Source organism: Lynx canadensis, chromosome A1, assembly GCF_007474595.2.
Source record: "Lynx canadensis isolate LIC74 chromosome A1, mLynCan4.pri.v2, whole genome shotgun sequence".
NCBI classification, from domain to species: Eukaryota; Metazoa; Chordata; class Mammalia; order Carnivora; family Felidae; genus Lynx; species Lynx canadensis.
Window position 1 is genome coordinate 123,497,302 of NC_044303.2, and position 549,741 is coordinate 124,047,042.

General features: G+C 38.4%; 10 protein-coding genes, 1 long non-coding RNA gene and 2 pseudogenes across 14 annotated transcripts; 7 read left to right on the top strand and 6 right to left on the bottom strand.

Annotated features, from left to right (window-relative positions):
- The first annotated feature begins 49,780 nt into the window (after positions 1 to 49,780).
- On the top strand, positions 49,781 to 70,334 carry MARCOL (MARCO like). Its single transcript, XM_030320996.1, has 4 exons — positions 49,781 to 49,829; positions 53,773 to 54,356; positions 56,214 to 56,335; positions 70,298 to 70,334. The coding sequence occupies exons 1-4, from the start codon at positions 49,781 to 49,783 to the stop codon at positions 70,332 to 70,334; spliced, it is 792 nt and encodes a 263-aa protein (XP_030176856.1).
- Positions 70,335 to 71,703: 1,369 nt separating this feature from the next.
- LOC115504450 (sperm-associated acrosin inhibitor-like) lies at positions 71,704 to 75,567 on the top strand. The gene is made up of 4 exons (XM_030301474.1): positions 71,704 to 71,770; positions 72,796 to 72,833; positions 74,012 to 74,127; positions 75,522 to 75,567. Exons 1-4 carry the CDS (start codon positions 71,704 to 71,706, stop codon positions 75,565 to 75,567), a joined length of 267 nt encoding a protein of 88 aa, XP_030157334.1.
- Positions 75,568 to 108,816: 33,249 nt separating this feature from the next.
- On the top strand, positions 108,817 to 116,795 carry GZMA (granzyme A). Its single transcript, XM_030320954.1, has 5 exons — positions 108,817 to 108,929; positions 111,697 to 111,835; positions 113,439 to 113,580; positions 113,780 to 114,049; positions 116,566 to 116,795. Exons 1-5 carry the CDS (start codon positions 108,860 to 108,862, stop codon positions 116,728 to 116,730), a joined length of 786 nt encoding a protein of 261 aa, XP_030176814.1. The 5' UTR covers positions 108,817 to 108,859; the 3' UTR covers positions 116,731 to 116,795.
- A 2,846-nt stretch (positions 116,796 to 119,641) lies between these two features.
- On the bottom strand, positions 119,642 to 168,186 carry CDC20B (cell division cycle 20B). Its single transcript, XM_030320963.1, has 12 exons — positions 168,055 to 168,186; positions 167,811 to 167,873; positions 144,671 to 144,899; positions 143,562 to 143,692; positions 137,891 to 137,984; positions 135,701 to 135,817; positions 131,523 to 131,719; positions 130,116 to 130,210; positions 127,641 to 127,866; positions 125,638 to 125,763; positions 125,046 to 125,163; positions 119,642 to 119,787 (listed from the first exon to the last, which is right to left on the bottom strand). The coding sequence occupies exons 1-12, from the start codon at positions 168,184 to 168,186 to the stop codon at positions 119,642 to 119,644; spliced, it is 1,674 nt and encodes a 557-aa protein (XP_030176823.1).
- Positions 153,212 to 153,646, top strand: LOC115517905 (annotated as a pseudogene).
- Positions 155,957 to 161,471, top strand: GPX8 (glutathione peroxidase 8 (putative)). 2 transcript variants are annotated; one of them, XM_030320977.1, is made up of 3 exons: positions 155,960 to 156,341; positions 156,916 to 157,177; positions 160,843 to 161,471. In XM_030320977.1, exons 1-3 carry the CDS (start codon positions 156,138 to 156,140, stop codon positions 161,004 to 161,006), a joined length of 630 nt encoding a protein of 209 aa, XP_030176837.1. In that variant the 5' UTR covers positions 155,960 to 156,137; the 3' UTR covers positions 161,007 to 161,471. The 2 variants fall into 2 exon arrangements, with proteins under 2 accessions (XP_030176847.1, XP_030176837.1); XM_030320987.1 differs by lacking the exon at positions 156,916 to 157,177 and having other exon boundaries at positions 155,957 to 156,341; positions 160,843 to 160,911.
- Positions 168,187 to 202,826: 34,640 nt separating the features above from the next.
- MCIDAS (multiciliate differentiation and DNA synthesis associated cell cycle protein) lies at positions 202,827 to 208,827 on the bottom strand. Its single transcript, XM_030301586.1, has 7 exons — positions 208,711 to 208,827; positions 208,527 to 208,623; positions 208,257 to 208,348; positions 205,040 to 205,112; positions 204,250 to 204,473; positions 203,516 to 203,626; positions 202,827 to 203,267 (listed from the first exon to the last, which is right to left on the bottom strand). Exons 1-7 carry the CDS (start codon positions 208,825 to 208,827, stop codon positions 202,827 to 202,829), a joined length of 1,155 nt encoding a protein of 384 aa, XP_030157446.1.
- Positions 208,828 to 214,807: 5,980 nt separating this feature from the next.
- CCNO (cyclin O) lies at positions 214,808 to 217,125 on the bottom strand. The gene is made up of 3 exons (XM_030301689.1): positions 216,613 to 217,125; positions 215,812 to 215,997; positions 214,808 to 215,293 (listed from the first exon to the last, which is right to left on the bottom strand). Exons 1-3 carry the CDS (start codon positions 216,994 to 216,996, stop codon positions 214,808 to 214,810), a joined length of 1,056 nt encoding a protein of 351 aa, XP_030157549.1. The 5' UTR covers positions 216,997 to 217,125.
- Positions 217,126 to 235,293: 18,168 nt separating this feature from the next.
- DHX29 (DExH-box helicase 29) lies at positions 235,294 to 281,665 on the bottom strand. Of its 2 annotated transcripts, XM_030321013.1 has the most exons (27): positions 281,290 to 281,665; positions 274,121 to 274,194; positions 272,622 to 272,735; positions 270,533 to 270,662; positions 269,672 to 269,814; positions 267,594 to 267,719; positions 264,314 to 264,440; positions 263,393 to 263,551; positions 261,554 to 261,719; positions 261,177 to 261,300; positions 259,312 to 259,917; positions 257,486 to 257,629; positions 250,146 to 250,322; positions 249,369 to 249,509; positions 247,915 to 248,059; positions 247,661 to 247,778; positions 246,968 to 247,052; positions 245,392 to 245,480; positions 244,394 to 244,522; positions 244,231 to 244,306; positions 243,259 to 243,483; positions 242,066 to 242,202; positions 241,075 to 241,168; positions 239,146 to 239,448; positions 238,099 to 238,230; positions 237,124 to 237,220; positions 235,294 to 235,589 (listed from the first exon to the last, which is right to left on the bottom strand). In XM_030321013.1, exons 1-27 carry the CDS (start codon positions 281,468 to 281,470, stop codon positions 235,534 to 235,536), a joined length of 4,098 nt encoding a protein of 1,365 aa, XP_030176873.1. In that variant the 5' UTR covers positions 281,471 to 281,665; the 3' UTR covers positions 235,294 to 235,533. The 2 variants fall into 2 exon arrangements, with proteins under 2 accessions (XP_030176873.1, XP_030176881.1); XM_030321021.1 differs by lacking the exons at positions 272,622 to 272,735; positions 274,121 to 274,194; positions 281,290 to 281,665 and adding an exon at positions 271,141 to 271,217.
- MTREX (Mtr4 exosome RNA helicase) lies at positions 281,641 to 391,643 on the top strand. Its single transcript, XM_030321033.2, has 27 exons — positions 281,641 to 282,045; positions 290,408 to 290,545; positions 291,909 to 291,975; positions 296,336 to 296,398; positions 297,268 to 297,380; positions 302,773 to 302,947; positions 304,457 to 304,547; positions 305,966 to 306,090; positions 307,354 to 307,452; positions 308,121 to 308,223; positions 309,883 to 310,014; positions 311,833 to 311,912; positions 313,396 to 313,506; positions 315,444 to 315,545; positions 318,607 to 318,732; positions 326,049 to 326,199; positions 337,628 to 337,800; positions 338,621 to 338,689; positions 351,412 to 351,540; positions 363,100 to 363,210; positions 364,463 to 364,651; positions 369,151 to 369,314; positions 374,600 to 374,705; positions 378,616 to 378,672; positions 379,821 to 379,983; positions 387,139 to 387,243; positions 388,979 to 391,643. Exons 1-27 carry the CDS (start codon positions 281,912 to 281,914, stop codon positions 389,029 to 389,031), a joined length of 3,129 nt encoding a protein of 1,042 aa, XP_030176893.1. The 5' UTR covers positions 281,641 to 281,911; the 3' UTR covers positions 389,032 to 391,643.
- Positions 289,629 to 305,940, bottom strand: LOC115517947. The gene is made up of 3 exons (XR_003970119.1): positions 305,930 to 305,940; positions 295,719 to 295,723; positions 289,629 to 289,728 (listed from the first exon to the last, which is right to left on the bottom strand). It is a non-coding gene; the product is annotated as an uncharacterized LOC115517947 (long non-coding RNA).
- On the top strand, positions 328,159 to 330,189 carry LOC115517942 (annotated as a pseudogene).
- On the bottom strand, positions 389,139 to 480,149 carry PLPP1 (phospholipid phosphatase 1). Of its 2 annotated transcripts, none has more exons than XM_030321043.1 (6): positions 479,769 to 480,149; positions 450,806 to 450,960; positions 419,679 to 419,959; positions 400,743 to 400,800; positions 390,143 to 390,319; positions 389,139 to 389,624 (listed from the first exon to the last, which is right to left on the bottom strand). In XM_030321043.1, exons 1-6 carry the CDS (start codon positions 479,824 to 479,826, stop codon positions 389,493 to 389,495), a joined length of 861 nt encoding a protein of 286 aa, XP_030176903.1. In that variant the 5' UTR covers positions 479,827 to 480,149; the 3' UTR covers positions 389,139 to 389,492. The 2 variants fall into 2 exon arrangements, with proteins under 2 accessions (XP_030176903.1, XP_030176913.1); XM_030321053.1 differs by lacking the exon at positions 450,806 to 450,960 and adding an exon at positions 425,465 to 425,616 and having other exon boundaries at positions 479,769 to 480,148.
- Positions 480,150 to 549,741: the final 69,592 nt, after the last annotated feature.

The following is a 549,741-nucleotide window of genomic DNA, read 5'->3' on the forward strand; positions in this document are numbered from 1 at the left end:
CTCTACCATATTTCACAATTCTCACGATTTTGATATTTAGAAAATTCTGAGATCATAATAATGATAACGATTGTGATAATGAAAATGGTGATAGTAATGATAAACATAACTTTTGTGTTGAGCATATACCATATTCCAGGCATGTACTAAGGGCTTTTATGCATTATCTCCAATACACATGGCCAGGTATTTGTATCTATATTCTATATATAAAAAGAAGAACATGGCACAAAGAACTTAAGAAAATTGCCAAAGGACTTGCAACTAGTAAGTAGAATTTAGAATTTGAATCCAAGACTTCTAGACATTACAGTTGATATTTGTTCCACAGAACTAGTCTGGAGGATGAGTAATCGTTGTAACTATTAGTTTGGCTTCTGAGACAAAAGGAAGATTTCCTGTCCTTATTATTCTTATAACTGGGCTGCAAATAACTGAAATTGAAGCCAGGAGGCAAAGGCCACTCAGAGAATGCTCCAGAAAAGTGAATGAATCCTAAAATGCAGAAACATATAGGCTGGTAGTTAATTAATCCTTCAGGCAGGGGACTATCTTTTGTCACTTTAATGAGCAATGGTCATATATTCTATCAATTCAGACTGTTTACAGGGTCATTACAGTTCAATCTGGCATTTTTCATCACAGGATCATGTGCACAAACAGGGCCACTGTACCTATTTACTTCCTTCTTTATTATTCTCTTCTTTGCTGTTACAGTGGACAAAGCACATGCTAGAGACTCGAGACCCAACACCTAGGCCCAAATCTGCCACTAACGGCCTGTGTCACCTGGAGAAATAGCACAACATTTTGAGATCTTCTCTCCTTTGTAGAATACTAGAAATGTGTGGGTTCTGGGAACTTCCATGTCTGATACAACGTTTTCCAGTGACAAAAGTGGTTGAATTTTGCTGCTATCAGAGATTTTAAATGGCTGAACATGTAAAAAAACAAGAATTTTTCATTGAAACTAAGCAGATGGACAAGTCATGGTTTTCCGGGAACTGGTCATATTTATGTAAATAAATACACTTAGAAATTTTTTTTAAAATTGGATACAAGATTTCAGTGATGCTATTGAGTGAGTTTGACTACGTAAGCCAAACAGTTTGAGTGAATGGTTCAGTCAACTGCTGAGGTGACATAAAAAATAGATCTATAACTACATTAAAATTTACTTACAAAGATAGTTTCAGAAATTAACTGATATCCTTTTATTGCTTCTCTTTACAAAAGCTAATGGATATTCTCATTGGATTTGATTGTCCAACACCAAACACTAACACAAAACTGAGTCCCTCACAGACTTTTTCGTATTTGGGAAGGCACTGGGCCTAAGAGTCTTAATGTGCCAAGGGCAATGAAGATCAGTCTTGGCATTTCCTTTTTACAGCTGTGTGATAACACTGCTGTGTGTCATTTTCCCCCTTCTATAAATGGGAATGTAAAAGGGCTGGCCCTACATGGCGGTTTAAATGAGGAAAATGCATGCAAAGTCCTTAACATAGTGAGTGGGGCATAGTGAGAGTTCGACAAATGCCTATTAATATTGCCATTATTAAAGTTTAATAATAAGAATACTGGATTGGGACTCAGACATTGTAAGTATTAATTCTGCTTCTGCCTTGACATTTCCTACCTAGGAGACATTTGGTGAAATCTCTCCTCTTCTGATTAAAGATCTGTACAGTGGAGAAGTGATGAAAAATTACAACAATGTATTGTCATAAAAATCATTTGAACCGGTCATAAAAATATAGAATTCCAGGCCCCATGTGATCTTATACAATGGAGTTTTCAAATGATTATCCTTAGAATCTATACTTTGTTGTTGTTTTGTTTTTGTTGTTGAAATTGTGCTTTACTTATTTATTTTTTTAGTAGAGAAATCCTCTTTTTTAATTGAATATAGTGGGCACACAGTGTTACTTTAGTTACAGGTGTAGAACATAGTGATTCAACAAGTCGCATACATTATGCTCTGCTCACCACAATTGGAGCTACCATCTAGTAACCCACCACACGGCTTACTGCAGTAAGGTTGGTAATCACTACAGCAGATGTTCATTAACTTCCTTTTAAATTTAAAAGCCTTGTGCTGACCAGAGCTAGAGAAGGATCACACTTACTCATCCACTTTCTGTCATCAAAGTGGCCTTGGGCTTACATGGGAGAAGTGTTGTTGACATAGAAGTTCCACAGAAATGGCCAGAAATCAGCAGCAGCTTCTACCAGAACTGAACCTAAGACTTTTATATCAGTATTTTAAACCACTGAGCGAATTAGCCACAACCTAAAATTCACACACATAATCTTAAAGGTGGAGGGAGGAGAGAGAAGCAAGACTGTATTTAGTGACTTTTTTCTCTTTCGGGAATTTAGAAAGATGTAGCAGGAGAATGAGTCATAGAGAAGAGAATGAGTTTGTCCTTAAGAGTCTATATTTGGGCCAAGTCTTGAAAGCTGGTTGAGTATAAAGGGCAGAAGTGCAATGTGGGGCTCAAAGAACAAACAAATGTAGTGCCTTCCCCAACTGCCTGTAACAAAGGCTTTGGGGAGGGACTCCATGCACTTGAATCCTAGAATGTCAAAGTTAGAGGAAATTTTCCAACCCAGCTTCCAACCCAGTGAAGCCAGAGATGACAAGGTCATTTCCAGAGTAAATGAGTGACTCGACCAGGGCTGTCACATGAATTTCCAGACCCTTAAATTATTTCCTCTCACCTCATCCCAACCTCCAGAAAATATTACCCCATCATAGTACATGTGCTTATATCCCTTTCAAACTTTCTACTGCTCCCTAAGAAGTGAACACATATAAAAAATAAAACTACCATGCCATGATTTGTTGAGATGACCAAGAACCAAGAACAAGAATCATGCTGGGCTTGGGCATGTCCTAATTTTGCAAATCTCTCTTTTTTGCACATTCAGAGACTACCTTGTTTGGATTTTGTGCTTTTTCTTTTCAGGTGTCTTCAGTCAAGAAGGAAAGGTCAGTACATATTTTTTATCTTTTATTCAGACCTGGGTGGTGTTTGGCTAGAATTCCCAAACCAAAGAGAGGTTTGCCTGTGGGTGAAAGAGTAGAAACAATGAACAAGCAGACCAAATGCAGAAATCAGAAGCAAATCCTTTTTCAACTGTAGCATCTCTACGAATATACTGTGTTCCACTTAAAAGAGCCTAAATGCCCATTCTCAGATTTTGTTAAAGTGAAATGAGTATAAATAAAAACAGGATGAATCTGTGATAGCACTGATTTCTATCACTCATTTCACTGTGTGATCTTGGGCAAGTTACTCAGCTTCTCTGAGCTGTAATTTCCACAACTATAGAAAAGGGATAATATTATTCACCTCATAGAGTTAGATTTAAGTTAAATAAACTATGTGGAAGCATTTGGTAAAAGGATGAGTTAGCGATTAATCGTTACCAGTTTATCAAGGAGTTATTAGGACAGAGGCTGCTACTTTCTGTTTGGAAGCAAGGCAGCCGGCGGAGGCAGCTTGTTTAATGTTTTGCACTGATTCACTCAAACTGAAATACAATTTGGGTTAAAAACAGGAATAGACACGAGTTATCTTCAAGATTTGGCTGATTAATCCACCAACTTTTTTCCAGTTTTCTTGTTCTACCAAAAGTCAACACAAATCATCAGTATTCGCTCTGCCAATCCTGTCCCTGTGTCTATACTGAACATTTTTACGTGACTTTTGGCCTTGGTTCTTGATTATCCTTGTTGTGCTCAAGAACTCTTGGCGTCCAAAGTTTCCAGATACCACTGCCAAATGATTGGAGTTAGCAAAGGAGCTGAAAAATATTTTCCAACCCTAGTATACCTACCACTTGCATAAAACTTTTTTTTATTTCAAATTTTAGCATCTCAGAAATTGATGCATGCCTTACAATCAATGATGCCTTACAATTAACTGCCAGTGTGTGTGTGTCTTTGTGTGTGTGCACAAACACATGCACTTGTGTCCTAGTGCACGTGCACATGTGTTTGTATTGCTATATATAATCATACATTCTAAATTTGATTTATTCTTATGTTTAAATATATATGGTAGCACAGTCTATGTTAAATATCAAAACCAACAAACAGAGAAAGGACATCAGATCAAGACAAACATTTCATATCCCATTAGGTAGTGATATGTGATAAGGCTATTATGCATACGTTTAAAATATATGAAATTTAACCCCAGCTTTCTCCTTAACATACAAGTTGCTCCTCTTCTTTCAGCTTGGAATTCCAGATGGGACTTTTAGTGTTTTCTAGGGCTCATTTAAAATCTGCAATTTACTAATTCTATTCCTTTAGATGGACCCAAGTCTTAGAGTCTGCTTCCCTGAGGATCACGGGGGATGCTTCCTCAGTATGCCAATCCCTAGACACCATGCCAGACTTACTGAATAATAATCACACAGCTGGGGAGTTTTGAATCTACATTCTAGGTAATTATCTGATGCTGGGAAGCAGTGACTTTCAAACATTCAAACACACTAGAGACAACATAGACCAGTCCTTGTTCGAATACTTACAGGCTGTCTCTTGCCTTCTCATTGTCTCTGTTTCCACATCCCTAAAATGAAAATATGGATTCAATGATCTCTAAAGCCTCTTCTGGACTTAGGTATCTGAATCCTATGAAGGCTACTGTTTTTCTTCTGCGTGGCTGGAAGGATGGTGACAGTCCCATCAACAGACAGAAGTTGAAACTGTCTTTAGGAGCATGCCTACTCAAGTTGATCTAGCCAGTACAAAGGGAGAAAGATTTTCTCTGACATCAAAGTCATTCTTCTGATGCCAAGAAAGCTCTCCATGATGGAGCACCTGATGGGAAGTTAGAGTGAGCAGCTGAAATTATTGACTTGTAAAAGTTTCACATTCTTTCAAAGAGAGTGTTCAAACTAAACAAAAAGCATGTTCCTGGACTTTTGGAATTCAGAGTCTTGTAAAATTTTCCCCATAAATGTAAATGACTAATATGCTGTCAGCTCTTTAATTTGCCAAGTAGGAACATTAAGTAACATAAAAATAATATAGTAATAATAATAATTAAAAGTAAAACTACTATTTGCCCTCACCAGCCTTCATTAAAGAAATTATTGTATCATACCAAAGTGCTTGAATGACATAATCTCAAAACAAGAATAGGTTTTTTTAAATTTTTTTTAACGTTTATTTATTTTTGAGACAGAGAGAGACAGAGCATGAACAGGGGAGGGGCAGAGAGAGGGAGACACAGGATCTGAAACAGGCTCCAGGCTCTGAGCTGTCAGCACAGAGCCCGACGCGGGGCTCGAACCCACGGACTGTGAGATCATGACCTGAGCTAAAGTCAGACGCTTAACCGACCAAGCCACCCAGGCGCCACAAGAATAGTTTTTTTAATGGAATAGATTTTTCTTTTAGAACTACTCCCTGCATTGTTTTATTTTTCTTATTTCCCTACCAACCTGTGTATTTAGGAACATAATCTTAAGGATCTGTTTAAAAGAATATTCCAGATTGAAATTAACATAACAAACTGCTGAAAACTAATAATCGTCAACCATTTCCTTTTTACAATAATTTTAAGATACCTATATTTATTTCTGGTAGTATTTTTAAAATTATTTTTAATGTTTATTTATTTTTGAGAGTGAGAGAAACAGAGCACAAGTGAGAGAGACAGAGAGAGAAGGAGACACAGAATCCAAAGCAGGCTCCAGGCTCTGAGATGTCAGCACAGAGCCTGACACAGGGCTCAAACTCACAGACCGTGAGATCATGACATGAGCCAAAGTCAGATGCTTTACCACCTGAGTCACCCAAGTGCCCCTATTTCTGTTAGTATGTTAAGATAAAGGCATGGTAAATATTAGTATAGTTAGTAAAACAATGGTCTATGGCTAAAATATGTTTGGGACAGTTCATTTTGCCTAATTAGCTTGCATTAATTTACAGTTAAGATACTGACAGAATAACTAAATACAACTTGGCAGTGTTAACCAGCATCTATAACTACGGATAGGAGAACTCAGGCTTTAGAAAGAGGACCTATCTCCTTCAAGTTTACCAACGGCAGTAAAACTGTGCAGTCAGCATCTTCGGATGCCAGACTCCACATTGAGTGAGCTTCTGTAGCTCCACACTACCTCTGATCAGCAGTAGAAAGCCATTGTGCCGTACATGTGAATGCATAGTTTTCTTTTTTTTAATGTTTATTTGCTTATTTATTTTGAGAGAGTACGAGGTGGAGGAGGGCAGAGAGAGAGGGAGAGAGAAAGAATCCCAAGCAGGCTCCACGCCGTCAGCGCAGAGCCCAACTCCGGGCTCGATTTCACGAACCACAAGATCGTGACCTGAGCCGAAATCAAGAGTTGGATGCTTAACTGACTGACCCACCCAGGTGCCCCAAGCAGCATAATTTTCTAAACAAATACATGCTATCTTTTACTATCCTCGCTTCTTAAGTAAAAAAGTACTATAATGAAAACAGTCATTTAAAATAAGCAAATTTGTCTCCACGTGCAGCAGGGATTTGGGAACTTGGAGGACTTAGAAACAGAGAGCATAATTCACTACCTTGGCTCAGGAAAGAAATGTTGAGGGTGGTGACAGGTCATAAATCTGGAATTGGTGAAGAGGGACGTAGGGTAAAGAAATACATGAAGGGTGATACTTGCAAAGGGAAAGAAATGGCAGTGTTTTAACCTGAGGTAAGTTGAAGAATCTGAAGAATGGTGCTATGGTAAAAAGTGAAAAAAAAAAAAAAAACGAAATGTAGAACTAATTTGGAGGGAGAGATAAAGAGTTATAGTTTGGCATAATTTAATATGAAGTGTGAATCAAATCATTGAGTAAAGTTGCCCTATATATTTCACCTATTCTCGCCTTTACTGAAAAATACTCCCTATGCATATATATCAGCTCCTTTCTTTATCATACCCCTCCCTGACTTGGCTTCTGCTTCCCCTGTCTTAACACTCCTTCCACACACCAAAAGTGCTCTTTAAAAAAAAAGGGGGGGGGGCTGCTTTCAGGACATAGCCATTATTCATGATTTCTTTATGTGCTATAATTGATCACTCCAAATGTTTTTGGAACTCTCCCCTGACTTCTACACTACATCAATACCCTGGCTCTCCAACTATTTCTCTTCTATTCCCTTTGTTGTCTTTTCTGTTTTCTTCCCAAGTATTCACTATGGGAATTTTCAAGAAAATTCTATGTATTTGATTTTTTCTCTCAGAACATGTATTTTCCCAGATGATACTGATGAGTTCCAGACCTTTTATGCCTTTAGTCTCCATCAAAATCTCAGACTAATTCCTCATTGTCAGAAATACACCATCCTCAACATTTCTTTCCTGAGCCAGTGCAGTGAATTCTGCTCTCTGTTTCTAATTCCTCCAAGTTTCAAAATCCCTGCTGTATGTGCTGATTTTAAACAACTGTTTTCATTATAGTACTTTTTTGCTTAAGAAGTCCTACACTCTGGCTAAGTTTCAAAATCCCTGCTGTATGTGCTGATTTTAAACAACTGTTTTCATTATAGTACTTTTTTGCTTAGGAAGTCCTACACTCTGGTGTGTGTGTGTGTTTGTGTTTGTGTGTGTGTGTGTGTGTGTGTGTGTGTGTGTGTGTGATTGTGTATGTATTTGCAAATTTTTACTGGCTTTATTTGTAGAACTAAAATGCTGGACTAAAATATCAATAATCCTGACTCTTTAGTTGATTTAGTAACTATATGAGCTCATTTTCCAGACAAATTAAAGGATTTGGTAGTCACTATTAGCAAAAAAACATATTCGGGTACTAAAGTGTCGTTTTATTCCAAATTTTAGAGGGCACAGTGTTTTGAAGAACCACAAGGGGTCACCCAAGTGCCTAGAAGCAGTCTCCGGAAGCTGAACTAAGGAAATAAATGGAGGTGCTTGTTAAATCCAACACCAATTTTAAAAACATCCCAAAATTCACTAAAATAGGATAAGAAACAATGGGCTCCAGAAATTGTATATTGTGATACAGTATACACTGTTAGTATTTGTAGCAGCAATATTCCAAATACCTGGAGCTTTACAAAGTGTTTTCAAAGGATTTATCATCAGAGTTAGGGCAGGCTTGCAAGAAGCTTATTTTCCACACTCCTAGCCCAGGGCTATTTCAAATATTCTATCCTGACTCTCTACAACTTTTACATGACCACCTTGGATTCTCATAGCAACTCTGGCAGTGAAGCGTAGAAACTGTTATTTTTTTTCAATTTTTTAATGAAGAAAATTGAGGCACAGATATTGAGTACTTTGTCTAAGATGGCACAACTAGTTAATGGCAAGCAGCGGAACAAGTCCTATAATGGGATCCTTTGGCTCCAGTTCAGGGATGGTTGGAAGCCACTACAATTTGAAAGTGTGAGGTGTGTCTATTTTCTAAGGAAGTGTGTTCATATGCCATTTGATTGATTTGCTTTTAATTGTTGAAACCTTTTATTCTTCCTAGTAATTCCAGGGGGCAGTGGAAGGGGAAAGTGGCCTTGGGGAAGGAGGTGGGGTCTAGACACTCTCACGGTGTCTTCCCAACTGCCTCTCCGTATTTGCCCCCCAACTGCCTCTTCCATATCTGCTTTCTAAAGGACAAAAGAGGGTGGATTGCAAGATCAGAGGGCTGACTGCCAGGGAAAGGTGTCTTAAGGAGGCGTCTCTCTCATGTAAGAGGCTTTCCTTTTTCTTTACCTCACTGACCTGACAGTAGAGACACACATACCTCCGACTGAGATGTGCTGTCCTCAGCTTCCATACTGCCTGTGCCTGGCCCACGGGGGCATCTGTCACACACTGTGCCATAATGATCTATGTCGTCTCTGCTTCCCTGATGCAGATGAGATGGTGAGCTACTGAGAGTGTTTGTGACTGATTCCTCTTTGTATCATCAGCACCCAGCACTGTGTCCTCCAAATTACTAGCTACCCATTGGCTGTTTGTGGAATAAATGAAAATATTAATGATGATTCGGGGGTTTACAGTTCTTTCTTGGCCCAAGCACACAGTTGCAAATGTGTACATCAACGACTTAAATGTAAAATGCAAAACAGCTTTTGAGAAGAAAGTGTCCTATGATTTATAATGCCCCAAAGATTTTCCAGTCTTTTTTCCATTTGGAGACCTACAGGGAAGATTACTCTCCTGGAGGTATTAAGAAAGGGTAGTGTTTTCTTTAAGAGTTGTGGGAGCAAGTGGGACTCAAGGTGAAACTATCTCCTATCCAACCATGCCCTAAGATCTCTGATAAATACCATACTGCCCAACATCAACAGTACAAATGCCTAATTTCAACAAAAATCTATATTTAATAGTCTCAGATGCCTTAAACCTGATATATGTGATATTTTTAAACTCAGTTGTGTGATTCTTTTGCTGAGCATTTCTCCATGCAAACCTTCAGAGAGGTTTGTCAATATACAATTGTTTACATAATATCTTGAACAAATGATTCGTTTCACCTTGCCCATACATTCCGTTCATAAGGTACTTCAATAAAGTCTGTATATCTTGACTGTAAGTGTGGTCAAGGGTGCCTAGCGACAGGTGTTCTTTTTTTCTCTCAATGAGGATGTGTTGGAAATCAGCCATAGCAGATTGTTGGCAATTTGGATCAGCAATGAGAAGGAATATGTCCAAGCACTGATTTCAGTGCCTCCTGGTTATGTGGCATTGGTAAGCCACATAATTTTCCTGAGGATCTCTATTTATATCCATAAACTGGTTAACATAACATTATTCAATGCATATCTCAGGGTTATTGTGAGACTTAACTCAACTAATCCACATAAGAATAGTTTAATATTATGAATCCATTAATAAACATAAGCTAGATGGAGTAAAGGATGGTCCCTGTGTTCATGTTTAGATGTTACTTCATTTCAGGGGCGCCCAGGTGGCTCAGTCAGTTAGGCATCAGACTCTTGATCTCAGCTGAGGTCTTGATCTTAGGGTCATGAGTCCAAGCATGGTGTTGTGTTCTGAGCTGGGTGTGAAGCCTACTTAAAAATAAATAAATAAATAAATAAATAAATAAATAAATAAATGTAACTTCATTCCACACAGCTGACATTTGGAAGAGCTCAGTTTGACCTATTACATATTGCCCATACCCTGTAATAAAATGAGTCAAATGTCATTTGCACAGCAAATACTTACTCAGTTGACACTGAATTGAAAAGAGTCTTAAAACTCCAGGCTACTTCTGAGAGACCACTATAAGTAAGGAGACATATTAGTGGCATTGGTACCACCATTCCTTCCATAGAACTCATGACGACATTTACTAATTAGTCATAGCATATGTTTTCATCAAGGCTGGATGCAACCTCAGAATCCTTCTAAATAGAGCAGCTTAGATAGCCATTACTGTGTTTTTACAGTAGGCACAAAAGTTCAAATTCCACAAATAGACTCTGAGATAGAGGAAGTTACTAATAAAGACATTAGAATGGTATTTTCAAGAGATAATAAATGGATGTAGCAGCCATGGAGAAAACTAACAAGCCATCAGATAACATCTGGGAACTCTTTGCTTGCAAGGAGTTCCTTGCAATAGCATCCATATCTTTATAGCAATGCAGGAGTGCTATTAGAGTTAAATTAATACAGTAAAAGAAAGAGAGGAAAGAAGGGAGGGAAGGAGGAAGGAAGAAAAGAGGGGAAGAAGGAAGAAAAGAAAAAGCAAGCAGCATGTAAATCCCCAAAACGACTCTCATTTAGAATAATTTAGTGTTGGAGGAAAAAGTCCTACCTATAGCATTTGCCTCACTCCTTATATGATGAGTAAGCATCTGCTGTACACCATTAACTTTCTCCTGAATACAATAACTACAGAAATGGGTTTCCTGTGTCTCAAAGGGAAAGTCTCAGTTACATTTAATAAATTCTAGTTAAGCAGATAAGGAAAGCTATTTTCTATTTCAGGAAGCTTTATATCATGGGTGTGTGTGTGTGTGTGTGTGTGTGTAAGTTTACCCAAAGCTTCTATTCTAAGAGACAGTCCCTTAGACAGAATGCATTAATGTCAATGTCACTGTGCTTATGTTGGTAGATTGACTGCGGTGAGTTCCGGGATCCCAAGGTCTATTGCACACGGGAATCTAATCCCCACTGTGGTTCTGATGGCCAGACATACGGCAATCAATGTGCCTTCTGTAAGGCGGTGGTGTAAGTATTCATCAAAATCAGAAACATGAGAAGCTTGGAGAAAATTTTTCATCAATAAAAATATTCTTTTATCCAAATTATTTTCAGACATTTCATTTTATACCAAATTATATGTTACTAAGGTACCAATTTCCATCCATTCTTCTCTTTTATTTTAATGGAAAGAGCCTTTCAGGAAAGAATAGAGTAAAAGATTATCCTTTATTATTCAGACTATTCAAACTTTACAGTTAGTATACTAGGAAGATTCTACCAAGGACCAATATTTATTGAATTTCCACATTTATAAGGAACAGAACAGATGCTGTAGATTTTAGCTAATAAACTGTGACCTTCCCAGTAGATCAGTTTATAATTAATAAAAATTTATCCAACCAATCAATCAGTCAATCTTTTAGTCTGATTGATTACTCTATAACCAAGGGAATTATAACCTTTGTTTAAGCCAGATAAAAGTTGTCTCACTTCCTCACCACTGTCTTCATTTCCTTGTATTAGAGTTTCTTCTGTGAATGTCTTAATTACCCTCAACTTTGCTGTAAAATTCCTAAGCACGGGTATTATATAACTCCCTATTAATAATAAGGAAACCAAGCATACAGAGTGAAATTAATAAATAGTGAATCAACACATAACAAATATGTGCCTCTTGCTTATGTAACATATCTGACTAACACCAAACTTTTCCCAGAAGAAAAGCAGTAGGGTAAGATAAGATTTGATTTAATGGATGCCTACTACTGAGAAGAACTGAATATATGATCTGCTATAAAATGCCAAATTCCTGAACACTTGGTTCAACTCCTTACAGCTTCTATCAGAACTATGACACTAGAATCTTTGCCATTATCTCTCCTGTCACTTTTGCCTTTTCCGGCTGTGTACATACTTACTCTGAGACAATGAACACTTGAAACCAAAAGGTCTAAGCCTGGGCAAAACTCTGAAATTTGTTTACATTTCATGCTGTCTGTAATTTGTCCAGATGTCATCTCTGAGTACATTTAATTGACCTCTGCCTTGTCGTAAATGTGGAGAAATGTAGAATCACATGACTACATGAACTATGGAAAGCAAACCTTTTTCCAACCTTTGTGAGGAATACTGATGATACTGCACTGACCATGCATTCATCTTTCTCTTTTGTAGGAAAAGTGGTGGGAAGATCAACCTAAAGCATCAAGGAAAATGCTGAAGTTTTGTGCAGTGTCTGTGCTGACTTCCAGCTGCTGCTTTTCTCACTTCTGTTTTTCTCTAATGGATCCTTTAAATTTATAAGACACACCTACTCTGCCTGGCTCTTGGGTAGCTCAATACATATCTATTTCCCTGGATTGGCTTGTCAATAAAGTAAATTCTGTAGAAGCATTTCTTGTGTTTTTACTCTGAGATCAAGAAGACATACAGATATAATTACATGGCTTATTGACTGGCATAAACTTGGATAAAAAGACCTGGTTTTTTTGGATCTAAATCAACCAAGCAGTCACTGTGGGATGTTGGGGAAATCTCTTCTCCTCTCTTATTCTTACAGTTGCCATGTGGATGATAAAGTATTTTTAACAATGTGATACTACATTAGGCTTACGGTTATTTTACAGTATCTATTATTTAAGCTGTAGAATACATAATATCATTTCTTCCTAATTTCAGGAAAAGTATTTTATATAAAAATAAAACGTTCAGCTTCTCTAGACCCCAGCTTTCTCATCTTTATGGAATGGTGGACTTATGCAGATAGATGTTACCCTTTATTTATACAATTGAATAGGACCTAACCAAACTGGGGGATGCATCTAATATTTAGATAAAGAGCCTGGGAGTGGATTAAGTTACTAGGGAAGATAGACACCTTCTACTTCTTCAAGTGTGGGATTTGTGCTCTTCCGTGCTTACAGACTATTCCTTTTGCTGGAGAAAAATGATCATATAATATATAATTAGGGTAATAAGAGGGTGGACCATTGAGTCACACAGACCAGAATGTGAGTCATGACTCTCACATAAGCTATTTGTTTTTGAACAAGTCATTTGATTTCTTCGATTTATGATGTATTCACCTGTAAAATGGAGACACTAGTATCTATGTCCTAAATTTATCATGAAGATTAAGAAAATGAAGCATGTAAGCAGTTAAATGATCTCTGATGTGTAACAAGAGGTCAAAAATCAGTAGATTTTGCTATTATGTTCTGTTTTCAATTTCAGCATTATACTTCTTCACTGCCCAGGATATTTTTGTTCTTTTTCTCAGTATTTACAGTTTTTTTCTACCTTCTGTTCCTTTAACATTTTTGAAAATTCTCATCACGTGAGTTTTTTTCTCTGTCCTTTTTTTTATCTGTATTCTAAGTGCCCTGCTTCTTGGGGAAATTCAGTTCTTTTCTCCTTTTTAGTTCTTACTCCCTGAAGTAATGTATTATTTCTAACGGAGGCATGAAGACACTATGTGTAGTTGGGAAACTGAGTTATTGTACATCTTTAAACGTATCCCTCCCAAGTGGTCCACTCCTCCTCTCTCCCTGTTGGAGCAGTCCCCTCCCCTCAGGCCAGACTCCTGTCAGCTGTCCACACAAAATGTGTATTTCCACCACACTATTCTGTCTGACCTGGAATGCCTCTTGGACCACCTTGTGCCACTCTGTCTACCCTTTCTTCCTCAAACACATCCTTTACTTACATCTTAAGACTACCATTTACTTCAAGGTTTATTTCAGGTGCCATAACTGAGTAAATAATTAAATTACTATCTCTTGTATAGTTATGAGCTATTCTTTGGGGATGAAAGGGAAGCAAATAAAAAATAAACCACAGAAAGCCAGAAATCTGGTATTTCTTAGAAAGAAGAAGCAAGTCACATATAAAATAATTAATGGTCAAAATACAGGAGTTTGGGTTCAGAGATGTATACGCTTTTCAAACTGAGGTTTGACAGTGAATCCGCACTTAAAATTTATCCATATCATAGTTTTCAAAGCTTAATCAAAAGAAAAGAATGTAAGCATGTAGTGTACTATTTTTTTTTTACAGGTCGTGTAGTCCTAACTGATATGCATAGTGAAGTTGTTAAGAGGGAAGGGTACTGATCCCTGCAATTCATTTTGAATTGTGTCAAAGATGGATTAATGGACAGATATCCAACAAAACTAGCAAAGGAAAATAGTAATGGTAAAATCTAGCCAGTGGGTTTAAAGGGGTTCACTAAAAATTTATTTTAATATTGCTGTACGTTTAAAATTTTTTGTTAAAAATGTTTTTGAATATTTTTTTAATATGAGGTTCTTCTAACAGATGCAAATATTCATAATGCTGTCTACTTTCCTCATCACTGTGATAGCCAGGACAAAACATACTGTTCCAGGTATGGTTTGTTCTCTTCTCTTCAAAGCATAAAAAAATAATTTATTTGATCTGAACACTCACATCTATCATTATACCTTCAAATGACCATGGGAACTTTGTCAAAACTGGATCATACCAATAACCACTAGCTATCCTCAGGCATTTTTCTTTCCATGCCAGATGTTGCCAAGTCACGTCTTTCTCATATATTTGCCTCTTACTGTTTTTTTTTTTTTTTAAGCTAAATTCATTGCAGAAACAATGTGGTATGTCAATGATTAGACTTGAGTGGGGACATCTTGTCTGGAGGCTTGTCTGTGCTTATGGAAAGTTTTCCTGAAGTAGTTTACATAAACATATGCACCACAGACACATGCTCTAAAAGGGGAAAAATGGGGAAAAAGGCTAGAGAAAATAGTAACTAAGATAAAAGACTGAAATAATTCACCACTAACAAATCAGGTTAACCAATCTATTACTGATTATTCATGTTCACAGTGGTAAGGACCCAAACATTATCACATTTAAATTTAGCTATAGTTATGAAGATGCAGCCACATTTTATGGAAGAGGAGGCTAAGATAGAGAGATATAAAGGATTTGTCCATGATCTCATAACCAGGGAGTTGCGGAGCCTTGAGATGGTCATGTCAATCCCATACTCCTAAACTACTTTTCACACAATCCTAGTAATTTGAGTCACTTGGATGTAAGTGTTGAATTGGAAGGATTAGTCCTGTATATTTAAAGACATCAGAATTAGAAGTATTCAGGGAGCCTGGGTGACTCAGTCAGTTGAGCATCTGACTCTTGACTTTGGCTCAGGTCATGATTCCAAGGTTGTGGGATTAAGCCCCATATGGGGCTCCATGCTGAGCATGTAGCCTGCCTAAGATTCTCTCTCCCTTTGCTGCTCACCTACTCACACTCTCACTCTCACACTCTCTCTCTCTCTAAAATTAAAAAAAATTAATAAATAAATTAAGCAAAAGCTTAAAAGAATATGTAAAGAGGGTGACAGTATTTACCATAATTCCCAGTGTACAAACAATGATGTCAGTTTTGTGTTGGGGCTACAGCCATAGCCTGACAAGGCCTGTTTCAAAGGGATTACTAACTCCAAACTAGGCATTTTGTGAAATGTTCTTGGTCTTTCTTCAACTTTCTTCTTTTCTTCCCCAGAGTTGGTATCTGTGACTTTACAGAATTTTGGTGCATTTCAATTCTGTAGTTTGACCTAAGGGAAAATAAACAGAGCATATTTCTCCTCCTTTCATGTGAGAAGATTTAGTCCTAACCTAATAAGAGAAGGGTATCCTTGCATAGCCCCCTTTATCTTACTGTTTAGAGTAAGATATTGTTACTATTTAGATGTGATAAGGCATATACACTAAAAGAATACACATCATAAAGCACAGTTCCATACATTTTGGCATACTGTGTCTCCATTTTCATTTGTCTCAAGTGTTTTGTTATGTTTTGTTTTGTTAATTTCCTTATTGATTTCTCCTTTGATCCATAGTAGGTTTTTTTGTGGAAATGTATTATTTAATTTCCACATATTCGTGAGTTTTCCAGTTTTCTTCCTGTTATTGATTTCCAGTTCCATGGCTTTCTAATCAGAAAAGATATTTATATGACATCAATTTTCTTAAATTTGTTAAGGCTTGTTTTGAGACCTAACAAATGATCTGTCCTAGAGAACGTTCTGTATGCACTTGAGAAGAAGGTGTATTCTGGTGCTTTTGGATGCACTGTTCTGTTTCACTTCATCCATCTGGTCTAAAATGTAGTTCAAATTCAATATTTCCTTATTAATGTTATGTACAGATGATTTATCCACTGTTGAAGTGGGATATTGAAGTCCCTTAGTATTATTGCATTGTTATTTATTTCTCCTTTCTGTTAATATTTGCTTTATATATTTAGATGCTCCAATGTCAGGTGCATGTATGTTCACAATTGTTATATCCTCTCAATGAACTGATCTTTTTATCATTATATAATGACCTTCTTTTGTCTCTTGTTAAAGTTTTGATGAAAGAAATTGAATAAGACATGAATAAATGGAAAAATATCTTGTATTCATATACTAGAAGAATTAATATTGTTAAAATATCCATACTACCTAAACTGTTCTACAGATTCGATGCAATTTCTACCAAAATTCCAATGGTATTCTTCACAGAAATAGAAAAAAACAACCCTAAACCTTATATGGAACCACAAAAGGCCCTGAATAGCTAAACCATTTGTGAGAAGGAAGAGCAAAGCTCTTCCGTGAGTTCAGGCATCACACTGATCTCAAGTCATGTTATAAAGCTGCAGTAATCGGAGCGCCTGGGTGGCGCAGTCGGTTAAGCGTCCGACTTCAGCCAGGTCACGATCTCGCGGTCCGTGAGTTCGAGCCCCGCGTCAGGCTCCGGGCTGATGGCTCGGAGCCTGGAGCCTGTTTCCGATTCTGTGTCTCCCTCTCACTCTGCCCCTCCCCCGTTCATGCTCTGTCTCTCTCTGTCCCAAAAATAAATAAACATTGAAAAAAAAAATTAAAAAAAAAAAAAAAAGCTGCAGTAATCAAAGCAGCATGATACTGGCTTAAAAATGGACACAGGTACCAACGGAACAGAATAGAGAGCCCAGAAATAAATTCAGACATATATGGTCAACTAATCTTCAACAAAAATGCCAAGAATACAAAGTAGGAGAGATAGTCTTTTCAGTAAATGGCAGTGGCAAAATTAGATATCCACATGCAAAAGAATGAAATTGGACCTTTATCTTACACCATTTATGAAAACCAACTTGAAATGGATCAAAGAGTTAAACATAAGATCTGAAGCTGTAAAACTCCTAGAAGAAAACAAAGGGAAAAATCTCATGCCATTGGCCTTGACAGTGACTTTCTAGATATGGCATCAAAAGCACAAGCAACAGATGCAAAACTAAACAAGCAGGACTACCTCACACTAAGAAGCTTCTGCACAACAAAGGAAATGATCAACTAAATGGGAGAAAATATTTGGAAACCATGTAACTGATAAGGGCTTGGTATCCAAAATACATAAGGAACTCATAGAACTAAAAATTTTCAAAACTTTAATCTGATTAAAGAATGAGTAGAGGAACTGAATAGACATTTTTCCAAAGAAGACCTATACATGGCTAACAGACTCAAGAAAAGATGCTGAATATTACTAATCATTAGGAAAACGCAAATTGAATCTACAGTGAGATATTACCTCACACCTATTAGGATGGCTATTATCAAAAATTCAAAAGGTAACAAGTTTGGGAGAGGATGTGGAGTAAAAACATGGGGAGCCTGGCTGACTCAGTCGGTAGAGCTTGTGACTCTTGATCTCTGGGTCGTGAGTTCAAGGCCCATGTTGGGCATGGAGTCTACTTAAAATTTAAAAAAAAAAATTAAAGTTAGTTGAGGATGTGGAGAAAAAGAACCTTAATACATTGTTGGTGAGATTGTAAATCAGTGCAGCCATTATGGAAAATAGTATGAAATTTTCTCAAAAAATTAAAAATAAAACTACTATGTGGTTCAGCAATCCCACTTCTAGGTATGTATCTAAAGGAATCACGCTCCTGATCTCAAAGAGCTATCTGTTCTCCCATGTTTATTGCAGCATTATTCACAATAGACAAGATATGGAAACAACCTAAGTGGCTATTGACAGATGAATAGTTAAAGAAAATTTTGTGTATATTGTTAAAGGATAAACTGATGCACCCTAAAATTTACACATTATTTTGGCAAACATCGATTCAAATCAGGCAGCATGAAACTTAAAGTAGTTAGGAGCACGGACAGAAGTTAGAGGAAAGACTTTTACACAGAAGATGTGGAAGCAAAACAAAGCAATTATTTGTTTGGCTCTACCTGAGGCAATTGCTTTATTTGGAAAAGTCTAGTTGGCTGTTTGTGATTAGTTTCTCTTACATTCCATTTCCTCAGATTCAAGTGCATGGACTTTGGCTTAGCTTGGGTTTGCTTACTACATAGGCTACCAAGACATTAGAGCCACTTCAATCCAACATCTTCCTAGTTTAATTACTTCAACAGTATACACAAATGAATGTTAGCCCCAAAAAAGGGAGAATATCTTGCCATTTGTAATAACAAGAATGAACCCAGAGAACAGTATACTAAATGTAATAGGGAGACACAGAAAAACAAGTGCTGCATAATGTCACATATATGTAGAATCTAAAAAAGTCAAAGTCATAGAGCCAGAAAAAAAGAACGTTGTTTGCCAGGAATGGGGAGGGGGATGCAGAATGGGAGGATGTTGGTCGAAGGGTACAAATTTTTAATGATAAGATGAATAAGTGAGTAAGTTCTGGAGATCTATTGCATGGTATGGTGACTCAAGTTAGTAACATAGAATTGAAAATTATGTAAGATCATCAGCTGAGAAAAGGGAGCAGTAGCAGGGGAGAAAACCACCCAATTCTCACATTAGAACAACAATGGCAGTTACCTGAATTGTTTTATTTTTCACACGAAGAGTTTGACTTCATAATTACAGTCCTCAGGTTCTCATTACACAGAAAACTGTTTATTCACCTAATAAAATCTAACCTATTTTGAGGTAACAATTTTGTTAGATGTGCAGTACTTTGAAAACAGTTTTATAGACTTAGAGCAGACATCATTAAATACTTTCTTACTGAGAATTTCAGGAGACACTGAGCCCCTCCTACAGGTGTCATAACTAATTATAGGTTAATTTCTGGGACTTACTGAAAACCTTCATACTCTTTTATGCAAGTGAAACCGGCACAATCTCAAGAACACATCAACGCCTATGACTTCATTACCACTTTCCTACGGACACTAAACTTTTTGTTTCTCAAATCCTAGAACCTGGGAAGAGATGTGCTTCTTCTTGCTAATACGCTCTTCACATGGATCGTTTGAAGGAAACTGTTGTACCATGCTACCTAGAAAGACATTGCTGTAGAAACACACCGAGAGGAAACTTCTGTTGAGTAGAAGTGTGCAGGCTAGCAGGTTAACACAAAAAGATAACAAAGGAAATAATCACTCTTTTTCATAGATTTCCTTCTTTGCTTTGCCAGTGAAAATGTCATCTCCTAAATGGGAACCCTGGCAACCTTTGTGCTCCTCACCAGCTGTCTCTGTACTAGAAATCTTTGCTCTTGGTACACCTATCAATGGTCTATTTTCTCCAGGGGTACTGAATCCTTGGAAGAAACTGGATTTGGAGTTACACAGATGTCTTCTGTTTGTGTTCTACTAGCAATTGTGGGTTAAATCCTAACTTTCTAAGCCTCAATACTGTCACATGTATGATGACGGTAAGACTTGACAGATTCAGGAAAAATGAATAAATATAATGTGTATAAAGTCTCCATGCAAACTGTAAAGTGAGGCATCATGTACCTATAAGGAAATATGTTTTTAATAATGATAATAGTGTCAAAGGAAAATACCATCCAGTCCTGGGGACACAGCCCTGAAATGCACTCCGTAGGCTTACTGAGAATGAACTGGAGCTTCTTGCTATTTGTCAGTTTTGTCTTTAGTTTCTGGTATATTTACCTTCTTCTTTTTCAAACTTAATAGGTATTTTTTTTAGATCACTTTTAAGATCATAGCAAAATTGAGCAGGAAATACATAGGATTCTTAAAAATACCCTCCCCTCCTTCTCTACCATCAACATGCCCCGCCAGTGGGCATTACTTACAACGATTCAACATTGACACATCATTATTAACCAAAGGCCATAGTTGGAAATAGGGTTGCTCTTTGTGTTGTACATTCTCTGGGTTTTGACAAAAGTATCAACATGGATCACTATCATTGTGCCATATAGAATAGTTTCAAAGCCCTCAAAATCTCCTGTGCTCTACCTATTCATCCTTCTCTCCCCTTGAACCTCTGACAATCACTGATTTTTTTTTTTTACTGTTGATGAGGAGAACAAAGGCAAGAGAAATGTAGCCAAAATTAAAATTTCTTACAACTTGCAGCCCACTGATAAATACCTGAGACATGCAGAGTGTGACATTCCTCAAGGAACGTATGGCTGCCTTATGGTTAATGTGCTAGAGACTAAAACCAACTAACTTTATTTTGAAAATAGCTAAATTTCCAGGATCATATAACTCTCCTATAACATGCAGAAATCCCTTTAGAGACTTAGGTTATCTCTACCCTTCCTCTGCCAAACTTAAAAGTATATAACTAGTCACTCCTCACAATCCAGTGCAGCTCTTTCTGCCTATGGGTCCAGTCTTTGAACTATTTATATAATAAAAGCACTTTTGTGCACCATAAAATGTCTCAAGAATTCTTTCTTGACAGTTTCGCTCAATGACTCAGCGTCACTGTCTCTATAGTTTTGCCTTTTTTAGAATGTCATTTAGTTGGAATCACACTTTATATAACTCTTTATGGTTTCTGGATCCCAATTTCAACGTGGGAGGGAGGATTTCCCCAACACCAAGCAATTCTCGGACACTAGCTGGGTGTTCCGTAATTCAAATTAATTCTGACACTATCTACCCAGAGATGGCATTAGATCCCACAGGTTAAGGAACCCCTCACCCACTTCAGAAGCCAGTCACAAGCTCAGATTGTCACCTGTGCTTCTGACTGATGGGCTACAGATGAGAGGTTCCAATTGCAAATCCAGCATGTTACCTGAACTTCTGACCAACCCAGAAGCTCTCCCAACTGCCTCCTTTGGTGTTTCTATGGAGACTTCATTGCAAAGCATAACTGATAAAGTCATTGACCACTGGGGATTGATTCAACCTCTAGCCCCTCTCCCCTCCTCAGAGGTCACGGGGCGGGGGGGCGGGGGTTGGGGGGTGGCATGGGAAGGGGTGCAACTGAAAGTTCCAAACCTCTAGTTATAAGGTTGTCTCCTCTGGCAACGAACCCCCATCCCTAAGCCCTTTACAAGAGTCACCATTAACATAACCAAAGATACCTTTAGCACCCTCAACACTTAGAAAATTCCAAGGATTTAGGGAGCTGTAAGCCAGGAACCACAGAAGAAGACCAAATACATACAAGAATAAATCATAATATTGCAGTAGCCTTAACCGATTGACTTCTTTTACTTAACCATATACATTTAAATTTCCTCCTTGTCTTTTTGTGACTGCTTTACATCCTGTTACCATTCGATGTTGTCAGTGCTTTGGATTTTAACCATTCCGATAGTGTGTAGTGATATCCCATTGTTTTAATTTGCAATTCCCTAAAGACATATGATTTTGAGCAACTTTTCATATATTTTTTACTGTCTGTATATGTCCCCTGGTAAGGAAGTTCAGGTCTTTTGCCCATCTTTAACTTGAATTGTTCATTTTCTTATTGTCGAGTTTTAAGAAATTTTTGGATATTTTGGGTAATAGTCCTTTGTTATATACATCTTTGGCAAATATTTTCTTCCAGTCAGTGGCTTACCTTCTCATTCTCTTGACAGTTCTCTTCTGCAATGAAGAAATTTTGAATTTTAATAAACTATTGAGACAGGGAAACTGAAGGACTCCATCAAAATCTGCTTCTTCCTCCTTTTCCCGCTTCTGTTTTTGCTAGGACCTGCACCCCCACCCCACCTCACACATACCTGGTAAATGGTGTATGTCCTCCTCCATAAGGGACAAGGAGTTAATGATTCTCTAGGATAAATAACATCTAAAGAAGGAGCAGGTGAGAATGAAAACAGGAAACAGGAAAACGGAAAACAGGAAAACATGACCCTGAATCTGGAAAAATATCAATCATAAAAACAGATCCAGGCATGACACAAGTGATATCATTGATAAATGAGGCTATTAAGCCAGTTATCTCAAGGAGAAAGCTAGAGCATGTTCAGTAAAATAGATGGAAGAAAGAAAGAAAGAAAGAAAGAAAGAAAGAAAGAAAGAAAGAATTAAAGTATATTTATAAAGATGAAAAAACAAAAAGTTTGAGAAGGAAAATACACTATATGGCATTAACAGTAGATTAGCTAGTGCAGAAGAATAGACTGATAAACTTGAAGACACAGCATTAGAAATGAGCAAAAATAAAACACAGGAAATATATTTACATATTTATATAAGTAAAATATCAATATATTGTATATATTATATATGAATATCAATAAGTTGTGGGACAACTTCCCACAGTGAGGGGGGGAAGAATGAGGAAGGAGTGAAAAAAATATTTGAAAAAATAATAGTTAATAAAATTTCCAAATTTGATGAAAACTATAAACCCATAGATCCAGGGATCTTAATGAACCCCAAGTACAAGAGTGATGATAAAACTCGGCTTTGCAGGGGTGCCTGGGCGGCTCAGTCGGTTGAGTGACCGACTTCGGCTCAGGTCATGATCTCACAGTTTGTGAGTTTGAGCCCCTCATCGGGCTCTGTGCTGACAGCTTGGAGCCTGGAGCCTGCTTCTGATTCTGTGTCTCCTTCTCTCTCTTCCCCTCCCCCACTCATGCTCTGTCTCTGTCTCAGAAATAAATAAACATAAAAAAAATTAAAGAAAAAAAAACTCAGCTTTGCCTATAAACCTTTCATCTTAATGCCTGTCTCTGTATCTGAGCCTAACCATTTCTCAAAATATACCTTAGTTCTTATTTGCTTTCTAATATGTCTGAGAGTTAGATCCTCTGTGATATCTGATCCTGACAACTCTTCTCAGCCTTTCCTCACCCCACTCCCACGAATGTGCTGTCCTCCGGGCTCCCCTACTTATTTGTGTATAACGTAAATCAAATTGCTTTCTTCTCCTCTTACCTGTGAGCTTCTCTTATTCATCTTTAAATTCCCAGAGTCTAATAAACTTTCTGGAATCAGTGGGTTCCACCCAGCAAGTGTCTGAGAAAAGAATGAAGAATGTAGGCTCTATGAATCCTTCTTTGTTTTCACTACATTTTCAGCATCTGGTAATACTTGGACTAATTGGTACTCAATTATTATCTTGGAAGGAAGGAAGGAATTTTTATAGGTTAGGATTTGCAAAATCAGAATCATTCTGCAAGCTTCCATGTGCAAGACATTGTTCTATGCATGGAGACATGGAGACACAATAGTGAAAAAGATCCATGAGCCCTTATCCTAGCATGCATGTGTATGCATTTGTGCGTACGATTGTGTCTACCTATGTATTTATTGGATGGGAAAATATACAAGTAAATAATTAAATGATAAAGATAATTTTAGATATCAAGAAGAACTAAAAAGGCAAGTAATCTGATTTGGGATAGGTGATTTTTGAATTGTCAGGAAAATCTTCACTGAGCAAGTATATGTGAACTGATATTTAAAAAAAAAAAATGAACTAGCCATTCAAGTTTCTCAGCCAAGATTTTTCCAAGAAGAGGAAACAATAAGTGCAAGAAACCTGAAGTGAAGAGTATATCACATATTTGAAAAAGAGAGAGAAGGCAAGTGTAGATAGCATTTATGTACAATGACTAAAACCCACCTGTGAAAAACTTGCTAAAATAAAAATATTAAATAGGAACCAACAAGCACGTGCTGCCTAAAAGCAAGGGGTTGAAGGACACAGCCTCCAATTCACATTCACCTTGAATGTCTAGATTTTTAATTTAATGACTATTAGGGTACATTCTTAGTCTGCCTAACGAATTCCTCAACCTCAAAACCCCTCACAACAGTATTTTCACTTTCCTGGTGGTTGTGACTCCAAACATTATTAATGTGCATCTGTTGTACAGACCGTCCTACAGATTACCACCAGATGGAAGCTTTCTGGCCCAAGGTTTGGCTGGGAGCAGATCAAAATATGCAAAGTAGAATAAAATGACTCAATTGCAATTATCACCGTGTGCTGCTGGTGGAAGCAAACTCTGTGTGTATTACGCGTAATTGACTTCATTCCGCCTAAACACCATTTTTGGCCATTATCCCTGACTGGTTGGAAAAGGCATGAAATAAGCTTCTTTGGTTTCTGGTGTCTCTAATCACTGGGGAAATAGATTACACAATCAGGGTGGAGAATCTGGCTGGCTGACAAATGTATATACTTCGATGCATGCATATGAATCCATTTATAAATACAGCTTGTAGATCATCCACAGAAGTGGGCTCTATTAACACATTCCCTACAGGCCTTGCAGACCTCATTGACCATGCAGCCATCAGGCAGCCTCCTGCTTTTGGTCACTGTGGCCTATTTGTTCCTCTTTGCAGGTGAGTACTATATGTGTAAGAAATGACGTTCTGGACCAGACTGGTTAATGTCATCTCCTGATGTATGTTGTTTATGATGACAATAATAATTATGATGATAAGGATGGTTAATGATGGTGACTGTCCATCACACTTTTAATTCAGAAGGAACTTTTATTTATAAATTAGCTACTTTAATTATCAGTATAATACCACACAAGAAATGATTTTATCCCACTGTAAAAACAGTATTATGTCTCATAGGATGAGATGACCTATCCTAGCTCACATGGGCCCCAAGTGGCTAATCTAGGAGCTCCAAGGCAATTAATTTATGTTCCCTTCAGCAGACCACAGTGAACAACATAGGCCTCATTCTTCAAGGAAAAAATTTATATTGAAATTAGAAATTATCACTTAAAGTCACCTTCAAGAAATTCTTATCTAGGGGGGCTCAACTGCCAGAATTTTCCTGAGAAGATTTCGTTTCTTACTTACCCTGTAGGTAAGCAAAGTAAAGAGATAATTAGAAAAAGGGAGTCAGAGAGAGAGAAGTAGAAAGCCCCCACAACTAGGATTTTAAGATTTGGTTTCTAAACCTCATTATGCTACTATCGTTTTCTTTAATATTGAGCAACTCCTTTTGTCTGGCTTCTGTTTCATCGCATGAAAATAGAGTGCAAACCTTACATGCTCTAAGACTTCTTTTTAATAAAAGATTATGCTTAAGTACATTAGCTTTAAAGTCTGAAAGACCTGGGTTTGAATCCTTGTTCTGTCATTTACAAAGTGTGCGTCCTTAGACAAGTTATTTGGCCCAGCGCTCAGCTTCCTTATCTTTGGGATTGTTGGAATGCCTTAATGTGTATATAAGATTTAATACAGTGCTTGCTTAAAATACAGAAGTCTGCCAAGTAGATGGTAGATATTGTGTTAGTGGGAAAAGTGGTGAATCATGATTTTTTTTCAAGTGTTCTCAAAATTATTTTGTTATATTATATATTAGCACTTTGGTTGCCAGTTGTCTGGATTGGCCTTTAAACAAATGGATTTTGGAATTTTCAACTTCTTTCTGGTTAAGTATATGCTTCTTTGATAAAGAATAGATATAGAGTCTGCCTTCCTTTCTTCAGGAATAGCTTAGTTTTAAAGTAAACCTTAAACAAATGAACCACATGAATCATAAAAGCCACATAAATCATAAACATGAAATGTAGTGAAAAGAGCTCTGTACTAGGCCTTTGTAACCTGGCCTGTAGCTCGGTTGTGTGGCTAACAAGCTGTGTGTCCTGAGCAATTTTCTTCCCTTCTCTGGGCCTCAGTTTTTCATCCATGAAATGAGACTGTTGTAATGGACAATCTCTAAGGATAATTTTAGCTGTTAAATTCTAGAATTCTTCTGAGCTGTTGAGATTTACCTGTGTGTGTTCTATCATTGCAGAGGCTGTAAGCCAAGGAGGCTCTCAGGTACGTACTTCTCTATCATGGGTCCTTTTCTATCACAAGAGGTTGTCTCACAACAATAGCAAATCTTTTTTTTTTTTTTTAATGTTTATTTATTTTGAGAGAGAGAGAGACAATGCTCGTGTGCATGCGTGCAAGCAGGGGAGGGGCAGACAGAGGAGAGAGAGAGAATCCCAAACAGGCTCCATGCTTTCAGTGTGGAGACTGACACAGGGCTTGATCCCATGAACCATGAGATCATGGCCTGAGATGAAATCAAGAGTCAGACGTGGAACCGACTGAGCCACCCAGGCTACCCCAACAATAGCAGATCTTGAGCTGAGAGGTACAATAGCTGTTAAGATCTTCAGAGTTTCTTTGGCAAGGCTGGTGAGAAGCTAGAATGGTGGCATGACGCACTGATACAGACAAATGTCATCGCTGGTGCAGATGCACCAAAGGACTTGAAAACCATCTCCTTTTTTCTTTAAATCAGGCAAACGTCCCATTTCCATATAAGGAATTTATAGGCAATGTTTATAAAAGTATGGAGCAAATATCCTTTATTTTCCAAATCAGGTTAATTTTGAAAGTGAAAGTCGTGCTTACAAGAGTTGTAACAAGAAGATAATAAAAAATTGAGAGGATCCCAAGCAATTAAGAACATACAGTAACTCTGGGTGTGTGTACCTTGTTCACCAAATGCACGTTCCTGCTTCTTACACAAACATCTTAAACCCATCAGTTGAGTCAGGACCTCTAGGGATTTTGAGGCTGAGGAATCTTCATTTTAAGAAACCCTCTGACATTTTGGTAGCCTTTAAAATTGGAGAATCACAGTTCTAAATTTTACTAAACATACCCGAGTATACAGAGTAAGTATTTACCAGGCTCATAAATGTTGAATCCCCTGGTAGTTTGTGTTGCCAATTAGTAATTACAGGATCTACATTCTTGAGAAGGTCTATAATCAAAATAATACTAATAGGAATAATAGGACCTATGTTAAAAAATAGATACAGGGAGATGTTCAGAAGATGGCGGCGTAGGAGGACGCTGGGCTCACCGCGCGTCCTGCTGATCACTTAGATTCCACCTATACCTGCCTAAATAACCCAGAAAACCTCCAGAGGATTAGCAGAACGGAGTCTCCGGAGCCAAGCACAGAGGAGAGGCCCACGGAAGAGGGTAGGAAGGGCGGCGAGGCAGTGCGCGCTCCATGGACTGGCGGGAGGGAGCTGGGGCGGAGGGGCGGCCCGCCGGACAAGCAGAGCCCTGAGTCTGGCTTGCAAAAGCGGAGGGGCCGGGCGGAGTGTGTTCCGACAGCAAGCGGACTTAGCATCTGGGAGGTCATAAGTTAACAGCTCTGCTCTGAAAGCGGGAAGGCTGGAGGACAAAGGGAGGGAGAGTTGCTGAGCCCCCGGACGACAGAGCTCAGTTTGGCGGGGAACAAAGGCGCTCACCAGCGCCATCTCCCTCGCCCATCCCACAGCCAAAATCCCAAAGGGAACCAGTTCCTGCAAGGGAACTTGCTCGCTTGGCGCAAACACCCAACGTTGTGCTTCTGCGGAGCCACCCTTCCGGCAGTGGGTCTGACTCCCTCCCGCTGTCACAGGGCCCCTTAGGAGTGGATCACCTAAGGAGAAGCGAGCTAAGCCTGCCCCTCCTGCCCCCGTGCACCTTGCCTACCCACCCCAGCTAATACACCAGATCCCCAGCACCACAAGCCTGGCAGTGTGCAAGTAGCCCAGACGGGCCACGCCACCCCACAGTGAATCCCGCCCCTAGGAGAGGGGAAGAGAAGGCACACACCAGTCTGACTGTGACCCCAGCAGTGGGCTGGGGGCAGACATCAGGTTTGACTGCGACTCCGCCCACCAGCTCCAGTTATACACCACAGCACAGGGGAAGTGCCCTGCAGGTCTGCACCACTCCAGGGACTATCCAAAATGACAAAACGGAAGAATTCCCCTCAGAAGAATCTCCAGGAAATAACAACAGCTAATGAACTGATCAAAAAGGATTTAAATGATATAACAGAAAGCGAATTTAGAATAATAGTGATAAAATTAATCGCTGGGCTTGAAAACAGTATAGAGGACAGCAGAGAATCTCTTGCTACAGAGATCAAGGGACTAAGGAACAGTCAGGAGGAGCTGAAAACCGCTTTAAACGAAATGCAAAATAAAATGGAAACGTCCACGGCTCAGATTGAAGAGGCAGAGGAGAGAATAGGTGAACTAGAAGATAAAGTTATGGAAAAAGAGGAAGCTGAGAAAAAGATAAAAAAAATCCAGGAGTATGAGGGGAAAATTAGAAAACTAAGTGATACACTAAAAAGAAATAATCTACACATAATTGGTATCCCAGAGGAGGAAGAGAGAGGGAAAGGTGCTGAAGGGGTACTTGAAGAAATAATAGCTGAGAACTTCCCTGAACTGGGGTAGGAAAAAGGCATTGAAATCCAAGAGGCACAGAGAACTCCCTTCAGATGTAACTTGAATCGATCTTCTGCACGACCTATCATAGTGAAACTGGCAAAATACAAGGATAAAGAGAAAATTCTGAAAGCAGCAAGGGATAAATGTGCCCTCACATATAAAGGGAGACCTATAAGACTCGTGACTGATCTCTCTTTTGAAACTTGGCAGGCCAGAAAGGCATGGCAGGAGATCTTCAATGTGATGAACAGCAAAAATATGCAGCCGAGAATCCTTTATCCAGCAAGTCTGTCATTTAGAATAGAAGGAGAGATAAAGGTCTTCCCAAACAAACAAAAACTGAAGGAATTTGTCACCACTAAACTAGCCCTACAAGAGATCCTAAGGGGAATCCTGTGAGACAAAGTACAAGAGACATCACTACAAGCATAAAACATACAGACATCACAATGACTCTAAACCCATATCTTTCTATAATAACACTGAATGTAAATGGATTAAATGCGCCAACCAAAAGACATAGGGTATCAGAATGGATAAAAAAACAAGACCCATCTATTTGCTGTCTACAAGAGACTCATTTTAGACCTGAGGACACCTTTAGATTCAGAGTGAGGGGATGGAGAACTATTTATCATGCTACTGGAAGCCAAAAGAAAGCTGGAGTAGCCATACTTATATCAGACAAACTAGACTTTAAATTAAAGGCTGTAACAAGAGATGAAGAAGGGCATTATAGAATAATTACAGGGTCTATCCATCAGGAAGAGCTAACAGTTATAAATGTCTATGCGCCGAATACGGGAGCCCCCAAATATATAAAACAATTACTCATAAACATAAGCAACCTTATTGATAAGAATGTGGTAATTGCTGGGGACTTTAACACCCCACTTACAGAAATGGATAGATCATCTAGACACACGGTCAATAAAGAAACAAGGGCCCTGAATGATACATTGGATCAGATGGACTTGACAGATATATTTAGAACTCTGCATCCCAAAGCAACAGAATATACTTTCTTCTCGAGTGCACATGGAACATTCTCCAAGATAGATCATATACTGGGTCACAAAACAGCCCTTCATAAGTATACAAGAATTGAAATTATACCATGCATACTTTCAGACCACAATGCCATGAAGCTTGAAATCAACCACAGGAAAAAGTCTGGAAAACCTCCAAAAGCATGGAGGTTAAAGAACACCCTACTAAATAATGAGTGGGTCAACCAGGCAATTAGAGAAGAAATTAAAAAATATATGGAAACAAATGAAAATGAAAATACAACAATCCAAACGCTTTGGGATGCAGCGAAGGCAGTCCTGAGAGGAAACTACATTGCAATCCAGGCCTATCTCAAGAAACAAGAAAAATCCCAAATACAAAATCTAACAGCACACCTAAAGGAAATAGAAGCAGAACAGCAAAGGCAGCCTAAACCCAGCAGAAGAAGAGAAATAATAAAGATCAGAGCAGAAATAAACAATATAGAATCTAAAAAAACTGTAGAGCAGATCAACGAAACCAAGAGTTGGTTTTTTGAAAAAATAAACAAAATTGACAAACCTCTAGCCAGGCTTCACAAAAAGAAAAGGGAGATGACCCAAATAGATAAAATCATGAATGAAAATGGAATTATTACAACCAATCCCTCAGAGATACAAACAATTATCAGGGAATACTATGAAAAATTATATGCCAACAAATTGGACAACCTGGAAGAAATGGACAAATTCCTGAACACCCACACTCTTCCAAAACTCAATCAGGAGGAAATAGAAAGCTTGAACACACCCATAACCAGTGAAGAAATTGAATTGGTTATCAAAAATCTCCCAACAAATAAGAGTCCAGGACCAGATGGCTTCCCAGGGGAGTTCTACCAGACGTTTAAAGCAGAGATAATACCTATCCTTCTCAAGCTATTCCAAGAAATAGAAAGGGAAGGAAAACTTCCAGACTCATTCTATGAAGCCAGTATTACTTTGATTCCCAAACCAGACAGAGACCCAGTAAAAAAAGAGAACTACAGGCCAATATCCCTGATGAATATGGATGCAAAAATTCTCAATAAGATACAAGCAAATCAAATTCAACAGCATATAAAAAGAATTATTCACCATGATCAAGTGGGATTCATTCCCCGGATGCAGGGCTGGTTCAACATTCGCAAATCAATCAACGTGATACATCACATTAATAAAAGAAAAGAGAAGAACCATATGATCCTGTCAATCGATGCAGAAAAGGCCTTTGACAAAATTCAGCACCCTTTCTTAATAAAAACCCTTGAGAAAGTCGGGATAGAAGGAACATACTTAAAGATCATAAAAGTCATTTATGAAAAGCCCACAGCTAACATCATCCTCAGTTGGGAAAAACTGAGAGCTTTTTCCCTGAGATCAGGAACACGACAGGGATGCCCACTCTCACCACTGTTGTTTAACATAGTGTTGGAAGTGCTAGCATCAGCAATCAGACAACAAAAGGAAATCAAAGGCATCAAAATTGGCAAAGATGAAGTCAAGCTTTCACTTTTTGCAGATGACATGATACTATACATGGAAAATCCGATAGACTCCACCAAAAGTCTGCTAGAACTGATACATGAATTTAGCAAAGTTGCAGGATTCAAAATCAATGTACAGATATCAGTTGCATTCTTATACACTAATAATGAAGCAACAGAAAGACAAATAAAGAAACTGATCCCTTTCACAATTGCACCAAGAAGCATAAAATACCTGGGAATAAATCTGGAATAAATCTGGAAAATACCTGGAATAAATCTAACCAAAGATGTGAAAGATCTGTATGCTGAAAACTATAGAAAGCTTATGAAGGTAATTGAAGAAGATATAAAGAAATGGAAAGACATTCCCTGCTCATGGATTGGAAGAATAAATATTGTCAAAATGTCAATACTACCCAAAGCTATCTACACATTCAATGCAATCCCAATCAAAATTGCACCAGCATTCTTCTCGAAACTAGAACAAGCGATCCTAAAATTCATATGGAACCATAAAAGGCCCCGAATAGCCAAAGTAATTTTGAAGAAGAAGACCAAAGCAGGAGGCATCACAATCTCAGACTTTAGCCTCTACTACAAAGCTGTCATCATCAAGACAGCATGGTATTGGCACAAAAACAGACACATAGACCAATGGAATAGAATAGAAACCCCAGAACTAGACCCACAAACATATGGCCAACTCATCTTTGACAAAGCAGGAAAGAACATCCAATGGAAAAAAGACAGTCTCTTTAACAAATGGTGCTGGGAGAACTGGACAGCAACATGCAGAAGGTTGAAACTAGACCACTTTCTCACACCATTCACAAAAATAAACTCAAAATGGATAAAGGACCTGAATGTGAGACAGGAAACCATCAAAACCCTAGAGGAGAAAGCAGGAAAAGACCTCTCTGACCTCAGCCGTAGCAATCTCTTACTCGACACATCCCCAAAGGCAAGGGAATTAAAAGCAAAAGTGAATTACTGGGACCTTATGAAGATAAAGAGCTTCTGCACAGCAAAGGAAACAGCCAACAAAACTAAAAGGCAACCAACAGAATGGGAAAAGATATTTGCAAATGACATATCGGACAAAGGGCTAATATCCAAAATCTATAAAGAGCTCACCAAACTCCACACCCAAAAAGCAAATAACCCAGTGAAGAAATGGGCAGAAAATATGAATAGACACTTCTCTAAAGAAGACATCCGGATGGCCAATAGGCACATGAAAAGATGCTCAACGCCGCTCCTTATCAGGGAAATACAAATCAAAACCACACTCAGATATCACCTCATGCCAGTCAGAGTGGCCAAAATGAACAAATCAGGAGACTATAGATGCTGGAGAGGATGTGGAGAAACGGGAACCCTCTTGCACTGTTGGTGGGAATGCAAACTGGTGCAGCCACTCTGGAAAGCAGTGTGGAGGTTCCTCAGAAAATTAAAAATAGACCTACCCTATGACCCAGCAATAGCACTGCTAGGAATTTACCCAAGGGATACAGGAGGACTGATGCATAGGGGCACTTGTACCCCAATGTTTATAGCAGCACTCTCAACAATACCCAAATTGTGGAAAGAGCCTAAATATCCATCAACTGATGAATGGATAAAGAAATTGTGGTATATATACACAATGGAGTACTACATGGCCATGAGAAAGAATGAAATATGGCCCTTTGTAGCAATGTGGATGGAACTGGAGAGTGTGATGCTAAGTGAAATAAGCCATACAGAGAAAGACAGATACCATATGGTTTCACTCTTATGTGGATCCTGAGAAACTTAACAGAAACCCATGGGGGAGGGGAAGAAAAAAAAAAAAGAGGTTAGAGCGGGAGAGAGCCAAAGCATAAGAGACTGTTAAAAACTGAGAACAAACTGAGGGTTGATGGGGGGTGGGAGGGAGGGGAGGGTGGGTGATGGGTATTGAGGAGGGCACCTTTTGGGATGAGCACTGGGTGTTGTATGGAAACCATTTTGACAATAAATGTCATATATTGAAAAAAAAATAGATACATACTTTGAAATATAAAAAAACATATAGTAAAGGAGTTTGGCTTGTTTTTTTGAAATATAAGCTTTGAGAAAGAGAATATTTAGGCTCATATTACAGCCCTATTACTCAATGAATGTTTGATTTTAGGTAACTTACTTCAGTATTCTGTGCCCCAGTTTCTTTTTTTTTTTTAATTTTTTAACATGTATTTATTTTTGACAGACAGAGAGAGAGCATGAGTGATGAGGGACAAAGAGAGAGGGAGTCACAGAAACTGAAGCCCAGGTTCTGAGCTGTGAGCACAGAGCCCAACACGAGGCTCCAACCCATGAACTGTGAGATCATGACCTGAGTTGAACTCAAAGGCTTAACCGACTGAGCCACCCAGGTGCCCCACCCCAGTTTCTTTATCAATAAAATTCAACTAATAATAGTGCTTAGTTCAATATTATGTGAGTTAATTTATATACCACCCACAAGAGTGTTTAGCACATAAAAAAATGCTAAACACAAATTAGCTATTATTATAATTTTCATGATTAAATTTTAATAACTAAGTTACATTTATAATTTCACTTTATATTTGAATATTAAATATTTTTAACAAAATGTTTCTAAAGAGAAAGAAGGAGAAACAACTTCAGGGCTTTTAAAAATTTAATCCACTCCACAAATATTCTGCACACTGATAAGTACCAGAGAATAGTCTAACATTTAACTTTTGCCACAGGATTCTCTATTTTAAAATCATAGATACTTTTCACCTGCCAAGAAGGTAGTATCTAACTTCTTTAGCCTTGCATTGAAGTCCGTTCCCACGTGTGAGCAGTCTCCTTGATTAGCCTCATTCATTCTATACCCCACCCCCACCCTCGCCGTGACCAATGCTCTGCCCACCTCTCAGATGCCTTTGCTGATGCTGCTGTTTATCTGAAGGACAACCGCCAGCCACTGTGGGCGCCATTATTAATTGTGCCCATTCTCTCAGTTGGAAGGACTCTTACATCCCCTCTCAGGTACCCTACATATATAGAAATCTCCTATGGGCACAATCCCTTCTATCTATTGTCATTGCCTTCTCATCTGTATTTCTGTTGAAATTTATTGATGTACTTAATTCAACATTTATCCTATTGCGGTACCCTTCACAGATAGTCTTCACTATTAGGATGCGAGCTCTTCAAGGTCAGAAAAAGTGTTTTGTCTCCTTTTTGAAGCCTAGTTTAAGAATGAATGAAAGATTTAGCAAATGATAGAAAATATATAAGAAAACTATCAGATGTGAAATATCACATCATTTCTACTTTCTGAAAATTAGCCTGCTACAAAAATTTTGAGATGTGCATTTTTTATCTACATATCTTATCTAAAAACTTAGCTTAAAATATGTTGATGGAGAGGTCTAAATGGACTTTTTGTACTTTATTTTTTAAAGTAATTTTTTAACCTTTTCATCTTAAAAAGCAGTAAAAATCAAGCAGCAAAAATAGTTCAAAGAAATACTGTTAATATCTTATATAACTTTAGTACAGTCATGAAAATCAGAATATTAACAGTTATATGTAACTGTTAAGTAACGTATCTATTCTCTTGTTCAAACTTCACCAATTGTCCCAGAAATACCATTTTCTAGTATAGGAACTAATCTAAATGACATGTAGTTGTTGGTTTGTTTTTTTTTTTTTTTAAGATTTTACTTTTAAGTAATCTCTTCTCCCATTATGGGGCTTGAACTCACAACCCCAAAGTCAAGAGTCACACTATCTGTCAACTAAGCCAGCCAGTTATGGGTCCTTCAAATGTAATTGCTTTTTGTCCTCAATCTTTTCAACTGTTTTTAAGAAAGGGCTTCTTTCTGGAGGAAAAATTTGTTTGTAAACTTTTAAGTAGAAATTTGATTAGACTACCTTGGAAATTCAGATTACTGCCACAACATAGGCACTCAATTAATGTTTGTTGAGTACACAGTAAAGAAATAAAATTGATTTCTCCATGGAATCATACAAAGGGGAATTTAAAAAGAAAGCTAAGCATTTCATTATTTTTAAATATGATAAAGTAAATAATTTTTGTCTGTCCCGTCAAATGTAAGTTCTCTGAATCAGATACTGTTTTTGCAACAGAAAATGTTTGGAAAAAATAGTCAAATTCAGTCATTGCTTAAACTACATCATATTAAATACTTTGGGTTTTTGAAGCTATTTTGCTTAGTGACAGGACTAAATATTTCACTTAAATCTCCATTCTTAGTGTGTTTCGATAGCACATGGATATCCTTTATCCCATATGGTGACTGCAGAAAGCATAAAGATAATAAGTCAGACTCTTGATCAAAGGCAATGACAAAATTGTCCTATAGGATTGATGATAGTCTACTTAACTGGTATTTCTAATCCTTAGGGTGATATTTCTAGTATTCTCTTTTGGTCCCCTCTCTACCACATGGAGAAAATAATATTCTGGGTGGCAGGTGGAGGCACATATTTTCCTACTGAAATTTTAGGCCTAGAACTACATTTTGAAGATTATTGCAATGAAATCATGACTTCACCTTTATAAACTGCATTATTTCTATGATGCAACTTTTAATACCAACTAACTTACGAGCAGATATATAAGTATGAATAGGAACTTTTTGAGAGGAGGGACTCAGTATTCAAAAGTAGTTTCTTGGAAAAATTGTTTCCAGTCATCAACATGATAGATAAAGAGTAGAAGCAACCCAGAAAAATCACAACGTAATGAAATGCCAAATTCTAGCTCTACCTCTGTTACCAGGCCATGGAAATGTTGAAAGCATGTCTTCCAAAAGGAAGTGAGCCTCAGTGCCCCCACCTGCAAAATAAGAACATTGGATTTGTTACTTTTCAAAGACGTGGCCCTTGATTAAGTAAAAGCAAAATATCAGCAGATAAAAGTGATAAATGCAGATAAAATGCAGACTTTCCCTGGCTGAAGTAGTGGTAAAGAAAGAAGGATAGAAAGGTAGGCACTGAAAGCTTGTCCTCTATTCTTATGAGGAAGATTTGTAAGCAGACTTTATCCCAGTCGATCTATTAAATTCTATGATTACTTAATAACATTTATCCTATCCACCCTACTATTTAACAAAGTTTACTGAACATCTATTATGTTCAAGGCATACAGGAAATAGAAATATGAAAAAATAATTCCTGACTTTTTCTTTGATACTTGCATCAAAAGTCTTTTGAAAGGCAAATTCAAACACAGAGACGTTGCTTCTAGAAATGCAGTCCAAGGGAAGAATTGGGATTGTATCAAGGATGCATTTATACAGATATTCCTGACAATATGGTTTGCATTAGCAAGTGAACATGGAAACAAACTAAATGTTTCCAAATTGGATTTGCTTAATAATTTGTACAACATATGGTAACTATTCAAAATGGCTATATAGAGTGTGATAACTATTCAAGATAGTAATATAAAATATGTTACTTGACAGAGATAGATACTGAAAGTATATTTCAAGTTTAAAAAGCATTTTATAAAATGCTATCAACTGAGTGATCACATTTAAAAATTATATAAGCTTAGAAAATGTTAGAGAAGGGTGCTTGGGTTGCTCAGTCCTTAAGTATCTGACTTCAGCTCAGGTCACGATCTCACAGTTCCTGAGTTCGAGTCCCACAGTGGGTGAGCTCCAGCCCTGCTTCAGGTGAGCATAACTCCCGCTTGGGGTAAAAACACAAGCCCCACTTCCGGGTGAGCTCCACTTCTGTCTCTCTCTCTCTCTCTCTCTCTCTGCCCCTCATGGGATTCTCTCTGTCTCTCTCTGTCTCTCTTTCTTTCTCTGCCACTCGCTTACTTGCTCTCTCTCCAAGAAAGAAAGAAAGAAAGAAAGAAAGAAAGAAAGAAAGAAAGAAAGAGAAAGAAAATGTTAGGGAAGATACATACAAATTTGTTAAAAGTGCAAATTTTTGGATAATGTATTATGGGTTTTTAAAGTAAATCTCTCTTGTACTGTTCTGTTTTTAAAGGTTCTATTATAAACATGCACTGTTTGAATGTTTGGTAGGTAGAGAGATAAATAGCTAATGAAGAGATCAATGATAGAACATAATTATATATGCACGTATTTTAATAGGCCTTTCTTCAAGGAGTTTGTATCCAGGATAAAAAAAAAAATTTTTTTTAAATAAAGCATGTTTGCATTATTGAAGGTTGATATCAAATAATGTTTTCAGGCAAAAAAAAAAAGTGGGGGGTGCCTGGGTGGCTCAGTCGGTTGGGCATCCTACCTCAGCTCAGGTCATGATCTCACAGCTTGCGAGTTCGAGCCCCACGTCGGGCTCTGTGTTGACACCTCAGAGACTGGAGCCTGCTTCAGATTCTTTGTCTCCCTCTCTCACTGCCCTTCCCCTGCTCATGCTCTCTCAAGAATAAATAAACATTAAAAAAAAGGTTTTTTTAATAATGTTTGTAGGCATTTGGAAACAGGAGCAATCCATTTTTGCCTGAGTTACTATGAAGATTTTAGAATACCAGATGGTATTTGAGATGTACATTAAAGAATGATATGAAAGGGAAAATTTGTTCCAGGAGGAGGAGTAGTGTAGTGTTGGGGAAAAGCAAAGTGTTTTCAAAGGTTAGTAATGCACCCATTTGACTATGTTAGTGGCTTTCTGTTTGATCAACATGAAATGGCTAAGAACATAGGCTCTGGAGTTAAACTGTGCTCATTTGACACCAATTTTTACAACTTGATAACTATGAGGTCTTGAACAAATTATTTAACTTTTTTCCTTACCTGTAAAGAGAAGATAATGATAATATTAACTCCATAGGACTGCTCAAGAGGGTTAAATGAATAGTTTCATTTAAAGCACTTTGAAAAGGAAGAAAAAAATAAAGCACTTAGTACTGAGGCTGAAACATAGCAAGCACTCAGCAAATGTTAGACATGTATTATGAGCAGAGTGGCGCCATATTTGGAAAAGCCCAGAGCAGCCATGTTGCCTAAGATTTTGAAGGACATGGTGCAGACTTTCTAAGAATCACTGGCAATTGGGCAAGTTGATTGTAGCACCAGTACCTCCAATCTACATTCTAAATTCTGTTCCCTTTTCCCACTCATTCAACAGATATTTTTCAAAATTCAACTTTTACCAGGTCCTTTCCTAGGAATTGGATAAAAAGATGAATCTGAGATGGCTAATTATGTCAAGACACTTCTAGCTGGGTTGGGGAGTGATGTAAGAAAGGAGTATAGACCAATTTCTCCAGAAATTCTAAGAAAGAGATAAGGAATTTGTACTTGCATACACACTTACGTTAAAGCAGTTTGGCAACCAGTATTGGGAGCCCTACAAGTTACAACTTTTGAGATAGCAATTCTCCAAAGAACATATTCTAGGACAGTAATCAGAATATGTACAAGTATTTTATATATAAAATCGTGATTTCAGGGGCACCTGGATGGTTCAGTTGGTTAAGCTTCTGACTCTTGATTTCAGCTCAGGTCGTGATCTCACGATTCATGAGTTTGAGCCCCACACCAGCCGCTGTGCTGACAGTGCGAAGCCTTCTTGGGATTCTCTTTCTCTGCCCCTCCAGTACTCACATGCACATGTGCAACAACTCTCTCTCAAAATAAGTTTTTTTTTTTAAATGGTGATTTCAACTCAGTGTAAAAAAGAAGAAATATGCAACAATGGGGTATTAGTAAAAGAAATCATTTTACATCTTTATAGTAGAGTATTATACCACAAAAATCATACTTTGCAGGATATGCATAATGGTACAGAAAAGGTAAATGACAAAGAATAAATAGAACATACATACAGTGTGATTTTATTTTTAATATGAAAACAGAAATACAATGCCTAGAGAAGAAATGGAAAGAAAAACAAATGCTCACAAAGGACACTTCTGAGTGCTAGGACTACATATAACTTTTATTATTTTTTATTTTCAGCATGTATCTTAATTGTAATAATAAAACATATGCTTCTTAAAATAATTTTTAAATGTAAATTTAGCATATTTTTTCATTCCTTGAAAGAGCTAATGATGTCAATGCCATTATTCATGAAGTAAAGCAAGAACTTCTTTTAAATTACAGGCTTTTTGCAACAACTATGAGAAACCAGCTACACAAGGAAAACCCTGTCCCAAGGTCCACAAGCCAGTGTGTGATTCTGATGGGTAAACTTACCGCAATGGCTGTGAATTCTGCAAAGCAGCTGAGTAAGCACATGCAGGCAGCTCTTAGAACAGCACGCTTAGTTTGCACCAGTGGGGTGTGGGTCAGGGAAGTTACTTATTAAGGTTTTACTGTGCTAAGTATTGTACAGATAACTCTTATTTAGAATAACCCAATGTAATTATCCCCAAACAGACCTAGAAAGGATAAGTACCCATTCCCTGTTCATCCAGCCTGGGCTTAACCCATTTCCACTACATTTCATTCTCAGCACCATCTCTTTTCTTTCAGGAAAAAAAATGGAAAGCTTGGTTTCAAACACAATGGGAAATGTTGATTCCTCTGACGCAGTAAGGCTAGAAACACGTTCCATTTGTCTTTGGCATTGGAAGATTTATTCCCTGTAGCTCAATATCCTTTGCAATGTATTTCCCACAGTTATTATGCATAAAAGACAACAATTTCAATAAAGTTGAATAAAGTCTCTTAGCAGACTTTCTACATTGATGTTCTTTTTAGGTCACAATGGGGCCACCTTTGTTCGATTTAGTTAGACCACCTGAGTATGAAATGATACAACCTGAAAACAAGCACAGGTCATAGAATATTTCCATGCTTTTCACATCCAGAATTCTCCAATCGGTGCTTTGAATCTCCATTCTTCAGATTTACATAGAAGACCTCAAGATTAATAAAGCTCAGTCCAAGAAAATATGTATTCTCTGACTCAAATTAACATTCTTTACCATATTGGGGGAAGTATTTTGCCCTAAGAGACACATTGAGTTTGTTTTAGAGCTTCTCAGTTGTATGCGAAGACAAGAAATAAGTAACATGGGAGACAGAATGTTGGTCATTTCAGTCATCCAAACACTAAAAAGGTTCTGGAACAGCTGAAGCCTCTGGACTAGTTGTCTCTGACTTTATCAGTTTTATCAGCTTACTATAGTACTACAGTGTACTAAATAAGATATGATAAGCTTCCATGTGTGGCAAATTGTGAAAAACCTTGAAACTATAACTTTATTGGCATGCTGTCAGTGCTTAGAAATCTAAAGATGGACAGACAAGCTTGGCATCTTCAGAGTGTTTATAGACTATCTGGAAAGACAAATGTATCCCAACTACCTAAAATATAGTTTGATATGTTCCTGCTTTTTATAAGTTCCTAATGAATGAATTATGCCATTTATTAATTGTACAAATAATTTTTCAATGCTTATAAAATACCAGATGCTATTCCAAGAATGGGGTGAAGACAAGATCTCTACTTCAAAGCATCATGCTTTAAGATTTGAGAGGGTGCACAAAAATATTTTTTAAATATTTTTTCAGTTATTAATAAATTTATAAAGGAAATCAAATTGACACATAAGATGGAAGAAACCAAGTACATTTTGGAGAGAGGAATGATTTAAAATTGGTTACTTTCAACTGAGTCCTGAGAGCTTAAAAGGATTTGATGCAAATTTGGAGGAAGGGTGTTCCAAGCAAAGAGAAGAACAAACAGAAAAACAACACAATCCAAAAAGTAGATAAATAGATAAGTAAATAAATAAACGTTTAAGAAACAACAATGCACAATTCAAAAATCAAAACCCAGAAATGGAAATAATGTTTGCATGATCAAGGATGAAAGGAGTCAGTTCATAAAGAGCCTTGGGAGCCAAGCTAAAGCAATTCATATCCCAAGAATTATAGAAAATTATTGCAGGGCATCAATAGAGGACTTCATTGCAGAGATGGCATTTTAGCTGATCTGTGACATATAAGAAATTCGCCATGTTGAAAAGGAAGGAAGTAGAGGATAAAAACAGAAACATTGTGAATAATGGTATCTTTGAGAAGGTTGTTTTCAAAGTCTCAAATTGAGCATGTGGACAAAATAAGAACTCAGACAGGGAACTCCGGTATTAGATACTTCTTAACATAGTGATTCTAAAGCAGAGATCTTCAACAAATGGCAAACAAGCTGGCTGTCACTTAGGGATTTTCTTTAGCCCATACACAGTCACTTCTTTTCATAGATGGCATTATTTAGAAGTTGAAAAAGATCAAATAAGAAACTGGATTTCTAGAAACTCTGGAAAAGTCAAAAGATCTGCTTACCCACCACTCATGTTCCTTAGTAACAACAATCATTAATTTGACTCTTTTGAATATTTATTTATTTATTTTGTGAGAAAGAGAGAGAGAGAGAGAGTGTGTGTGTGTGTGTGTGTGTGTGTGTGCACAAGTGTGGGAGGGGCAGAGAGAGAGAATCCCAAGCAAGCTCCACACTGCCAGCATAGAGCCCCACATGGGACTCAAACCATGAGACCATGATGTGAGCCAAAAGCAACTGAGTCACTCAGGCGTCCCCTGACTCCTTTGGATGAGTTATTCCCACAGTGCCCCAGAATCAGTTTTGCTTTTTCACATTAGCTTCTGGTTCTTGATGGCATATGAGCTTTGTATCTCAGTTTAAGGCACAATAGTTTTGACCACCTCATTGATACTCTTGCTTTTGGAAAATTCACAGTGTAAAGAAGCAGCCCATTCCATCAACAGAGAACAATTTCTTTATAGCAAGTTAGTATTTGCCTCTTTAGTACTTGCCCCAAGTGGTAATACTTCTTTTTGCTTCAAAACTACACACAAAAAAATGGCTTCCTACTTTTTTATAATACACACACACAGGCACACACACATACAACTTGTACTTTCCTTTTCATATTCTCTTCCTTGAAATATCTCCTAGTCTTACCTTCTTTCTTTTTTTATTTTTTTAACTTGTTTTATTTTTTATTTTTTAAAATTTACATCCAAATTAGTTAGCATATAGTGCAACAATGATTTCAGGAGTAGATTCCTTAGTGCTCCTTACCCATTAGGCCCATCCCCCCTCCCACCACCCCTCCCATAACCCTCAGTTTGTTCTCCATATTTATGAGTCTCTTCTGTTTTGTCCCCCTCCCTGTTTTTATATTATTTTTGTGTCCCTTCCCTTATGTTCATCTGTTTTGTCTCTTAAAGTCCTCATATGAGTGAAGTCATATGATTTTTGTCTTTCTCTGACTAATTTCACTTAGCATAATACCCTCCAGTTCCATCCACGTAGTTGCAAATGGCAAGATTTCATTCTTTTTGATTGCCGAGTAATACTGTCTATATATACCACATCTTCTTTAGCCATTCAACCATTGATGGACATTTGGGCTCTTTCCAAACTTTGGCTATTGTTGATATTGCTGCTATAAACATGGGGGTGCATGTGTCCCTTCAAAACACCACACCTGTATCCCGTGGATAAATGCCTAGTAGTGCAATTGCTGGGTCGTAGGGTAGTTCCATTTTAGTTTTTTGAGGAACCTCCATACTGTTTTCCAGAGTGGCTGCACCAGCTTGCATTCCCATCTTACCTTCTTTCAATAGAATATCATCAGCTGTCTCAGCAAAGCTTTATTTAAAATCTCTTGTTGCAATAGTATCAGTTTATAGTAGTGATCAAAGTACAAATCTAGATTTTAAAAAAAGATTATAGCTAACATTCATGGAGTGTTTGAGTTTTTTCTGTGTGTCAGACATTGTTCTAAGGGCTTTACATATATTAACTCATTAAGTATTCGCAACGACTCAATGAAACAGGCATTATTATTATACTTATCTTGCATGAGAGGAATCTGAAACCCAGAAACATGTGATCAGTCACCAAGTTAAAAAGAGACAGAGACAGAAGTCAAACTGTCCATTAATGTAGGAATTGTATAAATATTCTTTCTATGGACTTATTAACAAGTTAGTGTCCAAAGTGTTCTGAGGTACCAATAAAAAGCAAAGGGAATGAATAGACCTGATACTTGAATTGTCATTACCAAATATGCAATGCCAATTATGAAGTTTTCAAGGACTCCCCCCAAATACTCTGCAGTCTCATACTACACCATGGTGGGTGGCACCCAATAAAGAAGAGCTTATTGTATTGTTTGAGTTTTAATACAGGAAGAAGATATTTTATAGTAAGTAAGAGACAAAATTTAGAATATGGACTCTGTTACAATATAATTCTGTGACCGTGTCTGGTTTTTCATCGGAGAAATGAAATAGTATATTTCTATTGTAATAGTATCTGTATTATTATAGGTGATATCTATAAAATAGGTTGTTTTAAGAGTTGGATGAGATAATTCATATAACGCACTTGGCGCAGAGTCTGGTTCTGGGTGTTTGATAAAGGTTATTTAAAAAAATTTTTTTACATTTATTTATTTTTGAGAGAGAGACAAAAAGCAAGAGGGGGAGCGCAGAGACAGAGGGAGACACAGGATCAGAAGGAGGCTTCAGGCTCTGAGCTGTGAGCACAGAGCCTGACGTAGGGCTCTAACTCGTGAGCTGTGAGATATTGACCTGAGCCGAAGTCAGATTCTCAACCGACTGAGCCACCCTGGTGCCCCAGATAAAGGTTATTGTTAATATAAGGTATATGTTGGAAGATATTTTGAAAAGACCGGTGAACCAGGATACCAGTGTGACAGAGATGAGATGTGGACAAACAGGCTTTATGTCCTGGGGCAATCTGTTTTCCCTTTTGTAGGAAACTATAAGGTCCCATGTAGCCTGAGCTCACAATTTCAAGATCTTTGAGTCTTCTAACGAAAGAGTCTAGAAAGCAGCCTCAAGTATGTGATGGCATCAGATCTCACAGGCTGTCTGTATCTGATCTGGCCACAGAGTATAACTGGCCATATATACTCATAATATACATACACATAGAGGTGGCCAGTTATACTCTGTGGCCATTAGATAATAAGCAAATATTTGGAAGAGTGAACACTGGAATTGGAATCAAGTCCAAACTCTGCCAATGTTTTTAGAATTCCAGTGACTCTATTGATCCTCTCTCTCCCAAGAGTAGAATGAAAGATTTGGGCTAGACATTCTCTGAAGTTTTTTAGAGTTGTGATAGTGTATGATTGAAATATATATTCCAAGTTTCTTTGCATACAGTAGGTGTTTATCAGCATATGGAGCATTGAAATAAAAAAAGCAGTATCTTAAAATTCATGTAAAATGTGGTGGTAGAAGTATTAATATAATGTTTTTAAAGCAATGAACTTGTAGGTCTGTTATAAGGTATGTAATATGATCTTTTGAAAAAAGCTAATAGCCATACATTTGTTTTAAGGTGGATTTGGAAAAATAATAGTAGCCCATAAAACAAATAGTATTGGTCACAATGACCCTAAATATAAATAGCTAATCAATTCAAAGGAAAAAAATGTAAATTTCAAATAGAACAAGTAGTATGTATATGTGCCAAAAAACTATAGACTTTGTTCAAGAATCTTTTGGAAGGATTTCTTTTTGGAAACCCCAAACCAAAGATTATACAGCTGATTAATTTTTTGGTCTGGTTATGGCTATATTAAGATATTCTTAAAATATGGTGGGATCCACAAACTTGCCCTTCAGAAAATATACACATATACATAAAATGTTATCCCACAGACTAATGGAACCACCAATCTCAAAATCAAAATGGAGATATGGTAGATTTCCCCATATCTTTCCTGAGCAAAGACTTGATGTTGGTGTCAGAAGTGTAGGCTGTTGATCTAGCATTAACATGTGAAGTATGACCCAGCGTATACTAGAGAAGACTCAGAAATCTCCATATGGCTGGACTGAGATCTCTTCCCAGCTCTGAATTTGGAATCTTACTTCTATAACGCCAAAGATGGATTGATCTCCAACTGAGGGACGGATCTTTAACCCAAACATTTATTTTCTGAGTCTCTCTTTCTGGAAAGGGAATTCCCATGTTTCTAGATAGCCAGGAATGGGTCTCCTAAGGCAGATATGTTAAAATATCTTGAATAGGGGTGGTGCCTGGGTGGCTCAGTTGGTTGAGTGTCTGATTTCGGCTCAGGTCATGATCTCAAGGTTTGTGAGTTCGAGCCCCATGTGGGGCTCTGTCCTGACAGCTCAGAGCCTGGAGCCTGCTTCATGTTCTGTGTCTCCTCCTGTCTCTGCCCCTCCCATGCTCATGCTCTGTCTCTCTCTGTCTCTCAATAATAAATAAATGTCAAGCAAAAAAAATTTAAAAAAATAAATCATGTAAAATATTTTGACTAGGGTTAACTGTGTGAAAACAGTTATTTAATGACCCAGTGCTTGAGTTTCCTCATCACATATTTAGGATGTTACCAAAGCATTGTTTTAAGTATTAAATGAGATCATCCATATAATGTGCTTCAATAAATGGTAACTTTATAGTTTTCATGGGGTTCGATCTATTCATTGAATCAGTGTCAAAAAGTAATCATAGTCTTGTCCATAAAATTATAATGATTATCTATTGCTGCATAACAAATCACGTCGCACTTAATGGCTTAAAACAAAACCAGTCATTCATTTGCCCTCAAGTCTGCCACTTATTGCAGGCTCAGCAGAAATGATCTGGCTCTGCTCCATACGGCTTTCGCTGGGTGGCTCTGTTGGGATCCAGAATGACTTCAGTCATATTTCTGATGTTTCAGTGGGGCTAGAGAGGTTCCTTCCTGTTTCTGTCTCTGTCTCCACCTTTCTATGTCTCTAGCTCCCTCCATAGTCTCTCCTCCAGCCCTGCCAGACTCTAAGGCTTGGTTCTAAAAATGGGATGTTGTCACATCCACGGCAATCTGCGGTCAGTGAAAGTCACATGACCAGCTCAGATTCAAGGGGAGGGGACATGGACTCTTCTATAGGAGAGAATTTACTTGTACAATGTGAGGATTTGTTGGTGGCAATCTTTATAAACAATATTCTACAAATATGCTCCTTCTTTTAAGAAATAATTGTAAGATGAATTATAAGTGGACATTATATGACTGGTGACTAAAAGTGATGTTTGAGAAAGGAGTTACAGAAAACCTGGACCTGAATGGCTAAAAATAACAAATCTGATGATCAACAAGGGACCAAACTGTGTAACTTGTTTTCTTTTAAGTATGAAGATAAGGCTTTTTAAAAAGCAACTGTAATTATTTATAGCAATGATGATAAAGAGGTTAATTTGGGGGGTTAGAAAGACATTAATTTATTTCAAATTTTATCCCTACAATTTGCAAACTTGTACACCAAAATTTTCCACATAATGAAAAATTTCAGGATTTCAGGCATATAAATAAATGCCATTTATAACCAACTTAGTCCATAACTATTATAATTATGCTCTATTTTGCATTTTATTGTTTTCTGGTAACCTCACGTGTATGCAACTAAAGTGAAGGTGGAAGACGTCATGTCTCTAATCTCAAATGCTCACATGGGTATAGTAACAGAGACAACATTAATGGAACATTTTAGTGTGTGTGTCAGACAGATGCATCGTCTCAATAAATAATGATGAAATTAGATCTATTCGAATTTTGGTTTGCGTCAGTACTTTGTGTGCTGAGTGAAGAAACTGACATCTAAAACAGGGAAGTTACCCAAGATTCTCTCTCAAGCATCTGCACCCTGCAGGACTCAGTGTTCTGAAACTAATGCCTCTGTGTGGGTGAAGACTGGGTAAAACGATCAATTAATAAGTCAACTGAGAAATAGAAAAAGGGCCTTCGGTGAAATAGTGATTACCTAGTGCTTGAACTTTGGCCTCTTTCTTGATATTGTGAAGTATTTAATGAGACTTGGTAAGCAACTGGCAAGTCTCCCCCTGACAGTTTCAGCAACATGAAACTGAATTTAAGGGGCATTATGTCTTCCATGTAATATGAATTTTAAAAACCGGACCAAATATTCCATTTGTTTGCCTGATTCAGTTCAACCTATTGGCATCTATGTCTGAAAATCCTTGTGAGTGCTATGTAGCAGTACCTTATACTGTGCTCAAACTTTACACATGTGGGGTTCAAAGAACAAAACTTGACATGTGCTACTTCCCCCTGAGGAACAATTGAAAGGAAACATAGTAGCTAAAGTATTTCGTGGAAGAAAGCTAGGAAGGAGCTCAGTTTCCTTCCCTTTAGCTGCATGACTAATGGCTTGAGTCTAAATCACGTAACTGGACACAGGATGCTATAAGACAGCTTACAATCAGAAACCAGATCACTAAACTGCGGGTATAAACTTTGTCTTCCAAACCACAAGAAAATACTTAGCAAAATTTGATTCCTTCAGTAGGGTATTATCATCATGATTTTAGAAATAAAGAGGAAAGAGAGATAGGAAAAGTGGCAGATGGAGAGAGAGACAGAGATTAACTCGCATAAGATTACACAGCTAAAATGAGGAGTGACGGACACTTCATGTCATCTGACTCTAATGCTGTTGTTATTTCCACCCAAAAATGACGACCACTAAAAGAATAGCCTTGATGTGGAATCACACTCGAAGACATGTGGGATGCCCCCCTCGCTTTCCCCAGCAGGTGGCTGTGCCGAGCATTTTTTGAGCCTACTCCAACACAGAATTCTGCCCTGACTCCCAAATGTAAAGGAAAATAATAATGGAAGACAATTCTAAAGGTGGAGGAATCCGATCATCAAAGGATAAATTAAATGTTCCATTTAAGAAAATTAGAGGATTAAAAGCAATTATTCAAAACACCCTTTGGCATGGTTTGGAGAACAGGGATATAGAGAAAACGGCTGCCTTACTCAGTGCAACAAACAATACTTTCTACTAATTCATGAGACAGTCTCTGAGACCTCAGAGCAGAGGTTTCATGGGACTTCATCTTGTCACTGCCGTGTCCTCAGATACAGGCACTCAATCATATTTGTTATTTACGTATGCTATTTTGAAGTGTGATAACACTGGAGCTAGGAGAAAAGCATGGGTAGGACAGATGATGGCACTAAGTATGTACAGAACAGTTGTTTAGGCAAAATGCAAATGCAGCTATTATGGTCCCTTTGTTAATATTTGGGATTTCACTGCATTGAGTATCTGCATGTGAAAATAACTTGCATCAAATTCAGCCATTTTGATCAATAAATGGTAGAGCAAATGTAGCAAAATGTTCATTGAAGAATCTTGGTGTTGTGTATATGGGTGTTCACTGCACAGTTCTTTCAACTTACTGTATTTTTGAACAATTCATAGTGACATTTTGTTAAAAATGATCTGATCTTTAAATATATATATGTGTATATATAATATGGGGTATATTATATGGGAGATACACACACACACACACACACACACACACGTATATATGTGCATAATCAGGCCTTGTGGTTCATTGAGCTTATTCTGACATTCATATGAATACTAGTCAGTACAGAGAACAATTATGGAGGGGGGAAGTTGCCTTTTTACTATAGAAAAATTTTAAATTTGTCCTTTTTGATGCCCTACAATTGCTGGCTTGATTAAAAGAAATCATTCATCATTTTCAGAACTGCCCTTCTAAAGAAGCTAAAATGAAAATCAAACACAATCCAGAACCACTAAATCTGAAGATCTTAGAATTAGAAGGAATTATAAGAAGCCCCTATTTCACTTCCCTTAGAATTCAAAAATGTTTATCCTGCACTTTCTTATATTGGAACTAGATCTGCCATGTGGAACTACACAGAAAAAACAATATCATCCTCTCCCATGCTAATGCCCTTCACATGATGAATCCAGTGGCGACATCCATCCTAAATCTGTCTACTCAAGTTTATATTCTCTACTACGATCAACCAACCTTCTGCTCTGTGTTTTCTAGACCCCACTTTATCAAGGTCATTTTCTTTTAGACAGGCCTCAATTAATTCAAATTTATCTCATATAGGGCAGCCAACCTTGAACACAATATTCCACTGTTTCATGATTTTGAGTCTATGGCTGACTAAAACTCCCAAGGTGATTGTCACATGAGCTTCTGTTTGGCATAACAGCTTGAGGCAAGAAAGTCAATAGCATGATGTTATTCTCAAACATAAGATCTATTGTTTTTTGTTACCTCATAAAAATGCATTACACCTCATCATTCCCCACTGGATGCATTCATCACTTATTAATGATGCATTTTTACTTGCTTTTAAAATATAATTTGAGGTAAGTACTTAGCACATGATTTATTTGTGGGAAAATGTCATGGGAATCCCTATTGTGGACATATAAACATGCAAGGTCAGTAACAGCACTGACGGAAGACAAGTTATCCCTCAACAATAAAAAAAAAATTTAAACACTGAGCTTACCACTTTCCCAGCTGGATTTCGCCATGTTTATTTTTTTCTGTAAGACAGATATCTGATAGAAGCATATTAAATTTGGGGTATTTATGGGAGTTGGGGTGTGGAGCTAATTTTTAAAATGGCAATCCACTCAAGGAGGAACACCTTCCAGTTTGTGAAAATTACTCTATAATTTTTTTAAAACAAAGTGACAGTGTTTAGCAATTAGGGTGGAGGATTTTTCAAATATATAACATGGTAGTGATCAGGACGGTTTATTCAGAAAGCATCTACTGAAGAGTTACCCTTAACTCCATCCGACAACCAGGTCTGAAACGGCTGACTCTAACATGAAGGCTTTCATTTTCCTTCCCTTCATGTTCTTGGCCATGTTCTCAGGTAAGAAAAGTTAAATTCAATGACTTTCCTTCCAACTCTCAAAGTAAAGAATCAGAAATGTTGAGTGACTTAGTAATACTTTGTCAGAAAATGTTAAAATGATAAATCTCCATCAGACAGAGAAAGGGAAGAGGCTAATTTCAGACAGCATAAATATAGACCAAAGGCATAAAAATAGTGACAAGGTGAGACAACAGTGAATAGTTTGACACGACTGAAGAGAAGCAGAGGCAAAGGAATGGGAAAAGCAAGGCATTACCCTGGAAAGATAATTCAGTCTAAAAGGATTATGGGAGTTTGTGAATACTCACAAGTCCACATTCCATAAATATATAGTTTTGTGTGATGATCCAGGAAATTCTGTGGTCACAGAGAAATAGGTTCAAACCCTGACTTTTCAATTCTCTGTTTATGTTATTTTGGATAACTTAATTTTTTAGCCTCAGTTTTCTCCTTTATAAAATGGAAATAAGTAGACATTCCCACAGGCTGCCATAAGAATCACGTATACTCTGGCATTAGCTACCATTACTTGAGTTCTTAGGTGCCTGTCACTCAGCAGACCTCTCTGTGTTCCCTACCTCAATACAGTTAGGTGGTCTGTTTTCAGAGATGAAATTTCCAGCTAAGGATGTAAATTTCTCTAGATAATAAATGACACAGATATCCTATATTTTTATAATATATATCAGAGAAAAATATATATTATGCATATACTTATTATGTTTATGTATGTTTGCAAGAAAAATATATAGATAGATACATAAAATTCCTCCCTAGAACATATATGCTCCATAACGGCAGGTAACATATCTCTTTTGTACTTCAGTGCTTTACTAGATGATGTTTAGTATGCATTAAGCAGGCATTTGTTGATGGAAGAAAGTCCCTTAATGCCAGATGTAGTGGTTATATGGATTTGGAGGGTGACAAAAAGAGAGGATTCGGGAATGCCTATTACAATATAGAGCAATGCCAAGAGTATATTTAGAATGTAACATCAGAGGACAAAAATACAGAACAGATAACTATTTTACAAAAATTTAACTTAAAAAAATGGTTAGGGGTGCCTGAGCATCCAACTCTTGATTTCAGCTCAAGTCATGAGCTCACAATTTATAAGTTCGAGCCCCATGTCAGGCTCTGTGCTGACAGCGAATTTGCTCTCTCCCTGTCTCTCTGCCTCTCTCTCTCTCTCTCAGGATAAATAAATAAAGATTTAAAAAAAACAGTTATACCATATTCTGATATTATAGTTACCTTGTTTACTTAAAAATTCCACCCCTGATTTTTATTTTACAAATTTAGCCATGTGAGAAATGATATATTAATCAGATTTTCATTATATTATTGTTTGTACTAGGAAAAGAAGGAAATACAATCACTACTCATTGTTAGAAGACTGTTTAGGTAAATTATGGTAATTTAACAGGTGAAATATTCTGCAGCCATTAGGGAAAATAATAAAGGTGCTCTATATGTATTGATATAGAGCCTTTATATGTATTGATATAACCTCACGGTTCTGCCAAGGGAGAAAATAAGGATTAGAACAGTGTACAATGTGCTACTAATTGTGTGAAAAAATATATCCCAATATGTTTGTAAATACAGAAGACATCTCTTGAATAATACAGAAAAACCTGTTAAATGTAATTGTGTCCAAGGAAGGTTGGGACAGGAGAGGAAGGGAAAGTTACTTTAAACTATTTACCCTTTTATGTCTTTGAAATTTGATGTAATTTGCTTGTAAGACCTATTTAAAAATGAAAAACATAATTAACAAAGAATATAGATCAGCTGATCTATTTTTTACCATTTCATCCACAACCTTATTTTAAGTGATTTCTGCTCAAAGTTAGTGCCTGTTAAGGAATACTTTTGGGTCTTAGAACTCATGCAAATGCTCATCTCTCTGCTGAAAATAATTATTTCCTTATCCATTTTTCTGGCTATAGCCTATACTTCTTATCTGTGTCACCTTCTCCAGGATGGAGACATGATGCCCTACTACCTGCTATCTTGACTCTGGGTCTATTGTCTAATTTATTTTTCACATGATAGCATTAATCAAGCTACCATAAATGCCCGTTTGCTTGTTTACACGCATTATTAGACTTTCCAGCTTCTTCAGGGTAGAATAACAATCCCTTTTTCATGATTGTGTGTCTAGATCTTTCTATAGCTCTGGCATGGTAATGGACCCTTCAAATATACTTCTGGTAAGTTGAAAGGATGGCTAGATTACACCCATGACCGTCCTACCACACACTACACCACAGTTAGTACACCAGGTTACTAAGTGCTAAATTCCTGAGCCTGGGCTAAGACCTTAACCACCAGTGATATAGTAGACAATGGCATGCTCAACGGATAACAATTAATGATGCATTTGATTTTAGTTAAATTTACCTGAAGGTACAAGTGTGTACACTTGTGGAAATATAAAGAGGATCAAATGCAAATGCAACGGAGACTCTAGGCACAGATTTGGAACTACCTACCCTGAAATTATTTCAGGTTGTATAAAATGAAAAACTTAGGGAGAAAGCCTGTGAAGAAAAACAATGCAAGCTTGAATAAAGCTTTTTCAGAAACCCCAAATTGAGAAAGTAAAGGGGAAAAGAAAATCATTAAACCGAAGAGGTGAGGAAGTCAAAAAGAAACACTTGTACCAAACCAAGGACAAGAAACATAAGACCCAGTAAAATACCATTGCACTTAACAGCTATAAAACCATTCCATTTGCTCATGGATCGTTGTCTAAACCCTGCTTATTTGGGAGTAGAAATTTGAATAAACCATATCTACATCTATATATCTATATCTATCTATATCTATATCATCTATATCTATATCTATATCTATATCTATCTATATCTCACAAATCTCACCCAATCTATTACTCCCCTGCTGGAAATATATATGTATGTATGCACCTATATATATGTGTATATATGTACATATATATATATATAATGATGTATATATATTTACATATACATATATATAGTGACGGATGAACTTCCAAAATAAATTCAAGAAACAGAATAGATGAGTTATGAAAAGTAGGTATTAAGAAATAGTCATATAATATCTACCATTTCCTTGAATAGTTTGAGCACAAAAGAAAGAAAGAAATAACCACTGGAGAGAGTATGACTGATTGGTTGATGCTAGGACCCCTATGGGAAATGGTGGACTGTTCCCTTTGGAACAGGGGCAAGGTGGGAAGAAAATAGCTACAGAAAGCATATATAGAGATGAGAAAAGAATATGGAATGAGGGCTCACGACTGGCAGTTTTTATGTCTGGAAAACTGCTAATAGCACCTTCTGTAGGGTGAGGTCGGGAATATGGGAAAGGGTTTTGTGATGTAGGGAAAGTTTATAATAAGCATAACTCAGAGTCTATTTGATTAATCAGGAAATCATTACAAGGAATTTGGAGTAGTATGAAGCTCAGATAGTTCAGTTCAAGTAATTCAGATTCTGATTTAGAAATGGGACAAGCCAGTTTGACCCCACGATTTTTATTTATTTTTTTTAATTTATTTTGATAAAGAAAGAGCATGAGTAGGGGAGGAGCAGAGAGAGGGAAAGAATTCCAAGCAGGCTCTGAGCTGTCAGCAAAGCCCAACACGGGCCTCGATATCATGACCTGAGCTGAAATAGAGAAAAGTCAGATGTTTAACCCACTGAGCTACCCAGGCACCCCAATGCCGTGATTTTTAGAAACCATGTAATAAAATTAAGAAAAAAATAGAGGACCCAAAATATTAAGGTTGTAAGAAGTTATGGGAAGCTTCTGTCTTGAGGTTTGATTAAAAACAACTGAAAGAGGTGTTAAATACACACTACAACTTGGGATGAATGCTGTTGATTTAAAACTCTTAAAGTTAAATGACTTTACTTTTATTTTTGTGCTTATGGTATCATTTCAGTGTCTTCAACCCAGGCTTTGAAAACAAGTGTTTTTAAACCAGAAGAGGGTTCAGAACCTGCATTTATTCGACAGAGAAAGCATGAAGCTAACCATCAAGGAGAACAAAAGGAATTTAATAAGCAAGGAGGCAACACCCAAGGAAAACAAGCAATATCTGGTCTCCAAGGACGACCAGGGTATTCTAACCAGCCAGGGAAACCAGGGGATTTTAATCAGCAAGGAAGGCCAGGAGTTTTCAATCAGCCTGGAAGACTGCAAGGGAATTCAGGAGACTCTAATCCAAAAGGGAATTCAGAAGCTTCTAATGAACAGGGAAAACCAGGATCTTCTAGCCAACAAGGGGGCTCAGGGTTATCTAGCCAGCAAGGAGTTTCAGGATCATCTAGCCAGCAAAGGAAGCCAGGGTCTTCCAGCCAGCAAGGGGGTCCAGGGTCATCTAGCCAGCAAGGAAAGCCAGGGTCATCTAACCACCAAGGAAGACCAGGATTGTCTAGCCAACAAGGGAAATCAAGGCCTTTTTACAATCAAGAAGAAAGAAAAAATGCAGGCAACCCTTTGAATACCAATATAATGGAGATTCAGGTTGGTGTTAATCTCTTTTTTTTCCCCCTTGGTCAACCTACCTCAACTATTCCATTTTCCAAGACTTGAAATTGTTAACAGAATATACTCTACTAAAGACCCACACTTTGTGATGACACTGATTCAACAAAATGCGAAGGAATCTGGGGGTGGTTATTTTCATACCTATGGTCATTAATGAGTGTCATGCTCTTCCATTCCATTTCTCATTCCTTTCTTCTGTCTTCCACTCCAGCCTTTCTACCTATACTGGACTAGATCAGACCTTTGTGAACGGAGTCCCTACCCTTGCCAGATTTAACATTCATGCCCATTTCCATCCCATCCATAATCTACAAGCCACTCAAGTGGTGTTTATTTCTAAATCACAAATCTGACCCTATCTATTACTCCCCTGCTCGAAATTCTTCAGTAGCACCATACTCTCTAGAAGATAAGACCCAAACTCCTGAGCATGGCCTTAAGGATTTTTTTTAATGATTGGATCCCATGTCCGTGTGTGATTGGACATTTCATGGCACTCTTAGTCACACATCCATGTTTTACAGAATCCTCTGATTTTCCACAAATGTATTTCTAATACCAATGATAGCCTTTATCATAGAATATACCATATTGCTTTGTAATTGATCTTCATTATGTCCAGTCAGCACATGAACTCCTTAAAGAAAATACCTTTTTTAAAAAATATCTGTATACCCCGATTCTAGTATAAGACAGGCATATAATAGGTTCTTTTGAACTGTTTCTCAGATAGGTGAATAAATGATGTACGGGAGACATCATTGTAATCAGGTGCACATCCATGACTCCTATACTCCCTTTGAGTCCTGCCGTGAAGCCTTGCCAGTCTCTCTCTCTCCCAACTGTCTTCCTCCTAATTCCATTTAACCCTGTCCCTGAACACTCAGTACATCCAAAACAGTTTTGTAGAACACTTCTTCAATCTCATTATCTTAATGGGAACTTCATTTTTTACATCATAAGTTGTCGTTACTCAGCACTCTTGCAAATGAAAATCGCCTGTCCCTCTTGGTTTTTACATCTAGGCTGGCATGAAGTAGTAATCTTCCAAGGACACCCCTGCCATTCAGACCTTACTGCCACCACCAGCGTGTTTCTGGGCGTTTACATTGTCACTTAAACTTTCTCAATTGGTATGAAAATGGTAGTGGAGTCTCAACCAATGGAAAAGACTGAACTACTTGTTCATCTTCCTTGGTCCTGAGAAGACTGAGCTACCTACTGAAGATCCTCACAGTTTCACTTAGTGTCTCTGTTCTCATCTGCTGTCAAAACTCCTTTCCGTTCACAGACTTCTGTCATTCTATAACTTGATTCCAAGGAAGTGCTTCAGGTAGGACTTAATTCCACTCTGCACAGTCCTACCTCCTGCCTCATTTGCTTTCATGGGTCAAAGAAAAAGAAAGTTTCAATAAACGATGATCACATGTGTTTTGTGTTTGCCACTATGACTTTTCCAGAATTGTTGTTTTCTTGGGCAGGAGAAGGCTTGTCTACAAAGCATTAAAGTGGAGGCAGTGTGACATTAATAAGAGCAAGGGCTCTGCAGTCACATCATTCAGGTTCTGAACCCCAACTTGGGTATTTAATCTATATCTGGTCTTGGACTTGTCACTTAAATGCACTGTATGCCTGCGATTATACAATGGAGCAAAATCTACCCTTCTTTCAGAATTGTTGTGCAGTTTAAATTTAAAAAAAGGGATTAATAAAATGATAGGTTTAGTGCAATGCTTCATCAATAACTAATGAGCAATGACTATTGTCTTATCACAATATCAGAATTAAATTGAGTTCCCTGTATTTACTGCATGGTCTTTCACATGACTGCAGACTGGCAGTACCAGCAGCAAGAACCCAAATGGAAATACAAAATGTCAGTCTATCTACAAACCAGTCTGTGGTTCTGATGGAAAAACCTATGGTAACCTCTGTGTATTTAATGAAGCCAAAAGGTAAGATGACTTCCTGTTTATTTGTATCAGGAACTATCACTCTGATCCACAGGGAATACAAGAACATTTTTCCATGTGTCTCTGTAGTTTTCTCTCAGTAGTGCCTTGGGTGTTTGTCCAAAGAAAACATAAAAGGTACTTAACCTTTGAACAATAAATTCAATCATTTTCTGAAAGAATGTGATACATTCAGATTTTTAAGTAGAAATAAGTTTATTATTGAATCATTCATTTACCAGATATTTATTAAACATCCACTGTGTACCAGGAATTGCTCACATGGAGGTAAGTTGGTCAGCAAAACACACAGCATTGCCTCCTGCTTCCATGGGGTTTTCGTTTTTGCAGTAGATGACAGCAAACAAAATGCATCAGAGGATAAGAAGGGCTGTGAGTCCTATAGATTACTTAGTATTGACCATTAAAATGTATTTTAAATTTAAGTAACAACTTGAAAGATTGGATTTGGTGAGCCATGCGAACATTGAAGAATTGAACTCCTGTCCATCCACAAGAAATAAGATGATTATAAGGCTGCTTAAAATTAGAATGTGTGACTAAGAAAGAGACGTCTCCGCTTTCAAAATTAATGACTCCTCACCTCTTAAGGTAGTGAGGAGGTAAAAATTATACCTCTCTTGTTTTTGATAGTGCCAGTATTATATTAAGAGCTCAATAAACCATTACTGCAGAAATAAATGAATGTTAAAGGTAAGTGTGCCCTGTAGCCATAAAAGTTAGAGCTGGAAACAACATCAGATACCCATTCTCTCACTTTATATATAAGGCACCTAGATCTGAGCCAAGAAAGTAGTGGCAGAAAGTCACAATTCTCAAAGCTGGTCAGTGTGAAACAGGCAAGCCCAAGACTACAGCTGCTTTTACCCATGTGATTTTTTTTCTCTTTTTTAAAAATTATAATTTATTGTCAAATCGGCTAACATACAGTGTGTAAAGTGTGCACTTGGTTTTGGGGGTAGATTCCCGTGGTTCATTGCTTACATACAACACCCAGTGCTCATCCCAACAAGTGCCCTCCTCAATGCCCATCACCCATATTCCCCTCTGCCCCACCACCCCTCATCAACCCTCAGGTTGTTCTCTGTATTTAAGAGTCTCTTCTGGTTTGCCTCCCTTCCTCTCTGTTTGTAACTATTTTTTCCCCTTCCCTTCTCCCATGGTCTTCTGTTAAGTTTCTCAAGATCCATATATGAGTGAAACCATATAATACCTGTCTTTCTCTGACTAACTTACTTCACTTAGCATAATACCTTCCACTTCCACCCACATTGCTGCAAATGGCAGGAATTCATTCTTTCTCATTGCCCAATAGTATTCCATTGTATATATAAACCACATCTTCTTTATCCATTCATCAGTTGATGGATATTTAGGCCCTTTCCATAATTTCGCTATTGTTGAAAGCACTGCTATAAACATTGGGGTACATGTGCCCCTATGGATCAGCAATCCTGTATCCTTTGGGTAAATTCCTAGTAGTGCTATTGCTGGATTGTAGAGTAGTTTTATTTTTATTTTTTTGAGGAACCTCCACACTGTTAGTATGCAAAACCTATAAAGAACTTAACCAAACTCAGTATCTGAAAAACAAATAATCCAGTGAAGAAATGGGCAGAAGACATCAATAGACACTTTTCCGAAGAAGACATCCAGATGGCTAATAGACACATGAAAAGATGCTCAACATCACTCATCATCAAAGAAATACAAATCAAAACCACACTGAGATACCACCTCACACCAGTCAGAGTGGCTAAAATTAACAACTCAGGAAACAACAGATGCTGGTGAAGATATGGAGAAAAGCAAACCCTCTTGCACTGTTGGTGGGAGTGCAAACCAGTGCAGTCATTCTGGAAACCAGTGTGGAGGTTCCTCCCATGTTATTTTTAAATAATCCCATTTTCTTTCTATGTTGGTGCCACAATTTCTTGATCCTTGATGTCTTCCATTACCTTGTTTTTAGGATAAATAATGGAAAACTAAATCTGTACCATGAAGGGAAATGCTAAGCATTGACAGCAACCACATTACCTGGAACCTCAAAACCTACTTTCAATTCTCTTTAAACCATGGATTTCCTTGGAAGTTCCACTGAGGTCAGCAAGAGTCTTACAGATATGATGGATCGTACATAATTTTCAAGTTTGTTCCATAACAAATAAAGTCAGTTCCAGAGTTACTTGTGATTTCTGGTACTGTTTATTTTCTAGACTTTCCCAAATCTTGTGTCTCTGTTGGACCATCTTTAAGCATCCAACTTTGGAAGCCACATACTAGATTAATATTTTTATTCTATTTTATTTTTAGAGACAGATAGAGAGCATGATCAGGGGAGAGGAGCAGAGGGGAGAGAGAGAGAGAGAGAGAGAGAGAGAGAGAGAGAGAGAATCTTAAGCAGGCTCTACACTCAGCTCAGAGCCCAATGCGGGGCTCAATCCCACAACCCTGGGATCATGACCTGAACCACAATCAATTGTCAGATGCTCAACCAACTGAGCCACCCAGGTGCCCCTAGATTCATATTTTTTAAAATAAACAAAGCAGGGCACCTGGGTGGCTCAGATGGTTAAGGATCCAGCTCTTGAATTCAACCCAGGCCATGATCTCAAGGTTCATGGGTTCAAGCCTGTGTTGGGCTCTGTACTGACAGTACAGAGCTTGCTTGGAATTCTCTCTGCCCCTCCCCCACTCATGCTCTCCCCCCACAAGTAAATTAATTAATTAATTAATTAACTTTAAAAATCTTTTTAATAATACACAAACAAAATATAGTCTGCTCTGCTTGAAGCAGAGCTGAGAAAACCTTAGCCTCTTGCTTGCCACCCACACCCAGATTCAGCTTGTCTCCATAATATCTGGACTGCAGAAAATTTGGAAAATAGAAGACTGAATACTTCCACCTTCCCCATATCTTAGAACGCTATAACACAGTGAATGTTCTCAGATCTTGTACCCTGAAAGGTTCTGGTAGGCCAGAAAGATAGACAGAGGCCAGCTGGGGAATGAAGAAATGGCTTTGTAGGCCCAGCTAAGCGGAATCCAGTTTGTAGGAAGTGAAGTAGTATGTGTGGATCTAAAGGCAAGTTTGATGATTATGCCTTTTGGGTTTGTGCAAGAAGTGTTGGGGTTCTGAAGAAAAATGCCATTTCAGATTAAGATAAGGGAAAAAAGAAAATTAAAATGGCATAAAAGAGATCATTGAAGTATTTATCTGAATCACTAAAGTGGGGGGATAAAAACCTCCTTAAATTAAAAAATATTCATTAAAGAGGCTCTATACGAACCTTTCTTCTGCTCCTGTATGCACACTCTGGCATAATTTCCCTGTTAAGGCAAAGGCATTCAGCTGATCAACCTGGAATTTCATTCTGGGAAGCCTTTCTGCTCCTTAACTTCATAGGAGGAGTCATGCTAAGAAAATTATCTTTCAGGGGCGCCTGGGTGGCGCAGTCGGTTAAGCGTCCGACTTCAGCCAGGTCACCATCTCGCGGTCTGTGAGTTCGAGCCCCGCATCGGGCTCTGGGCTGATGGCTCAGAGCCTGGAGCCTGTTTCCGATTCTGTGTCTCCCTCTCTCTCTGCCCCTCCCCCGTTCATGCTCTGTCTCTCTCTGTCCCAAAAAATAAATAAACGTTGAAAAAAAAGAAAAAGAAAATTATCTTTCATACCAGAATACAATGTTTTAGTTGTAGTGGACTCTGGGTCTAGAGTTCTTTCTTTTCTAGCAAGAAAGCAGGACGCAGGATTAAAATTCGAGAGATGGCTAATGTCCGGGAGAAGACAAGAGCCCCAATTAAGGGTCCTTGCTCCATTTTTATTAGGATCAGAAGGCTTACAAACATAGTGATGGACGTGCACAAAGAGACAATGAAACGTGAACATTAACTCATGGACGTGAGAGAAAGGGGGTTTTGAAAATATGCGGGGTTAGGGGTTGGGGTTAATGAAAGCAAAATCCTGGCACTGGTGGGCAGAAGGTTTTTACAGCAGATAAGAGACACCACCTCTATTTCCCTAAACTGCTCTAGGGGACAAGACTGAGCAAGCTACCTCAGGGTCAACAAGGCACCTTTCTTTTGTTAATTAGCTCCACTCTAGTCAACTTTGCCCTGCAGTGGTCTATAGCCCTATTTACCTGTTTATCTAATTTGGTCCTTCCTTCCTGTGAAAGCAGCTTTCTGCTATAGTACTAAGTTGGGGGGCATTTCCGCCCTGAATACCTAATCTTGTTTACCTTATATACATTTGTTCTATACTGGGGCCTTTGCCCCACCCTCTCCATACCTATTTACCTAATCTTGTTTACCCAAACTTGGGTGTGAGCATCCTATGGCTTTGTAGTTCTTTATGCCTTGTTAACCCATCAGTGAAGGTTCAGGGAATTCCTAAGCTAATTAGCCACATTTAGTATATTTAAAATTGTTAAGACTCAACTCTTCATTATTTAAGAAAACAGTTTTTATTTAACCTAATACACATATGAATGAAGACTAAGAGAAATAACAAGTCTCAAAAGGCTCAGCACAGTTTCATTACATCAATTAATTTCATTTGATTTATTTCTTACATTAACTTATTACATATTAATTAACAAGAATTTCCCTACCTTTGTTTAAAAAAAACATTTAAGGGGCGCCTGGGTGGCCCAGTCAGTTAAGCGCCCAACTTCGGCTCAGGTCATGATCTCACAGTTTGTGGGTTCGAGCCCCACGTTGGGATCTGTGCTGATAGTTCAGAGCCTGGAGCCTGCTCCAGATTCTGTCTCCTTCTCTCTGCTCCTCCCTTGCTCACGCTCTGTCTCTCTCTCAAAATAAATAAACATTAAATTAAAAAAACATTACTTTTTTTTTTTTTTTGGCACTACCCCTTCTTAAAGGCAAAGTGACAGGGAAAAATATGTTACAAGATGGCCGACAGGACTGATAGGGGAATTCCAGTCCCTGCCTGAAGACTCCCCTTCTAGGTTTTTCTTCCCACCCCACTTGCCACGCAAGAACAGACTATAAATTGTCCCCTCTGCTTATGCTGGGGACTCAGGCCTCTGGAAAGCAATGTCCTCTGAGCCCGCCAGTGTAAAATAAACCTTCTGCCTTCCAAGAATTCCGATTGCCACTTGGTCCTTCCACTGGGCGATACAGACCAGTTTCCATAACAAAATAATACAATGGAAAGGTAACAGAGCACTACTTTCCTACCCTGAGATAAAGTGATTCACGGCTTTATATTAGTGATTAACATAAAATAGAACTTCAGTAATCTATAGCATTCATTACTACAAAACTCATTTGTATCGCTTTCTGAATGACTATAATGTTTCTGGAAATAGAAGTCATTTTTCAATATAGTTTTCTCATAAGAGCTGTGTACAAAGACTGGTTCTCATTTAATTGTAGACAGATCTCTTAAGAATCCATGGCATTCTTCAGCCACTTAGGAAGCCAGAGTGAAATGGCAAAAATATACAAGAGACATGAAAGTTCTGCATGGCTAAGCCTTTTTATCTATCGCATCATTGTTTTCATAGAAAATTATTTATGTCCTATGTTTTCTAAAGCAGGAGATTTGTTAAAAATATATAAAGGAAATACACTGATTTTAAAAATTTCTGAACCTTGGGGCGCCTGGGTGGCGCAGTCGGTTAAGCGTCCGACTTCAACTCAGGTCACGATCTCACGGTCCGTGAGTTCGAGCCCCGCGTCGGGCTCTGGGCTGATGGCTCAGAGCCTGGAGACTGCTTCCGATTCTGTGTCTCCCTCTCTCTCTCTGCCCCTCCCCCATTCATGCTCTGTCTCTCTCTGTCCCAAAAATAAATAAACATTGAAAAAAAAATTAAAAAAAAAATTTTCTGAACCTTAATATCCAAAGAACATACAGATCTGATTTCATGTGTGCTGACTTTCTTTACCATATGTAAAAAGCATGAAAAAAACCCTAGATGCTTTCAACAATATTTTGGACAAGAGGAGTCATTTCATATAAAGCTACAACAAGCAAACATCATGAAGAATAATTTATTTTAAGGTTGTCATGATTCTGTCTAAAAAATTAGAAAGAAAGCATGTAGGCTAATACATAAGAAATCATGCATGAGCCCACCATGATCCCCCAAAAGGAGGGTTTTATCTAAGCACCTACACATGCTGAAATCGATTTTTTAATTTTTCTTATATTTGTTTAAGTAAACTCTGCACCTAACGTAGGTTCACACTCACAACCCTGAGATCAAGTGTCACAAGCTCCACCAAATAAGCCAGCCAGATGCACCCAAAATCTTTTAAAAGATCAGGAACTGCCTATGTCCAGACTCGATAGTTATCCTTCTTTTCTTTAAACCATACTTGCTTGCTCAAAGCACTTCTAGAAAAGCACACATTTTGACCAGAAAAAAAGAGTGCTTGTGAGAATAAAAGCCAGCCTTCTCTGCCTCAAAATCAAATAATGTCATTGCCTACTTAAGGTCTGTAAAGTCTGATAGTTTTCTGTCCTATATCCTTCTGTCTTGATCCTGATAATTGCTATCCATTTGGGCTTTGTGGCTTTACAAAGCTCCACATTGGGGGCTAGATATTGAGGAAGATCCTGGTAAGATTTACTTGAGGTTTCTTGGCAACCCAACCAGATTTTGAAAGGCATCTATGTTTACCATTATACCACCAACGCTGCACTCAACCAGATTTTGAACACTTTCTCCTCCGGGATTCCTTACATAGGTTTTCTCCTGCTTTTTAGGTCACCTCTGGAAAAGGACAGACCATTTCTTCGCACTGCCTGGTGTATCTGTAAGTTCTCTGTGTCTCTCCTTTCTATGCTTCTTTTTCTAAGCACTGAGTGTATATTTTCACAATCCCTTTCCTTCCGCATTTTCCAAAGAATCCATCAGAGCTTTACGTGCTCCTGAGTATTACAGAAAACCATGATGGTTTGAATCATGTCCATGAGAAGGAAGCATTTTTTTTATTTTCATGTGTGATTGTAACTGGAACATTTTTTTTTAATATAATTTGTTGTTAAGTTCACTAACATATAGTGTATACAGTGCGCTCTTGGCTTTGGGAGTAGATTACCAGGATTCATCGCTTACAATATCCAGTGCTCATCTCAACCAGTGCCCTCCTCAATGCCCATTTTCTCCTCTCCCCCACACACCCCCATCAACCCTCAGTTTGTTCTCTGTATTTAAGAGTCTCTTATGGTTTGCCTCCCTCTCTGTTTGAAACTATTTTTTCCCCTTCCCTTTCCCCATGGTGTTCTGTTACATTTCTCAAATTAACTTCTTTAAACAATATTGTTCAGCCATAAAAAGGAATGAAATCTTGCCATTTGCCACAACATGGATAGAACTTGAAAGAATTTTGCTAAGTGAAATAAAACAAAAGAAGATAAATACTGTATGATCACGCTTATATGTGGAATCTAAACTAAAACAAAAACAAAAACCCTGCACTCATGGATATACAGAACAGATTGATGTTTGCCTGAAGTGGGAAAATTGGGATGAGAGAAATAGGTGAAAATTTGTTTTAAATAACAAATTTTAGTTCGGTGTGTTTATGAACACTTCAGAAAACCTAATAACATTGATTTTCAAGCGATAGAGATAGAAGTTTTAGCCAGAGTCCCCTTAGATAGGAAATCGTCCAGGATTAGGTAAATATATTTAGCTGCCTAGATTATATCCCCTGAGTTATTTCTGAATGGTACTGTCCCCCCTACTGACACCACTACTCCCTGATTAATTCTCTTCGGGATAACTGAAATTACAGAGATGTTAGAAAAATCCCAAAGATTGGAAGAGACCTCAGTGCAATCCATTGTTCTACATTATCCCTATCACCATTGCCCTGAGAAGTCCTAGTCCCTAACCTGCCACCTAGAGATTACCTCATACAGTATGAACTGTACAACTTTCAACTATTAGGGCTGCCTAATAAGGGCTATCTGGGAGCGAATGATAAGCCTAGAGTCTTGGCACAGTTAATAAGAAGCAAATGAGCCAGTTCCATAAAAAATAATTTCCCAGTAAGAGGTCATGGGAAGACAAGGACAGAAAGACACGGGGGTGGGGAAGGAAAGGAGAATAGGAAAAGTAATTCTTTATCACATACCAAAAAAAAAGAGGACAAAAATTTTCAGGCAAATAAGTAATACGAGCAAAGGCTTTGAACCGTAAGGGGCATGCGTTTTCTGATATAGTAAGTATTTTCTGGGACTTCATGGAGCTTGTAGAAGCACCCGAAAATTTAGTCCAGGGGCAGTTGTATGTACAATTTTAATGATATTTAAAGAATTTTTATTTCTTTCTAGAGGCAATTGAAAAAATTAGATCATTCTGAGCATGGGAGAAATTAGTAAATTTCTATCAATAAATATCCTTTAATTAATACTTTATGCATCATACAGTGTTTCAAAATAAACTGATTTGCATAAAATGACATTAAAATTAGCTCAGCTGATATTAAGTAAATAAAACTAGTTGCAGAAAAGTTTATAAAATGTTTCTAGGAAATATAAAAGTTCTGGTTTGGAATAGTAGAAAACTGTGGGAGTAAAGTCCCAGTTACCCCCACTGTAGCTGTACATTTATCTTGATTACTTTTTTTAAGTTTATTTATTTATTTTGAGAGAGAGAGGAAAAGTCAGAGAGAGAGGAGAGAGAATCCCAAGCAGGCTCTGCACTATCAGCACAGACCAAGAGATCATGACCTGAGCCAAAGTCAAGAGTCAGATGCTTAACCGACTGAGCCATCCAAGTGGCCCTATCTTGGTTACTTTTAAAAATGCCAGTGCCCCCCCCCACCACCACCACCACCAAAAAAAAAAAACCCCACCAAGGCCCAGGGTCTAACGTAGAACAATTGAATCACCATCTCAGGGAAGGAACCCAGATATTATTATAAATCTCCTCAGGTGATTCTCATATCTGGTCATACTTAGCAATTACAGATCTAGAATTCTTTTTCTCTTGCCCTAGGTCTTTTGAGCCTACACAACACACTTGCTTGGACAGATTCTACATATCTGTTATAGGACCTATAACTACACATTATTTTCTCCCCTCCCCATTCATCTGTGCCTATCAGATCAAATTGTCCCCTACTGCATGCTGCATGAATAGATTTGATGCCATCTGTATAAGGCAAGTTCCCACAATCTGGGCAAGATGAAAGGTACTCCAGTGCCTTATCTATAATCGTTTATCTTACATCTAGTTTCTTACACAAATATATTTAAAGGAGATTTCTCAACATAGTGGAGCTAGCTGATGAGGCAAGAGTGAACAAGACAGTCACAGTCTTCTTTTGTCCTTTCTTCTTCCTGAATGGGCAGTCTGTGGTAGGTTATGGTGACTTTTGTGTGTAAGATAGCTTCCCTTATCAACAATAGCCAAATTATGGAAAGAGCCCAAATGCCCATTGATGGATAAATGGATAAAGAAGATGTGGTATATACATATATACAACTGAATACTACTCAGCCATAAAAAAGAATGAAATCTTGCCCTTTGCAATGACATGGATGGAACTAGAGTTTATTACACTAAGCAAAATAAATCAGCCAGAGAAAGTCAAATACTGTAAGATTCTCACACATATGTGGAATTTAAGAAACAAAACAGATAAACATAGGTGAAAGAAAAAAAGAGAGGGAGGTAAACCATAAGAGAGACTCTTAACAGTAAGAACAAACTGAGGGGAGGTGGGCAGGGATGGGCTAAATGGGTGATGGGCATTCAGGAAGGCACTTGTTGGGGTGAGCACTGCATGTTATATATAAATGGTGAATCAGTCAACTGTATTCCTGAATCTAATGTTACACTATTATGAAATATAAAAGATGGCTTCCCAGACTGCTCTAGGCCTGATCTTTCTAGTAGTATCTCTTCCTGCTTCTTTGAAGGATCAATTGAATATTCAAAATCGCATGCATTTTTAAATGCTGCATAGAGGATTATTATCCCCTAGCTTTGCCAACACATATCTGTTAACATGTTACTTTCTGCTGATTTCTGAGATAGGGTAAAGAAGGTAAAATCTTCTGTATTGGAGAATAAGGAATTCAGAAGTTAGGGAATTATAGCTGTTCTTTCTCAAAGGGGAGGATCTAGGATATGGTCTTTGGTTCTAGGTCTTCTGCCCATTAAAAAAACAGACAGTGGGGCTGTGTGTCATAAACATTTTAAAGAGTTTCTTTACAGACTTCTTTGAGAATGACCGGGGTGGGGGGGGGGGGTGGGGGTGCGGGGAGGGTTCCATTTTGTAATGCTTAGCTCTGACATTTTCAATAGGTTAAGAAAAGAGAGTGCTTCAAAAACCCTTTTAAAAATTGCATCAGAGGGGTGCCTGGGTGGCGCAGTCGGTTAAGCGTCCGACTTCAGCCAGGTCACGATCTCGCGGTCCGGGAGTTCGAGCCCCGCGTCAGGCTCTGGGCTGATGGCTCAGAGCCTGGAGCCTGTTTCCGATTCTGTGTCTCCCTCTCTCTCTGCCCCTCCCCCGTTCATGCTCTGTCTCTCTCTGTCCCAAAAAATAAATAAACGTTGAAAAAAAAAATTAAAAAAAAAATTGCATCAGTGAAGGATTCTGGTCCAACATGTAAAGAGCTTGGAAGGTGTCACCCACATCTTCACAACAAGAAAAGAATCTGAATGAACTGAAAATGAATAACTTAGGTCTGTTAGAGATCACAGGGAAACCACTGACTGAAACCCAAAAAGACTGGCTGATGTAGAGAATTACAGCCACTGTAATTGAGTGGCAAAAGCCGCTGCTGGACAGCAAGAGGTCTCTAAGGATAATTGGCCTATTTATTGCTAGAGATAATGTTAACTAGCTCTGAGTTAAGAAAAACTCTGAGTGCCCACACATATGGGAACTCTCATACTGTCATGTATTTTACTTCCAGGAGACCCAATAGGTTCTCAGGATGAAAATTAGAGAAAAATCCCCTAGTGCTTCTGTCAGGAGATTAATAACCATTTTAAAATATTCAAAGCCCATTTGGTTATTCTTAATAAAGGCCTTACACTCAAGGAACATGAATGTACCCTTGTCTGATTTGAGTTTTCTAGAGTCTATCAACATGGAGGAAGGGAAATTATGCACAACATAGACTACATTACTTAAAGCAACGTTTTCCACCCTTGATTTTGGCACATATAAAAAGTATAGATAACCTAGATCATCCTTGTTCTGTTGTATCAAAATCTCCAGGACAAATGTCCTGCACCTAAAATTTTAGCAAGAACCCACAGTAAGGCAAACATTGACAGACACTTTTAGTCCTAAGAAGTGCTGACATTTGAAAGAAATACAGCTTCTGTACAGAGGTTTGGGCGGGAGTTGCTGTGTTTTTTAAGGTACAGGTGAAGCCAACATTTCAGAGGCAAAAAAGAGTATAGCACTTAAATATGCTTTAAATAATTTGTGATTTTACTTTTTTTTTTTTTAATGTAATGGCTCCAAGATGAATGGATAGACTTGGGCTGGATGGGGCCCTGCCATCTGCAACTTAAGTCTTTCATGGACTGAGTTCTATCGGTTTATTTTCTATATCTAATATAAAAAGACCAATTTTTTAATGTTTATTCTGAGAGAGAGAGAGACAGAGCATGCGTTGGGGAGGGGCAGAGAGAGAGAGAGAGACAAAGAATCCAAAGCAGGCTCCAGGCCCTGAGCTGTCAGCACAGAGCCCCACGCAGGGCTTGAACTCATGAGCCATGAGATCATAACCTGAGCTGAGGTCTGACGCTCAACCGACTGAGCCACCCAGGTGCCCCCAATTTTTTAAGCTTGGAGCAATAGACTTGAAAGTTCTAGGCCTGCTGAATTTTATCAAATAAACTTTCATGGTATGACAACCCAAAGTTGTGGCTCTATACAGTTACAAGTGTTTGATGGCACTTCTGAACCCCTACAAGAAAATTATGTCCCAAATGTGCTTAAAGTAAAATGTTGTTCAGTAATACTCTTTTGGTATTTTTATAATTAATGATTCACCTGTGTTAGATTAGATGTTGTTATAACTGAATATAAATTGTTCAACAGGCCAAATAAGGTCATCACCTCTCTTTAAAAGTTTTGGCTTTGGGGCTCCTGGGTGGCTCAGTTGGTTGAGTGACTTGATTTTGGCTCAGGTCACAATCTCATGGCTCTGAGTTCAAGCCCCACGTCAGGCTCTGTGCTGACAGCTCGGAGCCTGGAACCTGCTTTGGATTCTTTGTCTCCCTCTTTCTCTGCCCTTCTCCCGCTCGTGCTCTGACTTTCTCAAAAATACATAAACATTAAAAAAAAAAAAGAAAGAAAGAAAATTCTTATAAGAATGTAGGGCTTAGAATTACAATAGCATGGTATTGAAACAAATATTCTCCTAACATTTTAAGAGTTTTCTGTCCTGGACAAGTTAGACTAGAATGCTCTGGCCCAGATACATTTGTACTGATCATTGCCAGAGACATCTTTTAAAGTATGGTATAGATTGCAAAATGCCTTCGGTTTCTTCTGAGACAGAAGGTGAACTGGAGGAATTCAGTCTTCCTTGAAATACAGGCAAATGTGAACTTTTGTTACTCTATTTTCAACAGTATGAAGTTTAAACACACACACACACACACACACACACACACACACAACATTATTCAGCGACCTGGTGGTGGACTTCATGTACATGTGTCAGTTGGTGTTTTACATATTTATGTAAAATTCAGGTAACTCGCTGTTATTGCCCAAAATAGTGGATTTCTTTGCCCACAATTTATAGGGCTGTGGCACTGGGAGACTGAGAACTGCTCTTACTTCTCATTAATTCCTTCCTTCTCCCTTAACATCTCTATTATGTTAAAGATACAGTCTTCTCCTTCCTGTCTTACCTCTGATGCAAGTTGAATAATATCTTCATTTTTTTTTTTTTACTGGAACTTTTAACTCACACATCTAACATCCCTTGTACTGGATAATTTAAAAAAAAAAAAAAAGTCTTGCGGCCTTCTGGGATTTACAGGCTGTCTCTCCTGCTCTTAATAGCGGCAGATGAATACATATAGGAGGAGAGGTCTAGTGTAAGAGACATGAAGGGCTTTACAATAATTTCAACTGTAGGCTTCAGTTTCCTTTTTCCTCAAATGTCCTGCATCAGAAGAATTGATCTGTCACAGAAGCTTCTGATGGTGTCTATGTCAATAATTCAAAGAGCCACTGTCAGAATAATTTTCACTTAACTAGAATAATGGAGCGCTTTCTGCACTCGCCAGATTTTATGTTCTTCCATTAAATTGGAACTGAACAGTGCTATACTTGAAGTTTCCTTTCTGAGTCCTAGCTTTTGCCACTGTTTAAAAAAATTTTTTTAATGTTTATCTATTTTTGAGACAGAGAGAGACAGAGCATGAACGGGGGAGGGTCAGAGAGAGAGGGAGACACAGAATCTGAAGCAGGCCCCAGGCTCTGAGCTGTCAGCACAGAGCCCGATGCGGGGCTCGAACTCCCGGACCGTGAGATCATGACCTGAGCCGAAGTCGGACGCCTAACCGACTGAGCCACCCAGGTGTCCCTGCCACTGTTTAAGAAAGGCAGGTTCGATTATGGTGGCAAAGGCAAGCCTAACACCCAATTCTGAATGCAAACTGTTTTAACATTTTATTCTTTACATCTGAGACACAGGGATTGTTACTCCCACACTTAAAATAAAGAAGTTGTATATTAGGAAATCTAAATATTGTGTCATGATTACTGAGTGGTAGATGGGAACTGAAATCAAGTCTTTCAATTGCCAAGACTCCAGAAATCTGATTGTGAAGGAGATTAGTGAATTAGGAAGAAAATGGCTGATTAAATCTTACCCTACTTCAAAACCTCCAATGTTACCCACTTACCTTATTTATATAACTTAAGGTATTGCCCCATGTGGTCTCAGTTTCATTCCTGTGAATATTCTTTATTTTCTTCCAGGTTTATTGAGATTGAACTGACATATAACATTGTGTAAGTTTAAGATGTATAATGTGATGATTGGATACAAATATATATTGAGAAATGATTAACACAGGAAGTCGGTCTCTCCTGTGCCTCCTATACACATCCTATCCTTTAGGCGAGGGTCCAAAGCTGGCTACACCATTGCTCCTCTGGCAGTTTTTCAAACATACCAACACGCAGGCTTTGGGTACAAACAGTTGGTTCACACTCTCGGCGGTGAGATCAAACAGCGATAAAAGGTCTCCAGCTGATACCAATTCCTGGCTGGAAATTTGTACTGTAGTTTCACAAGATGCTTTCATTGGGAGAAACTGGTTACAGAATGTAGGAGAACTCTGTATCATTTCTTACAACTGTATTGACTCTGTAAGTATGTCAAAACAAAAAGCTTAAATTTAAACTTTCAGGAGAGCCTAAATTTAAAATAAATCTCCAATTGAGTCTATGTGCTCTGGTGTTGCAAAATACTGAGGGTCAAGTACCCTCAAGTACTGCAAGTATCAAATTACGGTTCACAAAACTTCTTGTCTTTGCTGGCTTTGATTCTCCTGTCCTTTCCAACTCAATAGCTTGGAAAGCTTACATGTATTTTCTCTATCTTAGTATCTATGATTATTCTTATTACCTTTTCCCATCCTCATACTTGTGTATTCATCAAGATCAAATTGTCCCAAGCCTCTTGCTGAGGGAACAACTGGGACATCTTTATGACACAGAACACAGAATACTTCAAGGTCTTACCTACTAGGGATCATCTGTTTTAGCCCATCTGGCTCCTCACCAAAAGGCTCATAAGGGAGACTCCTCTGCTGGGTGGCAGTGGTTGAGAAAAAAAAGATGAGCAAAATAGACACAGTCCCTCGAGATGTGGGCCTTATTCTCTCCACTGCCTTCTCTGCTTCCGGTCAGTGAGGTAGGACATGTATAAAGGTAGCCGTGGTCCACAGCATTGCTGTGAGGATTGTTCCAGGTCACTCCTTCCTGTAATAACTATTTCCATGTTCTCTGGAAAAACTGAGACTCCAAAGTACCTTTTCCTTTCAATGGCAGCCAGGTTCCTTGTGGGCTGTGCCAAAGCATCTGGGAATAAGCAGCTCCTTCTTGAATGTGCTAAGAGGATTTTTCTTGGGATTGCTCTCATGTCTCTAGAAGGCCTTTTTTTCACATAAATGTCCTACTGAATATGAGAGTTGGACAAAGGAAAATGAGAATGTATGGTCTACCTTAATTAGGAATCTAAGAATTAATTAATTAATTAGGAATTCAGTGGGTGGGAGGGGTTTCTGGGTCAGTCAGAAACTTTTATCTGGAAATAGGAAATTTATCCCTGTGCCATGTGTTATAAACCTGCCAAAGTTTCCTTCCACAGAATTGATAAAATGTCTCTCTTCTCATCGTGGATCAAAGCTATTTTCATCATTGCCTTGGCATTTCCTCTTTATTCTGGTGAGTATATTTTCCAATTCGAGGTGAAATATTTCATATCTTAGAAAAGTGCAGGAAATAACCGCTGTAATCTAGGAATGAAGGAGCTTTTTGGAAACATCTAAACTGATGAAGCGATAAAAGGCACATTACAAATGTCTTTTAAAAATTGCATCAGTGGATTGTTTTTCCTCACTTCCTATTTTGGACAGGTGAAGACAGAATAATGGGTTAGAATGGGCAGCAGAAGTTCGCTCTTCATTCATCTATGACTAAAGACCATGACCCAAATCCTTTTTTTTTCCCCCCTTTTTGGATGTCAAATTCCATGGTTGATAAATACAAACTGTGAGGAGGAATGATCTCTTCTGGGTCTGCTGTTGGTTAATATCCTGACTTCTTGACCGCTCACTGAGTTCCTGAATATAGGCCTTTGTTTAAGGAGAGACATGTTGACTCCTCTGGTAAAAGTTATCTTTCTTAAAGCTCAGGATAGACCATGAATTTCAGAAGAAGACATCTGTGTTCTATTGGATAGATGCACACATTTAGGTCAGAGTACTGATTACTTAAGCACTAACTGATTTCTTCATATTTAAGTGACATACTGTAACGCATTGTCTTCTCGGTCTTGGATGTGTCGTCTACAAAACTTGGGGGGAAAACAATGCTATCTTCAAAAAAGGATGTCAGGGATTATTAAAAATTATACATCAAATTATTTTTCAAAGAGTGAGAATAATTGGGGATTTCAAATAATTTCCAAATGTGATAATGTTCAGTGGATTTTTTATTTTGCTAATGGCACAAAAGTCTTGCCTCATTACTTGCTGGGTGTTGAGTAACAATTCACATAGGTGTCTGCTATTGAGAGATGGGCTCTGTTTACCACAGACCATTCTGCTTCTTCCTCCTCCCCACCCCACTTCCTCTGCATCTTCCTCTTCCGCCTTTTCCTTCTTCTTTCCTTGTTCTCCTTCTCTTTTCCCTTCTCCTCTTCCTCTTCTTCTTAATTTTTAATTTTTTCATCTATTTGTTGGTTGCAGAAACTTCTTTGGCACCTATGCCAGAAGCCAGAAGTATGGTAAGTGAAAAAGGATGGAAGTTGGAAAAAATAAAGTAAATAGTTTATTTTATTATAAATTTTAATAGCAAAATTCATCAAACAAATGTACAAGGAGATCTTTCAAAAAGTAAAAAAAAAAAAAAAAAAGTATCATTATTGCACTGAAGTCAAGAAATAGAAACGTAGCAGCCACATAAAACCATTACCTAGACAACACAAAAATGTTCATCTCCCATTACACAAAAATTCAGTTAATGTGCACAAATATGTCATACAAGCATCTGAGAAAGGTCAAATGGTGTTGACAGTAGAAGTGTTCATTTTAGCAAAACGAAGGTTTTAAAGACACAAATAAATATATAACCAAAATATGCACTTTAAGGGTGGATCAAATAATTATATATAGTGGAATTATATAGTGGAATATCAAATAGAGGTGAAAAATTAAACTACAGATTTATGTATATGAATAAACAGAGAAATTTAAGCAGATATAAGCATGCACACATATTGTTTATTTATGTAAATTACAATACTGTCAATACTAAACAAATTCCGTTTATCTTCATATGTTTATACACACCCACACACAGACACACACATACATAGTGAAATTATCAAGAAAGACAGGGGAGTGATAAATAGAAAAATTCAGTTTCATGATTTCTTCTAGAGTTTGGAAGGAGAAAGACGTGAAGGGAAGTGAAGATGGTGGTCACTAAATTAGAAAACCACATTCAGCCAGTTCTAAGCCCTTTTAAAAAAAGTTTGTAAACTTTGTTTACACGTTTGTAAAGACATTTTAATATCTTATTTTTTAAGTGGCATGTCTTCATTCTTATAGGTGTTAGTGTTATAGATGTTTGTTTTCAAAACTACCTACAGACTATAATTTTTTATTTTGATGCATAACATTTCTTTCTTTTTTATGTTTATTTCTTTATTTGGAGGGAGAGAGGAGAGAGAGTGTACACATGCAAGCAGGGGAGGGGCAGAAAGAGAGGGAGAGAGGATCCTGAGCTGCTTCCGAAAGTGGTGCACGGGCTCTGATCATGACCTGAGCTGAAATCAAGAGTCTGAAACTTAACCAACTGAGCCACCCAGGCATCCCAATGTGTAGCATTTCATATGAAGATTAAAGAAAATTTTAGAGATTCTTTCCCTGATAAATTCTATTGTGTCTCTATGTTTAACAGCCACAATGTAAACCATATTCAGATGAGCAAGATTATTGCACCAGAGAATGGGATCCAATCTGTGCGAACAATGGAAAAACTTATGGAAATACATGTGCTTTCTGCAGGGAAAAGAAGTAAGTACACAATAGTGAATATTTGCTCTTCAAAAGTATGAAGAAACCATCACAAAAGGATCACAAAATCCATGTTGCCAATAACCTAGGCACAACATATATAGACAGTAACTGTAAGATGCCTGTAAAAAATTAGGGGCCACACTTGTATCTTTCCCTGAAGTTCTTGTTTCTGAAATTTAATTTTGTATGTGAGCTCTCATTATAATTTTGCTTCATACTGTGCAAAGGTATGAATCAATTAATTGAACTTAATTGAGAATTACTAATGACAGACTAGCAATCACTATGATGTAATTTCCAAAGCCCAGATGCAGAACACTAGATCTCTGAGGTGGCCATGATCCTGACCCTTGCAGACCTCTATCTGCAGGGAGCATAGTCATGCAAGAAACTGAACTAACCTTTACAGTTTGAAATCCATCAAAATGGGCCCATTCATCTAGAAAGAAGCTCTTCTGATGGCCAAGTTTGTCTCATAAACTCCAGGATAGCCTCCAAATATCTTCCTTGGAGGGCAGGGCATTCTAGAACACTCCCATCAAATCTCCCTTCCTGTCCCCCTCACTCTGAAAAAGTTTGCCGTCTGATGGCTGGTTTGTCCAACCTTCCCACCTCCCCCCTTCATTTTCTCTCACAAGTGTTTGCTTTCACACATCTTTGCACATTTAAGCCCCTAAATTGGCCTCTGTTTCCAGAGAACTATTAAGACAGTCTCCATTATCTCCTCTCTCAGATCTGGGTGCATCCCCAAAGACTGAGTCAAAACTGACTCAGAATGTAGGAAGAGTCAAGCAACCCGATAGGGGAAGAGGACATGGGCCAGACCCTAGTAGCCAAACCCAGCTGCTTCCGGAAGTGGTGCACAGGCTCCGAATCATGTTCCATGTTCAAACCCCTCCTATTGAGAAGTGCTTTGTTATCATCATGTTTCACATACAAACTATATTCTGCATGCATATCATCTGACTTTCTCCACCGTAGAAATGGATTCAATTTGTGCAACCAATGATCACATTTATAGCAATGAAGGTATTGTCTTCAGTGATACTACCCGGGGAGTTTAAAAGATCTCTTTTAAATAAAGTTTTCATTTTAGAATAACTTTAAATTTTCAGAAAAATTTAAGAGATAGTATCAGTTTTCTGTATCTTTTATCCAGTCTTTCCTAAGGTTAATACCTTATAGAACCCTGGCAAACTTCTCGAAACTAAGAAATTAACATTGTTATATCACTATTAACTAACCTACAGGATTTATTTGGATTCCACAACCTTTTCCATTAATGTACTTCTTTTTTTTTTTAACATTTTTTAAATGTGGCACACTTTATTTCTTTCCTAAAACTTTTTAATTTACTTTTTTTTTCCCCCTGTCTCTTGCTTTCTCTACAGGAAAAATGGTGATGAATTTGATTTTGTGCATTTTGGTTACTGTTGAATATTGATCACACTGTAGCTTTCATTGTCATCACATTTTGTGATACATTCCACAGCCATTTAGAATATTCTCAATCAGAGCCTTCAATTCATAGGTGACCAGGTACATCCTATGAACAGAAGATGAAATACAGAGCATTTAAACTTTTTTCCAACTCTACATTCCTGTCATTTCAGGATTTTTAATTCTCTATGTTCAATTATTCAATGATAATTTGAAAAACTAATGTCTTAATTGCATGTTTGATAGCATAAAAAGTAGCATAATTAAAAAAATAAATGTTTAACTCATTAAAATGTTTAATTGTTGTTGTCTTTCTTAAAATACCCTTTCTTGGGGTACCTGGGTGGCTCACTCAGTTGAGCATATGACTTCGGTTCAGGTCATGATCTCACAGCTGGGAGTTTGAACCCAGCATTGGGCTGTGTGCTGACAGGTCAAAGCCTGGAGCCTGCTTTGGATTCTGTGTCTCCCTCTGTCTCTGCCCCTCCCCTGCTCTCTCTCTGTCTTCCTCTCAAAAATAAATAAAACATTAAAAAAAATTTAAAAATAAAATAAAATAAAATACCCTTTCTTTAACTGAGCCATGAGTTAAGACATGTGCATACTTTTGGCAACTATTATCAAAACAATTTTCAGAGGTGAACAAGTAATATATTACATGAGTGTTTAACAAAAATACAGATTCTTGGGTCCTTTCTGTTTTAGACAATCAAAATTTCCAAGAAATGGAGGTCTGGGAAATTGAATTCTAGAAACGCCCAAGGTTAATGTTATGGTCATGAAAGCTAGGCAATAAGAACTTAATTGTTTAGTTAATTAATAAGACCTTAAATTTTGTAATTGAATGAATTAAAGAATGTGATCAAAGATACTGCAAGATTTCTAAGGCTTAGGAAATATTTATTGTATTATTTTCTTTCTCACGAATAAGTCAAGAGTTGAGTGAGTAATGCCAGATGATACTAGGATATCCATTGGTGGTGAAAGTCTGATGCTTTTCCTTTTCCTTCCATCTCTCACCTAACAAGAACAGCTTTTAGCTAAGTGGCCAAATGCTCATTTCAAGCCTAATTTTGATGACAGAGATGCAGATTGACTACTGGAAGATAAGTATCAACCTGCCATACACAGTACATCAAGCATGCTCATTTTTGGTTAAAAGTTTTTTTCACAGTTTTATTGAAGTGTGTGATCTATGTAGGGGCTATTTCTTTGCTTAAAATCTTTAGGATTAATTCTTAATGAAAATATCTGTTGGAATGTACTTTTTTGAGAGAGAGAGGGGGAGAGAGAGCACACATGAGCAGGGGACAGGGGCACCGGAGATAGAGAATCTTCAGCAGGCTCCATTCTCAGTACAGAGCCTGATGTGGGGCTCAGTCCCGTGACCCTGGGATCACGACCTGAGCCGAAATCAAGAGTCAGATGCTCAACCGACTGGGCCACCCAGTCGCCCCTGGAGTATACAGTTTTTGAGTCACATTGTAAAAAAGCATTCAGCTAGTTTCATGACCTTATTCTTTATAGAAATTTCATATTAAAAAATTGTTTTCAAAACGCAAATAAATATCAAAATAAGATATCACCTCACACCCCTTCAGATGGCTACTATCAAAGAAGCAGAAAATAACAAGTATTGGCAAAGACATAGAGAAATTAGAACTCCTAGGCCCTATTGGTGGAATGTAATATGGTACAGCCAGGATGCAAAACAGTATGATGACTCCTCAAAAAGTTAAAAATAGAATGATCATATGACCCAGTAATTTCTGGGTATACACATAAAGAATTGAAAGCAGGGAGTCAAACAGATACTCACATACTCATGTTCACAGCAGCATTACTCACAGTAGCCAAAAGGTAGAAGCAGAGCAAGCGGCCATCAGTGGGGGAACAGAGAAACAAAATGTGACGCATACATACAGGAAATATTATTGAGGAAGGAAAGTCTGACACAAGCTACAAAAATGGATAAACATTGAAAACATTATGCTAAGTGAAATAAGCCAGTTATGAAAGAATGAAGACTGTGATTCCACTTACATGACGTACCTAAAGTAGTCAAATTCATAGAGACAGAAAGTAGAATGGTGGCTTCCAGAGACTGGGGGAGGGAGGAATGGGGAGTTATGGTTTGATGAGTATGGAGTTTCAATTTGGAAGGGTGGAAAAAGTTCTAAAAATGGGTATTTGTGAAGGTTGCGCAACAATGTGAATGTATTTATTACCACTGAACCGCATGCTTAAAAATGGTTATAATAGTCAATTTTATGTTACATATATTTTTTTTACTGCAATAAAAAATCCTGCAAAATTTAAAAAATTTTTTAAAATAAAGGAATTAGGAGCACCTGGGTGGCTCCGTCGATTAAGTCTCCAACTCTTGACTTTAGCTCAAGTCATGCTATCACAGTTCTTGAGATCAAGCCCCATGTCACTGTCAGCACAGAGCCTGCTTGGGATTCTCCCTCTCCCTTTCTTTATCTCTCTACCCCCCTCTCTCTCACAATATAAACATTTAAAAAAAATAAAGGAATGAAGTACTATTAAATGCAACAAACTGGATGAGTTTTTTTCTGAAAGATGTTCATTAAGTTTCTCAACATCTGCCATGCAGTACATACGTAGTTTCTGGAAATTAGCATCTAGAGCCTGTGAAAATACATTAGCAATAGCCATCGTGGGGATACTGTTTCTCCCCATCCTTACTCTAAACTGGTACACACCCAAGATCTTCCTCATGCCAGAATAAAGGCAGTGTTAGACCCAAAAATGGAATGTTTTTGTTTCAGTGCTCCCTCTAAGATACAGTTCACTTACTGTTATATGTTCCTAGTGTTTGTGAAAGGAGTTAGCTTAAGAAACTAGGACTTTCAACATCCAGAAAGAGTTGGCAGGGCAGGTTTGCCAGTGGTGTCTGTGCTGAGAGTGGCTTAGCCAGTCCTCTTCAGAATTGCTGTCAGAATCCATTCGGGAAACCATCAAGGAAGGCAGACTTCAAGTTGTTGTTTTGACTGACTTCTCTCCTTGGTAGGATCCTAAAGACTCCAGGACAGACATGGCTTTCATCCCTAACTACTTCTCCTCCTTCTTCTTCTCCTTCTCCTTCTTCTTCTTCTTCTTCTTCTTCTTCTTCTTCTTCTTCTTCTTCTTTTCAGGGAGAGAGTAAGAGAGAGCATGACTGGGGAAAGAGTAGATGATCTCAAGCAGGTTCCATGCCCAGAGTAGAGCCAAACGTGGGGCTTCGTCTCATGGCTGTGAGATCAGGATCTGAGCTGATAACAAGAGTCACAACTGACTGAGCCACCCAGGTGGCCCTCTAATTCCTTTTTCAGTAGTACTAATTGAGGCAAGATTTAGGCCTGATGTCCTCTTCTGTATTCTTAAAGGTGTGGAATGTGGCAGGGGAGGGAGGGGAGGCAGTGAGAGGAAATCCTTCTAATTGCACCCAGTTACCTCATGCTCCTGCCAAATTCAACAGCTTGCTATTCGCAAAACACTTTTCCCACCTCCCTGCATTTGTGCATGAGCTTTCCTTCACCAGGAGGACCCTTTTGCCCTCTCTCTCCAATCTCCACACGTCTAAATCCAACCCTCTCCTCCATGATTCCTTACCTAACCTTCACAGTTGTCACATGATTCCTTCCTCTTCCAGAACCCCATAGTGTTTTAGTGATGTCCAGTTTTTGGCATTTAGCATTTTCTACCTTGTAGTTTATGTATTGATATTTTTACCTTATCTCCCTTACTAAACTCCTTCAAAACAAGGGTCTCTTGCTGATCTACCTTAGAACCCACTCCGGCCCCACAAAATGTTAGTATAGCATCTTTCTCATCATAGGAAGTCAGTAAATATCCCACAAATTACTGAATAAATTAACAAACCTATGGATGGATGCATGAAATCCTATCAGAGAAACCCAGCAAGCCTGGAAAAAGCTGTGCCACCAACCATTAGTATTTCAAACGCTCCTGCTTCAGGCCTTGCCCTGCCCCTCTCACCTCTGCAGGAAATAGAGGCTATGATGGGAGGATATGTCATCATCTTCAAACCTCTGTCTCTAGCCCTTGAGCCTCTGAAACAGTAAGGCCCATGGCCCCTCTCTGTACACATCCATCCCCGTGCCTCACAGTCACTTCAAACATGAAAGCCCAGAATCCACCAGTTAAGGAGGCTGAGTATAGACCACAACTTTTCCAATTGTTCCCTGGAGCCCTGTGGTTCCAAGAAGGAAACTGGGATGGCACGCCTTGGAATGCTCCCCACCCCCACCCACCCCCACCCCCACCCCCCACAAGGACACTTGAATTCAAAGCACTGAAAAGTTATGTGTCTTCCTCAAAACAAACACCAGGTGTCTCCATCACCCCAAGACATCCGCCATTACCACTGCCTCAGAATCTCATGCTGTCACTCAGCTGTAATCAAGCCCTGGAATCGTCACTCTGCAGGAAACCCTCCTAACTGCCAGTCTACTGGCCAGTTTCTGCAAAAGGCAGACACGTCCCCCTCAGGCACGCGCTCAGCCACTCCCTCCAGAGGTTCCTCCCTGTCCCCTGGACTGCAGGGTCCCCTCCACACTTCCTCAGATGTTCCCTCACTTTGCCCAGGACAAAGTCACAAAGAAAATGTAGACTACTGTATATTTGCCCAAAACTATATTCTGCAAGTTAATTTTGCAAGGCATTCGCTTAGCCTCAGAGGTAGTACAAGTCCTCCAAGTGTGAGTATACGCTTACCTAAGAGATAGAAACTGGAGCTGCCAGGTAAGATAAATGCGTTGCTGTGGGGGCAATCCACGGGGACAGGGAGAGTCAGGGCTAGAATCCAGATTTTTTGCTGCTCTCCCCGCCACAGTAAACACGGCTAACTTAAGTTGACCAGCTCTCTCATTTCAGGAGATAGTCTCAGACATCACTTTTGTACAGACAAGCGCTCTTGCACAGACATCACCTTTGCACAAACTTTATTGTCACATATACGTCACCTATGCACACTCCTCTCTATTGCACAGATGCTTATGCAGAGACACTGCTGTTGCACAGTGGATAAGAGAATGGACTCTGGGGTCTGCCCAGATTTGCATTCTAGGCACAGAATTAACTAGCTGTGTCAAGTTCCTTCACCTTATTAGGGAATAATAATAATAATAAGTCCCTTATTAGGGAACAGATTCCCCCCATGTGTAAAGTGGATAGTTGAGAAAATTGCAAGAGATAATCACAGCAGCATGTATAGTAGCTATTATTAAAGACAAGCTCTTTCCTACAGGTCAGCCATATGATAACTGCTCTTCCATGTTACTCTTAAAAAATAGTGCCGCTTTGGAGATGTGCCTACTGAACATCTTAGTAAAACTACCCCATTCATTATTTTCTCAGGTTAGTTCAAAGTTTTCATTCTAACTAAAGACATCTTAATCAAGCTTTTGAGTTAATACATGGTCAGCTTACTGCACACACGTACACACACTCTCTTGCAATCCACAGCGTCCCTCTACACCTCACCCGACATCCCACTGCCCAGGGCACCCTGGGACCCCACCAAATCCCTTTCCAGGTGTCAGTTAAGAAGGTCTCATCTTCCATTTACCCTCAACTACCTCTTGAGAGATAATTAAATCTAATCTAACAAAGTGGCCTGGTAGACAAAGAAAAAACCATAACCCAAATTGCTTGGTGCCCACAGGAGCTCCCCAATAATTAGCTCTATTCTCCCACAACATAAGATGTGGTTTCCAGCCTCTGAAAACCATTTACTCTACTAGGATGGGATGTGTTGAACTCACAGAGCTGGGGAGCTACCACTCCCTGCCCAGAAGCTGTGCTTTCAAGTGGTTCAGTATACAACCACAAAACTACATCTATGCTTCAATCTGTGAATGCTGTAAAAAGTAAAAAACAAAAACAAAACAAAACAAAAAACCTCTACATTCCTTCAGATTCACCCAAACCCCTCCCCCCCAAAAAATCATCTATCTCACAGACTATCAGTAAAATAACTCAAAAAAGCCCAAACAGGGACAACTGGCTGGCTCAGTCTGTAGAGCACAGATTATTTATTAAAAAAAAATTTTTAATGTTTATTTTTTTTTTGAGAGACAGAGAGAGACAGTGTGAGCAGGGGAGGGGCAAGAGAGGGAGAAACAGAATCTGAAGCAGGATCCAGGCTCTGAGCTGTCAGCACAGAGCCTGATGTGGGGCTCCAACTCACAAACCTGAGTCGAAGTCAGATGCTTAACTGACTAAGCCAACCAGGCACCCCTGTAGAGCACAAGATTCTTGCTCTCAGGGTCATGAGTTCAAATCCCACATTGGGTGTGGAGTCTACTTAACTAAAAAAAAAAAAAGCCCAAATAAAAATAGAATAAGCATTCAAATATACTAAAATCAAGTTTAAATACTTTTTTTACATTGTAACTCATTGTAATTAGCCAAATCCTTTTGCAATGTTCATATGTGATAGTTGGTAAACTGGCCAAGTTCAAGGATACATCTCCCTATGAGTGGTAAGAATATATTACAAGATCACTCTTCTGTCAAAGGTAAAATTCAATACAGACAACAAAGGAAAGCCAACAAGGACTCTATTTTTAAATGTCCAAAAGTATGGAGAATAATATGTGAACCCATCATATATGAACATATCTATCATCCAGCCCCCTTCACCAGTTAATTATCAAATTTTGCCAATTCAAGGACTTTTGAAAAGTAGGTTTATTTATGTCTTATACCATCATATACTAAAGTATATGTTTTAACAACAACAACAAAATAGCACTTGGTTGTTGTGAGGCAGAGGAAAGACTGAATTAGGTCTCAGAGGAATGAGAAGCACTATCTGTTTTGGCCAAGGGTATACTGCAGAAGTGTGTGGCCTTGAGTTCAAGTCCCTAGTCTCCAGATGCTGAGAGAAGCTGAGGAGAGGGATTCTAAAGGTCTAATCTCCAGGGTGCCTGGGTGGCTCAGTTGGTTAAGCATCTGACTCTTGATTTCTGCTCAGGCCATGATCTCACTTTGCGAGTTCAAGCCCCACATTGGGTTCTGTGCTGACAGTGTGGAGGCTGCTTGGGATTCTCTCTCTGTCTTTCTCTCTCTCTCTGCCTGTCCTCTGCTTGTTCTCTCTGTCTCTCTCAAAATAAACTTAAAATTTTTTTAACTTATTTATTTTTTTTATTTAAAAAAATTTTCTAACGCCTATTTATTTTTGAGACAATGTGAGAGACAAAGTGCAAGCAGTGGAGGGGCAGACAGAGGGAGACACAGAATCTGAAGCAGGCTCCAGGCTCTGAGCTGTCAGCCCAGAGCCCTAGGCGGGGCTCAAACCCACGAACCATGAGATCATGAGCCGAAGTCAGACGCTTAATTGACTGAGCCACTCAAGCATCCCTAAAAAAATTTTTTTTTAATAAATAAAGGTTTAACTTCCTACACTCCTGGGAAACAAGCCTCAGGCAGCTCCAGCCCATCCTGGCTCTGACTCACTCTGAGTCGATCTTTTCTCTTCCATCTCCACTCACTCCCCCACCCCCAGGCCTAACAAAAAGGAAATCAGCTATAATGCCATGGCCGCGTCTGGCAAAGACTGTAATCTGGAGGAGACTTTAGATAGATATGGAAGGAATGCTAACACTTGCTGAGTGCCCACTGTGTCAGGGGTAACACATGACATCCGTGCTTCTTTGCCAGTGCTTCAGTTTCTAGAATTGAAGAGGCAACTACGTCCAAGTAGCCCAGATTAGTGAAAGAATCAGACTGCAAATGTCATCTCAGTCTAACGAAGAAAAGTGCGAAGTCTTCCATTCTTTCAGGAGGGATAAAAGGCTCACTCTATTATTTCTTTAAGTATTTCTTCTGCCACCTTGTCCCTCTTTTCTTATTGGGATTCCAATTACATGATGGTTAGTTAGTTCGGTGTGTCCCACAACTCTTAGATGAACTCCTCTGGGTTTCTTTCCTTCTTCCTTCCTTCTTTTCTTTGTTTTTTCTTTCTTTCTTTCTTTATGTCTTTCTTTCTTTCTTCTTTCCTTCCTTCCTTCCCTCCTCTCTCTCTCTCCATTCTTTCCTTCCTTCTTCCCTTCCTTCCTTCCTTCCTTTCTAGTCTTTGTACTTGTGTTTGGACAATTCCTACTGACCTATCTTTATGTTTCCTATTGAATAAAGTCTCCTAGTGAGTCATCCAAGTTTTTAGTCTTTCAACATGATTTTCATCGCTAGCCTTTCTATTTTGTCCTTTCTTGTACTTTCTCTGTCTCTGCTGATATCCTTCATATGGCCATGCCTGTCATCCATCTTTTCTGCTAGAGACTTTAACATAGTCATCATAATTATTGAAGTTCTCTTTATGATAATCTAACATTTGAGGCATATCTGAGTTCAAGTCTACTGATTGCTTTGTCTCTTGACCATGTGATGTTTTTCTTTGCTTCTTTGCGAGTGTCATAATTTTCAAGACAGAAGACACTGAGGTAAATAGTTTCATGTCTGGATATGTGGATAACTCTTCCTTTTCTAGGCATTTACTGTGAGGAAATGAGTCAATCTAGTCAGGAGTTAACCTGGGTTTGTATTTATTGTTGCTAGTTACCACTGGTACTCCTCAGGCTTTAAATTCCTCTGGCCTGACCTTGTGCTTATGGCTGAGAGTGTGTTTCTCAATGTTTTGTTCCACTTTAGCCTTAGCCTGAACCTTAGTGAGATTCTCTGTCCTCACTTTTGTCTCCTCCCCTCCCCTCAGTAGTAGACTGCTATTATTTTTTACTCAGTTCTTGATGTCCTGGGGGTGGGAAGTGGGGAGACAGTTTCTCATGTCCATATTCAGCCCCCATCTTAGGCAGGCATGATATACCTTGGTCTCAGCTGTGGGGCCATGTCAGTGATCGTATCCCTCCCCTAGTGGCAGACGACTTTTTTCCTGTCTCTTCCCAAGAAATAGAAATAGAGTGTTGGTTTTTCTCCCTTCCCTTCTCAGGGCTACAGTGTGTCTTCACCAGTGCCCCGAGGGTTAGTATTTGCTGACCTTTCCTCAGCAGCTTAGGGTGTTTGTGAAGAAAATAGGAGTAAAGCATCCTGGTGAAGTTTTGCGCCCTGCCCGCCCACCTCCCACCCCAGTGGTGACTGCTCTGCTCCTGGCATCAAAGAGGGGTTCTCCCCAGTCTTCTGCCTTACCTCTTAGATCTCTCATGGTGAGGTCCACAGAGAAAACCTGCTAGCTAGTGCAAACTCTCCTTGTGTCTATAGTTCCAAAGGGCTCTCTATCTGTCAGCTAACTGGCCCATAGCCCTTAAGCAACTCATGTTAAAATTTGCCTGAATTCTTCTGATCACCTTCTATGATGTCCAGTACCTCTTCCTATCATGCTTTACTCCAGGAGAGCAAGCCCCAGCTCTCCTTGGAAGTATCTATTAACCCTCAGATCTCAGCCTTCTCGGCTGACCTGCAGTTTCTGTTGAAAGCAACTAAAAAATTTTGGAAATATATAGGGCACAACATTGTGAATATAATTAATGCCACTGAACTGTGCACTAAAATGGTTAAAATGCAAACTTTGTGTTATATATATTTTATCACAATTTAAAAAATTAATAGCTATATATCAAAAACCATTGAACTATACATTTTTTATTGAAGTATAGTCAGCATACAATGTTATATTAGTTTCAGGTGTGCAACATGATGATCTGACAAGCCTGTACATTATGTTCACCAGGATAAGTGTAATTACCATCTGTCACCAAACAACATTATTATATTACTACTGACTGTATTCTCCATGCTGTAATTTTCATCCCCATGACTTATGTGTTTTATAGTTAGAAGTTTGTACCTCTTAATCCCCTTTGCCTATTTCACCCATCTTCCCAATTCCCTCCCTTCTGGCAGCCATCAGTGTGTTCTCCATATTTATGATTCTTCTTTTGTTTTTTGTATGTTTGTTTGGGATAAAGAAGATGTGGCATATATATATATATATGTATATACACATATACATACAGTCAAATACATATATGTATATACACATATACATACAGTGGAATATTACTCAGCCATTAAAAAAATGAGAGCTTGCCCTTTGTGACAACATGAATTGTATACTTTAAGTGGGTATATATTGGGGCGCCTGGGTGGCGCAGTCGGTTAAGCGTCTGACTTCAGCCAGGTCACGATCTCACGGTCCGTGGGTTCGAGCCCCGCGTCGGGCTCTGGGCTGATGGCCCAGAGCCTGGAGCCTGTTTCCGATTCTGTGTCTCCCTCTCTCTCTGCCCCTCCCCCGTTCATGCTCTGTCTCGCTCTGTCCCAAAAATAAATAAAAAACGTTGAAAAAAAAAATTTAAAAAAATGAGAGCTTGCCCTTTGTGACAACATGAATTGTATACTTTAAGTGGGTATATAAATTAGATACCTCAGTAAAGGGGTTTTTAAAAAGAAAGAAATGAAATGGGGGGGGCGGTCCCAGTGGTAGTAGTAGATAAAATGGCAGTAAGGTGGTTACTGATGTTACTGATCTAGCAGGGTCACATGAGACACAGAGCTGGGGGTTGGGGAACAGGGGGAGGGATGTCTGTTAGCTTCATTACCTAGAAAACCCATGACGTAGAAATCTGTAGCCCTAGACCACATCTAACTGACAGAATTAACAGCCAGAAAGTTGTGGTGGGTACCTCCTAAAAGTCTCTTCTCATGACAACGTTCAGAAATCAAAGAAGTTAGTTATCCCTCTCCCACCTGCCCCACTTTGGGGAAATCCTGTTCCCACACGTCCGTCTTCGGTGGGAGGCAGGGGATGGGGGCGCCCAAACCCCCTACCACAGAACAGCAACAAAGCAAGTGCCCATTGTACTGCTGCTCTCCAGCCCAGCCTCTCTGCCCTGGCCCTTTGTGGAAAACTCATTACCACTAAATAAACTAATTTTTTTAAGTTTATTTATTTTGAGAGAGACAGAGAGAGTGCAACCTGGGGAGGGGCAGACAGAGAGGAAGACAGAATCCCAAGCAGGCTCCACACTGTCAGCACAGAGCCCGACACGAGGCTTGATCTCACAACTGTGAGATCACAATCTGAGCAGAAATCAAGAGCTGATGCTTAACTGGTTGAGCCATCCAGGCACCCCTTATCACTAAATAAACTAATTTTAATCCCCTTTATCTGTCCCCTCCATTCCATCCCCACAGTGTCAGTTAATTCTGACCTGGACAACAATTTCCTAACTAGTCTCCCTGTCTGTTGACTCCCTCCCTCCTTCCTCCATCACTGGAAACAGCCTCACACCCCAAACATGAATTTGTGACTGTCTTCTCCCATTTAGCAACCCCTCCTCAGTGAGCATTCATTCTAGGTAAAAATTGGGTCTTGCTAGGCAAACAGCATTCCAAGACAACTTCCAAATCCCCACCTTCCACAAAATTGCTGTTTATTAATCTGGTTATATACAAACATTCTGAAACTGCCACTACCCACAGTGGTGCCAGAGTGGCCTCACTTGAATGAGGACAGAATCCTGAGCCTCTCCTGATTGAAACCCTTCGCTGACTTTCCATTGTCACTGGCCTAGTCCACATACTTATATACCGTGGTCTAAGATTGCTCCATAAAGTTCCCAACTCTCTACCCTCATCTTCCACTACTTCCCACACTCAGGTTCCTGAAACACTGAGCTACTTTTAGTTACCTGAGAAATCAAGGTCATGAGGGGCAGCATTTATCACACAACTAGCACAGTGCCCAGAATTTAGGAAACAATTAAATATGTATTGAATGTATTTATTAAAATCATATTCTGTATCAATCCCATATGTCAGGAAAATTAGCCCACATCACCTCAAATACCCAGGAAGTGCCATATTTATCCTACCATGCTAACCAAGGCAAAATCCACTTTGCATGCCTACTCCAATTCCTGGAACACAGTTCCCTCATTAAATACCAGGTGGATGGATGGATAATGGACAGATGAATGGATGGCTAAATGGTTGGGTACATGGAAGGAACTGAAGGACTATGAGAGAAAGTATGTGATGTGAGGAGAGGTCCCCATTGGGACGGCAAAGTTCCTGAGTGCAGAGAACATGTCTTCATTCATCTTTGCATTTTTGGAGCTCAGAACACAGTCTAACAGAAAGTTTTCAACAGATACATGAGGGGTTAATCAATGTGTGCTTACATGAATTATATAAACAGTATTTTCATTGTAAACCTTGTCTTAACATTTACATACACCATTGAGATAAATATGTGAAAACCCAATCCTATTTTGTGATGGTCCAGTTTACAAGGCCACTCCCCACTCCTGGTACCACTCCCAGCTCTCTTGGCCAGAGCTTCCAGGGAGGAGAGATGATGTGCTACCACTTTCTTAGAGATCAGAATACTTGATGAGGGGGTGGGGGGTGTGTGGAGGGAGAAAAGGAGTGTTGAGGAGAAGTACCAGTCCAAGGGCGCAGAGCTGGGCAGAAAACATCTTGGCAACAAGAACAACTGATTGCTCAGTCTTTCAAGAGCTGTAAGAATTACTGCTTCAAAGAATACCCTATGGGAGGAAGGAGGAGAAGAGAATTCATCTGCTAGATTCCATCTCCTGCTATTCAATGGATTTCCCAAAAAGGCTTAAACTCCCTGTATTTCTGGGTCATGCTGCATCCTAGTCTCAGCAGCAGAGGCGGAGCCCAGGCATAAGAAACAAAAGCAAGCATGAGGCAAGGTGCTGTCAGGTGGTGCCCAGTGAAGACAGTCCCAGACCATACAGAATGGGTCTCCACAGGGTAGCTGAAGAACAAGTGGCTGACATCCACAAACTGACACAAGGCAAGAGGATCTGTGGTGACACCACAGAGTTGTTTGATACAGCAACAATTTATGATCACTTTGCATGTTATTTAATAGTTGCATAGAACAGTTGTAGGGATGAATTATAACTTACAAACTATGGCATGCAGAATAACGCTCCCCACCCACCTAAAGTTGCCCACATCCCAATCCCTGGAGCCTGTGAACATGTATACAATGCAAAGGGGGATTGAGGTTGCAAGTGGGATCAAGGTTGCTAATCAGCTCAACCCTAAGATAGGGAGACGACCTGGGTGGGCCCAATGTAATCACAGGCATCTTTCAAAGTGGAGGCAACTGGTCCAGAAGAGTCCATGTCGAAGTGATGCACTGTGAGAAAAGACTCCCCCAGGCATTGCTGGCTTTGAAGCGGGAAGGGGGCTGCAAGCCAAGATCCACAGGTGTCCTCTAGAAGCTAGAAAAGGTGAGAAAATGGATGCTCATCTAGAGGTTCCAGAAAGGAATGCAACCTTGCTGCACCTGGATTTTAGCCCAGCGGGACCCACATCAAACTTGTGACCTACACAACTGTAAAATAATACACTATTGTTTTTTTAGCCCCTAAGTTTGTGGTAATTTGTTACAGTAGCAATGAGAAACTAAGGAACTTAATTCCTTATTTGGGGGCATTTAGATTACTTTCAACTTTACTTTGTCACAGAATGATAAGGCAATGGAACTCCTTATGGCTAAATTTTTACACACCTCCACAATTTTTTTAATTCCGAGAAGTGATCTGTTGAGTCAAAGATCATGCATAATTTAATAACCCTTACATGTATTGCCTTCCAGAAAGATAGTAACAGTTTGAAATAACTGTCAACACATCAGAATTTCCAACAGAGTACTCTTTTCGTTTTTTTTAATTTTTAGCAGTTTAACAGGCAAATATGGTACCCAAATGTTTTAAATTGCATTTTTATTATCGATAATTTGTGCTGTGTGCCAATGCATTCCTCCATAGAGTAGGAATATAGCAGCCTTTTTTACATCTTCTCTGGAAATTACTAGTTCAAATTCTCTGATCATCTGTCTTTTCAGGTGTTCATCTTTTCTTCTCGCTTTGTGAAAATACCCATTTATGTTACATCTATGGAAAATGTGTGCAATCTGACTTTATGTTTTATGTTTTAAGGGGCAGAAGCTTTAACTTTTTACGATTAAGCCCATCAATCATTTTGATTTCTAAATTCCTTGATGTCATATTTCAAAGTCTCTCATTTCTACACGTATACGAATATTTATCTGTATCTTCATTTAGTGCTTTTATGGTTGAATGATGTGAGTTAAGACTCTAGCTTCAGTTTTTCCTTGGAGGTCAGCCAGCAGCCTCAACAATGAATGTATCTAATATCTATCCTTAGGTTTAAAGATGATATTTCAAGGCAATTTCTGACATAGATTTGAATTCTCAGCTTTCTAAAATAAACTCGTATTTGAAAGTGAAAGAAGTGGTCAAAAGGAGAGCAATTTTCTATCACATGCTCTTAATCTATCAGTCTCCACAGCTTACCCTTTAGGGTAGAAGAGGGCTAAGCCCAAAGGAAATGACTTTGTCTGTGAGACAAATAAGTAACCACACCATCGCTAAAATAAGATTATGTTTCCAAGTAACATAACACTAAAATCTTTAACAGCATAGCAGAGAAATAAAAAAAAAAAAGAAAGAAAAAAACCCACATCCTTGTGTTTCATTATATATTGCTAATGTCCATACCTGAAACAAAGTAGTCTCCCTATGTGGGAAACAGAGGCCACGAACATTCTTTTCCTTTCGCTTTCCCTATCTCCATGTGTCTCCTCATTCTCCTTACTTGGAAGTAAGACACATTTTCACATGCTTTTTAGTTTTACTCATGAGAAAATCGAATTCTATGTTGCTTTAGTTTATGTTTAACATTGTATAAAAGGGAAAAAGAAATCAAAACTTCATTTCCAATAGTTTTTAATGTTACTAGTTGTCTTTGCTACCTCAAAGGCATATTGACTTTTTAAGATGAAAATGTACCTTTTACGTCTACAGTAAAATAAGAAAGCATTGACTGTATCTGGTGACAATCTTAAATTCAGGCCAGATCTATAGGGCAAAACCTTTAAGTGAATGATCAACAAAGCCACTAAGTTGGGGGTATATAGATGACTCATTCAGTCATACAAATACACTGATTAGTCAGAGCTCTCAGATAGATAGATCTCAAGACTTTTGGTTTCAGAAGGAGTTCGCGAGTCTCTTTTTTCCAGTGGTGGGGGTAGTGAAGAAAGAAATATCATTATAAAATAATCCAGTCCAAATATACATATATTTGCTAACATTTAATAATAAAACTTACAATAAAACATGGCAGCATTCTAAATGATTTACTTATATTAACATTTAATTTTTTAAGTTTTTTATTTATTTATTTTGAGAGAGCACATGCACACAAGTGGGGGAAGACAGAGAGAGAGAGAGAGAGAACCCCAAGCAAGGTCCATGCTGTCAGAGCAGAGCCCAATCCCATTAACCATGAGATAATGACCTGAGCTAAAATCAAGAGTGGGACACTTAGCCAATCAGGCACCCCAACATTTAATTTTTTTATGTATCAATGTTATCAGCTCCATTCTTATATATAAGAAAACTAAGGCACAGAGCGCTTAATTAAATATACTGAAGTCATCTACGCTAGGGCTGGGATTTGAGCCCAGAGTTCATGTTCTTAACCACACACTGTGATATCTTACAGTTCAATGGTATCTTCAGAGCTGCGATTCACAATGTGGGATCCATGAGCTCCTTCAAGGTCATGGATAGACATGAAAAAGTCTGTGAATCTCCCCCCAAAAATATGCAAGTATTTGTGTGCATATGTGTGTCTATACTTTATCAGATTCTCGAATGTCTATGTATTTCAAAAATAAAAAATAAAAATGTTAAAGAGTCACTGCTTTAGGAAAACAGTAATTCACAATGAAAATATTACCGTTTTTTTAAATTTTCTTTTTAACATTTATTTATTATTGAGAGACAGAGAGAGACAGAGCATGAGCATGGGAGGGGCCAAGAGACGGAGAGACACAGAATGCAAAGCAGGCTCCAGGCTCCGAGCTGTCAGCACAGAGCCCGATGTGGAGCTCCAACTTACAAACTGCGAGACCATGACCTGAGCCGAAGTGAGACTCCCAAGTCACCCAGGCACCCCAAAGATTATGGTTTTTACATGATGTAGAATTGGGTTAGAACACTGCATTGCCAGAGCGCCCAGGTGGCTCAGTTGGTTGAACATCTGACTCTTGATTTCAGCTCAAGTCATGATCTCAAAGTTCTTGGGATTGAGCCCCGAGCTCGGCACATCACTGAAGATCAGAACCTGCTTAGGATTCTCTCCCTCTCTCTTTGCCCCTCCCCCCAACTTTCTCCTCTCAAAATGAATAAACATTAAAAAAAGATTCTCTCTTTCCCTCTGCCTCTCTCCTGCACTTGCACATGCTCTCTCTAAAATAGAAATAAATAAATAAATAAATAAATAAATAACACTGCATTGCCATTTATTAGTTATATGAACCTGGGCACATTAATTGTCGTATCTAAACTTCATGTTCCTTATCTCTACATGGGGAATCATAACACCCATCTTACATTATAGTCAACATTAGAACCAATGTCTGGAACTAACCAGTGCCTAAAAAATCATAGATAAGTTTTTTTACTAGTAGTAGTATGGTTGTTGATTTGTTTTCTTTAATATAACTTACTAAACTACCAGTCCACATTATAATCTTGCCATGGAATGTTGTGAGATTTTTGATGTGAATAACACAATGTCCAACCTGAGACTGAGACAATGCAGCCTGTAGAAGGAAATGAACAGAATAGGAACGGCAGAAATAGGAGAATAGGATTTCTCCCCACTCTGCTCTGTGTGATGTAGGGTTAAGTCTTTAAATCTTTTCTTTTTTGAGCTTTAAGAAAAGAAACTCTATTGCCTGATGCTTCCTACTTCCCAGAGATAGGAAAGACAGAGAAAGGTGCTTTGAATTCTTGGCGAAGAGAAGCATCGCTTAAATTCAAGACACTGTTATCCGAAGATACCATGGGAAATTGTAGAAGCTACAAAAACCTGAACCTGGGGCGCCTGGATAGATCATTCGATTACCCATCTGACTTCAGCTTGGGACATGACCTCACAGCTTGTGAGTTCGAGCCCTGCAATGGGCTCTGTGCTGACACCTCAGAGCCTGGATCCTGCTTCAGATTCTGTATCTCCCTCTGTCTCTGCCCTTCTCTGCTCACACTGTCTCTCTCTCTCTCTCTCTGTCTCAAAAATAAAACAAATGTTAAAAAAAAATAAAAAAATAATTGAACCTGAACAATTAAAGAATAATAGCAAGTCAAGTTGGGGCTTTAAAAATATCACATGGCTAACAGTTTTCATTTTAAAGACTGGCTTGTAGATAAGTCTCAAGCCTAGATTCTAAAGGCATTTAAATGTGATAAATCATTAAGCTCTGTTTACCAGTTCTCTGTAAGCAACCTGTGTCAGTCTCATGATCCCAGACTGTCTTCCTTTTACTTACCTCTACCTGAACTGGAAGTCTTCTCCAGCCTCGCCTACTGAAATTTTGTGCTGTTTTCAATCTCCCTCAGAAATAAATAAGCAATTAAATCTGCATTCTTCCTGAAGAACTTCCGGGCTCTCTACCAATAGTATTTCCTGTGTCTCTGAATTCTTTGCATTCCTCATTTATACTCCCAAGACACTCAGCACACTGTCTAGCATTGTGATCATTTGTGTATTTGTCCACAGCTTTGTCTTCTGTATCTTTCTACTACTTAGCTCTTTGAAGGTAAGGGCTATGTTTTATTCACCTTTGCAGAAGTCATCCAAAAATAGTCGTGGAATAATGGCACAGACAAAAAGAAAAAAATAAAATAATATGTAAATGGCTCAGGAAAAAGGTCTTGCTGTGATTTCAGCCTCTGGAATTAGAAGTACAAGCAAAAGTGAACTTAACGAATTTGCTATTTGTCTTTCCCCTGGGGACATTAGTCAACATGTGTTGTTGGGCTACAACATATAATTTATAGCCCCACCCCATCTTAGCTCATCTGCCTTGCCTTGTTTTCTGTATGTATAATAACAAATAAGGGGGGAAAGAGAAAGATAAATAAAAGCCACTAAAAACCTGTAACTTTATTATGTTTAAGGTATACCATCGTGTTCAGTGCAGAACCAGACCGGTTTGGTGAGCTAAGCTAACGTGAGGCTCACGAAACTAAGGCAGTGAGTTTTATTTCTTTATAAATCACTCAGGCTTACATGGGGGGAAATGTGAATTCTCCAGCCATATTTAGAACCTCTCCATGCCCAGGAATTACCTAGAAGGAGCTAGGTGGAGGGAGGTAGAAGGAGGGAAACTAAGTCTCCCCTTAGTCTCTGTGTCCAGCCGGAACACCCAGGATGTAACCAATCGCCCCAAAGGTCACTTTTTCTTTTTCAGGGGTTAAGATGAAACCGTGCCTGTATTTGCACAGGTACCTTTGTTAACTAATAAGGCATTTTTTCAATTGTAACAATCTTAGCAGGCTCTCAACATTCTAGCTGCCAAATCAGAGGGTGGAGAATTGTCCCTCATGCAAAAGAAGGAGCAGAAGGTTTGTTTGGGGTCCAGAGCCAGGCGTGGGTGTCCTACCAAGAGCACTGCAGCCTTGGGCCATCCCACTCCAGCCCTTTAGCCTCTGACCACTCTGTCCTCCAGCTATCTATTCACACCTATGATCAAATGGCCGCTGGTAAAATGCCCTCTGCGAGAAAGGCCTGCATGAAGAGCTAAAGTAGGATAACTCACTACTTTTTAACACTTGGTCACAGCCTTATAAATTCAGAACTTCTCTGGGGACCACCTGCCTCAGAATCACCTGAGGTGTTTACTTAAAATGAAGGTTCCCAGGATCCCCTCTAGGACTCTGAACCAGGGTCCCTGCAGTGGGCCTAGACAACCTGCATTTTAAGTAGGTGCTCTGAGGAGCTATTATGACACTATAGAGAACCATTACTTTTTAAAAAAAGAAGTATTTCTAGGGGTTCCTGGGTGGCTCAGTGGGTTAAGTGTCCGACTTCAGCTCAGGTCATGATCTCGCAGTTGGTGAGTTCCAGTCCCGTGTCAGCTCTGTGCTGACAGCTCAGACCCTGTAGCCTGCTTCGGATTCTGTGTCTCCTCTCTCTGTCCCTCCCCCATTCGCGCTCTGTCTTTCAAAAATGAATAAATGTCAAAAAAAAATTTTTAATTACAAAAGCATTTCCATATATGTCTCCTGTTCGCCCTAAAAATTTCAAAACAGAGAGAGAAATCAATTTAGACCTGTGGCAGAAAAACTAATTTAAAAACCTAAACACAATAGGAATGTTTGCTTTTGATAAAATTCACCTGAATACAGAGTACTACATTATCATGAGAAAACACCGTCAAGGGTGTGAGCCCCACAGGAGATGTTAATTACAGACCGAGAAAGCTTCAGGAAGAGGCAGCAAGCCTCTACACTGCTTTGACCCTCTCTTCCTGACGCGGAGCACACGTCTGTGTTCAAGGTAAACCAGTAGTCATAACCAAATTTCCTGAAGCAAAGTGTGGCGGGGGAAGATAGGATTTCCCTCTGGATCACTTTCAGTTTTTCCAGAATCCTGGGAGAGATTATAGGAGGACATGAAATGCCCCCTTACACCTTACAAAAGACACTACACGACTTGAATCAAAGGGCTGGAAATCTGGGTAGGAGCTTTAAACAAAGAACTGCTCCGGGTGACCTCTTAGTATTCTGAGCACCTCTTTCTCAAGGCACTTTGGGGAGTTGGGTGGGGGGGAGGGTTGTGAAAATGACTTTGACGTCCAAAACGAAAAAGGGCTGGAGAAAAAAGTGGGCCAGAACATTCAGTGTCATGTTGTTATAATATTTACAGTTTTTACCGTATCTGTATCTTTTAATATCTATATCGTATCTTTTAATGTTTATATCTATATGATACTTATCTCTATAAGCAAAGACCAGATCCTATCCAATAAGTGAAATGCATGACCATTTTCGTTTATTATTTTAAAATATTTTTTCACTCTAAATAGCAACATTAAAATTTTGAAAAACAGGAAAGGTAACAATAGCATTCTAATATTATCAACCCCACACAATCACTGTTAATATTCGGCTATATTTTGTTGCAGACTTTTTCATAAGCATGTTTAACATAGTCAAGCAAAGTATGTGTCCTCTATGATTACAAGTGACTTGCTACTATAAAATTAGTGTTACCCCATGTTCCTTTGCATTGGGTTGAACCATAGGAAATGACTGGTATTTGACTGTTAGACATTAAAAAATAGCAGGCGCGGGAGGAGGAAGCCCTTGAAAGAACTGGTCAAATCTGAATAAACTAGGTTCATGGCTTACTTTCATCCATTCTCTCATATAAATACTATGTCGTCCTTGTTTTTTCCAAGAAGGGCAAACATTGAGGGCAAACATTTTCTTGGGGCCCACCGTATATCCCAAATATTTTCCATTAAAAAGGCAATTTCCTATCCATGCTGTGATCCGCAGTCATTTGAAGGGGTTCTTCAGCACCTTCAGGTGGTTTTTCTCAATGTTTTTTCCTGTTTTTTTTTTCCCAGTAATCATTTTTGAATTTTGTCAGTTTCACCTGAAAGTGGTTTCCGCACACAGGGCCTCACAGCCAAGGTCAGCTAATGCCAGAATATCGGTACGAACCACAGGTGTGACCCAGCACTATTGCTACAGATGGTTCCTCTCTTGAAATTCAATTCAATTAAACAGACAGTGAGAAAAGTCCTAACGTGCAGGACGTGGCAATCCAAAGTGGTGAACTCACCTACAGTCAAAACAAACTGGGCTTACTGAAACTTGATCAGCAAGAGACCCGTACACCCTGCATACCCACGAGGTGGCTCAGTAAGAGAGTGTTGGATGGAGCTTATCATAGGGTTTGGGCTTGTGTCAGGCAGTTTGGGGGAGGGTTCGAGGATACGAGTTAGCTCTAAACTGAGAGTTGTCAAGAAGTGGGGCAATTCTCTGACTGGGGCATCTTAATCTCACTTACCTAGGAGGTGGAAAAAATGGAGAGAGACTCTATTAAAGAATTAGCAGTGACCTTGGGGTGTTTGGTCACTTTTGTGGTATACTCAACTTCATTTGCTTTTGTTGTTGTTGTTTTGCTTTTTGCTTTTGCTCAAACATGACTCCTGAGTTTTCTTGCCTTGTCTGATATTGGTGGTCTTTGAGAACATTTGTGATCAGCAAGAAAAATCAGGGTCCAACTATGAGGCTGAGTCTGCTTTTCTCTTCCTCGGAAGATAAAGAGTACTGAGGTCCTGCCCTAAAGGCACTCTCAGGCTAGTGGGAGAGACAAAATCAATGAACAGCCCTGATTCTTTTCTCATCAGTGACAGAGATAACCAAGAACAGAGAAGGTCAGGGAAGTCATCATAGAGAAGATGCAGCAATAAGCAGGAAAAGGGCAAGGAGTTTGCAGGCAGGAAGAACAGCTTGTGTAAGAGGAGTCTTTGTGGAAAACTCATTTGGAGCAAGTGGAAGAAAAAAGAGTTCTCTTGAGATTTGAGAAAAAGGGGACACAGGACAGAGGACCATGGAGCCAAGCATTGTAAACCATGGTAAGAAGTTCAAATTATACAGGGAAGAAAAGGGGAAAGTCTTTTAAGCCAGACAGTGATGTGATCAGACTTGTTTTTATTTTTTTTTTATTTTTATTTTTTTTATATATATATATGAAATTTATTGACAAATTGGTTTCCATACAACACCCAGTGCTCATCCCAAAAGGTGCCCTCCTCAATACCCATCACCCACCCTCCCCTCCCTCCCACCCCCCATCAACCCTCAGTTTGTTCTCAGTTTTTAACAGTCTCTTATGCTTTGGCTCTCTCCCACTCTAACCTCTTTTTTTTTTTTTTCCTTCCCCTCCCCCATGGGTTCCTGTTAAGTTTCTCAGGATCCACATAAGAGTGAAACCATATGGTATCTGTCTTTCTCTGTATGGCTTATTTCACTTAGCATTACACTCTCCAGTTCCATCCACGTTGCTACAAAAGGCCATATTTCATTTTTTCTCATTGCCACGTAGTATTCCATTGTGTATATATACCACAATTTCTTTATCCATTCATCAGTTGATGGACATTTAGGCTCTTTCCATAATTTGGCTATTGTTGAGAGTGCTGCTATGAACATTGGGGTACAAGTGCCCCTATGCATCAGTACTCCTGTATCCCTGGGGTACATTCCTAGCAGTGCTATTGCTGGGTCATAGGGTAGGTCTATTTTTAATTTTCTGAGGAACCTCCACACTGCTTTCCAGAGCGGCTGCACCAATTTGCATTCCCACCAACAGTGCAAGAGGGTTCCCGTTTCTCCACATCCTCTCCATAATCTATAGTCTCCTGATTTGTTCATTTTGGCCACTCTGACTGGCGTGAGGTGATACCTGAGTGTGGTTTTGATTTGTATTTCCCTGATAAGGAGCTATGCTGAACATCTTTTCATGTGCCTGTTGGCCATCTGGATGTCTTCTTTAGAGAAGTGTCTATTCATGTTTTCTGCCCATTTCTTCACTGGGTTATTTGTTTTTCGGGTGTGGAGTTTGGTGAGCTCTTTATAGATTTTAGATACTAGCCCTTTGTCCGATATGTCATTTGCAAATATCTTTTCCCATTCCGTTGGTTGCCTTTTAGTTTTGTTGGTTGTTTCCTTTGCTGTGCAGAAGCTTTTTATCTTCATAAGGTCCCAGTAATTCACTTTTGCTTTTAATTCCCTTGCCTTTGGGGATGTGTCGAGTAAGAGATTGCTATGGCTGAGGTCAGAGAGGTCTTTTCCTGCTTTCTCCTCTAAGGTTTTGATGGTTTCCTGTCTCACATTTAGGTCCTTTATCCATTTTGAGTTTATTTTTGTAAATGGTGTGAGAAAGTGGTCTAGTTTCAACCTTCTGCATGTTGCTATCCAGTTCTCCCAGCACCATTTGTTAAAGAGGCTGTCTTTTTTCCATTGGATGTTCTTTCCTGCTTTGTCAAAGATGAGTTGGCCATACGTTTGTGGGTCTAGTTCTGGGGTTTCTATTCTATTCCATTGGTCTGTGTGTCTGTTTTTGTGCCAATACCATGCTGTCTTGATGATGACAGCTTTGTAGTAGAGGCTAAAGTCTGGGATTGTGATGCCTCCTGCTTTGGTCTTCTTCTTCAAAATTCCTTTGGCTATTCGGGGCCTTTTGTGGTTCCATATGAATTTTAGGATTGCTTGTTCTAGTTTCGAGAAGAATGCTGGTGCAATTTTGATTGGGATTGCATTGAATGTGTAGATAGCTTTGGGTAGTATTGACATTTTGACAATATTTATTTTTCCAATCCATGAGCAAGGAATGTCTTTCCATTTCTTTAAATCTTCTTCAATTACCTTCATAAGCTTTCTATAGTTTTCAGCATACAGATCCTTTACATCTTTGGTTAGATTTATTCCTAGGTATTTTATGCTTCTTAGTGCAATTGTGAATGGGATCAGTTTCTTTATTTGTCTTTCTGTGGCTTCATTGTTAGTGTATAAGAATGCAACTGATTTCTGTACATTGATTTTGTATCCTGCAACTTTGCTGAATTCATGTATCAGTTCTAGCAGACTTTTGGTGGAGTCTATCGGATTTTCCATGTATAATATCATGTCATCTGCAAAAAGCGAAAGCTTGACTTCATCTTTGCCAATTTTGATGCCTTTGATTTCCTTTTGTTGTCTGATTGCTGATGCTAGAACTTCCAGCACTATGTTAAACAACAGCGGTGAGAGTGGGCATCCCTGTCGTGTTCCTGATCTCAGGGAAAAAGCTCTCAGTTTTTCCCCGTTGAGGATGATGTTAGCTGTGGGCTTTTCATAAATGGCTTTTATGATCTTTAAGTATGTTCCTTCTATCCCGACTTTCTCAAGGGTTTTTATTAAGAAAGGGTGCTGGATTTTGTCAAAGGCCTTTTCTGCATCGATTGACAGGATCATATGGTTCTTCTCTTTTTTTTTGTTAATGTGATGTATCACGTTGATTGATTTGCGAATGTTGAACCAGCCCTGCATCCCAGGAATGAATCCCACTTGATCATGGTGAATAATTCTTTTTATATGCTGTTGAATTCGATTTGCTAGTATCTTATTGAGAATTTTTGCATCCATATTCATCAGGGATATTGGCCTGTAGTTCTCTTTTTTTACTGGGTCTCTGTCTGCTTTAGGAATCAAAGTAATACTGGCTTCATAGAATGAGTCTGGAAGTTTTCCTTCCCTTTCTATTTCTTGGAATAGCTTGAGAAGGATAGGTATTATCTCTGCTCTGCTTTAAACGTCTGGTAGAACTCCCCTGGGAAGCCATCTGGTCCTGGACTCTTATTTGTTGGGAGATTTTTGATAACCGATTCAATTTCTTCGCTGGTTATGGGTCTGTTCAAGCTTTCTATTTCCTCCTGATTGAGTTTTGGAAGAGTGTGGGTGTTCAGGAATGTGTCCATTTCTTCCAGGTTGTCCAATTTGTTGGCATATAATTTTTCATAGTATTCCCTGAAAATTGTTTGTATCTCTGAGGGATTGGTTGTAATAATTCCATTTTCATTCATGGTTTTATCTATTTGGGTCATCTCCCTTTTCTTTTTGAGAAGCCTGGCTAGAGGTTTGTCAATTTTGTTTATTTTTTCAAAAAACCAACTCTTGGTTTCGTTGATCTGCTCTACAGTTTTTTTAGATTCTATATTGTTTATTTCTGCTCTGATCTTTATTATTTCTCTTCTTCTGCTGGGTTTAGGCTGCCTTTGCTGTTCTGCTTCTATTTCCTTTAGGTGTGCTGTTAGATTTTGTATTTGGGATTTTTCTTGTTTCTTGAGATAGGCCTGGATTGCAATGTAGTTTCCTCTCAGGACTGCCTTCGCTGCGTCCCAAAGCGTTTGGATTGTTGTATTTTCATTTTCGTTTGTTTCCATATATTTTTTAATTTCTTCTCTAATTGCCTGGTTGACCCACTCATTCGTTAGTAGGGTGTTCTTTAACCTCCATGCTTTTGGAGGTTTTCCAGACTTTTTCCTGTGGTTGATTTCAAGCTTCATAGCATTGTGGTCTGAAAGTATGCATGGTATAATTTCAATTCTTGTAAACTTATGAAGGGCTGTTTTGTGACCCAGTATATGATCTATCTTGGAGAATGTTCCATGTACACTCGAGAAGAAAGTATATTCTGTTGCTTTGGGATGCAGAGTTCTAAATATATCTGTCAAGTCCATCTGATCCAATGTCTCATTCAGGGCCCTTGTTTCTTTATTGACCGTGTGTCTAGATGATCTATCCATCTCTGTAAGTGGGGTGTTAAAGTCCCCAGCAATTACCACATTCTTATCAATAAGGTTGCTTATGTTTATGAGTAATTGTTTTATATATTTGGGGGCTCCGGTATTCGGCGCATAGACATTTATAATTGTTAGCTCTTCCTGATGGATAGACCCTGTAACTATTATATAATGTCCTTCTTCATCTCTTGTTACAGCCTTTAATTTAAAGTCTAGTTTGTCTGATATAAGTATGGCTACTCCAGCTTTCTTTTGGCTTCCAGTAGCATGATAAATAGTTCTCCATCCCCTCACTCTGAATCTAAAGGTGTCCTCAGGTCTAAAATGAGTCTCTTGTAGACAGCAAATAGATGGGTCTTGTTTTGTTATCCATTCTGATACCCTATGTCTTTTGGTTGGTGCATTTAATCCATTTACATTCAGTGTTATTATAGAAAGATACGGGTTTAGAGTCATTGTGATGTCTGTATGTTTTATGCTTGTACGGGTTTAGAGTCATTGTGATGTCTGTATGTTTTATGCTTGTAGTGATGTCTGTATGTTTTATGCTTGTAGTGATTATGCTTCAGTTTTTGTTTGTTTGGGAAGACCTTTATCTCTCCTTCTATTCTAAATGACAGACTTGCTGGATAAAGGATTCTCGGCTGCATATTTTTTCTGTCTAGCACACTGAAAATCTCGTGCCAATTCTTTCTGGCCTGCCAAGTTTCAAAAGAGAGATCCGTCACGAGTCTTATAGGTCTCCCTTTATATGTGAGGGCACGTTTACCCCTTGCTGCTTTCAGAATTTTCTCTTTATCCTTGTATTTTGCCAGTTTCACTATGATATGTCGTGCAGAAGATCGATTCAAGTTTCGTCTGAAGAGAGTTCTCTGTGCCTCTTGGATTTCAATGCCTTTTTCCTTCCCCAGTTCAGGGAAGTTCTCAGCTATGATTTCTTCAAGTACCCCTTCAGCACCTTTCCCTCTCTCTTCCTCCTCTGGGATACCAATTATGCGTATATTATTTCTTTTTAGTGTATCACTTAGTTCTCTAATTTTCCCCTCATACTCCTGGATTTTTTTAATCTCTCTTTTTCTCAGCTTCCTCTTTTTCCATAATTTTATCTTCTAGTTCACCTATTCTCTCCTCTGCCTCTTCCATCTGAGCCGTGGTGGTTTCCATTTTGTTTTGCATTTCATTTAAAGCGTTTTTCAGCTCCTCGTGACTGTTCCTTAGTCCCTTGATCTCTGTAGCAAGAGATTCTCTGCTGTCCTGTATACTGTTTTCAAGCCCAGCGATTAATTTTATGACTATTATTCTAAATTCACTTTCTGTTATATTATTTAAATCCTTTTTGATCAGCTCATTAGCTGTTGTTATTTCCTGGAGATTCTTCTGAGGGGAATTCTTCTGCTTGGTGATTTTGGATAGTCCCTGGTGTGGTGAGGACCTGCAGGGCACTTCCCCTGTGCTGTGGTGTATAACTGGAGTTGGTGGGCGGGGCCGCAGTCCGTCCTGATGTCTGCCCCCAGCCCACCGCTGGGGCCACAGTCAGACTGGAGTGTGCCTTCTCTTCCCCTCTCCTAGGGGCGGGATTCACTGTGGGGTGGTGTGGCCCGTCTGGGCTACTTGCACAATGCCAGGCTTGTGATGCTGGGGATCTGGCGTATTAGCTGAGGTGGGTAGGCAAGGTGCACGGCGGCAGGGGGGGCAGGCTTAGCTTGCTTCTCCTTAGGTGATCCACTTCAGGAGGGGCCCTGTGGCAGCCGGAGGGAGTCAGATCCAGAGGTTTGGCTCCGCAGAAGCACAGAGTTGGGTGTTTGCGCGGAGCGAGGAATTTCCCTGGCAGGAACCGGTTCCCTTTGGGATTTTGGCTGGGGGATGGGCAGGGGAGATGGCGCTGGCGAGCGCCTTTGTTCCCCACCAAACTGAGCTCTGTCATCCAGGGGCTCCATAGCTCTCCCTCCCTTTGTCCTCCAGCCTTCCCGCTTTCTGAGCAGAGCTGTTAACTTATGACCTCCCAGACGCTAAGTCGCGCTTGCTGTCAGAACACAGTCCGTCAGGCCCCTCCGCTTTTGCAAGCCAGACTCAGGGACTCTGCTTGGCCGGCCAGCCGCCCCTCTGCCCCGGCTCCCTCCCGCCAGTCCGTGGAGCGCGCACCGCCTCGCCGCCCTTCCTACCCTCTTCCGTGGGCCTCTCGTCTGCGCTTGGCTCCAGAGACTCCGTTCTGCTAGTCCTCTGGCGGTTTTCTGGGTTATTTAGGCAGGTGTAGGTGGAATCTAAGTGATCAGCAGGACGCGCGGTGAGCCCAGCGTCCTCCTACGCCGCCATCTTCCCCTCCGGTCCAGACTTGTTTTTAAAATGATTATCTGCTACCCTGCACAAAGTGCACTAGAGAAGGCAGGGTTGAGAGGCAGAGTGTGAATAGAGAGAAGGTTCACACTAGTCCTAAGGGGGCTGATAAGGAACTTCCCCAGCAGGAGTTAAGAGAAAGCTCTGGGGATCCACACACCCCCCAATTCAAAAGTAAAGAGAGGGCCCTAGAGCTCTCCTCCCATATTCCCCATCCCCCCATTACTTACATCATGACTCCCTACACTGTCTGCCTTAGGACTATCAAGGGGACCTCTCATTCAAGGTCACCCCTCCTCCCCAGACTCTAATCCCCATCCAGCATCCTGGGTAGTGAAAGGCAACTCCCTCCCCTGACTTATTTTCCCCACTGCCTCTTTCTTCATATCATTTACATCTGATAAACTTAGATGGTGTTTGTTTCTCTGCCTCCTTCACTGGAATGAAAGTTCCACAAAATAGGTATTTTTGTCTTTTTACTTCTGTGCCTTCCAACACCTAGAAGAGTACCTCATGCATAACACGCCCTCAGTAAGTATTTCCCAAATAATTTTGAATAAGGGATGGAATTAATCCAGACAGTGGCAAAGATAGTCACAGGAAGGCTAGAGAATTTGGGGCTCTGGTTTCGAGCAAGTAGTAGAAGTAGCCAGGTTTCCTTCAGGACCTACCAGCCTTATCTTTATAAGGAGGGGGAGAACGATAGGAGAGGTGAGGGGTTTGTATTCTTAGAATAAAGTTGGGAATCTCCCTCTCACCTCTGCCACTGTGGCCAGTAAGGTGATGTTGCTAGAGAAACCACAAAGAGGCTGTGAGGACTTTAACATGGTTACCTTTTCAGGGTCCAACATACTGGCATGCTCATTGCTCTCCTGTGTGCTTGTGCACAAGAGAGCTTGAGAGGATCTGCCTCACAGATACATGTTTCTCAGATTCTAACTTGAGTCCATTCATTAAGATTAAAAGTCTCTTTAAGAGTTTTTCTTCCTCCTTGGGGCACTTGGGCACCTGGGTTGCTCAGTCAGTTAAGAGTCCCACTTCAGCTCAGGTCATGATCTCACGGTTCATGGGTTCCAGCCCCTTCGTTGGGCTCTGTGCTGACAGCTTGGAGCCTGGAGCCTGCTTCAGATTCTGTGTCTCCCTCTCTCTCTGCCCCTCCCCTGCTTGTGCTCTCTCTCTCTCTCAAAAAAATTAACATTAAAAAAAAAAAAAGTTCTTCCCCCTTGTCCATCCAACCAGATAACAAGCATGAAGGCCATGAGAAAGCATGAGTGGCAGAGAAGGAAAGAAGGTGCATGTGGGCATCTGATGCCATGTTCTATGGAAAGGCTTTCCCTTGTGGCTGTTTCAGCTTCTAAATGTTAGCAAGATGGGCCTGGGAGCACCAGTTACTCGGAGGAGCCACTGAGGAAGTGGGGACAGTCAAATGTCAGGAAGCAAGGGCTGAACCCAGTGCAATGATGAGAATGTGACACTGGCCACTACTCTGTTGTCCTCTGTTTTTACAGGGTCCATCATACCAAGACCCTCGGCTGTTTGAAACTGAGCTTGAGGTATGATGAAAAGATGAAAAGAACTAAAATTGGCTCCCTCTTCTGTGTATTCAAACTTGATCACACTCTGTACTCTCCTGGTCTTGACTTTTTTAAAAGGGAGCAAGGTAGTGAGCCAAGAAGAGGGCTTGGCAAATGAAAGAAAAGAATGGAGTGTAGGTGAGCCCTCAAAGGCAGGTGAGACCCTCAGGCTGGCTTGCACATGCTCAGAAATGGGAAAGCCACATTTCCACTAACCCTGGCCCCTCTTCTACTCTGCCCCACTGTACCAGGAGCCTTGGTTTTCTTCCATTGGTCTCATTACCAGTCAGTTCACAAACCTAAGACCATCTGAATGATGACTGAGTTCTCCACTACAGGTTTTCAAACCCAGAACTATCCGCCACCACCAATATAATTTTATCACTAAATGGCCAACTGAACTCAAGTTAACTTAGACTAGCCTAGCATAACACACCTATCCTATGCTGTGACTTTTTAAAAATCAATTGTGGATTGTCAGTTAGGTCAGTACGTGTCTTCATCCATGTCTTTCATTAGAACATATTAAATAAGCAAGACCTATTTTAATCAGAGCTATTTTCTGGGTTGTGTTACTGTTTTCCTTGCCCAAAACTGCATCTCCTGTCAGTCTTCTAGCTGGAAGGTAAAGTTACTGTAACCAAAGCTATAGAAATACTTAAGCTATGAAAAATAGAAGACCCAGTGTCATGCAGCAGAATGGGAAAGTGCCAAAAGAGACTCATGCACAATTTCGAATACCTTGAGAGAAGTCAATGTCATGGTGATAGACCAAAAAACATGCAAGTGACACAGACCAGAATCTGAGAAAGGAGGGATAATGATGAATAATTTGTGAGTGTTTATTATTTCTGGGTTGATGATTCTGGGGACTGATTCAGTTCCTTTGATAAAGACACCAATAGATAAGAAAGGCAAAATCTCACTGAGAGGAAATGAGACTTCACATTCAGGGTGGGAGTGAAAGGAGTTAGATATTCCTGTCTAATCAGTAATCTTCTATCTGTAAATTGTGCTTTGAGGTGAAAGAGGATGTGATTTCTTAGATGTGACAACAAAGACCCAGACAAAAGAGGTTGGTGAGTATTTAAAATGTTTGTGCTTTAAAGAACACCATCAAGAAAAATAAAAGACAAGCCCTCCACTGGGAGGAAATAGTAACAAATCATATATTTTATAAGGGAGTCATATCCAGGATATATAAAGAGCACTTAAAATTCAATAATAAAAAGACAACCCAATTTGTTTAAAGCAAAATATTTGAATAGACATTTCTCCTAAAAAGATAAATAAATGACTAGTAAGCACATGAAAAGAAGCTCGTAGTTATTAAGGAAGCGACAGTCAAAACCTCAGTGGTTACTACCTCACACCCACTCTAATAGCAATTGTCAAACAACAATGACAAGTACTGCCAATGATGTAGAAACCTTCTACAGTGTTGTAGATTGGAACCTTCATACAATGTTGAGGGGAATGTAAAATGGTGCAGCTACTTTGAAAAACAGTTGAGAAGTTTCTCAAGCAGCTAAACATAGAGTTACCATATAACCCAGTAATCTCACTCATAGGTATATACCCAAAAAAATGATAACATATCCATACACAAATGGATACCTAAATGTTTATAGCAGCATTGTTCATAATAAGTAAAAAGTAGAAATAGTCCAGTATCCATCAATTGATGAGTGGATGAATAAAATGTGGTATATCCATGTGATAGATTATTTGGTAACAAAAAGGAATGAAATACTGATACATGTTACAATATGAAGTTCAAAACCATTGTGCTAAGTGAAAGAAGTCAGTGGGTGGCTCAGTTGGGTGGGCATCAGACTCTGGATTTTGGCTCAGGTCATAAGGTCACGGTTCATGGGATCGAGCCCCGCATTGGGCTCTGCCCTGACAGAGAGGAGCCTGCTTGGGATTCAATCTCCCTCTCTCTCTGTCTCTCTCTGTCTCCACCCCCCCACCACTCCTTCCCCATTCATGTTCACCTTCTCTCTCTCTCTCTCTCTCTCTCTCTCTCTCAAAATAAATAAACACTTTTTTTAAAGTGACAAAAGACTACATATCCTACAGTTCTTTGTATGTGAAATGTCCCAAATAGGCAAACCAATGGAGACAGAAATTGGAATAGTAGTTGTCTAGGGCAGGGGTGTGGAGGAAGGAGAGTAATCGGTTCAAAGGATTGTTAATGGGTTCAAAGCTTCTTTGGGGATGATGAAGATGTGCTAGAATGAGTTATGGTGATGGTGGCACAACTCAGTAGATAGACTCAAAACCATTGAATTATAAACTTTAAATGGGTTAACCTAATGGTATGTAAATTATATTTCGTAAAGCTCTTAAAAGTTAACACGAATGGGGGAATAGCAACCACATTCACATAAAAAGAACAGAATTGTCACTGTTTGCTTTAGGAAACTTTCTGTAGCTATAGGCAATCAAGACCCAGCTTTTTTTTAAGTCTGAACTAAAATTACTTGCCAGAACCAGAAGCTGGGTATCCCATTGCTGTTACTGAAAATGATAACCTTTCATGATGAACCTTTAATGCACTAGTATTATCTGGGGAAAAGGAAACAATGGGGTCTCAGTGTGACTCCCTTATAATAAGGTCATGTGATTTCTGAAAAAGTAACCACCAGGTCTGAAGTTATCAGCATGTTAACGCTGGGGGTGGTTGGTGTAACACCAAACATCCTGAAAGAACATATGTGTTATAGTAAAGACCACATCCTCAGCTCAGAAAAAAAGAATAAGATATTTCTAATAGAAAGAATACAGAATATTCTTCCTTGAGGGACTGAGGTTCATCTGTCTTAAAGACATTCCTCAATATTAGAACAAAAATGGGACACCTGGGTGGTTCAGTCAGTTAAGCGTCTGACTTCAGCTCAAATCATGATCTCCTGGTTGATGATTCGAGCTCCACATTGGGCTCTGTGCTGACAGCTCAGAGCATGGAGCCTGCTTCAGATTCTGTGTCTCCCTCTCTCTGCCCTTCCCCACGTGCACTCTGTCTCTTTCTCTCAAAAATAAGTAAACACTAAAAACAATTTTTTTAATATATTAGAACAAAATAGCCATGTCTACCATTTTCCTTCTTTAGCTAAATCCAGAAAGAAGGAAGAAAGGGAGGGGAAAGGGGGAGAGGGAGAAAAGGAAGGGTGGGGGGAAAGAGAGAAGGAAAGAGGGAGAGAGGGAAGGAGAAACTCAGTATCTTTCTTATATCTGAAGTTGTATCATCAAGCAATCAGGAGAAGCACAGAGGGCTGCAAAGAGCCACCACCTCCTCCCCCCACCTCCCTCTGTCTCCATACCTGCCACAGACTTCAGACAAGAGCACAATAAATTATCCTCCAAAAAATGGGGAAGGAAAATGTAGGGAGGAACTTCCTAACAAATAAGACTTCCTTATGCACCTCTACCTGGCCTTGGCCTATTAATCCTTACATAACCCAAGGAGATAACTAGAAAAAAATATGATTGGTGACCAATTTTTAGGACACTTTTCCAACCTCTAATTTAAGTCTTAACAGATGCCATTAGTGGATACAGAAGATAGTTCTGCTATTGATGAAAACTAAAATCCTCAAAATTTCTGCTGAGACATTTTAAAGTCTCTCCTTGTAGGGGCACCTGGATGGCTCAGTCAGTTGAACGTCCAAATTCGGCTCAGGTCATGATCTCACAGTCTGTGAGTTCGAGCCCCACGTTGGGCTCTGTGCTGACAGCTCAGACCCTGGAGCCTGCTTTGGATTCTGTGTCTCCCTCTCTCTCTGCCCCTCCCCCACTCATGCTCTGTCTCTGTCTCTCTCTCTCTCTCTCTCTCTCTCTCTCTCTCTCTCACTGTCAAAAATAAACGTTTAAAAAAATTGTTTAAATAAATAAATAAAAAGAAAGTCTCCCCTTGTATAGTATGTTCAGAGGACAATAAGGTCCTCTCACCCCCATCCACAATATAAAATTACCATCCTTTGCCTTAGCAGTCCTAGCAAAGGAAAGCATGCCCAAGGGTAAGAAGCAATTATTCATTGTTGTCAGTTGTGTTTCATTTCTTAATGCTCAAGTTAGAAATTGGAAAGAAGAAAACCACATCCTTTGTACCCTCAATATATAGAGTTGGTGAAGAACTAACACAGATTTTCATGCTGACTGATTTGAGGTGGAGATACCAGCCACAATGAGGAACTCCTATACATTTCTGGCATCCTCTCTCTTGATTGCCATTTTTCTCCTGCTAATTCCTGGAGGTAAGACTGATTCTCATAATTTCCATTATAACCATTAAGCAAAGTGGAGCAGACTTTCAGTAACTTTAGGCAATATTAGCTCAGTGTAAGAGCAGATTTTTTGTTCCTCAAGCTTTAACATTCTTTCTTACATATTAGCTCTTTATTTTAAAAGGAAAAACATCCTTCTTTCTTCTCTAAAATTGCTTCACAAGAAATAATAGAACCACCAGGGTTTAATACTGCCAATTTATACCTTGAAAATTGCCCCCCAAAATTGCCTAAATGTTAAAACAATAAAAAAAAAAACCTCTTGGGTTAGGAAAATAAATATACCTTTCTGGAAAGGAATAGTGGTATTCAGCCTTTCTGTAGAAAATGCATAGATACTTTTTCTTAATGTTTTATTTATTTTTGAGAGAGAGAGAGAGAGAGCACAAGGGAGCACGCAAGCAGGGAAGGGGAAGAGAGAGAAAGTCAGAAGATCCAAAGCAGGCTCCAGACTAACAGCAGGGAGCCCGATGTGGGGCTTGAACTCACAAACTGTGAGATCATGATCTGAGCCAAAATCAGATGCTCAACAGACTGAGCTGCCCAGGCACCCCAATGCATAGTTTTAAATAAAATTCAAAAACCTGACTTAGTCACCCAAAACAAATTAGAAACGATTTGAAATTGTATCATTTCCCTAGGCTAGTGTGTCATTGAGAATGTGGCCACCTTGACTCTTTGGAAGTGCTATGGTATTTAGTACAAAGCTAAGTCTTGGGTACACCACCTAGTAACCAACCTACCTGGTTTTATGTGAGCTACACGGGCACCAGTTTGAAATGCTGTGAAACTCACAGCATTATCACAAGACTGGTTGTAGCCCCTGGTTGGCTCTAGGTTTTCCTTGAAATCCTTCAAGAAAGTGAGGACTGGTCTGGGGCTGCCTGAACTGTGCTGATGTTAAGGACCAGCCATGTGTTTATCTACAGGTCCATCAGCTTCTGGAGGTGGGAATGGTGGGCAGGGGCTGATGGAAAACCTATCTCACCAGGAATTTCCAAGGAAGTTCTATGGTTTACCTTGCAACTAAAAATGAGAAGAAATTTTTTAAATAACAAGGATGAAGCATTCGGGGGACAAAGGGGTGGCATAGGATGACTGTGTTCGGGCTTGTTAAGTCCTCGACAACAGCGAAAACAGAGCAGATGAAAAATTCAATGATATCTTTTCTTCAAAGGAAACAACAAAAGCAGCTTGCTCTGCTCTGCTTTGTTTCCTGTGGTCAGAGAGAGCAATGTGGGCCCGTAAAGGGAACAGACACAGCAGATCACATGATGCTCTGGACCAGCGATCTCAACCCTCTTACACATTAGAATACTCTGGAGGGCTTTTTAAACAATGCTTGCATCCAGCCCCAGCTCCAGAGATGCTCATTCATGTTGATTCTGGGTGGAGACCAAGAGTTGCTAGTTTCCCAAACTTCTCACCTGCTCTAAACCCTTTTCCTGACCCTCATAGGAGTGGTTGGTTGCAGGAGATGTTGACCTTTTTTCTGAGGCCAGTGTATGTGTGCACCAAACAGGGGACCCTGAAAAATGAAGTAGTCTACTGACTTTATGATTTCTGCAGCCCAGAAGGTCTAAAGACGCACCTTTTAAATCTATCCACCCATGACTCACCCAAGGAAAATTTAAGATGTGGGTGAAATTCTCTGCGTTGCTCTAACTTCCTTATCCTTTACCTTCTAGAGCCTAGAATTTCCCCCTTCCCAACACACTTCCAGAAATGAGAGCCATTCAGGTCACTCTCTTCCCCTTCTCTCACTCTCATTATTTGCATCTTACTGTGGATATGGCAGTGAGTTAGCTTTATAAATGGAGTAGCAGGCCCTGTGCCCTTTTTTAAGAAACGATGAGTCTCAGCCAATAGTCAGGAGACATAGTTTGGGAAAATCCAAGAATATCTGGTGTAGGAAGGTGGAGACTCAGAGTACATCACAAAGACACAAGATCACTAAACCAGCATGGATCATGAGCCTTGTGTGTAGGTCTCCTGTTCTCTAGTAATGAAACTATACTCCGGCTCTGTCATCAAGGAAATTTGACTAAGGCACCATTTTCTCCTTATAGCATCTTTTTCCTTCTCCTCCCTCGTTGGAGAAGGCCTTCATGAAACCATGTGTTTGAGTCTGCAGGTTGAAGGGGAGCCTTGGGTGCAATAGGTATTATTCTCTCAACTTAGGAATGAGGAGAGTACATGTTTCAATAAACACAGAGCTCCCAATGACCAAAGAACTCGTAGGTGAGGGCAGAGCTAAATGGTGCCATATCAGTTTGTAAGGTGTGTTTTTTTGCAAGGGCTTTAGGTGACAAGGGCGATTCTCAGTCTTCTAAAAGCTTTTCCACTTCCCCAGATTAATAGCCGGAAGGGAGGAGGGAGGAGTGCAGATCGTTACTAGCATCTCTGGTAGTAACTGTTACTGGTGCCGACCAATGCACAGCTGTCTGCCCTTTGCAAGCCCTGAGGCTTGAGGTCACTGGTTGTGACAGATCTCCAGCCTGATAATCCCTGGAACTGCCAATGGCATGGCTTCTGTGGGTGAAACGGCAGGACCCTCTCAGGAGTCCAATAGGAATGGGCTTTACATTCAGACATCTGAACACCTGCATGGGGTTTGGAGGTGCTCTCATCTGTCACCTCTCCAAAGAGGAAATGCTTGTCTGGTCTTAGAGACATGGCTTGAGGTAGAGCTCTTTGGGGTGGGCACTGACTTAAGTTGCCTTTTCCTTTTTCACAGATTTCTGTGTAAAAATTATTGGAGGAAATCAAGTGACTCCTCATTCAAGACCCTACATGGTGCTACTTAAAGGAGAAAATATCTGTGCCGGGGCTCTGATTGAAAAAAACTGGGTATTGACTGCAGCTCACTGTGTCCTGTAAGTGCTTGGGTTTTAAAAAATATTTGTGGAGATATTCTCATTTGGGGGAATATTAACAAAGAGAATAAATCTCACCAAAACCACAGGAAGTTCATGTATAACTTCATATCACTGAAGTCTCCAGGAAATTGCTCTACCCCAGCAGGGAGTTAAGCCCACAGAATCAGACCAATGTGGAATCCACAGTGAGCACCCACACTTGAGGTAGAACTCCTCTGGAGCTGCTGGTCCAGGTGCTGCAGGGCTTTGCTTCTGGCCTTGACTTCATGACTAGAGAGAATAAACCACAGTCTGGAAGGATAAAACTGAAGTGTCCCCTCAGGAACCTGAGCACAGTAGTCAAGTAGAGAAAGCTCGTATCTAAAACCTTCCCGTTTCCCCTAGTGAACTTCTCTCACACTTCAGCCATCTCTTAACACCTGCTGACTACTACCTTCAAACCTCTGCCAGGCTTGGGTTTTCCTCCATTCTCTAAATCAAACCTGTAAACCTGGGCTGTCCCTTGTGAAAGCCACTGTCATATTGGTTATGTAAATTTCCATGCGGCTCTATGAGTTTAAGTTGAAGTTAAATAAAATTGCAAGTTTAGTTCCTTGGTGGCACTAGCCACATTTCACATTTTCAGTAGCCACATGTGGCTAGTGGCTACCATATGGGACAGTGCAGACGTATAGAACATTTCATCATCCATTTGCACTCTACTGGAAGTACAGTTCTAGCCTCTTAAGTGAAACTCACATCAGCTGATGTAATGGAAGAAAACTATGTGTAATGGAATAATAGTGTGTGATGGGGGGAAAAATCACTGGAACTATCTGTTTAGTCTAGTTTATACTAGGTTGTGAATGACACTAACCTTAATTATTAATATACCAGAGTATGTTTTTTTAAATAAGCTCCGCACCCAACATGAGACTTCAATTCATGACCCTGAAATCAAGAGTCACATGCTCTACTGATTAAGCCAACAAGGAGCCCCCTGAGTATTTTGATTTTATTAACCAAATGAACCTTTAGCATCGAGTAAAAAAAGAACCCTGGCCCCCTCCTTCAGATCACCATCCCGCACCCCCAATATACACACACTCAGTGCCATGCAAATAGGGTCCTTCATTGGGCAGTCATATTTCTGGAAGTTTGCCCATTTAAGTTTGTTGCAAACTTAAATCTTACAAAGATCCCTCCAGTGCATTTCTCTAAACTATCCAGTGCCTTTTGCTTCTGTCTCTAGAACCCTGAGAACTTTGTGTTTCAGTATTCTGCAACCTGATTCTCTATCACAGCTCAAGGTGGGTTAAGGGATACAACACTAAAGCCCCAACCCACATGATCCCAAGACTTGGCTTAGCTGCTATGGAATTCTCTTGTTATTTACTTTTCAATGAACCTAGTTTAGCATGTTATAAGGAAGCTGGTGGTAATAACGATGAATTCACAAGCAACTTTTTATTCTTCAAAGTACACTCTTTCCTTTCTGAGCCATAAACAAGTATTTCCACAGCAGGTATACTTACAAATGAGACAGTGAAACTGATCACTTAACATGCTCTGCTACTGATACAAAGAGTAAATCCTGTTAATATACTGTGTCTGTTTTCAGGAGCAGAACGTCCCAGGTCATTCTTGGAGCTCACTCAATAACCAAGAACGAGCCAGAAAAGCAGATAATGTTTGTTAAGAAACAATATCCCTATCCGTGCTTTGACCAGGACACACATGAGGGTGATCTTAAACTTTTACAGGTATGTACCTTTGGTTGACTTAAAAGTCATAGAACCTCCTATGTTCTGGCTGCCAAATGGAAATTTTTTCCTCGGTGCCCTAGAGCTATAGACTATAGTTACATAGTGGGGTCCTCGAAGGTTGGGCTAGAATTTAAGTAAAAATGTGACCATCTAGATTACCTCATTTTGTTAAGTCTTCATGCTTGTCTTCTAACAGCTGACCAAAAAGGCAAAAATTAATAAAAATGTGAGCACCCTCCGTCTTCCTAAAAAGGGGGATGATGTGAAACCAGGAACCATGTGCCAAGTTGCAGGCTGGGGGAAAATTCATAATAACTCACCTCAGTCGGATACTCTGAGAGAAGTCAATATCACCGTCATAAACAGAAGAATCTGCAATGATCAAAAGCACTATGATTATCATCCTGTGATTGGACTGAATATGATTTGTGCCGGCAGCCTCAAGGGTGGAAAAGACTCGTGCAATGTAAGTGAAATAAGATCCCATGTTTGAGCTGTTGGAATAACTCATGCAGATATAGAACATGTAACATCATGCTTTGTCTTGTCATGAGGTTGGCTTCTGTAGGGTCCTAGTGCTTTTTTTTAAAGAAGTTTGATAAGATGCCAGTCAAAAAACTTAATGTTCTCAGCTTAAGTAAGTTGTTCATCAAAAACAAGTTCACTTCTAAGGCATGGGTTGATCTAGTACATCTTCTTGATTTCACAAAAAAAAAACACTGAGAAGCAATGTTTTTCTCATTTTTCGTATGAACATATACAGTTCTAAATTTGAAAATCTGGGACATCCAGGAAAGCTGAAGTCAGGGTTCCTCTAGGGCCTCCAGTCCCCATACAGAGAATGTGCAAGTGTCCATACCAGAGTCCCCTGAGCAGCAGCAGGACAGGGCTCTGCTGAAAGACAGGAGTAGAAGAGACACCTCATAAAGTTTTCAGCTCTGAGTTTATCATTTCTCACCTTTCCCAAAGGTGAGAGAGCCTCCTCTGAAGAGAAGGAGCTGCCATGTAGGTGGTCTCGGAGTTTAAATCAGAGACTGAGAGATCCAGAGGTCTCTGCTCTTTTCACAAGTTTGTCCAAACACCGGCAGAATCTGAATGGCTTGATTTCAGGAACAAGGCTAAGCAAATCTCAGGAAAAGATGACATTTGTCTTCTGCATCTTTGCACTTCCTGTCCTTTGCCCTCCCTCTTCCCTCCCCTCCCTTCAGCCACCACTCTGGAAATCCAGGAACCCAGAATCTTCATGCCATTGGGACCACACGCAACACCCTAAAGCCATGGCAGCATCCCAGTATGCCTGTCTGCCTCTCAACAGCCACCCTCTACCATCAAAACTTAGCAGTCCTTCTCCCATTCCCTCAGTGCCCAAGACCCCTCAGAAGTGGCTATGGGTGAATCAAACCTGAGGGACTAATTATGAAAATTTCAGGCACTGCATGAAACACACCATTCCAGGAGGGGTCCCAGGCTTGCACATAGTTGCTTAGTTCATACGCTCATAAGGCTAGTTTTTGCCTGAACAAGAGGGATCGTTGATGCCTTCACATGGCTGAGAAGGAGCTGGGCCCTCAGACCTGGCGCTCGCAGAGCTCCATGTGTATGCTTCAGTGGCCCTCTGTGCAACACCAACAATCTTTCCTAAAGCCAGAGCAGTGAAATGGCCACTTCAGACTCTGGATCTCAAATACATTTAAATATGCTGATTCTAAAATTCCACGAGAGAAAACAGGATCACACAGTGGGTGGCACAGGATGCATAAAGCACTGACCCACAGCTAACTGAAAGGGCTCTGCTAGTGGAGGCAGTTAGCTCTGAAGTGCGATCACTGGCTTCTGGGACCTCCCATCTAGTGTCAGATGCTCCAAAGAGACTTGAGGGAGAAATTTCTATTTGACAGGATGAAGGGAAAATTTGCTTTGGTTTTGTTCCTTTGGGAAAACAATTATCTGCTTGGAGAAATGAGAAAACATGGTATTTACTCTTTGCCTCAACATCCCATCTGCATTTGACTCTTTTACCTCTTGAATTATTAAGCATTTTAAGAAAATGACAGGGACCCCTGGGTGGCTCAGTCGGTTAAGCATCTGACTCTTGATTCAGCACAGGTCATGACCTCCAGGTTGTGGGACAGATCCTCATGTCAGAAATCTCTCTCTCCTGGGGTGCCTGGGTGGCTCAGTTGGTTAAGTGTCCAACTTTGGCTCAGGTCATGATCTTGCGGTTTGTGGGTTCAGGCCCCGCCTCAGGCTCTGTGCTGACAGCTTGCTCAGAGCCTGGAGACTGCTCTGGATTCTGTCTCCCTTTCTCTCTGCCCTTCCCCCACTCACACTCTGTCTCTCTCAAAAATAAATAAACATTAAAAAAAATTGTTTAATAAAAAAAAAGAATTCTCTCTCTCCCTCTCTCTACCCCTCCCCACTCATGGTCACTCTCTCTCAAAATAAATAAACAAATAAACATTTTTTTAAATGCAAATAGGAGGGTTTCCCTTATTTTTTTTTTTTTTAAGGTTTATTTATCTGTTTTGAGAAAGAGTGCAAGCAGGGGAGGGGCAGAGATGAGGGAGGAGAGAGAGAATCCTAAGCAGGCTCTGCGTTGTCAGCACAGAGCCCAGCACAGGGCTTGAACCATGAGAGCATGACCTGACCCAAAATCAAAAGTCGGGTACTCAACCGACTCAGACACCCAGGTGCCCCAGGAGGGTTTTCCTTCTAAAGCACAATCAGTCTCAAAATTAGTAGATAACATGAACAATAATACATTTTATTTCATGTTCACTGGTTTATAAATAAGTTGAGTAAGCCAATTTTCAAAATATCAAAATATTTCCCAACATTTTGAACTTTTAAGCACTAATTTTCATTTAAGTCAAGGTTGGTCTTAACTCCACATTGAATGCTCCACGTTAAATGGAACCTCTTCCATTCCACTAGTGATCATGTTCCATGCTGATCTCCACTACCCATCTTGTTTTCCTCCAGGGAGATTCTGGAAGCCCTTTGATATGTGAGGGTACTTATAGAGGCATTACTGCCTTTGGCCTTCCAGGGAAATGCGGAGACCCTCGAGGACCTGGCATCTATACTCTTCTCTCACAGAAGTATCTCAACTGGATAAATAAGACTATGAAGGGGCAGTTTAGATAACTGTATTTCATTTCATTCGCCATCACTTGTTAATGTTATAAATAAAATCAATTTGTGTAACTGTATCCATTTCTCTTATAACTTTAGTGGGCAGATCTGCACTGGCAAAGTAACCTTGTGGATAATGCAATGGAGACAGGAGGAAACCAATGTCATAGTGTCATCCATGTGTCAAGTGACAATCATACTTTGCTTGCATTATTCAGCATCTCACTGGGACCCATCAGGAGTGACAATAAGGTCAGGTCTGTCTAGTAACAAAAACAGTGTTGGACCCAGCAATTCTGCAGGAAACAGAAACAGCCAGTCTGGAGCATTTGAGTTAGAAGAGGAAATAAATGCCTTATGGTGTTTTTCCAAAGGCAGGTGAGAAATAGAAATTAAAATTTAGGGGACACAAATGAAACACCTGGGCACACAAGAAAAGTATACAAGAGAAATTCACCCCCCTTTCTCATTAGTTGGTATTTAAGCCTTAGATTATCTAGGTGATTTCCTGGTTCTCTTCGTCTCTGAGCCTGGGTAGGGCCAATCAATATGGTGGCTACAGTGGCTGCCATCACATTCTAGGGAGTGAGTGCTCAAAGTTTTCCCTGAAAAAATTCCATGCTGTTATTCATCACATTGAACTCAGTGGATAGTCATCAGTCCAGCAGCCCCTTCAAGATGTGATTATGTGAATGGATTTCTTCAATTTCCATTAGTTCCTTTAGGAATATGCATGTGTGTGCATGCACACACAATGTATACCCAAACCAAGAACACACATCAACACTAAGAGACAGCTTCTTAAAACAAAGAAGGAAGCCTAGCTCAATTACCAATGCTCAGGCCCCACCTCTAGAAATTTTTATTTAATTGTATTCAGTGAGACCCAGGACATAGTATTCTTTATCTAATCACCACAGTGATGCAAATATGCAGCTAGTGATGGGAATCCCTACACTAAAAAGTGAGGTCTGGTTCTGATATCTAAAACAGAGTCTCTAAGAGAGTCACTAGGATGATCCTGTAGATACCTACTATCATCCCTAATTCCTAGTAAGGATTTTAACAGCAACAAGAGGATGGAATAGTCCCTACCAGAAATATTACAGGTTTAGAAGTCCACTTAAAAAGTACTTGCATGGAACCCTCATTCATTGCTGGTAGAAGTGTAAACTGATACTTCTTAGGAAAGTTGTCAATGACGTATATTCTATGACTTAACCGTTCCACACCTCAGTATATACCCAACAGAAATGAGTGCTTTTGTCCACCAAAGACATGTTTAAGAATGTGCACAGCATCTTTATTCTTAAAGTTGAAACTGAAAATAGCTCAAATATTCATCAATAAAATGGATAAACAATTGTACATTTATACAATGGAATATTACACAGCAAGAAAAAGAAAAATCTACAGATACATGTAATGATATGAATTAATCTTACAACCTTAATATTGAGTGAAAGAAGTCAGACAAAAAGAATATATAGTGTGTGATTCCATTTATCTGAAGGTTTGCATAAGACAAAACTAACTATAGGGATAGATGTCAGAATAATGGAGAGGTGCTAAGAGTGGGTACAAGGAAGTCTTTAAGGTACAATAAATGTTCATATCTTGATCTGAATAGTATATTAATATCAAATGGGTGGTATAGACTGATACCAAGAGTTCAAACCTAGGTAACATCATCTCAAAACACTTGCTGGAGAGGTTTGGACTTAGCAGATGAGCAAAGAAAATGAAGAAAGTAGGAATTCCAAACTAGAAGAAAAGCGCCAATAAAGTCATCAAGGCAGGAAATCACAAGACTTAGCCCAGGGTCAACACAGTCCCACTTCAGATCCTCTATCCCCCTCTCTCTCTGTCCTGATCATGCCCTTTCTATCAAATAAACATTTTGTAAAAAGGTAATTGAACAAAAGAACAATGGCCTGATTGAGCCTAAAAACAGTTTAGCAGTTATCAAATCCAAATTCCTGTTCTTATAAATGTTATAACAAACCCAAGTCCATTCAGTCAGTTTATGGCAGAGCCAAGGTAAGCACAGGTATCATACTTCAGGTTCTGGGCTTGGGACCTGAAGGTTGAGGTGAGGGACTAAGGTAATACGGAGTCATTGAAGGTATCTGAGCAGGGCCTAAGAAGATCACCACAGTGCTTATAGAAATGTAACCTAACAGTGGTGTGGAGACCCATGAAGAATAAAGATAGGAAAAACAGTTAGAAGGAATTACAACAGAGTGGTCATCAGGTATTCAGGACATGCCTAGGCTGAAACAAAAGGGAGAGAAAGAGAACAAAAGGTAAATGGAGTAAACATGGAGCAGAATAATCTGCATGTTTCCTGAGTGACAGGATGACCAGGATAAGGATGAGACCACGAAAGGGGACAAGGAACAAGGAAGTCCTATGGAAGGTCTCATTTCGAGAGGAAATAAAATACATGCTTAACATACTGCCTACCATACAGTAGGATTTTAATCAATATTTTTCAAGCAAAACATTATTTGTATGTATTTTTAACATTCTGAGTTTGAGCTAAAGATAAGAAAGGATCTCAGAAAGGAAATATCCAGAGGCAGAAAGAAGGGTGAGGCTGGAGCTTGGAAAGTCAAGTGGGAAAAAGGAGTTTGGAAATCTTTTATAGATATTCTGACTATAGCAGTGGAAATGCATCTCTAACAAGGAAGTGATAGAGAAAAAAGAAGAAAAAGGAGGAGGAAGAAGAGGAGCAGGAGGGAGAGGAAAGTAGAAAAGAGGCCAAGACAATGTCTGGGAAATCCAACAGGAGGAAGTGAGGAGAATAAAGCAACCTGAGAAAGAAAGTCAGGAAAACAGACATTCACCGCAAGAAAAGCACTTTATCCTATTTGATCCTCACCACAACCCCATGGAGAAGACAAGGCCAATGTCATCATTCTCACTTCAAAGTGAGGAAACTGGAGCTCACAGAGGGGCTGAGTGACTCACAGCAGCTCCATACACAGGCTGTGCCATCGGCTGCGGCAGAAAACACTCGGGTCTGGTCTGGACTCAAAGCCAGGTGCAGCACTCTGCCCCTGTGGCCTGTGGGAAAAGGGGAAGACAGTTAATGTCCCACATGACAAGAGCTGTTGCTGAGGTGGGGCCACAAATCCCACCCCAGGATGAAGGCTTCTCCAAAACCTGCCGAGTTTGGAGCTCATGGTCCCACTGAGCCTGTGCTGTGGTAAACAGAGCCAACTATGGTCAGTACCCTAAAGTGGCTGAGGTTTTGCTTCACCATTTCCTTTTCAGACCTCTTCCCCCTTGTATTAGTTTCCTTGGGCTGCTGCAACACGTTACCAGAAACTGCCTGAGACAAGAGAAACTTACTGTCTTACAGTTCTGGTGACCAGAAGTCCAGAATCAAGGAGTGGACAGGGCTGCCTCCCTCTGGAGACTCCTGGGGAGGTTCCAACTTTCGCCTCTTCTAGCTGTTGGCAGTCCTTGATTTGGGGCCACATCACTCTATTCTCTGCCTCTGTGGTCATACGGCCCCTATTCTGTGTGCCTGTTCTCTGTGTGTCTCTTGTAAGGACACTTGTCTTTGGACTTAGGGTTCATCTGGATAATCCAGGATGATCTCATCTCAAGATCCTCAGCTTAATTACATCAGCGAAGATCTTTTCTCCAAATAAGATCACAATCACAGCTTCCAGGAATTTGAGGAGGATACCTTTAGGAATCATTTTTTAGCCCATCACACCCTTCACGCCCCAAACCACTATCACTTCTATCTTCTGTAATCCACCAACACCCAGCAATTGCTATTGCTGCGCTCCTGCCTCCCATACCATCCCTTTTCTTAACCTTTCCAAAAACGTCCTCCCCTTGGGATCTAGATTTCAAGGAGCTAATCAAATAAATTGATTCAGCTTAATAGAAAAGGACCCAAAAACCTCTCCCGCAAAGCAAATATGAGTCTTAGTTACCTAATTCTGGAGACAATACCCCTTTTTTGTTATGTAACCAATCATCTCCCAAAAAAAAAACCACTTTGTGGAACAATAGTTCTATATGAAGTTAATGGGTATTAAATGTGGAAAAAGTGTCTAATGCTCACATGAGTTTGGGAGCTCCAGGTTAAAAAGAATGAAACAGGATTCCTTATTTTAAGACTGCTGTATTTGGGAGAAGAGAGTATAATAGGCAGCATTTCTGAAACATATTTTATGAGAGTCCTTTTGATGCAAGCATCTCACATGGCTCCTGTTCCTTGGAAAATACTTGGCAAAACCTATCCTAACCCAACAGTGACTGTAACAATCAAAACTTCAGGCCAGGGGCGCCTGGGTGGCGCAGTCGGTTAAGCGTCCGACTTCAGCCAGGTCACCATCTCGCGGTCTGTGAGTTCGAGCCCCGCGTCAGGCTCTGGGCGGATGGCTCGGAGCCTGGAGCCTGTTTGGATTCTGTGTCTCCCTCTCTCTCTGCCCCTCCCCCGTTCATGCTCTGTCTCTCTCTGTCCCAAAAAAAAAAAAAAAAAAAAAAAAGTTGAAAAAAAAAAATTTAAAAAAAACTTCAGGCCAAAGCAGGAAAAACTGACTCCATGAAAGGAGGCTGAGGCTGGATGATGGGGGGGAAGGAACGAGGTTGGATAAGCTTTTGAGTGAGGAAGTAATTGGGGGCACACATAAAATCTAAGTAGGTGAGTGGTCATCTCCTCATAGGACCAGTACAGCTTACAACTCAAGTGAATTCTGGAATTTCAGAAATAATCTTGTGTTCTGACACCTGATTCTCAGTAGCAAGAAGTGCAAATATACTATTCCACTCCGAAAGGAGACATATCTTAGAAACTTGGGAATATTTCCATCCACACATATCACTCCTAATCCTCTCCTGCATGTATGTTCACACGCGTGTGCACACACACACGCCCCTATGGTGACATGGGATTGGCCGCAGGTGTGTCAGTACATTAAAAAAATGTAGATTCATAGATACAAAGCAGCTCCCTTATTTTATACATGAAAAAAAAAATTCAGGAATACCAAAGGTCTTGTCCTAGGTCACAGAGCTAATTCATGGCAGGACCAGAACTATAATCAAATCCAATGCTCTAAACATTTAGCCCATCCTCCAAACCCAGAGCAAAGAAGAATCTTTTCTCCTATTGAAGACCACTGTCCCTTATTTTTTTAATTAAACACTTAAAAATTAAAGCAATATAAATGAAAAGCCACTTAATTTAGTTAGCATAAATATAGAACATTACACAGGAGTCCTGAATGGCTTAGTTGGCTAAGCATTTGACTCTTGATTTTAGCTCAGGTCATGATCTCACAGTTGGTAAGATTGAGGCCGGCACAGGGCTCTGCACTGAGAGCACAAAGCCTGCTTGGGATTCTCTCTCTCCCTCTCTATGCCCCTTTCCCACCCATGCACTCATTCCCTCTCTAATTAAACAAACAAACAAACAAACTTAAAAAAATAACATTACATAAATACTTTCAAATTAAACTTAAGAGAGGCGCTTCGGTGGCTCAGATAGTTGAGTGTCTGACTCTTGATCTCCGCTCAGGTCATGATCTCACAGCTCCTGAGTTCAAGCCCTGTTTCAGGCTCTTTGCTGTCAGTGCAGAGCCTGCTTTGGGTCCTCTGTCCCCATCTCTCTGCCCCTCCCCTGCTCACTCTCTCTCTGTTTCTCTCTCAAAAATAAATAAACATTTTTTAAAAAGAAAGAAAGTGGAAGAGGAGTAACAGAGAAAAAAATTCCATATCTTTTCTAAAGCAGGCTTTGAAAAATATCTCAACTTAAAAAAATGGACAGCTACTTCCAGGATTTGTTAGGAAAATGGAGTTTGTATCAGAAGCAAAGGCATTCTCGAAATACTTCTCTCATAAGTGACAATCTTAATTTACTAGATTAAGTGGGAAATGCCATCTTTATCTCAGCCAAAAGTCATCCTTTAGGATTTATATCCCTAAATTCTAAGAATATTATCACTGAAAGGATTGAAAGTTTTGTTTTCTTTATGCAGCTGTCATTATAAAGGAGACCACATATCGATGCATGTGCTATGGACTGATGAAACCAAATCAAAGGCCAGATCTCACTTATAGGCTAGAAAGTTACCCACTCCCGCTTCAAAGCTTGTAAATTACAACTTTGGGGGGGGATGAGGGGAAGGAAAATGGTAAGCTTTCTTTCTTCCGAAGTTATATGGGTGAGGCTTCTTTAACTGAATTTTCCCCCCAGAAAATCATGACTGTGGTTAACAGAGTGAGACTAAGGAAGGGCATGGCCAGAATCTAGGATAGTCTTTTTCCAAATTTTCTGACCACAACTCACAGTTCAAAACTACATTTTATGTAGTAACCCCATATTAGACACATATCTGTACTGCACAGCGTAACAAAAGTTTTGCAAAATAATACCTACATATACATTTTTCCATTCTATTCTATTTCATTTTTTAATGCTAACCACCTGATGTGTGTTTGTATAACACCCACCCTGGTAAACATTTTTGAGAAATATCGCATGTGGAAGATACTTCTGCATCAGAGATGAGAATTAGTGTCTAAGACCTCAAAAGTAACTGCATCTTCTCTGACCATAAACATGTTAAGAGGAGAAAAGGTTAAATGCACTCTTTGGAATTCTGTCTAATATCAATGAAAGAAATTCACAAAGCATTACTAAAGATGCTAAATAATTTATAGGTTTTTTTTAATGTTTTTTAAAAATTTATTTAGAGGGAGAGAAAGAGCATGAGCAGTAGAGAGGGGCAGAGGAAGAGAGAGAGAGAGAGAGAGAGAGAGAAAATCCCAAGCAGTTTCCATGATCAGTGCAAAGCCCAGATGTGGGGCTTGATCCCAAGACCCTGAGATCATGACCTGAGCCGAAATCAAGAGTCAGATGCTCAACCGACTGAGCCACTCACGTGCCCCAAGAATGTATGGTTTGTTAAAGCTAGAGAAAAAAGAAAATGTACTAGTTAAGTTCACTCTTTATTCCAAGTATCAGCAAATTTACTTGAGTAGCTATCAGATGTCCTAACCTAGCTGAAGGATCTAATTAGCTACTGGAATTGTAGTTTTATGAAGAATCAGGTTTAAGGCTTGATTCAAAATGTTTCTCTAATCAGAAAACATCCCATGCACTGCATGTCTTATGATTTAAAATATGCAAAGGATCAAATCATGTCCATCCTACACTCATGGCTGGTCCCCCAAGTAGCTCTATCAAGAACTGCCTACATTTTTATTCACCAAATCACACAGTATAAAGATATAAAGGTCATCCCAAGGTCAGTCAGAGGTCCAGTCAGACTGACCAGCAGGAGCAGGAAGTCTTTCTGTGAAGGGTGTTTTTTTTTGTTGTTGTTGCCAAATGACATTATCAGAATCTGCAAAGAGAGTCAAAGTGTTACCTCTGTCTAACAGGATATATATTTGGGGGTTTGTCTGTTTCTTCCCACAAAAGTGTAGTCTCCATAAGGGCAAAGATAATGTCTGTCTTGCTTACATGTATATTCCCAACACCCCCAAAAAGTGCCTCACACATGCTAGATGCACATTAAGTGAGCATTGAATAAATAAATCCCAGGTACTGACCAGGACACACATTGCATGTGAAGAGGAAGAAGACAGGATATGTTATCAGAAGCCTACAAGAGATTGGATGCCATACTTTGTTCCATCATCAACCATCATTTCTATCTTCATATTTACCAGGGCTGGGTAGAAGGGGATACCTATTCACCCATGAACCCCCTTGAACATTCCAGATTGTCCCCGAGAGGATTTAAGACCCTTGAGGATGAAACCTGAGTCTTGCTCCCCATCATGGGATCTTCTTCTCAAGAAACACCCCATAAATGTTTATAGAACTAAACTGAGAAAGAACCATTTTCTGTCTTGAAGGGGCAGGGGAGCACCAGGGCTTCTTGATCTTCAGTGGTCTCCCCTCAGAGAACAACATCTCACCCTTTTCATCTTTCCTTATCTCCCACACATTCCAGCACTGCTGGTTCTTCTGCAAAGTAAGGTAAGATGATTTATGATACTAACTCCAGAATTCAAAAACATAGTTTAGGAACTGTCCCTGATCATCACTGCTTCATCCACACAGGTATGCAAGAAGGAGAAGACATGACAATTTTAAGTGATGAAAAATCTTAGTCAAATTCAGAAGCACTCACCTATACACACCCCGAGGTGGTTGTAGGGCTTCCTCCTCTGACAAAATATCTATTTCAAAGAGCCAGCAGTGAAAAATCTTTCATTTAGGGCTTTTCCTGCCAATGACACCTCACTTAGCTATAGATACATGGCATTTTACTCACCTATTTACTTACCAAAAAATCCAGCTGACCTGGCCAGACCGGGACAGGCCCACACAGTCACATCGTTCTTAGGAGTACCTTGGCCACTTGCAATCTCCTTTGTCTTAGGGAGCCAGATTAGGGAGCAAATCTGTAAGAATGGCCCCCAAAACAGAATTATGGCAATGTCTGATTCATTATGAATGTGTTTCAAACTGATTCTAGGCAGTGTGTTCTGTCCACGTGCATCCTCCAGTCCGCAGCTGGGGTTAGGGTGTTAGAGGAATGACATGAGTTCTAGGAAAGTTTATCCCAAGGCAACAAAGGACTAAATACACAAATGGGTTTAGCTGCAATGAACCCACAAATTTAAGTAGACTGGCACACAGTCAAAGCAGTGCCGAGAAAAAAGGGAAATGTGGAAAAAATCTGGGGGGAAAAGGATACACAAATTAACTTTCGACTCACAGATAAAGGTTTTAGAAAGAGAAACTCTCGAGAACTGAAATCCCAATAGACTCAGCAAGTACAGAAAGGTGTGTTGGGGTCCTAGGCTCTCTCATGAATCATTTTCACAAGGTTCTAGAATATCAGAGTGAAGGTCAACCCCAGCAGAGACTGTTACCTGTGAGTTCATGTTTGGGGTCTGGATGGTTTGCCCAGTATTTATGTCCAAGATATGTAAGTGTCCGTCCTTCATTCCGCCTCCAACAGCAAGGACTGCAGACTGCCAGGGACACCAATCCATGGCCTTTAAAGTTCAAATAAGCACACAGGCAGGTCAGCCTTGGAGAAAGTGGGTTTGGGAATATGCCTGCTCAGGTAAGCAGAAGTGCCAGAGGTCTGCACACGCCACAGCTCTCCTGGACCTCTGATGTAAAGGCAGGAGCAATGGCAATCTCTAGAGGTTACTCCGAAGGGACTAGAGACCACCTATTAGGTGCCTTCCTTAAATGTTGATAACAATTGCAAATATTTTTAAACAAAGAAAAATCACCCAATAATATGTTCCGAAAACTACACTCAACTTGTCCTATGTGGCAAAACTCCACTGCTGGACTAGTTGACATGTCCCCTAGAATCTGGTTAAGAAATGCAGCCTTCCTCTCATTTGTCTCCCTGTGTCTTTAGGTTCTAGGTCAGAGAAGAAAAGACAAAATGGAGCCACACATGATTGCTCGCAAGTCAAAAGCACTCATGCATTTCAACTCCTAATACGTTTCAGGAAATAAAATTGCCTTTGATTTACTTATTTATAAATTACTATAGTTAATTCTGAAAAATAAGATTTAGTGTTTCATATTTCTACTGATAATTCAAATGATGAGTAATAGTCATTTTAAAGGACATTCTAACAAATATTTCATTTCTACTTATCTGTATATCGATATCTATAGATCCATCCTGGTATTAGGCTGCCACAAGCTTGACTTGCTCAGGTTTCAGAAACTCTTGGTTGAATTCATTGTATTTCTGACAACAAGGTGTATAAGGAAGTAACTTGTTTGGCTTGGCTTGGGTTTTTCACATGCTGGGTTTCTATTTTGCTTTCTTTTGTTTTATATTTTGTTTGCTGACAGAATATTTTACATATGTTTTTCCTACTTCTTTTCAAATCATTAATAATGGGCATTTGGACTTAAAATCATTCTTAATGTTCTGTGGATATTAAAATCCACAAGCCAGAGTACTGGGCCACCACTATTCCTTAGCAGCAGGTGTTTTATGTTAAACCCTCTATCAGGAAACTCCACGATAACGTTTTAAGTTCTCATTCCAATAAATTTGCTCATAGTAAAGTAGAACCATTTCTTTGCTCTATAAGTGATAAATATCCTGGGACTAGACTGAGGCCAACACATATCTCTATGTCACCAAAGGAATGAAATTATGGATTGTTTTCACTAGAAATAAGAATTTAAAATACAGAGAAATAAAAAATATATATTATACAGAGCATGGTGGAATATTGGTTTAAGTGTGAAGCACCCTTCCTCCTCCTTCTGGTAACGGGTTTCCTTTCATGGGTGTGAGCTCATGACTCAGGCCTCACCAGTCAGTGTACCCATCTCTCTGGCCGCAATTGTCTGTTGGGAGATGAGAATGTGTCCAAGTTCATATCAGAGTCCTGCCTGGTACTTTTCTACCAGAGTTACAGGGAACGGTAGTTTCTTCACCAGTTCCCATCTGGGAGAATCTGAATTTAAAGCTGATAAGAGCCATCTTGCCCACAGAATGGACTCTGAATAAAGAATGAATTGAAACAGAGACAGGCAGAGCCAAGAGCCAAAGAGACAGAACTCTAACGACATTATTTAAGGCCCTACATCCAGACAATATTTGAAACAGCTGTATGTATCCTGGACTCCTCAGTTGTAAGAGAAAATATATTTACTTTTTTGCTGAAGCTCAAGATTAACTCTGGTTTCGGTCACTTACAAACCACAAAACCTGATGCATGGGAAATATAAATAGGATTGTCTTTGAGGAGAGTGGTGGCAAAATCCAAAACAAATTCTGGGCGAAGAAAATCTCAAAACATTGGCTTAATGGCTTTGTTCTCAGGTGCAAAGGATACTCAGTGATCTCTTCATAAAGAGCAACTTGGAAAGTGATTGATGCTCTTACCTTGACTGCTGTAGGTTGGGGTATGACTTTCAGTGGTTGAACCTGTGCTTTTGCACTCGGGTCACCGGGCCATATAGTCAGCAGTCCGTCACTACAGCCACTGGAAAGCAGCCTACTGTCAGGCGACCACTTCAGAGCACAAACAGCTTGTCGGTGGTGAAGTGTTCCAACGTGATGCCGGGCTACCCGAACGTCGTGATGATAAACTCGGCCCAACCTCGACCCACTGCACGGAGGTAAAGGGGTAAGTTTCTGGCAGAAAACTTGAGCCCTATTGCTAACAAGCATTTGAAAACATGAAGGAAAGCATAGTCCACACTACCAAGAGACCCCTCAGGACAGATTCACAGCATAGGTTTTGAACATTCTTTGTATTAGTCACGATAGAGGATTCTGCCTGGGTTATTGTTTTCACAAGTGAAAAAAATTTGTGGGGCAGACTTTCAAATCTGGGTATCGAGAGGATATCCTTTGATAGATATTTCTAACGGCTTTACTATGATGCAGGCAGCTATAGAAAAGATAAATTTAAAAGATTACCCTATTTTTTCAGGAAGGAGTCTTTGTACCGAACCTAGGAAATAGTACTTTCCTGGAACTCAGAATATTTCCTATTATCCCAATGAAATAGTTTTAGTATATATACTAAATATATTTTAGTAAATATATTTATGTATTTATAGTAAAATGTCAGACATAGAAATGTATTATGTCCTTTTTCTCTTAAGCTACAAATCCATTATTAGTTTTGTTAATGCTACTAATATCTTAAAAGGGTAGAAAACTATCTGTCACAGAAAAACTGCAATGTGATTCAAAATCAGTGGATAATGTCTACTCAGTCTTAGTTATTTGGATCCAAATAATGGTAAAGATCCTATCACTCTATCAAAGTTAATGAACTCTTTCTGAATGAGTTTAATTTTCCCCAAGGAGCAAGTAAATAACTACCTTCAATTATTTCTGAAATTTCTCACAATCCAGTATCATATTTAAAAACCATTCAGGCACCACACTGAATAGCATTCTGATGAACAATATGGGCTCTGCGGCCAGACAACCTGGGTTCAAAGCCTGACTCTGCCCCCTTTACTAACCATGTGACCTCAGGCTAGTGTCTTAGTTTCTTCATTAAGAAAAGGTTGGGGGTGGGGGGAGGTGGATTAGAAAACACTTTATAGCGTTGTTGCAGGGATTAAGACACAATTACACGCATAACCAGTATAGCACAATGCCTGGCACACAGTACTCCAAAAATGTCCATTGCTATTATTATAAGAAAAGGATCTGTTCATTTTTCTCACGCCTAATAAAATTAAATTTAAACAATGCAGCCCATGAAAGGAATTCAAATATAGAACTGACCTCACTACAACTTCTCACAGTAAATGATTAGCCCTTTATATGGTATTTTAAGTGTTTTTAGGTTGGGCTTATAATCACAAGGTATTAAAATCTCAAATTTATATCTTAGCCACTTAAAGAAATTATAAAAAGGCTTTGGAATTTATTTAATTTAAACCTATCTTAAGAACTACCGTATAGGGGCATTTGGCTGGCTCAGTCGGTTAAGCATCTGACTTTTGGCTCACGATTTGTAAGTTTGAGCCCAGCATTGGGCTCTCCGCTATCAGCACAGAGCCCACTTTGGATCCTCTGTCTCCCTCTCTCTCTACCCCTCCCTACCACCACCCTCCTCTCAAAAATAAATAAACATTTTAAAAAATCTACAGTATAAAGATGAATGGCAATTATTAAAAGCAATATGTTTTCAGATCAATGATTTAGGATCACGGGGACAAGTCACCTAACTTTTCTGGTTGAAAAGAAGTAGTCAGACTAAACCAGTAGTTCTCAAAAATGATAAAGCATCAGCATCTCTTTGAAAATTAGAAATGCAAATTATCAGTGCACCTTCAGCTCTTCTGTATCAAATTCCCCGAGGCCAGCAATCTGTGCTTTAAGGAGCCCTTCAGGTAGTGCTGATGCATGCTCAAGTTTGAGAACCACAGAACTGGCTACTCTATGAGGTTCCGTCCAGTTCTGACGTCTGTGGGTCTATGAATTGGAAATGTACCTCAGAAAGCTTAACATATTCCAAAGTCTTGATCCTGATAGGAATAAATACTTGATTTCAACAAAATATCCCTCTAGTAGGTATTACTTGGTACAGAGAAACTTTTTGCTTAAACAGTTTTACATTTTGTCTGAACGATTTACTGAATCCTGAGCCTCACTTTCCAGTACTAGCATATGGTGTAGGCGCATAGCCACCATGGTACCTGTGGCCACTGGACCACTCACATCACCAGAAGATCAGAATATCTGAGAGGGTAGAGTCATAACGGCTAACTAATAGCCTATTTTGTTTTGGTTTGTTTTGGTTTTGGTTTCAAATATTATAGTTCTGTTCACTCAGCCCCCATAATCCTTTGATGATACAAATATAATTTGTTGCAATAAGATGCTTCTTACCTGCTAAGAATATAGTGATTCCAGCTCAAAGCCCCAACCACTGACAAATGACCAAGCATATTTCTCAGCCGCTTTTTAGTTACCACATCCCATAGCTAAAAAAAAAAAAAAAAAAAAAAAAAAAATTAATAAAATTAACAAGGAGAGTATATAGCATTAAAATTTTCACAGTCCACTATATTCTCAAAGGCCTGACAGCCAATTAATGTTGATATAGCCAGTCCTTGTACTAAAGGAAAGCTCAGTGAGCACCTTTAACATTGGGCAGCATTTCTCCACACTGCCTGTATATTCCATCACCTAGGGAGCATGCTATGGATGCTAGCCATTCTCATTTAATGAGGGAGGTAGGGTCTGTGGATATGGTATTTATTTTAAACTTTCCCAGGTGAATTCAGTGGGAAGCCACATGTTGAAAATGGCTTTCATACTTATAGTTTCTTCTAAATTGTGGGAATTTCATATCTGGAAATCCACCGACAGGGTAAGAAACTCCTTTTCTGCCACTATAGATGATATTCTGACCATTATGAGAAAGAGAACTTTGTTATAAGAAGAAATCATGACATAACCTTCATAGCATCCAATATCACCGCAGAGGTGAGAAAGTAGTGAGTGCCATCTGTGGCCCTCCAAAGTCATTGAACACGTGAGCAATATTGTTTACACTATTGCTAATAATAATAATACATGAGAAAGTAAATAGATTAAAACTGGTAAATTCACACTTCAGAGAGGCTATCAGAGGAAAAATTCATTTATTTTAAGTAACTCTACTCCTGATCATGGCTTGAGGTGGAAAAGAAAAGCTGAAGGTTATCTTCATCTCTCCAAAGTCGTAACACTGGGGTGTCTACAAACCCAACTTTAATTTGAAAAAAACAGAGAAAAGACTTTTAAAAAGGTAAATATAGAGTTGCCTGGGTGGTTAAGCATCTGACTGTTGATTCCAGTTCAGGTCATGATCTAGAGTATCCTTAAGTACTCATTAAATGACATTCGGAAAAGAATCAGAATGGTGTATACTCTCACTCTCCGTAGTTTGTTTTTTGTTTTGCATTTATTTTGAGAGAGAAAGAGTGTGTGTCTGTGTGTCTGTGTGTGTCTGTGTGTGTGTGTGTGTGTGTGAGGGATGGGCAGAGAGAGAGAGAATCCCAAACAGGCTCCGTGCTGTCAGCAGAGAGCCCCACGTGGGGCTCGATCTCATGAGCCATGAGATCATGACTTGAGCCAAAATCAAGAGTCCAACACTTAGCCAACTGAGCCACCTAGGCAACTCACTCTGCATAGTTTCAAATGACACAACTAATATAATTTCTCTATTGTGTATTAACTTACTATTAAATGTCAATTTTAGACATCTAGCAATTACACAGAGCACATTTGGAGAAAAAAACCATCCATTACTTGTACTTCTCCCTCGCTGGTGCCAACTGCCAGGCAGTTTCCCTCTTTTATCCAGGACACAGAAGATACATAGTTACAATTGAGAGTGAAGTCTATATTTTCAATCTTATTGTGGTTTTCCCCATTCCAGATGTACACAGAGGATCCGAGGGCTATAGCAACAAGATTTTGAAAATTCCAATCTAGAATATTGAGATCTACAAGAAAAGATGTTCATATTAGGGTAATTATTCAACCAAATAAAAGTAATTTTCAAATAAACAACTTTTTTATAGATAGATGAACAAATTTAATACCTTTCCCATAGTCAGTTGGAAAATAGAATCACCCATGCAATCAGATCATTAGAAGTTCAAAAATAAAAACTACAACTTTGTGTCAAGATTCACAAAGAAGTAATAATGCTTACTATTTACATCAAATATATTTATTTAGAGTCATTTAGAGAACTTCCAAGTTTCATCTACCATTATTACCACCCATGTACCTTCTCTAACAAATCACTAAAAATTAAAAGTCCATAAATTTTTTTCATTGAAATTATCTGGCCCTTCGTTCTGTTTTTGTTTTTGTTTTAATTCTAATGTAGTTAACATACAGTGTTATATTAGTTTCAGGTGTACAATATAGTGATTCGAGATTTCTACACATTAGTCAGTACTCAGTAAGCGTACTCTTTTTTTTTAATGTTAATTTATTTTTTGAGAGAGAGAGAGAGACAGAGCGTGGGCAGAGGGGCAAAGAGAGAGGGAGACACAGTATCTGAAGCAGGCTCCAGGCTCTGAGCTAGCAGCACATAGCACAACGCAGGGCTCAAACTCAAAAGCCATGAGATCACAACCTGAACCAAAGTCGGACGCTTAACTGATTGAGCCACACAGGGGCCCCAGTAAGTGTACTCTTGACCACCTTCACCTATTTCACCCACCCCCCAACCCACCTCCCCTCTGGTAATGATCAGTTTCTTCTCCATAGTTAAAAGTCTGGTTTTGCTTTGTCTCTTTTTTCTTTTGTTCATCTGTTTTGTTTCTTAAATTCCACATATGAGTGAAATCATATGGTATTTGTCTTTCTCTGACTGACTTATTTCACTTAAAGTTATATCCATCAAAAAAAAAATTATATCCATCCATGTTGTTGTAAATGGCAAGATATCATTCTTTTTTATGGCTAATATTTCATCATATGTATATAGATATGTATATGTGTATATATATACATATATATATGTGTGTGTGTGTGTGTGTGTGTGTCACATCTTTTTATCCATTCATCTATTGATGGACACTTGGGCTGCTTCCATAATTTGGTTACTGTAAATAATATTGCAATAAACATAAGGGGAAGGCACATAACTCTTATGGAGACATCCTTGAACCTACAATATCCATATGATAGATGCCACCATCATTTCTAACCAAAATACCACCCAACTACGTATGTCTAGAAGAAATGGTCACTGACTTATATATGATACCTGAAAGTTCCTAGCAGCATTCTCCAGCTTATACTCTAAGAACTCTTTAACTGCCAAAAGAAACCATATTTGTATGACCACATTCTAAAATGTATCCTACCAAGGGGTGCCTGTGTGGTTTAGTCAGTTAAGCCTCCAATTTCGGGTCATGATCTCGTGGTTCGTGGGTTCAAGTCCCATGTCAGGCCCTGTGCTGACAGGTCAGAGCCTGGAGCCTGCTTCGGATTCTGTGTCTCCCTCTCTCTCTGCTCCCTTCCCTTCTCATGCTGTCTCTCTCTCTCTCTCTCTCAAAAAATAAACATTAAAAATTTTTAATGTATCCTACCTTATTTATTTTTAATTGAAGTAGTTGACATATGACGCTATCTTATTTCTTATAAGACAAAAAACTCTTATCCTGATTGATACATATCAGTACAAAACTGTGAAGCACGCCAGTTTCACTATAGTGACCTAAGCCACCTATAACCTACCTCTCCCAATGATAACAACCAACTGAACAAAATTAAAAAAAAAAAAACCATTGAGAACTGGATAGTAAGCAAAAGCAGTGAAACTAAGTAAGGGAGTCAAAACTTGAAGAAGCAACCTGCCGAGGGGTGAGTTTCTCACTTTTTTTCTCACGTGGTTTTGCCAGAGGATGGGCCCCAGTCATGGAGTAGCACCAGCAGCCCAAACTCCAACAGAAAAATCACTATATCTCTGGTGAAAGGAGCCAGGGAAAGAAGCCTGAAGTGGACAAAGTGTGTAGAGAAAGTCCTAGAGGGGAGAGAGACACAGAAAGGCACCCTCTAATGGTGAAAGTAGGAACCCACACACATCTCAGCCTATCCCAGAATTTGTGTCAGGACAGGGAAAACTCAAATCAGCTTAGCAAAGACTTTTAGAGCTGAACTGAGATTTGAAGCCTCCATTTAGGTCTCAGCCTGGATTCTGATCCCTATATGTAAGGGATAGACCCAAACCATCATAATCAAGGCTGAAGAAACTGATCTGAGACTTAAAAGGCCACCCACAAAAGGCAAGACCAATAAACCTAAGACAAAAATGACAACATTCTCTGCAGGACCCAGAGTTAATACCACATATAATCCACAATGTCCAGGACACAATTTAAGATTACTGGGCATATATAAAAGGAAAATATAATCAATAGATGAGAAACCTAAAATGACAGTTATAGGAATTATCAGACAAAGATGCTAAAGCAGCTATAATAGAATATACAAGCAGAATAGAATAGATTATTCTCCATGAGGTAAAGAAAAACCTACTTGAAATGAATGAAAACATAAAAAATAGAAGCAGAGGAATAGAAAAATAGAAACTATAAAAGTAAAATAGAAGCCATAAATACAATAAAACAGACATTTTGAAACTGAAAAATACAATATCTGAAAAATCTTCTGGATGGGCTCAATAGCAGAATGGAAATGACAGAGGGAAGAGTCACTGAATTTGAATATAAATCAACAGAAATTATCCAGTCTGAAGAACATATAGGAAAAGAAATTGAAAAAAGAAATGAACAAAACCTCAGGGTCCTGTGGAATAATATTCAAAGATTCTAACATGTGTAAGTGGAGTCAGGTCCTGGAAACAAGAGAACAAAGTTTCAAATGGCCTTAGACCTCTCACCAGAAACCATGGAGGCCAGAAGTCAGTATATTTTAAATGCTGAAAGAAAAAAATCTGGCAACCCAGAATTCTATATGCAGCAAAAATATCATAAAATGGAGTATAAGAGAAGCCTTTGCCAACTAACCGGATCTGAAAGAATTGCTAACAGAAGCTTTTCAGGCTGAAGGGAAATCATATGAGACGGAAATTTAGATCTTCAGGAATGAAAGAGAAGAGTAGAATTGGTAAATACTGGGGTAAATATAAAGACCATTGTCCCCTCTTTTATTTAACGTACAAATATGTATGGACTTTTAAAGTAAAATTTATAGCAATGGTAGAGTTTTCAATGTTCGTAGACATAAAATGCAGAACAACTACAGTAACCTAAAAAAAAGTGGGGGAGGAGGGTGGAGGGGACCTATGTGATTACAAAATTTGCATCTACCTACCTGTTCACCAGTCCCCAGTGTATCCTCTTCATTGCCATTATCATTAACTACCAACTAACAACGTTGCTGAAAAATGTTCTATCTTCTCTCCTCCACCCCTCCAAGTCCTACCCATTTTTCAAGACCCAGCTCAAGTGTGATTATCTCCACAAAGTCTTTCTAGACAAAGATCCAAAGATCACTGAACTAGCTCCTTTCATCCCACAATTCATTATTTATATTCTACACTGGCATGTTGCTAGAAGTTCCATGTGAGTTAGTCCTGTCTTCCCAACTAGATTATAAAGTAGGCACATGATGAGAAGACCCCATGTGGCTGTTGACTGATTGGATTTATCTGTTTAAAATATATGCATAAGAATAGGCCACTATTTTCTCAGTTCATTCTAATACAGTAAAAAATATGTATATTGCTTATGCCCTCCCAACACCAACAGTACCCATTCCAAACGTGAAATGTATACAAGGAAAAGGCAAACTATATTAACGGTATTTGGATGGTACAGCTTTGGGACATGAGGCACAAGGACCATCAGGTTCTTCCAGAATCAAATTTCAAGTTCATGCCACCACATTGGATACAATGTGTCACTTCAACTTTTTAATTAATGATCTAAAAAATAACTTACAATAGTCATTTCGAAGACCAGTAAGATGAAACTTCACCTCTGGTTGCAGTATGGAATAGTTTATACCATTGAATCTTTTAAGATGGAAGGATTCATCTCTGACTCCATCTCTGCAGCCTACAAGAAACAAACACATCTACATATCTTTATGATCCTAGGAACATAATATCTTAATCCCTTGCAGGGATTAAGAGATAACAGAGTGAGAAAGAAAGTAGTCCTCCTGATAAAACTGAATTACAAGTTGCCGGAGAAGGAAAGGGAAAAAAGGAAGACTTCAGTATTCATTGACACAAAAATTTTAAAAATATTTCATGGTTTGGGATGAGCACTGGGTATTGTCTCTAAGCCAATTTGACAATAAATTATATTTAAAAAATATTTCATGGCATTTTTTAATAAAAAGCCTGAGTGCCAGACCCAAATGTGACAACAGACCTCGTGGAAAGCACACAGAAAGCTTATATCATACTATGAATATTTATTCTGTCACTTGAGTTTTTAAAATCAAAGTAGTTTGGGGGTGCCTGGGTGGCCCAGTTGGTTAAGTGTCAGACTTCAGCTCAGGTCGTGATCTTGCAGTTCGTGGTTCGAGACCTGCATGGGTTTTTGTGCTGACAGCTCAGAGCCTGTAACCTGCTTTGGACTCTGTGTGTGTGTGTGTGTGTGTGTGTGCGCACGCATGTGTGTGTCTCTCTCTGCTCTTCCCCTGCTCATGCTCTGTCTCTGTCTCTCAAAAATAAATAAATGTTAAAAAAAATTTTAAATCAAAGTAATTTCTGCATATCCATTTGTCTGTCACATTAACAATTACCTGATAGACACTACTCTGAGTTTTTGTCAGTAAACATTTGTGGGTTCATTTATTTCAGCTCTTTGTCTCACTGGTTCTGTACCAGAGCATGCAAAGTTATTTCTGGCTAGTTTTACCCGTGAATATCTGAGGTCAGGGTCATATCTTGGGCTCAGTTTTAATTCTCATCCAAAGACCCAACTAAGTATAAACCACAGGCCACTGTCTTTTCATCTGTACAACCACTTGGCTTGTGATCAAACTAAAAATGACATAAATGAATAGGTGTTGAGCCCACCCAAGTAATTTGTGGTCTCTATGACCACATGACTTTGGATAAAAGCGTAAGAGCTTCACAGTGCTAAACCAAGAAGTAGATTAATACTCCCAGCCTTGGTGTTAGCCATGAAGACCTACAGTTGTGAGTAAAACTGCAAGGTTGCTGGAAACACTCAAGCACCGCCAATAAAGGTTTTTTAAAAAACAGGTACAAACTTCCAGTTACAAAATAAGAGTCACAGGGATGTAATGTAGAGCATGGCAATTACAGTTAATAATACTGGATTACATATTTGAAAATTACTAAGAGAGTAGACCTTAAGAGTTTTTATCACAAGAAAAAAAATTCTGTAACTATGCATGGTGATGGATGTTAACTGGAATTACTGTGGTGATCATTTAACAACATATACAAATATCACAATATTATGTTTTATACCTGAAATGAATACAATTGGCCTTTGAACAACATGGGTTTGAACTGCTATGGTCCACTTATATGCAGATTGTTTTTTATAAACACCATACAGTAATATAAATGTATTTTCTTTCCCTTATAACTTTCCTAATAACATTCTTTTCTCTAGCATACTTTATTGTATGAATATAGTATGTAATACATATGGCATACAAAAAATGTGTTAATCACCTGTCTAAATTATTAAGGCCTCCAGTCAACCATAGGCTATTAGCAATTAAGTTTGGGGGGAGTCAAAAGTTATATACAGATTTTCAACTGTGTGAGGGGTTGTTTACTTTTTAGAAGTGTGATATAAGTAGATTGAAGGAGGTGAATGAGGCAGGAGAACTAAGTTGTTATCTACTCTGCTAGAAAGTTATGATAAAGTCTAAAATCTCAAAAAAGAGCAGTTTATAAATATTACTTAGAAAATAGTTGTAAACATTATCAACAAGAGCCAAACCGTGGCAAGAACCCAAATGTCCACCAACTGATGAATGGATAAAGAAGAATAAGGAAGAAATGAAGAAGGCAGGGAGAGAGAATTATCTGAATTTTATAATTATGTTTATTAGTCTAATAAATATAAAAAAGAAATGAAGAAGGCAGGGAGAGAGAAGGGTAGGAAAGAAGGACAAACAAAATCTTTGCCCCATACCTTTCCAAACACATTGGGATTTCTCACAGAGCTGCATTTTCCCACTAACCCACTGAGCCACCTTCTGGGTCAAAAATAGCTGGTTTAGGCATTTCTGAAAACAAATAAATACTTCTTTAGAAACATATATGCACATCTCAGATGTTATGCATGACATAGTGTTAAACCAGTAATTCACCAGCAAGTTCAAAGTTTCCACATTATCAAAACCAACACTACAATTGCTATTTTTTATTACCTAACCAGCATGTAGTGAATACAGTGCTGAGCATTTTCATGTATTATTTCTAATCTCCCCAACAACTCCATAGGGCAGGTATTACTCAGCTAGAATAAAATCTTCTTTACTCTTCTAGACTAAAAATCTTTTTAGCCCACAAACCAACTAAAAGGCCAGTGAGATCATCAAAGCCTGCAAGAACTGAAATGTCATGATATTTCTGGTACGTTGTGAAACTGAAAGACCTCCCCAAGATGATAAAGTTGATTGTATGTTAAGGCTACTTTTTCAAAAAAGATTTTTTCAAAAGATGCCTCTCAGCATTCAACCTGGAGGTGCTCTTTCAGTCTGTTACTGAGATTTTCTCTGGGTCTTAATTTTCCTCCTCTGTAGTATGTTGAGATTGAACTAATCATCCTAAAGGTCTTTTTCCATTAACACCTTCACCTATTAGAAATGGGAACACCAAATCACTGGGATCTTAAATAACATACCTCAGTTTCCACGAACACAAAAATCGGATTGCTGTTTCTTTGGACCAGTATACAAAAAGCACTTCTGACATTCTTACATCCAACTTCAGTCAAAAACAGATGAGAAAATTACTACAAGTATAAAGAAAAGTACTTGCAGAAATTTCCTAGAAACATTTTAGCAAACAGTTAAAGCAGAGATGATTCCTTTTTTTCTCCTTCATGATAATATATTTAATCTTACATATAAAACAATCGTGGGATCACCATAATTCACACAGAAGTCTCTCTCACAGGCATCAGTTTGAGATTTTGGTTTTCTTCCCAGATATCATGCCACATAATAGGCATTGTCAGTCAATGAATCATGGATTTTTAGGTATTCTAATTAGAACAATTCAGGATAAAGCAGGGTTTCCCACTTTCAGCACCACTGGCATTTGGTGGTAGATAATTCATTATTGTGGGGGGCTGTTCTGTCCATTATAGGACATTTAGCAGTGTCCCAGCCTCCATCTACTAGATACCCTCTCACTAGGTTGTGATAATCAAAAATCAGACATTGCCAAATGTCCCTTGGGGAGCAAAATCACCTCCAGTTGAGAACTACTGATAACAAAAAATGTTCCTAAAATCGACTGGCTTCTCCAGTATCTATAGTCAGCACAAAGCTGCCCAAGACATTACCTGGCACAGTGTTCTTCTGTTTGATGTACCCAAGGGTGCTCTACCCCAGGTAAGATCTATTAATTACTTTAATGAACAATTTGGCCTAGAGCTGACTATATATCATAATTTTGAACATCTCCCCAGCTGTGCAGGCCCTTGTTGTAGAAACACCCCCACATGACTTCTGAGGACCACATGAAGACACACATTTACTGTCAATGCGAAAGACCTCACTGTATGTGCACTACTCCTGATGCTGCTTGATTTCTAATCAGTCATTAAACAAATGCTTTACATAAAATAGTCAAACAGTTTCCATTATCCCTTTCTCAGGTTTTCCAGTGATGTTGGGACAATGTTCTGATTGGATTACAATTGCTGTAACAATGCGAGCCTAAGGGAGAGAGTAAAAGGAAGTTACTGAAGTTCAAGGCAGTACAAACTCCAACTGGCAAGACGTAGGGTGTGGAAAGGCAATGGTGCTAATAACCTGGCCTGGACCTAAAGTCAACATTTCCCCAGTGACTCAGAACTCTCCAGGGGTGCCTGGGTGGCGCAGTCGGTTAAGCGTCCGACTTCAGCCAGGTCACGATCTCTCGGTCCGGGAGTTCAAGCCCCGCGTCGGGCTCTGGGCTGATGGCTCAGAGCCTGGAGCCTGTTTCCGATTCTGTGTCTCCCTCTCTCTCTGCCCCTTCCCCGTTCATGCTCTGTCTCTCTCTGTCCCAATAATAAATAAACGTTGAAAAAAAAAAAGAACTCTCTAACCTTCTGCACTTCCAAACCCTTAACCAACAGTAGAGCACTCAGCAAAAGACCTGCTCTAAGATATTTGTTTTCAATTTGCATATGATTTCAAATAATTAAATTTTACATTCACGATATTGTTCCTCCAGCAAGATATACATGCCAAACACTGAAAGCACATACTAAATGAGAAACTGCCTAAATTGAGAATTTATGATGTTCCTAGTTTAACGCTTTCTAAATTAAACCTTTATTCCTGTAGAAGCTCTTCGTTGGATTTGATACACTCAAAAATATGCTATTGATATTTCATGTGCCCTAAGATTTGGGTCAGATTCCTCAAAGATCTTAAAACCATAATAAAGGGGCTCCTGGGTGGCTCAATCGGTTTAAGTGTCCAACTCTTGGTTTCAGCTCAGGTCATGATCTCACAGTATGTGACTTTGAGCCCCATGTCAGGCCCTGAGCTAATGGCACAGAACCAGCTGGGATTCTTTGTCTCCTCTCTCTGCCCCTTCCCTGCTCGCACATTCTCTTGCTCTCTCAAAACAAATAAATAAACATTTAAAAACACATAATAAATAAGATACTTAAAAGAACGAAATTAACTTAGTCAAGAAACAAAAAAAAAAAAAAAACAGTAAAAAGGACTTAAGGGAAATATTTAAAAGACCATCTTGTAGAGGAAGAATAGAATGTATCCTGAGTGACCCCAGATGCCAGTCCAAGTCACAGAATAGTTGGAAATGATTGTACAAGAGATCTTTTGGCTGAGGGGAAACATACCATAATATGTGTAATTTTATTATATTTTTAATCTTTACCTTTTTAATGTTTATTTTTGTAATATAAGTATGATTAACATACATATAAGAGTTTCAGATGTACAATATAATGATCCAACAATTCTATACATTACACAGTGCTCGTCATGATAAACGTACTCTTAATCCCCATCACCTATCACAACCATCCCCCCCCACCCACCTCCCTCTGGTAACCATCAGTTTGTTCTCTGTAGTTAAGAGTCTGTTTCTTGGTTTGTCACTTTTTCCTTTGTTCATTTGTTTCTTAAATTCCACATATGACTGAAATCATATGGTATTTCCCTTTCTCTGACTTACTTCACTTAGCATTATACTTTTGTGCTACATCTCTGTTGTTTCAAATGGCAAAATGACATTTTTTTTAAGTTTATTTCTTTATTTTGAGAAAGAGAGCACAAGAGAGTGGGAGAACAGCAGAGAGAGAGAGAGAGACAGAATCCCAAGCAGGCTCCGGCTGTCAGTGCAGAGCCCAACGTGGGCCTCAAACTCATGAACAGTGAGATCATGATCCGAGCTGAGATCAAGAGTCAGATGCTTAACCAACTGAGCCACCCAGGTGCCCCAAAATGTAATTCTTTTTATGGCTGAGTAATATTCCATTGTATGTATATATATATATATATATATATATATATATATATATATATTTATTCATTTGTGTGTATATATATACACACATATGTATATATATACACACATATGTATATATACATATCTATATGTACTACATATAGATATGTGTATATATATATATACCACATCTTCTTTATCCATTCATCTATTGATGGATCCTTGAGTTCTTTCATATCTTGGCTATTGTAAATAATGCTCCCATACACATTGTGATGCATATATATTTTTGAATTAGTGTTTTGTTTTCTTTGGGTAAATACCTAGTAGTGGAATTACTAGATCATATGGTAATTCTATTTTTTTTTTTTAATTTTGAGAGAGAGGGCATGAGCAGGGGAGGGGCAGAGAGAGAGGGAGAGAGAGAATCCCAAGCAGACTCTTCACCGTCAGCACAGAGCCCGATGTGAGGCTTGAACTCATACACTGTGAGACCATGACCTGAGCCGAAAGCAAGAGCCAGATGCTTACCCAACTGAGCCAGCCAGGCACCCCTGGTAATTCCATTTTTAATTTTTTGAAGAATGTCCATGCTGTTTTCCACAGTGCTGCACCAGTGTGCATTCCCACTAACAGGGCATGGGGGTCCCTTTTTCTCCACATCCTCACCAAGACTTGTTATTTCTTGTCTTGATTTTAGCCATTCTGACAGGTGTGAAGTGATATCTCACTGTCATTTTAAGTTGTGTTTCCTGATGATGAGTAGTGTTGAGCATGCTTTCAAGTGTCTTTTGGCCATCTGTAGGACTTCTTTGGAAAAATATCTGTTCATATCTTCTCATTTAATTAGATTATTTGATTTTTTGGTGTTGAGTCATATAAGTTCTTTATATATTTTGGATACTAATCCTTTATTGAATATTGCAAATTTCTTCTCCCATTTGATGGCTTTTGATGGTTTCCTTCACTGTGAAAAAGCTTTTTATTTTGGTGTAGTCCCAATCACTTAACTTTGCTTTTGTTTCCCTTGTCAGAGGAGACATATCTTTTAAAAAAATGTTTCTACAGCTGATGTCAAAGAGATTACTGTCTATGTTTTCTTCTAGAAATTTTATGGCTTCAGGAACCACATTTAGGTCTTTAATTCATTTTGAGTGTATTTTTGTGTATGGTGTAAGAAAGTGGTCCAGTTTCAATCTTTTGCATGTAGCTGTCCAGTTTTCCCAACACCATTTGTTGAAGGGGCTTTCTTTTTCCCAGTGCATATTCTTGCCTCCTTTGTTGGAGACTAATTGACCATATAATTGTGGGTTTATTCCTGGACTCTATTCTGTTTTATTGATGTATGTATCTGTACTGTGCCAGTACCCTACTGTTTTGATTTTTACAGCTTTATAGTATATCTTGATATCTGGGATTGTGATACCTCCAGTTTTATTCTTTTTCATGTTTTCTCTGGCCATTCAGGGTCTTTTGTGGTTCTATACAAATTTTAGGATTGTTTATTCTGGTTCTGTGAGAAATGCTGTTGATCTTTTGAAAGGAATTGCATTAAAACTGGAGATTGCTTTAGGAAGTATGGGCATTTTAACAATATTTCTTCTTCCAATCCATGAGCATGGCATATCTTTTTATTTGTGTCCTCTTCAATTTCTTTCATCAGTGTTTTATAGTTTTTGGAGTACAGGCCTTTTACCTCTTTGGTTAAGTTTATTCCTAGGTATCTGTTTTACTGTTTTTGGTGCATTTGTAAATGGGATTGTTTTCTTAATTTCTCTTTCTGCTGCTTCATTATTAGTGAATAGAAATGCACTGGATTTCTGTATACCTATTCGATATCCTGTAACTTTATTTAATTAATTTATCAGTTCTATTAGTTTTTTGGTAGACCCCTTAGGGTTTTCTCTACATAGTATCCTGTCATCTTAATCTTTATCTTTTTGATGTCTCATTTTCACTTTTTTGATTGAGACTAACTAAACTTGTATTATATTTCTTTTACAAAGTACCCTTATTCATGTCCGTAACTCACTCATTTTTTCTATCAGGAACCCATCATTTTCTTACTGACGTGTAAGAGCAGCTAAGCCATCTCTTTCTTCACATTTGGGACTCAATTGTCTGAGCATGTCAGGATATGAGATCTTCAGTTTTTTGTCTTTACCCACCTGGCCTTTTGAGGCAACATTTTCATTCCAGCCTCTGCCCAGTGCATGAGGTGCCTTGCAAAAATGGAGAGCTGAGTTATTTGTTTCAAAATTCCCTTTGATGGGGGTCTTCAGTGGTTCTTTGTAGGATCCTGCAAGAAAAACATTTAGTTTTTAATTTGTTCTTCAAAACAAGATAATCACTTTGGTTGGAAGTCAACCCATGGTGTCTTTCACAATAGAATGTGAAACCACAGGCCCACATCTCTCTAAAAACCACGGATATGGGGGTAAAAGAGGAAAGACTGGCCTTGTCGAGAACGCCAGGGTCATAAGTGAGCACTGCTTCAGTGGCCTCTATAAGAAATGCCAAGATTAAAGACCTGATTGCAACTGCAGCAGCAGCAGAAATGCTTTATCTCTGAGTGGAAAGAACATACTTGCACATCTGAAGAATAGATACAAACAGTTCCATAGGTTAAAGTGATGGAGCAAAGGTTTCTGGTTTGCCCAAGCTATGATCCTTCTGCCAGGAAATCACTATGGGATGCTTGCTTTCCCAACATTGGCATCCACTCTATGATCATGAGCAAATCACTTTGCCTCTCCATCTCTCTGTTATAGAAAGGTGCTGTAAGGGTAATTTGAGATGACAGTAGTGAAATACTTTCTAAGTGAAAGTAATAGCAAAGTCAGTGTTATTTGCATCATTATTATTCATATCTGTTCTCTTCTCAAGGTTGAGAAAGCCCTTTACCAGATTTTTAACTACATAGAAAAACTTGCCAAGTCATCCTGTAAAACTAAGTATATTTTTGTTCATATCACTTGTTCAACAGAGGAGCTAATAAGGACCACTGAAAAATCTTACATATGTAATCTTTACAAAAGGAATCATATACCAATGTAAATCTCAGAAATGCTTCTAAAATACAACATACTGTCTTTTGTTCTTGTTTCATTTCCTGCCCCTTCCCCACCACCTTGGAAATTTCTTATTCAAAGGAAGGAAGAGAAGGAAAGCAGTTGACTAAATGTGATACTAGATAGTTCTATGCTACAGAGATTCTTTGAGGAATTCTATTTCATTGACATTTTTTAAATGGCCTGTGGAATTTCTATTACCTCACCTAGAATCAAGGTCTCTTTTTCAGGAGTTATCTTCAGCACGGATCCAGAAGCTTCTGGGAGGTAAGTGGTTGAACGCTCTTCCTCAAAGGAATCAACTGCCAGATCCCTGGTTTGGCTTTGCCGCCATCTGGTGGTAATTGGGCTACTGGCAACGGGAACCTCTGCTGACAGTCTCTTCACAAAGTTGCTCTTAAAGTTAGAATATGTAGTATTAACTCCGTCAAATATCTATTTAACATAAAAAAAAGCCGTAATTTATAGTGGCCTCAAATGCAAAATTAAATATTCCTTAAAAGGAGAATTATTAACAACTCATTTAGTACAACACAAATTATATATGAGATTTTTTATTTTCGTGACCTGAGAGAATGTTATTTTATACATATATAAATATGTATGTGTGTGTATACTTACAGCCTCTGTTCAAGATTCTCAAGATATATAAAAGCAACTTACGGAGTGATTATATTTACAGTTATTATAATTACATATCAATATAAATGTGAAGTTGAAATAACCATTTATATTGAACATGTGAAATCACAAAATTGTAAATCTGGAAATAAACAGTAATTTTCTTTTTTTATTTTCTTTTTTTAATTTTACATCCAAGTTAGTTAGCATATAGTGTAATAATGCTTTCAGGAATAGAATCCAGTGATTCATCCCATACATATACCACCCAGTACTCATCCCAACAAGTGTCTTCCTTAACGTCCCTTGCCCATTTACCACAGCCTCCCACCCACAACCCCTCCAGCAACCCTCAGTTTGTTCTCTATTTTTAGAGTCTCTTATGTGTTGCCCCCCTCCCTGTTTTTATATTATTTTTGCTTCCCTTTCCTTATGTCCATCTGTTTTGTATCGTAAATTTCTCATATGAGGGAAATCATGTGATATTTATCTTTCTCTGACTAATTCTGCTTAGCGTTATTCACTCTAGTTCCATCCAGGTTGTTGCAAATGGCAAGATTTCGTTCTTTTTGATTGCCAAGTAATACTCCATTGTATATATATATACCACATCTTCTTTATCCATTCACCTATCGATGGACATCTGAGCTCTTTCCATACTTTGGCTATTGTTGATAGAGCTGCTATAAACATTGGGGTGCATGTGCCTCTTCAAAAGAGCACACCTGTATCCTTTGGATAGATACCTAGTAGGGCAATTGCTGGGTTATAGGGTAGTTCTATTTTTTTTTAATTTTTTTAATGTTTATTTTTGAGAGAGACAGAGACAGAGTGAGAGTGTTTTAGGGGCAGAGTGAGAGGGAGACACAGAATCCGAAACAGGCTCCAGGCTCCGAGATGTCAGCACAGAGTCCGACACGGGGCTTGAACTTGCAAGCCGCGAGATCATGACCTGAGCCAAAGTCGGACGTTCAACCGACTGAGCCACCCAGGCACCCCTAGGATAGTTCTATTTTTAATTTTTTGAGGAAACTCCTTACTTTTTTTCCATAGTGGCTGCACCACTTTGCATTCCCACCAGCAAGGCAAAAGAGTTCCTCTTTCTCCGCCTCCTAGCCAACATGTGTTGTTGCCTGAGTTGTTAATTTTAGCCATTCTGACTGGTATGAGGTGGTATCTCACTGTGGTTTTGATTTATATTTCCCTGATGATGAGTGATGTTGAGAATTTTTTCATGTGTCTGTTAGACATCTGGATGTCTTCTTTGGAGAAGTGTCTATTCATGTCTTTTGCCCATTTCTTCACTGGATTATTCATTTTTTGGGTGTTGAGTTTGAGAAGTTCTTTATTGATTTTGGATACTAACCCTTTATCTGATATGTCATTTGCAAATATCTTCTTCCATTATGCTGGTTGTCTTTTAGTTTTTCTGATTGTTTCTTTCACCATGCAGAAGCTTTTATCTTGATGAGGTCCCAATAGTTCATTTTTGCTTTTGTTTACCTCGCCTCCAGAGATGTGTTGAGTAAATTGCTGCAACCAAGGTCAAAGAGGTTTTTGCCTACTTTCTCCTCGAGGATTTTGTTGGCTTCCTGTCTTATGTTTAGGTGTTTCATCCATTTTGAGTTTACTTTTGTGTATGATGTAAGAAAGTGTTCTAGGTTCAATCTTCTACATGTCACTGTCCAGTTTTCCCAGCACCACTTGCTGAAGAGACTGTCTTTATTCCACTGGATATTCTTTCCTGCATGTGAAAGATTAGTGGGCCATATGTTTGTGCATCCATTTCTGGGTTCTCTATTCTGTTCCATTGATCTGAGTGTCTGTTTTTGTGCCAGTCAGTACCATACTGTCTTCGTGATTACAGCTTTGTAATACATCCTGAAGTCTGGAACTGTGATGCCTCCAGCTTTGGTTTTCTTTTTCAGGATTGCTTTGGCTATTCGGGGTCTTTTCTGGTTCCATACAAATTTTAGGATTGTTTGTTCCAGTTCTGTAAAGAATGTTGGTGTTACTTTGATAGGGGTTGCATTGAATATGTAGATGGCTTTGGGTAGTGTCGACATTTTAACAATATTTGTTCTTCCGATCCATGAGCATGGAATATTTTTCTATTTTTCTGTGTCTTCTTCAATTTCTTTCATAAGCTTTCCCATAGTTTTCAGTGTGTAGAATTTTCACCTCTTTGATTAGATTTATTTCTAGGTATTTTATGGGTTTTAGTGCAATTGTAAATGCGACCGATTCCTTGATTTCTCTTTCTGCTGCTTCATTATTGGTGAACAGAAATGCAGCCAATTTCTTTGTGTTGATTTTACATCCTGTGACTTTGCTGAATTCATGAATCAGTTCTAGCAGTTTTTTGGTGGACTCTTTTGGGTTTTCCATATACAGTATCATGTCATCTGCAAAGAGTGAAAGCTTGACTTCCTCCTTGCCAATTTGGATGCCTTTTATTTCTTTGTGTTGTCTGATTGCTGAGGGTAGGACTTCCAATATTATGTTGAATAACAGTGGTGAGAGTGGATATCCCTGCTGTGTTCCTGACCTTGGGAGGAAAGCTCTCAGTTTTTCCCCATTGAGGATGACATTAGAGTTGGGTCTTTCAATATGGCTTTTATAATCTTGAGGTATGATTCTTCTATCCCTACTTTCTTGAGGGTTTTTATCAAGAAAGTATGCTGCATTTTGTCACATGCATTCTGTGCATCTATTGAGAGGACCATATGGTTCTTGTTTTTTCTTTTATTGATGTGATATATCACATTGATTGATTTGCAGATATTGAACCAGTGCTGCATCCCAGGTATCAATCCCACTTGATGGTGGTGAATAATTCTTTTAATGTATTGCTGGATCCAGTTGGCAATAAATAGCAATTCCCTAGTTCAAACTTTTCATTTCACGGATGAGAGATCTGAGGCCTAAGTTGCTCAACATTCATCTCATTCCCTCTGAGAAATCCCAGGAATTTGGTATTACAGATCCTACGGTGGCAAACCATACCATGGATCTATGTGTGAAATTCAATTGCGAATGACAAACTGGAAATATGATATATATATTTTTTTTTTAAATTTTAACATTTATTTATTTTTGAGAGACAGAGCATGAGCGGGGGAGGGGCAGAGAGAGAGGTAGACACAGAATATGAAGCAGGCTCCAGGCTCTGAGCTGTCAGCACAGAGCTCAATGCAGGGCTCTAACTCACAAACCACAATATCATGACCTGAGCTGAAGTCGGATGCTTAACTGACTGAGCCACGCAGGCACCCCAAAATATATTATATTTTTAATAAAATGTAGGGCATGTTAGGTTATTACCCTTGTGTAAAGGACTCTCAGAGAAATTTAGACAAATTTACAATCCAAATAGAAAAAAAATAGAACATAGGACCTAAACGGGCAATGCACAAAAGAAATAATTAAATGCTCAAAAAATATTCAACCTTGCTAATAATCAAAGAAATGCTAACTTAAAACAATAACAAGATGCTAGCAATAGTATTTTTTAATGACAAGCCCCAAGGTTGAAGGTTCTAGAAACAAACACTGGCATATATTGCTGGTGGAGTATAAATTAGCATTGAAAAAGGAGGCACATGGTGCATAAAGACGGGAAGGACTCAATGTTTACCAGTAGAGAATTGACGAGGTAGATTTTTGTGACATCCTTAAAAGGGAATATTCTGCAGCCATTAGAAATTAGGACATACTGGGGCGCCTGGGTGGCGCAGTCGGTTAAGCGTCCGACTTCAGCCAGGTCACGATCTCGCGGTCCGGGAGTTCGAGCCCCGCGTCGGGCTCTGGGCTGATGGCTCAGAGCCTGGAGCCTATTTCCGATTCTGTGTCTCCCTCTCTCTCTGCCCCTCCCCCGTTCATGCTCTGTCTCTCTCTGTCCCAAAAATAAATAAACGTTGAAAAAAAAAATTAAAAAAATTTAAAAAAAAAGAAATTAGGACATACATTAAGGAAATGCAAATCCAAAACACAATGATGTACCACTTCACATGCTCTAGGATGGCAATAGATGATAGGTAGGTAAGTAGATAGATAGATAGATAGATAGATAGCAAATGTTAGTAAGAATGTGGAGAGACTGGAACCGTTACACCTTGCTTATGAGGATGTAAAGTGGTACCACTGTGGATAACAGTTGGCAATTCCTCAAAAAATTAAACCTAGAATTACTGTATGATTCAATAATTTCACTGCTAGGTACAGACCCAAGAGAAATGAAGCAGGTACTCAAACTCAAACAAACTCAGGTACATGGGCATTCACGGTAGTACTATTCACAATAGTTGGAAGGTAAAATAACCCAAATGTCCATCAGCAAAAAAATGGATGAGCAAATTGTGGAAGACATATGTTTGTGTGTACATATACATATATTATATATAATATAATTATTTATTCACAAATGACATATCAGTTAAGAAAAATGATCAAGAAATTTCTTATTGACAATCTTACACTGTCTTGGCAGTTGTGTGTTTCTCTGGCTCATCTCCTGTCATACCCTCCATACTGTCTCCCCACCTTAATGCTCTTCCACAATTCTCTGCCAGGATAACTTCTAGCCCACCTTCACAACTGGAATCAGCCATCATGTCATGAAGGTGTCTCTGACATTACCTTCCTCTCCATTCCATTACCTTCCTCCCCCTTCCAAACTCCCCATTAGGCCACCTGTGGTAGGTTAAATAATTGCAATACTTAATTTTATACATTGGCTTGATGGACTAAGGGATGCCCTGAGATCTGGTAAAACATTTTTTCTGGATGTGGCTGGGAGGGTGTTTTTAGAGAAGAATAGCATTCGATTTGGTAGACTGAGTAAAGAGATCCAGCCTCACCATTGTAGGTTGACATCATCCAATCCACCGGGGTCCCAAATGGTACAAAAAGGCAAAGGAAGGGCAAATTTTCTCGCTTCTTAAACTAGGATGTCCATTTCTTTCCTGCCATCAGACACTGGAGCTCCTGGTTCTCAGACCTTCATACTCCTTAATTTATACCAGCTGCTCCCCAGACTTTGGACTCAGATTGAATTATCCCGCTGGCTTTTCCTGGTTTTCCATCTTAGAGATGGCAGATTGTGGGACTTTTCAGCCTCCATAATTTGGTGAGCCTCATGTATATATATTTATGTATACTCTATTGATTCTGCTTCTCTAGAGAATCCTAATGCAATAATGATGCTTTATCATTAGACATGAGAGAGAGCTGATATGCAGTGAAAATGGCTGGCAGTTTTAGACAGCCACCACCAGAATATGAATCAATAGCATAATGCAATGACCTTTTTTAAGCAATACAATTTTAGGTCTCATTAAAGGAAAGACGGTGTCCAAAACAAGAACAAGGAAAACCCAATTGTCTCTGCACTGGTCAGGATCCATCTGCTGGAGAACTGGGTCCAGTCTTGAATCTGTCTTGTAAGAAGGAGATAAGCAAGCCAGGATCCCCAACCTGAGTTCATTTAGAGGAAAGGACTGCAATGATACAAGGTCAGGGAACACAGCAATAGAGCAACACATGAATGGAGTGAGGGGTTCTGGGGTATTTAGTCCACAGGAAAGAACACCCATAAGGAACCATCTTCAAGTATGAAACAGAAGGCAATTTATGAAACAAAGAAAAATTTACTTTGTATTGCTCCCTATGACAAAATTCAGCACAGTCATGCGTAGTACAGTTTTCGGTCAGTTCCTCCTCCAAGGACATGTGGCTCATAGTGGTACAGATGAACATTTTTTAAATACTCGTGTGTTTTAATGTGCATTTTTAAATTTTTTTTTTCAACGTTTATTTATTTTTGGGACAGAGAGAGACAGAGCATGAATGGGGGAGGGGCAGAGAGAGAGGGAGACACAGAATCTGAAACAGGCTCCAGGCTCTGAGCCATCAGCCCAGAGCCCGACGCGGGGCTCGAACTCACAGACCGCGAGATCGTGACCTGGCTGAAGTCGGACACTTAACCGACTGAGCCACCCAGGCGCCCCTAATGTGCATTTTTAAATGTTTTAAAATGTTCAACGTGGACATAAAGTTTTCTGTTATTAAAAAAAAATGTATTTTGGTAAAATAAATGAGCCAATTTGAACCAAAAATGTTAACTAGCAAATGGCACAGATGGCAAAATCACGGACATGTATGCAAATGACTACAGCTTAGGGAACGCTGTGGTAGAATGTGATATTTCATCTTCACTGTTTTTAAACTTTATTCCAGGATCTATCTCTTGGTGGGGAAATGCCTGTTACATAGTTTTAAATGACTGGCCTATGTATCAATAAAGAGAAAGAGGATGATAAGAAAAATAAGACAAAGGAGAAAAGAATGAATGACTGGATACTTTAAGCACATCAGTTTGGCTTGTTTACTTTTCAGAGTTCACATGGTGTTGGCCTTAAATAGGGAGGAATTCAGAGCACCAGGGCCAAAAAAATAAATAGAAAGGCGCCTAGAGAATTTAAAAATAAAGTCAGGAAGTAACCAAATGAAACAACTGGGAAAATAGAACAAACATATAGTGATAAATTATCTGACTCACAAATATTCAGCAGGTAAGAGAAACCTAAACATTCCAAGGAAAGACATGCTGATGATGCCAGGGTCTCTCTAGAATGTTATGGCAGAGACAAAATTAACAAAGATGGCCCATCAGCTCTCAGGCATATCACCCCAATTCCCCTTCCTTAGCCTCTGAATGTCTGCCCCTCCCCTACCAACCCCACCACTGCCAGTCCAACAAGGCAGCAAGACATTTCAAATTTGGAGTCGTAATCATATTTCAAATTAATCGTGAAGATCAAAATGTCCCTCTTCTTATTTTTGCACAGTCATTGTCTCCTCATCCTGGTATTGGGCAATACAAACCAAACAAACACTTGGAGAGCATTTATTTTCAGGTATTGGTCGCTTTGTTCTGCACTGCCAATGCCTGCCACTGGGGGCTCCAGAGTGTTTTTGGCATCTATCCGTCCCTTCTATCAGGCTGACCAAAGCGGCCTTCATTAAGACACTATTATCTCTCATCTTGACTTGTTACTCTGCAGACTCTGTGACCCCTTCCAGACAACTTCAGTACATATGGCCAAGTTGTTTTGTTGTGGTGGTCCACTCCCTCTCCTTTTCAGACCCTAACAGTGATTTCTCATAAAACTAAATGTCTCCTGATGAATAAAACCCCCTTACCAGAGACAGTACTACAGTAATCTCATCCACCACATTTTTTTTCTAAGTAAACATATTTCTATTACAGAGAAATTGTTGAATGTAGTTGAAATAATTTGGGTTATAAAGTTAAAAGTCTTAAACTCTCTTCTTGCTTGTTCTACTTACTTGTTCTGTGATTGGGATATTACTAACTTCTTCCTGTTTGAAAGCATTATTGCATTTTGCCGGTAGAGAGCTTTATACTACATGTGATTGCTTTTAATATGTGTATATATGTGTCTGATTTATAAATAAATCATGGGCAGTATAAAGCTTTCTATAAACATAAGCCATTTATTTAGCACTCGGTTATTTGCTGCCTTATATTTGTTCCCCAAATGTTTCTTGTGTATTTTCTCCTCTCCAAAACTGATTTCAAGCTCATGTGAGGCCGCCTCCATCACAGACATTATTTGTATCTTCTTCAGTGCCTGTGGTGCTTGATCAACAGAGTCAACTGCTTTGTCCCATTATTGGCCCAGTAGGTTCCCTTGACCTTCAACTCATCATTCTCTTCCCCTCCTTTAACAAACCTTCCTTGATCTCCTGAAAGAGTGCTGTTGGTTTTTCTAGCATACTATCTCCTATGCATTGAAAATTGCAGTGTTGATATAATTATAATTTGAGAATGGTTTTAGTATAGACAGAACATGGAAACAATGATGACAGATCCCCCAGAAAAATAAGAAATGATGATATCACAACATATACAGAAAAAGACTCTGACAAATGAAGAAAAAAAGAAATGTCTAAGGGCCAAAATCTATCTATGTTCACAAACATCCAGGCTGGGAGTTGCCCAAACTCCTGTGCTGAATGTCTGATTAATGGGCTTATAAGGATATTTATATATCATTCATATATGAAATCATATATGTTATAAAAGCATATATATTTCTTGCTGTCCCCGGTCACCTTAGTGAGAGGAGCTGCCACCATGTCCCCCCACCTGCAATGGATGGTCGTGCGGAATTGATCCTGATCAAAAGGGACAAGCAGACATAAAGCATCAAGCCCAACAGGCTTGCAACTCTTTCCACTACAATGGCCTGGTTTACCACAAGACTGCAGGCATGGATCCAGAGGCCTACAGCAAAAATGTAATGATGGTGACAAAGCGGAGATCTGACCAGTGAAAACCTACCACCTCCTACATGCATACCAACATCAACAAGAATGCCCTGGCCACCCTTAGCAGCATCAGGCACAGGATCCGCAAGAACATGGACCGCCCAGGTCTGTTCATGGCTGCCATTTGCAGAGCCAGCGCCATCCTGCACAGCCAGAAGCCTATGATGGTGAAGAGGAATCAGGCCTGCCTCACCAAGAGCTCCTGAATACCTGCCCCCTACCTCCAAAGCAACAAAGATGTCAATCACTTAAAAAAAAAAAAAAAAACAGGGGCGCCTGGGTGGCGCAGTCGGTTGAGCGTCCGACTTCAGCCAGGTCACGATCTCGCGGTCCGTGAGTTCGAGCCCCACGTCAGGCTCTGGGCTGATGGCTCGGACCCTGGAGCCTGTTTCCGATTCTGTGTCTCCCTCGCTCTCTGCCCCTCCCCCGTTCATGCTCTGTCTCTCTCTGTCCCAAAAATAAATAAAAACGTTGAAAAAAAAAAATTTAAAAAAAAAAAAAACAAGCAAACAAAAAAAAAAACCTTAATAATCGTGAAATTAACAAACTGGCTTTGATTTTGGCCTTGACAAGAGATTAACTTCAGTTTTCAAAGTACTTTTAATATAGCATGAAATTTTGGGACAATCCAACATGAAATATCAGGCCTGTACAAGCCTTTTATTTCTGGTTAATAACTGGCATGTTGGCTTATACAGAACCTCTTGTAAGCATAATTTTGATATTCTCAAAGACCAAGCTGTAGATCACTTGATGGGAGTTTCTGTACTTACAAAACACTGAACTAGAAAGAATCATAATGATTTTATCAAAGTAACATCACCCTATGGGGCCATGCCTGGAGTACAGTCAATCAGCATCCTCCTCCAAGGGAACCCTCTGTCGTCTCCCTCAAAGCAGTTATCATGGGCTGGGTTTACATGGTTCAGATTATAGCAGGTGTTCTATGAATTAACTTTTTTTTTTTAATTAATCATTAAAACTCAAGTTCCTGAGCCATGTCCTTCAACAGCCTAGACAAACGGAAACCAAAGAGGCTTGTTACTGTGAAAACCAAAAAAAAAAAAAAAAAAAAAAAAAGACTGAGGTCTAAATTTTCTCAAACTTAAATGTATGCTTGAGTCAGGAGGCCAATTCTGGTTCAGGAAATCTGAGGTGGGGCTTGAATAGCTGCGTCTCTAACAAGCACCAGGTGATGGCAGCACTTTTAAGTCCAAGAACCTTGGCGTAGCAAGGTCAGAGAATTGAAGTCCGGGTGTCATATGAAGTTTGGCTTTCTTATTAACTCAGCCAGAGAGCACCAAAGTAAAATTATCATAGTGAAGAGGTGATACGTGTTTTGTATGCTTTTTTGTTGTTTACTGGGTATTAGGTTTACAGGAGAATACTTTTCTACTGTATCCTTTCTTATCAGGCCACAAGAGTGGGAGCAAGTGGTTTATCAGTCTCTTGACAGGTTTTATATGCCTAAGCTGTGGGTTTGGCTCCGGAGGCAGAGCTACCAGCCCCCTGAGCGACACCAAGAGTCACGACCAGGTAGAATGAGGCACCTTAATTTGAAAGTTGCTGTGTGTCTTGGGGAAGAGTCCAAGGTGACTAAAGGAACCATGGATTTCAGGATATGCAGCTACCTCCATTTCCTGTCCACACCTACCCCTATAATTTTCAACAGTAAAGTTAAGCCTCCTGTAAGAGGCAACAGCCACAGGAAAAGTGAGGGTAAAAAAAAAAAAGAAGCAACTAGATGATGCACTGAGGTAGAGGTGGGTTTGGAGGGTTTCCTTGTTCATTTTTTGCCTTCTTGGTAGAATTGTCTTATTTAATTGTTAAATTCCTGATTTATTATCAAGTTCAGTATTTTTCCATCTACAAGTTGCAGACCATTGGTGAACCCTGAAATCCTTCATTGTCAGGGGTCAGAGCCAGGCTGTTTTAAAACTGCCACAGGTGTATCAAAGTTCAAAGGGGAAGGATCATTTAATCAGACTTCTCAGTTACATGCTTCTGAGTTAAATTATAAAGTGCATTTCTTACTGGGAGTCAGGATCAAAAATTTGAAAAACACTGGACTATAGTTGGCTTTATGATAGAGGAGGGTTTTTTAAAGCCTTCACATTGTATCTAATCTATTTATTTTTATTATATTCACCTGGCATTGCCTTAATGAGATGTCAAAGTAAGTAGCCACTTCAGTTATTTTTCTGCCCTTTCCACTGTAAATATCTTGAACTCGTGTAGCAAATTTAATCCATACACATAATATTAAACCCCTTCAGGTTATACATCATGTTAATAGAGCACGTTTAATCTACACTCTGAACTATTCCTGGATGGTATTTAACCCACTCCTCTACATTCACCCAGTTACTGGGAGCACTCACTCCCCAGCTTTCACCCTACAAGGGCACCATCTTCTGGTGAAAAATTTTGTCAGGAGAATGTTAAAGAGCTCTCGAAACAGTCCTGATCTTCCTAGCGAAGATTGCAATAGGCATCATAAATACATCGAAATTCTTTAGCACTCTGTTTTATCCAGGAGTCTCGTTCCGTTCCCCATCTGAGAAGGGTCTTTCTATTCCTTAGCAGTGAAAGGATCCCATCTGTCCTTCCTGGTTTTCCGTTAAACTGAGCTGGTTTCAAGTTTCAGCTCCTCCTTGAATTCCAGCCTGCTGAGACTTCCCTCTAGAATCATCCAAAATGGAGCCTCTTACAGCTTACCCTTTAAGATGTTCGGGGCCAAAAGCAAAGGTATTTGCAGTTTTACTGTCTATGGTTCTATGCACAGTAATGTTATTTCTTCTACAACTAAAATTCCTAAAACCTAAAATCAACAGCTTTTATGCCTTTGAAGTGAAAGATGCAAAAGGAAGAACGGTTTCTCTGGAAAAGTTTAAAGGCAAAGTAAGTTGTATCTTCTGTTTTTTGTTGTTTTTTTTCTTACTGCTTGTTGATTTCTCTGTTTACTTTAATGGAATCAATTTTTCATTGATAAAGGGTCATAAGTTATAATTTAGTTTTCAAAGTAATGTAATTAGTATATCACTCTGACCATCAGAGTTCTCATCGTGTATATATACAGCACTTCTAATTGAAAAGCTGATTATCCTGTTTTCAGAGGCATGCTAAATTAACACTGTAAGTTGTTTAGGAAATTTTTATAATTAGTAATGTGAATATGGAGACATTAAAAAATACTACCTCCATAAACTAGCAACATTAAAAAGCACTCTTATGAATGATCATATTTTCTTTTATCTTAAACTGTTGTACCTGATGCTTTTTTAATGGTAGTGATTTTTCAGAGTCTTAACTCATGCATCCAGGTTATGATTTTCAACAAAATTGGGTATGTCTAAAAATATAAAATAACCATCAGCTTCAAAATGGTTTAGGATTTTAACTACTTGCAGAATATTTTTTTTAAATCTTTTTATTTGCTTCACTTTCCGGTTGGATTTTTTTCTTTTTCCGGGAGGTTTCACTAGTTGTAAACGTGGCTAGTGACTGCCAACTCACAGACAGAAATTACTTAGCACTGCAGGAACTGCACAAAGAGTTTGGACCATTCCACTTCAGCGTCTTGGCTTTTCCGTGCAATCAGTTTGGAGAATCGGAGCCCCGCCCCAGCAAGGAAGTTGTATCTTTTGCAAGAAATAACTACGGCGTGACATTCCCCATCTTCCACAAGATTAAGATTCTAGGATCTGAAGCAGAACCTGCATTCAGATTTCTTGTTGGTAAATATCTACTTTGCCTTATCAAGTTAATGTTTTCAATTGCTTTTCATTTTTAAAACAAATGTAACAGGACCGTACTTTTTCTATTTCATGTGACATGCTTTAAGTGGGAAAGTTTGGTAAAACCATCAGAAAGCCAGAATCTCATCCCTGGTGACTTTCTAGAAGTTATGCTTCTCTGAAATCAATGTTTTAACTTCTTGAAAGGCAAAATAAGTCGACTCCGGTGTATTCTTTTCCTTATGATCACTTTCCTGAAGAATTTACCTGAAATGTGGTCATGGCTATCTTCACAAAATACCTTAATTCCTCTCTTATTTAACTGGCACTTGGGGAAATGTCCCTCCCCATTACCATCGCTATCCATGTCTCATGAATATTGCTGGGCATTATTAGACATATCTTTGTGATTAATTTTAAGTTCCCTTGTCTGAGATACTGTCTTCATGGATGAATAATATCTCTGTTTTTGCTATAATTCAAAACAGAATATAAGAATTTTTTTTTTTTTTTTGAGGACGATAGTGTTACGTTGTCTCTAAAATTAGGCTAGCTACAGAAATCTGTTTAAAGATTTTCCTGGGTCAGTTAGCATAACAGTAGTAAAGTATAGTGACTAGGGAAGTAGGTTTTAGCCGCAACCTACCTGGATTCAAGTCCCTGCTCTGTTAGTTTCACTGTGTGGCTTCAGGTACATGACTTAACTTCTCTGTGCCTTCTTCCTCACTTGTAAAATAAGATCATCAATATAAAATAATTTGGAGGATTAAGTGTGTTAATAGACGTAAAGTATTTATAAGTTTCTTACACTGTGCCTAACACTATTCTAAAGAGCATTCAGGGACGCCTGGGTGGCTCAGTAGGCTAAGCATCCAACTTCAGCTCAGGCTCTGTGCTGACAGCTGAGAGCCTGGAGCCTACTTTGGATTCTGTGTCTCCCTCTCTCTCTCCCCCTGTCCCCTTCATGCTCTGTCTCTCTCTCTCAAAAATGAATAAAGATTTAAAAAATTTTTTTAAATCATAATAGATAAAAAACAAAGGACATTCAGTTAATGTCCTCTCACCTGACTTATGTCCTCTCATCTGACTCATCAGACAGATGATACCCTCAGTCCCTATTCTCACTGCAGATAATTTGAGTTTTGATAAAACAGTGACCTCAGTCAGGCAATCAAGCTTCCAGTCTAGTAAGCCACTTAATGATGTTCTACAAAATTTAAGTGTGAAATCAGAATCTTTTTAAAACATTAAATTTCTGGGGAAAATCAACATAATGTTCCACCTACCCTTGTGTAATCAAAAAAGTAAGTGATTTAAGGTTTCAATGAAGTTAGATGAAGCTCCAGAGATGAAGACTATGAGATCACAGCCAAATGGAAATGAGTTTTTTAAAACTAGCCAAAATTGACAGTAACTGATCATGTGATCACAGTGCACATGTGTGCAGGTGTCACTAAACAGGGCATCTGGGTGGGGAGGCAAATGCGGGCTGAAGCTCAGCCATAGCAAGGCATGTGCTGGGGGACTCTACCGGCCTGGAAGAGTGCCTTTTCCTAACTCGCAAAGATGTTTACGTCAGGTAGACAGAGCTCTGCCCTGGAGGGCATTATCTTTAGAGACACATTTTCCATTATAGAAAAGAGCAATTTTGCAAAATGATGTTAAGATGGCTTTCATGTAATAATAGGATGCTCACACGGAGTCCTTGATGTTTGCTCTAGTCAAAAATATTTTTCTCTAAAAATGAAATAAATTGAAATGCTTGGCACAGTATTCCAAGTAAAACACATAAGTAATCAGGCTACTTTTTATTTTTATTTCTTAATTTTAACCTATGCTCCCTCACTGCTTCTTTCTCCCAGCCCAAAGCAAAGCATTCCACACCTTCAAAACTCTAGACAGTGTGTTCCTTCTACCAATTTCATCGCTATTTCTGAAAGAATAGTTAATACTTACAATTTCTGCCTCCCCGTCTCAATTACCTTCTTAAATGACTGTGTCTGGCTTCTTGCTCCATGAATCTCTTGAACCTAGCAGGTACCAGTGACTGCCACTCTGGGCCCTTCTCTTTCTTCTTTTCAGGTTCCTCTTTTCCATCCACCCTTAACTGTGCTGATTCTCAGGATTGTGCCACGGCCCACTGGAGCTCTTCTTATTCTATCCCCTTTCCCTGACTGAGCTCTCTCTCCTAAGCCCCAAAGCCTTATATTCACCTGCCTCCTCTGACAGAATATCCCACATACACCTGAATCCCCTCCTGTAAAAAAATGAATTTGTGGGGCGCCTGGGTGGCGCAGTCGGTTAAGCGTCCGACTTCAGCCAGGTCACGATCTCGCGGTCCGGGAGTTCGAGCCCCACGTCGGGCTCTGGGCTGATGGCTCAGAGCCTGGAGCCTGTTTCCGATTCTGTGTCTCCCTCTCTCTCTGCCCCTCCCCCATTCATGCTCTGTCTCTCTCTGTCCCCAAAATAAATAAACGTTGAAAAAAAAAATTAAAAAAAAAAAATGAATTTGTCATCTTCCTCCTAAAATCTGCTTGGAGTAGGAAGTAGGAGTGGGAAGTATAGAGTAGAAGGTCTAGATATCAGGGCTGGCTCTACCGCTCATTAGCCACAAGACCTCGAGTCTAAGACTCCATTTTTCTCATCTGCAAAATGGGGTTAATGATAATACCCATTTCACAGGGTTGCTGTAAAGATTCAACAAAAGGATCCATTTAAAGCAATGAGCATACATTCCTTGGCACATAGTAGACACTAGATACATTTTAAGTAGTTGTTTATATTTTTTTCACATGTTAGTCAATAATGAACATCAATTCTGGATAATGTAAATGGAAAAAACATTACATTTCTTACATACATTAAGATGGTTCAAAAGGACCACATAATTTCTCAATATGATTTAATACTGTATGTTAACTAACTAGAATTAAAATAAAAACTTAGAAACAAAAATAATGTGATTTAGAATTCCTTTCTGTTTTCCTCTACATAATATGTAACAATACTAAAAACATAGGTATATTTAATATGTAAAGAATTCCGTACAGGCCATTACCAAGGACCATAGAGTATCATTTTATCTTTAAAAATGTTAAGAAACTGAAAGTTTTGAGCTAGTGCCAAGGTAAATTTTTTGTTGCTGTTTTTTTTAGTTTTCTTAATGTGTATTATTTTTGAGACAGAGAGAGAGAGAGAGAGAGAGAAACACAGAACATGAGCAGGGGAGGGGCAGAGAGAGGGAGACACAGAGTTTGAAGCAGGCTCCAGGCTCTGAGCTCTCAACACAAAGCCTGACGTGTGGTTCAAACTCATGAACTGTGAGCTCATGACCTGAGCTGAAGTCAGACACTTAGCTGACTGAGCCACCCAGACGCCCCAACTTTTTTGTTATTTAGATCAATAAATCCAGAATAAACCACTTTGTTTCATGATTCCGGACCAGTAGAATCATCAGTGAAGTCACCAAATGTACAGAAATATGGTTACTTGGAGCTTGAGTTTTGCCTTGTTTGGGTGTTTTATTTTTTGTTTTGTTTTGCTTTTGACATTATGACAATCTTAGAACTTGATTCTTAAGTTATCACTTACATAGATACTAATAGAAATGAAAATCTTGACAAAAAATAAAATTATGCTTATGAAAATATATTCTGGTACTTTAGATTCTTCAAAGAAAGAACCAAGGTGGAATTTTTGGAAGTATCTGGTCAACCCTGAGGGTCAAGTTGTGAAAACCTGGAGGCCAGAGGAACCCATTGAAGTCATCAGGCCTGAGATAGCAGCTCTGATTAGACAAATGATCATAAAAAAGAAAGAGGACCTATGAAAATGCCAGTGAGTCATTCAAATGCAGTAGTCGGAATAGAGAAATGTCAAGGGGAAGGGGGGTTTGGTCTCATTTTAAATACTCTGACAATTAAATACGGCACTGACGGATTTTTTGTTTGTTTGTTTTATGATACCTTGCCAGTGAGTGGTAATGAATAATGCCCCAGGACAGAGATGTTACCCAAAACAAAAATAAAGAGTATCTAAAGAATCAAAATGAAATATACTAAGTATTTCATCAGATCACACTAAATAATTCAAAATACAGTCATCACTGTGCTTCAATATCCTGTTGTTCGACTTGACATTTTTCAGGATTGTACTTAATGGAAATGCCAATCCACTAGACCTCTGTTTGAATTCAAGACACTGTGTGTGACTGAATTTTCTGGATTAACTAACTGTAAATGGCTATTTTTATGTAATAAAATAAAAAATAAACACTGAAAAAATGTTAAATATATAGAGAGATTCAAATCATTATGTACTTTTGTTTCAGGCACAGGAATTTTGTTTCTTTAGTTGTTTTTTTTTTTTTTAAGTACAGGTTCGTAGTATGTTTTACTGTATCTGCCCAAATAGTCATTTATAAATGACACTATCCTAACATTTGAAAAACCTTCATCATTGTCAATATTTCTCTATTATTTTCCAGAAGAAACTCAAATTTTATAAATAGAATATTAATTGGTGAGTAAAAATCCAAGGAGTAAGAAAAAGGCTATGAGTATATGATTATTTAGCTCAATTCTTTATATATTAATACTGGTTGCTAATTTATTCAGATTAGATTAACCTTTTGGAAAGAATTCAGTGCTGCATCGTTCTGATGGCTAAAATAGTAAGAATCAACTCTAAATAGTCAAAGGTCTGAAGGTAAAAAAGGGAGGGACTAATTACACCAGTCTTAAGCATCAGCAATCACTAAACCTTTTGACAGAGTCACAACATGCTTTTTCTCCTCTCTCATAACCTTTATATTCTGTCCATCTTCTCATTATTGGCTGATAAAGCAACTTGCCAAGTTGATGAAGGCTAATTATTGCCCCACTAAATATATATTCATTTCATGAAATGAATAGGAAGACTAGGGCTAAAGAAAAAAAAAAAAAGTAAAAAGGCAGTTATGTAAAATTTGGCCAAGAAGGAAGACCCAATCTAAATAGCTGTGAGCTGGCCCCCATATACTGTCCTGATTAATGAAAGTAAAGATTTTTTTATGGTGAAGTCAGTAATGCCACCTCAGCATATAGTTCTTTGCAAGTGTTTAAAGTCCTTGGAGAAACCAAAAATATTTCCTGGAACACCTCCTGCTTTAAAGCATATATCCAGCCACACAGCTCTGATTGTATTTAGTAAGATATTTGGGGGCTGGGGGGAGGCACAGTTTCTCTTAGAGGTCCAGAAGATTCACAAGGATAGCCTCAAGAATGCCAGGTTAGTGTGTCAGCAAACCTGCTTGTACCCCTCACCAGCTGTATGATGTTGGGCAAATCACAGGACTACTTTCAGATTTCCTCACCCATAAACTTAGGGAGGTCAGACTGAACAAAGAGCCCCTTCCAACCTTCCAAGTCAATGATTGTGCTTGACAAGGTGTCTTACATGATCAGGACTGGAATCAGTAATCTAAATTATTTTTGAAGAAATAAAAGCCACCTAACAAGCCTATATGTCCTTTGCAATTTTGTCCCAAGAACATAGAAGCAATTTGAATTCTGAGCCTAAGCAGTTTGAATTCTGAGCCTCTAAGCAAAATTTTGTTAAGGGCAAACTTTCCAAGTATTGTTCTCAGAGCATTCTTGCCATACACCCCATTTACAAGTGCCACAAGACTGCTGCTGTGGTGGGGAATGACCAGGACTGTCCCAGTGAATGCAGTTCAGGTGTCCATCCTGCCGAAAGTCACTAATTCTCTCCAAAGCCATATAAAGGGGGTTTTCACTTAAATATCTCCAATCCTGTGTGTTTATTCAACCTACAGTCTCTACTATAGTCAGTGCTTCGTTCTCTCCCCTTCCCCTTTGGGTATGCAGGGAAGGCAGGTGGGGATTTGAAAGTGTGGCAAGTAGGTGTCCATTCAGGGTTCTGTAACAATTAGCCTCTGTGTACTAAAGAGGGTGTGAAGCCATTTGCTGATGTACTGCTCAACCCATAACTCCAGTGTCTTATATGAATTCCGCCAGGTACATATACGTAAAGAGAAAAAATTGCATCTTTCTTGAATTGAGCCTCTCTTCCCTGTCTCGGCATCAAAGAGCCTTGGACATAGACTGCTACTGTCTAAATTGAACAGTATAACAGAAAAATAGCTGGCATCATGTAAAAAGGTACTCGTGGACAAAGGGACAAAATCAAATTCATTTCATTGTGGTCAGTAGTTCGTTGGTTTGAAGTTTGTTTTGGTGTATTTAGAAGGTGGAAAGGAGTACTTCCTTCTAACTCCTGATCTTCATCTCATAGCAGACATAGCCGTGGTGCTGGGAGATTGGAATAAATAGGAATTTGCCTGAAATATACCATGAAACTCATACTTCATTTTCAAAAATGCTTAATAATTAGTATAATCTTAATAATGTATATATATGCCTATATATAATTCCTAATGATTGCAGTATATATAGCCTGCACACAGTGGTGGCTGGGAAGTAACAACCACCTCTCTGGAGGAGGGGTTCCAGTTTGCAGCATTTGCCAATTTCCATGGTATAAATGTTCCCACATGGCCAACTTCCATCTATCAATGCTTTAATAACTGGATGCCAGATTTCTGAAAATTTAACACTCGGTTCGCACAAACCACTTTATGTTGGATCCAGAACACAAAAACTTGTAAAAATCAGACTTGATTAGGTTATCATAAGGATCTCCAAAGAGCTCAATCTAGAGCAAAAACATAGTATATATTATTTATTTTTATAAATATACTGTTTTGGTGGCTTATGTGAAAATGTGGAACTACAGTCCCTGAAATATGAAAAGCTGCTAACAATATGCTATACAATCACAGTAAAATCTAATGATTTCACTGGACTGTCTGCAGGTAGTCTCAGGTAGGAAAATACTACTGTAAAAAAAAATTGTAGACAAAGCCTAAGAAGAAAAACAAAACCTGTATTTCTCTATATTTTCAACATATTAACTCTCTTTCAAGACTACCTTGCAGAAGCTAAGAAGTCTTGGTTGGTCCCTGTACAAAACATTACATTCATTCATAGTGTTTCTTTGAAAAAAAAAAGGATGTTTGGGCGTGGCTATAACGTGAACACTTTATCCATGTGTATTCCTCACCTTGATTTCATCTTTCCCACGGAATAATAAAATTCTAATAACTGTCCCGCCTAGAAACTAACATACCACACTCCTCCCCACTCTTCCTTCCTCTCGCTGAACTGGTAAGGCCATACCTTGCAGACTGAAGCATTCTCTTTTTGGAGGAAAGGAATAGAGTGGCTTTGATGTCCCAGTTGTGGGTCCCTGTCTTTCCCTCTGACTCCTATGGAGACATTCTTCATTTGAATATATGTATTCATTCTCCTCCTTACCCACTGATCTCCTTAATTCATCTTTCATGCATTCCATTCTCTCTCTCTTTCTCATCATCTCCTGAATATGGAAGTGAAGAACAGCTTTAAATATGTATTGTTTATTGAGTATAAATGTTTGCATTTTATGTCTCATTCTTTAGTGTAAAAAAATTAAAACACAAAGGCCAAGCCTTCTAAATTAAGTAGGTTTTATTTTTATCAACAAGTCAGTGGCTTTCCATAAAAAATAACATGTTGAAATTTAGCCTTGTAAAAAAATGATGAAAACAGTATTTACACAGGAGGGATCCTTAAACACACACAGAAAAATGCTGAAAATGAAATGGGCAACAATGAAAAGAGGATATGAAAGTAGCAAAATGCATAAAGAATCAAATTATAGGTATAAATCTCCCATGGTTGAAATGTTTAAACTTAAATAAGAATAAAAATTGTTAAATCAGTAATTTGTAATTCACTACAGTGGACTGTAATATATTTCTCACATCTCACTTAGAATATAACTAATTGACCAGACCACCTAAAGTCAGCTTCACGAACTTGCTGCAAATGCCCACATGAGGACACTGATGTCACTGTTTATCTGGGACCCAGCAAGTTCCTGAACACTGTTGCATGGGTCAAAATGGCCTCCACAGGAATCAGAAAATATTTAAAAGCATATGGTACAGTTAGTTCTTCCCACTTCACAAGCTAAATATCATGCTCAAGTATTTTATGAGTCTGTGACTTGAGAGAAAATGAAGTGAAAAATTCAGGCAAATCCTGCAAACAATTCAACCACATCCCCCAACCACACCCCAAAATTTCCACTTTTCTTGATATTTCAAGTGAAAATGTTTAAGTTGATTGATTCATCTTCAAAGTTACCTCTCAATTCTCTCTTCAGCTGGTACATACACATGGTTACAGAGACCTGCTCTAATGGCATATTAAGAAGCTGATTATCTAGAAAGAATACTATAGACTTAGTTGAAAACTGGGGGAAAGAGTTTAGGCTTTCCATTTCAAATTGTCATTGTATTCTAAATTTTATATTAAAAATAAATATTAAAAAACATAATTTCACAAATACTTTCATACTGTGTACCCAGGACTCCAAAAATATTACCTGGAAAAAAATTTTAAGAATTAATTATATTGGGGGCGCCTGGGTGGCTCAGTCAGTTGAGCATCCGACTTCAGCTCAGGTCATAATCTCACAGTTCGTGGGTTTGAGCCCCATGTCAAGCTCCGTACTGACGGCTCAGAGCCTAGAGACTGCTTCGGATTCTGTGTCTCCCTCCGTCTCTGTCCCTCCCACACTCGCATTCTGTCTCTCTCTCAAAAATAAATAGATATTTAAAAATTAAAAAAAAATTAATTGTATTGATTTCTTCACCATTTGTAACACTGTCTATGGTGTTATAATTGAGTGACTGAAGAGCAATTACAAGTATTATGGTTACCAGTGCCCTGGTTCATAGCAAAAAGTATACATATGCACCAAACACACACACTAATTACAGAATCAATTATACTCTGATGTTCATTGTATATGCAATAAGATAGCAGTTGCATGTTAGCTGATGCCATTCACATCTTCAACCAGCTAACAATACACTGCCAACCCATCACACACAGGAAACCAGTGCAGCTTGTTAGCAAGAAGAATTTATCCAGAAGCAAGTGGCAGGGTAGTTGTGGCTGCCACATTGACCCAAAGCAGCCAGCTAACAATACACTGCCTACCTGACTCAGGTTACTGCTGCTTTTCATGGCCCATGAAGTCACCGAAGCTACTGTATGCAATATGAAACACAGTAGCCGAACTGTAATCTTAATAGTCACAGAAAAGAAAACTCATAAATAAAACTTGTTACTCCAAAATTATTATAAAAAAAGAAAAATACTATTTTTAAATCTCAGCAAAAATTTAAATATATATATATTTTTTAAATGTATGTTTATTTCTGAGACAGAGACAGAACATGAGCAGGGGAGGGGCAGAGAGAGAGGGAGACACAGAATCCGAAGCAGGCTCCAGGCTCTGAGCTTGTCAGCACAGAGCCCGACGCAGGACTCAAACTCACGGACCGTGAGATCATGACCTGAGCCGAAGTCGGTCGCTCAACCGACTGAGCCACCCAGGCGCCCCAATCTCAGCAAAAATTTAAAAAGACAAACTTTCAGAATACTTGCACTTAGCTGTTCCACAGTAAATGCTTGGATATCAAAATACGGTTTTGCAGTACAAGTGAATTAACAAAGTTATACTTAACTGTAGCTTTTCCAATTATTTCTCTTTACTGAGAAATATTTTCTCTTTACTGAGCAAAAGACCAATTGTCTGTATTAGGCAGGAAAATATTTAGGAGTCATGGAAGTGCATAATTTTGGTGTAAAAGAAAACTGTAGCTATTTTGGAAGGAAAAAAATCACTATTAAAGTATTTAGGGACTTAAGTTGTCATTATTTTGTCCCCCATTATAAATAACATTAGCCATTGCATTCTGAAAGGGCTGTTATGTGTTTGATTTACTGTGTCACCACTTAAATATTGCAAGATTTTTAAAAGATTAAGAAAAATCTGTAAAAATGTTAATGGGTTTGAAACTAGAATCTATGAGTAAAGTTTAAAGGAATAAGAACGATTTTGTGTAGAGAGAAGCAAGGTGAATGGTGATTATGAGAGATTTAAAGCATATGAGGGATGTTTATGTAGTAAAAATAAGAAAAACTCATTTATATTTGTTTTATTCTTACACTGATTAAGAGAGAAGCTACAGGCCTTGGCTTCAGACTTTGAAGGAGAAAAGGTAATACATCGGATCGATTTTAACGTGAAGATCGACCTTGGATTAGGCCACTTCTCCCGATTATCCACAAGATGGCACCATTTCCATTTCTTTGGGGGGCAAGCTTTTAAACGCAACAGAGGAAAGTACAATTCGCAACTGTTAAAATGAAACAGTAACAGCCAGCTAGCAATGCGCTGCCTACATCCAAGCTTCATCCTTTTCTGTTGAGCCAAAAACTAGAAAGCCCCATGGATATACAAACAATTCCTCTTGTCAGGGATCTTCAGTTTCTTATAGAAATGTGGGGGGAGGGTGTATAATTAGACTCTGCAGTTAGTGATATTTTAGGAGACTGATTTTTTAAATTTTCATATTCTTAGACCAGGCCGTACTTCCAACAAGTACCTTCTTTAGGAAGAATTAGTTTGTTCAAATTCAGAATTAAGAGAACCACAGTAAGCACTAGACACTTACCTTGGGAGAACCTTGACTTCTCTTTTGCTTCATGTCTTTGGCGAGCACCCGCATGACGTTCTCCTTGGAAAATATATATAACATATGAAGAGAAAAATCATAATGTTAGGCGCGGGATGTTTCTAGATCCTCAGCTTGTCCAACCCCATTTACTCATTTTCTCTTCCAGCCAGGCACCTCTAGAACACAACTAAATTACACATCGCAAAATGAAGGAAGGATCCGGGTTTAGAGTTTGTCCTACCTGTAGGTCCTCAGCGGGCAGAGTCCCCTTCAGGGAGTCGGGGCTGGGAAACAAAAGGACGTTACTCACCCACAGCATCTCTTCTTCCGTCCGGACCCTCCGCGGGGCGGTGCGCTCCAGTTTCCACTCCATCTCAGGAGGATTTTCCCCTGCCGGGTGTTCGGCCTCACCTCGATCGGCTCTGGTTTTCCCCCCGGTCTAAGCCAGCCTTGACGCCTAATCGTCAAACCTCTACTCTCATCCCCCAGGACCATCATTTTTCGCTCTTAACCTCCATTTCCCCCATTCCTCCCACGGCTCGCAGAGAGTATTCCCCAGGGTACTGTTTAAAAAGCTGGCGGGGCGGCAGCCGGAGCGGGAATCCCCCTCTCCCGCTTCTCATTGGCCAGCGCTTTGGTGACGTCAGAGGTCGGGAGGGATTCCCCCCGGCGCGCCCCTCGGCCCGCCTCCACCTTCCAGCCCTGCCTCGCCGCCGCTTGCTCTTTGTCCGCGGAGGCGCGCACTGGAGCGCCAAGCTTTGCCGCGAGCCTTGGCGGGCCTGAGCTGGGCCCGGCGCCGAGGGCTGTCACGCCAGCAGGAGATGAGGGGGTTGGCGGGCGAAGAAGCGGGTTCTGTGAGTTCACGCTCTTTCCATTTGCGGGGGGGTTGGGGGGGGTGGGGAGGAAGTTTTGTTACAACGGGACTTTCTCTCCGTTGGTAATGGTGACCGTTTGTGTAACCCATAGATATTAGACGTATCCCCCCAACGTGTTCATCAGCTCGTGTTCCACTTTCAGATAGGCAGGGAAACGTGGCAAGAGTTCTGTGCTGATGAGAAGGGAGAGCATTGACATATGCACTCAATAAGTGCTTCTCTGCTGCAGCCATTTGGAAGTGGGCAGGTTCTCTCACTTGAGCTTCTGCGCTATCTTCCCAAACAAGAGTTGGTGAGCGAGGTGAAAGAGTTGGTGAAAGCTGGTGACAAGGAGCACCTCATGAGGAGTGAAGAGCCAGCAAGAAAGCTGAGCAGACTGGGGGCTAAGTAATAAAGGAGAGGATGATATTGGGGGGTTAAGGGAGGGGGTTAGATGGAAATGACAAGGAGCCAGATAGGCTGTACAGCCTTAGCGGCCCCACCTGAGCTGCCAAGAGAGGCTGGCTGTGCCATATGGCAGGAGGGAAAACCGTGTCTGGGAAGCTTCTGACAGCCAGCGTTTTCCTCCCCATAACCGCCTCCCTACCTCTCCCCCCACCCCGTTTGACATGGGACTGCTTGTGCTCTCATGCAGCATGTGGGTTTGTGCATTTTACCAGGGAAGGGATTCATACATATCAGATACTCAGGGTGAGGGGGAGGAACAATTGTTGTAGAAAGTGATTTATAAACAAAACAACAACAACAAAAACTCTAAAGTTACTCTCCTGTTTTCCTTCTTACTGAAAGCAAGAAAAATTGACATCAAGGCTGAGACCCAATCTTGGGACCAGTTTTCCATCTACAGTAATAAAGGTTAGGGGAAATGCTGCAAAGGGTAACATAATCAAATGAGTCTTATCAAAATGCTTGATAGCCAAATGGATTGAAATATGTAAGTTTCACCCACAAGAATTTCACCTCCTTACAGTGCATTGACTTCCAGTAAATCTTTTCAGCAAACACGGAGGCTAAATAAAGTGAGATATTGGCTGAGTTTCAACTGTATTGTTAATTTAAAGATCAGTTTTGCAAATGTCAGCTAAAATTAGCAGCATATTGGAAATAAAATCGAAGACTTTTTGTTCTATTTTTAAGTACCATTTTACTGTACCATTTACCAGGGAAAGGATTCATAAATAACAGATCCTCAAAAGGGTCAGTGATGGGCACAAACACAGGAGTAATAAATCCAGTTCAATTAATGAGTTTCTAAATCCATGTAAACTGTGATTTTAGAATCCATGCCCTTACAAGTATTAAGAATAAGAATAGTGTTTTATTCTTTTAGAATTCAGTTATCTGTAATGCATACATAAATTCCATTTTAGCCACTAATTCCACAGCATATCATGCAATCTCCAAATGCCTTTCCCCCCTAGGTTAAAGCAGTAAAAGTATTTTCCTTTAAAAAGTTATTGTGCATTTAAGTATTCATATTGAAATTTAGTAAGAATGATGGAAGTAGAAAAATCACCATGGCAAACACCTTAGTACTAACTGTTGCAGTCAAGGATCATGAATGGTAAAACTGAGGTACATATGATGAGGGTGTCTGCCTCCTATGACCCAATGCAAAAAGGAAAATCGTAACTTCTCATTGGACAAACCTGGCAGCCACCACCTCACCATTAAGGACACCATTTTAATTAACCTCACCATTAAGGACACATTGACATCTAGTGCCTCCTGATATGATGCACTAGAAAGGGCACAACATAACTTATTTAATATTTTTGCCCAAAAATGCATAACCTGAATTAATAATGAGAAAATACTAAACCAACCAAATTGAAGAACATTCACAAAATGGCGAGTAGTATTCTTCAAAAGTATAGTCATGAAAAAGAAAAATTGAGAAACTATCACCAATTAGAAGTATCTATGTAAAACATAACAATTAAATGCATTGTGAGATCCTCGATTGAATCCTGGACTGGGGTGAAGGGGAGGAACAATTGTTGTAGAAACCTGAATAATATCTGTAGATAGTGAACAGAGTAGTAGTAATGCTAATTTCCTACTTATAATCATTGTGTTATAGTTGTGTTAAATGCTAACATCTGGGGAAGCTGGGTGAAGGATATAATGGAATTATTTGTACCATTTGTGTAACATTTTTCTAAGTCAAAAATTATTTCAAATTAAGAAATTAATATCATGTGATCATATTAATAGGACATGGCACAACTGTTTAAGAGAAAATTGATATATCCTGTAAACATTTTATCTTCATATTTATCAAATACGGTTTAGGAATAGGGTCTAATTCATATATTTATGTGCCTGTGTGTGATTTACTATCTTCAAAGTGTTTCCTCCTTTGGAGAGGGTTTTGCAGGCAGATCTGTGATAAGGACCAGGGCTGTGAGGAAGGCTTCTCCACAAAAGCCAAGGCCAATTCCAACGGTGTCAAGGTGAAGGGGGGTAAGTGGTGAAGCAGTGAGAAGGGAGAAAGGCGTTTTTCTTGACTCCTATCTGGCCTGCGGTCTGAGTCTGAACAGGTCTCTACCGATGGGAAGCCAAGAGGAGAAACAAACTTGCCAAGTGCAGATTTTTTCAATTACATGATCACATTTTCTTCCTAAATAATAATGTTAAGAATCTCACATACACAATGCGCCAAGTCAGCTCCCTTCATCCGCCCTCCCAGCTTTCTCCTTTCCCCAGAGCTCTGTCAGACCTTTTCCAATGCATTTACATACATACGTGTGTACTCAGTCTGACGCTGTGCATCTTCCTACGTAAATATGATCTTACTATACTTATCGTTTTGCACCTTGCTTTTTCTACTTCGCTGTATTCAGTTGCAAACCGGAGAGCTTCCCCAGCCCCAGCTCCAACTGCCGGGTCTCACGCCCCTCTGGCCCGGCGTCTCCCGCTAGGCTTGCGCCCCCACCTGTGGTGCCAGCCCGCCCCGACTCGCGCCCCACCTCCCGCGCCAGCCAGACCACTTTGGCGCCCGCCTACCGGACAAAAGGGACCGTTGGAGTGCGCTCCAACCGTCTCTGGGGCACGTCCCCGCCAGGTGCGGGTAGGGGGTGGGGGGTAGGAGGGAGGTGCCTACCTTTCAGGATCCATTCAGCTCCAGTCCAAGTAGGATGCGAAAGCCTGGATGCAGGGGAGAGTTTGGGATAGCTGCACTGTGGTAGAGTCGGGAAGTTAGCTGTGAAGTTTGGGGAAAGAAAGGGAAGGCGACCATCATGTTCTGGACAGATAAACTGAGCGTGTCTGCTCCCAATCATATATAGCTCAAAATAGCACGTGGGAAGGAATAAATGAATCCCTTATAATTCAGGCTAGCAGCCGGGCTCGGAAAATAATTTGTAAAGATTCTACCAAATAAAAGCCTCAGTCAGAAGAGTAGTCAGTAAACTACCGTGTCACCTCTGGTCACAATGGACTTACCACTTTTTCAGTTATAAGTGGTTTTTGTACATGCCTATTTTTCTGTTACCGCCCGGCTTCTAAGTACCGGGTCTGTCCTTATTAAAATATATGTGTCCATGATACCCGAGCTAATGAAGGTGGAGGGTACAATTTACCCAGCTTAAAGCGTGAAATCTGAAGATCACTTCGCCTCCAACTATTCATCTTCTTTTATGCATTTTCCCCTTCTCTTTCTGCTTAAGGCAGCTCTTGCGTAGGGTACTAACTAAAATAAGATACTTCTCCAGAATTGTAAGGAATGTAAGGAAAATACCAAACTGAAATCAGTACAAATCTGTATAAACTATGGATAAAGTGAGGTATATGAACATGGTACCCCCTCAAAGAGGGCTCATGAATGCTGTAGACTTAAAAATCCTTTTACTAGATATCCTAGCAGCACTTCAAACACAACATAATCCAAAACAGAATTAAGAATCCTTCTTATTCCTCCTCACCGCAAACAGCCTGTTTTCTGCCTGCTTGCACCCTGTTCCAATATCCCTATCTTACTTGTGGAATAGAGTCAAAGTCAGCCTTCTTTAACACTTTCCCTTCCCATAAGATTACATCTGCCTTCTTCTTGAACTATTATTACAGTAAACTCATTGATAATTCAATATCTAGTCTATTCCCATTAATTCCATTTAACATGTTTATTAATGTTTATTATTAATAATATATCAATTATTATTAATATAATAATTATCATTAATTAATTTTTAATCAATTAATTATTAATATAATGTTTATAATTAATAATGTTTATTATTAATTAATTCCATTTAACATGTTTATTTGCACAGAATAAGTTCCATACACCATGTGAAGCAGTGAGGATCTAGTGATAAAGCTATAAAAGGCACTATGCATTATCTTTACTGAATTGGAGTTCTCCCCTGCCCCAAATCCCTATAAGGATTTCCTTACACACAGAATTAAGTTCCAAACTTTCTATCTGACATGCAAGCCCTCTACAATTCAACTTCCTCCTACCTTTCTTGCATCATCTGCGATGATACCACTAGTATATTCTGTTCCCCACAATGTAGGTGATGCCCAGCCTTCTCCTGCCTTCAGGCTACCTCTCTTGTTGTTGTTTGTTTATTTATTTTCTTGCAAGGAAAATGTGGGGCTCATGCTCTACTGGGGCTGAGTCAGTAAAGCACCCCACCCAGGCAGCCATCTCACTTTTGAGGGTTTTTTTTTTTTCATGTCTTCTAGCAATCTTACCCTTGAAATTTCAGTTACCTGTTCCAAAACCCTTCTCAAATCTCCCTAATTCTAACTTTTTCTTCCCTATGTTCCTGTAGCATTTTGTTTGTATCTTTAGTCAGTTTAATTCCAGGTTTTGTATTTGTAAGTATATTGAAAGCTCCAAGAATACAAGGATCTGGTCTTTTTCATCTCTGTATCCTCCAGAGAATGGCTCAATGCTTTGTACATAGTTCATATTCACTAACCGTTGGCAGAATTGATTTGTAGATGAGATTAGAACCGTTCCCAAATCCTGGAACTAGGATTGTAGAGTCACAAAAGAAAGACCTTAATATGGCTATTCCTGGAAGGTAATACACCCAATTTTAAGAAAATTATGGGTTAAAGGGTATAGTGGAAAGCAAAGGCACTTGGACTAAGGTAGATTTGGGTCTTCCTAGGCCTGCCACTTGCTAAGCACGTAACTTGAAACGTGTTGTTTCACCCCTTTAAGTCTCAGGTTCCTCCTCTGTAAAATATGATAATTACTACCTACTATACAGATTGATAATGAGGTTCAAGAGAGATATTATAAAATCCCTGAAAGTAAAAATTCTTTTCTTTGAGATGAAGTAATGATACTTAGATGGCTAATTTAAGAGAGTATTTGGATAATAAACAGGTCTCTATAAAGCACTGGCCAGAGGCTAGTATCCCTAGGTCCAGAGCCTATACATAGTACGTGTCTGACACATAGTAGGTGGTCAAGAAATAATATATAAGTGAAAAAATTCCAAACTCCAATCCAGTTCTCTAAGTAGTAATACACTAAATCAAGAGTAATCCATATGGCTACTCTAGTTTGATGGTTATATCACTGGAGAATACACATTTTAAATGTGTTCCAATTCTGTGCTCACCAGACAACTTTTTGATTTATGACTTAAGCTTAAGTCTGGGAAGTCTTATCCCTGATATGGAAATGATCCCACTCTAGACAGTTACATATCTACAATCGTAAATGAATTGAATTCTCATTTATTCACCAGATTTGAGCTTGATAAGTCAGTACCACATAATTGCAATGAATTGACGACAGTTCTGGAGAAGTGGAATAGAAATGGAGTGGTGAAAAGAACAGTGGAATTCCACTCTGCCATTCATTCACAGTGTGGTTTTGCCCAAGTTACTCCTCCCCACAAGAAGTCAAATTACAAAATGAGGAGAGAGTAGCCTGAGTGAACGCTAACATATTTCTCACCTCTGCATCATACGGTTGACAAATTACCCACCAAAGTGACCTCCACATGGTATCCCCCAACAGGGAAACTGATTGAAATCAGCCATTGCTTCAGTCACTGTGTCTGATCACAGCAATGCGAAAGCCCCCTGCCACAGTTCCCACCAGCACATGAGAAGTTAGCTTTCTAGAGCTTAACATAAAAGGAAGCAGAGTACCACCAAAGGGCAGTTTGGAGCCTTAAGTCCTAAAGTCAGGGCTTCTTTTTATAAAGCCAGAGGGTGAAGAATTGGAGGATCAGTTTAAATAAACCCATGCAAAAAGCTAATTTAAAAATCAGTCTTTGTTCCTTCTTACCTATTTTAAGATTGCTTACTCTTAGACCTTTTTTCCCAAGTTTTCCAGGGGCCACTGGTAATTTAGATGTAAACTTTCAAGTCTAGGGTTTGATTTTATCCTATTTACAATCTAAGAAGTTAGCCTCTGCTGTTTCATAGATGCTGGTAGAAGACACAAGACTTGTGGGTCAGAGACAAAGGACTTTATTACTCACAACACAGCAATCAGCAGGAGCATTATGCTTACATCAATTCACCATGCCTCCAAATCTCAGAGGTGCAATGCAGAGGGCCCATATAGAGGCCTGCCCCCATAGTGGGTTGCATGAGAGGAAAAGAATGCTTAGCTTGGGGAATCCACTGCTTTTACAGTAAGCAGAAGCAAGCCTGCTCTTTTTCCCAGATGGAGAGGTTTAACTCACCACTCAAATTTATTTGTTGCAAATCAGTTCTGAGAAATAGACTAGATAAAGGGTCCTCCAGAGCTTGGATCCTTAGTATATTTAGCAAACCTGCAGGAATGTGAGAGACTCATTCCACTTGAAATTCCACTCCACTCCACCGTGGAGTATCTTCCAGATAAATGTTAAGGTTTCTGTTCCTAATCCAATTTTATTTTTATTAATTGGATTTATTAATTAATAAATTATTGATAATTAAATAAACTATTAAATTGGTTGTTAATTTTATTAATTGGATTAATTTTATTAATGACACAGAATGTGTTCCTTTTTGTCTTTTTGCTCCTTTATAGCATGGAGTTGTGAAAAGACCACAGGCTTTGGAGCCTGAAGACTTGGTTTTGGAAGCTTAGCTTTTTCCACCTACTACTTGTATGAAGTTAGCCACATCATTAACCAGAACCTTTATAAGGCCTAAAATTCCCCAAATGATCTGGCCTCTACCTTTCTCTCCAGCTTTGCCTGGAACCACCCACCTCCTTGCATTCTTTTTATAAGGACTTTTCCTTAAACAAGCCATTCTCCTTCACCTTGAGTTCTGTGTATACAGTTGACCCTTGAACAATGAAGGGCTTAAGGGGCATTAGTCCCCGACATGGTTGAAAATCTACATATAACTTTGATTCCCCAAAACTTACTTATTGCTGTTGGCCAGAAGCCTTACCAATAACATAAACAATTAACATATATTTGGTATGTTATATTTATTATATACTATATTCTTAAAGTAAGCTAGAGAAGCGAAAATGTTTTTAAGAAAATCATAAGAAAAATACATTTACAGTACTGTACTGTATTTATGGGAAAAAGTCTGTGTGTAAGTGAATCCATGTAGTTTAAAACCCATGTTGTTCAAGGGTCAACTGTATTTTGTTCTTCCTATTGCCCCTCCTCCTTGACCTAGTTAACTTCTGTTCTTATTCTAGATCTTAATTCAAACATTACTTCCTTATCTAACTTTTCATGCCATAGTCCACCTCCTAATTATTTGCTCTCATGGCACCCTCTTCTTTTACCATTTAGGATTTATTTTGATTTACCCCACCCCAAATCATGAGATAAGCTCTATGTGATTCTACTGCAAGAAGTCTTGGAATGACTTAACTTCTCTTAGCCTCATTTTTTAAAAATTTTTTTTTTCAACGTTTATTTATTTTTGGGACAGAGAGAGACAGAGCATGAACGGGGGAGGGGCAGAGAGAGAGGGAGACACAGAATCGGAAACAGGCTCCAGGCTCTGGGCCATCAGCCCAGAGCCTGACGCGGGGCTCGAACTCACGGACCGCGAGATCGTGACCTGGCTGAAGTCGGACGCTTAACCGACTGCGCCACCCAGGCGCCCTCATTTTTTCCTGCTATAGAACTGAACATTTGAATTAAAATCTCTACCTTCTCAGGGCACCTGGGTGGCTCAGTCACTTAAGTATCCAACTTTGGCTCAGGTTATGATCTCACGGTTTGTGAGTTGGAGCCCCACGTTGAGCTCTGTGCTGACAGCTAAGAGCCTGAGGCCTACTTTGGATTCTGTGTCTCCCTCTCTCTGCCCGTCCCCTGCTTGTGCTCTCTCTCTGTCTCTGTCTCTCTCTCTCTAAAAAATAAACATTAAAAACAAGTTAAAAATAACTTTAAAAAAAATCTCTACCTTCTCTACATTGTTCTGATGTAATTTCAAGTAAAGGGTATCCCAGGAGTTAGTATAGTGTAGGTATTACAGAAGTGGACTCTGGAGTACAGCCAAATTTGGTTTGAATAACCCCCCCTTCCATTTACTATCTGTAATATCTGGGGCAATTATTTCATCTCCCAGCTTTAATACCCAGGCGAAAACACAAGTGATCATGGAACTTTACCTGAAAATCTTATCGGCACTTCATATGTGCCGGGCACATGGTATATGCTCAGTAAATCTGTTACAGGTACTGCTGCCACACTGATTTGTATGGCCTAGAAAGCACTGCCTGGTAGAAATATAATGCAAACCATATATGTAATTTTACACTTCCTAGTAGACATACTAAGAAAAGTAAAGATAAGTAGGTGAGATTAATTTAAACAATATATTTTATTTAAACTAATATATACAAAACATCATTTTCACATGTAATCCGTATAAAAAATGAGGTAGTTTATGATTTTTTTCTATTAAGTCTTCAAAATGTTGTGTATATTCTACACTTATAGAACATCTCAATTCATACTATCTGCATTTCAAGTCCTCAATAGCTAGTGGCTACCATTTTGGACAGTGTAGCCTTAGACACTTCTAGTAGTTCCAATGGCTCTACCCCTTTTCCTCTGTCAGGTTGTTCATCTGACCTACTTCAGCTTCTACAACCATTTGTTCAGCTTTTTCAACCAATTATTCATGGACTGGGTACTATTTTAAGTACTAGAAGTAATTACTTAACTCTAGCTTTTACTCAATATGGAATATTTCCTTCTTTTTAAAAAAAATGTTTTAAGTGTTTATTTATTTTTGAGAGAGACAGACAGAGTGGAAGCAAGGGAGGGCCAGAGAGAGAGGGAGGCACAGAATCGGAAGCAGTTTCCAGCCTCTAAGCTGTCAGCACAGAGCCCGATGCAGGGCTCAAACTCACCGACCGCAAAATGATGACCTGAGTCCTAGTCGGACACTTTAACCGACTGAGCCACCCAGACACCCCTCGAGTATTTCCTTCTGAGACTGGTTAAAGAAACAAAATATCAAGGGAGACTGTTAAAATCTCTTGGTGATGATGTAATAATTGCATGATTTATATATTATGATCTAAGTATGGTATCCCAAAAGAAAGTCAATTATAAATCCTATGCATTCATTTCTAATCAATTTTTAAATTTCCCACATCACAATTTAAAAATTCACAGATTGGTCTTCTGCATTGAACACAGTCAGATGGAAAGAATCAGAGTCGACATTCTCTTGATAATCAATTAAATTAAAACATACATTGTCTTTATTATGCCAAATCTTTGGGTACTTGACCTTGCTCAATCCAGTGTTTAGTGCACTTGCACTAAATTAAGGAAACTTCTCCCTCCTGAAGGTGGCACTGTGAACAAGGAAGAGTAATTATTAGCACTGTTCACTATAGAACTTACTCAGGAACTATAGGACTATATTACTAGATTTTAAAAAACATACAACAGGGGCGCCTGGGTGGCGCAGTCGGTTAGGCGTCCGACTTCAGCCAGGTCACGATCTCGCGGTCCGGGAGTTCGAGCCCCACGTCAGGCTCTGGGCTGATGGCTCGGAGCCTGGAGCCTGTTTCCGATTCTGTGTCTCCCTCTCTCTCTGCCCCTCCCCCGTTCATGCTCTGTCTCTCTCTGTCCCAAAAATAAATAAAAAACGTTAAAAAAAAAAAAAAAAAAAAACATACAACATAACCTGCATCTTGGTTATTTGATGACTTTCATAATCCTAATTGCTTTTTTTTCTTTCATTTTGATTATTCTCACTTTCCTTTTGAGCTCAAAATTATTGTCAATTGTAACTGTGCCCATTAACTTTGTAAGTTTTTATATTGAGATATTGTTTTCTTTACAAAACAAAAACTAATAGCTAAAATGTATTGAATGCTAGCTATGTTTAGCCAATGTCCTAAGCACTTTAAATACATTATAAGCACTTTTCTACAAACTTTGGCAGTGGAATAAAGAAAGAAACCATTTTAAAAGAATATTTAATGTCCATAATTCCAAGCTACTTGATTTTACTGGGAAATTAAGAGTTTATAAACTTATTTCTCTGCTTTTGGGGTGGATGATAACATGTAAGGAGATAAGATATGTTTGTCTTCATTAAATAGAGACTTGACCAAATAAGAGCCTTTATTTTGTTAACTGCTATAAAAAGAAAGAGAAAAAGAAAAAGAAAAAGAAAAAGAGAAAGAAAGGGAAGGGAAGGGAAGGGAAGGGAAGGGAAGGGAAGGGAAGGGAAGGGAAGGGAAGGGAAGGGAAGGGAAGGGAAGGGAAGGGAAGGGACGATCTCATTAAGGACATTTTCTGTGTCCTTTAACAAACCCCAACAAGCCCTGACAAGAATCAGACCTAGTTTAGCATAGCACAAGCCTCCTAAATTATTTTGTCATCAAGTATGATAAATTGTGATTCAAACAACCTGAAAGTTTAGATTACCTTATTACTCAACGGCCTAGCAAAATCTTACACCTTCCACTTTGAGACCACATAATTTGAATGCATTATGGATTGGCTGTGTACCATGGCTGTATTCTTAAGTTTTCTGTAGAGATTCCACAGCTTTATGCCCAGATATTTAGTCAACACATGCCCAGAAAATCTGATTTGTATAACTATTATGAAAAATTTGCTCCTCAGCTGCACCATAAGACCGTCAGATCATCACACTTAAATGAAACACTTCTGGGGCACCTGGGTTGCTCATTCAGTTAAGCATCAGACTCTTGATTTCAGCTCCCGTCAAAATCTCTGTTTCCTTGGGATCGAGCTTCTCCTCGAGTAGCCTGCTTGTGATTCTCTCTCTCTCCCCTCTCTCTCTGCCCCTCCCCCACTTGCATGCATGTCATTTCTCTGTCTCAAAATCAATAAATAAACTTAAAAAAAAAGTGAAACACTTCCAACTATGCTTACCCAGTAAGCAAACATACCTGTGTAAATACAGAAGCATTTAGTTAACATTTCATACTGTTCAAATTAGCAAGTGGGTCATAATTTCAACACAATTGTGTTTACATTTCAGTAATATTATATGCAAGGACCTGATTTACTAGAGTAAGGCAGTGAGGCAAAGTCTTAAATTCTTCTTTATGGGAATAGGAAACACACAGTAGCATACTAGTGATATTTACAGAGTCATATGGCTGGTAATTTTCTTTAGAAGTATATGGAAATTAGCAAAGTCACTGTATGTACGCAGGACTAAAGTATCAATGCTCTCTTTTCCTTTGAAATGTTATAATTATGTTCAACTCCTGTTCAACAGACTTTTATTCTTCAAACAGCACACACTACAGGGTAAATGGTAAAATGAAATGCGTCTGGTACTCTCAGGCTACAAGTGGAGATATACACAATAATTCTGATACTCACGGTCTGTGTGATAAAATTAAAATTCAAGGTACTTATAGGATAGTCTTTTTATATAAATAAGTGTACAGTCATCTGTAAGCATTGTCTTCCTAAGATTAAATAATTTCAATTCTTATTTCTCAATGCTTTATTTACTGTCCTCCTCTGAATCCTCAGGTTTCAATATTATTATCTTTGATCATAGAACTCCAAACTGTAGCACCATTATAAAGGCCCCAAGGCTGAAAATTGGAAGAAATGCCTTACTTCCCTTAAATTCCTAGCATTTTGTTTATTTTTGAAGTAATTATACAATATTCATGACCCCATGAAGATATGTTAAATATCTAGCCATAGGGTATTGCTTAAATAAATCATTCCACATCTCTATAATGAGATGGAGTCATTAAAATATTTCAGAAATATGGGGCTCCTGGCTGGCTCAGTAGGTAGAATATGTGATTCTTTTCTTTTTTTATCACGTTTCACTATTATGATTTTTTTTCAAGTTTTTATTTAAATTCTGGTTACTTAACATACAGCATAATATTAACTTCGGGTGTAGAATTAGTGAGTCATCTCTTGCATATAACACCCAGTGCTCATCACAACAAGTGCCATCCTTAGTACCTTTCGCCCATTTAACCAATTTCTGGGGCCCCCCTCCAGTAGCCCTCAGTTTGTTCTCTATAGTTAAGAGTCTGTTTCCTGGTTTATCTCATTTACCCTCCCCCATGTTCATCTGTTTTGTTTCTTAAATTCCACATATGAGTGAAATCATATGGTATTTGTCTTTCTCTGACTGACTTATTTTGCTTAGCATAAAACACTCTAGCTGCATTCACCTCACTGCAAATGGCCAAATTTTTCTTTTTGATGTCTGGGTAATGTTCTGTTATATATATTCCATTATATGTATATATATATATATATGTGGATATATGTACATACATACACACACACACTCCCTATCTTCTTTATCCATTCATCAGTTGATGGACATTTGGGCTCTCTCCATAGTTTGGCTATTGTTGATAATGCTTCTCTAAACATTGGGGTGCATGTATTCCTTCTAATCCGTACTTTTGTATCTTTTGGGTAAATACCTAATAGTGCTATTGCTGAGTCATAGGGTAGTTCTATTTTTAACTTTTTGTGGAACCTCCATACTGTTCAGAGTGGCTGCACCAGTCTGCATTCCCACCAACAGTGTAAGACAGTTCCCCCATCTCCACATCCCTGCCAACATCTGTTGCCTGAGCTGTTAATTTTAGCCATTCTGACAGGTGTGAGGGGACATCTTATCATGGTTTTGATTTGTATTTCCCTGATGATGAGCGATGTTGAGCATCTTTTCATGTGTATGTTAACCATCTGCATGTCTGTAAAAATGTCTATTTATGTCTTCTGACAATTTTTTAACTGGATTATTTGTTTTTTTGGGTGTTGAGTTTGATAAGTTTTTATAGATTTTGGATACTAACCCTTTATCAGATATGAAATTTACAAATATCTTCTCCTATTCTGTCGGTTGCCTTTTTTATTGATTGTTTCCTTCACTGTGTGGAAGCTTTGTATCTTGATAAAGTCCCAATAGTTTATTTTTGCTTTAGTTTCCCTTTCCTCAGAGGAGATATCTAGTAAGAAATTGCTACAGCCAGTGTCAAAGAGTTTACTGGCTGTGTTTTCTTCTAGGATTCTGACGGTTTCCCGTCACATTTAGGTCTTCCAACCATTTTGAATTTATTTTTGTGTATGGTGTAAGAAAGTGGTCCAGTTTCATTCTTTTGCATGTTGCTGTCCACTTTTCCCAACACCATTTATTGAAGACACTGTCTTTTTTCCACTGGCATTCTTTCCTGCTTTGTTGAAGATGAGTTGACCATATAGTCTTGGGTCCATTTCTTTGTTTTCTATTCTGTTCCACCAACCCATGTGTCTATTTTTTTTTAAGTTTATTTATTTTATGAGAGAAACCACGAGCATGGGAGTGGCAGAGAGAAGGAGAGACAGAATCCCAAGCAGCCTCCGTTCCATCAGTGAAGAGCCCAATATGGGGCTCAAAGTCATGAACTGTGAGATCATGACCTGAGCCAAGATCCAGAGTCAGACGTTCAACTGACTGCGTCACCCACGTGCCCCAACGCATCTGTTTTTGTGCCAGTACATTGTCTTGATCACTACTGCTTTGTAGTATAACTTGAAGTCAGGAATTGTGATGCCTCCTGCTCTTCTTTTTTCTTTCAAGATCACTTTGGCTATTTAGGTCTTTTGTGGTTCCATACAAATTTTTAGGATTGTTTCTTCTAGCTATGTGAAAAATGCTGGTGGTATTTTGATAGAAACTGCATCAAATGTGTAGATGGCTTTGGTAGTATAGACACTTCAACAGTATTTATTCTTCTAATCCATGAGCATGGCATGTTTTTCCATTTCTTTGTGTTATCTTCAGTTTCTTTCATCAGTACTTTTTTTTTATAATTTTTTATTTAAATTCTAGTTAGTTAACATTAAGTGCAATATTGGTTTCAGGAATAGAATTCAGTGATTTACCACTGACATACAACACCCAGTACTCATCACAAGTGCCCTCCTTAACGCCAATCACCCATCAGTATATTATAGTTTTCAGAATACAGATCTTTTACCTCTTTAGTTACATTTATTCCTAGGTGTTATGGTTTTTTGTACAATTGCAAATGGGATTGATTCCTTGATTTCTCTTTCTGCTGCCTCATTATTGGTGTGTAGAAATGCAACATAGGGGCATGAATCTTGTGATTCATGAGTTTAAGCCTAGCGTCGGGCTCCGCACTGACAGTGCAGAGCCTGCTTGGGGTTCTTTCTGCCCCTCCCCTGCTGGTGCTCTCTTTCTCCCTCAAAATAAATAAATAAATTTTAAAAAAAATAAAAGAAAATACAACAGATGTCTGTACATTGATTTTGTATCCTGTGACTTTACTTCATTTTTGTGGTCTTTTGGGTTTTCTTTTTTTTTTTTAATTTTTTTAATATTTATTTTTGAGAGAGAGAGAGAGAAAGAATGGGAGCAGGGAAGGGACAGAGAGAGAGGGAGAAACAGAATCCGAAGCAGGCTTCAGGCTCTGAGCTGTCAGCACAGAGCCTGATGCTGGGCTCAAACTAATGCCATGAGGTCATGACCTGAGCTGGAGCCAGTCCCATAACCAACTGAGTCACCCAGGTGCCCTATGGGTTTTCTGTATAGAGTACCTGTCATCTGTAAATAGTGAAAGTTTGACTTCTTCCTTCCCAATTTGGATGCCTTTTATTTCTTTTTTTGTCTGATTGCTGAGGCTAGACCTTCCAGTACTATGTTAAATAGCAGTGGTGAGAGTGGACATCTGTGTCTTGTTCCTGACCATAGAGAAAAAGGTCTCAGTTTTTCCCCATTGAGAATGATATTAGCTATGAGCTTTTCATATTTGGCCTTTATTATGCTGAGGCATGTTCCTTTTATCCCTACGTCATTGAGGGTTTTTATTAAGAATGTATGCTGTACTTTGTTAAATGCTTTTTCTGCATCTATTGAGAAGATCATATGGTTCTTAGAACATTTGATCCTTGATAACCAGGTTGTGAGTTCAAGCCCCATGTTGGGTGTAGAGTTTACCTTTTAAAAAGTATTTCAGAAATAAAAGCCACAAAAGAATCATATTGTTGGGTAGGAAAAAAATGAGTGTACAATGGGGTATGATTTCTGTTCTTTCAAGTATGTATTTATATATATATATAAATAAATATATATTTATTTCAAAGCAGGGGTAATACAGGTGTTTGTTACTTTTTTTTGCTTGCAGTTATTGATTTTTTAACAAGAAAAAAATGCTTCATTTTGTAATAAAATTCTCAGAATTAAAGGAAATTGTAGAATCTTTGTTTATTAGCATAATGCCTAACAAATCTAAAGAAGTAGAAATTGTATATACAAGGGAATTCATACATTTTTAAGACTTTCCAGCCAGTTTTAAAATAGACAAAATTCACAGACTAAACCACAAGCTACTCATCGTAAAAATCAGATCCCAGCGCAGAGTGGGCAGGTCAGGCTGTGTCCCTAATTGATACGTAATTATACACAAGGATACAATTGGAGAGTTGCCTTCCCTTTAGATTCTACAAGTTCTTTTGCTTTTTTTTTTTTTTTTTAATTTTTTTTTCAACGTTTATTTATTTTTGGGACAGAGAGAGACAGAGCATGAACGGGGGAGGGGCAGAGAGAGAGGGAGACACAGAATCGGAAACAGGCTCCAGGCTCCGAGCCATCAGCCCAGAGCCTGACGCGGGGCTCGAACTCACGGACTGCAAGATCGTGACCTGGCTGAAGTCGGACGCTTAACCGACTGCGCCACCCAGGCGCCCTCTTTTGCTTTTTAAGATCTCTCTTTTAACATGGAAATTCCTTGGCCTTGTCACATTATTAAGTGATATTTATTGACATCTTAGCACAAATTAGGTAAAAGCAAGAATGAAATAGAGATAAATCCTAGGCATGGCGAAGTGAAGGAGGGGTAAGGAGCATGACAGGCATCAGGAGTTTTGAGGGCCAAAAACAAGCTGCTCAAATTTTACTGAGGCAGAGGGAATGTAAATTTCCTGAGTACTTGTATTATCAAGTGAGAAAATGTTTGTAAGAGTACTTTAAGAATGTTAGAGCTCTCTACAAATAGCTAACATTTATTGAACTCTAATGTGACCACTGTACTTGTTCCCATTAACATTCAATTATGCAAAAACCTATGGATATCTACCTCTGAGTGAAGTAGACCCTGCCAGTGTCTCCTTTTTCCAGATAGGAAACTGAGGCATGGAGAGGTTAAAGAATGTGCTGGATCCCATAGCTAGTAAATGATTGAGGTAGGACTAAGACTCAGATGGTCTGCTCCAAAACAGCTCTTAGTATTTTTGCTTAAATGTAGATGTTAAAGTTTTTTGTTGCTTTCTTCACAGGCATTATGGTATTTTTTGTTGTTGTTTATTTGTTTTAATGGCTTTATTGAGATATAATTCACATAGCACAAAATTCGCCCTTAAAAGTCACTGGTTTTTGGAATATTCACAGAATTGTGTAAGCATCACCCTGATCAATTTTAGAGCATTTTGATGAACCCAAGGAAATCCCTTACCCTTTAGCAGTCACCCCGTTCCCCCTAGGCAATGGTTGCCCTAGGCAACCACTAGTCTGTTTTCTGTCTCTATGGATATGCCAATCTGGACATTCCCTAAGTATAGACTCATTCAGCATGGTCTCTATAGACTCATTCAGCATGGTCTCTTGCATGGGCTTCTTAAGTTTAGCATAATGTTTACCAAGTTTATCTACATTGTAGCATATATCACTTCTTTATTCTTTTTTACTGCTGGACAATATTCTATTGCATGGACACACTACATTTTATTTATCAGATGGTAGACATTTGTGTTGTTTCTACCTTTTGACTATATGAATAATGCTGCTATGAACATTCATGCAAAAGTTTTTTATGGACATGTTTTCATTTCTCTCGGGTAGACATCTAAAAGTGGAATTGTTGGGTCATATGGTGCCTCTATGTTTAACCTTTAAGGAACTGCTAAACTGTTTTCCAAAGTGGCTGTACCACGCTACATTGCCCTCAGCATTATATGGGGATTCTAATTTCTTCATATTCTCACCAACCCTTTTTATCTGTCTTTTTTATTATACCAATCCCAGTAAGTATGAAGTGGTATCTATCACATTGTGGTTTTGATTTGCATTTTCCAAATGGTGACTGATGTCGAGTATCTTTTCCTAATGTGCCATGATATGATTATTTCTAAAACTTAGGGGCCCCTGGGTGGCTCAGTCAGTTAAGTGTCCGACTCTTGAGTTTAGCTTAGGTTATGATCTCACAGTTCGTGAGACTGAGCCCCTCTTCGGGCTCTGCACTAACAGGGCGGACAGAGCATGCTTGGAAATCTCTCTCTCCCTCTCTCTCTGCCCCTCCCCTGCTTCAGATCTCTCTCTCTCTCACCCTCTCACTCTCCTTCTCTCTCTCTCTCTCTCCCTTTCAAAACTAAATACACATTTTTAAAAAATAAATAAATAAAACATAGAAAATCAAGACCTGAGCTGATAGTAATATGGGAAAGACCCTAACCTGGGAAAGATCAAGCTCCTGACAACAGGATCCTCATTTCATTCATCTTGGAGACTTTCTCAGCACAGTAGAGGTGTTCCAAAAATGTGTGCTGAATTACACTCCTGACGTTCTTTGTAAGTCAGTCATTTCACAGAAGGTGTGCACAAGTATTAAGAAGCTTTCCCAAGTAGAATGTATTTCATTTAAGGGAGCATCACACTACCTGCATTTCCTACATCACATCAATTGGCATAATGGGAAACAAGACTAGAAACAGGCAGCACTATAGAGTGTAATAAACGGAGTCTCTCTGGTTGAGGTAGAAAGTCTATATCTGAAAGACTAAACTTTAGAGCAAATGTAAACAGACTGTGAATTCTGCAGTTAGCCTATCAATTCAGATACAAAGAGCTAATCAGTTTCACATGGTCCAGTATAGATAATCAAGAAATACAGAAACAGATTTTTAAAAAAAGAGGATTTATCAAGAATAGGTTACATGAAGCAGTCTGGCCCAGGGCTTTGTCATCACCCTCCTGAGAAATGACAAGTTGTTAACTGCAAATACACACTGAGGCTATGGGCCCTTTGTCATCTGCCTGTAGACATGCATACAATTGTTTGTAATTTATGTATGATTTACTTCATAAGCTGTAGATTCTCTCCTTTTCAGGCAGTTTTCTTTATAACTTCTCAAGGTAAAAGAATCTAAAAAACTGGGACACCTGAGTGGCTCAGTTGGTTTAGTTGCCTGACTCTTGATTTCGGCTCAGGTCACAATATCACCGTTTGTGAGATCAAGCCCTGCACCAGGCTCTGTGCTGACAGAGTGAAGCCTGCTTGGAATTCTTTCTCTCTGCCCCAGCCCCTGTTTGCACTGTCTTTCTCTCTGTCTCATAATAAATAAATAAACATTAAAGAAAGAATCTAAAAAACAAAACAAATGAACAAACAACACACAGGTAAACAGACTTCTTAATACAGAGAACAAAAGGGAAAGGGGGTAAGGGAATGGGTAAAATGGATGAAGGAGATTAAGAGGTACAGACTTCCAGTTATAGGTAAGTCTTGGGGATGAAAAGTACAGTATAAGGAATAGAAGCAATAATATTATAATATACTTATTGTGGTAAGTGTTTCTTGATGTATGTAATTATTGAATCACTATGTTGTACCCCTGAAACTAATTTAATATATGTCAACTAAAGTGCAATTTTAAAAAAAGAGAATCTCTGGGGTGCGTGGGTTGCTCATTCGGTTGTATCCAACTTTGGCTCAGGTCATGATCTCATAGTTTGTGAGTTTAAGCCTGGCATCAGGCTCTCTGCCCTCAGCATGGAGCCTGCTTCAGATCTTCTGTCCCCCCCACCCCACCCTTCCCCTGCTCTCTCTCACTCTCTCTCTCTCTCAAAATAAATAAACATTTAATTTAAAAAAGAGAGAGAATTTCTTTGGGTATTTTTACTGTAAATGAGTAGAGCCAATAGCTATTCATAGATACCATCTTGGACAATATCTTATGTTCAGCCAAAATCTTCTCACTGTAATTAAATAAAAACAAAACAAGTAAAATTGAATAAATAAAAACAAACCTAGGTTACGCCACTATTTAATTTACCTGATGAACTCAAAGTAGGTTCCATAAGATAGTTTGATAAAAATGCCAATAAATATACATTTAATAGAATAAGGACATTATTGTTTGTATATAACAAAAACTAGATTGTATTTTTTGTATTTGGACAACTTTAATTCGTTATTCTAATTTGATCTAGGAGTTCCATTTAGTTGAAAGGTTTTCAACATAACTACAAACTTTTTTTCCCTCTAGTATCAATCTATTAAATATTTTTGTGCCAACCCATAGCTGGATTTCGGGTGCTTTAAGTATTTGTTTCAGGGACACCTGGGTGGCTCAGTTGGTTGGGCATACAGCTTCAGCTCAGGTCATGATCTTGTGGTTCATGAGCTCGAGCCCCACGCTGGGCTCTGTGCTGACAGCTCAGTGCTGACAGCTCAGAGCCTGGAGCCTGCTTTGGATTCTCCCCCTCTCTCTGCCCTTCCCCTTCGTGCACTCAGTCTCTCAAAAATAAATAGACATTAAAAAAAAATTTTTTAAGTATTTGGTTCAGAAGATGAAATACTTCTGAGTACATCACTTTGTAAACTACACTCTGAAACTAAAACCATTCTCCTGTTATAGATGTGACTTTTAGATGTTCAAATTTCTTCGTACTACAATGACATAAAGATTTTTCTATAATGTAGCTGTATTCATTATTCACTTAGCAACTTTGAATTCATTTTAAAATTCCCATAAAAGTAAGCATAACACATAACCCCATTCCCTCAGCCTCTCTTTCATGCCAAGTTCAGCTCCACTGTTCTCATCTTTCCATTCCCTCCACATAGCAAAGGTCTCCATTCCTGGTATACATGCGTTATGGTTAAGCCACTTACTGTGGAGTGTTTACTCTTAAGAATAGGTATCCGCAAAACTTTCCGAAAGTAAATGCACACATGTCTTGCTTTCAATCCAGAACCAAAGAACCTAAAGCTAAAGTTTCTCTAAGTAGTAACACCTGAAAGTTTCTTTATTTGCTATTGAATTTGCTGTTTTACGTTTTGTTTGCTCAATACTTGTGTTCATCTTGGGAGGAGGAGCCAAGATGGTAGAACAGCATGGAAGTTTTTTGTGTGTCTCGTGTCCATGAAACACAGCCAGACCAACACTAAACCATCCTACACACCTAGAAAACTGATTGGAGGATTAACACAACAATCTGCACAATCTGAACCACAGAATCAGCAGCAGGTTCATATATTCAATATTTTTTTCTTTTCATCTTTTACATTTCTTTTCTTTTTCTTGAATACAGAAAGAGAAAAAATTCATTTTCATTTTCAACTTTTATTAAAAATATTTTTCTTTAATCTTTATTACTATATTTTTTACTTTTGTGTAAGTTTTTTCAAATTCTATTTTATTTCCATCATTTTATTTTAGTCTACTTCAGTGTATTCACCTTTTCAAATTTTCAAACAATTTCCTTTTTTTCTTTTTACTTTTTTTCATTTCTTTTCTATTTCTTGAATGCAGAAAGAGAAAAACTTCATTTTTACTTCAATTTCTATCAAAAATATATTTATTTAATTTTTTTACTATATTTTTTGCTTTCATGTAAATTTTTTCAAATTCTATTCAACTTCCATCATTTTATTTTAGTCTACTACAGTATATTCACTTTTTCAAATTTTCAAATGATTTCCTTTTTTTTGTTTTTTTATCTTTTTTCCCTTTTTTGTTTCTTTTCTTTTTTCTTGAATGCAGAAAAAATTCATATTTATTTTTAATCTTTATTACAAATATTTTTCTTTAATTTTTTCTACTATATTCTTTCTTTTGTGTATATTTTTTCAAACTCTATTTTACCCCCATCATCTCATTTTAGTCTACTTCAGTGTATTCATTTTTTCAAATTCTCAAATGATTTCCTTTTTTTTTCTCCCCCCACCTTTTTTTTCTCTAATCTGCCAAACCACTTTCAACACCCAGACCAAAACACACCTAGGATCTAGCATCATCTCTTCAATTTTTGTGTGTTTGTGTTTAATTTTTAATTTTAACATTTTTTTAATTTTAATTTTTTTAATTTCAATTTTTCTACCTCATTAATTCCTTTTCTCCCTTCAAAATGACAAAGCAAAGGAATTCACCCCAAAAGAAAGAGCACAAGGAAACAACAGCCAGGGATTTAACCAACACAGATACAAGCAAGATGTCTGAACCAGAATTTAGAATCAGGATAATAAGAACACTAGCTGAAGTCGAAAATAGATTAGAATCCCTTTCTGCAGAGATAAAAGAAGTAAAAAAATAGCCAGAAATGCTATAACTGAGCTGCAATCACAGATGGATGCAGCAGCGGTAAGGATGGATGAGGAAGAACAGAGAATCAGCAATATAGAGGACAAACTTATAGAGAATAAGGAAGCAGAAAAAAAGAGGGAGATTAAGGCAAAAGAGCACAATTTAAGAATTAGAGAAATCAGTGACTCACTAAAAAGGAACAACATCAAACTCATAGGGGTCCCAGAAGAGGAACAGAGAGAAATAGGGGTAGAAGAGTTATGCGAGCAAATCATAGCGGAAAACTTTCCTAACCTGGGGAAAGACACAGACATCAAAATGCAGGACACACAGAAGACCCCATTAGATTCAACAAAAACCGACCATCAACAAAGCGTATCATAGTCAAATTCACAAAATACTCAGGCAAGGAGAGAATCATGAAAGCAGCAAGGGAAAAAAAGTCCCTAACCTACAAGGGAAGACAGATCAGGTTTGTAGCAGACCTATCCACAGAAACTTGGCAGGCCAGAAAGGAGTGGCAGGATATATTCAATGTGTTGAATCAGAAATATATGCAGCCGAGAATTCTTTATCCAGCAAGGCTGTCATTCAAAATAGAAGGAGAGATAAAAAGTTTCCCAGACAAACAAAAATTAAAGGAGTTTGTGACCACTAAACAAGCCCTGCAAGAAATTTTAAGCGGGACTCAGGGGAGAAAAGATTAATATATATATATATATATATATATACACACACACACACATAAATAAATGAATACTAAAAGCAACAGAGATTAGAAAGGACAAGAGAACACCACCAGAAACTCCAACTCTACAAGCATCATAATGGCAATAAATTCATATCTTTCAGTACTCACTCTAAACATCAATGGACTCACTGCTCCAATCAAAAGACATAGGGTAACAGAATGGATAAGAAAACAAGATCCATCTATATGCTGTTTACAAGAGACCCACTTTAGACCTAAAGACACCTTCAGTTGAAAATAAGGGAATGGAGAACTATCTATCATGCTAATGGCCAACAAAAGAAAGCCGGGGTAGTCATAATTATATCAGACAATCTAGACTTTAAAATAAAGACTGTATCAAGAGATGCAGAAGGACATTATATCATAATCAAGGGGTCTATCCACCAAGAAGACCTAACAATTGTAAACATTTATGCGCCAAATGTGGTAGCACCCAAATATATAAATCAGTTAATCACAAACATAAAGAAACTCATTGACAGTAATACCATAATAGTAGGAGACTTCAACACCCCACTCACAGCAATGGACAGATCATCTAATAAAAAAATCAACAAGGAAACAATGGCTTTGAATGACACACTAGACCAGATGGACTTAACAGATATATTCAGAACATTTCATCCTAAAGTAGCAGAATATACATTCTTCTCCAGTGCACATTGAACATTCTCCAGAATAGACCATATACTGGGATACAAATCAGCTCTAAGTAAGTTCAAAAAGATCGAGATCATACCGTGCATATTTTCAGACCACAACTGTATGAAACTCGAAATCAACCACAAGAAAAAATTTGGAAAGGTAACAAATACTTGGAGACTGAAGAATATCCTACTAAAGAATGAATGGGCTAACCAAGCAGTTAAAGGGGAAATTAAAAAGTATATGGAAGTCAATGAAAATGATAACACCACAACCCAAAACCTCTGGGATGCATAAAGACGGTCATAAGAGGAAAATATATAGCAATCCATGCCTTCCTAAAGAAGGAAGAAATATCTCAGATACACAATCTAATCTTACACCTTAAGGAGCTGGAAAAAGAACAGCAAATAAAACCCCAAACCAGCAGAAGACAGGAAATAATAAAGATTAGAGCAGAAATTAATGCTATCGAAACCAAAAAAACAGTAGAACAGATCAATGAAACCAGAAGCTGGTTCTTTGAATTAACAAAATTGATAAATCACTAGCCAGTTTGATCAAAAAGGAAAAGGAAAGGACCCAAATAAAACCAAGAACGAAAGAGGAGAGATCACAACCAACACAACAGAAATAAAAACAATAATAAGAGAATATTATGAACAATTATATGCCAATAAAATGGGCACTCTGGCAGAAATGAATAAATTCCTAGAAAGATATACACTACCAAAACTGAAACAGGAAGAAATAGAACATTTAAACAGACCCATAACCAGTCAGGAAATCAAATTAGTAATCACAAACCTGCCAAAAAACAAGAGTCCAGGGCCAGATGGCTTTCCAGGGGAATTCTACTAAACATTTAAGGAAGAGTTAATACCTATTCTCTTGAAGGTGTTCCAAAAAATAGAAATGGAAGGAAAACTTCCAAACTCTTTCTATGAAGTCAGCATTATCTTGATTCCAAAACCAGACAGAGACCCCACTAAAAAGGAGAACTATAGACCAATTTCCCTGATGAACATGGATGCCAAAATCCTCAACAAGATATTAGCCAACCAGATCCAACAATACATTTAAAAAATTATTCACCACGACCAAGTAGGATTTATACCTGGGATGCAGGGCTGGTTCAATATCCACAAAACAACATGATTCATCACATCAATAAAAGAAAGGACAAGAACCATATGATCCTCTCAATAGATGCAGAGAAAGCATTTGACAAAATACAGCATTTTTTTTTATAAAAACCCTCAAGAAAGTAGGGATAGAAGGAGCATACCTCGAGATCATAAAAGCCATGTATGAAGGACCCAACACTAATATCATCCTCAATGGGGAAAAACTGAGAGCTTTCCCCTTAAGGTCAGGAACAAGACAAGGATGTCCACTCTCACCACTGTTATTCAACATAGTATTGGAAGTCTTAGCCTCAGCAGTCAAACAACACAAAGAAATAAAAGGCAACCAAATCAGCCAGGAGGAGGTCAAACTTTCACTCTTCACAGATGACATGATACTCTATATGGAAAACCCAAAAGATTCCACCAAAAAACTGCTAGAACTAATTTCATGAATTCAGCAAAGTCACAGGATATAAAATCAACACACAGAAATCAGTTGCATTCCTATATACCAACAATGAAGCAACAGAAAGAGAAATCAAGGAATCAATCCCATTTACAGCTGCACAAAAAACCATAAAATACCTAGGAATAAATCTAACTAAAGAGGTGAAAAATCTATACACTGAAAACTATAGAAAGCTTATGAAAGAATTGAAGAAGACACAAAAAAAAATGGAAAAAGATTCCATGCTCCTGGATAGGAAGTACAAATATTGTTAAAATGTCGATGCTACCCAAAGCAATCTACATATTCAATGCAATCCCTATCAAAGTAACACCAGCATTCTTCACAGCGCTAGAACAAATAATCCTAAAATTTGTATGGAACCAGAAAAGACCCCGAATAGCCAAAGCGATCTTCAAAAAGAAAACCAAAGCAGGAGGCATCACAATCCCAGACTTCAAGCTATACTACAAAGCTGTAATCATCAAGACAGTATGGTACTGGCACAAGAACAGACACTGAGATCAATGGAACAGAATAGAGAACCCAGAAATGGACCCACAAACGTATGGCCATCTAATCTTTGACAAAGCATGAAAGAACATCCAATGGAATAAAGACAGTCTCTTCAGCAAGTGGTGCTGGGAAAACTGAACAGCGACATGCAGAAGAATGAACCTGGACCACTTTCTTACACCATACACAAAAATAAACTCAAAATGGATGAAAAACCTCAATGTAAGACAGGAAGCCATCAAAATCCTCAAGGAGAAAGCAGGAAAAAACCTCTTTGATCTTGGCCACAGCAACTTCTTACTCAACATGTCTTCAGAGGCAAGGGAAACAAAAGCAAAAATGAACTGCTGGGACCTCATCAAAATAAAAAGCTTCTGCACAGTGAAGGAAACAATCAGCAAAACTAAAAGGCAACCAACAGAATGGGAAAAGATATTTGCAAATGACATATCAGATAAAGGGTTAGTATCCAAAATCTATAAAGAACTTATCAAACTCAACACCCAAAAAACAAATAATCCAGTTAAGAAATGGGCAAAAGACATGAATAGACACGTGTCCAAAGAAGACATCCAGATGGCCAACTGACACATGAAAAAATGCTCAACATCACTCATCATCAGGAAAATACAAATCAAAGCCGCAATGAGATACCAGCTTACACCTGTCAGAATGGCTAACATTAACAACTCAGGCAACAACAGATGTTGGCGAGGATGTGGAGAAAGAGGATCTCTTTTGCATTGTTGGTGGCAATGCAAGGTGGTGCAGCCACTCTGGAAAACAGTATGGAGGCTCCTCAAAAAACTAAAAATAGAACTACCCTACAACCCAGCAATTGCACTAGTAGGCATTTATCCAAGGAATACAGGGGTGCTGTTTCGAAGGGACACATGCACCCCCATGTTTATAGCAGCACTATCAACAATAGCCAACAATGGAAAGAGCCCAAATGTCCATCGATGGATGAATGGATAAAGAAGATGTGGCATATGTATACAATGGAGTATTACCCAGCAGTCAAAAAGAATGAAATCTTGCCACTTGCAACTACATGGATGGAACTGGAGGGTGTTATGCTAAGTGAAATTAGTCAGAGAAAGACAAAAATCATATGACTTCACTCATATGAGGACTTTAAGAGACAAAACAGATGAACACAAGGGAAGGAAACAAAAATAATATAAAAACAGGGAGGGGGACAAAACAGAAGAGACTCATAAATATGGAGAACGAAGTGAGGGTTGCTGGAGGGTTGTGGGAGGGGGGGATGGGCTAAATGGGTAAGGGGCACTAAGGAATCTACTCCTGAAATCATTATTTCACTATATGCTAACTTGGATGTAAATTTTTAAAAATAAAAAAATAAAATGAAGGTGAAAAAAACCAAATGTTTTTAAAGGAAGGCAAAAGATTGCCACTAAAAATTAAAAAAAAAAAATACTTGTGTTCATCTTGTTGTCAAAGTAACATTCTGATTTTACTTTTTAGTTTTTTAGTTTTTGCTAATTGATGGTTTTCCTAAGCATTGCAGAAAAATCTAGCTTTAATTTCTCCCCTCCAGTCTATTATGTTTAAATTTTATTATTCAAAGACAGGAAACGTTTAAATTAGAGAATCAAAAGGAAGGAACAAATGGAAAAGATTTTTTCTTTAAAGTCTTAAAATTTACTGGGGCTCCTGTTTGGCTCAGTTGCTTAAGCGTCCAACTTCAACTCAGGTCATGATCTCGCGGTTTGTGGGTTCAAGCCCCACGTTGGGCTCTGTGCTGACAGCTCGGAGCCTGGAGCCTGCTTCAGATTCTGTGTCTCCATCTCTCTCTCTGCCCCTCCCCTGCTTGCACTCTGTCTCTCTCTCTCTCAAAAATAAATATCTAAAAAAATAATAATGTCTTAAAATTTACGTAGAGAAAACTAAATATAATAAGACTCACTGAAGTGGGGGCAAAGCTAGGAATCAATTGTAGAGGCAGTTTTGCTATGAGAACTTAATGGCATTGAATCATTTTTTCATTCATCTGTAATAAGAGTATTAGCATATACACTAAACTATTACAAAAATAAATAATAAGGTGTAGAGAATCTCATTGTAAAGTTTCAGGTAAAAGCCAAATATTAATAAAATGAAAACAAACATAATAACATGATTATGTTATGGGAGGTGGTGGGGGATCTATGAAATAGGTCACGGGATTAAGAGTACACTTATCTTGGGGCGCCTGGGTGACGCAGTCGGTTAAGCGTCCGACTTCAGCCAGGTCACGATCTCGCGGTCCGTGAGTTCGAGCCCCGCGTCGGGCTCTGGGCTCATGGCTCAGAGCCTGGAGCCTGTTTCCGATTCTGTGTCTCCCTCTCTCTCTGCCCCTCCCCCGTTCATGCTCTGTCTCTCTCTGTCCCAAAAATAAATAAACGTTGAAAAAAAAAAAAAACTTTAAAAAAAAAAAAAAGAGTACACTTATCTTGATGAGCATTGAGAAACATATGGAATTGTTGAAACGCTATATTGTACACCTGAAACTAATATGACACTGTATGTGAACCACACTGGAATTTAAAAATAAATAAATAATAAAAATTTAAAGTAAAAAAAAAAGACATGCCAGTTTAGATTTAGAAATACTGAGTCTTAAAGAGCAAGATAATTTTTACTTTTTTCTTTAACATTAAAAGGAAATATCTGATAGGATGGATGGATGGATGGATGAATGGATGGATGGATAGATGGATGAAGAGAGAGAGTGACCGCATTTAGATATAACTGTTATGGGGAAAAGAGACAAATTTCTCATGTAGAAGAACTCCAAATAATTTATATAGATACTCTACCCCAAAAGAGGAACAGTACAACTCCCTGTTTCTTGAGGGTGGGTTACATATACTAGACTTTCACAGGGAAGTAAGGAAGAAAGAGAAAGAGTAACCTTATAGTGAAGGAACCTGATGAACGCAACATAGGCGATCAAAGGCAACAATCAACAGTCATAAGTTATGTTGATAGAATGTACCCTTGTCATGATATGATAAAAACGTAACTTTACCTATAGGATCTTCCTCCAACAAAACACATAACCCTGCTCTAATCATGATAAAAACATTAGATGCATTTCAGTAGAGGGGGACATTTTAAAATACACCTGACCAATGTTCTTTAAAGCTGTTAAGGGCATCAAAAACAAAAAGGGTTAGAAACTGCCACAAAGTAAGTATAAGAAGTCATGACAACTAAATGTAATGTGGTGTCTTGGGTGGGATCCCAGAATAGAAAAAGGATGTTAGGTAAAGACTGAGGAAATCTGAATAAAGTATGAACTCTTGTTAATAATAATTATAAATATGGCTTATTAATTGTTAACAAATGTACTATACTATAGTTAACTATACTAACTATATGTGTTAATATAGGAAACTGTATTCCAAGGGATATATTTCCAGGGGAAACTGTATATCGTAATTTTTCTGTAAATCTAAAACTACTCTAAGAGTCTATTTAAAAATATATATAAATATTTCATATGTCAAGCCAGAGCAAATTATGTCAAAATATCATAGTCTAAATTCAACAGATAATGTCTGTCTGTTCAACTCATTTATGTCTGTGTCTTGTTGATACCAAAGAAAGTAAAAGAAAAATAAAGTAAAAAATTAAGTTAATTAAGTCAGATTCAGAGTGTGTACTAAAAACTTCACCATATGTGAGGCAAAACTGACAGAATGAAAAGAAGAAATAGGCAACTCCAAAATTACGGTTGAGGATTTTCATAGTATTTGATAAGACAATAAGACAGAAAAAGCAAAAATAAGTGAGGATATAGAAGATCTGAACAAAAATATCAACCACCTTAATCTAATTAACATTTAAAGAAGACTGCGCTCAGTAACTTGAAAATACACATTCTTTTCAAATTATAAGTTACATGCACCAACTTAGAACATAAGCATGCCATTAAACAAATCTCAGTAGATTTCAAAAGATCCAAATCTTAAATAGTATGTTCTTTAACCAAAGAAGAATTAAATGTTGATGTCATTACAAAGAGTTAAAGTAGAACCTTTGTAGGTAAGGCCCACATATTTGGTACTGGTTCCAAAACCTCCCTAGGGGATTCTCCTGAGAGCCAGTGTTAAAAACCAGTGATTTTTGTCATGGAAGCAACTAGCAAGGTAAACAGCCAAAAGAAATTTAAAAAAATGGTTGCACCTGGTGAGTACAGTAACAATGGTAGAGGGAGATCATTACTTTTCACATAAGTTCTCTAAGTTTTTTTAACCGTGTGTATATCACTTTAATAAAAGTTCAAATTTAATACTTAAAATTTCTTTCTCCAAGGTGTGGTCTCCAAGTTCCCTTATGTACGTGGATTCTCCACTGTTACTCTTTATGTTTGATCTCTGTTTTCATCAAGGCACCTATTCTAATTTTAAATTATACATTTATGTGTTTGCAGGTTATTGTTTATCTCACTCCTTAGCTTCTAAGCTCCAAAGGGGCAGATCCACACCTGTTATATTTACCAGTATGTACCTAATACCTAGCACACAGCAGGTATTCAGTATATACTGGTTAAATTAGTGAATTGTTAAATGCCTGGACTTATTTTTATTTCTATAATAAATATGTATTACCATTACAATATAGTATAATGTATGATGTTATAAAAAGAAAAATAATGTATTTTTAATATAAATATATAAATCAGAGTGAATGTGGTGTCCACAATTCATGTTTGCTTAAATTCTTTTCCTGGTTCAGTTGTTAAAGATGAAATACAATGCAATTTTTCAAGGCTCATTTTACATTGATTAATCAGGCTTTATTGTTTTCTAAGGAATTATGCTCTTATTTTATACTTGCTTACTCATAAATATTTTTATAAAATCTAAAGATTTGTAGGGAAGATGGAGACATTAAGATTAAACTTTTGGGGCACCTGGGTGGCTCAGTCATTTAAGCGTCCCACTTCAGCTCAGGTCATGATCTCACAGTTCAAGCCCCACAATGGGCTCTGTGCTGACAGCTCAGAGCCTGGAGCCTGCAGATTCTGTCTCCCTCTCTCTCTGTCCCTCCCCTCCTTGTGCTCTCTCTCTCAAAACTAAATAATAAACATTTAAAAAAATAAAAAAAAAGATTAAACTTTCATATTTTTTAATGTTTATTTATTTATTTTGAGAGAGAAAAAACAGGGCAGGGGCAGAGATAGAGAAAAGGAAAGAGAGTCCTCTTTCTAACAGGCTTCCTTCTGTCAGCACAGAGCCCAAAGAAGGGCTTGAACTCACTGTGAGATCTTGACCCAAGCCAAAACCAAGACTCAGATCCTAGGGTTGCCTGGGTAACTCAGTCAGTTAAGTGGCAGACTTTTGATTTCTGCTCAAGTCATGATCTCACAGTTTGCGGGTTTGGTTTGTGGATTCAAGCCCTGTGTAGGGTTCCACGCTGTCAGCCTGCTTGGGATTCTCTGTCTCCTTGTCTCTCCTTCTCTATCTGCCCCTCTCCTGCTCATGCTCTCTCTCTCTCTCAGAATAAATAAATAAACAAAAAAAAAAGTTGGACGCTTAACCCACTGAGCCACCCAGGCATGCCGTAAACCTTCATGTGTAGAAATAACTCTATATGTGTATTACTTTCTTTTTTGTTGTTGTTGTTAATGTTTTTATTTATTTATTTTTGAGAAACAGAGAGAGACAGAACAAGTGGGGGAGGGGCAGAGAAAGAAGGAGACACAGAATCTGAAGCAGGCTCCAGGCTGTGAGCTATCAGCACAGAGCCTGACGCAGGACTTGAACTTATAACCTGTGAGATCATGACCTCAGGGATGCTTAACTGACTGAGCCACCCAGGTACCCTATGTATTACTTTCAAATAGTAGATGGTTTGCTAATTTTCTATGTTTCGGGAAAGATTAATTTTTGGTTTGTTCAAAAAAAAAATTTCTCACTTATTCTTTGTTGTATGCTATGTACTCTAATCTCCAGTGACACTAAATTGACAGAGGTTCATGGGGAGGATGACACCTATTTCAACCTAGTGACCTTTGGAAAACATCTCCCTCCCTTCTGTCTGCTGACCCCAAATACAGTGAATGATGAAAGCCAGTCAACAGTAAGTTTTTTGTATTATTATATTTCTTCAAGTGTTATTAATATTCACAAGGACAAGATGCCTTAATTTGGGTCACAGCTTTATAAATGTCCTTCTATTCACACCAAATCACGAGCAGGAGGCATCCAAGTTTGTAATGGACTGGCTTTGATTTTGCAGCACGTATGCATGGCCCCTCCATGATGAAGAGCACATGTTTGACATCCATACTTTATGTCAAACCAAGTAGCACATTCATTTGTCAACAGAAGCCACATTGTCTATGTCATATTTTAAAAGTTGAGGGACACATTATTTCCCTTGGAATTAAGTGAAATTGAAGGCTTACAATAGGCAGCTGAGATTTGATTGCAGACAAGTAGTAACAAACATTAAAGCTATGGCAGTTTTTAAAGTTTATCATTTTCTCAAAAAACAACGAAGAAGAAGAAGAAGAAGAAAAGCAAAAAGGAAAATTTTAAAGCTATAGAATAAAATCAGTGGTACCATAAGGTCTCTGACTCTTGTAAATGTGTTCTTAGGGGAGTTTATCCTGCAGGAGTACAGGATACTGACTTCAGTGTAAGAAACTGTTGGTTACTCCTACAGGTTTGAAATTACTGAAGAAGAGTTGTTTGACGCAGGCACCAACCCCTTGACACTCAGCACTAACCCAAGGCTCTCCCTCCTCTTTGTACCGGGAAAACAGGAGAGGGGTTGTGTGCTCTTTATATGTCAGTGACTTTCTGCTGATCGCTCCTCAGGGCAAGCTAAGGTTTTCAATGTTTTTGTTTTTTCTGAAGCTTAACTGCAGTAACTTTATATAGAAGCTGATAAAAGGAATTCTGAACTGTCCAGTGTACTTTTTAAGAGTCCATTTGTTAGACAAAATATGAGGAAATGTGGTATATTCTATCATTTTTTTTTTTTTGCTTTGTTTCTAAATGGCTATTTAAATACAGATAACAGTGCCTAGGACAAACTGGAGGAGCAGGTCCTGCCGCCCTGCCCAGCTCCCCTGCTACCTGATATCACCACTTAGATGACAGAATGGGCGATGTGGTGGAATACGGCTGGAAACTCCCTCAAGCTGAACCCACAAATGCAAGGAGTAGCTCTCAGGTTGAGAACGGCAAAGGTTGGGACAAATCACTACTTGACATACGCTACTCACATAATTTCACAACCCAGTGGAAAAAGGAACCCCACAAAAGGAAATAGAAAAAAAAGTCAAAGTGAAGGCACTATGTAACATGTAAGTTTTTCTTAGAAGATCAACCTTAGAAATATAAGACATGAATGTGCACCTCAGTTTTATCTATGGAATTCAAATAGATAGTTTTGTTTTTACCAAGATTTCCCAACTGGTTTCTGGTGCATATGTGTGCATGTGCGCACACACACAAATATACATATTATATATATATATACATACATATATATACATATTATATATATACATACACACACAAATATATATACTTTTTCACATGAAATATGCCGTTTTCTTAAAATCACTTATGTTTTTATCAACAAGGTTTGCTTTTTGTGTGATTATTCTGTTCAGACATATAAAACTATAATTAATATAAAATAAACCATAAATCTTACAAAATTATATGAATGATCATTACAAACAAATGTGTTTAGCACCTATTTTGTAGGTAGCTCATTGCCTCTACTTTGTTGCCCTAAGGCAAGTGTTTTAGCTATCTCTCCTAATTTTTTATTCTTCCAGCCAGGATAAAAGTTTTCAACAGTAAGAAAATTAAAGGTCCTTCTAGGACCAGGGGAAGTTGAGTGATGTAATTAAACAATCACCCAGAAGCCTGGCTTCTGGACCTACAATCTTTATTAATTTTTTAATATATAATTTATTGTCAAATTGGTTTCCATACAACACCCTGTGCTTATCCCAACAGGTGCCCTCCTCAATGCCCATCACCCACTTTCCCCTCTCTCCCACCCCCCCCATCAACCTTCAGTTTGTTCTCAGTATTTAAGAGGCTCTTACGGTTTGCCTCCTTCCCTCTCTGTAACTTTTTTTTCCTCTTCCCCTCCCCCATGGTCTTCTGTTAAGTTTCTCAGGATCCACATATGAGTGAAAACATATGGGATCTGTCTTTCTCTGCCTGACTTATTTCACTTAGCATAAAACTCTCCAGTTCCATCCACATTGCTACAAATGGCCAGATTTCATTCTTTCTCATTGCCAAGTAGAATTCCATTGTATATATAAACCACATCTTTATCCATTCCTCAGTTGTTGGATATTTAAGCTCTTTCCATAATTTGGCTATTGTTGAAAGTGTTGCTATAAACATTGGGGTACAAGTGCCCCTATGCATTGGACCTACAATCTTTAAACGACTAGTGAGAAAACCTGGAAGTTCCCAATAATGCTTCTTATTATAGAAAATTACTTAATCTCTTACAGGCTCCTTTCCCATCTTATAAAACTAGGGCATTATACAAATATAAAATAGCTAAGTGATTTCTAAGTCCTTTCCAGCTCTAGAAGTACATAATTCAAAGCTACTAAAATAAATACTTTTAAAATTGAGATTTATATGTGTGTTTACACGCACACATACAGCACACACTGTGGAAGGGAAGGGAATATACAGTGTTTTATACCAGGACTGTGCAGGACATCATTATCGAGACGTTTTGGTGTCTGAAAAAAAAGTTTCAGGGTGGCATTCGCCCAGCAGAGGGAGTTCTTCATAAGCCAGGTTCGGGAAACAGTTCCCAATTAGCCTCCCAATTAGCCTCCAGGCGCTTCAGTCCGGATACAGGGCAGTATTTGGGGGAACATCATCCCAACTCAACTGGGGACCCAGCGGAATTTGTATCCCCCGTTGGCGGTCCGAATGGTGAAGGCATTGCCCTGGGGGAAAGCGAGGGTGCGGATGGTGCTATGGCTGCGGATGGGGGTGCTGAAGGAGCCACCCTCTTCTAGCTCACTGCGGCTCAGGTTTAGCGCGCTCCGGCTGCACTCTGTGCGCAGCCCCCGGAAGGTGCCGTGGAGGTTCCCTGGCATGTCATCCCTACTCGCGGGCTCCGGCTGTAGCCGGAGCCGCTTGGGGTCGCGGCTCTGCAGCGCTTCATCGCAGCGCTCGGAAATCTCCCTCAGGATGGCGTCCACTTCCGCGCAATCCTGTCCCGCAGCACTGAACAACTCCTCCAGGCTCCTTTTGGCTGTCGCCTTGAGCAGGAAGGGTTCGGCTGTCGACCCGCAATCCCGGGACTGCGTGATCATCAGCTTCTACAAAAGATGGAGGGGCGCCAAGCTGGGGCAAGCCGGACTCCCTTGGTGCGGGGTGCGCAAAGAAGACCTGGGTCCCTTTCGAACTCCGCGGACTCCGATGCAAGCTGCCAGTGGCTCAGCAAGCTCCCAGCAGCCTCCACCTGTCTCCCAACTCTCTCTGGGTCCCAATTCTGGGGACTGGGGGAGGGGTGCACAGGAACATTTCCGACGTCCTGCAATGACCCACACTCCCGCACTCCACTTACATCCAGCACAGAGGCCAGGTGCCGGGTCCGGCTGGCAAGTTCCTTCAGTTGCACGTTCCGCTCTTTGAGCGAGGCGATCTCCTCCTGCTTCTGGGTCAGCGTCACGTGCAGCTGCAGGAGGAGACCCAAACATTAAGAGGTAGGCCACTGTGGTCGGTCTCATCTGTATACTCTGCATGAATTATACCAGGGGTCTAACATCTAATCTGGAACTGGGGGCCGAAGGGCATTTACACTGGTGAGAATAATAATCGCTTTTGTTTATTTGACTTTTGTTTGTTTTACAAAGCACTTGGACAAAATAAATGTATGTTGATCCTCCGTGTACTGTGGTGGTGAAGAGGACGAACTTGGGCAACAAGCAGATCCAGGTTCTGCCTCTGAAGTTCAATCTTCCTATACCTCAGGTTCCTCATCTGAGAAATGGGACTACTATCTTGTTCAGTGATTGTAAGTATTAAATGGGAAGAGAAAGTAAATGGATAAGCACAATATCAGGCATATAGGAATGCTGCACTAAATACTGGTGTCTGGCAGGATTATTCCCACTTACTGCGGTTGGAAACAGGAGAGGCCCTGGAGCAATCGCAGTTCTGTGAAGCCCTCGCCCCGCCCATCCACTGGTTTTACCTCACGGAGGGACACCTGCCAGCTCCTGCCACCCCCACTTCCGCCGGGAGCTCCATACCCAGTCCCCACCCCAGGATTCCTGGAAGCCAGCCCAGTGTCCCTACTTGGTTATTCTCAACGAGCGCGTCCCCCAATGCCCTCTGGTTCTGGTCGGCCACTTCCTTCCAGTACTGCTCCGGCCGGGGCACGTCTGGAGGGGGCAGAGGCGGTGACTGCAGTGCCCTTGGGTCCAGCGGCGGAGAGAGACAGGGCCCAAATGGCAATACGTTGCCAGGAGAGAAGGGAAAGTCTCCGCCGGTCAGAGGAGGCGACATCAAAGAGGATGAGTCTGAGGAAGAGTGGGAGCTAGGTTTGCAGCCTCAGACGCGTGCCCAGCTAGCTACAGGGACAAGACGCCACTCCGGATGTAGGATTTGTGGGAAGACCTTGTTAAGTAAAGCACCCCTCACTCTGCAATCCCCACGATTCCCAGGCCCTTTCTGATATCTTCCTCCTACACAGCAGGCACTCAATATATGCCTGTTGAGCTGATCTGAATAGAATCGCCACCGTGGCCAAGACAAACCTGCCCGAAGTCACACCGGTCCGCTGTTCTGTACACTCTTGTCACCCAGCCTCTCCCTGACCACATCACAGCGTAGGGCTCCCTCTCCCAGAGCTCAAACCGACAAGCTGAGAAAGCTCTAGAGATGCAGCGATTCATCTTCTCGGTGAGGAAGGGTGAAGTCTCATAAATACGCAAGGGCCTGACCCATTGAGGAGTTACTGACGACGTCGACAGGTGCTGGGTTTACCGCCTTCGCCACCACGAAACCGAAATCTGAACTAGTTTGATTTGCGGAGTGGGGGAACACCTCTGACTCCTTTATTTAACTGCAAGGAGACCGCACTTGCCTGCAATGAGATCATCCACTGTGTCTCTGAAATCCTGCAGATCAAAGTCCGCAGCAGTTTGCAGGGACTGGTTCTGGAAAAAAAAACGGAGGTGTAAACTAGTTAATGTCAATTCCAGCAGGTCTGAAACTCGTTCCAGACCGAGTGTTGTCCTCCCGGGCTTGGCAGCGGGTCTGCACGCCCTCGTATGTTCGCAGCCAAGCCTCATACCTGAAAATCAAAGCCCCATTCCAGGCTTGGAATCCAGCAGGCTTGCACTGTCATGGTGGGGAGCGGGTGACTCGAAGCAGAGACCCGGCTCCAGAGGATCCGAAGAGCGCCGAAACTGTGCAGGCTGTTTGAGGCGTGGGTCCTTCCGCGCGCATCGTCTTGCCCCCGTCCCCACCTCCTGCAGCCCGCTGCCCCTGAGCCGCCTCATTGGCCCGCCACCAGACAACCAGCTGTCTCCGTGAGGCCCGTTGAGTTCTTCCAGCTCCCTCTGCACCTCAGTTCAACTTACCTCCGACCCGCCACAGAGCTAGTGCCCTAAGATAAGAGAGCGGGTGTGCGTACGCTCCGTCTTTCCTCCCAAGACCCTACAGCGTGGAGTGTCTCCAAAGAAATAACTTGAGGCTATATATCCCGCCAAGGTTCGGTCACAGCTAAACCACCTTCTCCCCATAAGGGAGGGAAAGGTAGGCTATGAAGAAGGGGCAGGGATGGTATGGAAACTGTTTCTGTTCAGCACGCAAGTGTGGACTCTATTGCTCTTTTGTTTCTCAGTAAGAAGTTTACTTTCCCTTACAGTGTGATGCACCCCCAACATCCTGACACCTGGTTCCTGCAAGGTGCCTGCGCGCGGCTGGCAGCCCCTGAACATTCTTATTCCCTTAATTCGTGGACATTTAGAGTTGACAAACTCTTTTACACAGAGTCCCTATGTTAATTTCCACACCAATGTAGGAAGCAGGCAGGGCCCAGGAAGTGACTCCAACCCCTTTGATAAAGAATCTCGAGCTCAGAGAAATTGAATTGCCCCAAGTCATCCAACTCTGAAATGTAACCGGAGAGAATGATGGTGACTATTTCAGTCTTTTTTCCTCTATGCCTCACTGCCCCTAGCTTTCATCTTTTTTAAGGAGAGCCTGGCTTCCAATGAACACAGCACTGGAGAAGAGGAAAGAAGACTCTCAAGGCACATGGTGTGAGGGAAGGTATCTAATATGCCCATAAGAAATATCTATTCTATTGATTCCACTATTATTGATTGATTCCTTTGGGTTAATCATACTCATCTCCCCAAAGCTTTTGTTTACTATTCAAATATTGCTGAGAAGAGGAACCTAGTCCAGCCCTCATCTCAAAGAAAGTACAAGTATCAGCTTTCCTCAAGGAGGAAAACTTCAATCCAGTAGGCCTCAAGCACCAGTTGGGAACTGAGGCTATACGGGGCAAAGTAGCTTAGAAAGGGCTCAGACAAATCCTGAAACATTCTGTCCTGGTTGAAGGAGCTGCCTCAACTGAAACCAGACTCATTTTCCAAGGGTGGAAAGGTCCTCCTCTTAGTAGAGATTCAGCTAAAGATCTTACCACGAGGAGACTTGAGGCCAACAGGAGAATTGGAGCCCAGGAAATGCTTCCTTGCATGCTTTCCCAGGTCCTTGGCTGATTCTGGACATCAAATACTTCTAGAGAGCTTCCTCTCTCTGTTCACCTTACCCAGCAGGAAGGGGGCTAGGAAATTTGACCTGAATGTGCACTGCCCAGAGTCTTCCCAGGGGATCTTCCTCTAAGTGGTCTCTTTCTTTCTGTACCAGCTCTGTCTTCTCCAGGAAAAGTTCTGGACCTCTTGGTTCATCTGGTAGGAGCTCTGTGCTTGAAACTTTGAATCCTACCTTCCCAATTAAATACAAATCTGGCATTTTCCCAAACTACAATGGCAGCGGGGGGGATGGGGGAAGAGGTTAATACACAACATGATGTAAAATTTAAGTTGTGAATACTCAAGCAAAAATTCAACAAGATCCTGCTTGGTTTTCATTACTTGCAAAATAAGCATGTTGGAATAAGGGAGTGATTGGGCCTCTGGGTCAGTTGAAAGATGCTCAAGTTTTGTCTTTCCTTATTTGGGCATCCAGATATAAAAAGAAAAAAATAAAATGCCGTCTACAGGGCAATGCCCACTCTCACCACTTGCCTTAACAATCTCTGCTCTCAGTGGTCACCTACCCTGAGTCCTTCTGGGCTCTAACCCAATTCCAAAGGCACTTAGGGGAAGCCTGGAAAGCTGTGTTCCACCACTAACCTCGGTTCTGGGAGGTGGTCATATCTTTTGGAATGTTCAGTGCTGGGCATTTCCCCACGGACCCCATGTGCCAAGGGCCTGCTGCCAGGAAGCTGGAACTGACACTTTTCCTGTATCTGGGCACTTCTTATCCCATTGATGAGCCAAGCAGGCTTCTGGCTTCCCAGACACCAGTGCTGGGAGGCTCCATCATCTACCCCTGACAAGTGGTAGAAGTCGGATGGGAGGAAGAAAATAGGTTTTCGAGGAAAAAAAAAAAGTCAAAATACCTCTTTGCCCAATGAGGGTAAGTGACACGAGCCTTTGCAGGGGGAGAAAATGCCTTTTATAAAGGGCCCAATTGCTGAAGGGCCATCTCTGCAAAGAGGAACGTTTTCTGTCAGATTTCTTCCAGAGTTCTTTGAACTTGGTCCCTCTTCCCCTAAATGTAAACTCTTTTCGTCTTTTCCAGTCTTGATCGAGTAGTTATCCTCCAATCTTCACACTCCTTAGATACCCAGGGAATGAAAACTGTTAGTGAATAGCCAAGAAGGGAATGTGGGGGCACTGACAGGGCAGGTACCAGGTACCCAGCTCTTAAATTTGCTCCCACCTACTCGCCTGGTTCCTCAGTGCGCAATCTCCACATTGCTTTGTCACACAGCTCCAGGGAAAAGATGGGGAGAACGGGAGACCCCTTCCCAGGAGGGTAGTCCTCCAAGTGAGCCCCTCTGTTCCAGGTTGGTCAGAGCAGCTCTGAGAATACGGCCGTCGCCACGGACTACGAGACAGGAAGAAGTTCCGGTCCTTGGGGTTGAGATTCCCGCACTACGTCTGCCCCCACTAACCAAACGTGCCTGCGCTCCCCACTTGAGATGAGCCTTTGCGGAAAACGAACCCTTGACTCCTGAGTCGGAATCGGGGCTGTTCGGCTTCCAGAGTGAGGGGAGATACCTGCAATGCAGCCAAGTCACCACTAGGCGGCGCGTCGGACCCGAGTAGCGAGGAGCAGTCGGCGAGGTCCTGCAGGTCTATGGTGGTGAGCGCTGCGCGGGTAGAACCGGAGACACGCGCGGCGGACCCTGAACCTCCCGGCCAGGTCTCGCCGCTGGCATCCCCGCCAGGACATCCGGGCCCCGGGAAGAAAAGCGCTTCCCAGCCACGCGTGCCCCACCCACCCGGTTTGGGGAACACGAGGGATCGCGCGGGAGCCACTGGGCTCACCTGGCAGCGCAGAGAGCTCCGCGTCCCGCCGATCTTCGTAGACCGACACTGGGCTGCCGCCGCTGCAACCAGGCAAGAACTTCCGCGGAGGGGCGAACTAGCCGGACACAGAAACGGTGAGCATGGATCAGCCCCGGGGACCCGGAGCATACGGACCCTGCCCGGCACCGGCCCGCAGCCCCACCTTCTTCTCCAGCTTCCCGGGCTTGCTGAAAGGCCGGCCCCGCAGCTCCAACATCCTGTTGGGGCAGATGCTGTCGAAGGCTCGGCGTCCCGCCGCGGCGCCCCCGCACGACTGCATCCTGCCTCCCCTGCCGCTTCGGCCCAGGAGCCAGGTGCCGGTTATTCGGAGGCGGCGACAGGGGCTGAGTTGGCGACCCAAACTCAGCGCTCCGCCTGGCGCCAGCAGGGGAAGGCGCGTGGCCGGGTTGGAGGCGAGGGGTAGCTGTAGAGGTGTGGAGAGAGGGCCGAGTGGAGAGGGAAGACTCGCCGAGCGGGAGGGGCGGCTCGCGCCTGAGCGCCAGAGGTGGCGCCTTCGGCCCGTGACAATCTGCGCGCGGGCGGAGGCGTTAAACCTAACCTGGCAACGAGGCTTCCCCTGGGAGCTGCGAGCGCGCGGCCCCGGCCCGCGAGCGCCCTTTTGGTGAGCGTTGGCGCCGCAGCCTCCCGGCTGTGCCAGAGGAAGGGAGGGAATGAGGGCGGAGGAACCCCACTGGTGCCTAACTGGGCACCGCCTTCCGGCTTTTGGGCAACAGAGATGGAGAAGTTAATGATTCTTCATTTTCTTCCCACCCCAACCATAAGGCACGAAATAAACGCAGAGTGACACTCGCCAAAGCCAGACCGCCCTGTAGGATTTGGTGGGGGTGTAGAATTATGGCAGGACTCCCCAGAACTGCCCCTGCATTAAAGAAGACCCTTCCCCCAAGGCTGGGGGCGCACTTCTGGTCTTGATTTACCGACTTGCACGTGTTTTCTCTGGGCCTGATACTCTGTATACCTTGCCCCACACCTTCCGAGGCAGAGAAGTCTGGGTATAGCCTTTAAAAGAGCGTCAATAAAGGAAAAGCGACATCTACAAATTCTCCACCCGTTTCTGAAAATGGCACACTGGACGATCCAAAATCCCCTAAAACCCTAGTCTCTTTCTCCCCCAAGGGCTTATCTGTCCACCTGTCCACGGCACATTTGGACGTTCTCTGTACTGCTGACATTGCTTGCTCTGGGAAGTCTTGGCTGCCCTTCCCCAGCCCCAAGCCTCTCCCAGGAAGGGGCGTCTCTAAATTCCTGGGTGAGGGGATCTCTGTCAGGACCACTCATATCTATCCAATTTGAACAATCATCTAAAATTATTTTTGTAACCTCCCATTGGGCACCTGGTTTGTATCTTTTTTTTTTCCTTTTCAAATTTTTATTTAAATTCTAGTTAGTTGACATACAGTGCAATATTGTTTTCAGGAGTAGAATTTAGTGATTCATCACTTACATATAACACTCAGTGCTCATCATAACAAATGCCCTCCTTAATGTCCATCTAGCCCATCCCCCACCTCCCTCCCTCCATCAACCCTCAGTTTGTTCTCTATCTTTAAAAGTCTCTTAAGGTTTGTTTCCCTCTCTTTTTCTCCACTCCCATATGTTCATCTGTTTTGTTTCTTAAATTCCACATGAGTGAAATCATATGGTATTGTCTTTCTCTGACTTATTTTGTTTAGCATAATGAAATTTAGCTCCATTCACCTCAATGCAAATGGCAAAATTTCATTCTTTTTGATGGCTGAATCATATTCCAATATGTACACATACCCCACATCTTCTTTATCCATTCGTCATTTGGTAGGCATTTGGGTTCTCTCCATAGTTTAGCTATTGTTGATAATGGTGCTATAAACATCTGGGTGCATGCACCCCTTCAAATCTGTATTTTTGCATCCTTTGGGTAACTACCTAGTAGTGCAGTTGCTGGATCATAGGGTAGTTCTATTTTTAACTTTTTGAGGAGCCTCCATACTGTTCTGCAAAGTGGCTGTAGCAGTTTGCATTCCCATCAACAGTGCAAGAGGGTTCCCCTTTCTCCACATCCTGGTCAACACCTGTTATTTCTTGTCGTTAGACAAGACAGGTGTGAGGTGGTAGCTCATCATGATTTTGATTTGTATTTCCCTGATGATGAGTGATGTTGAGCATCTTTTCATGTATCTGTTAGCCATTTGGATATCTTCTTTGGAAAGATATCCAAAGAATATGTGTCTTCTGCCCATTTCTTAACTGGATTATTTGGGTCTTTTTGTTTTGTTTTTATTTTAGAGAGAAAGCATGAGCCAGGGAGAGGGGCAGAGAAAGAGAGAATCTCAAGTGGATTCCATGCTGAGTGTGGAACACAAGACACATGACCCTGAGATCATGACCAGAGCCAAAATCAAGAGTCGGACACTCAAAATACTGAGCCACCCAGGTGCCCCTGGATTATTTGTTTTTTGGGTGTTGAGTTTGATAAGTTCTTTATAGATTTTAGATACTAACTCTTTATCCAATATGTCATTTGCAAATATCTTCTCCCATCCCATAGGCTGCCTTTCATTTTTGTTGTTTCCTTCATTGTGCAAGCTTTTTATCTTGATGAAGTCCCAATTGTTCATTTTTGCTTTTGTTTCCCTTGCCTCAGGGGAGACATATCTAGTAAGAAATTGCTCCTCCTGAGGTCAAAGAGGTCGCTGCTTGTGTTCTTCTCCAGTATTTTGACGATTTCCTGTCTCACATTTAGGTCTTTCATCCATTTTGAATTTATTTTTGTGTCTGGTGTAAGACAGTGGTCCACTTTCATTCTTCTGCATGTTGCCATCTAGTTTTCCCAACACCATTTATTGAAGAGACTGTTTTTTTTCCATTGGATATTCTTTCCTGCTTTGTTGAAGATTAGTTGACCATACCTTGTTTGTGTCTTATACGGACTAATATTAGTGAAAATCTTCTTTTGAGGTGGCATAATCCTTTTTATTTGCATCTATTATCTGGGTTAATAAAGACATCCCTTATACTAATGGAGATGATTCTACAATAGTAGAATTAGAATAGACTTAGAGACTTTTTTCACCCATCTATAGATGTGGGGACCCAGTTGAGGTGAGGTTAGGCAGGTGGAGTTGGTGTGGTATCACTGATGGAGAGGAGCTCTGGCTTTAGGGTCAGAGTGCCTGAGGGTTGGAACCAGGATCCACCAGATCAGTGAATCCCAGATCTTTAGGAAAAGCACTTGGCTGGCTCAGTCAGTTGGAGCATGCAACTCTTAATCCTGGGCTTATGAATTTGAGACTCATGTTGGGTGTGGAGATTCCTTTAAAAAATACAATCTTTTTTGTTAAAGGAAAAGCATAACACTGACTTCAAAGAGGTGCTATGAAGATGAGATCATTTATGTCATGCAACTAGTGCTTGTAAGTTAATATTATTGCTGTTGTTTTAAGGAAGCTTTTCAGCTGCACCTCTAGCCTCCCACAACCTAGTCCTGGTTCTTCTGGTTCCTGAGTAGCCTAGTCACTAGCCAGTCCATCCTCCATCCCTATCCAACTTCCCAATCTGTAAGAGGAGTAGGAGAGCTCTTAGTATTGCATTTTGGGGAGATCTCTACACATGGAGACCAATCCCAGATTTTGCTGAATACACTCATTTTTCATTAGTGAGTTCCAAAGCATAGTATAAAAATAGAACCATTGTACACAAAAATGTGGCAAAAAGAGCTGGAATAGCATGCATATGTGACTCCTAATCTAGATGATTCTGGTACCAACTCACCCATATCAATGTTGGCTGAGTGATGGAGTAAAAACAACTTCTCCCCAAAGTCACTCTTTTGTAGAAGAGCCAGTGGCCCTACCTCCACCTTCAATAGCCCGACTGAGGGCTCTAGATATTTTGGGACTTGAATCAGATGATATGATTTTCCTTTTCAGCATCACAGACCAGCTTTTCCTTAAACAGCTTGGGGATCACCATTTCCCTATCACTGAGAAAGTTCCTGGAGGCAGAGAAGGGATCTGAAGAGCTCAGAGTAAGTGCTCCTAGTACTGGAGAGGATGTGGAGGATGCTTGTGAAAACACGTACAAGGTAGTTTTTCCAAATCTGCTTTGCGCTGTTTGCTTTTCATTTATGCAAATTTGTCATACATTTAAATTGATTCTAAGTTCTAAACTGAGTTTATTCCCCCAAAACTTAAGTTTTTTTAATGATACAGAAAAATTTTAAAAAACAGTGCAGTATGTTCACCTCCAATATTAACATTTTCCCATATTTGCCTTCTATTTCTTTCTCCAAGTTTTCCCCCCCTCTGTGTAAACCACTCCCCATTTTTGTACCAGCTGCCACCAGCCTTCATTTCTTGAAGATTTGCTGTATGCCAGGACCTGTGCAGGGGGATTTGTATGGAACATCTCATTAAATTCATACTCCAGGGGCTCCTGGGTGGCTTAGTCAGCGGAGCGTCCGACTTCGGCTCAGGTCATGATCTCATGGTTCATGGGTTTGAGCCCCAAGTCGGGCTCTGTGCTGACAGCTGAGAACCTGGAACCTGCTTCAGATTGTGTGTCTCCCTCTCTCTGCCCTTCCCCGCTCACACTCTGTCTCTTTCTCAAAAATGAGTAAGTGTTTAAAAAAATTTTTTTGAAGTCTATTTAAATCCATACTCCAATCCTACCAAATAGGTTATTGTTTCTTCTAATTCAACAGATGAGACTTGGGCGCAGAGATGAGATTTGCTCAAGGTCACCTAGCAAGTTGACTCCAGAGCCCACTTGTCTAATCACTATTTTATACTACCTCAGGATCTCATTTGGTGTCAAGATTGTCAGGGTCAGAGAGGTTAAGACATTTGCTGGAGTTGACAGAACTGAGATTCTGGGCCTCCAACAGATTCAGTGAGAATGAAGATGGTAAGACAGCTGTGGAGTTAACTCCAGCAAGCCTCAGTCTCGTTTCTGACTCAGTTTCCCTACTTGTAAAATGATGCTTGTAACAGGACTGGAGGCAGGGACTGTACTGGCTCTCTAGCTATGGTCCCTGTAGTTTCTTTCTTTGTTTTTAGAGAGACAGAGAGGTAGAGCAGGAGAGAACCTTAAGCAGGCTACATGCCCAGCGCAGAGCCCAACTCGGGGCTTGATCCCACCACCCTGAGATCATGACCTGAGCTGAAAATCAAGAGTCAGGGGCTTAGCCAACTGAGCCACCCAGGGGCCCCTATATAGTTTCTATTGAATGGAAGACACTGAGTAGATAACTTGTCTCACTCCTACCTCAGGAAGAAGGGGTTTTATTTTTGAGCATTTCCACAAACCTCTAAGTGGGGGATGTTGAGCAGTGTGGCTGAGGGTGGGACTCTGGAGTCCAATCAACTGCCTTCACATCCTGGTTCCTCTACTATTCTTTACCCACCCTGTGGGCCAGTGTTCTTCTATGGAAAATGGGATAATCAACTCAGCCTCATAGTATTGGAGGATTAAAATAATGAATGCTGAACACAGTGCCTGGTCCATTTAAGCACTGAATGATAGCCACGATTACTATGTCATTGTTATCCTGGGCTCACATGCAGCAGGTGTAAGACATATGTGAACTGTTGAACCAAGTGATTGCAGGGTAAATGGGCCGTATTTATAGTGGTCACAACTGCCTGCAATGCCTTCATTCCCAACATCTGTTACTTGCCAGGGTAGCTCTTGCTTTACCCTAGTTCATGGGCATGTATAGTCACCAAAGCTTGCCAGCTGGGCATCCTCTGCACCCCAGCCCCTCCAGACAGCATGGCCTGCTGTGGGTTCTATTCAAGTTCACATCCCACCTTCCCTTTGGACCTCTGGGAATGAGCAGTTCTCAGCCTCATAAGAGGGTCACAGGATACAGGCCTATAAGGGACCCTCAGACCTGGTGTTCCCACATAGGTATGCTAACTACAGAGTGGACTGAAGGGAGGCAGGACCCTTCCATCGTTAAGGACAGCCTCTATTCCCCAACTGCTTTCACCTTCCTTCCCTTGAGATAACACGGGCAATCCTAGCATTCAGACAAACCAACACAGATAGTCTTTTTATTGGGGAAAAACTCGGGTCTCTCATGTGCTCTTAGGAAAATAAATAAACAAGGAGATGCTACACTATTTGCAACCTGCAGGATGACCTCGTGATCAAGTAGGAGCCCTGAACCCCTCTGTGAGCCAAAACTGTACTCCTTCAAAGCAATGAGAGAGGTCCAGCAGCTGGGCTAGGATAAAAAAGGAAACCAAAGGTCTCTTTCATTTCAATTTCGGGGACAGGCTGCACTTCTCGCATATCTGGAAGGGCAGCATGTGAGTCAGGGAGGTTTCGTTTATGGCCACCAGTAGCTGCAGCTTGCTCAGGCAGTCCTGCAGTGCAGCCTCAGGGTGCCCGCCTAGGCGCAAGTCCACCGGGCGCGGGAGCTGTAGCATACGGTCGGCCAGCGCCAGACAACAGATGGCCAGCAGGGAGGGAGTATAGCTGGTGAAGGCATAGTCGGCCAGGCTCAGTTCCGCCACGCCGCGGGCCAAGGCTTGTGCCTCCAGGGCTTCGGAGACTTCAGCCTGCCCGGCCTCCACGCGGGCGTGAGTGAAATGCTCCAAGAAGAAGCTGATGGTCGGTGCGCCGAGGCTGAAGTGCAGTTTGTGCAGCACGATGCACTCGAGGTTGCAGAGTTGCTGCCGGGAGAAGGCACCGCAGCACAGGGCCAGGAGCTGCTTCACGCGTGGCGGGTGCACCTCCACCTGTTAATACAGGGGCGTTCAGACCCCGCAAAGCAGCATCCAGGGCCGGACGCCCACCCCCGTATGAAATCCCGGAGAAAACCAGCACTCCCTCTGTCCCCCATCCCTTCCAGCGAGATAGCTGGGCCGTCGCCTCTGCGTTACTTCCCCTTTAATCACCTGGGGTATAGTTCCAGCTTAGTTTCTCTAACTGGACAGTAGTCCAGCTAAAAAAAGATTTGAGAAGTGTTAAAGACTTTCCCCCCCGGGGGGCCTAGAATAACAAGGCTACCAAGAGCTGTTGGGACTTACTCTTGGGACTGACTTCAGCCTATTTCTTTGGGGGCCAGGTGAAAGGACTGTTGGTTGGGGGTGGGGGAAAACTGTCAAGTTAAAGCTGTGGGGTGCATACGTTTGGAAATGTTTAACAAAATTTATTCAGAAAGCCCAGCACTAAGTCGTGTGCACTTGGAAAGCCGGGTGGTGACCAGAGAGTGGCCAAGAGTTTGGCAGTCCCCTAAGACCCCGTGTGCAAGTACCTGTTTGCAAGCGATGAGCAGGGACGTGACCCCCAGCAGCTGGAAGCAGTCTGCAGCCACAGGGGTGGTGGTAAGAAAGCGGTCCAGAGTGTTCACCGCCAGGCACAGCGATTCGAAGGAGAGACGGAATTGGCGATGCACGGGGATCAGCCAGCTAAGCAGCTTACAGCGGGATTCCGCCGTTACCTGCCGGGAGGGAGGTGGGGGGAGGACCGGCTGAGCCTAGCGCAAAGAAGGTCTGCGTCAGGGACCAGCCAAAAAAAACTAGGGAGCTTCCCTGGAGGAAGGCACAAAGGAGAAACGTAAATGCGCTGGTAACTGGGGAAAAACTGGGCAGCGCTGCTGCGCAGAGAGCAATGGACGGGCAAGGGGCCGGAATGCTCACATTCGTACCTGGCCCTCGGGCCGCGTGTGTATACACATTACCTTGTGTAATCCTCAGATCAATTCAGTCAGAGGAAGGGGCCCCTACTATTCAGATTAAGAAACAAGCTCAGAATTGTTAAATAGCTTGCCCGGGGTCGGGAGGAGTCCTTACTCGAGCCTAGAAACTTTCTTGACTCGTCTGCATTCTACCGTGTCCCCGCTAACCAGTATGGAAACTTCGGACGAGTCACTTAAGCCATCTAGGCCCCACTCTTCTCCATTTGTAAAATGAGGACGGTGGCCCGGTCCTCCAAAGCCCCTTCCGGCTTGGACTGAGAACCTCCGTGAGCGCGGGCGGGGGCGCTGCGGAGAGCAAACAGCAGAAGAAAGAGCAAGAGGAGAGGCGGTGGGGAGCTCGCTCTACCAGCGCCTCACTTGTGGCTGCCGCGCCAGCGACTCCCGCGGGTGAAAGTGGCTCTCCCTCGCCTTGCGGAAGACGTAGCAGCTCTGACCGTAGTCACGGAAGGTCTGTAGATCTAGCTGCTCCAACTGCTGGGCAGGAGCAGGTAGGGGGCTGCAGCCTAGCGCCGCGGAAGCTGCGGGACTGTCTGCACCATCAGATCCGGAGCTGGGGGACTCGAACACGTCGCAAACACCGGAGTCTCCGGGGAGTGGGCACGGGCTCAGTGGCTGCAGCGGCTGCTTCCTGCGGAGACGTGGGCGCCTGTTCTTCTTCACCGGGGCGCGGAGGTTCTGGTCGTCCCGCCTCCTAGCCCGGGCGGCGGGGCTCACGAGACTCGTGGGGCAGGGGGTCACCATTATGCAGTCTGGTGGCCGCTCGGTGATTCCCCACCTGCGGGGAACCGAAGGCCCTCAAGAAAGTGCGAAATAGGCTGGCGAAATCGGCGGCGAGGCCCTAAGTACTCGGCGGGCTTCTGCCCTCTACCACACCCCTGGCTTCTCACTGGCTGATTACTGAGCGGCACGAGGCCGAGTTTTCCCGGCTAAAGAACCGCTTCTGAGCGAGCGGCTGGCAGCGTCCGGCTTGCGCAGCCCGCAAGGCAGAGGAGGAGCTACTCGAGGGTGAGCGCACCCACGGAGAGTTCCTAGCTCCGCGCGCGTCCTGCGTTACCCAGGTAACCCAGGTTCGCAGCTGGAGCAGTGCGCGCCTCCAAGGGTGGGGGCGGGGCGGTGGCCGGCCGAGACGGCGCCGAGTACCGCCCAGGGGCTTAATTGCTCCGGAAAAAAGATTCCGCGGCTGTCGCCGAGTCCTGGTCCGGATAATCTCGTACATGCTAGCGCTTTCTACGCAGCCTCTAATCCAGGTTGGTAATTTTGCAAAAATTAGCTTCCGAACTCCAAACGAAGGCTCCAACTAGAATCCTGTCAGCACAGGAGTTTTCTTAGTAACCCATACAAGCAGTAATTCTAATTCGACTGCGTTTGTAATTTTTTTTTTTAGGCGGGACCCCAGGACCCGGGTATCCCTCTTTGCGCCGCTCTCGGGGAGCAGAGCCTCCGCAAGTTCCTCTGCGCTACGTATCTGGGAGCTACTCCAGCCAGCCAGGCAGGCAATAGTGCTGAAATCAACCAGAAAAAGTGCCCCGCGAACCTCCGATTGCCGATTTGCAGTCATATAACATTTGCTCCGCCCTTGCCACTCCAAACCAAGTAAACTGGAGCTGTTACGAACATAACATGGTTGGAGGGTTGCATTGCTAGCTTGATCGAATTGCTCACGGCCTTTTCTGTTTTATGTCATTAGCTTCTAACCCGCTCCCCGGGGCAGCTCAGTCCTCCTTGATTATTCCCTGCTCTCCGTTTTTGCTCCTTCAGAAGCTCAAAAAAATAAAGCTGGAACCAGAAGCGGAGTGCCCAGGCAGGAAAGACTAGACTGGATGCGGCAGTTTCCTCAGGGCACTGCTGGTTTGGTTCCTAGCTTCCTGTCCTGGTAGAAGTTGGAGTCTTCTGCCTGAGAGAACCTTCCTAAGGGGCTCGTATCCTGAGGAAAAGGGGCACAAGTAGCATCTAGTCAGCCTTGTAGGCATTTCTCAGTGGCAGAAAACCCACAACCCTCAGTTTGATGAACTTTCCAGAAGAACTCCAAGAAGTGAGGTTGCTAGGTAAGGCAAGAGCAGGTTGAGCCATTCCCACCTCATGTCAGAAGAAAGCAGAGAAATGTGTATAATCAAATTTAAATCCCTGTCCCTAGAAATTTAGTTGCATGTGGGGGTGTTGACTCGTAGAGATGCAGGAAAGAGAAAAGAGACAGATTTGGGGTTCTGGTAAGTTTTACTCCTATTTCCCTGTAACTCTGAGCAAGGTCTTTAGTTATAGACCTAAACAGTGTCATTTGTAACTTGAGAGATGAGGTAAGAATTACCGGTCTTTCAAGATACAGGTGCTAGGACTTGTTGTCTTCTCTCAAGCTTTTGCTGGGGGACCATTATGGGAGGAGCAGTTAAATCTGTGGAGAGGGCTCAGATGTCAGACTTTTTCCTTGAGAAGCTTTCTGGATGAGGAGGAAGGACCTAGGAATTCTGAGCCTTCTCATTAGCCCAGATGGCCATTTGGTACAGTGGAAGGAGCACAAAGTCAACTTCTAGGGTCAATATTGTTGCTCCCATTTATTGGTCATCCTGGGCTAGCTGTTTACATTCTCTGAGCCTCTGTTTCCTCATTTGTTAAATGTGGTTGTTAATACTTGGCTTGAGAGTCAAGTGAAATAAGTGAAAACTCAAAGTCCTTTTTGAACATGAAGTAGGGGGGTCACCTTAAAGCCTTCATTGGGAAGTCAATATCACCCTGGAGATATTGTGAAAAAGCAGAAGGGTCATTTTATCCACCTGTGGATGTGAGGCTAGTGTCTGTAGTTAACTCCCAACAGGCAGTACCTGAGCTTTGTACTGATGAGTGATATATTCCTTGGTATTTGTGGACTGTCTGTGATGCCAGGTCTAAGACAGCTATGAGGGCTTCATGAGTCCTGGGGTGCCTGGCTGGCTCAGTTGGTGGAGCATGCAATTCTTAATCTCAAGTTGAGCCCCAAATTGGGTGTAGATGTTACTTAAGAAAAGAAAAAAGTTTCCGGGGTCCTTCCGGCACAGAGCTGGCACTCTAGTGGGAGAAACAAAGAACCACTTGTCACATTTCAAAAATTATTGTGATAGAGTATCTCCTGGGTGTAGGCTTGACAAATAAAATACAGGACACCCAGTTAAAATGAAGTGTCAGATAAATTTTAGCATGAGTCTGTTTCAAATATTGCATGGGACACGTTTATACTGACAGATTGTTATTTATCTGATATCCAGATATTTTGTGGGTCATACTTAAACTAAAAGATTATTGTTTATCTGAGATTCAAATTTAACTGGGCCTTATAACATCTGGCAGCCCCATCTGGGTATCATGGAGCCCATGGTAGAGCTAATTGACCTGGTCTGGAAAGGTTTCCCATGCAAGTGATGGTTAAGCTAAGACAGAAGGTGGGCGGCTTGAAAGAAGAGAAGAGGGATTTGGGTGACAATTCCCCACAAAAAGGAATAGGATGTTGGAAGTTCTGAAATTATGGCTCTTGTAACATTCTAGGGTTTACCTGATAAGGAATGGCTGGAACACAGAGTTGTAAGGGAGAGAAAAAGTGAGATAATCGTTAATACTGACCCAAAACTTGTATGTCTGGTACTGTGTTATGATCCATATGAATATTATTATAGTATTTAATCTTCACGACAACTCTATGAGATAGATTCTATTATTGTCCTCATTTTATAGATAAGAAAATTGAGGAGTAAGAGGAAAATTAATTCTGCCAAGGTCCCACAGATAGTAAAGGGTAGAACAAGGATTCAAACTCAGCCTGGCTCGCTGTTCCATAATCAACATGATACTGTTTCAACAGCAAGGTCATGCAGTGTCTTGAAGGTACATTAAATGCTAAAGACTTTACCTGAAGCCACTGAAGAGGTCTTAATCCAAAGAGAGAAAATCTGTCTTTTGTTTTAAAAGATTATTCTGGCTGATGTGTGGAAAATGGGTTGTAGGGAAAAAGACTGGAGGCCATTTAGATGCAGTATTTGTGGTATGAACAATATGGTCCAAGTTAAGGGCTTTTTATTTTTCTTATGAGGAGTCTTTAAAATTAATTTCTCTTTTCTAATTTGAGACCTGGGTGCAATGCACCTTAAAGGCACTAGGTAGATCTAAAATACTTTAAAGACATAGAACCTAGGGGCACATGGGTGACTCAGTTAAGTGTCCTACTCTAGATTTTGGCTTAAGTCATGATCTCACAGCTCATGGGTTCAAGCCCCACATTGGGCTCCGTGCTGACAATGTGGAGCCTGCTCGAGATTCTCTCTCACCTCTATCTCAAAATGAATAAACAAACATTAAACAAACAAACAAACAAAAAGATGTAGGACCTAATTAAGCCCAGGCTTCTATAATGAAGGTTGATTAACCATGATTTGACCCTGCATATTTTCAGGTGTGGTTTTGGAACCCACAAGAGAGTATTAATGTAATAGAACTAAAGTTACCTTGTTTTGTTTTTTTCCAGTTTGGCACTTCATCTTCAATGAAAAACCCCCACCCTCATCCTGCCCCAGGGCTTGGACAGTGATTGAGGTAGGAGGAATGCATTTACTAACAATACCTTGTTTAGCAAACAGAGTAGGTGGGTTGGGGTTGGTACCAGATATGTGAACTATTTTGTTGGCACCTCAAGATCCTTGAGCTCACTTTTGATTTTAAGTCAATAAAATTTATATTGGTCACTAAAAATTAAATTTACTAAAGACTGTTTTCTATTAATGTAGTTAAGTGCCCAAATTGGAAAGTGTTTAGGATACTTGAAGTCAGAGAAGTGAATTTCTGGTATCCAATGTGGCTGAGGAAAATAATAACTGCCATAATTTTGCTGATATACCTACATATATGATAAGAATTGGACATTGAGAAGAAGTAAAAGAGTAGTAAGCAAAGTAGCATTCTGTTTGGGGCCACTTCAGGCCCCAGCTCTTTTGAAATACGGGAGACTAAGTGACTTGCTTCAGTGGGCCTTGAAAGCTTTTCTTCAGACTGTGATAGCCTGATGCTCTCTTTGGTCCTTTCCCTTTAGATGGTAGAATTGCCCATGTAGATCCAAGGTGTCAGGAGGGAACAGTCCTCCATGATTCACTCATAACAAGAAAAATGCAAGCTAAATCCATCATGAGATACTATATTGTACATAATCTGATTGATAAAAGTTCAAACGTTTGGTAAGAGGATTTAGGGAAATAGACCTCAAGTTTTTGGTGAGAGTGTAAATTGGTACAGCCATTTTGGAAGACAATTTGGCAAGATCTGTAAAGATTTAAAATGTACATAATCTTTAACTCTGCATTTCCACTCCTTGATAATTATTCTGCATCAGTGCAAAATTACTTTATAAAAAGGTGTTTATCACAATATCCTTGTTAAAAGCAAAACGTTGATTGTCTTCAATAAGGGACATCTAAAACACAAAATATTATGCAGCTGTTAAAAAGAATGAGGCAGGGGGCACCAGGGTGACTCAGTTGGTTAAGCATCCAACTCTTGATCTCAGCCCGGGTCTTGATCTCAGGATGGTAAGTTCAAGCCCCAAGTTGGGCTCCTTGTTGTAGAGCCTACTTAAAAGAAAAAAGGGGGCGCCTGGGTGGCTCAGTCGGTTAAGCGTCCGACTTCAGCTCAGGTCATGATCTCGCGGTCCGTGGGTTCAAGCCCCGCGTCGGGCTCTGTGCTGACCGCTCAGAGCCTGGAGCCTGTTTTGGATTCTGTGTCTCCCTCTCTCTCTGACCCTCCCCCATTCATGCTCTGTCTCTCTCTGTCTCAAAAATAAATAAATGTTAAAAAAAAATAAAAAAAAAAAAAGAATGAGGTAGATGGTTATGGACTGATGTAGAAGGATTTTCAAAATACAGTGTTAAATAAAGCAAGGTACAGAGCAGTATGTCAAATATATTGTCACTTGTGTAAAAAAAAGGAGAATATCTACATATATGTTTATATATGCATAGAATCTCTCTGGAAAGATACACAAAAAACTGGTAACATTGACTGCCTTTGGGAAGAAATCCTGGGAGACAGAAATAAGAGAGAGAGGGTCTTCCTGCTATACACTGTCATGATCTTTTGAATTTTGAACTATATTTATGTGTAATCTGTTTCAAAAATAGCATTTTTCATATGCATGTGGTCTGGAAGTTAGAAAACAGGGAACCCAGGTTAGTCCTGAAAAATGGTGATCACTATTATATGTGAACATAGAAAGAGTGGATAGAGTAGAACAGGGCCTGTGTACTCCGGGAGCAAAGTTTTGTAACTTCGTAAGTGAAACTGTTCTTTTGGAAGTTGGATTATATATCAGTGAACGGAACAGACAAATATCCTGGTCTTCATGGAGTTTATAGGGATGGAAGTGCCCGGAGAGACAAGCAATACAGGGACTGGCACATGGGGAGTGCCACAGGTAGATTGTGTTATTTAATACATTAGTTAGATAAAGTTCACTGGAAAAATTTGGGCAGAGAACTCTAGGAAATGGGGGACTTGGCCATGTGGACATCTGAGGGGGTAGCATCCTAGCCAGAGAAAATAGTGATGCAGGGGCCCCAAGGCATGAGCAGGTCTGCCATGTGGAGGAACGGCAAGGACACCAGTGTAGCTGGAGTAGGAGTGAAAAGGAGAGCAGCAGATGAGGTGGCAGAGGTCATGGGGCCAGATCACATAGGACCTTGTTATTGCCAGCATTCAGTGACTTCTTAGGTCTTGTTATGTTGCACTTTTATTTATTGTAGCATTTAACCATCACTTCAACCGTACGAAAGAGGTACAATTATTTTACCAATTCTACAAATGAGAGAATTTTTAGAGAGGATCAGGTGCTTGCTTGAAGATACACAGCTAGTAAGCAGAAAACTAGGATTTAAACCCAAGTCTGTGATTCTAGCCTGGACATTCATCCTTATGCTCTTCTATGTTCGTTAAATGCTAAGCGAGAACCAAGAAAAGGCTTTGAGTCCACCCTTGGGCCACTGCTTAGAAAGAAGAGTAAAGCTGAGGGAACAGAGTCCACAAAAGTTGGAGGAGCCCAGCGGGTCAGAGCTGGTTGGACCTTTTTGTGATAAACCTGGAGGCTCTGTGGTGCAGTTTAGCAAGGCAGGCAGAGTTCCCTACCCCAAGCATGTGCCAGGAGGCACAAGTTGAGCTAGGGAAAAAGAAGCAAGGCTTCAAGGCTAAGAGAAGTGTGAAGCCATTTGGAGTGTGATGACCACAGAGTGTATCTGATTTCTGTGAACCAGCCACCTCTTAGCAGGTGATGACATGAGAAAGTGACAGTTGACTTAGTTTCTCACAGAGAGCACTGGTGCTGAATAAACAAGTTTAAATTGTCGGGAGAGGACAAATTTGGTTATCTGGCAGCCTTGCTCAGAGTGAAGGGATGGTCTCATAAAGGAAGCTGACCTGAAGAGTGAGGGGAAAAAAACGGTTGGGTTTGTACCTTAGCAGTGACTGATAGGTTGTTTAAATGTTCAGCTTTCTTTCCACCTTCCATTCTTGGTGTGAACATGCATTTTAAATTAATTAGTAGATCCAAGACAAACCAATAAAGGATCTTTAAAAAAAGATCTGTTACTAGAATATCACTGTACCTACATACTGTAGTTGTCTGTCTCTGCCATTTCACAGACAATATTTAACAAGTGCCTACTAAGTACTGGGCACTGCTCTAGGTTTGCAGCAGTGGATAGGATACACAAGGCCTCTGCTTGCACAGAATGGGGAGGGGAGAGGCTGAAAGTAAAACAGTGAACAAAATGTAAACGATATCAGGGGTGCCTGGGTGGCTCAGTCGGTTAAGCGTCTGACCCTCGATTTGGGCTCAGGTCATAGGAGCCCTGTGTTGGGCTCTGCACTGACAGCACAGAGTCTGCTTCAGATTCTCTCTCTCCCTCCCTCTCTACCTGTCCCCAGCTCTTGCTTTGTCTCTCTCTCTCTCTCTCTCTCTCTCTCTCTCTCTCTCTCTCTCTCTCACGTATTAAGTCTGTGCAGCAATTTGAGTGTGCTGCCCTGGAGAGTGAATGGGGAGTATTTTCAGTTAGATGGTGAGGGATGCCTTTTGGAAAGCAATGCTCATGTGCTGCTTGTGTTCACAAGTGAAAATGTCTTTTTCTTTTAATGTTGCGCAAATCCATTCCCTAAGTGAGATTTCTCGAAATATTGCTTCATTGATATGTCCTTGTTTGGGGAGCAGTGTTTTCTGGTGGGGAGGGAATCCTACAAGTGTTTAGATAAGGACAGTTAAATTCTCCTGAAGTAGTTATCTCAAGGTGATTGGCAAAGACGTGAATTTGAAGTAGGCTCACTGTACACAGTGAATTTTTCCCAACCACATGAAAGATAAAGCTAGTACATCTCTGTGCTTATTATTGTTACTTTTATTATTTTAAATGATGAGGCTGCGGGTTGCAGAAAGGTCTTTTTAATGTCCAGTGGGGCATCCTATGTTAAAATAACCTCAGGCTCCTCTGTTAAATAGGGAAGATCTATCATGTCTTTTCTTTCCCTACCACACAGACAACAAAGAGGGCAGCAATTAGTATCTTTAGACTGTGGTAAAATAACCCTTTGTCCTAAATGGAAAGCAAAGCTGGTCCTATTGAAGAACAACAAAGGGGAAGGCTGAAGGACATGATATGTAATGCAGCTACTTGAATGTCAAATCACAGGGTGCAGATCAAAACAGAGCAGCTGTTGAGGGCTGCCTTGTCACATATTTCTTAGAATTTATGAGAAAAGCCACCAAGGGTCTGCAGTTAACAAAAGCTTTCAGCAAGTATCAAGTTCGGTTGCCCTGTTGGAAGTTAGGTGCCCTGTTGAGAGGCAGGCTCCACTCTCTAAGTGTGTTTAGCTATGTGGGTTTGAAATGAATGGATAGAGTGGCTGAATTTATTTTCTTCCCATGTGGCAAGTCTGGATGTTAAAGTTGTATCCTTCAGGAGCAGTGTTTCCTAGTACTTTGGAGAGACTGACAGATGCTCAATGTTCCTCAGCATTATGGCCCACATTTCTGTATTATTACCATATCTGCTATTTCTGTTTCAGCTCAGAGGCATATATGTGTGAACTGCTTAGGAAGCATCTGATTTGTTCCAGATATTGTGCATTCTAGATTGTATTTTAGAATTGCATTCTAGACTATAACATAATTCTCCCGTATTCTGGAGAATACATTCCTGTAACATTCATTTCTTTACATTTTTTTTAATGTTGATTTATTTTTGAGACAGAGAGCACAAGTTGGGGAGAGGCAGAGAGAGAGGGAGACACAGAATCTGAAGCAGGCTCCAGGCTCTGAGCTGTCAGTCCAGAGCCCAACACAGGGTTTGAACTCACAAACTGCAAGATCATGGCTGGAGCTGAAGTGGGATGCTCAACTGACTGAGCCACCCAGGTGCCCCTGCTGCCCATTTTATAATGGTTGGTTGGATAGTTTGGATATTAACCCCTTATCAGATGTATGATTGGAAAATATCTTTTCCCATTTATTAGGCTGCCTTTTTGTTGTGTTACTGGTTTCTTTCACGGTCCAAAAGATTTTTCATTTGATACAATCTCATTTCTTTATTTTAGCTTTTGTTTCCCTTTCCTCAGGAGACTGGTCAAAAAATTATTGCTAAGACCAATGACAGAAAGTTTATTTCCTGTGTTTTTTCCTAGCAGTTTTATGGTTTCAGATCTTACATTCAAGTCTTTAATCCATTTTGAATTTGTTTTCATATATGGTGTAAGATAGTGGTCCATTTTCACTCTTGTGCATGTAGCTATTTAGTTTTCCCAAAACCATTTCCTGAGAAGACTGTCTTTTCCCCATGGTATATTCTTGTCTCCTTTCTCATAGATTAATTGACCTTCTCATTTTTTTAAAATGTTGGTTTATTTTTGAGAGAGAGAAAGACATGAAGGGAGGGAGGGAGGGAGGGAGGGGCAGAGAGTGAAGGAGACATAGAATCCGAAGCAGGCTCCAGGCTCTGAACTGTCAGCACAGAGCCTGACACGGGGCTCGAACTCATGAACTATGAGATCATGACCTGAGCTGAAGTTGGATGCTCAACCAATGAAGCCCCAAGTGCATCTTGACCTCCTAAACATGGGTTTACTTGTGGGCTCTCTGTCCTATTTCATTGATCTCTGTGTGTCTTTTTTCTTGCCAGTACCATACTGTTTTGACTGTTATAGCTTTGTAGTATAATTTGAAATCTGGCAGCTTGGTATCTCCTGCTTTGTGCTTCTTTCTCAAGATTGCTTTGGCTCTTTGGGTGATGTACAGCTTTTTCTGTGGACATAGGTTTTTATTTCTTTGGGGTATATAGCTAGAAATGGAATTGCTGCTGGGCCATGTATTGATTCTTTGATTAACTTTTTGAGGAACTGTTTGCCAAAGTGGTTGCACAATTATATATTCCTCCAGCAATGTATGAGGGGTCCATTTTCTCCAAATTCTTACCAACACTTGATATTGTCTGCCTTTTTAGTTATATTAGTAGTGGTGAGGAAGTACCTCGTTAGGGTTTTCATTTGCATTTCTCTAATTATTAACACTCTTAAACATCTTTTCATGAATTTTAGCCACTTGTGTATCTTCTGTGGGGAAAAAACCTATTCATATCCTTTGTTTTTTTTTTTATTGTGGTGAAAAACACATGTGAGATCTACCCTCTTAATAAATTTTAAGTACACACATATGGTATTAGTGTTGTATAGCAGATCTCTAGAATTTTTTTATGTTATGTGGTTGAAACTTTATACCATTGAATAGCAGCTCCGCATTTCTCCTCCTTCCCGGCTCCTAACAACCACCACTCTATTTTGTTTCTGTGAGTTTGACCACTTTAGATACCTCATGTATGTGGAATCATGCAGTATTTGTCCTGTGACTGGCTTATTTCACTTAACATAATGTCCTCTATGTTTATTCATGTTGTCACATATTGCAGAATTCCCTTCTTCTTAAAAGTTGAAAAATATTCCATGATATGCATTTACCACCTTTTCTTTATCCATTCATCTGTCATTGAACATTTAGGTTGTTTCTACTTGGCTGTTGTGAATAATGCTGCAGTAAACATGAAAGTATAAATATGTCTTTAAGATGGTGATTCCAGTTCTTCTGGATAAATATCCAGAAGTGGGAATGATGGTAGATCATATGGTGTTTCTATTTTTAATTTTTTAAGGAACCTCCATACTGTTTTCCATAGCAACTGCACCATTTTACCTTCCTACCATCAGTGTGCAAAGTTTGCACTTCCAACATCCTTGCTAACAGTGATTATTTTCTAAATAGCCATCCTAACAGGTGTGAAGTGATACCTCATTATGGTTTTGATTTACATTTCCCTTATGGTTAGCGGTGTCGGTCATCTTTTCATATACTTACTGGTCATTTTACATCTTCTTTGGAGAAATGTCTATTCATAGTCCTTTGCTCATTTTTAAAATCAGATAATTTAGGGTTATTTGTTGTTGGGTTTTTTGGGTTTTGTTGTTGTTGTTGTTGTTATTGAGTTGTAGGAGTACTTATTTTGGATATTAACCCCTTTTCAGATACATGGCTTGCAAATATTTTCTCCTGTACCATAGGTTGCCTTTTATCTCTTTTGATTGTTTCCTTTGCCATGCAGAAACTTTCTACTTTGATGTATCTGCTTTTCTTGCCTGTGCTTTTAGTGGCCTATCCAATAAACCATTTCCATTACCAGTGTTATGAAGCTTTCCCTTTACATCTCTTGTAGGAGTTTTACAGTTTTAAATCTTCCTTTAAGTGTTTAATCCATTTTTAAAAAAATTTTTTAATGTTTTATTTATTTTTGAGACAGAGAGAGACAGAGCATGAGCAGGGGAGGGGCAGAGAGAGAGGGAGACACAGAATCCAAAGCAGGCTCCGGGCTCTGAGATTCAGTACAGAGCCTGACACGGATGTCAAACTCACAGACCGTGAGATCATGACCTGAGCTGAAGTCGGACGCTCAACCGACTGAGCCACCCAGGCGCCCCACATCCATTTTGAATTGATTGTTATTATGTATGATGTAAGATGGGGTGCAGTTTCATTCTTTTGCATATGGACATCCAATTTTCCCAGTAGCTTCTGTTGAAGAGACTATCCTTTCCCCATTGTTTGGTTTGGGCACACTTCTTGAATATCATTTGACCATGTAGGTGTGGATTTATTTCTGTGCCCTCTATTCTGTTCTGTTGATTTATATGTCTGTCTTGGGTATCCCAATACCATGCTGTTGTGATTACTGTAGCTTTGTAATGTTTAGAAATCAGGAAGTGTGAGACCTTCAGCTTTGTTCTTTTTCCTCAAGATTGTTTTGGCTTTTGGGGTCATTTGTTGTTCCATTATAAATTTTAGAATTGTTTTTTTAATTTTTAATTTTATTAATTTTTATTTTTTAAAATTACTTTTTATTTTATTTAAATTTTTTTTTTTAGCTTTTATTTATTTTTGAGAGAGACACAGCATGAATGGGGGGGCGGGCAGAGAGAGAAGACAACACAGAATTGGAAGCAGGCTCTAGGCTCTCAGCTGTCAGCACAGAGCCCCATGTGGGGCTCCAACTCATGAACTGCGAGATGGTTACCTAAGCCGAAGTTGGACTGGCGCCCCTATTATTTTTTTATTTTAGAGAGAGAGCATGCAAGGAGGGTAGAAGGGCAGAGGAAGACAGATAATTTTTTTAATTTTTTATTTTGAGAGGGAGTGAGCGAGAGCGCAAGTCAGGTAGGGTTAGAGTGAGAGAGAGAGAGAATCCTAGGCAGGCTCTGCACTATAAGTGCCTGATGTGGGTTCAAACCCACAAACCATGAGATCATGACCTGAGAGAGAGAGAGAGAGAGAGAGAGAGAGAGAGAGAGAGAGAGAGAGAATCTTAAGCAGGCCTCACCCTCAGCACAAGCCTGACATAGACTTGATCCCACAACCTGAGCAGAAATCAAGAGTCAGACGCTCAACCAACTGAGACACCCAGGAACCCCTAGAATTGTTTTTTCTATTTCTGTAAAAAATACCATTGGGACTTTTATAGGGATTGCATTAAATCTGTAGATTGCTTTGGGTAGTATAGACATTTGAACAATACTCAGTCTTCCAATCCATAAGCATTTATTTTCCTTTTATTTGTGTCATCTTTAATTTATTTCAGCAGTGTTTTAGTACACAAGTCTTTTGCCTCCTTGGCTAAACTTCTTCCTAAATAATTCATTATTTTCTATGCCATTGCAAATGGGATTGTTTTCTTAAATTTTTTTGACTGTTCTTTGTTAAGTATGTAAAAATGCAACTGATTTTTAGATGTTAATTTTTTTAATCCTACAAATTTGCTGAATATTAGTTCTAACTGTGTGTGTGTGTGTGTGTGTGTGTGTGTGTGTGTGTGAAAGAGAGAGGGAGAGAGGTAACAGGTTTCTACATATATGTCACCTGTAAATAGAGATAATTTTACTTCTTCCTTTCTTATTTGAATGCCTTTTATTTCTCTTTTTTCCATAGTTGTTCTAGCTAGTACTTTCAGTACTATGCTGAATAAAAGTGGTTAGAGTGGGTATCCTTGCTCATTCTTGATCTTAGAGTAAAAGCTTTGTTTTTCACCAACATTGGTATGATGTTAGCTGTGGGATTTTCATCTATGTCCTTTATGATGTTGAGGTAATTTCCTTCTATTCCTAGTTTGCTCATTTTTTAATTGGGTTCTCTTTTACCATTGAGTTGTAACATTTCTTTATATATTCTAAATACAAGTCCTTTATTAGGATTTTCAAATAATTTGTTGCATTACATGGGTTGACTTTTTACTTCCTTGATGGTATCCTTTGAAGAACCAGTGTTTTTACTTTTAGCTTTATGATGCACTTAATTTTTTGAATATGGTATAAGATCAGGGTCCAAATTAATTCTTTTGCATATGGGTAACCATTTGTCCCAGCATCATTTCTTGAAAAGACTGCTCTTTATCTATTGATGGTCTTGGCACGCTTATTAAAAAGCAGCTTACCATAGATGGGTGGGTTTATTTGTGAATTCTCAATACTGTTCCATAGATCTATACATCTATCCTTATGCCTATATACTGCTCAGATTATTTTTGAATGGTCTTTTCATTTTTCCTCACTAGCTGAGTGACCTCAGAAAATTTAGCTTCTTAGCCTCAATTTCTTCATCTATAAATTGGAAATAAATTATCCGTCTCCCCTTAGGATTTTTGTCAGGACTAAACAAAAATATAATAAAGCTCTTTAGTTCAGTGCTTACCACATAATGTTCAGTTGAAAAATTTTTTTTGAAGATTTATTTATTTTTGAGAAAGAGCACAAGCGGGGAGGAGGCAGAGAGAGAGGAAGACAGAAGATCTTAAGCAGGCTCTGCACTGACCGCAGCCAGCCGGATGTGGGGCTCAAACTCATGAACCGTGAGATCATGACCCAAGCCAAACTTGTATGCTCAACTGAGCCACCCAGGAGCCCTTAAAAAAATAAGATCACTTAAGATCATGACCTGAGCTGAAATCGGACCGTCAACCGACTGAGCCACCCAGGTGTCCCCCCCCCCAATTTTTTTCAATGTTTTTTTTATGAGAGAGCTCAAACAGGGGAGGGGCAGAGAGAGGGGGACAGAGGATCTGAAGCATGCTCTGTGCTCATAGCAGTGAGCCCAGTGGGCTCAAAGCACAAACTGTAAGATCATGACCCGAGCCAAACTTGTACCCTCAACTGAGCCACTCAGGAGCCCCTAAAAAATTTTTAATGGAAAAAAATGCTTAAAAAAATTTTTTTAAACATTTATTTACTATTGAGAGACAGAGACAGAGCATGAGCAGGGGAGGGACAGAGAGAGGAGGAGACACAGAATCCAAAGCAGGCTCCAGGCTCTGAGCTGCCAGCACAGAGTCCCATGTGAGGTTCAGCCTCACATACTGTGAGATTGTGACCTGGGCTGAAGTTGGAAGTTCAACTGACTGAGCCACCCAGGCGCCCCTGGAAAAAAGTTTTTAATAGAAATCTGCTTTCCTTTAATGTTTCCTTTCCTTCCAGCTAATCTTCTCTAATTAAGACTGTTCTACTTGTGAATGTAAGAATTGATGTACCTTGAGAAGAGATTGAAATATTCCTCTACCACTACCAGGATTCAACAACTTCTTACCTGAAGAGAATGCCATTTTCTCATATGATCCCCTCCCTCCCTTCTGCCTCCTTTCTGCCACCGTGTATCTCTAGGGCCCTGTATTTAAGGTCCGGCACTTTGCTGCTTTCCCACCAACCATAGCACAATAGCACTGGCCTAGTCTTCTCCATCCTTTTCCTGCATCCACACTGTTAAAACAACATATTGATCATCCTGTTTCTGAACCTATCTTCTGTGATTCCCATGTCTATTTTGTTGTCTACCAGCATTAGGTTTACTTATTGCAACAATTACATCTCAAATTTTAAATCCTGAAATTGTTGGGACACCTGGGTGGCTCATTCAGTTAGGCATCCTACTCCTGACTTTGGCTCAAGTCATGACCATATTGTGAGATTGAGCCGTGTCGGACTCTGTACTGACAGTGCAAAGCCTGTTTGATATTCTCTCTCCCTCTTTCTCTGCCCCACCTCCCGCCTGCTCATGCATGCATGCACTTTCTCAAAATATACATACATACATAAATTCTGACATTCTCTTTCTTAATCACCCTCCTTACCTTTCATTTATTCACAATGAATTAGGATTAGATTCTGACTTCTAATTCCTCAGCCTCTCCGTTTTCCTTGTCCATGGCCTCTCTTCTAGTGCCGTTAGCCTTTATGTAAGCATTTTTGGACAGTGATTCAATGCGACAGTCTGTTTCATTCTAAGATCTCATGGTCACCTGAAAGCAAAAACTGCCCACTATCGACTTTATCTGTTCATCTCCTCAAGATCCTAAGCATTCATTGCTGAGGAAAGCCAAAAGCCTACCCAACTTGTTCCTGATAATCTTTAGTTCTTTGTTGGGTTCTCTCTGATGCTAATATTATACACACACACACACACACACACACACACACACACACACACACATATACATATTTTAAATAGTCTCCATGCCCATGAGGCTTGAATTCAAGAGTTGCATGTTCTACCCACTGAGTGAGCCAAGCACCCCTCATACTAATATTATTCTTAGTCTCTCTGTTGGCTATTTGTTTTGTCTGCAAATCAGTGAGGATCTTCCCATCCTAAAATATCTCACTCCTCAACCTCTTAGTCTTGTTTCTTCATCATATCTGTAAAGAATACTGATTTGGTGCCCCAGCCTTTGAGTTTGTATTCATTCCCTAAAAATTAGGCTTTGTGTGTATGGAGGGTTAACATTGCAGCCCCCAGGTTGCTATCTTTAGGAGAGCCTGCCTGCAGAGTTGGCTTCTGGCTGGAGCCTGGGAGCTTGGCTTTTGAAAAGTTGCATGTTTTTCAGATAACACTGTTTTGCCTGCTTGGGGCACTGAATGCTTGCTTTTCTTCTGGGAGTCTGGAATTTTGATAGTTACAGTTTTGATTTTTGTGCCTACATGAGCAACCTCCAGAAAAATACTTTTGGACTCTGAGTCTCAACTGGGCTTCTGTGGGTAGAAAGACTGCACAACATGTATGGGAAGCCTGTGTAGATTCTGCCAGAGTCTGTGTGATGTCTTTTTTCCTTGCTAATCCTGTTGTGTATCCATTCTCTAGAATCAACTATAGCCTCTGAGGCCCATACATCCTAGTCAGTCTTTGAATGTGTAGGTGGTTGTGGGACCTGTGACCATGTCCTTCCTTGCCACCCTTAATTATCTTTCTTGACTTCCATAAGAAGCTGCAGTCATATTTGACTCCTTGTTCTCACTTCCCTCATTCTCAATGATTCATTTGGCAGACATTTACTAAATGCCTGTATGTGCCAGGCATTGTACTCAGTATACATTCATGAGTGACACCGTCATGGTGCAGCATATAGTCTAGTGGGAGAAATCAAAAAGCAGATGTTACATGCTGAGGAAAGTATTGTGTCGTAAGAACAATTGGAAGGGGAGATATACTTCAGGAAGAGTGGTCAGTGAGGAAGTCAGTAGGGTGGTCTGTGGAGACAACAATGATGCAGGATAAGTTCTGTTTGGTAAAGAACAGAAGCAGTACTTTACAGCAGAGAAGAGCATGTGCAAATGTTGAAAAGGCCAGTTGGATTCAAAAGGAGCCTGGTGTGGCTGGAGCACTGTGAGAAATGGGACAGGAGAAAAGGAGGTTGGAGAGTTGTAAGGTACAGATCATTTAGAAATGTGTAGGTCATGTGTATGTATACACACACACACACACACACACACACAACAGAGTATTACTCAGCCATAAAAGAATTAAATCTTGTCATTTGTGACTACATGGATGGAACTAGGGGGTATTATGCTAAGTGAACGAAGTCAGAGAAAGACAAACAGCATGCGATTTCACTCATGTCAAATTTAAAGGAACAAAAAAAGAAGAGAAAAAGACACAAACCTCAATACACATTATTAACTATAGAGAACAAATTGATGGTTACCAGAAGGCAGGTGGGTCAGGGAATGGGTTAAATAGGTGATGGGGATTAAGGAGTGCACTTGTCACAATGAGCACTAATACAGAGCTGTTGAATCACTATACTGTACACCTGAAACTAAAATAACCCTGTATGTTAACTATACTGGAGTTACAATTTAAAAAATAAAAAAAAATTTTGAAAGATTATTCTTAAAGTTATGGAGGAGAATGGATTATAGAAGAGTAAGAAGGGGAGAGCCTAGTTTGGAGATTACCACAGTGATGTAGGTGAAAGATGATGGTGACCTGGGTCCAAGTGATGGGTGAGGGCCCTTTGGCCCTAATCCTGATGCTACTGTTTGACATTTTCAAAGGAATAATGGTTACATTTTGGAAATTTAAATGGTTCTTGGCCCAGTTACTATCAGTGTGATCTGGAGCTAGTTAGTTCATTTACCTGTGCCTCAGTCTCCTCATTTGTAAAAAGGGTATAATGAACTACCTATTGTGATGGTTGTTGTGAGGATTAAATGAGTTAATATCTAAAAAACATTTGGGCACTAGCTTGCACACTCAGGTGATGGGAAACATTAGTTCTATTGTAGGACTCCACAGTCTCCGTAGGTCACAAACTGATCCTCCTCCAGCATACAAACTAACTCTTTATTCTGACGTATCCAGTTCTATTAATGGCACTAGCTAGTGATTCCAAACTGCAATCATATTTGACTTGCTCTCAATTCCCTTATCACACTGCAGGCAGAAAGTTAGTACTTAGTAGCAATCTCTAATTTTATTTTTACTTCCACCTGCACATAAAGTGAAAGTTACAGCTTCTTTTATTCACTCGTCAACAAATATTGAGTACCTATTATGAGAGTCCAGCATTTGGACTAGATTCCTATTCTAATCTTTTGTCCTTCAGATAGAATTCCTGCCATTTGGTCTACACGGGACTATATTTGAAGTTCTTCCACAATCTTGATAAGAAATGAAGGGAAAATTCCTCTACATAATCAAAATGGAGTTTCAAAAGATTCTCAGTGAAACAACTGAAGCCACTAAAAAATATCCAAGTATATTTTACTATCTCACATTTACTGACTTTACCAATTATGAGTGCAAACAAGGATTCAAGGTCATTGATATGAAAAGGTAACTGGTATAAGCTATCCATCCCAAAGTTAACAGTAGCATTAACCATTCCTGCCTGTTCTCTAGCACTGCATCTTTATGCTTAGTGGATAGATAGCATCTATTAATACTGTATACTTATTTAGGTTTTAACTTTGATTATCAAATATTAAATAACTGACTTCTGAAGCTGTTCCTTTTCATGGAAATTTAATTACATTACAACTGGTTTTGAAGCTCATTTTCTCTTCTGGGTCAAGAAGGTCTAAACTCTCCTGTTGAGAAGGACTGCTGGAGGATAGAGTGTATACATAGGGAATCACAACACTAAGTTACAGAATCTATACAGGCAGGCACATAAGGATGTATAAAGCATGGATGATACCAAAGAATTTATTGTAAATGTAGTGGCAAATACATTGCAAATAATCATCATTAAAAAGGAACTAGAAAATTACACATGTTTAAAGTATGTGCTTTTTTTCCACCACCTTTAAGTTATGGCTAGTACCAACATTTTAAGTACTGAAATACTTAATGGGATGGTCGATTTTCACATAATTTCATGACTGTATCTTCATCTTAATTTTTAAAGCAGTTGACCATGACTTTCAGTTTCAGTTCTTATTCTCTGTTTTTATCAATTCTGTAATGATCTGTAGTATCTTGTCATCTGAGTAAAACAAACAAAAACCATAAACAAATTTATCACTGGCTAAATTCTCAATGTATACACATGTGACCAACAGGCACACTTGATTAAAAGATTCTTTTAAGTTAGAATGCAATACTAATTTCAACAAGATTCAAACAAGAGATGCCCACATAACAGAATTTGTTGCACTACAAATATTATTAATTATTGTTACCATTATTCCACACCTTACTTTGACAAAAAATAGGCTTAAGGCCCAAAGAGATGATGTGATGTAACTATTTGTCCTTTATTAGGAATTGTTTCTTTAAAAATTCCTTAAAGGGGCGCCTGGGTGACTCAGTCGGTTAAGTGTCTTGATTTCAACTCATGTCATGATCTCACAGTTTGTGGATTTGAGCCCTGCATTGGGCATTGCCCTAATGCAGAGCCTGCCTGGGATTCTTTCTCCCTCACTCTCCTTCTCTCTCAAAATAAATAAATAAACTTAGATCTTATGGTGGTTGTTTTTTTGAAAAGTTTATTTATTTTGAGAGAGAGAAGGAGCGCTGGCTGAGATGTACTGCAGGGGTTACTGGTTGTTCCATGTTCCTCAGAAGATGTAGGGATCTCCACAGCATGGGCAAGGAGGAAGGAAATAGTTTGTTTCCTTTGGACTAAACATGAAACAATTACCTTTAACAGCAAAGTGCTCTTGAAGAGGTGTCAATAGGTAGGTGACAGATCTCTCTACACAACAAAGGTATCAAACACCAATTAATTTGACAAACAGAGCAACAGAGGCCACATTATTTGCTAAGGAGGTTTTGTTAACAGATACTTCTACTTTTAACCAGTTGCTCTGATACTGTGACTTCCTAACAACTTCTTACTACTCTTTTTACATAGGTGTAATTATCAGGGCTGTAATACTGAAATTCTTTATTTTAGACACTTCAAAGGAATGCCCTGAGTTTCAGTGGTTGCAATGGGAAATTGTGATAACTGGGACCATGGCCTGACATTCAAATTCTTGGGGGCTACTATGACATTAAAAAAAAGAAAAGATAACTTGCTGCAAGGTAAACAATGACAGGTCTAGAAAGAAACAGTATTTTTAAGATCCCTAAGAAAAGAGCCCACGTCTCTTAACATATCAAAATGTGATCTAACTTTCCATGTCTATTGCAGATTTCTGCTGGAAGGATGTTGTACTTTTTAAATATACACTAGTTCAGCATTTGTGAGAATGGTGGAGAAAAACATGCTGGAAACCTCACAGAAAGTCCCTTATAATCCAAGTTTACAATGCTCAGTTTTACCATCCTTTTTTCTGTGAAATGGCCAGCAGTTTAGAAGTGAAGCTTAAAAGAGGAAGGAGTAAACTAACAATCTTAAGAGGATAATTAGGTTGTGAATAATGAAGCACTATGAGTCTGATAGAATTCACCATAAAATAAATTTTACTAAAACAGCTTTTAATCACGTGGACTTGAAGACTTCAGTGTGCTCTAATGTATTGCAATATTTAACAGTATATGGTTTTCTACTTACATTATAATCAAATACTTACTTTCAAGGGACATCTTAGGATTTTCAAGCTTTTTTCTTAAAACGGAATCAATAAGAACTCTAAGCTGCTTGAAAATGACAGCTATTTTTACAGGGGCCTGTTGAGAGAAGACAGATTGGACAAAGTTAATCCCCTGGAGTGTGAATGTGTTTCAGTAAATGAAGGTAAGGCTGTATACCTTATGATCTGCTTTAGCACATCATGACTTTAATATACTGAATGGTTAAGTGTACAATTTAATGATTTCTAATATATTTAAAGAGTTAGGCAGCCTTTAGCACAATCCAATTACAGATGACCTCTACCACCCTGTCCTCTTGGAGGGAACTGCATACATTTTTAAAGTTGTATTTAAAATTTACTCTCCAGTCTTACTCAAATCATGATGGCATACAGTAGCAGAATGTATTAGATTTGTTTAAGTTGGTCAATGTTGATGGGGTTATGAAGAAATTAGTCTAGTTTTTCCAGAGGAAAACTTGACAATATTCATTAAAAGCTATGAATTTGTCTTTGTCTTTTTAGAACTTAAGTTTGAGGTTCAAATAATTCTAGGTCTAATACTTGCTCTGCCAATAACAATCCATTTAATCTAAGAAAAGTTATATAAACTTCTCACTGAACTTAAGTGCCTCATGTATAGAAAGGAAACTACTGAAGTTAATGAACAAGGTTATTAGGGTATTAAGTTTGGGATAATCCATGTAAACTATTGAAGTACACAGCACGTGGCAAATTATTTTTACTGGTAGTAAATGCCATCTGTAATAGCAATAGAGTTGATTTTCATATTTAACAGATTGAACGTATTGTAACAGATTTAAATGTAGGCAAGATAAAATAAGGTCTTCCACTCTAAGTCAAATTGTAGGCAGAAATTATGCAAACTCCAATAAAATTTTAAAAATCCACCTCAGTAGTACTGCAAGTACTACAAGAAAATTTTAATGTTATGAGATCAGTTGTAGCATGTACCTGAAAATAGATCCAGCCATCAACAGAAAGAAGACGTTCCCGGTGTTGAACTTCTATATCACCACCAAAAAGTAAAACTGGAAAAGGGGTTATTAGGGTAGTTTCCCTCAAATATACTCGGGTATACCTTACCTGCACAGGAATAAAGAGAAAAAAAAAAAACTTCACAGCCTAAAAATGTAAGAAGTTCATTTATGTTCCATGTAAGCATTTTTCTATAATTTACTATTATAAAATTTATATCATAAATTTCGTAAAGCTACCTTTACATTCTGTTGTGTGCATAACTTGCCAATTTTATAATAATCACATTCACCATTGGTGCATTTATACTATCGAAAGGCATTTTAAAACATGAATTGTAAGGGTGAATTATATTTCTTGAACATAAATGAAACTATGAACAATTTTATAATGCCAATGCTGTTAATGAGCTCAAAATAATGAGCTCAAAAATAATATTGTTTTAAAGTGTCTAGTTTCTAGACCAGTGTTTAGCTATGGCCTTTAGTAATTTCTCATGTTCTACATGTAAATTTTGGGAGCCACTCCTTGAAATTATGAATCCTTGTTATTTTAGCAAGCTATGACTTACAAGACTGTTTTAACTGTAATCTATAAATATTTGCTGCTAACTTATCTTGGGTTACATTGTGACTCAAACTGTTGGTATAGCATATATTGTTCTATATTATCCCATATGGTTATTTGGAATGCACATAAAACAGGTCTTTGTTCCCTTTTGAGAGAGCACCTTTTGGTGAAATCTTAGGGAATGGATACATTATTAAACAATATCTATTTGCTATAATTGTCTTATTTCAAGTAAGAAAGATAATGGTCAGAGTAGAAGTTTTAATATTTTTCTTTCATTAAGTGAAAGAAATAGGGCTTTTTTGATGAAAAACTGTATTTTTGTACATATTTGAAATCAATATGTATAAACTCAGTTTGATAACCAAAAAAATAACTTGTTGGGGCATCCTAACTTGTTATGACTGACTTCTAGAATACCCTGAATCGTGGCATTAAGAATGAGCATTTTACCTTCTCTTGGTATAAGAGCCATCCATAAGTTTGCAAATCTCGATTTACTGAGGAGGGATGTACTTGAGCTTTGCCTTGGGCTGTCTCCACAATACAAGCCAATTTTTCTGTAACATCAACTGATTTTGTATAGATGATCTTTCCCACGTTGTCATATAGTCCAGCAGCCAATACAGCTTTAAGAAGGGCAATTTCTTGGAAGGACAGTGTGTGTGAGGCTCTGTTTCCTTCCCAGTCATTAGATGCTGTGGATGATGAAAATCCTGCTGCCTTAACCAACTTTATTAACTCCTGCTTTACATCCTAGATTGGTTTATGTTGAAAAAAGATAAGATCAGAATTGAGTAAAAAAGAAAAAGTGACAAATACTCCTTTAGTATATATTGCTGTTTCCTATCAAAATTGATAGGATACCGAATTATTATTTAATTCCCTACAGCCCAAATCAAATGAGGGAGGAAAAAAAATTGTACTGGTAAATCAAGGTTGAAGAGTTATGTATTTCCACTACTCCCAGACTTTAGATGTCATAAAACATAATGTCTAAAATAGGAGAGCAATAAAAATGTGTCTGAGCACATTTGCGTTCAATATATTTACTTTAGTGGTAACTCTGCACAATTTTACTCAATGAGGATGATCACACAGAACAAATAATGAAGAAGAATTGGAGAGGAATCTTGATCCTGGATTGCAAATCCTTTGTTCATTTGCCTCTGGCAGTCTCACCTTAATTCTAACAATGGCAATTTCATTTAACCTTTATCTAGGTTTAGTAACCAAGTGCCCATTAGCTTAAATCCTATAGGAAGGATAAGCATTTGTCAAAGTAAACTGACTATAAGCAATTAAAAGGTGACATTTACATTTAGGATTTCCTTTGGGTTTCTGATTTGGGGCTTAAGAGACTTTGATTCCAGGTGAGAAAAAGACAAACAGCCGCCTTAACACCATAGGGTAGGTGAAGAGATGGAAAACCATGCAGCCCAGGGAAGGTGAAGAAAAGGCTCACAGAAGGAAGGAGCTGAGAGGCAACTTGGGAGGTTGGAAGGAAGTGGAGTGGAGTGGAGACATAGGAGTGTTAGCTCTCCACATCTTGAATCCCAGTGAGCCCAGAGGCAGCTGTTCTTCAGTTTATCCCTTTATCCTTTTGTGAAGGACAAAATTCATTCCACTCAGAGATGTCCCTGCTCTTATTCCAGCCATTATTTTGAAGCACAGAAAATAATGGGTTAAGTTATAGGAGAATAAAATATTCAACCCTTTAAAATATGAGAATAGAGGAATTCTGTGAGATACATTATTTTCTGAATTCTTTTATAGTGTGTCTGTAGTAAAACCTGTAGTCGCTTAAATGGTATAATGAACACCATTTCCTAAGCACCATGAAAATTAAGTGTTTGAGGAGGAGCCCTGCTTTTTGCAGTCACTTGTCTTTATATTTTAACTACATGTCTATACTCTGTCTTCCAAGAAATAATTCTGGTCCTCAACAATAGTCAAAGCCCGAGTGATGGGCACAGCTGTCAGGTTTCCCATCCCAAGAGCAGCTTTATACACCTGGTCACAGTCAATCACAGGGTATGATGCCTTTCAGTAACTATCAACCTATACTGCAACTAAGTAGCTGGCTAATATTTAGGAAAATAAAAGAGAATCTCATGAGAAGGAATCAGGGCTCTTAGGAAAAAAGATTCCAAGCCTTGGAGCATTTTATGATTATTACATTATAATTGTTAAACACTATTTTAAATCACTGTGTAATACATAAAAGTTACCTGATGGAAGAAACAACGAAACAAAAAATTATAGATTAATGCAGTAAATTAAATCCATACTATATGTCAAGCACTATTGTAGGCATTTTCCTGAAATAAGCCTATCAGTCAACCAAAAAACCCTGAATTACAAAGCTGTATTACAACTTACTTCTAGGGTTAACAGTGATGTTCTATTAAGAAAATTCCTCCGGCAATACGCAATTTCAGAACGATAGCCTCCTTCTTGCCGGGACTTCTTCCATCTAGATAAATAAAATGACCAAAGTTCAACATGTTTTCTTTTCAAACTGTCTCTTTCAGAGGTACTAACCAAAGTAAGCTTTAATTAAAGCACAACCAGGGGTGCCTGGGTGGCGCAGTCGGTTAGGCGTCCGACTTCAGCCAGGTCACGATCTCGCAGTCCGTGAGTTCAAGCCCCGCGTCAGGCTCTGGGCTGATGGCTCAGAGCCTGGAGCCTGTTTCCGAATCTGTGTCTCCCTCTCTCTCTGCCCCTCCCCCGTTCATGCTCTGTCTCTCTCTGTCCCAAAGATAAATAAACGTTGAAAAAAAAAAAATTAAAAAAAAAAATTTTTTTAAATAAAAAAAAAAAGCACAATCATTTAAAAAGAGGAGGGGTCTTGATTGTTGTAGGAGCTACTAATTGAATATAAGAATTTGGCAATACTGTTATTTTTTTTTTTTTTTTCAACGTTTATTTATTTTTTGGGACAGAGAGAGACAGAGCATGAACGGGGGAGGGGCAGAGAGAGAGGGAGACACAGAATCGGAAACAAGCTCCAGGCTCTGAGCCATCAGCCCAGAGCCCGACGCGGGGCTCGAACTCACGGACCGCAAGATCGTGACCTGGCTGAAGTCGGACGCTTAACCGACTGCGCCACCCAGGCGCCCCGGCAATACTGTTATTTTTTATGTATAATAGTAAATTATTAACTTCAAATATGAGGTAATACAGATACAATAATACAAAGTACATTGTTCTTATTTAGGAAGGATTATAAAAATATACCTTGACAGATGAAGTAACTAAAAATAAGTGTAAATCTTAGATGTATCTTTTTAATGAAAGTCAAAGATAAATTTTTTAAAGTAAATAGCCTCAGGTCATCGATTTACTGACAACACCCAGATTATTTCTTTACCCTAGGTATGCATTGTAGATCGTCAGGTGGTCTGAATCAGCCATAGCCAAAGCTGATTTTGCAAGATCTGCCTCATCTTTTCGACCAATTGGTGTAGTAAAAGGAGACTTCTCTGTCATCACCGCAGCTAGTGTTGCCTATCCATAAATAACCAAAAAAATTTATCATTAAGGAGGTATACACGAAAGACTGATTTGTAAAAGTAAGCAAATCATAAAATAATCCCACTTTCAAGTTGCATGTTTCTTTAGTACCCTTATGGTGTTCTACAGTAGCTACCATTCAATTTTAATTCATTACTTTGGACTTCATTTTATGTAATTTAAAAAATATATCACTTTTATACCATATTTATAAAGGGGTCACATCACCAGAATCGGAGATAAAAACCTGTATGTGTGTATAGTGATTCATAGTGTGTCACACAGTTATATCTGGACTTTTGGCCTACTATATTTCTATGCCTGCAAGGCTCTTTAAATACTTAAAAAATAATTTGGAGTGTATAATGACCCATTTCTTACTGTTGCAGCTTTTCAAATTAATTACCATGACAGAGGTTATTTTTTGGACTCAACACAATTCTGGTGAGTATTTCTAATAGTAGAGAAACAGACTAGAGTACGTTACACTGTCTTCATTCTGTTTTTAAACAGCATTGATTTGTAGTCCCAGAAAAGGCCACAGCCTGATGAAACTGTAAAGTTGAAATGGAATAGCAGGCATATGAGCTCAGAGATTCAGAAAGAGGCACAAAGTTGGTTAATTCTGAGATAATTAGGTAAAACTGAACTGGTAATTGCTGGCTCAGAGAGATAATCCAGAAACAGAGAAGGAGAAAGTTTTTGATTCTACTTAAAAAAATCTGTGGGATTCAAAGCTCCTTAAGAATCATCTACTATGTACTCAAATATTTCAAGTGCGATTTTTGGTAGCAAAAGCCAAACCCATTTACAAAATAGTACCTCCAGCATACTTAAGTACATGGATTAATACCTATGATCTTAAAAATAAATATTAAATATTCAAAAATTCTCATCAAGCATTCAGACCTCCTGGTTTTAATGCTAGTACTGACATTCTATTAATTAAAAAAAAAAAAAAAATCAAAGTTAAAAATTGCTTCCAAACTTAGTAATTCCCCAGCCAAAATGATAGTTAAAGTGAAGAAGCAAGATCATCATTTGTTTTACCACTGGGTCAAGGCAGCCAAATATGGCACCAAAAATAAGCATCTTGCCAATCTTGACATTCACAGGCAGGGCTGCAAGGTGCTGGCCCAATGGAGTCAGTGTAGGCTCATTTAGTTCACATGCTCCAATCTTTCGGAGTAAATTCATTGCATTGCTGATCACTTGAAGCTGAGGAGGATCTAAAGCTTTGGCAAGGAAATCTTCAGGAGAACCAAGACTGCATTTCTGCAAATTAAAGAAGCGATCAGTCAGTATGTTGTTAGAAAGAACTGACCAAAGAGATGGTCACATTGGAACTAACTTTAGGTAAAATTTTGAGCAAAGAGGATAAATGTCTGAGGAAGGCTATCCTGTTATAATCCCAAGTGTGTGAGAAACTGTGTATGTGTTAAGGGCTGGCATGAGGACAAGATCTTCTAATCTGTATTTTAGTTTCTTCATTCCTGATTTTTGTGAAGTCAAAATCTTAAGAACTGAAGGATATTATAGATCTTTCAGACTAGGAAGCCCTTGGTCAACATCAGGGTTTCTCAGTCTCCACACTGTTGTTATTTGGGGCCATATAATTCTTTAAATGACTGTGCTGTGCACTATAGAATGTTTAGCAGTTCCCTGGTTTCTACCTACTAGATGCCCATATAGCATGGCCTCCCTCTCCTCCCAGTTCTGCCAACCAAAAATGTCAGAAAACATTGCCGCTTATCCCCTGGTGAGCAATACTGCCCCCAGTTGACAACTAACGGTCTAGGTACTGAGACTGTATTTTAGTCTACAAAATATGAGTGTCTCTGGTAGAATTAAAGCACAGTGGGTTTGTTTACTTATAAAGAAAATGGGGGAGGGGTATTTACTAAAAAGTAAATAAGATACTTGGAAATCTAGGGGAGGGGAAGTTTACATCTTTTTTTTTTTTTTTTTTTTAGAAAGGGGCAAAGAATGAAAACGTTAACACCTGAGTTCCTTTAGAATTACCATAATATGAAGACATAACTCCTCCAGAGGCACACGCAAAATTTCAGGGACAGAATAGTCCATAAAACCTTCAAATCTGAAAAATAATATTAAACACTTTACATATTATCAGAAATGCCACACTATAATCGTTTGTTTTTCAATTTCCAGTGCTATGTTGTACCTTTCTCTTGTGTACATTCGGAAGCAGAAGCCATCTCTGACCCTCCCAGCTCTGCCCTGGCGCTGCAGGGCACTTGCTTTACTGACAAATGTCTCAACCAAAGAACTCATCTGACTGCTTTCATGGTACCTAAAGGAAAGTTTTAGGAGAGAATATTTAGATCAAGGACTTAAAATCTGAAAAAGCTGGAAATATGTGACTCTTAAAATTACACTGAAGACAGCTTAAAATAGTCTATCATAATTGTGGACCAATATTTTCCAAATCATGTTTCATATTTAAATAATTTAGCAAACACTGCAAACTAAATCTCATACTATCAAAAACTCTGGCACAAGGAAAAAACTTGTTTAACTTGCCCTTTTCCAAATTAATCTGACCACTGCCTCTAGGTAGTCATATGCACTGCCAAATATTGCTGAATTTTCCTAATACAGGGACAGTGTATATATGGATTACAATAAACTACTAAGGTGGTCTTCTCTGTTTTTGCAATATAAACATTAAAATGTTTAAAAAGCAGTAATCTGAATCTGAAGATTCAGGTAAGGTTATCTGTTAAGTGCCAGTTATTATAACAGGTACGTTCAATTATGAAAAATATTCATGCTCCCCATTTACAAATGAGGGAACTGATGATTATATTTAATGGTATTATTACTTGGTAAAGATTACAGATCTGAGATTTAAATCCAACTATGATTCCAAAACTCACACTGTTATAATCTCACAAATAATTATTGTTTCTGTAAAGCTGTTTTGCAAACAAATTTACAAAAAATTATGTTCTGAAAATTTTCTTGGAGAGCAGTTTTCTGCAAGAAGCAGAACACTGGCATTACTTACAGGAAAGCACATGGCATGACACTCTTGGGTATTGTAAAGTTTCCCATAGTTTCTCTGAGGCTTTGGGTAGAATTAGGACATTGGGATTTTCCCTATATGATTCTGAGATTTCTCCTAAGAATTCGACAGCCCCAAACCCTTTTCAAACTTACTTATTTTCTTTTGTTCTTCCAGTGTCAATTACAAATACAACATCTGGAATAGTGATACCTGTCTCTGCAATATTTGTAGCTAAAACAATCTGAAAATAAAGAAAAAGCCAAAACATTAGGTAACAACTTCCAGCAATGTGCCATTATTTAAACTTTAGTTTGAGGTGATGCATTTTAAAAAGTGAATCTCAACAGTAGTTATAAAAATCCATCACCTACTTGCTGTTACTGTGTAATTTTAACTTGTTATAATTAGTTTCATCACTTCAGCTTGCCAATTAAAGTTACAGATTTTTATTCCAACAAAAATACCATTCCCCTAATTCTAGTCAGTCATCTTAAAAATGATGTTAAGTAGCTGGGAAATTGGGTCAGAGAATAGAGACAGCTATGCACAATCACTCCAAATTATTGGAGAAAAAATAGTACATCAGTGAGAAGTGGGTTGCTGCCTTGGCTTATTATCCCTGTGACCACATCCCATGTTAGATCCAATTCTAGTTTTAAAATTCTTTTTATTATTTATTTATTTTTGAGAGATTGAGCAAGCAGGGAAGGAGCAGAAAAAGAGGGAGAGAGAGAATCCTAAGCAGTTCCTGCACTGTCAGGTGGAGCCTGACACAGGGCTTGAACTCACAAATGGCGAGATCATGACCTGAGCAGAAAACCAAGAGTAGGACACTTAACCAAATGAGCCACCCAGTTGCCCCTCTCGTTCTAAAATTGTTAATGGTGATGACTGAATGGTGCACTTTTTGCATTTTCCCTTCTGTATTCTTGGAGAAAGCATTTTGGGAATTCCGCATCAAATATTCAATGTATATTGCTCTATATCAACTCTGTATTTTGATAGTGAATGCTTGTTTCTCTTATTCATTTGACCTAGGAAATAATACTGGGTTCTCAGACTTAGATGGGACCTAGGTGCTCATTCTACCTCAGTAGCATCTAATATTTTTTTTTTTTTTTTTAAGAGGTTGAACTCTTTTTTTTAAACCAAATCTTTGAGGGAAGCTAAAATGTTACAGATCAGAACAGCCTCAGAACCCAGGCTCCTGCACTGCAGTCCAGGCTTTCTGGGAGCTCTAGTATTCCCTACAGTTCTTATATGGTACCCTTTATCCCCTTCTAAATCTGAGAAACTGTCTACCAAGTATCTCTTCATTCAGAATCCTCAACAGAGGAGACAATGAAAATACTGAGACTATTTCCTAACCTAATGGTCTATGCATTAAAAAAATAATCCAGGATGAATACATGTAGAACAACAATGAATCTGTACAGGGTTCAAATAGCTCCTGACATCCAACATCTTTCATGAAAAGGATGGGAAAAGTAGTGATTTTTCTTCCCACAAGCGAAAGTGATGCCATGTTTTTCAACTGTCATTCCCCTAAAAGTCTTGTCCCTTTAATAATGTATACTATAAATTTTCAAATACTTAAGTATTGGGTTCACTTTCTCATTATGTTAAGCTAGTGAGCATCTAGAGTCTGCCATGAACTGTGAGACACTTAATTACATTTTCATGAAATATTCAACAGATCACACATAAATTTGCTGTACTGAATTTTACCTTCCTGACTCCAGGAGGAGGAAGTGTGAATGCTGCAGCTTGGTCTTGAGTTGAAAGAATAGAATGCAGAGCTATCACTTTATATCTGAAAGTTAAAATCATAGTTCTTAGCAAGAGTTTCTCTTTAGAAGACACTGCAAAGAATAACAAAATTTATTTGCAAATAGAAAGCAATTTAAAAAATTTTTTATTATGAAAAAATTTAAACACCTAAGTTCTGAGAATGGTACAATGAAACCACATACATTCATCAAAGAGAAAATAATATGAATTTATATGGAATATAAGGTTTAAAGAATTTTCAAAATATGCTTGGATACTGCAGTGATAACCATGATAGCAGTAATAAACTGTATCAAAACAGATACAGTAAACAGCTGAATACCTATATCTGAATGATAAGTTGCACTCTGTAGGGGTTTTGCACTATCCAGTGGGTTGGGGAGGTGAGTCACTATCTTATTCTGAACCACAGGATTCCCTCTGTTTAATGAATTAAAGATACAGAACAAAAGCAGAAAGCATACCTAAAATTTTTAGTACATTTAATGCTATAATAGAAATGTTAAAAACCTTACTTCACTTTAGACAATTTTAATTAAAGGTAAAAAGACTGAGAATTCTAAGAGTTTTAATATACAAAACATTTTTTAATTTAAAACTACTTGGAATATAATGAAGATCTGTGGTTACCGTTCAGAAAAAAATCTTCTGTCAGTTGACAGGAGATCATACAGCTGTTGAATATGAGCGAGGCCTGGTAAAAAGATCAACACTGCTCCTTCAACATTTCTGAATTGGGGACTTCTGTCTGAAATTTTTTAAAAGATAACAATATTCAACATAAGAAAAAAGGTAAGGAATAGCATATAACATGTTAATAAAATGTTTCCAGTTAGAAAAGTTTTATCAAAACAAATAGAGTCAGATTAGTAAAAGATACATACCTAAATATACAAGAAGTTCCAAAATGAGATCAAGGTTGATTTTATGAGGATTCATGTAGAGAATAGCATGCTGAGTGCGGCTACTATACTTTTGGTAAAATGGATTTAAATCAGCACTTGATCCAGTCTGAACTGGTATATATTCCTAAAAGAAACACAATCAGAAAATGGTGAACAAAAATATTAAATATTTTTATAAGACAAAGAAGGATGCAAATCTGCCCTTCTTATTATCATTATTTTGTTAAAATACAGCAAGGGTACAATTTTTAGTAAGTATTAAAAAGTATTAAAAATTTTCACATTTCATGGGGTGCCTGGGTGGCACAGTCGATTAAGTGTCTGACTTCGTTTCGGCTCAGGTCATCATCTCATGGTTTGTGAGATCAAGCTCCAAGTCGGGCTCTGTGCTGACAGTGCATAGCCTGCTTGAGATTCTCTCTCTCTCTGACCCTCCCCCACTCACAATGTTTCTCTTTCTCTCTCTCAAAATAAACTTAATTTTTTTTTAATTTCACGTTTAATTTCATTCAACATCCTTAACTACAGCAAAACTTTTTATCTTTTCATGTACATACTAAATTAAAGAAGAATGGAAGAAAAACAGAGCAGTGTATGCACTGTTCTGTGGCAACTAAGAAGCAGGTCAAGAGCGGTCATAACTTTAATAAGTAGTTTATACCTGCCTCATTCCTATTAGATTCTACTTCGGTTGCTAAAGTCCAGTCACCTCTTTTGAAATACCTTTAATTTTCTGAAGTCTTTCTTTAGTTTCTAATTTCTAACTCTGGAGTTTTAGGGAAAGATTTTAGTTTTTGCTTCCTTGATTTATCTGCTTAACTAGAAGACAAAGTAACTTTGTGTTTCCATCAGATTGGATATAAGCATGAAATATTGTGGATACAATAAAAATACTGGATATAGTACCACTGGCTAAAATGCAGGCTAATGTGGTTTTATGACAGCTCTAAAAACAAACATGTCACTGAAACTAACTCTCTAGGAAGAACTGTGCTTGCCCTAGACAGCTTCTCTATATAGCTCGGGTTGGCTTGTACCAGGACAGCTGCTGAGAGAACCAATGGCAAGGATCGATCTCGACTTTGGGCCTGCCCCACCCTCAACACGTAAGACGTTCAGATAAAATACAGAAAATCATTACAAATTCACTCCTAAATAAGTGATCATTGCTCTGAAGCAGTAAAGGTTGCCTCTTATTTATATGCTCCTTGATTTTTTTACGGGTATCTATAGGGCCAAAATAGTGAAAGAAGATAAAATACCGTAAACCAAAGACTGAAGATTATTTCAAATTTTGCTCAAAATCCTATCTCTTCCTCTTCTCCCAAATTATACTTGAATTCACTGTGCCAGCCATATGATTTTAAACCTCTCATGGAATGTTATACTTTGGATATCACTATCAGATGTCTTTGAAAATGTTTTCTTCTTACCTGGTACTTTTTTATTCCCCCTGCTTTGCTTGTAACATTAATGGTTATTTCTTCTTCCTCCTCCAGAAATTTCTGACAATATTCTGAGTCTTTCTCCAGTACAAATCCTGTTTCTTCTATTATATCTTCAAGATGAAAAACCTACATAGATTAAGGTATATGAATGGTAAATTCAAATCCATTTCGGTAAATACCATTTTAAAGAGAACAATGGGATCATTGTCTTTTGAATGTTACCAAATGTTAATTTAGAATATTATGAGAAAAGCTTCTTTCTGCATTATTTGGGAATGGAAAACTTTGTTGATATAGATGAGTTTGTCCCTAGAAGTCTCTGGACAAATTACATTATGGTGTATATTTTTTATTTGTGAAAACTGGTTAAAAGAGCAGTCTTTATGAGCTGAACCCAAAGAACAAACATTAATAGAATAAGCAGAAAGGAAGCTTCAAAAACAAGCCTAAATTTGAGAGTTGGGTGAAAAAGTAGTTCCTTACTGCCACCTTCAATCTGGATATAATGGTTTGGACACAGAAGTGTGTTTTATGTTCTGTACTTCTCAGGTGTATCTTTCAGCAGAATTGTCCCTTCCAGCCTCCCCACCCTCAATCCAGGCAGCACTAGCTATCTGATTCCTGAGCCATCTCCAAGTTCTCTCTTGACCTGCAGTACTGTAGGAATAGGTATGGGCTCAGATGACTAGAGCCTGTCTTCTGGTGAAACTCCCTGGTAGGAATGTAGTTTCTGTTCATATAGGTGTTTTAAAGAAAACTTACCTCCACAGGATAGCTTCTTCCTGAAATTCTAAGAATAGGGCAGTGTGTGAAATACGTGGAAAACTTTTCACTGTCTACAGTGGCACTCATTAGAATCAAGTGTAGATCAGAGCGTTTCTGTAAAATTTCCTTCAAGATAATTAGTAAGAAGTCTGACTGGACGCTTCTTTCATGAACCTAGTATAAAATGGAACAAAAAAACTGAATCATACATAACGGCTACTAAGAGGCTAAAATAATCAGACACTCAAATCTACTGAAAGTTCATATTTATAGTCAGCACATGAGGAGGGAGAGAGAAGCTGTATGTTTCAAATGAGGTACTTGGTAATCTGCTGTGCAAGTCCCTGAGACTTTATCCTAATGTGTTGGGGCAGTGATGAAAACACGTTAGGGGCACCTGGCTTGCTCAGTCGGTGGTGTGTGATTCTTGATTTCAGGGTTGTGAGTTTGAGCACCACGTTAAGTATACAGATTAGAGGTTACTTAAAAATCTTTACAAAAAATAAGGGGCACCTGGGTAGCTCAGTCGGTTGAGCATCCAGCTCTTAATTTCGGCTCAAGTCATGATCCCAGGGTTGTGGGATCATGCCCTGTGCTGGGCTCTGTGCTGAGCACAGAGCCTGATTAAGATTCTCTCTCTCTGCCCTGCTCACATGTTCTCTCTCTCTCTCTAAAAATAATTTAAAAATTTTTTTACACAGAGGAATCATGTAGTCTGAGTTCAACTTAAAAAAGAAAACTGGCTATAATATGGAAAATGTCATAGAGGACAGCAACAGAAAAGTTTCAAATAGAGGTTTTGTAGTACTTAAAGAAATAATAGTAGTCTATATGAGGGCAATGCCATTTGAATAAGGAGAAAAGTGAATGAATTTGAAACGAGTAGAATCAACTGGTGTAAGTGATGGGATGTGGGAGGAAGAAGGAATAATCCTAGTTTTACTTTTACCAGGATATTTACGTCTGAAACTCATGAGTGATTTCCTGATGGTAAGGCAAATCTGAGTTAGCTCATCAAACAGATGTTAATTTATGCAGAAAATGATTTTTTTTTAAAGAAAAAATAAGGGTAGATCATAAAATAGAGCTAAAAAAATGTGTATGTTATTAAGCACATTCTGCAGAGGTAGGCAACATCTGGCTGTAAACATACTAGCAACCAGCAAGAAAAGCTATTTAACGCACATAGTGACCATAAACTAAAACAAATCACACAACTATTTGTAAGAATAAGGTAGATGTACTATTCTGAGTGTTACCAAAAAGAAAGGTCCTGAATAGCATAATGAACTCTGTTCCAACATCTGTTACATCCTTATATTTAACATGAGCTTTTTCACTGAGCTTTTTCTTTGTTTTTACCAGATTGTTCAAGATGTTAACAGTATTAAACTTAAGCACAATTCAGTAAATCATGTAACAGAATGCTAATACTAAACCATGAAAGAACAGCTTCCTGAAGTTGGTCTGGCTTTTCAATGAGGGTTCACTCTGAGGCAAGAATATATAATAGGGAAAAGACAGTCTTTTCAATAAATGGTGTTGGGAAAACTAGACCACCTTCTTACACCAAACACAAAATAAAATGGATTAAAATTCTAAATGTGAGACCTGAAACCATAAAACTCCTAACAGAAAACATAGGCAGTAATCTCATGGACATTGGTCTTAGCAACATATTTTTATGGATTATGTCTCTTCAGGCAAGGGAAACAAAAGCAAAAATAAACTATTGGGACGACACCAAAATAAAAGCCTTTTGCACAGTGAAGGAAACCATCAACAAAAGAAAGGCAACTTAATAATGGGAAGAGATACCTGCAAATGATATATCTAAGAAGGGGTGAATATCCAAAATACATAAAGAACTAAAACAACTCAACACCAAAAAAACACAATTAAAAAGTGGGCAGAGGACCTGAGTAGACATTTTTTCAATTAAGACATATAAATGGCCAACAGATATATGAAAAGATACTCAACATCACTCATCATCAGGGAAACGCAAATCAAAACAATGAGATACCACCTCAAAACACTGAAAATAGCAAGAATTAAAAAGGTAAGTGTCGGTGAGGATGGGAAGAAAAGGGAATATTCATGCACTTTTTTGGGGAATGTAAACTGGGCAACCACTATGGAAAAGAGTCTGAAGTTCATCAAAAAATTATAAACAGAAATACAGAATGATCCAGTAATTCTATTACTGGGAGTTTACCCAAAGAAAACAACAACACTAATGCGAAAAAATACATGCACCCATGTTTACAGCAGCATTATTAACGAGGGCCAAGATATGGAAGCAGACCAAGTGTCCATCCGTAGATGAATGGATAAAGAAGATATGGTATATATACAATGGAATATACAATGAAATATTACTCAGCCATAAAACAGAATGCAATCTTACCATCTGCAACAACATGGATGAATGAAGAGATTATTATGCTAAGTGAAATAAGTCAGACATAAGGCAAATAACATGAAAAAATATGTATTTCTGATAGTGACAATATGGTGTAGCACTATGGGGACCCTGAGTTTGTCTCATCCATGAAACATAGCTAGATTAGCATCAAGCCATTTTGAACACCTGGAAAATGACCTGAGAATTAATGCAAAAATCTGCCTAATTTGAGCCAGAGAACTTGGCAGGTATGTGGTGCAGAGAGGTGAACTGGGGGGAGAGAAAAGCCACAGAGCCATGGAGGGTAGGGAGCTGTTTTTGCAGAGACAACAGAAAGAAAAAGGAGGAAGACTGCAGCACACTGGGATCACGCAAGCAAAGCACTCCCTTTAAGAGTAGCTGGAGAGAAAGAGATAAAGAGTGAAAACACTTGCAGGGGACTGGACAAGAAATCTGTTCCCCAAAACTATTGATGGGGAGGAAGGAGAGGGTTTCAATACCACCAGGCTTCTATAAACAGTGGAGCACAGAGTCTAAAGTTTCAGAGCTTAGAGCCTGGTGGCGCTCTGATGAGGAAGTAGGGGGAATCCCCAGGAGCATGCAGCACAGTCTGAGGGGTCCATGTGCCACATAAGGAGAAGCGGTTCCCCTGTTTGGAGTGTCTGTGGTACAGGCCATGCAGCTTCCTTCCAGGCCAAAGTCCTGGTGGACCCTGGAGAGCTGCCATGTTTACTGATATTGGAACAAAGACAGGAATACAGCAAAACCTAGCACTAGCTATGTGTTGTGATTTACCATAAACTCAGAGCCTCTGCTGCTGTGCGATCACATGAACATTTTCTGGGACAAGACAGCACCAGGCTGTTGTTCAATGAGACCCTCCTCCAGAGAATCAGCATGGGTCTGAGCGGTGGATTTTTGAAACACAGCTCCATCTGAGATAAAACTCCGGAGGGAGGCACCACCTGGCAATCAGATAGCTTGGACACAGGGTAAAGGCGGGGAGTGGATGGCAGCCTGAGACAAAGGGGTGATTGAGGGCATGAAATTCACGTACCAGAGACTAGAGAGCTGGGGAAAGCCATTTTCACCATGCACAGATGACCCCAGTGAGCTAAGCAGCACTACCAAGTGGAGAAGGGAGCCATTACACCCAGCCCCACTCACCTGCACCCTCCAGGGACATCTCTTAGAAGACCAGAACAAATCCCTTCTACCTGCTTAGCTTACGGACTGGACTATATAATGTGCTGCAAGATTTCAGTTCTAGGTAAAATGGATGTAACTTCATTCAAGTTTCACGCTGTTTGCTTGTTGTTCATTTTCTTTGCTTCTGTTTTTCCTTCTGTTTTCTTTTTCCTTTCTTTTCTTTCTCTTTCTTGGATACAGAAAGAGCAAATTTTTTTAATTAAAAAATTTTTAATTCTATTTTTGTATTTTATTTTTTTAATTAAAAAATTTTTTAAAACTTTTTTCCTTTCTCTTTTCTATCAAGCTTCTCTCAACAAGTAGAGCAAAACACACCTAGGATCTAGCTTCCTTTATTTTTTTTGTTTTTTTAATATTTTATTTTTAATTTTTAAATTTATTAATTTTTTCTTCCTCCAAAATGATACAATGGAGGATTTTACCGGACAAGAAAAAACAGGAAGAAATGACAGCCAGGGATTTAATCAACATAGATATAAGTATGATGTGTGGACTAGAATTTAAAATCACAATTACAAGAATACTAGCTAGGGATGAAAAAAGTATAGAAGACACCAGAGACTCCCTTTCTACAGAAATAAAAAAACTAAAACCTAGTCAGGCCAAAATTAAAAATGCAATAACCAAAATGCAACTGCGAACGGATGCTGTGATGGTGAGGATGGATGAAGTAGAGCACCCAATCAGTGATACAGAAGATAAAATTATGGAAAATCATGAAGCAGAAAAAAAAGAGGGAAACAAAGTCTAAAGATCATGATACAAGATGTACAGAACTCAGTGATTTATTAAAGAGTAACATTGTATCATAGGAGTGCCAGAAAATGAAGAGAGACAAAAAGGGGCAGGAGGTTACATAAGCAAATTATAGCTGAAAACTTTCCTAGTCTGGGATATCAAAATCCAAGAGGCAAAGAGAACTCCCATTAGATTCAACAAAGCTGACCATCACCATTCCATATCCTACTCAAATTCACAAAATACACAGACATGGAAAAAATCATGAATGCAGCAAGGGGAAAAAAACTCCTCAATCTACAAGGGAAGACAGATCAGGTTTGTAGCAGATCTGTCCACAGAAACTTAGCAGGCCAGAAAGAAGTGACAGGATATATTCAAAGTGCGGAATCGCAAAAATGTCCAGGCAAGAATTGTTTATAACAGCAAGGCTGTCATTCAAAATAGAAGAAGAGATAAAGAGTTTCCCAAACAACAACTAAAGGATTTTGTGACTACTGAGCCAGCCCTGCAAGAAAATTTAAGGGGGGGAGGCTCTTTTTTTTCTTTACATTTTTTAAAATGTTTATTTTTGAGAAAGAAAGAGAGATCATGAGCGGGGAAGGAGCAGAGAGAGAGGGAGACAAAATCTGAAGCAGGCAGGCTCCAGGCTTTGAGATGTCAGCAGAGCCCAACATGGGGCTCAAATTTGTGAACCATGAGATCATGAGCTGAGCTGAAGTCAGACGCTAAACCGACAGAGCCACCCAGGCGCCCCTAAGGGGGGGACTCTTTGGAGAAGAAACAAAACAAAAACACCAAAAGACTAGAAAGGACTAGAGAATATCATTAGAAATGCCAGTTCTACAGGCAACACAAGGACACTAAATTTTTGTCTTTCAATAATCACTGTAAATGTAAATGGACTAAATTCTCCAATCAAAAGACAAAGGGTATCAGAATAAGAAAACAAGACTCATCTATATGCTGCCTATAACAGACTCATTTTAGACTTAAAGACACCTGCAGACTGAAAGTAAGGGGATGGAGAACCGTCTATCATGCTAATGGATGTCAGAAGAAAACTGGAGTAGCCATACTTATATCAGGCGATCAAATTTTAAAGACTGTAACAAGAGATACATTCATATTATTAAATATATATACATATAAATATGTATATTCAATGTCAACCGTGATTTTTTTTTCTGGGATATGAGATTATAGGTTTTTATTTTCATTTTTGTATCTTGCTATATTTGTAATATTTTCTTTTAAAGTTTATTTGTTTTATTTTATTTTTTTTAAAGTTTACCTTTATTTTTTTAATTAATTAATTATTTTATTTTATTTTTTTTTTAGACAGAGAGAGACAGAACATGAATGGGGGAGGGGCCGAAAGAGAGGGAGACACAGAATCAGAAGCAGTCTCCAGGCTCTGAGCCATCAGCCCAGAGCCCGACGCGGGGCTTGAACTCACAGACCACGAGATCGTGACCTGAGCTGAAGTCAGACACTTAACCAACTGAGCCACCCAGGCGCCCCTTAAGTTTATTTATTTTAGAGAGAGTGCATATGTATGAGAGCATGAGCCGGGGAGGGGCAGAATGAAGGGGGGAAGAGAGAATTCCAGGCAGGCTCCACACTGTCAGTTCAGAGCCTGATGCGAGACTCAAACTCACGAACCATGAGATCATGACCTGAGACAAAGTCGGACATTCGAATGAGCCATCCAGGCGCCCCTATTTGTACCATTTTCTAAGCAAAAGGAGGAAAATGACGGAACAATCTATATGTAGTCTATTAATTAAAAATCAATGAATGACTGAACTTTAATACTGCCTTCTGAATTTAGTGAATTAACAGGCATTTATAAAAACTTTACATCAGGGAAAATTTTTTAAATAGTTCTTGTATAATAGAAATGCTATGTATCTTATTTCTTCTTGACAAAATCATGTACAAAGCAAATCAGTTTACATGTGGTAGGCTACAGCACCATTTAAAATAATTCTAATGGGAGGGGCACATGGGTAGCTCATTTGGTTAAGTATGTGACTCTTCATCTCAGCTCAGGTCGTAGTTTCACAGTTCCTGGGATCGAGCCCTGAGTTGGGCTTTGCTGCTAAGAGCAAGGAGCCCACTTGGGGTTCTCCTCCTGCTATCTGCCCTCCCTTGCTTACAGGCTCTCTCTCTTTCTCTCTCTCTCTCTCTCTCTCAAAAAAAATAAATAATAATTCTAAGGGGAAATTTTCAATTTAAAGATTCAATTTAAGTGTGCATTAAAATTTGATCCAAGGACATACAACTCTTGATTTCTGCTCAGGTCATAATCTCACCATTTGTAAGTATAAGCCCCGCATTGGGTTCTGCACCGACAAAGTGGGACCTGCTTGAGATTCTCTGTCTCCCTTTCTCTCTGCTCCTCTCTCTCAAAAATAAACATTAAAAAAAATCTGATTCAAGGAGGGATATATCTATAGAGTAAATGATGAAGATTTCTTGGTTTTTTTTAGTACGAATTAAGGAAAATCCTTTAACAACCAAATGTAGTTAAGAAGCAGTATACACACCACAGACTGCATCCAGATGGCCTCAGTTTGAACCTCCGAGTTGCAAAACTTACTGGCTATGTGAACTTACACATAGTATTTTAACCTCATTGTGCCTCAGAGCAACTGTCAAAGGAGATAATAGTATCTACTTCACTGGATTTCAGGAAAGGTTAAATGAATTTATATATATATATATATATATATATATATATATATATATATATATATATATACATACATACACACACACACAGTCAGGAGCATATAGCAAATGCCATATGGTATTAAAACAATTAACATGAGACATATTTGTTAGAGAAAATTAAATAATTATATACACAGGGGCATTTAATAAGCATGAAGAAAATGTTAGATAGTATTAGAAATAGCATCCTTTTAACGTGAAACTGTTTAGAATTTATCTGAACACGACTACAGAATATACTCACCTCGTCTACAATAACATGAGACACATTGGTTAGGAGACCATCTTCCTGAAGTTTCCTTAGCAAAACTCCTGTTGTACAATAGAGTAACCTTGTAGATTCACTAGCTCGAGATTCCATCCGGATCTGATATCCACACAAAGAATTCTATAGGGAGAACATAAGGTTGAGATAAGATTCTCATAAGTGATCTGGGAAACAAGAGCTAAGAAATGAAGCACAGGTGCTGATCCTGCTACTAAGTAGGGCAGTTTAAGGAAATCTAGTTAGTGAAATTAAAAAAAATTTTTTTAACTTTTTAAATTTATTTTTGAGAGAGAGAGAGACAGAATGTGAGCGGGGGAGGGGCAGAGAGACAGGGAGACACAGAGTCCAAAGCAGGCTCCAGGCTCTGAACTTACAGCACAGAGTCCGATGCGGGGCTCGAACTCACAAACAGTGGGATCATGACCTGAGCCAAAGTCGGATGCTTAACCGACTGAGCCACCCAGGTGTCCCAAATTAACTAAAATTATTGTCCCAATATCTTCAATTGTATAAAACTATAAAATTTGTTCTGCTAACTTAAAAAAAATTTTTTTTTAATGTTTATTTATTTTTGAGAGACAGAGCGTGAGCAGGAAAGGGGCAGAGAGAGAGGGAGACACACAGAGTCCGAAGCAGGCTCCAGGCTCTAAGCTGTCAGCACAGAGCCTGACACAGGGCTCGAACTCATGAACTGTGAAATCATGACCCAAGCTGAAGTTAGATGCCCAACCAACTGAGCCACTCAGGTGCCTCTGGTTTGCTAACTTTAAACAAGAAAAACTTTTGATCTCTTCAAAGTGTTGAGACAAAAGCTGTTCACTCCAGGTACCATCAAAGATTGATTATTGTATTCTAATTAAATTATCTTGCAACAAAATATTGAGGTACTCAGGACAAAAATTTAGAGCAGTTCCTACAATTTGGTCTCCTTTTCTGTCAAGATTTCATAAAAGCTGCCACTGTTAAAGAGCAACTGGTCTCATACCAGTGGTGCCTCATGGGACTCTTGAGGTGACTTCTATTCTCATCACATTTTTTATTTCTTCAGTTATTTTTAAAATAATTTTTTGTATGTATGTATGTAATGTCTGCACCCCATGTGGGGCCTGAACTCACAACCCTGAGATCAAGAGTCACAAGCTCTACCAAGTGAGCCAGCCAGGCTCCCTTCTAAGGTCATTCTTTTATTTGCCATGTATGTACATGTCTGTTATTCTCTTAACATAAGTTCCTTATAAGATAGAAATTATGTCTTTTTTTCTTCTTACATTCCATGAGAGAAATCCATACCATGTTTCACAAAAATTTTTAGTGAAGGGTTACCTATCTTAAAGACAGAGGCAAAAATGTTAGGGGCGCCTGGGTGGCTCACTTGGTTAAGCGTCTGACTCCAGCTCAGGTCATGATTTCGTGATTTGTGAGTTCAAGCCCCATGTCGGGCTCTGTGCTGACAGCTCGGAGCCTGGAGCCTGGTTCAGATTCTCAGTCTCCCTCTCTCTCTGCCCCTCCTCACTCATACTCTGTCTCTCTCTCCCAAAAATAAATTAAAAAACATTTAAACAAATGTTAAATACCATCTCTAGAAAGAACAATTCAAAGTGTAATTAAGCTGAGTTGTATCAACCTGGAATTCATATTTGGTTCTAAACAATTTTATTAATTTCTATATTTTGCAGTTATTCTGCTACTGAATAGCCAGTAGCAGTGTCAAAACTCATACACTGTACAGGTTTCATTTGGATCCCAAGAGCACAGATGAGTAATGTCACCACTCACTGAGATGGAGTTGAACGACATCTTACCCTTCCTCCAGGTCCATTTTCACAGCCCAACTCATCACATACTCTTGTGGCTAAACTCACTGCTGAGATTCTTCGGGGCTGGGTGCAGACAATGTTACACTTACTAGCTCCCCACTCATTTAGAAGCAAATCTTCCAAGAGGAAATGTGGTACTTGAGTACTTTTGCCACTCCCCGTTTCACCTGCCACAACCACTACCCGGTGCCTTTTAAGAGTTTCAACAATTGAATTCCTATGCTTGAACACTGGTAACTGCTGCCTTTCCTTTAGAAGTCTCTGGTACTTAGGTGTGCTTTGCAACTTCCTAAAGAGGGCTCTAACAGGTTCCAAAGTTTCTGCCTTTTCTGATTCCAAGGACAGTGCAGAAAAATCCTCATCAGAAACTAAATTTTCCCAAGATTCCTCAGGATCTTCAGAGTTTTCTCTCTTATTTTCAGAATGTTGTTGCTGCTGCTGCTGCTGTTTCAATTTGTTCAGAAGTTTGGCAATAAAAAGATCACGTGGCTTATTGGTTTCCATTTTATTTAATTCTTCCTTTTTCTTTTCTGCATCACTCCACTCCAACCAAACATCTCGGTAAGTGGGAGGAAGTAACTGGTGCACAGACTATAAAGGAAAAAAAACAAAACAAAACACCAGTATGTTATTTTCACTAATTACTTAATATTAAAATTCAATAGGCTGGAACTTAGAAGGATAGCTATTTTCCTCTTAAAATGTAATTTGTCTCTTAGTTACTATTTTAATATAAGATACACATGCATATGATGCAAATTTATAAACAGCATATAATATTCAGGCTTCTAAACTTACTGTGTGACCTTCGACAAATAACCTCTCTGTGTCTCAGATTCTACGTTGGTAAAATGGGCCTAATATCTCCCTTACAGACACACTCTAAAGTAAACTTTTAATACATGAAAAGTGCTCATTCCTGGAGCAAACTACTGAGTATATTTTTATTATTTATTCCTGCAGTGGTACTATGTAAATATGTAGGTGATCCATAAAGCATTTCTGAAAGAAAATTCCCTCTGAGATGCTGGCAGGTAAATGATATTACAGGTCAAAGTATTTAAAATAAATACAGTGAAGTGAATCTAAGTTGTCCTAATTCTGTGTCATAAAAAAGCCCACAATTATCTCTATAACACTGAGAGTTACTTCTATCAATTAAGCTTAGCTTATGATCCCTTTTTGCAAAATAGGTGAAATAAAGACATCACAAATTTTTACTGGCAGAAGCTGGAAAAGAACTATCGTTTGGAGTTCCACTTCATCAGGGTCTAAAATTTCCAGTGGTTCTAATTTCCCATGAAGAACATGTATTTATTGCAAAAAAGAAATGTTGACAATCCAACAATCCAGGAAAAAAAAAAAGCTTCCTTCAGAAGTACTTCAATCTTTCTTTAACCTGAAAGCTTATAGTTCATATATTCTAAAATTGAAAACTGGAACTAAGTTCTATAACTTTTCAAAAGAGAGAAAAAAATGTAACATTCAAGAGAGACATAACATTTAAATAAGCATTAAACTGTTTAAAAATTCTCCTTACTTCAACCAACCTAGAACAACTATTTTTAATCCATAAAATAGCACAGCCTGAAAAACTAGACCAGTGAAATGGTTCAGAGCCTCTGGTCTAAGGACAGAAAGACGAAGCTATGTTTAGGGGCAAGACGCAGTCAAAATCATAAGTAAGCATTTAACGAGGATTAATCTGAAGAAGTGCTAAGTAAAAACTGGCACCGAAGGCCATCGTTAAATACTACATTCCATATGCTCATAGTTTTATGTTGGCAAAGTACAGTACATGCACTACTCCACGAATGACTTTTGAAACACATCAATTTAAAAAGTCTCACCTGCCCTTTCACTAAACGGTACAGAGCTAGAGTTGCTCCCAGGTGCTGAGCTTGCATGCCATCTTCTGTTAAGATTGTAGGGCATACTACCAGTACGTCATCTTCAGACTTGATTACTCTTACCCTACAAGGAAGCCAAAGATTTTTAAAATAAAATTAATGAAGTAAAAACAAGTCAGAATTCCATTCACACTGAGCCTAAGTTCACATTAATTAATTAAATATTTCTAATGAAGACACTGTACTAGATAACGTATCAGCACTATCAACCTGAGATGTGAAGAGAGCTTCCTAAATATGTCTACTTAACATGTAAGAAACAGATTTTTCATCTTAGATTTTTCTAAAAGTTCATTCAATTAACCAAAAAAACATACCTACATTTCCAGTATCTACCTACTGGAACTTTTTCAAAGGAAGGATTTGGACTCTTGGGAAGATTCTTCCTGACCCAATCGATCAGAAATTGTTTGGGAGATTTTCCAGTCCAGCTTCGAGCTGTATAGTCAAAATTTCTTACATCATGAGGTTCTTTCTTTTTCTCTAAAATGATAGACAAAGATTGTTTTTTTAAAAATTGTCATGTGGTAATGTGTAGTCTCTTTTGAGTGATCAAAGTCCTCTCAATTTTGGGAAAAGACCTTTAGAAGAGAATAGGTTAAAAAAAAAAGTTTGCTCTTCTGAGTGATGTAAGGAAATTCTCTTAATGGATAAAACCACTGAATAACTGAATCTTTAAAAAAAAGTATCCTGAGTAACTCATCCATTCTTATAAAATATCTATGATAACTAACCATGTGATGAATTGTTCAGGGTACTCTGAATTATAGTATTTGGGAGGCTACCACACAGGAAGGGTAATCTTTTGAAAAAAATATAGATCAGATGTCATTTCTCTGCTTAACAGCTGCTGCTGCCACCGCCACCTTCATTGGTTTCACATTATGTATAAAAGTCCAAATTCTTCACCACTGCCTAAAACCTTTTCATGGTCCATCTCTGCTTATCATGCCACACAGGCAGGCAGTCACTTCCTCAAATGCTCTAAGCCTACTTGGCCCAGTACAGAGGCAGTAGCCACACATGAACAAATCTAAATTAATTACAATTAAACTTTCAGTTTCTCAGTTGCATTAATCACATTTCAAGTGCCCATTACTCCTATTTGGCTAGTAGCTATCACACTGGATAGCCCAGATATATAACATTCCTATCATAGAGTGTTCTGTTGAATAGTCTGCTCTACGTCTTCTCTACCTTAGACTTCCAATGTACTGTCTCCCTCCTTCTAAGGTGGCTCTTCCCACCAAGGTATCACTGGGCTGACACCTAATCATCTATCAGATCTCAGAGCAAATCAACAGCCCCATTGTTATCTCTAATATTAAACACCAGTATTCTTGCTCTGATAGCATACATCACAATTTATAATTAAATATTTGTGTATATGTAATGCTTATCTCCCCTACAAGACCATACACTTGAAGAGGGCAAGGACTAGGTTATTTTGTTAATTACCGTACATACAGCAACTGACATTATCAACAATAAAAATTCAATAAATATTTATCAAAGAATATATAATTAAAAAACTGACAATTTAGCACAGGACTTGACTATAGTACAGATAAATATCATACAAGCTATATCAATAATTTACTTAGCACAAATAAATGCACCATTACACACATCCAGTGGCAAGGCAGTACTCATGGCAGAGTCCTCTTAGGGCTGTTTGAGTTAACCTTGAAGCGAGGGTAAGGTTGGCCAAGTAGGGGATAACAGAATGAGCAAAATCATGGAGCCATGAAATAACACATGTTCTAGAGAATGTTGCGGCTACAGTACTTAGCTGGGAGAATAAAGTGGGAAGGCAGATTGTGGTAGAATGCAAAGGCTCTTCAATGCCATGGTAAGTATGGACTTACTACTGATTGAGGGTTTTTAACAGGGAAATCACATTTAGATAGGTTATGGAAAATAATTCTGGCAGGAATTTGGAGGATGGACTGGAAAGAGATGAGACTGAAACAAGATACTTAAAATTACAAAATGCTACAAAAGTTATAATTATTATTTTTCCAAGACAGCATGTGGAAGCGTAACTTTACTGCCAACTTATGTAGCTTGCTAGAATGCAAACTAACAATTTCTCAGTTGTATTTTCACTGACATTTTAATTACTTTCACCTTGAAATCCTTTCCCTTTGTTTTACCTTTCTCTTCTTCAGTAGCAGCTACAGATTTTTCAAATAAGTTAAAGTTCAAAGCCCTTTCTTCTTCTGTGGCTACAAGAGGCTTTTTCCTTTCATTCTGTTGATGTGAAATCTTTATGGCTGGATTGAATACTGGATGGTCTTCTAAAGTTTCCATTTCTACCAAGAAAAAAAAATTGTGCTTTGTTGTATTTGTTTTTTATGTCTCTTTACTTTGCAGAGACGGTTAAAAAACAAACAAAAAAACCGCAAAACAACAACAAAAACAGAACAGCATTCTTTCTTTTTCCTTGCAGCCAGTTATTCAACACCTTCTACTTGGAATTTATGCTAGAAGTCAGAGGCAATTTATTTTCACATCATATACTAAAATGTTTTAAATGAATTATTTAACAGATGTAGAAGGTCTGGAAAAACATACTCATTAGACATGAATGCTCATGGAAGTGTACCTGACTCTCCTTTTTGAATGAGGATGGTATTTTATGGTATATTTCAGAGGCTGCCAAACTATGGCCACTGGGTCGCATCCAGCCCTGCTGCCTGTTTCTGTATAGCCTATAAGCTAAAAATGATTTTGGTATTTTTAACTGGTTGAAAAATATACGAAGTATTTGGTGACATGTGAAAATTTATATGAAATTCCTATTTCAGTATCCATAACGTTTTATGAGAACATAGCCATTTACTTACATACTACCAGTGGCTGCTTCTATGCCGTGACAGGAGAGTTCAGTAGTTGTGAGAGCATCTATATGGCCCACACAACCTACAATATTTATTATTTGCCTTGTTACAGAAAGCCTACCAATCCCAGGTATAAACCGTTAGGAAAGAGTAGACAAAAAGAGGCAACCTCCATGCCAGGAAAGCCAAAAAAAGAAGAGACATTTATATACCTAAGAATTTTTAAGTGTTTACCTCTTTGAAATTTCCTTATTTTTTCTTGAGCCTCTTTTTGGCCTTGCTTGTTTTTTTCTAGTTTAAAGGTAGCTGCCTGCTCCTTTGCATCCAGAAGTTTTGCTGCAAGGTGCAAGTACCTTTCATTCTGTTCCAAAGAAGATATTGATTCAGAAATTTAAAAAAGAACAAAATCAGTTAAGTCATTTGTCAGTTTATTATAGAAAAACCTATGATCTTTTAATCTTATTCTTTGATCCAGCAAATCTGCTTTTAGGAATTTTTCACAGAGAAATAATACAAAGGTGCAGATTTGTAGGTAGTAGTGACAGAAGAGGAAAAACTGCAAATCAAAGGTACTCATCTACAGAGAAAATCTGTCAGCCATTAGAAAAAAAAATGAGGTACCAAAAGAATGAGGGTGATCCACATGGAAAATTTCCTTGACATGTTAAATAAAATTAAAAACTACAGAATAAAAGTTAAGTAAGCTCGGGGCGCCTGGGTGGCGCAGTCGGTTAAGCGTCCGACTTCAGCCAGGTCACGATCTCGCGGTCCGGGAGTTCGAGCCCCGCGTCAGGCTCTGGGCTGATGGCTCGGAGCCTGGAGCCTGTTTCCGATTCTGTGTCTCCCTCTCTCTCTGCCCCTCCCCCGTTCATGCTCTGTCTCTCTCTGTCCCAAAAATAAATAAACGTTGAAAAAAAAAATTAAAAAAAAAAAAAAAGTTAAGTAAGCTCATTTCTGTAAAAAGGAAGTATTTTGTTTTTACACATTTTATAATTTACATAAAGGATTGTGTAGATAATAATATAATAATATTCATCTGAAAGTTACCTTTCCATATTCTCTTTCTTGTAGAAAATAGGGACATTAAAAAAAAAAAAAGGCCTCTGGTAAAATGGGTGTTATAAAACTTAAGGACTAGCTCCACTGAGCAAACATTAGATGCAGTTTAAAATTAAACTCAAATTTGTTTTTTTCCTTAGGTTAACAAAGTACAGATGAGAAGCATCAAGGCACAAGGTGAAGATAAGGGCATGTATAATGCTGCTATGAAACACAACTGTTAACATGAATGGAAAAGAGATCAACTAAGGCAGCACATCGAGCTTAAGCCTGGAACCACTTTGTGTAGAACACACTGATACAGTGTAAACAGAAGCGTTAGCTGTCTGTACCTCTTGTTCACCCAAATCACATTCTTCCATCATTCCTATTTCTGCCATTGATACCACTGTCCCTCCACCTGAAAATCTCTTGCTGTCTTTAGCTCATTAACTTCTTTACTCAGTAAACCAAAACTTTCTATTGGTTCTTGCTTTAAATGTTTCTGTTGCCTTCCAATTCCAATACCAATTTGGAGCCTTATTATTTCATACCTGAGGAAGTGCAAAAGCTACCAAATGGCTTCCCTATCCTTTCCAAATCACCTTGAATGCTAGTAAATATTCCAAACCACTTTAAGCACTTTAATTAATTTTGACCTAAAATACCAAATTCTTGTAACTCACCTGCCCCCAACTTCGAGAAGCTCTTCCCAAGAAAAAAAAGTCAAATTCATTTTTTTGGGATCAAAATCTTCTGGTCTCAGCTAAACTCACTTGTTTACTCCTTCCTGTCAGTACTCATCTACATCGTATACTCTGTATATATTCATATATTGTTTAATACCCAAAGGCTCATTGCACAATCCACTTCTGTACACTGTTCACACTATTTTACCCATATGGATCATCTTCCCTTTACTGCCCATGCACACTTTGCACCCTTCAAGTTCCCCCTCTCTTCTTGAGAAGAGACTTCTTGCAGTCTTGACCAAATGTTTTAATCAGAAGAGACCTCTTCTTTGACCCTTAATGGAGACTCATACTGTCCTAAGTTCTTTTTGCTTATATTAGTTTAATATAGGCACAGAGTTTTAAAAATACATATAGGATACAGAAGAGTATAAAAAAAGAAGTGTCCCTCTCATTCTACCACCCCAGTCCTAATCACTAATAATAGCTTCTCGTGTATCTTTCCATATCTTTTCTGTGCATATAGAATGAAAATACACATATATATATTTTTTTCTTTTACACAAATGGGTTCATCATACTACACATGGTGTTTTGCAACTTCCCTTTTCTCTTTCTAAACCAATTTTATTAAGGTATGATTTACATATAATATAATGCACCCATTTAGGTATACAGGTGAATGTGTTTCATAAATATATATATTGATTTAACCATCATCCTAATCAAGATAAAAAACATTCCCACCATCCCCAAAAGTTTCCTCATGCTGCCTTACAGTGAATCCTCTTTCCCTATCCTTGGGCTCAAGCAACTACTGATCTGCCTTTTGTCATGAGAGATTGATTTAGCAAGGATGACTTATCTGGAATTTAATATAATAATTACACATGTAGTCATCTGTGTCTCCCTTCTTTCATTCAAGGATTATGCTTTGGAAAGTTGCTTGCAGTGTTTGCCTATTATGAATATAAAACTGCTATGCACATTTGTGTAGAGGTCTTTTGTGGACATGTTTTCAGTTTTCTTGAATAAATACCTAAGAATGAAACTGTTCTGTCACATGGCTAAGTGTATGTTTAACTTTTTAAGGAAGTGCCAGTTTTCTGAAGTGGATATACCATTTTATACTCCCACAATCAATGTCTGAGTGTTCCCGCAGCTCCATGCACTCCCAACACTTGGTATTACTGATCTCTTTAATTGTAGCCATTTTGATGAATATACAATAGGATCTAACTGCAGTTTCCATTTTCATTTCTCTGATGACTAGTGATCTTGAAATTGTTTTTACATGTTTACTGGCTATCCATATGTCTATTTTTGTGAAGTATCTGTTGTCCTTTGAAAACTTCTTTATAAATTCTAAAGTCTACTGTCAGACACGAATTGTAATATTTTCTTCCTACAACTTGTTTTCATGTAACCTTACATTTTTAGTTTCTCTTATATCTAGGCCTCTCTGACCAGACTAAGGATTTTTTTGTAACGAAATGTGCCTTTCTTTTATTATCCAAGGAATTTAGGATACTTCTTACAAATGATAATCATTTAAAAATACTTGATGTTTAAAGATGGGAGGAAACGTAAGTAACACTTATTGAGCAGTTACTTTGTGCCATTTTTATTTTGTTACTTTTAGGTTTTATTTTGCTTAATCTTTCCATCCACTCCTAGAGGTGGGTATTTCTTTAATTTACAAATGAGAAAACTAAGTTACAGAAAAGTTAAATATGTTGCCTATGAATAGCCAGTTAAAAGCCTAATACAAATTTCTAACTCACAGGGTCAAATTTTTCCTCTTCTAAACTTTTAGAATTCTCACTCTTTTCTTCTTCATTTTGCTGTTCGGCATATTGCAAAATCCATGCTTTCATATTTACTTCCAAATTTTTTTCTTCCTTTTTTGGCTAGAAAGGAAAAACAAATATCTGAAAAACCAAAGTTAGAAAAAGGTGTCAAACTATCAAGTGTCCCTGTTTTTACTATTTTTTTTTTTCACTCAGAAACAGTAGACACGTAAACCTCATAAAATCATATTATATACTGTTCTGTGAAGGACAAACGAATTACACCTTGCTTTAAGAAGTTTAAACTTTCAAAATCAAAAAGGTATGTCTATATAAAGAGGCAAAACAATAAGGAGAACTTTAAAAACTACTGCTACTCCAGGCACCTGGGTGGCTCAGTTGGGTTGAGTATCCAACCTCGTCTCAGGTCACGATCTCGTGTTTGTGGGTGAGAGCCCTACATCAGGCTCTGGGCTAACAGCTCAGAGCCTGGAGCCTACTTTGGATTCTGTGTCTCCCTCTCTCTCTGCCCCTTCCCTGATCACATATTCATTCTCCCTCTCTCTCAAAAAATAAAATGTTTAAAAAACAAAAAAACCAACTAGTGCTATTCCTTAAAAATAGTGGTTTTATGGGGATAATGCTTCCAGATTTTTGTTTTTGTTTTGTTTTCAAGCTTTACTGGGGTATAACTCATATATTTAAAAACTGTACATACTTGGGGTGCCTGGGTGGCTCAGTCAGTTGGGCATGCAACTCTTGATTTCAGCTCAGGTTATGATCTTGCCATTCATGGGATCAAGCCCTGTCTCGGGCTCCCTGCTGACCGTGTGGAGCCTGCTTGGGATTCTTTCTCTCCTTCTCTCTGCCCCTCCCCTATTCACATGTATATGCTTTTTCTCTCGAAATAATAAACTTTAAAAAATTGTACATATCTAATGTACATGTTAATATATCAATTATATATTAACTTATCATAATGTATACATAAACTCATTCTGATGAGTTTGGACATATGTGTCCATTCACGATACCTACAATTGAGATACTAAACGTATCCGTCACCTCTATAAACTTCCTTGTGTTCTTTTGTGCACATGGATTGGTGGGGATAGGGAGTGGTGATTGTGGTGAGAACACATAACATGAGACCTATCTTCTGAACATATTTTAAAGTGCATAATATTGTTCTGTTAACTACAGGCACTATGTTACAAAGATCTCTAGAACTTATTCATCTTGTGTAACTGAAACTAAATGATTAGGCAACATTTCCCCATTTTCCCCTCTCCTCCCTTCAGCCTCTGGTAACTTCCACTCTATTCTCCACTTCTATGAGTTTAGCTATTTTGGATACTTCACTTAAGTGGAATCCTATAGTATTTATCTTTCTGTGACTGGTTTATTTCACTTAGCATAATGTTCTCTAGGTTCATGCACACAGAGGTTTTGTGATACGCAGTATATTTAAGCATAACGCCCTAATGAAGTATACCTTCCAGTCTTGACTCCTTGCTGTAATCCCCTTCCACACGTATTTTGGAATTGGCCATGTGATGTGCTTCAACCAAGGAAACATTACCAAGATACAAGCTAGGGCTTCGTAAGAAATTTATAGACTGGGGCTTATCATCTTGAAATACTTGGTCTTAGAAGCCAGATGCCAAGTAAATCAGACCATCCTGTGACCATCATATATGAGGAAACATAAGTTAGCCACATGGAAAGAAGGATGCCTGGTTAGCCCCCAGCTGAGGTACTAGTCCTGTAAGTAAGAAACCATTTTGGATATTCTAGCCTAGTAAGACACCTTGGGAAACAGATGGACTAAACAGCTGACCTTGGTCCAGACTGCAGAATCAAAAGAAATAAACTGGTGGTTTAACTCACTAAATTTTTGGGTGGTTTCTTATGCAGCAATACACTACCAAAACCGTGACAGAAAAGTTTGGCAAACTAATTCTCTTCAATAAGCAAAAACATTATTGCAACCTAGTATTTCTACTCATAAACTGCTATAATGCACTTTATTCTGATTTTATACAACTTCACGTGTTTAATTCTTAAATTACCTTAATCTTAGTATCTTCTGGTTTTTTGATTTTAGGTTGCAATGGAGGTGAAACAGTGGCTGGTATTTGAGGAGACTGGAATTTTGGCCTACTTTTAGTTTGTTGCTCTTCAAATTCTTGACTGAATCCTTCAGGAAGTGCATCTTAAAAATTGGGATTAAAAAAAACATACATATGATATATAAAACATAAACATATACATTCATCAAACATACACAAAAATCCTGGCTAAACAAAGAGCACCTAATTTTCTTCCACACTCATCTCCCCAAGAATAGAAATCCTATGATGAATCTGACTTTATTGTCAAAGTCAAAGTGCGAACACTCATCAGATGACAGCCCACCTCTAAATGGCCATTTATTTCACTCTCAATGTGTTAGGCTCCTAAGTTTTCAAAAAAAGATTTGAACCCTTCCCAACTCTTTGGTTGCCTATTACAGTATATGGCAGGATCCTTAATCAGTCATACAAGCAATTTGGACTCTAGGTTCTTGCTAAAGATGACAACCTTGACTCTCTGGTTATTAAAACTATCCAAAGCCAGATGGCCCAAATTTCTAAACCAAAACCAGGAGAGACAGTCTGATAGGTAACAGGTAGGCAAACTTTAAAAATGTGCTCTATGAAGTACATTATAAAATGACTACTGACAACTGAAAGTAATGCACAAAAAATTTCTTCTTGCATGGACTACAACCTCTGAGAATATACTACAAAGAGCAGGAAAGGGTAAGAACATTCAAACAATAATTATAACACAGTGAAAAAATTTTAAGTAGAGCTTGATACAAATATCACAAATTCTGAATTTCAGAAGGGCTTTAGAAAATGAACGACTTTAATGATAATACTACTTACCATCTGAAAGATTTAAACAGAGCCAATCCAAGGCAGAATGGAGATCACCTCCCTGCAAGAGTGTGTTAGTCATGGCATCTTCAATGTCTTTAGTCTTAAATGAAAATGCTTGTAAAGCCATGTATAAATCCTGTAAGAGGGAAATGCAAAAAAGTCATTCTGTCAATTTTCTCTCCTTTTATTACTAATTTTATTCTACCACTCATTTTATTATCATTTATTTATTTAAGTAGGCTCTATGCCCAGCGCAGAGCCCAATCAAGGGCTTGAACTCACAACCCTGAGATCAAGACCTGAGCTAAGATCACAAGTTGGACACTTAACTGACTGAGCTTAAGGTTATTTATGTATTTAGAGAGAGAGAGGGAGGGAAATCAGGGGAGGGCAGAGAGAGAGGGAGAGAATCCCAACCAGGCTCTATGCTATCAACACAGAGCCCAATGCAAGACTGAAACTCATGCCATGACCTGAGCCAAAATCAAGAGTCAGATGCTTAAGCTACTGGGCCACACAGTAGCCCACTCATTTTAAACCAGAAATTCTGATACAAATTATAATTTCAAAAATATCTTTTCTCCCTTCTAGTTAGAAGAGTTAAATATGCTTACCAGATTGAGAATTTGAGAACTATGGATAAATTTTAAAAGGACCTCAAGGGGTGCCTGGGTGGCTCAGCTGGTTGAGCGTCAAGTTTCAGCTCAAGTCATGTTCTCATGGTTTGTGGGTCTGGGCCTGGCACTGGGCTCTGTGCTGACAGCTGAGAGCCTGGGGCCTGCTTCAGATTCTGTGTCTCCCTCTCTCTCTCTGCCCCTCCTCTGCTCACAAAAATAAACAAACATTAAAAAAAAAATTAAATTAAAACAGTAAATAAAAGGACCTAGAAAATAAACAAACAAATAAATAAAAGGACCTGGAGACACTGCTCATATTCTTACTATCCAACAATATTGTTTGCAATGTAGTATGTTTCCTATGAGTCATTTTTCTGATCTTGTGAAAACAAATTTCACTTAATGTTATAACATAAGCAGGGCACCTGGGTGGCTCAGTTGGTTAAGCATCCGACTTCAGCTCAGGTCGTGATCTTGCAGTTTGTGGGTTTGAGCCCCACATCGGGCCCTGTGCTGACAGCTCAGAGTCTGGAGCCTGCTTCTGATTCTGTGTCTCCCTCTCTCTGCCCCTCCACTGCTCATGCTCTGTCTCTCCCAAAATAAATAAACATTAAAAAAAAATTTTTTTAATCATTGTAACATAAGCATCTTCCCATGTTATCAGAAACTCTTCATCACTTATAAGAGTTACATACTTCATTAGGTAGGTGTATCATAATCATACCTTTTCCTATTAGTGGCCACTCAGGATGTTTTCTCTTTTTCTTATGATTAGTGCTTCAATGAACATGTTCATCTATAAAGTAAAGCATCTTAACGTACTTTCTAAAGCATGATCTTCTGAGCTGGAGAGAATTTGGTTCAAATCCAGACTGTGCTTACTCTACTACTTACTCATTAACAACTGCAGACTATAGCTTATGTAGTAATCTTTACAAGCCCTGATTCCTTCATTTGAAAAGTGGGGCAAAGTATCTTCTGGTATTGTTGTGTCAGAGAAAATGTAAGCAAGGTGCCCACTATAGAGCCTAATATAATTTGTGGAATGTAATTTAGTTTTCACATCACCATTTTAATGTGTGTAGTTGTATATGGCACAATTCCTTCCCTAGTTCTGCAGATGGAAATGATCTACATAAAATCTCAACGGAGTTGAAAAAGTCATTTTATCTCACTATCTTACAACGTAGAACAGGCTTAAAAATGCTCCATTAAAAATAAGGAACTTAGTGGGGGCACCTAAGTAGCTCAGTTAAGCATCTCTTTTGATTTTTGCTCAGGTCATCATCTCATGGTTTGTGGGTTCGAGCTCTGTGTTGAGCTCTGTGCTGACAGCATGGAGCTTGCTTGGGATTCTCTCTCTTCCTGTCACTCTGCCACCCCCCCCCCCCCCCCGCTTATGCATGCACTCTTTGTCTGTCAAAATAAATAAATAAACATAAAAAAAATACAGAACTTAAAAAAAGTTTGCAAAATACCTGTAATTTTTTGGCAGTAAGTCTTCCAGAAATCACTCCTTTGTCATTATTTTGCTTATTATGCTCATTTATCACTCCAATAATTCTTTGCTCTAGTTTGTGATTAATTACCACCTGTTGAAGCCAAAAAGGTCCTGTCAATTAGAATCTAAATTATTACATAATATTTAATAAATAAATGATTAGAAGAAAATCACATAGTTTTCTGTATCCCTGCCAACAATCCAAGGATTTAAGCTAAAATCAGGTAAAATAATTATTATATTTTAGACCGCCATTGGACTATATCTGTACCACATATTTAAGAAAAAATGGGATATGAAAAAAGCAACATATGGCAAGGAAGAAATCCTCTTACAAACCCTCTGAAGCTGCACTGTCTTCGAATTGCTATCATAAAGACCGATTCCTAAGCTTGATCGTAAAGCTGAATCAGAATCCTTGTGGATGGAGCCCAGGAATCTGCTTAATGTAAACCCCAAGCAAACAGCTTTAAAGAATGGATGTTACACTAAAAAGAACACATATCAAATAAAAATAAATACTATATAAATAGTAATAGTTAGGTAACACAAATTCTTTTGGCTCCCAATGTTTGATCTTGTTTTTCTATTAGCCACCTTGTATTCCATTTTTTTGTTTCATATGTTCTTTCCAAACTTTAAACTTCAGAATACACAAACATGTACCTACAAACATGTACCTTTCCTTTACCACATCTTTACTGAATGCCTACCATGATCTATGCTCAAAAATATACTACAGAAATCAGTCTAGCACAGGAAACCTATATAAAAAGATACACTGTAAACCAGCATGGCAACTATTAAAAAAAAAATGGGACCACAAGAAAAACTGGTGAGTTATGAAGGACTTCTTAGAGACTCCAGAGGTGACAAATGGAGAAGGAGAAGCAGGTCATTTTAAGCAGAGAGTTCACTGACAAAAGCCTAGAGTCATAAAATCACACGGGATTTGAAGGAACAATGAGATTTAAACTAAAATTTTAAGTGGAGAAGAATAATGGAAAGGAGGCTGGAAATGTACACTAAACCAGGTCTGAAAGGATGCATATGTTATCCTTAAAGATTTGTATCTTGGGGCACCTGGGTGGCTCAGCTAGTTAAGCATCCGACTTGAGCTCAGGTCATGATCTCATGATTTGTGGGTTTGAGACCTTCATAAGGCTCTGGGCTGACCGCTCAGAGCCTGGAGCCTGCTTCAGATTCTTTGTCTCCCTCTCTCTCCCCTCTCCCTCCTCTTTCTCTCAAAAATAAACATTAATTTTTTTTTTTTTAATTTGGATCTTACCCACATCTTCCTTAAGTTCCTATAGGCTTTCAACATATATGTTACGATTTACATCTATTGAGTACAAATCAGCAATTAATTTATTACAAAAATTTAAAATACACCATTTCTTTTATTTAAGAATATACCTCTTTCTTTCTTTTTCAAAGACAACATTTCTTGAAATGACTCAAGACCTCAGTACTCACTTTCAAAATAGATTTATCCAGATTTGCAGGACCTCCAGAATCATTTGCAGAATTAAAACTATAAATTTTCGGACCTGTATATAACAGACAATAAGTAGTCAAGGCAGTTTAATCATTAATAATTACTACATTATTTTTTCTCTAAAAATTGCTAAACATTAAATATTTGATTTCACCTCTCTTTTGCCTACTTCACCAAATAACTCAATCTACAAGTCAGCAATACTACCTCTAAATTTTCACAAACATTTTACCAATTAGCATTCTCAAGGTTAACAAGTTACTTACAAAGAGCAAAGGCATGTATATTTTTTAAATTAAATCTATGTTCACCTTTATATTTTTAAAGTCAGATGCTCTTCTGCGTGGCACTTAAAACTGAAGCAAGATCTCTCAGAGGATATTAGATTCTTGGCAGAGAAGATGGTTATTTTTGAAGAGAAATACTCCCACCTAAAGTATAAATGAGGCAGCAGCTCCTGTCATCTTCTCCTATTTTTTTTTAATCTTCATTTTTGAGAGAGAGACAGAGACAGAGACAGAGCATGGGTGGGGGATGGGAAAAGAGAGAGAGGGAGACACAGAATCTGAAGCAGGCTCCAGGCTCTGACCTGTCAGCACAGAGCCCGACGCGGGGCTTGAACTTACAAACTGTGAGATCATGACCTGAGCTGAAGTCGGATGCCCAACCGACTGAGCCACCCAGGCGCCCCTCATCTTCTCCTATTGAGTCCAAGGGTTGCTGTACTAGTTTCTTAGGACAAATTACCACAAACTTGGTTGGCCAAATGTAACATATTCTCTCACAATTCTGGAGGCTTTAAGTACAAAATCAAGTTGTCACTAGGACCATGCTCCCTTTAGGTTCTAGACAAGAATCCTTTGGTAATCCTTCTGGTAATCCCAGGAATTGCTTGCCTTGTTTGCCTTTTACACATGGGGCTTCACATGGCCTTAGTCCCTGGTGTCTGTGTTCACATATCTCTCTCCTTTCTCTGGACAATAGCCACTGGATGATTCCATCTCGAGATGAAATATCCTTAACTAATTTTATCTGTAAGGATCTTATTTCCAAATAAGGTTGCATTCTGAGGTTCCAGGTAGAAATGAACTTTGGGGAGATGGGGGTGGGGGGGTGGGAATGATACTACTAAACCCATTACAGTTGTCAAGTCTGTTCCAGCCAAGAGAAACACTATACATATCAGTTCTCTAACGAGTAACCATGAAGGAACACATATTATTTTCAAACCATTAGTCTCATGATCTGTTTATTCTCTTAAAAATCAGTGACGATCCCAAATACTTTTTATGTGAATTCTAACACTGATACACATGTTATAAAAAGGAAAAATTTTTAAATACTCATTAATTCATTAAAAAGAACAAACCCACTATAATATAAATACTTCTTATGAAAAATACCTACATTTTCCAAACCCTCCAAAAAAATGTTTTGGGTTTTTGCAAATCTCTTAATGTCTGGTTTCTCCAATCAATTTTTTGTATTATTATCATGTAGCCACTGAAAAATACCACTGTACACTCATGAGAAAATGAGTACAAATATGGCAAATAACATTTTAATGAAAACAGTTCTCATTTTATGGAGTCCCTGACAGAGAGGTTTCAAGAATTCCACAGGATCCCTTGAACACACTTGACAAACCACTACTATATGAGAATACTCCTAGAATCTTATAACGTCTACTTACTCTGCTGTTAATAAATCTCAAAGTAAGGATTTTTTTTTTTTTTTTTTTACTTTCGGAGAGAAACCTAAACATTAAAAGTTGCTTATTATGATTTTAAAGGTCAAAAACATGGGTCTCTGTTGACTTAGAGTTTTCCTTTCAAGATGCTACTTAATATAATCAGCCATTTCAAAAGAAAAAAGTTTTGGGGTGCCTGGGTGGCTCAGTTGGTTAGGCGTCCGACTTCGGCTCAGGTCATGATCTCATGGTTTGTGGGTTCGAGCCCCGCATTGGGCTCTGTGCCAACAGTTCAGCGCCTGGAGCCTGCTTTGGATTCTGTGTCTCCCTCTCTCTCTCTCTGCCCCTCCCCCACTCATGCTCTGTCTCTCTCAAAAATAAACACTGAAAAAAAAATTTAAAAGAAAAAAGTTTTTCAGAGTAACTATTTACATTTGGGCAGTCTGAATTAGAGACATCAGTGGTTCCCTGAATCTATGCTAGTTCTACAGGAAGTATCCAAGGTTACATAGAGTATATGAAAAGATAGTGACAATTCTGGCACATTATGGTTAATTTCCTTATCTTGTAGTCTTAAACTTTAATTCTAGTAACCTTGCTCATAAACTCAAGTCAATAGTCATATAAATGCGAGTACATATCAGTAGTCCTTAACCATTTCTGTGAAGTCTCATCATTTGCAGTAAACTTATTCACAAATTTTGCATACTAATCAGAGTTTCTAAGTCCCAAAAACCACTGAGGGGATCCAATTATAACCCTTTTGGGAAAGGTACAGATGGTAGAGCAGTTTATTACCAAGACTATACTGAGAAGCAATTCAAGGTTGATGTGTTACTGATGAAGGTGAAACTATAAATTCCTTTAATAATTTTTTGTGTTGAAGATTGAAATAAGCTCTCCTTTGTCTTCTCCAACCACTCTCCCTAAGACAAACAACCATATCACTTCTTAGAAGTCAGCTTATATTGTCAACTTCCAGAGGGCAAATAAAAGAAGCGCTGAGTCCCCAGAAAACCAGGGAGGGAATGCACACAGATACTGCTGCACATTCACTGGGTGCAATTAAAGGTCTCTAAAAGTGGGTATGTTTTCATTTTAATCAATAGGCCAAGGAACTAAGGCAACAATGAGATCTTGCCACAGAGAAAGTACCAATTAAATCAAGTAAGGCAATTTCTATTTCGAATTCTTCTTCTTCTTAAAACATGTTCATATAAGAGTTTTAATGAGTGTGAACGAAAGCTTCAGAATTTGAAATGCATCTTAAACAATTTATGGAAAACTTCCCAAAATATATTTATGCTTCCTGTTATATACACAGTACCATCAAGAAAATTCAAACCTTTTTATGATGTGTTATTATGAATATCTATAATTTAACTTGAAACCTGCAGAGCTAGTAAGAAGAATGAGCTTACTCAATTCCTCCAAAACTGCTCTAATTTTCTACTTGGTGATTCTGTAGTCTCCTTTCTTGTCAGCCGCCAACTTTCAGAATGTGCATGTAACCGCCATATTCTAATGTGTTATTTAGCAAAAAGTGAAGGCACCAGAAGAAAATAGTAACTCAAACTTAGAAATTAGTAACTCTATTTTCAAATGCAATTCTAAGTCAATAGGCCATGGAACAAAGATGGGTCCCACTCTTTTGCCAAATAAAGTGTACAGGATTTAGGACAGCTACTTGAAGACATTTTTCCATAAACTGTGGTTTTCTGTTTCAGACAGAGGGAGTTCTTGTAAATTTGACTGGAAATAACGATGTTAGTGTACAGTATATCCGAGGCAAAAGTATTATTGATTTCAAATTTAGAAATGATAGTTCATAGAACACAGCACACTATTTTAAAAAATATTTATTAAAGTTGAAGCACAGAAAAAGTGATTTCCTCAAGATGACTCTGCTAAAAAAAAAAACCACACCAGCCAAAAAATCAATGTGTTGTTGCTAACTACTCTTTCTTTCACAACATATTCCTTTTATAATGTATTGCGTTTTGTATCACAGAGTGATTATAATAACCCACTATTGCTAATACACTCACTTTGAGTTGCTAGCGCTGGTGACAGGTGTACTGAGGCATTTTGGTTTGTTTCTGACCAACACTACACATTCGTAAGGGGATGTGAACCAGGTAAGGGATCTAAACAGGGATAAATAAGACGCAGTCCTTGTCTTCATGGAGCTCAATTACTAGTGGAGTCATTAAGTAACTAACTATGCAAATAAACTGCGAAAGGGAAATACAGGGTATCTAGAGAATAAATGAGAATGAAATGATACAATCTGAGCAGTCAGGGTCTGTGAGGAAGTCCATACCACCAGAGCCACCTGACTAATCCTTTAAACATGTAAATTACCTAAGGTGTCTCCTACATTTAATGCCAACACTAGCCCCTTCTCTTTCATTCTACCCATGGACTTTCTTCTTTTTTTATTTTTTTTGTTAACATGCCAAGCTTGTTCCCATCTTAGGGCCTTTGCCCTTGTCCCCTCAGCCTCAAACATTGTCTTCAGATCTTCTAATAACTGGATGCTTCAAACCACCTCAGCACAGATGTTTCCTCAGGGAAGCCATCCCTGTTCTAAGCAAAAACAGACTCTACTATTCAATTCGTTCTTTACCAAGTCACTTTTCTGATTTTTGTCGCACTTTTTGTTTTATTTGGATGACCCTGAAAAATATTTAACATGGTTTTATGAGTTAACTCATGACATTAGTCCCCCTAGTCTTGTTTCCTTCTTAGGATTTTTACATCTCAGCTAGGCTTAAGGATTTTCACAAACGCCAGCCTTACAGTTGTTAGTCCTCTCCCTCGATCGGTTCATGTGGTATCTCCAGGGCCTAGTCTTGCCTAGAACATAGTAGCAATTCAAAAATTATCTGATGAACAAATGAAGTGAAAAAAACAGGAGTGAGAGAATACTGAGAATTGTGCCAAGAGTCATTTCATGGCAGAAGACATTTTCTCCCTCTACGTGACAGGACAATTTTCAGAAAGTAATGATATGTACAATCCTTCAAATTTTTGAAAAGAGTTGAAGGGGAGTAGAACAATTACACTTACATTAACAACTAAAACAAGTTCAGAAATAATGTTTTTTCCTCCAAAGCAGGCCTACTATCATGTTATATAAAAATACCCAAACAGAAAAAAAAAATCACGTCACAGTCTGCACAGCAGATTTATTTTCAGTGCTATATATATGAACTTAGTTATAAAATCTTTCCTACAAATTTCATAGACAACCTCTCATTTTTTCTCTCTTGACATTTGAGAAGGGCGTTATTGGATTTCACTATTTGGGATAGATGTGTTTGGGACAGATGGCATTCCGTTAAGAGAAAATGGCAAGAATACAAGGAGGCAGAAAGTCAATACCTGCACTTGGAACAATGAAAATACATTAGATTTGCTATAGGTAAATACAGGAATTAGTAGCAAGGCTGGAAAAGGAGTCTTAGATGCTAGATGAATGGTTTGGACTTAATCACAAAGTCAGTGCAGACGCTGTGAAAGAAACTGAGAAGTGCTATGCAGAAAGCAGCATTTCTTCAATATTAATCTGATGACTGCAGGCAGGACAAACTAGAGGAAGAAAAATAAGAGGTAGGGAGACCCATTAGAAAGCTTTGTTGGTACTCCAGGAATTCATGAGTACCTAGACTGATGCATGAACAGCACAAAGTGCTGAAAAGTGAAAATGGTGTACACAGAAGATAAGTGAAGATTGTATAAAGCATGGCAAGAGATTCAATGTGAGGAAGAAAGGAAGACATTAAAAGTAATTATTAACATTGAATAAAAAGGAATATGGAAAAACAAAAACAAGCAGATCATAGAAGCTAGTGTCAGGAGAGAAGGATAGTTTAGTATGAGCCATGTTAAATTTGAGAGGCTTGCAATATAGGGTCAAAAGGTCCACGTAAATATGGAAATGGCTGACTTGAGATTAGAATAAAAACCAGGACTAGACAGAGTGAGTGAGGAATCATCTACAAAGAAAAAGACAGAATTAGTAATGGAAGTACTCTCCTAGAAGGACTATAGATGGAGAACTATACTGTTACAGACTAACACCTTCATTGAGGGTCACGTTTTGGGGCAGGAGGAATAGGAAGCCAAAGAATACAACAAATGATTATAGAGTTGAAAGAATTCAGAGGCATATCAGAAAAGACAAGAGAATCCAAAAGAGGCTGGTTCAGAGGAAGAGCCACAGAATAATAGTCAAAGAGAAATGCTATGTATTTGTATTTACAAGCATCAAAACTTGGTAGTTAAAATGTTGCAATAAATTGTGGGGCAAAGATTTATTCACCTTGTAGGTGAAAGTTTGCTAAGTGTACACTTCTTTAGTGCCATCTTCTCTTATGCAAAGCTTACATTCCATGAGGACCTCAAAGACCCAAGCTCTTTCTTCACTCACCATCTCTGCACATGGAGTTTCTTAACTCTGCCAGAAATACTACACTATTTCCCCCATTCTTTACAGGGTAACACCTACCGGTCCTCCTGATCTCAGTTTAACAGTCACTTTCTCAAAGAGACCATCTATGACCCCTCCTCTTCTCCAGTAAAAATTAGGTTAGCTTGTTAAAACCTTCTTCCTTAGTTTTTCTTTGTGGCACTTATCAGTTATAAAGCAATGGTGGTGGGATTATTTAATGCCCGTGTCCACCATTACATCAGAAAGTTCCGAGAGAGAGGTGATTTGTCTACATTGCTCATCCCACCCCTAACATCATGAGATACAGAAGTGTTCAAAAACATGTGTTGGACGAACATTTCGATAAGAACTATAGGCAAACAAGCTAAACAGAACAAAATAGAGGATACCTGTACATGTTTTAGAATCAGTTTTTATATAGGGGCCTGCTCATCTGTAGCCAGAATCAGCAATCTCTGAGTTATCAAACTAAATACACAGTGAGCAAAGAATGCATGACAGTGGTAAAGATTAGAAATATTTCCACAATAGGTTATACCCATATTCGGTGTTTAAGTACTGAAATTCTTATTACTTGTTCTTCCATAACACATGAAAACAGTGGTTGAAAATGATACGAAGATCAAGTACAAAAAGGGCCTGACTCCAGGAGATTAGGAACTCCACACATTACCCTCTGCATCAACCTAGCTAATTTAGATGATGGCTCAAGACTAATTCCTGCTGAAACGGGAGCAAATGCAATTTTTATTCTGTTCTCTTAAGAAAAAGCACGGTTAAGTGGGAGGTGCCAGGCTGCAAGAGGACTACTGTCATAACTTCAGAGGCTCCCAAAGCTTACACTAACCTAGAACAAGGCCACCGCATAGAAACTAGCAGCTGCAGGTGTGGAAGACACAAATTTTGAGACCTAGGGTCGGCCCAGGTTGCGCTGGCTTCTACAGCGTAAACAGCAGCAGCTGCTCGGGGTGGAAAGCCCGGGGCCCCAGGACCGCTCGTACCTTGCTTGACTCGGGGCTCCCTGGTGCTAGCGGCAGCTGCGGGGGGCGGCCTGGCCGCCGGCTTCTTGTTTTGGGCCTCCCCAGCAGCTCCGGCCTCGGCGGATTTGGCTCTGGAAGCAGACACGGCGGCCCGGACCGCCGCGGCCCCGGGCGCCTTGTGTTTCTTGTTCTTGCCTCCCATACTGCATCGATGGCAAAGTGCCCTGCTGCTCTAAGTCCCGGAACCACCGCAGCACCGTCTCCAAGTGCTCTTTACATTCCCCGGGTCCCACGCCGCCACCCTGCGTCCTTCATCCGGGCTTCTAGGGCCTGGGCGACCGCTGAATTTCAATTGGTGCGACTCACCAAGGTTCCGCCTCCTCGCCTCCCTCTAGGTGCCTACCGCATGCCGGGCATTCTCGCTGCGCTTCTTCTTTAAGTTAGCGAACTGGCCGTCTAGTCGTGGTGGGAAAGGAAAAGTCGGAAGAGAAGAAGTCAAGGAAGAATTCTGGGGGATGGGGTTGCGTGACTAGACTACTTTTGTCTCCCATGGGGTACAGCTGAGGCTTCCCTTGGCGTCATTGTCGGTACGCTCGCAGAGCATCGTGGGTAGGAGGGAGATTCGGTCTCCCAGCTCGGAAAGATGGCGGACGCTTTCGGGGATGAGCTCTTCAGCGTGTTTGAGGACGACTCGGCCACCGCACCCGGAACTAAAAACGACGGAGAGAAGGAGAAGGGGAAATGGAAGGGGCCGCCAGGGTCTGCAGAAAAGGGCGGGTAAGAAAAATGTCAGGATGTTGGTTTGTTTTTTTTTCTCTTTCGTCATTGCTGAGGGGAGAAAACAATATTCTTCTGAAGAGCATGAGCAACTGTGGTGCAGACCGAGTGGCATCGGGAAGTGAAGGGTTTTGGGGAGAATGTTGGTTTGGTGAGTTGGGATTTTGGCGTTCCCCGGTGCCCGCAGACAGCGTGAGCTCCTGCCACAGTAATTCCTTAACACCTAGGTTGCTGGCTCTACCTCCGTGTGCGCCGTGGAGTCGGGAGGACAGGTGAGGTGTATCTGTTAGGTTCTGTGGCCTACGATACCTGGCACAGTCTTTAATGAAACTAATGACCAGTTGAGTAAAGGGTTAAGGAGCTTAGAAAACGTCACTTGAATTGACTTGGAACGGGCAAATCGCAACAGGAGGACTCAGGAGAGATTTAATTTCCAAGCTGTAGCTTTTTGCCCTTAAAAAAGAACGTGTCTGCTACTAAGGTTGTGAGGATTGAATGTGAATGCACCTATGTACAAGCACCCAACAGTGCTTATCATGTAATAGATTCTCAAAAGCTGGCTATCGTTGAGTTTACTAAGAAAATTTTTAAAACGTAATGGTTCCTAAACATATGTACTAGATTGATGCATAGAACTATCGTAAAGTGTACGATATTGTTTATAGTACAGCAAGGAAAAGCTGATATTTGGATTAAAGTAAAAGATGATTCATTCTTAACAAAATTTACTCTTAGCTAAGGGAGATACCCAATAAATAGGATTAAATTAGACATGAATGCCTGGGTGGCGCAGTCGGTTAAGCGTCCGACTTCAGCCAGGTCACGATCTCGCGGTCCGTGAGTTCGAGCCCCGCGTCGGGCTCTGGGCTGATGGCTCAGAGCCTGGAGCCTGTTTCCGATTCTGTGTCTCCCTCTCTCTCTGCCCCTCCCCCGTTCATGCTTTGTCTCTCTCTGTCCCAAAAATAAATAAACGTTGAAAAAAAATTAAAAAAAAAATTAGACATTTTTCTCTCAAGGAATTTTTAGTCCTGGTAAAGAGGTAAAACCAGGTACATGTTTTAAAGGTTAGTAGGTGATTGAGATAAAATAAATTGTGTATAAAGTGCCGTACAGTTCCAAAAGAGATCTCTGTGTCATTCACGGATTTTTTTTTTTTTTTTTTGAAAGAGAGACAGAGTGCAAGCAGGGGAGGGGCAGAAAGAGAGGGAGACACAGAATGCAAAGTAGACTCCAGGCCCCGAGCTGTCAGCACAGAGCCCGATGCGGGACTTGAACTCACAGACCGCGAGATCATGACCTGAGCCGAAAGTCGGCTGCTCAACCGACTGAGCTACCCAGGTGTCCCTGTCATTCAGGGATTCTTACATGCAAGAGGCTATTCTGGGGAGAGGAAATGATTTGTTACTGGCGGGCTAGAGGGAGTGTTTGTTTAGGGACAAGAGATAAAACAGAGTAAAAGTTGCTTTTATTTAGACTGTGAAGGATGTTGAATGTCAAGCATGAGAGTTTTAATTTCATTTTTAATACCACGAATTTTTCCTAACTTGGTGATTGGTTAAGTAGAGTGGTACTTTAGGAAAATTAATGTGATAGCGGCTGTCAGAGTATGTTGAAGGAGGAAAGATAATAAAAATAAGAAAGGGAATTAGGGAAGTGTTTTAGTTTATTCATTTAGGAGATGAAAAGAACCTCAATTCAGGAGGTAGCAGAAGGAAGGAAAAGGAAAGGTGGAAAATGCTGTGAAGGAAAAAATTGATGTGTGTTAACAATGAAGCAGGTAAGAACAATGGAAAAGGAGTCAAAAGAGATTTTTAAAAAATATTTATTTTGGGGAGAGAGCAAGCAGAGGGAGGGGCAGAGAGGGGAACAGAGGATCTGAAGCAGGCTCTGCGCTGACTGGCTGACATCAGTGAACCCCATGTGGGGCTAGAACTCACAATCTCGAGATCATGACCTGAGCTGAAGTCGGGCACTCAACCGATTGAGCCACCCAGCTGCCGCAAAAGAGATTTTGAATTTGGATAACAAGAAGAAGAAAAATATGGAAATTTACAGGAGATAGTGATTTGTAAATAAAATTAATTTGACTTGAGATGAAGGAAGTGATAATACTATATCCAAATGGAGGTATCCAGTGGGCAATTTTAATTAGGGTTTGGGCAAACCTTAGGACAGGAGGTTATGTGTACATATAGGGATGTTTGAATTGGTAGTGTTTGAGTTGGAGATCCTTTGGGCAAGTATAGTGATGCTGAAGACAAAGATTAGAGGGATAGCAGAACAATCACTGTAAAATGTCTTGCAAGTGGGAATGAAACACAGTAGAAAAATAGTGTTTCTCATTGAGTTAAAAGGAGTTGGGAGAGGGTGGGGGAACATTTAAGGGAAAATGAGAAAGACAGGTTCTTTGCTTTTATTTTTTTTCCGAATAGGAATAATTAATAGTTACTGTAGTTTGGGCAACCTCAATATAATGAGGATAATGCACAAGTAATTTCCCACTTTAGTAAATACTGTGCTTCAAAATTACTAAGGTAAAATTAATTCACTTTGCATTGTACTAGTGGTAAGCTGTTTCCACGAACTTCTAAAGGAAGAGTTTGTAGGATACAAAAATCATCAAATTTACATTTTAATTTTATTAGGAAATATATGAACATTAGAGAAGGGAAACACATAAGAAAATACAGAACACTAGGGACTTAAGGGATTTTATTTACTAACAACATTCCTTTTTTTTTTTTTTTTTAAGTTTACTTATTTGTTTTGAGAGAGAGTGTTAGTGCACACAAGCAGGGGAGTTGGGGGGCAGGGTGCAGAGGATCCAAATCTGGCTTTGTGCTGACTGTAAAGAGCCCTATGCAGGGCTCGAACTCACAAACCATGAGATCATAACCGGAGCCCAAGTTGGGCACTTAACCAACTGAGCCACCCAGGCATCCCCTGGATTTTTCTTTCTTAGGCTGTCATTTAACTAGTTCCTGTATCCTCAAGTATTTACTGTAAATTGTCCTTATATCTAAAGCTTCACTGTCCACTACGCCACTGTAGCTATTGCATACTTAAACTGTAGCTAGTCAGTATTGAGATAATGCTGTCAATGTAATATGAGATTTTGAAAACTTAACTTAAAAAAAATGACAAACTGCCTCATGGATCTTTATCTTGATATGTAATGAATTGATAATGTTTTCCATATATTGGATTAAATGAAATACTGTAAAACTGGTTTCTTTTTAACTCTTAATGTGGTTTTTAGAAATTTAGAATTATGTGTGTAGCTTGCATTATATATGTATATATTAGATAGCTCTGATAGAATTGATTAGATTCAGGTTCAGTTTTAGATAGGAATAATTCATAGTGGTGCCATGTACTTCCAATTGCATTGTATCATAAGATTACATCATGAGACATATGTAGTGTTATTCCACACTTTTTAAGATCGATCATTGGGTTAAGATAGATCAATCTTACTCCTCTTCAACTTTTCACATGATGGGTTTAGCACGCACCTATGTTGATTGCCTAGCTCCATTATTTTGTTGGTGGTTGGCAAAATGGCAGTTTTTCTGTTTTTGTCCTTTCTACGTTTATTACCTCACATCCATCTATAAAAAAAAAAAAAGAACACTCTCATACCAGCTGTTACCTTGAAATACAGTGCATAGAAGAAATAGGAAAAATGCTTGATAATTTATCAATTTTAACAGAGATTAGTTGTGTCCTAAGGAACTTCCAATGGTGACCAGCATGGGTGTATGATTATGTGTTTAGCTTCTTGATGAATGGATTTTCATGATTTGATGTGTTACACTCCTTTGCACTCATTTTTCTTTATCTTTTTTAAGCTTTATTCGGGTATATTTGAAGTATCCTAAATCACTGCCACAATCAAGACTCCCAAAAGTTCTGCATGCCTTTTTGTGATGCACCCCTCTCTCCAGTCCTCCTTCCAGGCAACCCCTGATCTTTCTGGCACCGGCGAACAGCTTGCATTTTCTAGAATTAAATTTTAAATGAAATACTACAGTATATATTCCTTTTTGGTCTGGTTTCTCATATTCATTGCTTTGAAGATTCGTTCAGTTGTGGTGTATATCATCAGTTCCTTTTTGTTGCTGAGTGGTGTTCAGTTTTATGGATGTACCATATATGTTTATACCTTTATCTTTTGACGGACATTTGAATCATTTGCATTATTATTTTTCATAGTCCTACCAATGCTAATTCTTCGTGTTGGCTCTTGTCTCCTTTCGACAAGCTTAATCAGTCTTAGATAGCTTCTCTGTTTTTTGTCAAAAGATACTCTTGACTCATAGTATACGTTTTCAGCCCAGACCTGGAATCTGGTGTCTCCAAAGGGTCTCTAGTTCCTTATAGTGGGAAATGTTCTTTAGGGCTTCGAGTGCTCTTGGGTACAGGATTTCATTGCTTTTAGGTCTTTACTGTGGAAAGAACTGGGGAATCATTGTTTTTAGAAAAAAATAGAGTTCATGCTGACATTTACAATACAATTAATATTATAGGGTCTTTATTTGACTTTTTTGGTTTTTATAGTTTTATCCTTTTTTTTTCTGAAAACGTTCATCCGTAACAATATTACATAAACTTTATTTTATGTATTCTTACAATATTTAAAAAATAACAGTGTATAATAATACTGCAATTCAGAATAAAATATTGAATAGATTGTGGTTCTAGTTCATGGTTCTTTTTGTCCTTAGAAAAAATGTAGCACACCAACAGTGAAAATACTCTGTAATAGTTCCTTTTTGAAATGTTTATGCTACTAATTTGATACCTGTTATGTTCACTTGTTTCAACTTATTTTCCATTTTAAGGATTGCTAAAATTTTAATTTTTAAATCATGGTAAAACAGTTTATGGTTCCAAAATCAAAAGTATAAAACAGTATTCTTGATTTTATCTTTGCCTCTTCTGTCCTGTTTGTTCCCTCTCCTTGAGATTTTGGTTTCTTTTTAATATTTCTTTTTTTAATTTTTTTTTTTTAATGTTTATTTTTGAGAGAGACACAGAGAGACAGAGCATGAGCAGGGAAGGGGCAGAGCGGGAGAGGCACACAGAATCCGAAGCAGGCTCCAGGCATTGAGCTGTCAGCACAGAGCCCAAATTGGGGCTGAAACTTGCAAACCGTGAGATCATGATCTGAGCTGAAGTTGGACACTTAACTGAGCCACCCAGGCGCCCCTCTTTTTATTATTTTCTTTCTGAAAATACACATGTGCATGTCTGTCTTCACTCATTTTTATGCAAAAGGTGCCATTTAAAAACTGTTCATCTTTTTTCTCTTAACATGATGAAATACAGATACCTCCATGTTAGTATATAGAACTCTTACATTGGGTTATTTTCAGTTTTTTACTGTTACAGATAGCCTTGTACATGTCTGTCTGTTTTTGAAATTTTTAAAAATTTTTTGCCATGTTATTTTGGCATAGATTCCTAGTAGAATTATGAGGTTAAAGGGTAAATGTATGTAGTTTTGCTAGGTGTTGCCAAATTCTTTTCCACAGGCGATGCACCTTTGTCTTCAATGGTGTGGCAGGCCAAATGATTCATCTCCCTCTCCCTCTTAATGATGTCCTTGTCTCAATCCTGAGAATAATTGTCAGAATTAAGAAATTAACATTGATACAGTACTATTATCTATAGATTTAGTCATATTTTGCCAATTGCTTTAATATCCTTTATAAGAAAAGGGTTCTATGTTGGATTCCATGATGTGGTTGTCATGTCTAGATATAACATACGTTCATGGGGTTTCAGTAATAAAAAACTTACTCTTAAAGGGTAAGCTTGTTACATGTGACACTTTATTTCCATCTTTCTGTTTAACTCACGTGTTTCAAGGGTGCAAATTCCACATGTGACATACATACCAAGCTGTAAGAGAAATAAATAATTGGGGACCTAGAACTCTAACATAACAGTCTTAAAGAATAATATAGCTCTTCTGAAGGAAGGTATCTATAAATTTAGGTTTTAAGTTTCTCAGAGGTATAGGAATTACTTTTTTTGTTTTATGATTGTCACCAGCTGCTAGTAGGTTTTAAGTGTAGTGGTTTTGTAGATGCTTACTAAATCAGGGTTAGAGTAGTGGAATGTTAGATCTAGAGGGATCTTCAGTATCTTCCAAATGTCTTACTTTACTGATGACCAAGGATATTGATGGCTTGTCCAAAAGAGATTCATATAAGTAGTTAGCAATAAATAGACTGAGCAAGAATGGTTACCTTTTCCACTAAATTGGGAGGAATTGTGTTTACATATTTCAAGTTTTGCTAAGCATCAAAGAAGAACCTTTGTTAGCGAAAGATTGTTCAGGCATACCTCAGAACATTACCACTATTTGATACTCTTATTTAAAAAAAAAACTTTCTAAGTAAAACATAAAAAGATAAGTGTGAAAGTCCATAAGTTGAATTTTCATAGAATAAACACACCAATGTAACCCCTATTTGGGACACAAAATAGAATATTTCAGACATCCTTCTTTTTCCCCCAGAAAAGTGACTATCTTGATAATGTGTTAGGTTTTTTTTCTGTTTATGACTGTAACATAAATGGAATCATTTAGAATACATTCCTTCGTGTCTGGCTTTGGGTCAACATTGTTCATAAAATTCATGACAGTAGCTATGTCAAGTTGAATGCAGAAGCAGATGCAGAGTCCAGATGCATACTTTTAAGCCACACATTAAAGAGATTCGCAAAAATATAAACAATGTCACTCTTCTCATTAAAGATTATTTTTGAAAAATACTTATTTTTTTATCAGGTGTCATTTATGTTAAATCTAACAGTAATAATGTTAAAGTGTTAAAATAACATTGTTTCCATCTTAAAATGAATTAATAAGTAAATATTTTTTTAATAAGAAAATTTTTCAATATTATTATCTAATGTTTCAATATTATTATCTAATCAATAGGTATAACTACATAAACAAAATTCTTTGGAATTAATCATTTTTAATACAATAAATAATTCTGAGGCCAAAAAATTTGAGAGCCACTGATTTGGTATAGTCTAATTTATATTTTCATGATGAGCACTTGTTTTCAGTTTATTTTTGTATGCTTATTGGCCATTTGGATATCCTCTTTTATAAAATACCTGTTGCAGTCTTCTGTTCATTTATTTATTTTTAAATTTGTCATCTTCACTCTATTTTAGTTACATAGCTTTTGTCAGTTATATGTGGTTTAGATATCTTCTTCCACTCTTTTGTCTTGCCTTTTTACTCTCTTAATGATATCTATCTATCTATCTATCTTTCGGTCGTCAACTTATCCTTTATTAAAATAGTTTACTTTGTAGTTCTTAACTAGCTGGGCATTCCACTGCACCACTATTGATGTCATCTATGATGTCATGAGTGTGGTGGCCATCAACATTGCAGCCCACAGACTGAGTGGTCCCTAGAATCTCTTTAATGGTTCCAGAGAGTTCCCTGGCTAATGATCCATGCCGCATCTCTCAGGCAATGTTGACAATCTCATCAAAAGTGATATTTCCACTGTGCTTAATGTTTTTCTGCTGCTTTCTGTCTCTTGGACGTTCCTTGAGGGCTTTGATAATCAGGGCGGAGGCAGAAGGTACCACTTCAGTCTGGACCTGTCTGTTCTGAATGGTCAGTTTCACTGTAATCCTAAGACCCTTCCAATCACCAGTTGCCTTGGTGATGTCATCACCAACCTTTTTACTCTCTTAATGATATTTTTTGATTAACAAAAATTCTTGGTTTTAGTTCACTCTGATTTATCAAACTAATTTTTGGTTAATAATTTTATGTACTGTTTAGTAAAATATAAAAATAATTCTCTCATTTTATCTTCTAGAGGCTTTGTTGTTTTGCCTTTCACAGTTATATCTAAAATCCACATGTAATTGATTTTTGGATGGAAAAGATTAAATTTCCCTTGGCTTTCTAGTCCACCAAGTGCCATTTATTGTCATTACTTTTGACCAATGAATCCAACCACAAAAAATATTCTCTAACTGTAATATTTTGGTAAAAGCAAAAGTATTAAATGTTTATTGAAGGTCCTCTTGTATGTAAATGTTTAACATTGTTTTAATTCATGGTTTTTAAAAATATTAAGTTAGTGTGAGCTGTAAAATATTTTTAAAGCAAAACTTCCAAGAAACTTTGAAATATCAAAGGAGTGATATTCAGTTTTATTAGGGTATTCTGGGCTTTAGCCAGTTTTGATTTGTTTCATCTCCTTCCATGCCTTTTTCTGTTAATGACATATATAATACATGGAGTAATATTTTATGGAATCATCCTTAAAGTAAAAACTGCAGAACTAATTTTTAACCATTTACTTTTCAGGAAACGGTTTGATGGTAAATTACAATCGGAGTCAACTAATACTGCAAAAACCAAGAGAGATGCAGATTTTGAGGGCACAGATGAACCCATATTTGGAAAGAAGCCTAGGGTGGAAGAATCAATAAATGAAGATTTAAGGTAGTATTCCCATTGGCATAAATGTCAGTAACTCTTAAATGGTTGCGTGAAGTTTTGAAAATTACTTAAATGATGCTACTTTATGAAAGTGTTAAATTCAAGAAATGAAAAATATATTTTAGTTATGTATTCATATAAAAATATAGAACATCTGTATAAGTTTGGGGAAATGGAAGACAATATAGAAGAGTCATATTTTAACGTTTTAGAATCCAACTTGTGAGAAAGAATCGTGAAGCCTGGTTTTTTTTTTAAGAAAAAAACCCCACATTTCCTTTATTTATTAATGTCAAAGAATAGGATGGAACACAGAGAGTGGAATAAATGGAAAGAATAAAACGGACCGAATGGAAAAAGTAATTGAAAAGGAATGTTAAGAGGAATTAGATTTTTACTGTTACGTGTTGGAATAGAGTGGCTCTGAATCTCAAGACTGCTATCAGTGAGGGAGACCATGGATTTCTCTGACTGAAATAGCTGGTATTTCTCTTCTCTTTATAAAAGTTGGTGTCAGTTACTTAGGTTAACCTGTTTGTTATTGTGTGGTGGATCTTCACAGCTTTACTTCTTTGTTCTTGTATGCCATATTTTGGCTTGGCACTACCATGAAGAATTTACTCTGAATTTTTTAAACTAGTTAGCTGTTGTAGTTAGCAGAAGTTACTACTGTAAATGGTGGTAGATGTGTCACTGAAATATTTCTGATACACCGTTTTCCAAAGCTAGTGGAATAGGTTACAGTATAATAGTGGCAATTTAAAATCATTGTTGCTTATTATAGTAACCCTTGGGTTTTGTTCAAAGTATGATTGGTTATTGATTTAAATAAAAATGAAAACTAAATAAGAATAATCTAGTATAAAAATACATCTATTTTTCTTTACTTTGTCCACAGTCATGTCCTTTTAGAATCTAAACAGAACCTAGATGAGTATAACTTAAGATTTTGAATAGGGAACACTTCTGTTAATTATAGCAATGTCTGTATTAAGCTATTTTGTACTCTCTATCATGTAATGGTTTTTATAACGAGCTTCATGTTTTGAAGTAGTGACAATGCTTTGGAAGGGATACTTTTTTTTAAAATAGTTACTGGAATTCAGCTGACATAATTCTTTGAGTAATCCACTTGGCATCTGTTCTGTATTTGTAAAATAGGTGTTAACTGATTTTGAATTCTCAGCCTATATTTGAATAATGTGAAAACTTCTTTGAAAATTCTTAATAGCCAGATTTTTTCCAATTTGTAATACTCATAATTAGGCAGTTTCCTTTTCCTTAGCAATTCATACAGGAGGCTTGTTATCTAATCATAGAAAAATAATGTATTTTAACACAGTTTTAATACTTTTTTTTTTTTAAGTTTGGCTGATTTGATGCCCAGAGTCAAGGTACAATCAGTTGAAACTGTTGAAGGGTGTACACATGAGGTAAGCTCAAACAGTATATGGAAGTTGGTGTTATAAATGGAAGTTTGCTTTGGACTATCTAATATGATCAGCAAGCCATTTAGCCTCAGGGGCTTTAGAAACAATTACAGTTTCTGTAGGGTATATAGTCAGGTGGAAGGAGCTGGGGTTTTGTATCCTAACCTGAGCTAGTATCTTGAACAACACTTTATCTTGAACAGCACTTTATCTAACTACAGTCTTGGATAAATTTCTTAACCTTTTTTTTTTTTGTTTATTTTTGAGAGACATAGAGACAAGGCACAAGGGGGGAGAGGCAGACGCACAGAATCCGAAGTAGGCTGCAGGCTCTGAGCTGTCAGCACAGAGTCTGATATTGGGGTTTGAACTCATGAACCGTGAGATCATGACCTGAGCCAAAGTTCGATGCTTAACCAACTGAGCCACGAGGCGCCCCAAATTTCTTAACCCTTTTGACATTGTTCTTTAAAATTTTTAAATTTGGAATAATGTGTTGGTTGTGAAGATTATAGAAGAAAATTAGTGTAAGGTACCCAGCACAGAGTAGGTGTTCAATACCCATTCATCCCCTTACTCCTAAAGTCAAGTAATAGTGCCATTTTATAGGTCACATGCTTTTTCATGTCCTGCTCTGGTTACTGATACATTGCAATTTCATTATTCGCCACAAGGTGGTAACCGCTGATAGCTTGTAGTACCCCTTTTAGAAGAATTTATAAATATAAGGGACTAAAAAACGTTAAGAGAACTGTAACACTGTTTATACTAATAAAATCTTATTGAAAGTCTTTATTGACTAAGCAGAGTAATTCCGAATTAAAATGGCTTTTGATAAACATTTATCACCTTATTTTTTTAAATACCTGTTTTTTAGCACTTGTTTCTATGAGTTCCTTTGTATTCCTTTAGAATAGCACTTAGTTTGGAATTTGTAATACCCATTTGATCGTTCAGTACTTATCTTAGACCCTATTCAATGCTCTGGTATGAAAAAAGATGAGGGGAGGGAGGCCACACAATTTGCTCTTAAGAGGTCACAAGTTCTTGCTGTCCTTCACAATTCTCCACAATCCCTCCTTCTGTCACTTCTCAGTTTTTTAGCAGCTAACTTTACCTTTTACTTCATTTAGAGGGTTGAGGCTATCAAATTGGAGTGTCCTCTGTTTATAACCTTCTTCACCAAGCCTGTTCACACCTGTCCTGTCCACTAAAAGGAAAAGGCAATGCTAAGGAGGCTTGTTCAGTTAATGTTCTTAGTTGTAACTTGTCATGCTTTCACAATGACCTAGAAGCCTTCATTTTCCCTTGTTTCTAGAGTGGAGTCTCTTCTGTATTTGCCCTTCCCTATCAGCATGTGAATATTCAGAAGATTCTCTTATTCTAGGTTGCTTTTCAGCCACTATGTTGTTTTTTTTCCCCCTTTTGTGGTCATTCAATCAGTATATATCTTTAGAGTGCCAGGAACATTGTATTATTCACTAAGTATAAAGAAATAGAAGACATGTGGTCCCTTACTTTTGAGAGTTGCTATTGAGCGCTCTGCTAGGAAAATCCCTGCTAGACTTTCTAACTTGCCATTCATTTTTATAAATACACTATAATTAGATTTCTTCTTTCTCCATTTCTTTCAAACTGTTGTCACAAGAATCACCAATGACTATTTAGTATGTCTGTTTGACTCTTGATCATTTTGCTGGTTTTTTATTTATCTGACTCCTTAGTCTCTCTTTTCTGCCTATTACACTTTAGTGTTACCCAGACTGTTCTCAGAGAATAAAAACAAAAACTTTTTGATTCTTATACATGTGAAACATAACCTATTATTCTTGCTGCTGTTAAATCTTACAGAAGCTAAAATCTTAATTGCTTCACATTGATGTTCTTGGTTCATGTCATAGAAAGTACCAAAAGAGATGTGAGAGGGTCACTCAGCCATATAGGTTAATCATATCTTAATGGGGATCATAACATGATTTGGAGTCTAGGCTTCAGATTTTCAGATCCAGAAATTTGATTTTCTCAGTGTACCAACAGTTGTGCTTTCTTGGATAAACTCACTTTTGTCATATTCATGAGAGATGGAGGTATACAAAAACATGTCATTTCCTTAATTTAAAGCATAAGTAGTTGTCTCACTATCAAACTACCTGTAAATTTCTCAGAATCCTAATAAAGGGGAATATACAGTATTAAGGGTAAGACTAGTGAAAACTATTCTGTCCCCCAGAAGTATTCATTCATTAATAAAAACACTTGATAAGTATTTCTTTTTTTTTTTTTTTTTTTAATTTTTTTTTTCAATGTTTTTTTTTTTTTTGGGGGACAGAGAGAGACAGAGCATGAACGGGGGAGGGTCAGAGAGAGAGGGAGACACAGAATCGGAAACAGGCTCCAGGTTCTGAGCCATCAGCCCAGAGCCCGACGCGGGGCTCGAACTCATGGACCGCGAGATCGTGACCTGGCTGAAGTCGGACGCTTAACCGACTGCGCCACCCAGGCGCCCCTTGATAAGTATTTCTTAATGTATGCAGGATAAAATACCACATTCTCATCTCACCTTTATAGATTCCATTTAGAATGTCACAGTCCTTCTAACACATTCATTATACTGGGTATATTCATTAGGTTTCATAATTTACTAAGTTTCACTATTTCAAATTACGATCAGAGTCTAGTTATTCATTTTTTAAATACAATCCACATTGTGGTTATATGTTTGACCCTGAGCAACATGAGTTTGAATACAGATTTTTTTTTTTTTAATTTTTTTTTTTCAACGTTTATTTATTTTTGGGACAGAGAGAGACAGAGCATGAACGGGGGAGGGGCAGAGAGAGAGGGAGACACAGAATCGGAAACAGGCTCCAGGCTCTGAGCCATCAGCCCAGAGCCCGACGCGGGGCTCGAACTCCCGGACCGCGAGATCGTGACCTGGCTGAAGTCGGACGCTTAACCGACTGCGCCACCCAGGCGCCCCTTTTTTTTTTTTTTTTAAAGTAAGCTTCATGCCCAGTGTGGAGTCCAACTTGGGGCTTGAATTCATGACCCTGAGATAAGAGTCAGATGCTTAACTGAGCCACCCAGGCTCCCCTAAATGTAGACTTTTTTTTTTTTTTTGATAAATACAATATTGTAAATATATATTCTCTTCCTTAGGATTTTCTTAATTTCATTTTCTCTAGCTTACTTTATCATAAGAATACGGTATAAAATGTATGTATATAATATGTGTTAATCAACTATATTACCAGTAAGGCTTCTGGTTAACAGTAGGCTACTGATAGTAAAGTTTTAGGGGAATCAGAAATTACACGTGGATTTTTGATTGCATGGGGGGTGGGGGGGGTTGTTGCCCCAAACCCCATGTTCACGGGTCAGCTGTAATTGAGTTGGAAATTTACTGAAGATTTCTTAGTATTTCTAAGGTGGGTAATCTCATGTAATACTTGCTTATTTAGGTTTTGCTCTTTTAAATTATGTCTAATTTTAGTGTGTACCTTATTTTGCCCCTGTGCATTATTTAAACACTAAATGGTTTAATTCTTGGGAATTTAGATACATTATGAACTGCTGCTCTCCAGATCTTTTTTTTTTTTTTTTTACACTTTTATTTCAAAGAGAGCGCCAGTACCCACACAAGCTAGGGAGAGGGGCAAAGGTAGGGAGAGAGAGAATCCCAAGCAGGCTCTATGCACAGCATGAGCCTGACACAGGTTTGAGAGAGAGAGAGAGTGAGTACCCACACAAGCTAGGGAGAGTGGCAGAGAGAAGGAGAGAGAGAATCCCAAGCAGGTCTATGCACAGCATGAGCCTGACAGAGGTGTATCAATCCCACCACCCTGGGATCATGATCTGAGCTGGATTGGGCACTCAGCCGACTGAGCCACCCAGTTGCCCCTGCTCTCCAGATCTTAACCTTCTTTACTGGAGGAAAAGAAAGTTTCTGCTTTAGGAAATATGGAGTATTATTTTATTCTACATGGTTTTCTTTCATGTGGCAGCATCCATTTTTATGTCCATTTAGCTTTTTTGAGCATTCCTTAATATTAGGCAGTACATTACATGTGGAAAATACAAAGATAGCTAAGATAGGTCCTAGACCTTAATAAACACGATTTCTTTAGGGAAATGGACTTAAAGGGTTTTAATCCCCTTACCGTTAGATAAACATAAGTAGAGGTTTTTTGATTATTGTAGGTTTAGCATTTGTCTTGTTCTTAAAAGCAGTTATTTAATTTTATAGTGTCTAAGACTGTAGCAGACCCTATCACTTGTACTTTTCAAGCCAGCATTAATTATGGAATGTTGAATGTTCATCAGTTCTCGAATAGTAAGTTGGTGATTTTTGTTTTAACATTAGGTTGCACTTCCTGCAGATGAAGATTATTTACCACTTAAACCTCGAGTTGGAAAAGCTGCAAAGGTCTGTACTTTGGGCAATACAGTTTGTACAGTTTTGTGTCTCTTTTCTAAAAATCTTAAAGATAAATTCTTTCAAATGAGATTTTTATACTTCCCAGTGTGTGTATACCAAGAAGAAGCTACCTGAAGTCAAATATAATGAGAACCAAATCAGTAAAGTTCCATGAAGAAAATCATGCATGATGTGATGAGATTTTTAAAAATGAAAGTAATGATTCTCCACACTCTTAAAGAATTTAATGAAAAATATGTCAATCTTTCTCTAGAAAAAAAGCATGTGTGCAATGTCATACATAAAGTTTGAGAAGTTTAACAAGCTTTTAATGAAACTTAAACTCTAATGCTTATGTTAAATGGATTTTGAAGTACTGGTAGACCTTAAATGGTAATTCAGATTTTCAGAGTCATTTTTTCTCTAAATGAAAAACGGAGCATTTCTTCAAGTCTAGTAGATGTATTTATTATTCTGCCTCTGCTCAGGGAACTTAAGTGAACTCGAGCAGAGTTACCATCCGAATGGAAAGTACCTATTTTAGGGGTTGCTGTGAAGGTTAATAATATATGGAAAATGTGTTGCACAGTGCCTACCACAAAACATGTTGACAAATGGCAGTGTTACTCTGTTATAACTAATATAACGTGTATGTTAGCATAGTAAATTGAAAGATAGCAGAATTAGCTTCTGTGCTGTTTAAAGGTGTTTTTTTGGTCTTCCTGATTTTCTCTGGTGGGTGGCATAATTTTTAAATAGACTCATAAAGAAGTGTTCCCAGAATGCTTCTGGGGGGGGAGGGCTAGCATCTCTTGATTTTAAGTGTGTTCTGATATGGCTAGATATTTTCATGCCAATACTATTTTTTTCTTTTATAGGAATACCCGTTCATTCTTGATGCTTTTCAAAGAGAAGCCATTCAGTGTGTTGATAATAATCAGTCTGTTTTAGTATCTGCACATACATCAGCAGGAAAAACTGTATGCGCTGAGTGAGTAGCTTTCTATTTAAAGGAAATTTTAGGCCTGTTAATATTTGTTCCTACGCTGGTTTCTGATGTTATATCCTCTTGTTGGATTGACTCCTTTATTATTATATAATGTTCTTTTTTTATTTCTTATTATAGTCTTCGTTTTAAAGTCTATTTTGTCTGATCTGAGTGTGGTCTTCCCTGCTTAATTTTGGTTTCCATTTGCATGGAATATCCTTTTCCCATTCCTTTACTTTCAGTCTGTGTGTGTCCTTATATCTGAAGTGAGTCTCTTTAGGCAGCATATAGCTGAGTTTTGTGGTTTTTATTCCATTCAGCTATTCTGTGTCTTTTTATTGGGGAATTTAGTCTATCTACATTTAAAGTAATGATAGATATGTACTTATTGCCATTTTATTAATTGTTTTCTGGCTGTTTTGTGTTCCTCTGTTTTGTGTACTTTTAAAAAGATTTTTTGAAATAACTTTATTTTTTAATCTCACCCTTTACAAGTTTAAATTTTGGGGCTCCTGGGTGGCTCAGATGATGATTAAGCGTCTTACTTCAGCTCAGGTTATGATCTCCAGGTTCATGAGTTTGTACCCTGCGTTGGGCTCCCTGCTGTGGAGTGGCTCCCACAGAGCCACTTCAGATCCTCTCTCTCCCTCTCTATGCCCCTCCCCGGCTAGCATGCTCGCTCGCTTGCTCTCTCTCTCCCTCAAAATTAAATAAAAACTAAGAAAAAAATTCTTTTTACTGTTTAAATTTTTTTTTTTTTTCAACGTTTATTTATTTTTCGGACAGAGAGAGACAGAGCATGAACGGGGGAGGGGCAGAGAGAGAGGGAGATACAGAATCGGAAACAGCCTCCAGGCTCTGAGCCATCAGCCCAGAGCATGACGCGGGGCTCAAACTCACGGACCGCGAGATCGTGACCTGGCTGAAGTCGGACGCTTAACCGACTGCGCCACCCAGGCGCCCCATACCGTTTAAATTTTTTTGATTTTTGCAAGTAAAGACAGTTTTACTTCTTTCTATTTTAAATACTTTTAATGTCTTGCCTTATTGAACTGACTAGCACAGCCTAGTACAATGTTGAATGGAAGAGATGAGAGAGGACATCCTTGCCTTGTTCCGATATTAAGTCTTCATCAGCATGTTGTTATCTATAGGTTTTTCTTAGGTGCTTTTTATCATTTTAAGGAAGTTCACTTCTGAGTTTGCTTGTGTGTGTTTATATGCCTATAGAATACTTTGCTATTGTATTTTGTCCAATTTTTTTTCTGTTAATATAATGAATACATTAATTTTCAAATAATAAACCAGCCTGAGATAAACCACAAGGTTATGATACATATGCTTGTAATAAACTGCAGTATTTTGATTTATAAGATACATATTTAGTCATTTTGATGACCAAATATGTTTCTTGTATGTATTTAGTCTTCATCCATGGTTCCTGGGTCAAGACTTCTAAAACCCTTGGAATTTCATGTGATAAGAGCTATAAAGGTCTTTTGTTAGGTTTTAATGAGTTGACTTTGGATGGACTGGTTGCCAGGAGAACCAACTATGTGATCCTTGTAGAGTAGAGGGAAGAGGGCTGAGGGTTAAATCAGCCACTGACCAATGATTTAGTCGTGACTGTGATGTGAAGCTTCCATAAACCCAAAAGGACTCAGGTCAGTGAGGTTCCAGGTTGGTGAACATGTGCAGATGTTCTGGGAACAGATGTTCCAGAATAGTGCACACCTGGATAGGAACGGCATTGGGAGATCTTCATCCTTTCCCCATAGCTTGCCCTGTGTATTTCTTCATCTGGTCGTTGATTTGTATCCTTTAATATAATGGCAAATATAATTAGTATATTTACTGAGCTCTGTGAACTGCTCCAGCAAATTAATCTGTACCAAGGAGGAAGTTTTTGGAACCCTCTATCTGAAATCACTTGGTCAAAAGCACAGGTATCTGGCCTGGAGCTTGCTACTGGCATCTGAAGTGGGGGCTGGAGAACAGTGTTAACTGAGCCCTTAATATGTAGAATCTGATGCTATCTCTGGGGAGTGTCAGAATTTAGTTGAATTCTCAGACACCCTGCTAGTGCCTGAGAATTGGTTGGTGTTGTGAGTGGGGGACCCTCTCCCATGTTTGAATTGGGTCTAGGAATCCCCCCAAAATTCATGTTAGTAGGTACATTATTGGATTAGATTTGCTTAAATTGTGGTAAGAATTTTTGCTTCTGTTCATGAAGGATGTTGGTCTGTAGTTTTATTGTAGTATCTTTTTTTTGGTTTTGGTATCAGGGTAACGTTATCTGTTTTTTTTTTTTTACAGATTAGTCTGCTAAACTGATGCTGTCTGAACAGCATCATTTTTCTTCTTAAAGAAACACTTTTACATTTAATGGTAGCACAAATCTCTTGATGAAAAATTCTTTTAATTTTTTCTTTCTTTTGGTAAAGATTTTATTTTTAAGTAATCTCTCTATCCAATGTGGGGCTCAACCCCCCAACTGAAAGATACTAGAGTTGCATGGTCCTCCAACTGAGCCAACCAGGTGCCACTCTTCCACCTTTTGTATATCTAAAACATCTTTTACTTTGCCTTCATTTTTGACAGATACTTGCAGTCAATAAAGAATTCTAATTCCTCTAAGAGTTCTTTTTGACTTGCATAGTTTATGACACGAAATCCCTGTCATCCTTACCTTGTTCCTCTGCAGATAATGTATCGTTTTTTTCTTGGCTACTTTTAATTAAGATTTTATCTTTATCAGGGTTTTAAGCAGTTTATTTATTTTTAGAGAGAGAGAGAGGAGAGCATGAGCTCTGGGAGAGGGGCAGATGGCAAGAGAGAATCGTAAGCAGGCGCCATGCTCCATCCCATGACCCTGGGATCATAACCTAAGCAGTAATCAAAATTAGGCACTCAGCCCACTGACCCACCCAGTCACCCCTTAACCAATTTATGAGGAGGCTTGATGTAGTTTTTTTCATGTTTCTTGGACTTTGGGTTTGTTTTTCCATGTTGCCTCTGGCTTCTCTTCTTTAAGGTCTCTGATTACTATTACATTGGGCTACTTAAAGTTGCCTCATGATTCATTGATACTGTGTTCATTTTGGGCCTGTTCTAATGCTGTATCTTCCAATTCATTAATCTTTGCTTCTGCATTGTCTAATATGTCATTAATCCCATTCCGTGTATTTTTATCTCGGATGTTGTTATTTGTTATTAGCTCAGATTTTCCTTGCTGGAAGTTTATTTTTATGTGTGGTGGTTTTTTTTGTTTATTGTTTTATTTCCCATTTGTCTTCTTACTACTTAACTTTTTTTAGCTTCTTGAACATATGGAATACTGTTTACAAACTGTTTAAATGTCTTTGTTACTGGTTTTTTCATTTGTGTTACTTCTAATCTGTTTTGATTGACTTTTGCCTGCGTTATAGGTCCATATTTTCCTCCTTCTGCATATTGTTTTGATGGAATGTTTGGCTGTTGTTAATTTTCATCACTGTCTTGGAGCAGTTTGATTATGATGTGACTTTACATAGTTCTTCTCATGTTTCTTGTGCTTGAGTTTGTTGGGCTTCTCAGATCTGTAGGTTTATTATAGTTTTCATCAAATTTGGGATAATTTCAGCAATTTTTTATTTCAAACATTCCCCTTCCTCCTTTTTCTTTGGGATCTTCACTTAAACTTGTATCATGCCACTTTAAGTTGTCTCACAGCCCACTTACACTCTGTTTATTATTATTGTGTTTTTTGGAGTTTATTCTGTGTTTTTCACTTTGGACAGCTTTTCTTGTTAGGTCTTCAAGTTTATTCATCTTTTTTTCCGCCGTGTCTAATCTGATTTTAATTCTATCCAGTGTATTTCAAATCAGACAATGGATTTTTCATCTCTACAAGTTTGATTTGGGTCTTTTAATTTTTTCCTTTATTTTTTTCTTACTGCTTTGTCTTTGTCATTCAGTTTGATAATGTTTCTAGGTGTGATTCTTTTTCATTTTTCCTGCTTGGGTTTATTGTATATGTCAAATCTGTAGATTAATATTTTTCTGTTTAAAACAAATTTAGGAAGTTTCTCACTGTTATTTTTTCACAGAGTTTTTTCTTCTTCCTCACTTTGAAACTTCTACTGGGACACTGAGGTTGTCTCTTTTTTCCTTTCTTTAGATTTGATAATTTTTGTTGATCTATCTTCATATTTACTGATACTTTGTTCTGTCATCTCAAATCTGCTCTTGAACCCATCTAGTGAATTCTTCATTTCAGTTATTATACTTTTCACCTGTAGGGTTTTCATTTACGTATAAGTATAAACACAATATCTCTCTGTTCAGATGGCCTGTTTATTGAATAATTACCCTCTATTTCCTTTAATTCTTAGAATATGGCTTCCTTCCATTTTTTGGACTTGTTTCTGATAGCTGCTTTGAAGTCTGTGTCTGCTAAGTCCAATATATGGGCCCACTGAGAATTAGTTTCTCATGACTACTTTTTTCCCTAAGGATGGATCATACTTCCCTGTTTCTTTTATCTTCTAATGTTTTGTTCGAAAGTGGACATTTTAGATAATATATTGTAGCATCTCTATATCCTTTTTTCTTTCATATCTTTCCCAAAGTTTGTGTTCGATCATGTTTGGACAGCTTTTAATTTTTTGTTTATTTAACTATTCGAGAAATATGGTTATATGGTTGTGATACTATTATTTCCTCAAATAGGTTATAAGCCTTTTGTGGGCCAGACTGTGTTTTAAACAAGAAGACTCTACCACAATGCTAACTTTAGTCATCATGGTCTATATTTAAATACTTAATTAAATTTTCTTTAGAAAACCAAAACTACTTTATTGCATTTTGTTAATAGCTATGGAGGAACTTTTCCATAATTAGACCTACCATAATTCCAGGCAAGGACTGATTTGATATCTATTACATGGGGGAATGAATACATATGGATGAACTTATTTTTGAAACTCAAAAGAGCAAAGCTCATTTTCCAATGTTCAGTAATTGTTTATGCTCTATATGTGTATAAACAGGCAGAGGCTCTCAACTTTTGGAGGCTCATTTATAGAACCAAAAGTGTTTTACTTGGAAGAAATAGGGTAACCATTAGTAATCTTTTGGTATTAATAATTAAGTCGCATTAACTCCAAGAGACCAGAGTTAAAATTAAATATTCTTGTTTGGTTAGACCACTCCATTTCAGATTTATTATAATAATTATTATTTTAATAGTTTGTCAATAGTGATTAGAACAAGATACTCATGTTTTGCCAAGTCCATTGAAAATAAGTAATTAGGGGAAGTTGTGACATTTATATATTAACAGAATTTTTAAATTACATACTTTAAAGAAAAGGTTTTGTAAATACTTGATTCTTATTTGCTTTCCCATTTCTAGGTATGCCATTGCATTGGCCTTAAGGGAAAAACAGCGTGTAATATTCACCAGCCCAATTAAGGCTCTGAGTAACCAGAAATACCGAGAAATGTATGAAGAGTTTCAAGATGTTGGTTTGATGACTGGAGATGTTACTATTAATCCTACAGCATCTTGTCTTGTTATGACCACAGAGGTAATTTATATGGTGCCTCATCCAGTCTTTCTTTTTAAATTTAATTAATGTATTTATTCACTTAGAACACCTAATGCGTTTTTACTTGCTCTATATAAACAAAATGTAATGCTTTATTTTCTGGGATTTACTTGACAGGGAAAAAAGTTCGTGTTAAAGGTCTATTTTTAGTAATTACATAAATTTAGTTGTAAATTTTAATATTTCTATTATTTGTCATATGATATAGATTTTTTTCACCAAATTTTTTTTTTTTTTAATTAAAAAATGTTATTTTTTGAGAGAGAGTGCACTCGCAAGCAGGGGAGGAGTGGAGAGAGAGGGAGGGAGAGAATCAAGCAGGCTCCACACTCAGCACAGAGCCAGTGGTGTGGCTTGATCTCACAAACGTGAGATCATGACCTGAGCTGTAATCAAGAGGCAGACACTTAACTGACTGAGCTCCCCGGGTAGCCCCGTCAGTTTGTTTTCATGTCACTGACAATAAGTCTTTAAAAATATTTGGTGAGGGGCACCTGGGTGGCTTATTCGGTTAAGCCTCAAGACTCTTGATTTCGGTTCAGGTTATGATCTCATTGTTTGTGAGGTCCAACCCTTCATGGGGTTCTGTGCTGACAGTGAGGATCTGCTTAGGAGTCTCTCTCTGCCCCTCCCCCACTCTTACCTGTGTGTGTGCTCTCTCTCAAAAAATAAACGTTAAAAAAAAAGAAAATAGAGTTTTGTATACATAGTGTCATATAAGTAGTGGCTTTTCCTTCCACTTTTTATTTTTGTATCTTAGTGTTGATACAAATACATAAATAAGTTCTTTTAAAATGCCCAGTTTAGTTTCCTCCTATAATAGCAGTTAAGTTTTACTTAAAACCTATGTGTTTATATCGTATGTTTTGAATACAATCAGTTATCTTTGCTATACCAAGTACTTTCATACGTACTTGATTTATATCCCTGCATTTTATAAGGACATGGTACAACAGAGTGTAAATTAGCTTCTGGTCTGCAGAGTCAACCAAAAACATTGCTCACTTTTCATTTTGGTTCCCAAAGTAAGTTTCCATTCTCAAAACTTTTTCCCATGTGTGGAAGATTTTCTTTAACTCAAAAATCAGGATACTGGTTGCCAGAGAGCATCCATGTTGTGAGATGAAGTAGAAAAAAATCAGTAAACAGCATAAGGTACCATGTGTTGGATAGAAGATAATTTTAAGTTACTCTCATATGCTACATAGTGTGGATCTTGTGATGAGTGTTGTATGTACAATGAAGTGGCTTCATACTTGAGATATATGGAAATAGTGATAATTCTCTCCATGGATTGTACCTGATTACTAACTATTGAAAAGCCATTTATTTTGGTTTTATGAGAGAAGGAATATTATTTGATTTATGAAATGTATTTAAGATGTAATCTAAAATTATTTTAATACTTCTATTAAAAAAGCATTTCTAAAATTTCTTGTTAGAAAGAACTTGTGTCACAATTTTGTGAAATCATTTATATTTTTTTAGATTTTGAGAAGTATGCTGTACAGAGGTTCTGAAGTTATGCGAGAAGTTGCTTGGGTCATATTTGATGAAATTCATTACATGAGAGATTCAGGTATATTCTGCCATGTTGTTGAGATGTGTGCCATGTATTTTCCTTAAGAAAGGCATTAGGAATTTTGAAGAACTAGTTAAATTTTGCTTTGAATTTTCATGTGGCTAGAGTTCTAATAGATTTTCCACTACCTTGTGAGAAACATGATATAATACTTCAGATAGGATCTCATTTAACTTTAGTTTCTTAAATAGTAATCAGGTAAGAAAAAATGCAAATTCATACAAAACAATTGGAATTAAAACTAGTTTGTTTTTAATAGAGAATGCTCCAAAATAACTGTTAAAGAATTTTTAAAACTTTTAGCTTACAGAGTTAACTTTCTTGATTTTTCGTTACTATTTAGTTTTTGAAAACTAAGAAATGCATGTTTATAGTAAAAAAAAATACTAAGGATTATGAAATAAAAATGAGAAAAAATTATAATTATCCCTTTACTTGAACTATTACACTATTGTAAGGACTAGTAGGTATACTTGGACTTTTGGGTGGAGCTGGGAGGGCTAATGGTTACTTTTAAAAGTTAAATATTTAGTATGTACACAATTAAAGTAAAATTCAGTTTTTATTTAAACTAAAATACTGAGTTAACTTGTATTTGTAGTGCAAGTAACAAATTCATAAAAGTAAGTTTTGAATAGGTCTGTTTTGGCTTTAAAATTCTGAATCCTGGGGGTGCCTGGGTGGCTCAGTCAGTTGAGTGGCTGACTTCAGCTCAGGTCATGATCTCATAGTCCGTGAGTTTGAGCCCTGCGTTGGGCTCTGTGCTGACAACTCAGAGCCTAGAGTCTGCTTCCAATTCTGTGTCTCCCTCTCTTTCTGCCCCTTCCCTGCTTACTCTGTCTGTCTCTGAAAAATAATAAACATTAAAAAAAATTTTTTTTTAATAAAATTCTGAATCCTGTATTGATACATTTATGTTAGAGGAAAATTCTCACGCTGATTTTTTTTCCATTTAAATAAAAACTGACATGATTTTACTGCTCATTAAATCATATCTAGAGATCATGAGGGTAATTTGGATGAAAGTTGCCTTAGAGTAAAGTAACAGTGTGTCTTTGAAATTTGTTGCTGTATAACTTTTCTAAAAGTTATTAACTTTGTTTTCTTAAAATGAAATGGAAATACTGTTTCCATTGTCATGGGACTCTTATGCTGTGTGAGAAGGTTCAGTCTGGAGCTACTCCAGAGGCTGTAATTGTAGAGTACATTGTGCTTTTAGTGATTTAGTCTCCCACTTTTCTACTGGGTAAATTGATGGTAAGAACCATAGTAGTTTTCAGTAGGGATTTGTAGCTAAAAATATTTGTGTAAAGTGGTCTGCATTTCTAATTAATGAGCTTGGGATAAGATAATTTTAGATTACTTACCAATAAAGTGACTCTGAATTCCAAGGTATATATTTTTTTTTTTTTCAGAGCGTGGTGTTGTATGGGAAGAAACTATTATTTTGCTTCCTGACAATGTCCACTATGTCTTTCTTTCGGCTACTATTCCAAATGCCCGACAGTTTGCTGAATGGATTTGCCATTTACATAAACAGGTATTTTCTTTGTTTTTTGAAGTCTTCAATACTTAAAATGTTAAGTTGTGATTGCTATCTTATATACTTTGTTCTTGATACCACCCTAGAATTAAGAAAACCTTTTAATGTGAAATTACTTCTCAAGTCAAGCAAGCTCTTCAGAATCAACTGACTAGCTTTTTACAAGTCTGTATTTTTTTTTAAGTTTATTTATTTATTTTGAGAGAGACAGAGCATGAGTCGGGGAGGGGCAGAGAGAGATGGGAAGGTGGGGAGAGAGAATCCCAAGCAGGCTCTGCGCTGTCAGCACGGAGCCCAGCGCAGGGCTCAAACTCACAAAACCGTGATACCATCACCTGAGCTGAAACCAAGAGTTGGAAGCTTAACCAGCTGGGCCACCCAGGTGCCCCTTAAATTTGTATTTCTGAGTGCCATCGTAAACCCAATATATTAGCATCTCCCGGAGTAGGGTCTTGGGAGCCCTGACTTTTAAAAGCTGCCAAGTTGATCCTGGTGGTCTGCCAGGTTTGGAAACTAATGCATTCATAGAGTGAGCCCTCTGAGAAGAGAATTTCCTCTAAGACCTCAGTACCAGGAAAGAGCTGGGCATTTCCTGAGCATGTGATATGATTTTTCTGTGAACACAGTCACATGTTTTCCTTTTACTTTTGTGGTCCAACTTTTGCAGCAGTATAGGGCCTTATGGCAAACATTTGTTTATGTGTACTAAATTTATTCTTGGTTTTGTTTTCCTGCCCTCATTTTTCCTTTGTACCAATATTCTTACAAAGTATTATCTGTTCATAAGGTCTCTAATTGTGTTTTTCTAACACCTATGTTGCTTCTGTACAATAGAAACCTAGTGGATCTTCAACCTGCTGATTTAGTAAAGCTTTGAAAACTCACTTTGGGTCAGAAAAGTCCCATTTATCTCAGGGAACATTCTGTTTCACCATACCACTGCAGTGTAGTAACAGGCGTCTTCTTTAATTTTAGTATCACAAGTCTAGGGTATGAATCCAAGGTCTTTATTGAAACTCAAATCATATATCTGGCCCTAATTAGGGTATTGATAAAATTGAATAGATGGTAATGTCATTTGAGAGCTGATTTTTCCACATTTTTCTCTTGCCTTGTTTTAAAAATTTTTAGTTTTTCTCTTTTTGGGATGTTGAATTCAAAAGTGTATTTCCCCAAGGTCTTTTACTTAGATCAAATACACAGTATTATTTTGAAGAAATTAAATATTATATGCCTAATTGTTTTTCATTGTTTTTACAGCCTTGTCATGTAATTTACACAGATTATCGGCCTACACCACTGCAGCACTACATTTTTCCAGCAGGGGGAGATGGCCTGCACCTTGTGGTTGATGAAAATGTAAGGGAGTAATGGTGATTCTTAATCTGTAGTGTCAGGGTAGAAGTTCATTTTTTCTTTCTTAAGTAGTTTTATAGTCCAGAATTGTTGGGTTTGTGTGTACTTGTATTTCAAAAATTATATTTAAGACTTGTGTTTGGTTCTCTGTTTCTCTTGTGCATGAATTAAGATTTTTCTTTCCCAGTATTTTAAAATGCCTGGAGAATAGGGACTTAGGATGTGTTTCAGATATGTTATGTTTTGCTTTACCCCCTTTTAATACCTCTTTATCACCTTTTATTGTACCTTACACACAACTTTATTTTGTATTTTTTGTTTTACAATTTTTTTAATGTTTATTTTTGAGAAAGCATGCCTGTGAGCAGGAGAGGGGCAGAGAGGGAGAAAGTGAATCCCAAGCAGGCTCCAGGGTCATTGCCCACAGGGGGCTCATCTCATGACAGTGAGATCATGACCTGAGCTGAAATCAAGGGTCAGATGCTTAACTGAGTGAGTGAGTGAGCCACCCAGTGTCCCTGTACAACATGTTTTAACTCTTTTAGTGACCTTTGTTATCATTATCGTATTAAATTATTTTTATTTTGAGGAAGGTTTGTTTGGAGGTATGAAAAATGTTTGGATTTTGGTTAAATCTTATTGAAGTAATGTAGAAAAATACTTGATTCCAGGGTGACTTCAGAGAAGATAATTTTAATACTGCAATGCAAGTACTTCGAGATGCTGGTGATTTGGCAAAAGGAGATCAGAAGGGGCGAAAAGGAGGAACAAAAGGTAATTAGAAATTTTGTTAACTTTTTTCCCTCAGGAAGCTATATAAAGATCTAGATAGTAAATGATAAAATTGGATAAAGTTTCATCTCTTTTTCCTATATGACATTAATTGAGATATAATTCACATACTATACATTTCATCCATTAAAATGTACAATTTAATGGTTATTGGTATATTAACAGAATTATGCAATCATTAACGTAGCTTTTTTATTGAGATATAATTCATATACCATAAAAATCACCTTTTTTAAGTGTACAACTCAGTGTATTTTAGTATATTCACAAACTTGTGCAATTGCTATCTAATTCCAGAACATTTTCATTAACTCAGAAGGAAACCCTGTATCCATTAGCAAGTATTCCTCATTTTTCCTCACCTCTTCCCTCACCCCTCGGCCTTAGGCAGTCCCTAATCTGCCTTCTATTTCTTTTTTGCTTTTTGAACATTTCATATAACTAGAATCACAATTTGTGTGTTTTTTTTGCAGCTTCTTCTTTCACTTAGCTTGTTTTCAAGGTTCATTCATTCTATAGCATATGTCAGTACTTCATTCCTTTTACAGTCAAACGACTTTTCATTATATGAATATGCCACATTTTATTTATTTGTTATCAGTTGTTGAACATTTGGGTTTTTCTCTTTATCGCTTATTGTGAATAGTGCTGTAAATATTTGTGTTCTGTAAGTTTTCATGTAAGCATACGTTTTCTTTTCTCATTGAGCATATACCTAGCAGTGGAATTGTTGAGTCATATGGTATTTCATATGTTTAAATTTTTGAATAACTGCTAGATTATTTTCCAAAGTGGCAGCTCCATTTTACATGCCCATCAGAAGGGTCTGAAGTTTCTATTTCCTCCACATCCCTGCTAGTATTTACTGTAATCTATGTGAATATAGTCATCCTAATGGAATAAAGTGGTAACTGAGGGTGGTTTTGATTTACATTTGTCTCATGGCTAATGTGGTGTTCATTTATCTTTTCATGTGCCTATTGGCTATTTGTATATTTTATTTGGAGAAATATTCAAAATCTTTTGCCAATTTAAAAATGAAATTGTCTTGTTGTTGAGCTATAAGGATTCTTTGTATACTCTGGATAGTAGACCCTTATCTATATTTTCCCATTCTGTGGTAATGTGGTCTTTTCACTTTTTGTTGGTGTCTTTTGGGGCCCCTGGGTGGCTCAGTTGGTTAAGCGTCTGACTTTTGATTTCCACTTAGGTCATAATCTCATGGTTTGTGAGTTTGAGCCACACGTCGGGCTCCACACTGACCTTGTAGAGCCTGCTTGGGATTCATTCTCTCTCTCTCTCTCTCTCTCTCCCTCTCCCTCTCTCTCTCCCTCTCTCTCTCTCTCTCTCTCTCCCTCTCTCTCTCTCTCTCTGTCTCTCTCTCTTCTCTCTCTCCTCGCTCTCTTTCTCTCTGCCCTTCCCCTCCCCCCTTCAAAACAATGTTTTTAATTTTGATGAAATCCAGTTTATGTTTTTTTTTCTTTTGTTATATATCATACCTAAGAGTGCTTTGCCTAATATCATATCTTGGAGATTTACTTCTATATAGTTTTTAAGAATTTTATAGTTCTGTATTTTATGTTTAGGTCTATAATCCATTTGGAGGTAATTTTTACATATGTTTATATACTCTTTTTGCAGGACCATCAAATGTGTTCAAGATTGTGAAGATGATTATGGAAAGAAATTTTCAACCTGTAATTATTTTCAGCTTTAGTAAGAAGGATTGTGAAGCCTATGCTCTTCAGATGACCAAATTAGATTTTAACACAGGTACTATGTAATTTCAGCATAGTTTTAATGTTACGTGTAAATGAGTGTATATCTGTTTCTAGTAAGAAGATCAATATGTTGTGATTAATCTATTGTGTATTGCTAGGATATGCAGTTCCCCCTACAGTCACAGTAACAAGTACTCATTACCTTTGTAAAATCTTTAAAAAGACTTTGTTTTATTCTTTCCTTCCTTTCCTTTCTTTTGTTTTCTTTTACTGGGAGGTTTAAAGTACATTGCTCTGTGTAAAATCCAAAGACTCTTACTGAAAAATACTAGAATTATATTCCCTTATACTTCATTGCCATAAGCTCCTTTGCTTTGGGGATTTTCTGTGTGACTATGTAAGGTTAGGTTTCTTGGTCAGATCACTTTCTATATAGAAAGCGCTATGGTTTTGGGGCGCCTGGTTGGCTCATTTGGTTAAGTGTCCAGCTTCGGCTCATGTCATGATCTCACAGTTCATGGGTTTGAACCCCATGTTGGGCTCTGTGCTGACAGCTCAGAGCCTGGAGCCTGCTTCGGATTCTGTTCTGTCTCTTTCTTTGCCCCTCCCCGCTCACACTCTGTCTTCTCTCTGTTTCTCAAAAATGAATAAACATTAAAAAAGAAAACAAAGTATTGTGCTTCATTCTTCTGGAAATCCAAACCAGGAAGGCTTGACCTTTATTTAACTGTGGTATAATCTTTGGAATAAAGTAGGTACTTGTATTTAATTAATAAATTATTCCCACATATTATCTGTAAATGTAACTCAAAGTCACACAGCTAGGTAGTAGCACAGCCTATCCAAAAATTCAGCATACTGAATACCAGCCCATTTATTATTCATTTCATCCTTTTACATATGTAATCTTGTATTGTGAGGAGTGAATAATATCCTCAGTCATCCAAAATCAAATGTCATTTGTATTGCTTTCATTACCAAGGCACAGAACTAAACCCATGCATTTTAGGACTATTTTTTTACTTATCCATAAGCAAAGTGATAGTAACAGATAACCCACATAAACTCCTAAAGTTAGTAATATTTTATTTTATTTTATTTTATTTTATTTTATTTTATTTTATTTCAACGTTTATTTATTTTTGGGACAGAGAGAGACAGAGCATGAACGGGGGAGGGGCAGAGAGAGAGGGAGACTCAGAATCGGAAACAGGCTCCAGGCTCTGAGCCATCAGCCCAGAGCCTGACGAGGGGCTCGAACTCACAGACCGTGAGATCGTGACCTGGCTGAAGTCGGACGCTTAACCGACTGCACCACCCAGGCGCCCCAGTAATATTTTATTTTTTAATGGAGAAATTGCTCTGCTTAGAAATGTTTTCTTTTAACTGCTAATGCTGAATTTGCTTAATGTCGCAGGGTCATATATTTAATTGAGCAAATATATATTGGCTTCCTATTATTTAGTAGATGCTATATGTGAAGGCAGTATAAAGGTTAAGAGCATATGCTTTGGAATTGCTTCTCTAACAGTTAATAGCAGTTTCCATCATTTGGAGTTAGTCTCACTTTCCTCAGTAGTGGATAATAATAATCCCTGTGATCTATAATTGTTATTCTTAAATATTGGATATATGGCACTTAGTGTAGTTTTTGTTATTTTTATAAGATAGTACTTTTATTCATGGATAAATTCTGTTAGATATATTTTGAAGGGCAATGAATTTTATTAAATGGTAATTTTTATCCACTTTCCCTTTTGACTGCCTTAAATACTCTTTTATTCTTTATAGATTTTTATTCTTTGCAGTGTGTGAGGTTTGGTATCACTGATTCATTTAGATATTTATGTACCTTTGAATTTTTTCTTAGATGAAGAAAAGAAGATGGTTGAAGAAGTATTCAGTAATGCCATTGACTGCTTGTCTGATGAAGATAAAAAACTCCCTCAGGTATGATTTAGTGTCCCTAGGTGTGGGTATTAAGTGTGGTAGGGTACTTTCACTTTGCATTTCTTGGTTTTGTTACTATATATTGCACTGTTTATGCACTGCTTTAAATATGTTGCGTTGTACCCAGAAATAATACCTTGATTTTTATTTTACACTTCTGAAAAGATGACAAAAGGAAAGATTTGCTGCCTAAGGGAACTAAAAACTAGCATGGTCTGGAAATTACTGCTTCAGTTCCTAATACTACAGAATTATTAGTGCTAGTTTTAAGTCACTAAATTTCTTTATTTAGAGAGAGAGAGGGAGGGAGGGAGAGAGCAAGTGCCTGTGCAAGGGGGAGGGGCAGAGAGAGAGAGAGAGAGAGAGAGAATCCCCGGCAGGCTCTGCATTGTCAGCAAGGAGCCTGACACAAGCCTCAGGAACCAGGAGATGATGACCTAAGCTTGAAGATCAAGAGTAGGACACAACTGACTGAGCCACCCATGTACCCCAAGTCACTAAATTTCTTAATTCATAGAACCACCAAACAAAACACCTAATGAAAATCATGTGTTTAGCAAGGAATTTAATGTCTACTCTGCTTTTAATCCAGTGGCTTCTCTTTTGACTATTGGAAATGCCTGGAATTTCTAAAATCTACTTATGACTAGGTGCCCCTCTCAGAGGTTCTGGTTTCATTGGTCTGGTGTGTGTTGTGGTTGTTAGAATCTCAGAAGCTCTTCAGGTGATTCTAATGTGCATCCAAACCTGAGAACTCCTGTAGTATGACCTGATATATGAAAATTTTGTTTTGTGAAAAGAAAGTTCAGAGGTCAGTCATACTCTGCTTATAAATGATTGCTCTGATATATAAGGGATTTATTGTAAAACTGCAGTAGGATGTTTAAAATAGTATTTAACTTAAAAGATGTTCTTGTAATTTCTCTTCCAACCTGAATTACTAGTATTTGAGGGCTGAGCTATGTCTTGATACATTTTTGTTACCTTAGCATAGTTCTAATAGTAGACATGTAATGCCATTTGTTAAAGTGCTAATGAGGATGAATTCTTCAGTAATTCAATTGTTTTTAGGTGAAGTACATATTTATATTGAGTATGCCTTGTGTTTATTTATTTATTTTTAGTAGGAGCTGGCTATTATTTTTTTAAGTTTATTTTGTGCAGATATAAATGTCCTTATGACTTAGTTTTTGGGGACAAGGTGAAGTGATGCTGGAAAATTTGAATGAGGCAGCAGTGCATATATGAATTTTATTTAAAATATATCATTCACATTAAGGAAAGCTAGGACAGAATTATGTTGAGTTTTGAGTTTAATAATCTGGGAATATGGGTTTAGTTTTGGCTTTTATTCTGAAAAGGTTATATAACATTTCTTTGAACAGCCTTCTTTCTTGATCACACATTTTTCTTACTTCGGTTTAACATTTTTGATGTCCCTTTTCTGTACATTATTGAAAAATAAACATTGTTCCAAACATAGGTCGAACATGTACTTCCTCTTTTGAAGCGGGGAATTGGTATTCACCATGGTGGCTTACTTCCTATTTTGAAAGAAACTATAGAAATTCTTTTTTCTGAAGGATTGATAAAGGTATGATTTTATTTTTATTTATTATGCCTTAGAATTGTGTCATATGGACAGTTTGAAAATTATTATTATTTTTAAGTAGGCTCCACACCCAACATGGGGCTTGGACTCACGACCCTGAGATTGAGCTGCTTGCTCAATTGACTGAGCCAACCAGGTGTCCCAACAGTTTGAGAATTATTTAGAACACTGTTTCTAGGCAGCTTTACATATATGTGCCTACATATGAATGTATAAAATATGTAAAAAATGTTTAAAAGTAAATATTTACATATATATGTTTTTAAACTAGGTTCTGTGGAATGACTTAAATACTGAAGTTGATTTTTATATGTAGTGTTATACTTCATTCAGGTTTATAGGTAAAATTTTATTGGTTTTTCTTCCTATTATTCAAGTAAGAAATGGTAACACTATACAGTGTGGGGTTTTTCAGAAGGTGCTATTTAATTATCAGAAATGGAATTGATTCTTAGTGGACTCCTTTCTATATACAGATTAAAACAATTAGAAAAGACAGGAGAATTGCTGGTAGACTTACAAAAGAGTTTTTCAGGATATGCTATTTTAAACTGCAGGGAGTCTAACTTAATTTTAAAGGTTATGTTGATGTTTGGACCCAAAAATAAGGTGTTAAAAATGGGAAACAAATTACCAAAATGTAGTCATAAACCTGCATATGACTCATAAGTTATCTTATGTTTAATGTTCAGGTTAGAATTTTAAAAATCAGAGTTCTGAGAATCTCAGCACTAAGTAGAACATTTAAAAAGTTAGTCACATTTAAGAACATAACTTAGGAATTTTAGATAAAAAATTGGTTACTATTTATACCTGGGTCCTGGTAAGGCCCTGTTGATGTTCTTTTGTTGATTATTGTTTAGGCTTATTTTAAAGAATCTTTTCTTAAAAATTTAAGTGATATTTGGTGGTGGTAAAAGTCAAATAGAACGATTGCAAATAAAGCAAAAAATGGAAGACCATATTCCCCTTCACTTCTCAGGAATACCCATTAACATACATACAAATAATACAGGACTTTAATTTTATCTCTTTATTTTGAGAGGGAAACAGTCCGAGAGAAAGAGAGAGAGAGGAAGAGGGAGGAAGCACTAGTGGGGGAGGGAGAGAAAGGGAGAGAGAATTCTAAGGAGGCTCCTCATTGTCAGTTTAGAGGCTGATGCGGGGCTCGAATTTACAAATCATGAGATCACGACCTGAGCCAAAATGAGGAGTCATTTAACTGACTGAGTCACCCAGACACCTGATGACTTATATTTTAGACAAAAATTATACTACCCATGTTATTAGATTTTGTCATATGGATAGCTTTTCATTCTTTTTAACAAGTGAATGGCATTCTTTTGAGTTGATGAAATAAGATTTTTTAATTTTCATTTCTATTGGTGAAAATTTAGATTGATAATACTTCAGTGACTTTATTTGTATGTATACATCTCTGTGTGCTTAAACCATACAGTTTTTTGTGTGGTCCAGTTTTTGTTGGTAAAGTCTTAAAAGTAAACTTAGCCAGTAGCTCTCTTCTCCCCTCAGAGATCTGAAGATGGCTCCAAAACTGTGGTATCATTAGTTGGAGAGCCAGGAAATGTGACTTTCTGTGTTTAGAAAAGTAATCTACAGCCTCATGCTTTGTACATTAGACCGGTAGTATCCTCTTCAAGTTAGCACCACTGGAATTTAGGAAAGACTTTTCTTTTCCCTAAATTAAAAAATTTCTGGGATGCAAGGGACATTAGATACTATTTAATCATTTTATATTTAAAATACTGAAACACGTCTGGGACTAGTATGTGGTCTTATTTTTGCAATCTCTAATAACTAATTTTGAAAAGTAATGTTTTGTTTGTACTTAAAAATTACAAAACTAGTTTTTTAGCTTAATGTACATGTTTAATCATGTAAATTTTTCATTTATTTAGGCCTTATTTGCCACAGAGACTTTTGCCATGGGAATTAATATGCCAGCTAGAACTGTTTTATTTACAAATGCCCGAAAATTTGATGGGAAAGATTTCCGATGGGTAAGTAAAGTAATTGACATGTTGAAATAATTTTTTTTAACATTTATTCATTTTTGAGAGAGAGCACGAGAAGGGAGGGGCAGAGAGAGAGACACACACACAGAATCCAAAGCAAGCTCCAGGCTCTGAGCTGTCAGCACAGAGCCCGACACGGGGCTTGAACCCATAAACTGTGAGATATGACCTGAACCGAAGTCATACCCTTAACCAACTAAGGTACTCACGTGCCCCAATGTATTGAAATAATTTTTATTTTACCATTTGTTTTACCTAAAGTGATTTGGGCTTGTATAATCTTTGAGATTTTCAGTTATAAATCTGAAGAATTTGTACCCGAGCCAATAAGCGAGTTCATCAACATTACACTTGAGATCCTTCATTTCTATCCATTAGCCAAAAACAAAAACCTCTCTTGATGAAAGAGTTTGATGATGAGGGATAAGTGTGCAGATGATTCGTGAATGCTTTAAAACATTAAAAAAAATTTTTTTTAATGTTTATTTTTGAGAGAGAGAGACAGAGTATGAGTAGGTGAGGGCAGAGAGAGAGGGAGGCGCAGAATCCGAAACAGGCCCCAGGCTCCGAGCTGTCAGCACAGAGCCTGACGTGGGGCTTGAACCCACAAACCATGAGATCATGACCTGAGCCAAAGTCAGACTTTTAACTGACTGAGCCACCCAGGCGCCCTTAAAGCATTTAAATATATCTAGAATGTTCATTTTTTAAAGTTTAGGGTATTTAAAGCACCCAGTCTGTACTGACTGCAGTTGCACCTCATTATTTAATCTTTCACTTTTAAAATAGAGGTTTTAATAGGTTTAGACGTAATGTCTTTTCTAAGGCACAAGAAAGGAGAGAAAGGTGGAATCATGCGTAAAACAGTGAATTTGGATAAAAAGGAAATTCTTTTTTTTTTTTTAATTTATTATTATTTTTTTTAATGCTTATTTATTTTTGAGACAGAGAGAGACAGAGCATGAACAGGGGAGGGTCAGAGAGAGAGGGAGACAGAATCTGAAACAGGCTCCAGGCTCCGAGCTGTCAGCACAGAGCCCGATGCAGGGCTCGAACCCATGGACCACGAGATCATGACCTGGGCTGAAGTCGGACGCTCAACCGACTGAGCCACCCAGGCGCCCCTAAAAAGTAAATTCTTAATCAGGGACAAGGAACCCATTCAGTAAACAGTTCCTGAATTTAAACTTTGTTAAAGTTAAACCCAATCTCTAAATAAACTTAGTTAGCAGAGTATAATAAAATGTTGTGTTACGGATTCTAAGAAGTTATGTACAGAAGGATAAAGCATATGAAAGAAGACACTTCATAGAGAGGGCAATCCTTATACGTAGAAACAGCAGCAAATGGTTACTTACCCAGTACACAGGGGAGCTTCGCAGGGGTGAAAAGCAGGTAGAAGAAGAGAAATTTCTAGTTTGAGTTCTAGTACAAGCCAAGAAGACTCAGGTAAATTGGGTTTTGAGAAATTTTTCAGTAGTCAGCTATTTCTTCACTTAACCTTTTGTCCTTGAAAGTGATTTTTTTCTGCTTAGAGAAGTTTCTGACAGTAATTACTAATCATCAAAACACTGAAAAGCACTCACGGTAGAATTGTAAAGGCAAGGCATTTTTTTTTTATTTGTTTTAAAATTTATTGAATGCTATACAAAAGAAATAGAAGTACAGTGAGATAGGTGCCATTTCTCTTTAGAAATTTTTACATAGTATTCAGAAAATTAAACTTTTAAAAATTCCTATAGAATGTGATTTGTCTGTAAAGCAGTTAAAAGTTTCATGTTTTATATTTTAAAATAGTGTAAGTTTTAAAAGTCTTTATAATTTATCAGTTTAAAATTACTTAAGTCTCCAAATACAATTGATGCCACAAGAAAATGTGTAAATAAGTGTTTTGCGACTTTACATTCTTCTTGGCATCTCAAGGACTCTAGGGTAAGACTGCAGCGTATAATAGATTATTAAACTTAAAGCAAGCTTGATGAGTCAGGATCATTTTATTAAACCTGAAAATCATAACCAACCATAATCTTGTAATGATACTCTTGGGCCTTACGGAAATTCTCTTGGATTGCCTTTTCAGAATGTTCTTATCAGATCTTTTTTTAGGATTGGCTTTTTTGTTATGTTTTTCTGGTGCCTTTGTTGCTCCCTGGTTGTTAGGTCTGTTTTTGATGCTATGATGTTATGAATACATAATATGCATTCTTGTAGGATACTGGTTCTTAACTCGTTGAGTCAGATATTTTTTGAGAATCTGAAAACAGTGGACCCTTTCCATCAGAGAATAGTATAGAGACACTTACAGATAAAACTTTGTCCATTCTCTCTGTGGTTGAATGTCACCCTGAAATGACTTCTAACCTTTCTCCAGTAGGTTCTATTCTTAATGGTGAATGGACTCTCCTGAATTCTAAGAATGTATACCAAAAAATAAGAACTGTACTTGAAAAATAAGTTTATATTAATCTAATTTTGCAAATTAAGAAAGTTTATTACAATCAAGTAAAAATTGGTATTTAGTAGAGTTTGAGTCTTTGTTTACTTTCTTATTTCTTAGACTCTGCTATTCCAAAATGTCTAGCTCAAAGATGTTTTTTATGTCCATGGATTAGCCAGTCTTTACCTCTAGCTATGGTATATGTGATCATTTTGGAGCTAAACATTATTATTATTTTTTTTTTTTATGTTCACATATTCATTTTTGAGAGGGAGAATGCATGGGGGAGGGGGGCAGAGAGAGAGGGAGACAGAGGATCTGAAGCAGGCTCTGTGCTGGCAGCAGAGAGCCCATAGTGGGGCTTGAACTCATGAACTGTGAGATCATGACCTGTGCCAAAGTTAGATGCTTAACCAGCTAAGCCACCCAGGTGCCCTTGTAATATTTGCATTTTTGTGTTTTCACTTAAACTCCTAAAAGGTGATTTTTTCAATCATGTTCCCTTTTTTGGAATGTGTTAACTTGTGTTTTGTGTATTTTTCTGATTTAAGAATATGTTTTTCACCAGGTTTTCTCCTAAACTCTGTGTTTTTAATTATGTTCACTCAGATTTCCTCTGGTGAATACATTCAGATGTCTGGTCGAGCTGGAAGGAGGGGAATGGATGATAGAGGAATTGTGATTCTTATGGTGGATGAAAAGATGAGCCCAACGATTGGAAAACAGCTACTTAAGGTAACTGAGTTAAGATTCTGTGGCCTCACCAGGAATTTGAGAAACTTATTTCAGGAGGTACCTTGAAATTAGTTGTGTCAGTTCCAATACCTTTCTAAGTAGATGAGTTAATCTACTAAACCATTTGTGCTTGAAAGGTAGAAGACAGTAACTGCTCAAAGTGCTGTACCCTACTTTTGTACCCACTTTCTGTTATAATAAGTAAAGATCAACTCATGTGAGGGAGGGAATGTAAAGATCCCCACAGAAGGCAGAAATATTTACTTTGCCCTCCCAGTTTAAGACACTTTCCTTAACTGCCTTCTCCACTGAACAAATTGCTCTTCCTGAGTAGGGCACATGCTCTCAGTGTTTTGGGCCATTATCTTCCCCTAGCTTTGTAACTCCACATAGCTTAATAAATTAATTCTGCAGTCTAGCATTCTAATGCTATTGATGGATCATAAATATCCCAACAAACAAAGTTCAACTTTTAAGCTTTTTTCAAATTAGCCTGTTCATTTTGCGTGTTTAGTATTTTTGTTTTGGATTGTCTTAAGGGTTTTATTTTTGTTTTATCTTGGAGAACTTCTCAGGGAAGTTTGGCCTGGTTGCTTTCCTTTTCCTCCATGCAGTAAGAACTTACTAAAAAAATTCCTAGAGAAAACTGTTAGTAAGATGGGAAACTCAACATGAATTAAAAATATACAATTAACTGGCAGATCATTAGCTAAAGCTTCAAAACTTGTTAATTTCATACATGGGTCATTATCTCTGAAATGGACCCTTTTCAGTTTCTAAGACTTGGGAACAACAAGGAGAATTTGAGATATGGGTGTGGGATGTCTTATATGCTAAAGCAAATATATGTAAGAGTATATGTTTTTTTTATTTGAAGACAAAGTTTATCTGTACATATTCATAGCTATCATATGGTGTTTTAAAGATTACCACTTGGAAACCTGTTTTTAAGTGTCCATGTAACTTTAGTTCTTCATGTAGAGAAAATGACACAAGATTAGAAATTTGTATTTTTAGTCTTCAAATTGTGCCAGATATAATAAACATTATTTTTCTTTCCTTGTGATCTATATATGGAAAAAATTGAATCAGGTTGCTAAATAGTAAGAAGCAGGATTTTAATGACAGTATCTGGTTCCTTTAGTACAGATTTTTCATTCCATTTACTTGGCATTTCTGCATGTAAAGTGCACCTGTTAAGTTTAAAAGTTCTTTTGTCTTTCATTTCAAAAATTTTGTTGTGGAAAAAATATTAATTCTTGAATATTCTGTTGAGATCTACCGTCAACAAATTTTTAAATTTCAAAATTTATTATTGTTGACTATAGGTACACTATCATATGTCATATCTCTGGAGCTTATTTATCTTGCTTGACTGAAAGTTTATGACTTTTGATTAGTAATTAACCTTTTATACCCCACCTCATTTGTTGGCAACCACCATTCTACTATTTGATTCCATGAATTTGACTATTTCAGAAAAATCATATTCGTGGATTCATGCAGTATTTATCTTTCTGTGGCTTATTTCATTTAGTATGATGTCCTCAAAGTTCATGTTGTCACATATTGCAGAATTATTTTCTTTAAGGCTCAATTGTATTCCATTTTATGTATATACCACCTTTTTTTTAATCCATTCACTTATGGATTAAATCACTAAATGTCCATGGACATTTAGATTATTTCCACACCTTGGCTATGTGAATAGCACTGCACTGAACATAGGAGTGTTAGTATCTGGTCACCATTTTAATTTTGATTCTTTTGGTTAAATACCCAGAAATAGAATTCCAGATCATATGTAGTTCTTATTTTTTTTTTTAATTTTTTGAGGAATATCCATTCTGACCATTGTAGTACGCAAGAGTTCCCATTTCTCCATCATTTTTAATGTTTATTTGATTTGAGAGAGAGAGAGTTAGGGAATGGCAGAGAGAGAGAGGGAGAGACACAGAATCTGAAGCATGCTCCGGACTCTGAACTGTCAGCACTGAGCCTGAGACAGGGCTTGAACTCACGAACCATGAGATCATGACTTGAGCTGAAGTCATATGCTTAACCGACTGAGCCACCCAGGCGCCCCTTTCCATCATTTCTTTCTTTTTTTTTTTTTTTTTTTTTTTTTTAAATATCCATCCATTTTGAGATTGAGAGAGAGAGACAGACAGAGGACAAGCAGGTGAGGGGCAGAAAGAGAGGGAGACACAGAATCCGGAGCAGGCTCCAGGCTCTGAACTGTCAGCACAGAGCCTGACACAGGGCTCACACCCAGGAACCGCAAGATCATGACCTGGGCCAAAGTCAGATGCCCAGCCAACTGAGCCACCCAGATGCCACTCCATCATTTCTTAAATTAACTCTTTAAAGCACGTTTATTGAGATATTATTCACATTGCATACATTAATCAATATTCCTGATTTTTAATATATTCACGGTTTTGCCACCATCATTACAATCAGTTTGGGAATATGTTTATCAACCCAAAAAGAAATCTTATATCCATTCATTCACTCCCCATTTCCTTCCTCTTTCCTTTCCCCTAAGCAAACCACTAACCTATTCTTTGTCTCTATAGACTTGCCTATTCTAGGCATTTCATATACATGTATTCAGATAATATGTGATGTTTTGTATCTGGCATTTCTTTAGCATCATATTTTCAAGGTTTAGCCATATTGCAATATGTACCAGGTCTTCATTCCTTTTTATTGATGAATATTGTTCCATTGTGTGGATTTAGTACAGTTTATCCCTTTATCAGCAGATGTATATTGAAGTTGTTTGTACATTTTGGCTATTGTGAATAATGCTGCTATGAATGTTTCTTTACAGGTTCTTAGGTGAACTTGTTTTTACTTCTTTTCCATATATACCTACAAGTAAAATTGCAACGTCATATGTAATTCTATGTTTAACCTTTTCAGGACTTGGCAGACTGTTTTTCCTCAGCAGGTGTACCATTTTACCAGCAAATCTTACCAGCAAAGTATGAGGATTGTAATTTCTTTGCATTCTAGCCAACACTTGTTATTACCTGTCCTTTTGATTTATAATCATACTAGTGAATGTTGTACTAGTGGTACCTCTCACTTAGAATACTGTATAGTTTGACTTGTTGAAAGGGTATAGTACCTGCTTATTGATAATATTGTTGTTATATAAGCAAATATGTGTCTACATTTCTAGGTTTCTGGACACATTTATTGAGACTAACTGCCCTACTACTTTTTTTGTCCCCTAGGATTTTTTCAGGTAGTTTTACTATTGTTAAAGAATTTGTAGGCAACTTATTCAGAACAATAGCAGCTAATAGTTTTAGAACATTTTACATATTTTAGGCATGGAAATAATTACTGGTACTATCCCAATTTTATAAATAAATAAGGCATACAGAAATTAAGAATTTTTTCCAAAGTCATTTTGTTGTTAAATGGCAAATCCTGCTTTTAAAGTAAGGCAATGTGATTTCAGAGTCCATGCTCCTAACCACCATGTGCTACTACTGCTTCTCAGTACTTCATGCAAATAGATTGTTCAGTTACTGGCTCAGACAGAATTTGGCATGACAGCACATGCCAAATTGTTCTTTTGACAAACTTTTTTTTGTTGTTTTAATGTTTATTTTTGAGAGAGACAGAGTGTGAGCCAGGGAGGGGCAGAGAGAGAGAGAGAGAGGGAGACGCAGAATCCGAAGCAGGTTCCTTCCAGGCTGTGAGCTGTCAACACAGAGCCCGACGTGAGGCTCGAACTCACAAACTGTGAGATCATGACCTGAGTCAAAGTTGGATGCCTAACTAACTGAGCCACCCAGGTGCCCTATTCTTTTAACGTACTTAATACAGTATATGAACTTATAAATCATTATAACCTTAGGTCTGTTTTATTTTCCTTTAAATGTCAATAATTGAGATTCGCCCTTAAGTAATAGGATTTTACTGAATGGAATGTTTATTTTCTCAAGTAATAATTAAAATACATAGATTAGGGGCGCCTGGGTGGCGCAGTCGGTTAAGCGTCCAACTTCAGCCAGGTCACGATCTCGCGGTCCGTGAGTTCTAGCCCCGCGTCAGGCTCTGGGCTGATGGCTCAGGGCCTGGAGCCTGCTTCCGATTCTGTGTCTCCCTCTCTCTCTGCCCCTCCTCCGTTCATGCTGTCTCTCTCTGTCCCAAAAAAAATAAATAAATGTTAAAAAAAAAAATAAATAAATAAATAAAATACATAGATTATTCAGAGTCACTGTATGTTAAAGGAATTAGTATGCTGTGTACATTGGTAAAATTTGGATCTGTTTGTCACATTTAATCATTTTTCCTTTTATTGGGTTAAGTAGTCTTAGCCAGAAAAATGACAGAATACATCTGTTCATTGCTTGTTGGCTAAAGGTTATTTGTTGCAATTTATAGTATCTTAGCATGCATACACAGTTCTATATTTGTGCATGTAAATCATTTAATGATCTTACATTTAAAATATTTTAGTAATTTCTTTCTTAGCCTCTTTAGCTTGACTAGTTTTCTACCACCCATTATAAAAACGTATTCAGCTTCCCAAAATGGCTCTTGTTACAGTGTCCTCTTTTTGTTTATCTAATACCTTCATTTCCATTGCCCTTTAAAACTTTTTATTTTATTATGTTTATTTTTTAATGTTTATTTATTTTTGACAGAGAGAGAGAGACAGAGTGTGAACAAGGGAGGGGCCAAGAGGGAGACATAATCCAAAGCAGGCTCCAGGCTCTGAGCTGTCCGCACAGAGCCGGATGCAGGGCTTGAACCCACAAACCAGGAGATCATGACCCTGATCGGTGTCTGAAGTCGGATGCTTAACTGAGCCACCCAGGTGCCCCCGTTGCCTTTTTTTTTTTTAAAGTATATTTATTAATCTCTACACCTAACGTGGGCTTGAACTCATGACCCCCAGATCAAGAGTTATATACTTTACTGATTGAGCCAGCCGGCTTCCCCTCCATCTGTTGCTTCTTATTTATGGTCAGAGTTTTTATCTTTTAGTTCAGATAGAATTTGACATAAGACAGGAGCTTGTTCTTTTTGTATATACTTGATGTGAGCTACAAAAAAAAAACAAAACAACTATTCATTATAATGTTTTCTTAAATGAAAAGTTGGGTCAGACAGAAAGTGTGTGTATAATATCCGGAAAGACTGGTGAATGTATCTTTTATTCTTCAGCAGTTAAGAGATCCTTTACATTTCTCCAGTGTAATCACAAAAACATATATATTCCATAATTTCTGAAATGAAATTTCAACTTAATGGTTTCTTACAGAACATATTGTGCTTTTTGTAAGAGACTATCCAGGCTTTCTGCTTATAAACAGTTGTGTGTTCATTTCAACCTGAATTATGTTGTTAACGGCTAAGGAAGATGAAATTTATTTCCTGGTTTTTCAAAGCTTTTGGAACTTTAGGAAGAACATACCTTGAGTATGTGATTTCTTATGTACCTTTTTTGAAGAAGTGGAAAGACCCATGTTTATGCATTTTCTTCTATCTTCCACTATTATAGTTCAAAAAGCAAAAATAGAGTGGCAATTTTTTATACTCCTTGCCTGAATGAACCATGCACTCTACAACTTCAGAAATCATTAGAAGTAGAATACCATTCAAAAGGTAGTATTACAAATCTGCTTTGGAAAATTGATATGTAGCTCTCTTAATCGTACTACCTTTCAGTGAGCAACTTGTCAACTGAAATAAGCCTTAAGGGGAGCCTGGGTGGCTCAGTCAGTTAAGCGTCTGACTTCAGCTCAGGTCATGATCTCATGGTTTGTGAGTTCAAGCTCTGCGTTGGGCTCTGTGCTGACAGCTCGGAGCCTGGAGCCTGCTTCGGATTCTGTGTCTCCCTCTCTCTCTATCCCTCCCTGACTAGTGCTGTATCTCTCTCTGTCTCTCAAAAATAAATAAATGTAAAATAATGCTTAAAAAACTACTTAGTATTGGCTACCGTTGTTCCAGGTTAAAGTTTAGGTGACCCTTTTATTAGGTTTTCTGTTGATACATGATTTAAAAATTTTATAATTTGGCTGATCAAATTAAATATATAAAAAGTTGAGAAATACTTGATCAATATTTGAGGGTTCCTATAATTTTAGTAATGTGAATATTGAATATTGAAAAGATAGGGATGTGAAGTAAGTTGCAATTTAATTTGCCCTCTAGGAGGATTTTAGCCCACAGACTCCATAAGATGGATCCTCCTACCTCTTTAGCTTGAGCAAGTTTCTTCACATCTCTGAACCTGTTTCTTGTTTAAAATTAAGACAGTAAATTGGTTTTGTTAGGAATATTATGAATTGAAAACTTACTATTGAAAGTGATTAGTATAGTGATTGGCAAATGCTTCGTAGATGTGGTCATTTTTAAACTTGGTGAATCTATTTACATATATACATAGAACAGAAAGTGAATAGCGAGCAGTATATGGCTCAATAGCACAGTGTCTACTAACTCCAATTCGGGAAGGAAAAAGATGGATTTTCACACCAGCAATTAAATACTTGGGCAGAAAGTGACACATCACTACAATTTATTGGTCTACACACCAGGAGTCCAGAAAGTGTAACCTTATGAAGTGCCTGGAAGGCAGAAAGCTAAACATACTTGGCTTTTATTTTAAGAACAGTATTTTTTTTTTTTTTTTAATTTTAACGTTTATTTATTTTTGAGACAGAGACAGAGCATGAATGGGGGAGGGTCAGAGAGAGAGGGAGACACAGAATCCGAAACAGGCTCCAGGCCCCGAGCGGTCAGCACAGAGCCTGGCGCAGGGCTCAAACTCACGGACTGTGAGATCATGACCTGAGCCAAACTCGGACGCTTAACCGACTGAGCCACCCAGACGCCCCAAGAACAGTATTTTAAGAACTGCTGTTGGGGTGCCTAGTTGGCTTAGTCGGTTGAGCATCCAACCTTGGCTCTCAGGTCATGATCTCACGTCTTGTAGTTTGAGTCCCGCGTTGGGCTCTGTGCAGACAGCTCAGAGCCTGGAGCCTGCTTCAGATTCTGTGTCTCCCTCTCTCTCTGCCTCTCCCCTGCTTACACTCTCATTCAAAAATAAATAAACATTAAAAAAAAAAAATTAAGAACTGCTGTTCCTAGTCAGTGGATTTTTTCCCCCTTCCCTTTCCCAAATCTCAACTGTTTTATCACTTTGTGTTGGTCATTTAAAGGAAATAACTTAATACATTTCTATAGTATTCCTTAACATGGATTAAATTGTTAAGCAGTTTAATTGGCATCTGTATAAATTTATTTGAAAAAGTTACAACATTGACATTTTTTTTTCCTCTTAGGGCTCAGCTGATCCTCTAAATAGTGCTTTCCATTTGACCTACAACATGGTTTTGAACTTGCTACGTGTAGAAGAAATTAATCCTGAGTACATGTTGGAAAAGTCCTTTTACCAGTTTCAACATTATAGAGCAATTCCAGGAGTAGTAGAGAGTAAGTATAAAATTACTGTAACAGTCTATTTAGCTAGTAGAGTAATAGCATAATTACTGCATTTTTGGCTGCTAGGCCATTTTTTATTTTCTGGTTAGCTATATCTTGGTTTTTACATAAAGTGAGTACTACAATCTGATTATTATAACCAACTAGAACATTTTAAAATAAAAGTAAGAAAACTCTGTCAGAATACCTTTATAGTTGGTTAAAATTTAATATAATTTAGTGTTATAGTCATATTACGTTATAGCTCATGTTGATGAATAATGATATAACAAAAAGCCTGGTATATTAAAATTTGACCTGTAAGAAGCATGTGTGTATTAGCCTTGCCCTTGTATGTTTTCTCAATATAAAAGAGTGCCACAGCACAAGTTTATAAATGATTAAGGAAATTTAATACTTCAACTGGGATTTGAGTTCAGCCTTTTTAGAATTTCTAGCTCCTATCATGATAATGCTTTCTGAAGTTCAGAAACTAAGTGTTCTGTGGTAACTCTTTTCAGGTAGAATTGATTCTTAGAGGATATTTTGGCTTATCATCAGAGCTGATTAAAATCCAAAACAGAGGCAAAGATTGAAAATACTGTTTTGGGTAGATCTTACAAAAATAATACATAGGGGCGCCTGGGTGGCGCAGTCGGTTAAGCGTCCGACTTCAGCCAGGTCACGATCTCGCGGTCTGTGGGTTCGAGCCCCGCGTCGGGCTCTGGGCTGATGGCTCAGAGCCTGGAGCCTGTTTCCGATTCTGTGTCTCCCTCTCTCTCTGCCCCTCGCCCGTTCATGCTCTGTCTCTCTCTGTCCCAAAAATAAATAAACGTTGAAAAAAATTTTTTTTTCAAAAATAATACATAGTCATAAAGAAAAAGCCCCCAGAAAATTGAGCAGAAGATAAAGAGGAAAGTTAAAATCACTTGTAACCTCCTACAGAGCCAGCCACAACACTTTGTAGTTCTTCAAAGTTTTTTTCTTTCTCATACAAATGTTTTTTTTTAAGTGGGATTAAGTACATTAGTTCTTCCTTAACCACGGTTGTTATGTGTTCCAAGATTCCCACAGGATACCTGAAACCACAGAGAGTTGTAACAATATATTGTAATAAAGGTTACGTGAATAAGGTCTCTCTCTCTCTCTCTCTCTCTCTCTCTCTCTGTCTGTCTCTGTCTGTCTCTCTTTGTCTCTCTCTGTCCCTCCCAACCTCCCACGCCCCACCCCCCAAATATCTTATTATACTGTACACACCTTTCTTGTGATGATAAAATGTCTACCTGATGAGGCAAAGTGAGGTAAATGACATAGGCATTGTAATGTAGTGTCAGGCTACTATTGACCTTCTGACAGATCATCTGTTTACAGAATGCATTTGAACACAAGTAACTAAAACTACAGAAAGCAAAACTGTGGATAAGGGGGAAGATGACTGTATACAGTTTTTATAAAAGTAACAATGGTATTTACATTTAGTACCTTTTGTTAAATATTTACCTTATGCCTTGGGTTTGTGTCAATACTTTACATTCATTACCAGCTCTGGCTTTTTAAAATTTAATTTCCAGTATTTTTTGAAAGTATGATATTTATAACTACATAACATTTCCATTTTATAAATGTGCTATGATACATTTAACAATAAAGGCAAATTTGAGATACTTTTATATCAGTTCAATTTTTATGTAGCGAAAAGTAAATGAATTTTAATAATGTGCCTTAAAGGAAAAAGGCTTAAAACATCCAACTGTGTTCATTTATTTTTTCTTTTTCTTTTCTTCTGATGTTAATTTTTCAAGTCTTAAGTAAGAGAGGGTTCTTCATTACAAACTATAAAACTGGAAGGAGCTTTGTGATCATTTTACAAGTTGTTTTAAAGACCTAGCACTCCCTTCTCCCTGAATCCCCGTATCCTTATTGCTAAGTGCCATGGCTTCCCCTTCAGATTCTGATTAGACTTTACCAGCCATGTGGGACCAGTCATTCGCCAATCACTGGAAGATTGAGCCCCCAGATACCTTTGTTTGTCCTGTTCCCAGCAACCCCAGTTGATGGCCACAAACAAAGCAGATCTGGTTTTGGATGATACCATTCCATGTCCTTAACCAGAGATACTGAGGAAATAACTTTCCAAATATTGTCTTACAAAATGACTATCACTGTAAAAACAATATTTGTCACCAGCCAGTGAACAAGTAGTAGAAACCCACAGGTTTGGTGCACTTTGATTTGAGGGAAGTAGGGCAGGGCATCTATCTGGAAAGAAGTTTGGAAATTCTGGGGGAAAACTAGTCAAAAAAAGAAGTGGGATCTTGATGAGCCGCCCAAATTTGAGACAAATTTTTAGTGAGGTTTGGTGAGGCACACTGTACAAGAGGTGGAAACATATAGAAGGCATAAGGAAATTACACATTGCAGTTAGAGGTCACAAGTGCCCAAAGTCCGTTCTGAATTTTTATGAGGCAAACTTGCCTGCAAATGTAATGGTTGTCATTGTAAGATCAAATTTTATTGAACATGCTGCTGTTACAAGGTCATTGATAGATCCTAACTCCAAGTGGATTGGATATGGTTGGAGCAGCACAGACTGGATCCAGGAAAACATTGTCTTATTTGCTGCCTGCTCTCCTCCACATCCATCAGCCATTCCTAAAGAGAGGTGGTGGGTTTGTTTGCTTGGTGCTGGCACCAACTTGAGAACTGGCCTAACATGTACAGCAAGTAGCTGCTGAATACTGTAGAGCATGTCAGTGGAAGCCCACTTGCATCTATGGTGGTGCTCCTCAGGGACCACATATTTGTGATTTGGAGAGAGGTGTGGAAATCTGTATTGCATTACCTGGAAGACTTTATTTAGAGTGTGGAAAACCAGTCAGAGAAGAACCACCTACCTTGTCCTTGATGAAGTAGATGGAATGCTTATAGGGGCTTCGAGCCCCAAATAAGGAAGATTGTGGATCAGATAGGACCTGACAGGCAAACCCTAATGTGGAGTGTGACTTGGCCCAAAGAAGTAAGACAGCATGTTAAAGATTCTCTTAAAGAACTACGTTCATATGAACATTAGTGCACTAGAACTGAGTGCAAACCACAACATTCTTCACGTTGTAGGTGTGTGTCATGATGCAGAAAAGGATGAAAAACTTACTCGTCTAATAGAAGAGATCATGAGAAAGGAGTACAATAAGACCATTTTTGTTGTTGTTGAAACCAAAAAAAGATGTGATGAGCTTACTAGATAAATGAGAGATAGGTGTCCCACCATGGGTATCCATAGTGACAAGGGTCAACAGGAGTATGACTGGGTTCTAAATGAATTCAGACATGGAAAAGCTCCTATTCTGGTTGCTACAGATGTCACCTCCAGAGGGCTAGATGTGGAAGATGTGAAATTTGTCATTGGATATGACTACCCTAACTCCTCAAAGGAGTTCATTAAATTGGAAGAGCTGCTCGTAGTACACAGCACAAAACAGGCACAGCATACACTTTTTTTTACACCTAATAAAATAAAGCAAGTGAGTGACCTTATGTCTGTGCTTCCTCAATCTAATCAAGATCACTTATTCCCAGTTTGCTTCTGTTGTTTGAAGACAGAGATTCTGGTTGTTCCAGGAGTAGAGGAGGCATGAAGGATCACCGTTGGGACAGATACTCTCTGGGCAAAAGTTGTGGATTTAATACCTTTAGAGAGAAGTAAAATTAGGACAGAGGTTACTGTAGTCTGCTTAAGAGATTTTGGGGCAAAAAGTCAGAATGGTATTTATAGTGCTGCAGTTAACACCTGTGGGAACTTTGGAAGTAATTTTGTGTCTCTTTACCAGTTTTAGGACTGGTAATCCAATGGGCACTTACCAGAATGGTTATGATAGCACTTAGCAATATGGAAGTAATATTCCAAATAATGCACAGTGGTATGAACCAAAGGGCATATGCGTATCCTGCTACTGTGGCTGTGCTATGATTGGCTATCCAGTGCCAACAGATTATTCTGAGTAATACTTTAGAAGTATCTGTAAATGTCTGTTTTTCGTAATTGTTCTTTATATTCTATGTTTTCAGACAAGATAGTTTTTTAAAACTATGTATTTATTTATGCAGAGAAAGAGCACACAGGTGTGTGTAAGTGGAGAAGGGGCAGAAAGAGAAAATCCCAAGCAGACTCTGTGCTGACAGCTCAGAGCCTAATGTGGGGGCGCAGTCTCCTGAACTGTGAGAAATCCACAGTGACTCTTAGCCGAAATCCAGAGTCAGGCGCTTAACAGACTGAGCCACCCAGACATCCCAGACAAGATAATTAATAAATAAGGGAAATGCAGATATGACTGCACTGCAGCAGTATTTATGGTGTACATTTTCACTATGTAAGTTGGATATTTCTCTGCATTCCTGAAACAATTTTTAGGGTGTTTTTTTTTTTGTATTAGAAAATGCAGGCTTTGTTTTCATAAAAGTAAATGTACAGTAATTAGAAATAAAATAAATGAAGGCAACACATGACCTTCTAATGAAAATATTTGAAGACTGAAAAAAAAAATAAAGGCCTAAGAATACATAAAGGTCTAGGGAAATTTAACTCAATATCTGTGGGTATACGTTTGATTGGTGGCATAATTAGGATTAGAATCTTGGAGTCGTGCTGCTAAGCTAAGCTGTTTTTATTAAGTCATAGGTCATTCTTTTTTTAATGTGGTAAGAATAGATTCAGTAACTTCTCTGAAAAATACAAGGCTGTGGGGCGCCTGGATGGCGCAGTCGGTTAAGCGTCCGACTTCAGCCAGGTCACGATCTCGCGGTCCGTGAGTTCGAGCCCCGCGTCAGGCTCTGGGCTGATGGCTCGGAGCCTGGAGCCTGCTTCCGATTCTGTGTCTCCCTCTCTCTCTGCCCCTCCCCCGTTCATGCTCTGTCTCTCTCTGTCCCAAAAATAAATAAAAACGTTGAAAAAAAAAAATACAAGGCTGAAAAAAAGGTGATTAAAGAAACTTGAGCTGGTTGGTTTTTTATTTTTTATTTTTTGGGAAAGTTTTTTAATGTTTATTTATTTTGAGGGGGAGAGAGATCCCCCTCAAAATTTTGAGATCACAACCTGAGCTGAAGGCAGATGCCCAACCAACTGAGCCATTCAGGTGCCCCTGAGCTGGCTGGTTTTAAGACTTACCTTTACTTTAAATACCACAAACAAAACTTGAATTTTTAAAATACACCTTATAAAATTAATGGCAAATGTATGTAATTTCAGATTATATTTATTATTTTCTTGTTAAGTATTTGATGCCATTTGTCTTGGTGAATAATTATGACCTTAGCAAAGAGAGTAATGATTCTCTTTTGTCAAGGAAGCATATTTTTAAAGGGGTTATAAATCTTTCTCCTGCAAAGTAATTATATATAATAATAGAATAAAAAACAGTATCAGTAAGATTTAAGTACATTGTGGATTTGGATGTAAATTAAGGAAGTATTTTTATCAGATTAGGACATTCATTAATTTTGCTTCATATGTAGAAATTTCCGATGCTGCCTTTGAAACACATATACGGTTACAAGCCAGCTTAATATTTTAAATAAAAAGAATTAAACTTTAAAATATTCCTACTGGGGTGCCTGGGTGGCTCAGTCAGTTAAGTGTCCGACCTTGCCTCAGGTCATGATCCATGGTTCATGGGTTCGAGCCCAAATTAGGGTCTGTGCTGACAACTCAGAGCCTGGAGCCTGCTTCAGATTCTGTGTCTTCCTGTCTCTCTGCCCCTCCCCCACTCATGCTCTGTCTCTCCTTCTCTCTCATAAATAAACATAAAAGATTTTTTTTTTTCATTTTTTTTTTCAACGTTTATTTATTTTTGGGACAGAGAGAGACAGAGCATGAACGGGGGAGGGGCAGAGAGAGAGGGAGACACAGAATCGGAAACAGGCTCCAGGCTCTGAGCCATCAGCCCAGGGCCTGACGCGGGGCTCGAACCCACGGACCGCGAGATCGTGACCTGGCTGAAGTCGGACGCTTAACTGACTGAGCCACCCAGGCGCCCCAAAGATTTTTTTTTTTAAATATTCCTACTAAACAGTTACCGCTAGGTCATGCATGAATGGGATAATTATATACACACATACACAGCCATTAGTTAGATTGGTTTAGTTACTGAATAACCAAGAGAAATAGGAGGCACATTGGTGCACCAACCTTTCATGTTTTTTCTTTATAAAAATACTGTATTCTAACAACCAGCAAATTCTTTTTAATTTCACTTTATATTATTCTTTTATAATTCCTTAGAAAGTATGCCAGACATGGTGGGGGATAGAGTGAGAACTCAGTATTTTCCCATTTATTTAAACCCCTTTTTATGACTTCTCACTGGACTCAGATTATTAAATATGACTTTGACAAAGTCTCTGCTACCTACTCCGTGAACTTAAACATTACCATCATTTCTCAATCCCCTGTTCTCTGTCTCTCTGAGCCCTAGCTGCTGTTATTTTCAGGGTGGTTCTGACTGACTTGCCTTTTAAAGGGATTGTAAATAACATAATCTGCAACTCCTGGTATTGCTACTATACATACACTGGATTCTTCCTGTACTTGAATTATCCCTGCTTTCCCTACCTATGTTTTTAAAGGAGAAAGACCTCTTTTTTTCTGACCTTTTGATACTAATAAAAAGATTAAGTGTTGAGTAGAAAAGTTTAATGTGAAAGAGGTAGAAATTTAAGTACTGAAAAAGAATTGATGACAGAATTGTACCACCTTTGCTACAGTCTGCAGGACTGAGTGGTATGACCCAAGAGTCATGTTGGTGTAGGAGAAGATGGTTTTAGGTGATAAAGGCTGTGCTGTGTGCTTTAAAATTGCAGAATACATCTTAAATGCAGTTTGTTCTCATTTTCAGTTATTACTAAGAAGGGTATAATTCCTTTTGCTATTGATACTGCTAGAACCTTTTCAAGAGAGCTGGTATTATTTTCATCATATTAAATATATCCAAATGAAAATGGAGACTGTTGTCTTTGAAGTATAGAATTAATCTTTATACCTTCTTGTGGTTTGCAAACTTAGATGGCTGGCATACATGAGATGTTTTTCATTTTGATTTACTGAGTCCACATTAGATTTTCCAGTGGGCTATAGAGAAAAACTTCTAGGATTTCACTGTTCTTATACTGAAAGGCAAAATGCTAAATCAATTTTAATCTTTTGTTTAGTGTCATTAATAGATAACGCAATGGTTAATAGCAAGAGTTGTGAAGTTAAATATGGGTTTGATTCAAGACTATCTGAGCCTTAAGTTTGCTCATATCAGCCACTTGGATAATATCTAATTCATCCAGTTCATAAGAATTAAATGAGATAATTTATGTTAAGTGCTCATTTAGTAGTTTTAATTACTGATAGCATTGCTATACAGATCAGTAAAGCCATTTAAACTTTAATCTTTTAGAAAATTTGCTCAATACTGGGAATAGCAGTCCATTTCCCCATCACTCCCAGGTCTATATCTGTGCACATATTATAGGATATTAATATATTTTTGGAACCACCACCTTGCCTCTCCCTCAAAAGGAGGAAATTGGTTGCTGTCTTAACAGTTCATGAGAATATCTGTCACATGCTGTTTCCTAAGATACTGAGGCTTTCCTATGGTGCTACATTGTAGTAAAACCAGCTTTTTATACTCAGGTTTCCCTACACTTACAAAGTTCTGTATGGCTGTAATTAGAATCTTAGATACAAAATGCATGTGAGTTCTTAAAATGTCTCAGACTTTTGATTCATTAGTTAAGTGGTCTGAGCACAGAAGTGATTTGGAGTGGAGAATGGGGAACAATATTTAAGCCTCTATTGTCTCCATAAACAAATTCTGTCAGTGCTTAGTGTTTCATTGATGCCTACCAGTGTTACTTTGTAACTTTAAATGGGGCAGCAGGATTAACATTTCTGTGTAGTTTTCCTTACAAAATTTCTTTTTTTTAAGTCTATCATTTTTGAGAGGGAGAGAGGGAAGGTGACCAGACAGAGAGAGAGAGAATCCCAAACAGGCTCTGCATGGTCAGTGTGGAGGCTGCGAGAGAGAGAGAGAGAGAGAGAGAGAGAGAGAGAGAGAGAGAGAGGGAGGGAGAGAGAATGAATGAATCGTAGCAGGTTCTGCATGGTCAGTGTGGAGCCTGACCTGGGGCTCGAATTCATGAACTGTGAGACCACAAACTGAGCTGAAATCAGGAGTCGGATGTTTAACTGACTGAGCCATCTAGGCGCCCCCTGCCTCTTATAAAACTGCTTATTCACTTTAGTCTGTCAAATATTCTTTTATAGTTTTATATTTTTTTAATAATATTTATTGCCATATATGTGGTAAGAATTGCTTCTAGTCTTCATTGAATGTAGTACAGTTCTTATAAGAAGCCATGCAGTTTATTTAAAAATAACTTAAGATGATGTATTATGCCTAAGGAAATGCAGAAGACCAGAAATTTGAGGGAACAGTCTGTGAGAATGTTGAAGATGATAATAAAAATAATAATGAAACTTGTAATATCCTCCCTGAGTGTGTACTGTGTGCTATACTCTTAGCTAAGTTCCTCCCGTATCTTTTGTCAGTTAATCTCTAATTATAGTCTTGTGGAGAATGGGTGCTCTTGTTATCTTCACTTTGTGGATAAAGAAATTAAAACATGCAGATTACATAGAGAGTTTGATCAATGGAATAGAATTGAGAGTCTAGAAGTAAATCCATACACCTGTCATCAGTTGATTTTCTTTTTTCTTTTTCTTTTTTTTGAAAAACAAAACAAACAAAACTTAGGTTTTTAAATAGACTCACTTTTTTTTTTCAATATATGAAATTTATTGTCAAATTGGTTTCCATACAACACCCAGTGCTCATCCCAAAAGGTGCCTTCCTGAATACCCATCACCTACCCTCCCCTCCCTCCCACCCCCCATCAACCCTCAGTTTGTTCATCATTTGATTTTCAACACATGCTCTTGGAGCAGTGGGATAGCCACAGGTAAAAAATGAGGGGCGCCTGGGTACCTGAGTCGGTTAAGCATCTGACTTCGGTTCAGGTCATGATCTTATGGTTTGTGAGTTTGAGCCCCGTGTCGGGCTCTGTGCTGACAGCTCAGAACCTGGAGACTGCTTCAGATTCTGTGTCTCTCTCTCTCTGCCCCTCCCTTGCTCGCGTTCTCTCTCAAAAATAAACAAACATTTAAAAAATGAAACAGATGCACCATATACAAAAATTAACTACAATTAAATGAAAATCCTGAAAGAAGAGCTGAAACCATAAAACTCTTAGAAGAAAACATAGATATAAATCCCCATAACCTTGTATTTGGCAGTCATTTCATATATAAGACAATGAAAGTGGAAGCAACAAAAGGAAAAGTGAATACATTTTGATTTCATCAAAATTAAAAACTTTTATGCTTTCATAGACACCACTAGTAAATAAAGTAAAAAGTAAAGTCCACAGAATGGGAGAAAATAATTTGCAAATCACATATCTCGTAAGGGTCTAATATCCAGAATACGTAAAGAACTTTCAATAACTCACAAACAGAAAAGACAAATAATGTAATTTTTAAATGGACAGAATGTTTGAATAGACATTTTTCCACAAAGAGGATAAACCATTAGCCAAACAAGCACACAAAAAGATGCTCAATATCATTAGTTATTAGGTAAATGCCAGTCATAACCACATAGAGATGCCACTTCACACTCACTAGGATAGGTTTTGGGTTTTTTTGTTTTTTGTTTTTTAAATTGTTTTTAGTGTTTTATTTATATTTGAGAGAGAGAGTGTGTGTGAGCAGGGGAGGGGCAGAGAGAGACAGAATCTGAAGCAGCCTGCAGGCTCTCAGCTGTCAGCACAGAGCTCAACGTGGGGCTTGAACTATGAACTGTGAGATCATGACCCGACCTGAAGCAGATGCTTAACCAACTGAGCCACCCAGGTGCCCCGTTTGTTTTGTTTTGTTTTGTTTTGTTTTGTCTTGTTTTGTTTTGTTTTTTAAGATAATTAACAAAACGGTATGGTAATTGTGGAAAATAGTTCACTTCCTCAACAAGTTAAATATAGAATTATTATAATATCCATCACTTGCACTCTTGGGTATATAACCAAAAACAGAAAAGTATTTTCAAACAAAAACTTGTGCATGAATGTTCATGACAACACTATTCACAGTAGCCAAAAGGTGGAAATAATCCAAATGTCCATCAACTGATAAACAGATCACCAAAATGGTATACTCATATAGTGGAATAATATTCAGTCATAAAAAGGAGTGAAGTACTGATACATGCTGTGCTACAGGGTGGTTAAACCTTGAAAACATGCTCAGTGAGGGAGGCCAAACACAAAGGGCACATATATGTGATTACATATATGTGAAATATCTAGAATCCATACAGACAGAAAGGTTGTCAAGGACTAAGGGAAGGAGGGAATGAGGAGTGTTTACTTAATGAGTATGGAGTTTCCAATTGGAGGAGTGAAAATATTCTAGAAGTGAGTGGTGGTGATAGTTGCATATGTTGTGAATGTAGTAAATGTATTAATGGTGAGTTTTATGGTTTGTGTATTTTACCCCAGTTGAAATAGTGTTTGTTCACAATGGGATGGAGGTGTAATGAAATGAGTGAAGAAGGGAAGTCAGCACTAGGTGCAAGAATCAGAGCAGGGAATGGTATCAGATGGTTAGATTAAGAGGACACTTCTGGAAAGGGGCCTCTGTTTTGGCCACTGACTCAGTAGAGAAAGAACTGTAGTTGAATTGCCAGTCCTCAGTTTTAGCGACCTACACCCTGGTGGTGGTAAAAGTCTGATGTCAGTAGCAAACTGGATTCTTGCTGAAAGTGAAAGCAGCATATTATTTAAAAGATCCAAAATAGTTCTATCCAGTGGGACTTTACACAGTGGTGAAAATGTTCTATATCTGTGCTATTCAAGTACAGAAGTCAGTCAGTAACCACATATGGCAGTTGAGAATTTGAAATGGTGTTAGTGCTATTGAGGAACTAAATATTTAATTTTGAATTAATTTTAATTTAAATAGCCACATATGGCTAGTGTCTGCTGGCAATATATTGGAAAAGGCTGACAAAGTACATTTCTACCATCACAGAAAGTTTTACAGGACAGTGCTGTATTGAGCAGGATAGGCCTAGTATAAGTAACCCCCTTCCCACATCCATAGGAGTGAAACAGTTTATCACATGTCTGCCAATTCAGACTCACTTTGAGGATTGACAGTTAGTGAGTTGAGGAACTTTAATGTGGCACCTTAATGTAGAAAGGAGAAAATACACAGGATGACTTACAGTTATCAATGAAGGCTGACTTTCTTTTCCACATTTGTAGTAGGAAAACAGAGGTATCTTTTATAAAATTTATGTAAGTATATTTTTTAAATATTGTGTATGTGTTTTATTTACAGAGGTAAAGAACTCAGAAGAACAGTATAATAAAATAGTAATACCAAATGAGGAAAGTGTTGTCATCTATTATAAGATTAGACAGCAGCTTGCCAAACTGGGTAAAGAAATTGAAGAATATATTCACAAACCAAAATACTGCTTACCATTTCTACAGCCAGGTCGTTTGGTAAAGGTATGTCATTTTTTTATAAATTATTTGGATGTTTCAGTATTTAATATTTTTTGGATCAAGATTTTAATTTTTTGTTTTTAATTTTTTAGTGTTTACTTCTTGAGAGGGGTGGCAGAGGGACAGAGAGAGAGGGAGACATAGAATCCGAAGTAGGCTCCAGGCTCTGAGCTGTCAGCACAGAGCCTGACGCAGGGCTCAAACTCATGAACTGAAACACAAGATCGTGACCTGAGCCTAAGTCAGACACTCAACCGACTGAGCCACCCAGGCGCCCCTTAATTTTTTTTTTTTCTTGTAGAAATGCTTCCTGCTACAAGACTTGATCTATATTAATTATGTTGTTTTTACACATTTCACATGGGATTGATTGGGGGTAGGGTCATGGATGAAGACCTTTTAATCTACACTGATTTTCATCTTGGGGTATATAAATTGAAGTAGACACTTTTGGAAATAAAATATTTCCAGTAATCCAAAAATAGAAGCGGTTTTGTAGGTAGTTTTAAGAACTGGTTGAAGTCATTAGCTATAAAATATAGAAAGATTTCAGATATTTTCAGAACATATGCATCATATCATTTTAAAAATTTGATTGCCAGTTGAGAGATTCCTATTGCTATTCTAGAGGCCTGTGAAATTTGGTGGTCATTTCTTTCTTTAAGGCTAATAACCTTTTACTTATGTTTAATAGTGATCTTTCAGCAAATATTTTACCAGGAAAACTCAAAGTTTTCTTAGCCTATATATAACATGGGCATGGAAGTCTACAATTGCCTTTTGACATAAATGTTCTTGTTTACTTGCTTCCTTTTCTTTTTAGGTAAAGAATGAAGGAGATGATTTTGGCTGGGGAGTAGTGGTAAATTTCTCCAAAAAGTCAAATGTCAAGGTAAGCCATTTCCCTTAAGGTAGAATCATATATAAATTTTTCGTGAAGTTTTTTTCAGACTCATGAAATTGATCAAAGTAGAGATAGCATTACTTTAAGAGAAGCTGTATTAAATTCTACCATGAGGAATTAAGGTTTTGAATTATCTTAAATTTTATCCTTAAAGTGCTGTGGTTGTTTTCCTAACAACCACAAATTTTAATTTCATTACAATATGCATGTCTTCTCTGAATTCATTAGTACTTTTTATAATTTTACTCTTTAAACTGAATATTAGAAAAAATTATCTTCTGACACTGAAAATTAGAATTTTGACTCAGGTATATAATAGAGATTTGAAGAATTCAGGTATATAATAGAGATTTGATTCAGGTATATAATAGAGAAATGAAGATTTGAAGTATTAGAAGAGCTAGATTTACTTATTCCCTCTAAAGGAAGACAGTAATGAAGTTTACTTTGGTCATTATTTATATAAATATTTTGGAAAGATTATTTGTATATAAAATCAAGGAAGATTTTGTTAACTTGTTATGTGAGTGACTGTCTTGAAATTAAGTTAGCCATTCCGTCTGTTATATTTTCTGTCAGTGTGTAACCTCAGGCAAGATATTTTGTGTTTCCATGTATATTTTTCCTTATTTTTAAAAATGAATAGTTTTCATAAGATGGTATCTGCATTCTCATGAGGTTTACCATTATGATTTTGTTGTCATTAACTTCTTTTTCCCACCTGTGAATAAAACATGTAGGAATTAAGCTCTCGGATTGGAAGTTATTCCTGATAAATGTAAATGAATTTGGAGATACTGAAGCATTTGTTTTGGAGAAACAATTAAGTTCATGGGTTTGTAATGGGTGTTTTTGTGAGTGATCTGTGATTAATCCCACTCAAGAACTTCTTAAGGATATTCAGTTTGTTTTTACCATTTTGATAAATTACCATCTTCATTAGTAATTATAAGATTTGTTTTTTAAGTATTGTCACACTTGGATCCCAATTTAATAAGCATTCATTGGCCACACGCAAAATCTGTGCTTACATCTTTTGGTGAACAGCAGAAAGCAGATAATTAAAATGAAAGGCAGGATAGTATAAGTATTTTAGTAAAGATGTAAGTAAAGTGCATTTGTAGCACAGAGGAAGAAGAAATTATGTCTGAGCTATTAGAGATGGCATCTAATTAGGAAGATAATTTAAACTTTCAAAGGAACCTTGAAGAAAGAGTAGTATTCATTTAAGGAATATTTACCACTGGAGGAGCAGCAATGTGCAGCAGGCCCAGAACATTTCAGTTAAAGAGTAAAATTTTTAAAAGTATTGAAGTTAATCATGGAAAATAGTTAAAATATACATTTGAGTATATTGGGTCTCAATCTAAACATGTGAAAACAATGGTAGAACATATGTTTGAAGATGAGTTGGTTGGCTGATTGGTTTGCTTGCATTTAGTTTGGGTGTTAGTTTTTATAATGTTTATTTTTGAGGGAGGGATTGATCTGATCAGAAGTTACTGTATTGTTACAGTGTTTGAAGGATATTGGAAGAGATAGCATAGTAGACGCAAGTTTGTCAATTTAAGGAGACTCTTACTCTTTCGGGAGTGAGTCAGAAGGAGGATGGTAATAGAAGGGTTCACATGGTGGAGACTGAGGAACTAAAGTGGACAGACTTGTGTGGGAAGTTGGGGGGAGTGTTAGTGATGGTAAGGTTTCAAAAAAAGTTGGCTTTATTGAGTCTAACAGTATTAAACTGGATAAAGTTGCCTCTTTCATTCTGTCCTTCCCCCTTTTTAAAAACACATAATGAAGTGAAGCTTGGGATTTTAACCTTGACAAAGATTGCATCGGTATTATTCATTTGAGTTGTGACTAGCTCTGACTTAGAGCCTTTTATATTTTCTATTTCACTACCTTTAGCCATGAGAAACTATTAAATGCTTGCCTACCTCTTCTCCTTTCCATACACACACGCATTATTTTCTTTAGGAATAATTATTAGTAACATAGATAACCTTTTCCTTGAGAAGCACTTTAAAGGATGGTAGTCTTTATTGAAACTTCTGACAGCTGTTAAGTTTTGTTTTCTGTGTACACTGGAAAGTGTGGCAGTAAATGCTAAATGTTGTGGTTCCATTCATACTTACATAACTCATGATGGAAAAGCCGTTGCCAGTTTATTCATTCCATAACTTGTCTGTATTTAAGGGAATTTGCTAGGGCAGAATATTTTTACCTACAGTGTACTGAAGTGCTATTTTTTTTTTCACTACAGGGTTTACATATTGCATGTGTTTCTTTTTTCATCAGTTTTATTGAGATAGTATTTACACACTATACTCAGTGACTTAGTATATTCACCATCACCACAATTTCAGAAGATTTTCATCACCTCAGAAGGAAAAGGAAACTTTTGTCATCCCACCCTATCTTTCCATACCCTCAGTCCTAAACAACTACTGATCTGCTCTCTATAGATTTGCCTATTCTGAAAATTTCGTTAAATTGAATCATCATGTGGTATGTGGTCTTTTGTGTCTGGCTTAGCATAATGTTTTCAGGGTTTAAGCATGTTGGATATGTCAGCACTTCATTTCTTTTTATGATTGAATAGCATTCCATTGTACAGATACACTATGTTTTATTTATCCTTGGACTGTTTCCACCTTTGGGCTATTATGAATAATGTGCCTGTAAGCATCCATGTCTAAGTTTTTGTGTGGACATATGTTTTCGTTTCTCTTGGGTGTGAAATTGCTGGGTCCTATGGATACTGTATGACCATTTAAAGAACTGCCAGGTTGTTTTCTCAAGTGTCTGCACCATTTCACATTGCCAGTAGCAGTGTATGAGGGTTTTGATTTCTTTACATCTTCATCAACCCTTAATACCTGACTTTTTATTACTTTTGATGTATAATGGTATCTCGTTGTGGTCTTGATTTATATTTCCATGATGACTAAATACTGTCAAAGATCTTTCTGTGTGCTTTTTTAAATTTTATTTATTTATTTATTTATTTATTTGTTTGTTTGTTTTTATTATTTTTTTTAACATTTATTTATTTTTGAGACAGAGCATGAATGGGGGAAGGACAGAGAGAGAGGGAGACACAGAATCGGAAGCAGGCTCCAGGCTCTGAGCCATCAGCCCAGAGCCCGATGAGGGGCTTGAACTCACGGACCGCGAGATCGTGACCTGAGCTGAAGTCCGACGCTTAACCGACTGAGCCACCCAGGCGCCCCATTTTTTATTTATTTTTAATGCTTATGTATTTTTGAGAGAGAGAGAGACAGAGTGCAAGCAAGGAAGGGGCAGAGATGGAGGGAGACACAGGATCTGAAGCAGGCTCCAAGCTCCAGGCTATCATCATAGAGCCTGAGACGGGGGCTCAAACCCACAGCCTGTGAGATCATGAACTGAGCCAAAGTTGACGCTCACCCGACTGAGCCCTCAGGCACCCCTCTTTTTATGTGCTTATTGGCCATTTGTATATTCTTTGGAGAAATGTCTTCAGCTCTTTTGCTCAAATTGAAATTGAGTTTTCTTTTTATTTCTAAGTTATGAGTTCTTTATACTTGATTTCCAAATATTTTTCTCCCATTTTCTGTCTTGTCTTCACTTTCTTGATAGTGTCCTTTGTAGCACAGAAGGTTTTAGTTTGATGTAATCCAATTAATCAATTTTTTTTTCTTGTAACTCATGGTTTTGGTGTCCTATATAAGAAACTATGGCCAGGGGGCACCTGGTAGCTCAGTCAGTTAAGTGTCTGACTTAGGCACAGGTTGTGACCTTACGGTTCATGAATTCAAGTCTCACATCAGGCTCTGCTGTCAGCACAGACTTCGCTTCAGATCCTCTGTTCTATCCACACACACACCCTGCTCTTCCCACCTCCCGTCTCTTCTTGTTCACTCTCTCTGCTCTCTCAAAAATAAATAAACATTAAAAAACAAACAAAAAAAAGAAACTATTGCCAACATCAAGATCATGAAGATGTACCCCTGTGTTTTCTTCTAAGAGTTTTATTGTTTAAGCCCTTATATTTAGGCCCTTGATCCATTTTCAGTTAATTTTTGTATGTGGTATAAGGATCCAGCTCCATTCTTGTCCTAACCCTGGTTGTTTGGAAATTCTTCCCTCTTTAAATAATCTTATCATCCTTATCAAACCTCAGATGATCATAGACATAGGTTTATTTCTGGACTCTCACTTCCATTCTATTGACCTCTGTGTCTGTCCCAATGCCAGTATCATATTGTCTTCATTTACCGTATCTTTGTAGTTAAGTTTCAAAAAAGTAGACTTAGGAGTTCTCCAGCTTTGTTCTTCTTTTTCAAGATTGTTTTGGCTATTCTGGGATCCTTAAAATTCCTCATGAATTTGATTATCTGCTTGTCAGTTTTTACAAAGAAGTCAGCTGGGTTTCTCAGATGGCTTGCACATGAATCTATAGATCAGTTTGGAGAATATTGCTATCTTAACATAATAAGTGTTTCAATCATGAACATAGCATATTTTCCCTCTTATTTAGGTATTCTTTAATTAGTAATTTATTGTTTTTCAAGTATGAATTATACACTTTATTTTCTGTATACAGGGCCCTGTTGTGTCTGCAAATAGAGATGGTTTTACTTGCCTCTTCCCAGTGTGAATGCATTTTAGGTCTTTTTGTTTTGTTGTTGTTTTGCCTAATCATTCTGTCTAAACCCTTGAGTACTGTATTAATAGTGGGCAGATATGCTTGTTGTTTCCCTAAGTTAGAGGGAGAATGTCCATGCCTTGTCTGTTAACAATGATGTTAGCTTTGGGTTTTGGTAAGTGTCCTTTAACAAGTTCAGGAAGTTTCTTTCTGTACCTAGTTTGTTGAGTGTTTTTATCATGAAAGATTGTTGTATTTTGTCAAATGCTTTTTATGTACCTATTCAGATAATCATGGGGTTATTTTTTATTCTATCTTGTATTTATTCTGATAACAGTATATTAGATTAATTGGTTTTCACCTGTTAAACCAATTTTGGATTCTTGGGTAAATCCTGCCAGGGAGATTATTATTTTTTTTTTTTTTATGTGTTGCTGGATTCAGTTTGCTGGTATATTGCACAAGATTTCTGCATTCACATTCACAGGAGATATATATCTGTAGTTTTCTTTTGATGTCTTTGAGTTTGGTAACAGATTAATGCTGACCTCATAATGAGTTTGAAAGTGTTCCCCTTCTCTTCTGTTTTTTGAAGAGTTTTTGAAGAACTGGTATTATTTTTTTTTATTTATTTTTATTTTTTATTTTTTTCAATATATGAGATTTATTGTCAAATTGGTTTCCATACAATACCCAGTGCTCATCCCAAAAGGTGCCCTCCTGAATACCCATCACCCACCCTTCCCTCCCTCCTACCCCCCATCAGCCCTGTTTGTTCTCAGTTTTTAAGAGTCTCTTATGCTTTGGCTCTCTCCCACTCCAACCTCTTTTTTTTTTTTTTCCCTTCCCCTCCCCCATGGGTTTCAGTTAAGATTCTCAGGATCCACATAAGAGTGAAAACATATGGTATCTGTCTTTCTCTGTATGGCTTATTTCACTTAGCATCACACTCTCCAGTTCCATCCATGTTGCTACAAAGGGCCATATTTCATTCTTTCTCATTGCCACGTAGTACTCCATTGTGTATATAAGCCACAATTTCTTTATCCATTCATCAGTTGATGGACATTTAGGCTCTTTCCATAATTTGGCTATTGTTGAGAGTGCTGCTATAAACATTGGGGTACAAGTGCCCCTATGCATCAGTACTCCCGTATCCCTTGGGTAACTTCCTAGCAGTGCTATTGCTGGGTCATAGGGTAGGTCTATTTTTAATTTTCTGAGGAACCTCCACACTGCTTTCCAGAGCGGCTGCACCAATTTGCATTCCCACCAACAGTGCAAGAGGGTTCCCGTTTCTCCACATCTTCTCCAGTATCTATAGTCTCCTGATTTGTTCATTTTGGCCACTCTGACTGGCGTGAGGTGATATCTGAGTGTGGTTTTGATTTGTATTTCCCTGATGAGCGACGTTGAGCATCTTTTCATGTTATTATTTTTTTTTAATTGGAAGAATTTGGCACCTGGGCCTCGGCTTTTCCTTGTAGGTAGTTTATGATTACTAAGTCAGTTTTATAGGTCTTTTCAAGATTGTTTATTTCTTCTTGAATTCCTTTCATTGATTTGCTTTCTTAGAAATTAGTCCATTTCATCTAGGTTACCTAATTTACTTGTACACAGTTGTTCATCATATTACTTTGTAATCCAATTTATTTCCATAAGGTGGAGTCTTTGATTTTTCATTCTAATGTCCGTCTTTGATTTTTCATTCTAATAATTTCAATCTTTCATCTAGCCAAACGTTTGTCAATTTTGTTGCTCTCAAAGAACCAGCTGTTTGGTCTCATTGGGTTTGTTTTTTTTTTTGTATTTTTCATTTTCTTAATTTCTGCTCCTTTACTAATCCTTCCGTCTGTTAGCTTTAGGTTTAGTTTGCTGTTCTTTTTTATTGTCTTAAGGTGGGAGGTTAAGTTAATTGGAGGTCTTTCTTTCATTTTAATATAGGCATTTATGCTTGTTAATTTCCCTGCAGATATTTTAACTGCATCCCTTAGGTTTTGGTATATTGTTTCTTCATTTTCATTCACTTCCAGGTATTTTCTAATTTCCCTTTTGATTTCTTCTGTGACTCACTGGTTATTTAGGAATGTGTTAATTTCCATATATTCGTGAAATTCCCAAATTTATGTCTTTTTTTTTTTTTAATGTTTATTTTTGAGCGGGGAGGTGGGGTGGGTGGGGAGGGGCAGAGAGAGAGGAAGGCACAGAATTTGAAGCAGGCTCCAGGCTCTGATTAACACAGAGCCCTATGCAGGACTCAAACCTACGAACTGTGAGATTATGACTTGAGCCTAAGTCGAACACTTAACCTAAGCCACCCACGTGCCCCCTATATTTGATTTCTAATGTCATTCCATTGTTATTGAGAAATAATTGGTATTATTTCATTCCTTTTGAATTTATTGAGATTTGTTTAATGGCCTGACATGTGGTCTATCCTGCAGAATGTTTTATGTGCAGTTGAGAAGAATGTATATTTTGGTTGAGATATTCTATAGATGTGTATTAGGTCTGGTTGGTTTATAGTGTTGTCTATGTCTTCTGTTTCTTTTTTGCAGATCTTTATGTTGTTCTATGCATTATTAAAAGTGAGACATTAAAGTCTCAACTATTATTTTTGTTTCGTTTTAAAGTTTATTTTGAAAGAGTGAGAGAAAAGGAGAGCAAAAATCCTAAGCAGGGAGATCATGACCTGAGCTGAAATCCACAGTCAGATGCTTTAACTGACTGAGCTACCCAGGGGTCCCTCAACTATTGTTTTTGAATTGTCTATGTCTCTTCTCATTTCTGTCATTTTTTGCTTTATGTGTTTTTGTTTTCTATTAAAGTAGAAATTTATCTGAAATTAGCATAGTATGTCACCTTTTTTTGTTGCTTACATGATACACCTTTTTCCATCTTTTTATTTTAAATCTTGTGTCATTGAGGTTCATCTTTGTCTCTTACAGACTGCATAGTTAGATCTTTTTTTATTCATTCTGAAAAATTTCTACCTATTGATTGGGTTGCTTAATCGATTGGTTAATCCATTCACCTTTACTGTTCTTGATATAGTTGGATTTGTGTCTTTCATTATGCTTTTTGTTTTCAATAGTCTCATTTCTTGTTTTTCTACTCCTTTAGTTTTGCATTCAGTGCTTATTTTCTAACATAACATTTCAGTTTATTTGATGATTTCTTTTTCTATAATTTATATTTTTCTCTCTTTTTTTTGTTATTTTCTTAGTGGTTGCTAGGGCTCAATATTTAATATTTAATATTTCCATATTAAGTTAATAGAATAAGTTTCAGATTTATACTGAATTCCAGTGAGATGTAGAACTATTACTCCTGTATGCATTTATTCCATTTTCCCTCTTTTTTGTGGTATAGTCTACAAATGTTATGAACCCAACAATACACATTATAGTTATTAATATAGTTTTATGACGTACAAAGAAGCTTAGAGACAAATTAGTAGGAGTGCTGTAGTGAGTATAGTTGATAGGTTATTTGTTTGTGAGGCTCAGGGCAGGGGCAATCGTGCAATTTCTAGACAAAAGGAGCAAGTATTTATTTATAGTTGTTATATTAATCTCATCATTTATCATTTCTGATACCTTTTATTGGTTCCTCTGGATTCAGGTTACCATTGGAGTTACTGTCTTAGCTCAGTACAACTTTGCTCCTACCCACCTACTTTGTGGTATTATTGGCAAATTATTGGCAAACATTTCTATATATTATAGACTTAACAATTCAATATATACATGTTGATTTTACCTTTAAATCATTTAATAGAAAAAGAATTCTTCAATTATTTTTAAAGTGTTTTTTTTGGTTTTGTTTTTGGTTTTTTTTTTGAGAGAGAGCAGGGGAGGAGCAGAGAAAGAGGGAGAGAAAGAATCCCAAGCAGGCTTTGTGCTGTCAGTGCAGAGCCAGACATGGGGCTTGATCTCACAAACCGTGAGATCATGACCTGAGCTGAAATCAAGTCGGACACTTAACAAAGCGGATCTGCTAACAACACATTGTGTCAGTTTTTCTTTTTCTGGGAATGTCTTTATTGAATGATAACTTTCCTGGATAAATATATTCTTGGCTAACAAGTGTTTTTCTATGAATATGCCAACGCACTGCCTTCTGTTCTTCATTGTGCTGAGAAGTTTCTGCTGTTAATCTTGTTCTGGTCCTTTGTGAGAGAGGAGTCCTTTTTTTCTTGCTGCTTTCAAGAGTCTTCTCCTTGTATTTGGTTTTCTGCATTTTTACTGTGATGTGTCTGTTTTTTCATCTCCTTATATTCATTCTACTTGGTATCCATTGAGTTTTCTGGATATGTAGATTAATGTTTTTCAATTAATTTGGGAGTTTTCAGGCATTATTTCATCAAATATTTTTTCAGCCCTTTCTCTCCTGGGACTCACATATGGGTATGTTGTACTTATTGTTATCCTACATTTCTCTGAGGTTCTGTTCATTTATCTCCTTTTCCCCCCGCTGTTCTTTGGATTGCATAATCTCTGTCAGCCTGTTTTCAGATGTGCTGCTGTTTTCTTCCACTTCAGATCTGTTGAGCCCTTCTAGTGATTTTTTTTCATTTCACGCATTGTATATAATGAATTTACGGATTTCCTTTTTGTTTGTTTTTATCATATCTGTCTTTATTGATACTCTCTATTTGATATGACATTGTTATTGTACCTTCCTTTACTTCTTTAATTATGGTTCCTTTACTTGTTTGAACGTAGTTGGCTACCATTGAACATTCTTTAATTATGGTTCCTTTACTTGTTTGAGCATACTGGCTACCATTAAGTCTTTGTTTAATATAACATCTGATGACTCTGATAGGTACTTTATTCTTTTTCTAGCTTTTTTTCTGGTACATAGGTCTTGGATCATACTTTTCTTTTCATGTCTTAACGTTTTTCTTTGAAATTGGACATTTTAAATAATGTAGTACTCTTGGTACTGGTCCCTCTTTCCCTCCCCTCTCACAGGCATATTGTTATTTGCTTGTTTATTAAGTTAGTGATTAGCTGGATTGAGGAGCAGAGAAAGAGGGAGAGAAAGAATCCCAAGCAGTCTTTTCCACCCCTCACCCCCCTCCCCCCACTCAAAACTGGCTTTACCTAGCATGTCCTGAAGTGTTTAGGTAAGGACCTGGCAGGTAAAGCATGGAGGCAGTAGCCTCAAGTATTTACAGCTTGCCTCTCCCAGCATGACAGCAGTGCCTTAACGGTCAGGTAAGCAAGAGCAGTTGAGGCCCCAGCATTCTCAGCAGTCCCACACATGTAAGATAGAGTCTCTGGCCAACCACTGGTGGCTGAGCAGAAGAAGGGAACCCCTACTTCTCAGATTCACTTGCCCAGAACTTAGCCTCAGCAATGGGTAGGTGGGAGCAAGTTAAGAAATGCTGCCATCCTACCCCTCTTCGGAAAATTGCCCTCCAACTGAGAGAGCTTTGGGGAGAAGGGAGCCTTGCTATGTTTTTTGCCTTCAGTAGTCTGCAGTTTCTGTCTTGCTGAGTTAGGAAGAATGAAGTGGGCGTGATCTTGGCTTAGATATCAGACTTATATTGTTTCTAACGAATTTTAGTGTATTTTCTTGAATAGATGTTTCTTCATATGCTGTATGTCTTTAGAACCATTTCCAAAACCAACTTTACATGGTTGGTTTTTTATAACTTTCTTAAGTTTGCTCGGGAGGTGGGTTTGTAAAAACTCCTCGTGCTGTCATGCTGGTAGTTGATCTCAGGTTTTATATTTTTAAGGGAGAAAAATTATCCCTAACATAATTAAATTTATACACACAGTAAACAAGTTTTTAAATGATTTCTCTTTTGGTCCTTAATCCGTGTTTAAAAGTGGTGCGGGTTGATGAGAATTATTGTAGGCAAATATGGAATGGGTAATAGAGAAGAACACATTTCACTTTTTTTCTGTTTAAATTGATGGTAAAACTGATTTTCGCACTAAGTTGCTTACATTTGTTTACTAAAAACATGGACTACTTTCTTATTGATTATGTAACCTATCAGAATACTAAGTCAAAGAGTTTTATAGGTTAATAAGGTTTGGTAGAGAGAGAGGAAGAATATATATTGAAAAAGAAAATAGTTTAAGCATTTTAAAGAGATTCACATGTTCTTGTCAACATTTATTTTATATTATTTGTTTACATTCTACAAACTTGAGATAATCAAAATTACATTTTAATCTGAAAATTTCCATTTATAGTAGGAAATTAGCCATATTTTTAAAAGAATGAAAAGTTAGGAAAAATATAGTTCAATTATATGATTAAGAAGTTAAAAGTAAGGAGATAGTCATACAAACTTAAAGAATTTATACTAAGACAATCATTGAAAAGCCAAATAGAACATCTGAGTAACTATTTTCTCTTTTATGTGAAGGACGATGTTACCCATCTTTACCACAGTACAGAGCTTAGAAGTAGTTCATTGAAAAGAGCAGTTGTGTAATCTTAAGAAATATTTTTAACAGCAAATTTCCATTTGATGCCACACTAAAGTTTTTGAGGTGTGCTTCTGTCGTAACACTTAAGGAATATCTCTGGAATGTCGAGAGTGATTTTGATAGCTTTACAAAAATTACATATGATATACTTGAGTTCTGACAGTCACTTCTGTGATATAGCTTACAGAGGGAGAATATTAAATTGAAAAAAATCTGTGGAGTTGGAGCTAAACCTAGTAAAACAGTTTTAAATTCTCTACATTACAGATTGTTGATAAATCTTAGATTATTTTTGTTTAAATACTTGTTTGTCATCTAACATTTTGGAGTTAGTTCATTAACGAGACTGTAGAATGTGTCTCACAAACTGGGTTTTTTCCCGTCTGGAAAACTAAAGATAATAGTCCTTGATTCTCCTTACAGTCATTTGTCCCCTGGAAGAATTAACAGTTGGGTCATAACTATTTGGCTCATTGTTTATAAAATTATTTTATATTGACTAAGCTCTACATAATACATAATCTTTGCAGTTACAGACCTAATTGAAAATACTCTTCGGCTTTTGTGTCTATACCGAAGTGGAGAATGTTTTGAAACTTCTTTAAAAATAACCATATTTTGAAAAAAAGTATGTTAAGGGGGAAAAAAAACCCAGTTGAAGAAAAAAACTGGGTTTTCTTGAGGAATGGAGCTTATGCTTTCAGAAATTTGAACTCAGTAATTTAAGATAACTGTGATTGTATTTTTGGTTTGTATTTGGAAGTATATTTTACCATTGTTAAGCAGTTGGTAGTTGATTACAGAAATAGATCGTAGGTATGGGTTTATTTCTTAAAAGTTTTCCAGTTTTGAACAGTAACTGTGCTTGGGGGGATACTAGGCAGTCATTTCTTTGACATGTTCACTCCTCAATCAAAATAACTTTCCTTTTATTGATTTTATGCAGAAGAGATCACTCACATGTTGAATTAAAAAGCAGAGAGGAATTCTTTACTGAAGAAAAAGGTCTTACTGCTGTTTGAAAGACATTGCTGTCAAACAAATTATCATAAATTGCACATGCAATTAATCCTTGTATCTCAACAATCATGTTTTTATTAGAGAATATAAAAGACAAAAGTCTTTTAATAAAGTCTTAATACAATGGTATAAAAACACATTGTAGAGGTGCTATGAGGATAATTTTCATGTTGTTTAATTAGGATAATTTGAAGATAACAGATTTGTTTTCTGACACTGTTAATTTCTTACAGTTTATTTTTCTAATTCTGATATAAATAAAATGATTAATCATTAGAAACTTGAAATGGCATTTTATGTCATAGTTAAGAACTCATACTGTTTAAATTCATAAGTATCAAGTCTATAGCCATACCATCTTGAACATAAAATCTCATCTGAATTCTGAAGTTTCAGCTAATTTCTATGTTTTCTCATCCAGTGGAGCATGTTGAAGGATGAAGAAGGACAGCCTTCATATCATGACATAAATATTTACTGTGCAGTATGTGCCATTATCATAATGCTAAATGCTGGGAACATAGTCCATGTACATATAAAACTTAAAATTTTTCCATCAGTTTTTAAGACATAATAAGTTCCTTTTATCTTGTTTTTTCTAGCCTAATTCTGGTGAACTGGATCCTTTATATGTAGTAGAAGTACTTCTGCGCTGTAGCAAAGAAAGTTTGAAAAATTCAGCTACTGAGGCTGCAAAACCAGCTAAGCCTGATGAGAAAGGAGAGATGCAGGTTTGGACTTTATTTATCATCTTCAGATTTCAAGTACTTATTGAATTATTTATAATCACTATATTTCCTGCATATGATTATAGTGAACATACTTGATGTCAAAACTGTAAGTTTTCAGAGTTTTTAAAGGTATATTAAAGCCATCTAAAATATCAAAAGGATGATTAATGAGATTTAAGCTCTCTGTTTCTGTATCAAATTGTGGTCAGGTAAACAAAGATGAAGTGAAAGATAAAGAGAATTTAATAATTTAAATTTTCACATGAAGCTGGATTTTACTGGGACTACTAAAGATGTTTTATCTTTTTTATGATCAAATAATTTTACAGTGTTACTTCATGTTTATTATATTCCTTTGAAATATGAAAGCAGTGTTTTAATAATTGAAAATTCCTTCATAAGTTTCCCTAGTTGGAACCGTTTAATTTACATGTGCTTTTAACAAAATTTCAATTGTAGTATAGTTGACATACAATATTATATTAGTGACTCAACATTTATGTATTTATATATATTAAGAAATGCTCACCACGAGGGCATCTGGGTGGCTCAGTTGGTTAAGTGCCTTGACTCTTGATTTCGGCTTGGGTCCTGATCTCAGGGTTCCTGAGATTGAGCCCTGTGTCTGGCTACTTGGGATTCTCTTTCTCCTCTCTTTCTGTGCCTCCCCCACTTGCACTCACACACATGTGCACACTGTCTCAAAGTAAATAAATAAACATTTAAAAAATGCTCACCGTGATAAGTGTGGCTACCATCTGCTAGCATATAAAGTTACTATGATAATATTGGCTCTATTTCCTGTGCTGTGCTTTTCATCCCTGTGACTTACTCATTTTCTAACTGGAAGTTTGTATCTCTTAAATCCCCTTCACATGTTTCATCCATCACGTCACCTGCCTTCCCTCTCGCAACCACCAGTCTCTTTGTTCTCTGTATTTATAAGGTTGTTTTGGCTTTTTGTTTATTACTTTTGTTTTTTAGATGTCACATATAAGTGAAATCATGTGGTATTTATCTTTGATTTATTTCACTTAACATAATACCCTCTAGGTCCATCCATGTTGTTGCACGTGACAAGATTTCTTTCTTTTTTATGCCTGTGTGTGTAAAACACACCTTTATCCATTCATCTGTTAATGGACAGTTAGATTGCTTCCATATCTTGCCTGTTGTATTTGTATATAATGCTGCAATAAAATAGGGGTACATATATCTTTTCAAATTAGTGTTTTCATTTTTTTAGGGGTGATAACCAGAAGTGGGATTAATGGATCATATGATATTTCTGTTGCTAATTTTTTGACGAGCTGCCTGTTTTCCATAGTGGCTGTACCTATTTACATTCTCACCAACAGTTCACAAGGGGTCCCTTTTCTCCGCATCCTCACCAGCAGTTAATTTCTTATCTTTGTGATACTAGTCGTTCTAACAGGTGTATGGTGGTATCTCATTGTGGCTTGGATTCTCATTTCCCTGATGATTAGTGATACTGAGCATCTTTTCATGTGTGTGTCAGCTATCTGAATGTCTTCTTTGGAAGAATATCTATTCAGGTCCTCTGTCTAATTTTAATCAGATCTTGTGTGTGTGTTTGGTTGTATGAGTTCTTTAATTTTTTTTTTTTTTTTTTTTTTGGATATTAACCTCTTAGTGGATATATCATTTGCAAATATTATCTTTTTTCCTTCAAGTAGGTTGCCTTTTCATGTTGTGGATGGTTTCCTTTGCTGTGCAAAAGTTTTTTAGTTTGATGTAGACTCTGTTGTGTATTTTTGCTTGTGTTGCCCTTGCCTGAGGAGACCAGTCCAAAAAGACATATTGCTAAGGCAATATTTTCTTTGTTTTCTTTTAGGAGTATTATGGTTTTGGGTCTTATTTACATTTAGTTCTTTAATCCATTTTGAGTTTATTTTTTTCATATGGTATAGGAAAGTGGTCCAGTTTAGTTCTTTAGCATGTGGCTGTCTAGTTTTGTCAGTACCATTTATTGCAGAGACTGTCTTTTCCACATTGTACATTCTTACCTCATTTTTCTTAGGTTAATTGACCATATAATGAGTTGGTTGGTTTCTTTCTTTTTCTTTCTTTCTTTCCTTCCTTCCTTCCTTCCTTCCTTCCTTCCTTCCTTCCTTCCTTCCTTCTTTCCTTTCCTTTCCTTTCCTTTCCTTTCCTTTCCTTTCCTCCTTCCTTCTTTCCTTCCTTCCTTCCTTCCTTCCTTCCTTCCTTATGGGTTTATTTCTGGGCTCTCTTTTCTGTTCCATTGATCTGTTTTGGTGACAGTACCGTACTGTTTTGATTACTATAACTTTGTAGTATAGTTTGAAATCTGGAATTGTGTTGAGTCTCAGCTTTGTTATCTTTCTCAGGATTACTTCGGTTGTTGGGCTTCTTGGGTTTTTGTGATTCTACACAAATTTTAGGATTGTGTGTTTTAGTTCTTTGAAAAATACTGTTGGTGTTTTGATAAGGATTGCATTCAGTCTGTAGATTTTTTGAGTGGTATGGCCATTTTAACAGTAGTAATTTTTCCAGTCCCTGAGTATGGGCTATCTTTTCCTTTTTTTGTGTCATCTTCAATTTCTTTCATTACTATCTTACAGTTTTCAAAGTACAGGACTTTCACCTCCTTGGGTAACTTTATTCCTAGGTATTTTATTCTTTTTGATGCAGTTGTAAATGGGATTATTTTCTTAATGTCTCTTTCTTACAGCTTGTTATTAATGTAGAGAAACATAACAGATAATTGTATATTGATCCTGCAATTCCAGTAAATTTGTTTATTCTAACAATTTTTGGTGTTGTCTTTATGGTTTTCTGTATGTAATACCATGTCATTTGCAAACAGTGACAGTGTTACTTCTTTCTTACCAATTTGGATGCCTTTTATTTCTTTTTCATGTCTGATTGCGGTGACTAGGATTTCCAGTACCATGTTGAATAAAAATGGCAACAGTAGTCATCCTTGCCTTCTTCTTAATCTTAGAGGATAAGTTTTCAGCTTTTTACCATTGAGAATGGTATTAGCTGTGGGTTTGTTATGTGTCCCATATTTTGTTGGGGTATGTTCCATCTGTACCTGTTTTGTGGAGAGTTTTTATCATGAACAGATGTTGAATTTTATTACAAGCTTTTCCTTTATGTGTGGAAATCATATGATTTTTATCTTTCCTTTTGTAAATGTGGTGTATCCTGTTGATTGATTTGTGGATATTGAACCATCCTTGCATCCCTGGAATAAATCCCACCTGAGCATGGTGAATGATACTTTAAATGTATTGTTGAAGTCAGTCTTTGTATTTGTGTTTTTTTTCCAGTTTTTCTTTCTAATGGAATTTTAGTTTCATACCATTGTGGTTGGAAAAGATGCTTGATATAATTTCAGGCTTAAATTCATTGAGACTTGTTTTGTGGCCTCACATGTAATCTGTCCTGGAAAGTGTTCCATGTGCACTTGAAAATTATGTGTATTCTTCTGTCTTGTGGATGGAAAGTTTTGTATATATCTGTTTGTTTTATGCTGTCTAATGTGTTCTTCAGAGCGACTGTTTTCCTTACTGATTTTCTATCTGGGTGATCAGTCCATTGATGTAAATGTTCATGTCCCCTACTCTTACTTTATTACTGTCAATTTCTCCCAATGTGTTTCTGAATATTTGCTTTGTAAGTTTAAGTGCTTCTCTGTTGGATGCATAGAAATTTACAATTGTCACATTCTCTTGTTGGGTTGATCTCATTATTATATAATGTCTCTGTTTATCTCCTATTACACTTCTTGTTTTAAAATCTGTTTTGTCTTGGGGCGCCTGGGTGGCGCAGTCGGTTAAGCGTCCGACTTCAGCCAGGTCACGATCTCGCGGTCCGTGAGTTCGAGCCCCGCGTCAGGCTCTGGGCTGATGGCTCAGAGCCTGGAGCCTGTTTCCGATTCTGTGTCTCCTTCTCTCTCTGCCCCTCCCCCGTTCATGCTCTGTCTCTCTCTGTCCCAAAAATAAATAAACGTTGAAAAAAAAAAAATAAATAAAAAAAAATAAAATCTGTTTTGTCTTAGTGTTGCTACCCAGCTTTTTTCCCCCACTTACATTTGCATGGAATGTCTTTTACCATCTCTTCACTTTTTAGTCTGTTTGTGTCTTTATGTCTGAAGGGAGTCTCTTGTAGGCAACACGTAGATGAATCTTGTTTTTTTATCCTTTCAGTCAGTGTTTGTATCTTTTGTTTGAAGTGTTTATTCCATTTTCATTTTATTTTATTTTATTTTAGTCAGTGAGAGTAATTTTATTTTATTTATTCATTTCTTTTGTTTTAATTAGTGAGGCCCAGCTATAATTGTTGAGACCATGCTGGCGGGCAAGATACCAATTCTAGCTGCTGCTCACTAGTTATATTGGCAGTAGTCACTTTGGATGGACACAGGTTCTGGCTGAGGCTGCCTGGTGGGTATGGTATGGCATGAGCCACTTTGGGGGGAACTCCTGTCAGGGCAGGTGGGTTGGATGATCCACAGGGGAACACCAGAGCAGGTTGAGCAGTGCTAGAAGGTAAATGGAGAGTGTCAGAACTGGCTTCTGCAAGCATCAGGCCAGCTAGGCTACAGGAGAAGAAAAATGGCACCTGGTAAGACTTTATTTCTCGAGAAAATTCCTACACTTCCAGCCCTTTTGGCACACACCCTAAAATTACTTAGTAGATCTCCTTCACTTAATAACTTGTATGTTTTTCAAACTGCTGCCTTTCTGTTGGGTCTCAAACTGAATGAATACACTGGCACTTTAGGAGTGGATTCTAAGTTTCCTCTAGCCCTCCGACTCTCCCAGAGTGAAGTTTCCTTGATTTTCAAAGCCAGATGTTATAAGGGGGCTTTTCTTCCTGATGCACATCCCAGGGCAGGGATGCCTGATGTGGGATTTGATCTTTTCACTCCTCAGGTGGAACTGTGTGCTTGTGATATCGCTTCTGTTTGTGGGTCACCATGCTGACAGAGTTGGTTCCCAACTGTGTCCCTGCCCCCTTCTACTCTTCTCAGTATGGCCTTTTTTCTTTATCTTCATTGTGGAAGAGCTGTTATACGTCTTTGGTCCCTTTTCAGAATGAGCTGCACTGTAGTTAAGGTCTTGGTGTGTCCATAGGAGGAGGTGAGCTCAGGATCCTCTTGTTCTGCCATCTTCCCAAGCTCCTCAGTTTACTTGTGGTTTCAATTAATTGCAAAACATTGAGTTTGCCATATGAGATAACCTGTATTTCTTGAATATCTCACCCCCCCTTTTAATAATTAGGACAAAATTACTGCAGGTAAAACCTCAATATTGAGATTACAAGTATGTATTTGAAGGCAGATATACTGGAATTTTGTTATTTTAAAGCATTACTTTAAGTATGTGGTGTATTCCTAGGAATTTTAAGAAATGTCTTTGTGATGATATATGATATAATAACCTTTGATTTATTGAAATTAAAATCTGCCATTGCAGCATCAGAGGATGCTGCTTTGGATCATTTCAAATGACAGTGAAGTTTGGAATTGGCAGTATTGAAGGATATTATTCATTATTAAATGTTTTAGAGTGATAATTAAAAGTATAATTACTTCCGAATCCTACCTAACGTTTGGTTTCAATTCAATCTTATAATTTCACTGCTCAAACTTCAGCCCTATTATAACTTGTATGATTTTTTTTCCATAATGTGTATTTTACAGTTGACTGCTTAACTGTAAATGAGAGTAAAACTCCCACAATTTAGCTGATAGTCACTGTATTCAAAAGGACCTTTGAAGTTATTGCAGCTTGGAATGGCAAGCATGTGGCACACCTGCCAACATTCTTTTTCTCTCCTGGCAGACATCGATGAAAAGTCATGGCATTCTTTCACACTGAAGGCTTTGACTCTTCAAGATAATGATCTAATGACTAATTTCATTGGAGTTAGTATTTTAAGGAAAACTTACTTGTTGTCTATCTTGCTTCTGGCCCAGATTTTATTTAGCTTAGTCGCTGTGCCCATTTTACTTAAAGATATTGAGAAGCTTTGTACTACATAATGATCATGATTTGTCTCATTTTAATGGTTTGTGCAGGGTAGATGCCACTGGATCCTAGGCAACCTGCGTCTTTCCTTCTATAACATTTTTTAAACTGAGGTATAATTGAAGTATAATTTTTTTTTAAAGGTTAATTTTGAGAGAGCATTAGAGTGAGTGGGGAAAGGGAAGAGAGAATCCCAAGCAGGCTCTACACCGACAGGGGGCTCAGTCTCTAGAACATGAAATCATGACCTGAGCCAAAATCAAGAACCTCACTGAATGAGTCACCCAATGCATAACAGTTTTTAAAATTTTTATTTATTTTTAAGAGATGATGAGTGGGGGAGGAGCAGAGAGAGAGGAAGAGAGAATCCCAAGCAGGCTCTGTGCTATCAATCCAGAGTCTGACATGGGGCTTAAACTTAAGAACCGTGAGATTATGACCTGAGCTGATACAAGAGTCGGATGCTTAACCGTCTGAGCCACCAAGACACCCCAGCATATAACATTTTTTCAGTTTATTTCCAGGAATTAAGTGGGGATGTATTAGTATAAGTTATATATATAGTCTCTGATTTCAAGGGGTTTACAGCTTAATGGGGGGAACATTTTGTGCTCAAGTTAGTGAACATCAAAAATGTATCCTCCAACTGGAGTAGAGTGTGTTTGGTGGGGGGAGGTCAATAAAGGTTTTATAAAAGAAGTATTAAGAAAATGAACTGACTTGGGGGCTCCTGGGTGGCTCAGTCAGTTAAGTGTCCAACTTAGGCTCACGTCATGATCTCACGGTTCATGGGTTCGAGCTCCACATCGGGCTCTGTGCTGACAGCTAAGAGCCTGGAGTCTGCTTTGGATTTTGTGTCTACCTTTCTCTCTGTCCCTCCCTTGCTCATGCTCATGTGCTCACTCACTCGCTCCCTCTCTCTCTCTCAAAACTAAATAGACATTTTAAAAAATATTAAAAAAAAAAAAAGAAAACTGACTTGTAAGGATCTTTTCAGACAAGAATTGCATTTCCAGCTGAGAAAGCAACATACACAGAGCATGAAACATGCCTTTTTAAAAAGAACTCTGAGTTCTATTGAATGATCAAACTAGTAAAACAGAGAGAAGGACTATACCTTAAGACATAGTGTATGTATATAATATTGTTCACTTCTATAAATTGATATTTTGAATAGGAATCCTGGACACAGGATTCATAGACAATTTATAAGGATATTTCATCTCTCAACTCTACTTACTGTGACACTACTCTGGATAGGTTTAAACCAGATTTCCTTTGCATGAAATATGAGTAGGAAGTGGCATTTCCATAGTCATTTTTCTTTCTTTTAACTTGGAGTGTGTATGATACAAAATTAAGCTTTTTAAATGCTTCTTGGATTGCTGCACGCTTTTCATTAATTTCCAGAGTTCTTGAAGGAAAATTAGATCAAGGCACACATTTAGTTTTTATAAATCTAAAATTTAATAAAACATATTGGTTTAAATAACTGGGCCTGGACTTGATTAAAATGTAGTTAGTTCAAAAAATATCTTTTCTGGGGGTGCCCAGGTGGCTCAGTTGGTTAAACCTTCAACTTCGGCTCAGGTCATGATCCCATGGCTTGTGAGTTTGAATCCCACATTGGGCTCTTTGCTGACAGCGTGAAACCTAGAGCCTGCTTCAGATTCTGTGTGTGTGTGTGTGTCTCTCTCTCTGCCCCTCCCCTGCTCATGCTCTGTCTCTTTCTCCTTCAAAAAAATAAATAAACACTAAAAAAAACTGCATGTATCTTTTCTGGATGAAAAATTCAAAAATTATATTTTAGCTAATGTCCTTGATTTGAAGAAATGAGATCATCTGAAACTTATTTAGGTTGTATTCACTTAAACTTACTGACTTCTGATGTTAGCTACCTTATCATTTGCTTATCTTTTTCCTTTTTTAAAATTTTAATTAGTTAATATACAGTGCAGTGTTGGTTTCAAAAGTAGAATTCAGTTATTCATCATTTCCATACAACACCCAATGCTTATCACAAGTGCCCTACTTAATACTCATCACCCAGTCTAGCCCGTCTCACACCCACTTCCGTCAACTCTCATTTTATCCTCTATCATTAAAGAGTCTCTTGTGATTTGTGTCCCTTTCTTCTCTTTCCTCCAGCTTTCCCATATGTTCATCTGTTTTGTGTCTTAAAATCCACACATGAGTGAACTCATTATATCTTTCTCTGATACATTTATTTCTCTTAGCATAGTACATTCTACCCCCATCCATGTCATTGCAGATGGCAAGATTTTATTCTTTTTGATGGCTGAGTAATATTCTATTGCATATGTATACCACATTTTCTTTATCCAATCATCAGTGAACATTTGGACTCCCTCCATAGTCTGGCTGTTATTGATAATGTTGCTATAAACATTGGGTGCATGTACCCCTTCAAATCTGTATTTTTGTGTCCTTTGGGTAAATGCCTAATAGTGCAATTGCTGGATTGTAGAGTAGTTTTATTTTTAGTTTTTTGAGGAACTTCCAAAACACTGTTCTCCAGAGTAGCTGCACCAGTTTACATACCCACCAGCAGTGCAAGGGGATTCCTGTTTCGACGCATGCTGGCCAACCCTTTTGTTTCTTGTGTTGTTAATGTTAGCCACTGTCATAGGTTTGAGGTGGTATCTCATCATAGTTTTGATTTGTATTTCCCTGATGATGAGTGACGTTGAGCATCTTTTCATGTATCTGTAAGCCACCTGGATGTCTTCCTGGATGTTGTTGTTTTCTGACGTTTTGAATAATGTACATACATGTGTGTGTTCTCTTTCGATTCAGACACTGCATCTGTTATTTGCAAGGGTCACAAATTGCTGGTTCAGTAACCAGTTCAGCCCTCATAATGTCTTATTTAAACATGAAATTGACAACTTGAAAATAAAAATAATTATATTAAAATATTATAATCAAGTGAAAGCAGCCCCAAATCCATACTGAGGTAGATAGGTAAGTAGGTAGGTAGATAGGTAGGTAGGTAGGTAGGTAGGTAAAATATAGAAGGAACGAGTATGTTAGAAAAGTCGCCATTAGGCAACTACCAAATAACTAATCCATGGATCCTAAAACTAGTCAGTTGAAAGTTTAAATGAGGAATGGGATATTTACAAAGTAATGAATATCCCTATAAGTTTCTTATTAATTGTAAAGGGAAAAGTAGTAAGTTTACATTAGAGAATGCCAGAGATAACCACTTGAATCAAGTCATAAAAATTAATATCACTAGTAATGTTGACCAGTGGACAGGAAGAACAAAAAACATCATTTCTGCCAAAAATTCATATCCTGAATTTCATGATTCATCATAATGAGACAAACCCAAATTCAGAGGCGTTCATAAAATAATTAGTGTATTCAAAAATGTCAGTGTCCTGAGCAGCACACACACACACACACACACACACACACACACACACACACACACACACAAAAGAAACTGTTCCAGATTAAAGTAAAATAAAGAATTACCACAAGTAAAAATAATTTATCATCCTAATTTGGATACGTAGAGTGGTGGGAGAGAACAAGTGTGGTATAAAAGGCACATTTTAGGAGGCAATTGGAGAAGTAGATGGAATATTAATATGCATTATAGATTAGATAATAATTGTTTCAACATTAAATTTCCCTCTTTTAATACTTGTACTATGGATGTGGTATATGTGTGGGGAGAGAGAATGATAAAGCAAATGGGGCAAATGTGAATATTTGGTGAATCTGAATAAAGGTTTATGGGAACTCTTTGTTCTAGTAACTTTTGTAAAAATTTGAAATTATATAAAAGTCAATTCCATAAAAACAAAGTAGGCAGTATTCTAGATTTAAAAAGGCTAAAGAGATCTGACAACTAAATGCAAGAAATGATCCTTGGCTGGATCTTAGATCCAAAAGTGGTGGTAGTATCGGGGTACCTGGGTGGCTCAGTCAAGTTAAGTGTCCAACTCACTTTTGGCTCAGGTTATGATCTCTTGGTTTCATGAGTTCGAGCCCTGTATCAGGCTCCACGCTAATCCTGCCAACTCGTGATTTATTCTTTCTCTCTCGCTCTCTCTCTCTCTGTCAAAAAAATAAACTTAAAAAAAAAATAAAGCTGGTGGTAGTATCTGTAAATGGCATTAGTGAGTCATTTGGGGAAATTTGAATATGAACTGTATATTAGATTATATTATTAAATTTTTATGGTATAATGAGGTAATTCTTAGAAGATACATGATAAAGTATTTGCTGGTGAGGTGAAGTGGCATGTTATCTGCAAATTAATTTTAAATGGTTAAAATAGGAAAAAGGAAGGCAGAAAGAAAAACACTCCCCCACCAAAATCCCAAAGTCTTAACTAGAAAGAGGAAAAGCACATATGGCAAGCTATTAACAGTTGGAAAGATCTAGTTGAGAAAATACAGTGGACAGTTTGTTGTATTATTATTTTAGTCACTTTTGAATAAGAAGTTGTAGTTGTCTGCTTTAAACAATACATACTTTCTCCATTTTTTTCTTTCTTTTCTCTTTGGTATTTGAATATGATCTCTGTTCTTTTAGCTTTTACGCTAAATAACATTTTTTAAAGGTGCTTATTAACTATTTTAAAACACTTTACATGCATTATTTCATTTAATTCTCACAACAGTTTAATGAGATAGATATAATTTCATCTCCATTTTTAAAATGGGAATAATGAAGCCTAAAAAATTTGGACTTACTCAAGGTCTCAAAACTAGCAGAAAACTGAATCAAAACCCAGGCAGTCTTGACTTTAGAAACTCTGCTCAACTGCTCTACCATTTTATTCAATAAAACACTATGAATATATTTGTTAACCAGCAAGCCAATGGCAGCTGTTTTTTTTAGTAGCGATCAGAGTAAGGTAGCCATTGAGAATAATACACTGATGAATTTGGACCTTTAAAAGTGTTAACTTCTCAGTGTACAGACAACCTCCAAATTTAAAGTCAGTGTCCTTAAAGGAAGCAAAATGGTATACTTCATGGTGAGGAAAAGGTATTCTTGTCAGGAGAGAACATGAAAGAAAGTTTGAAGATAGGTGATTCTTGAATATTATGTCTAATGGAGTATACTGTTTTCTGTGGTTGAAATACTTTTTTTCATCTCTTCATTAAAACCTATCTAGAGCTTACATGAATCCTACTCACCCATAAACAGGAGTCTTTCCTTCCTGTGTAGTGCTGTTATATTTTAAGATATTCAAAAAGTGCCAATAATAAGTACATGCAAATAAATAAAGCATGGATTCTGTGTTGAGGGAATAACTAATTTTTAGGTACCATTTATTTACCTGTTATTTAGAAGTTTGAATTACGTTTTACTTTTGAAATACAGTTTCTGGTAAGATAGGTGCTTCTATAGTGATTATTACCTACTTAATCATATGTGTTACAAATTGTAAATACAGCTTCATTTTAAGGATTCAAGCTAAATCTGGGAAATGACAGAGTTTGAAAATGTGCAGTTTTAATTGTAGCATTCTGTAACTTTTTCTTGGTAGGTTGTTCCAGTTTTGGTGCACCTCCTGTCTGCTATCAGCAGTGTTAGGCTTTATATTCCTAAAGACCTTCGGCCAGTGGATAATAGACAGAGTGTTTTAAAGTCAATACAGGTACACGTATTAGTTTTATAAATTTAAATATAAATTTTATGTAAAGATAAATAGAATTTATAACAAGACAGCTTAAATGCTTTAAAATATATTTCTTTCTTTAAAAAAAAACCAAAACAAAAAACTATAAACACTGCCAGTAGTGGAAGTTCGTGATTTTTGTATAGATTGTCCACTCCTTGAATATACCAAAAGTGAGAAGTAAGGGAGAACCCAAAAAGGAAAACATAGCTACTGTTTTATGCAAAATGTTTTGCTTTATTTGTTGAAAAAAAAAATATTTAAGACTGCATTAAAAATTTTATGTATAAAAATCCTGTGCCAGGACTTTTAACCATTTTTTAGTTTTATTTTCAATAAGAAAAATTATGACATTCTAGAAATCCATTTTCCAGTAGGGGAAGAAAATGGAATTTTGTTAGTTATTTGGTCAGCAAACATTTGGATTATCATTTACTGGTCAGCAAAGGCTCTGTACTTGAATTTGAGAAAACAAAGATAAACAGGATGCTTTCATTGTAGAGCAGGAACATTCAAGCTGTGGTCCTAGGCAGGCTTTCTGAATTGAATAATTGTCTTGACAGTTTTATAGAATTTTTATGTGGATAAACTGTTTGTTGTTGTTGTTTTATCCCTAACTCACCAAATTCTATTTTACCTTTAAGGCCTATCCCAAGACCTTGAAAGTCTCCCCAGGGCAGTACCAGCCTACAGTGAGCTGTCCCTTCTCTGAACTCAGATGCTCATTATATTTAACAGTTAAATCATGTTTAAAAAAAAAAAAAAAAAAGAAGAAGAAAAGAAAAGACCCCAAAACACAAAATTAATGACAGGAATCTGGACCCTTTAAAAAACTTACGTCTTTCGACTCAGTAGTACCCCACTCCCCTAGGAATCAGCCCCAAGGAAATAATGTGAAAACTGAAAACCATTTACACCTGGGTTGTTTAATATAGGATTATTTATGACAGTGAAAGGTTACAACAACCTAAATGTACAATAATGTGTTTAGCAATAAGTTGTACCACACTTAGAACTATTCAGCTCTAAATACTAAAATTATTAATAAATTTAACACATCCCTGTATCGGTATATCATGGTATGATTCAAAAGGAGGTTTCAAAACCAAATGCAACGGAAAAGTGCAATCCAGGTTTAAGTGCATTTTTCAATGTGTTTGTGCACAGAAGTACATAGAAGGAAATATTTATTTAGTCTTAAATAATTTTGTCTATAAATTTTTTGTTTCAGGAAGTTCAGAAACGTTTTCCGGATGGTGTTCCCTTATTAGATCCTATTGATGATATGGGCATTCAAGATCAAGGGCTGAAAAAAGTCATCCAGAAAGTAGAGGCTTTTGAACATAGAATGTATTCTCATCCACTTCACAATGATCCAAATTTGGAAACAGTGTATACTCTTTGTGAAAAAAAAGCACAGGTATGGCAAAAACTTAGTTTGTATCATAAAATTCTATATATTTTACTAAATAGATGATTATGTGTTTTCTATTTTCTTTTCCTATTGGTTTCATCAGCTAACACAGGGAAATACCTCCTTATCTTTTGAGGAGACCATCACCTCTTATCAGCAAGACAAGATGAAGATCATTTTGTTATAATTTGGTATTTGATGGTTTTTCTTAAGTTTTTTTAAATGTAATATAATTCATGTATAGTAATATTTACCCTTTTAAAGCATACATTTCATTGGTTTCTAGTATATTTACAGATAACTGCAACCATACCACTGTCACAATTCCAGAGCATTTCCATCATCCCCAAAAGAAACCTTATACTAATTGGCAGTCAACTCTATTTCTCCCATCTTGCAGCCCCTAGCAACTACAAATCTCCTTTCTGCCTCTGTCAATTTGCCTATCCTGGAGATTTCATATAAGTAAAATCCTACAGTATGTGGCCTTTTGTGTCAGCTTTCTCCACTTAGCATAATGTCTTCAAGGTTCATCCATGTGGTAGCCATGAATTAGTACTTTATTCCTTTTAATGGCTGAAAAATATTCCATTATATGCATATACCACATTTTGTTTAACAATTCAACAGATGATAGACATTTGGGGTTTTTCCACTTTTTGGCTGTTTTGAGTAACCCTGCTACCAAGTTTTATGTACGAGTTTTGTGTGAAGATATTTTCATTTCTCCTGTGTGGAATTAGGTAGAATTGCTGGGTCATATAGTAAGTCTAGGCTTAACCTTTTGAGAAACTGCCGACTTTTTCCCCAAGTGGCTATACCACTTTACGTGTATGTAAATGTACATGCATACATTTACAGCAATTTATGAAAGCTCTTATATCTCTGTGTTCTCACCAACACTTGTTATTGTCTGTGTTTTTGATTATAGCCTTCCTAGTGGTGTGTAATAGCTCAGCTTTTAGGGTAATTAGCTGTAGTCTCTAACCAGAAAAGCTAGTTAATTTACAGATAATTAATTTAGGATGGCCTAAAAGAGCAGAAGACTGTGATAAGTACTCAGAGGCATATAAAGCTTACCAGTTAGTAGAAGACAGCCCCCTATTAAAGATTTTTTTCCTCAGTAAATTTTACTGAAATGTACTTTGGATATACTGAGTTAAATAAAATATTATTAGAATTAATTTCACTTTTTAAAATGTGGTTACTGGAGAATTTGCTTTTTCAGACAGTGCTACAAGAACATACTTGTACTGCCTCACAGATACATTATTCATTGTGAATAATGAATTTAGGAAAAGCTTTTTGAAGTGAAGACATTCCTTTCCACTGTATACTTCTCTTCAACTAGAATCTTTTGTACTCTAGAAATGTTCCATCCACCTTCAAACTTACAGCTCCTTGCTGTTAAGCCTTTTCAGCTTTTAATCGCATGCCACTTTTATCACATTAGTCTTCCTGTTAACACAAACTATTATTTTAAACTCTTTAGGGTCAGGCATTTCATTTTAGCTTTCTTGTACTCTCCTCTATCCCAAGTGATCTCTTTATAAAATAGATACCTAGTATTTATTGAACAAGTGTGTGAGTGGAAACTTCTTGGCTTAACAGAGTAGCATGTTTAGTTCACAGTTTTACAACACTCGTTCTAGCTTTCTGTGAACTAACATAATGGGGCCCTGGGCTGCGGTGGGGCACAGCAGCTGTGTTCTTGGTGGACGTGTAGTGCACCATGCTCTGATCCACCATGAAGGTACTGCTCAAGATGAGGAAACTGAGAAACCAAAAGCGTTAGTAACTTCTACAAGGATACCCATGATCCTGGCCTGTTCATCTCTCCTTGGGACCATTGCATCAGCTCCCTACCTCCTTAAATTTATTTTCTCTGTTTCCACCAGAGAGTCACCCTTAGCAGTTCCACAACACAAAAACAAAGAGACTTGAGCTTGGTTGAATAATGACTGGAAAACGTCCACAAAGAAAACGGTGCGAAGCCACAGAGAGTGGTGTTACCTGAGCTACTCTGACATAAAGGAAAAAGGCCTTAGTGTCTGGCTAAGGGACTGACTAAATAATCTTGTTGTGAAAACTCAACAGTACATGGAAAAATGCTTACACAAGAGCATTAAATGTAAAAAGTTGGATCTGAAATTGATGTGGACTATGATTATAATTTAGCAAAAATAAAAACATATACCAAAAAGACAAAAAGGGAAACCTTAAGTGGTTGTTTGGGCAATGAGATTATAGCAGTGTTTTTTTCTTCCTGTTTTTTCTCCCTAATTGTCTGTAATGTGCTTCTATAACATTTTATAATAAAAGAAAACTACAAAGAGTTAACAATTTAGGGAAGGAAAAACAAGTCTTTTTATGGCCTCCTACTGACTGAAGGATAAATTTCACATCCCTTAACCCTGCCTAAGAAGATAAAAATCTGATCCCTCAGCTGTCATCATTTTAAGTGCTCATACCTGACCAAGTTTTCCTGCTTCTAGGAATTGAGACTCCAAGGTGAGGTAGTACAAGTATGTTCTTGTAGCATTGTCTGAAAAAGCAAATTCTCCAGTAACCACATTTCAAAAAGTGAAATTAATTCTAATAATATTTTATTTAACTCAGTATATCCAAAGTACATTTCAGTAAAATTTATTGAGGAAAAAAATCTTTAATAGGGGGCTGTCTTCTACTAACTGGTAAGCTTTATATGCCTCTGAGTACTTAGCAGTCTTCTCTTTTAGGTCATCCTAAAGAGGACATCCTCTTTCAAAGACACTGTAGAAAACAACTTTTTTTAATATAATAGACCTGATGAGTTATGCTAGTATAGCTATGCTAGTTATGCAGAAAGTGGTCTAGCATAGAAAGCATTCTTTTTATCCTCATAGCATTATGACAACACATTTGTTCATAACAGTGTAGATACCCATTAAGAGATTGGATTCTCAAGGCTGGCAGAGTGGTTTTGAATGCCATCTTTATTAATCACTAGCTCTGTGATTTTGACCAAATTACTTAGTAATCTCTGTCTCAGATTTTTATCTTTGTAAAATTCGTATTTAATATTAGTTACCTACCCTATATATTACTATAAGAATTAAATGAAGTAATGTAGCAGCACCTGGGTGGCTCAGTCAGTTAAGTGTCCAACTCTTGATTTCAGCTCAGATCATGATCTCATGGTTTGTGGGATCGAACCCTCCATGAGGCTCTGTGCTGACAGTGCAGAGCCTGCTTGAGAGTCTCTCTCTCTGCCCCTCCTCCACTCGGCGCTCACTCTCTCTCAAATAAACATTTAAAAAAAATAAAAATTCGGGGCACCTGGGTGGCTCAGTCAGTTAAGCATCCAACTTCAGCTCAGGTCATGATCTCTCTCGGTCTAGGAGTTCAAGCCCTGCGTCAGGTTCTGTGCTGACAGCTCAGAGCCTGGAGCCTGCTTCATATTCTGTGTCTCCCTCTCTCTGCCCCTCACCTCAAAATAATAAATAAACATTAAAAAATTTTTTAAAAATAAATAATGTAAAGCACTGAAAATAGGGTACATAGTTAGCTGTCAGTAAATATCCATTACTGACCACTGTTTTGCCTTTATCATTTCTGCTCCTCAACTGAGTCTTAATAAATCTCCAAAATTCCAGAATCTTTGAATTTTAACTTCTATTCCCTAAAATTTTCTTTTTGCCAGTCTTTTTCTGAATTTGAAGCCCTAACCTTGGAATCCAGTGTTGTCTTGCTCTTGTACTATGATATTCTTGTCACAGTTTGAAAGTATGTAATATTTACTGATAAATAGAATTTTAAAACTCATCCACTCTGAAGGATGACCTAAAAATACATTTTCCTTTTAAAATATAGAATAAAGACCTGTTCTCTTTGCTAAAGCCATTTCCAGCTTTGGCAATTTTATGATAGAATTAGAAGGCAAAGAGAAAGGAACACCTTTCAGGACACATCATGGGGGAAATATTAGTAGCCAAGAAATAAGATTCATATATCTCCTCTTTGTTCTTCTCTAAGCTACCCCCTCATTTTCTAAGGATGAAAAGCTGGAGCTGATGCTGCTTTAGAAGCATGATTAATGGTCAAATCTTATCTTGGGAAAGCCTATTCTAATTTACCACTGACTTTTTCTACCTCCAGCAGGTTACCTTATCTAGCTGCTGGCTGTCCAACTCTCCTTCTAGACTTTCCTCCTTGCTCCTTATTTAAGCAAGAATCATACTCTGTTCCCCAACTTCTTAAACTTTATCAACTCCTATATCTCCCTAAGTTGCCTTACATTTTTCAAATGGATGTTTTATATTTCCATATATTTAACATTTCTACAAGTATTTAATAACTACAGATGTATTATTTCCTTTTTTCTAATATCCTAGGTAAGTATCTAAGAAGTTCCAGGTATCCTTGTAAGGTATCCTTATGAAAGATTTTTTATTTCATTACATGAGTAAATTTCATTTTACTTTGTTTACTTTATTGAACTTTCTTTATACTTTCATATGCCTTAGATTGCAATAGATATTAAATCTGCAAAGCGAGAACTAAAGAAAGCAAGAACTGTCCTACAAATGGATGAGCTCAAATGCCGCAAACGTGTTTTAAGGAGGTTGGGATTTGCTACTTCTTCTGATGTCATAGAGATGAAAGGACGAGTGGCTTGTGAGATAAGCAGGTAAAACCTGGTTGTTCTAGAAAACTGATTTTAAAATGAGATAGTGTGTTTGTTTTTTTTTAATGGGCACTTTTTTTGTTGTTTTTAATGTTTATTTTTGAGAGAGAGAGAGAGACAGAGTGCAAGTGGGGGAGGATCAGAGAGAGAGGGAGACACGGAATCCGAAGCAGGCTCCAGGCTCCAAGCTGTCAGCATAGAGCCCGACGCGGGGCTCAAACCCACAAAATGTGAGATAATGACCTGAGCTGAAGTTGGACTCTTAACCGACTGAGCCACCCAGGCACCTTAAATGGGCACTTTTTTTTTTAAGTTCATTTATTTATTTTGAGAGAGAGAGGGAGGGAGAAATCTTAAGCAGGCTCTGTGCTGGCAAAGCATGCAGAGCCTGACATGGGGCTCAAACTCACAAGTTGTGAGATTGTGACCTGAGCCGAAACCAAGAGTTGGATACATTAACCAACTGAACAACCCAGGCGCCCCAGTAAATGCAGTTTTTGATGATGAAATTGAGAAATTAGAAAAGAATTAAATTAGAGAAATTAGAAAAAGAATTTTAAAAATCTCATGGGGTGCCTGGGTGGCTCAGTCAGTTAAGTGTCCAATTATTGATTTCGGTGCAGGTCATGATCTCATGGTTCCACACTGATAGTGTGGAGCCTGCTTGGGATTCTCTTTCTCCCTCTTTCCTGTCCCTCCCCTGCTCATGCTCTCTCTCTGTCTCTCTCTCTCTCTAAATAAATAAATAAACATTAAAAAAATTTTCTTCCACCTACTAATTAAAAAAAATTTTTTTAATGTTTATTTTTGAGAGACAGAGCAGGAGCAGAGAGAGAGGGAAACAGAGAATCCCAAGCAGGCTCCAGGCCCAAGCTTTCAGCACAAAGCCTGACTTGCGGCTTGAACCCACAAACTGTGAGATCGTGACCTGAGCTGAAGTCACTCAACTAACTCAGCCACCCAGGCGCCCCTCATTCCACTATTTGATACAAATGCAATTGGCATATTGATGTAATCCTTTTTTTCTTTTTGTTAATGCATTCTGGATTTTTACATAATTCTAATCTTAGTTTATACACAGTTTTGTGTACTGAATTCTTATTTACAATTATGGACATATTCCCACCTTAAACTTTAGTGTAATAACCATTTGCTTTTTATATATATTAAAGTTGTTATTAAAGTTTGGGGCTTACAATTAGGGAATTACAGCAAAGCATATTATAGGCCACAGCATAAAACTGGATATAAGATATTATCTATCTTGGTGATCTTTTACCATATTACAAATGACCTTAAAACTAAATGACTTGAAACTATAGCAGTCATTTCATTGTCTCTGGTGGTTTCTGTGCATCAGAAACTCAGGAAGGGCCTATTGAACGGTTCTGGTTCAAGGTCTCTATGTGATTTCCATTAGCCTGAAGATATATCTTGTTTTGTCCATGGTTTAACAACCATTATTCTCAATGAGTTCATAAAAAATGTTTTTGAAACAGTTACTTGTATATTCACCGTGGCTCTAATGGATGGAGCTGGAGAATTATAGGCCTTGTATATGGTTTCAGACATTTCTGGGGCAGGCCTATTCATACTACTCTTATTGATCATTTAGTTCGGATGTTAAGAACTGGTGTCTACAGGAGCCAGCCAGGAGGAGACTGTGGTAAACAAGAACAATTCTTGGCCACCAAAAGGGGGCAGCAACAACCCAGCCCCAAATAGTTGTTATTACGGAATAATGTGTTATCAGATTTTTCAATTTAGAAAAGCCAAAAATCCAGATTTTTAGGTGAAATGAAATCCTTTGTTTTTTTTAAGTGTTCACAAGCTAATTCATAATTTTTTAGTCACTGTCTGGGTCAAATATATCATTTGTTCAAGTTAGATTTGGCATGTCAGCATCTAGTTTTCCTTAAACCTACTTTCCTACTTTGTCATTAAAGAATCGTAGGCACCTTAAGGTTAATAATTTACCCAGGAATAAAGCTTCACCACGACACTGGTCTACTAATTCATATGCCAAAAATAATGTTATTGGAATTATTTCTTTGTAATATTATATAGAATCTAACAACATAGAAATTAATTTCTCTTAAGTATCTATAGCTGGATTTAGTCTTGGGAGAATGGTATTGGTTATATTCTAAAACTGACTAGGTAGAGAGATAGAAGTAACACTATCACATATGAAAGTATGTTACCTTTCCCCCTGTATTTGCTTCTCCCTCTGGTTTCTGTCTTGCTGAATAAGACCCAGCCTCTGAAGAGAAAACTTGGGAGTCATTCTAGACTTCTCTTCCTTCTCTCTCTCTTCCCATCTTCCTGTTTCCTCCACATCTGTGCCCCTTTAACTGTTCCCACTGACTACTAGTGGGCCTTCATTATTTCTTGCTAGGGTACTACAGAAGCCCTCATTTTTGTTGCTTCCTATCTTGAGTGTCTATAACCCATCCTTTGTACTGCTTTCAGAGTATTCTTTCCAAAGCACAAATCCTGTCATGTCAATCTTTTGATAAAAGTCTGTCAGTTATTCCCTAATGCTTTTAGAATAAATTCCATAATTTAGTGTTGTTGCCCTTCCTCTGTAGCCATATCCCATGTATTTCTTTCTCTTAGCATGACCTTTTCCCTCGCTCCCACCTCAAATCCTGCTCATTCCTGCATATTTTTCCTAGATGTTATGAAACTTGCTATGAATGTCTCCAGTCTTATTTTGAGTTTCTCAATTTTCTTTTTATGTAATTGCCTATATAACCTGTTAGATCACTCTCCTATGATCTAGTAATCTTTCCTGTCTGCTTTTGTAGGGTGTATATAGTAACATGTAGTTCCTTAAGTTGTCTTGCCTTATTTGTACTGTCCTCTTTGTTTGACTTAACTCTCCTTTTACCATCAGAAGGCCAAATTTAGTTTTTAACTTTATTTTTGAATAGTTAAAATTATTTATAAAGATTGATAATTAGAGACTTTATCCTTTTTTAGAAGTCAAAGTAAAGTTTGTTTGTTTTTTTTAAATAGAGTTGAATACCCAGCGTGTCTGGATGGCTCAGTCATTAAGCATCCCCCTTTTGCTCAGGTCACCACATCAGGCCCTGTGCTGACAGTTCAGACTGGAGCCTGCCTAAGACTCTGTGTCTCCCTCTATGTCTTACCCTCCCCTGCTTGCCCTCTGTCTCACTCTCTCTCAGAAATGAATAAAGATTAAAAAAAAATTTTTTTAATAAAAATAGAGTTAACACCCTCATGATTACTGTTTTATAAATGTAAGAGACTTTATGGAACCTTGATTACAGAATTCTAGAAACACTGCCTTTGTAGTCTTTTGTAGCTTCCACTGAACACAGTTAAAAATTTATAATTTTTTGTTTTCTACCCATGATGGCAAGGAGAAAAAAAGAAAGATATTTTCCAATTATTAGACAAATCATAAGACACAGTGATGATAGTGAAATCATATAAGCATAATCTTAGACTATAGGTAAATTCTCAAACTGAAGAATCAATAAGGGAATAATAGATCTCTAAGGACAGAAAGAAAAAGTTACGATTCCTATTTTACTTTTCTTTCGGTTCAAGAAGGAGTTATGTAATGTTTTGTGCTAAGAACTTGGATCATCCCATTCTACTAGAAGGATTTATAACTGTCTTTCATCTTTTATGATTTGCTTGCTAAATTGTGTTTGATATGGTTTTTAAGTGGTCAAATACTGAAAACAATGGTAAGTATAAGGAAATTATCAAGAAAAAGTTGGAGAGAGAAAAAAAAAATTGGTTGGATTGATTATTCTAATCTTTTTTTTTTTTTTTTTTTTTTTTAACTGTTATTTTTTTGGAGAGAGGGAGACACAGAATCCAAAGCAGGCTCCAGGCTCCAAGCTGTCAGCACAGAGCCCAACACGGACCATGAGATCCTGACCTGAGCTGAAGTTGGACATTTACCTGATGAGCCACTCAGGCACCCCGATTATTCTAATCTGTATAATATAAACCTGAATATGAAAATGTTGTACAATAATTACTCAGCAAAGAGGATGGCCTTCCTCTCTTCAACAGAATTACAAGTTGTCAAAATTTTTAAAAATAGTGTATTTTGATGATTCAAAAGAGGAACAAAAAATAATAAGCTAGAACCTTTAAAGGAGATGTATTTAAAATCTGCTGTCAGTAGTATATTTTGATAATATTAAGTGCAGGAAAAAAACCAGACATGATGATGAGCTAGTACCTCTTGGGGATGTATTTGAAATTTGGAATTGCGGGGCACCTGGGTGGCTCAGTCGGTTAAGTGGCCGACTTCGGCTCAGGTCATGATCTCACTGCCCATGAGTTTGAGCCCCACGTCGGGCTCTGTGCTGACAGCTCAGAGCCGGGAGCCTGTTTCAGATTCTATGTCTCCCTCTCTCTGACCCTCCCCCATTCATGCTCTGTCTCTCTCTGTCTCAAAAACAAATAAACATTAAAAAAAAAAAAAAAAGAAATTTAGAATTGCATAAACTACATGGATATAGTCCAGATTTGTGGATGATAGTTGATGAACAGCAATTTGTAGCATTTAAAGACCATTGCCCATCTGGGTTATACACATTCTCAACATTGGGAGACTGTGGAATAAAATGTGTGGCTACTATGGGTACATTTTAATTAAGATTTCTAATGAAGTTGTTTTTCATTATCCTTTTTGTTATAAATTATTTGTTAAATAACTTAAAAACAATTAAATGGAACCCTGGACCCAGAGGAAAAATGGTGATGACACTTTTTCCTGGTATGCTGCGAGTTAAGAAATAAAATTATTTCAGTAAATGTTTGCATTTTGGTGTTTGCTAGAATGGTATTTTTACATGAAATTCCCATTTTACATTTATTATTGATGTGTTGATAAATATAAAGACCTGCCATTTTCTTAAATAAATCCTTGTCATCCTCGTTGATTACTCATCATGGTCAAATAATAGGCTTTATTTAAAAACTTGTTACATTTTGGGGCACCTGGCTCAGTTGGTTAAGCCTCTGACTCTAGATACTGGCTCTGGGCATGAGCTCATGGTTCATGAAATTGAGCCCTGTGTCAGGCTCTGGGCTGATAGCTCGGAGCCTGCTTGGGATTCTCTCCCTCTCTCTCTCTCTCTCTGCCTCTCCCTCTCTCCCTCTCCCCCTCTCTCCCTCTCTCTCTCAAAATAAATATTTTAAGAAAACAACTTGTTACATTTTAACATGTATGTTAACATATGTGTGTTTTTATGTTATGACATTTGAAATTTATTCTCTTTTTTGTGGTGATCTAGTGCTGATGAACTCCTTCTAACTGAGATGATGTTTAATGGCCTTTTCAATGACCTGTCTGCAGAACAGGCAACGGCACTACTAAGCTGCTTCGTGTTTCAAGAGAATGTGAGTTAATAGATTTAATATACCTTATTTATTAATTCATATATCCTGTAACTTAGTGGTTATGGATATTTTTAATTATGAAACTATTTCCTGTTTACATGTGGGCAGTGTTAATTAGAAATCAACACTACTTGAGGAGCCTGGGTGCCTGGGTCCACTAAGCGTCCAACTTCAGCTCAGGTCATGCTGTCACAGTTTGTGTCTTTGAGCCCTGAATCAGGCTCTCTGCTGTCAGCGCAGAGCCCATTTCAGATCCTCTGTCCCCCTCTCTCTCTCTCTTTGCCCCTCCACTGCTCATTCTCTTTCCCTCTCTTTCAAAAATAAACATTAAAAGGAAAAAAAAAGAATTTAATAAAAAAAAAATTGCTACTCCAACACAAATATAGTAAGAGAAGTAGTAAATAATTAAATATGATTATCAGAAAGGAGAGTGAAATAGGATTTTATTTCTAGATAGTCATTAATCACATTCCAAGTTTTAAATTTGTTCTGTAACTCAGTGCATTATTTGAAGTCTGGTCTAGTCAGATAGTCCTGGAAAAAAAGATGAATGAATGAAAATAAAGGGAGGCAAAAGAGTGAAAATGAAAGGGGAGGTTAAATTAATATCTCTCCTTCCAGTAATGGAGAACAACTTTGAAACAGCTGATCCTCCTAGAGGCTAAAATCTTCATAGGCAATGTTTGAGGTGGTGGCTCTAGGATTCTGATTGCTGGTTTAGCAAGAGCTCCCTTTCAGCAGCTCTTAAAAATCAAAAACAAGTGCTAGATGGCATACCACAAGAACATGAACTAGTCTTGTACTTTATTCCAAAAGCCGATATGATTTGGGTTTTTTGTTTTAATTTTTTTTATGTTTATTTTTGAGAGAGAGAGTGAGAGAGAGACAGAGACAGAGTGCAAGCGGGGGAGGGGCAGAGAGAAAGGGAGACACAGAATCCAAAGCAGCTTCCAGGCTTTGAGCTGTCAGCACAGAGCCCGACGCGGGGCTTGAACCTGTGAACCACGAGATCATGACCTGAGCTGAAGTTGGACACTTAACTGACTGAGCCACCCAGGCGCCAACCCCCCCCCCATATGATTTGTTTTAAAAAGTAAAATGCATGTTTTACATTTCAAACTTTATTCATGGTGGATGAAGTGGACAAAATAAGACAAAGACATTTGCCTCCTAAGAATAATTTAATATTGATATCTAAATTTTTAGAAGACCTTTTACTATATACATTTAGTGCAACTTTCAAGTAAACTGTAGAAGACAATTTTTTTTTCCATTCTGCCATTGATCTATTAATTATTTCCTTGTTAAGCAGATCAAATACATTACTTGTTGACTTAAGTAGGTGCTTTTCTCTCAGCTCCCTAATTATTGATGAGAATTACAGCTGATATGGCAATGATTACAAATAGGACAAAAATCCAGAAACAGTTTATCTCCTCTGAGAGTGTCCAGTATTCACCTGTGAAGTAATTTGCATATGAGGAACACATTACTTTACAAAATATTATGTTTTACTCTCTTTTTACATTACATTAACTTCAAAGACAATTGTTAAAAGTATTTGTCAAATTCTCTTTGAAAAGACCTAAGTTAGGACCTGGATTGCTGCCCTTCTGCCTGTGTCCAACTTTGTCTTAGAGCTGATATTTTGCACTTGCTTTTTTTTTCTAATGTGGCACTATAAAAGTACTGTTTTCTGAGAGCCCAAGTATGTTTCCTCTTCAAAGGAGTTGGGCTTAAACTAAACCATAATTCTTAATTTGGGGAGAAGATGTCACTATATGTGGTTAATTAAGATTTGTTCAGTGAAACCACACTGTATTATATGTAGTATCAGTTGTTGTGGCGGTGCCTTTCAATATGAAAATGAAAAATTATGCTAAAAGTCACATGGAATTGTTACAAATATGAACAAGTCTGCTTAATATGCTCACTTCTTTTTAGAAATGTGTTCTAAAACTGTGTCCCTACATTTTTTATATTAAAAGTAATTTAAAGACTAAATACAATCTTTATAATATAAATATCAACCAACTCTAAATATGTATTAAGCATCCCCTGTGTGCAGTGCCCAGACCTAGGCATTAAGGTACAGCAGTAATTTTTGCTTTCCTGATACTTATATGCTAGTAGATGAAGGTAAAGAAGAAAAAAAGTACACACAGATTATGTCAAATGGTGATGAAGGTTTTGGAGGAAAGTGAAGCAGAGGAGGCAGACAGAAATCATGGGGATAGGATTACTCTTTTAAACAAGGTGATTAGTAAAGGCCTCCCCAATGGAGTGAAATTTGAATTGAGACTTCAAAGAGAGGTGAAGGAATAAATTGTGCATATATTTTATGGGAGAGCATTGGTGAAATGACACTTAGCTTGCTTATGTCAGGACCAGTGCCTTCTATTTATAATGACCATAGAGGAAATGATCAGTAACTGTTAATCAGTCATGAATGGACACAATATCAAAGATGGTGAGCAGTGTTGAGTTCACTATTAAACTGAGATGTTGAGTTCTTTTTGGCCATTTTGTTTTCTCATCATTCATCTTTTTTTTCTTTTTAAGTTTATTTATTTATTTTGAGAGAGAGAGAGAGAGAGAGAGAGAGAGAAAGAGAACATGCAAGCAGGTAAGGAGCAGAGAGAATCCCAAGTAGGCTCCATTCTGTCAGCGCTGAGTCAGAAGTGGGGCTCAATCCCATGAACCATGAGATCATGACCTGAGCCAGAATCAAGAGTCAGATGTTTAACTGACTGAACCAACCAGGTGCCCCTTCATTCATCATTATTTTTTTTATAAGTTTATTTAATTTTTGAGAGGGAGAGAGAGAGAATCTCAAGCAGGCTCCACACCGCCAGTGCCAAGCCTGATGCAGGGGTTTTAACTCGCAAACCATGAGATATGACCTAAGCCAAAGTCGGACGCTTATCCAATTGAGCCACTCAGGCACCCCATTCATCATTTTTTTACCTGGACAGGAATAATATATATAATCTAGTTTATGATTTATCACTTAATAATACATATGACATGCAAAACAAAACCAGTGCTATGTAAATACTGGTGCTTAAAGTAAAGGCATAGCTATTACAAGAGCTTTTTTTAAAAAATTTACATATAATTTAAATCCAGGGTAGATATATACGTATGTCACACATACATATATACCATTCTTATAATGACTTTATTTTTGTTGTGGCTGCCTTTATCACATTTTGTTCACAAATAATGTCTTTATTGTAATCACAAGTTTATAGGTTTTCAGGATCTGACCTTTTATTTCTCTCTGACAGGGCAGAAAACCAACACACAGAATTCAAACCACTTGTCTAAGTTCATTTGCCCAGTTGGTAATAGGCCTGAAAACTCCTATTATCCTAACTGAAAACAAGTGATGAACTTTTCATTAGTGGGAAGGCAATCTTAAGAACACTACAACTCAGACTAAACTTTTAACTATCCCATACTTTGTTAGAGAGCTAGAAATACCTGGGTAAAATAAAAATTGAGGGCACTACTTAATGTTCTTTACCCCAAATTTTCGGTTTCCAGACTAAGAGTTTCCTGGGAACCAAAACTATTTCAAAATCTGACTATGATCAAATAGCTTATAATAATTTTGATGTAACTAAACTACTTTGCATGTTTATAATATTTGCTCTCCCTCTATTCCATTTGTGGCCACAGAAAATAATAAATTTAGCAGTGTAATATTTTCCTCTGAAATAGAATAACTTTATAATTTAGGAGGAAAGGTTGCTTACATCAGCTAAGGTGATTAAAAATTCTAAGGGCTAATAACTAAGGTCTTATAATTTGATATTGATGGATATCCTGAAAGCTCTGTTTTCTTTGTTATAGCAGGAAGTATATACTGCATTTTAAACTTAGGTTTTATCCTTTTCTTTTATAGTCAAGTGAGATGCCCAAATTAACTGAGCAGTTAGCAGGACCACTTCGTCAAATGCAGGTAGAAATTTTTTGAACTACGTATTTTATGAATAGAATATGTAAAATAAACATTTTTCATAGTCTTAGTATTTATCATTCCAGAGACCACTTCTTTCAGGATTAAATATGTTACTTGATGTTAGTCTTGTCATTTAATGCTATTAAATGCTATTAAATTCTCCCCCACCAGTGTAATAAATTTTATTGAGTTGCTGTGAGTGCAGATTTAACATGGAATAATGTATCACATAGGCTGTATCAGCAACTCCGTGCCTGCACTGTTTTCCTCGGTGTTAAGAACTGCTTCTTGATGGACTAGGATTTAGTTAGCTTAATTTTTGTGTATTTTCCATTCTAGTTTACAACAAAGTTTTAAAATATGTTTTATCCTCAGAAATTAATTATCCCTGGGTCCTCAAAGGCACAGTAGCTTATAGTAATTGTGTGTTTTATTTTCTGGGGATAAACTGTTTTATCTACCTTTTCAACATTAGAAAGACAGGGAAAGATGAACTATATGACACTACAAAAGAGGAGGAGTGAATTATAACAAAGTCTCTTCGGTGGAACATTTAACATCCCTTGTTACTAAGAAATTTAAACTTCCAGAACCAGGGAAGTTTATATAGTACTCGGTGGTTTTTGACCTTTTATATTACCCTGGAGGAAAGAATGGATCTAAATTTCTCTTTATGGGGAAAAAATAAAATTAAGATTTATATTTTTTTAAAGCATTGTTGGGGAAAAGCATTTTTTTGCGATAGGATTTGTGCTTTTCTAAATCTGTTTTGTTATTGATGTCTTTGGGGTTTTGGGTTGTTAATAAAATACTTAGAGATTAGTTAAATGCTACTCTTGAATAATTTCAGTGAAAAGTTTCTGGTTGTTTTTGGTTTTTTTTTTTTTTTTTTAAAGGTGTAACTGGGTGAAAAACACACTCATGATCTATTTTTCTTAATTCAGTGTAATGGAGAAATTTTATTACTTGACACTTAGCAGTGGAAAAGGAACTGTAGCTACTTAGAAGCACAGAATATCCAAATTGTGGGCATATTAACCTAGGAAGAAAAAGGGAACTTGTAGAATTCTGGCTTTGGAAATCTAAAGAAAGAAAGTATATGGGAGGTCAGAAGTAAGAAATACTAAGTAAATCTTCTATCTTCAAAGGAATGTGCTAAAAGAATTGCAAAAGTTTCAGCAGAAGCCAAATTGGAAATTGATGAGGAAACTTATCTAAGCTCATTCAAACCTCACTTAATGGATGTAGTGTATACCTGGGCAACGGGAGCAACATTTGCTCATATCTGCAAGATGACAGATGTCTTTGAAGGTATGTTTAAATCCTATATGCATACATTTCTTTCCTTTTTTTTTTTTTTTAATATTTATTTGAGAGAGAGAGAGAGAGCACAAGCATGGGAGGGGCACAGAGAGAGGACAGAGAATCTGAAGGGGGTTCTGTGCTGACAGGAAAGGGCCCAACGCAGGGCTCAAACTTGCAAACCATGAGATTATGACCTGAGCAGAAGTCAGATGCTTAACCAACTGAGCCACCCAGCTGCCCCTACATACATTCCTTTTGATAGGAAATTATATACTCAGGATGGCAGTGTTTTAACTAAACAAAAATAATATTTTATTTTTTATTTTTTGAAAGAATCTTCAGGCTCCACGTTGAATGTGGAGCCTGATGCGGGCTTGATCTCATGAACACAAGATCATGACCTGAGCCGAAATCAACAGTCAGATGCTTCACAGACTGAGCCACCCAGGCACACCCCAACAAAAATAATGTTTTTAATTTTCGGTAATAAAATGGAATAATGCCATCACAGATAAACAGATGATCCTACTAAGTCATATTTGTGTGGTGTTTTTTTTTTTTTTTTCCCCTCTTTGGTTTTATTTGCTTGGCAGTAACCTCAAGGCTTGCTGTATTAATTCCACTTAAAAGAGCTGAAAATGCTGTCCATCACTGCATTTCTAATAACAAACTTGGCCTCAGTCAGATGTTACTTCAGCATGAATCAGATTAATATGCAGAATTTTTAAAGACTGTAAGATAATTGTTGCTCAACTGAACAGACTTTTTAAATGAAAAAATGGCAGAGGGAATATGAAAGAAATAAGAATTACAAGAAGCAAAAAAACCCCACAGTATTTAAAGAAGACCGTTTTAGAAATGTTTTATTCATTTCAAAAATATTGGCTTATGTAGATATTTATAATGGTGAATGGTATTTATCAAATTAGAGATTTACATTAAACTCTTTAAAAATGAAAGTAAATGAGCTTGCAGTTTGTAGAGATTATTATAATATTTTAAATGCTGTTGTTACTGTTTTTAAGAGAAATTATATTTTGGGACATCCAATATTATATGCTTTTAAACTAACATTATTAAAGACTATTAATCGATGAATCATTGATTTTTATGATGCAAAGGTCAAACATCTCTGCAACAGAATATTAGAGCCTTTACTATAGTACATTGAACTTCATTGGTTTTAAGTTTTAATGTTGACGTTTATAGCATTTTTTTATTATGGTGTCCTGTTACATGGTGTACATGGTGTCATAAAGTTTATTTCTAAGCCTCCATTAAATGATCATTTAGTGATGTGGTTCTAGAATCTTGCTCTATTATGTGACTACTGTGTGCCAGGCATTGTGCTAGTAAACACTTTATATAATTTACATCTAATCACCAAAGTGATTAACTCAGGGTAGATATTATTTCTTCTTTGTTCAAGAAAGCTGAGTTTTTAAAAAGTAATTTTCCCAACGTCATGGAGGTGTGGTATATGATGGCACTAGGATTTGAACCTCGGCCTCTGTGATTACAAATCACATGGTAGTTTATAACTGCATCTAAGCACCCTAATGCCTTATCCTTGAATTTCGGATCTAGAGACTTCTTAAATCCTAACCTAGATTGCACCATCTCCATCCACTGACACTTCATGCTTGTAGGAATGGTAAGAGGGTATTTATAACAGTTTCATGGTGAGTAGCCATAGCCGAGGATGTGAGAAGAGGAAAGCGTGACACACTTCACTTGTGAACACTGCGTAACACACAGGAAACTTGGTATGTGTATGACCACTTGCGCAGTGTAAAGCTGCCATACGGCACCACCACTCTTTGGCATCTTTTTGGAACATAAGAATGAAATTAATGACTGTTCTATGCCTAGGTAATTCCAAGCTATTATGCTCATATTTATAGAATATCTGCTTCTCTGAGAAGTCAGACGCAATGACATAATAGTGGTTCATAGCAGATAGTTTGTTTTGTTTGAAGAAAAATCAAGGGGCAACAGATCTGCAAATCTGGAGAGCCCTATAAAATTGTCTTTGTGGATTATTTTTCTGTTCTTTGTACTTAAATGGAAGAATTATCACAGTATCGGAGATAGATCTGAAACTGCTAAAATTGAAGACAGTTTGGTGTCTTAGAGCATACCAGCATTCCTGAAATCTATTTTGCCCCTTTCCAATTCCTTGGGGCTATTTGTACATCACAATTTGTGTGAGAAATCTAAGTTTGAAAATCTGAGGACTTCAGTTTATAACTATAACTTGAAGTTGGGTCTGACATCAGTGTAATCTTCATGTTTTTCTAGTCTGGATGCCACTATATCAGCTATACTTTTTCTTTGTAAAATTGGGATAGACTGTATATTAACTCTTAAAAATAAAACGTAAGTAAACAGCAGAAAAATAACTGAGAACCTTGATTTACTTAGGATAGTCCATCCTTTTTCCAGCATACTGTGTGTCCCCCACACTCCCGCCCTTTATTTACCCTGCTGTTATTTAGTTCTTCCATTTCAGAATAGCTATTCTCTCAACTTGTTATAGTACATGTTTTATATGATTGGGAAAATACTGTAACCAGAGTTCTAGCCCATAGTATATTGTGTCTTGTATGGGCACAAAATGATTGCATTGGAAATTTAAAATGCACTTTGTTCAAAACATATTTGTTACTAGTTTGATTCGTAATTATCTTTTTTTTTTTAATGTTTATTTTTGAGAGACAGAGTATGAGTAGGGGAAGGGCAGAGAGAGAGGGAGACACAGAATCCAAAGCAGGCTCCAGACTCTGAGCTGTCAGCACAGAGCCTGAAGCAGGGCTCGAACCAACGAACCATGAGATCATGACCTGAGCTCAACCGACTAAAGCCACCCAGGCGCCCCTTAATTTTTTTTTTTATATGAAAATAAAAGTGATCCTTTCATGTCATTTCAGAGGTAGTTTTAACTATTTTTCAGACATTAACTGGCACAAGTTAACATTTTAATGATAAATACCATGTGTTTGAAGGGATGCCTAATGCAAGAGAGGAGCTTATACTGTGATTCAATTGAGGAAGTTTGAAGACTTCATACAAATATTTACTTCCTTTGTATCACCCTGAAAACAAAACGGTATAATGTGGGTTTTTTTTTTTTCTTATTTCTATCAAACTAAATTGGAAGAACAATTTAAAACAGTATGTGTAGGGGCTAAGGTCTGGAGTTTCAATCTATTACTCCATGTAGTAGATCCATTGTAAGCTTTCAGAGGCCCTTAAATTTTGTCTATACAGAAACAATATTGTACTCTTCACTGTGCATGAACGACTTAATTTTCACTTCTTTCATCACAGGAGGTTTCTAATGACGAGTGCTATCACTGGAAATGTTTGCTTCTGCCTGCCACAAGTTTTTAAAACAAATGCCGTGTAGTGCATTCACACACTCTGCCTCCACTACAAGCTCTTCTCAAAATGCCTTTCAACATGCATAGTTTTACCCTTCCCTAGGTCAAGGTACATCACTCTCACTAGGGATTTTCCAATGGATTTGTTCTTAGAAATACTTTTGCTAATAATAATAGGGTGACCATTTAGTAACATGTATTATGTCTGTTTCATTTCTGGCAAAATTTTAGTACTAAATTACTTAGTATTTGATTCTTAGGCATTTGGTGAATAATTACTGAGACCCTGGTAAGGGAGCAGGTACTGTGCTTGGTGCCTTGTGAGCAGCCGTCTCTACCCTCCAGAAAGGGTTTGGGCCTGAGCTGCGATCCAGTGATACATAGTTGCAAGAAAATACATTTGTGATCCTAACCTCAGGTCAAACTCATTAAAACCACTTACATGTGAGTATGAAATCAGATTCAGAACATGAACTATGGGGACCACTTTGTGGAATACCAGAAAGCTGGAGGTAGAAATACTGTTCAGAGAAAGGTGTTACTTTCCATCCTCAATGCGAATCATACTGTTTTGTTCAAGAACCAGATGAGCCTCATTGATTACAAAATTGCCTTTTAAAGCATGTGTGCCCAAATGTCCATCAGTCAATGAATAATTAAACTATGGTATGTCATTATAATGTAGTAGCACCTATAAAAAGGAATGAAGTACTGATTAATGCTAAAATGTGAATGAACTTTGAACTCCTTAAGGTTCTAGGTGTAAGAGAAGGCAAATAGAGGGGAGCCTGGGTGCTCAGTCCATTGAGCATCTGCCTTCAGCTCAGGTCATGATCTCATGGTTCATGGGTTTGAGCCCCACTTCGGGCTCTGTGCTGACAGCCCAGAGCCTGGAGCCTGCTTCAGATTCTGTGTGTGTCTCTCTCTCTGCCCTGCCCTGCTAGAACTCTGTCTCTCTCTCTCAAAAATAAACCCTAAAAAAAAATTTTTTTAATCAAAAAAAAAAAATAATAATAAAGGCAGACAGAGGCAACTATTGTATAATTCCACTTATATGAAATGTCCAGAATAGGCAAATCCATAGAGACAGGAAGTAGATTAATGGTTGCCATGGGCCAGGGTCTAGAGTAGGAAGCAACATTGAATTCTGAGTAATCAGAATTTTTTTTTCTTTAATTGTGACAAAATATACATAAAATTCACCATTTTAAATGTCCATTTCAATGTCACTGACCTTTAAACTCAGGTTTACCTCACCATTCCGGAAAGAACTCAACATTGAGATTATAATTCACGGAGCATAAAAATCCACCCTTTTAATTAAGAGTATTATTTAGTGGTTTTTAATGTATTCAGAGCTGTACAACCATTATCACGATATATTTTTAAAATATTTTTACCACCCACAAGAAGTCACTCCTCACTTGCTTATAATATAGTCCCTCACATAGTAAATGGCATAGACGAAATGTAATCCCTGGTCTGTACACTTCGAGACAGTGGACATAGGGTGTCAAGCGTCTGCTCCCCCGCTCTGTTGGGGACATGTGTTGTCTCATTTTGTTGAAATTACTACAAATCACCAGTGACTTTCTGATTGCCAAAATCAGAAAACACCCATTTATCTGACTAGATCCTACTTGCTGGTTTTTACCACTTACTGCTTCTAGAAACTCATTAATGGTAAATTCTTTGGTCCTGGCAATGAAGGTTTTTACAGAAGTGAAGAGCTTTACAGTAAGGCCTAAGAAACTTATAAAATATTTATTTTTTAATTATTTTAAATGTGTAAACTATATTATAAATTGAAATTTTCTAAAGTAATACACATTAGAGAAAATTTAGAAAACATCTCACTTCTATGATCTTTGACATAATTTCTCCATCATTTATTCGTAGCTCTGACCTTGTTCACATTGTAACTTTTTTCTCCCCTTTCCTTCTTTGGAAAATGAGGATAATGACAGTGCTTGTCTCGTGGAATTGTAAATGTCAAACAAGGTGATTTACATAAAATACACACTACAGACTTGCCACAGAATAAGTGCTCAGAATCTAATAAAGGACCTTGCTAGGTGCTAAATAGCTTTGACAGAATTGTGTAGTAGAAATAGGGTGTACTTGAGAGGTGGAGTTTTTTTTCCCCCCAGAACTCCATGAACCTTTTAATGAGAGAAGGGCGAAAAAGGCTATGGACTTTGGATATTTTGGTAAAGGGTTATATCATGACATTATATTCCTTTACGGTTTTGCCCATGTCAAAGAATTTATGTATCTCTTATCTCAAGTGATACCATCCAGAGTTAGGTAGAGCAAGCCCTTTCTTTAAATAGCATTTACTATCGTTGTACATACCTTAGAAATGAGAGTAGGGTAAGGGCCTACATCACAGAGTTAATTACTTAGTGGCAGAATCTGGGCTAGAACCCAGGTCTCCATCAAGTCTTTGCTCTTTTTTTGCTCTGACCTGGTGCCTCAGCTCAGTCCTTTGAACCAAGTCTAAAGTTATGAACATCCTGTATATAAGAGATGGAAGGGTATTATCCCCAGTTGTCTTTAAAGTAACCTGTGTGCTGGTCATCTTCATTACCAATGTCATCCCAACAAAACTCACAGAATGTGCAATAGCATTGTTGTATTTTCATTGCTCTGGCCCATAGGTGGCTTCAGGGGAGGAAAAAAAAAAAGGAAAACTCAGCCCCGAACAGTGAGTATATTTCAAGAACTTGATAAATGCTGATGAATTATTTCAGTGTTACAAGGAGTAGAAGTAAGGGCTTAAGAGTTACTAGCTGGCATGTCAGACAGGTATTCCTAATGTATATCAGACATTAAAAGTAAACTCCCAAGAGTTGTCAACTTGAGCACATAGCTCTTTGAGAAAGGATCCCAGGCCCCTTCTTGCTGTAGTGAGACAGATGTGAAATGATGTTTACAGCTTCAGCTTTAATACAAACACTTGTCTCAGGGAGTCAAATACAATGGGAGGAGGCTTATCTCCTCTTTTGTGTTCCCTTGAGGCACACTGTGTGAAGGCACTGCTGAAAGTCTGTTTAAGGTCAGGAAGAATGGATGCACCTTTGAAATGACAAGTCTGATCCTCTTATTACTCCCCCACATAAAAATCTCTGCATTCTCTGCAGTTGACACTTGATCTCGACCCAGGGCATGATCTCGCAGTTTGTGAGTTCGAGGCCCACTTAGGGCTCTGCACTGATGGTGCAGAGCCTGCTTGGGATTCTGTCTCTCCTTCTTTCTGACCGTCCCCTGCTTGTCCTAATAAACTTAAAAAAAAAATCTCTGCATCCTCTTCACAGGATGGTATCCAGATCCCTAGTAGGCCATACTCTGCATCCTTGAGTAGCTGCAGTTTGTCAGACTTCTCTGCATTGCCTCAGTGGTCGTCCCTTGTTACTCTGTGACAGAGACCTCCTCATTCTTAATGGACCCTGGTTATATGTTGTCTTTGCTGGCCTTCACCCAAAGTTGCTCTCTCCCCTGCTCCCAGAGCATTTTATTTCTAAGTAAGAGCAAATGTCAACCCATTATAAGTCCATGACTCTCTAGCATTAGTCAAGGATGGGAAATTTAACTTTTTATATCCTTCCTAGTGCCTACCAGGCAGCCAGTGAAGTTTGCTACCTGATTTACTGGATGGGAAGTCCCTCAAAGTACTGTTAGTTAATCATCCCATGTTCTCCTATCTTGCCTGTTAACAAAAGTTCTACTGTTTTGGTTATTTCCATTTTATAAGTAATTTGTTTCCTTTTCTTTATAGGCAGCATAATTCGTTGTATGAGGCGCCTGGAAGAACTGCTTAGACAGATGTGTCAAGCAGCAAAAGCCATTGGAAATACTGAGCTGGAAAACAAATTTGCAGAAGGTCAGTATCCAGTCTATAAGCTTTTTCTAATAAGGCAAATCCTTTGAGACCTGAGTTCTTGACCACAATGTAGGAAGACTTTTTTTTTTTTTTTTTTTTTTTTTAATTTTTTTTTCAACATTTTTATTTATTTTTGGGACAGAGAGAGACAGAGCATGAACGGGGGAGGGGCAGAGAGAGAGGGAGACACAGAATCGGAAACAGGCTCCAGGCTCCGAGCCATCCGCCCAGAGCCTGACGCGGGGCTCGAACTCACGGACCGCGAGATCGTGACCTGGCTGAAGTCGGACGCTTAACCGACTGCGCCACCCAGGCGCCCCAGGAAGACTTTTTCAGATGCTTTCCAATGGAATGCCATGGAGGGCCATCTAGTAGTGTTTAAAGAAACTTTTAGAGTGTATGGGAAGAAGTTTTGGGATTTTATGTATAATCAATTTGTAAGATTTTTTATTGAGTACTGCCAGGCATTGTTTTAAGCACTAAGGGATACAGCAGTGAACCAAAAAACCCACAAATCCCTGCCTTCATGGAGCTTACATTCTGGTGTGGGGAGATGTAAAATAAGTCAGCACTTAAAATATTTCAGGTGATTATAAGTCTACAGAAGAAAAAGAGGAAGAGACAATAGGAATTGAGAGATAGATGAGATGCCTGGGGGCCCTACTCAGGAGGTGGCATTAAGGCCCACTCAGGAGTCTATGCTTGATAGACTTAAGCAGCAGCACAAGGCCAGTGTGGCTAAAGCAGAGTGAGCAGTGAGTAGAATAGTATGAAGGAGAAAAGAAATTATCATTTTAACCCCTAGGCCCCGGCCTTTTTCCTGAAATGATTATTGGAGGTTTGAACACAGGAGTGCTGTGCACTGGCTTGGGTTTCAGAGCAATTCTTGCTGTTGCATTGTAGGCCAGTCTGTAGATGAGCAAGGTGGAAGCAGGAAGACCAGATCATGGAAGGATAGCCAGTCCGAGGTGGTAGTGACAGAGGTGGGCGGTGGGTCTAACATGTTTACAGTTTGTTCCGTCTGACACAACCAGTGTCCTGAGACGAGGTGTTCAGAAACTGAGTTACGTTTCCTTATGCTCGATGGGGCAGACCTATTTCATCAACCCAAGTTTAAGTCTCGTTATATAAACTTTTTTTTTTTTTATGTTTATGTTTTGTTTTGAGAGAGAGAGTGCAAGCAGGGGAGGGACAGAGAGAGGGAGACACAGAATCTGAAGCAGGCTCCAGGCTCTGAGCTGTCAGCACAGAGCCCGAAGCAGGGCTCAAACCCATGAACCATGAGATCATGACCTGAGCTGAAGTCACATGCTTAACTGACTGTGAACCACCCAGCCGCCCCTAAACATTTTTAGATAATAAAATTTGTCCTGTCTTCGGGCAGAAAGAATTTCACATGGTAAGTGAAAATACAGGATCTCCTGACGTAGGCTGAAAGTACATGCTTTTGGGCCAATAACTTGACAGTTTAGTCCTTTCCTCAGTAATAAATCTTTGTGAATAATTTGAACCACTCCCACCCCCTGCATACACACACGGAGACATACTGGGCATTTCAGAGTCTAGCCTAAGTTTTTATGTTTCCCCCCTCTCAGAGGTGGCTGTGGACTCTTCCAGGTATCTTTTAGACCAACAGGGTCTTGTACCATCAGGATTGTTGTGTTAAAACTGCACCAGAGGGGAATCACGATCTTTGTGGTCTTAAAATTTTAAATCTTATTTTCTTTTCTTGTAGGAATCACCAAAATCAAGAGAGATATTGTATTTGCTGCCAGCCTCTACTTGTAAAAAGAGCCAGTGAAATGAATGTGGGATTTTAAAGTTTTCACCACCTGATTACAGCTGACTACATACAAATGCTTACACAAGTATTGATTTGGTTCTTTCATCTCAAGGCAGTCGTTCAAACATTTTAATACGTATTATGTTTAAATCAGGCATCATGCTAAGAAAGCATACATTACATACACATTTGTACATAAGCATTACATTTTTTTAATAAAAAAATGTACAGGTGGGCATTGTTTTAGTGAAAGGCTTAAAGTTTTTTAAATGAATTCAGAGCTATTAGATAACCACTGTGTTAAAGGGAACTATATACACACAGGTAAAGTGGGCATCCAAGAGGTATAGCAGCAGCAGTCCCTTAAAGGCTTGTACACCATGAAGAAAACGCATCCTCTTGCCTTCTGGTTGCAATCATTTTCCTTTAGAAAGCGGGCCAGCTTGATCTGAGCACTCTGCTACCTTCAAGGTTGGTGATTGTTCCTATAGTGATTGCTTGTGGTTGGTGTTTCATGCAGAGTTGTATGAGAGTCCTCCTCTTTCCTTTCTTTAAAAGGAGAATTTCTCTCCCTGAAGAAATCTGATACATACACTACCTATAGAGAACAAATTCTACTTAGAATGGGACAAAAGTATTTAATGATGTAATTTAATTTTAAAAACCATATACATAGTTGTAACAGTTTGCAAAAAATAAATATAAACAAAAGGGGTATGTTAAAGGGTACAGAAAATTAGTGACCAACAGGAAGTTTTAATGTTAAAGGAAATTCTTCTAAAATTCGGAGTTGCTTAGTTAGGTCTTAAGTACAGCTTTACTCTGTTAGCACTTAAGGTATTCTTCAGTTCATACAAAAAAAACCCAAAACGCCGTAGGCATAGCCTTTTACAAAACTACAAGGAGTAGTAAGTTTTTATAACTTTTAGGAAAAGCAGCATAGTTTATTATCTGCTGTCTATCCTAACATGACTTAGTAACATCGGTGTTCTTAGTAAAAATTACTAAGCCACAGTATCTTCCTTTGTATAGTTTTTTTCAATAGCACATGTTTTCTACTTATTTATCCCAGTGTTTATCAGTATCAACATATAGGCTGCCGTCCTGTATACTTACAACTAATATTGCCACCAGAGCTCCTTGAATGAGTCCAGTTAGTACATCACTCCAATGGTGCTTGTAGTCAGAAACTCGAGAAAGACCCACATAAATGGATACAGCAACAAGACCAAATTGCAGTGTGGGGCGTAAGAGTCTTGCCCAGTCTCCCTTCATCCTGGCTTGAAGGTAAAGCTAATAGAAAAGATAAGAATAAAGAGTTTAAGATACCAACTAGAAACTTTAGTATCACCACACCCCTAAAGTGTTGGTGTTTGAAATGATTAATAGTCATTAAATGTTAATAGTCATTACCATTAATAACCACTGAATAATCAGAGTATAAATTATATATGGAATAGGGCTTTAGGCAAGCATTCTTATGCTCATTAACACCTGAAAAGTTAATCTTTTTAAAAACCAAAACAGGGGCGCCTGGGTGGCTCAGTCTGTTAAGTCTGACTTCAGCTCAGGTCATGATCTCGTGGTTCATGAGTTCAGGCCCCCATCAGGCTTTGTGCTGACAGCTCAGAGCCTGGAGCCTGCTTTGGATTCTGTGTCTCCCTCTCTGTGCCCCTCCCCTGTTCACGCTCTCTCTCAAAAATAAACATTTAAAAAGTTTGTTTTTAAAAAAGCAAAACAAAAAGTGCCCAAGAAACTTGACTTTTAGAAGAGTTTATTACTGTATCTAGACTACTTTTGAAATTGTAAAAAAGACAATTGTTGACAGCGCCTCTTCCTGTGTTTTGTGTTGTAATTCTGATTAAGAGGCAACTGTTATCATTAGTTCCAAGTCTTGGGATAAACTGCTAGCATTCTGAACACAAGGTTGTCCTTATTCTGGGCCAACCTACTAAGTTTTCTGCCCTGTTTATCTAGGGACTAAGTTTAATTCATTCAAACAGTTTACTTGACAGTTCCACAATCCTCAGGTTACTTTAAAGGATAACGAAGAATAAATAATCTGTATTTATAATACAGTAATCTGCCTAAATAAGTACAGGTTCTCTGATCCAACAATGAAATACGTTTTCTGATTAGCACCTATACACCCTTTTAGTTCCATGACTTTACACTAATCAGGTGAGAATTTCCCCTCTTCTCTGTCAGCCTGCCTTTGACTTTGGGTGCATCCCTAAAGACTTGACCCCCTTTAAGCAAATCTGGTCTCTCTTTTTGAAAAAAATTTTTTGCCTTATTTCTATCTAGTAAGAATATGCCTTCAAAGTATATTTCAAAAATTCTGTTTGATAATTTGTGATTCATACACTTAATCAAATGCATTCCTCAGAAAACAATGTATGTTGGCTGTGTGCATTGGCACTGCCTATTTGAAATACACACACAATCCATTCCCAGCTCTTTGACCACTGCTGTGAGCATTCAGTTCTCAGCAGCTGGCAAAGACTCAGAGGTTATCTAATTTTATCAAGTTTTTTACATGGTTGTACAACATGGTTGTAAAAGAACATGAGTTGTTCAACTGAATTGCACTCATTAGCTGGTTTAAAGTCCTACTGGCTTTCTGCAGAGCCCCTCCTTTCCTTTTTTGTTTGTTGTTGAAGCTATAAAAACATAAATAGTAAGAGGCTTGTCTCAACATTCTGGAGTTGAGAAGAAAGTTCTGGTTGAATCAAAGTTTGCATCTGGCAGCTGAAGCCAATTTGGCGACACAAACATGCCAGTTAGAGTCCCCTCACTAGTTCTACCTTAATTGGAATTTTTTTTTTTTTTTCATTTTCAGGATAACAGTACCTTGAGTGAGGCTGAAGCCAGGTTTGGATATTACTGCCTAAAAGTGCAGCTGTCCCTATTCTGGTTATTTAGTTGCCTCTGCCTTTTCATATAATTGTTAAAGGCATCGGTTCTGCAGACTAAAAACATATACCTATGAGTTATAAATCCTTCTATGAGTGTATCTTAGGGAGACCTGCACCTGTCTCTGCTAAGGACATAGCAAGAAAAAACAATACCAACTCTAAAATGGAACTTCCACTTAGTCCTATGTTGTGCTTTCAATTCAAAGGAAACTCAGGGCGCTGAAGGTCCTTCCTCACTTAGGATTCTAAAATCTTCAAACAGTATTTTCCTTCCAAAGACCCTGACTTTAACACAAGGTTCAATATACTTCAGATGAAACCTTTACCCCTTTAAGTTTTCCCCTTACATATCTACCCAAGTATAGGTGTTACCCCCATCTCTGGGGATCCAAAGATTACTTCATCCTAAGGGGGTACTAGGAATCCCCCCCCCCCCCGCCCCATTGTGGTTATATACCTAACTTTGCCCTCCCTCTAGGCTCTGGCTCCTCTGATGACTAATGGCTGTGGCATGTATGCAGGCTGTGGTCAGAACAGTGGTCATAGCTCTGGGTGAGGTTGGCTAATTGTGCTTTGTATTTGCCTGCTCTGTGTTTCCCTGAGTCCAAGATACTCAAGGGAGCTCTGGGAAGGTCAGGCATCACTTAACCTATAGCCCTGTTCATCTCCATGAAAAATCTTCCATTTCAGTAGACCTCCAGGGGTAAATACTGAGTTTCTTGGACTTTGGATCACTTGCCAAGTCTAGACTTTGACAACTCCCCACCCGTGTTGCCAGACAGCTTCACCATATCTTCCTGGTGGCTCCATGTCCAAAGCCTTTCTCAGGTTCTGCAGTACAGATCCCTTAAGCTCCTACCCTCTGAAGGCACTAGACATTTGAGTTCTACCACTCATCTAACTGCTTCCCAACATCATTACCTATTGGCTATTGTTTCCTTTTGCATTCTTTGACTTTGTGGGTTTATAACCTTTTATTCTGTTGCTTGTCCTTTAAGAGGAAAGAAAACAGCATATGCTCCTTCAAAAAGTTTCCGTCAAGGAAAGAATATGTTCCTAACTGTCTTAGAGAAACAATGTCTGAAGCTCTCACCACTGTTCTACTAGTCCTAGATATAGGGACAGAGCTCATGGATTAATGCCACAGCTGATAATAAGAAGGCTCTATAAGTCCCTGCCTTTGCAAACTCCATTCTTACCCCCAGTCCCCACACATACCTATGCCAATCATATAGGCACTAAAACACATTCAAGGGTCGCCTGTCTGGAAGCATCCAACTCTGTTTCAGCTCAGGTCATGATCTCACAGTTCATGAGTTCGAGCCCTGCATGGGATTCTCTGTCTCCCTCTCTCTGCCCCTTCCCTGCTCAAAATCAACATTTAAACACACACACACACACATTGGTGGAAGGAAGTCCGTTCCTTATCTTGGAAAACTCAGAACTACAGAACTCTAATCCAACATTGTGTACAGTCCTGACAGACTCTCTGGCAATCTTACAAATTCCCCTCTGGGGCGGGGGGGCGGGGGCACTGTCTTCCCACAACACAGTTGAAGGGGGAAGGGGAAGCCCCATTTGAACCACACAGCTCTGCCTTTACTTTTGAGAGGACACTGAAGATGACCCATGACACGCCTGACCCAGACATCTGCTGCACTGTATTCTCCCTCTGGAATTTACACTGGAAGGATGAAAGGGTTCTCTTTTTTGTTAGAAGTGTAGAAAGGATACCTAAAAGGATACAGGATAGGCTACTTGCAAACTCAGCTTATAAGGATGTAAAAGCTATGGTTCAGCAATGACAGCAAGCCAGTGAGTAAATGGATCAGAATGGCAGCCACACTGAAAAGCCAGGCGACCAGTGAGACTGAGCAAGTTCAGTTCCGTTACCTGGTGGGAGGCTAGTTCTGGACTGTGTTATGTCTTTACTATCAACCTTTTTTTTTTCTCTGGGAGATCGAAGTGAGTCAGTTGCTTACATACAACCAAAAGATAAAAAAGCCAGTTACCAGCCACTCCTGTGTGTTTAACCAAAATCTCATTTTGTTTTAATTTGGATTCTGACTCAAATGATGAAATTTCACTTTTTAAATAGGTAAGTTTCAATTTGAAAAGGAAAACCATGTTTATACACCTGGGTTCAAACAGCAAGAAAAAACTTAAGAAAATGAAAACCCATGAAAACAAACATATTAAATGTCCACTGAAGTGGACATTGAAAGAGTCCATTAAATGTCCATTGAAAGAGAAGTCTGGCACTAAGCACAGGATTTACTTCCATGACTTCTTTCTACATACACTATAAGGTGTGAGCCTCTACCATAAGCCAAATAGTTATCTACCATCTCCTTCAGTCTCCTCTGGCCCATTCTGATTCTTCTCTGAGAGTGGTGCAGTTTGGCCTCACCTGGCCAATGAGTATTTCGGTCAGCTGGTGGGAGATGGGGTCCTGCAGAATGAGAGAGATTCTAAGCCTCTGGATCCCTCCTGATCCTAAACATCCAACTTTCTGGTGAAGGAAGCTCCAAAGTGGAAAGTTCACTACTAGAAATATGAGAAAGGGTAGAAAAGGCCAAACCTTTTCTACCTGAAAGACATAACCTGCAGCTGGTGTAGTTGGTCACGGAAGTACTCCCCAGAAGCAAAGACAACAGTCGTGTTTGTTGAAGGAACACCTGAGCCTACCACTAGGGTCACCCCTGCTGTCACATCGAGGAAAAGGCAGGAGGCATGTGGGTTTCCATAAGGCACAAACAGCATAAAGAAGTACTAATAGGAAAATCAAAGATCTATCCTACACTTAACTAACCTTTACACTGCTCCCTGCCCCCATTTTCATCTATTGAAAAAGGCAGGATAGACCTATATACCACAGGAGGACTTGGAGCGGAAATCAACCTCAGGGCTCAAAAGGAAACCAGTGAGGCCTATCTCTATTCCTCCCTGTCTGCAGCAGGGGAACTATTATTTGAACCTGACCACACTGTGTTAGAGCACATCAGGTACAACCACTGATTGTACATAGGCCAGTATGTAGGGTTAAATGTCCAGCATCTTTTTTTTTTTTAAGTGTCCTCTCTTATTAACTCGGCAATCAAAGAAGAATGAAATCTTGCCATTTGCAGCTATGTGGATGGAACTGGGAGGGTATCGTGCTAAGTGAAATTAGAGAAAGACAAAAATCATATGACTTCACTCATATGTGGACTTTAAGATAAAACAGATGAACATAAGGGAAGGGAAACAAAAATAATATAAAAACGGAAGGGAACAAAACAGACGAGACTTATAAATACGGAGAACAAACTGAGGGTTACAGGAGGGGTTGTGGGAGGGGGGATGGGCTAAAGGGTAAGGGGCACTAAGGGATCTACTCCTGAAATCATTTTTGCACTAATGATGCTAATTTGGATGTAAATTTTAAAAAATAAAAAACAAAATTAAAAAATAAAGTGTCCACTCTTAACAAAAAACCTATTGAACATGGGATGGAAATAAGTTACTATGCCCAGTATTTTTTAAAAGAAATAAGGGCTTCTTAGTGGAGATCTTACTAGAGACTCATAAAGGCAATTTCTTATTCCTTAAGGCAACAAGGACAGAGGAATCGATATGCTCAATATAACCAGATATGTAAACCCAGAGAGGATTGTAGGAAGACACTCTACCATTCAGGCAGCAAATGCTTCCCTGACAAGTGCAGAGAGGTCTTCCTCCTAATCCAGAGAGAACCCAACACTGAATCTCTATGAAGAACCTCATGATAGTTTTATAGAGCACATGAAGACCTGGTCAAAATAAATAGGAGTTTTCAATGTACAGGGCCACAATGGAACAAAATTAGAAGGTACATGTTTTTCTTTTTTCTTTTTTTTTGTAAAAATTATTATATATACATCTTTTTTGAATAAGGAAATTCAATGTCTGTTGACGCAACTTTGGTATTCTTTGATTATTTTATTATCCCCAAAGGGTAGAATATAGCCTTTTTTTGCCTAAAATTTCTAAAAAAAATATTAGCTTCTATTAAACTATTCTATTAAAACAGATTGCTATTTTAAAATCTGATTGCTAATCAAAATATTTTTTGAAGCTGATTTATTTTGCCTTTCCTTGATCCTGTAACACTTAACTGCAAATGCTGTTGTCTCACAAGAGTTTCTTAACCTATTCGTAAAATGAGAGGGTTATTTTTTTTTTCCTTTTTTCAATTTTAAAGTAGAGTCGGTGGGCCAGCTTGCAAGCTATGAATGGTTTTCACATTCGGGGTGCCTGGGTGGCTCACTAGGTTGAGCATCTGACTTCTGATTTTGGTTCAGGTTGTGATCTCCCGAATCTCAGGATTGAGCCCCGCAGCAGCGAGAATGCAGAGCCTGCTGGCAATTGTCTCTTTCGCTCTCTGTCCCTCCCCCACTTGTGATAATACTCTCTACATAAACAACTGAACATTTTTAAAGAATAGTTTCCCCATTTTAAAGGACTTTTTAAAAGAAGAATATGCAACTGAGACTGCATGTGGCCCACAAAGCCTAACTATGATCTGACCTCTTACTGAAATCTTCTGCCGACTCCTGGACTAGACCAACAGCAGCATGTTCAACACAAAGAGATATTCCTTGCTCTACTTATTTGAAATACAGCTTCTAAGCCTAAGCCAGGCAATATATTGTTCCACCTACATTTCATGACAGAACTGGCCAGGAGAACACCCTAAGACTGACCTCTGTTTAGTCTTCTCTAGGCTTCAATTTCACCATCTTTAGGATTCACAGAGTTCCTAAATTTAGATGTAGAATCCCATGTTACAATTAAGATCCATGTAGTTCCTGGGCTCTGTTCACTTGCCCAATGCTCAGCATTAATTCACAACTTGGAAAACATCTTCATGAAATATCACTAGGTAATACATGGTGAGTGAGAGGTAAGGGGTTGTACAAATCTTAAGGAAATCAAAGAGCCAGATTCAGACAAGTGGGCAACACTATCCAAACACAGCAGGTGGGGGTGGTGAGACCCAGACACAAGCCTTTCTGTGGCAGGGAAGGGGGTCTAGCTGAAGCACCTACACTAAGGTACTTGGGCCCCCACTATGGTAATTTATACAGGAATTTCATAAAAGACAGTGACATAAACAATCTGAGATTTCAGGCTCAATAGTACAGTGCTGGGAGAATTTTTTAGTGCATTCCTTTAGTATATTCCAATACATTCCATTTATATATATGGACTGAAAAAAGAACAGTCTCATAACATGGTTCTTTCCTGGACAGTCAAGTAAATTTGGAATCTTTGGCATTCAGCCTAGTTCAACAGACATCACTAAGCACAGAAACTAGCTATGTGCAAAGAAGCCAGGCCATATGCTCCTCCAGCCTAGGTGGTTTTCATGGGTGCTGACTGGCACTGTGTAAAGTGCAGGGCTGGGCTGCCTGCCAGAGGTGAACAACAATGGTCAGGAATATCTTCTCTTAAGATACTTCTTCAAGTAGAAGTTAATTTCTGGGTGTCAGGATTTCCTGACAAATTTTGACTATCAAAAGCCATCCTCAGAATTTAAATGACTGTACATCTCCACCCAAATCTGGGACTGGCCCATGATGCCAAGATGCCTAGGGAAACAAGATGAGTCATTGCCTAAGGAATTGGCAGAGGAGGTGGAGTGGTTAAATGTTTTATATAAATGTGAAAGCTGGAAAGCGGGAGCCATCTGTGTGTTCAGGGGCTGAAATAAAAGCTTGGGCCTACATCCACATCAAGTAAATATTTCCACTGCTTAGAGTCAGTGAAATGCAGTGCACGACTGCTCCGGCCAACTTTCTTCTCCAAAAAGGCCTTGGTCTCTGAGAAACATATTTATTGGAACTTTTCATTATAACTTTATATCTAATAGCTCATACCCAATTATCAAACTACAGTGTCAGTAATTTTCCCTCTGCTTATAGCCCTAACTTGCCTCCTCATATGCTCCTGGGTGTCCACAGAGCAGGCTTACCACTGAGGCCCTCTAAATAATCATTTTGTCTTCTGTACATTAGTTTTATATTTTACAGAGGAGCCCTCAGTAAAAGTTTATATCTGACTGAATATACATCTATTTTGAGAAGGGTCAAAGGAGCAAAGATGAACAGTAAACTATAGGATATGGACGCTGATACATCTAAGAATATACTTTACAATTAAAAACAGGTGGTAAAGTTGTATGTCATCACCTGACCTTCAAAATAATTGGACTAGGGTTAAGATCAAGCAGACAATCAGCAAACCAAGGGAACCTGATTAATAAGAGACCAGTAGAGAACTTACAGACCTTAATAGCCTCCCAAGGCCCCTACTTCTCCATTTATAAAAAGGGTGGCAACCATCCCTCTTCTACTTCATGAGGATTACTAGAATCAACAATTAAAGTAGTATCAACGCAAATCATCTGTATCAACCTCAGATTCTTTTTTTTTCTTTTTCTTTTTTACATTTTATTTATTTAGTTTAAATTTATTTATGTATTTCCTTAGTATTTATTTTTTCAAGTTTTTACTTAATCTTTTTTTAATTTTTTAAGTTAATTTATTTTTGAGAGGGAGAAGCAGAAAGGGGGAGAGAGAGAGAATCCCAAGAAGGCTCTGCACAGTCAGAACCCACGACGAACTACACTGTTCGAACCCACCAACCCTGAGATTGTGACCTGAGCTGAAATCAAGAGTGGGGCGCCCAACCAACTGGAGCACCCAGGTGCAGATTATTAAGTCTCTCTCCTTAAACACTGAAAAGATACTGATACATGCAGATGAAGGACCTAACAAAGCTCAAAACCTACCCTGGTGAGGTCGGCTGTGGGCATACAAAATCACATCCAAACGTTCAAAAGCCATCAGTGTAGTCACAAACTTGTGCTTTGGGAAGATTTCTCAGGCTACTAATGGCTCTAGCCTTCATCGCCCCCTGTCTCTATACCCTATTTAAAAAGAAAAATATACAGTGGCTCCTTTTAGAAAGAATGCTAACTTTTCCTAGTAAGATAAATGAACAGAGGATATTGGAATAGTACTTCTTGTTACTCCCTTCAAATAAGTCACATTCCTCATGGCACATTTTCAGAAACATTTGGGTGTGTGTTTTCAAAAAGAAGCCCTAAATTCTGCTGAATTAGTACCCTGTTGCTTCCTCACAAAATTAAATTAACCTAAGACAAAAGACTTAAAATCCAGAAATGCTGAAGAAGCCAAAATTAGTTCTACTGAAATGGTTGTGAAATTGTGGGTTTGAATTTTATATAACACACACATCTGTAATTTTTATATTCTTTTGACTTTTCAAATTTGGTTTTTCCAATAAAAGCAGGATTCTGGTAAAAATTGATTTTAAAATCTCTCTAAATGAGACCAAATTAACTCCCAGCAGTCTACTCTTAATATTACATATCATGGACTTATATGTAAGCATTAAGTACTTCTATAGCACTTAATGTGACCAAGGGGGAGAAAAAATTTACATAGAACACAACTATATAAAAGTCCATTCATAAGATTAAAAGTTACAGCTGATCCTTTAGGGTGAAGATCTTCTCCCCCTCTCTTAAGAGTTTTTCTAACAAATTTTGTTGAAAATTTGTTGGAACTTTGTTGGAATTTATTGGAAATTTGTTCTTAACTTTATATAAAGAGAGAAAGAGACAGAGACAGACGGAAACTGGGAACATTATAAAAAATAAGTCAACTGAATTGACCTTTAAAGACTCCTTGCAGGGGCACCTGGGTTGCTCAGTCTGTTGAGAGCCCAACTCTTGATTTCAGCTCCAGTTATGATCCCAGGGTAGTGGGATTGAGCCCTACTTAAGATTCTTTCTCTCTCCCTCTGCCACTCTCCCCTGCTCCTGCTCTCTCTCTCTCTCAAATCATACATTCATACACATTCCTTGTATATGCCCTAAAGCTGGGTCTTCCTAAAGCTACTCTGGATACACATTTGTCTCTAGATATGAAGAATGTAGATGCAAATATTTTCTAACTCTTCACCTTCAGCTTTGTATACTGCAGGTGCAAATGGCCATGCTGCTTTCTGGACTAGCAATTAGAAGTGGACCTGAAAACCGTATACATGAAAAGCTCCTGAAGCAGCAACTGCCTCTCCCAGAAGCCGAAACCTTTCTAGTCCCGTGGAAAGCCATCAATGAAATACTTCAGAAGGTGAAAGGAAAATAAAACCTACTCAAAAGGAAGCAACAACTGCCATCACATCAGCTAATCAAAACTCAACTCCTAAACCCAGCAGCCGTCAGGAGGAAAGAGGCCAGGCTGCCGCACCCTCCTGCCAAGCACAGGGGGCCAGGGCTCCCAGTTAGGGTAAGGTTATCACAGCAGCGGTCACCTTCGCCTGTTATTTCAGATCAGTGACCTGCTGTGATTACACAGAAGGTGTTGCTACGTTCCAGGAAATATGTCCCAAAGGGAGGGCACACATCAACCAATTCTTAGCACCAGGTTTACAGATTTGATGATTAGGTTTCTACCGCTGTCAGGAAAAACCTACTTCAACAGTGAAGACTCCCTACAGTCCTGAAGGTTCTCAATTTGCAACCTGCTCCCTAATTGTGTCCGTTTGCTACCTTTACATGAAGGACAAAAATACTTCTGAACAGTTGTTACTGGCTTTGGCAGAAGCACAGGCATCCATTCTCTCAACTGCGGCCAGCAATGGAGCACAGCTGATGAGATGCCAGGGGTGGCCACACAGGAGAGGACACCCAGGCTGAACACATGAATTGTATGCGGTACATAATCCCCCATAAACAGAGTACTTACTGCCACGAACAGCATGCAGTACATGGAGAATGAAGAGTGGCCCGAGTAAAAAGACAATCTAGAAGAGAAAGAAGAGAAATGTCAATTTTCCTTCCTAGAGGCAGATAACAGTCTTGCTATCCTAAATCTTACGCCATAATAAGTACATCTCTTTCCCCTCACCTTAGAAATCAGATGAGTGGGGAACAGGGAGTGTTAGGACAGAAACATTGTAGTCTTGAGGGACGGGGTGTCTTATTACTGAGACTTCCAGGGTAGAGACAAACATTTCTCAATTAATACCTGACAAGCCATAACTAGTATAAATGGTCTGACTTCATGACATATAAACTTAACTGACCATGATTTAAGTTTTATTTTCTACTTGCAGAGTTTGTCCCTGAGTACTAGTAATACCTCCTTTGGAACACTCAGAAGTTGACTACCTTTTCAAAAATAAAATCACTTTTAAAAAATTAAAAGTGGCATTTTAGCATTTTAAACAGGCACACATCTTGCGTTAGAATTCCCACCAAAGTGCTTTTGTTTGACATATATTTTAAAATTATATACTGACAGTCCTGTACCAAATGAATCCTCTTTCAATATTATATTCTGTAAACATGTGAATATTTACCACCTAAAAATGACAGAATGCTTGCAAAACTTAATTTTATGGCACTTTTTGAAAAGGGGAAAGCTCACTAACATTCATGATCTAAGTTCTGCTTACATAGTACTGGCCAGTGATGCAGAAAAGGCAAGCACACACATCTGACAAAGTAAAAGTACTCCATACAAATGCAAAAGATGTATCAGGCAAATAATTAGGATGTTTTCCTACATAGAATAAGAACAAAACCAAGAAGGGCAGGCTTTTAAGTATTTTACTTATTACACCTTGCTTGATTCAAAAGGAATTTGGTTCCCTGGATTCAGCGAAGAGAATTTAAAACATCAGAATGTCAATCTGTGTATGCAACTAAGGGTGGGTGGCAGGAGAGATTTCTTAAGCCTGTATTGGCAATGATCTACCAAGAATTATGATAGTCTTTTTCATAATCAGACACATCTCTAAGAAAATGAATATTCTCACTTCTTGTACCAGCTAGGAATTATGTAATTAAATCTGATAATTATTGTGAATTTAATCTATGTAAAACAAGAAAAATAAATTACTTTTAGCCTTACTATCTGGCTGTAGAGAACAGATCAATACAAATCCTTACTTTAAATCAGATAATTAGAGCAGAGTTCTGTACATTTTACGTTTCAGTAAGTTATACTGACGAGCCTATAAGTAAATAAAAGCCAATTTCAAGGACTGTCAAATCCTATCAAGCCAACACAACCATGATCAAAGAAATGTTTTCAAAGCCAAGCAAGTTCAAAGTTTCACAAAGACTTCATGTTCAGAGTATTCACTGTACACTGTGCTACAAAGTCATAAATTCAAAAGTATGTGATAGTTTTAAAGAGTTCTGATTCAGTCAGATTTCGTTAGTTAAAAACAAAATGGTTTCGGTTTTTTATTCTAAGTGCATAAACAGACATTTTATTCAGTATAGAATCAGCCAAAATAACCTGTGACTTCAACAAATGGATTAAAAGACACAAATAAGAACTCTATTTGACCTCAGTCTCTAAGTCTTCTTCACCCACAGTAAGTGATCAAATAGATCATGGTAATACGGACTTTTATTACCATTAAAAACAGAATAAAACACCAAAAAATAAAATTATTTTCATACTCCATATATATCTCTTTACTGGAATCTCTCGGAGATACAGGTCTTATGTCTGAAACACACAAATGAACAAATAATTTTATAAGTAGTTTCACAAAATCCGAAAACTAGGAACACCTGGCTGGCTCAAGTCAGTATAGCACGAGACCCTTGATCTCAGGATTGAGAGTTCAAGCCCCATGTGGCATGTAGAGATTACTTAAACATAAAATCTTTAAAAAATAATAAAAATAAAATAAGATCTCAAATGTAGTGAAAATGCAGAATGTTTTCATCATAGTAACCTCACTGAAATGTTTAAGATTTTGGTCCTGGCCTCCAAACACCACCCTGTTCTTAGATTTCCACCAATCCTAGGCTACCATCTGACTTCATTATAATTCCTCCAATGAATGTACACAGATAAATAACTACACCAGCTTTCCATCAAAGCTTAAGAAAGTCTTTTCAGAAAGAAAATTTACAGAAAAAAATATATATATTCTGAAATGCAGCTATTTTCACTAGCTCAGGCATGGACTATTAAACTGAGCATGTAGACAAGTCTTGATGATACAACTTACTGTGAATGGGATTCTATTCCAAATGCCAAACTTCAGATTTTCTCTCTCTTGGGAGAGCTCATTTAACTTGGCCTGAATCCCAAAGTCATAGCCTTATAGCCATCCACCCCTACTGTGTCTGTCAGCTCTCCCTCCTCAAGCCATCATTCTTCCATCTCAGTTTTCCAACATCTACATAAATGCTCAGCCTTATCAACTGCCAAACAGGCAAAAACAGCCAAATCCAACCTGTATCAGTCATCAGAAGCAAGCAACTCACATAAAGCGTTTCTTCATTTTATACATGGCATTTACGAAGTATTTTGGGGCTCATGAGGAGATTGAATCACAACCTCCTAAATCATCTCAATGTTCTTGCCCTCCCTCAGATTTTCCTCCTCCCACACCCCAAAGTTAAAAGGCACAAACCAATTATATCTTTAGCTATTCTCTTAGTTTGAAATGTCTACTTTGCATTCAACGTTGAACCATGGGTTTCCTGAATACAGAACTGTAGGTTAATGCTTTTTTTCTCATTACTTTGAGGGTATCATTAGACTATCTTCTGGTTTCTACTTCTCTATTAAAATAGAAGCTATCTGTCTGCCATTCCCTTCTGGGTTACCCATCCTTTGAAACTGCCCCTCGACCCCAGCACCTCCACACCAAAGTCTCCACTATTCTCCAGTCTCATGATCATATGTCTAGTAGGAATGTCTTCTTTATCTGATTTAGTATTCGTTGGCTTCTCATTTGTATACTTCACCCAATGCTGAACAGGGTTCTGCCATCATACCTTTTCTTTATTATGTCTCCTCCATGCTCTTCTCTTTTTCTGAGATTCAACAGGTTCAACATGTGACACATTTTCATCCTATCTCTCCATATCTCTTAACCTTTCTTTTATACTTTCAATCTTGGTCTGTCTTCCATTTCAGCTCTGAGCCCTTTCACTGTGTCTAATGTGCTTAACCAGTCTATTTATTTACATTACTATGTATCATTTATAAAAGATCCCTTTGGTTCTTTTTCAAACCTATGGTCATTTTCCACTCTTTATCCTACATTATATTCTCAATGTCTTATTTATACACAGTAGACAAACTTATTTTATATTCCATATGGTAATTCTAATATCCACAGCCTTTGAGAGCTTCTGTAGTTTGTCTTATCTCCTGACTCTCAGCATAGTTTTCTTCTATGGATGTTCATTCTTATGAGCTCGTGTCCTTGGAACTCTATCTGTGGGGAATCGTAGAGGCCTTGGTTTAAAAAGAGTTCTTCCAGGGGCGCCTGGGTGGCGCAGTCAGTTAAGCGTCCGACTTCAGCTCAGGTCACGATCTCACGGTCCGTGAGTTCGAGCCCCGTGTCGGGCTCTGGGCGGATGGCTCAGAGCCTGGAGCCTGTTTCTGATTCTGTGTCTCCCTCTCTCTCTGCCCCTCCCCCGTTCATGCTCTGTCTCTGTCTCAAAAATAAATAAATGTTAAAAAAAAAAAAAAAAAAGAGTTCTTCCACAGATGTTTGTTCTCTTCTGATGGGTTCACTACCAATCCATTTTAAAATTTTTTTTTTTTTTTAAGCCACATACATAGTATGAATTCTGGCCCCAGAACAGTGTGACTGTGGCCCTCTAGTTAAAATTCTCTCTGACAGCCCCCCCACCCCCCAGGAGGATGTTGCCCTTTGGGAATCCTTAAATTATCCCGGAGTGTCCCCTCTGTCCACACTTCACTGGCCTCAGCCTTTATCTCTTGTGCCCCATGTTCAGAGCCCATCCAAACTCAGTCTAGGCTACCAGAAAGTGGCACATAATTTCAGGGCACATATCAGGTTTACAGCATTAACAAATCCCAACCTCAGGAAAATTACTTTCTTATAAGCATGGCTATTTATTAAAAAGATTTATTTATTTATGTTTATATATGTTTTAATACAGAATACATACCAACATATGCATATGTGGTGTAATATATTACCCAGCACATGTAAGTCTATCAGTAAGTATTTCTAATCCTCCATATGGCCAGAAATAGAGGCAGGCTTTTTTAAAACAATAATGAGGACTAATAAAATGTTATCTAGTATCAGCTACTTTACTAGGACACATATACTTTGGCAAAAAGAGTTTGTTTTTCATTACAAAGGGGTCAATGCTCATAAATGTTTCCAATTATTACTATTCCACCACTTCACTAGCTACTAGTACCTTCTATGTGCAGGTATTTAATACACAGTATTTCCACTCTATAAAAATCCCTATGGTGGGGGCTGTCAATCCTATTTTGTACATAGAGACCCTGAACCTCCCAGAGGTTCATTAACTGGCTCAAAAATCACATCACTTTGAGGCTTAAATCTGAGTCCTCACAACTCTTTCCCACTGTGCCATGATCCCACTCCTATGGAAGGCAGGGTAGACCCAGAGGCAGCACTGATCCTGCCATCTCCCCAGGGATCCTGGGAGCAGTCATTAGAAAGAACAGGAGTACAGCTTACACAGGGCAACTTGTGTGAAGTTAAAATGTAAAGAAGAACTTAGATAATCTATGAAAAACCAAATGTCAATGTGTAAATTATTTTAAGAGAATACTAATTTGTCCTTTGTCCACTCTAAAGGCCAAGTAAAAGGAAGTCAAACTGCAACATGAGGCATTTTCTCCAAATGTTATTTCCTGATTACAAAGTGTACACAATAGCAAATTAACTTGAAGGACATGATAAATTTCCTTTCTGTGGTAACCTTTAAACATAGAATGACCCTGTAATAAAGTTAAAACATGTCCCAAACAAATGCACAAAGGAACAGTTTCCCAAGTATTAGTACTATTTTATTTCAAAAGGATTTTTACAAGCAACAGCTGTGCTAAATGCTCAGGTAATGAGCTCTCAGGCTGTTATCTTTAAAAATCTCACATCTAAGATACCGGGGGAGTCAAGTAGGCAGTGAATGGGGAAAATGGGGACTCTCACAATGCACTGATGTGAGTGCACACTTTTCAAAGGGTGATTTGACAATATCTATCTGTATGTAAACCCACCCAATTTTTCCACTCAGTAATTCCACTTGAGGGCATCTATGCCAGCAAAACATGCATGAGTGCAAAGATGTTTGCTGCAACACAGCTACACCAACTCGAAGACAATGGTTCTATCACTATTCTTCTGAATACTCTAAATTAGCTAAAATGAATTAAATTAACTCTATGTGAACTGACAAATTATCTCCAGGGCACATTTCAAAATATGTCATTTATTTACACCATATAAAACGTACACCTTCACATTTAATGTAACAATACACAGAAAAACAAGGACATACAAACTGTCATAGGGAAAGGAATCACATGGAGATTAAAAAAAATCTTTCCCAGGGGCACCTGGGTGGCTCAGTCGGCTGGGCATCCGACTTTGGCTCGGGTCATGATCTCGCAGTTTGTAAGTTCGAGCCCCGTGTCAGGCTCTGTCAGGCTCAGAGCCTAGAGCCTGCTTCAGATTCTGTGTCTCTCCATCTCTCAGCCCCTCCCCTGCTCGTGCTCTGTGTCTGTCTGTCTCTCAATAATAAACGTTAAAAAAAAATTTTTTTTAATCTTTCCCATTACAGTGATATTACTGTAATAATACGGTAATACTGTGTATACAATAATACAGTAATACTGTAATAATACAGTAATATTACCAGACAATACAACGTGGTATTACAGGGATTATTTACATATACACACACACAAACACACAACACACATTTATATTTTTACATGTATTTATATTTTATATATAAACAATGATAATCAAAATATCTGATACGCCTGCTTACACATTTCCTACAAACCTCTTCCACACCAAACACACACGCATGCACCCAAACTCCTCTCCCCAAGCAGCAGTGTCTGAGCACACGCACCACGCCTTCACATTCACGCCCAGAGCCCAGCACTGACATGAGCCCTGGAAGCTTGTTCTCACATCTCTCAATGAAATGTCTTGACATTTATGTGTATTTTTAAATATCACAAGTGTTTCTAGAAACATATTTGCGCATAATTTCATACCACTGAAATTCAGCATATGAACTCTGGTTATTACCAGTAACAGAGCCAATAAACATGTGATTTCGATACATGTGTTTGGAAGGGGGGAAATTTTTTTAAAAAATCAGATTTCTAGAAATGTCTAGAAATACAAGAACCATAGGATATCTCTCCCCCAAAAGTTACAGAGACAAAGATGAAGGTAATAAATGACAAAAGAATATAAGATGGTCCCAACCAAAATTAATTTAAGTAAAATACAGCAAAAATCAGGTAAATTCATCTTATTTGCTTGAACCAACCAGAGACTGAGAAATTATTTCACAGCAGCAAAAACTGTCATATATTTCTTGAGTTATTTTTTACAATGATTTTTACTATATTTCCATTTAAAGCTACAATGAATTTATATGGCATCAATTTTAACCAAGCCATATTATATTAAAGTGACATGCCTATCTGAAATAAAACAGATGTGAGTATCCTATTTTATTCATTAATATTAATGCATCAGCATCAAATACCACTTCATAGCCACTAACATCAGTGAACCATATACCAAACAATCTAATTAATATCTGTAGATATCACATCATGAACCTTAAAGGAGAGAAACCAGCAGGACTGTGAGAAAGGAAAAAAGGGGAGAAAGCAGGACACAATTCGTATGTGTACAGGGTATTTTAAACCCTTGATTAAATAAACCAAGTGATGATTTAAAAAACCAACTGATGATTAAAAACAAATGATCATGTGTCTTCTGTTTATGGGAGACTCATATGGAAGGCAGGACCCTAAAAAGTACAAAGTTGCTGCGAACTCTGAGATAAAGTAAAACTGGGTGTGTCTTGAAAATCAGATGACTGGGGCATAAATGGTTCTACACTCTGAACAGGGAAACTCTGTGTCTCTGACAGATGAGCAGAGATTAGGTTGTGACAAAGGTTACTGACAGAAGGGTAAAACATACTTAAGTGCACTGACCAGGGGAAGAGAGGTCACAAGTTCCCTATGGCATGAGAGAAAAATTGATGACTTGGTGTACAAAGACTCCAACTCACCACAGTGGCACTACCTAAGACTTAAAAAGGAAACAAAGGGCAAATGGTAGATTAAACAGAGGACATAACTCTGAAGCATTCCTATGCCAGCAACTAGTAATGCTTTACCTACGTCCTACCCTCCCCCTTGCCTTTTTTTAAACACACTGAACAAAGAAGACTACCCTCACTAAAAAGTAGATTTCAGAGCGAGATAGATAGAAGGAAAAGCCAGTTCTAAATCAAGTGCTCGGGTGTTTTTTAAAGGGGAAGAATGCTAGCCAGAGACAAGACTGCGAGCAAGACCTCTACTTTCAAGCCTTTCCCAAAAAGAAAACCTGAAGGCCAGCAAAGCCTGTGACCACCTGGCTAGCACACTCCACTTCCCACCCTGATGCAGATCACAAAATCACCACTCTTTGTCACTGGGCTCAGGAAGGATGAGGTGCACTGATGTGGATGTTGCCAGTAGCAAGAGGAAAGGGAAAAGCCCCCACAAATATAAAATTATTAGAGCCCAACAGGAAGCTGGCCAGACAGGTCACTCTCCGTTCCTTTCAGAACAGAGCAGGGGACATCGCACTAGAGCTCGTGTTACCAGAGGACTAGCAGAGTGCCACAGCACTTCTCACACAACCTTTCTACCGAACGGACAAAGCAGGAGAGTCACACTTCCTTTAGTATCTGAAGTTCTTCTGCATTAGAAGAAAAGAAAGCTGAGGTCATACAATATTTAGGTATCCATGTTAGTATATTTAGATTAGAACTGAGTGGAGGAAAGCTGAATATTTTTTACAAGTATAAAAACAAAACCACACCCACCTTACTCTCCTGCTTCAGGTCTTTCACTTGCACAAACTGCTGATTTAGAGTAACAGACTCTTCCTGAGCCCACCAACTACTGTGGAACCATCATCATCTGCTACCCAACTACTTACAATTCCCAATATACACCATGTTTCATGGTCTCTGTGTTTCTTCATCACTGTGCCTGGAATGAGCCTCCCAACTTTGATAATTACTTCACAAGAGTCAATTCAGCCACTATTTCCTCCAAGAAACCTTTCTTCAGCAGCTAGGCTGAAGTTATCTCCCTTTCTTCAAAAAGGAAAGAGATGTCTATCATCAGTGAACACATCTATCCCTGAATCCACCTTCTACAGTAAATCATCTGTTGTAGTACTTTCTTCCTCCATTCCACCCAAAGCTGGGAAGGGGCAGGACAAGACTTATAAATAGGAATATCTGGGTTTTTTATTTTAATTATAATAATTATTTTAATTATTTATTTTAAATAATTATTTATTTTATTTAAATTATCATTTAATTCATGAACATTTCAGATGTTCATTAGAAAAATTCAGAAGGTACAGCAAATCAAAAGAAAAACTGCTGATAAATTCCCAACCTCCCTGAGATCCTATCTTTTTTCCTTTTTTTTTTAAATTATTATTTATTTGAGAGAGTGTATGTGACAACGGGGGGGGGGGGGAGAGGGAGAGGGAGAGAAAGAATATTTTAAGCAGGCTCCACATTCAGTGTGGAGCCCAATGCGTGGCTCCATCTCACGACCATGGGATCATGACCTGAGCTGAAATCAAGAGTCGGATGCTCAACTGACTGGGCCACCCAGGTGCACCGAAGATCCCATCTTACTACATGTTGTAGCCCTAACACCCAGTACTGTTACATCAACCATAAATTATAAAGTATGTGCTCAATACATTTTTTAAGCTAAAACTGAATCTAATGTCTTGATGATAAATGGATTTTTATGTAGTTATGCCAGAAAATATAAAATTCTTACTTTTCATATTTTATTTTATCTTTTTTTTTACTTTTCATATTTTAAATGTCACAAACAAATCTACCTCCCCTGCCTCCCCTGATGTCCACCTCCACCAAAGGACCAAGAGGGTTAATGGCTCCCCAAGAAGTACACCTTAACTATCTGGTGTTTTGAGTTGTAAAAAAATGCATAAAAGAAAACTAAGGACATATGTTATCTCTGCATATGTCTTAGCTAAGTCTATGCCAGTAATCACAGCAAGCCACATGAGGTAAGTTATCTGCTTTTATCATCTTACCTCTGATATGTTTTCCCCTTACAGTGGTTACAAATTCTGACTTTATCAACACAGGTCAGGAGAATTAGGAAGTCTAATCTAATACCCTGCTCTTTTCACCCTTCTGTAAGAAACTGTGAGCAGTGTCAATGTGTGTCAGCTTAAACATGCAGTGTACCTAAGGCCTCTTGCCAATACATCTGGCAAGCATTTTAATAATGTGTGTAAAATGCCCAGAAATCTTTTTTACATTATGAACAAAGGCAGTTGGATTAGTGGAACAAATGATATCCACAAATGAAGAAGTAACAGATATATTCTGCTGTTAATTAAAAAAAACAATTAAGTTTTAAAAACATTCTCAGGGGCACCTGGCTGGCTCAGTAGGTAGAGCATGGAACTCTTGATCTCAGGGTTATGGGTTCGAGCCCCACACTGGGTGTAGAGATTACTTAAAAATAAAATCTTTAAAAATTTTATTTAGAAAAGAACATTCACAAAAGAAAAACAAGGATGACGAGTAAGGGAAGGGTTTTAGATATTGTCTGAATCCTACTTTCCACTGCCTGGAGGAAGATTTTTTCCATTTTTAAAGGATTCATTTCTATCCATCAATAAACCAAAAATTCTGAAAGCTCCCCATCTTCATAAATTTCCAAACAATACCTCAGAAGCAAAACACTGCAGTTGCAATAGATTACTTAAGAAAAAAACTAATGGTTAACAGGATACAAACACAAAAGAAAAAGGTTAACCAATCCTATAATCTTGCTTGAGTGCATATATAAGTTCATTTATTACATAAAATAAGGTTTGTTGAGTCAGCCAACAGTGAGGTCCAAGATTACGCCTCTCTACCAAGCTCACAGGGGATGTCCATCCTGCTGATCAGAGCAGAGAACCACTCTTTGAATGACAAAGGGAGAGGAATGAGAAAAAAGATAATTTTGAACTTACTGAGTAGGAATACTGTTAAGATTAAGTCAGTAGTTTGGACACTTTGTGGAGATAGTCACATCAAACCAATGCTGATGCTATTCCTGTCTTCCTGTTGCCTTAATACAAAAGCTACTTAAAACAGAAAAATACTGTTTTCTTTAAGAAGCACACGAGGGGCGGGGCGCCTGGGTGGCGCAGTCGGTTAAGCGTCCGACTTCAGCCAGGTCACGATCTCGGTCCGTGAGTTCGAGCCCCGCGTCAGGCTCTGGGCTGATGGCTCAGAGCCTGGAGCCTGCTTCCGATTCTGTGTCTCCCTCTCTCTCTGCCCCTCCCCCGTTCATGCTCTGTCTCTCTCTGTCCCAAAAATAAATAAACGTTGAAAAAAAAAAAAAAATTAAAAAAAAAAAAAAAAGAAGCACACGAGGGGCGCCTGGGTGGCGCAGTCGGTTAAGCGTCCGACTTCAGCCAGGTCACGATCTCATGGTCCGTGAGTTCGAGCCCCGCGTCGGGCTCTGGGCTGATGGCTCAGAGCCTGGAGCCTGTTTCCGATTCTGTGTCTCCCTCTCTCTCTGCCCCTCCCCCGTTCATGCTCTGTCTCTCTCTGTCCCAAAAATAAATAAACGTTGAAAAAAAAAAAAAATTAAAAAAAAAAAAAAAAAAAAAAAGAAGCACACGAAAAGGGGTACCTGAGTGGCTCAGTCAGTTGAGTGTCTGACTCCTGACTGTGGGTCAGGTCATGGTCCCAGCGTTGTGGGACGGAGCACCACATAGTTATCCACGCTCAGCGCAGAACCTGCTTAAGATTCTTTCTCTCTCCCTCTCCCCATTCACAGTCTCTCTCTTTAAAAATTAAAATTAAATAATTTTTTAAAGAAAGAATCACATGAAGAAAGATTTCAGTGATCTCTGAATTATAAGCCAACACAACCCCAAAGTCATGCTTGTTTTACTATTCAAAAATGCAACTCACATCCTAACCTCTCAATAAAAATACTTATTTTCTAATAAAATTCAAATACTTAATGCATGTTGTTCACATTTATTCTGCATGGAAACTCAAGCTTTACACCACTCCATCTATGAGATTTATCATTATATTTTAATCTGGAAAAAGTACTCACTAATATATCTATGAAACTTTTTTTTTCATATTTCAAAGCTGACAATGTGGAATTCAAGAGTTCTAAGGTGAAGGTACAAACCATCAAGAATATGCACAGTATGATCTTGATCTTTTTGTACTTGTTGAGGGATGAAGGTACAAAGCATCAAGATAAAATAATCAGCTGATGATGTGTTCATGTGAGTTAGTAACCTTTTAATATTTAATGCACAGCACTGCTTGATTTGTCAAAACCTAAGAATTTCTTTCATCTTAATATATCCACTGCCTCCTACATTCTAACTCAAAAACTAAGAAGAAAATCCAAGGACAATTTCGCAAAGCGCCCAAAGCTGATATATTTGTTCATAATTAATTCTCTAAATTACCATTTAAAAAGGGTGAAGTGGATGGCATGACTGTTACTAGTTTTGGGGGTGGTAGGGCTGTTTTTAAAATACATTATGACATACATATATCTACCAATAAATCGTGGTAGGAAGTCACTAAACGTAAAGAAGGGATCTTATCTTTGCAAGTATGCACGTCAATCAAAATAAAGTCACATGTCAAGGCAACTAATTCTGCATTCATAAAAGAGATTCAGGCACCAAGTTAAATCTCAAGGGAGAAAAAATCTTTTGCTTTTATTCCACACTAAAACAAAATTATATGGGGGCGCCTGGGTGGTGCAGTCGGTTAAGCGTCCGACTTCAGCCAGGTCACGATCTCACGGTCCGTGAGTTCGAGCCCCGCGTCGGGCTCTGGGCTGATGGCTCAGAGCCTGGAGCCTGTTTCCGATTCTGTGTCTCCCTCTCTCTCTGCCCCTCCCCCATTCATGCTCTGTCTCTCTCTGTCCCAAAAATAAATAAACGTTGAAAAAAAAAATTAAAAACAAAAACAAAAACAAAAATAAAACAAAATTATATGGAATGCATAAATGCAACACAGGCTAAATCAAAATTATGTGTAAGAATATATTTAGCTATTTAACTAGGTATCTTGTTGTGTAACTTTGTTTTTATTTCTGAACAAAGTAAAAGTTTCCTTAGCCTTAAATGCCCCAGATTGCCTTTATAAATTAACAACTGACAAACAAAACCCCCTTTTAAAATGATACCAGTAGATTAAGTCTACTAAAATATTGCCTATATACCCTAATCCTGCCTGCCTGCCTCTGATCATGTCACTCCTGGACCTGAATACATACCCCACCCTAATTCTACACATTCAAACCTTACCCTCCAAATTGCCTCCTCTACTAGAAGTGGTATGACTACCCTCTGATTTCATTGAGGGTTTTATCTTTACACCTTGAAGCCTGTATCCATTCTATCACACACATAATCTCCAAACATGTAGCAGCCCCTGCGCAACACCACGAGAGCAACTTGCACACCTTGGTAGCTTCCACAGTGACTAGGACTAATTAGTAGTTGAAATTAGTAACTTCAGAGATAGGCTGAAGCCGTGATATGCAGATTAGGACCCACAGCACCATTGGGGAAGGTTTGCGGAATGAAAATTCTTGGGCTCCACCCCAGACCCACTGAATCAGAAACTTTAGGGCTGAGGCCCAGCTCTATGTATTTAACAAACCCTCCATGTGATTCCATTGTGACTAAAGTGTAAGAAACAATGGGGCTTAGGACGGCAGGTGGCTCAGTCGGTTAAGCATCCCACTTTGGCTCAGGTCATGATCTCACAGTTCATGGATTCAAGCCCTGCATCAGGCTCTGTGCTGACAGCTGGGAGCCTGGCACCTGCTTTGGATTCTGTGACTCCCTCTCTCTCTGCCCCTCCCCTGTTCACACTCTCTCTCAAAAATAAATAAACATTAAAAAAAGAAAGAAAAAAAAAAAGAAACAGTGGGGCAAAAAAGAGTCAGTGTGAGAGTGAGGTAATAGTCACAGCTACAACTGAAAGTATCACATACTATCATTCAGAACAGAGGAGGTGGCAGGAAAGAGGTGCTGGCCTTGAAGTCACTCTCCTTTTATTTTTTTATTTTTTTTTTTTTAATTTTTTTTTTCAACGTTTATTTATTTTTGGGACAGAGAGAGACAGAGCATGAACGGGGGAGGGGCAGAGAGAGAGGGAGACACAGAATCGGAAACAGGCTCCAGGCTCTGAGCCATCAGCCCAGAGCCTGATGCGGGGCTCGAACTCACGGACCGCGAGATCGTGACCTGGCTGAAGTCGGACGCTTAACCGACTGCGCCACCCAGGCGCCCCTAAGTCACTCTCCTTTTAAATGCACTAATACCTAATGTCCTTTCACAGAGTGGAGGATCTTTTAAAATCATCCCCTCTTTCAGGGCACCTGGTGGCTCAGTAGGTTAAGCCTCAGTCTCTGCTCAGGTCATGATCTCATGATCTTGCCAAGTTCGAGCCCCTCGGGCTCTGTGCTGTCAGTATGGAGCCTGCTTAGGATTCTCTCTCTCCCCCTCTTTCTTTGGCTCTTCCTCGCTTGTACTTTCTCTCTCTCAAGATAAATGAATAAACTTAAAAAAAAATTTGTTTTAATCATTCCCTCTTTTATTCTTTTATTGCTTTTACCATGTAGATATAAGATGAAGACAAAGGCTGTCTTCTAGGTTACTGATACACATGAGAAGTATAGATAAACCTGAATTATTCTGAAAGATAAACTATCCTGTAATGTCTACAATTAGACCACACAGAAGAAGCCATTCTCTCAGAGTGTAAAGCAGGTTTTACCAGATACTTTATACCACAGCTAATCAGTCTAATTATAATGGGTTTTCACTACTGAGGCACTCCCTCAAAATTTACCTTTATTTACATGCATGGGGGTTGCTTTAAAAGAAAGACAAAAGGAAAATTATGTCTCACATTTGACCAAACATATCACGAGTAAACATCTACGTAATATTAAGTGGCCATAATCCAAAAGAAATGACTTTGTACTGAACATCTGATTTATATAGCCAAAGACCAGTCACTCAGAAATGATCAGGAACACTGAGGCTATGCTTAAGCAAATGTAATTTAAATAAAAGCCAAAAGGGGCACCTGGGTGGCTCAGTTGGTTGACGGTCAGATTTTGGCTCAGGTCATAATCTCACAGTTCCTGGGTTCTAGCCCCCATCAGGCTCTCTGCTGTTAGCACAGAGCCTGCTTCAGATCCTCTGTCTTCCTCTCTCTCTGCCCCTGCCCCGTTCATGCTCTCCCTTTCTCAAAAATAAACAAACATTAAAAAAAATATTTTTTAATAAATAAAGCCAGAAAAGAGAAGTGAATCTCTTAAAAACAACAGTTTCTATACTGTATTATCACAAATAGAGCAGCTGTTAGTGAGCTCTCTTGCTCCACCATACAGCCCAACTGTTAAAACCAGAAATAGATAAGACCGACTAACTGATGCTCTAATGAAAAGCCACAGTGCTTATTTCTAACCACACTTTCTTAAGTCACTGACAAAGACATTTTGCAAAGACCTGAATAGCCCAACCGCCAGACCAGAAAAGCCTTGATAGCAACAGAATGACCATACCCCACTCGTCCCCTTCCCTGCCCATGGATCATGGGCTGAACCTATACTGACCCCAATCCACAATCACGTGTTCCCTGCCTGCTCTCTTGCATGTATGCTCCCAACCTCTCTCTATAACACTGTAGGTGTCCATCTTGCTGGCAGAGAGGTCAGTGTTGGCAAACCTAGCCAGGAGCTGTCCAGCCCCCCTGGGGTTCCTGGCACAGAACAATCCGCCCCAGTAGCACCAGGGCTCATCCACTCATTCCCTGAGTTAGTGGCCAGTGATAGATCATTCAGTAACAAAGCTAGTTGTACACAATCTGAAATTCACCTTGCATTACATCCTGAGATAACAAATGTCATGCGAGCTTGTGTTCCCACCATCCAGAGGATATAAGGCACTGGTTCACAAAGTGTGGTCCTGAGATTAACCACAGACACAGCAGCCTCTGGGAGTGTGTCTCAGCCTCCACCTCCACTTCAAGAATTAAACACCTGATGATGAAACCTAGAAATCTGTAGTTTAACAAGCCCTCCCGGTGATTCTAATGAATTACTAACATTTAAGAGCCATTGGTCTAAAGATTCTCTTTGAGAGCATCTCCTTAGGATTCTCTGAAGAGAATCTTCACCTGGGCAGAGTGCTACAGGTCTGAACTACCTGGGCTCTTGAGTAATTTCTTTTCACAGACTTAAAGTAATGCTATTCTCTTTGGCATAAGCAATGGCAGCTGGATGTCCCACAGTTACAAGTATAGCCCCTTTTCATTTATAGTAAATCCCCAGGTATTAATTTTAAATTTAATATTTAAATTTAAATGAAGAGAAGTTCTCTGGATATTACAATGATTAAGTATTCCACTATAGTCCATTTATGTTCTCACTTCTATGTTTAGGATCCAAGGCCACAAATGAAGCCTGGTAAAAGTCCATCAGTGATATGAGACCACAAGACCGTGCAAACAGGCAGGAAGGGAAGAAGGAGTAGAAGGGAACAGAAGAAAATAAGAGAACAAATGGGGAAAAAAATCAAGACCAAAAGCCAAAATTGTAGAAGAGTACTCTTACCCCTAGATGTAACTGTGACTCATTTATTGTCAACAAAAATGACTCATTTCGGGTGCTTATGTTCCCTTCTCTCCAACGTTAAGCATTATAATTTTATAATTAAAAGTACAGGGGGCAGGCTGTGTAGAGAAATATATTAAAGGAGATTATACTATAATCCTAATGTATTACAGACAATGTCTAGACTGAAATGTTTTTGTGTTTTTGGCATCCTGACTTGTAAAATTCAACAAAAGCAATAGGAAAGCCTGAATCCAACCAAATTATGCTCCACAATAGAATAGCAAAGCCACAGTTATGCACCAATGTTACAAAGCTCTGAAACTGCAGCAACACCTAAATTATGCTGGAAACATTAATGGAAATCACATTTTTCTCAGAACACACAAAATTTTCTTAAAATTTCATTTCTAGGTTTGATTTTCCTTATTTCAGAGCCCGAAAGCTTACCAACAGATCTTCTCATTTAAAATGTGGGTTGCTGGGGCGCCTGGGTGGCGCAGTCGGTTAAGCGTCCGACTTCAGCCAGGTCACGATCTCGCGGTCCGTGAGTTCGAGCCCCGCGTCAGGCTCTGGGCTGATGGCTCAGAGCCTGGAGCCTGTTTCTGATTCTGTGTCTCCCTCTCTCTGCCCCTCCCCCATTCATGCTCTGTCTCTCTCTGTCCCAAAAATAAATAAAAAAAAAAAAAAACGTTGAAAAAAATAAAATGTGGGTTGCTGAAGAAACTTTAAAGGGTAAAGTGTTAAAAAACCTACATGTACTTAAGTCATCAGAGTATAATGGTACATGCTGGCCAATTTAGATACACTAGGAAGAGATACATAATTGGACATGTATAGACTGAAAAATGTAATTACTTTTACGCTATTTAAAATAAATTATATTATTTCACATTTTGTCCAAATGGCTTATATAAGAAAGAAAAACCTCTCAATAAGATATATTGTTGTGTTACAGGGGTGCTGGGTGACTCAGTCAATTGAGCGTCTGGCTTCAGCTCAGGTCATGATAATGTGGTTCGTGGGTTTCGAGCCCTGTGTCAGGCTTTGTGCTGTCAGCTCAGAGCCTGGAGCCTCCTTCAGATTCTGTGTCTCCCTCTCTCTCTCTGCCCCTCCCCCCACCTTGTGCTCTCTTTCTCAAAAATAAACATTTAAAAAAATTTACAAAAAAGACATATTGTTACAAGAAAATTTTGAGCCAAGATTTATGCCCCTGAACCAGAGAAACAGTACATGTGTGAAGAGTCTGTGTCCTTTAAGAATCATTTATAATGGTATTTTCTGGAATTTAGGTAACCCTTATTACCTGGTGACTTTCTTGAATCCCCTGGCCAAGAGAAAACATTACAGTTTTTCTATTCAGGAGAGATATTAGAGAGACAAGCATGGATAGTCCTCTGTATTTCCCTGGGTCTTCAAACTCTTCACCAAAGGTCGCTTAACCTCCTAGTCATTAAATCTGAGAACTTTCCCTCAGACACTATAGTGCTTTCAGAGCAGAGAATGAGATCTCCACATCTCACACCCTAAGACTGAGGTGCCCAGGGCTGGTATTGGTAATTTCATTACTCCTCAAAGCCATTTCTGCACCATTCTTCCTCTAGCCCTCATAAAAATGCTTGCTTACGTAAATTCAACAATACTACTTTCTACTATCTACTTCTCAATTCCCTACTGCATTAGTCACTTCTCCCTCCTTCATTCATTAGGACTTTATACCCCTGTATCAGTCCTCCTATGATCACCTCAAAGCTTGCCATTCAATAGCCTCTCTATTCTCTGGTCTCATTATCAACAAGGAGGTTCTCTTTCACTGCCATCACTTGTTTAATATAAGTCCTCCATGCTAGACTAAGTTCCATGAAGATGAGAACCACAGCCTTCTAGTTCACTGCTGAATCTCCTGCACACAGCACAGTGTATACTCTAAGTAAAGTGTCTTTTCATCCCTACTAAATGTAAAAATTAGGAGCTACTATAAGGCCTGTGTAGCTTATAAGAGAACGAACAGGGATAATAAAACGTCTGAGAATCATATATGAGAAACAGTCAAAGGATGTTTTACCCAGAGAAAAGTCTTTCTTGGATGATGAATAACTAACGTAAAGTGATAGCTACTTTAAAATTACAAGGTCAACCATATAGAAAAAATAAAGGTGACAATGCTGAGACTTGAGATGGGAAACTGGCTCTCCTACTAATTAGTGATTTTATTTAATGTTACTGGGCCTCCGTTTCCTCATCTATACATTAAAAGAATTGGACCTTTTGGGTTCCACACATCTATTTCATTCATGACTAACAGTGCTCCAGGTATAGAAAGGAGCCCACGAAGGATATTAAAAGAAGGCAACCCTAAGACCAAAAGCTGTCAAGATATAAGGTGTCCTTATAAAAATATTCTCCAAAAATACTAAGAGACTGAGCAGAACTTAATACACAACTGGACTTCATCAAAAGTCAGCAAACTATAACCCCTGGAGCAGCCACTGTTTCTGTTAAACTTTTATTGGAATATAACCAAAGCCATTAGTTCAAGGATTGTCTGTGATGGGTTTTTCCTGGTACAACAGTACGGCTGGACAGCTGTCAAATTAAGCAAATGGCCCACAAAACCTAAAATATTTACTGCCTGGTGCCTTAAGAAAAAGTTTGTTGGTCCTGAACTATATGACATACCAAGTTCATTTTACATTATTATTCATTGGACATACAAAGACTTGCATTAAAATGCTCTTAAATAGAAGGTAGGGCAAAAATGGGGAAAAAAGAATAAGATAATAGGTCAAAAAATGGTCTCAATTCACGTCCCAGTAACTACACTAGTTCTCTCTTTAAGCTAGTGGCTAACTCATCTCCAGTTTCTGGAACCTTATTTCCCAAGAATACACAAGATAAAACAAACATTAAGGATTTAACACGCACCTGCCCTCCTTCACTTTTTGTGCATTCCCTCGACATATGTAGTTTTCAATATAACCAGCACTGCAGTTGATTTTTGACCAATCTGGGTCACAAATATCCAAGAAGTGAGGCCGCAGTCTGCCTATTGAATACTTGGCAATGTCAGTCAGGGACTGACTAGCAGCTGCACCAAATAAAAATGTTCCAATGGCTTTGTAAATAGTGGCTATGTAGTTATTCCTGATAAAGGAATTCGAGTGCAAGAGGTTATAATAAACAGACAGGGCTTCTCCAACAATCATCTGAAAAACAAACAGAAAAATAATATGTTAAAGCAGGAACCAGGCACTTTAAGCAAAATAAAAAATAGAAAAGAAAATGATAAATCACAATAAAATCTTTATTTTCAAAACACCACCATTTTTTTTCCATTTGCAAATGGAGAGTCAGTTAGGATAGCTAATTCTAAACCATGAAAAAAGGTGCTAGATGAATTGTGGATACTGCTTAAAAAGCAATGGCCAAAACAATTTCAAACTCTACCTGAAACAATACGATCTTACTTTTTTTGTACTCAAATACAGTGAGTTTTAATACGCAATGATGTATCACAGAGAACAAAAACCATGGTTTGTTAAAAGAAGACAAACTTCCCCAATTAGAATATCCCTTATATAGTACTTTTTCTGGCAGTCTTCATTTTTATCAAACATTCCTCTGAATCAAACACATCCATCATATTTTAAAAAGTAAAATACTTTCAGGGAGTAAACTAATATAAAAGCAGAGATCTAACATGGAGTCCAAAGGGTACAGAGGGCAGAGATCAGTTGACACACAGCCTCCCAGTCCTGCCTCTACAGACTTGTAGGCCTGGCTTTCTTAGCAAGTCTCATTAACTGATCAAACATACATTTGATGGTCTCCTTCTCCAAGAAAATATTTCAAGTGACTCTTTCCTCTTTATTTTTCACTGACTTTGTTTTGCACTAAAAGTGGAGACAACAAACCCCCCCCCCCCCCCGCCTCCAGTAGAGCATGTGTCAGCATAGGCCATTGGTAGTGAGTTTAAAGGCATAAAAAGGCTTCCAAATACTTGACAAAATATAAGAAATCCAAAAAATAATGAAAGGCAAAATTATAAAAAAATTTATACTTTCTGATAAAATAATCCACGTTCTAGCCACTTGAGACCAAAATAAATAGTTAAATGACAAGAGTCAGCTTGCTGATATTGGGCAAAGTGGGGAGACACAAGTCACAAAGTTGTGCTTAAGATACAAACTAGTTTCATGGCTTTGTCTTAAATTTTCATTAACAATTTTACAGAAAATTCAAATATTTCCATGTAGTGGAGATAATTTCCAATTATCTTCAGGGTCAGCCTTATCATAGGTAAAATAAATGGTTGTCTTCTGAAAGAGATTTCTTCATCTGTCTCCATGGCTCCTAGAATTCCATAATTAGAATGTTAGAACTCTAACAACTGTGAATTGTAGACTATGAATTGTACAAAAGCAAGAACGAAGTTTTAGTCATTGAATAGAAAGCCAGTACCACCACGGTGGCCTAAAACAGAGCAGGTGGTTAATAAATTTTAATTAAAAGTGTTGCCTCTTGGGTAAAAGGTAAACACCCTTAGTTTCAACATTAAGCCCCACAGAAATACATTCCTCATTATAGTACTTAATGTGAATGACTTAATCAGATCCTTTTCTCAGGAGAGAAAAACCATATGCACTTCTAGGGATACCACACCTCTGCAATTTTGCTTAGGGTTCTCCCCAAGTGCCTCCAGTAGCCCCGTATTAAAGTATACACGGTCTCCTCTGACTGTTAAGATATTCCAGCAACTGCCTTGATAGATCAACAGCAAGAAAATACTTCTCTCATGTTTCATTATGGAATTGTTCTTTGATCATTTAAAATATAAACCAAGTTTATTAATCAACCACAATCTGAGCAGCTGAAATATCCCCACCTCAGCTGTCTGCTGTTCATCCTGCATAAGCACTCAACTGTTTTCCAACTCTTGATCTTTGGGAGTCTTCCTAGGCATGATGATCATTTTTTAGGACCACCCAAACCCTGGTCTTGACACTGATGACAGCAAGTCAGCTCACTAGGAGAATTCAGAGTACTGGGCACAGATGACACAATGATTCACCGAAGTAGTGTAAGCTGAAACTTAACCCTAAATGGTGGGAAAGGGCAGAGGGACGCTAAAGCTGACAAACACTAGGCTAGTGTACATCATTTTTTATTATGCCCTCTATCTTAACTGAGGGAAATAGACGAGTTCTAAACTGATTTTCCAAATTAAATGTTGGGATGTGTCTGTGCATTTCACTACACATGACAGCCATGTTTGTTTCATTTTAATATGTTATTCTGCCCTTTGAACCATTTATGCCAATGCTTAGCCTTTTGAAGTCCACACCTAAGTTAACTGTAGTCTTACTTTAGAGCTGGGATCACTTGTTACACATTATTTATACTCCAAAGATATGATAAATTATTAAAGAAATAAAGATAAGTTTGGGGGACTAAAACCAAATACTCTGAAAGATCAAAGCTAATAATTACCTAAATACATGTAATTCAGTCATTTCAAAATAACCTATGCACCACACTATTTTCTCACCATCACCTTTAAAAATCCATCAACCAAAAGGATTTATACATCTTTACAGTGTCCCTGTATTATGTGTCTTCCACTCAGGGTCCACCTTCCCAAAAGTGTAGTCTAAAATCACTGGTGTACTTCTTCCTAAATATCTCTAACTACCTTCGTTCCCGTTATTCTACTGAATATCTTTCCAAAGTCAAAATGGTCTCATCGGATTGAACGGGTATGAAAAGTCAAAATGGTCTCATCAGATTGAACAGGTATGAAGTCTGAATCACAGTCCTGATTTTTTTTAAAGAACTGATAGATTTTCTAGTAAATAAAATTAAATGTTTACACGTTTAACCAAGTGCTGCCTGAAGTGGAGTTAATGAACAAAGTTAATTTTTTGTTTAATTACTACATAAAACACTGCTCTGTGCAGTGTTTGTTGATACGGTTGACATGAAAATAGGACTTTGATAGCACCTTTAAACAGTATGTTCTTTTTTTTTTTTTTTTTTTTTTTTAATTTATTTTTGGGACAGAGAGAGACACAGCATGAACGGGGGAGGGGCAGAGAGGGAGACACAGAATCGGAAACAGGCTCCAGGCTCTGAGCCATCAGCCCAGAGCCTGACGCGGGGCTCGAACTCACGGACCGCGAGATCGTGACCTGGCTGAAGTCGGACGCTTAACCGACTGCGCCACCCAGGCGCCCCAGTTCTTTTTTTTTTTAAAGAAACCTATATTCAATGTATTTGTTTTATTAAACATAAAGATAACTTTCTCACAGCTCATGATGAAAGAGTCAAAACTTCCAAATTAATGAAATGTAAATAACAAGTCCTTACTAAGTGTTGTGTCAGGCACTGCCCTCGATGGGCAGACCATACCCCCACACTTGCTGCCCGCAGTCAGCAACCTTTCCTGATGCAGGCCTTTGGTCTGTAATGGATTTTCTGTAGTTCTGTTGGTGCAGCATCCCTTTTAGCGAGACGCGAAGTCAAGTAGAAATGAAAGACAAATACTTCTGCAGCAGCATTAGAGTACTCCAAGGGACAATCCTGCATGAACTCGGCTACTAAGTTGACCCTTCAAACGGCACAGGTTTGAACTGAGCAGGTCCACTTACACATGGATATTTTCGATAAATACAATACAGTACTGTAAATGTATTCTCCCTTCTTTAGGATCTTCTTACTTTTTCTTTTTTCTAACATACTTTATTGTAAGAATATGGTATGTAACACATGTAACATACAAAATGTGTGTTAATTGACTAGGTTATCAGTAGGGCTTCCAGGTAACAGTAGGCTATTATTAGTTAAGTTTGGGGGGGCATCAAAAGCTATAACATGGATTTATGACTGCACTGGGGGTCAGTGCTCCTAATCCCCACCTTGTTAAAGAGTCAACTATATTTGCAACTAAGTGTCCTACTAAAAATTTTATATTCAAATAGTATCTCAGAAACATATATACTTAAAAATAAAAAAAAACTACTCTTACTGCCTCTTTAAAGGAACAATCATAGGCCTGACTTTCTTTTAGTAGTAAGAATTCAGTTTAAGATATATCTAGAGCAAAGGGATCTGCTGATTTCTTAAAACTTCAGCATACTGCAGGAGAGCCAACCAGTATTACTGTGCAATTACTCTTATTTTATCTGAGCACCTGGGACATGCCAGATTCCACCATGCCCAGGTCCATGGCAGGCAGCAACGGTACCCAGAAGAACAGGAACTCACAGTCTCATGAAACAAATTTGTTTATAATGAAGGTTTTCTTTTACTAATTATGTACCACAAATTATGAGTTGATTAATTCTCAAGGCTAATAAGGAACTGTGATTATTCTTGAATAAAACATTAAATTTCTAGGGGCACCTGGGTGGCTCAGTCAGTTAAGCATCTGACTCTTGATTTCAGCTCAGGTCATGATCTCATGGGGTTCGTGAGATTGAATCCTATGTCAGGCTCTGCGTTGACAGCATGGAGCCTGTTTGAGATTCTCTCTCTCCTTCTCTCTGCCCCTCCACTGCTCACACTCCCTCTGTCTCTCTCTCTCTCTCTCTCTCTCTCTCTCTCTCTCTCAAAATAAACTTAAAAAAAAAAAAACACATTACATTTCTAAATTAAGGGGTTTTTTTTTCAATAAACTCCAAAACAGACAAGACATATATGTTATCTTGTTAGCCTATCTCCTGAATGGGACCATATTTTTTCCTTTAAACCATATAAATCTTCTTTCTAAAGTTATAAGTTATGGAGCATAAAACTACTTAATCTAAGTCACAGACTCTCTAGGTCAAGACATTATAAAATAATCTAGTCCAATCACTTGAAGTCTACTCCCTGGAGCACATTCTCTAAGCATTCCCACCTGAAATTCTAAAAACAATAGTTGCTATTATATTTTAGTACCAATAAAACTTCTTGTGTTCACTGCTAATCATATATAGAACTTTGGCTTTTCTCTCTAGTTTGTGCCATTATCTAAAAATTCTTTAGGGGCACCTGGGTGGCTCAGTCGGTTGGGCATTCAACTTCTGCTCAGGTCATGATCTCATGGTTTGTGAGTTTGAGCGTCACGTCAGGCTCTATGCTGACAGCTCAGAGCCTGGAATCTGCTTCGGACTCTTTGTCTCCCTCTCTCTCTGCCCTTTCCCTGCTCACGCTCTGTCTCTCTCTGCCTCAAAAATAAATAAATGTTAAAAAAAAGTTTTCTAAAAAATAAAAATTCTTTAAAGTAACATGGGTTAGAATGAAATCTTAAGATTAGTTACTTGTGATTTTTTAGAACTCAGTAACTAGAAAGGAGGTACATATACATTGATTCCGCAAATTATAAAATACCCTAGGGTATAAAGTATGCTAAAAACACACTGCTATAACATTCATCTATTTCGTGACTACTGCACCAATAGCAAATGAGAGGTCTACACATCACAGGGACTCCGAAAAAGATTAGCATAAAAGCTACACACTTTCAGTGAGGTTCTTCTAATTATACATTGTTATTCCTTTGGTCCCACTTAAAACAGCTGAGATTTTCTTGATCAAGTAACACCTTCAATTAAAGGTTCGAAAAAACACACATTGTTTTGGACATTTATGCATTCAATAATTAACAGATTAACACAAAATTAAGCCAATTGCCCAAAAGTGATAAACTTGGAAAAGTGGATTTGACTTACAACAATAATACTGAATGGAATGATTATTCCACCTAATAACGCATAAGGTATGGTGTCTTCTTTGTAAGGGTACTTGATGGACTCATCAGTACAGAATATTCCTCGCTGGAAGGGGGTATGCCTTGAAGTAAGAATTGCAAAAGGCAATCCAGCTAGCAAAAGGAATAAATGAAAATATCATTAAAATAGAAATATGAAAATTAATGGCAATAATTATCCCAGAGACTGTTTAAAAATGCATTTGCCATGAAAATAAATAAGAGCACACGTAAAAAGGAAATGCAGCAATGCATGCAACAGAAGTTAAAAAGATTACAGTTTAGATTAAGAAGGTAGAAAGAACAATGCTTAGCCAATTTAACGAAGAGTATCTTCTTCCCTTTCTTCTTACCCAAATAAACTAAGCCGATTTTAGGGAAGACAAAAAAAAAAAAAAAAAAAAAAAAACCACAAAACAAAACAAAACTCCCTTCTCATGCTCTTGTTTGCTGTTTAATCACAGGACTTTCAACACTATTCCCAAACCAATTTGTTACACACTTTGCTTCCAAAAGGAAAACAGCATTTTGATATTCTCCTTTTTGTCTCTACATTACTACCACATTTAGACAGGACATGGTCATGGCTAAGCTATAGAGTATCTAAAAAATGTGTTATTCACTCTTTTCTATACCGTCTACAGCAAGTTTAGAGCTGCTATGAAAAGGACCTGAACTTAAACCAAGTTTAAGAAATAACAGACAATGGAGTCAAGTACAAAAACTCTAAAAGACTGTTCTCTCTGGTTTCATCACTGTTTACCCTGAAGATCATGTCTCACACCTCCTAAAATTAAAATGTCTTTTCCCTAAAAGTCAACTTTAAGAATTCATTTCTCCTTTACTTCACTGAAGCACACATACTGATTAACATGAAGCATACTGATTAGGAATGCCCTGTAAGAGTGTTAAATTAGCAAAAACCTTCTACATGAGGTCTGTGTCAAGATTTATCCAAGAGCGGAAGATTCTCTCCCTCAGAGACCCATTCTCCCAGCAGTAATGCCATCACCATCAAGCTATCATACTCACTATATATTCAAATGTTCTTTCCATGAAATTACAAGTCTTGACAACCATTTACAGTTCTCATTAACTCCACTAACTCCCCAAAGGCTGAATGACAACTATAACTCTGCCCCTCTGCCTGAGTATCATTACTACAAATATCAAGTATGTTCTATCTAAAAGGGCCAAATGAAAAGAAGCACTTTCCACGGCACCTGGGTGGCTCAGTTGGTTAAGCACCCAACTCTTTTTTTTTAATTTTTTTTTTCAACGTTTATTTATTTTTGGGACAGAGAGAGACAGAGCATGAACGGAGGAGGGGCAGAGAGAGAGGGAGACATAGAATCGGAAACAGGCTCCAGGCTCTGAGCCATCAGCCCAGAGCCTGACGCGGGGCTCAAACTCCGGGACCGCGAGATCGTGACCTGGCTGAAGTCGGACGCCTAACCGACTGTGCCACCCAGGCGCCCCAGCATCCAACTCTTGATTTCAGTTCAGGTCATGATCTCATGGTTTCATGAGTTCGAGCCTTGTGTCAGGCTCTGCACTATGTACAGAGCCTGCTTGGGATTCTCCCTCTCCTCCTCTCACTCTGCCACTCCCTGACTTGTGCTCTCTCTCTTGCAAAATAAATAAATAAACTTTAAAAAAGGCGGGGAGGAGGGCCTCTGGGTGGCTCATTCAGTTAAGCGTCCAACTTCAGTTCAGGTCACGATCTCCTGGCTTGTGGGTTCAAGCCCCATGTTGGGCTCTCGGCTGACAGCTCAGAGCCTGGAGCCTGCTTCTGATTCTCTCTCTCTCTCTCTCTCTCTCTCTCTCTCTCACTCTCTGCCCCTCCCCTGCTCACGTTCTGTCTCTCTCTCAAAAATAAATAAACATTTTAAAAAATTAACAAAAAAAAACACATTCGGAGTTATTTATCTTCCTGCTTTTCATTTATACCCTGAATACATAAACCAAAGTTTATATCTCTGTGTTAAGCTATTTGCCAAGAGTGGCCACCCATTAGAAGTCTTTAAGACATTCACAAGGTTCCCAAAGGCATACTTATAGTAAATGCTACAATTACCAAAAAAAGAAAAAAGAAAAGAAAAAGAAAGAAAGAAAATTAAACTACAACTGACTTTGCTAACAGACCCTTATACCACCTCTCATATCTGATTTCAGACTATCCTCTGATTCACCAACCTGTCTGCATTCAGAGGAATGGGACAAAATGCCCAAGACTTTAATACAGATACCACAGGTGAGCACAAACATTTTATACTTAGCACACACTGTGGATGTTAATAAGCAGATCGATGATTTCAGTTATTGCCTGCCCCATATAGTAACAAAACATTCATCCTTCAATAGCCATACTCTTACCCAATGAGCAAATTTATTTTGTATTCACAAAGAATCACCAAGTCCACAATTCAAATCTACACATGATAATGGAAATTTTCACTCTCTACATTGCATATTTCTGAATTAGTTGAATTTTTCAATGATTTCTTTTTTTGTGGTAAGACAAGATATCTAGTATGGAAATTAAATCCACATATAATTAGTGCCCAAAGTGCAGTAGACTTTATGTCCTTATTCTCAGGAAAAATTCCTCTTAATAAACCCAAATATATTGAAAAATGTTCTTAGCAAGCATATCCACCAAGTTGATTTTTTTCCCTCTGACCACAAAGATTATGTTGAAAATTATTTTTAGATTTAGAAAAAAGGTTTGTGGTATTTTTTTTTTTAGTGTAGAAGGAAACAAAATCACATACAAGTGTAACTAGTCCATTTTTTTTTCAACGTTTTTTATTTATTTTTGGGACAGAGAGAGACAGAGCATGAACGGGGGAGGGGCAGAGAGAGAGGGAGACACAGAATCGGAAACAGGCTCCAGGCTCTGAGCCATCAGCCCAGAGCCCGACGCGGGGCTCGAACTCACGGACCGCGAGATCGTGACCTGGCTGAAGTCGGTAGCTTAACCGACCGCGCCACCCAGGCGCCCCAACTAGTCCATTTTTAAAAACAGGAATACACAAATGGAAAAATATTGAGTGAATCCATTCTCAAAGAATTCTGGTAGGTGCTACCAGGAATACAAAACTGAGTAAGGCACAATACATACATAACTGTCGTAGAGAATAAACAGAGGTACAAAAAGCTATGAAGCTTGAAAAGAGAAGCTTTGATAATATTCAAAAAAATGGTGGTAACCACAATCAGAATCTCAGGAGAAATTGTCTGGTAAAGATAGATTTGGGGATATAAAGGATTTCTGAAGCCTCAAGGTAAGAGAAACTCTGCAGGACAGACAGGAAGTGAAAAGAAGTGGAGGGTGAGGCACCTGGCAATGGCGATATTAAAGGAATGAGCACAGGAGGAAGATCCACTGAGGCAAACCTGGAGGGCGGAAAAAAGGTCAAGAGAGAATAACAACACTGAGGCCAAGTCCAGAGAGAGCATCTCAGGAGGTGGTGAACTGGTCCACAGCATCCAACACATTTTTAAGAACCAGACTTAGTAGAAGTGGTTTTAATAAGGAAAAAAGGGTGGTAACCAAACCACAGAGATTTTAGTAAGGAATGATTAAAACACACACACACACACACACACACACACACACACAATAAGCAGGAATATACCACAAATGTACACTATTCTTTTGAGAGTGTGAGTAAAGAAAAGCAATTGTATCACAGAAGGCCTTAGAAATATTTCCAAATTAATATTCGCAATCCCTCATATAAGTCCATGAGATCTATTACATCACTGCCATTATCCAACACCATTTCATTTTCACTAAAACTGAATGTAGAGCCCAAAAAGGGAATGGAGAAGACCAAATAACCAGTTGTTCACTGACCCACTTAGGGTCAGTGACCACGTCCAGATTCGTGCTCTGGAAATTTTGGCATTGGAACAAAGACTGACTCAGTCAGAGCTGGCAAGCAGCACTGAACCATGCACAAGAAAGACTGGCAAAAGAAAATGCTGAGGACAAAGCAGGACTGCAAGGAAGACAGAATGACCAGCCTGGCCCCTAAGAGCGAGAAATGGGGAAAGCAGTCTTGGCTCAGCATTGTCAAAGGGTCCCACCCATCTTGTTGTTTTGAACCTTTGAGTGTCTTGTATCCTTTCAACAAAAGCTAGTTAGAAAGGAAATCTACTCCTTGCAAACAACAGAGCCATAACTAAAATAATTATAAACATTCTTCCTACTCTGACAGCATATAGATTACTAACTTTTTGATTATGCTACATAATGCTACAGTGAACATTTCCAAATACTAATTCTTATTTTCAGTTCTAATTATTTCCTGAGAATATATTTTTTATGTGGAATTGTAGGCCAACGGATATAAATGTTAAGGTCCTTGACAAACTGCTCCAAAAAGGTTATTCTACATAATAGCAATTTACTCTAACAGCCACAGGGTACATAAATATGGAGAAGTGCAAAATTTTAAGACTTATGATGCTATCTTCAGTATTAACCATACATTTCTAGGCAAAAGGGTTCCACTTACCCTTTTGTCAATGTAAATCAAACACCCTTTTCCTTTTACCTCAAAGATCACATCTCCAAAACAATCCCTTTTCATCATTAGTCAGATGACTACATTCGTCAAACCATGTTTCTCCTAATACTTAAGTTTGCAAAATTCACTTTCATTTCCTTTTGGGAAAAAAACAAACAAACAAACAAAAAAAAAACCTTTACTGAGGTATAGTTTACATACCATAAGATTCATCCACTCTCAATACATAATTCAGTGATTTGGGTAGACTTACAAAGTTGCACAACCATCACCACAATCCAGGTTTAGAACTTTTTCATTACCCTAAAAATTCTCATGAGCTCATTTGCATTCAATCCTTGCTCCCACTACCAACCCCAGGCAACCACTCATCTGTTTTCTGTGTTTACATAGATTTGCCTTTTCTGAGCATTTCCAATGAATGGAATCATATTATATGTAGTATTTTCTAAGTCCTCACATCACTCAGCATAATTTTTTGAGGTTAATCCACATTGTAGCATGTACTTTGTTCCCTTTTTATTGCTAAATAGTATCATACTATATGTATATACAACATTTGGTTTATCCATTCACCAGTTAATGGATATTTCGGTTGTTTCAGTTTTTGTCTAGTATGACTAATACCACTATAAACATTTATGTATATGTTTTTGTGTGAACATAGATTTTCCTTTCTAATGAGTAGACACCTAAGTATGGAATGGCTCAGTCATATAGCATATATTTCTGTTTTAGGTTCATGTTTAACTTATTAAGAAACTGCCAAACTATTTTCCCAAATGGCTCTACCGCTTTACATTCCTACACTCTGCTTTTTAATATGCCCATGTGGCTAGTCATATTAGCCCATGTAAGAGTCAGATTTTCTGCATGGTAAACTCATACTTACCACAGGTAAGTACAGCGTTCTACAAGTGAATACTTATCATAATTCAAAAGAGGGTATGTGATATGGTAGCTCACCACTTCCAACAACTAAATACCACAAGACCACTTCTCCATCCCTTATCAGAGATAGGAAAAGATAATATAAGAACATGGTCACACACACCATCTTTAACTTCCTCTACACAAGTACTCAGGGTCTCAAAACCATGATATAAACAACAGTGTTAGTTAGAAAGACTGGCGGTGGGGTGTCCAGCAAAACTGAGAAACTGTAGTTAAGAACTTGTTTACTGTAAGCGAACGAAACAATCAGCAAAACTAAAAGGCAAATGTCAGAATGGGAGAAGATATTTGCAAACGACATATCAGATAAAGGGTTAGTATCCAAAATCTATAAAGAACTTATCAAACTCAACACCCAAAAAACAAATAATCCAGTGAAAAAATGGGCAGAAGACATAATAGACACTTTTCCAAAGAAGACATCCAGATGACCAACCAACATGAAAAGATGCTCAACATCACTCATCATCAGGGAAATACAAACCAAAACCACAATGGGATACCACCTTACACCTGTCAGAATGGCTAACATTAACAACTCAGGCAACGAGAGATGTTGGCGAGGATGCAGAGAAAGAGGATCTCTTTTGCATTGTTGGTGGGAATGCAAGCTGGTGCAGCACTCTGGAAAACAGTATGGAGGTTCCTCAAAAAACTAAAAACAGAACTACCCTACGACCCAGCAATTGTACTACTAGGCATTTATCCACAGGATACTGGTGTGCTGTTTCAAAGGGACACATGCACCCCCATGTTTATAGCAGCATTATCAACAATAGCCAAAGTATGGAAAGAGCCCAAATGTCCATCGATGGATGAATCGCTAAAGAAGATGTGGTGAGTATATACAATGGAGTATTACTCGGCAATCAAAAAGAATGAAATCTTGCCAATTGCAACTACGTGGATGGAACTGGAGGGTATAATGCTAAGTGAAATTAGTCAGAGAAAGACAAATATCATACGACTTCACTCATATGAGGACTTTAAGAGACAAAACAGATGAACATAAGGGAAGGGAAACAAAAATAATATAAAAACAGGAAGGGGGACAAAACATAAGAGACTCTTAAATATGGAGAACAAACAGAGGGTTGCTGGAGGGGTTGTGAGAGGGGGGTGGGATAAATGGGTAAGGGGCACTAAGGAATCTGTTCCTGAAATCATTGTTGCACTACATGCTAACTACTTTGGATGTAAATTTTAAAAAATAAAAAATAAAACAAGTTTTAAAAAAAAGAACTTTTTTACTATAAAGGGAACTCTTCTAATAGTGAAAACTACACAAATGTCTCCATAAAATAATGTTTTAAGGTTCATCCATGGTGTAGCATAGACTGAGATCCTGTTCCTTTTTACTACAGAATGGTACTACATTACAGGGATATAAAACTATCTGATGCTCAGGAAAGAGTGGCATGCGACTCCTGAGTCCACAGCAGCAAATCATTAAGGGGTACGCTGCCCCAAGGCTAAGAGCATTAGACATCAGTCTGAAAAATCCTGACACAAAGATGTCAGGCACCATACCTCAACAGCCTGGAACATGAACAGACCCCACTGGGAGATATAAGATACCACCAAACAGAGAGAGAATGATGTCCTTTTGTGAAATACCTCAATGATCATATTCTTCTCCTAATTCCTGAACAAGAAGAGAAGGATGGAGATGGAGACAGGAAATGTAAAGAACCGAAAGGTATAGACTAAACTGCAGGATAATGGGTCTATTATTATCTTTGATACCTCACTGTGGCCCTAGGCTAAACCTAAGGGAGGTGTGTGGGTTTTTTAAAATTTTTTTATGTTTATTTATTTTTGAGACAGAAACAGAGAGAAACAAAGCATTAGTGGGAGAGGAGCAGAGAGAGAGGGAGACACAGAATCTGAAGAGGCTCCAGGCTCTGAGCTGTCAGCACTGAGCCTGATGCAGGGCTTGAACCCACAGACTGGTAGATCATGACCTGAGTCAGACACTTAACCAACTGAGCCACCCAGGTGCCCCTGGAGGTGTGTGTTCATTTAGTCTACCTTCTTTATTAAGTCATTTGAAAATATACCTTTGTTTACTTACCAATGGGGAAAATTCCAAGTAGGAAAGAGTCAATTTTGAAAATACCAGTTGCCAAAGATGCTAGTGAGGACCTAAAATATAATCGTACTTAAAAAGATAATAACAAGAATATGTGAATGCTTAATTTCTTTTCCTTCTGCATATATTTAAAGAGAATGAGGGTCGCCTGGATGGTTAAGTTGGTTAAGCTTCCGACTTCGGCTCAAGTCATGATCTCACGATTCGTGGGTTAGAGCCCTACATCAGACTCTCTGCTGACAGCTAAGACCCTGGAGTCTGCTTCAGATTCTGGGTCTCCTTCTCTCTGCCCCTCCCCTGCTTGTGTTGTGTGTGCATCTCTCTCTCCCAAAAATAAGTAAACATTAAAAAAAAAATTTAACGAGAATGAAACCATGGTGACTATTCAAGAGAACCTGTGAAGGCACTCTGCCCCATTCACACATATAATAAAGTGTACTTGGGTACATGGGAGTACGTGATAAAATAAAGTTTGGGAAAGAGAGGGAATGAACTAGAAACAAAAACAATTACTGAACTACACCAAAAAACAAGAGTCAAGAAAAGGAAATGAAGATCAGTTTTTTTAAAGCACTGAATCTTTCTTTTGATGTAAACAATTCAGAACACTCACCTTATATATAACATACCCTCATGTTAACAGAGCACTGATATGAGTATATTTCATTAATATTAATCTTTACTAAAGAGATGGTTTTTTTAAAAATTAAAAATAATTTAACCAGCACAATAAATTATAACTTAAATTAACTGAAACTAGAACATTTTCCTATTTTAAAACTACCACTAAATCTTAAAGAAAGGACTCTGAAAAGCTTAGTATTAACTACATTTGAACACAATTCTGTATACAAATCAAAATGTTAAAGAATTCCGTCTGTAACAGAAGTCTTATGAATTCAAGAAACTTAAGGAAGATATAAAAATAACTGTTATTTTTGTCAACATTAAGGGATATTATAATTCAAATAGAGAAGGTAAAATCTCAAAGCCTTGAGTACCATTTCTTTAATAAAGAAGCAATCATTCAACAATTAAGTGGGTTCCTACTACTCTGTACCAGGCACTAGTTTGAGGCAAGGAGGAACCACAGATTCAGCACAGATCTTATAGGGTCAAGTTCTGGATTCATTTTCGTTGATTTTTTTTTTTCTTTTTGAGAGAGAGAGAGACAGAACAGGAAAGGGGCAGAGAGACAGAGGGAGACACAGAATCTAAAGCAGGCTCCAGGCTCTTAGCTGTCCACACAGAGCCTGATGAGGGGCTCTAACTCAAGAACTGTGAGATCATGACCTAAGCCAAAGCTGGACACTCAAGTGACTGAGCCACCCAGGTGCCCTTTATTTTTTTTTTTAATGTTTATTTATTTTTCAGAGAGAGAGAAAAAGAGAGAGCAAGCAGGGAAGGGACGGAGAGAGGGATACAGAATCCAAAGCAGGCTGCAGGCTCCGAGCTGGAGCTCAATTCAGACACTTAACTGACTGAGACACCCAGGCACCCCTGGATTCATTTTGAAAGTAGAGTCAACAGTATTTGCTGAAGGATGGGCTGGACATAAGTGTGATAAAAGAGGAATCACGAATGACGCTGAAGTTTACCATGTGAGAGACCAAAAGTTTAAAGTTAAATTAACTTGGGGAAGGGGTGGGGGGTGGTGGTGACTGGCTGGCTCTGTCAGTAGAGCATGTGACTCTTGATCTTAGGATTGTGAGCTTGAATCCCACACTGGGTGTGGAGCCTACTTAAAAAAATAAAATAAAATAAAATCTTAAAAAATAATAATAATAAAGTTAAATTAACTGAGACAGGGAAGATTGGAGACTGAATATCAGAGCGGGCAACAGATAGCTCCAAGAGTTGAAACTTGGATGTACTGAGTTTGAGGTGCTCATTAGTAGACATATCAAGTAGACAGGTAGCCAGTAAGCCCACTGAGGGAGAGGTCCAAAATGAAGACATAAATTTGTCACAGAGGTGGTTTTCAGAGCTATGAAACTGGATGAGATCACCAAGAAATCGGTACGGATCGAAAAGAAGACCAAAGAACTGATACCCAGAGCACTCCAAAATTAAAAAGTCAGGAGGAGAAGGAACTTGAAAAGAATAAAGAGAAAAGGCAGCCAGTAAGGCTGAATTAAAAGTAGGGGAGTATAGAAAATCCCAAAGAATCTATCCCAAAACTCCTAGAACTAGTGTGTGTGTGTGTGTGTGTGTGTGTGTGTGTGTGTGTGTGTGTAGCAAGGTCAATCACAATCTATATAGTAGCAATGGGCAATTAGAAGCCAACAATACCATTAATAACAGTTCAAAAAATTTAAATACTAAGTTATAAACCTAAGTAAGTATATGTAGGATCTATATGCTGAAAACAACAGAACACTGATGAAGGACTGTTTTTCCTAAATAAATAGAAAGACATCATCTTCATGGATTGGAAGATATAACAAGTTCAAGATGTCAATTCTCCCCAAATTGAGCTACAGCTTTAATGCAATTACTATCAAAATTCCAGCCATATTTTTTTGTAGATACACTGATTCTAAAATTTATGTGGAAAGACAAGGGAAACAGCTAAAACAAGTCTAAAAAAAAAAAAAAAACCAAAGCTAGAGGAGTCACACTTCCTGAAATTTACTGAGAAAAATGTACCTATTTTTTTCTCCATTTGATTTTTAGCTACTCAATATATATTTTTACCACCCAAAATAAAGCTACAGTAAGACATGTGGTATAAGAGGAAGGATAGATATATAGATATAGATATAGATATATCTAGATATAGATAGATATCTATAAATAGATATCTATATCTATAGATATATCTATCTATATCTAGATATAGATATAATATATAGATATAGATATGATATATAGATATAGATATCTATAGATATAGATATAGATAGATCTATATCTATATATTATATCTACATATATATCTATATCTATATAGAGATATAAATATATATATATAAAGCAAGAACAAAGTCCAGAAATATATCCACACAAATACAGCCAACTTTTTTTTTTTTTTTACAAAGGTACAAAAGTCAGTCAGTGGACAATGGAGGGTCTTTTCAGCAAATGATATTCAAACAATTGGTTAGTCATACACACTAAAAAAAATGAACCTCAATCTAACTTCTTACTTCATATAAAACTTTACACAAAATGGATCACAGAGATATACAGAACAACACAGAAAGCTCTAAACTTTTAGAAGAAAACATTTTTTTGAGAGAGAGAAAGAGAGTGTGAGCAGGGGAGGGGCTAAAGGGGAGAGAGAGAGAGAGAGAGAGAGAGAGAGAGAGAGAGAGAGAAAGAAAATCTTAAGCAGGCTCCATGCCCAGTGTGGAGCCCAAGGTGGGGCTCAATCTCACAAACTGTGGGATCGTGACCTGAGCTGAAATCAAGAGTCAGATACTTAAGCAACTGAGCTACTCAGGCACCCCTAGAAGAAAATATTTTTAAAAGTCTCTGTAGTAGGATTAAGTGGAGAATTCTTTGACATAATACCAAAAACGCAAGTCTATAAAAGAAAAAAATACCAGTAAACTTGATACTCCAAAATTTAAAATTTTTACTCTCAAAAGACATTTAAGAGAATGAAAAGACAAGATACAGACTGGGGAAAAATACTTACAAATCACATATTCAACAAAAGACTTTACACACTCAAAATAAATGAAGATCCACAGTTAAAAAAAAATAATAATAATAAAAAATAAAAATCTCAACAGAAAATGAGCAAAAAACTGAACATACACTTCACCAAAGAGGATACATGGGTATGCAGCAACCACATGAAAAGACGTTCAACATCAATAGCCATCAGAGAAAAGCAAACTGAAGTCCCAAGGACACATCACTACACACCAATTAGAATAGCTAAAATAGGGGCACCTGGGTAGCTCAGTGGGCTGGATGTCCAACTTCAGCTCAGGTCATGATCTTGCTGTTCTTGAGTTAGAGCCATGCATCAGGCTCTGTGCTGACTGCTCAGATCCTGGAGCCTGCTTCAGATTCTATGTCTCCCTCTCTCTCTGTCCCTTCCCCACTCGCTGTCTCTTTCTCTCTCTCTCTCAAAAATAAACAAACATTAAAAAAAGGAAAAAAAAAGTGGCTAAAATAAAAATACAACATTAGTGCTGGGAAAGATGCAGAACTAGTGTACTATACATTTCTGTTAAGAATGTAAAATGATGCAGAAAATAGTTTGGCAGTTTCTTAGAAATTTAAACATACATTTATTAAAAGACTCAGCAATTCCACTACTAGGTAGCTACCCTAGAAAAATGAAAACTTATGTTCACCCATTCAAGTATAGCCAACTATTTTGTTGTTGTTGTTGTTGTTGTTTACAAAGGTACAAAAGCAATTTAATGGAGAAAGGAGAGTCTTTTTGGCAAATGATGTTGGAATAAATAATTGATCATCCATACACAGATACCAAAAAATGAACCTCATAGAGCTTTTCTTGTAATAGTCAAAAACTGGAAATAACCAAGATGTCCCTCAGACAAACAGAAAAATAAACTGTAATACATTCATGTATTACTCAAAAGTAAAAAAAATCAATTATCAATGCGCTCAACAACTTATACAGATCTTAAGGGCATACTAGGGATAAAAAAAAAAGGTCAATTTCAAAAGGATATATACTGCATGAATCCATTTATATAACATGATTGACAAAATTATAGTGGTGCAGAAAAAATCATTGGTTGTCAAGTATTAGGGAGTGGGGGAGGGTGTGACTAGAAAGAAACAGTCTGAGGGAGTTTCTCTGGGGTGATCAACAGTTCTGAACAGTTACGTGAGTCTATACGTGTGATAATGTCCTAGAATTTTACACACACACACACACACACACACACACCAAAAAACTGCATGTAGAAACTGGTGAAATCTGATTAAGGAGTGTATATTAGTTAATAATACTCAGAATTTTATCACAGTTATCAAACAGGTTATCATTGGAGGAAGTTGAGTCAAGGGAAGAGGGAACTCTGAACTATTTTCCTAACTCGTATGAGAGTCTAAAATTATGTCAAAATAAAACATTTTTAAGTGTTTTTTTTTAATGTTGCTAATAGATCAAGTAAGACAAAGACCACTAGACTTAACAATTTATAAACTGCTGGTGACTGACAGGAACTGTTTCCATCAAGGTGATGATTAGAGAGCAGAATGCTTAAAACTCAAACTGTGGAGGGTTTTAAGTTATCGGAAATGGCATCAACTAGGACATGATCACAGAAGTTAAACGGTTGATGCTGATTCATAGGGGCACATGTACCCCAATGTTTACAGCAGTGCTTTCAACAATAGCCAAATTATGGAAAGAGCCTAAATGTGCATCAACTGATGAATGGATAAAGAAGATGTGGTTTATATATACAATGGAATACTACTTGGCAATGAGAAAGAATGAAATCCTGCCATGTGCAGCAACGTGGATGTAACTGGAAGGTATTATGCTAAGTGAAGTAAGTTAGGCAGAGAAAGATATATGGTTTCACTTATATGTGGATCTTGAGAAACTTAACAGAAGACCATGGGGGAAGGAAAGGGCAAAAAATTTGTTACAAACAGAGAGGGAGGGAAGCAAACCATAAGAGACTCTTAAATACAGAGAACAAACTGAGAGTGGGTGAGGGGTTGGGGGAAAGGGGGAAATGGGTGATGAGCATTGAGGAAGGCACTTGTTAGGATGAGCACTGGGTGTTGTAGGTAAGCGATGAACCATGGGAATCTACCCCAAAAACCAAGAGCACACTTTACACACTGTAATGCTAACCAAATTGGATAATAAATTATATTTTTAAAAAAATTAGAAGTTAAATGGCTGAAACAGACAATGAACTGGATCTTTGAAGTTGAAAAGTTAAGGGAACTGAGAATTTCTTACCAAATTTGGGGAGGGGGAGGATCAGCTTATTCTTCAAAAATTCTCAAGGAGGCTACTGAACTATATCAAGTAAAATAAACCACCAGATGTTCTTCTAGAGTTGCTCAAAGGTCTACAGAAAAGTTTATGAAAGCCCTAAACAAGTAGTAAAGTTAGACAATGGGAAACGATTGAAAAAAAATACATGCAAAGCATTTTGCTTCCACTTAAAAGGTGAATAATTGAGAGTACCTTTCTCCAAAATACAACACCAAAGTGGTTTACATATTATACTAGGAGCAAAATCAGTTAACCCTATTCTTAAGAACAAGGTCAGACTTTGAAACCAGTATGATGTTTGCATCAGCGAAACAAGCCCTCTTCTCATGGCTTTCTGATAGACACAAAAGCATCCTTTTTCAAGTTAGAGAAATACATATGAACAGATTAAGTGACTTACATAAAGTCACACTGAATTTCAGGAATGGAGCAAAGAATCAGATTCACATTTTCACTCTTAAAGAGTTTAGATGAGGATTCAGAAACTGTTCCAGCAGATAAAGTCAACATAGACAGACAAGCTTCACTGCAAGGTTTAGTGGCTATCACTAACCCAAGCTTCCTGCCACTCTTCCCTAATCTAATCTTCACCACCTTGATTCACATTCATAACTACAACTAATAAAAGAAAATCAAAATCAAAGAGTTGTACTCTTTTGGGCTTACCCACTTTCATCAAAACAGACCCACTCCACACTGAAGACAATGAAGTACTGTCAAAAAGAATGTGATCTACAGAGTAAGGCAGATTTGAGGTTAATATCCCAACTCCACCCTTTGGTAGCTATAAAGGAAAAACACCTACCAGCCTCAGAGAACTGCTAGGAGGAGATTTTTAAAAATCTCTAACATTGTAATAATTCATACACAAAAGCCACAGAAGAACACAGCCTTCCATTTACCCTATAGGAAAAAATTCTAAGCCAAACAATGAGCAGCCAAACTACAATAATTTCAAAGAGAATAAGCAAAATTCTATAGTAAACAAAATGGATGCCTTTCCAGTTACTTTTTTTTAAGTTTATTTATTTCTTATGAGAGAGAGAGAGAGAGAGAGCGCGCACAAGCGAGGGAGGAGCAGAGAGAAGGAGACACAGAATCTGAAGCATGCTCTAGGCTCTGAGCTGTCAGCACAGAATCCTCTGCCAGGCTCTAACTCACAAACTGTGAGATATTACTTAATCTGAAGTCTGACCCTTAACCAACTGAGCCACCCAGGCACCCAGTCAGTTACTCTTTTCATCTCCTTGCCCCATGATTTTCTTATTGGGACACATGAAACAGAAATACTCTTCACGCTGGAGATAACAGGTAACAGATAATCTGCTAAAATTAAACAAGGGTATACTCCCCACCCCAAGTTACAGAGAAATTATATAAAAATTATACAGAAATATTTTTTCTCTCTCTCTCAAATTTTGAGAGCTCCTCGAAGAATGCTTTTAGGTATATCAGAAGATTAACATTCAAGTGTAAGAATGTATAGAACACATATGTGTATTTAACTAAACACACAACTTGTACCCTGTGCTTCAAAACTACCACATGTTCTACTGAGAAAATCACTGAATCACTAGACCATGCATCCCACTTTTCTTGCCCTGCCAGTGACCTCTGCTTATAATCCCTCTAGATACAACAAGATCACAAATTGGATTTCCACCCCCACCCTCTAAGCCAAGACAACCACGCCTGTGGAAGAGCTATTGGAAAGTAGCTTAATTAAAAAGACTCCTCTCTGCTGCTACCCACTGCGGTGAGCAGCTACTGATAAGGCAGCAACTGGGACCTGCTTTCCAAAAAGAAGCTGTTCGGACACAATGCTCTGAACTGGTGTTGACTGTTCACAAGCCAAAACCACAAGTAAAAACACAAGTGTTGTTTCTACAAGTAATACAGAATTCTATTTCTTGTCATGTTAGAAACACAGGTTCATGATAAAAGCAGCAAATTGTCATTTTTAATACCCTTTCTCATTCTCATTCCAAATATGAAAGCTTAAAAATAATTAATAAAAATGTTGGAGAATTTCTTCTAATTCTTATTTAAAGAAGGAGCCCACAGGAATTTGGCTACAATAAAATATTAAGTGATCTTGTAGAAAGCCAGATACAATGACATAAACTATTTATAGCTACAGGAAACACCAAAATGTTTCACGAGTGACTTCTTTACAGACACTATTTTTGCTCACGCTTCACAATTACTGAATAAGGTAGTATTCAAAATCCCTCTACTGCATTGGATATGCTAATTTTTTAGGACTTACATCACCAATCCTGCACTCCCATCACAAATGAGTTAGTTTCACATAAGCAGTTTTAAGCTTACATTTTTAAACATAAGTCCTGTTTTCAACAAAAACTAAATTTAGGATTTTCAAATATTTGTTTAAAGTAACCACGTAACATGACCAAGAAATTAAATAATTTTAAGTCAGCTTTCTTTAAAGGGCTTAAAGATCCTTTACTCTAAGATCCCAGGCCCTCAAAATCCTAGTTCTTTCCTAACATTTGGTATCCAAATCCAACCTGAACAAATGAAGGAATGACGCTGGTCCTTATTTACCTCACTTAATTGGGACTAGTCATATTTCATTATACAGATATTAAGGTCTTTGGTTATGTCTTAGACTTTTGCTGAGAACATTACATAAGATATACAAATCACACAACCTTTCAAAAATTCAAAAAGTTTTGACTCCAAGAGTTTGGGATAATGGACTGTGAACTTGTATTTAGATAACATCTTCACTATGAAAAGAAGCTTCTAAATTCAACCTATTAGTTTTCAGGATGCTAAAAAATTTTTAAATTATTTGAGTTTTATTACATAATGAAACCTGAAACAGCAATGATCCCTTACATAAAATGTACTAAACATCTCCCACACATGTATTCTCTTAATTATCGGACTGTGTCACAAGACTTGTTTCCTTATTTTTTCATTGTAAAAACTGAAAGCTTGCACTGAATTTGTAAGTAACTGTCATGTTTTCTAAATTTAAGTCTTTGCCAGACTAAGTCATAAAGTAAAACATTTTATTTATTAAACTGTCAACTAATTTTGCACTCCTTTCCTGAGAACCAATAATCTGAAGTCAAAATACTCCTATGAGTTAACATAAATAAGATGAAGCGTAGCCCTGAAATTTTAGTTTCCTACCACATAATCCTACTCCTAGCAATGAATATATAAATATTCATTAACTACAAGGATAATCATTTTTAGCAATCATTACTAATATTTAGCCAAAGAACACTGACATTTCACTAGACTTGATGAACAAATTTTTTTCTTTAAAAAAATTTTTTTTCATTAATACACTCTATCTTTTAAAGCAATTTTAGATTTAAAAAAAAAAAAACTGAGCAGGAACAATTCCCTCTCCACAACCACAACCGTTAATTTCCCTCCATTATCAATGTCTTTAACTGATGAACCAATACGGATATATTATGGATATATTATTATTAACCAAACTCTATAGTTCACATTAGGGTTTCTTTCTGTTGCACATTCTATGCGTTTTGATGAACACATAATGACAGGCATCCACCACAAAAACATCATACAGAAGAGTTTCATTGTCCCAAAAACCTTCTGTACACCAATCCCTCATCCCTCCTCTGTCCCCACCCCCAAACCCCTTTCAACCAAAGATCATTTTGCTGTCTCCAGAGTTTTTTCAGCATGTCATATAGTTGGAATTATATAGTATGTAGCCTTTTCAGATTGGCTTCTTTCATTTCACATTATGCATTTAAGGTTCTTCCATGTCTTTTTATGGCTGGATAGCTCATTTCTTTTTAACACTGTATATATTCCATCATATGAACATACCACAGTTTATCCATTCACCTACTGAAGGACATCTCAGTGGCTTCGAAGTTTTGGCAATTATGAATAAAGATCCTGCTGTAAATACTGTGTGATTTTCTGTGGACATAAAATGTTTAATTCATTTGGATAAATACCTAGAAGCACGACTGTTAGATCATATGATAAGATTATGGTTACTTTTCCAAGAAATTGATAAACTGTCTTCCAAAGTGGCTAAAGCATTGTACAATCTCAACAGCAATGACTGAGAACTTCTGTTGCTCCATATCCTCACCAGCAGTTGCTGTTGTGTTTTGAATTTTAACCATTCTAATAGGTGTATAGTGGTATCTCATTGTTTTAAGTTACAATTCCCTAACGAACTAAGATACTGGCCATTGTTTCAGGTTTATTTGCCATCCATATATCTACTTCAGTGAAGTGACTGTCTATTCAGATCTTTTCCCTACTTTTTGATTGGGCTATTTATTTACATATTGTTGAGTTTTAAGAGTTCTTTGTATATTTCAAATAAAGTCCTTCACCAGATATGTGTTTTGTAAATATTTTCCCTCAGTCTTGCTATACTATACACAGAGCAGAAATTTTTAATTTTAATGAAGCCAAACTTATCCATTATTGACTTCAAGGACCATGCTTTTGGTATTGTTACCTAAAAACTCATTGCCAAATCCAAGGTATAAATTTATTTTTAATTACAAAAAAATTTTCAAAGACACAGGGTCATGAGTTCAACCAATTTCTTAAAACCTAAAAAAAAGTACATAACATCCCCATCTATAGTTTTCAAAATACTATTTATGAAAGAAAAAAATAAATTAATGAAATATTAACACAAATGCTTACATTTTTTTTAAGTAAACTCCATGCCACACATGGAGCTTGAACTACTCATCACCTCGTGCACACTCCCCTGACTCAGCCAGTCAAGCACCCCAAATGCTTACACTTTTATCTTAAGTATGTCAGATGATACTTCCAAAATAAGTCATACTGACATACTCTGCCTTCAGACTCTTTAGTCCATAATGAAAAAAATACAAGTATTGCTGTGCAAATATTTTCATACATTCAGAGATGAAAAGTTTGCAAAATAAAAATGGTCTGTTTTACAAAAAGGTTGAGAGTTAACATAAAGAAGATAAATTCGGGGCGCTTGGGTGGCTCGGTCAGTTGAGCATCTGTCTCTTAAATACAGCTCAAGTCACGACCTCACAGTTTTGAGATCAAGCCCCATGTTGGACTCTGCAATGAAAGCACGGTTGCTGCTTGGGATTCTCTCTCCTTCTCTTCCTGCCCCTCTCTCTCTCTGCCTCTCTCTCTGCCCTTCCCCCACTTGTAATCACTCTCTCGCTCACTCTCTCAAAATAAACTCTATAAAAAAATGTAAAAAAGATAAATTTGACCTTTTTATATATCTTAATACAACTGCATACTAATGTCATTATATCCATCAAAAATACATTTGTAGGGGCGCCTGGGTGGCGCAGTCGGTTAAGCGTCCGACTTCAGCCAGGTCACGATCTCGCGGTCCGTGAGTTCGAGCCCCGCGTCGGGCTCTGGGCTGATGGCTCAGAGCCTGGAGCTGTTTCCGATTCTGTGTCTCCCTCTCTCTCTGCCCCTCCCCCGTTCATGCTCTGTCTCTCTCTGTCCCAAAAACAAATAAACGTTGAAAAAAAAAATACATTTGTATTTGGCCATTTTGCCAACTCAGTGTTCACCAAATTAAATTATGTCCCTTTTGGGGCACCTGGGTGGCTCAGTCGCTTAAGCGTCCAACTTTGGCTCAGGTCATGATTTCATGGTTAGTGGATTTGAGCCCTCCATCGGGCTCTGTGCTGACAGCTCTGAGCCTGGAGCTGCTTCAGATTCTGTATCTCCCTCTCTCTCTGACCCTACCCAGCTTGTGCTCTGTGTCTAGCTCTCTCAAAAACAAATAAACATTTAAATAAAAATTTATGTCCTTTCTGCTTGAAAAAGTGAGGGGTGATGAAGAGATCTAAGTGTGGTGAGGAAACAGAACTCTGAAAGCAATTTATATGGTAAGACGACTTAATTTCCATGGTAAGCAAAATCAACATTTTAATTTCAATATTCTTCTCACATATAATTCATTGATGAAATTCATGTAGTAGAAAGAGATTTTAGGGCTTCTCAAAAATCAGGTTTCTCATCTTGAAATAACATTCAACCCATTTAAGTTAGAAAATAATGTCCACTAATTTAGTAGAGCTGTGCCCAGCATGTGAAGCAATATAGTTCTTCATCCCTTAACTTTAACAAAGGCATTCCATAACAATCCCTGAAACTATTTTTAAGATTTTATGAGAAGATATTTTTTCCAATGAATCCCTTAAAAAGACATAGCATTTAGGAAAACAACAGTGAAATTCAGTAAGTTTGGCTACTATGAAACTAAGAGAACTTCAGTTTTCATAATCAGCAGTATATACTCAATATTTATGTAACTTTTCTTACCTTTAAGTACATCCAATATAAATTAAGATTTATCAAAATATTTTCAAGTGTTCTGTTAAATGGATGTATAATCATTAATATACCAAATTTACACATTACCTCTTTCAAACATAGCATGAAAAGCAATCTGCTCCTGGTATACCCTGAACAAGAATCCTATCAGGTCAGTTTTCCAGGAATCCCACTACCCTTGAAGTATTCTCTTAGTAATTTTCCATCTCCTGATATTCACACACTGTCTGCCTCTGTTGTATTCAGAGATGAACTCCATCTCTTGTTCCTATTGCAATAATCTTGAATAAAGTCTTCGTCACCATTTTAATAAGCATCAGCATTATGTTTTCTTTAATAATAGAAATCTTGTAAGGGACAAAACATCAAATTCCTCAGTAAACGTTACTTGGGAGACTGAAAGAAAAGGAAAACCTGAAACTTCTTAAGATTACTCTTTATCAACCAACATCTGAGTGCAGAATTGTGTTCAAGACACCAAATCCATAGAGTTAAAGATAGAAAGATGTGTCTATAACAAAGAATTTGGCCTTTGTCTCTGGCTCTTAAGAAGAGACTAAATTCCTGGGATTTCCTAAATCACAGGAGTATCTTTGTTATTCATGAACCTGTTAGATCACACCTGAGTTTGTGCTGACAAGATGACTCACAGTAGGGTCCTGGTCACCAGAAAGATCAACCAAGTGATCAGAGGGATGGAGCTTAGAGCCCTAAGGAAGCCAAAGGGACTGGAGATTGAGGCTTAATCAGATGGCCGATGATTCAGTAAATCATACCTAATCAAATATGAATAAATAAATGAAACCCCGAAACCCCAATAAAAACACCAGACAGTTGAAGCTTGATGAATCCATCAGAGTGCTAGAAGGGTGACAAGCCTTGATTCCACTGGGAGAGGGCAGAGAAGTTCTGCATTCAGGCTTCCCCTAACCCCATTTCTTGAGGGTTAAGGGAATCTCAAGGGTTCCCTCAAGGGAAATTGAGGTCCTGGGAACCTCCAAATTTGTAGTAGATTGATGAGAAGTATAGGTGGCCTGGAGACCCCCAAACTTGTGACTGCTATCTCAAGTGAGGGCAGTCTTGTAGGGGTAGGAAGTCATGGAAATCCTCTAGATTTGTAGCCAGCTGGTTAGAAGTGTGGGTGACCTGCGGACCCTCAAACTTACATCTGACAACTAAAGTAAGGACAGTCTTTTTGGAGACTATGACCTTAAACTAGTGGAATCTAATGCCAATTCTGGGTGGTTACCGTCAGAATTGGATTATAGTATACCGCTACATGCAAGACAAAATTTCTGTCTTTAAGGAGATAGATATGGGTTTATCAGTAAATCCACTCAAGTCCACAGACAACCCAACAAGGACAAGGAGTGGAATTTTTATTTTAATTTATTATGCATCTTCAAAATATCATTATTTAGGGGCATCTGAGTGGCTCAGTTGGTTAAGCGTCCAACTTTGGCTCAGGTCATGATCTCACAATTCGTGAGTTTGAGCCCACATCAGATTCTGGGCTGAGAGTTCAGAGCCTGGAGCCTACTTCAGATTCTATGTCTCCCTCTCTCTCTGTCCCTCCACCGCTCACACTCTCTCTCCCTCAAAAATAAACATTAAAAAGAATATTTTTTTAAGTATCATTATTTAAATCTTTTCTTTTGGTACTTTCTTGGAGACAGACTAAACTAAACCCACAAACTGAACAGTTAAGCTTCTGGAAAAACTATGTGAAAATGGGTATACAGTTCAGACAGTTAAGCTTCATGTTTATCAAAATGAAAATGGGAAACTTTCTAGTGGGTTTTAAAATTACTAAATTAAAAAAAATTTTCTAAATAGCCTTCCTTATTTGAAAAATTGTATGTGTTCATGGGAGGAAATAAAATAGGAAATATGAGAGATAAAATGAAATAATCTCATATACTAATAATCTCACTATTCAGAGAGAACCATTACCACTCTTCTGTTTCTCCTTCCCACTTAATATATTAAAGAGATCTTTCTAGTATAATAAATATCAAAAATTATAAAATGTATGGATATTACAGGATTTCATCACTGGGGTAAATCATAAACACTCTCCTAAAGCTGAACTAATTTATTTCTAATTTTCTACTACAAAAAAATAATGTTGTAATAAATATTCTTGTAACTAATTCTCTGCAAGAAACTGGTACCATTTCCTTAGGGTAAACTATTTGAAACATAATTTCTAGGTCTAATCATATATTCATCTAACATGAATTTATACTCCTACCCACTTTTGGATATGAGAATACTTGTTTTATACACTTGACAAGCTAGGGAAAGATTTTACCTCTGCCAATGTAACAGGCCAAACCATTTTATCAGTGTTGCTTTAAAATGAACTCCTTTGGGGCACCCAGGTGGCTCAGTCAGTTAAGCGTCTGACTCACGATTGTGGATCAGGTCACGATCTCACATTTTCATGAATTCGAGCCCCTCCTCGGGATCTGCATGCTGACTGCACAGAACCTGCTTGGGATTCTGTCTCCTTTTCTCATTGCCCCTCCCCTACTCACACTCTCTCTGTCTCTCTCAAAATAAATAAATAAACTTAAAAAAATAAATAAAATTAAGTTACAATGAACTCCTTTGATTTTTTTAAAAAATCACATCTTTTTAAAAATATTTTTTGGCAATTTTTGTCTTCCACTGACAACTTTCTGTTCATGCCCTTTGCTCACTTTACTTTAGGGCATTCATCTGTTCCTCACTAATTTATAAGAAAATTTATATATAAACAGTCTAAGCCTTTTTCACATATATCCAAATATACCCATAGTTGGTCATGATGCAGTTGACATCACTGTGAATAATATACAGTGTCTCTTTAGGAGTTTTTATAAGCTGGCCACAGAAAATAGTCTATACCATTACTTTAGGCTAAACATTTTTACTACAAGGTTATACCATGGAGCAATCAAGACCTAAAAAAAAGTTTCAACCAGAAAAAAAAAAAAAAGACTTAAAAAAACCAACTACTCACACTCACTACTCAAGTCAATGTAAAATAACCCATTAAACACAGACAACAGTTTTCTATTCCCAAACTGTATACATTTTAAACTCTAGAAAAAGTATACTAATTCATTGCAACACAGGGATTTGGGATTTAACACTTACTTTATCATTACTATCATTACTCTGAAAGTTTGCATGAAAATTCAGGATTTTACCGTTTTCTAGAAATGTAAAAATTTACGAAAGTAATGTATGAGGAATTACACAGGGAGAAGATAAACCTACTTGAAGTCAAAAGGAGAGGAAAAAAAAATGTCAAATAAAAAGTGGATTCTTAAAACCCAAAAAGAAACCTTAAGACCAAAAACATAGAAATCTATAACTTTCTGAATGTTGCATCTTTTTTGATTAGCTGATAAAAAGTACAGAACGCATTTTTTAAAAAAGATTATAGACCTCAAATTGTAAAATAAAGTCACTGTTTAAAATCTTAGTACTCATCCAATTATAAAGTATGTATGCATATTAAGTTACATCAAGCACAAACCACTTTACAGAAAATAAAATTGTCTTCTATACCAGGTCACTTCACTCAATAGCAACCTTATGCGAATTAGTACTGAAGAACCCAAGGATTCCTATTTAAGTCTTTTCCTGTTGTTTTTTAAAAATTTAGCTTTATTGCTATTAACTTAAAAGGTGCTTGATATTTATTAATAACTCAAAAAATGTTATTAAACTAGTAAAAAAAAAAAAAAACAAGGAACAAAACAATTTCCAATGTGTTCATAATGACCTAAAAAAATGTCCAACTAAAGGAAATAACATCAAAATATTAACTGTCTTCAGGTGGTAGAACTAAGGGTGATTTCTTTTTCCTTTATATAACAGATTTTCTTAAACTCAGAAATGAGTATCTATTATTTATATAACTAACCTTTGTAAAGAAACAGACAAAATGTACCAAGTCAAACAACTAAAAGTAACTTCCTGATAGTCAAGCAATTATCTCCTCAAGTAAAGGGATAGTTTTTAAAAACTTTATTTGGTTATAGCTGCTCAAAATAACAGCTGCAATAAACACCCTGCACTTCATACAAAGTACAGTTACCGTAAGACAGTACAGTCTATTTTCATCTAAGTAGCAATACTATACGCTTTGCTGCACAATGTTTCAAAAGCTTGAAGCCTAAAATAAACCTTACCAATTATGATGGAAATTACTTTTTAGGGAAAAATTAATTATTTCCCTAAAGTAAATCCCAGATTTTTCTCCTCTTTTAATCCTATGAAAGTACTTACAATCAAATTAGAATGTGTAGACAATAAAAGGAAATATTTAATATATCTTGATACATTACAAAAACCCAGTACCCTTTACCTTCCACAATAAAGTGCTAAAGACCATCCAAAAACAAACAAAACAACACAAAATTCTGCTAGTGAAAAAGAAAAAAAAGAACTCAGGTATGAAATGGAAAACCAAAGAAGTAGTTAGGTTATTATTCTTAGCCATCAGGGCAAAATAGGGAAAGAAAGCTAGCCAGTCTTATGATGGAAACAAGCCTGCGAGGTCTGCTAAGACAAAGTTTTTAAGTCAACCATGTGGGGAAGCCAACTGCCAAAAGACAACTGGTCAAAAGGAGAAATACACCAGGAACTGCTGCACTCCCAAGACACTCAATGAGTAAATCTTTGCTCCTTCTCTTCTATTTCCAAGTCACATAAAGAGAAACAGCAAAGGGCAAGATTCAGGAATCACAGCCAAGGATAAAAAAAGTAATCATGAAAAAAATAAATAAATAAAAGACAGTAATCACAAAATCTCATTGGTCAATCCTAACCCTAATTTGTGAAACTTAACCTAGAAGGAAAGTTTCCAGTTATTTGAAAAAATGAAAACCAAAATTATCCTATAAACCGATAAACTATCTAGGTCAATACTGTTTTTAAAATAGTAAGTTTTAATGTATTCCGAGGATTTTATTTTGCATATGTATTGATATTCTTTGTGCTGAAGTGTTTTCTCAATTTTAATAAATAAATCTATCTCCTTTTTATAGCTTCAATTTTCATTTAAAATAGGATAAAATAAGCATCATCTTAGTTATAGCTCTGCCATAAAACAGCTTACTGGGCTTAAGCAAGTTTCTGGGCCTAAGTTTCTTCGCTGATGTACTGAAAGGGGTTGGTCCAAATGACTTAAATGAACCCTTCCACTGTAAAATAATCATTCTCTAATTCTTCAGGATGACATCAAGTTGTTTTGGGTAACATCCCCCTGTAACTGAAGTAACAATGTCTCTAGGTTAAAACAGTGGGTATCCTCCTCAGTCATTCACCATATCAACACTGGTGAAGACAGTGCTACAGATTTACTCCCACCCCAACTCCATCACCTCATCCAACCTCCGCACAACATACCCATCACTACCTACTTATTAATTTACTTACAGAGGAAATGGGTAAACCAAGCCCCACTATGTTGAGGACAGTGGATGTGACGGTACTGTCATGGTACGGATACTGGATGCTGTTGTCTTTACAGAAAAAGCCTCTCTGAAATGGATATATTTGGCCCAAATTTAGAACAGCCATAGGCATGGAAGCTGTTGGGGAAGGGAAAAAAAGACACACATGGTTAAATTCAGTTCACTTCATTAGGAAGTAAAGTCTACTGAATGGGATGCAAATCTTAACCATATTTGGTACTTTTTGAAAAGGATCAATATTCCAAAATACCCAAGAGTGAAGATTAAGGAAACCATGCAGCATTAGCTTGTCCATATCAGCCCCACCTTTATCAAGTATAAATTCTCTTACTTGCGTTGACCTCTGATTTTAAAAACATACAATAAAGAAATCCCCATGGAATTGGCCCATGGAAAAATAAAGTTGAAAAAACAAGAAGGATTTATATTTTACATTTTGTAATTAATTTATTTTTAATTGACTTGTTCAGTATCTTAAATATGTTTAAGAAAAAAAAGGGAAAACTTTGTGAATACATTAATTTTGAGCAATATCATAACAGCCAAAAATAGTCGAGGGGAAAGAAAGAAAATAGAAACCATAAGTACATCTGATAATAAAAACTGAAAGAAACTAGTCTTTCAGTCTTTATTCTCAAGATAAATTTAAAATGATTTTTATTAGCCCTGGCAAGGCTCCAAATCACTTTAGTAAGTTATACAGGAAAAATGAAATTTTCACCCAAATAAAATGAGAGACCAAAGAGAAGTTAAATAAGTTAGTAGCTTTGTAATAGGCTCAAGTTTACCATGTTTTTATGCTTTGTTTCATATAATTCAAACAGTCAAGCATTTACTCACTACTAGCTCAGTACTAGCCTAGGCCATACAGAGAGACACAAACTAGTATAAAACAGACCCTGGGTTCAAGAGCCTAAATTGTACGTGTAGACATAGAATATACACTAGAGGAAATGGTTTAAAAAGTAATACCAAGATAAACTTTTAGAGGGTGATGAAACTGTTCTGTATCTTAAATGTGATGGTTATCCATAACTCTAAACATTTGCCAAAACTCACAGAATGTACGACAAAAAAAGAATCTTACTGTTTGCAAATTTACAAAGAAATACCATAAAAAGAAAGTATGGCTAATTTCTTAAAAGGTATAAAAGGTCCTATAGGAATTCAGAGGTCAACGTGAACGAAAGTAATTAGAAAAGACGATTTTTTAAAAAAGCAACTGAATTGAACTTGTAACAGCAGGTAAACTATAGGCAATAGGGAGGGGCTCAAGGAGAGCATTTCGTGGTATAAGGAAGCATGCGTAGCAGGAGGTCGCACTAACAAGAGCAGACAGGGAATGAGCAAGGGGTTTTTCAAGGTATATAACATTTTATAGCCAACATGTATTACATGCTCACACATGACAGGCACTATGCTATGCAGAGTAACTCCATCCTTACCTACAACCCTGTAGGTAATACCACTTCTCCCATTTTTCACACAAAGTTATTATGAGGCTTAGACAAATGCAGACCTTGCTGAAACTAATAAATAGTCGAACCAGGATTCCAACACAGGCTAATTCCAGAGTCAATGTATATATGGCCTCCCAAGGAGGCCAGTGATCTGGATAAATTAAGAGATTAGAACTGTGAAAAGAAGGCAAGACCGGGAGGCAGGAGACGTGTTGTCTGGAAAAGCTTGTTCAGTATAAAATACTTATTATGTTCATAAAAAAAACTCAAAGTGAATGGAATAAAATGTTCTCTGCTACAGATTACTCTTAATTCTTCAATTATGGGTGTTTTTGGGGGGGATAAACAGTGCTTGAGATTATTGTGTTTAATAGAAAGAATTAAGCATTTAAAATACTGGCCTAAAAAAGGACTTTTCCTATAGGAAGTAAAATATCACTGTGCTCTTTGTTCAGACAGGATCAGCAACAGGGTAAGATAAAGGATGTGAGAAATTCACTTTAAAAAAAACAAAGTAGAAAGGTGACCATTTCATACAGCTTTGAAACAATCCAGGAACTAACTGATAAGTAGTGTGTTGACAGTGAAAATAGAGAAGGATGCATGAAAGAGTGTTGTGAATATAGAAATGACTCAACTTCACGCCTAGTCACAATTACTGAGGCAGACTTGAAGGTGAACTTCAGGGTTTGGAAATAAAATGGTGGTCCTACGGACAGAAATGTGAAGTTAGGAGTGGAAAGTGGTTTATGATGGAACAAAATTAGGTTAGTATTATTGAGAATATTGCCTTTGGGGTAATCTGGTAACTTCTTAGCCTGGCCTCATCTTTCACTCTTCCCTATGTAGCCCTTAAGACTCCAATCACACTGAACCATTTGCTGTTACCTGAACATACTATGTTTTCAAAACCCTAGGTGCCTTCATATATGTTCATCCTTCTAATGGGGATACTTGCCCTCTCATTTCCCCTTCAGTCCAAGGCAGGCATGCCTTACTTATCTGTCCCATGGCACCTTATAGACTCATCTATCACACTGTATTATATATTGCTTCTGACATTCTGTCAGCAACTTCAAGGCAAAGATGCTACCATTCTCGTATTCTTTGCACCAGGCACACACACAGTTGGCTCTAAATGAAAAGACACTAAATGGCTAAATGAATAATGGATAACAATCAGAAGTAGGGAGAAATATGCAAGTTATTGGCATTAGAAGTGGTAACTTAAGCCAGGGGAATCAAACAGTTCAGAAACAGCCAAAATCAAAACTAACAGAGATAAAACAATCAGCTAATGACTAATATCCATAGTGAAATCATGAACAGAGACTGTAGGAGAGAAAGGAAGAAAAGATGATTCCATGCTCTAGAGGGCAGGGGCTGTGTCTGTTTCATTCAGCAGCACACACTGGCCATTCTTGCCAAAGAATGAACAACAGAGAAATAGGGCAATGTTGTGATACAAAAGCCAACAGAGGTAAGAGTATCAAGCCTGTATCTAGAAAGGTAAAATGTCAAATACTGAGACATAGAGGAGAGCGAGAACTGAGTAGTCTATGAAGTGAAAAGGGTATCTCAGGTAACCACCCTTTTATGATAATATTATACCACCTGCAATAACACTCCAATATCTTTATGAAGAATCTTCAATAATGAGCTTCAATACTGGACTGTCACTGTCTAAGCATGAATCTCTTTCTTCAGGTTAAATATATCACAATTATTATCTCTACTGCTCATATATTTTATATATACACATGTGTAGAAGCACATCCCTATGAAGTGAATTCAGTGCCCCAAAGAATTCTTATGTTGGAGCTCTAACCCCTCTTTTAGGAGGTAATTAGGGTTGAATGAGGTCATAAATCCAATTACTTAATCCAACAGGACTGGTCTTATAAGAAGAGGAAAAGATGGGGGGTGTCTGGATGGCTCAGTTGGTTAATCGTCTGACTCCTGATTTTGGCTCAGGACATGATCTCAGGGTTCATGGGTTAGAGCCCCATATCGGGCTCTGTGCTGACAGTGCAGAGCCTGCTTGGGATTCTCTCTCCCTCCTCTACTCATGCTCTCTTTCAAGATCTCAAAATAAATAAAACTTTAAAAAAAAACATTTTAGTTAAAAGAAGAGGAAAAAAGAGAGATCTCTCTCTCAGTGTGCATGCCTGAGGAAAGGCCATGAGAGGACACAACAAAAAGGTGTCCATCTATAAGCCAGGAAGAGAGTACTCACCTGAACCCAACCATGATGGCATCCTGATCTTACAATTCCAGCCTCCAGAAATATGAGAAAATAAATTTGTTGTTTATGCCACCATATCTTTGGCATTTTGTTACAGCTGACCAAGCAGACTAAGGCAGGCACACGCATGCACACACGCACACACACACACACACACACACACCCCATAGCATATCTATCCCCCTAAACAGACACCTCTATTTAAAAAGCAATGGAATATTCTCTGCCATAGAGATAATTTTCAATAATATTTTAGGATAGTAATGGAGAATACTGTGTTCAAGTTAGTGTTATAGGAAGATGCTTCTCTAAATAAACCCTCTCCTGTGTCTCCTCCTCTCTCTGACCCTCCCCACTCCCTCTCTCTTAAAAATAAAATAAACATTAAAAAAAAAGAGGGGGTGCCTGGGTGGCTCAGTTGGTTAGGCATCTGACTTCAGCTCAGGTCATGATCTTGCAACTTGTGGGTTCAAGCCTGGAGCCTACATTGGATTGTATGACTCCCTCTCTCTCTGTCCCTCCCCCACTCACACTCGGTCTCTGTCTCTGTCTCTGTCTCTCTCAAAAATAAATAAACATTAAAAAAAGTGGTGAAACAAGCATTCAGTACAATAACTTATTTTCAGTAACTTATTTTTTAAAAGCTCAATAAAGTGAAAAGAATATAGATCAAACATGAATGAAATGGAAAACGAAGGAAAAGTCAGATCAACTAACTACATCAGTTTTTGCAGGTTAATGAAATTATTAGTCTTGTTAAAGGCTTAAGAAAAAAAGAAAAACACAAATACATCAAATTATTAAACTGTTAACAAGGTACCACCTCTATCTCTGGGCTAAATCTTATCAGAAACTCAGAGATACTAAGTAAGTCAAGAGTACACAGCGTGTGGGTATGCACTAGGGCAAATAACCACTATTACACAGGTGGTAAGCAGGGGAGCCAGCATTTCAACAAAAAGTTCCTCTTCTTTTCACCACATCATACCACTTTTTTTTTTTTAATTTTTAATTTTTTTTTCGGAAAGGAGTCTAACCACCAGGGTCCCATTTCCCTGCTCTACAAACGAGAAAGAAGAAAAACATTTTCTTTTAGGTCCCATTCAGTCAAGTTCATGATTCTTAGAAACTAAGTTGGTCTACATACAGACAATTGATTTCTTTCAGTAGGACTGGGTATGAAGGTGGAATTGCTCTGTGTGACCTAGGATACATCTTAATCTACTACACATGGGCTGACTGAGCCATCCTAAAGTCTAAGTATACTTTGCTGTAAACTACAGAAGAGAAATGTGAAACTTCAGCAAAACTTACAAGAAAAATAAACAGTGAGGGAACTGCTTCTAGGGGTTCATGGTTTACCAAAAGGTAGTGGGTAAACCCTTATGTAAAAAATATTTTCCCTTTCAAAAAGAAAAAAAAATCAAGCATATGTAAATTTAACTATGTTTGTGTATTTTTCTACATATAGTATACTTGAGTGTAACAAGTAAGTCTACAGTTACTTTCGTGAAATGTGCCTCTACAAACCCTTTCATTTTCTCCTTTTAGCAGTCCTAGGTTAAAAGTAAATAAAACTTTTTGGCTCTTTACTATTTTGTGTTACTTGCGCAGTTTATAGAAAGTTGTATTCATTCCAAACTTAAGGAATGTTCTTTATTTGGTGTCCAATTAAGTTTGAAGAAAATACATGGGGAGGAGAGAGGGATACAGTATTTTTCTTGCTTTCTTTGCAAACAGGTGTTGCATGTTCTTTCCAGAATCACATGAAAAATCCTCCTGCTAACTGACACATTATATGTTACATCTGAACAGAAGTTTTCTTCCCCTCCTTTAAAAAGATCATTAGATGTCCATAAGTAAAGGGTCACTGGGTGGCCCAGTTGGTTAGGCGTCCAACTCTTGATTTCAGCTCAGGTCATGATCCTACAGTTCATGGGATCAAGCCCAGCATCAGGCTCCATGATGACAGCACAGAGACTGCTTGAGATCCTCTCTCAACCTCTCTCTGCCCCTCCCCTGCTCACTCACTCTCAAAATAAAAATAAACAAATGTTTAAAACAAAAATGTCCAAAAGTAAAGAGAATCATTCAAAATTTCTCCAACAAGTGAAACTAGTAAGTTTGCAGGTAAGATGGATGGTTTCTTCTACAGATTCAATGCACCCCTTCCTAATTATTACTCCTCATCATTTGACAAATGTTTCATGTCTAGCACACAGCTAGACTCATATAGCTGACACTCAAGAGAGAATGAAGACAAAAGAATATCTGGGGGTGCCTGGGTGGCTCAATTAGTTGAGCATCCAACTTCAGCTCAGGTCATGATCTCACAGATCGTGAGTTCAAGCTTTGGATTGGGCTCGCTACTGTCAATGCAGAGCCTGCTTTAGATCCTCTGTTCCCCATCCCTCTCTGCCCCTCCCCTACTTACACACGTGCTCTCTCTCAATCTCTCTCTCAAAAATAAATATTAAAAAAAGAAAAAAGATGAATATATGAAATTATCAATTATAAAGGGGAGAGGTGAAGCCACGAGATTTTAAGATCACTCAGTGAAAGAGACAATAGTCATAATCTTGGAAAGAAAACACAAAGTCAACAAAGCTAACTAATATGGAAGGAACTACCAGGAAAACAGGATACAATATGAAAGAAAAGATAATGCCAGGAAAAATGAAGGGGCACTTTAAAAAAATACCAGTAACAGTAGCTACTTTTTAATTAACTCTTACCCTATATCCTGACAGTATGGTACGCGTTGCAGTTTTCTAATGTCAATTAACTTGAAAAGGTAAGTACTATTATATCGATTTGAAGATAAAGAAACCTGCCCAAGGCCACAAAGGTTGCAGAATTAGGATTTGAACCCAGGTCAATGAGGCCATGCACCCACTGAGTTCACCTGGTCTTAACAAATGCCACTTATAAAGAAGTTGAGCAGAAAAAGAACAGACAAGAGGTCACTGACAGAAGAATTGCCGCACTTGGACTGGGAACACAAAGACTGACAAGATTTAAGAAGTGAAGAGCGAGTGGGTAGAGGTGACCTTTATATGTCCTCTGGACAAAAAGGGAGGAAAGGGTAACTTGGTCCATACCTTGAAGAACAAATAAGGCAGAAGAAGGCTAACAATTTCTTTTTGTCTGTAGCACAAAAGGTAGGATAGTGAACTGAGGTGATAGAATGGGTTGGGGGGGGCAAGGGGGCGGGGTGGGATGCAGAGGGGACTTGACAATATGGATGAATGGACAAAACTAGATCCATGGTAGATGGGAGGAAATGAAAGCACAGGTAGACAACAAAGACCATCCAAAACAAGGTCAATTAGAGGTTTTTTTACAAAAAATTTTAAAAGCTTCCTATTTCATTTGTATTGCTATGCAAAGTAGTCACAAAGCAAGTCCCCTTTGGAGAAGCCACACCTAATTATTAGTTATTGGCTTCACTCTTTCCCTGCGGCCATAATCCCCCTGGCCCTTTGGCCCTGATGGAATAGTGTAGCAGAGGGGAATAAAGAGGACTAAAACACCGTACACACCTCTATGTATTTGGCACCATACTGAACATCTAACATTAATTTTTACTTCATCCTAACAATACTAGAACACAAGCTTCATTAGGTATGGACATTTTTGTTCACTGATATATCCTAAGCACTTAAGTCAGTGCTTACAACAGGGCAGGCCCTCAACAAATATCGGATGAATGCACAGAGTCACCTTGTAAAACAGGTATTATCATCCCCATTTTAAGGATGAGAGGATGAGTCAGAAAGGATAAGTAACTTAATTAAAGTCATAGATATAATAAGGGTGAAATTAAAGGTATTTAACAACTAGTGCTGCACCAGCACTGGCCACTCAGGACAGACACCAGCTGGTGCTAAAGCTGGGTTCTGCTTCAATCTTTTAGTTGTGGGATCTTAAAGAGGTCCATAGAAGGGACTAGGACAACGAAGGGACCAGGACAATGAAGGGTTGTGGGCTAGAAAAGGTAAGACTCAGATATACACTACTGGCTACCAGCTGTGATAGTAAGTGGTGCATCCAGGTTTCAAACATGTATTTATTTAACCCCAAAACCCTCTAAATGAAGTGTGTACCATTTGCTAAAATGTAGTACCATTTGCTAAAAAATGACAGAGCAGAGGACAAATGGAGGTTTTAATAGAACAGAAAAACATTTTGGGGTATCTGGGTGGCTCCATCAGTTAAGCGCCGACTTCAGCTCAAGTCATGATCTCGCGGTTTGCATGTCGAGGTCTGTGCGGACAGCTCAGAGCCTGGAGCCTGCTTCGGATTCTGTGTCTCCCTCTCTCGCTGCCCCTTCCCCACTCATGCTCTATCTCTCTGTGTCACTCAAAAATAAATAAACATTTAAAAAAAACCCAGAAAAACATTCAAAGCAATTCTAATGGAATAAAGAGACTAATAGGCATAACTGCAATGGGAAATGGAATTAGAAATGCATTTAAGATTGATCACTAAAAAAAAAAAAAAAAAAGATTCATCACTGAGTTCAATCTGTTGCCAGGCAGTCTAAAAAAAAATAGGATGATCCAACAAAAGTAGGGTAGAGGGAACTGAAAAATAACAGAAATATGAATGAGCAAAACAAAACTGCAGTATAAGGATGTTTTGTTCCAGGTCAGTAATTTAGATACGTCTCAATAAGAAATGAAAAATCATAAAAAATTTAAAAATTTTTTTTAAAATAATAAATAAAAATAAAAATAAATGAAAAGTCAGCATTGGCTTTGATCAAGAAACGCCTGGGTGAAAGCTGTACTGCAGGAAGATGAGTTTATGCAAAGTAGAGGTGGAAAAGGGGAAGAGCCCTGAGTCAGGCAGGAGGGATCAGTGATAGAACTGTATGTTTGGGTATGATTCACAGAGATGGCACGTGAAGTATCCAGGGCCACGAGTTCAAAGAACAGTGCACCCTCGGCTTTTAGAGACACCTGCGCTCTGGTCACCAGCTTAAAGTGACCACATCTCTGTGGCTGATGGTTTTACTATAAAAAGTACTCAGTTATCTTGCTGGGTTTTTTTTTGTACTTAAGTTGGGACAAAGGGGAGAAAAAGCAGTTTGGATATCTAAGTGACATTTACAAAAGAATTTTACTTTCTGTGCTTTTCTGTCACTAACGACCTATAATATACTCAACCCTGGAGTCTCTTCATTCATTAAGATACTTAAAATAAATGTGTGTATATATTTAAACAGCTTTTTTTTAAAAAAAAATACTGAGAACTATAAGGACAGGTTATTTTAATATGGACTCAGATTTCTGCACACACACACAAAAAAAGTTGGCCTATTTATTTATACACGAACAAAAATAAAAAGCAAGAAGTTGTTCACCTGTTGTTCCCTTCCCAAAAGGCACACAGTGCCAACTGGCCAGGACCATTAATTCCTTCCACCCTCTCATGGTAACAGCTGTTCCCTTTCTTTTTCAAGCTGGCAAAGGTCACGGTCAGTAGCACTCTTTCCATGCAGATTTCTGTGTTCAAAAGGCAAGGAGATGGTGGACATAATAGGGTGTGGGGAGAGACAGCTAATTTTTTTTCTATGTTACTTTCTCCTGGGCATTTATCAGAAATCTGTTTTGGGCTTCTTTGATATTTGAAGCTGTAACTATAATCATTTCTCAGCTGAAAAAAATTATGTTTACATGAAACTGGAATTGGGGATGATATAAGCATTTTGAGAGTTCAAGGCCAAAAACTGTAGCAAAACTGTACAGTAACATTTACATCATTAATGGCTCCCTAATTAGAAATGCATTATGCTATGAGAAGAAGCCAGACTCAAAAGGATACATACTGCATGATTTCATTTATATGACATTATAGGATGGAGAACCAATCAGTGGTTGCCAGAGGTGTAGGAGGTGGGAGGAGTTCACTACAAAAGAGCAGCAAGAAGAAATTTAGGGTAATAAATCAGTTCTGTATCTTGTGTGGTGGTTACATAACTCTGACGTCTAAATTGTCTCAATTCAAAGAACTGTATCCTTAAAGAGTGAATTTTGCTACATATAAATTTTGTTTAAGTCTAAATGTTGACTTAAGCCTCATACCCTGTTTCTCTATTCCCCTCACCTGTTCCAAACCTCTTGCCACACTGTACATGATGACCCCACCCCTTCTACCTAGCTAACATCTACTCGCCACTCTAGCTTCTCCCAGTTATTAAACTTAAATGAACATGGGCAAATTACTTACCTATCTAGCTCAATTTTCTCACATGGTGAATGCAAATAAATACTATTTATATACCTCCAAGAACAGTTGTGAACTAAGAGCCTAGTAATGTGCCTAACATAGCACCTGGCACATTAAGACAATAAATGCTTATTCCCTGATCTTTCTCCTCTGCCTACTGCCTCTAATGAAAAAGTAATTTTTAACTTGGAAAACGTATCAACACATATACAAGAGGACTTCATGAAGTAACTACCTTTTTTTATTTTTATTTTTTTGTTTACTTATTTATTTTGAGAGAGAGAGAGCCCAAGCACACGTGTGCAAGTGCGGGAGGAGCAGAGGGAGAGGGAGAGAAACAGAATCCCAAGCAGGCTGTGCACTGTCCACACAGAGCCCAATGTGGGATTTGAACCCATGAACCATGAGATCATGGCCTAAGCCAAAGCTGGACACTTAACCAACTGAGCCACCCAGTTTCCCTCACTACATGTGTTTTAGTTATCTTTCTTCAAAGGCTTTTCAATAGCCAACAAATTTCACAAAACAGTGTAAGATAGTAAATCAAGGGAAAGATTCCTCTTTGAAGAGGTTCCTCTTTGAAGAGTTTATTTAGTCTTTAAAGAAATTATGACCTATAGGGTTCTATCTGGCTTTTATTTAAGCTTTTAAAACAACGCCTCTGTTGTTCAGATGGGAACACATGGTTAATTTACTTCTCTCTCTGAATTTACAATGAGACTTCCAGTCTCAGCAATCCCATCTACAAACTTCCCTTAACCAACAAAGTCTCTTGTATGAGTAGCTGGTCAACTTCTCCCACTCAGTGATAAGGTCTATATTTCAAACAATAACAAGTGTGTGTTCATTATTATAGTGATTCTTGAATAAAGCTGGCAAAGTGATACGCTTTTAAAATTTCTAGGTCATCTTCTAGAAAGGTAATGCATAAATGCCACTTAAGAGGTTATGTATGGTGGTGGTTGGGGGCAGATTTACAAACCTTTCAGGAGACTGCTTTAGCAACTTAAATTGATTTCACCATTTTGGTACAAAATTAGTTATCTCGATGCTCAAAAGATGAGTAAGAAATAATTTAAGAATCAAAACTATAAATCAAAAATTTTAAATAAACCAAATAAAATCCAGACCTGAGACCTCACCTGCTTTTAACAGTTCACATGTCCCCCTTTAAAAAATGTATCATGTAATGTAAATCTTAGAAGTATTTATGTGGATCCATCATGTCTAGTCTGAAATTACGGCAAATGGCGAGGATCCAAAAACTAAAAATAGTCATACTAAGATGTGTCTCTGAAGAAAAATATAAGAACTCTTACTTTGGCAGGAAGTCACCAAAGTGGCATATCTAAATTAGTAAGCTTTGTTTAAGACACACACACACACACACACACTTTTTTTTAAATGCACACAAGTAAAAAAAAACTGGTAAAATTCTTTTTTTAATGGTTATGATTACTGCAGTAGCAAATCATATATCCATTTTCCCAAAAATGTATGTTTGTGCCACTCAGTTATTTTATACAGAAGATAAACTGAAGGAGGTACTCCCACCAAGTATTACTTCAAGAGTAAGAGCAAACATTCAATGCTGAAACTACACAATAAACAGCAGCTAGTTGGGAAGCAAGAAAAAGGACACGCAGACATTAGTTTGTTGAGTGCCTAATAAGTACTCGGTGCTTGGGGCACTGGTTTCGGCTCGGGTCATGATCTCATGTTTTCATGCATGGGTTCAAGCTCCGCATTGGGCTCTGCGCTGACAGTGCAGAGCATGCTTGGAATTCTCTCTCCCCCTCTCTCCCTGCACCTCCCCCACTCAGGTGGTCTCTGTCTCTCGCAAAAATAGAGACACCTGGGTGGCTCAGTTGGTTAAGCATCCAACTTCAGCTGACATCATGAACTCATGGTTCATGAGTTCAAGCTCCACATCAGGCTCCGTGCTGCCAGCTTGGAGTCTGGAGCCTGCTTCGGATTCTGTGTCTCCCTCTCTCTCTGCCCCTCCCCTGCTTGCACTCTGTCTCTCTCTCTCAAAAAGAAATAAACACTGAAAAAAAAATTTTAATAAACTTTAAAAAAAAAAGTACTAGGTGCTTTATTTACACAGATTCTCATCCCTAACAAATCTATTAAGTAGACAGTATTCTCTCCATCACACAAGTCAAGAAACTGAAGCTCGGCAGGACTAAATAACCATCTGTGTGACCTAAATCAAGAATATATAGCAAAGCAGAATTTTGAAACCAAGTTTATCAGGCTCCACATCCCAAACTCCACCATATTTGGTAACAGTTACTTGGAAAACAAGGATACCAAGTAATCCATTCTTCTCAACAAAGAGGGTTCTTTAAGAAGTCCAACTATTCTTACACAGTACCATATATCTAAAAATGGAATTCCTAGGGGCTCCAGGCTGGCTCAGTCAGTAGAGCATGTGACTCTTGATCTCAGGGTCCTGGGCTCAAGCCCCACATTAGGTGTAAAACCCACCTACCCCCCACCCTCCCCCTCACCACACACACTTGGGAATTCAGTTGTTTTTTTAAAAAGGTATTCCTGTATCTGGCAAGATCATTCTTCCCCATCCAGCATGTCATAGGTAACCACAAGAACCTATTATCCCAGCCTATTAGTGTTTCAGCTGATACCCCTAACTGATCTCCTCCCACTCTCCGAAATGATTCCTAGGGCCAGTGCTTGGAATCTTCTCTACTATACTCTCCTTTCTCAGTCCAACATTTTAAAGTAATTACCAATACCCACAATTTCCATTTCTTTACCGAATACCCACTTCTCAGACCACTCAAATATGGAAACTGCTTTCTTTACATAAGAAAAGGCTATCAATGACATTTGTGTAACTAAACCCACTGGACACTTTACAGACTTTATCTTACTTGACATTTCAGGAGAATGTAGACATTGTTACCACTCTCTCCTTGGAGCACTCTCTTCACTGGACTTTCTGGAAACATTCTCCGAGTTATTAGGGTTTCTTCTCAGTCTTGTGTTCTTCCTTCCTTCCCAACAATCTGAAATGCTGGTGTTTCTTAAAACTCTGTCTGAAACCTTCTCTCCTCACTTTATAACTCCTGCTTGAGATTTCAATTTTTATGACTTTGACTACCATGAATATGCCAGTGACTCCCCATACTCAGACTACTCCTCAGACTACTCCATTTGTGCAAACAAGGACTTGACTTCCTCTTCAAAATCTCAAAAGCATCTTAAACATAAGGTGCTCAAAACCAAAATCATTCTCTCTTCTCTACCCCTCTTCCTATATCAGGTCACATTCTCATCTAATGCCCCCCAACTCATTATCTGGCAGCAATTAACATCCATCCATTAAACAAGACAGAACTTTCAGAACTATCCTTGTTATCTCCCTCTCTCTGATTCCCCACATTCTATGTTTCACCAAAACCTGTCCATTTTGCCTCCCAAATATTTCTTAAATCCATCCACCTTTCTCCATCTGCACCACTCCCTCATTAGTCTTACTACCATTATCTCACTTGGACTATTTCTTTCTTTTTTTTTTAACATTTTTTAATTTTATTTTGAGAGAGAGACAGAGTGTGAGTGGGGAAGGGGCAGAGAGAGAGGGAGACACAGAATCCGAAGCAGGCTTCACGCTCCAAGCCGTCGGCACAGAGCCCAACACGGGGCTTGAACTCACAGACTGTGAGATCATGACCTGAGCCAAAGCCAGACGCCCAACCAACTGAACCCCCCAGGTGCTCCTCACTTGGACTATTTCAACAGCTTCCTAACTCATCTCCCTAAATCCATTCTTTTCCAGCCCTAATCTATTATTCTACCCTATATCCAAAGTCATCATTTTAAAAAGCTACCCCATGCTTCTATTCAAAACTTTTTTTTTTTTTTAACGTTTATTTATTTTTGAGACAGAGAGAGACAAAAGCATGAACTGGGGAGGAGCAGAGAGAGAGGGAGACACAGAATCAGAAGCAGGCTCCAGGCTCTGAGCTGCCAGCACAGAGCCCGACACGGGGCTCGAACCCACGGACCGTGAGGTCATGACCTGAGCCGAAGTCGGACGCCCAACCGACCAAGCCACCCAGGCGCCCCTATTCAAAACTTTTTATAAACCTTAACAGTACCCATCTCTCTCCTTTATAGCACTTATTAGTTTATTTTTATATTTGTCTGATTATACATATCTCCTCTAAGAGTGTGGCACACAACAGGTGAGGGACAAATACTTGTGGAATAGATGACTCCTATGTAATGGAGAATAAATAAGCCTAAGAGAATATACAGATAAAGACCCAGCCCTTTTCAGATAAAAAAACTGAAGCTGTGAACATGGGTGATTTACCCTAATTGTAGGTGAAAGAAGTGGAATTCAAAATCAAACCTGTATGTTTCCAGTGTCCACACACCTAACTTAAAATGCATCCCATAAATCAAAAAAAAAAAAATCTCTAAAAACTTTTATATGTTACTAAAAACAAATGGAAATCATTTCCTATATTGGTAAAATACATTTTTTTTTAAATAAAGTTCTATTGAAACTACAAGGTAAGACACCCTGCATTCTAACTTCTTTAAAATGGAACAGTCTGTTTCTCTCTTATTTTGGGTAATTATAAGATGGATGCACAGATATGATTCACATCCTTTATTATACTAAGTATTAATAAGTCTGTATCTCCTAGTACATAAACACCTTCTACTGCATTGCATTTAGAAAATCCACTGAAATATGTCTATGGCTAGCACCTGTATGAATTGTAAGATTTCACTGTTTGTTCTTTCTGATAGTTCAAAATTTCAAACTCCTCTACTTTTACTAAGACTTTAACTTAAAAAATACTCGACCAAGTTATAAAGTCTCCCTATCCCAGTATATCATTTGTAATCATGAAAAGTCCAAGGACGTGAAATATGGTAACTATCACAGCATTTTTCCAGCAATCTGATTTTTTCCCTTAGTAAATCCTAAACATAGGTTGAATTAACTGACCAACTTAAAGGCCAGCTCTTTACTTCATTAATTTTATATTAATTTTATCTATTTTATGTGATCCTTATATTTTCCAAATGAAAAATCAGAATCTCCACCACAGTCTTTTTACTGGGCAGCAAGCAATCTCAGACCTTGTGAAGCACATATCCTCATGATTAATTTTCTCAATCTTCTTCCTATTGAGGAAGCTTCATCCTCTCCTGAACTCCCCTTTGAAGGCAAAAACAGACCATCCAGCAATATTTACCTCCTTTCTTTTCTTTTTCCTCATTCTTTTTGCCTCCCTTTTTATTAGAATAAATTTATTTAGCGAAAGCCCACATCAGGGCCATATCAAGAGGCTCTCTTGAGTTTAAAATTTCAGTAATGGCTATTGAATAATTCAATGCTTTTAAATGTATGTTTTAATTATTAGCTAACAAAAAAATAAGCTCTTAAATAGTACTCAATTTTGTCAAGATTTTCTTATAACTTTGGCCATGTTACCTTAATTCTGGTGCCATACTTCTAATTGATGTTGAGTTTCCATGGCTGTAGGGTAGATGAAACTCCTTACCTGTCCAATGGGTCCAATGGGTCCCAACGCCCCACATAGTAATCATCAGGCAGGCAGCTACAGCTACACAGTAACACTCAGGTGTTACCATTCCAATCATTAATCAGCTAATGAACTGCAAGACTAGTACTGAGAAAAATTGAAAATCTTAGAAAATGTAATTACTCTATTTCAAGGAACATCTCTCACCTGTTTATTATTCTGCAGGTCAACGGAATAGAGCATAGCACAGACCGATTACAATGTTAGAAGAGATTCCCTTGGTGTGTTAGATCTTTGCCGAAAGAATCTGACAGACTTTACTGAAGACAAACTACTACTGATACAATAATCTGATATTCAGCAGACTACATTAAAATCGTAGTTTCTTTCCTTTTTTAATTAAATAGTAGGTGAACACTAATCTCCACCTTTTTAAAAAAATAAAAATACCTTCATTAAAATTTCAGTCTGACCAAATTATATTTTACAATGGCTTTTCAAGGTAGCACATGTTCCCATTTGTCACAGTATGACTAAGGCAAGAATAACGAACTAGTTCCAGGATTTCATGAGCCACCTGGTCACTGATAAAGTTGTGTACCTAAGTGTGGCAAAAGAGGAAACGAGGGGGAGTGGTCTACATTACTTTGTATCAGTGCCTATCATTACTTCCTAAACACTTCAGTTTTCAGCTTTTTCCTACTTTCTGCTGACAATAACACTTACCCCATTCTTCACCAGACTAGACTTATAATTGATCTCCTACAGGTCTGCTGCAGTTGCTCAAAATACCCCCTCGTATACTATGTGCTCTCTGTCTTCCTACCCTGAGTCCACTGGTGTCAAATGCTGTTAATATATTCTGCAGCAACTGACTCTTCTTAATCAGCACGGTTTGCTTACCACTGTGATCCTGAGAGAGAGGCAAGGCAGATATTATTCTCATTAGAAATTACACATAAATAAATGAAGCAGCCCATGAGATCTTGCCCATGTGATCAGAAAGAATAGCAGAAGCAAAACCAGAATCTGACTTCCAAACCAACTGCCTTCACTGCTAGATCATACTCTAAAGTATTTAAATAAAGTTACAAAAACAAATTGCCACTCACGACAAAACCTCCACTATATCAAATCCTAAGCATGGGGGAAGGCCCATTTAAAAACCTATCTCCATAAAAGGTAATTTACTTACTTGCAATTAGATTTGGTTCATAATTAGACTACATTCAATGACAGCACTTAAACTCTCACTCATACTGTGAGACATAAAGTTAGTATTAATTTAGATACCCAACACTAGCTATAAAGTTGAATATTACCCATAACCTGCCTAGCAAGTTTTGATAACATCACAGTTGAAGAAACCTTTTCCCAACTGAGCCATTGAGTCAGAAACAATACATATTTGGAAAGGAGTCCATTTAAAATTCCTTTCTCTTATCCATGCCATTTGAAAAAAAAAAAAAAAAAAGTAAAATACAATAAACATCACTTGCTTCTGCTACACTGCCTAACTATGCTAGGTATATTTTCCAAATCAAATTACGATGTCATTTGAAAAACTATGTTTTTTTTTTAAAAAACAGGTTTTTGTTAATTTTACTTACTTATTTTTGAGGGGGGATTTAATAATTAACAAGCTATTTTATGTTCTTCACACATTAGTGTGAAAACTACCTTTGTCCTTCTGATGACAGCTGTGCATGCTGACTGAAAACTCAAGAGCTTTTTTTTAAGTTTATTTACTTTTTTTTTTTTTTAAGTTTATTTACTTTGAGACAGAGTATGAATCGGCGAAGGGCAGAGAGAGAAGGAAATAGAGAATCCCAAACAGGCTCAATGCTATCAGCACAGAGCCTGACTCAGGGCTCAAACTCACAAACCATGAGATCAGGAAATCAAGAGTCCGACGTTTAACCAACTGAGACACCCAGGTGCCCCAAAAACATAGTTTTTAAGTTAAATATCATAAAAGTATGAATTTTAATTACATTTGGCCATATATTTAACAAACTGTCTCTCTGAAGAAGGCTACTACCTAAAGTTAGGGCTATCTCAGAACACTGCAGATGGGTGTGATCACTATATATATATACCGATTTCTTAAACTCTGGAAAGAAGAAAATACAAAATCTTATTGATGAAAAGAAGTTATGGGGGCGCCTGGGTGGCGCAGTCGGTTAAGCGTCCGACTTCAGCCAGGTCACGATCTCGCGGTCCGTGAGTTCGAGCCCCGTGTCAGGCTCTGGGCTGATGGCTCAGAGCCTGGAGCCTTTTTCCGATTCTGTGTCTCCCTCTCTCTCTGCCCCTCCCCCACTCATGCTCTGTCTCTCTCTGTCCCAAAAATAAATAAACGTTGAAAAAAAAAATTAAAAAAAAAAAAAAAAGAAGTTATGATGAGAACTGGTTATGTTTACCTCCTTCAACCTCAAGTTGGGTCTTGATAAGTTTATATTTAACAAATAAAACCTCCATGTTTTAGGAAATGGGTACTAAGAGGAGTTAGGACTATCCAAACCATGCTATTACTAGTTCAAACATCTATTCTATTACACTGTTCTCTCTCCAGCCACATTCATTTGGGTACCTTGCCTATGAGTTGTGGGAATATTGCTCACCTAGAAGCAAAATCAGAAGATCTTTGTGAGCTGATTCCACTGAGAAATAGGTTAGAAGTAATAAAAACATTTCCCAAAGTGATCTGGGCACTAAAAACTGAAATACAAACCAGTTTCCAATGTCAATGTCATTTAAACTGAAACTAGGGGTGCCTGGGTGGCTCAGTCAGTTAAGCATCTGACTTTGGCTCAGGTCATGATCTCACAGTTCATGAGTTTGAGCCCCAACTCAGGCTCTGAGCCTGGAGCCTACTTCAGATTCTGTGTCTCCCTCTCCTTCTGCCCCTCCCCTGCTCATTCTCTGTCTCTCTCCTTCAAAAATAAATAATCGTTAAGAAAAAACAATTTTTAACTGAAACTAGAACACTAAATAATGTTCCAAAAGAAGAGCCACCAGCACATGATATTAAATTTAAATAACAGACTGGGTCACTGGTATCAAAGTGGTTTTTAGTTTAATAATGATAACAGCAGCACAGGCCAGGACTATGCTTAACACTTCACTGCGCTAAACACTTCATATACATTGTCTCATACATTATCTCAGCTAATTTCACAGCACTATGAAAAATGCCCTATTAGCATCATCTTTTTCCTCATTAGATGACGAAACTCATAGAGGTGAAGTGACCTGCCCAGTGTCATACAGTTATTAATAGATGGGTCTAGAATTCAAACCCTGGAAGAGTAGCTGACTCAAGTGTATTGCCTATTCATTCATGTAACAAATACTTGAATGCCTACCATGTGCCACACACCTTCTGAACACCCACCTCCTGTGTCTTTATCCAGCAATACAAATGGGGCCTGAACTTTCCACAGGAATTATTTACAGAATTTAGAACCAGACAAAAGTAATGTGCCCAAAGGTGCACATTATTTATGCTGGAAAGTAAAAGCAACCGTTTAAGAAGAAATCATTTTGAAATACAGATAGACTTCATTAAAATACCAACCAATCTCCATTTACAAGCCTTTGCATATCTCTTCAGTGTAGAGACCCTGTCTTACTCTTAGTAACCTCAGAGCTAGGAAATATCAGGCATTCAACTTACTATACAGTATTGTCACTGTTTCTTATGAGTCTGTCTTCCACAGTAAACAAGAGCTATTTGAGAACCAAGGCTTTTGTTTACTTTTTTCACCCATTTTTGTATTCCAATGCTGTGACATAAAGTAAGGCTAAAACCTCAGAGCCTTATGATGATTGCCTGAGTTTATGTAAGAAATTTACAAAAGATTCGTTTAGGCATTCAATGAATAATGTTTTTCTTCTCTTTTCCTCATTTACCCCTCAAGCGCCTAGGCAGTCAACCCATCTCTCTTACTGCTGATGTAAATGTACCAAAAGGCAAGGCAGAACCTCACTTAAACAAGCTGCCAATTAACTCAAGAGCTCATCTAGGACACATTTCCTATATGTCATTTTCCTGGGCACCCCACCCTGAAAAAGACTCAGGAAACATTTCCAAACAGTGACAAATGAGAACTAAACCATGAGATTCTAACTATATCCGCTGTAATGAGTTCCCAAAGGTGACTCTGAACTCTACACACATGACTCCCATGAAATATAGTGAAGACCAAAAGTCTTCCTTTCCTGTATAGAAATGCCAACAATGCTACCTGAAAAAAAAGTCTGTGGGTATGTTACTTAACAGGGCAAATTCAAGGATGATATGCTGTCTTGGCAAACTCTTAGTAGTAATTAGGAATTTGAGTTATGAAAAATTAAAGTGCCTCCTTTGGGTAGCAGGCACATGCTCAAAATATCATTAGGTAGAAATGGATTCTGAAGGCACATCATATAGAATTAAGATAGTCATAAAACAGTTAGGCTACCTAAAAATAATCATTGTTTTTACAATCAACTAATCTCCTAAACCTCTCCTTTGTCAACTTCTCCATTTATTAGTACCTTTCTTAAATATTGACCAATTTGCATTCAAAAGTTATAATCCTTAAAAATCCATTTCCCAATTCCCAATTATATCACTTCTTGGCTGGGTTCCGTTGGGAGAGTTTCCCAAATATTCTAGGCCTCAGTTCTATCACCTACAGAATAGAGATGACCAAACTACCCTCCCTGAGCAAGTTGTTAAGAGACCTTACAGGCCACACAGGGCCTAGTAATCACTAAACAAATGTCAGTTATTATTATTATCCACTTTGACATTTAGAAATTGGTTACAAAATTCACTATTAAGAATACCATGGAGAGGGGTCTGGGTGGCTCAGTCAGTTAAGCACCAGATTCTTGATTTTGGCTCTGGTCATGATCTCATGGTCCTGGGATCAAGTTCCAAGTGAGGCTCTGCAGTGGGTATGGAGCCTGCTTAAGATTCCCTCACTCTCTCTCCCTCTGCTCCTCCCCCACTCATGTTCTCTCTCCCTTTCTCCAAAAGAGAAGAGAAGAGAAGAGAAGAGAAGAGAAGAGAAGAGAAGAGAAGAGAAGAGAAGAGAAGAGAAGAGAAAAAAGAAACTGGAGCACCTGGGTGGCTCAGTCAGTTAAGTGTCCGACTTCAGCTCAGGTCATGATCTCATGGTCCGTGGGTTCGAGCCCTGCATCAGACTCTGCTGACAGCTCAGAGCCTGGAGCCTGCTTCTGCTTCTGTGTCTCCCTCTCTCTCTGCCCTTAACCCACTCGCATTCTGACTCTGTCTCTCTTAAAAATAAACAAAAAAAAATTTTTTTAATACAAAAATTTAAAAAAGAAATGAAAGAATACCATGGATGCATACTATATTCCAGTCACACTGGCCTCTTTCCTGTTACAAAATGCTCTTCATCATTTGGCCCTCAACACTTGCTCTTCCCTGTGCCTGGAATCATCTGGAATCATCTTCTTCCAGTTCCCCCATACCCTCCTTATTTTCATCCTTAAATCTTAATTCAAGTATCACCTCCTCAGAGAAGCCTTCTTTGAGATTGCCACCCTCCACTGTCTGACACTCTTCTACCTTGTTTGAACTCTTTCATGCCATTTACAAACATCTGTAACTGTCTTAAATATTAGTTTAGAAATGTCATCTTTTTTACAGTAATATTTATAGCTACTAACATTGTATTAAGCACATTATAGGTGCTTAATAAAGATAATGCAAAGTCAAATATTTAAAAAACGTAATACTGTTCTCACACACATCTATACACACACACACACATACACACACACAAATTTCACATTAATATACATCAAAAGAAACACCTGACTGAAAAAAGCAAGAGTAATGGAAAGAGCCCAAATGTCCATCGACTGAATGGATAAAAATGTGGATGTATATACAATGGAATATTACTCAACCATCAAAAAGAATAAAACCTTGCCATTTGCAACCACGTGGATGGAACTAGAGTGTATTATGCTAAGCAGAAAAGTCAGTCAGAGAAAGACAAATACCGTATGATCTCACTCATATGTAGAATTTAAGAAACAAAACAGTTGAACATAAGGGAAGGAAAAACAAAATAAGATAAAAACAAAGAGTAAGGCAAACCAAAAGAGACTCTTAACTAGACAGAAGAAACTGTGGGTTGCTGGAGGAAAGATGGATGGGAGGATGGGCTAAATGGGTGATAGGCATTAAGGAGGGCACTTGTGATGAGCAGTGGGTATTGTATTTAAGCGATAAATCACTAAATTCTACTCCTGAATTAAATTTTTTTTTTAATTTAAAGAATATAATAAATGAAAAAAATTAAAAAGATGGAGAGGAGGGTATGGAGAGGTATTACACAACAATTGTTTGTTGTCCACTTAACTGCAGAGAAGAATTCAAATAATAGAATTTGCACAAATGAGGATGTACAATGAAGGCCATTCACAGATTTTGAAAATATGAAGTTCACTTTTTATAGGGAATGACCATTTCCATGGCCTAGGCAATAAAAGTAGTGAAGGTGACTCAGAGTACAGATAACTACATTTTCTTGATTAAGGTGAAATTCAGGACTTAGCATGGTATAAAGTTTTTTTATTTGTTTAATTACTCTCTACCACAGACCTATACAGATTAATTTCCACCACTGCTGGGATTACCACTACTTGGAGATCATATATGTGGCTTTTACACATGACTGATACAACACTACTATTTCAATATGCTCTGTAAGCTTCAAAGACATTCTATGAGTATGCATCAGAAATGTTTCAAAGTTTGAGAGTGTTTTTGCCCCTAATACAAAACTAGCTGATGTTACTGCTATGAAAATAATTATGTTACAGTTAGTAGGATTACAGAAGATTGATTTTATTTCACAAATGTATCATGCACATTAAGTGCAAGACACTGCTCTAAGCTCTTTACATACAACTCACTTAAGCTTCATAACAACCATATAAGGTAGGTACTTTTATTAGCAAAGAGAGGCACAAAGAAGAAAACTGCCCAAGGTCACACAGTTAGTAAATGGAGGAAGTGAAATGTAAACCTAAGCAATTTGGATCCAGAGATCATCGTTAGACTATGCTGCCTCTCTAATATTTTAAAGGAAAATTAATTGTTTATAAAAAACAAGATATTTCCAATGTTAGACTAGTTTTAATTAAAAAACAAAACAAACAAAAAATTATAAGCCATCTAGGCTTTAAACCTAGACAGCAAGAAAGCTGAAGGGAAGAAGTAAAGGAGGAGGAAGAGAAGAGAAAGCTACTTGTATCCACTGTTCATAATATCTGAATGGTGAATGCTTTTTAAAATGAAAATCAGACAAGACAGTGTCTATGTAATCCTTAACTAGCTTATTACAGAAACTGTGTATTTCCATCCCAAATGCTGAATTAAGCCACCTAAATTAGGAGGAAGCAGACAATTAACATTCCAAATTCCTTTCCATAAAATTGAAGCTATATTTTAACTGGTTCACTTAAAATCTGGGAGTTTAGTGACTTTCTTCCAAATTCTCTTTTTTACTAGGGTAAACAATAACAACTTAAACTTCAGTTTCTTATCCAAGAGAATAAAAAAAAAAAAAAAAAATCCCCCAAGCTGAGCATACATAGGAAACTTTGGTAGAGCTCAGCCAAAAATGACTAAACGAAAAAAGAGTAATCAAGATCCATAGCACGCCCCTGAGTTTCCAAAGGGATGTAATTCAAAGAGAATATAAATGAAGAATTTACATTTCATAAAATCTATGGAGAAGAACATTCTCTAAACATTTCCATACTTTATTCCAAGCAAGGTAAATTAAAGTTAAAATTCAACTGTATAAAACCAACTGGAGTCAAACAGTAGCAATTTCTTCCAGGTCTCTGCTTTTGTTCAAAACTGGCCATTTAAAGGTAGAAAAACTGTTGCGGCAGGATTCCAGTCTAACAAAAGAATATGCCAGTTTAACAAATTTTTGATCATTTTTTTGAGATTCCATCCCTCTCTCTGTAGCTGGGAATAGAAAAGTTATATGAAAAAAACACAAACCCAGTGACCTTTCATCAGAAGTAAAAGAGGTTTGCTTAATAAAAGTTAATAAAGGAAGTTCTGGGTGGCTCAGTTGGTTAAGGGTGTGTCTCTTCATTTTAGCTCTGGTCATGAACTCACAATTTGTGGGTTTGAGCCCTACATAGGGCTCTGTGCTGACATCACCAAGTTGGCTTGGGATTCCCTCTCTCCCTCTCTCTCTGTGTCCCACCCCCTGCACTCACTTACACAGGTGCACATTCTCTTCTCTAAAATAAATAAATAGGGGCTCCCAGGGCTCCATTGGCTAAGCATGTGACTTCATCTAGGTCATGACCTCAAAGTTCATGAGTTCGAGCTCTGCGATGGGCTCTGTGCAAACAGCTCAGAGCCTAGAGCCTGCTTCAGATTCTGTGTCTCCTCTCTCTCTCTGCCCACACCCCCACCTGTGCTCTCTCTCTTTCTCTCAAAAATAAACATTTAAAAAAATAAAAATAAATTTAAAAAAACATTGTAAAAATAAATACAAGTTAACAGAGGTTGAAATGGCTAGTGATCAGGTAAGCATTTTGTCCTATTTATTTATTTTTATCTTCAGCATCCAACATGATGCCAGGCACCTAAGCAAACACATGTTCAAGAATGAATGAATGAATGAATGTCAGGAGAAAAGTGAAGGCACAATATGCTGCAAACTATTTAGCAAGTGAAAATCTTTCACTAAATATTTAATTTTTTTTCCCCTTGAGAAAGGGGTCCAGAATGAGAGAAAGGAAAGGGAATCACTCTTCAGAGGTAATACTTAAGGTGCAGATGTCAGTATTACAGCAATGACATATGACATCATATTGAGATAATTACTAGGGAAGAATAAGTAACAGGGATTCCACAACCACCTACTATCATCGGCTGCCAGTTTTTTGCTGCCAGATTTTATTCTTAATCTACTGACTACGATTTGACATAATGATGATACCACATTTGGAGCATGGTAAGCAAATTATGACCAACCTCTCTTCCAAGAAAGCCAACATTGGAGCCCATGAGCTCCTGTCTGCACCTGCTATAATGGGCAGCTGTAACTGATGTTAGTGAAGAAAGGGAAGCTACTTCAGATCTGTTTTGGACATGGATGAATGTTATCAGTAGGGCCCAAGCAAAACAAACAAACAAACAAACAAAAAAAGCACATTCAAAAAAGGTATTCAACAGAATTTAATGAAGGAACCATCTTCAAAAGCAGAGGCAGGATTTAAGAAAAGCAGCAAGGGATGGTGGAAAACTCCCATGCCAGCAACATCAGGAAGCCATTATCATCACTAGGCCTAAAGGGGCAAGTAAGGGGTTACCAGAACCCAGAAAGATCTGTAACTGTGGCTGGCTGGCAGAAGAGGGCCATTTAATAGAAGCTGTGACCTACTCACAAAACACAGAACGGCTTTAGCAACACAAATCCAGCAGGAAGGAACTGGCTCTTCCAGGCCTCCTACTGACACACCACCAACCAAGGCAAACCAGAAACCATAAACCAAGAGGTCAGTTGATACAACTCACAGAATCTGCTTCCAAGAGCACAGATAAAGGTGGAGAACAGATCTGGAGGGGCAAAAGGAGAATGTGGAGCACAAAAAGGTATTCTAAATGATTGCCACACAGCAAAACACAAGTATACAAAAAGTTTTTGCCAGTTCCTCCTAAATCTTTTAGACACCATGGAACTGTCTACAAAAAAGTCATAAATGTAGGGTACCTACTTGGGTTTCTACTGCCCTACATCAAGGTGGGCAAGAAAAAAAAAGATTCTAAAAGTAATTCTAGGTAATTTTTGTCCCTTCTGCATCCCTAAGGATAAACAGACAAACCATTTATTTGCAATGGATCAGGTCTAAGACAAGTCCCTTCTCTGTACTCAAAGGGCACCTATTCCATACCTCAATTATTACACTTATCAGGATGTACTATAAGCCGTTTATTTGTCCTTCATTAGACCCTGAACTCCTTTAGGGCAAGGATTGTCTTAATCAACTTTGAATCCCTAGCACCTAACATGCACCTGACAGAATCAGCCTTCAACCTATGTGCACTGAATCCATCAGTGGACTCAGCGTCCATAACTGGCAGCGTTATGCCACAGGGGATAAAATGTGGAATGACTCTCAGAAATTAAACACTAGTAAGTTTTATTCAGGACATCATTTAACACAATGAGCAAAAACATAGTTCCCTTCATACCAGCCTGCTACCATTTCCTATCCAGCAGCTTTTCTTGTGTGCTTAGATACTTACAGCCAGTCTTTTCTACAATGACAGAACTCATCATCAAAAGATCTAGAGAAAAATGGCAAGACTATGCTCCATTTCAAATACACATTATATCTCAAAATTCTGACTTTTTCTAAGAACTCACCAGATCCACCGAAGAAACTCATCATTTGGTTTATGAGATGAAGGAATTCATGTTTTACATGATAAACATGACTGAGAGGTAGAAACACACACAGCACATGTTTAATGATCACTTCAACAGACATCACACTCCATAAAATTATAAAGTAGTCATGTGACACAATCATGTTACATCATCAAATTAAAATGGATATACTGTATGATGTTGGGGTGGTCATTAACAGAACCTGGAACATATTCACATTATAATTATGAGTCACTTTCATATAACCCTGTATTTAAGAAGTGTTTAATCATCTTTTTGTTGGTATAGGCAACTCTTAACTGTATATACTCCACAGAAAAAAAATAAAGTTAATTCCAAATTGATAACCCTCTTCAAGCTACCATAATTTTAGTCTGTCAATCTCCTGCTGTCAGTAAAGTGAATAAAAGCCAAATTTAAAATAACCTTTAGACTCCAAGAGGTGAATTTGCTATAAAAATGTATTGCCTTCCAAAACCCAGTATGAAAAAGTTTTGTATCCCAGCACCTTCATTGCTGTTTGTAATGGAGAGTTGACATTGTTAAATTTAACGTCATCTTATCTACCAAATTAAAATAAATTAGTACTTCATTTTCTATTTAGGGAAAGGGAATTTGGGGCTCATCATGAAAATCTTCTGAATTACTTTAAAAGAAACCTGAGCAATACAATAACAGATAAAACATGTTTCAATAGACCAGGTATCTTTTTCTAAAACATACTTAATCCCTAAGCCCCCAAAGCAAGTTTTTCCCAAAACCATTAAAAACACTTAAAATCAAAAACACAATTTCATCTTTTTGAAAGCCATCATAAATTCTGAAAATGTGAGGTCAATAAAATTATAGCAATAAAACTGTTATTACCTCTACAGTACAATTATGTGATATTTGCATCATGTTGAAAGCACAGACCAGAAGAACTTATAATTTATAAAACCGTACTACAAATGGGTTCTCCATTTTAGATGAATTTAAAAACACAGAAACAAAACATAGACCTACCATATGACTGTGTGTATTAACTTTGGTTAACTTAAAGTAGTATGAGGTTTCACTTATCCTAGTACAGTGTTTGGCCCACAGAAAAAAACATGACATTTGTTTTACAAATTATTAACTCTCACAAGGGAGAAGAGGAAATAGATATATAATTCTGAGAGTACACAATTTGTGGCAATGGCAGGTAATATCCAATATATTAGAATTATCAAAACTACTTGTGACCAAACATTTTCCTCTCCCTTCACTAAAATATATGTGACATTTAACAATGCCCTAGTGACACTGTGCTTTAGCACATTTTAAAATTTAACATCTTACCAGAGGAGAGGTAGGTAGTGAGATCAGTGAAACAAGTGAAAGGGATTAAGAGTACATTTATCATGATGAGCACAGAGAAATATATGGAATTGTTCAATCACTATATTGTACACCTGAAACTAATATAACACTGTGTGTTAATTACACTGGAATTAAAAGAAAAAAAAGAAAAATCTAAAACTGCAATAAAATTTAATGTCTTCACCAAAGGTAAATTTTTCATCGTAAATAAATTTCAATATATTTAATGTAGTTATTAGTATGTTTCGACATTTGAAGAATTAGTTCTCCAGAGGGGTTGGGGAGGAAAAAAAAGAAAGAGAGAATTACTTCTGTTTCTATAAAATATAGTGTTCCAAAATTCTGTTTCTCTTTTCTGAACTTAACTCCAAAAATTCACTGTGGAGCTCTAAAAGAGCTCTCAGTCAACAATAAAAATATTTCATAAATAATACAGGGACTTTACCTCAAAAAAGAGGAAACAGAATTTATAAGAATTCAGCAAGACTGCAGCCGCCTAAATGGTCAGGTTTGAGGCAGGAAAAGTGGAAAACTGGATTCAAATCGGGGATATTTCCTATCGGTGAAAGCTATTATGCACACCTGCACCAAGGATGCCACAGTCACAGATCTCCAACACTGAGGTGTTGCCAGGACCATTACTTTGATACCTGACTCTGGCTACCCAAACCTCGAGCAGGTCTTCTTGCTTTTTTGTTTGTTTGTTTTCCCCCACAACGTCTAGATAGTTCTCAACATATTACCTTACACACAATACATATTAAAAAGGTGAAAGTTATTCCTTCCAATCCTTTATCCAGATGCCTATCCCTTATCCAAATGACTTCAATTCTTTCTTGTCAAAAGCAAGGAGCAATTGGGAACCTGAAGCCCCAGAAATGAACTCTTCCATTGGGAAGCCAACGCCAGAATTGCCGCAGCCAAAGAATGTGTAGTGCTCCTTGTGGGCTGTCACAGGAGATGGAAAGCTACACCATGGCAAGGTCTGTACAGAGAAGGAAACAGCAGGTCTGGAGCACGCGCGCATACACAACCAAACAGCCAGTTTCTTCAGATCCATAGGCAGAAATTTGGCATCCTCACACCTACTTGCAACCTGACCATTTACAACCTGGTAACACCTTCTAATTAGGAAGGTTCTAGTCTTTTATAGACGAAAAATTAAACTGCTTCCCACAAGTAAGATAAACCAGGCGGGGCGCCTATTACTGAGAATACCCAGTGAATCAAACCTCCAGTGTCTCTACAGATCCTGACGTGCCAGTGACCGGGCTTCCCTACAGCAGAGAGGGGAGGAGCCCACCCGGCTCTGCTGGAAGTGGAACGGGAAACAGAGGACAGGAGCAAGGGACGGAGCGCAGAGACGTGAACAGCGTCCAAGCAGGGCTAGGCTCAGCACACCGGCGGGCGACAGACAAGACAGTGGGAGCCACACACGGACCGAGGTGCAGGCTGCAAAGCGGGATCCCCGGGCTGCGGAAGCCGTCCTCCGAGTCTCGCCCCGCAAAGGTGCGCGCGTCAGAAACACACACCCGCCCCCACGCCCGTGGGCAATTCTCGGCGAGTCCCCTCCCAGAAGACACACGCCCGTACCCACCGGGGCACCCCACCCCGGGCTCGCACGCACACGCCCCTCAGGCCGGCAGCGCGTACGTACCCAACAATACGCAGAGCACATCAAGGGCCACGTACGGCAGCCGCGTCTTGTCAAACATGGTCTCGGTCCCAACGGCCCGCAGCGCGCGGTAGATGAAGCACACGATTTACGACACGGGGCCAGTGGGTGGCGACGACCCCGAGCTACGGCTCCTCCCGGCGCGGGTAGAGCAGCTGAGGGCGGAATAGGTCCGGGCGGCGCTCTGGCGGCCAGCAATGGCGCCCGGGACCCCTGCCCTCGCAGCTCTCACCCGCCGAGACGCTCGCGTGCCAGCTGGGGCTGCTCCCTGGTCTCAGGCCCTCTTCGGTAGGCCCTGGCCTGCCCTGGCAGATTGCTGTCCAGATCCCGGCACCCTTTCCAACAGGCGGAGCGTCAGGACTCGTGCTTTAAGGGTGAAACCCGTAGGGAGGAGGAACGCGGGCTCGGCCCCTCCCGCTGGGCAGAGTGGGACCGACCAGCGCCGGCCTTCGCTGGCTGAGGGGAGGGAGATGGAGACTATGTGGCCAGTAACGGGCGGTGGGGCGGGGCCTGGAACCCCGCCCAAGAGCACCAGCAAATAAAGGGTGTCGGCCCCGCCCCGCCCGACCTGCAGGGCCCGCCCCTGAAGTGGGTTGCACTGCCTGTTGGGCCGACTCTGGGGGCGCCTCGGGTCTGAGGCAAGGGGCGTTGCTCCGACCCGCGTGGGTCTGGTGGTCGCGGGACGTGGTCTCCTTAGCTCTGGCAGCCGGTTACTCCTGCCTGGAAGGGAGAGCTAGACTCCAGACCCTCGATCCTAGAGCGTCGGCTCCCTGCCAGCCATCCTTATCCATAGGGATTGGATAATAAAGAGGTCCAAGATAGGCAGTGACAAAAGATTTGTCCTAGCGTTGCTTGGGCTCCTCTGAACCTTCTACTTGTCTATGATTCCACCTAGGCCTTCAAGTCTGGCCTGGCTGAGCTCAGTATTAATATGAATCCTGCTAAGTCATCCCCCTCTTGATGTCTGATGCCTTTGATACGTGATCAAATTCCTTATCCTCCACCTTTGGCCTGCTTTACTGTTTCTTCATGGTAATTTTCCATCCACTGACCCAGTCACTCTTCTTGTTTGTTGGCTGTGTATTCCCAGCTGTTTTTATTCAAATTTCAGCACAATTTTGTTCTCCTATTGCAGTAATTTTGACCCTCTTTAGTAATAGTCTTCCTCACCGTTTTAACAAGTGTCAATAAATAATTTTTCTTTAACTGAAATGAGCAGTCTTCTCATCCCTGATTCTAGGAGGACCTTAGCAGAGATTTAGTAATCTCAGTTTCCTAACCTGTTAAATTGGGATGATAATCCCTGCTGTGTGTTCTGGTCAAGAAGTGGTGAAGCCTGGAAAAAAATAATAGGAAAATGTTCTATAAAAGGTCAAAACCTCTACAGTTGTTAAGGACTGGTATGTTTTCTTCTTATTCATATCTTCTTATACAAAGATGTAAGATGCAAATCAAAAACTGTACCTACTACTTCTCTGACTTTAACTGCCAGATGCCCCTGAAAAAACAGAGGGGTAAAAAAAAAACAATGGAGGGATAACATTTCCCTCAATGATTCTGAAGATAAAGCCCCAAATGATATCCCACAAGCAAAAATGTATTTGAAGAAGCATTTCTTCTTTAAAAAGAATGTAAATTTTGAGAAGCCCAGGTGGCTCAGTCAGTTGAGCATCCAACTCTTCATTTTGGCTCAGGTCATGTTCCCAGGCTGGTGGGATTGAGCTCCTACATTGGGCTTTGCGCTGGGCGTGCAACCTGCTTGGGATTCTCTTTCTCTCTCCCTTTGCCCCTGTCCCCAACTCACTCACACACACTTTCCCTCTCAAATAAAAACATTTTTTTTAAAAAGTAAATTCTGTATTTCACCTTTGTTTGAATATCTTTTAAAAGTTTTAAACAATTTAGGGGGGGCCTGGGTGACTCAGTCTGTTAAGCATCTGACTCTTTGTTTCGGCTCAGGTCATGATATCACAGTTGGTGGGTTCTAGCCCTGCATTGGGCTCTGCACTGACAGTGCAGACCCTGCTTGGAATTCTCTCCCTCTCTCTCTGCCCTTCCCCTGCTCGTGTTTGTGCTCGCTAGCTCTCTCTCAAAATAAAAAATAAACTTAAAAAAAAGTTTTAAAAAGTTTATAACTGAGAATAATGTACCATTGCTTATATGGCTTCCCTTACTTCCAGAGTTACAAGGCCCCTAGAGTGCAAGGCCATAACAAATTGAAATTACTTGTGATATCTACGTATTTGGTATTCATTCAAGAAATATTTATTGTGATTATATGCTGGACATAATCTAGGGAGAGTGCTTTATTTAAACAGCTTTTGAAATAAACATTTACTTTTAAAATGATTTTTCAAAAGTAAACATTCAAAAAACCCTATTGATTAGTAATTGTTGTTTGTTCTTTCATTCATTCAACATTTATTGAGTCCCCAGTGTATACAAGACCCAGTGCACACTATAGAGAGACTAAGATGAACAAGAAAAGACCTCTGCCCTCTGGGAGGCTGCTGCTTGATCAACAAGACTGGCATGTAATTGAATGAATATTGTGATAGAAGTCTGTTGGTGTACAACAGGCACATAAAGCAGGAATAAGCATTTCACCTGGGAACTCTGGAAAAACTACATAGGGAGGTGATAGATTGTTCTTGCCTGTCCTTTCCCAACACCAGAACAGACTGTCTTAGCTGAGAAGGAAGTAAAGAAAACAGTTAATATATTAACAGATTTTTTTTGCCCTTTGGAGGAGTTACAGATAATTGCTTTAAAAATAGATCAACAAGGTATGCCTGGGTGGTTCAGTTGGTTAAGCATTCGACTTTGGCTCAGGTCATGATCTCACAGTTTGTGAGTTCGAGTCCCACGTTGGGCTCTGTGCTGACAGCTCAGGGCCTGGAGCCTGCTTTGGATTCTGTGTGTGTGTGTCTCTCTCTGCCCCTCCCGTGCTCATGCTCTGTCTCTCTCTCAAAAATGAATAAACATTACAAAAATGTTTAAATAAATAAAAATAGATCAACAAAGCAAAGTCCTTTAAAACGTATTAAGTCAGTCCCTGTTTTTTAAAGTGGGATCTGTAATTTGTGCAGATTATAAGCAATGAATAAATCCTCTATTGAGAGAATGTCTAAGAAATGTCATTTTCTTTTGGGGTGGGAGTTTTTGTTGTTGGGAGTGGTGGTATTTGTTTTGGTCTATTGTCATGATTGGATTCTGGTATAATATTTGGAATTGAGAATAACTTAAATAACCTTGAAATGATAGTGAAAATAATAAAAAGGAAACACTGATTGAATAATGACACTATTACCCTTGGGGATAGGTACTTATGTGTCCCTAGATTGGGCATGAAACCTCAGAAGCTTTCTTAAATGCCTAACAAAGTTTATCCTTGGGCCTGCATGTTCCTCTGTCTAATACAGGCATTAAACAAAAGCAAAACAAAGTGGGCTTGGGAAGAATAGTCCTGAAGACTCCCTGAAGGTGACAGAAACTAATTTTTTCTCTTCTTTTGTTGCTAAGCATTTTGAAAAGGACACTATAATCTACATCCTCCATTTCCACTTTCTCTTTGCCTATTGCTGTATTCTCACTTCTGTTCCCACTCCTCTACTTGCACTGTTCTTTAACATTAAATTATTAAGCCTCTTTCTGTTATCACCCTGCTTCTTGTCTCAACTACTTGTTTATTTCCCAAAGTTGCTGCAAGGTAATAATAAATTACCCTATAGCATTTGTGTTTGTATGTGCTTATGTTCTTTTTCCCACCTGAACTGAAGCAAACACAGTTTTTATTATACTAAAATATCATTGTAAAGCTAAAACAATTAAAATTGTAAATGTCTGGTTGACCAGAGCATGTGCCTCCCTCCAACATGTTTTTTGCAATATGATGTATTAAAATTATTTTCATACTTATTACCAAAGCTATTTTTTCTTGTTTCTTATTATGTAATATTTGACATATAAATATATAATATATGAAATACAAGTTATGAAGCATAATAATAAAATGAGCAACTATTAATCCACTACTGAACTTAATACCTAGAATATTGCAGGATCATTGAATTCACCTGGGGTGTTGTATCCCATGTCCCTCCTTCAAGAGGGCTAACCACTATCCTGGATTTTGTGTTTATTTTGTTCTTGCTTTGTTATTTCTTGTTGAAAAACATATAACCATATATGTATGTATCTCTAAAAATATATTGCTTAGCCTTCTTGTTTTTAGCTTTTAAAAACATTATGTGATATATGTAGTCTTCTCCCTTTGATTTTTTTTCCTCTCAAAATTGTATTTCTTATATTTATACATGTTACTGCAATCGTTGTAGGTCTATTATATGAATATATCCTTTGTACGTTTTTTTCTGACAATGGGCATCTGGGTTATTTCCATTTTTGCTGTTACAAAAAATACTGCTGTGAACACTGGCATGCATGTCTCCTGTGTGGAATCACTAGCAGTGAAACTGCTACATCAAGGCATCTGCCCACATCCAACTTCACTAGATAATCCTAGGTTGTATTCCCAAGTCGTTGTACCATTTTACCTTACCCACACTAGCCGTGGAGACAGCCCCACATTTTTATCAACACTTATTTTTGAAAGGTCTTAATTCTTGTTAATTCAGTGGATAATATGTAGTCATAATGACCGGCTATCTCAATGTAGTCATAATTTGCATTTGCCTGATCATTAATGTGATAGAGCATCTTTCTCTCAATTTGCTCACCAAAAATATTTCTTCTTCTACCAATTTCCTGCCTTCTGCATATTTTTTCTATTCGGTTGTATACCTCATGTTTATCAAAGTGTAGAAGTTCTTTCTATAGTCTCAATAGTAATCACTTGTGGCTTGTGATTTCACTTTCTTTATGAGCAGCTGGGTTACAGAGTTCTTATAAATGCAATATAAGCAGAAGTCTACTGGCAGGTTTCTCTGAGAGTTTTTGCTATCCTAATCAAAGGAAAAGACTGGCTTCCCTTCTTTTCCTACCTTCTTTGAACTTGGATGTGATATTTAAGCTGTAGCAGCCATCTTGTGATGGTGAAGAAAAGGCCAAGAAGAGTAGTGCCACTGGTCTTTAAACGTTGAGCCACTAAAACAATCAGCAACTAGCTACCTCCAGATTTCTCCATATGTGAGAAAAAACAAAAATAAACAAAACAATTGTTTAAGCCTCAAATATCACAACTGATAGAAGGCTAAAGAGTATGTTGAGTACTATTTCTGAGAAATCATGTAATATTACTCTAAGAAAACCTTTCACTTGAGCTAACTTAATTGAAACTGGTCCTTCAAACCACACAGACCTACATGAAAAAATTGGGGCAGAGAGAAAAGAGTGCTGAAGGAGAATGAACTTTGAAGAATGGTTTGAGCATAGAGAGAAAATAAATGGCACATTCTGAAGCCTCTGAGTGAGAAAGGAGGTGAAAATGCTCACATGGTAGATTAGAGGAAATGAAGGTTCTAAAAGGAAGGTTAAAGCAGTTTATAGCTTAAAAGTGTGGCTGGAGGCAAAGAGGAATCACTGAAAATGCATAGTGATTTGCCAAAAAGAGTCATTTAAAACAGGTAATCTAGTAGTGAGCGGAAGTTCTGATCTCTGAAGTCTATAAACTGAAGACGACAAACCTTATTTTGTAAACTGCATTATTCAGTTTCAAGTTGTTTTCTATGTTTATTTCCATTTTATTACCCTCCATCTTTCCTAAAATCTTGTTTATGGTTTGTAGCCCTTTTACAGTTTTGCTACAGGGTATTGGGGTTAAAGTCTTCTGTTAACTCTTGGGCCCAGTGCACGAGTGTGAGGAACTATAGGAAGGAGGTAAATCTCTAGGATCAGTTTTGGGGGCCTCATGGATGAGCAAACCAGCTTCTCCCACCAACACTCTCCCTTAGTGTTGCAGATCCTGTGTTTTATGTCATCAGTTGATTTTTAGGAAGACAAGATTTTCTTAATAGGCTTACTGTGATGATCAAATACGAAAGTGTAAGCTGCCTAGCAAATGCCTGGTCTAAGCAGACATACAATACATATTTTTTTCAAAAACAAAGATTTCTGTGAATCTACCTCCATTATTTTTGCTTCCCTACCACCCACTCAACCCAAAATCTACCATAGTTCCCTAATCTACCAAAGAAAGGGGGTTGGTGTGACGTGACTTGTTCTTAGTAAATCCACACCTGGCTCTGTTGATCACCACTTCCTTTTCTCTACGATGCTCACAAATTGTTTCTTTAACAATCTTTTTTAAAATGTATCACCAGAAATACAGAAGTTAATTACCTATAAAATATCTATAGTGTTAAAGCCAACACGTATATTGTTATTTAAAAAAAAACTCTTGAGGTGCCTGGGGGGCTCAGTGGGTTAAGCATCGGACTTTGGCTCAGGTCACGATCTCACAGTTTGTGAGTTCGAGCCCCTGGTTGGGCTCTGTGCTAATAGCTGAGAGCCTCGAGGCTGCTTTGGGTTGTGTCTTTCTCTCTGCCCCTCCCCACTCGTGCTCTCACGCGCGCGTGAGCTCTCTCTCTCTCAAAAATAAACATTAAAAACTTTTTTTCAATAACAAAAAAAAATCTTGAATAGGATTGCCATCTAGTTCCTGCTCTTCTTCAGAATCTACCTTCTTCAGCTGTTTTAGAAACAAAATAAAATCCACCCTTCTCTCCTGATTCCTTTTCTGTTCATAACCCATGGGTGTGCTCTTCTCACATTATACTTGTCCCTCTCTTCAACCCATGACTGTATGGGTATGACTGCCTAACTCATTTCCTTAAGCAATGGCAGTAGGCATCCTTCAGCACTGTATTCCCATCTCTAGAGTTGTACTTGGCACAATGAAGTCACATGCAACTAAAAAAAAAAAATTGCTTGAATAAACAAATGAATGAGAAAAAGGAAAATAAATAAGAGTTCAGAAGAAAGTCAAACTGTGCCTCCGACCCTTTTTTCCTGTTATTTTAGTATTTTACCCCCAAATTTAAGCTTGTCTGGAGGGAAAGGGAGGAGTAGGGTTAATTTTCCTGCCACTTTATTTACAGGTCCATGACACCACTTTATAAGCACTTTTTTGTGTCCATGATAATATGAAGTACTTTAAAAGGTGGATCTATCCCCTTCTAAATGAAGATGTTATGGAATACACCTGAATGGAAGTCAAGGGAGCAAAGGAAAGCAAAGAAAACTTACAGGTGCTTCCCTGCTTTTCTTCCTTATTAAGATCAGAGCCTGTAATGCATTTCTAAGAACTTCCTAACCCTCTAGGGGCTACCTTCCCTTTCAGAGTTTCTCACATAACAGATTTCATTTAACTTTCCTTTGCACTCTTTAAGGTTATTTATTTATTTTGAGAGAGAGCAAGCACGAGCGGGGGAGGGGCAGAGAGAGAGGGAGAGAAAGAATCCCAAGCTTTCAGCCCGGAGCCTGACAAATAATCATGACCTGAGCCCAAATCACGAGTCAGATGCTTAACTCACTGAGCCAACTAGATGCCCCTCCTTTGCACTTTTAAAATGCTGCCTGTCTAAAACCTATAGCATTCATACTCAAACTTTGCACATTGAAATCATCTGGGGTGTTGGTTAAACAGGCTTCCGGTGGTAGGGTCGGGGGAAGAGGTAGCAGGCGCCATGTGGGGCTCTGAAGGTGGCAAGAGGAAGCCCCTGAAGCAGCCCAAGAAGCAGGTCAAGGAAATGGACGAGATAAGACATTCAACCAGAAACAGAAAGAGGAGGAGAAGAAACTCAAGGAGCTAAAAACGCAGGCTATGGGGAAGGGCCCCCTGCCACAGTTAGAATTAAGAAATCTGGTAAAAAGTAAGCTGTTCCTTGAGCCTGAGGCAATGGTAATCCTAAATTCCATTCCTGTTTAAACTTCTGGATTCCCTGTCATAGCATCTGTTGCCACCTATAGCTTGAATGAAGTGTTGGAAGTGTTGCCTTAGATCCTGTTTACATTTAAGAATAAACTTAAAAAAAAATCAATCATAAAGAAAAAAATACAAGTGCCCAGCTTCATATCCAGAAATTCTGATTTTAAGATGAAGATCTAGTGTGGAACCCAAACATTGTTTTGTTATCATATTTAACAAATTCCCCCGGAGATTCTGATGCCCATCAGAATTTGAAAACCTCCGGTCTAGTTTGCCCACATTTTCACTTTCCAGACATTTTTTTTTTTAACATGTATTTATTTTTGAGTGAGACAGAGCACAGGCAGGGGAGGGGCAGAGAGAGAAGGAGAAACAGAATCTGAAGGAGGCTCCAGGCTCTGAGCAAGTGTTCAGCACAGAGCCTGACGCGGGGCTCGAACCCATGAATCGTGAGATCATGACATGAGCTGAAGTCAGTCACTTATCCGACTGAGCCACCCAGGCACCCCTCCAGACAATTTTTAATAAAATAAAATTACTTCCTTCATCTAATTATAACACATTAAGACCGCAGTACTTACATAGTAATTAAACACCTGGGCTCAGGAATCAGGCTCGCAGAATACCTTTGAGCAAATTACCAAAAACTTTCTCTGCACCATTTTTTTTTACCTGTAAGATAAGAATGATAAAAATAGGACCTACCTTATAGGTTTGTTGTGAGGATTAAATGAGATAATATGTCTAGAACACCTAGCACAGTGCCAAGGCACGTAATAGGTACTCAATAAATGTTAGACATTATTAATTGAAGATTTCTGTCACCTCCTCATCGGAACCAGGTTGATGGTGTGTCCTATTAGCCTATGAATAGTGTTCAGGGGCCCTCCAAACCCTTTGCAATTTGATGTTAAATTTTCTTTATGCATTCTGCTGTGAAACAGATATACAGAGAGCTCTTCCCAGATTCTCAAAGGGGGTCTGTAACACTGTACTGAACTCTAGAAGCTAGCTTCTCAAAAACTGCCCTTGACTGGCAATGTCTGCATTCCCTGAGACTTCTCAGGCAGACTCAGACTGCATTCCAGAATGACTAAATCAAAATCTGCACTTCAACAAGATGCCAAGTGATTCCTGTGCACATGCACATCTGAGAAGCATGCTCCAGAAATTTTCTAAATTTCCCTGATAATAGAGAATAACCTAGTATGCTTATCAAATATGCAGATGATCTGATGTCTTCCTTGGAAATCATGATTCATTAAGTCTGGATTATTTTTATATTTAGGGAGGAAATACCAGTCTCAAAGATGAAGCTATCTGCAAGTGAAGAATTGGTCAGAGAATCTATTTTTTGCTGAACTAGACTTCCTGCTGCAGTCTCTTTACCCTCTGCGTGTAACAGTGGAGGACAGAGTACTTAGGCTTCTTCAAATCGCAGATGATTTCCAGTTCCTATGCATATGAATCCTTGTGATCAATCTTTGTTTTCCCTAGCAAGCATGAGTCTGTACCTAGCTACAAAAAATGCCCAATACAATACCACTAATTACCTTGGGGCTTTGTAAAATGCAATACGTGATACATTTAAAGCAACACTTGTGACATTACACCTAAGGAATTGCCATGCAACATAAGAAGTAAAACATCTCCCATATTGAAGTTACCTGGCTATTCCTTCTCAATCCCATACCCCCAGCCTGCTCCATTTTCCAACCCTTCCAACACAGAGGTGACCACATTCTACATTTTGCCTTTATCACTGCCTTTATTTAAAAGAAAATCATGGCTTTACCACATATTTGTCCCTAGTCAGTGTTTTATATGTTTTGAATTTAATTTTTTTAATTTTTTAATGTTTATTTATTATTAAGAGACAGAGAGAGTATGAGCATGGGAGGGGCAGAGAGAGGGAGAGACACAGAATCTGAAGCGGGCACCAGGCTCTGAGCTCTCAGCACAGAGCCCAACGTGGGGCTTGAACTCACAAACCGCGAGATCATGGCCTGAGCCAAAGTCAGATGCTTAACCAACTGAGCCACCCAAGAGCCCCATATGTTTTGAATTTTATAAAAACAGTATCATACTATGTACACTAGTGAGGGTTTGCTTTTTTACTCACCATTATTTCTAGTGTATTCATGTTCTTTCCTGTTGCTACATCAATCATTCTCACTGATGGATAAATTTCCATTTGTGTGAATATGCTATTCTACTTATCCATTCACCTGTCAATAGGCATCTGGTGGTTTCCTTTAGAGCTTTAAAATGTATTTCAAAAAATACCCTTAGGGGGCACCTGGGTGGATCAGTCCATTAAGCGTCTGACTCTTGATTTCAGCTCAGGTCATGATCTTGCATTTCATGAGTTTGAGTCCCGCATTGGGCTTTGTGTTGAGAGTGCGAGCCTGCTTGGGATTCTCACTCTCTCCCTCTTTCTCTTCCCCTCCCCACCACTCACACTCTCTCTCAAAATGAATAAATAAATAAACAAAACTTTAAAAAATTACAAAATACACTTAGGCAGGAGTATCTCCATAGCACTTTATAGGAGTGGAATTGCTAGGGTATTGGGGTAGGCTGACAATGCCCCCCAAAGATATGTCCGCATCCTAATCCTTCAAACCTATGACCTTATTTGGAAAAAGAGTTTTAGCAAATGTAATTAAGTTAAAGATCTTGAGATAGGGAAATTATCCTGAATTATCCTAGTGAGCCCTAATTGCAATCCAACTGTCCTTATAAAGTGGGAGCCAGAAGGAGATTTGAATCCAGACAGAAGAGAAGGCAAGGTACCTTGTCAACACCTTGATTTCAGTCCAGTGAAACTGATGTTAAACTTCTGGTCTCCAGAACTGTGAGGGAATAAACTACTATTGTTTTAAGTCCTCAAGTTTGTGGTGATTTGCCACAGCAGACACCGGAAACTAATACAGGTAGGCATACGCACAAATTGAGAAGGTAATGCCAAACTATTTTCTACTGAGGATGTGCCAATGTCATGTATCAAATATTAGTTCCAGTGGTGGTTCCAAAATTTCTGTATAGGAGGGTTTAGGAAACTTGTATTGAAGCTATATTTACATGATACTTAAAAAACAATGGGGAAAAAGACCACCAAAGGTCCCTATCAAAGAATGTTGGTGGAGAGAGTGGGTTGCCAATCATGGACACATTTTCAGGTAATTAGTTTGCAGGCTTGCTAATCACAACTGATCCAGTCCTCTGCTTCCTTGTATTATTCTCTTGCTGTCGGAAACCATGGAGAGATCATCTTGTTGGCCCATGGTCAGGGAGGTCAGGGAGGTGTAACTAGTTCTTAGATACCTGAACAGGTTTTTAAGATCACTGGCATGTCATGTGTTTATTGGAATGATTTCCCTGTTTATGAAGCTATTTTTGTTGTTATACCAAGAGCATGTTTATGTAAAAGCATTGCCCTGGCCTTTGCACCTTGCAGAAACAGCACTTTTCTTCATGACAGAGGCTCCAAGGACACCGAAGGGGTTGAACTACAGGTAAGTCCCCTGTGCCCTTTACTCTTTGCATATCTGTTTGATTTGATATAGTTCGTAACTCAATCTTGCCAAACTCCTGACATTCCAGGTCTCTTTTGCTGCTGCTGACAGTTGCAGCCCATTAGGTATAAAAGCATGAGATTTTTAAAAATTTTGCATTTCCAGCAATCAGGAGGATGGTATATTAGTCTCTGTTGCCGCTTTAACAAATTACCACAAATGTAGTAGTGTAAACCAAAACAAATTGATTATTTTATAGTTCTGTGGGTCACATCCAACATGTATCACAGCGGGCTAAAATCAAGATGTTGGCAGGGCTGTGCTCCCTTCTGGAAGATGTAAAGGAGAGCCCATTTCTTTGCCTTCCTCAGCTTCTAAAGGCTGCTCACATTCCTTGGCTCAAAGTTTCCCTCCTCCCTCTTCAAAGCTAGCAACAGTTCATCTCTCTGACCATTTTCCCATAGTCCCATCTCCCTCTGACCACATTGAGAGAAGTTCTCCAACTTTTAAAAATTAATTAATGTATTTATTTTGAGGGATGGGGGGTAGAGAAAGAGAGAGACAGAATCCGCTCCATGCCATCAGCACAGAGCCCGCCGACACAGGGCTCGAACCCACGAACTGAACAGTGAGATCATGACCTGAGCCAAGATCAAGAGAGGATGCTTAACCAGCTAAGCCACCCAGGTGCCCCAGAAGTTCTCCAATTTTAAAGACACATGTGATTTTAGTTCCCAGGTATCCCAGAATGATCCCCCTTGTCAAGATTCTTAAATTAATTACATCTGCAAAGTCCTTCTTGCCATATAAAGTAACATATTTGCAGATTCTGATAATTAGGACATGGACATTTTTGGGGGGAGCATCATTCTGCTTACCACAGATTTGTTTAAAGAGGGAAATACAGAAAAAATACTATGCTTATTTAGTAACAAGAGCTATAGGCATGTATGCCATATAAGCAAATTGTTGTTCTGAGGGCCCATTAGAGCATTTCCTTTAAAACTTTTTATTGAGGAGCACCTGGGTGGCTCAGTCATTTGAGCATCTGACTCTTGATTTCTGCTCAAGTCATGATCTCATAGTTCATGGGTTTGAGCCCTGTGTCAGCCTCTGAGCTGTGGCTTGGAGTCTGCTTGGGATTCTCTCTGTCTGCCTCTCCCCTGCTCATGCTCTCTCTCTCAAAAATAAATAAAAATAAACTTAAAAAAAATACCTTTTGTTGAAGTATAATCTCCACACACTTGATCTTAGCCAAAAGACGAAGAAGCAATGAAATGTAATCTCCATAAATAAAAGTGCACTTATTATCAGAGTACAGGTGGATGAATTTTTTATAAACTAACATATCCTTGTAACCTGTGCCCAGAAAAAGATACAAAATATTGACCACTCTGTAGAAAACCTCCCCATATCCTCTCCAGTCATTACTCGTGTCAAGGGTAATTGCTGTTTTAACTTCTGGCATCATAAATTAATTTTGTATACATTTCAACTTAATATCAATGGATAAGTTTATTTATTTATTTTGAGAGAGAATGAACACTGAAGGGGCAGAGAGAGAGAGGGAGAGAGAGAGAACCACAAGCAGGCTCTGCACCATCAGCATGAATCCTGATGCGGGGTTCAAACTCATGAACCATGAGATCATGACCTGGGCCGAAATCGACAGTCAGTTGCTTAACCGACTGGCACCCCTAGTATGTACTCTCAACAATATAGACTATCTTAGGATCTCTTTTGCACTGCTGGTGGGAATGAAAACTGGTGCAGCCACTCTGGAAAACAGTATGGAGGTTCCTCAAAAAATTAAAAATAGAACTACCCTACGACCCAGCAATCGCACTACTAGGTATTTATCCAAGGGATATGGGTATGCTGTTTTAAAAGGGCACATGCACCACAATGTTTATAGCAGCATTATCAACAATAGCCAAAGTATGGAAAGAGCCCAAATTTCCATCAATGGATGAATGGATAAAGAAGATATGATATATATATACAATGGCGTATTACTCGGCAATCAAAAAGAACAAAATCTTGCCATTTGTAACTACTTGGATAGAACTAGAGGGTATTATGCTAAGCAAAATTAGTCAGTTGGAGAAAGACAAATATCATATGACTTCACTCATATGAGGACTTTAAGACACAGAACAGATGAACACAAGGGAAAGGAAGCAACAATAATATAAAAACGGGGAAGGGGACAAAACATAAGAGACTCTTAAATATGGAGAACAGACAGAGGGTTACTGGAGGGGATGTGGGAGGGAGATGGGCTTAACGGATAAGGCACATTAAAGAATCTACTCCTGAAATCATTGTTACACTATATGCTAGCTAACTTGGATGTAAATTTTAAAAATAAAATAATAAAAAATATAGACTATCTTAGTATTAATGGCATCATAAACATGTACTTATTTTACTCAACATTATTTTTGTGAATCCACCTATTTGGTACATATAGCTATAAATTATTCATTCTTATTGCTGTGGAGTTTTCCATTCTGTAAATATACCACAATTTCTTTATCCTTTCTGTTATTTATAGGCACTTGGATAGTTTTCAGGTTTGGAGCTATCATGACTTATGCTGCTATAGACACTACTGTTTATGTCTTTTGGTGAACATGTAAACACACTTCCAATGGGTTGCACCTGGAAGTGGTGTTGCTGAGTCATAAGGGATATATATATATATATATATCTCCAAAATATCTTTATCAAAATATCTTTACCATTCTTACCAGCAATGTATGAGAACTTCAATTATTCCACATCTTCACCAATACTTTTTTTTTACAGCCTATAGTTTTCTCTATATACATTCCGCTAGGTGTGTGAAAGTATTTCATTATGGTTAAGATTTGCATTTCCCTAATGACAAATGAAGGTGAGCATCTCTTTATACATTTATCAGACATTTTGTGCATTTTTCTATTCGATTGTCTTTTTCTTATAGATTTTTAGGAGGCCTTACTATATTCTGGAAACAATCTTTTTTTTTTTTAATTTTTTTTTTAAAGTTTATTCATTTTTGAGAGACAGAGCATGAGTGGGGGAGGCGAAGAGAGAGAGGGAGACACAAAATCCGAAGCAGGCTCCAGGCTCTGATCTGGCAGCATAGAGCCCAATGTGGGGCTCCAACTCACCGCGAGATCGTGACCTGAGTCCAAGTCAGACGCCCAACCGATTGAGCCACCCAGGCGCCCCTGGAAACAATCTTTTTGATGGATATATCAGTGGGTTGTCTTTTTATGAGCATAAGTTTTTAATTTTAACATAGTCCAAACCAATTTGCCCATTTCTCCCTTTATGGTTAGCATTTTTGCTGTCCTTTCTTAACAAAATAAAACAAACAAGCAAACAAAAAGCTGTCTTCTATTTTCTTTTAACTTTGTTTTCTTTTTCAACTTAAAATAGGATGAATACTCATTTTAGAAATATATGGGTAATGAAAAAGGAATCAGAGGGGGGAAAAATCAACCATAATTCAATACCCTACAACAAAGATACTTAATTCATGTTTTATGACATTTTGATGTTTGACTTTGAAAAAAAATTACATGTCATGGTAATTGAGTGAGACCAATTACATGGAAATTTGGACTTCATTTCATTTATTAATATAAAAGTATTAAATGTACCAACCTACATTGAAAAATTAACCTATTAATCTCAGTACATTTTACTTTCTCCTAAGTCTTAATTGTTCTTCCAGTAATACTAGATTTTTGCTTTCCTAGGAATATAACACTTTGCTACAAAACTGTGGTAGAAATCTAACATAATAAGCATCTGAAACTCCTTATCTCATAACATGTATTTTTTTTTGCAAAAATAAGATAGTGACTAATATTCATTGCCAGGTAGATAAAAATAAAACCTTAGTTCATAGGCATGGTTTTCTAGTTTTAAAAAACACTGACTTAATCCCTATAAAATATTCAGTTCACCAAAAAGCTCTGGGGCCTTAAAAATAAAAATAGTTTCAGAAAAACAACCTATCATTTCCTTTTCACACCAGAAATATTTGTTGGATTGTGTTGAAAAGAATCTCTTTCAAATTCTTTCCCCTAATTCTGATCAGATAATTTCCCTTGCACACTATACACATCCAATCAATAAATATCTATCAAGCACCTACTGTATGCTAGGTACTCCAGTCATATGGCTTCCAGAAGACATTGTACCCTTGTGACCTTGTTGAAGACCACAGAATGCAGCCTTTGGGGAGGCACCAAGCTTCATTACACATTTGTAATGTGTAATGGGGTATAATTTGGAGAATCCTGAGGCATACACCCCATGACCCCACCAGCATGACTGGGCCCTTTCTGCCTTATTCTTGTCCACCTGCTCCAGTAGCAAGTGGAAACCTGGTTCTGAACTCTAGCTAGCTCTGTGGCTGGAGCCCTGCAGCAGTTAGAATCCTTCAAGGAAACAAAAGCTGTTTTGGGGCACCTGGGTGGCTCAGTCTGTTGAGCATCTGAATCTTGGTTTTGGCTTAGGTCATGATCTCATGGTTTGTGAGTTTGAGCCCCGCATTGGGTTCTGCGCTGACAGTGAGAAACCTGCTTGGGATTCTTTCTCTCCCTCTCTCTCTGCCCCTCTGCTGCTTTCTCTCTCTCTCTCTCTCTCTCTCTCTCTCTCTCTCTCTCACACACACACAGACACACACACTAAATAAACTTTAAACATTTTGAAAAAGTGTTAAAAAAAGAAACTGTTCTGAATATGTAAAATATAATCTAATAAAAGGAATTGGTTATGTGGATGATGAAATAGCTGAGAAGCCAATATGGGATGTTCAGGTATCCCAGATATTAGCAGCAGCAGAAGGAAGGCACTACCACCTGAAGGCTAGAGAGAAAGGATAGAAAATGATACAATTAGAGCCCCCATCGGTGGGAATCAGCTAATGGGAGCAAGAACCACAATGGGTCTGCCTGATGGAAGTGAAAATCATGAAGAATATATACGATTGCTGCCAGAGAAGGTTAAGACAGAAAAGCAGGGAAAATGCCCTGCTTTCTTTCTTCTGCCCTTCAGATTTATGCCAGTGCCTGATCCCCACTTAACAACAGGCTGTATGGGGCTAGGAAACAGCCTGCAAGAACCAGGCACCCTACTATGCTGAGCAGAGAGGACAAAGAGCTGGAAGAATAGATCTGAGAATGGGTAACCCAGGACTAACAGGACCATTCTGAGACATCTTGGATGTCACCTACCTGTTTTATAGTTTACCTGCTTTATATTTACTTGCAGCTGAGCTCTGCGCATTTGCATATCAGAATTCGTATTATCCCTAGCTGGAACTCCCCATCACCAGCTTCTTGCCTCAGTCCATATTGGAATCACATGGAGCCTGTTTGAAAAAGTACAGATTCTTGGACTTCTCCCCAGATAGTGAATAAGAGTCTTTGGAGATAAAGTAGAAAAACGTATATTTTTAACACGTCAACTTGATTCTGATGTAGACAGTCTTTGGACTCATTTTTTTTTTAAGTTTATTTATTTAATCTCTACGCCCAATGTGGGGCTAGAACTCACAACCCCAAGATCAAGAGTCACATGCTCTTCTGACTGAGCCACTGCTAGACTCATTTTTAAAGTAGTGCTGGGCACCTGGGTGGTTCAGTCGGTTAAATGTCCTACTTCCCCTCAAATCATGATCTCCTGGTTTGTGGGCTTGAGCCCTCCGTCAGGCTCTCTGTTGTCAGTGTGGAGCCCACTTCAGATCCTCTGTCCCCCTCTCTCCCTGCCCCTCCCCCGCTCATGTTCTGTTTCTCTCTCTCTCTCTCAAACATAAATAAATTTAAAAAATTAAAATTGTGCTAAAAGATGGGACTACCCTAATTCCAAACTTCTAGATGTTCCAATTTGCTTTCATCCTGGTAGAATGAAACCTGCCATGCCAAGCTGGACTGTAGAATGAGCGTATTCTCCAAACACACTTGTTTAATACATAAAAATATACAAACTTTATATTTACATTATCACTAAAATCTGCATGATAGATTAACTTCAGTATCATTCTTATAACCAGATTGTGTCCAACAGTGTCTGTGAATATACTGTTTTTCTGGTTTAAATTGAATTAAACTTGGCATTAAAAAGAAAACTTTCTCTGTCATCTGATTTTAGTTAATAATGAGATTGGCCATTTTATTTTATTTAAATACATGTTTGTTTATTTTTGATAGCGAGAGTGCAAGCAGGGGAGGGGCAGAAAGAGGGGGACAGAGAATCTGAAGCGGGCTCCATGCTGTCAGCAAAGAGCCCGCTCTGAGGCTCAAACGCATGAACCTCAAGATCATGACCTGAGAGGAAGTCAGACGCTCAACTGACTGAGCCTCCCAGGCGTTCTGGGATTGGCCATATAGACTTTAGCCATAATTGTGTATATTTCACAGAGTTTAAAAGGCACTAAATATCAGAACCACGTATCTATAGAAGATAGGATTCATTGCTTCTCAGCCTTTTGGCTAAGATCAAGCGTACAGAAGATAGGATTCATTTCTTGCATATTTGGTCTCTCTCATAACTTACCATTATCTTCTCTATTACTTTGTTTTGTTTCTTACCGTAGATCCAGCTGCAACCTGAGGAGGTATCTCAACAACCACACAATAATGGAGGAAAGAGAGAACTGAGGAAGTGGGGCTCTGAGCACAGATCTAGCTTGGACATGAGCAGATTTTTCTTTAATGTTTTGCGTATTAGGTTTGATATACGATTTTATGTGGAAAAAAAAAGCTTTCACTTACTCATTTTTGAAAATCCTGGACTCTGGACAATTCTTCACATTGAACAAACAAAAGTTTCCATAATTGCAGAATCTTCTATGTTTGATGTTTCTGGGAAGTAGGCTCTTCATAAAGGTGTGATTTAATGCAGATTGGGGACATAAGTCTGAACAAGCTCATTAGTCTGCATATTACCTACAGGATTTATTGATGATGGTATGAAACTATCTGACAGCCGTCAGCCAGGAACAATGTATGCATAAACCAGGGGATGAGAAATGGTCAACAAACATCATGTGGTCAGAAAATGTCGTTACCTAGGTTAACTACTAATGAATTGTTTTAACTTTAGAAACTTCTTCTTGCTCTGACAGGACTATTTTTTTTAATGACTATTTTTAAAAGATTTTTCACTGAAACCTTAGGTGGCTCGGATTTGCCATCACAAAATAATTTTGGTGGGGCATCTAGGTGGCTCAGTCACTTAGGCGTTTGGCTCTTGATTTTGGCTCAGGATACGATCTTACAGTTCATGAGTTCGAGCCCCGCATTGGGCTCTGTGCTGACAGTGAAGAGCCTGCTTGGAATTCTGTCTCCCTCTTTCTGACCCTCTCCTGCTTGCTCTATATTTCTCTCTCAAAATAAATAAAAATAAACTTAAAAGAAGGAATTTTTTAACTTTGAAATATTGGTTTATTCCTTTAGTGAAATTAGGCAATGTGACCCTGTTGTGTCTTTTTTCTACCTTCAAAGACATAATGCAATTTTTAAAAATTGCTTATCTATTATTTACCTCCAGCAAGACCTGTTTTATAGTCATATTGAGTTCCACTCAAGATGTGGTTAAAGCCAGCCAGTAGTGTTAGTAGTTGAAAACAGTGAGGGGTAAGTGTTTCATGTAGTTAAAAACAGTGAGGGATAAGTATTTCATGTGTACAATATTCATATGACTCAGAAGCATGGGTTTGCTTGGTGAGATGTTACACAGCTATTAAAATGATACTTACAAAGTTAATATGATATCATGAATGATATGATCTTTAGTGGAAATGGAAGACATAATTACATATAATGTAATTATGATCATATTTTAAAATATATGCACAATATCCTTTGATCCAACAACTCCACTTCACAAACAGGTGTGCAAAGATAAATATAGAATGACCACTGTATTCTTCATAAAAGCAAAAAGTTAGAAATAAAAAATCTTCATCAGTAGGGATTACATAAGGTATGGTACATCTGTGCAACAGAATACTATATAGTCATTTTTTAAATGGAGGAGATACACATATTTGGACTCTGAAAGATGTTTAGATGTATTGTTATGAAAAAAAACAAATTATTGAACAGAATATAGTATAAACCATTTGGTAAAAATATCAAGTCAGCATATATAATAGATAACATATTAGATACTACATATCAACTTATATATTATAACATAATATAGAATGCATATATAAACTTGATATATGTAATAGATAATTTTATCAAACTTTTCACAGTAACTATTTTTATGACTCTTGTGGGTTGGGATTATAGGAAATGTTAGCTTCTCCTTTATTCATTTCTGCATATAAATTGTTTATGGTAAGCATGCCAATTTATAATACATTATAATATAATACATGCAATTTATGATACAAAATACATAAAATTTCAGTATTGAAAAAAGACTGGAAGGAAATACAATAATATGACTGTAATGATTGTTGATAGAACCATGAGAGATTAAAAAAAATTTTTTGTGCTGTAATAATTCCATGTATTGGGGCGCCTGGGTGGCTCAGTTGGTTAAGCGTCCGACTTCAGCTCAGGTCACGATCTCACCGTCCGCGAGTTCGAGCCCCACGTCGGGCTCTGGACTGATGGCTCAGAGCCTGGATCCTGCTTCCGATTCTGTGTCTCCCTCTCTCTCTGCCCCTCCCCCATTCATGCTCTGTCTCTCTCTGTCTCAAAAATAAATAAACGTTAAAAAAAAAAAATTCCATGTATAACTCTTATTCCATATGTTAATGCCACACTTCTGTAATTAAAAAAAAAAAAAGAGGAAGAGAAAGAAGGTAGGGAGTTAGAGAAGGAGTTGTCAAGGATTAGATTAGGTCATTTAAACACCTAAACATCTTCTGGTTTCAATTTACTGTTTAGTCAGTGATAATGTTGAATTATCAGAATGCCCAAAGTGCAATTTGGTGAATCAGGTTATTTAAGAAGGCCAAATTATGGGAGAAAAGGCATCAAGATAAATATATAAATTGCTTTTGCTGGAGGCTTACACCAAACGTGTTCTTAACACTGTATTAATCATACAAACTGCTAGCACTGGAATCCCTCACAATAGAGGACATTCACTCCTGGAGCACTGCTTCTCCATTTGTATGTAAGGAACCGTCAATGCATGTGATTACAAGCCAGAGTAAAATTTTTTTCTTTCTTTTTTTCTTTTTTCTTTTTTTATTTTACAGAGAGACAGAGTGTGAGCAGGGGAGAGGGAGAGAGAGAGAATCTTAAGGAGGCTCCACACTCAGCATGGAGTCTGACACGGGGCTCGATCCCACAACTCTGGGATCATGACCTGAGCCAAAATCAAGAGTCAGACACTTAACCAACTGAGCCACCCAGGCACCCCTAGAGTCAATTTTAAACAAATAGTGACTTTGGCAAATTTCTAGAGCATTAGTCTTGAGGCAATAAGTCCCTCAACCCTGTGATGTCAGCCTATTTCTCAGAAGAGCTCCCAGCTGAGTTTTTCCCAGAAATTTGACCATCTGAGGCAAAGATGTAGACAGACACCAGCTCTTCACCTCGAGTATGTCTTTTCTGGTAAATTCTCTTGCAGGAAATTTTAATATGCCAAGAAAACTTCTGCAGCAGACTTCAATTGCCCTAGAATTTGAATTCTATAGATCATAGTTCATAAATGGTACCACCCATAGGGGACTCCTACCAGGACCCCTGTTTTCCCAGCACCTACAATTCTTGCTGATTTTCCACCTTTCTTCCTGTCTATCTCCTCCTCCTCCTCCTCCTTGATTTTCCACCTTTCTAACAAGAGGGGGATAGAGAAGAGGGATCAATAATTGGCAATCAGACCAAAATCCACAAGTTACCAACAAAGACCACAGCAGGTGGGATTTGCCACAAAACCAGAAAGACAACCAGATTTATAGCATTTGAGTCACTGAACAGCAGTATCATATTGCAAGGAGCTTGCTGATGATGGAAAACCATTTTCCCATCTATGGAAAATCATCAAACTGCTTCACTCCTTTGCTGCTGTTTTTAATTGGCAGGCCCTAAGGCTTTGTGGCATGAGTTGCCAAACACATAAATAAAATGACTTTATGTCATAAAACCTTTTCAAATGCCAAAAGTAGGAAATGAGAGTTGATTCAAATGCCACAGAGACAAAAATGTGTTTTTTTCCAGGACAAAGGAAAATGAATGACTTAAGTTTGCGGCAAAATTTAGTCTCATGGCGCGCGCGCGCACACACACACACACACACACACACACACACAAATATCTTTTTAAAAAATTCTATTCAGCGCTTGGGTACAAGCACATAGTGTACCCAGGAAGTTCAAATGTCTATTATCATTATTAATACCCTTGTTTTTCTCACCAGCTCATTGCCAAACACAACAAAGAATTAAGCACAAACTACTGTAGCAAAAGGGCCAGGAACATGAGTATCCTAGATAAAAAAGGACTGGTCAACTTTTCCGTTTCCTATAGGGCAGTTTCCTTCGCTTGCAAGGATGTCTTCTTGGAGAAGGTTACCATAGTGTGTCATAATGACAACTGCCCCATTTCACCAGGTAAAAGAGTTTCCTTCTATATGTTGGAAACAAACACTCCTAAGACAGTAATTACCTGTTCAACAGTCAAAATAAAAAGGGATCCTGAGTGGTTCCACTATCTCAGTGGCTGTGTTTTCTCTCTGGGAATGCGGCCTCCATCTGGGGTCAGGTGTGGTTTGGGGTTGCTTTCTCCGGGGGTTTTGCACAGAGTTCTCCTATCTTTGTAGACAGTTCTCAGTCAGTTCTCAGACAGGAGACTAAAGCAGGGATGCTTCAGTCCCTGAGGTATGCAGCTTTCAGCTAAAGTGGCCAAAGGAATGTCCCAACCAGGCATTTCTACCAGTGAGGCAAGCTAAGGGATTCTTTCTACTTTTTGGAACGTCACTGAGCTGTGGAAGGAAGAAATGAGTATGGTTTCCTTTTTTTTATTTCTTCCTTCTTCTTTTTTTAAAAGCTGAAACAGGAGCAGGATTGTAGCTGTCACGAGCTGACTAAATATTTTTTTACAACACCAAACCCTTTAAAATCCTTGGAACACTCATGAGAACTAATGTTTATGTTGGGGCCTTTACATTAACGGAGGGGGGGATGTGTGGCGTGCAGGTTACGTGTGCACAGTGCCAGCCGCTGCTGGAGCTCCACATCTGAGGAAGGTGAAGAGAGAAAATCATTCTATACACGGTCTGGAATAACTTGAGACTGCAGAGAAGTAGGCTCAAAAGTCTGAGAATGGACGAATCAGCATGAGGTTTGCAGCAAGCCCGAGAATGCCCTTGACATTCAAACCACACACCCTAGCCTCCCTGCCTACCAGACTCGTAATTCTACTCTGTCTCTACGCCTGGGGAAGTTCTGTGCAGTGTCAGAATTCGGCCAGTAGGCCTCAAAACACTGTGAGGATTCTATTTCTTAAAGATAAGTCTAAGACCTAGTTGCAGAGGGTTGATTTCAATCTTCTCCTTTAACAGAAGCCACCAAATTAAAAATATATAGAAAAATGGAGACTGTATGACTTGAAAAATTCACTTTAATCAGATTTATACCAGGGTGACTTAGCATTTATCTAGTAATTGGTTTTCAAGTTGAAACATTTTTTTTTGTTTGTTTTAACGAATCTATGGATCAGTTCACTGGAATGTTCACCAGCTACTCTTTCGCACTTATAAAATATTACCCTTTAATAGGGTTGCTGAGCCAGTTTACACGTGAGTTGACCCTGAGGAATCTGAGTGTGACTGTGAAGGTCATTACCATAACTTAGAAAAAAGACGAAAGGGTTTTCTTCCTATGGTTAATCAGTAGGGCCATCTCTCATGTAGGAAATATCATTGGCTCTTATTGTCAAAGTAAAATTTTTAAAAGGTGAAAACTGGCCTTTAATACGAACATTTAAGTGAGCACATGTTGAATATTTATTTACCTTGTTAATTGGGGCACCATCAAGATGGTAAAACTGGTTCATAGGAGAATTCAAGAGACTGAATATATGTGGTTTATGAAAGAAAGATTGCCAAGTTAAATGTTGGGGTTTTGTTTTGTTTTGTTAATTTTTTTTTTAAATGTTCATTTATTTTTGACAGAGAAAGAAACAGAGCATGAGCAGAGGAGGAGCAGAGAGAGAGGGAGACACAGAATTCGAAGCAGGCTCCAGGCTCTGAGCTGTCAGCACAGAGCCCGATGCGGGGCTCGAACCCACCAACCGTGATATCATGACCTGAGATGAAGTCGGGCGCTCAACCGACTGAGCCACCCAGGTGCCCCACCCCCATCTAATTTTTTTTTAATTAGATTTTCTTTTAAAACTTCATGGGAATGCAAAATAGTACAGCCACTTTGGAAGACAGTTTGGCAGTTTCTCACAAGATTAAATGTACCCTTACCATGTGATCCAGCAATCATAAATGAATTGAAAATTCATGTCCACACAAAAACCTACACACAAATATTTACAGCAACTTCATTTGTAAGTACCAAAACTTGGAAACAATCAAGATGACCCTCAAGAGGTGAATGGAAAAATAAAGTGATATATTCATACAAGGGAATATTAGCACTAGAAAGAAATGACACAAAAAGACATGGGGAAACCTTAAATGCATTTTACTAAATGAAAGAGGCCATACTGAAAAGGCTACATACTATATGATTCCAAACATATGGCATTCTGGAAAAAGGCAAACTGTAGAGACAATAAAAAGATCAGTGGTTCTTCTTCTTCTTTTTTTTTTTTTTTTAAATGTTTACTCATTTTTGAGAGAGAGAGAGAGATAGAGCATGAGTGAGGGAGGGGTAGAGAGACAGGGAGTCACAGAATCCAAAGCAGGCTCCAGGCTCTGAGGTGTCAGCACAGAGCCCGATGCAGGTCTTGAACTCACAAACCGTGAGATTGTGACCTGAGCCAAAGTCAGATGCTTAACTGACTTAGCCACCTGGGCACCCCAAAAGATCAGTGGTTCTTACACACACAAGCACTCCCATTTTGTGAAAACCGGAAGAAAACTAGGGAAGAATGCACACCTGAGATACATGGTTCTCTCCAGGAAGAGGAGTAAGGCTAGAAATGAGAGATAGAAGATGCAGATTAACTTTTGCCTCTCATATTTTTGCATTATGTTATGCCTTGGATATACACATATTAATTTAATAATTTTGGAGAAAAACTCATTAAATTAATACAAATAAAAATTACTAGATATTATTATAGAAAAAAAAGAGCAGTGGTTCGCAGGGATTCAGGCGAGGTGGTCAGGTTGAATAGGTAAGGCACAGGAGACTTGTATGGCAGTGAAATCATTCCATATGATACATGAATGGTGGGTAAGTGACACTACACATTGTTAAATTCCATAGAATGTACAACACAAAGAATGAACCACAAGGTAAACTATGGGTTCTAGTTAATAATAATGGATCAATATTGGTTCATCAGTTGTAACAAATGTTCCACATGAAGCATGATATTATTAATAGGGGAAACATTGGAAGTTGAGTAAAAGAGAGAGAGGATACATTAAACTGTCTGTACTATCTGTTCAGCTTATCTGTAAATCTAAAACTGCTAAAAAAAGTAAAACCCATTAATTAAAAAAAAACAACAAGGTGCTGAATGCCCTGTAGGATAATAAAACTATAACCTTTGAGGGGCACCTGGGTGGCTCAGTCACTTAAGTGTCTGATTCTTAGTTTTAGCTCAGGTCATGGTCTCGCAGGTCATGGGTTTGAGCCCCTCTGTGCTAACAGCACAGAGCCTGCTTGGGATTCTTTCTCCCTCTCTTTCTCTGCCTCTCCCTCACTTTCCCTACTCTCTCTTTCTCTCTCAAAAATAAATAAACATTAAAAATACTATAACCTTTGAGATTCCTTTTTCCACCAAACAGAAATTATTTATAGCTCTACTCTAGAAAAATAATTTGCCAGGGGTGCCTGGGTGGCTCAGTTGGTTAAGTGTCCTACTTTGGCTCAGGTCATGGTCTCATGATTTGTGGGTTTGAGCCTGGCATTGGGCTCTGTGCTGATAGCTCAGAGCCTGGAGCCTGCTTCGGATTCTGTGTCTCCCTCTCTTTCTGTCCCTCCCCTGCTCACACTCTTTCTCTCTCAAAAATAAACATTAAAAAAAAATTTTTTTAAAGAAAAAACATTTGCCACTTACCAATCTTCTACAAGTTTATGTCTAATTTCATAGAATGTGGGCTCTAAGCAATAATAAATAGTAAGTTAAACACAGGTGCATTGCAGTAGAGAAGAATATAATCTGTGGGTAGGTCTGTTAGACAATGACGGTGTGACACTGAAATAACAGATGCACTGTCATCTTTTTGCCATATTTTAAAATTTCAAATATTTTTTGTTAAAATTATAACGTCCTATTTGCCAAATAATCTTGCTACACTCTTCGTCAATCTCACAAATGACTTTCCAAAATATGAGCTAGCTACTTGTATCAGCCAGGGCCCAATCAGGAGTCAGAAACGATACCAATTATTTTAATAAATAATTCATTTAATAAACAACTGGAATAAGTAAATCATTGACCCATTATTTAATATAAAGAGCTGTTTATCAAGTGCTGGAGACCTAGAAACACAAGAAGAGAACATTAAGATAATCATAGAAGTAGTAACTTCAGGATGGGGAGGAACAAAGTGAGAGGCTGGAATACTAAAATTTAGATGCTCAGAGGGCAGAGACTGAAGATTTAAGATGCCTCTGGAACTAGAAGGAGGCTCCTCAGTAACTCCCAGAGTTACTGGGAGCCAGATCTCTGAAGTGGGGTCGTGGTTGGATGGCGTGGTATCACTGAGGACTGCAATGGAGCCAATTCTGGGAATGTGGACCACCTGCAGACTGGAATTAACTGTGGCTACTAGAAGGAACTGCTATTGTCAGGGTGAAGAGCTGTTTGCAAGGTGGCATTGATACAAACAGGAAACAAATAGGAAAGAGCAAGTGATCTGTTCCCCAGCACCTCCTATTGGCAGAACCTATGAAGAACAAACTTGGCAAAAGAGAATTGTGTTTTGCATCACAAAGCTGGGACTAGAAGTGTGAGTTTGAGGCTGGAACAAATGGTTAACCAGCACACTGTCTAACTGGAACACCTGAAATTAATATGTTTTCTGCTGTGAAAAACATGGCTTTTGGGGTCAGATGGATGTGGGTTTGAATGTTAATTCAAATGTGTATGTTACTCTAGGCAAATACTGTATTGCCTTTACATACGTGTGCGTGTATATATATATTTCTTTTCTTCTTTAAATGTTTATTTATTCATTTTTGCGAGAGAGAGAGAGAGAGAGAGAGAGAGAGAGAGAGAGAGAATCCCAAACAGGCTCTGCACTGACAGTATACAGCCCATCATGGGGCTCGATTTCACAAACCCTGAGGTCGTGACCTGATCCCAAATCAAGAGTCATTCGCTCAACCGACTGAGCCACCCTGGCACCCCCTATGTTGCCTTTCATTTCTCTAAGGCTCAATTTCCTCATTTAAAACAGGACAAGAGGGGCGCCTGGGTGGCGCAGTCGGTTAAGCGTCCGACTTCAGCCAGGTCACGATCTCGCGGTCCGTGAGTTCGAGCCCCGCGTCAGGCTCTGGGCTGATGGCTCAGAGCCTGGAGCCTGTTTCCGATTCTGTGTCTCCCTCTCTCTCTGCCCCTCCCCCGTTCATGCTCTGTCTCTCTCTGTCCCAAAAATAAATAAATGTTGAAAAAAAAATAAAAAAAAAAAAACAGGACAAGAGTGTCTATCTCACAGGGCTTTTGTGAGGCTTGAATAAGGTCAGGTAGATAAGTTATTTAATGTGGTGGCAGAGCCAGGATTGAAACTCAGGCAGTGGGACTTAATGTATTAATCACTATATATACTGGCTTTCCAATCTATGTGAAGAACTACTTGATGGGTTAAAACCTAATACAGTTTGGATGGGTGGAGGGGAAGTGTGTGTAGTTATTTAAAAGCAACATAAGGAATCCCTATGGTGATGGCACTGTGTATATCTTAGTATCTGTGCTAAGTACGCAAAACTATACAGATGATAATGTGGTGTAAATGAGCACACAAACACACATACTAGGGAAATACAAATAAGGTCGCTGGATTGAATCAATGCCAATACCCCAATTTGTACTACAATTTTAGAAACTGTAAACACTGGGGCACCTGGGTGGCTCAGTCAGTTGAGTGTCTGACTTCAGCTCAGGTCATGATCTTGTGGTTCATGAGGTCAGGCCCCCATCAGGCTTTGTGCTGACAGCTCAGAGCCTGGAGCCTGCTTCAGATTCTGTGTGTGTGTCTCTCTCTCTCTCTGCCCCTCCCTGGCTTGCTCTCTCTCTCTCTCAAAAATAAATGAAAACATACAAAAAAAAAAAAAAAAGAAATTATAAACACTGGGGCACCTGGGAAAATGTACAAGGGATCTCACTGTATTATTTCTTACAACTGCATGTGGATTTATAATAACCTCCATTAAAATTTCAGTTTGCTCTTGATGCTGAAACTACCTTCTATGATACCCTTATATTAACTGCAAGATGAGGAAAAAATCAAATAGGGATATATTCATATCATACTGAACATTTTAAACCACGTTTCTAGGGACGTAAAAATTAATAGTTTAAGGTTTTGATGCCAATGGATTTAATTTTATAAACATAAGTAAAAGCTATGTTACCCTCAAATGATATTTCGACTCTATGAAACTTAATAAATCAGATATTCTGAAATATTTAGGACAAAATCCCGAAAGGTAAATGCAAAGCTTGAAGCACACACATTGTTTAGTCTCTGACCCTGTTACCCCATTACTGAAAGTGAAACACAACAGAAATGGGCCCCAGATTACCAAGAGTTCTTTTTGGCCCAAATCATCCAGAGATTTTACCGAAATCCTTCCCTTCATCTTGCGTTTGGACACGGCCAGTAAGCTAAGCTTTAATCATCATTCCAAATGTCAAGATGAAGTGACATTTCAAAAAACTCAGCCAGTTCCATAGATTTAAAAAAAAAAAAAACAACCCAAAAACCTTCTAAAAAGCATGTGTCGAAAAGATCTTGCCAAACAGCTGAAGTAACAAATGAAATCTAGCTGGTTTCCGGCAGAGATTTATCTTCTCTTTCTGTGCGCATTTGTTCTTATACAAGATAGAGGGCACTTATTTGGTTTTGTGATCTTCCTGCTGTGTGACTGTGGTTGAAACAATCAGTTACTCTGAATCAGTTGCCTAATTTGCTAAGGTTATCCTGTGGTTAAAGACATACCTGAACTAATTTCTGGGCCTATACCAGGCTTACCGGCTCAAGAAGTGATTGAGTAATAAAAACACAGGGCAGGTTTTTACAACCAGACAAAAACAGAATGATCCTGAGAACACATCACACACCTTGCCGTGCCAGATGGTGATGTTGCATCTGTGTTTCCTTCAGGCTTGGAACATCTCTCACTCCAGAGAGGGGAGGAATGGAGATAAACCCTTTTCTGTTGGCTGCAGATCACTGCCCCATCTCATTTCATAAATGCAAATTTATGATAAATCATGCTATATTATACCACATAATTCTACCACTGAAATACAGTCAATTTCTCAGATAAAAATGGCCACTACAACGGGGAAAGAAACCTCTTTAATTGGGGTTGTTGAATTAGCATCTTGTTTTGAACTCTAAACAATGGCATATTATTGCACTCTAAACAGAGTGGGTGTCCTACAAATTCTTATTATCTGTGATAAGAAGTGAGAAGAAAAAAAATCCACACGAGACTATCCCAGTTGGAATTTGATGAAGACATGTAGCTTAAACAAAACCCAACCCTCTTTGAAAAAACAGTTCTATTATTGCTTTCATTTTAATTAAAAATCTTCTCTCTGTACAGCAAGAGCTATGAATTATATCTCAGAATTTTCCAAGACACCTTACAATTGTCATAAGAGGTCAAACCACCAAAAAGACAATGGAGTGAATTGAACAGGGGAGGAAATTGCATACATGTCTGGGCTTCTTCCTCTCAGGCTCCCACAACCTCTACTGAGCAGAAGCTGCCAATGGAGTACAAAGGTCTGCCCTTTGCTACAAATAACTCTGCTATTCTGAGGGCATCAAGGCCTCTATAAGGCAACAAAGCCAGTGCATTTGTGAGCTGAACTCAGTTATAAAGAATTTCAGATTCCAGAAAGGAAGTTTCCAGTGGACTGCACTAAATCAGGATAAAATCAGAATTAGATTAGTGCCTTTATGTACTGATTTGTGCTGAGAGCAGGCAGAAAGCAGGAATTTATGGTGCCGCCCCCTTTTGATTTGGAACCCCAGTTTGGTCCTGATTCAAGCATACTAATTTCCTTCTACTCCTAGTCAACTGTGTTAACTGTGACAATTGTTAGGATGGGTAGCAAGGAGGCAAAAATTTAGGCATACCCACCACTCCTGGAAAACCAAGTATAAGCCCTTTTCCATCAAAATACAGAATTTTCATTGGGGTGCCTGGGTGGCTCAGTCAGTTAAGTGTCCAACTTTGGCTCAGGTCATGACCTCACGGTTCGAGAGTTTGAGCCCTGCGTCAGGCTCTCTGCTGTCAACACACAGCTGGCTTCAGATCCTTTGTCTCCCTCTCTCTCTGCCCCTTCCCCCACTCAAAAATAAGTAAGCATTACCCCTCCCCCCCAAAAAAACCCCAGAATTTTAACTAATAATCAGATGATTCAGGCAAAATTATTTCAAAATAACCTTCCTTCTGCTATTGCGATCATAGCATTCTGGGCCATGCCACGATATTAAAGTTGGTGTGGGCAATTGTTGTTGTGGTTATTTATGTAGTTTACTTATCTCCTGACGTCCCAATTTTTGCTGATGGTACCATTACTTTCCTATGATCCAGCCTTGGAACTTCAAAGATTCACCTAAATTTCTTCCATCACTTGCCACATGTAATTAACCAATACAATCAACATATATTGTTTTTCTCACAACATCTAATGTATCTGTACCTACTCATATTCACTCTCACTGCCATTCTCTCACACCTAAATATGGACTTGGCCTTTTAACGTTCTAGTCACTGCCCTCTGAAGATGTACCTTTCTAACACCTTTTCTATCATTCCTTCACTCAAAAGCTTTCAGTGGCAAATACCTCTGTACTATTAAACAAAGATCTAAATTCAACCAAGCATCTATCTACAAGCTATAAAAATCTGACCTGGAGTTGCACTTATCTCCCTTCATAAATTATGCATTCCTCCCAAATGAGTCTAGTCATTGTCCCTAAAACATTTGACCCATTCCTATTTCCTTTGCTTTTCCAAGCCTGTATCCCCTTCCTGGAATGCTCTCCCTTGCCAGTATTTAGTCAGGCACCCTGGAGTTCTTAGTTAATTTCTTGTGTATCCACACAAGAAAGCTTTTGCTTTTCCAGCCAAATGTCATGCTCAGTACTGGACTGCTCCTGCAATCCAGATTCTTGGTTTTGAAGAACTTCTTTATTAGACTTAACTTTTAAAAGCTTTATTACGTGAAACTTGCAGAAAATTATGGAATCCAGGCTGTAGTTAGTTATTGATCCTCATCCACTGATGGATACAGTGTGGAACCTGGTGAATTCTATATGATGAATGGCTTTTATATATGATACAATTTTATCCTACGTGAAAAATACACAAATATGCAATATTTTTGCCAAAAGGAGTGTAAAAGACTGTCTTGTATTTTGCTATTCAAAGGGAGGTCCAGTGTTTGCTTCGGCAGCACGTATACAAAGCGAGGTCCACAAACCAGCAGCCCTGTATGATCCAGGAGTTTGTTAGAAATGCACAATCTTAGACACTACCCTGATCTATTGATTAGAATCTGCATTTTAACAAGGTTCCTCAGGCAATTTGTGTGTAAGGTGAAATCTGAGAAGCACAGAACAATTCCTACCTTGAGATCCCAAATGATTGCCTGACAAGTTGAAAAGAAAGAGGCAGTGTGAGATAATGGAAATTATCCTGAAATAGGAACCAGAAGTTGTACATTTCATGTCATTTACCAGGTCCGACCCTGGAAAAATCACTTAACCATTTTGAGCCTTGCTTTCTGATGTTTCCAATGGGAATAATACCTCCTTGTTATTTCAGGGAGGTGGTTGTGAGGTTTAAAAAGAAATGTGAAACTGATTTAAAAAACACATTGGGGTGCCTGGCTAGCTCAGTTGGTAGCGCATGTGACTCTTGATCTGAATTTGTGATTTCGAGCCCCATGGTACGTGTAGAGATTACTTAAAAATAAAATAAAAAAAAAAAAAAAAGTAAGGTCTACACATATTTTTAAAAAAAAACTTTTTTTTTTTTTAAATATCTTTCTCAGGATCACAAAGGTGATTTGTGGCAGAGCAGGGACCATAGACCAGCTCTCCTGACTTCTAGTCCAGTTCGCTGTGAGGGAGGCTCCTGTCCCCACAAGTTCAAGAAGGTCCTTGGCGCTGCAAGAAGCAGCTGGAACAATCTTTTGAGAAAGGAATTTGATAATATGTCTCAAGAGTGTTTAAATGTGTTATTATCCCACAACCCAGTAGTTTCTGTGATAGAAATCAAGCTTAAGGAAATAACTGAAATGCAGATGAAGAATTTTAAGTAATTATGTTCACTGCACATTTACTTATAATAGAAAAAAAAAGGGCAAACAACCGGAAGGTCCAATAGGGAATCATTAAATTACAAGGTATCATAGGATAGTACATTATGCAGCTATCAAAACTGTTGTCCGTGGGGTGCCTGGCTGGCTCAGTCAGTAGAGCATGTGACTCTTGATCTCAAGGATGTGAGTTCAAGCCCCATATCCAGCTCTGTGCTGACAGCTCAGAGCCTGGAGCCTGCTTCAGATTCTGTGTCTCCCTCTCTCTCTGCTCTTACCCCACTCACACTCTGTCTCTCTCTCAAAAATAAATAAACATTAAAAAAATTAAAAAACAAACAAACTTGTTGTCCAAAGAGTTTTTAAGGACATGAGATGTTTGACACAATATTAAAACAAAACCAAAGGGAAATCATAAAATTATATATTAAGTAGGATCTTGACTATGTTAAAAAATGTGTGTGGGAGAAAAAGACTACAAGGTGACAGGAAAATATTAACAGTGACTTTCTCTGGGCAGCAGCTTTTTGTTCTGCTCTTCATTTAAAAAAAATGATATTGACTGATTTTGATCAGGGTACATAGAAATGCCTAAAATGGATTAGGAAAAGTGATAGTTTCCATAATCATTTGTACAGTGGAAGTGAATTAGTATCTTTTAGTTAGTAGTTGTGTTTGCTTTTTATTTTTATTTTTTTAATTTTTTTTAACGTTTATTTATTTTTGAGACAGAGAGAGACAGAGCATAAACGGGGGAGGGTCAGAGAGAGGGAGACACAGAATCGGAAACAGGCTCCAGGCTCTGAGCTGTCAGCACAGAGCCCGACGCGGGGCTCGAACTCACGGACCGCGAGATCATAACCTGAGCCGAAGTCGGCCGCTCAACCGACTGAGCCACCCAGGCACCCCTGTGTTTGCTTTTTAAATAACTTGTTCTTCTCTCTCATTTTGAATAGAGGATATGCACACAAGGTAAAAAAAAAAAAAAATTTAGTCCCAGTAGTACAGTCAGGTACACAATATAATAAACCTCCCTCTGACCACATCCCCCAGAGGAACTCCCCTTCCCGGAGCAACCAGTAGTATCAGTTTCTTCTGTTTGCTTCCAAAGGCATATGCATTTTTCCCAAAAGGTAACACAGTAGACTGCTCTGTACCTCTGTTTCTTTCTTTTTAAACTGTTTCTTTCCTTAAAAGTTCAAATATTCAGAAAAGTTACAATAATAGTAAAATGAACTCTTTTTTTAAAAAAATTATTAATTTTGAGAGAGTGAGAGTCAGAGAGAGAGAGAAAGAGAGAGAGAGAGAATCCCAAGTAGGCTCTGAGCTGTCAGCACAGAGCCAGACTCGGGCTTGATCCCACAACCGAAATCAAGAGTCAGACCCTTAACCAACTGAGCCACCAGGCGCCCCAAGAATAGTAAAATGAACTTTTGTATGCCTTTCACCTAGATTCATCAATTAACATTTTGCCATAACTGCATTCTGTCTCTGTATGTATATAATTTTGATCATTGTTGTTATTGTTAAAATTATGATTGCTGAACCATTTCACAGTGAGTTGTAGATATTTTTATCCCTAAATACTCGTTTGTGTATCTCCTAAGAACAAGGACGTTCTCTTACCTAGCCCTGATACAATGATCAAATTTGGGAAATTTAATATTGATACAATATTATTATCTAATACATAGTCCAAATAAAGATTTTTCCAGTTGTCCCAATACTATCTTTGGGGCAATTTGTAAAGCAGCGTATTTCTTTTATTAGAGTCGTGTAGCTTCTACTGTATGGATGAGGCCTAATTTACTTAAGTAGTAACTTATTAATAAACTTTCAGGTTATTTCCAGTAGCTCAATTTACTTAAGTAGTAACTTATTAATGAACTTTCAGGTTATTTCCAATCTTCTGCTGTGACCACATATGTATTGTGCAAATTGCTTTGTACACACATACAAGCAGGTGTGTATCTGATAAATTTCTTGAACTGAAAGAGCTGTGTCAAAGACAATGTCCTTTTTGTTCTTTGCTGAATGTTGCCAAAACATAACTTCAAAGAGTATGTACCACTTTGCACTTCCATCAAAAATGCATGAGTTTGATGATTGCCTTACATCAAACCTAATGCTGCATATTATCAAATCATTTGATCTTTGATAATGGGAATGTGAAAAGCATGCTTTAATTTTTTTCTTATTGTGAACCTATATACATATAGGCTTACCTATCTGTTTACATATATGAATGTATATATTTCATATATTTAGAATATATTTACATTGCCTTTTCTATGAATTTTTTTGTGTTATTATGTTTGACTCTGCCTTGAACTCTCTGAGTAGTCTCAAACCAGGGCTACCAGGAAGCAGTGTTTTCTAGCAAACTGGATGGAAGTTTTTCTTTTCCACATAAGTCCCAGGTATCTCCATGCCTCTAGACCCTGAGGGCTTGGGAATCCTCTTGTCCATTTTGAGGAGGTGCATGGCCTGTCAATTGCTCCTTAATAAATGTTGCTTCCACCAATGTACTGGGTATATTCTAGACGTTTCACCACTGGTTCTCTGCTTCACATAGTCACAGAGAGTCCAGATGATACCAGCGAGCCTATGGGAAGCTGTAGATGTAGTATAATATAGGTCTAAGCTGTCCGTGAGGTTAGAGAGTACCATCTACACTGTTCTGTAGATGCCTGCATATGACATTTAGTGTTCGTCAGATGACAAACTGGTCTATTTACTTTTGTTCTCTGCCTCCAGGCCTGTCCCTAACATTTGTGAAACCCATGGCAAGAATACAAATGAAGAGCCATATACCATGTGTCTAAATATCTAAAAGTTATAAATCAAACCAACATACTGTAAATAACATATTTTATCCTCCTACCTTTACAAGCCTACCTTCATAATGACCCAGAAGGCTGGCTTCCAATTCAGTAGTAACAGAGTCCTCCAAGTTCCACACTGGAATGAGGGGACACCAGAAAGTCAGACTCTGGCTGGCTCCCCATTCCCTTTGTTCCCTGTGACTTTTCTCTCTGTATTTTCTTTGAAAAGTCTTTGAGTTTTCCTCGCAGCAAGTTGCTATAAGGATTTGTCATCTTCAGGTTATCCAGGCAAGATGTGTAAAACTGCAAAGTAGTTCATGCTTTCATGTATGTATGTTTCAATAGCACATACATTCATAAAGAGCAATGTTTGTTGTTAAAATTTTTTTAATTCATTTTCTTTTTCTCATAAAGAAGTAATAAGTGCTCATTTAAAAAAATCTGGACATTCTTTAAAGGAATAAAAAAGAATGCAAAAAACACCTAACATCTCACCATTTAGAAATAACCACGGTTTATGTTTTGGTATATATCTTCCTAGCCTTTTTTTTCTGTGGATACACATACACAAGCTTTTTTATACAAACATGAGATGGTGTGTCATTTGTGGGGTTTTTTTTTTAAGTATACTTGACACTATCCATGTAGTTTTGTAATGTTTCTTTCTTTCTTTCTTTCTTTCTTTCTTTCTTTCTTTCTTTCTTTCTTTCTTTCTTTTTTCTTTCTTTTTAAATTTTCTTTAAGGAGGGGGGTGTGCCTCGCTGGTTCAGATGGTACAGCATGTGACTCTTGATCTCAGGACCGTGAGCTCAAGCCCCACATTGGGCATGGAGTCTACTTAAAAAAATAAAATTTTATTTTAATTCCAGTATAGTTAACATACAGCGTTATATTAGTTTCAGGTGTACAATATAGGGATTCAGTAATTCTATACATCATTCGGTGCTGATCATGATGAGTATACTCTTCATCTCCTTCACCTATTTCACCCATCCACCTACCCACCTCCCCTCTGGTAACTATCAGTTTGTTCTCTGTAGTTAAGAGTATGTTTTTTGGTTTGTCTCTTTTTTCCTTTGTTCATTTGTTTTATTTCTTAAATTACACATATGAATGAAATCATGTGGTATTTGTCTTTCTCTGACTGACTTAGTCAGCATTACACTCTCTAGATCCATCCATGTTGTTGCAAATGGCAAGATTTCATTCCTTTTTTTTTTTTAATGTTTATTTATTCTTGAGACAGAGACAGAGCGTGAACAGGGGAGGGGCAGAGAGAGAGGGAGACACAGAATCTGAAACAGGCTCCAGGCTCTGAACTGTCAGCACAGAGCCTGACGCAGGGCTCGAACCCATGAACTGTGAGATCATGACTTGAGCCGAAGTTGGACGCTTAACCAACTAAGCCACCCAGGCGCCCCAAGATTTCATTCCTTTTTATGGAGGAATAATATTCCATTATCTAATAATATTCTAATATATATCTCTATCTATCTATATATCTCACATCTTCTTTATCCATTCATCTATCGATGAACACTTGGGCTGCTTCCATAATTTGGCTATTGCAAATAATACTGCAATAAACATAAGGGTGCATATGTCTTCCTGAGTTAGTGTTTTCATATTCTTTTTTTTTATTTTATTTTTTTTATAAAATTTTTTTTTTCAACGTTTATTTATTTTTGGGACAGAGAGAGACAGAGCATGAACGGGGGAGGGGCAGAGAGAGAGGGAGACACAGAATCGGAAACAGGCTCCAGGCTCTGAGCCATCAGCCCAGAGCCCGACGCGGGGCTCGAACTCCCGGACCGCGAGATCGTGACCTGGCTGAAGTCGGACGCTTAACCGACTGCGCCACCCAGGCGCCCCTAGTGTTTTCATATTCTTAAAAAAAATTTTTATTTTTGAGAGAGAGAGACAGAGACAGAGCATAAGTGGAGGAGGGTCAGAGAGAGAGGGAGACACAGAATCCAAAGTAGGCTTCAGGCTCTGAGCTGTCAGCACAGACCCCAAGCGGGGCTTGAACCTACTAACTGAGAGATCATTACCTGAGCCAAAGTTGGACACTTAACTGACTGAGCCACCCAGGCACCCCAGTGTTTACACATTTTGGGGGTAAATACCCAATAGTGAAATTGTTGGATCATGTGGTAATTCTATTATTAATTTTTTGAAGAAACTCCATACTGTTTTCCACAGAGGATGCAGTAGTTTACATTCCCACCAACAATGCAAGAGGATTCCTTTTTCTCCACATCCTCACCAACACCTGTTGTTTCTTGTGTTATTGATTTTAGCCATTCTGACAAGTGGTTTTGATTTGCATTTCCCTGGTGATGAGTGATACTAAGCATCTTTTCATGTATCTGCTGGCCATCTGTAGATCTTCTTCGGAGAAATGTCTGTTTATGTCTTCTGCACATTTTTTTAAAGTTTAAGTTTTTTTTTTTTTTTTTTTAGAGAGAGAGAGAGCATGCAAGTGGGGAGGGGCAGAGAGAGAAGGGAAGAGAGGATGTGAAGCGGGCTCTGTGCAGACAGTACAGAGCCTGATATGGGGCTCTAACTCACAAACCATGAGATCATGACCTGATCTGAAGGCAGACACTTAACTGATGGAGCTACCCATGCACCCCTGAACATATTTAAATTGGATTATTTATTATATGTTTTTTAGGTGTTGCGTTGTATAAGTTCTTTATATATTTTGGATACTAACCCAAAATTAGAGTGGTTAGTATCCAAAATATATATCAGATATCAGAGATATTTTTTGCAAATATCTTCTCCCATTCAGTGGGTTGTCTTTTAGTTTTGTTGATTGTTTCCTTTGCTGTGCAGAAGATTTTTTTTTTTTTTTTGGTATATTCCTAATAGCTCATTTCTGCTTTTGTTTCCCTTGCCTCAAGAAGACATATCTAGAAAAATGTTGCTACAGCCATTGACAGAGAAATTATTCCCTGTACTTTCTTCTAGGATTTTTATGGTTTCAGGTCTCATATTTAGGTCCTTAATCCACTTTGAGTTTATTCTTGTGTATAGTGTAAAAAAGTGGTTCAGTTTCATTCTTTTGCACATAGTTGTCCAGTTTTCCCAATACCATTTGTTGAAGAGGCTTTTTCCCAAAGCATACTCTTGCCTCCTTTGTCAAAGATTAGTTGACGATATAATCACAGGTTTGTTTCTGGCCTCTCTATTCTGTTGCATTGATCTATTTTTGTGCCAGTACCCTCCTGTTTTGATTTCTATACCTTTGTAGTGTGTCTTGATATCTGGGATTGTTATACCTCCAGTTTTGCTCTTCTTTTTCAAGACTGCTTTGGATATTCAGGGTCTTTTGTTGTTGCATACAAATTTTAGGATAATTTGTTCTAGTTCTGTGAAAAATGCTGTTGGCATTTTGATAGAGATTGCATTAAATGGATTGATAGGGACTGCATTTATCCTGTAAACTGTTTTGGCTAGTATGGACAACTTACCAATATTTGTTCTTTCAATCCATGAGCATGGAATATCTTTCTATTTGTTTCTGTCATCTTAAGTTTCTTTTATCAGTATTTCAAAGTTTTCAGAGTATAGGTCTTCCAACTCCTTGGTTAAGTTTAATTCTAGATATTTTATTATTTTTGGTGCTATTGTAAATGGGATTGTTTTTTTAATTTCAATTTCTGCTACTTCATTATTAATGCATTGAAATGCAACAGATTTCTGTATATTGATTTTGTATCCTGAGACCTTACTGAGTTAATGTATCAGTTCTAGTAGTTTTTTGGTGGTGTTTGTAGAGATTTCTATATATAGTATCATTTCATTGGAAAATAGTGAAATTTTTACTTTTTCCTTACCAATTTGGATGGCTTTTATTTTTTTGTTGTTGTCTGATTGCCATGGCTAGGACTTCCAGTAATATGTTGAATAAAGTGGTGAGAGTGGACACCCTTGTCTTATTCATTCCTGATCTTAGGGGAAAAGCTCCCAGGTTTTCACCATTGAGGAAGCTGTTAGCTGTGAGTTTTTTATGTATGGACTTTATTGTGTTAAGGTATATTCCCTCTAGACCTACTTTGTTGAGGGTTTTTATCATGAATGGATATTGTACTTTTAAAATGCTTTTTCTGCATCTATTGAAATGATCACATCGTTTTTCTCCTTTCTTTTGTTGATATGCTTTTCCCCCTTTTTAAAAAAAGTTTTATTTATTTTTGAGAGAGAGAGAGACAGACAGACAGACAGAGTGAGAGTAGGGGAGGGGCAGAGAGAGAGGGAGGCACAGAATCTGAAACAGCGTCTAGGCTCTGAGTTGTTAGCACAGAGCCTGACACGAGGCTCGAAATCACAGACCCATGAAATCATGACCTGAGCCGAAGTCAGATGCTTAACTGACTGAGCCACCCAGGTGCCTGTCCTCTTTTTTTTTTTTTTTTAATGTTTATTTATTTTGAGAGAGAGAGAGAGAGAGAGAGAAACGCACAAGCGAGTGGGGGAGGGGCAGAGAGAGGGAGACAGAGGATCTGAAGCAGGCTCTGCACTGACAGCAGATAGCCCAATGCGGGGCTCAAACTCAACCCATGAGATGATGACCTGAGCCGAAGTTGGACACTTAACTGACTGAGCCACCCAGGCACCCCAGGTATACTTTTCCTCTTAATAACATCTCACATCCCATTGTTGGTCTGTTAACTTTGGTCACTTGGTTAAGATACTGTCCTTCAGATTCCTCCATTGTAGTTACTCATTTAATTTAATAAGTTGAAAACTATGTTATTTCTTGTGTATTATAAATATTGATAGATTAAAATGAAACTCGAGGTACCTGGGTGGCTCAGTTGGTTAGGTGTCTGACTCTTAGGTTATGATCAAATGGTTTGTGGGGTTGAGCCCTGCATCGGGCTCTGTGCTGACATTGCAGAGCCTGCTTGGGATTCTCTCTCTCTCTCTCTCTCTCTGCTCCCCCCACCAAATAAATAAATAAACATTAAAAAAAATAAAATGAAACTCTAACATCACTTCTTAAAGTATATAGAACAGAATGATTTATTTTGATACCTAATATCAACTTAAAAAAAAATGGGAAAAAGCTTCTTACCTCTTGAAAACTCTATTTTCATTCCCCATCTCCTAGAGAATGTTATCCTGTGTTTGAACATTTCTTATTGATCACCCTATCATGGTGTCTTGAAAAAATATGAATATTAATAAAACTGCATTTATTAAAAAAAATAATAATAATAGCTCACAGATAGCTTTCAATTTCAATAAAAGTAAATATGTATCATCATTCTTAATGTCTATAGAATACCTACTATATTTATTTGTTCATTCATTTAATAAATATTCATATACGGACCTGACACTGAGATAGATTGTGGAGATGCAATCAGAGGTAAGCAAGTCGTTGCAAAAACAAATTTACCATTATTAAGTCAATTAGTTGGACAGTAAAGTTGTTCAATTTTGCTATTATAAAAGACTATGGGAGTGCCTGCGTGGCTCAGTCGGTAGAGCGTACTACTCTTGATCTCTGGGTTGTGAGTTGGAGCCCCACATTGAGTGTAGATATTGTTTAAGAATAAAATCTTAAAGGGCACCTGAGTGGCTTAGTTGGTTGAGTGTCTGACTCTTGATTTCAGCTTAGGTCATGATCCTAGGGTCATCGGATCAAGTCCCGTGTCCCGTTCCATGCTGAGTGTGGAGACTTCTTAAGATTCTCACTCTCTCTCTCTCTCCCTGCTCCCCACACTTCTCCCCAGCTTGCATGCACATGGACTCTCTCTCTAAAATAAAAATAATAAATAGAAATAAAATCTTAAAAAAATTATGATAAATATACTGCACATAAATTTTTGTGCACTTACTTGAATATTTCCTTCAAATAAATTCCTAGAAGCATTCATCAATCAAAAGGAAATATTTTTAAAATATTGATACAAATGCAGATTGGCTTCCAGGAAAGTTGTTCCAATGACCTTCTCATCAACACTGTTTATTGCTCCATATTCTTGCCAACACTGGGGATTAGTAAATTTTAAAATCTTTGCCAATCTGATAGGAAAAAATTAAAATAAATGTTATCTCTCTTTCAACTGACAGCTCATATCTTTTGCCTTGGGATGTTCGTCTTTTTCTTAGTGATTTGTAAAAATAATTATCTACACTAAGAAAATTGTCACGTATTTTACAAACATTTCCCAATTTTTTGTTTGTTTTCAGACATAGTTTATATTTTTCATAGTTTGGGTATTTTTAACCATATTGAAGTTATTTTTTTCCCATGTAAAACAATTTCTGTGTGACCATGCATAATTTTAATAGTGATTGATAATTAATAAGCTTGTTGATTAAAAGCATTTGGGGGGCGCCTGTGTGGCTCAGTTGGTTAGGCATCTGACTTTGGCTCGGGTCATGATCTCATGGTTCATGAGTTCAAGCCCCGCATCAGGCTCTGTGCTGACAGCTCAGAGCCTGGAGTCTGCTTTGGATTCTGTGACTCCTTTTCTCTCTGTTCCTCCCCCACTCGCTGTCTTTTCTCTCTCTCTCAAAAATAAATAAACATTAAGAAAAAAATATAAAAGCATTTGCAACCATCAAGATCCAGATTTTTGTGTGTAGAAACAATAGTACAAACTTCTAGATCCCTGTTGAATTCCTGGCAGGGGAAATGGAGACCCTCAGGAGAATGCAGGAGGAAGAGTAGGTGACATGAAAGTCTGTTCCTTCGTGTGGAGAGGGGTGGTTTCTGCTGGGTGGAAAACGCACACTGAATGATTTAAAGAAAAGGAGTGGAAAAAAGAGGTAACAATCGGTTTGGCTGAAAGAGGTCTGGAGAGGAAGATGTGGTGGAAAGAGGGAAAGAGATGTGGTGCCAGTGGTACGGAGAGGAAATTTGGGGAAAGAGAAAGAGGCTTAAAGATAATTTTTAGGAAGTTTGTCAGTATGAATGCCAGTTTTCATAAAACCTGTGGCAACAAAAAAAAACACATTGCTTATCATACTGTGAAGTTGAACTTGGACATAGTCTTGGTCCAAGGCAGGTGCTGGCAAAAGCAGTGCCAACCCAAAGCACCCACCTATATTTAGGGCCCCCATTGTGGTCACGTGATGCCCCAACATTCAAGCCATTGAAAATAATTAATCTGACCCACTCATGGTGACTTACTCCCCTGCCAGCTCTCTATTCAGGAATTTGTGCCAATGAGATGCTAGGAAAGGCTTACTGGAAAAAAACAAAGTAAATGTCTCTCCTAATGAAAGGGGACAGTCAAGCTGTTGCCTCAGGTCTTGTGGCCTGGTGGAGAACTTGCCTTAGAAAGAAGCTAAATGGATGGGTAGCAGAGAGAAAGACAGAAGATAGCTGGGTCCCTAGTGAAATTATCAAACCACTGAACACACCTCCTAAAGTCTGCCGTACTTCTATTCTCTCTGTCATATGAAATAATAAATGCCCTAACTCACTATGCCTGTGGGAGTCAAAATATCTGTTTCTTGCGGTTGAAAGCATTCTAACACACATAGAGTAAAGTTTGAACAAGTTGGAACCCTGGCAAATGTATTGAAATCCTAAACACAATAGTCTGGACTTGTTCACACCAAATGTTTAGATTGGCTCTCTTTTTCAAGAGCCATTCTGAATTTTTCCCAGAATATGCTGTGTTCTCTCCCACTTCAAGGTCTTTGCATATGTTGTTCCCTTTTTCTGGAACATTTCCTCCCTCTGCTCTTTGCAACCCTGACTCTGGCTCAACTTCAGGTCTCTATTAGAAATAAAGGGCTCCAGAGAGATTTCTGTGACTTCTCAGGCCTGAGCAGGTGTTCCCCCCATGTGCCCCCACAGAGCTCTGTGCTTTCGTGGGCACAGCTTCTGTCAAATTGTATTGACTTTCCTGTATCTCCCTGTGCAGGCAGGGATATATCTGCATTGGCCACCATTATCTCTGCAGTGACTGGCATATTGCCATACTATGTTCTCAACATTTGTTGAATGAATAAATAAAAGAAGCATTCATTTTTCTACTTGGGCTTTACAAAGATTTTGCCTTTCACAAGAAAGCTTCAATTTGTTGTAAACATAGCCTACTTTTTGAAGAAAAAGTCTCTTGGAACAGAAAAAGGACATTAGATAGAAACTAAAGAAATCTGAATAAAGACTGGACTGGATTTTAATTAATAATAATAATAAAAAGGCAGGCTCTTTTTGTGCTGAATGCTTACTATGTAGAAAAGATAAAAAATTGAGATATAATTAACATACCATAAAATTCACCCCTTTAAGGTGTGTGATTCAGTGCTTTTAAGTACAGTTACAAGATCGTGCAACCATTTCCACTATTAAATTCATCAGTTGATAAACATTTGGGTTGTTTTTACTTTGGGGCTATGATGAGTGATGTTGCTATAAATGTTAGTGCATAAATTTTTGTGTATACCTATGTTTTCAATCCTCATAGCTATATACCTAGGAGTGAAATTGATGGGTTGCATGAAATTGCTCAGTGTAACTATTTGAGGAATCTCCAAACCGATTTCCAAAGTGGCTGCACCATTTTACATTCCCACCAGCAGTGTATGAGGGTTCCAATATCTCCACATCCTAGTGAAGATTCATTTGAATTAAATTTATTTTAGGCAAACAGAATGCTGACCTGGAGAAATAGGAATGATACACTTTCTATTCATGTGATTAATGTGTATGAATCAAATACTCAGTAATAACCTCACCAACCTGCCATTTGACATCTAAGAGCTCCTAAGGACAAGGCAAAAGAAAAGACCATGACTAACTTAGGAAAGAATGACTGATGTAACCAGAGTTATCTGTTTTTTTTTTTTTGTTTTTTTTTTTTAAAGCAAGCATATTCAGTAAAGAGCCTGAAGTAAATTTAAATTTGAAAGTTATGCAGCAGTGGCCTCTGCTTAAGCCTAAACTATCCCCTGCTGGGATTCAGATGTGTCTGGGCCTGTTCAGTGGACTGTGCTGCCAGAAGCTGATTTGTAAAAGAGGCCAATAAACTCAGGAAAGATAATTTACTTAAGGGAAGAGAGACTCAAGCAAAAAAGTTTATTAAGCCTTTAGAGGGAATCATAGCTCCAAATACACAGGATTCCCCAAACCCTAGTCTTGCCTCCAGGTTATCCAGAACTCAGTCCCAGGAGAGAAAGTTCTGTGCATAAAATCTGAAATCATCACTTCTATGCTTTGCATATTTGTGTCCCTTCCACCCCACATTCCTCTGCTGAAATCCTTAAGCCCAGTGTGATGATATTAGGAGGTTGGGCCTTTGGAAAGAGCTTAGGTTGTGAGGGTAGAGCCCTCATAAATGGGATTAGTGCTATTATAAAAGAAACCCCACAGAGTTCTCTAGCCCCCTCTGCCATGTGAGGACACAGTAAGAAGCCGGCAGTGTACCACCCAGAGGAGGGCCTTTACTAGAACCCAACATGATTTGATCTTGGACTTCCAGCCTCCAGAACTGTGAGATATAAATTCCTGTTGCTTATAAGCCACTCAGTCTATGGTATTTCTGTTGTAACAGTCCAAATGGACTAAGACAACTGTTTTCACTAGAAGCTCTAAGACAATGGATGAAAGGTAATACTGCCTCAGTAATCTACTCATAGAAATAATGTTACACAAAAGGGAGAGAGACTTCACGACCTCCAGCATATTCATCTCCATATTGGTACACTGAAGGCCCCGTGTTTCAGGGGTGGTGAGGGGGGAAATGGGCCTGTAGGGGGTGGTTGGCTGGTGACACCGGAGGTTGCAGTGAGACAAGTTCCCACAACTGCATGAGTAATGAAGACGTAAGCAGTTGACATCACTGAAGAAGGGCAGGGCAGAAGCAGGCAGAGGTGGTAGCCCATGAACTTTCTGGTGAGCCCAGGTGATATGCTTTCTAGTGATTTCCAGAAGGGGTAGTGATGGGGACTAGAGGTGAGGAAAGACCAGGATACATGTGGATCACCAGTATCTGTATGTTAAGACAGTGTATAGCATTTTGGCTGGTCTGGCTTAGGACAATAGAGTCTAACCATTAATGAAATAAAATTTAAAAAATAACTAGGTAGCTGAGGAATGAGCCAAATGGTTTTGAAACAAATGACTAAAAACACATTGTTCTTTTGGGATGACAGGTAGTCCTATAAAATAAATTTTTTTTCCACTTCAGAAGTCTTTGCTATTGTGATAACTGATGTAATAATGCTGTTTAATGGCCTTTCCTATTGTAGGTTACTATGTTGTTCTCACATTCAGGAACATTCCATTGCTTCAGAGGTGAACTTTCCCACAGTGTTCTGTCTCATGACATTTGAGGTTATAGATGAAAAGGTAATTAGTGGTCAATGGCAGGAAAAGTAAGCAACTAATACAATGTGTAATGATAAAACAAAACAAAACAAAACAACAAAACAAAAATGAACAACCTCAGTTGGATCCAAAGATGTTGAGTTAACATAAAGCCAACGCAACAGAACCTGTGAGGAGAGCCACACCTTGGGGTTCTCCCATCTCATAAGGAAGCTGAAGGATGAATCCACAAATGCTACCTATTCTTTTTTTTAAAGATTTTTTTTTATTTGTTTAGAGAGAAGGGGAGAGTGGGTGAAGGGCAGAGAGAGAGAGGGTGAGAGAGAATCCTAAGCAGGCTCAGCACTGTCAGTGCAGAGCCCAACACGGGGCTCGATCTCATGAACTGTGAAATCATGACCTGAGCTGAAATCAAAAGTCTGATGCTGAACCGACTGAACTGACCCGATGCTCCCGTAAATGTTACCTTTTCAACCTCATGGAAATGAAACCATGCGATCAGACCTCTATTTTTCCAATAGGATGAAACACATTAAGTTCAGGCTAATGCTCTTTTTTGAAGAAATCATAAGTTATCATTAGACTCTTTTTCCATCAAAGAATAGTTTCCAGACTTCTAAGAAAGAAATATAACAGATCTCACCTGTTCTTGGTATGTGTTGAAGCATAAAAACAGGTCAAGGAGTGGTGGGGAGGTGTTCGTAAAATACCCAAGAAGGCATGGTTGGAGAAGATGCCATCTTCCCTCTGTGTTTGGAGAAGAAAGATCAAAGCAATGGTTTTCAAACTGTGGATTTGGTGGAGCACTAACTATCCTGAAATTATCCTGAGGTGACAGGAGGAGCCACATAGGTCCAATCAGACTGGCTGAGTTTTGAAATCTTTTGTATATTGGCTCTTGTTTAATATTTATATTTGAACATAGGGATTTGCTTCTCAAAGAAAGAGAGGAAGAACACGAGAGAGTGAAAGAGAAAGAGATTGAGAGTGAGAGTGAAATACATTGGGGTTTGCTTAACTCTACTTCTGCAAATGTTATGGTTTCTCAGGAGGAGGCTTCGCCTGGCTGGATCCTGTGTGTTAATCACATTTGTAGCAGACTCTGTTGCTGTTTTCCTTACTCACACCGGGAATTCATCTATTCCTGGATCCCAACAGATGGTCTTGGCACTGCTTGTCATGGCTGCTTTGTGACTGAGCTGAGCTGCATGGTGGAAACAGCAGAGCCCTTGGCTGGGTCTGTCCCACCAACCCCTGGCTGACCTCTCATGGTGTACAACTCCACGTAGAGGGGAAGAAAACTCAGGAGCCTCATACAGGGGGCAGTTGAACTGCTGGTCCTGTCCAGAATTTGAGCAGCTCTGCTCAGGACAGCTGAGATTACATGAGAGTCAAGAAGAAGTCAGCCATTCCTTTAAGGGCCATAAACTTAACAGAAATGCCAAAAGATGACACAGCTAGATGGAGGGCTTGAAAGTTGGGTCACTTTAGCACTTAGCTCCCTGACCTTTGGAAACAACATGTGAAACAACGTGGACACTACTGAGTCCAAAACCAGCTTTGATATTTGGCTGGCGTTTTTTGTTGTTGTTGTTGTTGTTGTTGTTGTTTTGGTTTTTTGCTTTTTATTTGTTGTTTTGCATCTTTATACTCAGTCATTTTAAGACACTGTAGAGAGTCTTCTCATGTTTTCCATACATCATAATGGCATAAAACCAGGAGAGGTACAGGGACAGCTAGCAAGAATTACAAATAAAGAATAGAAGAAAGATATGGAAAAAAAGGAAATTAGGGTGACATCTGTGAGCTTAATCAGTAACTTAATCTGGCAATGTAAAATTTAACCAGTTAAGAGAAAAGAGAACCATTTATTCCCTGATGAGCTCCTGATGAGCCCCAACCCTCACCTCAGGCGGGCTTTTGGCCTCCTTGGCCAACAGGCAGACGTGTCAGTTCCTGCTGGCCTTGATCCTGTCTGGCCTCTGGAACAACAGCCAACCATCGATCATTCAGCATTTCTCAGTCCTGAGCCTCTGAAAGCTACACGTGGCATTATTGGGAGTTCTTGGCTTGTTAGTAGGCCTGGAATTTGTCTGCTGCACCCACATCTGGTCCCCAGATGGTATGGCTGACCCAAAGCTTCCAGGTGTGCACTAAGCTGCAGGTCCCATGTTTGTTGCCAGTTTGGCAGCTTAGAATTTTGCCTGATTTTTACTGGGACTAGGAATCTGGTCCAGAAGCAGTCTGGAGTTGCCATACCTCTCCTGGCTCCTGCCAAATCTGCTCAACCGTCTTTTCCCCTCTTACAGTCGTTCACCCCACATCAGGCTACACTCAAATTCTACACTTGTGATTTTGCAAAATTTCAACAGCAAAGCTGAGAAGACAGTACAATGAATGGCCACATACCCTTCACTTAGACTTACTAATTGTTAGCAGATTACCATATTTGTTTTCCCTTCTTTCTCTTTCTACACACACACACACACACACACACACACAGCATAATTGTCCCACTAATGTCCTTTATGGCTATATTGTTTTCAATTCAGGATTCAATCAAGGATCATGCATTGCATTTAGTTGTCATGTCTCTTTAGCTTTCTTTGATCTAAAACAGCTCCCTTGCATTTTAAAACATCTTTCTTGACGTCAGTATTTTTGAAGAGTCCAGGATGACTGTTTTGTAGAATGTCCAGTTTGGATGTCTCGTGATCTCCTCCAGATTAGATGCAGTGGGACCACAAGGATGGCCTTTTTCCCTTCCTTGCACTGCTGCACATGCATTTTGGGCAGAAATATCCTATAGATATGACTGCCTCTTAGGTATGGGCTGTGCCCAATGTCCACTTATCTTCCTCTGCACATCACTGCACAGTGACCATCTTCCCCCCTCCCCAAGCAGAAGACAGAACTGTAAGGGTGGCCAAGAAGTTTGGGCTGGGCAGATTTGCCTGGGCTCCCAAGGGCCTGGCAGGGAGCTGCCACCAGACACTATTCTGACAGTTCAGTCAGACTGGCTTGGTTCAGAAGGGAAACAGCTAGACTTTCCCTTTTGGATCTCACTTTTAATTGTCACAGATGAACTCCCAGATACACTGGGGTCTTAGAACTCTGTCATAGTCTAGTGGTAGGCCAAGAGGAAACAAACAGGGAAGAATTTCTACAGAAGTCACATCTGAAAGGCTTTATAGGCCCAAAGGCTTTGGTGTATAACCTTCAGAAGGTGGATAGAACTTCTGGACTCAAGCAAAATCTGTAGGAAAAGGGACTATCATGCTGGGCTTCAGAGAGAGACCGGAAGGACCAGAAGGAATGGAGACTGGATGTCTGGTTGAGTACAAGGACTTGGCAGATATCCATGCTCTGCATTAGCAAGGAAGCCAAGTTCCTCTTTGGAAAGGAAGCACACGTACTGTAAGTTCAAAAAGTCAAAGTCAAAGTGAAAACCCAAATCCAGAACCTTCATTGATTGGAGGACACCTTGGACTAGGAGTTCCTACAGGGTAGGAAGCCTTTCCTACCGTTTTGATTGAGCACTGTGCTTGGTGGATGAGAGATACCCAACCCTTGCTGTTGAAAAAATGAATGGATGTATAAATAAGTGGATATTATTTCTAAAGGAGTAGGACCACATTTAGTACTCAAGAGTTCAATTTAATTGGGAGGATCTGAGAGTCAACATCTGAGGATATAGATGGGGAGAGATGGCAGAACATAGCATTTTGGGATACTTAAATCAAGGATAACCCGGTTGGAAAATGGGGTTGAAGCACAGTAAGTTGCTGAATGTATTATAATTTGTTCTCAATCCACCTAACTCCAGACTTTTCTTTTGTGATGAGCTCATTGGTGTCCTAGTTTTCTGCATGCAGACATCTCTTGTCCGACCCCTGCAGAGCCAGAAACGTGCCTACCCCATCAGGGACAGGTTCTGCCTCCACGAAGCTGGGAAAGGGGCCACCAGGATGATTATTTTTCCTCCCCTGCCCTGCTGCATGTGGCAGAAACAGAAGGTAGGATGTGGACATACTTATAATATCCAGCTATAAAGCGTCATCCGAAGCTCGCTGTCTAACATCATAAAAGCTGGGAAGAAAGTCCAGAAGTAGAGATGGAGAAATGCCATGGAAAGAAAGCCCAGGAAGCTCCTAATAAAACACAGATTAGACATAAAGTTTTGGCACTTTATTAAGACAAGCAGGATAGCGAGCGTTCAGTGACAGAGCACTCAGCATCTGGAGTGCTAGAAGCTTCCAGCAAGATCTGCTAGACTGATAAAATGGCTCTGGAAGATCTCGTAATGGTTATAAGCACTGTGAAGGGGTAAAAAAAGCCTTGTCAGGTGATTCAGAAGAAAAGTATTTTTAAGTTGAGAGGAGTGCAATTGTATTACCATCCCACATTTAGAGATGAATAAAAAAGGCACAAAGAAAGGAAGTGGGCTGTTCCTGGGCCTCCCATAACTACAGTCCAGCTCAGCTTCCTTATATAGGTTTCTTTTTACACCCAGGCTCTCAGTTTAGGTTTCTAAAACTCATGGTTTTTATTTACAGGTCAAGCAAAACCTAATTTTTCTAAATGCTCACTGAAGACAATCCTGGTAAGACCCTAACTTGTGTTATGACCATGCCTAGTGCTCCCTCCATCCTATCTTCCTGTCTAAGTTCCTTTAAAAAGGTGGGTGACCTCTTCATTTCTATAAGCTTTCCCAACTTTCTTCTCTTTCCTCCTTCCCTCTCTCCCTCCATCTTTCCCTCCCTGTCCATGTTTATTGCGTTAATCATTCCTCCTTCGCCATCTGCCTCCTGCATTCGTCTGATTGCTTACTTCCTCCTTCTCATCTTATCTATTTCTCTTTTTTTCTTTTCTCTTTCTTTCTTTCTTTCTTTCTTTCTTTCTGTCTTTCTTTCTTTCTTTCTTTCTTTCTTTCTTTCTTTCTTTCTTTCTTTCTTTTGCCATGCGTCACTACAGCTGAGCCCTCCTGATCCCTGTTGGCCTCACAACCCAACTCCAGTTCTGTCCTTTTACTGGGGAGCTGATGTCAGCCTGGCTGGATTATAGCCTGGCAACCGTTCTGTTGCTAATGAATTGGCAGGGAGAACAAAACACTGCAGCTCTCCTGGAACTATTTTGTCATCTATAGTTGGAGCACAGAAGACCTCTGGATTTGGAAAAGAACAAATGTCATTGAGTCTGCTCATTTGCCTTAGGATGTCAGGACCCACAGTTTACCACACCCTGAGTGTTGCTCTGATTACAGAACTCATGCAAATGACAAAAGGTTAAAGGAAAACTCCACCCTTGCAGCATTTCCCCACTCATTTCCCGCCCTCCTGGCAGTCTTGGGTCAGGAAAATTCTTATATTTATAGTCCTGTGAATGAAGGGCTAGTGGGGGGTGGGTAGGTTTGGCAGCTTCCTAAGGGCTGAATTTTGGAAAGCTGGGATTGAAAGAGCCCTTAAAAACATTAAGGCCAAAATTCTCCTCCAGAGAAACTGAAGCCAGAATGGCTGCCTGGTGGTGGGTTGAATTGTGTCTCCCCAAAATTCACACTCAGAACCTCAGAATGTTACCTTATTTGGAGATAGGGTTTTTACAGAGGTATAAGTTAAAATGAGGTCACTGGGGTGGGTCTTAATCCAATATGCCTGGCATCCTGGCATATTGGATTAAGGAGAAGGAGAAATTTGGACCCAGAGACACATTCAGGGAGAAGGGCATGTGAACAGGAAGATGGCCATCTACAAGCCAAAGAGAGAGGCCGTGAACAGATCATGGCCTCAGGAGGAAACAATCCTGCTGACACTTTGATTTCAGACTTCTAGCTTCCACAACTATGAGACAATAATACATTTCTGTTGTTTAAGCCGCCCAGTTTGTGCTACTTTGTTAGAGCAGCCCCAGCAAACTATCACACCTGGAATCTTAGTTCTAGAATGGCCATGTCAGGTGGGTCTCCTGACCCTCTTGCCCAAAACACAATGCCCCCTAGACTAGAGATACACTATGAAATTACCATTTACAGAAAACAAGAGTACTCAGGCAGGAATGTTTATCTAAGAATTTGAAGAGCAATATCTCTGATCTTCCGTGCTGGGATCAATAGAGGGAGGAAGATGTTCCCTACCAACCTCCATCCTACTCAGTTTAAAAGGCTGTCCCCATGTAATTCATTTCCCCAGAGCCCATGGAGATAGGGATTCTCTTTTTATATAATTGTCTCAATCTCTTTAAAAAATTGTCCAGCCTTTCTTTTTTTGTGAGAACATCCTTAGCTTAGCCACTCTCCTCTTCTCTTATGTACAAAGTTGTGTTCCTTATTTCTTATTAATGGTACCTTTGGTCTCTATCAATTTAAAATTAAGAAGTGGCTTGAATTTCATTTTTATGCAGGTAAACCATGGCACTTTGTTACTGGGGGAATTCCTTTGAAGAATGGAGTGATACAGATAACTTCTCCCAGTAGTGGGACTGACCTCATTGGAGTTAAAGCAATATGATCAACAATAAAAATAGCCTGTACTATTAAAGCAGGTTCTTTTCTAAGTGAGAGTCCCCTAAAGGGGGCATTAGGAGATTAGGGATTGACTGAGGACACGAGAAGACTCTATTCTCCCTTATGTCTAGGTGCTGAGGGAGAGGCAGATAGAGTAAAGCAATTATACTATTTGGGGACAGCTTAGGAACATCACAGAGAAATCCTGGCAGACATGTGAAGAACACAAGGACAACCACTGAGCATGAGGGAGTAGCCAGTTAGCTCCAGAAAAACATTCTGTGAGAAATCTGTACCTCTGCTACCACCCCAAAATTCATTAGTTGGGCTGGCCTATGATGTCAGGAACCAGCCATTACACTGGCTTTACAATATGGCTAGTTTGTATAAACCCCTGCATCACAGAAAATGTATACCCAATTGGATTTTTGATCAGTGGTTCCCAGATTTTAGGGTTTCATGAACCATCCCCACCCCCCCACCCCCAAAAAGAGGGGCACTGGCAAATGGTTGGCAGCTTTTAATTCAGCCAAATAAAAATATTATATAAAAATAGTATCTTCTATCCACATCATTTCATCATGTTGTTCACGAATATTTTAACAATTTTTTAAATTAAAGGATAAAATCTGTTCTTAAGAACAGTGACAGTCTTTCCCTCAAACGACATTTGGCAATCATGAGTGACATATTTTTTTGAAAAAATGATATATTTATAAACTTATTTTCAAATGGAGAAATCACAACATAGTATTTTATTTACCACTGCTGCCTCTGATACTGTTCCTGGTGCTTGAGCCTGGCATCTGTCCCTGGGCCCTGGGGAGCTCTCTGAGCAAGCCCAGCATGCTCCCGCTTTAGCTGGATGGCAGGTATGACAGGGTTCCCTGCCTTGAGATTCACCTCCTCCCTTTTGTAGCTCCCTTGCTTCTGCAAAAACAGATGCCCTTCCCAGAAGGCTTTGCTTCTCTTTATAGAGTGGAGAACTAAAATTTTGTATTACTTAATAGGGGTCCCTTATAATATTTTGTTAGCTAATATTAGTTCTCAAAAGGCTGTGTCATTCCCCACTACCAAGGTGATGTGTCCTCCTTAGTTTGGGTTCTCCGAGAAGCAGAGTCTGATACAAGAATTGGAGTTCGAGTAGGTTATTTGGAAGGGGATCTTGTTAGGTTTTTTTGGTTAAATAGGTTATTTGGACTGGGGATTTGGGACAGGGAAGAAAAACAGCCTATAGAGAGGAAGCATAAATGAGCCCACTACCACTGGGGCAGCTGGGAGACTCCTAGGAGACTGCAAAGACTACCTCTTGGAGTGTTGCAGGACAATTCTCATCTGTTGCTGGGTGAGTTCTGCTCCTGAAGCCATCGCCCAGCACTTGCCACCAGCCCTGTGCATAAGCCACATGAGCTCGTGTAGCCAGAGTGTCTTCGGGCAGAGCCACAGAAGCCACCTGCTTTTATGATAACAAGTAGTGCTAGAGGATGTGGGTGAGCACCAAAGTCATCTGCTGTACCCCCTCCGCAACCTCTCAAGTCTTGATACGAAATCATATCACTGACTTTTCCCTTCAATACAGAAAGTAGGAAGACCTGTGACATTCCTCAGACACTAAAGGAAAAAGGAAGGGCCTTCTTCCCCAAAGAGCCACATCTTATTTTTCCTCCTCCAGTAATCTTCATCTCCCATTTATGGGAAAGGCCACTGATAGACATCATGGCAATAAAATGTTTACACTTAAGACAAAAATCTCCCACTACTACCATGAGACTTTTATTAACTATGACCTAGGAGTATCTGGGTGGCTTAGCTGGTTAAGCATCCAACTTCAGCTCGGGTCATGATCTCATGGTCTGTGAGTTCGAGCCCCGCATTGGACTCTGTGCTGCCAGCTCAGAACCTGGAGCCTGCTTCAGATTCTGTGTCTCCCTCACTCTCTGCCCTTCCCCCATTCACACCCTCTCTCTCTCTCTCAAAAATAAACATTACAAATAAATAAATAAATAAATAAACAAATAAATAAATAAACTTAGACCAGAGATGGTAAACTGACTCCACCAGTGTGTCAACTCCCATCAATTGGTAGTGGCTGCCCAGAGCACTCTACTGAGATTTCTAAATCTTGGGGAGAAACAGTAGGTTGATTATGGATTAGGTAGGTACCAATCCATAAGGGGTATTAAAAAAAAAAAGTCTTTGGAAAACTTCAAAGCTCCAAACCTAATTAAGTGGAGAAAACTGCATTTCCAATGTCCTTTCAGAAGCATACTATATGTGTATATATGTGATTGAAAGGAATATTTTTATAAGATCCTTGGAGACTGTGTGTGAGGGACACAAAAGGCAGCTTGCTCTAGGCATGTCTTAGGTGTATCTGTTGGACGGGGCAGGGGCAATCTAGGTTCTTTTGTTGACATGGAAGGAAAAAAAATTACTGTAGGCAAAGTTACACTTACAGGTCTTTTTTTTTTTTTTAATTTTTTTTTTTTCAACGTTTATTTATTTTTTTTGGGGGACAGAGAGAGACAGAGCATGAACGGGGGAGGGGCAGAGAGAGAGGGAGACACAGAATCGGAAACAGGCTCCAGGCTCCGAGCCATCAGCCCAGAGCCCGACGCGGGGCTCGAACTCACGGACCGCGAGATCGTGACCTGGCTGAAGTCGGATGCTTAACCGACTGCACCACCCAGGCGCCCCCTTACAGGTCTTTTAAAATGTCCTAAAGTCCATAGTATCTGGGCCCTCTGAAAGTTATAAGCCTGTATAGTTAAATCCTGGAATGCGTATGTGATCCAACTCTGATGTAACAGCACATGGCCCCTATGTAGCCTTCAGAAGTGGCCAAAGGGGACAGATCTGGTAGGTTGCAAGACGTTTACTTTGCTGTGGATTGTGTAGTGGTTAAATTTGGCTGCCATCCTTACTCTTCACATGCTTCAGGTGCTCTGCTCCTCTCATATTAAATATTGACAAAATGATTAAGTTAGGCCCCTACCTCACAAAATACATGAAGGCATGGATTTCAGATAGATGTCAGATAGATTAATGAGCTAAACGTAAAAGATGAAAATTATTGTTTTTTTTCTCAAGACCAAAATGATTTTTAAAACTTAAAAGTCTGATAACATCCAGTGTTGGCAAAGATGTGCAGTCATGGGTACAATTTCACAGAACTATTTCTATTAAAATTTTGACTTCATTTCTGATTATCTATCAGGTAAAAATACTCATGCATTGTACAAGGTTATTCACTGCAGCATTGTTTCTAATAGTGAAAAACTGGAACAAAATATTCTTCAAAGAAAAAACAATCCCCAAAGAAAAATGGCTAAATAAATTAAGGTGCATTCTTAGAGGTACGCAGTTTTTAAAAAAAGAATGAATTTGTACATATTGACATGGAAATAACTCTAAGACATATCACACTCATTTCAATTTAATTTCTTCATCTGTAAGATGGGAGATTGAACTAAAAAATCTCTATGATTCCTTATAATTTACTTCTAAAAAGGGAAGTATGTCATATAGCTCAAGACTTTGTGGACTTAAAAAAATAAAATTGTCCCTTTTTTGTTTTTTTTTCCTTGGAAAAATCTGAAATTCATAAAACCAATAACTCCCTCTACTTGTTCTCCTTCTCAAGGTTAAATCTACTTTATTTCTCAATTCAGAGGACCAAAACGTCTTGGAGCCTAAAAGCAAATAAGGAAACTCTGAAGGTAGATATCAAAAGTCTTATTAAGAAAAAAAAACAAACCCGAATGCATGGGTTTCAAAGATAATATACTGCAGAGCCGGCAATTAAATGAATCATTCTCTAAACTCTCTGTACAATACTGGTAAAATCTATCAGCAGTGATCTGCTCAGCCAGAAAAGGGCTGTGTTTGTATCCGGGAAGAGAGGCTTAAGAAGAGGCTCCTCATGAATGACTAGGATGTCCTGGTTCCAATTAGAGGGGATTCCAAATATACATCAGTCAAAAAGCAATCTCCTAGGAACTGATAAGTTTGGTAAAATGAAAGGATTTCCATTTTAAACAAACAGGAAAGATAACTTAAGGAAGCAGAAGTTTCGTTTCCATTTTGACTATATTTCCATAACCACTTGAGAACCCAGAGTTCCTTTGTTGCACAAGTAAAAAATTTGCTTAACCTTTCTGGGCCCTAGTCTTCCCCATATGGAAAACAGGTATGGAACTTTTGACTCATCTTTCAGGGTTACTTTTGAAGAAAGGTGAATGCTAGAAAAGCCTTTTGGAAACAGAAGAGAATACATCAATCTCTGAGGGAAAACCAGGACATAGAGCATAACAATAAATTATCCACTGGCTAAGAAAGTCCTGGATCCAATATAGCCAATCATTTTGGTTCTTATTTACAGCCCCAAAGGCCTCTGAAGCTCATTAGGGTCTGGAATTACTTCATACACTGGGCTGGAAATTTCAAAGGAAAATTTCAAGAAATTTTAAAGGAAACTTCCAAATACACTAGCTGCTTTGCTCTTCATGAAATGTTAACTGGACCATTTACTCTTTAAAATCAGGCTGAATTTTGCACTGGCAGAGTCAAATTCTGCCTCTATCTCTGAGCAACTCTTGCTGTTGTCAATGCAGCTCTGTGTGTGGACAGGAGAAGAGAATATGTATGGCCCATTGTCCCACCAGATGCAAATTATGGTCCCGATTCAACAAAAAAACATCTGTACTCTACGCAGGGAAAATAAGTAGAATCTCTGAAGCCAGACTGATCTTTTGTGGCATGGCATCCTGGCTTTTGCAGAAATTTACGTTGTGGCTTATGATTAGCAAGCAAAAAAAAAAAAAAAAAGAGAGAGAGAGAGTAAGGGAGAGAGTGCAAAAATGCATATGCACGCAAGAAAAGGATTCTGAAACTGACTTGATTTATAATTATTCTCAGTTTTGAGGCCCATGCTAAGGATAAAATATCTATTAAGTTTTACTCAGAATAAACTGATACTTTTTTGTTTAAAAATTTTTTTTAATGTTTATCTATTCACTTTTGAGAGTGAGAGAGAGAGAGAGACAGAGAGCACAAGCTGGGGAAGGGTAGAGAGAGAGAGGGAGACACAGAATCCACAGCAGGCTCCAGGCTCTGAGCTGTCAGCACAGAGCCCAACGTGGGGCTCAAACCCACAAACCACGAGATCCTGACCTGAGCCAAAGTTGGACACTTAACATTCTGAGCCACCCAGGTGCCCTATAAACTAAACTGATAGTTTTTTGAAAGAGAAAAGATTTTAAGTCAGAAATTTTTATTTGTATTACATGGCTGTACATGACAAAGTTGGTGCTTCATTCTATTTTTCTCTCTGGACCTTTGGGAAACCAAAACCCAATAAAAAGCAGTATCCATAATACAAGTGATTTTATTATCTGTAGTTACTGATGATTGTTTCACAGATGGTATGGATGACTGAAATAAAGTGTTGCTGGATTCCATGTAGGTTACACCCTTCAAATAATAAAATATATTTGATCTGTACCTATTTGTATAGAATATCTTAATATTAATCTATTAAAGCAGTGCCCAGGGGCGCCTGGGTGGCTCAGTCAGTTGAGCGTCCGACTTTGGCTCAGGTCACGATCTCGCGGTCCGCGAGTTCGAGCCCCGCGTCAGGCTCTGGGCTGATGGCTCAGAGCCTGGAGCCTGCTTCCGATTCTGTGTCTCCCTCTCTCTCTGCCCCTCCGCTGTTCATGCTCTGTCTCTCTCTGGCTCAAAAATAAATAAATGTTAAAAAAAAAAATTAAAAAAAAAAAAAAAAGGCAGTGCCTGGCTGGCTCAGTCAGTGGAGCATGCAACCCTTGATCGTGGGGATGTGAGTTCAAGCCCCATGTTGAGTGTAGAGATTACTTAAAAATAAAATCTTTAAGGGGCGGCTGGGTTGCTCAGCCTGTTAAGCATCTGACTCTTGATTTCGGTTCAGGTCATGGTCTCATGTTCATGAGTTCCAGCCCCACATCAGGCTCCATGCTGTCAGTGTGGAGCCAGCTTGAGATTCTCTCTCTCCCTGTCTCTGCCCTGTCCTGCTCGCATGTGCTTTCTCTCTTTCCCTCTCAAAATAAATAAACTTAAAAAAAAAATCTTTAAAAAATATATATTAATCTAGGGGTCTGTGGATGGTTCAGTTGGTTAAGCGTCCTACTCTTGATATCAGCTCAGGTCGTGATCTTGCAGTTGTGATCTCATGGTCATGAGATAGAGCTCTGCATTGGGCTCTGTGCTGAGCATGGAGCCTGCTTGCAATTTTCTCTCTCCCCACCCTCTCTCTGTTGCTCCCCTGCTCCCTCTCTCTCTCTCAAAATAAATAAATAAACATTAAAAAAATTAATCTATTCAAGTTTTCAGTTTTTTTGTGCTCCTACCTGCCTCCCATTCGCTGGGAGAGAGCTATAACAATAAGCAATTTCCACACAGTTGAGGAGTACTAAAGAAGGTGGTTTGGCTGTTCTGGGTGCCTTACTGAGCCGAGTAAACTAGGTCAGGGTTGAGAACCACTGGAACCCCTCCAAACCTTAACATTTTTTTGAGAGAATCTCCTTGAGTTAACTTGATAAACTGAAATGATTTCTGCAGCAGGCTAAATCTGATTAACCATAGAACATTACTCATACTCCAGCTATCAGGCAAAAAGTCATGAGAAACAAAGGAACCAAGAGAGCTATATTAAAAAGGACCTAGAAAAACAACAATATACCTTTACCAAGATTTCAAATCAGGATTCAGAGTAGGAGGATATCTGAGATGATTTAGACTTGGCTTTTACATAATAAACAATTTAAGGAAACCTCAAAATGACCAGTAAATGTGCAGGAAACAATCTCACTTGTCATCAGAGAGGCTCTGAGCATCCCATGAGAGATTTGTTGCCTAAACTTGACCCCACGAGTTTGCCTTTTGGGCTCATTTGAGGCCTGGGAGGTGCTGAGCCCAATGGACAGGAGTTAGAATTGCTTTGTTCCTGCTGTGCCTTGAACAATGGCCTGACCAGAAATCCATTCATGTACCTCATTCTAGGTCCCAGGGCTGCCTGGTCTGTGTAAGCTGTTCCAGTTGGGCCTCATCCCTCAGGGTTTCAGAGATGCTATCTGCTGGTTCTGCCATTATATGACATCTTGTTTCCCTAACACCCAAGTTCAGTAGCACCTTGGATATTCATAGATTTAGGGAATTCCTGGAAAACTGGCAGAAAAAGGAGGGGAAATGATGTGCTACCTGCTGCTGTGGTTTGTAGGTTGGTGAGTGTGATGGTTAACTGTGTATCAGCTTGGTCAGGCCATGGTATTCAGATATTTGATCAATCATACCTGGACACTGCAGTGAAGGTATTTTAATTTATTTATTTAAATTAATTTATTTTTAAAAGTGTATTTGTTTTGACAGAGAGAGACAGAGAGAGAGAGAGAGAGAGAGAGAGAGGATGAGTAGAGGAGGGTCAGAGGGCAAGGGAGAGAGAGAATCCAAAGCAGGCTCCATGAAGCAAGTGCCCATCTCAGGACTTGATCTCATCAACCGTGAGATTATGACCTGAGCAGAAATCAAGAATCGGCAGAGTCACCCAGGCACCTTGATAGATATTTACTAAGTAGGCTCCATGTCAAGTAAAGAGCCCAACTTGGGGCTTAAACTCATGACCCTGAGATTAAGACCTGAGCTGAGATCAAGAGTCAGATGTTTAGTCAACTGAGCCACCTAGCCTCCCCATGAAAGATATTTGTTTAAGAAACAGCTTTTATTGCTGTTTTCAGAAAACATGATATATTTTACTTTACCACTTTAGAAAATACAGATAAAGAAAAGACAATTAAAAAAAACCACCAAGTAGTCCTAACATCTAGAGATAACTAATGTTCATATTTTTTATATAAACTTCCAGCCCTTTATAGATATACAAATGCATATATATTTATATATGTATAAATTTTTTTAATTCTATACATAGTGAATTATAATCACTATTAATATTTATAAATGTCTTTTGACATTACATTTATATATCTGCATCATCACTTAAATAGCTACATAATATTCTGTTAGATGGCTATTCCATAATTCATCTCCTACTGTTGGACAACAGGTTGTTTTTAATTTTTCCACTACAAAGAATAAAGAGATGAACATCTCTGTGTATGTATGTCAACACTTGTCCAATTATTTCATTAGGATATACCTGTGGAAGTGAGTTAAAGGCTCACTTTGAAGCTTTGGTGCCTATTGCCAAATAACTTACAGGAAGTCTGTGCCCACTTATAAACCTACCATGTGTGCTTCACTGTCCATTTTCCACACTGTTGTCAGGATATTACTGTTATTTTAGTATTTGCCAAGTAGAAAGCATTTAAAATTACTTTAAAAAATATTTATTTTGGGGAGAGAGAGTGAGAGCGCGTGTGGGAGCATGAGTGGGGAAGGGGCAGAGAGTGAGGGAGACACAGAATCCGAAGCAGGCTCCAGACTCTGAGCTGTCAGCACAGAGCCCAACGCGGGGCTCAAACCCCCAACCTGGAGATCATGACCTGAGCTGAAGTCTGATGCTTAACTGAATGAGCCACCCAGATGTCCCTACATTTCTTTTATCTTCTTTCTTTCTTTCTTTTCTTTCTTTCTTTCTTTCTTTCTTTCTTTCTTTCTTTCTTTCTTTCTTTCTTTCTTTCTTTCTTTCTTTTTCTTTTCTTTGAACTTTTTTTCTTTAACAGCTTTGAGGGATAATATATACCATAAAATTCAACCAATGTAGGAGTATAATCCAATGATTTTAGAAATTATTGTGTAGCCATTACCACAATCTGCTTTTAGAACATTTCTAGGGGCGCATGGGTGGCTCAGTTGGTTTAGCGTCCAACTTCGGCTCAGGTCATGATCTCACAGTTTGTGGGTTCAAGGCCCGCATCGGGCTCTGTGGTGACAGCTCAGAGCCTGAAGCTTGCTTCAGATTCTGTCTTTCTCTCTCTCTGCCCCTCCCCTGCTCACACTCTGTCAACCTCTTTCTCAAAAAATAAATAAACATTAAAAAAAAATTTTTTTTAAAGAACATTTTTTTTGAGACCAATTAAAAAATTTATTCTGTTTCAGCTTTGAGATATAATTGACAAATTAAAATTGAACATATTTAGGGTTTAAACTGTGTTGATTTGACAGTCAGCATTGTGAAATGATTACCATAATCAAAGCTAATTCACATATACATAACTTCACATAGTTACTTTTTTTTTTTTTTTTTAATTTACTTATTTTTTATTAGAAATAGCCCTTCAAGGCGCCTGGATGGCTCAGTTGGTTAAGCGTCCGACTTCAGCTCAGGTCCTGATGTCACAGTTCGTGAGTTCTAGCCCCGCTTCAGGCTCTGTGCTGACAGCTCAGAGCCTGGAGCCTGCCTCAGTTTCTGTGTCTCCCTCTCTCTCTGCCCCTCCCCTGCTTGTGTTCTGTCTGTCTGTCTGTCTCTCTCTCTCTCTCAAAAATAAATAAACATTAAAAAATTAAAAAAAAAAAGAAATAGCCCTTCAATTATATTTTTGGAGAAAGTATTAATGCAGTCTAACACTATTACTTGACTCTTAATTTGATGTCCCTTTTTTCTTTTCTTTTTTTAATTTTTTTATTATTATTTTTTTAAATATGAAATTGTCAAATTGGTTTCCATACAACACCCAGTGCTCATTCCAACAGGTGCCCTCCTCAATACCCATCACCCACCCTCCCCTCCCTTCCACCCCCCCACCAACCCTCAGTTTGTTCTCAGTTTTCAAGAGGCTAAAAGAACATTTTTATCGTCCTAGAAAGTTCCGCCATACCTGTTTCTTTAAAAAAAAATTTTTTTTAATGTTCATTTATTTTTGAAGGAGAGAGCGAGCGTGAGTGGGGGAGGGGCAGAGAGAGAGGGGGACACAGAATCCAAAGCAGGCTCCAGGCTCTAAGCGGAGCTAGAACTTATGAGCCTTGAGGTTACCACCTGAGCTGAGGTCTGATGCTTAACCGACTGAGCTCCCTCCCCAAGCACCCCGCCCCCCAACCCCATACTGTTTAAGGTTAATCCCGCCTCCACTCCCATTTCCAGGCAACCATTGTTTTGCTTTCTGTTCCTATAAAACGCCCTTTCTAGACATTTCACACACATGAAACCATACAATATTTTGTGTTTGGCAGCTGGCTTCTTTCATTTACACTATGTTTTTGAGATTATCCATTAGCATGGATCACTAGTTTGACCCTGAACTTTTTTTCTCTTCATGTTTATTTGCAGTTTTTCTTCTGAGAACTGTCTGCTCCAAAGGCCCTTGTCCATTTTTCTATTGGAGCACTGAATGATTTTACAGAAGAACATAATCACTGTCATATTAAATACAGAATTCTGGCAGCACTGGGAAGACTGACTCTGCATTTCCAAATCTAGGACAATCAGTAAAAGTTTAGTGCATTGGATTAGGCATCATCTACATACAATAAAAAACTATGATATGGCACCAAGGAGTAATTTATTTGAATTGTTTTAGTTTCCTGTACATAAGGAGTGTCATAAATTTCTAATTTATTTTCTAAAAAATGTTCAAGTTAATCTTTAAAAACTGATTTTACCTTAGTAGAAATATATCCTTTTTGGAACATGGTAGAGTAAAGAAATAAATGTTGCTCTTGGTAGCATGTTTTCTTCATCGAGAGCCCTTAAAAAGTTCCTCTTCCTGGGCACCTGGGTGGCTCAGTTGGTTAAGTGTCTGACTTTTCATTTCACCTTAGGTCATCATCTCGTGTTTCGTGGGTTCGAGCCCCACATTGGGCTCTGCACTGTCAGAATGCTTGGGATTCTTTCTCCCTCTCTTTCTGCCCCTCCCCTGCTCTCTCTCTCTCAAAAACTAAATCAACTAAAAAAAAAAAAAAAAGTTCCTCATCCCTAAGATTCATTAAATAGCTATTGGACAATTAAACAGCATTCTTTGAACTCTTTATCTCTGCAAAAATTAAAAGCAACAACAATAACAACAACAAAAAATACCACTGCAAGACCCACCACCAAGTAAAAACTCTAAAACATAAAAATGTCCTATTTTGAACCCAAGTTGACCATTAATGAATTTGTACCCCATGCTATTTTGCTAAATCCTGTTTGACTCAGAAATAAAAGCTCAGACTTGGTAAAAGTTAGAGTTCTTAAATGTAACAGAAACTCAGTTTCCCATATTGGAGTACATAAAACTTTTCTTCATTATACCTCCTTCAGCCTCCTAAATGCCCCACTCTTGGAGCAGTTGTGGATGATTTAACTAAAAGCTAAAGAAGCTAAAGTTACAGCTCACTTGCCCGGCTGCCTTCCTAATTTTGCATGTATCTCCTGAAAAATTTTCTGGACCCACAAAACCTGGGTCTGCCCCTATAATAAAAGATCTCACTCACCTGTTCCAAAAGTTGTTTGTGGCTTGCTCGTAACTTCATGGGTTGAATGTAGCTTGATTTCTGCAAGCCTTCTTTTGCGTGATTTTTCCTAGACATCCTTTTAGAAAACATGTTATGCAGGGTGGCTGGGTGGCTCAGTAGTTTAGGCGACTCTTGATTTAGGCTCAGGTCATGATTTTGCGTTTCTTGGGTTCAAGTCCCGCATTGGGCTCTGTACTGGCAGTGTGGAGCCTGCTTGGGGTTCTGTTTCCCTCTCTCTCTCCCTCTCTCCCATCTTGCTCTCTATCTCTCTCAAAATAAATGAAAACAAACTTTTTTTAAAAAAAGAAAGAAAATAGGTTATGCAAATAATAAAATGACAATAGAAATGATTTACCTGGAATGCTGTCACCTCAACAGGTCACCCATGTTCATTCTCCTCTGGACCCTTCCAGTTTTTGTCCACATGTTTACATAATTTTATGTGATTATAATTATCCTAGGATCTTAAAAAGTTTTATCTTGATAAACATGCGACATAAAGTTGCATTTATCGCACCTATCCTATACTCATCTCTTGAAAACGTGGATGATGTGACTACATCACAGCACTCAGTGCAGACCGGGCAGCAGGAAAGGGTCAATGCCTGGCATTTCGGAGGGAAAATGACCAGAACCCTCATACACAGGAGGGTGGGCAACATGCTAAACTTCCAGGGCCACATCCAGTTTGTTCACTACTGTATGCTTTATGCTTAGCACAGGGTCTGGCATTCAGTCAAGTACTTAAACATTGACTGAGGGACTAATCCCGAATCTGACTGAACCAATTCAGATTTTTTTTTTTTTTGAGGAGGGATGATGATAGAACAAAATTTTAGAAAATAGCAATTAACTTATTGTTGTCCATTAATGTTGAATCTGTCTCATTAATTAATTGAAGTGTACAGTAAGTGTCTGCTACAACCAAACATAATTGGATCAGTTGGGATCAAGAGAGGGCCAAAGGAGGAAATATGTGGAGATTTTGATATTCTTTTCAGTCCCAATCCCAATCGTAATCCTTACCTTATGGCCTGAGATGAATAAGGAGAATGGAGAAGTTTGCAATCTTTTAAAAAGACATCCTTATTTTCTCTTGCAGAAGAATAAGGAAACATAAAAAAATGACATTGGGGGAAAAAAAGAAATTTTACTTAGGAAAGGCAGAAAAATAGAGCTCTTCGTTGCCCTTAAATGGCTTGGGAAGATTATGACACGGGGAGCTCTTTGCCAGAAACTGGGCTAAACTTACCTGAAGTGCCATGTTCTGTTTGTAATGTTCTGGTAGCAAGGGATCACAACACTTTATTGTTCAAAAGGGGTGATCATTTTAGGTTTTGGTTAGGTTTGTGCCCTAAGGAGGGCTCCTTGACACATGTCAAGTCACTTGAGAAATTTGACTCTGCAAAATATGGGACTCAAGCTTCTTTCTACCCTGGGGTCCGTGCTACTAGGCAATAACATTTCCTGGGAAATTCAATTACACAAAATCCTGGAGTTGTTTTTCTTCAAAATAATTTTGACTTAATTTCTTCTTTTATATAAAAAGACAACAAATTACATTTCAGAGAATACTGTTTAGGATATGAGGTTCCCGTCAGAGCTGTTTTGCAATACATGTTTATATAATCTGAAGTGAAGTCGGCAGTCAACTGTGAAACTGGGGCCAGCCAGGCCGCCTTGTGCGCATTTCACTTTGGATCACAGACTAATGTAACAATCTATTGTTTAAGTGTCAACTAGATTTGGATTTTGTTTTTGACATTCAAATTGGGATAAGAAAACAAACTGCCACCACCAGATTCTAAAAAGCAGTGCTTTCTAAAGGAAACATACAGCATCAATATTTTCTGCTTTTATCCAAAAACTCAAACATTTGACATTTTGAATCCTAATAGTTGGAGAGAAAATTTTATGGAATCTCTCTGTTTGTATTGCCTAATATGTTACTACTTATTTCTCCTATTAAACAATTGTGCTTTGCTGTCCCAAGATTCAAAGTAGTGAAAAATGTAGTGTTAAAAACGCAAAGAGAACACTCAGGTGGCTTGGTCGGTTAAGTCTATGACTTCAGCTCAGGTCATGATCTCATGGTTCAGGAGTTTGAGCCCCCATTGGGCTCTCTGCTGTCACACAGGGCCTGCTTCGGATCTTGTGTCACCCTCTCTTTCTGCCCCTCCCCTGCTCATGTTCTCTCTCTCTCTCTCAAAAATAAATAAAACATTTAAAGAAGAATGCAAAGAGAACAATAATTAGTATACAGAAGCAGTTAAACACTTTTCATAAAACTTCTTAGAATAATATATTTAACTTTTATAACAATATAATTGCCAAAATAAAAGCGATTATATTTTACATGATTCCATGATGTATCAAAATACATCAAATATATAACATTTTGGACAGATATTAGGAGGAACCTGAAAACGGATTCTTGCTGCTTTACCCCACATTTTCTTTACCAGTCCTCTCTGAGGATCCCAGCTCGAAAGGGTTTTGTTTTTTCTAATGGTCCCTTGCCTTATAGTTAACTACTCACATAGTTCCTTACCAGATTAAAGTTCTTTTAGAATATGAATGAAATCTTATTCATCTTTGACTCCTCCAAAGCACTGAATGTGGTAGTTTACTCAATTATTTATGGAAACAAATAAGTAAAAATATAGATTGCAAAACATAATATAAGTGACTGATTTCCTTTAACACAGTCCCTTTTTGTGGGTAAATTTATTCTTTACTGTAATACATTTTTTTGGGTGTGATGACAAAACTGATTTTGGATTACCCACAGATATCAAATGTCAAAGGACATTTCTTTGTTCTTTCTGGCCTAGTATGAGCATACCATATTTTCATCCAGAACTGTTCTAGGGATGACTTCTCTACACAAGCCTTTTTAAGTTTTATAATGTGCTCGGTTGTGTGCTAAATAAGCTAAATTCCAAGAAACTGAGGTTAACCACATCAGAGTAAAAAGTAACATAAGTTTAATTAGGAAACTTACAAAGATGACAGTAGAGAAAGTATAAAATTAATTGTAATGTGATCTGAATGAATTCATATCTCATTGTTCTAATGTGTGAGCCAGGACATACGCACTCACACAAAGAACATTCTGGCCAAGCTAAATAACAAGCCAAAGGTGTCAGTTTCATGAAAAGAAATTTAAGAAGGCAAAGTTATCCAGCATAAGCTTCCTGTAGGATTTTAGAAGTTCTAAATTATCAAGTCTTTTAAAGAAAACAAAAAGCAAATATCCACACTGCTTTTTAATTTAGTAAATATTGCATTCATTGTCATATTCACTTTGATCATTACATGGACAAAAATATACCAAGTCATTTTTCCATGTGTTAAAATATTCAAGTATATTACTGAAAAGAGACAAAAGAAAATTCTGTCTCTGAAGTTTTCAAAGACAAGGGTGGTGACTAGGGATAAGAAGGGATTAAACGTGGGTCTCAAGTTGCTGTGTAGCTTTTGATTCCTATGTCTCTAACTGAAGAAGACTTCACACTGAAGTGAAGAAGATTTCTGTGAAGAAATCACAAAGAGGCAGGAGATCCCAAGCATAGAGACACCTCCTCAATGTGAATATTCCACTCTAAGAGGTTAACATAGAGATACAGAAACTTAATGCAGAATCTTCTAATTAACCTGTCTTCAACCAGCAGTTTCTGCTAGCAAAAACTTTTCAGACTGCCTCCATCAACAAAAGTAATGGTAAGTTCAAAAGGCAATTACTGCATATTAATGTCTGTGGAGATGAAATCACATGTCTGATATTGGCTTTAAAATATTACAGTGGAAAAGGAAAAAAGTGGATAGATGAAGCAAATGCAGCATAAGTTTTATAATTAATATAGGGGATGGGGATGTGGCAGGATTATCTTACTGTTTTCTCTACTTTTGTGTATGCTTGAGAATTTTCATGAGACTTTTACATAAAAGAATTTTAAGAAATACAGCTCATCAATACAGGTATGGGTCTATTGATAGGACAGTAAACTTTCTTTTTTTTTTTTTTTTCTTTTTTTTTTCCACGTTTTTTTTTTTTTTTTTTATTTTTTTTTTGGGCAGAGAGAGACAGAGCATGAACGGGGGAGGGACAGAGAGAGAGAGGGAGACACAGAATCGGAAACAGGCTCCAAGGACAGTAAACTTTCATGAAAGAAAGTATTGCTGGTCTCAAATGTTGGGGTCCTTACTAGGCTTAAAAAAGACCACTTCGTCCATCTTTCAAAAACCATTTTACCCGTCTTTCTCAAAAGGAAGTAACATAAATCTACACACTTTCCTGGAATGTGGGATATATATTAACAAAATGCACTTTTTAATGTTGGCCTAAAATTAGAGAAATCTAACTTTTGCATTTGAACATGAAGGCTGTTACTACATGGAAGACATGGGTTTGAATTCTGGTTTAGATTTTAGTTTGAATGAAAAAGAGGAGAGTGTTAATTTTAAGAATTCAGATTCCCTGGAGGAGTTAAGATGGCAGAGAAGGGAACCAGGATTTTTCTTGGCCCTCAGACACAGCTGTATTGAGGTCAGATCACTTGGAACACCCAGGAAATCAATCTGTGGAGCAGCAGAAGGATCTCTACAGATGAAGGGAGACAGTTTGGCAGGACCAAGGGGTGTGTATGTGAATTGGCACAGATAAAATGGCATAGCCACAGAGGGGAGAGAACACTTTCTGTGGAAAGACAAAAGGGAGAGAAAGAGAGAGGGATTGTGGAAGTCCGGCATCAGAGTTAGCACAAGAGGAAAACTTCCCTAGACTACAGACTGGGAAACTAAGTATGGACGATGTCAGGTTTTGTTTTGTGTGTGTGTGTGTGTGTGTGTGTGTGTGTTTGCAAACAGCCTTGGGAGCTGAAACTTGGAGGTTTTGGAGGTGCATAACTCTCTCTCTAGAGTGGAGCTGTGGCACGTGCTCCTGTGGAGGAAGGAGCTGGCCCAGGAGTGCAGAGCATAGTGTAGCGATCTCAGGGGCACACTAGGAGAGAGCAGACCCCTTCCTGGAGTACTTTGGGAAGAGGGGTTATGGCCTCCCCAAGGACAAAAGACTCTGCAGGTGCCAGCCAAAGGCCTTTCATCATCAGGGTGGAGAGGCTTTATTCTGGAGGAGGGGAGCAGATCGATGTGGTACAGAGTCCTTTAATACATTGGGTTTTGAATCTCAGCCAAGCACCAAGGGTAAGGCTCAGAACTGGGGCGCAGGGCAAGCTGACCACCCTCGCCATTCTGTGAAGGCTGCCTGAACAGCACAGGCTGAGATTCCCAGTCTGGGGAGGAGAAATTGGAGTGATGCCATTTTCCCCAAAACACTATTGGGGCTTCAGAGAGCAGCACAGTGGACCCCAGTGGAGGTGGGACCCACTTACACCAAACCCTGTCCCTCAGTGCCTGGCAACTGATTACTAGAGGAAGACTAACTGACCCAATGCAGCCAGATTCTACTCCAGACCAGTATAGTCACAAGCAACAACAGACAAAAATTGTTTTTCTTCTTTTTTCTTTCTTTCCTCCCTTTTTCTTTTGGAATCAGGCTCATAGTTTCTGATTTGTTTTTTGTCATTTCCTATGTGTGTGTGTGTGTGTATATATATATATTCTCTTCTTTTTTTTCTTCCTTTTCTTTCCTATCCCTTTCCTTGGAATGAGCCTTATAGTTTTTTGATTGTCGGTTTGGTTTTCTTTTCTCCCCTTTCCTTTTTCTCTTTTTATGAGATCAGGCTCCCCCCCGCCCCACCACCATTTTTTTCCAGAGTCATTTCAACAAACAAATCAAAGCACACCTAGTTAAAGGTCTAAACACCACTACTGCAAGCAAGGAAGACCTCTGCAGAGGACTGACCAGTGGGACAGAGCAGCCAAAATACAATAACAGAGTGCATGCAGCATACAGCAGAAACACTTCCTGGAGTCCCAGGCCCTGGACAGTGTATGACCCCTTTTTAATACAGTAGTACTCTCAGATGCAGAACACATAACATGCTTTTAAAACACGCAAAAGATAGAAACTTAGCCAAAATAACAAAGATGGAGGAATTCTCCCTAAAATAAAGGTCAAGAAGAAATCACAGCCAGAGAACTGCTCAAAAGAGGTATAAATATTATATCTGAATAAGAATTTGAAATAACAGTCCTAAGACTAATAGCTGGGCTTAAAAAAGCACAGAAGACACCAGAGAAATACTTGCTGCAGAGATCAAAGACCTAAGAACTTGTCAGGATGAATTTAAAAATGCTATAACTGAGATGCAAAATAAACTAGATACAGTGACAACATAGAAGAAGCAGAGGCAAGAATAGGTGAAATAGAAGATAAAATTACAAAAAATAATGAAGCTGAAAAAAAAATGGGAAAGGAAACTACTAGATCATGAGGGGAGAATGACAGAACTAAGTGATTCCATGAAATGAAGCAATGTCCCTATCATATGAGTTCCAGAAGAACGAGAAAAGGGGACAGAAGGTTTATTTGAACAAATTATATCTGAGAACTTCCCTAATCTGGGGAAGGAAACAGGCATCAAAGTCCAAAGGGACAGAGAACTCCCTTTAAAATCAACAAAAACACAACATAGCATAGTGAAACTTGCAAAATACAAAGATAAAGAGAGAATTCTGAAAGCAGTGAGGGTCAAAAGGTCCTTAACCAAAAGGGTAGCCATGTAAGGTTAGCAGCAGACCTGTCCACTGAAACCTGACTGGCCAGAAGGGAGTGGCAGGAAATATTCAATGTGCTGAATAGGAAAAATATGCAGCCAAGAATCCTTTATCCAGTGAGGCTGGTATTCAGAATAGAAGGAGACATAAAGAC

Bases quoted from the DNA above. Each gene is read 5' to 3' on its own strand.
- MARCOL (XM_030320996.1), top strand. From the start codon at position 49,781: ATGAAGGCTTTCATTTTCCTTCCCTTCATGTTCTTGGCCATGTTCTCA. The intron at 49,830-53,772 runs GTAAGAAAAGTT...GTATCATTTCAG, and splicing joins GTTCTTGGCCATGTTCTCAG to TGTCTTCAACCCAGGCTTTG. The intron at 54,357-56,213 runs GTTGGTGTTAAT...ACATGACTGCAG, and splicing joins CCAATATAATGGAGATTCAG to ACTGGCAGTACCAGCAGCAA.
- LOC115504450 (XM_030301474.1), top strand. From the start codon at position 71,704: ATGTCTCTCTTCTCATCGTGGATCAAAGCTATTTTCATCATTGCCTTG. The intron at 71,771-72,795 runs GTGAGTATATTT...TGTTGGTTGCAG, and splicing joins GGCATTTCCTCTTTATTCTG to AAACTTCTTTGGCACCTATG. The intron at 74,128-75,521 runs GTAAGTACACAA...CTTTCTCTACAG, and splicing joins GCTTTCTGCAGGGAAAAGAA to GAAAAATGGTGATGAATTTG.
- GZMA (XM_030320954.1), top strand. From the start codon at position 108,860: ATGAGGAACTCCTATACATTTCTGGCATCCTCTCTCTTGATTGCCATT. The intron at 111,836-113,438 runs GTAAGTGCTTGG...GTCTGTTTTCAG, and splicing joins ACTGCAGCTCACTGTGTCCT to GAGCAGAACGTCCCAGGTCA. The intron at 113,581-113,779 runs GTATGTACCTTT...GTCTTCTAACAG, and splicing joins GTGATCTTAAACTTTTACAG to CTGACCAAAAAGGCAAAAAT.
- GPX8 (XM_030320977.1), top strand. From the start codon at position 156,138: ATGGAGCCTCTTACAGCTTACCCTTTAAGATGTTCGGGGCCAAAAGCA. The intron at 156,342-156,915 runs GTAAGTTGTATC...TTTTTCCGGGAG, and splicing joins TGGAAAAGTTTAAAGGCAAA to GTTTCACTAGTTGTAAACGT. The intron at 157,178-160,842 runs GTAAATATCTAC...CTGGTACTTTAG, and splicing joins TGCATTCAGATTTCTTGTTG to ATTCTTCAAAGAAAGAACCA.
- CDC20B (XM_030320963.1), bottom strand. From the start codon at position 168,186: ATGGAGTGGAAACTGGAGCGCACCGCCCCGCGGAGGGTCCGGACGGAA. The intron at 137,985-143,561 runs GTGGGTAAAGAC...ATTTGTTTTCAG, and splicing joins ATGTTGCCTCAAAAGGCCAG to AAATGCCTAAACCAGCTATT. The intron at 131,720-135,700 runs GTAAGTTATTTT...CTTTTCTTGTAG, and splicing joins TGGTCTTCGAAATGACTATT to ATCTCAATATTCTAGATTGG.
- MCIDAS (XM_030301586.1), bottom strand. From the start codon at position 208,827: ATGCAGTCGTGCGGGGGCGCCGCGGCGGGACGCCGAGCCTTCGACAGC. The intron at 208,624-208,710 runs GTGGGGCTGCGG...GTGTCCGGCTAG, and splicing joins CCGGGAAGCTGGAGAAGAAG to TTCGCCCCTCCGCGGAAGTT. The intron at 208,349-208,526 runs GTGAGCCCAGTG...CTACCCGCGCAG, and splicing joins GGAGCTCTCTGCGCTGCCAG to CGCTCACCACCATAGACCTG.
- CCNO (XM_030301689.1), bottom strand. From the start codon at position 216,996: ATGGTGACCCCCTGCCCCACGAGTCTCGTGAGCCCCGCCGCCCGGGCT. The intron at 215,998-216,612 runs GTGAGGCGCTGG...CCCTCCCGGCAG, and splicing joins CGCTGGCGCGGCAGCCACAA to GTAACGGCGGAATCCCGCTG. The intron at 215,294-215,811 runs GTACTTGCACAC...CTGTATTAACAG, and splicing joins TGCTCATCGCTTGCAAACAG to GTGGAGGTGCACCCGCCACG.
- DHX29 (XM_030321013.1), bottom strand. From the start codon at position 281,470: ATGGGAGGCAAGAACAAGAAACACAAGGCGCCCGGGGCCGCGGCGGTC. The intron at 261,720-263,392 runs GTAAAACAAAGG...CTATCATTTTAG, and splicing joins TGCTACTGAAGAAGAGAAAG to AGAAAAAGAAAGAACCTCAT. The intron at 257,630-259,311 runs GTAAGATGTCGT...TTCTCCCTATAG, and splicing joins AAAATGGACCTGGAGGAAGG to AATTCTTTGTGTGGATATCA.
- MTREX (XM_030321033.2), top strand. From the start codon at position 281,912: ATGGCGGACGCTTTCGGGGATGAGCTCTTCAGCGTGTTTGAGGACGAC. The intron at 290,546-291,908 runs GTAGTATTCCCA...TTTTTTTTTAAG, and splicing joins TCAATAAATGAAGATTTAAG to TTTGGCTGATTTGATGCCCA. The intron at 296,399-297,267 runs GTCTGTACTTTG...TTTCTTTTATAG, and splicing joins GAGTTGGAAAAGCTGCAAAG to GAATACCCGTTCATTCTTGA.
- PLPP1 (XM_030321043.1), bottom strand. From the start codon at position 479,826: ATGTTTGACAAGACGCGGCTGCCGTACGTGGCCCTTGATGTGCTCTGC. The intron at 419,960-450,805 runs GTAAGTAAATTA...TTTGTTTTTCAG, and splicing joins TTGGTTTACCCATTTCCTCT to ATGATTGTTGGAGAAGCCCT. The intron at 390,320-400,742 runs GTAAGTACTCTG...CTTTTCTATTAG, and splicing joins ACTGCATGCTGTTCGTGGCA to CTTTACCTTCAAGCCAGGAT.